This window comes from Vulpes vulpes, chromosome 2 (genome assembly GCF_048418805.1).
Source record: "Vulpes vulpes isolate BD-2025 chromosome 2, VulVul3, whole genome shotgun sequence".
Classification (NCBI taxonomy): Eukaryota; Metazoa; Chordata; class Mammalia; order Carnivora; family Canidae; genus Vulpes; species Vulpes vulpes.
In genome coordinates this window covers 28,190,530-28,767,245 of record NC_132781.1, presented here as the reverse complement: position 1 = coordinate 28,767,245, position 576,716 = coordinate 28,190,530, and the positions used below count along the sequence as shown (strand labels likewise).

General features: G+C 35.4%; 1 long non-coding RNA gene and 1 other non-coding gene across 2 annotated transcripts; one reads left to right on the top strand and one right to left on the bottom strand.

The window, feature by feature from the left end:
• Window positions 1-98,636: 98,636 nt before the first annotated feature.
• Window positions 98,637-345,339, bottom strand: LOC140597781 (uncharacterized). The gene is made up of 6 exons (XR_011999709.1): window positions 345,137-345,339; window positions 210,276-210,323; window positions 153,487-153,551; window positions 105,504-105,550; window positions 100,323-100,477; window positions 98,637-98,888 (listed from the first exon to the last, which is right to left on the bottom strand). It is a non-coding gene; the product is annotated as an uncharacterized lncRNA (long non-coding RNA).
• Window positions 345,340-575,659: 230,320 nt separating this feature from the next.
• On the top strand, window positions 575,660-575,765 carry LOC112918191 (U6 spliceosomal RNA). Its single transcript, XR_003234624.1, has one exon. It is a non-coding gene; the product is annotated as a U6 spliceosomal RNA (small nuclear RNA).
• The last annotated feature ends 951 nt before the right edge of the window (window positions 575,766-576,716 follow it).

Genomic DNA, 576,716 nt, shown 5'->3' with positions numbered 1-576,716 from the left:
AGTCCCTTAATGCAGTGTGGTACCTGGAATTTATAGTATGAATTTTATAATACGAACCTCAGTCTCAGGAGGTATCCTTACTATGCAAAATATTCTCCTAGTTATCCAGTTGTATTTATGTGTTTCAACAGATTTGTTTTGCACATTTATTTTTAAACATAAAATTAGGTTTCCTTGCTTGATTTTTTATAGCAGAATTAGCATATTCATAACATTGAAGGTATAATGTCCTTATTATTGAAGCTCTGCCTCTAGAACTGTACTTTAGTAAATATGTCTTAATGTGTATTCATGAAACTGTAACACATATTGACATTGCATTATCTGAAACCACCCAAGATGTGAATGGGTGGGGATGTTAAAGGGAAAAATGTAAATCTGAAATCTGAGTCAAGTACTTCAAGGTCATTCTGCTGGATAATTGACATGAAGCAATCCATTAAAACTATTCTCCTCATTTTCAGTGAATTTTCCAAATCCTCAATTTCTTTGTCTCACTACAGATTGGTTTGAGGATAAATTTTATATACATATATATCTATATCTATGTATACATATATATGTGTGTGTGTGTATACATATTCCCCAAAGCTATAGAATAGTAAGTTGTAATCATTAAAACCGATCCCTACTGACAAACTCTTCCAAATTATTACACAAGAAGCAGTTGATAGGATCATATAAAAAATAAGGTCTAATACTACCATGTCTGTTTACAATATCTCCTTCATGTTGGTAGTTTGGGGTCATGATCCTAGGAATTGTAGTAAAAATAACATTCTTGTGATCTTAGAATAACCTTTATGTCATTGTTTTACATAGGATATTTGCATTTTGTTTGTGAGTAAAATTGGTCTACAATATTACTTGCTTTTAGTCTTCATGTCCACTTTTTATATTAAGTTATACTAGTTATGTGAGTCTTGGTATATAAAAAAGTATATAGAGTATCTCACATAAAGCGTATAAAGTAGTTTGTATAGAATCATTTCTTCTACTTCTAGCCTTTCGAACAATTGTGTAGGATGAAGGTTATCAGATTCTTGAGGTTTTGGTAAAAATTTCCTGTAAAAGAATTTGTGCCTGATGCTTACATGTGTGAAGAGGGAAGTGGTAGTAAATATTAATGCATCTCAATTCTTTAATGCTTAGAGGTCTACTGATTTTCCTTTTCCTCTTGAGTCAGTTTTTATCAGCTAATTATCTTTCTAAGGCACCATCCATTTTATTTAAGTAAGTTAATTCTGATAAAACTTCTATGTGTACTTGAATGGAATAGGATCTCTCAGATTGATCAATCAATAGAGATGTATCATCTAATTGTCAAGCATCAGATTATATATGTCTTCAAAATCAAACTACTACTTATTATTAAAATTGAGTTCAGTTTCTGAGAGAGGGATGCTAAAAATCTCTCTGAATCCAGATTCATTAAAATTTACTTGTAATTTTGGGTTTTGTTTTTAATTTTTAATTTCAGCTGTTAAAGACTCTGTCAAAGATTTATGCCCTTATTGTGAGTTATCCTATCATTTTGTCCTTAGTAGGACTATTTCTTCTTTCATAATGTCTTTAAGACTTTGTTTTAGTATTGCAAACCAGCTATCCCTTAGTTAGTGCTTTTCCAGTGTATTATTTAATCTCAAACTTTTTGAGTCATTATATATTCTGCCTCTATATTCATAAATATCTTGGAGTTGATTGTTTTATATCTTATTTGACACTCTTTCAGTGAGTACCTTTAATGCATGTATATTTAGGGTGACTATTAATATACTTAGATTTTGCTATTATCTAGTATTTTTAATTATCATACTTCTCCTTGGTTTCTCTGTTTTCCTTTTCTGAACCATCTCCCTTTGCCCTTCATATTCAATGATCAAACATATCTTAGCTTTAATTATAATCTCTGTGTTCTACTTGCTACATTATTTTTTATCTGATATTTCATAGCTGCTCTATCTTAATATCACCATGTTGGTTATGTATTGTATCATTCATATCCACTGCTTATTTTGAATTACAAAATTATTTGCCAATTTATTTGCACAAGACAAATAATTATATATGAAAAATTAAGAAAAATAATTATTTGGGCATTTCCTTCCAACTTCTGTATTTAGAATATTTCTTACTTAAAAAAATCATTTAGAAGTTCTTTCAGAAATAGTCTCTATTAAGCTCTGTCATGCTCTGTATGAAAATACATTCATCTAACTTTTAGACCTTATGTAATAATTAAACCACATTTAGAATTCTAGCCTGATAATTTGTAAAACACACTGAAAACATGTTATTGGTCTAGCTGATGAGAAGTGTGTTGTCTAGCTGTTTGAGTGTATATAACATGTATTGTTTCAGTGGAAGCTTAAAAAAGCAACTAGGATATGTGCTACATTTAATAATTACTTATTAGAGCATTCCAAAGATACAGCATTAGCTTGCTTATAGAAAGAACATGTGAAGGGCCATCTTTCCATCCTGATGCCTAAATCTGGGCAGTCTCTCTGCTCTGCTAGTGTGGCTGGTTATGATCTTAGTAGTCATTTCTTTTCTATAGAAAATAGGCAAGATGAGGGGTTAAGTTTTCTGAGCTTTCAGGAGTTCATTATATGCTATGAACCTTAGGATTTCTTCCCCATTTATGCCTCATTACAGCCATCATTTCTTCCGTAAAATTCTAATATTCTCTCTAATATTCCTGAATATTCTCCCTTTATTACTCTATACATTAGCTATTATCACAGAAATACTGGGTAGCAAACTACCAAGAAATGTAGTTGCTGGGAGAAACTGTTGTTTCATATTGATTACGTGGGTTGGTGGGTGGTCTCTCTACTTTTGGCTGAGAACGCTCATAGTCTGCAGTCACCTGAGAGTCTTTAAGGTGGCCCTACTGGTATTGGCTATGCTTCCTTGTCTGTTTAAGGTTGGCTGCCTGTGGGATGGATAAGGACTGCCTTGATGTTTCTCCATGTGTCTTTCTCACACCCCTCCTTTGAGCTGGCTTGCGCACGTTCCCATGGTGGTGGCAAGAGTAGAAGAATGGAAACAGCAATATGCAAGTTATTTTTCCAGCTTCTGCTTATGTCATATTTTCTGAAAACCTATACCAGCTAAAGAAAATCATAGAGAACAAGCCCTGAGTCAGTGTAGGAGGTTACTATCAATAGGCATGGATCCAGGGAGATACAAAAAAATGGGGGAATAATTAGAATTTATCACCACTCTCGTCTGGGTCTTTATCCTTTACAGCCTACCTTTGTGAACTCAGTAGTGTAGTGGCAAATATCTAGCTTACCTTCCACCTGTAACAAAGCTCAGTGATAGAAGTTTCCCCAAATCGCACAGCTGGTCACTGATAAAAGTAGGTTTTGCATTCAGGTCTTCTGACTCAAACTTCAAGTTCTTTTCTATTTACTATTCTTCATTCTCTCTCACATGGTATATGTTTTTGTTTGTTTATATTTTGTTTACGCTTTTGTTTTAAGCTTGTGAAGTTATTTCAGTTACAGTGAAATTTCAGTATCAGGGACAAGTATGATAATACAATAATATTTTTAAACATAAATCCCACAAAGTATTTGTTGGTTTTGCTTTAGTTTCTGTTTTTCTTTCTCAGGGAAATATGTTAATAGTACTTCTTTTGAAGCATTCTGGTACATTAATTTTTTTTCCCGTTATAAATATCACATTAGAGGAGTAAGTGGCATGGGTCAGGTCTCCCTTATTTTGCATTCTACTCTTCATCATTTAAGGAATTTTAGACAGCTATTTTATATTTATGTGTATCAATACATTTTTTTAGAACTCATACTTTTTTTCATTAGAAGGAAATATGAAAGCTAATTCTTCTTAGCATTTTGATATTTATTTACATAATAAACATTCTTCAGAAACATAAATAAAATGTATTGCTTAGAAGGTCATGGCCAGGTGAGCTCTACTATAAAGCAGTCTCTTTTCTATACTGCTTTCAGCATACTTTCTATTTCAGACAAAAAGAACACTTCCTATTTCCTTGCAAGGAGTCATTATTGCTTCTTCTTAGTTATTGGGAGCTCATGACCTCATACCTGAACCACTTCAAGGGTATCAGAATTAATCCTCCCCCATGTCCCTGCGTTCATTCCCTCCCCCATAAAACTTTAATCTCTACCCTCTGCTTTTGATCCTTCATATCACACAAAGAATATTATTCATACAATTTTAATTTTCTCATGTTTTTGTCTAGTTCAAAACTCACCAAAGAATGCCCACAAGCCCACTTGTACACTGGCGACTTTCCCATATGTGTATTGACCTCAACATTGACTAAAATTGATTTCTTTCTCCTACCTGCAGACCATGGCTATTCCCTTTCCATGGATGTGGTACCCCATCCTCCCAGTCCCCACAAGAGATGCCTCGCTTGCCTTCCCTTTCATATCTAATCAATATTTAAATCTTATAGATTTTATCCCCTTAATCTCTTTACACATTTTGATTCTAACTACTGCTCCCTATTTTAGTCCCTCATTGGCTCTTACCTATATAATTTCAATAACCTCTTTCTTAGACACAATCCAGCCCATAACACCTTCTATGTTTTTCCTCTAATGTGATGGATTACTTCTTCTGAGAATGTGTCATGCACTCGCACACCTTAATTTATTTTCACATGCTATTCTTTCTACATACATTTTCTGTTTTCCACTTAAGGTGTTATTTTAGCCTTTAATAGCCAGTTCAGTTGTGACCCCTCATTATAAAGCACCCTCCCAAACAACACAAAAATGCTCACTGTTCTTCTGTACATTCATTGAAGTTCTTCTTTGATTCCCTACTCACACAAATTCTTTTTTATACACCTGTGAGCTCACAAGTGAATGTGAGCCCTCTCAATGTAGATAGAGTTTATGTAATAGTCATTTTTGTATCTACAATGTCTAGCATGGTACTAAATAATATATCAGGTCCTCAGAATGTATTTTACTTGAATAAATGAGTAGATGGATAGACAGGTGGATGAAGTGCCACTGGTAGCTGTGATTCTATCACATGAATACACCCCTCAAAACAGTTAATTCTCAATTTTTTTGCAGGATAATGTTTAGGTCACTTAATGTCACTCTGAAGACACTCCATTATATGGCAGTTCAAACTCCTATATTCTCATTGATAAGTTTTCTAGTCGCGCCATGACCATATTATTACTGTTTGGCCCAGGTACATACTTTTTCAATCGACACTGCCTGTTCTATATTCAACAGACACATGTAGTCCTTGTGCAAAAGCAAAGCTACATAGTATTTTCTCTTTTGGTTGGTTTACAGTGGGCCTTCTGTTCATCTGCCGTTCCACATGCATATGCATTTTCAAATATCATAATTTTCTTCATTCCAAGCATGTTTTCAGATACTCCTTATTTTGCACTTTCATTCTGCACTAGAGTCCCATTTAATTCTAAGCAAAACCATACCTTGATCATAGTCATGACCATTCTCAGTTCCAGTACCCATGTTTTTAATTAGTTCTTGGTTATATGTCTTCTGTTCCACTCACTCCATTTTGGAGCTCATTTCTTTGTTATGGTTACTAAGTGGTTACCTCCTCAAGCTAATTGAAAGGCTACTATAGGCCAGACACGATTCTATATATTGGGGATATATTAGTGAATAAAATAGACAAAGATCCCTGCCCTGTCTAACTTATATTCTTTCTTTCTTTCTTTTCTTTTTTTTTTTGTCTAGCTTATATTCTTATGGGAATAAGGGGATAAGAAAGATAAACAGTAAACACAATAAATAAGTAAATTAGATGGGATTTTAGAAAGTGATAAGTCATATAAAAATAAGAAAACATAGCCAGAGTAAGGAGGTTGGAGTAACTCGGTGGTCAGAATTATCTCACTGAGAAGCTGACATTTGAGCACAGATGGAGAGGAGATGAGGAAGTCTCAAGTCCAGAGATAGAGAATGTGAGTTCAAGGGGAGCTAGTGGAAGATTCCAATTTGGGAGAGAGCCTGGTGAGTTTGAAGAATAGCAAGGAGCCCTGTCATTGGAGATGAGTAAAGAGGTGGTGGATGTGGAGAGGGTGGGGAATCACAGGGAAAGAAGTAGAAGAGCAACTTAACTTGTAACTTGCAGATCATGTAAGACGTTGGAAATATATCCATAATGCTATAACTAGCTACATAATTATCATTTCTATTTCTTCCCTTACCCTGTTCTTTTGTCTACAGAGCATGTATTACCATCTGTGATTATCCCATTTATTTATTCGTGAAAGGCATGCTATTCTTCTTTCCTACTAGAATGTAGGGTCTTTGGGATTAGGGACTTTACTGGGACCTAGAATAGTGCCTGAGACAAGTAGTGGCTCAATTATATTTGTTGAAAACACTAATGTTGCATGGCATCTTCTTACATTTTCTAGCTGCTACTTAATCTATGTTCTTTCTTCAGATCTGCTTTTCTACTCCCTGATAATGATGCTCAAAATGTATTTGCTGATTTGAACTACAATGATGGGAAATGGAAGCAGCATAGTATCCTATTGCAGGCATGCTTCCAGTCTGTCAGCACTGGAACCTTCCCATATTTATTTATTTGTTTTCCTACCATCTGTATGCATAGAGACACTGCAGCTACTAACTGGTAAGGAGAAGCCTCCAGCTGTGCTTATAAAACATACACAAATAATAAACGAGCTTTTCTTATTTTTTTGTAACAATGTAAAACTGAAACTAGTGCTCTGTTCTCCATATCTCCAGAAGTTAGAACTCTGTTCACTTAGAAAGATGTCCTTAATGTAAAAAACAATATAAGAAAGAAAAATGGGGAAAAAAACCTCCCTGGATGTCTGGGTGGCTCAGAGGTTTAGCACCTGCCTTCGGCCCAGGGGATGATCCAGGAGTCCTAGGATCAAGTCCCACATCAGGTTCCCTGCAGGGAGCCTGCTTCTCACTCTGCCTATGTCTCTGCCTCTCTCTGTGTTTCTCATAAATAAATAAAATCTTAAAAAAAAAAATCCCAAAACTAGTCCTCTTCAAATTAGTATTTCTAAGTTTGTAAATTGTTTTTTCACATATGAATGAACAGTAAAATAGGTCATAAACTTTTTTTTTTGAGGTCATAAACATTTTTAAATGTGCTGAATCATGGCACCTGGATGACTCAGTGGCTGAGTGTCTGCCTTTGGCTCAGGGAGTGATCCCGGGGTTCTGGAATCCAGTGCCACATCAGGCTCCCCAGAGGAAGCCTGCTTCTCCCTCTGCCTATGTCTCTGCCTCCCTGTGTGTCTCTCATGAATGAATAAATAAAATCTTAAAAAAAAAATAAATGTGCTGAGTCATTCACATAGTTTACTCATTTACTAGTTATAGTTCTAAGTCTAGTGCTATAAAGTTAATCTCACAGGTGCCTCTTGACCAATAAGTGGGGTAGAAATAGTGCTAGTCAGGAATTACATGTTCATCCCACAGCCTGATAGAAAGAACACTGTAATACTGATATTGATTCAGGATTTCTGGGAAAACTAACTTTATTAGACACATTTCAATAATATTTACTGTGAATACTCAGAGGGAGCACTATGGAAAAAATTTAAAGTAGATATAGTAAGATTTTAAACTGAAGATACAGAATTAATTAGAGTCCATTCAATTATTTCTGTCAACAAACTATTTTTTTATCCTTTATTTAAATTCAATTTAGCTAACATATACTGTATTATTAGTTACAGGGGTAGAATTTAATGATTCATCATTTGCATATAACACCCAGTGCTCACTACATCAAGTGCCCTCCTTAATGTCCATTACTCAATTACCCCATCCCCCCAACTCTCCTCCCCTCCAGCAACCCTGTTTGTTTCTTAGAATTCAGCATCTCTTATGGTTTGCTTCCCTCTCTATTTTCATCTTATTTTATTTTTCCTTCCCTTTCCCTATGTTCACCTGTTTTGTTTCTTAAATTCCACATATAAGTAAAATCACATGCTGTTTGTCTTTCTCTGAGTTATTTTGCTTAGCATAATACCCTCTAGTGCCATCCATGTCATTCCAAAAGGCAAGATTTCATTCTTTTTGTTTGTTAAGTAATATTCCATTGCATATATTTATACCACATCTTCTTTATTCATTAATCTGTTGGTGGATATCTGGACTTTTTCCATATTTTGGCTAATTGTGGACATTGCTGCTATAAACACTGGGGTGCATGTGCCCCTTTGAATCACTATCTTTGTATCCTTTGGATAAATACCCAGTAGTGCAACTGCTGGATTTGGGGTTAGCTCTATTGTTAACTTTTTGGGAAACCTTTATACTGTTTTCCAGAATGGCTGCACCAGCTTGTAGTCCTACCAACGGTGTAAGAGGGTTTCTCTTTCTGTGCATCCTTGCCATCATCTGTTGTTTCCTAAGTTGTTAATTTTAACCATTCTGACTAGTGTGAGGTGGTACCTCATTGTGGTTTTGATTTGTATTTCCCTAATGCCAAGTAAAGTTGAGCATATTTTCATTTGTCTTTTGGCTATTTGTATGTCTTCTTTGGTGAAACTATTTAAGGGGAAATAGGTGGGAGTCAATGTAACTTGAGAAGCAGTATAGCCCAAGGTTAGCAGCACAAACAGGAGAGCCACACCTGCTTACCTGAATGCTGGCAAAAGTGTTTCTAAGATCTGTGATATTGGGTTAGTCTCTGTGACTCAGTTTCCTCACCTGTAAAATGTCATTAATAGTTTCTCTCTCATGGGATTGGTATTAAATATGCATGAAATACTCACAATAGAGTCTAGTGGGTAATAAATCCCTTTTTCTTTCTTTTAAAGTTTTTATTTAAATTCTAGTTAGTTAACATGCAGAGTAATATTAGTTTCAGGTGTAGAATTTAGTGATTTATTACTTACATACAACACCCAGTGCTCATCACGAAAGTGCCCTCCTTAATACCCACCACCTATTTAACCCATAAATACCTTTTTAAAAAAGGTAACTATTTTGCATAGATATAATGAATATGTGCCAAAAATACACATTATCTTGTTTAATTCTCATACAAACAGTGCAAGATAGTATCACCGTTCTTTTTTTTTTTTAAGATTTATTTATTTATTTGAGAGAGAAAGGGAGAGATAGGGAACAGGGGAAGGAAGGAAGAGTGGGAAAGAAAATCCCAAACAAACTCCATACTGAGCACAGAGCCTGAATGTGGAGCTTGATCCTAGCACCCTGAAGATCATGACCTGAGCCAAAATCAAGAGTTGGGCACTTAGCTGACTGAGCCAGCCAGCTACCGCTCACCATTCTAATTTGTAAAGCTAAGAGAACTATAGCTCAAACTTACTAGCTCAGCCTTAGCCAAAATTGCCACTAGTCTGATCAGCTTTGAAAGCCCTTACTACTAAAACTCTTTCTCATCACTTCCAAGATGGGTCCAAAATACCAATATGTAAAGTTGTTGGTGTTTGCAGGCTCTTCTCACAACTGCAGAAACTTACCTGTTGATCTGTTGATCCTTCCCTTAACTTTTGAGATTGATCTTATTTTCTGTATATTGCTTCTTTGGATTTCTGTTTGTTTTTCAGTAAATTTAGAGTCCTCCTCACCCTTCCTTCACATTTATTCTTATTTATATCATCTTTACTGAATACATTTCTATTCTTTAGAAGGAACTAATTACCTCTTGGGGACCCATTTTGCAAACATGAGAACATATTTGGGGGCAATTTATGCAAGAAGATTTTACTCAGTAGATAAATAATATGGCCCATTTTTCTTCTCATTTAACTATAGCTACTGTTTAAAGCAAAGCATATTTATTTTTATTTTTATTTTTTTACATATTTTTTAATTGGAGTTCAATTTGCCAACATATAGCATAACACCCAGGGCTCATCCCATCAAGTTCCCCCATCAGTGCCCATCACCCAGTCACTCCCACTCCCCGCCACCTCCCTTTCCACCACCACTTGTTCTTTTCCCAGAGTTAGGAGTCTCGCATGTTCTGTCTCCCTTTCTGATATTTCCCACTCATTTTTCTCCATTCCCCTTTATTCTCTTTCACTATTTTTTATATTCCCCAAATGAATGAGACCATATAATGTTTGTCCTTCTCCCATTGACTTATTTCACTCAGCATAATACCCTCCAGGTCCATCCACGTCGAAGCAAATGGTGGGTATTTGTCATTTCTAATGGCTGAGTAATATTCCATTGTATACATAAACCACATCTTCTTTATCCATTCATCTTTCGATGGACACCAAGGCTCCTTCCACAGTTTAGCTGTTGTGGACGTTGCTGCTATAAACATCAGGGTGCAGGTGTCCCGGTGTTTCATTGCATCTGTATCTTTGGGGTAAATCCCCAGCCCTGCAATAAGCAACGCATATTCAAACAGACTTTAATTATTGTCCCAGCCAATGGGTGCGCATTTTTTTAAAGATCTTATCTATTTATTTGACACAGAGAGAGCACAAGCAAGGAAGAAGCAGAGAGAGAGGGAAAAGCAGACTCCCTGCAAAACAGAGAATCCAATGTGGGGCTTGAACCCTGGACCCTGAGATCTGACCTGAGCTGAAGGCAGATGCTTTTTTTTTTTCTTTTTGTGTGGGCAGATGCTTAACTACTGAGCCACTCAGGCACCCTGCCAATGGGTACACATTAGGTACATAATGATAATATATATTGAATATACATATATATATGTGCTGATTATATTACAGTATATATAATATGGCATATATTTGTATGCCATAATGATAACATATATAATATATAAGGAAGAAATCCTGCCTCAAACCTTTTTAGTATGGATGGATTATAGTTAGCTGATGTACAAAATTCAGATAATTAGAAACATCAAGATGTTTCATGAGATTTTTAAAAATGATTCATATACATGTAGCATAAATACTTTGAAAATCAGACAATAGCTGTCTTTTAAAGATAAATGAGAAAAATATCCTGTTCATGCCTCTACTTCTAATTTTTGAATGACATGGCAGGGTGAATTTTCTAACACTCAATTTTTATTTTCTGTCATTTATCATTAAGACACTTTAGGGATGCCTGGTGGCTCAGTTGGTTAAGCATCTGACTCTTGATTTAGCTTAGGTTGTGATCTCAGGGTCATGAAATTAAGCCCTGCATCAGGCTCCAGGCTGAGCATGGGTTTGGAGCCTCCTTAAGATTCTCCCTCCCTTTGCCTGTCCCTTGTTTAAAATATATATGTGTATATATAATATATATATATATTTTAAATATATATATATACATTTTTTCACTGCATAAAAAATAAATTTAAGTTCATCCCTTACATCTGGTTATATGTTGCCTAATAAAAGGAAAAGTAAATAAAAATATGTTATATGATAAGTTGGATAACAAGTGATAAAGGCCTGTAGAAGAATCTAACAATGAGCAGTTAATACCTTAAAAACATTTTAGAAATATCTGAAGGAATTTGGAATATAGAAGGATAAGCATAGAATTCCAAGCATCGAAAATGGCATAAACAAAAGTTTAAATTTGGTAATGAGAATGCTATATGCTGTAATATGACCCTAGGCCCAGGATGAGCGACAGATACAGCTGAAATCCTGATGATGTCTCATAAAATGAAACATTTGTTATCTTCTCACTCACCTGTGACAGATATTAAGTTGGAGTTGCACCTGTTCCAATTGTTAATATTACTTCAGGGATAATGCTTTTGGTTTGAGATTCAAAAACGGTTTCCTTTCCTTAAAAGAAACTATAATGGTTCACAGTTTCAAGTTTGCCATTGTTTTGTAATATTCAAGTGTTATTTCTCCCACTGAAACCTCCATGATGATAGGATCTTGTCAATTAGTGTTGTCCTTTAGACAAATGTGTCTGGCATAATGTAGCATGGATAGCATATACTGTATATACATGGTATAATACATGTTTGCTAAAGTTAATTAAATTAGCAGAGATCTGCCTGATAATATGGTCTGCAACAAGGAAGCCTGAGAATGAATGCTCTAGGCAAAATAAACAGAAATTTAAAGGCTCTGAAATAAGAACAATCCTGAAGTTTTTGAGAGATAACAATATGGCCATGGTGGCTAAAGCAGAATACAGATGGAAAAACAAAATATAGATAGTAGGTGGGCTCAGAGGGTACAGGGCACAGATTCTGCAGGGCATTGTAGGATGTGGTAAGAGAGTAGGTTAAACTCAAAAAGTAGAGAAACATGACTAGATGGTTTTCGGAAAAGAGGGTTATGTGATATCCTTTATTTATTTAAAGGTAACTTTGGTTGTTCAACTGGCTAGGAAGTAGACTGTTGGGAACCAAAAGTAGGAGGCTGTCTTTGCCCAATGCAAGATGCTAGCATCCCAGGAGTAGAAAGGAAGATCTAATTAGGAGCTAGAGAAACTGTGCTTGCTGATGAGTTGGAATTGGGAGGGTTGGAGACAGAACAAGAAGAATCTAATCATCCTAATCATTTGCCTTGAATAACGGGGTGACTATCTATGCAATTCTAGCACTGGGCAAGACGAGTTGATACACAGTTTGGGAATCTATATCTATATATCTCACAAGTAGTATTTTTGGCATGTTAATTGATGGTGTCAAACAGTTGCAAATGAGCATGAGAATTGAGATAAATGAATAAAGATGACCTTAAATATTTACAAAACATATTTAATATTATTGCCCTCATGTTAAATTCAGAGTATATTTAAGTAACTTGGTTAAGGTCATGTGAGTTGGCAAAATCACCTGGTCTGACCTCCAAACTAAGGTTGATTTTTTTATGCTGCTCTGCAATGCTCTGCCTGAACTGTATTGAAGCACCAAACTTCAAACATATATTCAGATGGCAGTAATTTAAGGCAGAGTGTGATCAATAAAAGTTCTATCTGAGAAGGAGGAATATCTTTTCACTAAGTAATGCATGATGTCTTCCTCAGGGAAGTAGTTGGCAAGTTGAAAAGGTAAAGTTTCAGTTGGCAGACCAGAGTCAAAGATTTTCTGTCTGAACTAGATAAGAAAGCCACATATGAGCAAGAGCAGAGGAGTGAACAAATTGTGGGTTTACATTTGAGGATTTCAACGTCAGCATAGTTAGAAGAGAAGGTTTAGGGATGGTCAGGGTAACAGAGAATGCTGGTGCTAGATACTGGGTGGCATGCTAGATAAATTAGATTTTATTCTGTTAAGGAAAACCTCTGTAAATTCTGTGTAGGACTAGATGGCTGGCCATATAAATGTAAGTAAGTACATAACGTAGATGTCCCTCTCATGAAAACCATAAGAAGTCTAAGTCAAAATGGGAACAGTGTTCAACTACTGAACACATGAAAAAAAAACTTGAAATTAAGATACAAGATTACTCACCAAAAATCATGTAAGTTTGCGGTTAATCTAGAATTAGAGCTCAGATGTCTTAATACATCAGTTTCCTTCCCATTTCCTGCCCAGGGCCGTGGACTGTTTCTTATAATCCCATCTACTATTCTTGCTTATCTCCATAATTTGTCTACCTTTACCACTTCCTGCACCATGCTTTATACTGTACGCACTCCTGATACCACAAGTGGTGTTTGTTCAGGATTCTGTGCTGATGATAGCTGTGATAGTATAGTTTTGGGGCTTTTTTGTTGTTGTTTTGTTCTGTTTTTAATTTCTCTACTTCTTCCCATAAATTGGAAACCACAACCAAGAGAGAAAAACCCATACCGCAAAACAACATCTACAAAAATACTAAGCATTCCCACAAACCTCACAATATGAGGGACAGGAAGCAAACCACTGGAGGCAGCAAGATCCCTCTCCCATCAGAGACTGGTACAGAGAAGCCTCAGGACCTCTGATGACCTGTTACCCAGAGAAACCTGAAATAGTCCATATGTGCTCCCTAGAAATTGCAGTAGTCCAGCCTGAAAATGGCAGTCCAAACCAGAAAGGGCTTGTAAGGGTCCCATGTGCAGTTGAGTGCAGGAAACTAAAACGAGATCTAAGGTGTGAGTCAGTGAACTCTCACAATGAACAAATGGGATAGATAAAGCCACATACTGAGGAGACGCTACAGGAGAGAGAACCCAAGGTGATAAGATAGAGGCAATAAGGGGAAAAATCATCCAGATATTATGGGGGTGGGACGATCAGTAGGTATCACAAATTATAAAACTGTCTTTTAAACCTTCTCAAAGGAGTTATGAGGGAGATTATGAGCTCTGAAGCCACAAGGAATCTAAGACATGTGGTCTGGCTGTGGGCCTGGAAAAAAAGGGCAGTTACAGATTTTGGTCCCACTGGCAATTTCTACCACAGGCAGAGCCATATTTCCAGTATTGATAGAGATGACATGGAAAAAATTAGATTTATATTTTCATATATGGAATGTATGCAGCCATGGTGCATTTATATCCAAATATTCTATTATAAGCAGATCCATGTTATTAAAAATATGAAAAAATTTTGTTTTACTGATCATAACATGCTCCACCTTTGTTTTTCCTGGTTACTTCCCAATCATTTGCCAGTTAGGCTGCTCCCAACAATTAACCATTATAGATTATATGATGAACATGCCCGTGCATAACTATCTGTCCATCCACATTAATGGTTATTGTCTAAGAATAAATTCCCAGTGGAGAATTTCTGGGTTAAAGTTTATAAAGAATCTTTATGGCCCTTGCTATATATTTCTTACTCGCCCTATATAAACGTTCCAACAGTTTACATTCCCACATGAGTGAATCAGTTTCTGTTTCCTCATACCCTGGTCCACACTGGGCATTATTACTTTTTAAAAAGCCTTGCCAATTTGTAGGAAATGTCTCGACATTCACGAAACTCGTGTTTATTATTTGATTGAGAATTACAATAGTATCTGTGTCCATGAAGTTGAGATTAAGACAATCAAAAATCAAAATTAAGAGCCCAGAATCATGTAAATCCTCTCAAAAGTGAGAATCATGTAAGTCTTATTTCCTAAAACAAGAAAGAAATGTGGAAAGTATGGTTTTATGAATGGCTTCAGAAAGAAATAGTTAATGTTTGCCCCACATTTGATTCATCTTTTCCAAAGACTTGGTAGGGAACAGTCTTTTGAAGTACACCACTATGAACCCACACTCAAGCTGTCCTTTAAGTTATCCTACATAACAATAAGTTAATATATATTTCATATAATTGGAACTCATAGATATTGAACATCAATCATTAATTTCATGAAGAAAATGCTGTGACTATAAACACATTCTGCTCTACAATGCCATGGATTATTAATAACTATCTAGTTTTATTGGGAAGGATATTCACTTCTTATCTTAAACAGAATATGTAACTTGATTACCACAATATGTGAAACAACTGAGTTATACCCACACTGTGAAATTCAACAAAGTTATTTACCAATAGTTGTTAATGTGTCTAATAAAAATGAACTATTTGTTGTTATAAGCTAATAATTGGAGTTGATATAAATACATCAAAGATTCATTTGTTAATAGAAATATTGCTGCAAAAGAGGAAGGGGGATCGATTTCTAATCTTCTCTGGATTGGAATTCTGTGTGTTTTTGTCATAACACTTAATGTATGATTGTCTAACTGTCTATCATGGAGATACTTTATTTTCATATTTGTATTCCTAACACCTAGTTCATTGCTTGTTATTCAGCAGTTGCTGAAAAAGTACCACAAAACATTTAGATTACCCAAGAAAGTAAAAAAACAGCTGCCAGGCATTTAAAAAATTACTGTAATCATCATCATCATCACTGCTATTATCGCTTTTATTTTGTGACTTGCTCAAGGTCAATCTGTTTCATGTCTTTAATTTGAAAATGAAAGAAACTCTAAACTCATCATTTTGCCAGAAAGGAAATTTATCATTAGCACACACTGGGACATCTCTCTACCCCAAGGCATTCGGAGATGTAAATGTGGATAAGCCTAAAGAACAATTGGGACTAACACTCAATTACTTTCAGTGCATTTTTTTCTTCTAATCTTATTTCTGCTTTTTTATGCCTATCTGATCATCTTCTTTGTTTTCCTCAAATTGGCTTTCTCTGCTACTTCAGTCCCTGTATCTCCTTCTGTCCCTCTGGCCTCCATCCATAACAAGACATCATAGGGTCTCTATAAGAGCCTGTCTTCTTTTTCAGGTCCTGGTAACTGAAATTCTGAGGAGGATTCTGATTTCCCCAGTTTAAATTAGGTGTCTAATCCTGAACAAATTTTCTTTGTTCAGGGAACTGATCATGTTATGATATGGGATGCTATCATGTAACCATTCACAGAAATGAAGTTTGAAGATTAACCAATGGGTTGAATGATTAATTCAGACAAAAGTAATTGCTGGAGGACATTTTCTAAGCCATCAGTTTGCCAAGTGATTAACTGGTTAAATTTACCAAATAGGCTCATTGGTAAAAATGGTTTCTGACATGTTTGATGAGTCAGTTAGCTTTAACAAGAATGTATACTTTTGTTACTGCTGATAAAAAAAATTATATATGTATATGTGTATAAACATTCATGAAACTATAAATATAATAAAGTATATTACATAATATAAATACATAATAAATGTATATTATAGATGTGCAAATATTTACTTTTTAATAACAATTTTAAATTTAAATTTAACCTAATTAAGGTTAGAATTAATTGCTAAAAATACATTATACCTGATTTGCTTTACATTTGGAAGATTAAAAAAAAAAAAAAACCAGAAGCCTCTAAAAGAAATTTAAAGTAGCTGAAGGAATTACAACATTTATGAAATGCTGAAATTTTGGTTTCTAATAAGAAACAATTAAAAACATCGACTGTTGCCTGTTAGACTGATTCACTATCAAAAAGCAAAAGTGTCCAAGTGTGGAAGCAAGACACAGATGCCCTGAAGGGACAAATATAATGGACTCTATGTATAAAAATAAACTAAGAGGTGACAGGAGCAAGCACATCACATAATAAATTACACATAATAAGTTGTGGGAACTAATTTCTAGATTTAACAATTGAAATTTACAATGCTTCTTGAAATTGCCAAATGAATCCTAAAAAACTGTTAAAGATTACAAATCCAAAATGAATAAAATTACATTAACCTAACAGACTTTCATATAGAGTAATCAAACTTTGATTGCAGAATCTATAATTGGGATCCCTGGGTGGCGCAGCGGTTTGGCGCCTGCCTTTGGCCCAGGGCGCGATCCTGGAGACCCGGGATCGAATCCCACATCAGGCTCCCGGTGCATGGAGCCTGCTTCTCCCTCCGCCTGTGTCTCTGCCTCTCTCTCTCTCTGTGACTATCATAAATAAATAAAAATTAAAAAAAAATTATAAAGAATCTATAATTAAGATTTTGAAAAAAACATATATTTAGGATTCTAATATTAATACTTTATATTATAACAAATTGTATTGTTCTTAAACTTATATTTCAGTAAAAGGGACAAGAATTGTATATATTTGTGAAGCTCTTAAAATGTTCCTATTAAAGCTCTTAAACCATTCTTGTGTTAAAATCTTAATTACTGAACTTCATAAATTTGTTAAATCAGTTACTTAGCAAAGTATTCATCAGTAAGATCGATTTTTGGTAGATTTACTACATAGCAAAATAAATTTAAGAAATTTGGTTTGGTGAGTTTATTTTCAGAAAATTGGCTTGATTTCATGGATGAATGGGGGGCCAATTTGAATTCTCACAGTTGTTTTCTACATGGGGGTCCAGATCATGTCAGTGCTAGATTATAAACAAGTAACACCCCAGACATCTCTTTCTAGCTTAGCAGATACCCCTTCTCTTTTTTTGTGGTAGAAAACTGCTCAAGTGCCAGTGAGATAAAAATATCATGTTCCCAGATGGAATTGCTAAAGGAGTTTAAATAAATTAAGTATTTAAATCATGCCTTTGGAATACCCCCCCCAACACACACTCATGTCTATTATGATCCCAGCACTCACTCTGTCAGAAGCCTTGCCATCAGAGACATAACCATGCCCTTTTAAAGTCTTGTTCTGTCTCTGTAGCTTGTTTAAAAAATTAGCAAAGACCAAAATCCATTTCCAGTCTCAATAGTTGATCTCACAAAGGAGGAACTTTTTGTGTGTGGATGTACATGTGTGCATGCATATGTGTGCATATGTGTAAGTTTGAGTATATCTATGTATGTGTGAGTGGTAGCTTTTATGTTACAGGTGTAATAAAAAATAGAAGGGAAAGAGATCACCTAAAATTTAAGAAAATAGCATTTAAAAAATGGGGCCACCAGGAGCACTTGGGTGACTCAGTGGGTTGGACATCTGCCTTCAGCTCAGGTCACGATCCCAGAGTCCTGGGATCAAGTCCCGCAATGGGCTCCCTCCTCAGCAGTGAGTCTGCTTCTCCCTGCCCCCCCCCCCGATCTCTCTCTCTCTCTCTCTCTCTCTCTCTGAAATAAATAGGTAAAATCTTTTTTTTTTTTTTTAATGGAGCCACAATCCACTGGCTCAGCTTATCTAGAAATTAATTTATTAAATTATTAACTAATTAGCATTTAAGGATCCTCTCATAGACACCAAAATTGCAGCCATGAACAAAACAGACAGAAATCCTGTCTTAACAAGCTTGCATTAGTGTCAGGGAAAAAAAAAGAGGCAAAAAATGAATTAGTAAAACATACAGCATGTCAAATATGTCAAGTGGTGGTAATAGCACAGAAGAGAATAAAATAGGCAACCAGATAGGCAGCGCCAAGTTGAGTAGGTGTGTGTGTGTGTGTGTGTGTGTGTGTGTAATTTTAGATATGTGATAAGTGAGATCCTTACTCAGAAAGTGAGATGTGAAGGATTTGAGGATTTGAGATATGGGAGAAAAGTACGCTAGGGAAAGGGAAGAGAAATATAAATCCTTTCATATGGGAGCTGGTCTTCTAGATTCCAAGAATAAGAAGGTCGGTGAGCTGGAGGGGATGAGAAAAGGTAAGAATATGAGATGAGATCAGGGAAGTGACTAGAGGCCAGAGTGTGCAGGGCCTTGCTCTCATTATGAGAGAACTACTGTAAGGAATTTCAGGTATTTTTGACAAGTTCCTCTTCTCCTTGCCTGACATTCACCAGGTAACAGTTGGATGGCTCTACTCCAGAAATGTCCACCCAGTTCTTCCTCTTCTCTTACTTCCCACTGCCACTGCTGTAGATCAGCTCTCACCTTCTCTTGCTTGTACAATGACAGCAGCCACCAGACTGGGCACCCAGATTCTGTCCATCCTCCACATTGCTATTTGAGATGTCTCTTTCAATTTCTCCAAAACCACAAATATAAAGACTTAAATCACATTTTCACTGCAGTGTGATTTAAAGTCCAAATGGAAAGATGGCATTCAAAACACTGGACAGTCTTGTCTCAACTTAATTTTTGAGCCTTACCTCTAAGTAAGAGACAAGGCTGTCCCAACCTCTGCCCCAGTGTTATGTTACAGATGTAATGTGTATTTTACTCTCTTCCCCAGCTTCTCTACACCTGCCACAATCTACTCATACCTCATTGGAATGTGATAACACTTTTCTCTGCAGCATCAGGCCTCAACACCTTCGCTGTCAATAATATTTTGTCATTTATTGTATTACTTAATACTCTTGAAGACAGTGGACTGTTTCTCCATGTGTTGTTCCTATCTGTGTTATAAGGGTGCTCCCTGCAGCCGGCTTGATAGTGCAGTTTCAACCAATTGGGCCATTTCTGAGTATTTCTGGAGTGCAGGAGTGGTGAAATCACCTGAATGCTTCTAGCAAAAATGCCAAGGAGCTTAATTATATGGAACAATGTCTGAGCAGTAGTGGCTGACAGCATATTCCAGGTATGGAGCACATTTAAGAATGTGGGCACTGACGTAAGGATGTCAGCTATTAAGAAAGTGACTTAAACTCCTGTATGTAAACTAGAGATAACAATGCCAAATTCATTAAGTTATTGCAAAGATTATGCCTGTTATAAAGCACATTCTAGATAAATGATACCTATCGTGACTATTATAAACCGTGTTCAACATTGCACAGGTGGAGAATGAATTCACCTAAGATAGAGTTCAGGTGTAGGAGAAACACATGAGTTCAAGTGAAAGATAACAGAGGGTGCACAGAAAGATAAATAATGTTCCCGCTACAAGGGAGACTCTTGGAATTGGCGTAGGCACAATGTTGGTACTGGGTGATGCCATGAGTTTGTGGATTCTCTGGGCAGTGGCAGGGCTCCTAGGAATACCATTGAGAGAACACTCCAGCACAGTGATATGGCAACTACATACCTCCATGTAAACACCGTTTGTGAAATATACCAGAGAGTACTTGCTGCTGGGAACCAGGGTTAGTCAGAGAAGATAATTTGCAATATATTTGGTGAGTTTGGAGTCATAAAATGATGTTTTGTTCTATTTTATAATGTAATTCTACCCCCAAGTTGGTGCAGCCAAGATAATTACTTGCTATTATATATATTCCTGGAGCCTATTGCAGGGAATGACATATAATAGGACTCAGTAAGTTTTTGCTGAATGAATTAATGCTGAATCTTCACTTCCTCTTGGCAATCAATATTTTAATTACATTGGTGGCAGTTATGGTTAATTCATGAAGCACTAATGGGAAACAAGCACATTCCACAGGAAGAATATATAGAGTGTAATGCAACAAATAGCGTTATGGATACCATTAGGTAAATATATTAGTCTCTCTTCTTGCCTGCCTGTATACTAGAATCTGAATCCCATATGGAATAAAAGAGTAGGCTTCATGCCTTCTGCTTTTTCTATTTCTATTCATTTTACAACTGTTTCTGCAGTCTCTGAGGCTTAGCATGTTGGTGCCAACTTTGACTCCCTTTCTGATCCTCTCCACTAATCCAATCAGCCTATATTTGTTGAGCATCTACTGTGTACCCAGCCCACTGTTAGGTTTTGAGGTAACAAAAAGAGGAAGTCCTCACCGTGTTCAAGAGAGAGGTAAACAGAAAAATGCTGATTCCTGTTTTTGAGAAACAACTTGGAGAACTCTGGAGACACAGAAAGTGATACTTGGGCTGGATCTTTTTTTCTTTTTAAAGATTTATTTATTCACAAGAGACACACAGAGAGAGAGAGAGAGACAGAGGTATAAGCAGAGGGAAGAGAAGCAGGATCCATGCAGGGATCCATGCCCAATGTGGGACTCGATCCCAGGACTCCAGGATCATACCCTGAGCCAAAGGCAGATGCTCAACTACTGAGCCAACCAGGCATCCCCTACCTGGGCTGGATCTTGAAGAAGGAACCATACCAACACATCCCCGTAATTGATTTTTTAGAAAGCTTTGGTATCAACACATTTTTTTTCCTGGCAATTTGGTCAGATAGTATTTTTAAGGTAAGTTTCATTTATCTTCACAGATACATCTAATGATGCCCTCTCTTCTAAGTTGTATGGAAACAGCATTAAGAGTGTTGAGGGAGAAGAACAACCCATTGTAGTTTGATGGGGCAACACTACCTTATCCCATTGTCCAGTTTTATGGATATTGATGCCCTACTCCACCCTTAGAGTATATTGACTTAAACAATAAAGTGTATAGTCACCCTATTAAAGACTGACCAAAAGCGCCTTTATGTTTCCTTCCGCATGAATAAACTTGAAATAGGTATTCCTGCCTCTATCTACACCCCTGATCTCCCTCTTACCATCCTACCCTTCCAGAATCCTGATGGCCTAACTTCAGGAGACCTTCCCCTCCCTGTCCTCAGAACATTAACTTTAAAAAACTTGTAATTATAAACTCTTTCTCTGCCCCTTTGAGATGTAAATCTTTTTAAAATCCTCTTGCCAGTTCTATAGCACAAAAACATCATTCTCAGGACCTGGGAGAAATCCCTGTGAAACATAACCATCAAGGAAATTCCCAGTCTCTGTGGGTGGCACCCACCACCTAACTTTGGTGTGTGCCTTGTTCCAAGTTGTAAACTGCCTCCTGTCATGAAGATAAAATAAGGTTTACTTTTCTGTTGGATAAAGCCAATCAGCAAACAGAAATGGCCTAAGATCTCCCCAGCCTCACCCCAGCTCTTAAAAACTCTCCAGTCTTCTGATCCAGTAGAGTTCAGTTTTGGTCTCTCTCCCTTATTGCAATAGTCTTAAGTAAAGTCTTTCTTGCAGTTCAACTTCATCCAATACATTTTTTTTTTTAAAAACAAGACAGTGTCTACTGGATGTGGAGGCAAAAATCAAAGAAATGTCCTTGACATCTTCTCTGACAATAGACTCATATATTCAACTGTCAACTGAACATCTCCATGTGGATATCTGAGAGACTTTTGAAACTTCACATGTTGAACATCTACCTCTTCAAGTTCACCAACACACCTCCCACCACCATCACCACCATCATACACACAGAAATAGCTCCTTCTGGCTATTCCAGTAAATGGGAGCCTTATTGTTTTGTTTGCTCAGGCAACAATCCTAGAACTCATCCTAAACTCCTTTCTTTTCTCTCATATCTGTTCCATTGACAAAACCAAATGACTTTAAATACAAAATATATTCAAAAAATACAAAGTGTATTCAAGATTCATTTCTCACCACTTAACCATCTACCACTCAGTTCAAGCCACCATTGGATTATTTTTAAAACATTGCTAAATTTATTCTTTGCCCATAATCATGATACCCCTCCCTTTACCACTTCCTAGAAAAACAATTCTTGACCAACAACAGAGCTATCATTTTAAAAAGGGTCTCCTGTTCAAAATTTGTTTTGGCTTTCCAATATCAATCATATTAAAGGCCAGAGACCTAATGCCTTTATAGTGGAGTTTAATGATACAACCTGAGCATTAGTCCAAATCAAAGTTACAGCTAAAAACCTTTGTTAATATCCCAGAAAGACTTAAAGAGGTTCTTGGTTTCCTCCATGGGAGTTAGTAACCAGCCTTTAGGGGCCTAGAAGATGAATTTTTGCCACACAATATTTATGAGCTGACACATCTGACAGTTCATTTTCTGTACAGTGTTTTAATCCTCAGTTTGGTTTTGCACACAAGATCACACTATTTTTTATATGTGTGAACATACAGACAAAGTCACAGTCTAACTGGTTCTCTACACAAAGTGTTTTCTCATATTTATATTGTCAACTGACAGACTTCTCAGGCCTCCACCATGGCTTGTTGGATTAAAATGGGAAAGTTACATCAAACAATAAACCCATTTTAGGTCATCCTCCCCAAACCTCTTTCCCCACCCACTTCAACTGCATCATTCATCTTTAGAATAAAGACTTTTAAGTTGCAAAGTGCTGGAACTGAAGCTTTGTGACTAACCATTGCAAATAAAGGGGGCAAGAGGCCTCTAATGTTTTGCATGTAACTTGACCTTACATAAAAGGCCTAACAGCAATTATAGGAAAAGACAGCAGGCAAAGATTGTTCCGTTTCTTTGCCTGGTACATCTTGGACTCTTCAAACATCCTGCAATAATTGCCCAGAGGAAATAGCTCTTGTGAGTTTTAAGTAGTTGGCTCAAGGGTTAAATGTATTTTTGAACACCTATAGTTGATATGAAACAATTTGTAAAATTCGTTAAAAGCTTTTGGAACTTGTAGCTAATAGGTATTGGTTAAATGTGAATGTGCCTACCATGCATGTATCCATTTTTCTTTTCATTGAAAGAAAAGCTAAAATATTCTGAATAAAATTAATAGTGAAAAGCCAGTGTTTTTGAAGCAGGTAGTTGCAGTCTGTTTGTGAGCTAGGTCTACCCCTGCTTTCCACAAATCTGAATAGAAGTGTGGTGAAGTGGTGGGATGCCAATTCAGGAGCTTCTTTGCAAGAGTGATTGAGTTGCTTCTTGAGAGACAACTGACTATAGAGCCCTATAGAGAAACAAGCAAGGCAAGCATGCTCCTTATAAAACTATCTTGAAACAGTACCTATGTGAAGGGAGGAACAAGTCTGAGAATAGCATGCTGTCTAGCACTCATTTACCTCTCCAGTATACGAGCTTATGGTGCTGGTGTGGGAGAAGGGAGGATGCTGGATAAAGCGTTGAGGCTCATACTCCAAATAACTAGCATCACTAGGCTAAGTATTCTCCCTCTTGGACATAGACTGGCTTGGCATCATCTTCAGCTTTCTTTTTCTGCTTTCTGGTGTAGGCTAACTCTCTTCTGGTTGGAACATTTATTATTCATGCAAACAGATTGTTAACCAACCTCAGTGGACCAAATATGTAAGCAAGATTGCATTAATATTAGTTCTTTAAATGCATGGTGCAGAAGCCCACTATCTGACAACAGGCCATCAAACTCCTGCTCCTTCCTACCCATCTGTAAGCACCTGGACTTTATTGCAAACTGTTTTCTGTTGGAATTCTCAGGATGGCTTCTCAAGTGCTCTGGATGATGTCTTGTGCTCATTCTTTTGATCAGATGGCCTCACCAAGGCTCTGCGTCACAGTCTCTGTTGTCAGCGTCTATTTTCAAAGGACTGCCCCCTGCCAAGGACTCAGTGCTTTCATGTTCCCTAGCAATATTGGCTTCAATGTAGAATTGGACACATTATCTTTCTCTCTAAGTATTCCCTGCATTGTGTCACTTGGCCTTAGAGTTGATGCTTGCATCTCTAATCATAGAGAGTACTTTACGATAATAGCTTTTTGCAGCTTCTGGACCTGCACTTCTATCTCAGACTTCAAAGATTTAGTCTCTCAGATCAGTGGAACAAGGCAGAAACTATTATAATGCTATTCTCCATTAATACTTATTAATATAATAATGATAACCTGCTGAGTACGTAGTGATTGCCAGGTACTCGTCTAAGCACCTGGCATATATCAGGCTTTATTACTGATAATTCTTCAAGCAATGCTATAGGTGTGGCGGTATTTTGTCCATTTCACTGATAAGGATCCTGAGTCTCGGAGGAATTGAGAAAAGTCCAGTATGAGAGACTGAAACCCAGCTCTATCTGACTCCAAATCCATGACAGTGTGCTGTGATTTTTCTACCACCTCTTTCCTTCACCTGTTCTCCTAGGGATTGTACATATATTCCTCTTCTCTCTCTCCTAAACAGAATCCATCTGTAATCTGCATATCAGCTCATTAAAAATAAAGTGGAAATAAGGAGAAAAGAAAAGAAAGCAAAGTCAAAAGATACTCAAAGATAGTCAAACTCGAATTTCAGTTTGGAATTCAGGACATTCTGCTACATTTAGAAAGAAGAGTATTTTCAATCTACTTAGATAAAACAGTGTAAGTTTATGATCTTTTTTTGGTGTCATTCAGACATAGCAGACTTAACAAAGCTCTCAATTAACGGATTTATACCTTTATTCAGTAGTTCATTATTAGGCACCTAAAATATGGTTCAACACTATGCTAGGTCTTCGGAATTCAATAATAAAAAAAAATGTTTTGGTATTTACCTACATGCACTTGATAGTCTAGTAGGGGCAACTAGCATTTAGCAAAAATTATACAAATATTTTACGAATTGAATTGTGTTAAGTGCTAAAAAAGAAAAACAGTATGACCTGAAAGCATACAAAGCGTAAGATAGAATCCTGCCTGGGTTGAACTTTCAAAGGGAAACTTTGGGTAGATATAGTTTATAGCTGGCTTTTTGATCTTGTTTTTTTTTCAGACTTCTATTTTGCCATAGCTGATAAAGGTTAATTATTATAATAATTGACATTATAACAATGACAGCATATGCGGAGCCCCTGGCATCTTCCTTGGCACATACTCAACAAACAAAGTTCTCTTCTTTTGTGATATCTCTGCCATGTACACACTTCCTGCCTCACTTCATGAATCATCAATTTAACTGCATCTAAAATAACATGGTTTGATAATGAGAAATGATTTTTTTCTCTTTTGACTACCTCATTCTTTCTTTTTTATCTCTCTTTTTTCATTTAAATCTTTTAAAAAATATCTTCTTTGACACATGCTATGGCACCAGCACTGAATGTGTGAAATACAGGTCATAGGCATGAACAACTCTTTCTAATATTCACACATACAACCTCTTTTTCTTGTATTCCAGTCTATCGCTGCTATTTATTTTGACTTTTGTATCATCTTGGATATTCCCAAATAGTTCACTCTGTTGGTTTCACGTGTTACTTTTATATCTTGAATGTTCTCACAGTAATGATCTATTTAGGCAAATTCCTAAGATAAAAAGTCTTGCACTGTTCATAATATTCAGGTTTTGTTTTTCAACTAATTAAGAATAAAAGGGTTGTGAGGGTATCCATTTCAGTTGATAGAAATATACTTCTGCCCAGTTAAAACAGTTTTTAAATGTTGCTAAGAAATTATTCCATCCCAAATGGATGGACTGGTTCCCATCTGACTACAGTTTGCAAAGCTGCCAAACTCCTAAGGATCATCCCCTTGAGCATGCATTATAATGTCTACCATATCCTTTGACAAGTTGTTGTTAATATAAATTACAGAATTGTCCTGGGTTATGTCATCCCACCCAAATTTTTAGCCAAGACAGGGAGAGGTATTTACAACATATATGCATTCAATTGATTTTTGTTGAAATAAAGGAGAAAATGAAAAAAAATGCATGACACGTTACTATTTTCAGATATTTGAAAGGCAGATTGAATGTATTATGTCTAATCCCATGGGGGAGACCTAGGTAAAGAGAGACAAATCCTGAGACCAATAAGCAAGGGGTACAGAAAAGTACCCTGTGATACCACACAAAGAAAGCCTTTGTAGTCATTAGAATTGTTGAACAAAAATGAGTTGTAAATTATATGGTTATGATCTCCTAAATTCTGAGATAACCAGATCAATAGCTCTGAAGGTTTTTGTACATGAGGATTTTTCACTGACTGGGGATTCAGTTCAATATCTCTACTGTCCTTACCTCCTCTCAATTGCGACGGCTCTAACGGAACTTTTTAAAAAATTTAATTACAGTCAGGGTATGTGTGTGGGGAGAGCATTTATCGGGGTAAGAAGTCTTAAACAATATATAAAATAAACTTTAATCAAGTAAAAAGAATTCTCCAGAGTTAATTCATACAAAGAATAGTTAATAATGCACTGCTTTCTCAAAAGTTTGTAAGTTTTTTACCTTATTTTTATTTTTATCTCAGCACAACTTAAAACAGAAGTGACTTTGAACTCTACACCAAAAAAAAAAAAAAACATGATTTTTGTTTGTTTTGTTTTTGGTTTTGTTTTTGTTGTTGTTTTTGCCCACAGTGGGCAGGGAATACTAAACAGTAAAGAAGAGGGGATCCCTGGGTGGGCTCAGCTAATATTTAGCACCTGCCTTTGGCCCAGAGCATGACCCTAGAGTCCCAGGATCGAGTCCCACATCGGGCTCCCTGCATGGAGCCTGCTTCTCCTTCTGCCTGTGTCTCTGCCTCTGTGTGTGTGTGTGTCTCTCATGAATAAATAAATAAATAAATAAATAAATAAATAAATAAATAAATAAAATCTTAAAAAAAAAAAACAAAAAAAAAAACAGCAAAGAGGAGATGTGTTTGAACATCTCTGTCAAACCGACATCAAAAATGGAGGGATAGTTTCAGTGTTTCTACACGTGCTCCAAACATACAGGTCCCCTTTTCACTATGGCAGTTGCATTTACAGTTTCGAAACAATACAATGATATTTTTTTTCCAATTCATTTCATCAACAGGATAGTAAAGATGAAAGAGACTATCTAATCCCACCCCCTCTGTTCTGTGAGGAAATATGCTCACAGAAGTGAAGCACGATGAGAAGATAGAGTAAACATAGCTTACATCCTAATTAGCGGTGCTATCTCACTGTATGACTCCCTTTACTGAGACCTTTGGGGCCTTGTTAACCTCATTCTAGGGTCCTGTATGGCTTGGATACCTACTAAGCTAATCTATTCAAGCATTAGCCCAAGTCAGATTGAGTCAGTATTGATGCTGAGAGTTCTGGAATCCTTGGTCATAATTTATTGTGTCTTAGCAAACCTTTGTTGAGTATTTATTATGTCTCAGACTCTCTACATAAAGTCCCAAGATACAGCTATAAAAGACAAAAAATGTCCATACTCGAGGAAGTCCCATTTAGAGGAGAAGACAACCAGTATAGACTCAAAAAGCAATGAGTGCTCCAATAAAGCAACACAAGATGGGCAGATGGAGTGAGATTTTAGAACTGACTCAGGTACCCAAAGAACAGGGTACCCGTTTTGTTTTATTTACTGCAAATCTCTAGCACTTAGACTACCACATAGCACAATTCTAGAAAGAAGGACTTACAAGGGCACAAAGTCATGAGTCAGGAGAGAACAAGTTGGGTTCAATATGACTACAATTCAGTGCGCACATAAAACTTGGTGAAAAATGATGCTGAGGTTGACACAGGAACAAGATCATAAAGAGTGGAGTGGCCACACCAAGGATTTATGTTCCTCCTTGGAGCCAATGAGAAGAATTTAGATGGGGCAACAATCACTTTGATGCCTGTGTAGAAGGAGGGAGGACACATGTATGGAGAGATGGAGGGAGAGCATTGAGCAAGTCACTGAAGAAAAGGAGAACTGGATTTTGGCTAAACAGGCCAAGTTTTTTAAAAAAGGGGGAAGTAATGAACATGTTAATAAGGATCCCTTGCCATAGTCTATACGACAGGTCCTCATGTAGTTACTTTGTACTTGATATATCACTTATTTCTAATATCATGCTTGAATATGAATCTAAATTAATGTGCTACAAGAGTTCATTTTCTCCTTATTCAGAGTGCCTCTGTCAGGATAATGTTTAAGCCCCAGGAAGGGTATTCCTGAGAGAGCTTGTAGCATGTGATATGTCTCAGAGAGGAAAAGAACATTGTCCAGGGCTCTGGGAGAGCCAGAAGTTCTTCACTCCAGTTTGAAGTGTGGCATGTGAGTCTGAGCTAGGTAGACAGAAGGTACACAGGTAGCAAGATCACAAAAAGCCTTCTGCACTAGGTTAAGAAGTTTAATATAATTCCAAAATGGTATAAATATCCTGAAGAACTAAAGCACAAAGGCAGCATAATTCAGGAAATGCCAACAGTCAAAATATAATAACCTCTGGGCAGACATAGTAGCTCTACAATGACTCAAGCTCTTATAAGAATACTGCACGAGAAATATTTTATATTCAGAAAATGGAGGGCAAACAGATAAATGACTCAATCATTTTAATCTGCTTTTTAGGTCTTTAATATGGCCTGTTTATTTGTTTCATTTTTAATTTTGTTTTCTTCATCATGTTGAAGGTTGAGTCATTCTTCTCTTTTCCATGTCCACTTCCTTGGAGTGGTCTGGGAAAGGCAAGGATATGATTGTGGTTTGTTTGCCAAAAGCATTTTCGTATAGACTTGGAGATACCAATACTCAGAAAAAGGTGAAATGGATGAAGGGAATGTCATTACCACAAAGAAAGTTGAAACCAAAGACTCCTTGCTAGAACTGGATGGTTACCAGGGGCTCACAGAGTTAGTGGATAGTTTATGATGGCAACGAGTTAGTTTTAGATGGATGAATAAAGACAGGAGTGAATAGGTGAAGTGAGATTGGCTAATTCAGAAGTGAGAGATATTTGGATCAACAAAAAATTCTAAAGAGAAATTTTAAAAATACTTATAGGGGTCCAACTGGGATATGGCTAGAAGTTATGTGCAGGGCCCAGGGTAGTAGTATACTCATACATGTCATACTGAAACTGCCTTCTGGCAAATTACAGTCTTAATTTCTCTCTCTCTCTCTCTCTCTCTCTCTCACACACACACACACACACACCATAGACATCAGAAAATTTTTGTTGTTACTGTACCCAGTTATGTTGTAAAAATAAAAGCATTCTCCTACTCACTTTTTATGTGCCAAGTTTTACATTACTTATATAATCTAATCCTCCCTCAAATCCTAGGAAATAGGTACAATTTCTGCATCCAGTCTAAGATCAAGAGCCTGCATCTCAGAGATGTTAAATAACATACAAGAGTAAATGATAAACCTTTTCAGAAAACCTATAATTACCATATGACTCTGCAATTCATTCCTAAGTATATACTCAAGAGAAATAAAACATGTCCAAACAAAACTTACAGCAAATGTTCATAGCAACATTATGTATAAAAGCCAAAAATTGGAAACAATCTAAAAGTGCATCAACTGGTGAATGGATAAACAAAATATGGTGCCTCCATAAAATGGAATATTACAGAAATAAAAAGGAATGAAGTTCTGATACATGCTACAAGATGGTAAACCTTGAAACCATTACTGTATGTGCAAGAAGATTTCACAAAAAGACTTCATATTCATGATTACTTTTATGTAAAATGCCATAAATAGACAAATCTGCAATAAGTGAAAGTAGATTAGTGGTTGCCTGGGGCTAGGACCCAGAAGTGGGAGAAAGGCTAATGACTCTTAATGGGTGCTTTTCTGGGATGCCATAAATGTTTAAAATTAGATTGTGGTGATGATTGCACACAACTCTGTAAATATACCACCAAATAATGAACTGTATACTTCAAATGGGTTGATATTATGATATACGAAGTTTATCTCAGTAGCTGGCATGCTAGGGCCAGGGCTTATATTTTAGTCTGACTATAGTACCTGAACTTGTAACTAATACACTGGACAGTTTTCTTCTACATATATAGGGGTGTTATCACCCCCAATTGGCATCTATGAAATACAAAAGACCTGGTTTCCATAGATCTCTTACCTCCTAGCTTTACCGAAATGGTAAAGTTTATGCAGTGCAAGCTATCAAATGAGCTCTCCTCTGCTTCAAAATTGACAAATGTCCTTTCTCTTTTCTAAGGAAAATTTCTCCGCTTAAATTTCTTGATTTTATTCTCTTCTCTGACCTTGTTCCATCGTTGACTCTTTTCTGGAAATTCTCTTTCTCACTGTTGCTTGTTCTCTAGCTACTGACATTTTCAGATAATCCTGATTAGAGAAGAAAAACAAGCACAGAACAAGAAGCATTCTGTGTCATTCCTTCCCTCCTCATATTGTCACCTTACCTCTTGTTTTATGGCTGCTAAACTTATAAGAGATCACTTGGTTTCATTTCTCCAAAATCCACTTACTTAGGTCAAGTCTCCTGCCCTCAGAGTGGCTTTTATCTCTACTGCTTATCTGATTTTTAAATTAATCTTCTAATTGCCTCCCACTGGCGAAATCCAGCAGACTTTCTAGCTCCCAAATCTAGAGGCAAAGCTGAGTCAGAAGGAGACAGAGTTAGTCTTTGGTTCAAAATCCAAATTCTGCCACTCTCTAAATCTAAATTTTTCTCTTTTAGTACAGCAAAAGGTATTGAAAATATTATGTCAGAAACCCTCATCAACCTAAAGAGTGTCAGACATATACTTAGTATATGTTAAAACAACCTAACACTTCTGGGTTGCCAGAAGTGAAGAGACAAATGTCAATTCATCTAATTTTTAAGCAGTATTGATTCTGCCTTCGTTAGAAAATATATAAGGTGAAAGTAGGAATACTTCTTTGAGGAAAAATAAAACAGCTTTTATAGGTTTCATTTATTTCAGCTTTTAATGTGGCATATATGAAAAGATCTTTAGGATGTAAAGTGCAATCTAAATTAAATCCAGGCTATAATAATTATTTTCTATTTCATCTTGCAAGAAAATTCCACTGGTTATGTCACTTTCATTTGAGCAAAGCACACTTATTGTCTGTCTGAATTTGCATAAATTCAAATACCCTTAGATGGAGAGAAAATTTTAGAGCTCTCACTATATTTTGCTAACAGTGCAAAGGCAAAGCTTTTTAAAACTGGCTTTCACTAAAAATATTGCATGGAGTCATTAGCAAAGGGGGAATAGTGACTTCTAAAACCCAATGGTTCAACAGAGGCTATTGATGATATCCTTAACGAGTACACATAAAATGTCAATACCAATCCTAATATCCCTATTTGCATTCTTTATTGGATTATAGATATCTTGCTGGGGGTTCAAAGGTGAAGACAAGTCCCTAGAAGTAATCACAGTAAACATCAGCTTCATTGGGTTCTATTGTAGGTATTAACTGGTTCCTTGGCCAATAATTTTAAAAATAATGAAAGAACTTCATATTCAATATAATTCTTTATATTCATTTTCAGTTAAGAGCCAGTAGTTGAAAGAATTTAGCGCCCATACTCTTGATCCCCTGGGGTTACTTTGAAGAGGTAAGTAAGATTATCATTACTTGATTGTAACCTTGTAAGATTATCCTGGATTATCCAAGCAGACCTAATCTAATCACATGAGTCGTTACAAGATTTTTCTCTGGCTGATAGCAGAAGTCAGAGATTTGAAGAACAGGGATTCAACATGTTTTAGTTTGCTTAAAAATGAATTAAAATTACTGAGTTCTTTCAATGACCTGACTGCATGTGTAAGCAGAGTCTTCCCCAGAGCTTCTAGATAAGAGGGCAGCTCAGCCAGCACTTTGATTTAGACCTTGTGAAGCTCTGCACAGAGGATCCAACTGTGCTACCTTGTGCTTAAACTTCTAACCATCAAACTGTGAGATAGTAAATGAACACCCTTATAAGCCACTAAGTTTGTGGTAATTTGTGACAGCAGCAATAAAAAAGTTAACAGGAAGCCTTGCCAAATAATTTTATAATGATGTGATAAGCCTTGCTATGTTTGATACAGGGTACATTTGACATTAAAAAAGGCAGAATATAAGATTTTTAACTTGCAATCTGTCCATGAAAACATACATATGCAGGATTACAGAAAGAACTGAAAGACACCATCCCTGGAATAACTATGTTCTGTGTTTTATATCCTTGGATATGACAGAAACAGTAATATGCCTTTTCTGAATATGTATCATGGTGTTATATGTATGCATAAAAGATAAAACCAAACTATTTTTGATTGGTGTATACTTTTGAATTCAATATCTCAACAGATAGTCTTTATGTTCCTCTTGAGGATGAATGAATTAAACTTGGTCTTCAAAATGTTGGTTCTTACATGTAGTCAGAATAAAGTAGCTGGTGTGAAAATAACTCTTCTGCCTACAAGTGACGGGGAGAGAGTTTGAATAGTTTCAATGGTTTCTCAACGTGATAAGCCTGGGTTCTGTAACTGAGAAGCTCCTTTAAAGATCCTGTACAGCAGTTGAATATTAATGGCAATTTCAGTAATGGTTTAAAGAGCCCCTCACCGTATTTTGGCTGTAGTTTGATTCTGCTTTGTTAGAAAAATTGCAAGAGCCCCATCAAAGGAAATTGTTAGCCACAATTTATACATCATGAAAACCCAATTATTTGTCAGGCAGTAAAGTAGACAGCAGTTCTGAAAACTATCACATATGTTGCTCCCTATTAATTATTATCTCAGTATCCAGGTCGTCGACTTGAATGCAGATAATCAATTCTCAGGGACAATTTATTCCTTTTCCTTTTTTCTTGTCCCCCAAGCCCGTGAGTGTACTACTTTAAATTTTTATTAATTCATTTATTCATTTACCTAGTAAACATTCATCTAGTATCTATTATGGACCAGGACCTCTGCTATATCAAGAGTAAAGGTTTGTAAAACTCCTGACCCCTACCTCAAAAAGTTCACTACATAGGAGGAAAGACATATTTAAATATTAATTGAAATATAATGTGGTCTATGTAAGAATTAGAAATAATTGTGTACCAAATAAAAGATACCTAATACCATGTTGGGTCAGGAAAGTCCCCACGGAAGAAGAGATATCTGAGAATTTGGAAAGATAATTAGAAATAGATAAGATGTCACAAATCTATGCCTGGAATATAAGGGAGTATTTGGAGATGGGATGAACCTGTTAGCTCTAGTCAGACAAGGAACAGGCTCTATATTATATATATAATAGATTTCAGACTCTCTAGAAAGAGAAAATACACTAAAAGAAATAATCAGGGAGACATAATGATGAGATCTCTGTTTTAGAAAAATGTAACTGGGTACATAGAAGTAACTGGATTTAAGATACAGGTAATTGAATACTTCATTTTTAGCATTACATTTATAAGAAATTTCCAGAAAAAGTAAATCTACAAACAGAGATAGATGATTAATGGTTGCTTGGGATTTTATGATGGTATTGAGGATTGACTCCAATTCTATACAAGCTATATTTTTGAGGTAATCTAAATGTTCTAAACTGAATTGTGGTGGTGGTTGCATAACTATACATTTATAAAAAGTAATTGAAGTTTATACTTTCAGTAAACCTATTTTGTAATGTGTGGAATATCTTAATCAAGATGTTTAAAAAACGGCTGCTACTACCCTATACTTCTTCCTTAATTGGTCATTGGATATGGGCTATGGAAACAAGGTTGTTAACTTTGGCAGGGGAGATTTGCAACCCATGAGATCCTTGAGTGTACTGACAACTGAAGCTATTTTAGGACAACTCCCAACAATTAGGGCAAAATATCTTTCCTTGAAGAAGGATCTGTGTGTTGTACCACCAGAGTTCTTTATAATGTCTTAGGGAATATTGAGAAGACACACTTCACTATAATAGACATGTCTGGCTGATTTTGAGGAGCAAAAAGAGAGATATGTTTGGACAACTGACATATTCAACACTTTAAAATCATACTTACTTAAACTCTAGTAATTCAGAGTTACGCCATGATCAAAGAAAGTGGCATAATTAAGTAGATACTTAAGGAAGCTATTTACATGTACAATTTAGATTATTAAATTAGAAGGAGAGAACTTTGAAAATTAAAATTTGTAGATACCTACACAGAATTTTTTTTTTTTTTTTTTTTTTTAGTGGACATAAAGGATTTGGAGAATGATGAAGAAGAAATCACTAAGAATGTATTAGCTTTAGGTTGGATGTCTCCAGGGCAGAGAATAGATTTTCAATGCTTTAAGGGCCATTAACTGAAAGGCTGAAATGAAAATGAAATACAAAAAAAAAAAAAAAAAAAAGATGCTCAAGAAGTTAACTTGCAGATGAGGCTCATCAGTAGCAATATTGATCATTGATGGAGACAGAAATGCAAAATTTACTTTTTTAAAAAAGAGCTTTTAAGGAAACAGAAATTTCCAAGTGAGAATGGGTTGTTCAAGATATAAGGTGAGTATAATAAGATGGTTCAGGAGATAAGTCATCAAGGCTGAGCATTTACCAGACATTTCTTTAATGAGAGCTATGATTTCAACTAGTCAAAAAGATGGACCCTTAAAGAGCCAAGTATGACAAACTTCAAAATTCTGACTTTAAAATTTTAATCATGATTTTCTCATGGATTGTAACAAGGAATCACCAAACTCTGGAGCTTGTAGAAACTGCAGAAACTGTTTTAAAGAGAGAACATAGAGACATATCAAAATTTGGTTATTTTATACCTCATGGAAAAATTTACTAGATTTATAAAACAAAAATGGTAAATATGCATCAAGGAAGGGCATTCAATTAATCATTGTTGAGTGTGAAGTGATAACAGGACCCTAAATTAAATTATCCATTTAGGAAAATGGTAATCAATGTGGAATTGAAGTCTTATACACTAGACTAGGGTCAAATAAGAGAGCGTAGACATTCAAGTACAACTCCAAGGGGAAACCCATGTGTAGAAGAAGAAAACAGGAGAAGAAAAGAAAGAAATTATGTAGATGAAGGACACAGAAACACATAGAAAAAATAGAACAGCTTGGAGGCAAGATAGAATGACTTTTAAGAGGGATAGGAAAGGGTAATTATCTACAGACCTATTTGCTGCTCATTTCAGAGAGAATGAAGACTGGGGATACACATCAGAGAGGCAAGAGAGGATATATAATAAAGCACATTGAGGGATTATATTATAGTGATTAAGAATTGAGGTTCTGGAGTTAGATCTAAATTCAAATCCTGCTCTCTTTAGCTATTGTAGGAATTTGGACGATTTGCATTGTAAATCTCAATTAAAACAAAAACAAAGACTATCAAATGTAGCTACCTTTTAGAACTGTGGTGAGGATGAAATAAGGTGGGGCATAGAAACACAAATACTACTTAAATTTTAAAGCAGGGATATATGGTCACATTTGCATGTTATAAACACTACTGCAATGCAAAGGAGATGTTGGACCCAGGAGAGAGGAAAGAAGACCAGTTGAGAGATTGTGATGAGCAATTGAGAGGGAAAAAATGAAAACAGTCATGTGGAATCAGTAGAAATGGAGAACAGAACAAGATAGGCAAAGGAGGTGAAGTATAATACATCTTAAACCCAGGACCAATTTTTAAAAGAAATCTGTGTTTTGAGTGAGCCCCATCAATGATGATAATCAAAGGCAGGTCTATCTAATCAAAGGCTTGGGACATAACATGACATTTGTGTTTTCTCTGTTGTGGATTATGGAGTTGGAGGCATTATAGCAAACCAGATGCTAAGGATGAAGTGTTATGAGTATGCCCTTGAACTATATCTCTGCAGTATGTATTTTCTGAGAACAATTGGTCTGTAGTGCATCCTGAAGTTAATATTTGGAAATATAAGTTATATTTACATCTAAATAACATTTTAGTATGGTAGCATAAAGGGGAAAATGTTTTTACTGTTCCTGGCAATAATGCTATATTTTACCTTCACTCTGGAGTTTTAGACAGAAAAATAAAGTGTTAGCAAAAAGAAATTAAATGGCTCTGTTGTGATATCTTCTTTGCGGTTTATTATTTTTTAATCCAAATTTCATTCTATGTGTGAGGGCTCTATGAAAAACAAAAAAAATGTAGAGAGACAGATTCAATATCCTTCTTCTCCTTTAGGAATTCATTTACTGATAAAATGGCTATTCTGTCAAGAATTATCATCATAAAAAGAGACATCAAAAGAATCACTTTCTCTATTCCTATTCGAGCAAATTATTTCTGCTCTTCTTTCATGAGGCACTTCTGTGACTGAGACAAACCTTACAATGAATGGAAGGCCACATTTCAGCCATTTAAAGTCTTGGTACTGTGGACTGGTCAACTTACTGGGCCAAGCTGCTTAACTATTTAATTACCTACTTAAATATTTATGAGAATCTTTGACATGGAAAAATCTGTACTTTCTAAAAAAAAAAAAAAAAGATGCAGACTCTGAGTTTCAAAGCATATGCAGTACCATGAGAAAGATGGAGATGAGACAACTACCAGAGCTCTCCTTGAGGATGCTGTCTTTATTATTACTATTATTATTATTATTATTATTATTTTGAGGATGACGTCTTAATGATGGTTGAGTTATGCTACCACAGGAAATCTGTCTCATGGTAGGCTAGATTGTCAGTAAAACAACTGTTTTAATTTACATGTATTAAATCACTTTATTGCACTGTCATTCTGTGTAACTGTGGATTCTTTTTCATTAAAATTCTATTGAATCTGGTATTAATATTTTTATACCAGCCTTCTTTCATTTATATTTGACTATCTTGCTTGTAACCTTTATTTTTTAAGTTTTTTTTTTGCAAATTTTTATGTAAGAAATGACTCTCACAAGCAACATATACCTAAGGGTTTAAAAAATCTAATCTGAAAAACTGTATCATAATAGGTTTATTCTGTTAGCATTTATTGTGGTTAATATATTAACACTTCTTTTCTAGTTTTTGCTTTGCTTGGGTAAAATTTTCTTTATCCCTCCCTTTTCAAATACTTTTTCTCCTTTATTGGCTTGCAAATTTGAGATAATAATTGTATTTTTAAAAATTAATTAATAACTTTTTTAGAGAGAGTGCACAGGTGAGCAGGGGAGGGGCAGATGGAGAGGGAAAGAATCTTAAGTAGGCTCCATGCTTGGCATGGAGCCCCACTTGGGGCTCAATCTCACCACCCTGACTGAGATCACGACCTGAGCTGAAATCAAGTCAAATGCTTAACTGACAGAGCCACCTAGGTGCCCCTGAGATAATAATTTTAAAAGTTCACTGGTTACATCTAAAATTTTAATATACTAACCTTACTATATATATTTCTAACAAGCCAAAATTATTTCATTCCACTCTGTTCTTCCCAAGTGGATGAGGACTCCCATGTGTTATAATAGCTTTTTTTTTTTTTAAGATTTCATTTATTTTTTTAAGATCTCATTTACTTGAGAAAGAGAGAGAAAGAGCACACAAAGGGAGAGGTAGAGGGGGAGGAAGAGGGATAAGCAGATTCCCTGCTTATTTGTGGCTCTCACAACCCTGAGATCATGACCTGAGCAGAAACCAAGAATCAGACACTCAACCAAATGCACCTCCAGGCACCCTGTTTTGTGTATTTTTTTTTACCACTCTTAAAACACTTCATCCACATGTTCCTTTTTTTCTTGCTTTCTAAAAGTTTCAAGCACAAATCAATTATTATTTTATAGTAAATATTGAATTAAACTTACAAATATATTTCATTATTTTTTATCACATTATTTTTTCTTACACCAGACTTCTAAATTCTTGCCTTTTCTTTATGTTGAAGTACCTCCCTTAGTAGTTCTTTCAGGAAAGTCATATGGATGATAAATTCCCATTAGTCTGACTTTTTTTTTAATTTATCCTAACTCTTGAATGCTGGTATAACTGGCTACAGAATTCTAAACTGCCAGTTATTTTCACTCAGCATTTTGAAGATACTACTCTACTATATTCTGGCCCATATTGTTGTTGATGAGAAGCTTGCTACTTATCACCATCCATAGGTATGCAATTTGTCTTTTTGTATGCTAATTTTATTTCTTTAATTTGCTAATTAATGTTTTGTCTTTAATCTTAATGTTCTATAGTTTTACTAAAATTTGTGTAGTTATACACTTACTTTATTTTTTTCTCCTTACTACTCAGTGCACTGGATTTGTCTGTGGACTATGTCTTACATTTCAGAAAAATCCCAGGCATTATTCCTTCTAATATTGTTTTTTTTTCCATTCTCTCTGTTCTCTTCTTATTGAATGCCTAGTAAATAATTATTCATGTCTTCTAATCTGTTCTCTGTAACTCTGAACAATATTCATCTTCTAAAGTATCCCATTTGCATTCTGAGTGAATTCCTTCCAATCTCAGTCATTTTTGCTTTGTCTGCTATTTTATCTGCTATATTATCAATATCCTTTATTCTTTTTATGAATGATATTTTCTCATTTATATCTTTGAAAATTTTAAACTGCTTACTTAAAAAAGTAAGTTATTTTTGTTGACTGTCCATTTAGCATGATTATTTCTCACTTTTTGTTGTTCTTGTTGTTTGCATTTTGATTTTGAGGCAAATCTTGACTGAGACTTCTATCCTCTTTCTCCCTTCTTGTCTCATGCCACATTTATACTCACATTTCTCTTTCTGTTGGTTATGTATTGATCTTCACACAAGTCCTTGAGATTGCTAAAATAGCACCTGGTCTCATAGGGGCAGCTCAGGAGCCCCGACATCTGAGCACAACTGGAATTTTGGGAATCAAGTCACTGAACCATTGTGGGGCTTAATCTGGGCTCTGACTGGTGAGGTTATGAAGCTATGCCTGCTTCCTCTTGGGTGCCTGGGGAAAAGCTTCATGTAAGCGTCATATCAGCTAGCAAATGTCAGCTGCAATGTATTTTAGACTTCTTTCACCAATTGAAGAACATCGGCACACTTTGGATATTAAGATATGAGTTGACTTCTGTCTCCTCCTCTGTATGATCACTAATTTTTATGATATAATCTAAAAAACTGCCTTCACCTGCCTGCAGATTTAAGGCCAAGCAACTTCTCTTTTTAAATACAATTCCCCCCATCTCCTTTCCCATTTCATCAAACACATATGAGAGAAAGTAAACCTTGACTCATTGGCATTATTCTTTCTGACTTCTAAACACCTAAATTAGTGGATCTAAGAGCTTGACTCTTGTTTCTTATCTATAATAATTCTGTTATATCCTGCTTTGATAGAAAAATCTAAGATTTGGCTTCATATCTGTTTATGCAGGTAGAGATCTCTTCATCTTTTTTTGATACCTTCTAACTGTAGAAGAGGAGGATATGTGATTCAGTTATATCTGGATTTTATATTTTGTAACTCCCAGCATAAAAACTCAAACACACACACTCACTTTTGTGAAGGAAAGAAAAAAAATGTAAACAAATGGGGAAATGCAAGATGGCTAAGATGGAACACTGATGCATCATAGTAACAGTATGCTGGCTTTTTTGTTTTTCATTTTGTTTTGTTTTGTGTTTTGCTTTTACTTGTGCTCAATAACAATGCACACTTCCAAAAGTAACATTTCCTTTAATCAGGCCCAATACCTTGGAAGAGAGCCCATGAGGGCATGGTTGATGATTGAATTCCCACAGCTTTCAAAATACTATTTTCCCTTGCTGAGCTGTCAGCCGTCAAAGGCAGAAACTATAGATTGCTAATACATGGCTATAGTCTAAGTGGTACAGCATATTCCTTGGTCTTGAAGAAATTGAAAAAGAAATCCCAAACTGCCCATAGCTTGCAGTGGTTTCATGTTCAAAAATCAAGAGGAATTTCTGAATGGAAAATTTATGGCTGATGGAACCTAAGTAGAGTGACAGAAGCTCATATGGAAAAACTATAAACAAATCTCAAGTGAAGGTCTTACCCAAGCCTACAGATTTTATATCTTGGGCTGAGGGGTCCAGGGGCATATTTTAAAGTTAACAAACTGATACATAAAACCATTCTTGTGACAGCAAAGGCTGCCTTCCCCAGGTCTATTTAAATTGCTATATTCCTAAGGGGCAGCAAAAGCCAATATTTAATGTTTGTGTATTTGTATGTGAGTATGTGTGGTCTGCCTTGCTATTTTTTCCTTTATTTTCATTTTAAATCCAATATTTTAGTGTTTATTCTGGTTTTCCCAATTTCAGTATACTTAATTATTTTTTAGAGCAGTTTTAGGTTCATGACAAAATTGAGCAAAATATACGTAGTTCCCATACACAAGAAATTAACATCCCACACAAAGTAATACTTGCTACAATCAGTGAACCTGAAACAATATATTATCATCCAAAGACCATAATTTTCTTTAGGGCTCACTCTTGGTATTGTACATTCTAGAGGGTTGGACAAATATGTAAGGATACATACCTACCATACAGAATAGTTTCACTGTCCTAAAATCTCTAGTCATCCCTCCCTGCTCCCTACTGACCATTGGCAACCACTAATTTTTTTTTTTTTATAAACTCCATAGTTTTGCCTTTTCCAGATTGTTAAATAATTGGAATCCTGCAATATGTAGTCTTTTCAGATTGATTTCACCTACTAATATGCATTTAAGTTTCCTCCAAATATTTTCATGGCTTGATAGGTCATTTCTTCTTAGTGCTGAATAATTTTCCATTGTTTGGATTTACCACAGTCAAATTACCCATTCATCTTCTGAAGAACATCTTGATTGTTTCCAAATTTTGGCAGTTATAAATAGAGCTGCTATAAATATCCATGTGCAGACTTTTGGGTGAATCTAAGTTTTTAATTCATCTGGGTAAATATCAAAGAAAATAATTGCTAGATTGTATGGTAAGAGTGTGTTTACTTTTGCAAGAAATGGCCAGTCTGTCTTCCAAAGTGATTATATAATTTCTCATTCCCACCAGGAATGAATGACAGCTCTTGTTGCCCTACATGCTAACCAGCATGTGGTGTGTCAGTATTTCAAATTTTGGCCAATCTGGTACGTGTGCAGTAGCACCTTACTATTGTTTTAATTTGTAATTCCATAATGACACATGGTGCTTAGTTGCCATCTATATGTCTTCTCTAGTGAAATGTCTGTTCAAGACTTTGTCCATTTTTTTTTTACTAGCTTGTTCGTTTTCCAGTTGTTGAATTTTAAGAGTTCTTTATATGTAACATAACAGTCCTTTAAAGAATATGTCTTATACAAATATTTTCTCCCATTCTGTGGCTTATTTTCTCATCTTTTTCACAGTGCCTTTTGCAGAGCAGAAGGTTTTAATTTTAATGATGTTTTCTTATCAATTCTTTCTTTCTTGGATTGTGCTTTGGTATTATATCTAAAAAGTCATCACGATACCCAGATCATATAAACCTTAACCTATGCTGTCTTCTTAGGGTTTTATAGTTTCTCATTTTACATTTATGTCTATGATCCATTTTGGGTTAATTTTTGTTAAGGGTATAATATCTGTGTTTGTTTTCTTCTTCTCTTTATCTTTTTTCTTCTTCCTGTTCTGTTTTTTTTCCTTTTTTGTATATATATATATATATATATATATATATATATATATATATACCTGGTGCTCCACCATTTGTTGAAAAGACTATCTTCAATCCATTGTCAAATTTGTCTATATTATGGCGGTCTATTTCTGGGCTCTTTTCTCTTCCATTGATCTATTTGTCAATTCTTTCACAAATACCACACTGTCTTGATTACTATTAGATAGTCTTGAAGCTGGGCGGTATTCCTGTTGTTTTTCTCTTTCAATATTGTATTGGCTATTCTGAGTCTTTTGTCTCCCCATGTAAACTTTAGAATGAATTGTGAATATCCACAAAATAACTTTCTGAAATTTTGATTGAGATTGAAGTCGATCTACAGGTCAATTTGGGAAGAACCAACATCTAGGCAAATTTTGAGTTTTTGTATCCATGTATATAGAAAAGCTCTCCATTTGTTTAGGTCTTCCATTATATTAATCAGCTTTATAGTTGTCTCATACAGATCTTGTACATATTTTGTTAGATTTATACCTATTTCCTTTTTTAAGGATGTTAATGTAAATGATATTGTTTTCAAATTCCACTTGTTTGTTGCTGTTATATAGAAAAGTCATTTATTTGTGTATATTAACCTTTTATCCAGCAATCTTTCTTTTTTTTTAAAGGTTTTACTTATTTATTCATGAGAGACACAGAGACAGAGAGAGAGGCAGAGATATAAGCCGAGGGAGAAGCAGGCTCCATGCAGGGATCCAATGCAGGACGCGATCCTTGGACTCCAGGATCCCATCCTGGGCTGAAGGCAGGTGCTAAACCACTGAGCCACCCAGGGATTCCCTCCAGCAATCTTTTATAACCACCTATTAGTTCCAGAAGACTTTGTTTATTTGTTTTATTTTGTTTTGCAATTCTTCTGGATTTTCTACATAATAATCATGCCATTTCTGATTTAAGACTTCTTTTTTTCCTTTTCAATCTGTATACCATTTGTTTCCTTTTCTTGTCTTGTTGCAGTATCTAGAACTTCCAGTATAACAATGAAAAGAACAAGAGGGGACATTCTTGCCTTGTTCCTGTTTCTCACCATTAAGTATGGTGTCAACAATAGTTTTTGTTGTTTTTTTCCTCTTTTTCCTAGATGTTCTTTATCAATATGTGGAAATCTCCTTCTATTCCTAGTTTTCTGAGTATTTTTATTATATCATGGTGTTGGATTTTTTCAACTTGTTCTGCATCTATTGAAATAATCTTGTGATTTTTCTTCCATAATCTGTTGTGATGGATTACATTAATTGACTTTCTTTTTTTTTTTTTTTTTTTTGCTAATATTTTGTTTAGGATTTTTGCATCTATCTTCATGAGATACAGATTGGCCTATAGTTTCTTTGCTGGTAATGTTTTTGTTGGTACTAAAGTAATGTTGGCCTCATAGAAATGGTTAAGAAGTATTCCCTCTGCTTCTTTATGTTCTGGAAGAGATTATAGAAAACTGGTATAATTTCTTCCTTAAATATTTGGCAGAATTCACTGCTGAACCCATCTGACTCTCAAATTTTAAAATATATTTTAATGAGAGAACATTAAGCAAATACTTAAAAAACAAAAAACTCTTTTCTCTCTTGAGTTTTTCTTAACAACACCATCTTAATTGTGCTTTGTAGTATTGATGTTTCTTGCCTATCAGTTTGACTTAAGATAAACACCACCTGATTCTACAAGAGTCCAGAAGTACTACAAGCTCTAGTGGAATTCTTAAAGCTCACAGCTGGGTAGTGGAGTATTTGAAGTGTTTAAAGTGTGAAGTACTGAAAGTAGTACTTCAGTATTACTAGTGAAGTATTTAAAGCTCATAGCTGAGTCGATCACTAATGTATCACACTAATTTATCACATAGGATAAATTCTGAGTTTGAGCCACTTATTGGGTTAGTTAATTTTGCTGTGCTTCATGACCTTAGTGGAGCCTATGCTAGAATATATATGTTGTTGTTCTTTAGAGAAGCATAAAAAGTAGACTGCTCAATGCAAATCTGTAAGCACTACTGAAGACTCAGGTACAGAAATAAAGCATTGTGTTTGTCAGTAACATCTGCCTTGCATACAAAAGTTACATACATGGTAAGTTTGAAGAATAGCAATTTATAAAGAATTCCTGCCTGAGGAAATGTATATGGTCTTAGGCAAATAACCTTTATTATAAGTTCCATATAATAGTGCTACATAAATTTAATTTTAATTTTGTACTAATCTTATGCATTCATTTCAACAAATATGTCTCAAGTTGTTGCCATAGCTGAGATGTTGTTCTTGTTTTGGGGAAGGATACAAAGTTATATATGTTGTTGACTTTTTACACAAGCACCTTTGGATCAAGTAAGAGTTTTGAAAAAGATAGATTATAATAAATGCAAAACAAACCGTTATATGTATTCTAATAAATAACAAAAATGTTATAGCTTTATAGAGAAATGGAGAAATAATTTAGATTGGAGACAATAGCCAAAGGTTTACTTAAAGAAATAAAGCTTAATATGCTTCATAAAACAGATAAATTTCCTCACAGGTGAGTATATCTGGACTTCTGCATATTATAATATTTAAAGGAATATTTATTTAAAAGCTTCAAATACTGATTTGGATTGATTTTCAAAATAAAGCTGTCACCATGCATTACATTTTTCACAGACAGCACAATATTTAAAACAATGATATTTGAATGCATTTTATCACATAATTAAAGTTCTTTTGTGCAGTCCAGGCTTTATCTTAATCTAGTCCAATTAATAAGAATGCATGACTCCTATATCTTGCATAATGACAGTAATGATGAAGAAGAGGATGGTGATAATGGTTGCAGTGAACAATTACTGAGTGTTTTACAGGTATCAGACAGTATGCTAATGCTGTTATACTATATATGTAATATCTTTTTTTTTAAGATTTTATTTATTTATTCATGAGAGAGAGAGAGAGAGAGAGAGAGAGGCAGAGACACAGGCAGAGAGAGAAGGAGGCTACATGCAAGGAGCCTGACGTGGGACTTGATCCCGGGACTCCAGGATCACGCCCTGGGCCAAAGGCAGGCACTAAACCGCTGAGCCACCCTGGAATCCCCCTGTAATATCTTTTTAATTCTACAATAATCCTAGAAAGCAGATCATATCAGTATCTCCTCCTTATGGATAACAAGATTGAAACAAATATTACCTTACTTATAGATAAGCCCTATTTTAAGAACTTTAAATATATGAAAGGTGATATCTGCACATAATATAAAATGAGCAGGTACTATTTGCTTTTTAAAAATGTGTTCAGTTATCAACATTTTTTGTAACTACTTTTCCAGACACTGAGGTGGATGCTAGTTATGAAGAAAAAAAAAAAAAATCCCTGCTCTAAGGAGAGTACTATGTAAGAAATCTGAAAAACAAACAAATAAACAAAATAATGACAATATGATACATACAATGTGAAGAGTGAGAAGTAATGAAGTACAGATCATGAATAGTGCCTCCACTCCTAATAGTCACATACATTGGTTTTGGTGTTTGTGATCTCCAGTCGAACTGATTTAACATTGACATTTATCAACAAAAAGTTGTCTAGAAATTAAAAATATAATTGTAATATATTGCTTGCCAAAAAAGTGAAGAATAATTACATAATCAGAATTGATCAGCATTTAAAATTTTTCATGTTTGGTATCTTTATAAATATTTCTGATAATATTTCTGAAAATAATAATTCCACGAAAAATGGTTTGTAAGAATTAAAGAATATGATGTTTGGAATGTGCTTAGCAGATTACTTAACATATAGAAATATTTAATAAATTGTACCTATTAAAAGAAAGGACTGCTCAAACACATGAGAATCTATAAAATTCATAAAGAATGTTATTATTAGTGAAAAAAGCAAGAATAAGAAATAGCCCTTAAAAATTGTAAATTCCATAGTTTAGCACTGAAGTTTAACATTGTCAGTAAAACTGTTCAATGATATAGTCAACAATATTTCCTCCAGATAAATCAAAGATGAAAAACAGGAGATAAAATATATGAAAAGTAAGAAAATAGTTAAGACATCCAACATCTACCTAACAGAGATTAGAGAAAAAAGGAGCTGAGTATTCTCTAAAAATTAATGAGTCTGGGAACTAAAGGGCGTGAGTCTATTTATGGTCCCATGGAGAGCACAATACAATAAAATACCCACATTAAAGCATGTCATAGTAAAGCTTTACCACAATTGGAGAAGATGCTAAAAATTTCCCGAAAAAAGACAAAACAAGGCAAAGCATCAGGATGGAATTACACTTGTGAACAGAAACACTGAAGGTTGAAAGACAATGGAACAATGACTTCAAAATTCTGAAGGATAATACTTTCTAAACTATAATTCTTGACCAAACTTACTATTGATAAAGGTTAAGTGAGGGACAGAGACATTTTAAGATATCAATGATCTCAAAATTTTTCACTTCTCATCCATTCTTGACTAGTAGGTATTGTTAAAAAGTTAAGGAATAAACTAAGGAGGCAGCTATGGATTTTAGGAAGCAGGAGGATTAACATAGAAGAGCTTTCCAGAGAAGGCTGTATTTATCTGTATAAAGAATCTATAGTAAAGAGCTATGCAGCCATAACTTCTAGAAGAATGCAAGACTGGGGCAGATCCAGTAGAAAAGTAGAAAAGGACTATAGACTGGACTGGACTGTATCCAGTAGAAAAGGACTGCTCCTTTTCTAGGGAGCTTCTCAGGGCAGTGTGGAATAAAAAACTATGTATGTGTATATGTGGATATGAGAAGTTTCCCGATGTATTTGACTATTTGGAGATTACATAATTTAAATTGCATTTGAAAATTTTGAAAATAATACTGGTAAGTGTTTGGAAGATCTGTTAAGAATTTTTAAAAATATATTAATTTTTACATAAAACTTCAGATAAAAAATGAAGCAAATATAAAATTTAGGAAGAGCAATGAGCTGTATAGGAAAGGAAACATCATTGTAATATATTATTTGGTCACAATAATGAACAATATTTATGAATAATAATAATGCTATTATGACTACAAGATGCCAAAAATTCCATGAAATTGAGTCAAGTTTAGAAGGTACAGGGAAGGATATCTAGAGGGTCCAGGGTGGGAAGCACTGGGCCAATTGGGAATTAAATGTTCATTTACCATGAATAAGACCTGAAATCCTTCACTATTTACTATACTGTAAATAGCAATACAAGCAAATCATTTTGAAATATTGATGGTTGCTTCTGAGAAGTAGGTCTGGGTTGTGGGATGTCATGGGAAGAAGACTATTCCTTTTTGGTATGAGCCTGAGAACATTATTTGGAATTTAAATGATGTGTGTGCTTATATAACTCTAATAAACATTTTAAAATACATTTTAAAGTATTAATAAAAATTGTGGCTTCCCAAAGGAATAAATTAATCATTCCTTTGGGTGCCTGGGTGGTGCAGTCAGTTGGGAGTCCGACTCTTGGTTTTGACTCAGGTTGTGATCTCGGTTCGTGCGGTCATGGGATCCAGCCCCATGTAGGGCTCCATGCTTAGCCCAGAGTCTGCTTGAATTTCTCCCTCTTCATCTGCTCCTCCTGCTCATGCTCTGGCTCTCTCAAATAAGTAAATAAAAATCTTAAAAAATGTAATCTGACATGTTCCCCTTTATTCCCTTTCTTTCTTTCTTTCTTTCTTTCTTTCTTTCTTTCTTTCTTTCTTCTTTCTTTCTTTCTTTCTTTCTTTCTTTCTTTTTTCTTTTTTTTAGAGAAAGAGAGCACATGTTCGAGAGAGTGGGGGTAGGGGTGAGAGTGGGGAGTGATGCAGGTAGTGGCAGAGGGAGAGAGAATCCACTGGGTGTGGAGCCGAGGCAGGGCTCAATCTCATGACTGTGGGATCAAGACCTAAACTGAAACCAAGAGTCAGATACTTAGCCAACTGCACCATCCAGGTGCCCCATGACATGTTCACCTTTATTCTTTAAATAACTAAATCAAATTTACCTTCTGTACCTGCTAAGTTTAACGAAATTATAGGACCTGTACCCCCACTCCCCACACCCAAAATCCATATACACCAAACCTATTTTCACTTGCCTTCAGATGCTTAAGATGGGGGAAAATCCTATTTTGTATAATTAAAGATAAAATACTTTAATTCAAATGTGTTTATAAAGTTTCTCTCAAATATGAATGCATCTCCTTGTAATGGTAATTATTCAGCAAGTTAGCCTGATAAGGTTGTTATATGATATGGTTCAACATTTCCAGAATGTTATCTGTGATAGTAATTTTGGAAACAGAGAACCCAGCACATAACTGGAACTTTACCATGCTAGCTAAGCATTCAGCTTTCAGCTCAATGATCTCATCTCTGATGCATACCAGAATCACCTGAGCTCAGAGATAGTGACAGCTAGGGATAAGAGGTCATCCTTAAAAGCAGAAAAGGATCCAATGCAGTTTCATTCTTGCCCGAAACATCACTTAGGGAGAATTGTTCCCCCCTGAGAACCTACTCAAGGAACAAAGTCTGCCTCAGATTTTTTATGAAGTCTGGTGTCAAAAAAAAAAATCACCTGAAGCAACTAGATCCCTTTAGTGTTGAGTATAAATATGAAGAGAAAAACTGGCAGAAAGATATGGAGAGAGAAAGAAAAAGAAATTTTCCATTGCTTGTGACACTGAAGATATAAAGATGGATCTGAGTGCCCAATAGGCCATCTGCAAGCCAAGCCAAAATTATAAGTAGATAAAGAGTATGAATGAACAGAAGCTATGAGATAAGAGGTACAATTCTGAACATTATGTTTGAAGAGAGGGCCGAAGTTTTGATACATTTATTATATAGAGCGGCTCCAACAAGGTGTCAAAAAATAGAATATGAGATTGTGCAGAAATATTGGCTGTCCAGTTGAAGCTGCTGATGACTAAGCTGCCCTTACTCTATTCTTAACTTTGTCAACATGAAGCCTTGGGAAAGTCATTGGCCAATCTAGGTCTTTCTTTCAGAAATGCAATTAAACAAACATTCCTGCCTTTCTCTGTGATGTGAAGGAGCTAAATCACTCCCCAGTCAATCCACCCAGCACATAACAATGTTATTCATCATTAGTAAGTCATTGCATATGAGGCTTGAGACAGAAAGTGCAAAGATTTACAAGGCAAATTCCTGCTCACAAGTGCTTCGGGGTCTTTGCAGACAAAATCCATTCTTTAAAGAATCAGAGACTCTGCATCCAAGCAAAATATTGACCGTAATAGTTTCTTTCAGGTTAGAAGACACAGCAAGTATTATAACTGATGATATTTTTCTAGTCCTCAAATCAGTGTTTCTCAGGGCTTAGGAGAACTTAATGAATGCTGCTTGATATTTTTCTTCTCGTGCTGTATGTTTCCTATCAGATTTCCTACTGCAGCATTTTGATTATTTCTGTTTTGAAGCTTCTTCCTCCAAATTGCTTTTTGGGGCGGGGATCTGCAAGAAGATAAAAGTATAGTTTGTAATCTTACAGAGTGATTCAGGGATTAGAGCCCTGGCACTGAGTCCCTTGCTTATACCCTGCTTACCTTGCTGTATGAAACTCTGTTCAAAATGTCCAGGGTTTCATCTACGATAGTAACACAGGATAGCAGAGAACCATTTGTTGGAACTTTGAAATGTCACCTGTCCTTTGTAGCTTTTCCTCTGATGTAAGCATCTAACTTTTAATACATGAATATCAGTGTCACTTTGGGAGTTTAAAAAATATAATTTTCTAGGCCTTGTCCTTGGATATTTAAGTGGTCTTGGGTATGTGCAAAGTATGTTTGTCTTTCCAAGTTTTCCAGGTGGTTCTCGTGTGTGGTCAGGATTGAGATCCCACTAGGCTAAGAGATTAAGTTGTAGAAGTCATAGAATACTCTGGAAAAGAGGACAAAGCATCTTCTCTGATTCAAATGCTTTAAAAACATTCCTTCAAGATTTGCTAAATGAAGAATGCCCAGTGAAAAAGAGTGGAGAAGGAGGTACATTCAAGAGAGGGTGGATTAATAATTCTTAGGACTGGGGCAGCCTGGGTGGCCCAGCGGTTTAGTGCTGCCTTCAGCCCAGAGTGTGATCCTGGAGACCTGGGATCGAGTCCCACGTTGGGCTCCCTGCATGGGGCCTGCTTCTCCCTCTGCCTGTGTCTCTGCCTCTCTTTCTCTGTGTGTCTCTGATGAATAAATAAATAAAATCTTTTAAACAAATAATTCTTAGGACTGTGGGGGGAGAGTGGGAATGAGAAGGATAACAGACTTTGGGTGAAGATTCTTTATAATCTGAGATTTCCCCAGAGTATAGAAATTTCATGCAAGATTTCTATATGAAGCTCTCCCTAACAGGTTTTTAGAAAAATTGGGTATAAAGTCACTGCTGTTATTTTGCAGGTCCCCTAACATTGCACTTGCTGTGAGTGTGATTCAGGGGAAGGCCTGTAGGCCAGTGCTAATTTGCATGCCTCATCCCTTGATGCTAACAGAGGCCAAAGCTTTGGAATGCTTCCTTTATGAATTTCAGACTAAGCTGAAATACTGATGAGTTTTTGATTTTTGGAAATAGGGCATGTTATTCAGAGTGGTAATATCTTGTTCAGATGTTGATTAGCTGGCTGTCTTTGATTCTGGGCTGAGAGCTGTCAATGTTTCAAAGAAAGCAAAATTATCTTTATGGTCCATCCTCTTTTTCTTTTTTTTCCCCATCTTCTTTTTCTACTGCCCCTTCCTCTAGTATAACCCTGTCCCTTGAGTTTCCAGTATCTGTTTGGTCTTGCTATTTTCTTCATCCCAAACTGTGTGACTCCCCTGTCTCATTGTTTCTGGGTTTGTCACAACTCTGAAGATTTCTGATGGCAGAGTCACCATGCAGCATCTGGAGACTGAAGAACTGTGTAAAGTTAAAGCAGGAGTTTGGCTTGAGGCAAATCCCTTGTGAGCAGTCAAGAATGCCATTCATTTCTAATTCTTGCTTCTCTAAACCCACAGGAAATAAATATGAGTAATATAGCCAGAGGATAGAGCTCTGGATCCTTAATGGTGGTTCCCTGATGTGGGAAATCACCCTTTCTTTTCCCACCTGATACAAATAGCCATTTTAATTTATCTCTGAGGCAGAATTGAGGGTGATTGCCTTTTTTTTTTTTTTTTTCTGTCTGCTGCAAAGAGAAGAGAGAGGGTCTCCGGAGTGTTTTCCAATAGAAGGGCTTAGCTAAAGAGAAAAGCCTGCTGATTGTATACTTAATTTACATGCATTGTAAAGACTGCTTCCTTCCTTTGCTAATTGGTGTGTGGTCCATTAACGCCCTGAGTCCTATAGCAGCCCCTCACCTGGTCAGTCACTTAAAGAAGCCTAGCCTTGGGAAATGCAAATTTCCATCCAGCTCTGCAGAGGAATGAAACTGTCAGAAGAGTAATGAACTGAGAACTTGTACGTACACAGTCACTAAAATGAATTCTAATTTAGTTTCAGATTCATAATATCTCTGTTAATTTAATCACCATTTGATTCCCCCCCCCCCCCCCCCCCCCCGTAAGGCTCTGGGTGAATTATTTTTTTTACAATCGCTTAGTACCCAGTGTTTATTTTATTTTTCTCAATAGAAATTTCTAAAACCTAGGAAGTTGTCCTAAAATCCTGAAGGACATGTAATCTTCTTTTGAAGATTGGGCTGTCCTGGAACAATATAATGTTCTATAGTGACTTTAATCCTAAAACGTCTCCAAGCCTGTTCCTGAGTGTGCTGGGCACTTAAGGATTATCTGCCCCTAGGTATTAATGGGTCTCTGGTGTTTATCTCTGTCAGCTTCACCTTACTTGATGTCTCAACTTGTTTTACTGTCAAGTCATTTTTTGGGTGATTGTTACCAAACTCCATTATTCAACTTAATAAAAATCTGCATAGTGTGGAAAAAATTATCAAGTTTGAAACCAAATACCTGTTTGTGTTCTATTTACCACGAACAATTTGTGTGGCAAGTTGCTTAATATTAAAAATCCTTCTTTTCTTCATTGTATGGTAGAATTAGTATGATTAAATGAGATACTATATTTAGAATATCTACTGCAGAATCAAGCTTATGGCAAGAGCTAAACAAGTAGTCAGCTTTACTATTACTCTACAACTACAGTGAGTTAAAGTCCTGGGATGGCTTTTGACAAGGAAGGCATTAAAAATAACTTTCTGAGATGACAAGTATGTTCTAGGTCTCGATCTAGGTGATGAAATGCTCTACATATTTGCCCAAATTATTTTTTTTATGTAAAAGTTCATTAAGCTGTGGACTTAAAATTTATGCATCCTACTAATTTTAAAAATGTGTTTTGTGAAAGCAGTTTATTATCACTTAATTGCTCTGACTTCAGAATCTTCCTAAACATTAATGGGATCATCTTAATAAAACTGATATATTAGTAGAGTATATAAATAGAAATCTGCAGTTAGAAGATAATGTATTTGCCCATATGTATGAGTGAGAAGATAGCAGTTTAAAAATTATATGTAGTTTGCTTAGATTATAAAAGTATTCTATTTGCACTGAAGAAAATTTGGAAAATGAAAATTTAAAAGCTCACAACCTAAGTAATCAGTCATAGGAAAGAACTCACAATGTCATCATTCAGAGAAAACTGGTGTTGGGATGCCGAGTGGCTCAAAGGTTGAGCATCTATCTGCCTTTGGCTCCAGGGACGATCCCATGTGGGATCGAGTCCCACATCGGGCTTCCTGGATGGAGCCTGCCTCTCCCTCTGCCTGTGTTTCTGCCTCTCGCTCTCTGTCTCTCTCTGTGTCTCTCATGAATGAATAAAATCTTTAAAAAAAATAGAGAAAACCACTGTTAATGTTTGCCAAGTCATTTCTTTGCACATATACATATATATTGTGCAATATATAGGTCATATATATTGTAATAATATGTCATACTGGTACAACATACTATTTTTATTTAATGATGTATTATATTCCCTGTATTTCAGATACTTTCATATTATTTTTAATGTCTGCAGAGAAGTTCATAGTATAAAAATATAATTTATAAATCTCACTCTGACATTTAGATTAGTTCTCCTTTTGATTTGATTTAATTATAGTTATCTTGCAATAAACTTTTTTGTAAGACAGTGAGTGCACCTACCCAGAAGTAGAATTGCTGGACTAAAATATATGTACATTTTAAAACTTTTGATAGCTGTATCCAAATTACCCTTCCAAAAACTTACAGTTATTTACATTCCTGCCTACAGTGAATCACAGGCATTTTCTCACATGCTTGCCAGTGCTGAATACTAAAAAAACTAAACTTTGCCAAAGCAATAGGCAAAATGCAACATTTTAGATTATGTTGTTTTGGTTACTAGTGAGGTTAATTTTTTTAATATGTATTTAACCTTTTATAATTCCTATATATATGTCTGTTTACCATATTAGTCTTCATGTAATTATAATTAAGTAGCACTAGCCTGTTACATATTTAGGGTTTCAGAATTTCACCTTAAGATAGAGCATTCTAAGTACAGTTGCACCAGTATTTGGTCCAAGGACAACATTTGGTTAAAACTCTGCATGAGATCACATTCTCATAATTTCCCAGCAACACACACAACTCAGTAGAGGTTTCCCTAATGAAGACAGTGGTTCTCTTCTTCTTCTTCAGTGAAATACAGGTGTCAAAAACCTCCACAAACCCTGGGGACTTTTTTTTTTAAAGATTTTATTTATTTATTCATGATAGACATAGAGAGCGAGAGAGAGAGGCAGAGACACAGGCAGAGAGAGAAGCAGGCTCCATGCAGGGAGCCCGACGCGGAACTTGATCCCGGGACTCCAGGACCACGCCCTGGACCAAAGGCAGGCGCCAAACCACTGAGCCACCCAGGGATCCCCTGGGGACTTTTTAAATGGAAATTGAAGCGATCCTCCTCCATCAGCTCTGATGGGGAGCAAATTGTAAGACCCAAACATAGCAAACAACTTTTTCCTTCTCTTTTTCTGATCACTGTTTTGGAGATTGGTAGCAACCATTGAGCCAAGGATAGAACCATAATATACTAAATATACTAAAGTACTGCTCCCAACATATGCTGTTTGGGAATTTGTGCAAAGCAGTGGGCTATCCCTTGTGTGTACTAGATCCCAGTAGATATTGGGGGGAGGGTCCCTTCACTGCATAACACTTTGATTAAATGGTCATTATAAAATTCATGGGCTGTGTGAGGTATAGTGATTTATTGATAGCAAGATGCATAAAGAAGAAGCATGCATTCAATTTTCTATTGTCCTATCAGTCAGCACATGTGAAGAATCTTTGTAGTATACAAGCACCATCTTTTCCTCCACAGTCCAACAACCATCTCTCTCCCTCTCCTTCTCTCTTTCTCCTTCTCTCTGTCTCTCTCTGTCTCTGCCTCTGTCTCTCTGCTTTCCCCTTTATGTCAACTATGCAGTTTCTGGTTAGCTTCACATCTTCTAAGACAAGAAAGGTAGTAACTGTTACTGCTCACAGTGACATGGCTTGTTGGAATCTGTGTTGCAATAATAAGAGATCCTCTTGCTCTGCAATTCCTAATCTCATTTACTTAATGCTGGCTACATACTCATAATGCTGCATCATCCACCCAGTCACCAGTGACAACTGACTTCCAATGACTCAAGGTTTTTACTTTGCTTTAGTGATGAAGACCACAGATGCAATTTTATCTGGAGCATGCAAGAAAATGTGAACAATAATTCATTTTCCTGTCATGTTAAATTTATAATTTGGAATTTCCTAGCATAAAGGTAAAACCACATCTTTCCTTGAACTCTTTAAGCCATAATCGCTACATTCCTAGAAAGACCTCTTTCAATTTTGATGATACCTCTATCACCTAGTTAAGAAGCCTGAGAGCAGAGTGAGAAAAGTGGTCCTCTTCATGCATGCAATATCTATCCCTCTAAATCATCATGGACTGAGACCAACTCAGGAGAGAATAATGTCCTAAGTGACAGACATCAGAGAAGGTAGCAGAAATGCCCCCTTGGTTACATAGCAATGGTTTTAAATCCCTCAAGGAGAGAGACAACAACCACTCTTGGAAGACTGCTACACACTGGAGGTGGAACTAGCAATGAGTGTGGAGTGAGAGACCCAGTTTAAGCATTGGAAGGCCACATGGGTTAAAGACATCTGCCCCCACTCCTGCTGTCCCCATTCCATGTGTACTATTGTCAGAACATGAACTGGTGAGAACCAACACATGTAACCTAAACCCAAGGGTCATCTGTGGACCATCCCATCAGTATCCCTCAACTCATCCTATGGGCAAGGTGAGTGGTATTCTCCCAAAATCAGCATGTGGTAGCCCAATCTCATACAACCTTGGGGAAAACAAATATTGCACTGGATAATATGAATAATCTTAACTAATTGAGCCACCCAGGGGACCCAAATCAATTTTTTTTAAAAAAGGAAAATATGTATTGCTCAGTTTTCTAAATATTTGGAAGGGAATTTACAAACAACCACTCATCCAGTTTTAAGTATATCAAATACAGAAGGACTGGCCTCTGATCCAGTTTCTACTAATTATAACTCAGGTTGACTCATAGCACTTGTCTTAGCCTTTGTTTCCTCATATTAGAAACTGCATTAAAATAAATATCTTTGAAAATCCTTTCCTTTAACATTTCTAGGCTGGTATACTCACCAGTGATGGTTTTATGTTTATAAATTTGTAGAGAAATATTTGATTTGCTTATCCTATGAAATGGAGAGGTTGGTTTATGGGATTTCTACTAACTCTTGTTTCCCCTTTTGTCTCATGTTTCCCCTTTGACAGTGGAGTGTGAGAAGCTATGTGCACTGTAGGTTTCTAGTTAATATAAGGGACTGTGATCATTCTACCCATCTTCTCTGAATGTGTTCAATTAAAACATGCTATGCAGTCCATTTGTTGTGGCTTTTCCACTGGATTGACTACCATTCTCTAGATTGCGAATCATTTTGTCTTACTGTGATTACTTTATGAAAGCATGGGACAAACAGACTTTGGGCATTGTGCTAGAACCTAAGAATTTTCTAATTAGACTCTACTTACTGTATTTCTTGTAATTATTTTTTGAGATTTTGTTTATTTATTTGAGAGAAAAAAAGAGAAACAGAAAGCATGAGCAGAGGAGGGGCAGAGGCAGAGAATCTCAAGCAGACTGCTGAGCACAGAGTCCAATGTGGGGCTCAATCTCACAACCCTGAGATCATGACCTGAGTGGAAACCAAGAGTTGGACACTCAATGGGGTGAGTTATCCAGGCACAACTCTATCTACTTTAAATTCAATCTTTTATGGACTATTAAAATTTTGGAAAAATAAAAGCCAAATTCTCTATGATATAGATCAGGTAATATCAATACCTACTACTTGACTTCTATACAAGTATACAAGTATCCTTTTTTCCTCTGCATATCCAATTCCAGTGCTCTTTTCAGTGCTCTGTCCAAATCCTTCTGTTGCCCTGAATTTTCTTTAGTTTTGTTGTTGTTGTGTTTTTCTTACCTTTTCTTCATGTTCACACAAATCTTGATTGCTTCTTCTTTTTTGGGGAGCAGGAAATGGTGTTGGTTTCAAAGTAAAGCTTAACCAGAGATTTATCACATGCTGGTCTGTGTGTGCCTGGTAGAGGCATGGTTATAGGATACATCATAGCTTCCTGAGTCACAAAGCTCTGGACTGGAATCTCAGCTCTAATATTTACTAACTAAGGGACTGTAGGCAAGTTACACAACCTCACAGACCTGCATTGTTCCTTAAGTAAAATAGGGAAAAAAATTCCTTTGCAGGCTTGTTGTGTGGCTCAAATCAGATATTCACAATATAAAGTGCCTTGCTCTGGTAAGTGCTCAGTTTTATTTTTAACTTTCCCTCCTCTGGTTGTTGATTTTTGTTCTATTAAATTTTGGTTAAACAAGAGATATTGGCAACACTGAAAGCCTTTTGGAAAGTCAAGTGTCACAAATTTAGCATAAATCAAACACTTGGTCCAAAGTTGGGGTTTAGTTTCTAAAAATCCTGCTAAATAAATTTTGCCACATTAAATCAGGCTTACTCTCCTGCTTTGTTGTTTGTTTGCTTGCTTTTTTGACTTTTGTGACTTTTCCCCATCTGTAGATAACACATTTTAGTTAGTTTCTTGTTGTTAATATTCAAACTCCATTTCAACACCTTTATTCTGTTAAAAACGAAGCTGGCTGTGGATGGGTCATCATTAAATGGACTACGAGGTCTACAGAATGCAGAGCACTTTGTATTTATTAGCGGAGGTCTGAATTGCCAACCTTACAAGAAATGTGGCACGTGCAAAGTGTAATTATAATCTCATTTTGATAGATTCTAATGGAGTGTAATTACATATTGCGCACCTAGAGTTCTGATGTTAATTACATTCCTGTTTGCTAGAGGCTACTAAGTTCCCCCAAATGGCCAAAGACAGTATCTGGCTAAAAAAACAGATAGAACAGTTGTGAGGAGTAGATATCTACATTTATCTACTTTAAGGAATTCATTTGGATGCTATTCATAGCTGCCAATCAGTCCTGAAGTTTGACCCATGGAGAGCTAAAATCCCCAGGTGGTCAAATAATATGATAACCATGGTTTTATCAGCACATTAAACTCTATTTGTTTTAATTCCAGCTGTGAGGATTATGTATTATATTTTTCAAGGGCACATTTCCTTGCTTATAGGGAGCAGAGGGTGTCCTTTTGAACTATGTAACAGTGGCAAATGGCTAAATCTCCTTCATGGCCAGAAAGTTTAGTCTTTAAATCTTCTACTCTTCAGTAACAAAGGACCATCTCCCTTGTCAAGAGATTAGAAAACCACAAGAGATTCTGTTTTTGGAGATTCTTTTATTTCCTTGTGTTTGAGACAGCTAACTGAGGTTTCTGATTAAGCCATGTCTCTTACAGTTTCATATATACCCTTGGTATTCATTTTGTGTTGTTGCCCAGTTTATAACAATATAATATTAATAGAAAAATAAGATTATTGAATAAAATTGTAAAACAAATAACAGATAAAGAGATAATATTTACATTACAACAAGATTCCTACAAAGTGTCAAGAAATAACTAAAATGTCTTGAAAAATGATCAAAGAATGAAAATAGATAACAGAGAAGAAAATGTAATAGTTATCATACAAATAAGACAGTCAAATTAAATATTGATCAGAAGCTTACAAATTAAAATACCAATGAGAGATCACTTTTACCCACCAGAGCAGCAAGTAAAATAAAAAGAGAGAGAAATAAGATCTATTTCTGGTAGGGATATGAATAAAAGTATTCTCTCATAGATTTCTTTTGGAAATAGAAATGTTAAACCATTTTTACAAAAGTATGAAACAACACTTACTAGAATTAAAAATATCTCTTTCAAAAAAAGATTTTATTTATTCATTTGAGGGAGAGAGAGAGACAGAGGACCAGCAAGGGGAGGGGCAGGTGGAGAAGGAGGAGTAGGCTCCCTGATCAGCAGGCAGCCTGACTCTGGGCTCCAACCCAGGACCTTGAGATCATGACCTGATCCAAAGTGAGATGCTTAAGAAACTGAGCCATCTAGGCACCCTTAGAATTAAAAATATCTTTACCTTCAATAATCTCACTCCTAGAAATCTATCCTAAAGTGGTAAAGGCCTAGTCAAAGCCTTTATGTATATGCATGTTTATTAAAGCAGTGTCCATAGTGGAAATAAGTAAAAAAAAAAAAAAAAAGGAAAAAATGAAGTTATATCATTTGATTCAGATCAATTTCTTTTAGCTATTACTGAATAAGCAATGTAAAACACAATTATAACATTCCATTTTAAATAATTTTTAAAATAAATATATGTTTACACAGATGATTATATACATTATATTTTCACTTTGTATGAATATTTGCAATATCTACAACTTCTAACAGTAGTATTTGTATATGGTCAAATGAGCTGGGAACAAAGTATAGAAAAAAAGAAGACTGAATACGTTTTAAAAAGGGCTGTCTGTGGGATGGGGTTAAAGTAGGTGAAAGTGGGTGGAGGAGAGGAAGAGAAGAAAGTGTGGAGTAAATAAAGAAAAAAGAATATTAAAATCAGATAAAAAACAAGGTGTAATATGATACTCTTTATGTAAATAATGCATATGTGAGTACTTTCACATTCACAAAAATTAGAAAAAAGAGGGAGCCAGCTAATATCTACTGACATGATTTATATATGCAATATTCTCAAGTTAATAAAAGTAAATTATTAAAAATTTAAGACAGTGGTTCTCTCTTGGGAGCACGTTGGCAATGAGTAGGGAAAAGATATTTAGTTGAAGAAGGGTACCTATGGTTTCCAAAGCTTTTAACAGTTGATACAACATTAATTTTAATATTTTATGTATACATGCTACATCATAATGGTTTGTCTATGTGAAGTGTACTATAATATTAAAATGCAGTTTTTCAAGTAATATAAAAAAAGCAGCTAAGTGATGTATATGTATGATTTTTTTAAAATAAAAATGAGCAAACAGAAACCTAAAACTTTTTAAAACACAAACACACAGAGAGTTTCAGAAGCTACATGCATTTCAGGCTTATAGTTAATATGCAATTCAAGAGCATGGAAAAGTTGTGGAAAGAATCTGGCAAGGATTTAAATACTGAATGGAGTTTGAGAAAGAAGTAGAATGGGATGTAGTGAAGGGAAAAAAATGTTGTTTTGCCTTTGTACCTTTGTATTGTATTATCTCCTTTGTGTAACTAACATTATTCATTCTACTGTTGCAGTTTGGAAAAAAAAAACAACTTTAAGGGAGAACATTAAAAAATATTTTTTAAAAAAGAAATGTATGTAATTGGGAAGATGGGATTGAAACAAAGTTAGCTTAAAATGTTTTTCAACCATTAATTTCAGCTCAGAAATCCCCTCCTCTGACAGCCTTCCTTGTATTTTCCCATTTTTCCTCAGATCCTTATAGATTAACCCTTATCACTCATTGCATTGCTGTGACACACTGATTATTGGAATTATAATAACCCCTCTGTTTCCTTCACTAAAGTTGGGATTCCACTGTTTAACACCTTACTTGTTCCTAGCTTCTAACATAATGCCAGAGCCCCTGCAGGAACACAATAAATTCCTGAGGAATCTCATATCCCTCATAAATCAGTGGATTTGCTCTTGCCTGAACCAGTTCAATTAACCCTCTTCTATACACAAGCAACATCCTTAAATCAGACAAGTAATCAATGGAACCCATCTGGAAGATAAAAAATGAGATTGATGAGGAGTGCCTGAGTGGGTCAGTTGATTAAGTGTCCAACTTGTGATTTCGGCTCAGGTCCTGATCTCATGGGTTGTGAGATCAAGCCCCACTTTGGGCTCCATGCTCAGCAAAGAGTCTGCTTGAGATTCTCTCTCTCCTTTTCTCTCTGCCCCCCCATCTCGCTCTCTGTTTCTCTTTAAAATAAATAAATGTTCTTTAAAAAGAATCAGATTGGTGAATATATCTTAAAAGCTAAAAATATATTTCTACTATCAAAAAAAAAACAGGAAAATACCCTTGCTGAACCTCATAGTTGGTTATACATGGAGAGAATATATAATGCACCATAACATGCATAGGCTATATCAAATTTACTTCTCAGATATGTTAATATCATTATATGCAGGATGACAATTTCAGTAAAACTTTCTTGCTTACCATACAACAGATATTTTTCTAAATTATTACTATCTCATTCAATACAGTGCACTATTATTGTCCTGATCTGACAGATAAAACCTAGGCAAATACAGATTAACTAACTTCTTAATGATCAATTGAGCCAGAAAATATCAGAACTCAGAATTTAATTCAGATAGTCTCAGAGTCTGTGCTATGTTACTTCTGAATAGGAGAAATGGATTTTAAAGGTTAAAAAAATACTCTTCAGTTCTCCTCCATGCATAAATAATAAGCTTAATTTATAAAGTGTCTTAAGTATTTCTATATATAACATTTCAAAAGCTTCATGTTAATTGGAAAAAAAATCTGTCACTTTTGTAAGTTGAATAAAAGCAAAGAGTTTTTTAATTGAACATGTTTTTAAGAATTCCTCGTATACAAACTTTCCCTGAAACTAGGATTTTCTTCTATAACCTCTCTGACATCATTAATCACTACTCAAAGAATTCCAGTCACGGCACTTGGACCTGCCCTCCCTATCCCGTGTTCAATGTCAGCTTTTATTTTTTTTTAAGATTTATTTATTTATTTTAGAAAGCATGGTGCAAAGGGAGAAGGGGAGAGAGAATCTCAAGCAGACTCCTTGCTAACCATGGAAACCAAGGTGGGGCTCGATCTCATGGCCTGATCTAAAATAAAGAGTCAGATGCTTAACTTACTGAGCCACCCAGGTGTCCCTCACTGTCATCTTTGTATTACCATCATCTTATTTTATAAAAAAGTTTACTGGAACACATGCTCCTTAAGATCTGTTTATGAACACATTAGCCTATTTGTCCTGCCTCCGTGTATGCATTTGCCCTTACCCTATAAATGTGCTTTAAAGACTGGTACATGCCAGTCTTTAAAGCACAGAAAACAGGTCAAAACAGGCCTCTGTCAATAACCCATGTTTCAGGTTGTCTCTTCATTTGCCCGTCTTATACTTTACTTTACTCTTCTCTCTCCTCAGCTCTTTGAACCCGACTTGCTGCCCTATGCCTAGTCTGAAAAAAAAATGATTGGGCACTTTAGAATTCAAATAACTAAATTCTACATGGTAGATCTTGAGTTAATTACATTATTCTCATGCTAAGTGTTTCTAGACTACATTTCCTCAGATGGTCAAAGTGTCTATTATAGTTTTCAAACACTTCACCATGAGAATCAGACTTTCTGAAATGTGGTCTACTTTTTTCAGTAACCTTCAAATTCAGAGCTGCAGAGCACACAGTTTTCTTTTCTTTCTTTTTAAAGATTTTGTTTATTTATTTGAGATGAGAGAGAGAGAGAGAACAAGCAGTAGTGAGGGGCAGAGGGAGATGGAGAGAGAGAGAGAGAGAGAAACAAACTCCCCGACGAGCCAGACCCATTGTGGGGCTTCATCCCAGGACACGGAGACCATGACCTGAGCCAAAGGCAGATGCTTAACTGACTGAGCCACCCAGGCCCCAAGAACACAGTTTTCAATGCAGAGTCTGAGCGCAGCACAGTGGGGATGGCTGTCTCTCTTCTTTACACATAGAATTGATATGAGGAGTCCCATTACACTACTGCCTCACAGAGGGTACTGTCAGTTGTTATTCACTTTTCATTTGTTTATTTATCACATTCTGATAAATACCTGCTTTCTTGTAAAGCGATCTCTATGCTGAACATGAAGCTCCAACTCACAACCCTGAGATCAAGATTCCTATGCTCTACTGAGAGCCAGGCACTCCTCTATTACCTGTTTTTAAGTCAGATCTATCCCAGCTTCTTCCTAGACAGTTGACTATTTTTTAAAGGACCAAGTTAAAGTCTTTTATAATAAACTCTTCCAAATCTTTTTTCTTCACTTACATCAGATAATAAATATTGAGATCTCTGATTGTCATTATATATCTTAGGTATTCCTGACACGACACAGACAGAATCTGTTTGTTTGATTAGCTTGCCTTCTGGGTTCCCTTATGTCACTGATAAGCAAGTTGACTGGGATGCAAATAGAACTCACTGAGGGTGATTGTTCAGGCTACTTACTTATGTCATTTTTTATTCATTCATTCATTTATTCACTCAGTATACATTTTTGAAAGCCAGTTATGTATGAGAGATTGTGTTATGTTCTAGGAACATAAATAAATAGAAAATAAGTCCCATATCCCCCAAGGAATTCACAAATGAATGGGATACAAACAAATGAACAAAATATTCTGATATGGATAAAAAGTAACTGAGATAGTGTAAAGGAGACATTTCTAGAGAGAAGAGATTCGTCATGTTTTTTTCTTTCTAGCAACATAGTGCCTGACACAGAGAAAGCACCAAATGCATATTTTATGAATGAACATCTACTGTCCTTAATAGCAGACAACATGCATTTGATTAGAGGATTTTCTTTTGCAGTAACAACTTTAAATCCCTCACATTTTTGGAACAATAACAAGCAAACATTCCTACCACATCTGGTGAGAACTATACCATCCCTTTACCTAAAACTGATGTTAAAATTTCATAAATTATATTTGAGTAAATCAAATTTAGTTTTTTAACCCCTACTGTGTGCTCCAGGTATCTACATTCAATTTTCTCTTTTCTTTGCTGAGCAGTGGACAAATCCCATTGCTTGCACCAAGCACTTCTACTGGACACATGATTTTGTTCTGTCATTGGTGCCCTGGAAGCTCAATATGTCTTTGCTTCTACTAAAACCCTTACTAGGATAGACATCTTTGATAGGACAAACCTGGGTCATGTGCCTATTTATACCTTAGTAGCAGGAGGCTGAGATAAATGCAGTCTCTTCCACCCACAAAGGCTTATAATAAAAGGATTTTGAAAATACCCAAAGGGGCTCAGATGCTGGATAGTCCAAGGTGGGAAAGCAAAAGAAAAATGTCTGATACTCACCTGTACTAAGTGAAGTATATGATAGGAAAAAAAAATGAGATTATAATTCTTGGCAAATAATACCAGAACAAAACAGAACAGAACATTCCAGAACAAAAGCATACTCCGTGGTTATGCTAGGTATGAATATAATCGATACTCTATCTCTCTCTTTCTCTCTCTCTCTAAAGGGTATCTCTAGGGACACCTGGGTGGCTCAATGGTTGAGCATTTGCCTTTGGCTGGGGTTGTGATCCCAGGGTCCTGGGATTGAGTCCTGCATCTGGCTCCCTGCATGGAGTCTGCTTCTCCCTCTGCCTGTGTCTCTGCCTCTCTCTCTCCTCTCTCTGTCTCTTGAATAAATAAATAAAATCTTTTTTTAAAAAAGGGCGTTTCTACACATCATTAGAGGCATCTTCACACACAAAACACACTCCCTTGATCTTCATAATTCTTTTTTTTTTTTTTTTTTTAAAGAATTTTTTTTTAAATTTTTTTTTTTTATTTATTTATGATAGTCACACAGAGAGAGAGAGAGAGGCAGAGACACAGGCAGAGGGAGAAGCAGGCTCCATGCACCGGGAGCCTGACGTGGGATTCGATCCCGGGTCTCCAGGATCGCGCCCTGGGCCAAAGGCAGGCGCCAAACCGCTGCGCCACCCAGGGATCCCTATCTTCATAATTCTTGTGAATTTTCTGTATGTTGTGGAAAGTTGTGGAACCTTCATGGGAAGAGGTACACATTTATGTTATGGGTAAGTATTCTGTTTTCATCGTGGATAATAGAGAAGGCACAATTTTGCAAATAGGAGGGGGGAAAAGACACCTGATTCTGTCACCCCAAACAGCCACAGATACCGGTAACGACATCCTTCTAGATGTGCACATCCGTGCATGTATTGTGCTTCTGTAGTCATAAACAAAATTTGCATGTATTTGTGTGTAAGTTTTTGGTTTACAGCATCATAGAATATACTGCTTCAATCCTGAGTTTCATATTTAACAATATATTAACCAAGAAAACCTTTTCAATATTAATGTTCCTGTATTGCTTCTATATGAGTATTTCTCCTTTGCTTTTCGTTCTCTACCATTTTCTTTAATTGCTTACTCTTGAAATATTTTAATTTGTCTCTGCCTCCTCAGGAAAAAAAGTATTTTCAATATTTCCATCTTGTGTGATTTTTGCATACTATCTCTGGACATTTTTATTTTCTTGGGAGGTGTTACTCAAAATCAGGTAAGGAAACCAGTTGGCATTTTCACATAATTGGTGAGTTCCTGAGGCAAGAAGACAAATATAACACATCCCCTGCAGGTTGCTGAAACATTTCCCTCAGTGTTCATATCTCAAAGGTATTGAGATGGGCTCTCGACCTTTCCATTGTTAACCAGTAGCAAACCCTACCAATCACAGCTGAAGGGAGTAGCTGGGTTTTGACACCTTGTACCCTTTTGAATTTCTAGGAGGCTAGACTTGATGGAAAACTCTGCTTTCCCTCCCTTCTCTATTCTCTCACTATTGTGTGTTTCATATAGGGGCCACCTGGTTTCCGTATATGAAAAGAGTGTGAGTTGGTCCATGAACAATTGTCTATATTCTAGTAGGATGAGATTTCTGAGATGGAATGGACAGAGGAGAATGAGGACAGGTGACAGTATGAGGCAGATCTAAGCTTCAGCCCTAGTGCTTTTACTCCATACTTGTGTCACAGTCAGCAAATTACTCAAATTCGCTGAGCCTCCATTTTCTCATCTGCAAAATAGAGATAATAATATAGACCTCATGCGCTTGTTGCACACACACTGCTGACCCCATAAATAGTAATTCATTTGCAGTAGTATTTAGGCCAAGTTATGTTAACATATACCTAATCCATAGAAACTCACGCCTGAATATTTCCAAAATTATCTTACCTGTTGTTCACTTCTCAGGTTATCATATTTACTGTGGGTTCTCCTACGTAGTTCATTTTAAAAAATAAGGAAAACAATATTTACCTCATCTTTGCCCTATGTTAAAGGATACATACAATATATTAAACCGAAACATATTATAGCCGATACCCTCCCACCAACTTTTGCCTACACAATAATCTTTCAAAATATTTGCTGTTTCTCTCCACAAACAGGACATTCAGGATTTGGGTTTTTCTTTTTCTTTTTTCAATTTTTTTACTTAAGCAGCATAGTATTTCATAACCCCTGCAACTTAATAACTATTGTTTGTATAATGCTTTAAGTTTAAAGTCTCATTTAATGCCAGTACATTATCTCTGCTTCGTGTGTTTCTAATTACAGATTTGTTCTTGTTTCCGTAAGTTAGTTAATGAGAAATGGCTTACTTACATTTCTCTGTTGATTCCGTACGGATGTCTTTATTTAACATAACTCTATATGTAAAGGTAAATGCAGTTGATTTTTTTTTTTACCAAAGTTAATATTAAGAACACAAAAAACATGGGGGCACCTGGGTGACTCAGTGGTTGAGTGTCTGCCTTTGGCTCAGGTTGTGATCCCGGGGTCCTGGGATCAGGTCCCACATCAGGTTCCCCACATGGAGACTGCTTCTACCTCTGCCTATGTCTCTGCCTTTCTCTGTGTGTCTCTCGTGAATAAATAAATAAAATCTTAAAAAAAAAGAATTTGATGATGGATATCAAAAGTCTTTCAAACATTGAAATTGACAATTATCCCGGTGAAAATATTAATTGAGTATAACCATAAATATTTATCCACAGGATTCTCAGAGTTGTTCATTTCAGCCCTGAAATTCAGCACTTTTCCACTTTCCATCATAGCACCTCAATACGCTTGCCCTTGCCACGTGGCTATTTGTGTTCTTTTTCCTTGACTTTGTGAGGTGATCAATAAGTGCACCTTGGAGCAACTCTGCCAAGAAGAGCTGTGTGTCAAAAGTGATAGAGGTGCTGTTGAAAAAGTTCCTGTGACTAACATGTAAATCTGATGCTACTCTAATGCCTAAAACTTTTAGTGATTTCCAATCAAGTATGGATCAAGATTCTTGCTTATCCAGACCTGACTATGTCTTTAGCCCTATGCCACACCACCTGTCTTGTTTTCTGAGTCCCAGCACAACAGCACCATCAATTCTTAAAATATACTAATACTCTCTCCATTTCAGGATACCTTGCTACCTCTTCTACCTCAGAAAAACTCCAACATTCTGCATCCCTTTTACCTTGACGCTGCTTTCTTATTCTACAGTTGTCAACTCAGGAACTAATTCTTCTTGGAGAAGTCTCTCTAAATTTGAATTGCAGATAAATAAATATTTCAGGTAAACAGATACTGTAAGTATTTTAGTAGAAATATGTCCCAAATATTGCATATAACATCTTGTATTTGTGACTGTATCTCAGATTAGAATAGATCTTCCTTGTAAATACTTCCTTAGCAACTTCAATTTAAATTTTTGGCCATTGTCAGGGATTCCTGGGTGGCTCAGTGGTTTAGTGTCTGCCTTTGGCCCAGAGCTTGATCCTGGAGTCCTGGGATTGATTCCCACATTGGGCTCCCTGCATGGAGCCTGCTTCTCCCTCTGCTTGTGTCTCTGCCTCACTCTCTCTATGTGTCTCTCATGAATAAATAAATAAAATCTTAAAAAAAATTTTGGCCATTGTCATAATTATAGTCATGTATTTACATGATTATTATCTCTTTCTCCCTACTACTTTGCAAGCTCCATAAGGAAAAGACTATGTTTGTTTTGACCACCATCCCATCCTATTTGCTAGGACAATAAAAGAAGAGTAGAGGGGTTCAATGAATCTCCTAAGAACAAATGAAAAAATTAATAACATAAAAATACATATGTGAAGGTGAAATTGCAAGCTAATAGTGAGATATTTTTCATAGGATTAGAGAGTACATCTTGAATTCCTTTAATCATTATTAAAGTATTAGTTTAGTTATTTTAGTTAGCATTATATCACATATTTGTTGACTATTTCAGATACTAATTAATTTGAAATGCAATAAGTATTTTGTGAACATTGTTTCTCTTAATCATCGTAACAGTTCTATGATATAGTACATTATTAACACTCTTTTATAACATTAGAACACTAAGAATTAGAGAAGAAAAGTCCTTTTCAACAGTCACAAAGCTAGCTGGTATTTGCAAACTGGATTGGAACCTTTGAGTCTAACTCCAAAGCTGGTATACTTAATAACTGTGCTATTCACATTTCATACTCAGATGTACTTTTTGCAAGAAGTGGTGCTTAACTAGATTTCTCTACTTAGGGTAGCAGAAACTTCATTCTTTAATATATACATAAATACTATCCAACAAAAGCATGAGTGTGTGTGCGGGTGTGTGTCTGTGCATGCACTTATATACCTGTACATATGGTTGCATAGAACTAAATTTTTGTATTGTTTACTTAAGAATTTTAGGGAAGTTATCCAAAGTACTTGTTAATAATAATTGTAGTCATAATCTACAAAAATATTATGTGCATACATACATACTTACATATGGATACATATACCTGTACATACATACACTGGAATATCTATAGCAGAAAAAAAATGACTTTGTAAATTTACTATGTACCAATGAAGTTATAATTCTTAATTATATATAGATTATAGATTATAAATTATAAATATAGATTATATTTAATTGCAACTAAAAAGACTTTAGGTTTCACATATTCCCTTTTCTCTAAATTTAACCCAAACCTATGATTTCTGATACAAACTTCCTTAGCACAGGTTAACTTAAGGTTACTAGCAACTCAATATTATGTTAATTGTTTTTTCTTGCTATGTATTTTGGTTGGAAAAAGATTATTCTAGGTCATTTATACTTTGGCTATTAAAAGAATTATCACCATTTGCCTCACGAGGAAAATATATAAGTGATTGTCAGAGCTCACTACATATCCTTTAAGTTTGTTTCATGTCAATTCAAGCCACATGAACATGCATTTCCTAAGATGAATGGTTAGTAGTAGGTTTGTACTCCCTAAGACATGAGATTTAGTCAAGTTTATGATCTGGAAATAAGGCAGCCAATGATATGGAGGCTCACAAAGCCCCTGTTGGGCTACACTGTATTTTGGCATTAATGTGGAATATTATTTGCCTAAGTATGCATATGTCATTTATTTAAAGCAATAATAAGTAATAGATTCAGAGTTCATCTGTGGGGAAACTGTCAATTTTTTCTAGGAGTATTTAGTGCATCCTGGTACTAAAAGTGTTTAAACATGTTATTTTATTAAGACTTGATCTCTTGCCAAATGAGAGTAATTTTAGCTTAGTTTGAATAAATCTTACCACATAGTTATTTAGTTATGAAGGAGATGCTAAAAAAAAAAAAAATAAGAGATCATGAACCTCTCACTGAGTTGAGGGAACTAAGCTAGTTAAAACCATATCTCTAATAAAAAGATAACATCCTGAAAAGTTTCACAAGGAACAGCAATTCATACAGAGTGCTTAATGCTATATGCTCTTTCTGTGTTTAGTGCCTTTTGGTTTTCATTCCATGTAATAGTATGTTCTGGCTGCTGTGTGAGACATGGAATTGAGAATGTCTAATAAATATAAATTTTGCTGTTTCTCAAGGCTCATAATAAACATGATTTTCATTTATGTGAGCATCTACACAAGAATAAATTATTATAGCCAGGATAGAGAGCTTGATTCTCAGAAAGGCCAACTGCAGAAAGTAATTTCACCCTCTCCTCATCTTTGCCATCCCTGAAGACATAGGGAAAATCTTTGATTTTGAAATACATCTGAGGAAAAAGAAGCAGAGTTTGAATATCTTTTGAACTTTCCTTAAAATTGAGTAAAGATAAGGAGAGAAATCCTATAATTTGGATTAAAAAATGACTGTAAACATCTTACCCTAATAAGCAATAGTTTGGTTGAAAATAGTTGCCTGGTGCCATTTATTTTGCAAGGAGTTGTCTCCATAGCAAGTTGGGACCTGCCCCTTCCAGGAGAAAAGAGCCCTTAAAGCTGCCGTCAGCTGTGAATTAGGATACAGAGGCATTAATTCATTAAATATGAAGAGAAAATTTTAGTTAATAATAGAATTTCAACACACTAACATTCCCCAGTTTCTCTGGGGGATATTGTTAGATTCAGTGTAGCCCCAAAACTACCTTCAAGTTAGGAAATAGTTAAGAATTCAGCTTACACTGCAGAATATTAGCACAGTAAAGCATGCCGGAAGTGACAATCAGTTACTCAAGCGTATAAACATTGGCAATTTTAGGCTCCTGCAGGTAAATATTTACTGCACAACTAGCCAAATTACTTTTTTTAGGTATGTAACTACAAACACCCCTTAGCTGAGAATTTAATGAGTCAGTTCTGAAATCCATAGAGTAATGATCCATGAATGACATATTTTAGGCAAAATCTTAAGTTTAAAAGCCGAGATAAAAATTTCTGCTGTGGAAGTTCATTAGGATTGTATCAGGTTGAGAATTAGATGACATGGCATGACTGACACCTTGTTTGTTCACAGAGCACTGAATGTTTTTATATATTTGATTTATTTTCTGCATTTTAAGATATTTGAAATGTAAGGTGAAATGTATGTATTAATTAAATTATTAGTCATGCTACTAATACTAATTGTATTAAACTACCAATTGAAAGTCAGTATGATGAATGCCATGCTAACTTTCCAAAGAGGATTCAGTTAGAGTTCATAGGAAAGAAATCTAATTCAGGGTAATGATGTCAGGAAATTTACCAAGAGAATGTACATTTAATCATGCAATGAATAAAACAACGAAACAGAACAGAACAAAACACCCCCAAAAAAACAAAAAGAAGGTTTAACATGTTTCCAGCAAGGGAAACAGTACAGGCAAATGAAAAAGCAAATATAATGAAATGCAAGCAGTAGAATATGGTTGAACCCAAACCCAAAAATATCCATGTTATGGATGGAATGTCTGTGGTCCCCCTCAAAATTCGTACGTTGAGACCCTTCTCCCTAGAGTGATAGTATGAGGAAGTCAGGTCTTTGGAAGGTAATTAGGATTAGCTGAGGTCAGGAGAATGGAACATTAGTGGATGGGATTAGTGTCCCTATAAAGATCCCAAGAGAGTGCTTGCTTCTCTCTCTGCTCTCTGCCATTTGAGGATACAGGGAGAAAATGGCCACCTGTCACATAAAGGAGGGCTCTCACCAGAACCCAACCATGCTGGCACCCTCATCTTGGGCTTCTAGCTGCCAGAACTGTGAGAAGTAAGTTTCTGTTGTTTAAAGTCCCCATGTCTGTGGTATTCTTTTATAGCTTGAATCGACCAAGACAATCCATGAGTTCTCAATATTCAAGAATAGTATTTTGTATAGAGTAACTTTTTGCATGTTATTTTGCTTCTTTTTGTAGATTTTAGTATTTTTGCTTAATGATTATATTGGCAGAAAAGGCAGATTACAAATGTTTAGAAACAGAAAACATGTAGTGTATAGTCAAGATATACACATTTGTGCATGAACTTACATTTTCTCCATAGATTCAAAAGCAAATCCTCATTAGTGATGCCAAAGCAGATGCATAACATAAGTGATATATATCTGTTTATTCTCTTCTTTGAGGTAGGTAATTTTGACTTTGTATATTTATCATAGAGTGGCCACGCCTTTATATGTTATGAAGTTTTCTTTTGCCTTCCAGCTAAAGTGAAATATCTACATTTTCTGCATTCCTTCTTTTATCTATCACATCCCAACATGTTTAGATTTATGTGGGCAGTTTTCTGCCCTTATGTTCTGAAAAAAAAAAAAAATATATATATATATTCATTAATTCATGAGAGATACAGAGAGAAAGGCAGAGACACAGGCAGAGAGATAACCAGGCTCCATGTAGGGAGCCAGATGTGGGACTCAATCCCAGGACTTCAGGATCACATCCTGGGCCAAAGGCAGGTGTCAAACTGCTGAGCCATCCAGGCATCCCTGAATATATTTTTAAACTTACAAATGAGTACATACTGGCACTTATAAAAGTAACTAACATAGTGTTATTATACAGTAGAAACTCAGGATATAGTTTGCTATCTCCAATAAGGCAATGAACTATATATACTTAGGATAAAAGTTCTTCCTTAAAGTTTTCACACTCACATTAAAGTGTCTTATTTGTGCGTGTATGTGTATGTGTGTCTGTATGAATTCATATATTTTTTCTCAAAATCAATATGGATAATATATTCCTTGAACATTTATTTATTCATTTTAGTTATGGAAGTACTTGATAGTCATTAATACAGTGGTCCCCCCTTATCTATGGGAGCTGTGTTCCAAGACCCCCAGGGGATGTTTAAAACCCTGGAGAGGGCAGCCCTGGTGGTTCAGCGGTTTAGCGCTGCCTTCAGCCCGGGGTGTGATCCTGGAGACCTGGGATTGAGTCCCATGTCGGGCTCCCTGCATGGAGCCTGCTTCTCCCTGTGCCTGTGTTTCTGCCTCTCTCTCTCTCTCTCTCTGTCTGTCTCTCATGAATAAATAAATAAAATCCTAAAAAAAGAAATCCTGGAGAATACTGAACCCTATGTGACATATTGTTTCCTATACATACATATCTATGATAATGTTCAACTTCTACATTAGACACAGTAAGAGATTTATAACAACAATAACTAATAGTAAAATAGAACAACCAGAACAATATATTGTAATAAAAGTTATGTGAAGGCAGTCTCTCTCTCTCTCTCTTTAGGAATATATTCCTATATTGCATTCTCCCTTCTTCTTGTGATAATGTGAGATGATGAAATGCCCCTGTGATGAGAGAAGATTAGGTGAATGACTCAGGCATGTGATAGTGTTAAGCTGCTATGGACCTTCTGACAATTTCTCAGAAACAGTATCACCTACTTCCAGACCCTGGTTGATCATGGAAAGCAAAACCACAGATGGAGGTGATGGGGACTACTATATTTGTTTCATTACATATTAGGCACTGTATTAGGGTTAGAAATAAAAAGGTGAGTAAACAAAAGTCAAGGTCCTAAAGGAGCTACATGCACTTATTGACAGCTGACCTGATTCCAAGTTGAAAAGTTCTTGCCTATGTCAGGATCCTATTCCTGCTTTGTTGAAATGAATTCAGAGCACATTTTTCATAATTGCAGCATAAGTGACAGCTTCCTACCCTCTTGAAAACAAAGCCAAACTCTTTACACTAGCAAGCAAAAGAGTGATGATGTGGCAGGTAGGGGAATAGCAGAGGGACAGAGAAAGATTTATATTGCTTTTTACTAAATTTGGATAAAAGTTCAATAGGAATTAAACTCTTTTCCTCTAAGTACACTGTGGGGAATTATGAAAGACAAGGCTAGGCTATGCTGAACTTGGCAGCTTATTTATTGTTTTATAGATTTCTATTCAGAGAAGGACACAACCAGTAATGCACTTGCCACCATTTCTCATCTATTTTGTCTTATTTCTGAGTGTGCAGATCTCACTGCATGTATCTTATTGAATTTAAGCTGAATGGTCCTCCAGATTTAGTGGGAATTTGAAAAACAAATTAAGTTGCACTTTTCAGTTTCAACCAACAAAGAGGGAATATATTAGGAGTTTGATTTAAATGACCTACCACATTCAAAATTATCTCTTAGTATAAGGTCAGCAGTTTTCAACCAAGGGTGATTTTATCTCCCAGGGGCCATTTGGCATTATCTAGAGACATTTTTGGTTGTGACAACCAGGGAATGTTGCTGGCATCTACTGGGTAGAGGCCTGAGATGCTGTCAAACATCCTCCAGCACACAGGCTAGTTGTTTCTCAACAAAGCATTATCTGCCCCACTGTCAACAGAGTTAAGTGAAAAATATTGACATAGATTAGGTCTCTGATAGGCAAGGAAGTGCATTACCTGTGTTTTTGAGTCAGTTCAAAATGAATGGCTTTTCCTCCCTTTCTTTCACTTTTCATTAACTCTTCCTCTTTAGTTGCAGACTATTTATCATAGACTACTTAAAAATCTAGTGTAAATTGGAGACACTAACTCATGGTGATAAAAGGTGCAGAATTGACAGCAATACTTCTAAAATCAGACATAACTAAAGTTGAGATCCAGATCTGCTATTCACTGATATTGTGACCATGGTTATAATGCATTCTTATATTTGAGTTATCTTATTTTTTAAAATGTGTACTATAAAACTTATCCCATCAGGTTTTGTAGAAATTCAGGACTGCGATGGAATAGCTCATAGCAGACCAACACTCTCACCAAGAACAATTAGAGAAACTGAATAAAAAGTGTATACTTTGGGTATACCAGAAAGCTGCCAAATGGGCCAGAAGTTGAAGGACCATTCTTTTTCTCCTCTGAGAAACAGAAATTGAGGAGAATTTAGGGGAGCCCTGAATCTTGCATGCTGATTTTCTCTCTGGAATAGTCAATGAATTAATTACAGAATGGCATGAGATTCAGAATCCAGGGAGAAAGCTGGCAGAACTTTTGATAATTTCACAAGATTAGGAAGGTGGAAATTGGAATTTGGGGCTTTCAGGGCAGGTAGGACCAAAAGGAAGTGAGGCATAAAAGGGAGGCAGACACTCTAAGTGGAGCTCAGGACTTACCGAGGAGAGGAAGAATATGGTAGGTTAAATACTTCTTAAAGGCTGCATGCTCGAAACAAGGTAGAGGAAGAGGTGGACTAAACCTTGCCAGGTCTATGTCTGTAGCTCAGGACAGATTATTAGCAGTGTGGAGGGCATCCATGGAGGGCAGTAGTAGAGGAACCCATCAAAGACCTAGCGAATAAGGGCATATCTGCACAAGACTAAGGCAGTTGCAGCAGTGATATCGAGGCCCCACAGAGTGAGGAAGAAAGGTGCCTACTGGAGCAGGAATGTCAACGGTAGTCCAATATGAGGTACTGGCATGAAAGCAAGGTGAGAAGGGTACTATGCCGATCAGAGCATCAGAACCTGAGGAATGTGAGGAAGCCTCTTCACTGGGAGGTGGTGGTAGAGACAAATGTACAACAAGGGCTGATCAATTAAGTAAATAAACTGTGAGTCATATCAGCCAGGTTTCTCATTGTCAGAGAAAGGAATTATAAACATTGAAAGGGGAAAATCCAAAAGACTCCTGTGGTGTTAAATTACAATTGGAAGTATTAAATCATAATTGGTGTGAACTCAGAGTTCATATAAATGTGTGAGTGTGGGAGTATGTTTCTGAATAATATGCATGTATATGTATCATGTATATGTACACACATGTATATATGTATACATATATACAAGTATATGATACTTGACACTTAGTACTTCATGCTACATCGAATTAGAATATAATTTCTATATTTAATTAAAATATAATTTTTAATGATACTATTTTAGTAGCATTAAAATTCAAACACCTAGAATTAGTAAGATATATGTACATTATACCTAAATGAATACTAAACTGCTACACAGAAATCCTCATAAATTACTGAAAGGGAAGGAAAAGTCAACAAATTGTGGTATAAATCACACCCATATATTGGAAAATTATCTCTTTTTAGATTCATCTCTTTGTAGATTCACTGAAAACCCTTCAAAGTCCTAGCACTGTTAATTTATCATTACTGATAAGCTGATTCTAAAATTTTAACATAAAGGGCCAAGAACTGAAAAGGCCATCTTGAAGAAGAACAAAACTAGAGGGTTTGCATGAGTAGGTATTGACACTAATTTATAAAACAACAATAAAGTTGGTGGTCTTGGCACAAAAATAAACAGACCAAGAGAATAACAGTAAGTCCAGAAATGAACATGTATATGCAATCATTTGGTTTGTGACTAATATAAAACTATAGGACAGAGGAAGAATGACCTTTTCAATATCTCCCCATACACACCAATCTATATTTTTCCATATAAAAATAAATCATGGAGTGTGTAAGTTTTACATCATGTACAAAAACAATTCCTATTGTACATTTAGAATATAAAGAGTAAAAGAATAAAGCTTTGATAAAATAATAGACTATCTCCATGATCTTAAACTAGGTAAGGACATCTTTATCAGGATACAATTCAGAGCCATAATACCAAAATATGAAAAAAAATAACTACATTTAACTAAGAATCCTATGTATTACAATATAACATTCAAAGAATAGAAAGCCATAGAGTGTATATATCTGTGTGTATGTAAATGGAAACATTGCTATTAACCTGAACAGGCTACACTAAAAAAAAAAAAAAAAAAGGAAAAAGGATAAAAAGTCTCAACTCTTGATATGAAAAGATAAATAGTACCAAAGGTTGAAGTCCCCACCAATGGTGGAAGTGTAAGCTGTTACAACCATTTAGAAACCCTTTAACAGTATCTACTAAAGTTGAACATGTATGAATGTTCACAGAAACTATTACTTTAAGTCAAAGTTTTAGAAACACTCAAATGTTCATCACGTAGGAGAGGGGATAAGTAACCTATGTAATATTTATCCAGTGAAGTATTAGTAGAAATAAGGATTTGGGATGCCTGGATGGCTCAGCGGTTGAGCACCTGCCTTCAGGTCAGGGCATGATCCTGGAGTCCAGGGATCGATCGAGTCCCACATCAGTCTCCCTGCATGGAACCTGCTTCTCTCTCTGCCTGTGTCTCTGCCTCTCTCTCTCTGTGTCTTTCATGAATAAATAAATAAAATAAATAAATAAAATAAAATCTTTTTTTAAAAAAATAAGGATTTAAATTATGTCTAAACACAAAAACGTGGATGAATTTCTTAAGCACAATGTTGAATGAAAAATAAATTCAGTCACACAATCATATATCATATAAATTCTATTGATTGAAATCAGAAGGGTAGTTACTATGGCAGAGGAGTTAATGACCGGAAGAGAGCATTAAGTTGCTTCAAGGGTGCTACTGATGCTCTACTTCTTGATATTGATGATTGTTACTGAGTGTGCATATTTTGTTTTGTTTTGTTTTTTATTTATTCATGAGAGACACAGAGAGAGGCAGAGACATAGGCAGAGGGAGAAGCAGACTCCCCATAAGGAGCCTGATGTGAGACTTGATCCTTGGACCCAGGATTACACCCTGAGCCAAACGCAAAAGCTCAACTACTGAACCACCCAAAAGTCCCAAGAGTGCATATTTTGTGAAAAATCATGAGCTCTTTACTTTTGACATGTATTTTTCTGTATATACGTTGTGCTTCAATAGATTTATTTAAAATTAAATGGAATACTTCACTTAATATTTTAAAACCTATCAGTAATGCAATAGTATGAATATTAGGACACACTAAATGCCCAATAAGTAGTCATTGTTATTATTATATTTCTTCTATTGATATAAAGCAAAACACATGTGGATGCACAGGTTTTCATAAAAGAACAGGTTTTCATAAGATTGATTGGAGACATTTTATTTTATTTTTATTGATAAGGCAAAGGTTTTGAACTTTGGTATTTTTTCCCAATATATAATTTTCACTTTTGCAAATTTGCTTTTTGTTGGATCATTTAGGGACAATTGTTTATAATCTGTTTCCATATTAACTGGGACTTTAAGCTGAACTGAATAATCAGAGAGGAGTAGTTGATTATATAAGAGCACTCAGAGTTTGTGGTAATGAATCAAATTTGCAAAACTGTTAGGTTTTCAAATGAAAGATTTCATAACAGTTGACTGCTAATGTTGGCGAGACATTTTCTGCAGAGAAATATCAAAATTACATGATCTCTTCAATTTTTAATAAGAAAATGCTCAATAAAATCTCAATTATCTCAGAAATTGTGGAAAGTTCAAACAAAGCTTAGCTTCAAGGGAAAAATAAAAATTAATTTAAAAATTCCTTTGATTTGTCTGTTTGGATAAGATGGAGTCTCTGTGTATGTTTGGAATTCTAATAGATGAGAAGAGTGTATGTTTCTAATTTGTTGGGAGATCATTTACCAATGCACTTTAATAAGTTACCTACCAATAAGGCAGCTGTTAACATGTTCCCAAACCAAAATACCAGCTGGTTTGTTTCTAACCTAATGAAACTTTAAAATCTAACAAGACCTAATAGTTCATTTGATACGTTTGTTAACCAGAATGTTTAAATAAAATTTAGAGAAGAATAATCTTGGGAAGACTAGGTTCTGATGTATAATTGCCTCATTCCCTCAATTCTACATAATTCTCCTCTTCAAGTGAGGTTTTTTTCAAATAAAGAAGTTGTGCACACTTTAAAGATACTTTGAGAAACAATTCATAATAAAAATCAGGAAAAATTTCACATTTCATTACACTGCAGCCATTGTTAATAGTTTAGTGTCATTTCTTTCAATCGATTCAGGATATACGTGTAAAATTGAGATTATATGTCATATATAACTAAAAACTTGTGTGTCACTAAATATTATATTAGTGCTTTAATGATATACTTTTCCCAATTGTTAATGAATTAATAGTATCCTATTATATGGTTATACAATTATTTTTTGGTGCATTAAATACTATTGTGTATAAACCTTTTGGTATTGGAATTATGTCTTTATTAAAGGTTATAGAAAATAGAATCATTGGGTCAAAGTGTATTAAAGTTTTGAATATTTTTTAATAATCTCTTTACAGGATCATTTTGTAACCTGATCATGGAAATAAGATGGAATGTTGATTTTGGTATTTATATATATAACATATTCAGATAATGTGCACAAGGTGTTCCTTCTGATTCTTTCTACATATATTGTGTGTACTTGTTTGTTCAAAAGTACATAATTAAGGAAATTGTTTTTCTTAAACCATTTTATATTATTCCACTTACTTTTGGAGTCAAGAACAATAATATATTATAGATACATTTCAGATTCTTATATATTTTGATTTTAAAATAAGTAGTTAGCTGGATAGATAGATAGATAGATAGATAGATAGATAGATAGAAAGATAGATAAACATGAAGGACAGATGAGTGGAATTTCAGTCCATCTGGCATTTGGTTAAGTAGACCCATGGAAATCCTGTCTGAGCATGCCAGACAGAAAGGTTTTATAAAGACAGAGTCTTTGTGGCTCAGTGTTTGCAGATAAACCGTAAATAATTAATATTATTGTTCTTCAAATGAATATTAAAATCTCTGAGAAGTAAGGACGAGTTTATGACATTTGTATACAAAGCTAAAGTATGTGAAATCTTCTACAAGTGTAATAAGGCTGAGAGGTGGAGGGGGCACTGGAGAATTTAAACAGGTGATCAATTTGGTCAAATATACATTTAAAAAAAACACACGAACAGCAGTGTGGTTTACCCACTGGATTTAGTAGCGAGTGAGGGAGTGAGGGTAGAGTGAGCCAGGAGCCATCATTACGGAATTACTGTTCATTTCTTGGCAGTGTATTCTAATTTTAAACAAAACACTCGAGAGGGAAGACAGGGACACTTAAATGAGCTGGGACATGTGAACCAGCCAGAGTCACTAATGTAAGAGAAGCTGACTTTTCACAATAACATTTGAGGCATTTGTCTAATAAGTACCTTATTAGACAAATGGTTTGGCTTCAAGAAGAATTCGTCTTATTTAAAGTCTGTTATACACATACAATGTTTAGTTCCATCCAAAATCTTAGGTGGGCTCTGACTGTTGGACAGACGGTGTTGTTTAGGCAGTGTTGGTTCTCCTTGCTGGCTCTGGGGGCAAGTTGGGAAGCATGCCACACTGATTGGTATTTTTCCATTCTTAATAATGGCTGGGCACATCTGTTGCTACAATTTGCCTGGATAGAAAAAGGATTCAGCATTTTGTACCATCTCCTATCAGAGCTTTCAGAGGGAGAGTCAGCTAAATAATTATCAATTATCCAAACACATCATCCGTTTTTTTTAACCTTTGCAGAGTTCTTCATTAGCAAGAAAGGAATGCAATCTTACTTAATATTTATAATCACAGTGGTTCATTTAAAAACTAAAGCAATCTCATGACACAATTGTGCCCTTATCTATAAATCTGAACTTGGTTTTAATAAAATCTTGCTTCTATATACACTACTAAGGTTTTCATCCTTCATTATAATTAATGTTAAATAAAACATTATAAAATAGCACCATCCCTTTTCAGTAGCTTGCATTGACTATAATATTTACTGCAAGAAGACTTGACATGTGGAAGTTTTAGCACTTGTGCATACACACTGCTTTTTTTTTGAAATAATGAGTAATCATAATATTCTTCTAAGTAGGGTTTTGCACATCAAACCTCCCCAAAACCTACGAGTGCACTAATGTCTTCTTTTTAACTTATTTTTTAGTCCAAAAAAGAGCATATTCTATAATAAAGAGTAGAATGTTCTCATTACATATACAGATGTGCTATATAGAAGGGTATCATATTTAGGCATCAATTAACAAGTCAACAATCCAGAAGTTCTTCTTTCTTTCTACTTGCAGGGTTAAATCACCTATGAAGGGTCTATTCAAGTGGAAGATATTAGATGCATCTTAAATGATAAAACTTTTTTTAAAAGAAGCAAACACAAAGTACTTTTTGATCAACACTCACTAAATACATTATTTTTAAATAATTTAAAAATAACCTGCTAAATTTTCAACATAAGAATGCTTTGAAACCCTGGATCAAGAGTACCCATTTCTTGTCATGGAAAATTCCACTATAAGGAATCAACATGCCTGTCTCATATAAATTTTTTTCCTGTGTCTGCCATCATACACTGTGATCTTTTGTGGAATATTCATAAAGTTTTATTTTTGAATTTGCAATTCTAAGAATCAGACTCTTGCATTTTCATTTATAATAGTTCTGAAACCAAATGTGTGGGTTTTTCCCCCCACAGCAGCCAGTTCTCCAAACTGTCCTAATCCCAAATAAGTGATTTACAATTCAATTGTGACACTAGTTGGAATTAACACAGATCCCACAGTTTAAGGGGAGGTCTTAATATTTAAGTTCATTCTCACATAACTGCCCTCCACATCAGATACCAATCATAAGTTCCAGCCTCCTACACTTCTGAAGACCAGCATAAATTAGAGATTCCTGTGACCTCCCTTTGGGATTTGATAATTTGCTATAACTGTGCACAAAACTCTGAGAATTGTTTTACTTACTGTTACTAGTTTATTATGAGGCTCAAAACAAATAGCTGATAAAGAGCTATATGGGGCAGACAAAATGGTCCGGGGCACAGGAATTTCTATCCCTGTGGATTTGGAGTGCACCATCCTCCTACATGCAGATGTTTGGATTTGCTTTTCAAATACCAGCATTCATAGTCTTTATGGAAGTTTCATTATGCAGAAACCATTGATTAAATCAATAGCCATTGGTGACTGAACTACACCTCTGGGCACTCTCCCCTCCCTGGAGGTCAGGGGATGGGGCTGAAAGTTCCAATCCTCTAAACATGCCTTCTTCTTTCTCATGATCCACCCTCGTCCTAAAGATGACTAGTGGTCCCCAGCCACCAGTCATCTCATTAGTGTATAAAACATGCATCACTCTAGAGCATCCCAGTATTTTAGAAGCTGTATGCAAGGAACCAAAAACAAAGGCCAAATATACATTTCTAATCACATAGACTTTAATCTTATGAATTTAACAGAGTTAATATCATGAGGCTCAAAGGTCAAAGGTAGTCCTTTGACCTTCCATGCCTGTTCTTTTTCAAACCATGTACCATATAAGTAATACACAGGACAAAGACCCAAACTCTGAAAAAGGAGACCAAGATTTGGTCCTTCTATAGCCATCAACTAACTGAATGATGTTGGACAACTTCCATTAACTAATGAGGTTCAATATCTTCATATGGGACACATATGTAGGAAACTATATAATCTTTGAGATCCCTCAAATCCAAGATTGTCTGATATTATGTTCTGTTGGATAAGACAACTTTGAAGAGTGCACAAGGGCCAAACAATAAAATATATTGAGTTCATTACTGAAATAATATATGTTGTTCCTTTTTTCTGTGATCAAAATAAAATACTAAAGATTCCAGGTAAGCTTAGTTTCAAAATAAATGATAATTTTTTCTTCTGTTCTCTTGAAATTTCAAGACCATATCAAGATTCAGGCAAGAGATATTCCTCATAGCCACTTTGATATATGAAAAGTAAAAGATAGTACCCCAAACCAAAGGATTGATGGAGTCAGATGGGTGCAAACGCAAGCTGACCAAACTGCATTTGGGGATGTAAGTCACAAAGTTCAAAGGTCATAAGAAGTGTCATTCTAATTCAATATAAAAGCAACATAAAAAGAAGAAGTAGAGTCTTGCCAGGTGAGTCGAGTACAGGTAAGGAAACATGGAGTAAATCATAATTAGAAGTCTAGGCTGTCAGGGGATCTTTCTTCAGGGGATCTTAGTGGAGATGAGCCCACTCATAAAGTGCCCTAAGGGATGTAATTATACGGACAAAAATTGATATTCTGCTGTGTGTAAAAACTGTTGGTGTGTAAAAGGAAAGGAAAATCACAGCCATCTGACTCCTCTCTTTCACATCTTTAAAAAAAAAATCCTCTCAGTCCTCCCCCCACTGGAAAAAAACAAAGACAACAAAAACAAGTGTATGGTTCTCCAATTATTATACTAATACCCTGGCATATTTTATAAAATATTTTTAATGATTATTTTTTCATATTAAAAATTTGGACTTTATTACCTCTGTACTAAGGTATATACTGTTGTCAGACAATATTTAGCTTATGCCCTTCAGTTCTTTTCCCGAGAAGAGTGAATGGTTAGTGATCTTTTCTCATCTACACTTGACTTTGCCTTCCTCCCTTCTAATAGCAGAGACCACTGAACTTTTCTCACTCAATATGTGCATTTTATCTGAAGATCCACTCATATTCTCAATTTAATTTCACTTTTTAAAATTTTTCTTTTTTTTTTTTTTAAATTTTTATTTATTTATGATAGTCACACAGAGAGAGAGAGAGAGAGGCAGAGACACAGGCAGAGGGAGAAGCAGGCTCCATGCACTGGGAGCCTGACGTGGGATTCGATCCCGGGTCTCCAGGATCGCGCCCTGGGCCAAAGGCAGGTGCCAAACCGCTGCGCCACCCAGGGATCCCTAAAATTTTTAAACTTTATTTTTTTAAGAGAGAGAGAGCACAAGCAGGGAGGGGCAGAGGAGAGGAGGAGAGGGAATCCCAGTCAGGCTCCACATCCAGTATAGAGCCCAAAGTGGGGCTCAATCTCACCACCCTGAGATCATGACCTGAGCAGAAATCATGAGTCAGATGCTTAACCAACTGAGCCACCCAGTTGCCATTCAATTTAATTTCAATTCAAGAAATTATGACCAGGGGATTCCCCGAGTATGAGCCACCTGAGTGGCTCAGCAGTTTAGCACCTGCCTTCAGCCCAGGGCATGATCCTGGAGTCTGGGGATCGAGTCCCACATTGGGCTCCCTGCATGGAGCCTGCTTCTCCCTCTGCCTGTGTCTCTGCCTGTGTCTCTGCCTCTGTGTGTGTGTGTGTGTGTGTGTGTGTCTCATGAATACATAAAACTAAAATCTTAAAAAAAAAAGAAATCATCACCACATTCAGAGTTATGGAATTTAGCTTGAAAGTCCATGCTCATAACCGTAATCTTTTTGTGTGATTTTCCAAATATCCTTTGTTACAATTATATGTGGAATATAGGATTAATTGCTAGATGCCTACATTTCCCCCAGGTTTTCCTGAACTGTTTGATTGTAAAGAACAGAGTGTGATTTTTTAAAAACTAGACACTTTTTTAGAGCAGTTTTTAATTGACAGCAATGTAGAGTAGAAGATATATAGATTTCCCATCTAGCCCCTTTGCCCATATACACACAGGCTTTCCCACTATCCAAATCCCACACCAGAATGGTATGTTTGCTATCAATCCATGAACCTACATTGTTACATCACTATCACCCATGGTCCATAGTTTATATTTACAAACCGTTGGTGTTTAAATTTTATGGGTTTTGACAAATTTATAATGACATGTGTCCACCATTATACTATCACACAGCAGAATATCAATTTTTGTCAGTATAATTACTTCCCTTAGGGCACTTTATGAGTGGGCTCACCTCCACTAAGATCCCCTGAAGAAAGATCCCCTGACAGCCTAGACTTCTAATTATGATTTACTCCATGTTTCCTTACCTGTACTTGACTCACCTGGCAAGACTCTACTTCTTTTTATGTTGCTTTTATATTGAATTAGAATGACACTTCTTATGACCTTTGAACTTTGTGACTTACATCCCCAAATGCAGTTTGGTCAGCTTGTGTTTGCACCCATCTGACTCCATCAAGTCAGAAGGACAGGAAAGGAAGAACAGAGGGAGAGAGAGAGAGAGAGGGAAAGAGAGAGAGAAAGAAAAAGAGATATTAAGTAGGCTCCATGCCCAGCGTGGAGCCTGACTTGGAGCTCAATCTCACAACCCTGAAATCATAACCTGAGCCTAAATCAGGAGTCAGATGCTTGACTTACTCGGCCACCTAAGCACTGCCTGAGTGATTTTATAAAGTGCAGCTAGAAATATATAACATTCATACTTTAGTGAAAATGTGTTTTTATGTTGCAAATTAGAGCATGCATTTGTGCCTGTAAAACTATTGCTAAGTTATAAAAATTATCACTAAATTCCTCAAAAGTTATTACTAGGACTGGAGATTGTACTCATGTCTTTAAAAGAAATAGATCAAGTTTTAAAGTTGAACCTCTCAAGGTTACATATGTAGAACAGTGAAGGTACATTTAAGTAATTCTTTAACTTTTAATCAGGCTGGCAAGAGATAAATAACTGTTTTGAGGTTTATACTTATAGAGCGAATATATCAATTCACTAATGGAATAATTTAGAGATTTTTTTCAACATATAGTATACTGTCATTTAAATGGACTTTTAAATGTTTGCATTTTTATCTCTTTCATGGGGAAGGAACCCTTGTCTGCTTTTACAAGAGCAGGAGAAATGCATTATAATGATTTTTATATGGACACACTCTGCTTTCAGATGCATGGGTAGGACTCTAACTTCAGTTATGCTACTTTTGGATAAGGATTTAAAAGCATCATCAGTCAATAAGGATTAAGGTTAAAGTAAAACGAAACAGACTGCAACACCAGGGTTCTCTTGTAAAACATTTAGGCTGACTGCTCTCCTTAGTCCATACTCAGTGAGTCTCCATAGACTTAACCACTTTTGGTTAATTACCTTGTATCATTATTATTGTGCACATAAATGCATTTTCTGATCATTTCTTCAGAGGATTTCATAAAAATTAAATGTGCACATAATTTTAAAAGGTATATATGCAAGATTTATTATATCAAACACTCATTCCCTATTAAAAGAAGAAAACACTTGACTTCTTAAATGTTTATTTTGCTATGTATTTCCATATCTCTAGATAGCATGCTCATCAGATACCGATTTATTTTAATGATAATGAAGCTTCAATTCCTCTCACTTGAATGAACTCCTTGCAAGGCCTCTTCTTTTTTTTATTCTAAGTAAATATTCCCTTTTGTATCTATTTTTAAATCTATAGTTTTATTTATTTATTTTTCTTAAAGAGAAGCTCTCAGAACTATAATCTTAAAGCCATGTTAAAAACTGGATTCATTCTTGGGGTGCCTGGGTGGTTCAGTTGGTTGAGCCTCTAACTCCTGATTTTGGCTCAGGTCATGCAAGGTTCTGGGATTGAGCCCTACACTGGGTTCCGTGCTCACTGGGGAGACTGCTTTGAGATTCCCTCTCTCCCTCTCCCTCTGCTGCTTCCTGACTCATGCACATGTTTGCACACACGCACACTCTTCATCTTAAAAACAAAAACCAAAACAAAAAAACCACTGGATCCATTCTTGAGTCAAATACTACTATGTCTTGATTTTTCATTTCAAGATGTTATTATGAAATTTTTACCTCTGCCTAGTCTCTTTTCCAGCTAAATTTGATTGGTTATTGTTTTGGCCTTTTTCTTTCATGTTACAATCTTTTTTCTAAGATGCCTAGGGATATGTGGCCACTTATTTATGCTTGAAAAGCTGAGGTCCTGGACAGGTACAAAAGATATCACTTAAAATTGACTAACTTTGACTGTTCCATTAAAGAACAATACCTGCATATATTTATTTATTAGGTTGGTCTTATTTTCAAGTAAAAGAGAGGAAACTGACCTTACTCTGAAATGTAAGAAATCACTGCAAGATGAATGGAACTCATGAGATGGAAGGAGCTAAGAGAGATCTCAGGATAATGGCAGCAGGCCTGAGGAATAACATCTCCAGAGTGGAATAGTTCATGAGATTCCAGGAAAGATGTCTATAATAAGATCAAATTTCAAATTAATCCTAAGTATGATTTGTCCAGAAGGTTGGCGAATGATTTGTATAACTGGTAGGAAGGTTCAGGGATCAGTCACAAGTCAAAAAAAGAAAAGAAAAAAAAAAACCCACAAAACACAAAAAAACCCTGTTGTTTAACCAAGCAAGCAAACCAAAATAATATAAGTAAGTATAGGATACATAGAGAATAAATATTTTTACTTGAAAGTAAAATAATTATATAGCACTGTATGGCTCAACTATAAATAGTATTTGTTTAGCCATATCAGTATATGTACTGAACACCAATATAACCAAAATAATAACTGCATCAGGATAGAGGTCATTGTGTGTGTGTGTGTATGTGTGTCCAGTGAGAAATGGAGGAGGAAATTTTATAGTATATGTAGGAATTGAGTCAGTAATTTCTAAAACAAAAAAAGAGCAGTATGAATATCTTAGTTAGAGATAAGTGTACATTATCACAGGTAAATAAGAAAAAAAAAAACAATGAAAAACACTGTAAATAGTTACTTTAGGGTTGTGAGAAATGGGGATGTGTATAGGAGACATTTTTTTTTGCTAATAAGCCTTGTTTCACTGTAAACTGTGTGTAAATTAACAGAATTATCTCTCATGAAAATCCTCAGAGATATCATAGAACACATTGCATCCATTACACAAGTACAGTGTGCTAAGAGAAATGTTCAAGAAGGAGAAAGAGCTCAAGAATGAAAATACAAATGAAAGGCTCAATAAAATGATTAGAAGGAACAGTTCAGGAAATTGCTTGGAAAGTACAGCCAAAAGAAAGAAACAGATACGGAAAACAAAGGAGAGGAAATAAGAAAATATGTAGGAAACATTCTGAAAGAGAATATCAATAATAGGAGAACTTTCTAAAGTAATCTCTAAATGCCAGTCACTATTCTAAATGTTTTGCAAAAAAATAATTCAAAGATGAAACAATTCCATGAGGATATACTAATATTACAATCTCCATTTGATAGGTGAAAAATTCTAAGTACAGGGAAGTGAAGCCATTTGGCTCTAGCCACACAGCTAGTATGGATAGAACTCAGATCTGAAATTTGGCATTGTGACTCTAGATTCTGTGGTATCAACTCCACACTATAATGAAATGGAAGACATTATCACATAAATCATTTAAGAATATCTTCTACAATAGAAAATTATGAATTTACAGATTGGAAATGTACATTTAGTGCCTGAAACAACAGAAGAAAATAGACCATCCTAAAACTTTTTATCTAGAAAGTTCTTGGCAGTAAAGATTGAAATATTTTCAGAAAAAAAAAATAGAATTACCCAGTAATTAAATTTCAGAATGATATTATACTTATTAACAATAAGATGCCAAGGTATAAAAAAATGGAACAAAATCTTTTTAAATGTAAGGAAAATTTATCTCCAACCTATAATTTTATACTTAGCAAAATCATGCAATGTGATGGCTTAATAAATATATTTTCATACGTGTAAAATCTCAACACTTTATCTCCTCAGGAAAACATCCTAAATCTTTCCCACACTAGGCTAGATGTTGTTTTTACACATTCTCTTGGATTTCAGGAAAGATCTCTTTGAAAATTCTAACAAAATCCCGTTGAACAGATCCATCCATCCATCCTTCCTTCCTCCTTCCCTCCTTCCCTCCTTCCCTTCTTTCTCCCCTCCCTTCCTTCCCTCTTTTTTCCCTCCTTCCCCTCTTCCTTCATCCCTCCCTTCTTTCCTCCCTCTTCTTTCCTTCCTTCCTTCCTCCCTCCTTCCCTTACCTCCTCCTTTCCTTCCCTTCCCTTCCTTCTTTCCCTCTCTCCTTTCACTCTTCCATCCTTCCTCCCCTTTCTTCCTCCCTCCTTTCCTTCTTTCCTCCCTCTTTTCCTTTCTCCCTTCCTTCCCTCCCTTCCTTCTTTATCAAAAATATTTGAGAATCTACTTACTGTTAGGTATACTTGGTGAACAAAATAGAGTGTGTATTAATACAGAGCCTTTCTTCAAACCAGATTTGAAGTGAGGTTTTGCTCACCCTTCCCATAAAGAACAGAAGAACAACCTTAAGCACAAGACATACCTGACCCTTTATTTCAGCTCATACTGAAAGAGAATTGCCCCTTGTTTAAGACTCACTTCTTTGAGTCCCTAATGTTTATCACAATAGGATGGCTTCTAATACAGCTGTTGTCTATGCCTTCATTTCTCCTATGGCAAGCATACTACATAGAATAGCATCCTCCAAAAATTCATGCCCAACAAGAACCTCAGAATGTTAACTTATTTGGAAATAGTGTCTCTAAAGGCATACTTAGTTAAGATGAGGTCATACTGGATTATGATGAACCCAAACTTAGTATGACTGGTGTTCTCATAAGAAGAGAGACATTTGTACATTGATCTACAGACTAAGAGAAAAAGATGGAGGCAGAGATTGGAGTGATTCAGCCACCAGAGGTAGGAAGAGACAATGAAGCTCTACAAGCTTCAGAAGAAGTTTGACCTAGTCAACACCTTGATTTTGGACTTCTAGTCTTTAAAACTGTGAGACAATACATTTTTGTTGTTTTAAGCACTGTCTCCCACACCCTACCAAAAAATACCCCAAATTATTAAATAGAGCTTGCAAGGGAAAAGAATATAAAATAGTTAATACACATACATAAAGCTTATAAAAACTATGAAGAAAATAAGTAGGGTATAGTCAGCACAGAAATTTTTATTTCCTTAAAAGTTCTTTATTTTTGCATTCCCAGGGTCCAGTACAGTGTTTTCCACTGAGTAGCCACTCAATACATTTTTGGTCAACTATAAATATATGTTGAATACATATGCTTATTTTCATAATGAAAACCATTTTATTTTGCACAAAAACCTAGTGGAAACAATTTCAAGAGTTATGTGTGCACATCCAAGAGTTAAAATTTTAATTCTGCCATGTATTAGACTTCTTAAAATATTTTTTAGCCTTTCAGATTGTTGCTTGTAGACTACGATTTTAACACAATGCACAACAAAATTTAAAACAATTATTCCTTTGCCATTTTTGCACCTGTTCAATGGAGATGAGAGTGCAGATGATCTGAGTACCTCATTAATTCATAGAAAAGATTGCTTTCAACCTGTTTTGCAATTCCCAAACTCCACGAGCAAGCTGAGATCCAGCCATAAGATTCTACAGCACTGACAATGTCATGCCCAGTTTAACAGTAGATAGATAAATGTGATTAAATAGTGGTCTAAATGTAATTGCATTGTGGTGGAAAATGTGGTAGTAAAGCCGATCATCATGACTACATAATGGGCTAGCAATCTTTCTATACGTTGTTTCTGTATATACAAAAGTCAAGCCTTAGTCGAGTCTCTGCATATTTAAAATATGCAGCTGTTAAGTCTTTTGTTTCATAAGATTTCACTCAATCCATCACCTAACAAATCCAAAAGGCATAAACAGGAAAGATTTCATACTTAGAGATAACAATAGGAATCAAACAAATTATTTATGCTAATTAATGGTATTGGTAGTTTTAGTATTGGCTTGGAAATGGCAGTGAACTGTACCTAATTAGTTTTGAATTTTGTGTTGTGTGTTCTTTGAAAATAGCAAGGAGGTTCTTCTCTAAACAACGACATTAGAGAAAGAAACAGTTGATTTGTAATTCATTTTGCAATGTTCTCTCTTGACACCGTGGAATTCTGAATAAAAACTAAATTATATTGATGTATTTGCCTATGAATGCCAAATGTAAGTAAAAATCCTCCTACCAATTTTTATCATCCTGGGAAAATTCGGATAAATTCTTTGCTAATTTCAAATTTAAGATATTTTGTTTAAAATTTAAATAAATCTTCAAGGGCAGCCTGGATGGCTCAGTGCTTTAGCACCACCTTCGGCGCTGGTCATGATCTTGGAGTCCGGGGATCGAGTCCCACATCAGGATCCCTGCATGGAGCCTGCTTCTCTCTCTCTCCTGTGTCTCTGCTTCTCTCTCTGTCTGCGTGTCTCTCATGAATAAATAAATGAAATTTAAAATAATTAAATAAATAAATCTAATTTATTCATATACAGAATTAGATCTATGTATCTTATCTGCATGAAGAAATAAGGTGGGAAGTAAATCATATTCTGTCACCTTTTTGTCTTGATATTTTTGTTCTACATAGCTCATCTCCTTATCACAAGATTCCCTCCAAATCCTAGTATCCAATTCTCCTGAAATAGATATAGCTTTACCAGAGACCCATACTTCCTTTCACTTTGTTCCAATTTGTCATTTCACAGCAGTTTAAACTTTCTCTGAATCCAGTGGCACCCTGACATCCTCTATGATAACATGTTTAATATCCAGTGTTTCCACTCACTAGATTGACCATTTCATGACACCAGAGGCGCTTTCTTGCCCTTCCTTGTATTCTAAGCACATTAGCTTAGTCCTGGTACATCATAGACTTAAAGCACATCCATTGAACAAATGTACAAAGCAAAGAACTATTAAAAATATCTAGCATTAAGCTATATTTGAATATTTTAATATTTGAATATATATTTTAATTTATTTACAATTTGAGTGTTGGAAGTCTATTTTATAAAGACTGGTGAGGCCAATCAATACATTTGGCCCTGATGGTTAGATGAATCAGTAATGCAGGCTAAGAGAACACTGCAAAAATATCCAGATTTTTATTTGCAATGTGAGTCCATTTTACCAATATCCCAACTACAGAATATTGTGGGGGTTTTTTGAATATATTTTTTATTGGAGTTCAGCTTGTCAACATATAGCATATCACCCAGTGCTCATCCAATTAAGTGCCCCCCTCAGTGCCCATCACCCAGTCACCCCAAACCCTCGGTCACCTCCCGTTCCACCACCCCTTCTTCGTTTCCCAGAGTTAGGTGTCTCATGTTATGTCACCCTCACTGATATTTCCCACTCATTTTCTCTCCTTTCCCCTTTATTCCCTTTCACTATTTTTTATATTCCCCAAATGAATGAAACCATATAATGCTTGTTCAACTCCAATTGACTTACTTCACTCAGCATGATACCCTCCAGTTCCATCCACATTGAAGCAAATGGTGGTTATAGGTAGCTTCTAATGGCTGAGTAATATTCCATTGTATCCATAGACCACATCTTCTTTATCCATTCATCTTTCAATGGACACCAAGGCTCCTTCCACAGTTTGGCTATTGTGGACATTGCTGCTATAAACATTGGGGTGCAGGTGTTCTGGCATTTCACTGCATCTGTATCTTTGGGGTAAATCCCCAGTGCAATTGCTGGGCTGTAGGGCAGGTCTATTTTAACTCTTTGAGGAACCTCCTCACAGTTTTCCAGAGTGGCTGTACCAGTTCGCATTCTCACCAATAGTGCAAGAGGGTTCCCCTTTCTCCACATCCTCTCCAACATTTACTGTTTCCTGTCTTGTTAATTTTCACCATTCTCACTGGTGTGAGGAGGTGGTATCTCATTGTGGTTTTGATTTGTATTTCCCTGATGGCCAGTGATGTGGAACATTTTCTCATGTGCTTGTTGGCCATGTCTATGTCTTCCTCTGTGAGATTTCTGTTCATGTCTTTCCCCCTTTCATGATTGGATTGTTTGTTTCTTTGCTATTGAGTTTAACAAGTTCTTTATAGATCTTGGATACTAGCCCTTTATCTCATAGGTCACTTGCAAATATCTTCTCCCATTCTGTAGGTTGTCTTTTAGTTTTGTTGACTGTTTTTTTTTTCTGTGCAGAAGCCTTTTATCTTGATGGAGTCCCAATAATTCATTTCTGCTTTTGTTTTCCTTGTTTCATAGATGTATCTTGCAAGAAGTTGCTGTGGCCAAGTTCAAAAAGGGTGCTGCCTGTGTTCTCCTCTAGGATTTTGATGGATTCTTGTCTCACATTAAGACCTGTAATCCATTTTGAGTTTATCTTTGTGTATGGTATAAGAGAATGGTCTAGTTTCCATCTTCTGCATGTGGCTGTCCAATTTTCCCTGCACCATTTATTGAAGAGACTGTCTTTTTTTCCAGTGGATAGTCTTTCCTGCTTTGTTGAATATTAGTTGACCATAGAGTTGAGGGTCCATTTCCGGGTTCTTTATTCTTTTCCACTGATCTATGTGTCTGTTTTTGTGCCAGTACCACAGTGTCTTGATGATCACAGCTTTGTAGTACGACCTGAAATCTGGCATTGTGGTGCCCTACTCTGTTTTTTTTTTCTTTTTCAATATTACCCTGGCTATTTGGAATCTTTTCTGATTCCATACAAATCTTAAGATGATTTGTTCCAACTCTCTGAAGAAAGTCCATGGTATTTTGATACGAATTGCATTAAATGTGTAAATTGCCCTGGGTAGCATTGACATTTTCACGGAATATTAATTCTTCCAATCCATGAGCATGGAATATTTTTCCGTCTCTTTGTGTCTTCCTCAATTTCTTTCAGAAGTGTTCTGTAGTCTTTAGGGTATAGATCCTTTACCTCTTTGGTTAGGTTTATTCCTAGGTATCTTATGCTTTTGGGTGCAATTTTAAACGGGACTGATTCCTTAATTTCTCTTTCTTCAGTCTCATTATTAGTGTATAGAAATGCCACTGACTTGGAGCACTGACAGTATCCTGTCACACTGCCAAATTGCTGTATGAGTTCTAGCAATCTTGGGGTGGAGTCTTTTGGGTTTTCTATGTACAGTATCATGTCATCTGCAAAGAGGGAGAGTTTGACTTCTTCTTTGTCAATCTGAATGCCTTTTATTTCTTTTTGTTGCCTGACTGCTGAGGCTAGGGCTTCTAGTAGTATGTTGAATAGCAGTGGTGAGAGTGGACATCCCTCTCATGTTCCTGATCTTAGGGGAAAGGCTTCCAGTGTTTCCCCATTCAGAATGATATTTGCTGTGGGCTTTTCATAGATGGCTTTTAAGATGCTGAGGAATGTTCCCTCTATCTCTATACTCTGAAGAGTTTTGATCAGGAAAGGATGCTGTATGTTGTCAAATGCTTTCTCTGCATCTATTGAGACGATCACATGGTTCTTGTTTTTTCTCTTGTGATATGATCTATCATGTTGATTCCTTAACAAGTTGTTGAACCAGCCTTGCATCTCAGGGATAAATCCCCCTTGTTCATGGTGAGTAATCTTCTTAATGTACTGTTGGATCCTATTGGCTAGTCTCTTGTTGAGAATGTTTGCATCCATGTTCATCAGGGATACTGGTCTATAATTCTCCTTTTTGGTGGGGTCATTCTCTGATTTTGGAATTAAGGTGAAGCTGGCCTCTCATAGAACGAGTTTGGAAGTATTCCATCCCTTTCTATCTTTCAGAACAGCTTTAGTAGAATAGGTATGGTTTCTTCTATAAACGTTTGATAGAATTTCTGGGAAGCCATCTGGCCTGGGACTTTTGTGTCTTGGAGGTTTTTGATGACTGCTTCATTTCCTCCCTGGTTATTGGCCTGTTCAGGTTTTCTATTTCTTCCTGTTCCAGTTTTGGTAGTTTGTGGCTTTCAAGGAATGCGTCCATTTCTTCTAGATTGCCTAATTTATTGGCATATAGCTGGCTCATAGTAAGTTTTAAAGTCGTTTGCATTTCATTGGTGTGGTTGTGATCTCTTCTTTTTCATTCATGATTTTATTAATTGGTCTTTTTTGTTCTTAATAAGGCTGGCTAATGGTTTATCTATCTTATTAATTCTTTCAAAGAACCAACTCCTGGTTTTGTTGATCTGTTCCACAGTTCTTCTGGTCTCTATTTCATTGAGTTCTGCTCAGATATTTATTAACTCTCTTCTGCTTGGTGTAGGTTTTATTTGCTGTTCTATCTCCAGTTCCTTTAGGTGCAAGGTTAGCCTGTGTATTTGAGTTTTTTCCAACTTTTTGAGGGATGCTTGTATTGCGATATATTTCCTTCTCAGGACTGCTTTTCTGTATCCAAAGATTTTGCTTGTATCTTCATTCTCAGTAGTTTCCATGAATTTTTTAATTCTTCTCTAATTTCCTGGTTGACCCTTTCATCTTTTAGCAGGATGGTCTTTAACCTCCACATGTTTGAATTCCTTCCAAATGTCTTCTTGTGATTGAATTCTAGTTTCAAATCATTATGTCTGAAAATATGCAGGGTATAATCCCAATCTTTTGGTGTCAGTTGAGACCTGATCTGTGACCCAGTATGTGGTCTATTCTGGAGAAAGTTCCATGTGCACTTGAGAAGAATGTGTGTATTCAGTTGCATCTGGATGTAAAGTTCTTTAAATATCTGTGAAATCCATCTGGTTGGTGTATCATTTAAAGCTCTTGTTTCTTTGGTGATGTTGTGCTTAGAATAGCTGTCATTTACAGAAAGTGTCGGGTTGAAGTCTCACATTATTTCTGTATTATCTAAGTATGTATTAACTTTGGTTATTAATTGATTGATATACTTGGCAGCTTCCACATTAGGGGCATAAATATTCATGATTGTTAGGTCCTCTTGTTGGATAGACTCTTTAAGTATGATATAGTGTCCCTCTTCATCTCTTACTACAGTCTTTGGGATAAACTTTAATTTATCTGCTATGACAATTGTTACCCCTGCTTTCTTTTGAGGACCATTTGAATGGTATATGATTTTCCAACCTTTTATTTTCAGGCTGTAGGTGTCCTTATGTCTAAAATGAGTCTCTTGTAGACAGCAAATCGATGGGTCTCACTTTTTTATCCAGTCTGAAACCCTGCGCCTTTTGATGAGATCATTAAGCCCATTCACGTTCAGAGTTACTGTTGAAAGATATGAATTTAGTGTCATCATAATACCTATTCAGTCCCTGTTTTTGTGGATTGTTTCCTTGGACTTCCTCTTTCTTTTTTACAGAGTCCCCCTTAATATTTCTTGCAGAGCTGGTTTGGTGGCCACAAGTTCTTTCAGTTTCTGCATATCTTGGAAGCTCTCTTATCTCTCCTTCTATTTTGAATGAGAGCCGTGCTGGATAGAGTATTCTTGGCTGTATGTTCTTCTCATTTAGGACCCTGAATATATCCTGCCAGCCATTCTGGCCTGCCAGGTCACTGTGAAGAGGTCCGCTGTTAATCTAATATTTCTCCCCATATAAATTAGGGATCTCTTGTCTCTTGTTGCTTTAAGCATTTTCTTTTTTATCTTTGGAATTTGCAAGTTTCACTATTAGATGTCAAGTTATTGAACAGTTATTATCGATTTTTTGGGGGGGGATCTCTCAATCTCCTGGGTCTGAATGCCTGTTTCCCTCCCCAAGTTAGGGAAGTTCTCAGCTATGATTTGTTCATATATGCTTTCTGTCCCTCTATCCCTCTTGGCAACCTCTGGAACCCCAATTAAATGTAGATTTTTCCTTCTGAGGCTGTCATTTATTTCCCTTATCCTTTACTCATGGTCTTTTAATTGTTTTTCTCTTTTTTCCTCAGCTTCCTTCCTTGCCATCAACTTGTCTTCTATGTCACTTGCTTGTTCTTCTACCTCATTAACCCCTGTCGTTAGGACTTCCAGTTTGGATTGCATCTCATTTAATTGATTTTTAATTTCAGCCTGATTAGATATAAATTCTGTAGTCATGAAGTCTCTTGAATCCTTTTTGCTTTTTTCCAGAGCCACCAGTAGCTTTATAATTGTGCTTTTGAATTGGCTTTCTGACATTGAATTGTAATTCAAACTCTGTAATTCTGTTGCAGTGAGTATTTCTGATTCTTTCTTTTGTGGTGAGTTCTCTTTGTAGTCATTTTGCTCAGTGCAGAGTGGCTAAAAATGAGTAGTATTGGAAAAAGGAAGAAAAAGAAAAAGAAAAATAAAAGAAAAAACAAAAACAAAAACAAGGAGGGGTATCCTCTGATTCTATATACTGTAAATCCCTTGACTTCCCCTGGAGCTTTCCAGCACTGCGCCACCAAGAACTTGCTCTTCCCCTTTTCTTCTAGCTGGTCCTCTGGGGGAGGGTCCTGCTGTGCTGACTCTCAGGTGTGTGCAGGGCTCAGTGGGAGCTGTTTATTCTGTGAGGCCCCTGTTCCCAGGTGGCTCTGCACTTTTCCAGGCACAGGGTGACACCAGGAAGAACAACCACACTGGCAGCAGCCAGGTCTCCAGTCCTGGAGTCAGGTCCCACAGTAACTACCGCAGGTCCCAGTCTGCATTGGCCTAGGTGCTCCTGGGGTGGCAGGGGTGGGGCGGTGTGTGTGCCCACCTGCACAGCTTGGGGCCCCCCCATGGCAGGAGTGCCCTCGCTGTCCTGTTCCTTCCCCACCTCCGCCTGTCCCAGGGGGACTACAGGATCCTGGGTTTTGTCCACTCAGAGCCCTGGGCTTTGGAACCTGTGCTGCTGAAATTGCACTCCCAGGACCATGGCTCCAGAAAGCAGCAGGGCGCAGCTCCCTCCCCAGAGTCCCCGCCTGACCTACCAGCTTTTCCTAGAGGTCCTGCCGGGAGTGTGCCCAGCCCTTTCCCAAGCTCAGCCCACAGTTTGTGGTGCACTCTCCCCTGGGCTCGCTTCCTTTATCAGTGACTCTGGGAACCTCGAGGCTCCAATGCCCCTCCTGTGGTTCTGCCCAGTTTCCCTGCTGAGCGCCTTATCATTGGGGAAGATTCTGGTGCGGATTTTTAAGGTCCTGCTTCTCCAGGGAGGGGCTTTCCTGTCCCAGGATGCTCTCACCTAGCTTTAGCCTGGGTCTTCACAGCACCCCCCCTCACTTGATTCTTTTTTATTTTATTTTTTCCCACCTTCCTACCTTGTTAGAAGTGCAAATTCTTCTCTCTATAGCATTCCAGCTGTTCTCTCTTTGATTCTCAGGTTGAATTCATAGGTTTTTCAGGATGATTTGAAAGTCATCTAGGTAAGTTGGTGGGGCCAGGTGACTTGGGAACCCTACTCCTCTGCCATCTTGCCCTGCCCCCCTGGAGGTCACCCAACTACAGAATTTTGAATAGTTCATACTTCCCTCATTCAAGTCAATGTGAAGAAATCAGACACTTTCAGATTTGTGGTGTGCTATCCTTCTTTTCAAGACCTTTTAAAAGTAGCTTAACATGGCATCCAGACCAAAGAACAAAGAAAAGGCTGTAGGACTATGGCAATATTAGCTCTGCTGTCAGCCATTGCATTCTTATGGCCATGAAAAATGCATTTTATGGTTAGTTGTGGAACATCAGAAGCTATATAAGGCTTTAGGGGTAAAAGGATAAAATTGTACTATAATATGAAAAAAATATTGCAAGATTAGTGTCATATAGCATTAGTAGTTTCAGAGTTTCTCCATTCTCTTCAAGTCCTGAACAGAGCCGTTTTCTCTTATAGGCAGCTCTTGAATTTGCTTGCTTCTTACTGGATAGTATCAGCACAATTCAATGTACAATCCTTCAACATTTCTTTTTCGGATTAAAATTAGTATGGAGGGCAGCCCGGGTGGCTCAGTGGTTTAGCGCTGCTTTCAGCCCAGGGTCTGATCCTGGAGACACGGGATCGAGTCCCACGTTGGGCTCCCTGCATGGAGCCTGCTTCTCCCTCTGCCTGTATCTCTGCCTCTCTCTCTCTCAAATAAATAAAATCTTTAAAAAAAAAGTAGTATGGATTCCACCTCTGATATTTTTATAGAAATATTAATAAGAAGTGCTTATAGATAGGCATACTAATTGCAGTATCTTCATAACTAAAATTAGAAACAAATGTACATCAGTATGCTTTGGTAACTTAGAACTTGGAATATCTATAGAAGAGGTCTTCTGTGTCATGTTATACATCATTGCAAATTATAGTAAAGAAAGCAAATAACAATTTATATTTATGATCCCATTTATATTAAAAATAAACAAATTATGTGTGTTAATGTATGCCCAGAAATATACAAAATAAATGTTGTTTATCAACAATTGTTCATGGGGAGATGAGATGATGAGATGGTTATGGGAGAAATTCATTTTCTCTTTTTCTAATTTCTATAGGCTGTATTATGTCCAAAATTAAATTTGAAGTCAGAAAAAAAAGAGTATTTGTAAAAATGCCATATACTTATCTCTTTCTTCTCTTTTCAAATTTGTCTTAGGGGGATTTTAATGCTGTCATACTTAACCAGGGCTGGTCCTTCCACTGACATTTATAGTCTCATCCTATCCTGACTGCTCCAGAGACTTACTTCCTTAATTATCTTACCATGTACCTGCACCTTCAGAGTTTAATCACAATATCCTCACATTTTACAAAATAAATATTTGACAAAATAAAATATAAGAAACAACCAATAAATAGGTAAATGAGTAGCAAAGTTCAAGAACATGTTTTTCTATTTTCATCAGAAAACTTCTAGAAAGAGTTAGTTATATCTATTTTAGTAATATGCTTTCTCATCTACCTATCATTCCTTCCTTCACTGGTTCTTTAATACTCACTCACAGTTCAAAAATCATGACTAACTTTCTAATCATGTGGCTGGCAAACTACTTTGAAAAGAGTCAAAGATGTTAGTCTTTGCCAGACAAATAGTCTCAGCAATAATTAAACTCTATGCCAAAACACAGATGCAGCCATAGACAACACATTAAAGAAAAAAGAGAAAAGAAAAGAGCATGTAGTATTTCAGTAAAACTTTATTCATAAATACAGGCAGCAGGCTAGATTTCCCCTGCTGGTTATAATTTGTAGACTCCTAATGTAACAATGTCTTTTCCCTCTTTGCATTTCTCCTCTCTGGGCAGAAACAGTTTGGGCTCACCACATATTCCATGGACTGTATTTCCCAGTCACTTTTGCAGGTAAACTGAGGACACACGACTCATTATAACCAGTGGGTTTGAGCAGAAGTGATGCATATTCTTTCTTGCCTGACATAGGAAAGAACAAGGGTATGAATTTTCCATGATGTCTCTTCTTTTCCATGAGGGAGACAAAGGACAGCAAAATGATAGAACTGGAGGATGAAATCACCCAGGATTCTTGGGTGACAGTGAGCTTGAGTTGCTTAAAAAGCTACCCACATCAGACTATTACATCCATGAAAAATAAACCTTTTTTTGTCTTAAGAAACTGAGATATTAGGGTTTCTATACAAATCTTTATTCTTTTTAAGAGGATATTTTAATCCTCTTAACTTCCCTACTAATGGAAGCCTCAGATCATGCTATTCCTCTGCTACAAAGTTTCAGGATCTTCCTTTTTCTTATTGAACATTAAATGTTCAGAATATTTAGATTGGCATCCAAAAGCATGACCTTACTTATTTGTTTTCTATTGCTGCATAACAAAGGATCACTAATTCAGTTGCTGAAAAAGCAGCATATTTTATCACATCAGTTTTATGGGTCCAGAGCCCAGGGACAGTTTAACTGGGTCTTCTGCTCAGGGTCTCACAAGGCTGTAATAAAGGTGTTGAATGAGTCTAGGGTCCCACAAGAGGCTTGACTTGGAAAATAATATCTTCCAGTCTCCCTCAGATTATTGGCATAGTTCATTGCCTTGTGACTATGAGCCAGGTCCTTACTTCTTGGTGGCTCTCAGGTGGGGGTCTTGTCATCTCCTAAAGTCTATCTTTATGTCCTAGGCATGTGAACCTTTTACAAATTGGCAGCTTACTTCTTCAACACTTCTTCAAGAGATTCTCTCTTCAGGGGGAGCCCATTTCCTCTTCTAAAGGATATCTATCACTTGATTAAGTCAGGCCTCCTCAATATAATCTCCCCTTTGAGACCTTATTATCTATGAAATCACTTCACCTTTGCCATATAGCCTAATCAGGGTGTGATATCCTATTATATTCATCATCTGCAATACCCAGAGAAAGTGGACTATATAGGGTATATGCATCAGAGTAGGGAAATTTGTGAAGGCTATGTTAGAATTCTTCCTACTGCGTTCCCTAACCTATTCCCCTGGTATTACTTCCACATCTGCCCCTTGATTCCATGTAATCCAGCTAAAAGAAAGTACTTGGATTTCTTACAGTTTATTCTTGATCTTTCCTCCTGTTGTTTTACTAACAATTATTGATGGATATAATATGTGCCAAACATTTTTCATGTTCATTATGGTTTTTAGTGCTTACAATAACTCAAAGACATTAAGTGTAATATCTCCGTGTATATATGCACACACACACACACACTGAGGGCTGAAAGTTAAACAATTTTCATACTTAGGACCCAAGTTCTAGAATATTTAATCATAAGATCCATAGTTCATTGACTAATCTTTTATATTTGCCATCTGCGAGGATCTTTATCTAGAATTCATCTGTTCCTGCTCATCTACATAATACCTACCCATCTTTTAAAAACATTACTCAGGATTTCTGGGTGGCTCAGCGGTTGAGCAGCTGCCTTCAGCCCAGGGCGTGATCCTGGAGTCCCGGGGTTGGGCTCCCCGCAAGGAGCCTGCTTCTCCCGCTGCCTGTATCTCTGCCTCTCTCCTTGTGTCTCTTGTGAATAAACAATTAAAATGTTAAAAAAAATTTTCTTCAAAATCTTATCATGAGATTTTTCAAACATATAGCAACACTGAAAGTATTTTATAGTAAATGCCAACCTATTTACCACTTGTAATTACCATTAACATTACTTCATTTGCTTTGTCATATATGTATACATCCATGCATCCAATACTTTATTCAAAATTACATTGTAGTTTTTGATGTTTTAAAGTAATTTGCAGGCATCAGAATACTTCTACCTAGAAATTATAATATGTAACCCATTAGGTAAATTCCAATATTTCTTTACAGGTTTTCTTCTTTCAATGCAAACTTTGCCTACAATGAAATACATAAGTATTAAGTGTCCCTTTGCTGAGTTTTGACAAATGCTTACATCTGTGAAACCCAGATGCGTATCAACATAAAAGATATTACATTGACTCCAGAAAGTTTCCTCATGCATTTTCCCAGTCAAACCCCATCTTACAAACTCTCTTTTAATCCTTCCCAACCATTAATCAACTGTGCCTAGTGAAGAACTCCACATAAGTAAAGTCATATAGTTTGTTCTTTTGCATTGTTTTACACAACAGATGTTTTTGATATTGATTCTTGTTTTTGTGTGAAACAGGTTTGTTTCTTTTTGTTGCTGAGTAACATTGCATTACATGAACATATCCCAGTTTGTTTATCCATTATGTTATTGATGGAAGCTGTTTTCTTTTTGTGATACTTCTGAATGAGGTTCTCATGAATATTAGTATATAACAAACTTTTGTGTAAATATTTGTTTTCATTTTTTATGAGTGGGTACCTATAAGTGAAATTTCTGTGACATATGCTAAGTGTATGTTCAGTTTTAGAAGAAACTAAGACACTGCCATAATGTTTTTAAAGTAATTGTATTATTTTACATTTCCACAAACCATAAATGGAATTACAGTTTTTCCACATCTTCAAACACATTTTTATTGTCAATCTTTTTTATTATTTCAATCCATTTTTTAGGTTGTAAATTTAATTTCCATTTCTTTAATGACTTATATAATATCTTCTTTTGCAAAGAGTCTATTAAATCCTTTGCTCCTTTTTAATAAGTCATTTTTTTATTATTTATGTGAGTGTATTATTCTGTGTACCAGTCTTCTGTGCTTGTATAATATATACTCATATATATTTACATATATATACATTCTAATGCATATACTTTTGCTTTTATAACTACTGATTTCTGAGACTTATATAGGAAACACTTGGCTCACTGCAAGTCACAAATATATTCTTCTATATTTCTTCATAGTTTTAATTTTTCCATTTTTTCTGTGATGGGTATTCAATTATTCTTGCATCATTTCCTGAAAAAAATTTAATCTATTGGGTTACCTTGGTGTTTTTGTTGAAAATGAAATGACTAAATAATTATGTGTCTATTACTAGATTGTTTATTGTGCTACATTGATTCCTCTATTTCTCCTTCTCCTTCTTTCCATAATATTTATGGCTTAATCTTACAGTCTTGATTATGTAGCTTCATTGTTAATTCTGAAATGAAGGGATATAGGGCCTCTGACTGTTTTACTTCTTTTCAAAATTGCATTGTATATTCAAATTCCTTTGCAGTTCAATATATATTTTAATCATTCCATCAAGTTTAAAGAAAGTTTTGGGTTCTTTAGGATGACATTGAATCTGTAAAGCAAAATGAGTAGAATGAATATCTGAATAATATAGAATTTTCCAGTTAATGAAAATAGTATGTGTTTCTACTTACATATATCTTGTTAAATTTATCTCAGCTATGTTTTATTTTAAGGGTTTTCCTCATCTTTTCTTAAATTTAATACTAGATATTTTAAGTCTTTTGATGCTATTATAAATAAAACTGATTTTTAAATTTTATTTATTTTAATTTGTTTTGTTTTGTTTTTTAAGTAGGCTCTATGCCCAGTGTAGAGCCTTACATGGGGCTTGAACTCACAACCCTGAGATCAAGACCCGAGCTGAACCAAAAGTCAGATGCCCAACAGACTGAAAAACCCACACACCCCTAAATTTTATTTTTAACTACTTGCTTGCTACCACTATATAAAATGCAATTGATTTTTGTTTAATATCCCTATAAGCAATATGTGAGGGTTTTTATTTCTCTGCATCATTAACAATACTTGTTATTTTCCGTCTTCTTATATCCATCCTATTGAGTGTGAACTGGTATCTTGTAGTTTTGATTTGCCTTTCCCTGGTAATTAATGATATTGAGCATCATTTTATAAGCTTATGGCCAACTTATTTATCTTCTATGGAGAGATATCTACTCAAATAATTTGCCTATTTTTAAAATTGAATAACTTGTCTTTTTATTATTGAGTAATGAGAGTTCTTTATATTCTAAATAGCAACTTAAGATATTCATGATTTGTAAATATTTTCTCCCATTCTTTGGCTTATATTTCACTTTCTTGATGGCATAATTTGCAGTGAGACAATTTTTAATTTTAGTGAAGTCCTATTTATCTATTTTTCAAGTGTTATATCTAGCAACTATTGCCTAATTCAAGATCAGGAAGATAGTCCATTAATATTTAAAGTAATTATTTACATAGGTCTACATTTTTACTATTTTGTCTCTGTCAGTCTCTTTTAATTTCTCCCTTTCTGCTTTCTTTTGGATTATTTAAATATTTTATTTGGAATTCTATTTTAAATTATGTATATAACCTATATTAAATTACCTATTGATACTTTAGCTCATTTATTTTTTAATCTCATGTGTTTTTAAGTAACTGCTCTAGAGTTTGCAATAAGCATGCTTTACTTTGCAGTCCAACTAGGATTAATATAACACTTGATTTAAAATGTTGAAATCTTCACAATATGTAGGTTTAATAAACTACTGCTGCTAAGAACAAGCTGTATGCCAAAGTCAGAATTTTTGTTTTGCATTTTTCAAGGAGATTTTGATTTTATTTATTTTTCATATGAGTAGAGTTGACACACAATGTTATATTAGTTTCAGGGCTACAGCATAGTGATTCAACATCTTTGTATGTTATGCTTTGCTCACTGCAAGTGTAGCTACCATTCCTCACCATACAATGTTACTACTATAATACCATTAACTATATTTTCTACACTGCACTGTTTATTTGTGACTTATTTATCCTACAACTGGAAGCCTAGGCCTTCCATTCCCATTTTTTAAATTTAATTAATTAATTTATTTTACAGAGAGAGAGGGGAGAAACAGAAGGAGAGAGAGAAAATCTTAAGCAGATTCCATGCCCAGTGTGGAGCCCAGTGCAGGCCTGAGATCATACCTGAGCCAAAATCAAGAGTCTGACATTTAACTGACTAAGCTACCCAGGAGCCCTATTTAGGTTTTTATTTAAATTCCAGTTATGTAAAATACTGTATAATATTAGTTTTGGGTGTACAATATAGTGATTCAAAACTTTCATTAAACATCCAGAGCTCCTAACAAGTGCACTCCTTAATCCCCATGATTGATATAACCCATCTCCCCACCCACCTTCCTTCTGAAAACCATCAGTTGGTTCTCTATGTTTAGGAGTCTGTTTCTGTGTTTACCCCCTCTCTCTTTTTCCCCCTTTGCTTGTTTGTTTTGTTTCTTAAATTCCACATATAAGTGAAATCATATGGTGTTTGTCTTTCTCTGATCTTTGCATAATATTCTCTAGCTCTATCCAGGTCATTGCAAATGAGATATCACCTCACACATGTCAGAATGGCTAAAATCAACAACAAGAAACAACAGTTATTGGCAAGGATGCAAAGAAAGGGGAGCCCTCTTGCATTGTTGGTGGGAATGCAGACTCAGGTAGCCACTCTAGAAAACTTTAACTTTCCTCAAAAAGTTAAAAATAGAACTACTTTATGATCCAGCTATTGCACTACTAAGTACTCAGCCAAAGAATACAAAAATACTAATTCAAAGGGATACATGGAACACCAATGTTTACAGAAGTATTATCTACAATAGGTAAATTATGGAAACGGCCCAAGTGTCTATCAATTGATGAAAGGATAAAGAATATATGGTGTATATATGTGTGTATATGTATATACATACATAAATATATTCATATATAATGGAATATCACTCTGCTATAAAAACGTCAGGAATCTTTTATTGTAATTGCAAATATTTTAGACTGCAGATATAGTTTCCATTGCATATTCTGCTTTGTTTTATTTTATTTTGTTTTTACAACTTTTTAAAGTGTAAAGAAAGAAAAGCAATTTTTAGGTTGAGGGCTATATATTTAGAAGCTGCAGGCTGGATTTGGCCCATCACCAGAGGTTTGCTTTATGCTGTCATTATAGATTTTACATGCATGTACCTTATAAATTATAAATATACATATAAATTGTAAAGAAAAAAGAATGAGTGTTTATATTTATCCAATGGTATAACATTTCCTATGTTCATCATGCTTTTTAAAGACACAGACTTCCAAATTGTTTCATATCCTATCTGCCTGGGGAATTCCTTTTTTTTTTTTTTTTTTTGCATGGGATATTCAATGTCAAAACATATTCCCTAAAGTTTTCTTATATCTAAATATCTTCTTTTGCCTTTAGCCAAAATTTCCTTGAGGAAAAAAGTCTTGAGAAGGAATATTGCAATAGCATGAGGATTGTATACTCTGAGTTCCTCTATACCTTCCTTAAAGAAACCTATAGCAACTCAACTGGGTTACTTTGCCTACATGAAGGAAATACTGCTGGACACCATCCTTTGGGTAATACCAATTATTGGGAAACCAAAGTCAAGATGATAAAAGGAGATCTGACCTAATCTCCCTCACGAGAGGATTGGTAAAACAGAATGTATAATCTGAACATGTATCCCTAGGGCCCAGCAGAAGTACCATAATAGCTCACTGACACACCAAGTAAGGACTATTATGGGTGGAAAAACAAAAATCAAAAGCAAAAGCAAATTCTGGGGGAACTTCAGATATTAGAGTCAATGTCAAAATTTTAAAGAGGAAAGAATGGTGATACTTACCACATCCCCATTTAAGTTTCATCTTGGCTGATGCAAAAGGTAAATGTCTGTTGGAGAAACACAGTGGAATATCTTAAATCTAATCATATCATCATTCCAATGCTGCTGTTCTTCCAGATATAGTTTGATTATAGGAACAAATCAGTTTAGCTAGCAAGCAGCTATTGACCTGACAAATACTTTTTCTCCATTGCAATAAGATAAAAAAGCACAAGAAGGTTGCTTTTACCCGGCAATCCCAGTAGTAAAATTGTATCATTTGCCTCAGGATTATCTAACTTATATCCAGGGCTACCACCACTCTGTTTCTTTTTTTTCCTCAATTAGAGAAAAAAAAGTTTCATTATGTGGACATATTAGAAAAAACTGCACATTGAGAAGTACAGTTAGAAAATATGCACTCTGAGGGGAGATGGACAAATCTGATAAAAGACATATTTTTGTATGCTTCCTAGGGGCAGATGCAGCCCATTCCAGTGCACAGAGTTGAGTGAGCTGAGAGCAGACTGGATTTCAGTTAGCCCTCATTCCCCTAGCTCAGTGCCTTTGTGCAGTTCACAAACTGCATTGCCATGTGACAAACTAAATTCTTTAATACAATTCAGATATCAAGGAATTTCAACATTTAACTGGTCAACAAAATAAATCACAACATAATGATATTATATGTGTGTGTGTGTGTGTGTATTTTTTAATTAATTCATTTATTTATTAGATACAGAGAGGGAGAGGAAGGGCAGAGGGAAAGAGAATCTCAAGCCCCCTCCTGGCTTAGTACAGAGCCCTAACCAGGGATCGATCTCATAACCCTGAGATCACGATCTGAGCCAAAATCAAGAGTTAGATGTTAACCGACTGAGCAAACCACTTGCCCCATAATGATACATATTTTAAGAACAGGATTACAGGAAATAGTAAGTAAGAGAGAATTTTCTGAATGGCCAAAGATCTGCAACATGCCAGGTTCTTTCTTCTTCTAAGGGAGTGCATAAAGATACTGTAAACTTGTGTTCTCAAACACTAAGTAAGAGACCTCCTGATTGATTTTTGAAGAATATATATCACATTTCATGGGATTGTTCCCAATGCATTTCCTGAATCACACCCTAAGTTGCCACCTTTCTAGACAGCCTCGTGCCAGTTAGGGTCCTTCAGCTTGTCCAAGCTGTATTTCTTCCACTTTGCACTTATATCCAAATGATACAATGTGCTCAAAATTTCTATGCTCACGGATGCTCAATTTGAAACATGTTCTTAATAATAAAGTTGATAGAGTGTGTAATGTGAATATTTATATATTTTAATGAATTATCCTTGCCACTGTGTCTCTTTCAATATTTTATATACTTTGGTGGTTAATTTTATAATTAACTACAAAATTGCTCTTTGATTTTTCAGAATGTAAGAATGATAGAACTTAAAAAGGAATATACATGATCTAGAAATTCTGGATCTAGATTGTTTGCAGTAACTTATAGAATTTAGTTTTTTCCCTTGAGAAGAGTGACTGCGTTTTTAGTCATAAAAGGGATAGTTGTATTATATGGAGTGGAAACATTTTTTTCGTGTGTGTTTCTGTGTTGGAGCAAGATCCAAAGTATAAAATGGATTCATATAAATGTTGGACAGCTAAAGGGATATTTGTTCCTTTTTCTGCCAGCATCTAAATATACTTTTTATTTATGTGGCATTCCAAGATAAAGAAAAGTTAAGACTAGAGTCCCATATTAATTTATTTTTAAACATCTGCAAACTATAGCTTCTGCAAATATCTAAGTGTGATCAATTAGATTCTCCCCTCAGGAATTTAAAATATAACAAAGATGCTATAGATTGAGGAGCCTCTTGACACAGTAGCAAGCATCCAGGGCTATGAGGTCCTGCAATATAGTAGGGAATGTGCAGTGGCAGAGTCCAAATGACAATATCCGCAGTGGATGACCATTCCTGTGTATAGTGGTTACTTGGTTCCTGGAAAACATAGTTCCCTGATATACTTCCTTTGCATTTATTTTCTACTTATGTTTATGAAAGTATCTTTCTATTTGCCCTTATATTCCTGATTAAAATGTGCCTGTAATTTTCCAGGGAATGGTTGTTCAACTGTTAGAATTCTATGATGGAACCCTATGGAGTTTTATTGATAGAAGGACTTTAATTAGTTTCACTTCCTTTACTTGTAATTAGAGTATTAAGATTTTCAAATTCTTCTAATGTCCACTTTTGATAAGCTATATTTCCAGATACTGTTTCCAGTTTGGTAGCATACATTATTCCACATATAATTGATAAACTATATTTGTCTAAAAATTTCAAGATATTCAATTTATTTTAATTTTTAACTTCATTGACATAAAAACCTTTCACTCTCTGTTTTTGGTCTCTCTTTTATTTAATCCCAACATTGGTCATTTGTGCCTTCCTCTTTCTCTTTTGTTCTCTCTTATTCAGTCTGTATCTTTCTGTCTCTTTCCTTTTCTCTTTGGCTCCCTGTCACTTCTACTTTCCTCTCTCTAGCTTGCTTTTGTTCTCAGTCTTAGTCTCTATTTTCAGTTCATCAGATTTGCTTGGCATTTATGAACTTTATTAGCATTTTAAAAAAGATTTTATTTATTTATTCATGAAAGACAGACAGAAAGAGAGAGAGAGAGAGAGAGGCAGAGACACAGGCAGAGGGAGAAGCAGGCTCCATCCAGGGAGCCCGATGCGGGACTTGATCCTGGGACTCCAGGATCATGCCCTGGGCTGAAAGCTGGCGCTAAACCACTGAGCCACCTAGAGATCCCTTTATTAGCATTTTGAAAAGAAAATTTGCCTCATTTATGCTGTTTATTTTTTTGTTTTGTTTTCTGTTTATTAATCTCTGGTGTTATCCATATTATTTTCCTTATATTTTCTTGGTTTTCTTTATTTTTTTTAAGATTTTATTGATTTATTCATGAGAGACACAGAGAAGCAGGGACACAGGCAGAGGGAGAAGCAGGCTCCATATAGGGAGCCCAATGTGGGACTCCATCCTGGGTCTCCAGGATCATGCTCTGGGCCAAAGGCAGGTGCTAAACCGTTGAGCCACCCAAGGATCCCCTCTTAGTTTTCTTCTTTTGTCATTATTTTCCTATAATGGTTGCTTATCTCATACATTTTGGGTCTTTCTCCTTTATGTTGTCTTATTTAATAGCATATTTCTCTCAAATCCCCATGTTAGTTTTATCACATGTTCTTCATATTTTAATTAATATTTACTTTAAATAATTTATAATTTTAGTATCTTTCTTTCTTTGGCTTAAGCTATATAGATGAATATTTATTAATTTTCAAACACATGGGTATTTTCTAGTTTTCTATTGTTATTACTACCCTATTTCCACATGGTCAAAATCATGCTCTCAAATATATAGAAAGCAGATCCTACCTACATGGAAATGTTTCACAAGCACTTAATATCTATGTATATTTTTGTTTTAATATCAGAGAATCATTATTAAGTGGGATAAGAAAAGATTTTATATTTTATATTAGTAATGTAATATTGCATACTTGATGTACTAAATACTGAATATATTTATAAATATTTCCTAGAAAAGTTATAGTTTCATGTATTTCTCCTTTATTTCTGACAATATTTGTTTCATTTATTTTGAGATACTTCTAGCTGCTTAAAACTTTACAATTTTGTATTTTCCTAACATAGCAAAACTTTAGAAAAATTATGCAAATGACACATCAGAGAAAGGGCTGGTATCTAAGATCTATAAAGAACTTATCCAATTCAACAGCCAAAAAAAAAAAAAAGCCAGTCAGGAAATGGGCAGAAAACATGAACAGACATTTCTCCAAAGAAGAGACACAAATGGCTAACAGACACATGAAATGCACAGTGATGCTCCACATCACTTAGCATCAGGGAAATACAAATAAAAATCACAAGATAGGGATCCCTGGGTGGCGCAGCGGTTTGGCGCCTGCCTTTGGCCCAGGGCGCGATCCTAGAGACTCAGGATCGAATCCCATGTCAGGCTCCTGGTGCATGGAGCCTGCTTATGTCTCTGCCTCTCTCTCTCTCTCTCACTGTGTGCCTATCATAAATAAATAAAATAAAATTTAAAAAAAAAATCACAAGATACTACCTCATACCAGTCAGACTGCCTAAAATTAACAAAACAGGAAACAACAAATGTTGGCAAGCAACAAATGTGTAGAAAGGGGAAACTTCTTACACTGTTTGGAATGCAAGTTGGTGCAGTCACTCTGGAAAATAGTATGAAGATTCCTTAACAAGTTAAAAATAGAGCTACCCTATGACCCAGCAATGGCACTAGTAGGTACTTACCACAAAGATACAAATATAGTGATTCAAAGGGAAACTTGCACCCCAATGTTCATAGAAACAGTATCCACAATAGCCAAACTGTGGAAAGAGCCAAGATATCCATCAACATATGAAAGAATAAAGAAGATGTGGTATATATATATATATATATATATATATATATATATAAAATGGAATATTACTCAGCCATCAGAAAGGATGAATAGTTACCATTTACATTGATGTGGATGGAACTGTAGGATATTATGCTGAATGAAATAAGTCAACAGAGAAAGACAATTATCATATGGCTTCACGCATATGGGAATATAAGAAGTAGTGCAGAGGATGATAGGGGAAAGGAGGGAAAACTGATGGGAAGTATCAGAGAGAGGAAAAAAACATGAGGGACTCTTAACTAGAGCAAACAAACTGAGGGTTGCTGGAAGGGAGGTGAATAGGGGGATGGGGTAATTTGGTGTGAGGAATTAAGGAGGGCACATGATGTGATGAGCACTGGGTGTCTTCTTATGTCAAAGTATCTAAGTTTTACTGGTCTCCAAACGTTTTATTGCAACCATCTAATTTTTTTTTTTTACTTTGTCTAGAATGTGAGCTTGACCCCACCCCCAAAACCTGGAAGATTTTATTCCATTAATTCTGGCTTCATAACCTCTGGTCTCATTCTTACTCCTGGGAAATCAATTTTATGTTTGTTTTAAACTTTTATTGTTAACATTTTTAGATATATTTATAAGGAATATAAACTATTCCATATATTTCTCCTCTCCCTCTGTAACTCCAGTGAACATATGATTTATGTTTTACTGTATCCCTACTGTGTCATTTTCTTTTTTCGTTTTCCATCTTTTATCCCACCAACTTAATTCTGCCTATTTTCTTATCGTATGTCTTTTGGTCTTTTAATTTTCTTTTTAAAAAATATTTTATTTATTTATGTGAGAAAGAGAGAGAGTATAAGCAGGGTGAGGGACAGAGGGAGAAGCAGACTCCTTGATGAGTGGGGATCCCATTATGAGGCTCAATGCAGGGACTCTGGGATCATAACCTGAGCCGAAGGCAGATGCTTAGCTGACTGAGCCACTCAGGTGCCCCTAATTCTATTTTATTTTTAAAATTTTATTTATTTGAGAGAGAGAGAGAGAGAGAGAAGAGAGAGAGAGAGAACATGTGTGAGGGGTAAAGGGGAAGAGAGAGGGAAAACATCTCAAACAGATTTTCCACTGAGCTCAGAGCTCAAGGCAGGGCTGGATCCCATGACCCATGAGATCATGATCTGAGCCAAAACCAAGAGCTGGATGCTTAACCGACTGAGCCACCCAGGCAACCCTGCTCTTCTAATTTTCTATTTAATTGTATCTAATTTATTGCCAAACTCTTCCATTAATTTCTTAATATTAATTAATATATTTTTCATTCTGGAATTTCCATTTACTACATAGCTTCCCATTCTTTGATGGCATTGTTTTTCTTTTTCAAAAAATTTGAATTTATTAATGTGATTTATTTTGAGGTCTCTACCAATTTTTATGGCTTTATTGTGACTAGTTGTTTTTTGATTTTCATTACTAATAACGTCTCATCATAAGCCTTTTAAATTGAGTGTCATACATTATATGTGAAAAAATTAAAAATTATGCTAGCCTTGGGATTCTCTCTTTGAAGATTTATAGTAGCTTCTTGCAGATGGCTAGAGGCACTAACAATACTGATAATCAGATGGATGTTTTGAATATCTATACTTCACTGCTTGTGAGGGCTGTATTTTTTTTTTGGTGGTGAAATGGAAAGAAATTTATTGAGGCCAACACTGGGAAGATAGTGGTGTAGTGTCTCAAAGACTATCTCCGAAAAGGCCATACTTTTTTCAAATTTGACTATGCTCTTGGGTTATTGTTTTTAGGGGTTCCAAATAAACCATGGAAGCTTTACTTAATAACCTATTTGTTGGCACAAAACATTCAAACCTAGTCCCTGGAGACACTTGATGCCTCTGCTTATCTTCTTAGCCTCTCAGTGAGTCATTTTCACATTAAAATCAATTTAAAAAAATAAATAAAATCAATTAAAGACTCTTTTTTGGATAATCATATGAGTTGCTCATACTGAAGTGCTTTTGAGAGTGAGCAAGGGGTACTAACAACAAAGTATATTTATACAGAAAACTACAGAATAGTTTTACTTAAAAACTAGTTTATCTATATGGCTGATATATGTTTCCTGGTGTGTGTGTATATCTGTGTGTGTGTGTGTGTATGTGTGTGTAGTGTGTGAAAGTGCATATGTGTATTACTGTTCTATAAATTTTACTCCTTTTAAGTTTTCTCAAATCCCATGTTAAGACAGATCAAGAGTAAGATAGATCTATAGGCAGGTAGGTAATAATGATCTATCATTTAATCATTCTTTTGGCCTTTCCCAATTTCATAGGTGAAAAGGGCATTTCTTTGTTGAAGTAATTTGCATTTTATTGGTACTTTTTTTAAAGATTTTATTTATTTATTCATGAGAGACAGAGAGAGAGAAACAGAGACACAGGCAGAGGAAGAAGCAGGCTCTCTGCAGGGAGCCCGATCTGGGACTCGATCCCAGGACCCCAGGATCATGCTCTGAGCTGAAGGCAGATGCTCAACCACCAGATATCCCAACATTTTATTGGTCCTTGATGAATTTGAACATTTTAATAAGTTTACTGGCAATTCACATTTCACTATTTCATCATATCTCCTTATATGGGTACCAAATATTGCTGTCATTCATTCTGTTTAATCATATAGTTTATTGACTTAAAATTAGTGTCTACTATTCAATTATTATAAGAATACAATACATTTTAAATCTAAAAAATATTTTCTAGTAAAAAATGGTAACCATTAAACTTAACAAGTGGCTTTTGTTTAATTTTAAAATAATTGTTAGCATATTCTATATCAAATAGAAAGCAAAGAGGATGATGATGAGTTTACCATGTGGTTTCAAGGTTTCATTAAATATTACATATCCTTATACCCCCTTTAAAACTCTGTATATACATTTTCTGAAACATCAGCATAATTTTCTTCACCACTACTGTGAATTTTTAAGAACTGATTTGCTCATTCTTAGCTTTGCATTGATTAAACAAACAAACAAAAAAACAAAAAAACTTAGGTTGAAAGTTACAGAGATGAAATTAGAAAGGAAGAATTTTTTTTTCTTGGTTGAGATTTATGTGTTGTATTTCCTAATGACTTGTTCATTCCAACAAATAATGACCCAATTCTCTCTGACAGAAATCCCTTAGAGTGTTTCTACTATCTCATGAATAAATAGTGTTAATTCTTCATGTAGCATAGAATTACACTATGGTGTAAATGAACTTATTGCGAATAATTTGTAACTGCTGCAAGTTCCTGTCAGAACACTGTCAAGATGCATTTGGCAAATCTTCCCAGATAATTGGTAAACAGAAAAAGCTAATTACATTTGGGACAATCAAAATGTGAATGCATGCAAATCTAATCAGAGGATAAAATGCTCTAAAAATGCTTTGTAAATCTTTAAGTGGTTTCTACTGTGTTCCATGTTACACATGACACGAGTCAACATGACAGTCTCCAGACTACCACATGTAACTTTAGAGAGAAAAAAAGTACTGGTGAAATGAAAGGACAGCAGTTGAGTCACTCACAAGAAATAACTCTTTGTTGAATACACTGTATTTTCAAAAAGACAGACAGCTTGTAAGAAACCCGCTCCTTGTACTTCTGAAGATGTTGAAGTTAACTGCCCTGTGTGACTTTTTTAGTGCCCAAGAAATGATAGCAGTCAAGGGAAACACAAAATCTTCACAAAAATGTTAGTGAAGCTGGAGGCTGAAAAATTATTGATCAAGCTGTGATCCTTCATTTGAATATTGCCCTTTGAATAGGAGTATTTGAAGCTAAGGTCAAGGTGGGGAATATTAGAATCCAGGATGAATCTCCTTGCATATCATCCATATTCCACTGATGTAGAAGTATAGGCAGTTGAAACATTTTAGAAAAGAATTCTTATTTTGAGTCTTTGGGCCCTCAGCTTCAGGTGATCCATAAACACGCTGAATGTTTATATATATAGCATGTATGTGAGGGTTTATGTGTATGTACTCATGTATCCAGAGATAGGACTCATGGCTTCATCAATTTTTCAGAGTGGTCATGATCACCAAAATATAAGACATACACCCAGGTTTAAAATCATTACTCTTAGTCTTTAAGGAAAATTAACCAATTATGGTAACATATCCTTTTCAAAGGATTTTCACATCCAACAAATAGGTTTAGCAATTCTCCAAAATTTCCAGTAGAAGTAGTTGTATTTGTAAATCTACTTACTGTATGTTTAAATGCACAATTAGATAAGCCATGGGACACTTGAAAATGACATGTTAATCCATAGCAAAGTAAGAGTGTGTGAAAGTATTCCTTTGCTCTAGGGAGGGGAGAGGTTATGAAAATTTCTTCATGGGTATATATGTCTGTGTTTGTGCATATGACTGTATGTGTGTGCTTATTAGGAGCAGTCTGAGGGATGCCTGGATGGCTCAGCGGTTGAGCGTCTGCCTTTGGCTCAGGGCATGTTCCTGGTCCTGGGATTGAGTCCCACATCGGGCTCCCTGCATGGAGCCTACTTCTCCTCCTGCCTGTGTCTCTGCCTTCCTCTGTGTCTCTCCTGAATAAATAAATAACTAAAATCTTTTTAAAAAAGAATAAAAAGATCAGTGTGATTTGATAATTGTGGGAGAGGGCAGGTTAAATTAGCTATAGAATAAAACTTGAGTCTTCATCTTGAAAGTCATTTTTTCCCCTTTATGTCCACCGCTAATTAGCTGTTCTGTCTCCATCTCTGTCTCTGCCTCCCGGTCTGTGTCACATCTAAAACATGTGTGTATGTTACATAAAAATTATACCTGATACAACGACCTGATTTGCTATATCATTGCCATTTATTTTGTTTGGGTTCAAGTCCTTTCGATTATACGTTTGTTTATATTAACTGCTATATACTTGCTGGTCTTTCTAAGGTGGATAATTGAGACAGGGCAAGTTAATTATTTTTAAGCTTAAAAAAACAGATTCATCTGAGATACTATTTCTAAATTTTGGGGAAATGCAAACATAATTTATTATGATTATGATAATTATGATCATCTACCTGCTATACCTAAAATAAAAATAAACCATCCTATACACTTCAGATTCTTGATGTTTCACAGAAACTACTTATATTCATGAATTTCTTTGGTCCAGGGAACAAAAATTTAAGTGTGTTTTAGGTACTCTCGTATAAGTTACTTATCATGCATCTAACATATAAGATACTATACTAATGTCTCATACTTCCAGTCTGTAGGGTCTCTGTGCTAATAAATATTTTTCCTTATTAAAGGCAACTGCTTTTTTTGCGTGTAAAAGGCACTTTGTCAAACTTCCAAAACTGTTTCTTAAAATAATAGAAATCTTCCAAGCTTATAAAATGCTATCATTCTCTCATCATCTATTTTCAGAGAGAAATTATTTCTTGGAATCTTTCACTGTTAGCACAGTAGGAAGAAACCCACTACACAGATGACACTTGGAGCTTCCAACTTGTTAAACTTATTTTGTAAAGTCCCATCACAGCTTTATGAGAGCAATGAATTGGCTACACTCATCGCTGTCCACCACCACATTTATTACACTTAAGTGTAAAAGTAACAGCTCCCTAGTGAGCCTTTGCTACAGCTGGGCAACAGCAACACAGATTTAAATAACAATAACAAGTATATAATAAATTATAATAACAATAATAATAGAAAGTTCCTTTATTGTTATTCCATATATCAGGACTTTTCTTTATATATATATATATATTATATATTATATATGTTAAAGTACATATACTGTACTTTATATGTACATACATGTTTTCTCTTGCAAAAAGAAAACAAATGGCAAACTTAACGAAAAATATAACATTTGCTTCAGGCTTACTAGGTATATTTCTTGCCCTAATCCTAGAATCAGCCATTTCTCCAATGAAGCCCAATTCATATTGTTAAGGAAAAGATTTAGTAATTAAAAATGTAAGTACTAGGTTTTGCTCATTCCTGCCATAGTGTCATGGTTTCCATGCCATCTCAGCTAACACGGCAAGAAAATATATGTGTATATACTAGCAAGCACATATAGTCATAACTATAAGTATTTCTCTATGTAACCATCTGTACCTATATTAAGTTAACATAAATTCAAACTGATATCTCCAATTCTAATCTATTGTCACATGGTTCGGTCGAACATCTTCCCCTTGCTCATCTATAATGTCCCACACCAATAGTGAGAAGCCTTCCTCTTACAGTCCACAATCCATTTACACAATTGTTTAACTCCAGTATACACATAGTGGTATCCACATTGTTAACCCATATCTCCATGTAAAACAACTTTATCAACTAGAGTGCACTGCTATGTACAGTTCCACATGCCTTTAGTTTAACAGACTCTACTCATTTCTGAAGTTACTTAGGTCAGCATTATTTTCCCCATATCCTTTAATGAATTGTTTCCTGAATTTTTAATACAGTTCAATTGATTTGTACATTTTCCATTCCATCTGGGAATTCTCTGGTCTCCAAAACGATTCTTTTTAATTTGCATATATTAAGTTTCACTCTTTGTGGTATAAAGACTCATGGATTTTTGACATATAGTGTTTTGTACCTACCACTTTAGTATCATAAAATAGTATTACAGCTCTAAAAAATCACCCATGCTTTAGCCACCCACTCTTCCACTCTCCCTGAACCACTGGGAACACTACCATCCGTAGTGGGTTGAATACTGCTATATTTTCAAAATGGGGCTCAGGTGATGTAATTAATTGAAAGACTTAAAGATTAGGAGATTATCCAGAATTATACAAGTGGGCACCAAATCCAATGACAAGTGTCTTATACAAAACAAGCAGCAGGAAGACACACAGAGAAGTAGCAGTAATGTGATAACTGACGCAAAAAGTCGGGTGATATGTTTACCAATCAAGGGATATCTGGAGCCTGATACTGGAAGCCAGATGCTTCCAAATGTTGAAAGAGGCAAAGAATGGATTGTTCCATAGTGCCTTTGGAAGATGTGCAGCCCTGCCAAAACCTTGATTTCAGAATTCTGGCCTCCAAAATTGAGAGAATAAATTTCTGTCATTTTAAGCAACAAAGTTTTTGGTAATGTATTATGGTAGCCACAAGAGACTAATACACTATCAGTGTAGTGTTACCTCTTTAAGAATGTCATATAGTTGGATTCATATAGCATGCAGCTTTTAGACTGACTTCTTTCGTTTAGTAGTATGCGTCTAAGATTCATCTATGTCTTTTCATGGCCTGATCATTTCTTTTTATTGCTAAATAATGCTCTACTGTATGGATGTTTCAGTTTGTTTACCCATACATCTACTGAAGGACATCTCAAGTTACTTTTTTTTCCAATTATGAATAAAGCTGTTATGAACATTCATGTGTAGATTTTTGTGTGGATAGAGGTTTTCAAATCAGCTGAGTAAATACTTAGGAGTGTGTGATTGCTAGTGTGTATGGCAAGACTATGGTTAGTTTAATGAGAAACGGATAAAGTGTTTTCTAATGTAGGAGTAGCATTTTGAATTCTCACTCGTAATGAATGAAAAGCCCTTATTGTTCTGTATTTTTATCTGCAATTGAATCTTGTGATGTTTTAGGTCTTAGCCTTTCCAATAAGTGTGTAGTGTTATCTCACTGTTGTTTAATTTGAAATTCCCTAATAACAAATGATGCCAATCCTTTTGTATATGCTTATTTAATATTGGTATATCTTCTGTGGTAAGATATTGGTTCATATGTTTGCTAGTAGGTTTTAAATTGTTTTTTTTTTTTTGTGCAGTATTAATAGTTTTGTGCATAATTTGGACAGAAGCCATTTTTTTAAATATGCATTTTTTACATATTTTCTCCTAATATGTAGCTTGTTTCTTCATTCTCTTTACAGTGTCTTTTGCAGAAGAAGAGTTTTACATTTTAATAAATTCTGACTCACCTTTTTTTTCATGGTTCATGATTTTGGTTTTCTATATAAAAACTCATCACCAATTCCAAAGTCATGTAATATTTTCCATGCTATCTATTAGACATTTTAGTATTCTGTTTTTAGGTTTATCACCCATTTTTAGTTACTTTTTGTGAAAAGTGTCAGGTGTATGTTTATGTTGGTTTATCTATGCATATATTTTTCATATGGACTTCCAATTATCCCAACACCATTTGTTAAAATGACTTTCAATTCTCCATTGAATTGTCTTTGATCCTTTGTCAAACTCGATTATATTTGTGTGCCTATTTCCAGGTTCTGGATTCTGTTCCATTGATCTATGTGTCAACTCTTCTACCAAACCATGGTGTCTTCATTACTGTAGTTCTAGAATAAACCCTGAAATTGGGCAATGTGAGCCCTCTCTCTTCTTCCCTAATTTCCTTCTTTCACCATCCTCCTCCTCTTCCTATTCTTATTCCTTGTCTTCCTCTTCATGTTCCTCCATCCTTCCTCTTCTTCCTCCTTCTTGCTGTGTTGTCTATCCAAGGTCTTTGACCTTTTCATATAGACTTTAGAATAAGTTTTTTATTATCTGAAATATAGCTTTTTATGATTTTGATTGGTATTTTCTTATCTGTACATCAAGTTAGGAAGAATTGACGCCTTAAAAATATTTAATCTTGCATACATTTTAATAAACTTAAAAAAGTCTCTGAAAAAAAAAGTTACTTAATATGAGGTCTAATTTTTAATAAATAGCAGGATGTAGACTTGAAACTTTAACAGTCTAGCCCCCAAACACAACTTTAAATATATATATTACATACACATATATAATATATAATTATATTCCTTTAATTACAGTAGTCATCACACTATTAATTTCCAATAGCCTGAGATCCCTGGGTGGCTCAGCGGTTTAGCGCCTGCCTTTGGCCCAGGGAGTGATCCTGGACTCCCCAGGATTGAGTCCCACATCAGGCTCTCTGCATGGAGCCTGCTTCTCCCTCTGCTTGTATCTCTCTCTCTCTCTCTCTCTCTGTCTCTCATAAATAAATAAAATCTTTAAAAAAAATTTCCAATAGCCTAAACATGTTTCAAGTATATGGCTATCTGTTTAATTTTTGTTTCTCCAACATTTAGTTAAGTATGTCACACATATTGCAAATATCATTGTTTACTACATTTTCCACTGCTATCAGCCCTGCTCTGGACAATGCATCCTCTAAATAACGAGTCTCAGGGAGGCACTTATCTTCTATTACTGTTCACTTGCAACCTAGTTGCAGCCAGTTTGATCATTAAAATAGTAATAATAATAAAATAAAAGTCAATCAAATATTTTTACTTCTCCAATTAAAATCCCCTAAAGTGATCTATTGAAATTAAAAAATTAAATATAAATATGCAGCATGGCTTATGAAGTCCGGTGCTACCTGAATCTGTTGCCTCTCTGACCTGCGGTGGAAAACCTATTCCTCTCTTCCAGCATATCATTCTTTTTCTAGTCCTTGAAATAGCTCGGTTCATCCTTTAAGAGACTTTTGCATTAACTATTCCTTCTGCCTGATATTTTTCCCTTAAATATATACAAAGGAGGCTCCTTGTCATGCAGATCTCAATTCAAACATCATTTCCTCAAAAAAACTTCACTGACCCCCCTGTCTAAAACAACTGACCAACCTCTTCTGGCCCCCATGGTATCTGTACACTATCTTCAGGTGACCACATCAAAAGTTTCAAATATACCTCTCTGCCAGAGTGAACTGATCTCTGTTTTAAAGGAGAACATTTATTTCAAGTCTCAAACTGTAATATCCCTCTGCCTGCCAGATAGATTGTCCTAGATATTTTATAGGTATTTATAAATCAACATGTCTGCCTTAAGTTCTTTTCTACATTATTTTGTTTGAGTGAAAAGCCAATATGTGTTTTGAAAGAACAAACATATGCACATAGGCTTTTTTAAAAAAATTATTTGCATATTTTGCCTTTTTATTAAGGGAACAGAATCGTCTTGAAATCTGAAGAGATGGTTCATCCATATCTCTAAAGACTCAGTATTCCATTTGCAAATTTTAATGACACTTGTGCTCAAACAGTTTTGGAGTACTTTGTCATAACATGCTAACTGCTTTTAAATTCAGCATAATGAATTGCAAGGCATTCCCCTGTGAAAACAGTTTTGGAATAAATCTACAATATGATAAAAAATCTTACCAAAGGATTATGGTTAGGTTCACTGCAGAAAAACAAACCAACACCATTCCTCATATTATTTTGGATCTAAAGGAAGTTATATGTTAAAAGATATAGAAATATGACTCATCTTCCTTAGTCTTTCATGCTATCTATCTGGATATTAGAAAATCTGGTTGTGGTCAAAATGTGTAGTAAACTTAGATGATGTGGTTTTGTTCCTTTCCATTTTCGTGTGCTTAAAAAGGAGCAACTTATAATAGAGTTCTCCATATTAAAATATATCTAAACCCATTTGGAAATAGTCAAAAGGAAAGAGCAATTGGTTCTATCGAACACTGAATATTGAATACCTGAATTAGCTAAATAACATTTTCAAACAACATTTTCAGAGCACTATGAAGTGTCCTTGACTGGGAATACAAAAGTCAAGAGAAAAGGAAATCTCTTTTAACAAGCTTGAAATCTAGAAAAGAAGCAAGTATCTAAATAGCCACTACAACATTATGTGGCATTTTCTGTAATGATAATAACTAGACCATATATGAAGTTTAAATTCGCTTGGAGAAAATAGTTAAAGTTATCAAAGATGATAATTGATCTGGGAATGAAAGAATGAATTAGTACGTTTAGTGGAAAGTCAAGAGAAATCATTTGAAACAAAACATAGCAAATGAAAAGGAGTGGAGACACTGGCTCATCTTGTCATAAACATGAAATTTTAAATAGTTTGGTGTTGTTGGAAATGGAAATAGTGAAAAAAGAAACTAAGCTGACACTAAATCATGGAGTCTTATGTTCAGATGAAACATTCTGTATTTGTTTTTTAGGAACTTAGGAATATTGGTAAACATTTAAGTAGAGACTGACACAGTTGCATTAAGGGCTGAAATATCAAATTGCTGAAAATGTAGATGTTTGTTTCAAGGGCAGAATGATGTAAGAATTGAGAAAAACAAAAATAGGAAATAAAAAAGTAAGAGGTTATCATAATATTCAAAATCTAAATTCAAAAATTATATGCTTGTGTTTACTGTACTATTATTTACAATAGCAAACCAAGTGTCCATCAATAGATGAATGAATACAGAAGATTGGTACACAGATAGACACACACATAATGAAATATGTCACAGCCAAAACAAAGGGTGAGATCATGTCATTTTTGACAACATGGATAGATCTAGAGGGAATTATACCAAGTCAAATAAGTCAGACTTAGAAAGACAAATACCATATGATTTCATTCATATGTTGAACCTAAAAAAATGAACAAACAAACAAAAAGCAGAAAGACTCATAAATACAAAGGACAAACTAATGGCTGCCAGAGGGAAGAGGTGGGAGGATGGACAAAATGGGTGAATGGGAGTAGGAAGTACAGGCTTTCATTATTGGAATTAATAAGTTATGGTAATAAATAAAAGGCACAGCATAAAAAATATAGTCAATGATACTGTGATAGCTACATTTGGGGCAAGTGCTAGCCACCACTGTGGTGAGCATAGTATAATGTAGACTATTTTGTACACCTGAAACTAGTCTTAAATGTGTGGTAACTAACTGAAATTTAAATAATTAAAAACTAAAATAAAATAAAAAATTATAAAAAAATTATGACGAACTTCAAATAAAGAATATGTGGAAATAAACGAAGACCACTCAAATATAAACAAAGAAAATCTATTCACAGCTTGTTATAGCAAGAGATTCAGCCATTATCACTAGCATTTGGCAGACAAACAAAGATATAAAAGAAATGAGAAATCTTTATAGTGAAAAAAAAAGAAAAAACATGGAAGGCTTCAGGTATGCTCTAATTAGAAGTTGTTGGCATGGGGAGTTGGAGTCAGGCTAGCAAGAAGGGGCATTCTATGTGATTGGATTGAAGAGCACATTTGGCTTTCTCTCCATAGTACTGAGTTGGAAACTGGGGCAAACATTATTGAAGCTGGCAAGTCCTTAACTTTCTTGGCTGATTACTACAAGGTTTCAGTTTGGCTCCCTGGGCTGGTAGCCTATAGAAGTTGTGGTTTGGCTATCTGGAGTGGTTAATGCCGAGATATCAGTCAGAGTTTTGTCATTAAATATGGTCGTCTTTATCCTTTGTGTATATTTAGCTTCTCAAATGGGTAGATATAACAGTAGACTGCACCATTACATGACTTGAGTACTGATCATATACGAATTGAGGAAGGACATCCAGGAGACAGAGCAGAGGAACAGGTTTGAATAGTAAGGACGCGTATTTATTGAATAATGCTACTTGCCAGCCACTTGACTGAGGTACATTTTATGTACCTCTTTTTTAACCCTTACCTCACATTTGAAGGAAAGGATAATGGCCAAAACAGGTTATTCCTAGCATAATAGGACTCCTAGAAGCAATGCAGAGATAATTACTGATCATATATATAGATCTAAAATTTTGAAAAAAAATATTAGTCTGAGAATAAAATTCAACCATAATTTTTGGGTTTCTGATTTCCGGAAATTTAGCATTTTACAATCATATCCAGGATAACTTTAAAAACAAACAAACAACAAAAGCAAAAAAAGACCAAGTTGAGAACAGTGAAAAAGAAGGAAAGATAAAATTTATTTCCATTTCTTTCCCTTTCATCTTTGGACTTTTCGATAGTAGAGCTTGGGGGGATATACAGTGCTTCATTCTTTGTAAAAGACCATTCCTCATTCTCTGAGCCCAAAGTAGCATTAGACAAAGCAAGAAAGAAAAATGAGTTAGCTGCCCTTTCCAACAACAGGCCGACCTGTCTGCACTGCATGAATAATTGTTCACAGTGTCAAGGGGACTTACACATTATATTGACTACAGAAGAAACTTTCTGGATATGCTTACTAAGTGATCTTAAAAATGAATTAATCCAGACAAATTTTGAAGTAAACTTTGAAAGTAGTGAGAGTGTTTTTGTTTTTGTTTTTTTAAATATCATCCTCTTGTGGTCATCCATTTCTGAAAGTATAACTGAGCTCTTTCCCACAGCTCAGTTAACAAGTCAATATGTTTACAGAGAACCTACTGTATGCACAATATTAAGGTCAAAATCCACAGAAATATAATGCAGGGCTCTTGTGCTTCAGGAGTTTAGAACATGAAGTAAGGGGTTGGAGGAGGTTAGCAGGAGGTAGAATATATTTATAAAAAGGAATCATTAATAACATAAGAATAAAAACATAAGAATAATATAAGAAAAATACCAATTAATTGATTGCAGAAAATTGTTCACAATATCTGATTACACCAGAAGAAATAACATCAGACTTTGTGTTTAGCAAAATCATGAGAAAGGGAATAATAACCTTTTCTACTTGTTTAAAAATCAACATGGGACACATACTTTATTTCCTCTTCTAATATTTAAATGGCATTATTATTATTAGTAGTAGTCCAGAAGAGTCCATTTTGAAAGTGGAGAATATATACTGACTATATTTTGAAGAAAAATATGTACTGAATAATACTTCCTGGTCAATCATTGTATCTGGCTCATTGTATACCTGTTTTATTTAATCTTTTCCATGAACCTGAAGAGTAAGTAATAATAGGCACATTATTCAAATGAGAAAATAGAATCTTGAAAACACACTTCTAAGATGTCTAAAACTGGTGGTATTTCTAAAAGTCAGAGTTTGCATGAGGGCCCAGAGGTCATGTCTTACTGGACAGGTGAGCATTTAGAATATATTTGACTACAGATGAAGTGTGAGAGGAGGGGTGGGGCTGATGAAGAAATCCCCATCCCATCCTGGAAAAGTAACTCATTTATTGATTTCTTTTTCTTTTCCTTAATTCTGAAGTTGAAAGTTGGAGACAAAAAAAATCCCTACCATTTTTGTAGTTGTTGATAAAAAAATTTGAATAGAGAAAATTCAAATCTAAAGTGCTAATTTATTGAACAAAACACAACATAGGAGCACCTCCTGTGTGTCATGTACTACTCTACACAACAGGTATATCACAATGAACAAGGAGTGTCTCTGAGAAGCTTGCATTCTAGTGGGGAGACTAACCAATAAACAGGTAAACAAATAAAACATTATTTAAGAATATGAAGTAAAATGCATCAAGAGGTGAGGAAGAATGTGCTCCTAGAGCAACTGTCAAACACATTTTTATTCATTTGGGCTTACTGATATGTATATACGTCAGTAAAACTCATCTTTTTTTTTTTTGTTTTGAACAGTTCAATGAGGTTTGAGGAATTCAATCAGTTATATAATCACCCACACAATTAAGAAGTACCTCCACTACCTCCCAAGTTTACCCCATTCCCCTTGTAGTCAACCTCCTTTACATCACTCCCAGGCCCTGGCAACTTCTGATCTGATATCTGTTCCTATTCTTTGCACTTTCCAAAATACCAAATAAATGGAAACATTTAGTCTGTAGATTTTTTTCCGGGTTCTGGCTTCATTCCTTAGTTTTTTTGGACTTCTTTCATGTTGTAGGATATGTCAGTAGTTGGTTCATTTTTATTGTTGAACACATTTTGCTCCAACAGCGTATGAGAGTTCCAATTGTGTCACATCCTTGCCAACACTTTGTATTGCCTGTTTCATTTTATTTTTAATCCCAGCCTTTCTAGTAAATGTGTATGAAATCTCATTGTGAATTCAATTTGCATTTCCCTAATGACTACTGATAAACATTTTTTTCATGAGCTTATTTGCCATCCTTTTCTTGGGGGAAGTATTTGTTCACACTTTTTGTCCATTTGTTATTGAGTTGTTTTTCCTCTCATTATTAATTTTAAGAATTCTCTATATATTCTTTATACATTTATTTATATTATAAAAATAATTTGTATATTATTAATGTATTTAGACATATAATCCTTTATATATTCATTAAAATGTCCATTTTGAGGGATCCCTGGGTGGCTCAGCGGTTTGGCACCTGCCTTCACCCCAGGGCGTGATCCTGGAGTCTCGGGATCGAGTCCCACGTGGGGCTCCCTGCATGGAGCCTGCTTCTTCCTCTGTCTGTGTCTCTGCCCCTCTCTCTCTGTGTCTCTCATGAATAAATAAATAAAATTTTTTTAAAAAGTCCATTTTGAAATGTGTTTTGAAAATATTTTCTCTCATTTGTGCCTTACCTTTTTATTTTACATGTCTTTTAAAGATCTTTTTCAGCTCAACACTGCTTTTTAAATTTTACATTTCATATTTATTTTCTATCAAGTTAAAAAGAAAAACAACAACTTTGCCTGATCCAAAGTTTCTCTACATATTATCTTCTAGATGCTATTAATCATAAGCTTTACATTTTGGTCTATAATCTAATAACAGATAATGTTTATGTATGGTGAGTAGAGCAAGATAGGTCAAAGGTCTGTCTTTGTATTTATTTGTCTTCTTTTTCTTTAAAAAAGTTTGGACTAACTGTTCCAACAGTTGATGGTGAAAAAAAATTATTTTCCATTGAATTATCTGGTATCTTTATTGAAATCAATTAATCATATAAATGGGCTTCTTGAACTCGACTTTTTTTCATTGATGTATATGTCTATATGACATGTCAAGACATAACTTTTGATCAAATGCTCTGAGATTACATTAAAAAATGAATCTTTTGGCTAAGTCAGCAATCATGGATGCCCCTCCACTTTGTTTTTAGACAAGTGATAAAACTGAATAGGTATTTCCCAACTTCTTTAAAAAAATGCATAAAATAAATTAAACTCATATAAAGATATACTTTAAAACAAAACAAAGAAACAAAAATAGACCCAGAGAATGTACCCTAGATGAGTACTATCCTAAGAAATGAAATAAACATACTCCCTATATTCAACAAAATTAACATTAAACAATATATTTCTCTCAGAAAGGAACTGTGAGAAACATATAAAGGAATTTAAAAAGAGGATAAAATAAACTTGGAATGTGAACTAGTGGTGATAAAAAAAGAAATGATAAAAATATTTGTGAATCTGATTAAGGACTTGTCTCTGGAATACATAAAGCATTCTCAAAACTCAATAATAAGAAAACAAATAACCTAATAAAGATGGGTAAAACATTTGAAAAGGCACTTCATCAAAAAAGATATGCAGATGGCTAATAATCTCATGAATTATGCTCAACATTATTAGTCATTAGGGAAATGCAAATTAATACCAAAATGAGATACATACTGATTAGAAAGGCTAAAATTTAAAAGACTGATCATACGAAGTGTTGGGGTGTAAGCAGAGTTACTAAGTTTTATACACTGCTGTTGGGAATGCAAAATGATAGTTTGTCAGTTTCTTTAAAAATTAGACATACACTTATCACAAGACACAGCCATTCCACTCAATGGTATTTACCCAAGATAAATGAAAGTGTATTCCGTACACAGACTTACACAAAAATGCTTGGCAAAGCTTTAAGACAGAAAAAAAAATATTAGTAACAACCTAAATGTCCATTAACAAGTGAATGGAAAAAAACCAGCTCTGGTATATGCAAAGGAATGAAATGTTGCTTGGAAATAAGAAGGCACGAATCATTGGTAGATACTATATCATGGATGAATCTTGACATAATTTTGAGAGAGAGAAGCCAATCAAATAAAGTACATGTTGTATGATTCATTAACATAAAAGGCAAGAATGTGCAAACTAACCTATCATGACAGAAGGTAGGACATTTGCTGCCTGTAGAAAACGAATGTAGACTGGCAGAAATAGGTGGAGGCAAAGAATTACAGTCACAAGGAATCTTTTAGGGAAGTTGCATGTATTTATCATATTGATTATGGTGTGGTTTCATGGGGGTATACATGTCAGTCTTGTCAAATTATACATTTTATATATGTGCAATACATTGTATGCCTTATACCTTAGTAACAAACAACCTCAAAATGCCATGGGTACACATGCAGGCACACATTAACATATTCAAAAAGACTAACTTGAGATGCCTGGATGGGTCAGTGGTTGAGGGTCTGCCTTTGGCTCTGGTGGTGACACCAGAGTCCTGGGGTCAAGTCCTGCATTGGGCTCCCCAGTGAAGCCTGCTTCTCCTTCTGCCTGTGTCTCTGCCTCTCTCTGTGTGTCTCTCATGAATAAACAAATACAATCTTTAAAAAACAAAAACAAAAATAAAAGAAAAAGACTAACTTAAAAGGAGAAACTTAAATATAAAAGTATAAAAGGATAGGAAATCCAGCTGAAAACAAATTATAAAAGAGGATGAATAAGTAGCTCACATAAAGATACTCCAAAAGGCTAATATACTTACAAATAGATTCTCAGCTTTACTAATAATCAGAGAGGTGCAGTTTGATATATCACTCATCAGAGTAGCAAAAATTGAGGGAAAAATAATGGCAAATGATAATAAGGACATGGGCAAAGGGGACCTTTGCTATGCTGATGCAACAATTTGGAAAAGCTGTTTATAATGTTTACAGGGATTACAATCAGTTATTTGTACAATTAACTATACAACCAGAATCCCAAGTAGCCCAGAAAAGCTCTTTCACCTGTTCACAGGAAAAAGCTACCTGGAGTCTTTAGAGCAACATGTTTTATGTTAGCAAAGACCGAAAACAGCTTAAGAATTCATGAAAAGGGGAATGAAAAGCAAAGTGTGATATATCCCTATGATAGAATAGCTCATCTTTGTCAGGAAAAAAAAATGAAAAGACATTCATCCCCCCAAAAAAACATAATATTCAGCACAAAAATTAAAGTATTCTAAAAGCAATTTATAACAATATATCATTGATAAAAATAAAACTTAAATGCTCATAAAGCAATACAATATTTTTCAGGGACCTTTCTCTCTCTCTCTTTCCCTCCCTCCCTCCCTCCCTCTTTCTGTTGAGTTTCAGTTGTGATCATTCAAGAAGCACAAACCAAGAAGGAATTAAAGATATACAGGATTTACTGGTGAAATTTCTATGAAAATTATGAGAGGGGTATGCAGGGGTCTTCAGGCAGGGTTGTAATACTGTGATATAATTCTATTCCTGTGAAAGGTGAGGGGAAAAAAAATGGTTTAAGAAGTCTCTTGGACCACAGGCAAATGGGCAGTCAACAAGCCAAAGGTGCTGCATTTAAAGGAATCTCACATCAGGTGGGAATGGTTCAGGTTTAATAGCCCTCTGTGTTCTGTTAGTAGATGGAAGAAGCCTGAGGAATGCATACAGGGATGAGGGTTATGATGGATATAACAGGGTGGCAGCTGTGCTCCCTGCACTACGTTCTCCTAAACAAAGACCTCAGTGACACACTTCCATGGCCACTGCGATGGACAGTAATTTGAAGGACATAATTGAAATACATAGATACCTAAGGAATCTAAAAAGTAAATGTGTTCACACACACAGAAAATGATAGTAGAGTTCCATTAACTGAAGAGTATTAACTTACTGCATTTTGTGAACCTCAGCTCTACTAAAAAATAGCACTGGAACTTGTTTAAACATTATTTTCTGTTACATCACTTTGTGACAATGAAGAAATTAAACACAGAAATTGTATATAATACAAAAATTAGTATAATCAAAACTTTATAATGGAGCTAGCATCAAAGTTGAAATCTCAAGTATCTCCCCAAATCCTGAGAAGAGCACGTGAAGGTGTACTTACATGGTCAAGACCTAAGACTGAAAGAAGCACAGTATTTGGGCTTGAATTATATAAAGAGGTTAAAACACCTTTTTAGGTTGTTTTTGTTTTGTTTTTGTTTTTCAGGTAAAGAGCTCTTTACATCTCTCAGTATCATCAGTGGTTCTCTTACTGGCTTGTAAGAGTTTTATATTTTTTTCATAAACCTAGTGTGGTCAAAGTGGTTGGGTTCTGTAATACATGGATACATGCCTAGAAACTTAATCAAGAACTGGGATGGAAACCAGGTGAAAATGCCAAACAGATGCATCAGGTTTGTTTCTGTCTAATGAGAGGGACCTCCATGATTGGTTGAATAGAACAGGAAACTAGACAAAAATCTATAGACAAAATTCTATCATTACTTGGGGTATGAGCCTCGGCTTTCTAAATAGTCCCAGTTTATGTTTATGGTCCTGCTGTAATTAGGGATAGGGTTTCCTTTCTGTCTCAAGAGGTTCCACTTTGAAGAACAAATTACACATATCCCCTATTTTTTCATTTGAGGAATTACTTGGTAATTACTTGGTGTGTAATTAGAAATGGGAAGTTCTCTTTGTGTGCCTCTTTTGTGCCACATACTGGTCTAGGGGTCCTAAATACATTTGTTCTTCCCCTCTACTTGGTAATTACTTGGTGTGTAATTAGAAATGGGAAGTTCTCTTTGTGTGCCTCTTTTGTGCCACATACTGGTCTAGGGGTCCTAAATTTGTTTAGGGGTCCTACATTTGTTCTTCCCCTCTACTTTTTAGGCAATGTCATGAGTGAACACCAACTTTAATACTCACCAGATTTCTTAAACAAGTCACAATAAGGGCTAGTATTGCTGAGGGAAATGATTATTTCTCAAATATTTCTGAAAGCAATTTGGATTTATTACCTTCCAGGCAAGGGAGAATTGTTTTTGCAGAACAAATCAGAGAGTTAATTTCTGTAAACTTTGGGAAAGCACAACTTTCAAGGACAGGTTGATTATAGAAACAAAAGAAATAGAACAGAAGACTGTAGTCTTGATGGGACCAGTGCTTGCCAAACCATACTAGAGAAAGGAAGAAGGAGGAGAAAGGAAGAAGGAGGAACCTCTCTCTCTTCCATTTTTCTGACTTGTTCCTGGTGATTTCCACTGGCTGAACACAAGTGGAAGCCAACTCATGATGGAGTCATGAGTTGATATGTTGATATGTTCTAAAGCATTGGATGTCCTTTCGCATGAAGCAAGGCAGAGAAGGATGTAGAATGCTGCTGAGAAACAGAGGTGAGAAATGGAAAACAACACAATCATTGTGAAACCCCATGCATTTTATTTTTTTACAATAACCAATGATTATAATTTAATAATTATCATATCATGATAATATTAACATCATGATATTACTATCAAATTATTAGAGAGCTATATCTCCTTTTGCCAAAAATGTCAAATTAAGCTTGAAATAATATAGATTTGAAATTAAAAAGAGAAATTATTCTGAAAAAAAAGAAATTATTCTGGAATAGTTTAGACTGAAAAAAAATGATTTTTATGTGAACTGCATGCAATAAGGATTAATAAGTGCTTACTATATGGTAGACACTGTCCTAAATTCTTTGTGTATTATAATCTAATTATAGATTATTTCCCGATAAAAAAAAACTATGGGATTAGTCCACTTAATCTTTATGATGAGAAAAGTGAGTCACAGATTAGTTACAGTAATTTGCCTAAAATCACACAGCTAGTGAGGTCTAACTCGGTGGTCTAGCTTCAGAGTTGTGCTCTGTATCATTAAACAAACTAAAATGGGGGGAAGGAAATAGTACTGATAGAGAAATAACCTGTCTTAGTGGTGTGTATGGTATTACAGATGGTCTCCAACTACAATGGTTCCACTTAGGACTTTTCCGCTTTACAACTGTGCAGGAGCTAGATGCGTTCTATAGAGTTTTGAATTTTGATCTTTTCCTAGACTTATGACATGCAGTACAATACTCCTGTGTGATGCTGGGCAGGACAACAAGCTGCAGCTCCCAGTGATCCATGCAATCACGAGGGAAAACAGTTGATGACTTACAACCATTCTATACCCTTAATTGTTATTCACTTTCAGTACAGTATTCAATAACTTATCTGAGATAGTCAACATTTTAATATAAAATAGACTCTGTTTCAGATGACTTTGCCTAACTGTAGGTGAATGTAGGTGTTCTGAGTGCGTTCAGGGTAGCCTAGGCTAACTGTGATGTTTGCTGGGTTATTTGTATTAAATCTATTTTGACTTACCGTATTTTCAACGTAGAATGGGTTTATTGAGACTTAACCCCAGCAAAAAAAGTTGAGGAAGATCTGAATATGTTTTTAACAAAAATAGTTAAAATATATGTCCCGATGCATTTACTTTATATAAACTTTCCTTTTCCTTTCCTAAAGTCCTTCCTCTTCTGAGGTTAAATCTTGAGGTTTCTTACCACAATGATGGGAATATTAGTGAAATAAAAGGTCTATAGTTCAGAATAGAATAGAGTCTTAGAGACCAATTAAGTAAACAGAAAGGAATAACACATGTAAACTCTGCAGAGGGATACTGGGATGGTTGCAGAGGAGCAGATACTGAGACTGCGAGAAAAGGGATAATACCTACTTGGAACACTCAAGGTTACCAGGGGATAAATTTGCTGTTTAACATCCCAAATCATTTTCAAAGTAAATTTCTTAGTGTACTGCTCTGCTCCCCTCACCCCCAGAGTAAATATTTATAGATTTGTACAGATCAATTATCTATGCTTAATCTTATGTCCAGGAAGTGTACATCTAAGCCGAAAGAACATTTTAAGGGTAATGCCATGATTAATCATTTACTATATACACTTAAAAAAAGAAGGTTATTTGGTTTCATGTAGGCAGAGCAAACAGCCATGATTAAACTAATGAATAAATCTTAACTACCTCCCATAGAGAATTCAAGATTATCGCCAAGGGGTTGGAGGGAGACTCTTTAAAAATCCATGATGTCAGGCAGTTGTATAATCTAAAACACCTTATTGAATTTGGCAAATTATACGTGAGGTTAGGAGTAAAATTGTCTTCATCAGCAGAAAAGAAAGAAAAGTGACTTTTTAGTGACAGGTTCTCAATATTTTGAAGAATAGTAAAGTAGGAAACCTAAGCATCCCCTAGGTGTTACCAGGAAACTCACTGCAGACTGTCAGTCAATGTAATTGACATAAAGAGAAAATAAAATCTATTCTAATGTAATACTGGGATGCAATGTTAATAAAACATGGCAGAGAAGTCCAGAGAGTTTTTGAAATGTCCCAAATGCAAGCCCACTGAGAACTGATTGGTTCTTACTCTTCTCAATTCATTAGCCAGGATATGAAAGTGGGTTTCCTGTAGGACTTTTAGAAGGAGTTAGATGTGTTGATTTCATTAAAGAAGAAACAACATTATGTGGTATGGAGAGATGACCACACTCTATTGTTAAATGAACAAAAAGGATATTTCTGGCCCTTATGCAAAGTAAAATTCAGTTAAAACAGAAACAGCAATAACAACTTATAGAAGCTCCAGGGTTTGGGGGTTTTTTTTGGAGTTTTTGTTTCTCTTCTCTCTCTCTCTCTCTCTTTCTCTCTCTTTAGCAAAAAGCTATAAAATGGTATGTCTTTAAATGTTGCCAATTTTTTCTTATGGTGAAAAGTATATTTCTGGAATTGTTCATATTTAGCCACCATTCTGGCAGTAGAGAGAGGCATTTTCAATCAACTCTCCCCGTGAACATCAGACTGCTGCCTTGTGAGAAGCAGATACAAGCTCCTAGAATAAACAACAAGGAGGCATTTGCTTTCATTTCCCATTTCATAGTCTTCTCAATGAGAAAAAATGGAATAGAATCAGAAATTGTAAAACACATAAAGTACTGCACGAATGTAAGGCAGTGCAATTACTGATATTGATTCTTACTCCTCTACTTCCTCCACCCCCAATTTTTCAGGCTTGTTTCTTAGGTTACTGTAGATTTCCTGGTGGTTTCTGCCTTGTCAAGCCATCCTGTGTGATTTTCTGTAACTCTTGTTACTCCAGGCCTTCTGCTTGCTCTGACCTTCCCTTAGTGTTCTGTGACCAGCAGTACAATACTTGTGCCTCCCTGCTTCTGCCTTTCTATGTTCCTTCCAGATCTCGCTGCCAGATTCCCTGACATACAGATCCGCAAAGTGTTCCCTATTTCCAAGTTTTTTTAAATAATAAATTTATTTTTTATTGGTGTTCAATTTGCCAACATACAGAATAACACCCAGTGCTCATCCCGTCAAGTGCCCCCCTCAGTGCCCACCAACCAGTCACCCCCACCCCTCACCCTCCTCCCCTTCCACCACCCCTAGTTCGTTTCCCAGAGTTAGGAGTCTTCATGTTCTGTCTCCCTTTCTGATATTTCTTACCCATTTCTTCTCCCTTCCCCTCTATTCCCTTTCACTATTATTTATATTCCTCAAATGAATGAGACCATATAATGTTTGTCCTTCTCCGATTGACTTATTTCACTCAGCATAATACCCTCCAAGTTTTATATCTCTAGCCCAGACCTCACTTCTGAGGTACAGACTGGATATACCCAACCAATTTCTAGAACTTTCCATTTGATAATCTCATAGTCACCACACACTTTTATGTAAGATTATAATTTTGTGATGAAGAATCTGAGTTCTAGAGCAGGTATTGCTGAGTTTGAATCTTCATCATCTTAATAGTTATGTGACTTTGAAGGAGTTGTTTAATACTTCTGCATTTTTGTTTTCTTGTCTAGAAATGACATAGCATCTATTTCATAAGACTATGGTAAGGGTTAGCTAAATTAGTTTCTTTGAACAGTGCCAACACGTAGTAAGGTTTTGTCCTTGAGCTTTGTTACCTATCTTTTAGTTGGCTGAAGTGCATTTTTAAAATTTTGATTCAAGATAAATTTGTAGATATTTTATTTCTCAGATATTACATATGTATCTTATCTTTCTAATGCCACAAAACTAAGAGAGCTTCACTACTTACGTATTTTACACATTTCCGTCATCTTCCCCTAAGACGAAGAACCATGGAAAAGCAGTATGTGACAGATGCTGGTGGTGGTGGAACAGTCATCTTGCTCATCTCCCACCACAGACAATGGAAAAGCCAGATCATTACTTTCTCCACTGTCTTTGCAATAGGTTATTAGATCCATAATTCTGGTAAATGACTTATAAAAGAAAATCTGCCTGAGGCTTTTAGGAAATATTTCTCCTCTCTAATAAAAGGAGAGAGGCAATGTAAAAGAGCTTTGTCATCAAATTGCAACCCCCCTGTGCGGGGCAGAATAATGATCCTCTCCACACCCCAAATGGCCCTGCCCTAATCCCTGGAACCTGGGAATATGTTACTTTAAATGAGGAATTCTGCAGATGTGATTAAGTGTATGCCTTTCAGGTGGAGAGATTATTTTAGGTTATTCAGAATGATCAATCTAATCACAAGTCTTCAAAATCAGAGAAACTTTACCCATATTATTAGAGAGAAAGATGATAAAGGAAGGGTTCTACAGGTAGCTGTTTAGAAGGATTTCACCAGCCATTGCTGGCATTAAAGATGAAAATGGCCATGAGTCACGAGATACAAATTAGCCTCCACAGAAGCAAGGAAAAGCTAGGAAAAGGATTCTCTCTAGGAACCTCCAGAAAGGAAGACAGCTTCCCAACATCTTGATTTCAGTGAGTGAAACCTATATCAGATTTCTGCTCTGTAGAACTCTAAAATAATACATTTGTGTTGTTTAGACTACTAAATTTGTGGTAATTTGTCATGGCAGCAACCAGACTCTAATATAATACCTTTTCTTGATTTTTATTGAACCGTATGAGAATATGATGTTTGATGTCTAGCTATCCTGATCTCAAAAGAATTGCAGAGATATGGATCCAACATCATGGAATTAATGAGACAATTCTGAAATTGTCTACATCCATTTTTTTTCTCCTAGAAATAATCAATATGTTTATGACTTAAGTTCCTATTGGCTTACTGTTTGACAGGTTACACTTTATCAATTTTCTTGGGAGGTTTGTACATTATTTTGCTCTTTTTTGATTATTATTTTTTAAATAATCTTTTTTCATATATTTTTTAAAAGATTTTATTTATTTATTCATGAGAGACACCCAGAGAGAAGTAGAGACATGGGCATAGGGAGAAGCAGGCTCCCTACGGGGAACCTGACCTAGGGCTCAATCCCAGGGCACGGGAATCATGCCCTGAGCCAAACACAGATGCTCAACCATTAAGCCACCAGATATCCCTCTTTGTTGATTATGAAGGTTTTGTTTACATTTTGTCAATTAGAAGTATAAAATTAGATATATTTTGGCAATTGCATGTAATTATGTGAACCCTACCATAATTAAGATCTAGAATAGTCCTTTTGCACTGAAAAGCTTATACTAAAATCTCGTCCCTACCTGCAGCATCTTGAAATGCTGATCTACTTTCTATCATTATAGTTTTGTTTTTTCTAGAATTTCTCATAAGTTGATCCACACATGGTCTTTTGTATTTAATTTCTTCAGGTAGCCTAAGGTTTTTGAGATTTGCCCATGCTATTCCATGTACTAATATTCCTTTTTTAAAAGATTTCATTTACTTATTTTAGAGAGAGAGGGCACATAAGTGAGGGGAAGGGCAGAGGATGAGGGAAAGGAAAAGGGAAAAAGTCTCAAGTAAGACTTCTTGCTCAGCAGGGAGCATGACACAGGGCTCAGTTTCATGACCCTGAAATTATAACCAGAGCTGAAATCAAGTTGGATGCCTCATGGACTGAGCCACCCAGGCACCCTAATATTTCATTTTGTATTATTGTGTAGTGATTCCATTGTATACATTAATCACAATTTCTTTATCCATTCACTGTTGAAAGATGTTTATGTGTTTTTCCAATTTAGAGCCATAATGACAATGTTGCAATGAATATTCACATAAGCATCTTTGGGTGGATATATAATTTCATTTCTGCTGGATAGTAATTGCTGGATCATATGACAAATGGGTGATAAACTTTGTAAGGTATTTCCATACCTTTTTCCAAAGTGATGGTACTATTTTGCAGTCCCACCAGCAGTATATGAGTTCTAATTTTGCCCAGTTCCTAGCCTATTCTCGGTATTATCAGTCTTTTTAATTTTAGCCATTCTAGTATTAGTGGCATCTTATGTGATCTTGATTTGTGTTTCCTTGATGACTAATGATGTTAGGCATAGTTACATGTGCTTATTAGTTATTCATTTATCTTCTTTTGGAAAGTGTTCAAATGTTTTTGTATATATTTTTTAATTTTAAGAGATTCTTATATATTCAGTACATCTCTCATTTGATAACATGTTTTACAAAAAAGTTTTCCTGTCTATGGACCACATTTTTATTTTCTTTAACTGTGTTTTTTTTTAAAGATTTTATTTATTTATTCATGAGACACACACACACACACACACACACAAACACACAGAGGCAGAGACACAGGCAGAGGGAGAGGCAGGCCACCTGCAAGGAGCCCAATGCGGGATCTGATCCTGGACCTTAGGATCATGCCCTGAGCCAAAGGCAGACGCTCAACCACTCAGCCACCCAGACGTCCCCTTAACTATGTTTTTGAAAAAGAAAATTATTTAACTTTGATTAAGTCTATTTACTATGTTTTTTCCATTCGGTTTGTGCACTTTGGTGTCTACTTCATTGTCTGACCGACTATCACAATATTTTCCTCCATGTTATGTCTTTATTTTATTCTTTTTATTTTTATTTGCATTTATTATTATGCAGAATTTACTCCTGGGCCATAAATTTTTGTTTCTTCAGTTTCTTCTGTGATATCTTTTTCTTCTGTGCAACCTCCTCTCTGGTTTAGGAACAGTCTGCTCTTTTTCAATAAAGATCATCTCTGTGGTTCACAAAGGGGTTAATCTGACCATGAGCCCTGTGAGTTCTATGCGGCATCCTCGGGGCTTTATTCACCTGGATATGCTCAATGACCCAAGAATCTACACCTAGACCGTTAAGTTCAACATTACTCTGCATTTTTAAACACGTGCAGTAAAAATTCAGCACTTTTTTGGCCTCGGACCCTATGTGCAGCCCCACTGTTTGGCCTGGGCATACCTGTGCAACAGAGTGGCACACAATGCTTCTGTTAAGTGACATCTTTGTTGGTGGCTTTTCAGATATGCATACCCTTGATGGCCTGGGCAGTTACACATGTGTTCTTAAAGCAAACACAAAAATTTGGACCTCTTGATTTGCATGATTTTGTAGGGTTTTCTGGGTCAAGTGAATTGCAAACTATTTTCAGAGGTTACCTCAGGCCACTTAGGGGAAGAGTTCCATGTCATTTTTTAAAAATGTTTTAACTATTATTTTGAAATTATTTCAGATTTACAGAAGAGTTGAACAGATCCTGTAAAGAGTCCCTGGACACTGTTCATCTATCTTCCTTCATAGTAAGGTCTTATATAATCGTTGTACATGTACTTAAACTAAGAAATTAACATTGGTGTGGCACTATTAACCAAGCTAGGAGGTTCATTTGGATTTTACAGTTTTTCCACTAAGTTCTTTTGATCTATTCCAGGATCTAATGCAGATTTACATTAAGTAAATGTAAATGGCTTCTTAGTCTGCTCCAATCTTGACAATTTCTCAGCCTTTGTTTTTCATAATCTTGACAGTTTAAAGACACTTGATCAGATATTTTATAGAATGTCCCTCAATTTGGGTTTGTCTGCTTTCTTCTAATTTGACTGGCATTATGATATTTTGGGGAAAACCATGTTGTTTGATGACATGTCAGGAAGCCCTTAACATCAGCCTGATTATGGTGATGCTAACCTTGTTAACCTTGGTCACTTGGTTAGGATGGTATCTGCTAGATTTTTCTCCAGCTTTAACATTACTGTTTTTTTTCCTTTCCATGTCATATATTTAGGATGTCATATCATTTTAAAATTAATTTTTAGAACTTATGCTTTCCTTAGTTTCAGTGGAAGTGCAAAGCACACACTATCTAAAATATTTTTCTTCCATACACATTTTACATTTGAAAATTACTAGGCAATATTTTCAAGTATCCTAAAAATGTTTTCCTCAGAATCCCTACATAGTTTTGCATTATTTCATACTATATATGGTGAAAGTAAATATATGCAATCATACTATGTTGTAATAATCAAAATGGTCCATCGTTTCTGTACTTTTAGAATAACTACTCCCTGTTTTGTATTTCATTTCAGCCCCAATTTAGTTAAAGTTAGTTTAATGGAATTCCAGCAGCAACAGCAAGTTGTCACTTGTATGTTCTTTTTTGTTTTTGTTTTTAAAGATACCTGCCTCTAGTTCAGCCTCACTTTCCCTTGGTAATTTATTTATCTAGTTTCTTTTGTTTTCAAAAATGAGTGAGCATTGTGATCTGAAGTCTAATTAAAATATTTGTGAGGGGGCAGCCCGGGTGGCTCAGTGGTTTAGCGCAGCCTTCAGCCCAAAGCCTGATCCTGGAGACCTGGAATCCAGTCCCACACCCCAAGGCCTGATCCTGGAGACCTGGGATCGAGTCCCACATCGGGCTCTCTGCATGGAGCCTGCTTCTCCCTCTGCCTGTGTCTCTGCCTCCCTCTCTCTCTCTCTTTCTTTCTGTCTTTCTGTGTCTCTCATGAATAAATGAATAGAATCTTTAAAAAAATATATTTGTGAGAGGTTTTCTGCCGGATTTTAATTCACATATTTTGTAACTCTTCTGACTTTTATAAGCTACCCCCCCTCCAAATTTCCTAGAGACTTGTGTTCTAGTTAGGTGATGTTTTCTAATTATTTTCCCAGTTATAGGACATATAATGGATGTTTGTTAAATACTTGTGACTTAGTGGTTTTGATGACAAGTATGATACTGATATTTTTGTAAAAGATCTGTATCAGTGTGACTAGAAACAAATGTATGATTGAGTTTATTTTCAGCCTTACTCCATGAATACAAATGAAGCAGTAGCACAGGCATTGGAAATAGCATGGCAGTTGGAATCAAAAGAATGAATTCTTGGTTGTGACTGTAGCATTTATTATCTGGTTGTCCTTAGGCAAGTCATTTATTAAACTGAACTTTATTTAGTGGTTTCCTGTATGAAAGACCATGCAAATACATGTTTATTTTCATTCTTGTAGTACTGGTAATCATCAAAAAATAAAAATCAGGTCAATTACCCATATATTAGTCCTCTTAATTATTTCAGTTGTTTTATGGTAATCATATCATATCTCTATGTACTAATTATTTTCCAAAGATAATTGATTAGCTTTAGATAATTATCAGAATTTCTTAATGTAAAAATAAGGCTGGCATTTTTTTTCATATTTTAGAAAAAAAACCAATAAGATTGTTTCCTTAAGTGTCAACATGGATAAATTATTCATGTCAAATAACATGCAATAGTGTTTAATTTTTATTTATTTTTTAAAAAAAATTTTAAAGATTTTATTATTTATTTATTCATGATAGACATATATAGAGAGAGGCAGAGAGAGAAAGAGAGAGAGAGGCAGAGACATAGGCAGAGGGAGAAGCAGGCTCCATGCCGGGACCCCGACGCAGGACTCCATCCCAGGACTCCAGAATCACACCCTGGGCCACAGGCAGGCGCTGAACCGCGAGCCACCCAGGGATCCCCAATAGTGTTTAATTTTTAAAGAATATAAGGGCTGGAAGATAACTAAAATAATCATCTAATTAAACTACTTATTTTATGCATGAATACACAGATGACATTTTTTCTTATCAAGGTAAGGAACCAGATAATTTTAAAAACAAAAGGATTCTGTGAACACATATACTATTCATATGATCCATGTCACTCATGTACATGTTTAGGCAAAATAAACAGAGATTACATATGTTTGAATGAATGGTGCTTTCTTAAATCTCAGCTGGAATTATGCTTTTATATCTTCAGAGCAGTTTGTTTTAACTCTGTTGACACATAGTACAGCCTGACTTGTTTGAGTTTTAGGCTGTGAACCACTAGAGGAGAGGAACATCTTTTTACTTCTTGGTGTCTAACAGCTTCTTACATATAGAAGGGGCTCAATATAGACATTTTCAATTGATATTTAAATGTATGCCTTTGGTAATTAGTATTACTGTAGGAAACAGCTTTAATCTCCTAGAATGTGATGTTTAACATGTAAAAAAATTTAGATTATCAGATAAATTGATTAATAATTTTATGTTTGTTTCATAAATACTCTCAGCTTAGTAGTCTTGGGTCATCATTTGCAAAATGTTCACAAAATATACCTGTAACATTTGAGCTGTAAAGTCAGATGCCAAAATCAGCACATTATTTCACATTTTTAAAATAAATTAACTTAGGTGGGAGCAGTTAATCCTTGATGTCAAGCAATGCTGCTTTTTTTCCCTTAAGTAATTTAAAATATAATTTCCCCTTGGATTTTAAAAGCATTGAGATATGCTACATTGAATAAAATCAACTCTGCTTGGGAAAAGAATGACACACTTCATATAGTCTAAGAATAAATTGCGATAGATGAATGCAGCTTCTTTTAGAATCCATCACAATTCAACATGTATATTATCAAGAAAAAAATTCTAATTCTGAAGTTAATTCAGAAGCCATCATCTACTAGAGTTAAAATGTTTGGTTGCAATGGTATTTGTAAGGTGCAGATATATCTTAAAGGTGAAATGCATAGTAAAGATAGCCAAGAGGCATGAATAATATTTTTATTTCTCAACAGGTATACTGCTTGTATGTCGTATTAATGTAATGATCATATCTGAAGCCATTGGAAGATTGTAAAGTATGATTGATTAATATTATGAGAGTATTTCTTTCAGATGTATATACACTACGTATGCCCATACATCAAGTATAATTTTACATCAGGGGATCATTATTTTCATGATGTTAGTTTATATTTATAGCCTTTTACATATAAATACTAATACATACAGGATCAATATTGGTTCTTAAAACAATCCTGTGAGGTGGTCAAGATACAATAGAATCATTGCCATCTTTTTAATTAGGAAATTGAATACCAGAAAATGTATACAACTTTCAAAGAAATACTCCGCTACAAAGAGCCGAGTCACAAACTAAAGTCACAAATCAGTTCTACACTGCAGCCATGTGCTCATTTAAAAGGAAGTAATATTCATGTGACACACACACACACACACACACACTTCTTTGCACACAGATTATTACAGTAATTAAGAGCAAGGCAGTGGAGCTGCACTTGGCTTCACACACTGGCCTTGCTACTTTTTGCTCTGTCTCATGAAACTGCTATTTATTTATTTTTGTGATTCAGTGTCGACCTCTGCAAAATAGGAGTAATAATCACAGATATCTAACCAAGACACTGCAAGGTGGTATTGACACATTCAAACTAAACAAAGTAAGTGCTCAATAATGATAATTATCATCATTATGTACCTTGCTGTTGGAAAAGCTTTACATCTTCTCTGAGATGTCATTGTCTCATTGATAATATGAAAATATAAAACAATCTGACATAAATAATTATGGGGGTTAAAACAGATGATCTTAAATAACTTAGATATTATTTGGTGCAAATGTGTAACCAAAGGAAATGTAAGTATTTTTAAATTTATTTGCATTCTGTTTTTAAAAATATTTTATTTATTTGAGAAAGAGAGAGAGCATAAGTGGGAGTAGAGACAGGGGGACAGGAAAAAGCAGACTCCCTGCTGAGTGGGAAGTCCAATGCCAGGCTTGATCCTAGGACTATGAGATTATGACCTGAGCCAAAGGCAGATGTTTAACCTACTGAGCTACCCAGTCGCCCCAAATTTATTTTCATTTTAATATAATATTTGGTATATATAAAAATTATGAAATATTTTGTATATTTGAAGAGTCTATGTGTGTATATATATACATGTGTGTGTATGTGTGTATATATATATATATATATATATATATATATATTTTTTTTTTTTTTTTTTACCTTTCCCCATAACCAGCTTTCCCTTTGTTGGAACTACTATTTTCAATGTTGTGTTTATCATTCTCTTATGTTTTCACCTTTTTATTATGAGATATACAGAAAAGCACCCCACATATAAAATTCAGGGAGCTATCACAAAGTGAAGATCATGCAATCATAACCCAAGTAAGAAAATAGTGTATATATCCTAGAAGCCTCTCTAATGTTATCAATCACTACTTCCTCCCTCCCCTAAGAGGTAACTGTTATCTTAGCTTTTATATGTCTATTCTTCATTTTTATTGCTTTAATCTCTAGATATGCATCTATAATATTATGATTTACTTTTACTATCTTTTAAATATTTTATTTATTTTGAGAGAAAGAGAGAGAGCTTGCAAGTAGAGGGAGGAGCAGAGGGAGAGGGAGAGAGGTAATTTCAAGTAGACTTGTGCTAAGTGTGGAGCCCAACACAGGGTTCAATCTCATGACTCTGAGATCATAACCTCAGTTGAAATCTGTGTAGATGCTTAACCAGCTGAGTTACCCAAGTGCCCCAAACATTAAAACAACAACAACAACAACAACAACAAACTTAAACAGAGTCACATAATATGTGTTCTGTTTCATTTCTTTCACTGGACATTGCTTTTGTGAGATGTATCCATATTCTTGTATTTCCAGAATTGATAGTATACTTGTAACAATGTTCCTGCCTTAGGCCTTGCTATAATACAATACCATATACTGGGTGGCTTAAATAACAAACATCCATTTCTCACAGTTCTGGAGCTGGGAATTCCAAGATCAAGGTGTCGGCTAATTCCAGTACTCGTGAGTTGCAAACTATCATCTTGCTATGTCCTCACATGGCCTCAACTCTATGCTTGTGTGGAGAGAGAGAGAAGTATCTTTTTCTTTCACTTCTTATAAAGTTACTAATACCATCATGAGAGCCCTATTCTCATAACCTAACCCAACCCTAATTACCTCTTTTGGCATTTTGAGAATATAGAAAATGGCATTCTGCAAGCCAGAATGGGGCTTTCACCAGAACCTCACCATGCTGGTATCCTGATCTTGAACTCCAGCCTCCATAAATGTGAGATAATACATTTCTGTTGTGTATAAGCTACCAAGTTTGTGATACTTTGAAATAACAGTCTGAACTAAGGCACTATTTGAATCAATTTGCATTTTCCCACCTACAAAAAGTGAAACTCCATTCCTTCATATTCTGGTCTTAATTTTAGCCATTCTTTAGGATGAATGATGAATGGCTTATCACTGTGCTTTGAATTCACAATCTTCTCAAAGGTCAAACAACTTGTTATAGTTTATTGGCATTTGGATTACTCCTTTGTGGGCAGGATTGTTCAAGTCTTTTGCCTATTTTTGTTTTGGTTGTGCTTGGCTTTCTGTATGATGGCAGAATTTCTTATATCCCTGGTTATTAAATTTTGTATATGGCGTAAAATTATTTACCCACTCATTGGGTTTCTCTTCCACTCTCTTAAAGGATGCCTTAGAATTACAGAAGTTGATTTTTAAAAAGTAATGTATTTATTTGAGAAAGAGAGTACACAAGTAGGGGTAGGGACAGAGAGAGAATCCTCAAGCAGAGAATCTCCACTGAGCATGAAGATGACCCACAGATCATTACTGAACCAAAACCAAGAGTTGGGCACTCAATTGATTAAGCCACCCAGGCATCCCTAGAATTACAGAAGTTTTATCTCCTTTCTCTCTCTCCCCTCTTTGAGTTGATAATTAAAACAAAACAATATGAAGGTATTTATTTTGTGTATGGCTTTCAGAGTTTTTAAGATAATAAGCACCTGTTAGCCACTACTTAAACCAAGATTTAAAGTACTTGTTTCACCTCCACCTGTTCATTCATCTCCTCTGAATTCACAACAGTCCCCTCTACTGCCCATCACTGTTCTTGTTAGCTACAGATGTGATTTCTATTACCAAAAACTGATATTGCTGTTTGGAACTTAACAAAGTTACACAGGTTTCCTTTGGATAATGTTTTCATGGTTTTTCTATTTCTATTCTTTTTTAATTCAAAATTTTTGCATCCTTCCTTTTTATGTATCTCTTCTTTATTCAACATGAGGTTGGAATATGATTTGTCGATGCTGGTCTTACTTACATCATTTAGGGTATTTTTGTAGATATATTATTTTGTCTTATATAATAATTTTGAGGTTCATTTACCTTGCTTAGATTTAATTTAGTCAAATGTATCATAATCAGATTTGGTATGGCACAAATGTTGGTGTTGTCAGGCAGGGAATTTTTAGAAGCCATGAGGAATAAAAGGGCTCTGATGGCAAAAGTAGACATAATGCAAGAATAAGAATGGTGATGTATGTAGAGGGATGTAAATTGTAGGAAAGAATCAAAAAGGAATACTAGATGATAAAACACCCTAGAATAAATGAAAAATGGCTTTCATGGGCTTATCATTAGACTGGACATCACTGAGGAAAGAATCACCAAGCCTGAAGATTGGGCAATGAAAAATTTTCAAACTAAAATGCCAGAAGGAAAAAAAAATAATATAAAAACAGATTCAAGAGCTATGGGACAATTTTAAAGGTTGTAACACATTCATAATTGGAATAGCAGAAGAAGAAAAAGAGAGATACTGGAACATAAGAAAAATTTGAAATAATAGTAGCCAAAAATGGTCCAAAATTAATGAAAGACATAAAACTAGAGATGCAAGAAACTTGGAGAAAAACAAGGAAAATAAAGCCTTGAAAGAAAAATAAAACACATCATAATGTGATGAGCACTGGATGTTATACACAACTGATAAATCGCTGAACACTACATCTAAAACTAAGTGTATACTTGGTTGATGAATATGAATTTAAATAAAAAGAAAAATGAAACAAAATGTGGAAAGAAAAAAATATCCAGCTTTTAGAATCTATTTCCAGGAAAATTCTATTTAAAAAATGAGAGAAATGTAACAACTTTATCAGATAAATAAAAAACAAAGAACTCATGGCCATAAAGCCTTACTTTTAAGGAATGTTAAAGTTCCTTAGGCAGATAGGAACTTACAAAAGTCAGAATCTTGAACCTACATGAAGAAAGGAAGAGTTCAGGGACACCCGGGTGGCTCAGTGGTTGAGCACCTGCCTTCGGCCCAGGGCTTGATCCTGAAGTCCTGGGATCGAGTCTCACATCTGGCTCACTGCATGGAGCCTGCTTCTCTCCCTGCCTGTGTCTCTGCCTCTCTCTCTGTGTCTGTCATGAATAAATAAATAAAATCCTTAAAAAAAAAAAAAAAAGGATGAGTTCAGGAGAAGGAATAAATTATGATAAAATGAAATAAATATTTTTCTTATTATTAATTTAAACTATAACTATTTTTAAAGTAGTAATAGTAATAATAAATTGGATAATCATAAAATATGAATAAATGAAATGAAGGTAAGCAATTTCACAGAGATCAGTGCTATAGGGATGGGAGAAAGAATTATGAATGCTGTGTTGCAAGTACCTGCCTTAACAGATGGAGTGGTATAGTGTTATTTGAAGGTGGACTTAGATTAGCTAGAAATGTATATTGATAACTCTAGGGCAAACAATAAAAAAAATTAAGAAATGCAAATAATATGCAAATAAGAAGAGATAAAATAAAATCATGTAAAATGTTAAATTAAAAACAAAAATGCAGAAAAGGGAGAAAAAAGGAAATGAAGCACAAATGCAATTAATAGAAAATAGATACAAACAGAGTGAATTAACCCAACTATGTCAATAATCACTTTAAATGTGAATGGCTTAAATACACCAATTGAAATACAAAGATTATTTCAGTGGAAAAAACCTTTCAATATAAAACTTCAAGTATATTGAAAACAAAAGGTAGAGAAAAATATTTTATGCTAATATTAAGAGAATTGAAAAAAATGGGAATTATATAAAAATAAAAGTGGCAATTCTCCATATAGGCATGACAATTCTAAACATGTCTGTGCCTAACAGGGGGGTATCAAAACACATGAGGTAAAAATTGTTAGAACTCCAAGTAGAAATACACAAATCCACTATTACAGTCTAAGACCTCACTTTTCTTTAGTAATTGATAGATCAAGCAGGCAGAAAATCAGTGATGACATAGCTGACTTCAATGGCACTATCAGTCAACTTGATCTAATTGGCCTTTATAGAATGCTGCATCTGACAACAGCAGAATACACATACTTTCTATGCTCACATGAAACATTTATCGACATAGACCACATTTTGGGCAATAAAACTACCTTAAAAATTATAAAAGAACAGAAATCATGCACATATATTCTAGAACACACTAGAATTAAACTACAAACTATTGAAAGAGTTTGATAATAGACAAATATATAGAATTTGAACTCTAAAAACATATGGGTCAAACAATAATTCTTAACTGAAATTGACAAAAAAATTGGGGATGTAAATGAAAAGAAAAAGACAAATTATCAAATAATGTGAGATGAAGTATAAACAGTGCTCCGAGAGAAATTTATAATATTAAAATCATACATCACAAAAGAAGGGAGATATAAAATAAGTAATCTATGTTTGTTTCCACATTAGGAAACAAAAGAAGAACAACTTAAGTCTAAAGAAAAACAGAATAATAGAAATAAGGGTAATAGAAATAATAATAATAATAATAATAATAATAATAATAATAATAGAAATAATAATAATTGGGTTAACTCAAAATGGATCATGGACCTAAATGTAAACCACAAAACTATTAAACTTCTAGAAAATAACATACAAGGTATCCAAATCACGTAATGACTTTTTAGATATAATACTGAAGGAGCAATCTAAAAAAGAAATACTTGATAAGCTGAATTTGATTAAAATTTAAAACTTCTGCTCTATAAAAAACAATATCAGAGAATGAGAAGTCATAGAACAGGAGAAAATATTTGCAAAGTCACGTCTGTTAAAAAAGACATCAAAAATAAACAAAATAAACTTCTTGAGAAAGAGCATTTTTGATAGAATGTATCAAAAATTAAAAATAATTCAGTCCAATGTGTTCACTCCTTATAAGTACTCCTAATAGCTCCAGATAAGCATAGAGATAATTCTCAAAATGAAAAATTAGTAAAACTAATTGCAATCTAGTATTTACCAGCAGTGACTAACAAACATTGAACAATAGTGATAGAAAAATGAAGTTCTTAAAAATATAAATTTTGATGAAAATAAATTTGGAGAAGAGTGAGTCAGAAAAATCTTATGACCAATAATAATGTCATCAGGTAACAGTGTATTACTATCATATACAAAATTATGACACAAAAATGGTGTTTGTTATTTTGATTGCATTTCAAAACTAATAAATTAGTATTTAAAAACACTAAAAAGGGGCACCTGGGTGGCTCAGTGGTTGAGTGTCTGCCTTTGCCTCAGGTCGTGATGCTGGTGTCTTGGGATCGAGTCCTAAAACAGGCTTCTCACAAGGAGCCTGCTTCTCCCTCTGCCTATGTCTCTGCCTCTCTCTTCCTTTGTTTCTCATGAATAAATAAAATCTTAAAAAAATAAAAATAAATTAAAAAATAAAAACACTAAAAAATATAAAGAAAGAACACTTTAAACCCAACAATAGGAAAATAAATAAAATGATTTAAAAATGGGCAAAAAAGCTAAACACACACCTTACCAAATAAGATATACAGATGGAAGGTAAATATAAGAAAAGATATGCAATATCATAAGTCATTAGGGAATTGATTATTAAAACACCAAAGAGATACTACCACATACCGCATAAAATAGACAAAATCCTTAACACTGAACCAACACCAAAAATTGGTGAGGATGTGGACCAATAGGAAATTTCATTCATTGCTGGTAGGAATGCAAAAATGGTACAACCACTTTGAAACAGTTTGACAGTTTCTTACAAAAGTAAACATACTCTTTCTTACTATATGATCCAGCAATTATGTTCCTTGGTGTTTTCTTAAAATGAATTAAAAACTCACATTCACACAAAAACCTGCCCATGGAAGTTTATAGCATCCTTATTCATAACTGCCAAAGTTTGGAAACACCCAGTACGTCCTTCAGTAGGAGAATGGTATAGGCAGACAATGGAATATTATTTAGCAGTAACAAAAATAAGCTACCAAAACAGACAAAACACTTATGTATAAATCTAACGAATATGTATAGAATCTATATTCAGAGAACTATAAAGCTTTGATCAAAGAAATCAAAGATCTAAATAGATGAAGAGCTAATCTGTGTCCAAACACTGGAGAACTAAACATTGTTAAGATGTCAGTTATTTCTAACTTGATCTATAGATTTGACACAATCCCAACTGAAATCCCAGCAAACTATTTGGTAGATATTGTAAACTCATTGTAAAGTTTCTATGGAGAACAAAAGGTCTGGAGAAGCCAACATAATACTGAAGAACAAAGTTGTATGATTCATAATAGTCAATTTTAACACTTCTATAAACCTACATTAATCAAGATAGTGTAATATCAGCAAAAGAACAGACATTTAAATCAATCACTGGGACAGAATAGACAGACCAGAAAGATCCATTTGAATACAGACAATTGATCTTTGACAAAAGAATAAAAAGAATTCAATGAGGCAAGAATAGTCATTCCATGAAGTGGCACTGAAAAAGTCAGATATCCATAAGTCAAAAAGAAAAAAAAACAAAATAATTAAAATTTTTAAAAATTAAATAATAGAACCTAGAAAGAACTTACACTTTTCATAAGAATTAAGCCAAAATAGATTATAAACTTACAATACCTTACCTAGCATTTTGTGATGAGGTTTTAGACACAACATCAAAGGCATGATCCATGAAAGAAAGAAAGATAAATAAATCTTACCTTATTAAATTAAAAACTTTTGTACTGAAAAAGATACAATTAATAGGAAAGTAGGGAACCAAATGAAAAATCTCATCAGGTTTTCATCAGATTAGAAAATGATAAATCCCCCCAAAATTAGAGTTCCATAGGCATCTTAATGAACATGATTTCTTGTGACTGTACTACAAATATATCTTATATCTTGGTCAAATATGCCTATGTCTTTTCTAAATGTGTTCTATATGCTCCTCTGCTTCTTTCTTTCTTTCTTTCTTTCTTTCTTTCTTTCTTTCTTCTTCCTTCCTTCCTTCCTTCCTTCCTTCCTTCCTTCCTTCCTTCCTTAATTCTTTCTTTCTTTCTTTCTTTCTTTCTTTCTTTCTTTCTTTCTTTCTTTCTTCTTTCTTTCTTTCCTTCTTTCTTTCTTCTCTTTCCTTCTTTCCTTCTTTCTCTCCCTACCCCTCTCCCTCCATCTCTCTCTCTTTCTCTCTTTTGTAAGTACTCATAAATTCCATTTTTTGTCCCCAGCATTGTAGACAACCCCCCAATCTAAGCACCCAAAGGACCAGTGGAGATCTGTACCACACCAAGTCCCTGAAGTTTGGAATTTTATTTTATTTTATTTCAATGTTTTATTTAAATTCCAGTTAGTTAACATATAGTATAATATTGGTTTCAGGTGTAGAATTTAGTGAACCAACACTTACATGCAGCACCCAGTGATCATCCCAACAACTGCCCTCCTTAATACCCATCACCTATTTAATCCATCCACCACCCATAATACTCATAAATTCCTCATATATTTTGTGGAAATCATCTATAAGCTTGTAGGTAGTATGAAGTTTAATCCCCACCTCAAAACACACGTGCACACACATACACACACACACACTTTTTTCCTAAATCATCTCAATTGAACTTACTTTCTCCCTATGCTATATTTTCATAATGGCATATTTGCCACTCTTTTTCAGCTATCATCACTATGTCTCTTTTTCAGACATGATTTAGGTATATTTTCTTCCCGCCTCAGGTTATAATATATATAAGAGCTATGAATTCAACCTTTGTCTTTTATCTCTTCAAATCGTCTTGCCCCCATATCTTATTGTAGTCATAGATATACAGCCAATAGTTTCCTGTCTTTTAGGCAAATGAGATCTGAAAGTACCACATTTTGATGCTGCACTGTTTGCTTCTTAGTTTCTTGCCTCAGGTTGCCGTATCAGTGGTCTACCAATGGGAACCTACCTAGCACGAAAGCACATGCAGCCCAGTATGGAAGAATTAATACCTGATGCACCCTGCCCCTTGACGATTGGGAGTCGGAACTAACACATAATTGCCTTCTTTTTTTCTCCCTTAGATAGACAGTTCTAAAATACATTTCATAAGGATCCTCTGAAGGTCTTGAAAGATCAATACCAGTTCCCCCTATAGTGTGCAACTCAATATTACTTATTTTATTGAATTTCCCTCCTGCTCTGATTCACTGCCCCATCACTCACTCCTCAAACAAACATATACCATCCAGTCCTTTGTCTTTGATTCTGCTTTCTGGGAAATCCAAGCTAAATACATCATGAATATATCTTATTCATCCTTCTCTTCTTCATAATAAAACTTGAACTCAATGCTTCTTCAACTTCACTGTTCTATTTTACTGTATTATAGTTTCTGAAACCCGAACTTTCATTTCTGATTATGTTTAGTTGACAATAACTGTTGGTAATTCAACTTTGTGGTTTCTTGGACCTTTTACAATGTATTACAAATTTGAAGAGGTTGATATATAAGGAATACTATGGTGAATTTTTTTGTAAAGTCAAAAATTCCTTTCCAGTGTGAATAATCACTTTCTAATTTAACTATTTTCTACTTCTGAGCCTATGTTTAGTACACACTTGGGAATGTCAAAATTATAATATACACATACTAGTGATTATGTAACACTAATTTTTAGAGTTTATTTTTTACCTTCCATTTTAGTTCTACAAACTTTCCTTCCTATTTAAGAGTTTCCTCACCGATTTCTTTCTTTTCTGATATTGAATATAAGTTATTGACTATTTTAATTCTTGACAATCACTCTCCTGCCTCTGGTGGCTTTCAAACATGCAAATAAGGCATCAAGCTCTGATGTTTGAGGATCGTGTATTTATGCATGATCTGGCAGCCAATGTCCATTAATTTTGCATAAACTCTCCCTTCCTTCTTCATTATTTAGAAAAACTTTCTATTTTTAATGGAAATAATGGCTAATATGGATAGAGCACTTTCCAAGTGCCAGGAAATATTCTCTATATTTTTCACCAGCTGTTTCACTATTTTTTCACAGACATCCCATAAGTTAGGTGCTATGATTTATCCCACATTAAGGATGAGGAAATGGGACTCTCAGAGATTAAGGAGTTTGCCAAATATATACCATCAGTATATGATAGGGCAGGTCTATGAATGCATTTGGTATCACTCCAGAGTTAACTATTGTGCTCTGCTCTGACTTGGTAGCTGTATTATATTATAGTATGCCAAGCAGCTGAAAGTGTAAATTTCAAATTGAAACAAAAATTTAGTTGGGTGTGGGTTGATTGTAGAATTGAGGAACTAAAATGCATAGAGAGAAGGCTATAAGAGAGATTTTTGATAGATGGGTTTTCTAACCCTACGTGGAGGTGCTAACCTTGGAAAATGCAAATTCATGAACAGTTTCTTTGGTGGTCTTTATTTTATAAGTCAAAGTAAATCCACAATTGCAAAGAGTAGCCATATATTAGAATCACTGGTTTAGGTGATTCTTCATGACTCCCTTGGTTAATTTTTTCTCTATTTTGGAAGGCATCTCATTTAAACTTCAATACAAGAATAACTGCAAATGAGCATCAAGATCCTTTTATTTTTTTTTAATTTTTTTTTATTTATTTATGATAGTCACAGAGAGAGAGAGAGAGAGAGAGAGAGAGAGAGAGAGACAGAGACAGAGACACAGGCAGAGGGAGAAGCAGGCTCCATGTACTGGGAGCCTGACGTGGGATTCGATCCTGGGTCTCCAGGATCGCGCCCTGGGCCAAAGGCAGGCGCCAAACCGCTGCGCCACCCAGGGATCCCTCAAGATCCTTTTATAAAACAAATTCCTGTAATTACTCCTGTGACATAAATCATACTAAGGCATACATCTGTTCCTATGTATTTCTAACTGTAAAAGTACTGTCTGTGGGACATAAGAGCAGGGCACAGCACAAGAGAGGAATTGCCCAACCCTCAGTCCTGGTTGCAGAAGACTGTTACATTAAAAAAAAAAATAAGTAGAGGTTTATGAATTGTAACAATAGGAAAAATTACTCCTCCAAAGAGAAGTAAGAAAAAACACTCCTCCAAAGAGTGTTCCAAAAATGGGCAGGATAAAGAGAGGCTAAGCTCAGATAGCAAAAGTATTTGACAGAGAGTTTTCTTGTAATGTCAAAGTGGGGTTTTAAGAAAGTATTCAAGAGAACTTCAGTGGATAGAAATGGAGTCTTTGCAAGAACAAGTTGAGTTTGGTCAGAGAAACCATTTTCTTCAAATAATAACCCAGTATTAGTGATGATTATACCTGTCATCAGTATAGTCTGTCATCTGTTTTAGCTCTTAGAAGAAGGTTCATCTATATATTTTCGGTTATCACTTGGAGTTAAAGGTACAGCACTCATGGTTATTCTATCACTGCTATTGACTGACCTTGTGGTCTACAAGCAACTTGTTTAACCTTTCAAGCTATAGCTTCTCTCCTACAAAGTGAGTGAAATATTCAAAATATGTTGGAAATGGAATAAGGTAGTAGAGACATGACAGACAGCAGGTTTTGATGACCCATTGGAACTCCTGGGATCCCTCCTACTAGTTCTCCTTGAGTGTTCCACTCAGTTGCTGCCAGTGCTTTGGAAAATGTCTTCACCTATAAGACCAGCCCTCGGACAATTGAAGCCATCTCTGTGGAAAGTGCCTGGGATTAGGCCATGGATCCTGCCCCAAGATGTCTGTGGGGAGTGACTCCTTTGGCAAGGAAAAAGATAAAATAAACCTGCTCTTTCGACTTAAAGTGAGATGGACTCTGAAGGCTCAATTTGCATTCCAGATTTGTGTGGTCTCTTCCACTTTCCCTCTTCTGAGTTCTTTACCTGATTATCAGCTCCCCTGAGAGCATCCCCTTAAAAAATCATGCAAAGAAATTCTCAACTGACACACTGCTTCCAGGGAACTCAACCTAGGAAAACATGTCAAGTGGCTAGCAGAACACTTGCCAGGAAAGAGAAGAGAAGGTTAAATAACATGGCCACACGCAGAATTGGGTCAGGAAGCCAAGTCAAGCCAAATCTTTTGTTTCCTGACTTCATGCCAACAATCTGAACCTGTTTCTGAAGATAAAGGGTTGAGGCAGAGGTGCAGTTTCTTCCCTTTTTTGCTTAAAAATGCCTATAAGCTTCAAACAAGATGGGTACTAAAGTTTTTCTTTAAACTGTGGCATGTATAATTAATTTGTAGAAGTCACATTCAATACTGTTTATTACCAGGGCCTTACAATGCTCAACAATAACAAAAACAGCGAAAGACTTTTGGAAGTCCATCAGATCAAAATAACCTACCTGGAAAATAAGCCTGCTTATTCAGGCTTAATATTATAGGCCTCAATTGTATAAACATCTCAGCATGGGCTTGAAAGTAGCTAAAATAGTGTTAAATGCTATTCAATTTTACTTTGAAATGGAAAAAAATCTATCATAGCATACATTTTGATATATCTACATTTCCAAATATAGTCAGGAAAAAATGGATAAAATAAGAAGCAGCATAATTTACTGGAAAGGTAAAGATATGGAATCAGAAAACATAGAATTAAGTATTCTTTGACTCACTTGGCTGCTGTGGGTTTCAATTATTTTCTTCATATCTTTATTGCAATAAAAAAATTGATCCTCACCTAAAATTAAAAAGAAAAACAATACCAAGTGTTGGAAAGGGTATAGAGTAACTTGAAATGTCATACATTTCATCTGTAATTATGGGACTGCACAATGGTTCAATCACTTTGTAAAACACTGTTAGTTCTTTATGAATTGTTCTACACATACTTACTATGCAACACAGGAATCCCATTCCTAGGCGTTTATAAAACCAAACAAAACAAAAACCAAAGGGACATATCCACAAAAAGGCTTATGCATGAATGTTTGCATCATTTTTATTCCTAATAGCCCAAAATGGGAACAATCTTAATGTCAATTAATTGGTGAATGGATAAATAATTTGTGATACATCCATACAGTGGAATACTATTTAGGAATAAAATGAGCCAACCACTGGTGGTACAGGTATGATAGTAGTTTTTGACACATGCAACAATGTAAAGGAATTAAGAAATACCCTGAACCAAAGAAGCCAGATATAAAAACTTACAATTACATTATTCAACTTACATAAATTCTAGAAAAGGCAAAGTAATATACAGTGCCAGAAAGCAAATCAGTAGTTTCTTGGATAAGGGATGAGGAAAGGTGAGAGGGAAAGGGTTGCGAGGGAATTTTGAAGGGTTGGAAATTTATAGATCTTAATTTTAGTGGTGGTTACATGGATCTATGAATTTGTCAAAACTCACTGAATTGTATACTTAAAATTGATGTAATATTGTGTTTCAATAGGTTGATTTTTTTAAACCACCCTTACCTTCCAGTTTTTGTGAGAATTAAATGAAATTAGGTGGGTTAGCACTCTGTAAATTCTATAGGTCTAAAAGATGTTAATTAGCACACTAGAAACTGGTATCTACTAGTCCTCCTGGTATATTTGTGGAATGGATGAATTCATAAAAATCAAATAATACATATAAAACCAGTTCATTTTCCCTGTTAACTATCATTTTGTTCTGGCATAAGTTTCAAACAAAATCTATGTCTTTAAGCAATGAAGCACCAATCAGAATTTGAGGAGATAACTAATTGTTTCATTTCAGGTACAAGAGGAATTAATGAAAACCAACCTTAGTTGGCTGTTATTTACATGCATTGAACTGCAAATTCATGTTCTTATGCTAAAAATTCACTTGTTAAATTTAAGAGCTATTAAAAGTGTGTTATTTATTTCATTACAGTTTATTATCAAAGAAGCTATAAGTAAAGGTTTTCAGTGGAGTCTAATATAAAAACACACTTGTTTTTGTCCCTACTTATTACCTCCTTCCTTCACCCCTATATGGTACCTCATTGAAAATGAAGTAAATCTCTTAGGAGGCAAGTTTCATTTATTTAATATGTCTCATTAAAAGTTTCCTTAATTGTGACCCCATAAAGAAAATAATAAGTGTAATTTGACAGGCTGTAATAAAATGAATTTAGCCAATGTAAAACAGGAAGGAGTTAAGGCTAACATGATTTTTGTGATATGTGTATTGTATTTAGATTCAAGCTAATGAAATATAGGCTGTTGTGAAATTTGAAGTCTTAGAGTTCAGACCCAGATGGTATGGTCACTGTTGAATATTACTTGCAAAATATGGTAATATAAAATGGTAATATTCTTTAAATAATTATTCAAATTAAACAATCCCTGATAAATCATAGAAGCCTTAAATAATGCATGGTTATTTGGAATTATTTGGTGTGTGTGGGCAATTTTCTGATAAACCCCAACTTAAAATGTTAATTGCCTTTTTTCATAGCTTTGCTTCCCCAAGATGGCACTTGCTCATTTCTCATCCACTGAATTGTATCCTAAACTAGAAGGAAGACAGATATTTGAAGAGCTTAATCATAGAATTATGAGCCTTGACACCCAAGCCAAATGTGCCCAGTAGAACATTTCTAGTATGGGAGAAAGGAATCTAAGATTTATCAAAGTACAACACTACAAGATGGAATGCCTTCCAGGGCAGAAAGTTCAAATGAGCCCAGAGATTTTCTGGAATGATAAATGAGTCATATGGTGTCAGATAATGACTATTTATGGTATCCAATTACTAGATATATATAATTAGATATTAGAAAATGACTACCACAACTTCTCTGTTTAGGGCACCAAAATAAACATAAATGGTTCCAGTGTAATGATACACTTATTTTCCATATGAAAGTTAATCACGTCTAGCAGTTATGGAGTGCTTACCATGCACCAGACGAGTTGTATACATTCACTTAGTTAATGTTCACAAGAGCTTTGTAAGGTAGTTGCTATGATTATTCTCATTCTGCAGGCAAGGACTCTGTGGTTTTACAAGGTTAAGTAATTTGCTTCAGAGCACACAAATGCTGTATTGCAGGCATTGTGCTTTTCATTCATGTTGTACACTCTAGAACCTGCCTAATAACAATTACACTGGAGCTGCTGTCCATCTGTGATGGAAAATAGGGCATCATTCACACTACCTGGGGAGGTAAAAGAGGTGATACAATAGCAAATGAGGGGTTGCTCCCTAGGATTATGTTCCTGATGGCTGAAGTATCAGAGAAATATTCACAAAAGGAAGAGCTTTTCATGAAGGATACAGCTGAAAGGAAAACCAGACTTCCAATACCACTGGCAATTTGGCAGTGTTTTACAATTATTTTTTATCCTGTGGTCTTTAGTGATTTTATAGTGAAATCAGAGAAAGGTGGCATGAAATCAAGAATGTATACAAATACACAGACATTATATTAAAATCATGAATAATAGTATACTATTAAATTATGCCCTTTAATTCATAAATAGCTCAATGAGATGAATAATGTATTAAAATGGTCAAAGATACTGTCTCATTTACAGTAGATGGATTTATAGCTTTGTTGTCAGTCTCTTAGAGAAGAATCATCAATATTGAGGGAAAATGTTAGTATAAGTTAAAATATGTGTCAAAGGTAGATAGTTACAGTAGAAGTAATGATGGGAATGAACAAGTATAATAATCTTTAAAAAGAAAATCAGACACCAAATGTAATAACTTGTTTTTTTTAAAAAAGACACTTATAATAAATTTTATTTGTTTACTAATTTTTAAAATTTGGGACGCATGAGAGCACCTAACTGGCTTAGTCAGTAGAACATGCAACTCTAGATCTCAGGATCATGAAGCCCCCACATTGGGCAATGGAGCCTACTTAAAAATACATACATACATAACATTAAAATTTGGGGGAGTATGGTGTTTTGTTTCTCTTGTTAACTATTTACCTATAAAGGTAGATATATATTTCTGCCTCATTACATAAATAGTGTAAGGTAGAAGCAGAGAATTGCAAAACAGCGAATTGTTATTTTTACATAAGAACTATACCAAACACAGGAAGAAATCATTAGGGTGGTGTGTTGTCACACACAATAAGTAGATAGAAACAGGGCCCCACAGAATCTATCAGATGATTGAATGAAATGTATTAAGAGGAGATCTGACTGCACAGGTTAATCCTCTATCTCTGGAGAAATAAAACCCCTTAGTGATATTACTGCAGTAGCCCCTACTTTATCCCCAGAGAATATATTTCAAGATCCTACTCAATGCCTGGAACTATGGATAGTACTGAATCCTACATATACTGTTTTTGTTTTTCTATACATACATACCTAATAAAGCTTAATTTATAAATTAGGCACAGTAGGAAATTAAAACAATAACTAATAATAAAATAGAACAATTATAACAACATAGTGTAACAAAAATATGTTAATGTGGGTCTCTATCAAAATATCTTTCTGTACTGTATTTGCTCCTCTTCTTGTGATGGTGTGATATCATAAAATGACTATATGATGAGATGAAGTGAGGTGAATGACATAGGCATGTGATATAGTGTTAGGATAGTATGGATCTCCTGACTGTAAGACAGAAGGAGGACCATCTACTTCTGGACTATGGCTGACCACAGGTAACTGAAATCATGGAAGGCAAAACCGTAGATGAGGGACTATTGTTATTATAATAAGATGTTAATGAGGCATAATGATAAAGATGATAAACTAAAGTTCAGTCTAATGAAAAATCATGACAGATACTGAATAAAGGAGGCACTGAAGATGCTGTAAAGGGCAGGAAAGGAGCTGAGAGAAGACTTCTGTTGGATTCTGTTCAGTTGTTCTCAAATGTTAGTGTGCATGAGAATCACCCGGAGGGCTTATTAAATCAGATTCCTGGGCCCTACCCCCAGAGTAGTAAGTATGAGTTAAGGGTTGGAAATTTGCATTTGTAACAAGTACCTACCTAAGTGATGCTGATGTTGCTGGCCCAGAGAAAACATGTGGGAACCACTTTTCCACTTAAACACGTGGGAACCACTTTTCCACCTAAACACGTGGGAGCCACTTTTCCACCTAAACTAGCAACTACACTGTCTCACTCAGTTTTTCCCTTGGGTTTAACTGATATATTCTTTAATAGACAACCCTAAATTGTCTTTTCTGATCACTATCGCTCCATGTGCCACTATGGGAAAAGCCAGGTCAACAAAGCATGATCTAGAAGCAAGGGCGATATAACAAATGTTTTATGAGTGATAAACACAAGGCGACATGATAGTTCAGCGTAAGATGGCATCCTGAAGTGAAATGTATTTGTTCTCTGATGAAAATTACAATAGCAAACAAAAGTAACTGTTTATTTTAAATTCAGATTCTTCAAGTCTGAACATCTGCATACTGGCAAAAGCAAATCAAGAAATCTGTCCAGAAAAGATGAAAGTCACATTCTATAGGGAAAATACAAAGAAGTTTATCTTTTGTCACCATCTTTACAGCCATTGCCCCATGTTTGGCATATTTGAAGCCATACTGCTTGTTAAGATATGTTTCCTCTAACCTACATGAATTTCTTTATAGTTTTGTTTGTTTTTCAAAGTACAAAGATTATCTGGTTGAAAATACCCTTAGAAAAAATGAGTTGTATTTGAAATGGGCCTCATTTTTCTTGGGAGGGAGGGAAACAGTTAGCAGTGCCTTAAAACCCATATAATGAATATTTGGACTGGATAGTTTGACCAGGTTGCTGGAAGATGAATGAGTTTATTGGCATGTTGACAGGCACTTTGGAGAAACCCAAGCCTAGATCTCAACTTATTCACCTGAGGATTCAAATACATCTGGCATGTCTAGATGGCAAAATCACCTATTTTGAGAGAGAGAGAGAGAGAGAGAGAGAGTAAGGTATTCCCTGTAAGTAAAGTAAACCTAGGGAAAACAAGTGCATTGACTTGGACTCTGAGATTCGATCCATTCATTGAAGACAGAAGGTAATTTTGGAGTCTGTCTCTGAGACTGCTTGCTGTTCATAAGTGCTCTCTTAGTCCTTGGAGATTTGGACTCAAGAAAGCTTGAGAGTGCATTTCACTAAAAAAGAAAAAGTAATAATAAGGGCATGCCAGATGACATAAGCGTACTGCATGCAATGGACAGTGACTCTAAGGTGTAAAAGAGGGCTGTTTCCACACCAGCAAGGAATACTGCATGGTAAGGCCATGTGGAGAGCAACAACAGACAACAACGACATCAACATGACCTGCAGCAGCCTGAGACAGAAGAGAATTTGGCTCCAAATAAGAAAAATATCCTGCTATTGATATTCCTGTCACAGACAGGAGGTCAAATGTCTTTGTTTGTGTAGTATTCACCAAAGAATAGTCTGTGTTATGTTTTCTACTCAAGCACGGTAGAACACTTATGGGTTTTAAAAACAAGACATACATTTGTGTTATGTACGGGCCTCTACCATGACATTGATAACACTGTGCTCTAATTGTTGGTTTTTACCACTACACAGTGAATTCCTTAAGGATAGGGGTCAGATTTTGCATATCTTCATCACTCAGCACCTGACACAGAGGCAGTGCTGAAATATATATTTGCATTAATGAAGAGAAATTAAATCTTGGCTTATAACTCTGCATTCTATAATGAATCAGACTGATAATGTTCCCTTGTTACTTGATCACAGAAAAAATGGAAGTCCTATGAGGTACTCATAGATGCTTATAATTATTGGTTTCAGGTTTGTACCTCTAGACTGGAAGCTCCAGGAAATCAGGAAGTTATGTTTTGTTCATTACTACAGAGCTGATGACTATAACACTGGGTTATCAATATATTTTTATTGGGAAGTATACACAATTGAAAGTATAGCTCCCTCACTATTTCTTCAAAATAGGGAAAGTCATGCAAAAAATGCCACTCACTGTAGGTAAAAGATGCAATGAGTAATAAAGCCATGTATCCTTTAATTCTTCCTTTGTTTCAATTTCCAAGAGGAGAATATTACTTTACTTTTAGAATTAAAATATATAAGCTGGATCACCAAATAAAAATAACATGATTATTCCCCAAAGCTGATTCATTTTCAAACATGCCATATTCTCAGAATATTCAACTGATAGACCACAGAATCATCCATTATCAACTCAAATATTCCTTGATAACTCTGCTACTCAATGGAGAATATGGCTGTGAAATGAAAACATTATTAGGTTTATTATGGCATATGTGTGTATGTGAGGAATCTATTAGACTTGTCTTTGCCCAGGTTTTTCTACAGGGGAACAGTATACAATCATATTGTGTGAAACTTGCAGACAGTTAGCTGTTGTTTTATACTTCATGTAGTGACATAGTGACTAACTTGGAAATTACTCCTTAACTGTATTTCTAAAATATCATATGCAGATGAGCAATAACAAAAATCGCAGGGAGGTACTTGTTTATACTTTATAATCCTGAACCCTACTCCAAAGCACCCCATTTGGACCTAGGACCTCAGTCTGCATTTTAGCAATAATTACTGGTTATATTTATACATTCCAAAGTTTGATAATCACTCCTGTAATACATAAAAGAGTCATCAACTTTTGATTTTCAAATTAAGCCAGTGTACATTTTTTATCACTTGACTGTTATTATTTTGAAAGACCTAATAGAGAAACATAGATGATTGATAAGGAGGATCTAAAATTTTAAACATTTGCAATGATCCAAACAGTATGCTAGATTCTTTCATACAAGATATTTTTATTAAAACCTGAGAAAAATCAATATGGTCTATTAATATTCTATTATCTACAGACAAGAAAACAGAGACTAGAGAGATTAATTCACTGTGCTCATATAGCTCATAGGATTCAATCATAGGATTCAACTCAGATTCTCTATTCCATGTAAACCCGTAACATCCTTTTAGTTTCATGTTTCTGGGCACATCCTAAAAGCCAAGATTAATGCATTAGAAACAACACTACCTTTCATGGGAATTCTAAAGAAACAGAGATGATACCTAAAGTAGTTCTTGAAATTGGATAGGAATTTCAGATAAGTATTAATACTAAAGCCTATTAATAGTAAAAGAAGTGATTGATAGAGTGAATGTATGCATGCAGATGACTAAATAAACAGAATCTAGAACTTCCTAAATTCTTCTTTATATTAATTATATAATTGTAAACATGGACCTCAGTAGCAGACTAAAATAGCTACCTGGTATTTCATTGCAAATTTAAATATATTCCTTCATGTTACAAAGGCAATAAGAGATCTATAATATAAATCTATGGGAATTGGAACCTTGTCTTTCTTACTTAACGGCATATCATCAGTGCCAGGAATGTTGTTTGGATTATACAGTGGAACACAAGGTGGCATTCTAAGTTAAGAGAGATGGAATGGGTGATTATAGAGCAATAGGAATGAGAACTACCTTTTTAAATAGAACTAGAAAAGTAGCTAGTTTATAAACCAGGGTGTTTAGGAGAGTAGTAGTTATAAATATTTATAACATATCTTATGATTATAAAGCACTTTCACTGTCTTAATCATTTGACCCTCCCCAAAGACCTATGAGTTATGAATTATTACTCCATTTTTTTCTTTTAGTTGAAAAATATTTTTTATTTAAGTTCATATGTCCTAGCAAAATTGGAGTTTGGACTCCATGATACTTTGTTTGTCTCCTATTAGTCATGTCTTTTCACTTATACTGTGGCTACCTCATATTTGAATAGAGAATAAACCCAGGTTATAGAGAAAATTATAGGTCCATTTATAAATCAGGTATTTATTAAGTGACCAATCTTTATAAATATATTTCAGACTGGTTTCCTGGATGTCAGCCAAATTTGATGTCCAGTAAAAATCTATTATCAATTGTTTGACCTCAAACGTATTTTCTACTAAGTTCTGTCTTTGAGACAGCAGCACTGAGGACTCTTAAAATAAGCTTTATTGAAACAGTAGGCTCTGTGCAGTTAGTAGAAAGGAACCAGCCTTCTTTCCTTTCTTCACTGTTTAAACCTGACCCCAAAACCTCATCCTTTACCTGTGCTCCAGTCAATGGTCAAAACTCAACTTTAACTGGGAATCCTGATTCTAACCCTTCATTAACTTTATTTACATGGGCTGTATACACTCTTGTTGAGGTTTGTGCAGGTGGTGCAGCTGCTTAAGACAAATTACTACTGAGACTTTCTTTACTGGAAATTACATTTTCAGAAAATGTAATAGAGTTGCTTACTACCATAGCAGTGTTGCTTCTAATTCAGTTGGTTATTCAGCCATTCTGGGGTGAACAGTGAGTAGTGAGTCTATTGAAATGACCCACTGGGGTCCAACCAGATATGTCATCAAAAATAGATGGTGATTGTTGTAGAAATTCTCTGAAAGAAGGGGACAGACAAAACTTGGATATCAAAGAGGGAGACTGAAGTTACTTCATGTGGGAGGAAGTCTCTGAGTAAAGATACGGAGCTAGCAAAGGTATTGTATGAGCAGGGGGAGAAGCATTTAAAAGAAATATCCAATTGAAAGCAAATCTAATGCATGGCCATTTTGGAAATACAAGTCTCTGCATGTGATTTCTTATTTTAGACTGTGAGAAGGAGGCAGATACTCATGTAAGTCCACATATCTGTAACTTGCATTATTGTGGTCACTATTTGAGTTTACCCATATTCACTTGGCCTGATATTTTACAAGTATTATTTCACTTAGAACATTTATATTATTAAGGCAGAAAAAAATTTCCAAGAGATTGTGTTGTATTAGTCCCTTTCTTAATTATGTGCCTGCAAATAAGAAATTCATTTATGTTGTTAATAACAGCCCAACCACAGTGGTGCCTTGGTGATGCAGTCTGCTTGAGATTCTCTCTCTCTCTCTGCCCCTCCCACTTGCTTAATCTCTCTCAAACAAATAAATTTTTATAAAAGTAATTGCCCAACCACAGCTCTCCTCTCCTTCCTATCTCCAGATCCAAGTAAAAAATACAATACCCTTCTGCCCCTTCCCCTTCCAGCATTGTCACGTCCTTCTGTCCTCATAGCTGCTTCTAATTCTGCCTCCTAAGATGCTCTTTATTTTATTATTTTATTTTATTTTATTTTATTTTATTTTATTTATTCATGAGAGACACACAGAGAGAGGCAAAAACATAGGCAGAGGGAGAAGCAGGCTTATGTAGGGGGAGGTGTGGGGAGCCTAATGCTAGACTCGATTTTAGGATTATAACCTGAATCAACCACTGAGCCACCCAGGTGCTCTTCTAAGATGCTCTTTAACTTAGATCTAATTTCCATTTTATATCTTATTCTAACAGAAGAAACTCTTATTCACTTTGCAGACCTCAAGCATTGCACTTTAAGTTAATTGTGCATATCTTCAAATTCTTCTTTACTCTTCTTAGAATTTTAACTCCTGAGAATTGTTTGTGCCTTTTTAAATTCTTTTTCAATCTAGCATGATGTCTAGCAAATGTCATCTGATGAAAAGACTTGATAGTCACAGCCTTACTGTGAAAATTCCTTGTTTACATCATTCTTTTAAAATTCTTTATATTGTTCCAAACCCTGTCTACTTCTCACTTCCTTTTTTTTAAAAGATTTATTTATTTATTTAATAGAGAGAGCACAAGCAGGGATAGGGGCTGAAGGAGGAGAGAGAGAATCTCAAGCAGACTCCTGCTGAGCATGGAGCCCAACAAAGGACTTGATCCCATGAAACCTAGATCATGACCTGAGATGAAATCGAGTCAGTTGCTTAGCTGACTAAGCCAATCAAGGCCCCTACTTCTCCCTTCTACTGAAGTTCTATAAGGTTTTCTTTTCTAACTTCTAAAACTTAATCAGTGGTGCCAGTGGAGTGACAATTGCCTCATGGCTTTTCAACTTTATGTTGCTGACACCTCTGTGTTCATTCCACAATAGCCATATTCCATTGACATCACAGGGGGACTTGAGAAACATTATACCCCTCTTGCTTTTTATTTTCTAATTCTCCCTTCTAGGCACAGTTTACCTACATAATACTTTACTGAAATCTCTCTCCTGCAATCGTTCAACTTACTGCAATGAAAACCTGCATATAGAATCTTGGGTTATAGAAGTCAAAAGGTGTTTAACTCTTAATAAGTACGATAAACCTTTCCCTCATAAAAGACTTTAGGGTCATTACATTAAATAATGTTCTTTTACTTAAGACTTCCTTTGTTCTTTTTAACTTCTTGTAAATTTTTTGTGGCAGTCTCTATACTTCTCAGAAGTGGAGTGGTCTTTTTTCATTCCCTAGTGATCTTGATGGCAGTGCCTACTCTGGTTCTGCATCAGTCTATTTTCAGCTACTTGACTTTTTTTCATTTGGGTGTAGTGGAAAAGGGCTGTAGAAACTAATTCCTGCCCCAAAAAGATCTGATTGATTGATTATTATTTTTTAACAGAGCCCCATCCAGTTCACTGGGTTATTCATCCTTATTTACCTGAATAGAAACATTAAACATTTTAAGCTAAGATTAGAAAATCAGATGTGATAGGAAAACCTTAGCTCTGCATCATTTCCTACATGAAGTGCATTCTGTACTGCTTGTTTCTGAGTGTTGTCCTGAGTGTGATATAGATGTCGCAGTTTTCTAATAGGTCCGTAGCACAAATCTGTGTTGTTGGGAGTCTACTGAGTTTTGGAAATGGATCTAATATGGCCTCTGCAGAATACAGACACTCATCTGTGAAACACTGTGAAATGGAAGTCTTCAATAAATGTAAAATTGCTCTCAACTCTCTTCCAGTCTGGAAACTCTAATACAAAAAGAAATGACTGACTCAGTCAAACAAGAGCTTTTTAAAGTTACGCATTGTTTTAAAATTTCCAACTTTGAGAAATCCTTTTCTTTTTCCCTGCTTGATATTTAAACATCGGATATTACAAAAATGATTCTCTCTGAAGAATTCTGCCTTTAATAATTAGTTGATGCTACTCCCCTTTCCTAAGTATTATAAATGCAAGTTACAATACTGCAAGTTACAGATATGGGGACTTACATGAGTATCTGCCTCCTTCTCACAGTCTAAAATAAGAAATCACATGCAGAGACTTGTATTTCCAAAATGGCCATGCATTAGATTTGCTTTCAATTGGATATTTCTTTTAAATGCTTCTCCCCCTGCTCATACAATACCTTTTCTAGCTCCGTATCTTTACTCAGAGACTTCCTCCCACATGAAGTATCTTCAGTCTCCCTCTTTGATATCCAAGTTTTGTCTGTCCCCTTCTTTCAGAGAATTTCTACAACAATCACCATCTATTTTTGATGACATATCTGGTTAGACCCCAGTGGGTCATTTCAATAGACTCACTACTCACTATTCACCCCAGGATGGCTGAATAGCCAACTGAATTGGAAGCAACACTGCTATGGTAGTAAGCAACTCTATTACAATTTTCTGAAATGTTCAGCAAGGAAAGTCTCAGTAGTAATTTGTCTTAAGCAGCTGCACCACCTGCACAAACCCTTATAAGATTGTATTGAATTTTCTTAAATTCCTACACCAAGGACCTTTGAAAACATTATCAACATATATGAAGTTTCTAAAGAGATTTGCTTTTCCTCTCTAGACATTCTGAAAAGTCACTAAAGGAAATAAGCAGTTTTTAAAAATCTAATTATTAAATGCTCATATGATTCATACATTTTATTTTTTATTGTTTTTATTTAAATTATAGTCAGTTATATATAGTTTATATTAGTTTCAGGTGTACAATATAGTGATTCAACACTTCATACAACACCTGGTTCTCATCATAGTAAGTTCACTCCTTAATTCCCATCACTTGTTTTACTCACCCCTCCCCACCTCCCCTCTGGTAACTATCAGTTTGTCTCTATAGTTAAGAGTCTGTTTCTTGGTTTACCTCCCTATTTATTTTCCTTTGCTGTTTTGTTTTGTTTCTTAAATTCCACATATGAGTGAAATCATATGGCATTTGTCTTTCTCTGACTTATTTTGCTTAACATTATACTCTCTAGCTCCATTCATGTCATTGCAAGTGGCAAGATATCATTATTATTTATGGCTGAGTAATATTCCATTATATGCATGTGTTTTCACACACACACACACCACATATATATACACATATGTATATGTGTGTATATATATATACATATGTATATGTATATGTGTGTGTGTATATATATATACATATATAGGTAGTAAAATCTTTGATCAGCCATAGCAACTTCTTTCTAGATATGTCTCCTGAAGGAGGGGAAACAAAAGTAAAAATAAACTGGGGCTATGTCAAAATAAAAAGCTCTAGCACAATGAAGGAAACAATCAACAACCATAAAAGACAACTTATGGAATGGGAGAAAGATATTTGCAAATGACATATCTAATGAAGAGTTAGTATCTAATACGTAAGGAACTTATAAAACTCAACATCCCAAAAATGAATAATCCAATTTAAAAATGGGCAGAAGACATGAATAGACATTTTCCAAATCCATGAAAAGATGCTCAACATCACTACATTACTAATCATCAGGGAAATACAAATCAAAACTACAATGAGAGAATACTTCACACCTATCAGAATGGCTAAAATCAACAACACAAGAAACAACAGGTGTTGGCCTGGATGTGGGGAATGTAGAACCCTCTTGCACTGTTGGTGAATCACACATTTTAAATAAAATCCTATGAACATGTTTTTTTCTGAATATCTCATTGATGGGGATTTAAGTACCTCTGAGTTGTACAGTTGGAAATAAATGCATACTTACCACCACTTTTCTCCAACATCTATACTCAAGATAATCAGAAAATAAAAGAATTTCAAACAAGGCTGGGGAAATACACACATGTAGTGAGAAAATGAGTAGTCAGTACAATAGAGAAAATAACACTGTTGTTAAAGGATCATTTATAAAATGTAAAGGAAGAATAGGTAGAAAGATGTGCCGCAGGAAAAACCAAAATGTAGGTTTCTGGAAGAAAAGAGAAAAAAAGTAATTAACAGCTGATACTGTTTGAAATGTCAAAGAAAAAAAAAATTCCATGAAATGAAAATAATTATTTCATGTTATTTCCCAAATAGATATTGGCATTGTATATATTTTATAATATATTTGATGTGCACCCGTGCATATATTATCATTTGTGAAAAAACTAATGCAACACATTAATTATTCTGGACACAAATGAATTATCATCCCAGGTGGTAAGTCTGGGGAAGCAAGTATTCTTTTTCTTATTTATCAGATTTTATTACTATAATTAAGTTATTACAGAGCTTTAATATAACTATTTTAATTTCACTTCCATTACCAAGGAGCATATAGAACATCTTGTGTGTGTGCTACAGCCAGATGGATAATTTTAGCTAAATTCATCTCTGAATGGAGTCATATAACAATATTGCCTGATTTTAAATATGAGCTGTTAGATTGCAGAAACTTTCTCCTATGTGGTGGGGGGCTGTGTAGGGGGACGAAGATGCAAAGAGGAGACCTGAGCTGGAGCTGAGTTCAGAAACAGGCTGTTGGGCTTTGGATAATCACTTGGGCTTAATCTCCTCATCATTAACATAAAAGGAATGCTGTTTAAGGAGGCTTCTAGTTTTAGAAACCACTAGATTATAGTACTTTTTTTCAACAGGTGAATACAATCTCAACATCCATCTTGTACCATGTGTTGGAAATATTTAACCTAGATTAAACACCTGACCTATAAAATTAAGTAAGCTCTACACTAACATGCTGAGTAGATACAGGTACTTACACACAAGCATGTGATATATATATATATATATATATATGCACATACATACATATATATGTACATATATAATACATAAAACCTATGATTCTAAAACAGTTCGATTAATATGTCAAGCTTGAAAGCAAATACAATAGGTTTATTTTATATGATAAACATACATAAACTAAGTTATGTTTCAAACTGAATAACTATGTATAACTATGTACCCCTCTCTCATTTGACTTTCATAATGAGATGATGTTCTACCTATACACTCTGGTTATATCCCAGATATCTTAGCATGGATCCTATTTCAAGCATATTGTCCTATAGTAAAACATGTGTCAAGTAGAATTTCCATATAATTAGTTTAGGCAATCTGGTCATTATGTTTCCACCACATGTAAATCCACCTTGTACTCATGTAAGGCAGCTAATTACTAGAAATGAGAAGCATGCCAATTGCATTCTCAATATATTATGAAAGGGTATTCTGGGTAATTTGCTTCCTGCACATTTTACTGTGTAAATTGTGATAAGTGTCAACATTTAAAATCTTTCTGAGAGTGAAGTGTGGACTGTATTTGAAACTCTTTAAGGTAAACAGAGTCCATTTCTACCAAATAAATTAATAATATAGTTAAATATGTTTCACTGTATGTGTCAAATTAACAAAGACATTAATTCAAGAGAGTTTAATTAGACATGGCTTAAAAGAAAAAAGGACAAGGCTTTAGTGTCATCTCAAAACCTGTATTTTTGTTAATAAATTAAAAAAATAAAAGAGGTACACAGAAATATTTAGTAACATCCTCCTTTTTGATTTGAGATTTATTTTTCGCAATAAATAGCAACATGTCATGTAGCAATAAAGCAAATGCAAAAGACAAAAGGAGCATTTCTGTTCAGCACTTCAAGGCAATTTGGAAAGTCATAGGTTCATCATATAAATAATGGCTTCTGAGATTTGATCCTTAGAGTTTCATAAAAATAAATTGCTTTTTCAATAGTTAGTGCTGAAGCATTCATTAAAAGAAAGAATTCTAGACATAAGAGTTGTGCTCAGTATTACGCAAAAAATGTTTTTTAAGGTACATGGAATAAATGGCAAACATTTAACTGCCAGACTTAATTGGGAATAATATTTGAAGAAGTTTTGAGGAAAAAGTTGCTATGCTTATCACTCTTAGATGGTGTTTTTGCAGCATAAAAATAGTCATTTATCCATTTTTACCTACCCTGACTATTCCAACAATATCGTACAATTTCAAGCTACCTGACTTCAAGGAAAAGTGCTCTACAACATCAGGATTAGATTCAAGGTGAAAACAATATTTATAAGTGACATAAATGCTAAAATGATCCATGTATACTATTTAATCACAAGACAAAGGTATTGATAAAAGACAGTTTACTATATTCTTTAAAAGATAAGTTTGTATTTTTAGAATGAGAAATACCTAACATGTTCCACATAATAACTGTTTTAATGTGGTACTTGAGCTCCAAATAGTTTGAGATCTTTTTTTCTCTAATAGTGATTGTGGTGGTGGGGGTAGAGTAATATAGAAAATTGTCAATCAGTTACCAGATAAACAGTAAGAAAGAGACCTTCACATATCCTATTGATGGACTGCAAAATTTGTCTTTTGTAAAGTGCACTCTGGAGTAATGCAAAATTCCCCACAACGGGCTATCCGTAACTCGACTGACCTCGCTAGGGTACTGCGAAAAGTTCTTTATCATGCTTCGAAGGATACCATAGTGCTGTGTATTCTGATTAGGACATTAAAAAGAGGTAAATACACTTACATTACCCCTTTGATCTGACAGTACTTTAAAAACTAGAATATAACTTTACGAGTTTTCCACAGAGATCCATCCAGACATTCACGAAGCATTGGTTTTTACCCAATGCCACTGTCAGCCTCCAATGAATTAAGTATTGAGCCTGAATCTTTGGTTTTTAGTTCCTAGTTGTAACTTAAAGATCTGCAATCACTCTCCCCCTGGCATTGCCATCTTTCTCTTCTTGCACTGCCTTGTTTTCCTTGTAACAAATTCTGTGTGATTGGAAATGAAAAGCAAAAAGCAAAGTGAAATGGAAGAAAATAGGGCAGGATAAACTTTATCTATCTTGTTGCCTTTTTAGAGAAATCACAGATCAATCCACTGGGACACGCAAGAGTTAGAAATTTCACATCAAAGTACTGAATAAATGTTATCTCATTATTTTGTCCCTCACATTTGAAGGTATTTGGTATAAAAGATGACATATGAAAGTAAACTGAATTCAATTTATCATTCTAGCTATGTTGCTGATTGTCCTGGTAAGAAAACTGATGTCTTATACCATGATTAAAATGTTTTCCATTTTGGCCTATGATCATTGCATTTCCCTCTAGGAAATGGAAGAGTCTTTGTATATACCAGCAAATCCTTTAAATTTGCTAAGCTGTTTTTTGAAGCATTTTAAGTTCATTACATTAGATTAATTGGAGGACATGGGGTGGTAGCTAGCTCTAAAGCTTCTACTTTATGCGGCCCAGTCTGTTTAATTTTTATTTCAAACTCCAAACAATGGGATTTTACTTCCTCCTTTAGATAGTCCTATAAATCTCCTGCCTCTGATTGCAAAACATGCAAGAATTTTACCTCAAGGAAAATAGTGTAAAATAGAACCTAATGTGGGGGCTGAAATATGGAGTGGTAAAAATGAGTAGAGTTAAGGTACTAATCACACTTCAGAACTGATTACCATTAGAAGGGAAACTTCCCAACACTTTAAATTCAATCAGAAATCTCTGTGTTTTAACAGAAAACCGTGGTAATAATTACAAATGACAAAGAGGCAGAATGCTTATCAAGAAAAGTCACTTACTTTTTTCAACTGAATGCTGGGCTTTGTTTTACATGACACAATTTAATAAGCTCCATGCATAGAAAGTATACATCTCAGCAAATAGTTCAAGACTAACATGTACAACAATAAAAACAAAGACATGTGATAGTAATAATGGTAATGTATTAAGTATACTCTAATTGTGTCAGGCTGAGTCAGTTTGCTACTATCAGCATTGAGATGAGCAATTAAGTGTTTGGATAGAATTCTAGGAAGTCATAGGTAGGATCAATGTCTGTGAGGTGCAAGATAATACAATTTTTTTTTCCTCCAGGGAATCTGTTTAGGATGGAATAGGATGCTAAAAAAATAACTAGAGACAGTGGAAAAAGACCAGGGAAGGATTAACATTTTTATCAGGATTGTAACTAAATAGAAAGATGTCATTGCAACATTCTGGCCCAAGTGAATCAAGAAACTAAAACAAAATAGAGTACCAAAAATTTGTGAAAATATTTTTGGCGCTGGGATGGGGCAAAGTATAAGTAAATGCCTGGAACCCTACTTCAGAGTATCATGTGTGGATTTAAAAAAACAAGACTACATGAGTGTTGATAGGCCAGTGCAACCACCACTCTTTTTCCACTGCTGGGCTTCACAGTGATGTATTCGCTACCCAAGTGAGGCTAAGTCTCCAAATGAAAATTTTCAGTAAGTGCAGCTCCTCACGTATGAGGAACTTATTAATGGGCAGATGCTGTTCAAAAGTATTCAGTTCTTTAGGAATATAACTGTTGACGAGAAATTCATCACTCAGGAGTCTGTGATTTCACAGTGTATTTTATGGAGATTGCACACTGGTGGCCCATTGGCCAAATTCAATCTGTGGAACTGCTTTATTTAGACTTCACAGTGCTTTAAACCATTTTAAAATAATTCCCATTTTTAAAATCAGAGTGTTTTCACATAAATATATGGATGCCAGGCCGTTTGTGAGAAATTGGTGATGGTATACTCACATTTCTACATGAGAAGTATCAATATCATTAAAGCTTGTGCTCTCTAGTTTGTAAACCCATCATTCTTATGTCTATTCTGTTTTACACATTTGTATTAATCTATCTGCCAGCCGCTTGGGCCTTTAATTCCATTCTTAACCAATTTCTGCTTCCAGCTTCTTTTAAAAATATTATTTGGCTTTATTAAACTAAAAATATCATCTGTTCATTTACTTGGGTCTTCCTATTATATGTTATGTCTATTAGAGAAACAATCAGCTTCGTGGACTACATGTGCACAAAGTGGTATAGCATCAGGACAGCTAATTGCTTGGGTTTAATTTCCACATTCCTTGAGACATTGGCAAGTTTCTGAACTACATTGAATCTCAATGTTTCACCTATGAAGTGGGGAAATTAGTATCATAGTATAGTATTGTGTAATATATATACTTGTGTATTTATATATCCACATATGCATATATATGTAAGTATTTTATAGTATGTCATACAATGGGATATTCTAGATTATTATAACATAGTATAGCATAATAGTAATAACAGTAATACCTAATGTGTACTGAGTACTTTTCTAAACACTGAGCTCTACTCTAAGTGCAGATAAGATCTGCATCTTATCTATTCATGACAACAACCTTGTGAGTTTGGTATCATTATTGTTGTTGCCTACATTTACAGATGAGGATTTCAAGTCACCACTCTGACTCTAGAGGCTATATTAATGCTTTCAAGGAATTTAACAAGGTTCCTGACACATGGTAAGCACTGATATTCTGATGGATACAGCCTAGGTTATTTGATTTCTTTTACAATCAGTTAATTATACTAAACATCAGTATAATGCCAAAATACCTGGACAAAAGTCACTAAGAGAAGAAATTGCCTACACTCACATTACTAGAAGGGAAGCACACCATATTAAACCTACATCAGTATGAAGATTAGGGAAGCCAGTTAATTGAGAGAGGTATTAAATTGCTTATTCAACTAATTGTATTGTTAGCTACTGTGATATTTATTTCTATAGTAGTCTGAAACTTAAGCTATGTCTACATGACAAATCTAAAGTCAATTATTATTATTTTTTCAAACAGAAGCCATAGGGATGAACCTGGATCAATAAAGCAGTAACCTGAAAACTGTTCACTGAAAACTGTCACACAAAAATCCAGGGATTCCAGCCTTCATTGTCCCAAAGGGCAGACAGTCAGCCCAGCTTCACCAGTTGCTGCTCTTCCTTTGATAGATGCAACTGACATCTAGCTCAAGTAGAATGGCAGTTGTAAGGACTTGTAGGAAGTGTTCTGCAAACCCAAAAGAGATGATTTCTTGGAAAGAGAATCACACATGAATGCTTGTTACTCAGATGGAGCCAGAATTGCCACTAATTAATTGATTTTCTGTGTCAAAACATCCACTCCAAGAGCCCTTCATCTCCTAAAAATGCTAGTTTGAACATGGGCTAAATGGAGGTCCTGGAAAATCTTTGACAAAAACATTTGGTTGAGTCTCTCCATATGAATGCAATGTGAAAAACCTATATTGTTATTTCTTATTAAGCTAATTATGGTAATAATGATGGTGCTAGAGGCCCAGCACTTATCTAGGAAAAGAGAATCAAAGGGCACTATTCTTTTCCCCCAGCTAAGTCCTGTGTTCTCATTACCTTATACTGTTTGCCACTATTTTATGAGCCCCTACCCATTAGAAGTAAACAAGCAAGCACACAGAACAAGATCATTCACATCCTCACACAAAGAAAGGTTGTAAGGATAATTCTAAAATGTTGAGCACATATTAACTACTAGATATCATGATTAAGTGTGCTTCACTTGTTTTAAGTGTGATAGTCATTTAAACCATCCTATGGACTACATGTTATTTTCACCTCCATTTTATAGATGCAGAAACTGAGATCTATAAATGTAACATAGCCCCCCACAGATGAGGCAGCTGTTACATGGCAATATCTAAATGCTTACAGTCTGACTCCAAACCACAACATCTCCATCACTTCTCACACTGTTATATACGGTTTTATTATATTATTTCATTTAAGTATCACAAAAATCACATTTAGAAGGTTGTTGAGAAGTCCAGAGTGGTTAAGTAGCTTGCTTGTCCATTGGAAGTGGATCATCCAAAGCCCTGGTTATTTACATTAACTCCATTCTCATTTCTTGACGCTACATTTCATAGTAGCTATAGAAAACTTCAAAATTGATCCATAACACTGTTCAACATCTACCATAGGCAATAGTGTTCATTTCCTCACAAAAAAAATGCACTATGGAGAGCAGGAAGCATGCCTTCTGTGTGAAAAAGCTCAAAGCAAAGACTGATGTGAAGGAGGCCTTCAAGACATTGGAAGGGCTTGTGTGTTTTGAAAGGAAGGTGCTCCATATGCCCTGCAGTAAACCCAGAATGCATAAAACCTGAACCTCAGGAAAGAATAGAACATGTTCTGGAGCCAATGATAATTAAAGGCTGTATCCCTGAGAGAGATTTTGCACAATATGGCATGGTATTGAGTTCTTAGATGTTTAACATCTAAGTGTGCTTTAAAACTGTCCCTTGTGTTCTGAGGCACAGTTTTGGAAGCCAGTCCAAGTAGAGACAAAGTCCACATTAGAACTGCCGGTAAATGTGGTGCTCATAGCCCACAGTGTTGAGAATTTTTAAGCAAGATGGTTGTTTTTTTGAGCATCGAATATTATTCTTAATGTGCTTAATTTGTGAAGTGCTACATGCCTCAGAATACTTTTATTCCAACAGGATGCTTAGGCAGTTCTCCTCCGTGATGTAGTTATGGGCTGGATTAGTCCTTCTAAAATACAGTTTTCTACATCTGTCTTGATTGAATTACATCACCATTAAATAAGGCTATTCCTTTAAATACCAAGAGCCAGTTTAAAATGCAATTTACCTATAGCCTTTTTATTACAATCCGAACAACTTGCTGTGACTGCAAAATCATAGATGAAATAATAGATCATTTTGCACTCCTTTTTTTTTCTTTTTGTCTTGTTTGTTGTCAAAGTTTAAATCATGGTTTGTAATTTAATTCTGTGATTCTAGAAAGCATGATGATCTGATGCTATTCATTTGCTTTTAAATAAAATCACACTGATGAATATGTATTGGGCATTAGTTATTTTCCAACTTTACACAGCTCTTGTGGAACTCATTGCTAACAATTAAGCCAGAAATACTTATAACAAGAAGAGTTTAAAGAGATATAGCAAATTCTAGAGAAAATGGCAAGGAGAGCCATTGAGCTCAACTAAGATTATCTGATACGACGATTTATATGTGGAGGCAAAAAAAAAATTCTAATGAGGCACATACTACCTAAGTGGAATAACACACCCTACCTGGATGCCTCCTTTAAGCCAGGCACCAAGATAGGGACTGGAATTAGGAAAGTGAGTCCTATGTCTGCTGTCTAGAAGAAGCTTTCAGTTTCGGTCTTTTGAATCACATTTGTTCCTACTAGTAAGGATCTGCAAAATTCACTTTCATTTACCAGCTTTATTGTTTGATGGAAAAAGAAAACTTGGCACCTGATTCTGCTCTGCCCGACTTCCAACTGGAGTTCCTTCTAGCTTTCTAAATTACTTGGCACTGAGCAAGGCTCTTCTGCCAAAAAGTGAATGACTCAATATTTGAAACCAGGCACATCAGCAAAATCCAGACTGAACCCTGAAATCACTTTGATTCAGATAAAATGAGTCACCTGTACCTGGAAGGAAATTACTTATTACAAAAGATAATAGACTGGAAAATGGAGGAAAAATAGAGAAGGGTCTCTAAGTAGCTTTAGTAGCAGAATTTACATTGTACATATTGATGTGTTCTAGAAGATGACTTATATAGGCTCAATATATTTTAGAATAAATATTAGTAGAAGCTTTGGGAAAAATATGAATATATATTCACATTCATGTAAGTATATATGGATATGGATATTAATATACATACATCTATATGTATATATTTATAAAAGTGTGTATACACACACAGATACATTCATATTTTCCCCAAGGCTCCTACTAATATCATTTATTCTTAAATAAATAATTAAATTATTAAATTCTTATAGGACACACATAATGGGATCTATTTATCAATATATCTATCTACCTACCTACCTACTTATATCCTAATATGTACATCCCATAATATACACAGATTAATTTATGCCTACTGAATTTTTTTTTTTTTAGTTTACTGGCATCTTGAAGAAGAAGTAAGGATGGATGGGGAAAACTACTGCTCCTTTAACTAATTAATTAATTAATCAGTCCATCTATTCATCTGTTCAGCATCCATTCATCCATTCAGATTAATATACTTTTATGGAAAGAATACATCAATAATCTGGAAGTACTGAAAATAAGGAGACAAATAATAGCCATGTTCTTTTCATGGAAGACACAAACTAGTAGCCGAGAGTATTACGTAAATAATAATTTGCGATACAGATATGTCTACAGATCTGTATTCTTTATGTTTAAGGTATGTCAAGCAGGAAAATAAAATTGTCTGTTGCCTTTTTGGCATGGGGCTTATCTAAGATCCTTGCTGCATCACCACTTGATGTCTGCATATATACCCTCTCTTTTTTTTTTAAGATTTTATTTATTTATTCATGAGAGATAGAGAGACAGAGAGAGAGAGAGAGAGAGAGAGAGAGAGAGAGGCAGAGACACAGGCAGAGGGAGAAGCAGGCTCCATGCAGGGAGCCTGACATGGGACTCCATCCGGGGTCTCCAAGATCACGCCCTGGGCTGAAGGCGGAGCTAAACTGCTGAGCCACTCCGGCTGCCCCACATATACCCTCTAAGACACACCAGATTCAGCACTATCTTTAAATTACCAATCAGTTACAGCAAGACAATAGAGAATTGTTACTTCTGATTTATATGGATTGTGATATGTAGTATGATATATATGATATATAAGATATAAATGCAGTATTACATATAATACAATCTCAAAAAATAATACATAGGAACACATAGGCTTGCTTGAAGTTGTAAATTACTTCCCATGAAACTATTAAGAAATTTTTCAGTAGAGTTACTAAATAGCATTACAAATTTGTTTATACACCATATACTGAAAATAGCTTCCTAAATTACTTCCTAAATTACTTTTTAAAAAATTGCATATAGAAAATTAATAATATGTGATTCCCAACACAATAGAAATATTATGTAGAACACATACATACAATATTATGTAGAATTTTATTATAAGATAAACAAGGACACAGAGGGCAGTCTATGACTGTTGAGTAATTCATCAATGAGAATCTGTACAAATTGAACTGGATCTTGTAGACCACATTTTATGGCTTCAAGACAATGGTTCTGATGTTTCTGGGGTTTTTAAAGCACCTTTTTCATTGTTATTTTTATATTTACCTACAGTAAAATAGATTTTTTGTACAGTTCAATTTATTTTTATGTAGAATTTTAGCACATGTATAAATTCATGTAGCTACCATCAAGATCAGAATATAGGCAGTTTGCTCATTCCCTGAAAATTCCCTCATGGTATATTTTGCAGTCAAACCTTCTTGCACTTAAAACTTGTGGTAAAACCACTGACCTGTTCTCAATCACTACAATTTTGTCAATTTTAGAATGTCAGGTCAGTCTGGAACATCATCATTTCTTGCTGGAAACATTCTTCCAAACTTTAACTATACTTTTACTTCCATCCCTACTCTTCTGTCCATTTTCTATATATCAATTAGAGTACTGTTAAGTCATAATTATGATAATATTGTGTCATTACTTCAAAGCTTTGCATTGTACTTAGAATAAAATCATTATTTTCCCATGAGTATTAGGTAGAATATTATAAAAGGTTCTAACAAGTGAACTTTAAGATACATGATACCCCAAACATAGGGCCATTTTATTTCCTGTCCAGGTAAAGTCTAAAATATCTGTTTTTTGACAGATATTGAAATCACTTTGATTCAGATAAAATGAGTCACCTGTACCTGGAAGGAAATTACTTATTACAAAAGATGTCCTGCAAGTGTCTGTTCAGGAATGCAGGCTCTTCAGTGTTGAACTCTGCCATTCTCTTTGTGCAATACTCAAGTTTATGATTAAGTGATTAAGTTCATGATTATCTTCATCGATCACATAGACTGGAAAACAAGTGATAGCTCCTCTTTTCCCTCAAATAAACTACACCTTGCCTATTTGCTTAGCTAACTTTTTGTTTCATCCTTAAGATAAGGGGATTAGTGTTCTATTGTCTGAGATACTTTCTGTAATGACCCTAACATTGCCTCAGACACACAGCACATGCTTCTGCTCCTTACTGCATCCCTTGTTTTGTTGAATAAGCAAATAAAACACAAGTGAATAAGATTGTATGTGTATCTCCTTGATTTCTATCTCTTTCCTTGTTAGGATGTAATATTATACAGAGCAGTGAATGTGTCTTTCTTGCTCCCTATTGAACCTTTAAAGTCCAGTGCAATATCTGGCACATAATAAGCCCCAAATAAATATACTTTAACAATTGGACTTGATAAGGAAAACCAATAAGATTCTTCTTCTTGCTAACAGGTCCTTTGCTTTGCATCTGTCAGTACTTTGTTCTAGGGACATATCCTTCACTCTACTGTGTTGCATATGTAACGAGCAGAATCAGTAAGTGTGGACCAAAAAAAAAAAAAAAATCAACACATAACCATTATTTTGAATACAAATTGCTTTGAGTTGAATCTTGCTCTCAAGCTTATATTGATTTAATAAACAATAATCACGCAAATGGTGGGGGAGAGGAAAATAATGTAGTGCAAGTGCTCTAAAGCCCTAAGGCAAGAATGTATTTTGTAATCTTTAGGGTCTATGGTAAAATTATGTATAACCTAACAAGCCAATATTGGAGAGGGAAAAATAATATTCTAAAACACTAAACCAAAGCAAAAGGAGAGAAATAGAAACAAAAAAACATATGTTGAAAGCTAATGGGAAGATGTTAAATTGATTCAAAAAAGAAATCATAACAGTATGACAGGCAATCTCACTAAATACTCCAGTTTAAAGAGACAACTAGCTACAACCACAACAATATGCTGTTTATATAAGGAGTATCTTAAATAAATAGGTACAAAATATAATGGAGAAAAGTTATATCTCATAAACAATGGCTGAAAAAATAAAGCCTATGTATCTAAGTAATAAATTAAATCTCAGTACATAAAAGATTACAGTAAGAAAAAAACCCGTTTCCTAATGTTAAATATTTGAATCCACCAAGGATATAAATAACATAAACTAAACATATATAACAGAACTGAAAGGAAAACCATACAAATGCAAGATAATTTGGGAAATTTTTAATATACATTTCTCAGCACTCGATAAAACAAAATAAAATCTTACAGAGATTTGATCAAAACAAGCTTGATCTAAATGATACATACACATAATAATTGGCAACAGCAATTGAAACAGTTGCTTCAAGTGCACAAACAACATTCTTAAAAATTGTCCATATGCTAGGTCATAAACCAAGGTTCAACAAATTCCAAAGGCCTGACACCCTATAATGGAGTTCTTTGGTCAGAACAGAATTAAGCTATAAACAAGCATCAGAAAGGCTCTAGAAGAGCCCCCATATGTTTGGGAATTATATACACATTTAAACATTGCTTTGATTTTCCCTGGAGAGTTTATAGTCTCAGCTGGCCTAATCATTACTTTAACATATTTAACTAAGTTTGAAGATTAAACCCAGATCATTAGCATAGAAGAAACAAACTATAGGATCATGGCTTAATAGTATGCTAAATATTAGATTTAGTCAATTAAAAAAAATCAGCTAACCAAAAACTTGGTTAATATTAGGTTATCTGTTTTAGCATCCTCTTATCTATCATCATTTATTTATTAATTTATCACAAAAATTGAATTGGATAATGCTTACTAAACACTTATATCAGTTTCTGGCATATATTAACCACTATATATTTAAGCTCTTATTATCATTCTTGTTGTATCATCATCATTATCTTAATTTGTCTTCTGGGGAAAAAATAAGGTCACAATTCTGTTAAACATTGCAATCAAATGACTCAAGCCCACATATTATCTGTCACCAGAAGAATCTCTTTCTCCATGGGTGCTACCTTTACCTTTCTTATAATAATCCAAGCATTTCTCAAGGTGCTTTCTTTTTTCCAAAAGTTTAGTTTATTTGCTACTGTCTTGACCCTGGACCCTTTTCTATCAATTTAGTTCTTTATGATGCAAGGGCAGATAAGCCCTCTGTATTCCTTTGCTATTGTATCAGTGGGTATTCCAGATAAAAAATATTACATATATTTGTTTACAGCTCTGGGCTTTCACAGGAGGGCTGTCACTGCAAATTCTGTCATTTGCTGAGTCAGAACTAGGACCAAAAAAAGAAAAAAGAACTAGGACCACTTGATGACCTATTTTGTTGTGGGAGTTGACCTAGTAGTCCCATTTCTTTCTACCCAAAAGTTATCTTGCTGTCCTTCCTGACACTATGTCCTGACTCAGTTTACTGTCTGTCAAACCAACAAAGAAGAGATTAATGTCTTAGTCTTCTTAGCCTGAATACTGAAAGGATGCTTATGCAGTTTTCTGACCTATTGACCCTTCTTTTTAAAAACAAATGTGGTCAAGCTCCTTAATCAGAACTTTCAGACACCTGGAAATCCATAATTATACAGAAAACTATCTTTTAGGATAATTGTTTCCTAGTGAGATTATCTGGTTTCTAATTATTAACCAAACTGCTCTAAGAGTTATTACAGTATAGATCTAAGTATATATTACACTCTCCTTTTTTAACAAACCGGGGTCTGCTTGCTACTTCAACCAAATAAGGTCCAGATTTCTTAAGTGGCAAAGTCTTTGATAATATTTTACCTCCTATTACCTCCTGCCAAAAACTCTTCATTCTACCTGCCAGAAACATCCATTATTTTTAAAATAAATGGCAAAATTTCACATATCAATTCATTGAAACGTGGTTTCTCCCTACTTAAAGTGTCCTTCCCTCTTCTATTTGCTTAAGGAATTGTGATTCATCTACCATAATCTACCTCAAAGGTCATTTTCTTGTATAACCTTTTTTACTCCTTTTTTTGTATTTTCAGTGAAACAGAAACATAAATTACAACAATTTTATGTTGAACTGCCATTATTTATGTGTACATGATTCCAGGTCAACAATTTAAGCTGTGTGTAAATTCAACCTTGCTGAAGTATGTTTGTCTGCCTCCCTGAAGCTTGATTTGCATAAGTCATCATTTGCTTTTACTGGGGGGTCTAGGATGAGATGCACTGGGTGATGGCTATTCTCCAGGATTATGAATTAAGAAGTCAGAAAACATTGGCTAACTTCTAATCTTCAGGCAGAGCTCATGTAAAAGATGGTATCCATCCCAAAGCAACTACGTGGGAATTCAGGTTAAAAATAAGAAAGTAGAATCATTCAAATGATCTTGATTTATGTCTCCAGGGAATCTGTGTCAGATTATTAAAGATAGGAGAAATATAATGAACTGAATAAATGTGCAAAAATAAAGCACTGTAGGAAACTTACAGTCTGAGTCTGCCCTGCTTGCCAGTCTAATAATAAAGTTTAACATAATTGGGAGGAATGTATGTATTTCTCACTAAAACTTGGCAACTAGAGGAGATTGCTTACAGCAATGTCAACATGGGTATCACTGAGAAGGAATGACAACAGCAGAAATTGCTGCAAGAGAACAGATGCCAATACAAGAAGCAGAGAACACGTGGCCAGGAAGCATTAGCACTAAAATTGGAGAATCATCACATAAAGTAGAAGGAAACATCATTTATGATTCACAGAAACTTATGTGAACTACTTCTTAAATGAGAATAAGTGATATGGTGGTGGATCAAGGATATGGTAACTATATGTCCCAGTTTTCACTGTTGGTCCCATATGCCATCAAGTTTAGTAAGTGCCCTCGAATTTCTTCTTTTCTTTTTTAAAATTGAGCACTATTATTATTAACTGTGTTAAAATACAATGAGATGTAATTGGAAAAAGTCCACATTAACCTTTCAGTTTCTCTGTGATCTTATATATTATGTGAAATACATGTGCAATGAAAATAGTTTTTAATTTCACATGTGGTTAAATGTGAAAGAGTACAAATGATGATTTTTACTATGTACAAGGAAATTCAAACCTTTCTTTTAAGGGCAGTATGCAAGACAACCTTGATATAGCGAAAGGTGCTCAGAAACACCTGGCTAGGAAGAGCTAATTTATTCCCAGATTGAATCTTGGTAAAGAAGTATTTACTGCTGTTCCTACCAAGCAGTTGTTCCAAGGCCCATGCCATGGTGGTCTGAAATGCACGTATTTATCGGGCCATCATTTAAGAGTTAGTGGGAAACATGAGCAAATAGATGCTAGGAAAGAGAGACTGAGCAGACCCTATGTTGGACACATTAGTTAATGAACATTTTTGCTATGTGATTTTAGCATATCTGATGCAAATTTGTAACACTACAATGTGAATTTACAACTTTTTATTCATATTTTAGTTTTAAATTATTTTTGAATTAAGAAATTCAGTTGAATACTATAGTTTCTCTTTTAATAAAAACATAAGATTTCTAATTTAATAATGTACACAGTGATGAACTCACAATATGTGTAAATATTTGCCATTTTCTGTGTGGCTCAAGGGATATCCAATCATAGGACATGGAAAGCAAAAGAAACAAATCTGCTAAAGAAGCATGGGCACATACTTCAAATATCCTTTGTTACCAAAAGAACTGTTTCAGAGACATTAACAGTTGTAGTTGCTAAAAATATGTTTATATATCACCTTCTGAGACATGATTTTGTGTTTAGATTAAACAACTGTTCTAAATCAATTTCACTTATTTATTTTTTCTTAAACTGGTAAATGATGCCAATTTTTATCAACAACAGAGGTGCTTCAAATAGAAAATTAGTTAATTGCAACAATGGTTCAAGTTTTTATTCGATTCATTTTTTTCACCCAGAATAAAGTTTTAGAAAATTTATTTTATAGAACCTGAAACATGAGACTTTACTGTGAATGCTGATAAAAATCTGTTAAAATATTCACTATTAAAGACAAAATCTGGGATGCCTGGGTGGCTGGCTCAGTGGTTGAATGTCTGCTATGGGCTCAGGGTATGATCCGGGAGTTCCAGGATCAAGTCTGGCACCAGGCTCCCTGCAAGGATCCTGCTTCTCCCTCTACATACGTCTTTGCCTTTCTCTCTGTGTCTCTCATGAGTAAATGAATAAAATCTTTAAAAAAAAAAGATAAAATCTTTAACCATTGTGTCTGCAGTGATAATATGGATATAAATTTTAGTGTAGCATAGTATTATGGTTAAAAAATTTTTGCTTTTAAATTAATAAATAGAGGCTGTGGTGTAAACTTAATACATTAATGTTCAAATAAATTAAACCTTTTTTCCAGTTGAAACAGAAGTATAATCTGTGCTTATTAAAAATGCAAATGCATATTTGTACATAGATAATCACACATAAAGTTAGAATAGCTGGACTGTACAGTTTTTACATTGACATGATATTGAATAAAATAAGCCCCCAAAATTCTAAGCATGACAGATATGAACATGTGTTTTCTCTTTTCTCCATTTAATTAAGTAGATTTCTGACATATTTTATCCTGATCCTTTGAATAACTACTTTGTTAATCAAATGATCTTAGATATTTTTGTAAATTAGATTTTTAAGTTTTGGTACTATTTGGCTCAAAATCAGTAGACATTTATAACGTATTCAACAAATGACATTTAAAAAAAATAAGCTATTGAAAATTTTAGCCATTTCCAATTACTGAAAACAAAGTTTCAAGTTTACTTTATATATACAGTGTCCATCTATAGATGAATGGATAAAAAGGACGCAAACACACACACACACATATAAATATTTATAAATTTATATATAAATATTTATAAAGGGATATTAGCCTTATATATATTTTTATATATACATAAAGGATATGAGATGTAAAAAAGAATGAAGTTTTCCCATTTATAACGACATAGATGAATCTAGAGGGTATAATACTAAGTGAAATAGGTCAGAGAAAGATAATATCAGATGAATTCATTCACATATGGAATTTAAGAATTGAAACAAAGAAAAAAAGACAAAAACCTTTTAAATATAGAGAAACAAACTGATGGTTACCAGAGGGGAGGTGGATAGAGGGATAGGTGAAATAGATAAAGGGGAGTAAGAGTATACTTACCATGATGAGCACTGAGAAATATACAGAATTGTTGAATCATTACATTGTATCCCTGAAAATTCTATAACACCGTATGTTAATTATACTTGAATAAAAGGAAAATCAGAAAATGGGATCAAATTGTATAAAAGTTTAAATTTTGCTCTTCTACAAATTTCCTTTGAAATATCTACATTTATAGAAACAATATTTTGATACATTTGATTCTTTCATGGAGCTACTGTTTTTATTTGGGTAAAGTTATTGTTCAATTAAAATGAAGTAGGTTTATGAATATCATAGCACTTCATATTTGTGAAAGAGCCAACATATCAGATATAGAGACAGTTTACTTAATAGGTTATTTGTGTAAAAATATTTATTGAAGAAAGATATCGAGAGGGATGCCAAAGACAATACATGTGAAAATATTTGGACTAAGGCATTTATGTAGTTCAAAACACAACGTTAGGAGTGAGACTTTTACTTTACAGAACCTGCTCTAAATTTACAAGGTATCTCAGCACTTGTAAATAATGAATTAAAAATATTGTCTACTTATAGAGAAAGATCAGTTGGACACCATTTAAAAATGCAGCTTTGAAGTCAATCAATACATTCTATGAGAAATTTTCTAAAACCAAAAGATAGTACTGAAAGAAAAATGTAATACTTTCAGGAAAAAAGAAATCCAGCCATATAGTTTTATTTTTTATTTATTTATTTTTTTATTATTTATTTATGATAGTCACACAGAGAGAGAGAGAGGCAGAGATACAGACAGAGGGAGAAGCAGGCTCCATGCACCAGGAGCCCGACGTGGGATTCGATCCCGGGTCTCCAGGATCGCGCCCTGGGCCAAAGGCAGGCGCCAAACCGCTGCGCCACCCAGGGATCCCTAGCCATATAGTTTTAGAGACAGATATATGGTTAAGGAACCAATTTAAGTGCGCTAATAGCAACATAACTCTCCAGCTCGTGTTATATTAATAGCTAGATAATTGATAGAACTTTAAATGTATAGAAATATGTAATTTAGATAATCAACAGAATATGAAATATATAGGATTATTTAATTTTTAGGAAAAAAAATATTTTTGAAAATGTTTTTTAATAGAATTCTATAAAATTTACCAATATGATAATGTCAATTTTACTCAACAAATAGTTGTCTCGAGCAGGTGTGTGTGTGTGTGTGTGTGTATGTGTGTGTCCAGTAGCTCTATCAATGTATTCCAATTTGGGTGATACTTTATTTTATTTTTTTTAAGATTTTATTTATTTATTCATGAGAGAGACACAGAGAGAGAGAGAGTGGCAGAGACACAGGCAGAGAAAGAACCAGGCTCCATGCAGGTATCCCGCTGTGGGACTCGATTCCGGACTCCAGGATCATGCCCTAAGCCAAAGGCAGATGCTTAACTGCTGAGCCACCCAGGTGTCCCTTTACATAATCATGTTAGATCTAGGTATTAGGAAAAAGTAGTGTTTTAACAATGAAGCAGAATCAAGAACAAGAAGTGCTTACTTATTGTTATCCTGGAAAAATATGAGTTTCATGTGTTTGGGAGTATCTCTTTCCCATTATTTCTCACAACAGGTTTCATACTATGGTTATTGCTGTATTCCTAAACTCAAAAAAAAAAAAAAAAAGGAAAGGGGTACCTGGGTGGCTTAGTTGTTTAAGCATCAGACTCTTGTGTTTGGCTCAGGCCACGATCTCAGGGTCATGATATCAAGTGCCATGTGGGACTCCACCCACTGAGTGTGGATCCTGCTTAGGTTTCTCTTCCTCTCCCTCTGTCTCTCCCCCCACCCTCCACCATGCTTCTTGTGGGTGTGCTCTCTCTCTCTCTCTAAACAAACAACAAAATAGGAAAAAGAAAGAAAAATCCACACACAGTGAATCTTGTGAAATTATTCAATTGAATTATTCAACTTAAATTTGGTTACTTCTACCTTGGCAACCCATTCAGTGTTTATTCATTCATATTATTTAAGAGCCATTGTGAGTGGAGGCACTTAATGTGTTACAGGAAAATGACTGCTATCTGAATACCATGAAGACATTGCTGAATAAGATTTGACTTAATCACTACTTTTGGTTCCCAAATCCTCAAATTATTTTTGCAAGACCAGTATATAGCTTATGAGCAACTGTCCTAAAAGAAAAATCTTAAAGTAAATATCCATTAAAGACTTGCCAGGGGATTTAAGATATTTTCAGCCGTTTCCTAAAAATATGACCCATCCAAGTCTAAATTTCTGGGATTTTAAGCCAAAATGATGTTTGAAAAGAAGCACTGGGCTTGAGATTTATTATTTATACACATTTTTCATGGCACTTAACCAAAAGAAGGAAATTCTTTTGGATTTATTTAGTATTTCCATGCTCATGTAAAAAAAAAAAAAAAAAGGTGGGAGTTTGATCACTTGTGATATTACAAATTCACATTTGCTACCAAAATAACTCAGAAATCATGTTCAATTGTTTAGCCATTATGATCTTTTAAAGGAGAATAATGTCCTAATATTTCAAAAAAGAATATCCTAATTGTTGCACTTAAACAAAAATACATTCTTTTCTAAATGTCTTTGTTGAGGACTATTTTGCTTTTTTAAGCAGTATATGCACAAATCACTAGCATGGCATTCACAATTTCTGTGTGTTGATTCATTCAACACTCAAATAGGACTCAGATCAGAAAATGGGTAAAAAGATATTTTATTACCTGGGCACTCATTGTAAATAACAGGTTAACAACATAATTAGTGGAAATGTAGAAATCAAGAAAAGAAAATTTAAATTATTTAATATTGAAGTCCAGTCATCTTCACAATTCATTCGTTTTGCAAAGCTTGAAAAGAAACATAGAAAATTACCCTTATAGAAGAATCAAAGTAAACATTTATTCATATATTTATTTTTAAAAACGAGATTCAACTATCTTTTAGTCATTGTGGATTAAAAAATAAATCACATGTCTTAATGTTAAGGAGGTCACTTTTTGTGGGTGTGAGGGGCAATAGTAATCAAAGAAACTGTAATAAAACTATGTCCAAAATTACATTATATAATGCAAAAAAAAATGGGTTATAGTTTTTTAGGCCAGTGGCTCACCAACATTTTTTGTGAATAAGAACCACTAGAGGAACATGTTCAAAAACAGTTTTCTGGATCTACCACTAGAGAGTCTCATTGTATATCTAGGGTGACAAATCATGCCAGTTTTCCTGGCAACACAGGGTTTCCTGGGATGCAAGAGTAAGTGTTAAAACCAGGATTAACTGTCACTAGATTGTGTTGGAACCAAAAAGTATTACTCTAAGATTGACTCTAGATAATTTTGATGCAGGATATATAAGAACCAAGGTGGAATACATGGTAGGAGACAATTAAATAGTTGTAGGTGATGAATAAAATGTTTATTTTTATGTTTATTAAAATGTTTATTATTTTATAATTGTAAATGGTTAGCCACTGTGAAAAGAATACTCTGTAATGGGAGAAGACATAAGAGTCATAGTTTTCTATTAGAAAACTAACAGGTAAAACACGATGGTAGTTCAAGTTGAGACAGTGGAAACACCAAAGTGGTTTGATAGCCAGAGATATTTCTTATGCAAAATATATTTACTAGCACAGAAAACAGTATATGTGGAGAGTCACAGAGTATTATACAACTTGATGATAGTGTTAAAAATAGACATATCACCTAAATTCTTGAAGACCAGAGGATAAATAGTGTGGGAGTAGTGGACTTTCTGAAATGAGTAAATGTTTGATTGTGATATTGTAGAGTCTCTGTGACATCTCTTCAGGGTTCATTTTAGTGACTGAGCAGAAAAATTTCTACATCCCTGGCATAGTATCAGATCTCTTTGGCGAAGGTGTGCTGCTGAAGAAAATAATTATTATTTGGTTCTTTATGCTTGCTTTCTCAAAATCCACAATCTATGGCAAAATGCTTGAGTTACCCAAATGCTTGATTTACTTAAATCCATAATCAATGATGAAATACATGTAAAAATAATATTTTAACTATCACTTATCATTCATTAGGCAATTTAAATGTACTCCACCATTTAATCCTAGCACACAATATTGAATTGATAATGTTTATATCCTTGGGCATACATTAGGGAACTGATGCTCACAGACCTCAAATAACTGGTCTGCGATTTATAGCAAATATTATTAGATCAAAGATTTGAGCTCATGTCCTGAAACTCCCAGAGCATTTGATTTTTATGTTCCACACTTGACTTAAACTCATTGTCACCCCTGAAAATGTGGTTCTTTATATTAAATTCGAATCTATTTCTGCATCACAATGGATCTCAAGCTTTAGAGACCTTAAGTATAGTCTGGGAGAGTAACCCACTTCCAGCTGTAACAGAAAGGCTTTAAGTACACCAATAACCCTGCTGAGAACAACCAAAAGAGTTGGTCACTATATAAAATTAAATTTAAAGCAGATCTGATGAAAGAAAGCAGAGAAGCTTTAAATAAATGGAGAGATAGTCTATGATCATAGCTAGGAAGACTCAATATTGTCAAGATGTCAGTTCTTTCCAGTTTAATCTATAGATTCAGTGCAATCCCAGTCAAAATCCCAGAAAGCCATTCTGTGAACCTGAAATTTATGTGGGAAGCCAAAAGACCCAGAATAGCCAACACAATATCAAAAGGGAAGAGCAAAGTAAGAGAACTGACACTACCTGACCTAAAGCTACCGTAATCAAGACCACACAGCATTGGTGAAAAGATAGGCAAATAGATCAAAGGAACAGAACAGAGAGCCCAGGAATACCCACACAACTGTAGTCAAATGATCTTTGACAAAGGAGTAAAGGTAATATATTTAAGGAAGGATAGTCATATAACAAATGAAGCTGGAACAATAAAATATCCACATGCAAAACAAACCAAACCAAAATGAAACTAGACATAGACTTTACATTTTTCACAAAAAAATAACTCAGAATGACACATTGGTAGAAGTGGAAAATACTAAACTATCCAATTCCTAAAATGTAACATAGGAGATAATCTAGGTGATGGGTTCAGCAATGAATTCTTAGGTAGAGCAACAAACTCATGATCCATGAAATTACAACTTATTAACTGAAGTTCATAGCTTACATTGGGATTCATTCTTTGTTTTGAACATTCTATGAATTTTAACATATGAATAGTGACATGTATATTATATATTATATACAGTATGTATATATGATATGCATATCTCTCTAAATAATTATGTATTTATTTTATTTATATATTATATATAAAGTAAGCATATAATACATAAAGTACATATGTGTATATCTCTCTAAAATAAGTAAATAAATATTTAAAATATATATACAAGGACTTTAGGGGAGTAGTTCACTCCAGGGAGGGGAAAAAAAACTGGTCATGAGGTTTTAAATATATCTGTAATATTTTCTTTAAAATATGTCTGTCTCATATGGCAAAAACATTGCTTGTGCTTAATCTGAATATTGCACAAGGTAACATTTATTTATAATTATTTCTTGACTTTTTAAATGTTTAAGATATTGTGTAATTTTAATAATATGAAAACAGCTAATAAACAAAATGGAAAGCACTGAGGAATATCCATCACTTGGAATGCTTGCTGAAAATGCATTTCTGACCCCAAGCCTCAGAAATCCCATATTCCCTACTATAAGAGTGTCTGGGTTATAACTTAGGGATCTAACATATTAATGGATTACACAAACAAAAAACTCTTTTTTTCTGCCATTTATTTTTACTTAGAAATTAAGAGGGAGTCTGCTTGCAAGTTTTTGGACCAGAAGACCCTTAAGGATCTCTTCAGAATCAGAATTTCTATAATTAGCTTATCTATCATAGGCTAGATTTGTGGTGAGGGGAGAGGGAAGGAAGAATTTGCAGGAGGCTTGATGCATGAAAGGTTAAGCCACTTTGCTGAGAGAGAAGAATTCAGAAGACACCAGTGATGCCAAAGACAAAATGATCTTTTTCAAGAGAATGATTTGTGTTAGGCAAGTGCTTGGTTACTTAGGGGGGGAAATGGTGTTATACAAATGCAAATTATTTTATTCCTAAATTGGCTCCTTCTACCATTGTTTTCTCTCATCTTTCCCTTCTGAGACCATCATTAATGCAGGTCACATTATTGGACTGAGAAATGGAAGAGTAGAACTAAAACACTACCTTTCCCCCTGAGTAAAGAGCATCTCACTCAGAATGCACAAAAGCTTCAAGTTTTTCTTTCCCCCCACATCTCTACCTCCACTACCAGTGCTAACATATATTTGTGTTCTTTAAAAAGTCACCTCTGTAGAATTGATTATTTTATTGTTCCCAGTTAGACTGATGTTGGTGTGGAAAGCAAACAAAGACATTTCAAACAAGCAGGGAGTTGTGCTGATAGCCAGGTGCCGAGGGATTTATTGTATTATTCTGACCATCTTTAATATTGAAACTCTGTGGTCAAGGTCCTTTTATTTTTAATCCTGAAAGCGTTTTAAAAATCACGCAGGCTGAAAGATATACACAATAGGTTTAGTTACAATTGTATTGTCACCTACAGCTGTATTACTTGGTATATTGCAATGGGAATTTCATCCAAAAGTCTAAATCGCCACTATTGGTAAATTTTGGTTATATAGTTATCTTTGAGTAGAGATCCCTTTAGGATCAAATTTACATAATAATGGAATGGCTACAGTGTGCCATTTTAACTTAATCTGAAGTGGACCATGAGAGGGCAGTATATTCATAACAAGCTTTGGAGAAGCAGGCCCATGTGTGGACAGTGGCTTAGGGAACTCATTCCAATTCAGTTTTCTCATTTCCCTACAAAGTGAGAAATATCAAATTTTTCAAATATATATATTCTCGAATTTATTTATTCATGTATTCAATAAATATTTATTAAGCATATACTATATTTCAGAAATAGTGGAAATTAAGGAGGATACATCAATGAACAAAATAGGCATGTTCCTTTTGCTTGTGGATTTCAAAACATCACACAGAGAATAATTACATGTATAATTACAAATTGTGATAATCTGACAATGGAATATAATTACGAGAAGTGAGGAAAACATATTTTATTCCAGCTCTGTCATTAGCAAGAATCTGAATCATATAATGAAAAGAACATCTACATCTACTTGAATAAATCCATGTAAAAAATTGTCTTGAATATGTCCCATATGCTGGTGACTGTTGTAGCCAATGGGGTTACAAGAGTGAAAAAAACTCCTCCCTGACTTCCTGACTTAAGAGCATTACATTCCATTGGGGGCATTTATTTATTTATTAATAATCTTAATAATTTAATATTTTAATAATTAATTAATTAATTTAGTAGGCTCCATGCCCAGCATAGAGCCCAACATGAGGCTTGAACTCATGACCCTGAGATTAAGACCTGAGGTGAGATCAAGAGTCAGACACTCAACTGACTGAGCCACCCAGGAGCCCCTAGGGGGAATTTATCTTTAACAAGGAAGCAAATAAATAATGAAAATTTCAAAGAATAATAAAGACTATCAACAGTATTAAAGTAGATCAAAGGATAGAGTCATGTGGAAAGAGATTACTGTTTATAAAGAGATCAGAGAAGGCCTCTTTGAGAAGCTATTATTTGTGTATAAATTTGAATGAAGTGAGCAAGTCAACAGATTTCAGGGGCAATGCATTATAGGCAGATGGAATGGCAAAAGTGAAGATCTTGAGGCTAGGCTGATCTCATAGTGTTAGAGAAACTTCATGAAATCCAGAGAAGCTCAATTAAGTGGGCAAGAAGGGCTGGAAAGGGTTACTTTAGAGGGACAGGAAGAAGGTATATAGTGCTTGGCTTTAAAAGCCACAGAATGTATTTCCATTTTTATTTTAGGTATAATAGAAAGCTTTTATAGAGTTTTGATCCTTACAGAATAATATATCTCATTAATGTAAACTCAACTCTTACTCTGGCTACTCTTTAGTATACCAATGGAAGCAGGAAGGAGCTCTCAGATTTGTGATAGTTTCATGGTAAAACCCACAGGATTTGCTAATGGATTTAGGTGTGGAGGGGATAAAAGAAAAAGTTAATTCCTAAGTTTTTAACCTAAACAATTGTTTGGTTGTGTTATTTATCGAACTGAGGAACACAAAGGTATTGCATCGTAATGAATCATTCAATACCATTTTGCACCCCAGAAGCTGGATCTAACTGGAGAATCACACAATTCTGTTTGTTATCGCTCTCCAACTAATTGCTCAATTAAAAACCAAGGAGGCCTCCTTGCTTCATGCTGTTCCTTTGCCCTCTCAATCTAGTTTCACAGCAACTTCTGGGATGTAATTCTGAAGCTATCCACCACTCCTCTTTATATCCACTGCTCTCAGGTTGAAGCCATCCTCACTCTGACCCTGGATTACTTAAATTACCTCTAAAGTAAATCCCTTTTCTTTTCCTTTCAACACTTTCCAACATAATGTTCATGTAGCAACCTGAGTAATATATATTTTTTAAAGATTTTATTTATTTATTCATGAGACACACACAGAGAGAGAGGCAGAGACACAGGCAGAGGGAGAAGCAGGCTCCATGCAGGGAGCCCAACCTGGGACTCGATCCAGGGTCTCCAGGATCACGCCCTGGGCCGAAGGCGTGGCTAAACCGCTTAGGCACCCGGGCTGCCCCTGAGTAATAATATTTTTCTATACATAAACCAAATATACTCAAGAGTCTTAGTTATCTATTGATCCTATCTTTATTTATAGAAAAAAAAATCTATACTTTTTGCAAATTTTCTACAATTGCATCTGCTTCAAGTCCTCTTCTACTCACTCTGCTTCTGCCTTATCCTGGCTAGTAAGCTGTCATTTCTCAGCTTGAGCTGAGGATATTCAAACCACATTTCTGCTTTACTAGCTGGACCCCAGTTAAACTATGCGAATATGGGGTGCAAGAGGGAGAATGGAAACTGAAGGACTACAAAGACACAATCCTTTCTAATTGCTTACACTTATCAGTGTCACCCCAGCAACACTTTTTTTAAATCATGGCCCCAGCAGTTGATTTTAGTTTCCAGTGCTTAACCATATTCCCAGAATCAATTTTAGCATGCCCCTCAGAGATACTAATATCAACTGTACAGTGGCCTGTCCTTAGGATCTAAGCTCCAGCTAGCTATACAGGACTACTCTGCCAAACCTGGAACTTGTTAAGAACTCTACTGTTTTGGCTTCTATGGCCCTAAGAGTAGAATTGGCTTGTTACCCTAAAAGCTCTGTAATAATACATCAATTACTCTTTGCCTATTTTGTCTTCTGCCATATGGCTAACCAATTTCAAAATTAATGTGTATTCTTAAAATAAGTGAAATGTTTTCTGTTTACCTGACTAAAACCTAATCAATTAGAGAGATATGGCCCCATAGTTTTCATTACTTTTATTTTATTTTATTTTTTGAGCATGACCCAAGCTTATTCCTTCATTGGGGAATATTTTACCCCTGGGTCTTCAGATGTTGACTCTTCAAAGTATTCAAGGCTCAGCTGAACTATAACAACATGAAAGAGGACTTCCTTAATGACCCAATAGAAAGTAGTTCTCAGTGCTCCTTATCAGTGTAAATCACTTCCCTGTGTTTTAATCTTATTTCTCTCAGGAATTTCAAAAATAATTATTTTATGTACATATTTGCTCATCTCTCCTTCAATAACATGTAAATTGCATAAAAGCAACCAGCCTTGTTGCCAGCAGCATTTCCAGTTCTTCTGAATAGTGTGCCTTGTATTTAGTAGGTAATCCATAAATACTTGTTGAATGAATAAGTGAGTGAATAAATTCTGAACAATGCATTACAGCTGATAATATTGGTTTATAGATTAGCTGATGGTTTCTTCATAAAACAGGATGCACTTGAAAAACAAACAAACAAACAAACAAAAAGACAGGATGCCCTGAAGCTGGGTCTTGGAAATTAAAAGAAGAAAAAATCATGAAGACCACATAACAAAGGAAAATAGACCAAGACAGAATATATACTTTGTGTTTCTCAAGTATAAGTATTGGGTCTGATCATTTTGATGAATGGAAATAAAAACATTTGTATATTTCATTTCCCAAACATTTAGGTAGTATTAGCTAAAAGTTAGACAAGGTTCTAAGGACTTTATTTATATTTGTTATGTTTTACATATCTTTTTAAATAAATATTTTTCTCTCTAGCTAGTTTTTCCATCTGTTCATTCTGTCAATTTTTCCTTTAAATCTTTGAAAACATTAACATAAACATTAACATTAAAAATAGTTAATTTTCTCTCCATGAATTTCATCATCATGGCATATCTATCTCTATTTCTACTGACTTTTTATTCCTGATATTGGTTCAGTTTTCACCATATTTTCTTGTGTAATTGTTATCTTTTTCTGTACATTATGGATATTAATAAGATTCTGAATTTTATTGTCTTATAATAAATTGAACTAACCTTTGTGTTGGAAAGCATTTAAATTACTTGTCAATAAGCTTGATCCTCTCACAGCTTTGTTTTAATTTTTGTAAAAGTCGGTTTATAGCAGTTAGTTTAGTTTGAAGAGTACATTTCTTTTTGGAAGAGTATGAGAATAAAAAGGCAGAAAGCAGTGGGGGATAAATTTACTAGATCTGGTGAAGGTTTTTTAATAGAAGAGGTAATAAAATGTTTTGAAACATCAGAAAAGGAGCACCGGGGTAGCTCAGTCAGTTAAGGGTACAACTCATGGTTTTTGCTCAGGTCATGATCTCAGGGTTGTGAGATCAGGCCCCAAATTGGGCTTCCCAATCAGCAGGGATTCTGCTTGAGATTCTCTACCTCTCTTTCTGCCCCTACCCAAACTCATGCATGTGTGTGCTCTCTCTCTCTCTCTCTCTCTTTCTCTCTCTCCAAAGTAAAATAAATAAATAAAAACTTTAAAAAAATAAATAAACTACTAGAAGAAATCATTTGGCATTGAAAAGCATTTGGATTTAGTGAATGAAGAGAAAATCATGTCTTCCCACCACCCCATTATTTCCCAGTGTCTGAAAGGTGTATGGGAAGCTATGCACCTGCAACTAATACCATTTCCCTAGAGTATGTAAATTAAGCAGGACAGAGTAATTTATGTTGCCTAACAAATTAAACCATTTAATTGTTTTATTGACAAAACAAAGCAGTTTTATTTCTTGCGCACAGAACATATCCAGAACAAGTTAGTGGGATATAGCTAGGGAGGACCATGCTCCACAAAATCACTTAGAAACCCATCTATCTTGTATCTCAGCACATTATCTTGTATCTATCTTGTATCTGAAGACTTCTTCTTTAAGCCAAGATGAAGTAAAAGGAACCAAATTTACACAATTGACTGAAATAACTAAAATAACCAGACAAAATACATGAAGTGATTTTTTTTTTTATATTGGACATCAGGCAGCATAGAACAGTGATTTCTGAGATAGGGAAAACAGTAAGATCAATTTATTGCCTCAAATTACTGCCTACAGAGAGTTTACAAGTTACAGTTTAGAAAGGGAAATCCAAGAGGAGTTTAGTAATTTCACTCAGGTGAGAAAAAGGAGCTTGGAGTGTAGGGAAACTAAGCTAGAATTTTTAGGAGAGAATAGAAAGTGCAACACAGAAGATCTTTGGGTATCTGCCTTTTCAAATCCATGATTGAGTACAAATCAGTACATAAATACAAGGAAAGTAATCAAGACTGGAGAAAGAATCACCCGAAATAAACAGAGGGAATAGTTTTCAGAGCTGATATATAATAACTGTTTGTTTTCCCACAGATCTTAAAGTAAAAAACTCACAGGTCAAGAAATTCCTATTAAATCATATTGAGAATAATCAAACTACTTTGTAGGTCTACTAAGCAAAAAAGCACTTCACTATCTCTTTTAGTTCTTATAGTCCTTGTAGCTAGTAATGTCCCAAATTAAATTTACATTTCATTTACAAATAAAAAATCTGAGGCTCAGAGAGGATGGGCAGTTTGCCAAGATCATACAATTAGATAATTTTCAACAATGGGTTTTTAACTAAGAGTTCCTAAGTCCAGTGTCTAGTGTTAGGAACCACGTGTTTTTATTGTTGTTATTGTATTTTTTTTTCCTTTTCCAAGTGAAATAGTCAAACTGCTGATGGGCCATAGCTTTCTTCTTTCTTTTGCTTCTTGTTTTAAATTTTAACATCAAATTTCAGCTGAAATTGTATATATTTTTATGAAAACATGAAGAATCTTCATAGGACAACTGAACCAAACACACTTTAAATAATAGTCTCGGCCTATTAGAATTCATAGAAAATATAAGTGTACTGAATACATAATTGCAGACAGAAAGTCACAAACAATCAATGAGAAGCATTAAATTGTAATTATAGTACTTTATATTACAAACTGGGAATTGTGTTAGTAATTTTCTCAAAAGTAATATATACAAAGGGTTTTTTGGTTTTCAGGCAATAGGAGTGGAAAGATCATCATCAAAGATAATAGCTTTGAGTCAATAAGCCTAAAAAAATCTTATTTTCAACATCATATGAATGTAATTTAACAACCAAGTATCTTGCACATTCAATCAGTCAATTGTTTCACTAAAGCACTGTGTGAAATAATGCAATTTTACTCAAAAAGTCCCTCCCATAAATTTAGGAAATGTAATTGATTTTTATCACATAGAAGATAATATTTACCTGTATATCCTAAAATGGAGAGAGGATAGCAATATTTGGAAAGTGACCTTCTACTGATTTTGAATCAAAACTCTCATATTTCAAAAATAAAAACAAGTATGTCTTTATTCATCAGAAAAAAATCTATTGTCTACTACACACTGGACATAATGCAAAGCCCTGAGGATACCTAAGTAACATGAGGCTCAATACTTGTTTTTGAGTGTCTCATAATATGTTTGGGGAGGCAAGAGGTAAATCATAAGATCATAAGGGACATGAGATAAAATACATTTGGATATATTCTGCATGATACTATAATCAAGTCATTATATATTTGTCCAAATTGGAGGAATGTACAACACCAAGAGTGAACCCTAAGATAAACTATGGACCTTGGGGATTATGATATGTCAATGTAAGTTTATCAGTTGTACCAAGTGTATTGCTCCAATAGAGGTGTTGATAATAAGGGAGCCTATGCAAATATGAGGGAAAGAGATATGTGTATGGGAAACCTCTATACCTTCCCTCAATTTTACTGTTAACCTAAAACTTCTCTAAAAAAATAATTTTTAAAAGAACACATTATCAGGAACACAGTATGTTCAAACATACTATGGTTGATATAGTCTATTTTTTTCTTAAAGATCCACGCCTTAACCCTCTCCATCCTGCTCTTTTCCTGGGAGGCTGAACTTTATGAATTGAACCAATGGGAGTCACTGGCAAGAAATGAGAGGGCAGAAAGCAACTGAAGTAAAGCATTTATTCTCCCAGTGTCCTTTGGCTGACTTGCTTTAGAGTGTTTGTGTTATGGCCAACTCCATATTGCTACTGTCTTATAGATGTAGCAATGGTCCATAATTTCCATATCATGTCCATATAATGGTCCATAACATTAGTGAATTAGGGATTCATTAATGTTATAAATTAGTGAATTAGTGCAAGGGCATTGTACTGTGTCACTTTAGTTTCCCTAAATCATATCTATATCATTAAAAATGGGTGCTTTATTAAATTGTCTTCAATTATTGAGTCAGTATCCTATTAGTTTCCTGCTGTGACCCTAATAATATAAGCATGTACTAAGAGACATGGGCAAATAAATGGGTCAAGACCTAGCACTTTCTGGGGAGTCTCTGAAAACCCTTCCAGAGTCTATGAAAGAATCCTGAAACTTGAGAGTAGTCTAGTTTTGCACAAGTCCAAAACAAATCACACTGTGTAGCTTGTTGAGGCAGAGGTAATTGGTAAAAACTAAGGTTGGTGGAGAGTTTTTTGCCAATTATAAGCAGTGCTTTGAAACATAATGAACTGTACTTCCACTATCATAAGAACCAAATGTTCTGTAAACCTGCAAGATTTCATTGACCATCATCTTCCAATTGTTTTTCCAAAATAAATCAAAGCCAAGAAAAGAATTTAATAATTTTATCCAAATGCCATGTTGAAATGCCATTTTCTTTACCATCCTGGTTCGAATGTTTGCCAAGAATGATGTTAATTAGACAAAAAAAAAAAAAAAAAAAAAAAAACCTAATTTGCCAACTTTTAAGTTTCTCTCTACTTTTCCATGAAAGAGGCTCTTGTTATCACTTTCATGAATTTTCATGACTAAAATGACTTGTAATAATCATTTACAATACATCTTATGTTCTGAAATTTTGGAAAGAAATCTTAAAACAACAAAAAAAAACTACAGAGTAAGCTTTTAGTAAGGTACATATGTGCGAATATGGATTAACATAAGAGATAAATTAGAAGGTGATTATTGTGGTAGCACCATCTGATACAGGCTAAGGCTGAACAGGGGTTCAAAGAATTGGCTACCATAGTTAGCTCCATAAGGGCATTAATTCAAGCCCAGTGTGTGATAGAGTTAAAATATGTCAATGCTAATACTAGAAATGGTCTTAATTGACATAATCAGCCACAAAGGGCATATCTGAATCAGTTAATATTACAGAATAAGGCAGATGGCAAAATATTAGTTGGAGTTCATGAGACCTGGGTCTAATCCAGGGGAGAGAATTATTTTCTTAGGAGGTAAGAAGCCTGCCCCAGTCCTGGTCAACAGACCGAAATGCAGAATAAGTCATGACTCCTTATTGAGGACTGTGTGGGGGAAAGTGGGAGAGGGTGGTGTGGATTCTAGACTAAGTAGTATACAAGAAAACCATTAGGTTCAAGAAATGAAGGCATTAAATTCCAGTGCATGGGTAGTTTAATATTGGCTGCCAGCAAAGGATGAGATGGAAAACCTGTGTCTGGGCTTAATAGAGGCAAAACTCATATGGCTGGAAAATAAGACAAAGATTACAAGAGAGTTCTATGAAAATACTCTTTGCTTCTGTTGTATTGGGTCCAGGAAAAGAAACAAGCCCAAGTTCCCAAGGAGGGGACCTGGTACAGAGCAGTAAATACCACTGGTAAAGAGAAACCCATGTATTTGCAGACAAGGATACATAATCATTCTAATGGAAATGCTTTTTTCTAGTGTTTGGTACACCTGGAAGGTAGTAAGTTTTATTTACATAGTAATCTGTAGGTCAGTGATTTAGAGCCCTTCAAAAAGGGATGGGAGATTAACAAACCTGTCCAATGAGTAGATCTATGATGGTGACAAAGAATTGCCTTCCTAAGAAGTACCTCTTATTTCTTGTGCAGGTATTTTGATCCTACAATTTGGTTTTCTCATTCTAAGCAAAGTATAATGACTGAAAACTACTTCAGTATAAATATCTATCTTTAAGGATATATAAAAAGAATTAGATAAAAAGACTACTCTGAAATAAATCATGCAATGTACAGATAGATGAACGACTTTTCCAAACATAAGTAGATTACTCAAATTAAGTGACAAATGACAGTCACTAACAAATAGTAAATAACGCACTGTGAATTAAATCCCTCTTTATCAAATGCTTTTGAGTCCATGTGGCTGAGAGAAATGTCTCTTCCCTGATAGTATTCACACTCTTATCTTCCTTCAGCATCCTTTTCTATCCCTTACATTATGACTAATGGAAACTGCTTCCACGGTGACTACTTTTATGAGGGTTCTAAATCAATTACATAAGATTCTCAGCTTTTCTGAAACCTATGAAATTTCATGATTTGAGTAATTTTTAACAATGCACAGGTTCCTTAGCCATGTCTCATAACTCCAGGTGTCTTTGTCATAGCACATGTGTGCCCATATTCTAAAGGAATTAGTCTGCTCTAACCAATATGCAGACTATTCATCATACAAATATCATAAGACAATTCTCCCATATTGTGTGTTTTCCCTGCACAAAAAGTGTGTTCTCTCAAAGTTTCAGTTGCCAGATCTTTAGAGTGGGACAATAATTTTAATTACCTTTCTTGTTGCTATGCAGATAACATTAGCATAAGTAATATAAAAAGAGCACCAAAACCCATACAAAATGAAAAATGAATGTTAGCTATTACTGTTGTCATGTATATTGGTAATAAAGTCTACATAACACCTAGAACATTTATTATTATTTTATATCTTAATGTTTATTATGTGTATATTATATATTTTCCATATATTGGGAGCAACAGGAATAATATGCTGAACAGCAACTATGTATCAACCACACACAGTAAGAAAATTTCATTGAAATGGTGAACTCTTGATACAAATAAAGTATCTATAGACAATAATGTTACACTTCTGAGCACTTATATGCAAAGTATTTCACAGATATTATTATCACATTTAATTTGCACAATAAAATGTGAGGCAGGCAATATTATTATACCACCTTTATACCTTAGAAAATTGAATTGCAAATCAATAAAATAACTAGACCAAAGTCACAGAGCTAGTTTGAAACAGAACTCCTATTCAAATCATAGCTTACTGGTCTAAAGCACATATTCTTAATAGGAACATTAATAATTTTAAAAATAATATTTAAGTGCACATGAGTTCTTTCACAAGTGAGAGCTTTCAGGATGTTTTTTATTCATCTGACTAAAAGATGCCACTAAAAGTGCCCTCTACCTCATTTGTGCCCATGATCCCAAATTCCCATAGATAATTCAAAGGACCTTCAACTTGAATTGAATACTTTCTTGTGTTCAGACATGCTATTAACTTAATCATACTAGCTGAATTTCCTCAAAACCACTTTATAGGATAATAAACCAGTGCTTTCATCTGATCATTTAAATCTAATATTTAATAAACTAGACTTTTTTCAACTTCATGTAGATGTTTTTTCTCTAATAGACACAAGCTCTCCAGAGTAACAATTTTCCTTTTTGTTTTTTATTTCTCTTAACATGAAAAGTTAATTTTATTACTGTTTTAATTGAAAACTGTTCAATCTCAATCTTTAATCAAGGATTTTGTCATATGTTAACCTTGTCCCATGAGGATACACTTGTATTGTTGGTAACATATCACTGAGTCGATTAATAAATTATGTCTTACTCAATTCTACGGTAATCTAAGAAACTAAAAATTAGAGAATATAATGAGAGTTGTTTAACAATAACTGTGCCTTAAATATCCCACTCTTTGTGAATAGTGTGTGGTGAGCAGGCTTTAGGGTGACCCCCAAGGATCCCTACCATTTGGCATATATGCCCTTCTATAATTTTCTCCCTTTACTTAGGTGTAGGCTGGACTTATTCACCTAGAACAAAGAAAATAGTAACAGAACTGATAAGCAATTACTTCCGAAATCAGCTTATAACAGCAGTGGCTTCACGTTGAGTGCTCACTCTCTCTTCTCTCCTGTATTTTCACCTTGGGAAAAGCCCCACTGCTTTGTGAAGCAGTTCTATGGAGAGACCCATAAGGTGAGGAACCAACGCCTTCTGACAACCACACAGTAAGTTTGTAAGTGGATTCTTTTGCCAGTTCAACCTGCAGATGAGACCTCCTGAGAGATCTTGGGATAACCAGTTAAGCTGTGCCCAGATACCTGACTCACAGTAACTGTAATTTAAAGCTACTGTGTTTCAGGGTGATTTGCTACACAGCAATAGATAACAAATATGAAGGTATTTTAAAGAGCCATGCTGTTCCATTGTATTTTTCACAACAGCTAGATTATCATGTCTCTCAATCAAAATCCTTTTGTTTATCTCTTAAGCAGGAGTTTTGAGGCAGCCTTATATAACAGAAATAATTTTGGACTTAAAGTAAAAACTCAGAGTTGACTTGGCTTTCATATCTGCTTAAATAACACTGAATAAGTTATTTCAGTTCTTGACTTTGGTTTGTTCACCAGGAAAATAAAAATCTTGACTACACAATGTTTAAGACATTAAAAAAAATGCCTATTGAAAGCCTTTTCTGATAGTAACAGAAGTCTTATTGTCTTATTTCCTAAAATATAAATGTAAGACAAAGTTTTCACTCTTAAAGACTTTGTGGAATGGAGGAATCAGAGTAAGAATAAGATATTCAACAAAAATACTTAGCAAAATCTTGTCACTTCTTGTTTGTAAAATTTAAAGGAATAAATAATTGAAGGGATGACTTAACCTGAATTTTGCATCATAATGAGAATTTCAAATGTTGAAAAAAAAAAGACAAGTCAGTTGCCATGTATGGAACAATGAAGAAAGAGAAATGAGAATTTATATGGGGGTATTTACAGAGGAATAAGATAATATGATGTACCAATGAGTGAGGATAATTGATGGCTAAAAATGAGACATGAAGAAAATACTGGAGACAAATAAATTATTAATCTTTGCCAAAAACTTTACTGGATATGGCATTGCCAATTCATATTCATAAGTCTGAAGACAATTCATTAGCCACAGGATGAAATGGGACAAAGTAAATTGGAATATGAACTGACATTTTGAAAATATATAATGAAATATAATAATTGGCCATGTCAAATTCTGTCTAGAGAGTTGACAGCTAAAAACGCCAAAATATCAGAGTACTATATAATTGTGCAGTATTCAGTCACTTTACTTCCATTTTAAAGAAGATACCATAAATGCTGATGCAATATGAAGCATACCTGGATAGACAAAAGTCTTGCTGAGAAAGATTTTTATAAGATTTTTAAAACACATTAGGTCATACAAGATACATATTAGGAAAAATATACCTTATTCAAGTATCTATGGTAACCCGTGGAGGAATTACTTAATTTAGGACTTTGGATAACAGGATGATGTATTGGTAACAATGCAACTGACACTGAAATTAGGATTGCATAACTTATTATACACATAAAAATAGGTATACACAAACATTAAAATTATTTATTGCCTCAGTAAGTAATTGATAAGAACTATAGTAAGTATGGCTAAAGAAATATTATCTGTTTAGCCAGGTCTGAATTCTTTTGTGTGTGTGCATCTACCTTCTTGTGTGCCCTCATTTCATTTATATTTATCCAGGCTGGATTAATAATTCCCTTATACTTGAACCTATAGCTCAATGTCTACAACTATTTAAAGTGAGCCTTGAATATTGGTTTTATCAATTTGATTTGTATAAAGTTTTTTTCTGGGAGTTTTACTGATTATTTCAGGAACAGATTCTGTTTACTTTCCTTATGTAGCAGCCCTGCTCTCTAACCTTGTTTTTCTGACTATATTGAACTTTTTGCAGAAGACAGGTTGTATGAAAGCAGAGTCTTTCATTAAATTGCCGAAAGGCTAACATTAAGATCCTCATAAAAATAAAACATTAATACATGTCAAAGATTTAACTATTTAATGAGGAAATCAGTAAAATATTACAACTGGTCAAAGAACAATTCACACACACATATACAAGTGATCACAAACACTAAAATGAATGTGCAAATGGAAGAAAGCTGGTCATTATCTATGAAATAATTGTGCCCAACGAAACAAAATCTATTTGCACTCCTCTAGACAAGGATGATTTATAGTACTATCAGTTTTCTACATGGAATGGCTCAAAGACTGATAGACACTTATTTTGAAGATATTCTGCAAAAGACATCTAATAATCCTCCTTGCACATTTTAAACTCTTCACTAGTTTTCCTTAGAGAACAATGACAAGAATGCCATGGTACTTCCTACCTAGCACCATCAACTTCTTACCTAGCACTTCTGGTATCAGCAGTGAAGAGAAATTAATTGGTTAACCATTTTATATGCACTGGTATATGTGCTAAATGGTTTAATACTTTGGGGGCAAGTATAGTTTTATACTGCATGTGCATGTGTTCCATTCACTTCCTTTGTAGTGATCATTACACAGCACTAAAGGGGCTATTCATCACCATTTTATATTTGTGCTTTGGAAATCTGACAGCCCAGCCTATCCTGTCATACCAGGACTCCCCTAAAGGACATCAGAATTGGAGAGAATTACTTTTTACTTATATTGTTCCTGCTTAATTAACCTCACACTTTTCTTTGTTCATGCCATTATATCGTTTCTTCCAGTGTAGACAGATTATGTATAGTACTGGTCATTGGTGACATGCTTCCAGCTTATTACAAGTCCATTGGAGCTCTTTCTCTCAGGAACAGTATTTCCAATAACTTGCCTACTAGTAATGATGCTCAGTTCCAAAACTTACACTCCATGTGTTCTTTTCTTTCAGTAGACATCTCCACTCATCATAACCAGCTTCAAGGATGGACCCAAATATTTAACCTGGGCATAACTACTCCTAGTTCATTTGGTTGCATATCAGTATTGCTTTTCCATGCAGAAACATCAATATTTGCTTTCCCTTTATTTTATTTTTTTATTATTCATGAAAGACACACACAGAGAGAGGCAGAGACACAGGCAGAGGGAGAAGCAGACTCCATGCTGGGAGCCTGATGTGGGACTGGATCCTGGGACTCCAGGATCACGCGCCCTGGGCCGAAGGCAGGTGCTTAACCGCTGAGCCACCCAGGTGTCCCTATTTGCTTTCCCTTTAAATAAAAGGATTACAAATAAGCAATGAATAACTATCTCCACAATCCTAATTAGGGTAAAGGAACCAGAGGGCCAGAACTAATAAATAACTTATCATGTTAGTTTTTGGCTTGGTCTCCATAATACTAGGCAATTCCCCCAGCTTGCCAGATGGAAATAATTCAACATTGTGTTAATGAGATAAACACCAGGGGAAGAAAACATTTTTAAAAAATAAAAGAGAAAATAAGGAACAAAATAAAAATTAGAACAAGTATGCATTTCTTGAAACAGGGTGCTAAATGTTTTTGTTCTTTTCCATGACATTTGACACATGCAGGAATCACTGCCAATTAGCCTGACATGAAGGGAGATTTGAAACATCCACATATCAGAAAGGCATGTGTAAAGCCCACATCCTGTTGAATACGGTTTCCAGTGAATGGTTTTCTTCCTTCGAGGGACCTGCTTTGGCCAAATCATGTATTTTGCAGTTTATTTGGTAATTCCTTTGGAAGCATCCAGTTAGATTGCTATGAAAATCATGTCTAGGTTTAAATACTCTTTTCTTAGCAGTTGGAGCATTAATTTTTTTACAAGAATAGGGTGGCAAAAACTTCAATAAAAATGCTCTGCATATTCAGATCAACACCCCTTATTAAAAAGGATTTTTCCAATCCCTCTTAGTAACTGAGAAAAAAGGCAATCAAAAGGTTTACAGCAATCACGTTAGGGAGAGAGGATGTGATATCTAAGAGGCAAATCCCCCTTTTACCTAAGGTACTGGAGCATAATTAAAAATACCACCCGACCCCTCTCCTACAAAAACTGGAGGGAGAGACACCTGGGTGGCTCGGTGGTTTAGCGTCTGCCTTTGCCTCAGGGCATGATCCTGGGATCTGGGATCCAGTCCTGGATCAGGCTCCCTGTGAGGAGCCTGCTTCTCCTTCTGCCTATGTTTCTGCCTCTTTCTCTCTGTGTTTCAAATAAACAAACAAACAAACAAACAAATAAATAAATCTTAAAAAAAAAGAAACTAGAGGGAGGAGGGGAGTGTCTAAGAAGCATAATAACAAAAGCATTCCATAAATAAATACATGAGAGGCAGAAGAGAAGGCAAAAATGCATACTTTTTCCAAAGCCCAAGATTGAGCCAAAGTCTAGGGTGCAGATGAAGGAAAAAAAAAATCTTTAATTGTCTCACATGAACATACATTTGTATCCAGTGTACCGGGAGACTTAAGAAAAACCTTTTCTCAGTCGTTGGAGGGAGAGAGAAAGATAGTGAATAAAGCATGCAGATGAGGATTTTTTTTAATAGGAAAAGTCTGATAATGTGATTTCAGCTACATTTGCTCTCTATTCTTTTCTACTTAAGTGGGAAGAGTAAGTAATTTGATTACAATTTGGTTTGCAGTATGAGAGGTTAAAGGGATCACATTCTGTTTCCCCAGGCAAGTCTAACCCTCAGTTTCTGGAAAACCTAGGGTGATGAGACAATGCTAAAGAAGTTACTGAAAAGCAATTGCATCTGAAATCTTATCAAAAATGGAGAAATTTCTGCGTGTATTTACGAGATGGGAGAGAAGGTTAGGGGAGAGAAAACTGTTTCTAACATAAGAAAGGTAAGATGCAACTATTCCATGTCCAGAGAAATCATAAATATGGAGAAGGATGCAGAATTACAAAAATATGTGGTGATTTTCTTTTCAGGTAAGTAACCGAAAGGAGTGTGTGTGTGTGTGTCTTAAATTAACCAATGTCAAGCCAATTAAAGGCTTCTGTATTGGGACTGACCCTCTATAGAGATTTGCATGTTTGGACACTGGTAATGGAGAAAGGATATTAATTTTATCTTGAAATAAGATACATTATCACCGAATATAATATGATTCCATAGAATCACCTAGCAGTTAAGAATAAAATAAATTATTTGCCATCATGATTCGATATTTTTCTCTTGGAAGTTAGGTTCCATTTGCTTTCTATTTTGTTTAGCTTGCTGCTAGTACAATGACTCACACTGCCTGTAAATCAGTTTGCATTAGAGCCCTGTGAACCTGAAGCTGAATTTCCAGTAACCCTAGATCACAAAGACAAGAGAGATTCTTTAGATGGGGTTCCCCACTGTGAATTTTTATTAACTTAGAGGAAATGCTGGTTCTGACTCTCTCCTTTTCACCATACAATCCTTGCAGCCGGACTACAAATGTGTTTCTCTCACAGACTGTGCGCCATTGGCTGTACTGCCACTGACAAATGAAGCACTTCAGGAAGTACAGACATTTCCTAAATCCTTGCCTGAATGCATCTGAGTTGGCAGCAGATTTTAAGTCAAGCAAATGAGTCTTGAGGATATTCTGCCCATTATAAAGCTTGCCAACCGATGCATAGGTCTGGCTCCTTCCTGGGGAGTCAGGGCTTTGTCATTAGCCAGATCGAGTCTCTAGGAACTTCAGAACTCAAACGATAACTGGAGGGGAAAGCAAGTTTTGCTTTATCTTAAGGTATTCTATAGTAGGTATTGTGCAGATACCCCTTTGGCAATAGCACTTTTATTTTTTAAGACTTTTTAAAAAGGATTTATTTATCTATGAGAGACAGAGAGAGAGAGAGAGAGAGAGAGAGAGGAGAAAGTGAGCAGGAGGAGGGGCAGAGACAGTGGGAGAGAGAATCCCAAGCAGATGCTGTGCTAATAAGCATGGAGGTGAATGCAGGGCTTGATCTCATGACCTTGAGCTGAAATCAAGGGTCAGTCACCCAACCCACTGAGCCACCCAGTCACCCGCAATGGCATTTTTAAAGTAAAGCTATGTGTGATTCAACCTATCTGTTTCATCCACTTATTTTTCTCTTTTCTACTTATTTTTAATTTTCTATGTTTACTCAGTTTGAAAGTGACATTATAATATAGATACAATGCTATACCCAGTTCATTTTACTTCAACTTATATATTAATTGTATATTATAATTTACTAAAATAATCTTTCATGAAATAGGATTTCAGTTGTTTCTAATCTTTTATCACTAATAAAGAATGTTGCATGTGAACACCTTTCTGACTCTAAATCTTTACTTACTTCCTTATGTTAAATTTAAGGAACCCTATGACCTTGGCAAATTGATAAACTGCTTTCTGAAAAATATGCACTGGTAGTATATTACCTTATCAATTTCAACACAAAGGCAAATTTTCCTATATGCATAACTTCTCATGGACCTCTTCCAGCAATATTATTTTCTGGCGACTAACTGTTCTGCTCTCAGGTTACTATGTTATGTTATGGCTTGTTAGAAAATCACACAATGTTATCTGGCAGATGGTAAGAATTCAGTTATTTTTTAAATTAATCTGTTTCCTATTGGTAGATATAAAATTCTGCTTAACTCTAATACCACTTATTATAGTTTTTATTCTAATTTAAAAGTTTAAAAAATCAATTATTTCTATCATCAGGCTTAATATTTATGTATGTCGAATCTCAGGAATAGAACCTTCTGCTATATCCTGGTTCTAAGGAAAACAGTGACTATACCACAAACATGTTATTGTTCAGGAGAACCTCTCATCCAGAATCTGGATAGAACTGATCCTAGAAGCAGCAGTCAGAGAAGGACAAGGGGGACAATAATTCTATCTATTCATTATCAACAACATGTGAAATGAGAGGAAGCCAAAGTTGCAAGGATTCTGATGTGTTTGAATAGGCAGCATAGTTTACATGCCTCTGTACATTAACACTTTCAGATTTTTTTGTAGCACAAGCTACTCAGGTAAATGAAAAACAAAACAAAACAAAACAAAAAAAAACTTGTCTATGCTTTCCAGGTAATATCTACAAAATGAAAAATGCAAAACAACTAGTGATTCTTCGAGTAGATAGGAAACAAGCCCATCAAATCAGATTGTAGCTGTGTAAACAAAGCCTTTGGTTTAATGGTCCACTCTGTGCTTTGTTTTTCACCTATTTTGGCAACAGGTTAAAATAGTCTGGAGTGTTTCACTTGCTTCTGATTATTCACAGATATGGTTTCTCTCACAAGCCCTAAGTGCTGAGATGTGCTTAACAAAGCCATAATTAAAGGTCTAATTTATTGAGACAAGGCAAAAGTAGAATTTTTTTCTGTTTATTTTTCATTATAGCAATACTAAGTTAACTTTCTACCACTATTACATTAATTATGCACATCTAAGTATGCGTATAATAGGTAGAAGGATATCTAGAAGTAGAGATAGAATACTTGGCTTTGTATTTTTTTACTTGCTACAATTTCATTATGTCTTTTTATTCTTCCCAGGAAGGTGGACATGTTCTTCTCCATTGACCAAAAGGCTAGAGGATAATTTTCCATCACCTGAAGGTCTTCAAAGCCAATAGGCAACATATCCAGTCAGGCAGGTAATTATAACCAGCTCTAGCTGGGCTCTCCATACTGAAGGTTGCTGATCTTGCAGTACAAAAAAAAATATTTTCAGCTGTGGACAATTAACAAACTCAGTAGACCAGGCAAAAGTGCAGCCCTCTTCTGCACAATTCCACTGCCAGCACTACTTTGACAGCTATATAATTACATGGACCATAAATTACGCTCAGTAATCACCTTGTTTATAATTTCATTCCCTGTAAATTAGTAGTGTAATGAAATGAGATTTCATAACCACCAGATGCATGGTGAGCTGCTCACCAGAGACTCTGGCAATAGCTAAGAGGCAACCCCTTCCCAAGGAGTGAGGTTTTGGTGGGCTGCTGTTTGTTGGTCATGCCATTGGCAAGTGATCCAATACACCAGGCTTGGGGCTGCCAATGACATTTAGGCAGCTCCAGGCTGGAAGCCATAGATATACTAGCAGCTGTGAGAAACATGGCATCCTGTTTGAAAGGCAAACTTTGCTTTTTATTTTTTTTTCAAACTTTGCTTTTTTTAAAAAAACGTATCATGTATTACAGCAGCTCCATTATGGATGTTGCATCTTATCTTATGAGTACATGTAGAGATTCCTCAAGAGTTCATCTTAAACGTAATGATAGTGGGCAAATGTTCCATAAAAAAACATGGGTAATAAAACAAAAAAAAAAGAACATGGGTAAGTGGGTGGTCTAAATTGGTAAATGAGCAAGGAATCTAAGCACATTTCCCAAGATTATTTTTTTTCTCCACATGAAGAAATCTTTCTTGAAAATCCTTTGTATCATGCTCAGTTACTCTGACAGAGAAAGAAGTAAGGATGGAAACAGTAATAAAAATGCTGGTCATCTTTGAAACCCTAGTTTGTTCTAGGATTTTCACAACTTCTGAGACACAAACTCCCAACTATTTCATAATAGAACAATGACAGATTATAGTATTTAGAATTAATAGCATAGAACTGAGAATTATATATATATATTTTAAAAAGAACAAATGAACAATTGATAATTTCTGTCTTATATTACAAAGCCTGAACAAGTTATTTGCAAGAGATTTATTAGAACTTGAGCCATTACTGCAATAAGAATTGTGCTAGAAGGAAAAATACAAATTATCTGCCACTGCTTCTAACAGAGCTGGGAGGGGGGAAATGCATGAATCTGGAAGCTTTAATTACCTGCAGAAATGTGAGTTGGTTATGCAGCACCTATTTTAATTACCATCTGATTAAAATTAATCCTAGCTAGGAAAGGAGAAAGCAGTATAAGGAAACTGCAGTCTGAAGGTTAATGTTCCTAATGCCACCAAATGCAGACAAGTAAAGAAGAGAAAATCTGGTTGAAGGACACATACTGTGAGAGACTATCTGAAATGTGAAATATGTTTCTATATATTTGTTGTTTTGACACTTGCTTTCATATTTCCTGAACTTTCTGGAAAAAGTTGGACTCAAGATATGGTAACATTTTTCTCAGGTGGAAGCATTTCAAATGAAGTAAAATTATTCCAAGTTATTAGAGACTTGCCTGGGACTTTGACACCAGTTCTCAGTGGCTGTTCCTTCAATGACAAACCTAGAATATAAATGAACAGCAAATAATTTATTTGTCTTTTTGTTATAGTGTGATATTTGTGACTTTTTCACAGATGGAGAACACCAAAAAGATACTGATGTGTTCTAGAAATTGACTGTTAGTCTCTTCTTTGCAAATCATGACAAATTGCCTGAAAACCTGAGGTTTTTTTATTAGAGCTATGGGCACCATGTCTGTTCTCTCATACCACGTGCTTTGATATCATGGGACTGTCACCAACAGATCAAATAATTCTTGGTCAACACTGGCAGCTTAAAAACTATAGATCCTTTGATCCTTTATGTAGACAGGTAATCTACAACTGAATTGCCATTGCTAGGAGTTGAACTTAGAGTTGGTTTTACATTTGAAATGATGGATTCACACTCAAATATCTGTCCTCAATCACCAATCACCAATTCTTGATGAAAGTGATCATTTCCAAGAATACTGTCAAGAATTAGGGTATTGGCTGAAAGAGTTTTTAAAAAGAATAAATTAACTGATTAACACAGGGCTTGAAACTTCAACCTTGGTTGCCATTGTCACTATTACTACATTAGACCTGAGTGAACTATCTTAATCAATACAAGTTCTATCACTGCCATAGTGACAGCCAAAATCATAAGCAAGTTGTTACCATAATTTTGGTGGTTGGAAGATTGAGGATTAAATAAAAATTCACAGAACCTAGAGGTGCCCGTGTGGCTCAGTTGGTTAAGCCTCTGACTTCAACTCAGGTCATGATCTCAGGGTCCTGGGATTGAGCCTATGTATGGCTCCATTCTCGGTGGTGAGTCTATTTGTCCCTCTCCCTCTGCCCCTGCTCTCAACTCATTGTCTCTCTCTCTCTCTCAAATAAATAAAATCTCTTTAAAAAATTAAAAAATAAATAATAATAAATATTTAAAAATTCACAGAACCTACCTCATCATGTATCTAAAGGAAATTTAAAAATAATAAAAATTGCAAAAATAAACTAACAGCATTCAAACTTGTGAAAGAACCAAATTCTGTATCACAAACCTTGAAAATTATTGTCTAGTAGCAAAAGAATGAGCAGATCAAAATTGAAAGCAGGCAATAATAATCCACAGAAATGCTTTCTTCCACCAGTACAGCACCAGCACCTTCTACTGGCACCCTCCACCACTCACCATTAGATTTTAGCATTGTGGGAGGGAATGGGAAATGAGAAATTAAGAAAAATTCTACTAATTTGAGAAGTGTCTTTGATGAGTGGTTTAAGAGGAAGTGATGGTGAAGCAGTGGTGGGCCAGATGGGAAGGAAGTGAGGTTAGAAAATGAGTTAAAGGGAACAGAATACACTTCTTCATTAAAGTGACCTGCTAGAAACTGACATCATTAATAAAATTTGTCATTTAGTTTTCTTCTGAAGAAACTAAAGATGAGGGATCCCTGGGTGGCGAAGCGGTTTGGCGCCTGCCTTTGGCCCAGGGCGCGATCCTGGAGACTCGGGATCGAGTCCCACGTCGGGCTCCCGGTGCATGGAACCTGCTTCTCCCTCTGCCTGTGTCTCTGCCTCTCTCTCTCTCTCTGTGACTATCATAAATTAAAAAAAAAAAAAAAAAAGAAACTAAAGATGATAATACTAATTATCCCCAATAATTAAATAATCAACATTTAAATATGTACTATTTTGTTAGAATTAAGAAAAAATAAAATGTAAAACAAATTAAATTCCTAAAGATATACATTGCTAAGGGGCATACATAGTATCCCAAATGAAAACCATCTACTCATTGTGAATGACACAAGAAGTGACATGAATCCTCTTTTATTCCGTTACACTGGCTTAGAAGGAAAAGGAATGGATGCTAGGTGCACTTAAATGTTAGAACTATATGAAATCAGGGTAGTGGCACCTGGTGGCTCAATCTGTTTAACATATGACTCTTGATTTCAGCTCAGGTTGTGATCTCAGGATCATAGGATGGAGCCCCAGGTAGGGCTTGGCACTCAGCAGGGAGTCTGTTTGAGATCCTCTCTCTTCCACTGCCTCTGTCCCGGCCATGGGTGCTTCCCTCTCCTCTCTCTCTCTCTCTAAAAAATGAAGAAATAAGATAAACAAATCTTTGGGAGAAAAAAAAGAACCATATGAAATCAGGGTAACCATAAAGAAATAAGATAAACAAATCTTTGGGAGAAAAAAAAAGAACCATATGAAATCAGGGTAACCATATGATTCATAGCTCTCTCACCCTCAGTGCCAATACTTTATATCACTTTAATAAGGCAGCATGACATTTAAAATATGAGAGAGCAGTGAAAGATATTCACTGACTATAAAACCCTTAATGCTCCCTCCCTACAACCATCACCAAGAGTTGATAGAAAAATCAGAATATGGAATATAAAACAGAACCTACAGCCTTCAATCTTTGATTTGAAGCTCTAATGCAAAAACCCAAACACAGAGTTCATCTGTGACCCAAAAATACCCTACTCAAAATACATTTGGCCAAATGCAAGATCCAGATGAATCAGCCTATTTAATTACCAAATAGCCTGAAAAGATATGGCAGGGCAACAATACAAAAATACAAGAGCAAATAATAGTAAGGAAAGATGGAGATGGCAAAATAAAAAGGAAAGAGAAAAAGAGAATCAGCTTCGGGGGGAAAAGTATATAATATATATATATATATATATTAGGAAATAGAAAAATATATATATATTAGGAAATAGAAAAAAGAACAATTTTCAACAATAACTTTGTACTTTTCAAGGAATTAAGAAAGATAAAAATTAGAACTATATATAACAAGAAAATATTAAGAATAAAATAAGTGATATCTGTGTGATAAGAAACAACTTGTTCACAATAAACTATACCAGAGCAATTTAATATATTAGAAATAGAGTAGAAATCACATAATAGAAGGCCAGATCAGGGTCACAGAGGTCAGGCATTAAAGCATTACTACCAGGTAAATGTAAAAGTCAACGTTCCCTACCAGGCTTCCACTGACACCAGAAGCTGGGATATTCTTTGTTACTTTTCTGTAGAAGTGGGGGTTCTCACACATTTCATGGTGCCATGGACACCATAGTAAGAGTTGTCTCAGTCTTGCTGGGTGATAGTGAAAGTCCTGATTCTCTGTTGGACTTCTTCTCACACCACCCACTTCATTACTGTTGGGTGGGAGTGGAAGGGCCAGGGTCTCTAAGTGATTTCCACTGACAGTCAGGGATGGATGGCTTGTTGTTGGACAAGAGGATGAAAATCCTAGCTCTCTGTATTTTTTAATAACTATCCCAATAAGATATTAGGGAGCTATATTACATTCCAGTAATGGTCTACCTCTAAGCTCCCTTACTTGCTTTTTGCTGGCATGGGTGGGGTGAGGTTGATGGTTTTCTGTAATGATTGCCTGGAGTAAGAGAAGTTATTGTCTAAAACTTTCCTGTTTTTACCAGGCTGTCACTTTCTTGGTCCTTTGGCTGGAGAGAAGAGACATTTTTATTAAGCCTGTGGGTGTTTCCAGTTATATGTCTTCTTCAGCTCCAAGTCTCCAGTAGAGAAGACAAAAATAAACCCCAGGGAAATCACACTGAATGTTTCCTTGAGTTCACGGTCCCTAGCCAGTCTTCCTTTTTCTCCCCACCTTTTGGGGTCTTCTTAACATTTATTGTATAATATAATGTCAATATTTTAGCTGTTCTTAGTAGAAGGGATAGAGGAAAGTACATATATTTTACCTTTCTGAAAGTTTTTGTGAAAGTCTGAACATGTTTTTGAAAGGTTGAAAGTAAATGGAGGAGTGGAAGCTGAAACTCAAGTGCCTGCAGAGATCTCTAACAAAAAGTAAAAAAACATCAAGTACTGGTAAGGATGTAGAAAAGAGCCCTTGTAAATCTCATACATTGCTGGTGGGAATGTAAAATGATACAGGTGCTTTGGACAAGCTTTTGGCAGTTTCTTGAGAGTTAAACATATATCATATGACCCAACAATACCTTTCTAAGGCATTTGCTCAAGAGTAGCAAAACATATTTTCCTACAGAAAAGCTCCATTTGAATGTGAATGTCCGCTTGTTTACAAGAAACAACTAAAGGTCTATTAACTAATGAAAAAATTATAAAATTATATGGTACATCCAGAAATATAATACTCCTCAGGACTGAGAAGGTATAAACTTTTGATAAATTCAACAGCATAAATGAATGTCAAAACCATTTTTCTACTGAACAATGCAACATTCAAAATATTGGCTATATTTTGATTCCATTTATCTAACATTCTGGAAAAGGCAAAATACAGAAACCAAAATCATATCAGTGGGTGGGAAAAAGAGATCAATCAACAAAGGGATATAAGGGAACTTTTGGCAATGATGGTAATGCCTTATTCTTTGATTGTGGTAGTGGCTACTCCATTATAGCATAAGCTCATAGAACTCTACATTTAAAGAGTATAAATTTCAATGAATGTAATTTATAAATCAATAAATTTAACTTGAAAATAACAAAGTTAAAAATGGACAATAAAATCCTTATAGAAGACATAAAAAAATAAACCTTTAAAAAATGCTTTTAAAAGTTAAAAAATAAGCTAAGACAAATCAATGGGATGGTCATTTACATTCCTGAACCCAATTCCAACGTGTGTGTTTGGGGGTGGTAGTGGGGGTTGGGGGTGGCTCATACATCTTCAACAAACAGTGCTTAGTACACCAGCTAAGTGTCTTAGAATTTAACTCCATCTGACACTATCTACTTGGAGATAATATCATATCCCACAGGTTAAGGGCTCAGTTCTGATACAAGCAGGCTGGGTCTGAGGACACAGAGAGAGGGTCCCACAGTTATTAGCCAAGATGGAAATCCACAGGATGGAAATCGAATGTGAGCCAGTAGGAAGTGAAAGCAATTTATTGAATATATATATTCATTGGATTTATTCATTGAATTCAATGAATTCATTCATTCATTGAATATATATATTTATTAATAATATATATATATATATATATATATATATATAGAGAGAGAGAGAGAGAGAGAGAGAGATGGAGAGTGTCTGGGGGTCTTGTAAAGGAAAGGAGCATGAATGTCATCCTTGCTTGGGGTCTGGAGTTTTTACTGGCATATACAGGTGTATGTGTCCTCTTAGCCATCCAGGAACTGGCCAGAACAAGTGTCCTTCGTAAGTCACTCATTCCCTGAAGCCGGGAGTCTTGGATCAAGGTGTTTGGAGTCAGTGGTCTTGGAAAACATTTATGAGAACTGCCTGACCACTCCTTAGATGTTATCTATTGTGCTGGAAGTCTCAAAAGGTATCATTATCTTGTGTCTTACAAAGAGCACATATGCTATTTGCATTACAAAGTATGTGTTAAGTGGAGCAGTAGTGCAGGTCCTAGCAAGATTAGAAGCTAGAAAAGGAAAAACAAAACAAAACAAATTTTATTAAATGAACTCACTTCAGTTTTCTTGTCTCAGTTCCACAAGATTGCCCCCTACTCAGGTACTAGTCACAAATAGTAGGTCCTCAGGTTACCCATGACTTCTATCTGATTTGGATTTGGCTATAAATTGAGGCTCCATGGCCCTTGCCTCAGGTTCAATTAATTTGCTAGAGCTGCTCACAGAGTTCAAGAAAACAGTTTACTACCCAGCCCTGGGAGCAGCTCAGGTGGGGCAGCTCAGGTGGCAGCTCTGCACGGAGGGCACGGCCCTGGGAACACAATTCCAGCAGCACAGGCCCTGGAGCCCTGTGTGCCAGGGCACACAGCCCAGGATCCGGTGCTTCCCTTGGGACAGGTGGAGGCCGGGAGGACACAGGACAGCAAGGACGCTCCTGCTGCGGGGCGGCCGAGCCGTGCAGATCAGCGCCCCCCACCCCCAGAGCATCTAGGCCAGTGCAGACTGGTAGCTGCAGGAGTTACTGCGAGAGCTGACTCCAGTGCTGGAGAGCTGGCTGCCGCCAGTGGTATTGTTCCTTCCGGTGTCACCGTGTGCCTGGGATGGAGCAGAGCCACCAGGGAAGAGGGGCCTCACAAGATAAAACGCTCCCACTGAGCCCTGCACCTGACATAGGGCAGGGCAACTCTCCAGGTGCACACACCTGAGAATCAGGCAACAGGTCTCTCCCCCAGAGGACTAGCTGGAGGACAGGGGAAGAGCAAGTTCCTGATCAAGCAGCATTGGAAAGCTCCAGGGGAAGTCTAGGAGCTTACAGTATATAGATTCAGAGGATACCCCTCCTTGTTTTTTGTTTTGTTTTGTTCTGTTTTTGTTTTGTTTTGTTTTTTGTTTGTTTTCCCCTTCGCCCCCCTTTTTTTCCTTCCTTTCCCAGTACAACTTGTTTATAGCCACTCTACACTGAGCAAAATGACTAGAAAGAAGAACTCACCACAAAAGAAAGAATCAGAAACAGTACTCTCTCCCACAGAGTTACAGAATTTGGATTACAATTCGAGGTCAGAAAGCCAATTGAGAAGCACAATTATACAGCTACTGGGTGGCTATGGAAAAAAGTATAAAGGATTCAAGAGACTTCATGACTACAGAATTTATATCTAATCAGGCTGAAATTAAAAAGCAATTAAATGAGATGCAATCCAAACTGGAAGTCCTAACACAAGGGTTAATGAGGTAGAAGACTGAGTGAGTGACATAGGAGACAAGTTGATGGCAAGGAAGGAAGCTGAGGAAAAAGAAAAACAATTAAAAGACCATGGAAAGGTTAAGGGAAATAAATGACAGCATCAGAAGGAAAACTCTACTTTTAATTGAGGTTTCCGAGGGCACCGAAGGGACAGAGGACCAAAAAGTGTATTTGAATAAATCATAGCTGAGAACTTCCCTAACTTGGGGAGGGCAACAGACATTCAGATCCAGGAGATAGAGAGATGCCCCCCCTAAAATCAATAAAAACCATTCAACACCCCGACAATTAACAGTGAAACTTACAAATTCCAAAGATAAAGAGAAGATCCTTAAAACAGCAAGAGACAAGAAATCCCTAACTTATATAGGGAGAAATATTAGATTAACAGCAGACCTCTCCACAGAGACATGGCGGGCCAGAAAGGGCTGGCAGGATATATTCAGGGCCCTAAATGAGAAGAACATGCAGCCAAGAATACTCTATCCAGCAAGGCTCTCATTCAGAATAGAAGGAGAGATAAGAGAGCTTCCAAGATAAGCAGAAACTGAAAGAACATGTGGCCACCAAACAACTCTGAAAGAAATATTAAGGAGGACTCTGTAAAAAAGAAAGAGGAAGTCCAAAGAAACAATCCACAAAAACAAGGACTGAATGGGTATTATGATGACACTAAATTCATATCTTAAAATAGTAACTCTGAACATGAATGGTCTTAATGATCCCATCAAAAGACACAGGGTTTCAGACTGGATAAAGAAGCAAGACCCATCTATTTGCTGTCTACAAGAGACTCATTTTAGACCTAAGGACACCTACAGCCTGAAAATGAAAGGTTGGAGAACCATTTACCATTCAAATGGTCCTCAAAAGAAAGGAGGGTAGCATCCTCAAAGCAGATAAATTAAAGTTTATCCCAAAGACTGTAGTAAGAGATGAAGAGGGCCACTATATCATATTTAAAGGATCTATCCAACAACAAAAGGACCTAACAGTTATGAATATTTATGCCCCTAATGTGGGAGTTGCCAAGTATATCAATCAATTAATAGCCAAAGTTAAGACATAGATAATACACTAATACTGGGAGACTTCAACACAATGCTTTCTGTAAATGACAGCTCTTCTAAGCACAACATCACCAAAAAACAAGAGCTTTAAATGATACACTGGACCATATGGATTTCACAGATATTTACAGAACTTTACATCCAAATGCAACTGAATACACATTCTTCTCAAGTGCACATGGAACTTTCTCCAAAATAGAGCAGATACTGGGTCACAAGTCAGGTCTTAACTGATGCCAAAAGATTGGAATTGTTCCCCTGCATATTCTCAGACCAGAACTGAAATCACAAGAAACTAGTTCTGAAACTAGAACTGAATCACAAGAAGAAATTTGGAAGGGATTCAAACATGTGGAGGTTAAAGACCATCCTGCTAAAAGATAAAAGGGTCAACCAGGAAATTAGAGAATAATTAAAAAGACTCATGGAAACTAATGAAAATGAAGATACAACCATTCAAAATCTTTGGGATACAGCAAAAGCAGTCCTGAGAGGGAAATAACAGCACAATACAAGCATCCCTCAAAAAACTGGAAACAACTCAAATACAAAAGCTAACCTTGCACCTAAAGGAGCTGGAGAAAGAACAGCAAATAAAACCTACACCCAGCAGGAGAAGAGAGTTAATAAGATTCGAGCAGAACTCAATTAAATAGAGACCAGAAGAACTGTGGGATAACAAAACCAGGAATTGGTTCTTTGAAAGAATTAATAAGATAGATAAACCATTAGCCATCCTTATTAAAAACAAAAGAGAAAAGGCTCTAATAAAATCATGAATGAAAGAGGAGAGATCACCAACAATACTAAGGAAATACAAAGGATTTAAAAAACTTATTATGAGCAGCTATATGCCAATAAATTAGGCAATCTAGAAGAAATGGATGCATTTCTGGAAAACCACAACTACCAAAACTGGAACAGGAAGAAATAGAAAACCTGAACAGGCCAGTAACCAGGGAGGAAATTGAAGCAATCATCAATAGCGTCCCAAGACACAAAAGTCCAGGGCCAGGTGGCTTCCCAGGGGAATTCTATCAAACGTTTAAAGAAGAAACCATACCTACTCTACTAAAGCTGTTTGGAAAGATAGAAAGAGATGGAATACTTCCAAACTGGTTCTATGAGGCCAACATCACCTTAATTCCAAAACCAGACAAAGACCCCACCAAAGAGGAGAATTCTAGACCAATATCCCTGATGAACACAGATGCAAAAATTCTCAACAAGACACTAGGCAATAGGATCCAACAGTACATTAAGAAGATTATTCACCATGACCAAGTGGGATTTATCCCTGGGATGCAAGGCTGGTTCAACACTCATAAAGCAATCAACATGATAGATCATATCAACAAGAGAAAAAACAAGAACCATAGGATCCTCTCAATAGATCCAGAGAAAGAATTTGACAAAATACAGCATCCATTCCTAATCAAAACTCTTCAGAGTGTAGGGATAGAGGGAACATTCCTCAGCGTCTTAAAAGCCATCTATGAAAAGGCCACAGCAAATATCATTCTCAATGGGGAAACACTGGGATTCTTTCCCCTAAGATCAGGAACAAGATGGGGATGTCCACTCTCACCACTGCTATTCAACATAGTATTAGAAGTCCTGGCCTCAGCAATCAGGCAACAAAAAGAAATAAAAGGCATTCAAATTGGCAAAGAAGAAGTCAAACTCTCCCTCTTCACTGATGACATGATACTGTACATAGAAAACCCAAAAGACTCCACCCCTAGATTGCTAGAACTCAAACAGAAATTTGGCAATGTGGCAGGATACAAAATCAATGCTCACAAGTCAGCGGCATTTCCCTACACTAACAATGAGACTGAAGAAAGAGCAATTAAGGAGTCAATACCATTTACAATTGCACCCCAAAGCATAAGATTCCTAGGAATAAACCTAACCAAAGAGGTAAAGGATCTATACCTTAAAAACTACAGAACACTTCTGAAAGAAATTAAGGAAGACACAAAGAGATGAAAAAATATTCCATGCTCATGGATTGGCAGAATTAATATTGTGAAAATGTCAATGTTACCCAGGGCAACTTACACATTTAATGCAATCCCTATCAAAATACCATGGAATTTCTTCAGACATTTGGAACAAATCATCTTAAGATTTGTGTGGAATCAGAAAAGACCCCAAATAGCCAGAGGAATTTTAAAAAAGAAAACCATATCTGGGGGCATCACAATGCCAGATTTCAGATTGTACTACAAAACTGTGATCATCCAGACAGTGTGGTACTGGCACAAAAACAGACACATAGATCAATGGAACAGAATAGAGAACCCAGAAGGGGACCCTCAACTTTATGGTCAACTAATATTCGACAAAGCAGGAAAGACTATCCACTGGAAAAAAGACAGTGTCTTCAATAAATGGTGCTGGGAAAATTGGACAGCCACGTGCAGAAGAATGAAACTAGACCATTCTCTTACACCATACACAAAGATAAACTCAAAATGGATGAAAGATCTAAATGTGAGACAAGAATCCATCAAAATCCTAGAGGAGGAACAGGCAACACCCTTTTTCAACTTGGCCACAGCAACTTTTTGCAAGATTCATCCAATGAGGCAAGAAAAACAAAAGCAAAAATGAACTATTGGGACTTCATCAAGATAAGAAGCTTTTGCAAAGCAAAAGATACCGTCAACAAAACTAAAAGACAACCTACAGAATGGGAGAAGATATTTGCAAATGACATATCAGATAAAGGGCTATTATCCAAGATCTATAAAGAAGTTATTAAACTCAACAGCAAAGAAACAAACAATCCAATCATGAAATGGGCAAAAGACATGAACAGAAATTGTCAGAGTAGGACAAACATTATATGGTCTCATTCATTTGGGGAATATAAAAATTAGCGAAAGGGAATAAAGGGGAAAGGAGAGAAAATGAGTGAAAATATCAGTGTGGGGATCCCTGGGTGGCGCAGTGGTTTGGCGCTTGCCTTTGGCCCAGGGCGCGATCCTGGAGACCCGGGATCGAATCCCACATCAGGCTCCCGGTGCATGGAGCCTGCTTCTCCCTCTGCCTATGTCTCTGCCTCTCTCTCTCTCTCTCTCTCTGTGACTATCATAAATAAATAAAAATTAAAAAAAAAATATCAGTGTGGGTGACAGAACATGAGAGACTCCTAACTCTGGGAAATGAACAAGGGGGTAGTGAAAGGGAGGTGGGTTGGGGTTGAGATGACTGGGTGAAGGGCACTGAGGTGGGCACTTGATGGGATGAGCACTGGGTGATATGCTATATGTTGGCAAATTGAACTCAATAAAATAAAATAAAATAAAATAAGAAAACAGTTTACTTACTTTTACCAGTTTATTATACAAGGGCATGTAAAGAATACAGTTAAACATACAGGTAGAAGAGATACAGCGGGCAAGGCATGGGGAAAGGGAATAGACCTCCCAGGTCCTCTCCTCATGCACCACTCCCCCACAGCTCCAGAAGCTCTCTAACCTCAGTCCTTTTTGGGTTTTTATGGAGACTTCGGCACATAGATGTGATTGATGAAATCACTGGCTATTGGCAATTGATTCAACCTCTAGCTCCTTGCTCCTCCCTGGAAGTTGGGGTATAGGACTGGAAGTTCTAATCCTCTAATCACATCCTTGGCTCCCCTGGCTGAATGGTCTTCACCTTTACAGGGAGTCCAAAAGTCATCTCATTCACATAACAAAAGACACTTTTACAGTTCTCAACACCTAGGAAATTCCTGTGGTTTTAGGAGCTCTGTGACAGAAACAAATCAAAGACCAAATGCATACTTCTTATAAATCACAGTATCACCAGTGGATATAGGTGGAAAAAAAAAAAACTAAACTAAACTAAAGAACCAATGAGGTCAAACTTCACTAAATATGATTTCAGAAAGACAAAGAGGATTAAATAGATATGGAATCTAAGAAAGATAATATAATCATATTTCCTAGGATTGAAGGTTCTGAGTTTATATATTCTAAGGTCTCACTGCAAAGAACAGTAAATGAAAAAAGAGCCAAAAGAAGGCACACTATAGTGAAATTTTAGAACAAAAGAAATAGAGAACACAAAGTTTTCCATGTGAGAACATTTTTATTTGAAATAAAAGCTTACACATAAGAAAATCTGTAGCAAAATTGTACTGGTCCTCTCAAGAACATCATGCAACCTAATAAGAAATGAACAATGCCTTCAGAGTTCTGAAGAAAATTACTTTGCTAAATTATAATTCTATATCCAGCAATATTATCAATCAAGATTAACATTTCAAAAGTGTAAGACCTGAAAAAAAGTTTACCACTTGTGAAAGAGAAAGCTAAAAGCATCCAGAAAACAAGAAATCTAATAGTAGAAAGAGGTGGAAAGAATTACAAGGAAAATATTAATCAGAGTCTCATATTAAATTGAGACTGTATATACCTAGGGAGCAACCAGTTAAGTCTAAAGCAGGAGGATATACAACCCCTGAAAGTAAATATATAGGTTGTCTTTGGAACAATTTCATTATTTATCTATTATCTAAATTTCAACATTTAGAAAATATTAGTGGGATTCTATGAGAGTAGTTGGAAAGAATTTCTGATAGGTACATAGAAAACTAAGCAAATTAAAACTCAAACAATTAATAACTCCAGGAAAAACAAAAAGTTGTTTATTGCATGTAATTTAATGTTAGTACTAACACAGCTTGACAGAGCAATGAAAAATATTTACACACTCAAAAATAATGTACACACTATATATTGGTTTTAAAAAAGAATACTTTTGGAGGATAGGGGAAGCAGAAGTGATTCATGTGATAGTGTTTCCCATTTCTTAATAGGCATCAATAAAATAATAAAATCAAGATAGCAAGTATGCTTATATAAATATATCAGCTGGAAATAACAGAACTAAATATAAGAAGTAGCAGTTCAAATAATTGGCAGAGGTAGCCTTTAGAGAACAAATAGGGCATGTGAAAGAAAGCAGGAACATATTTTTCATTAGACACTTTATAATTCTATTCAATAAAATGGGAAAATCGCTAAAACGTTCTCTCTACCTCACTTCCCTAATTCCTAAATCCAAAGAGAAAATAATCTAGAATCAGAGACAAATTAAAATCTTTGCTTTACTAGTAACTATGGGATTTGGAGTAATTCATTTAACTTAAGTGAGTCTCAATTTCTACTATTTAAAGCATAAACAAGAGTAATTTAGCAGATTGAAATGAGGATTAAATGATGAAAGAAAGAAAGCTCTCATCCTAGGGAGAGGTATATTAGAGCTACTTATACATGTTATTTTTACTTTTGAAGATTCTCTTCTCCAGCTCTCAGAATAACATACCTTTATGACTTTATTTCTCTGGAGAAGATTTTGCAAACTCATTTTAATTTTAGAACTTTCTGCAACTAAATTTTATGTGAAATTCTAATATAAACAATTTAAGCTTAAATTTTTATGATTGAAATGCACCATTAACAATAGTGCATAAAATGAGTGCAAGATAACATTGAAACATTATGCCCTACTATTGACTTTTCATGCTAGATATTATACATGCATACAAAAATGCAGAAAGAAAAGCATCACTGAAATAATATAAAGATAATATCCAACATGCCTTCATTGTTTGCTTTAGGTAGTAAAATACAAAATTTTTTCTCACTTTAAATTTATACATTTACAAAATTTTCTGTAATAAACATTATCCAATTTATAATCCAAAGAAAATAAACCTTATAAGGATAGTGAATAATGCGTTAAAATTGCTTTTTTAAATATGAATGATATTTAGTTAATATCCTTAGCTAATTACTAATTTAATAATAGATAAAAGAAAAATGTAATATTTATTTTAGAATATGAAATCAAATTTTGCACTTGTGATTATCTTAATTTACCTTCTGTTTTAACATTAGTTTCTAATAGGCACAAAAGAATCATGAATGAACATTTGAAACTGGAAGAGCTTGAGCTGAGATACTCAACCTATATACCAAGGAGGAGACTTTAGTAATTAAGCAATAATAATCAAGGCAGATTAATGGCTGTCTCAGTAAGTTCATTGCTGTGGGCCATTAACCCTAGTACAGCAATTAATTCCCAAGGAAATGACCTATGCTTCAGAGGCCATTTCTGTGGTTAGAGATTATGAGAAGTAAAACCACACTAAAACGTCCATTATCAAAAAGTAAGCATGCCATTTCTATTCCTCTGAAGATTAATTTGGGGTATTAATTTGACTGGACCATGGGTACCCAGATATTTTGGTCAACATTATTCTAGGTATCTGTGAGCAGTTGATGAGTTTAACATTTTAACTGGTGGAATATGTAAAGCAGATTGCTCTCCTTAATGTGAGTGGCCCTCATTCAATCAGTTGAAGGTCTGAATAAAACAAAAAAGCTGATCCTCCCCTGAGTAAGAGGGAAACTCCTCCTGACTGACTGCCTGGAGTTAGAACCAGTTGGTCTTTTTTCTGTCACGAGATGGAATGGAAACACTGGTTCTTCTTGGGTCTCAATTCTGCCAGGTTTTGGACTAAAATTTGTATCATTGGCTCTCCTGATTCTTAAGCCTTCAGATTGGGACTGAAATTACATCTTTGGATCTACAACTAGCTGATGACAAGTCTACAACAACTTGAGACTTCTCACTTCCTTAATCACAGTAAGCCAATTACCTATCTACCTGTCTCCCTACCTATTCTACTGGTTCTGTTTCTCTGGAGAACCCTAATTCAATTTCTTCCTTCCTTCCCTCCTTCCCTCCTTCTTTTTTTCCTTCTTATTCTTTGTTTCTTTTTTCTTTTGGACAATATATCTTTTATTTAAAAACCAGTGCTTCTTTAATTTCATAATAATCTTATAAAATACCTTTGTTTTGAGTAGGGCTAGAGTAAATCTTCATTTGTGCCCTCTAGTGGCAGCTGGGTAATCAGAATCTTACATTCCTCTGAAGAGAGCAATGGTTCAAGGATGGCCATAATTAGCGCCTCTCCTAGGACTTTTGTTGACACTAGTGGGAAAACCACTCCATTTTTGCTGGGATTTTAAGCCACAGAAAGAATATAAACTATAAGCAATTTGTGGGAATCTTTACCATTATTTATACAAGAAATAAGTCCAAGAAATGAAGATAATGCTAGGAAGAGCAGAACCCAGTGATGAAATGAGGAAGAACCTTGATTCTGCTATACCTGAAGAAAAACTGCCACACTGCATATATAGTGTATGTACAACTTTACATACTACATAATCTAATATGTAGTATTAGATTTACAACTACATAATCTTTACATTATTTTACAACTACATAATCTAATAAATTAAAAAAAATTAAATTTTTATTTATTTATGATAGTCACACACAGAGAGAGAGAGAGAGAGGCAGAGACATAGGCAGAGGGAGAAGCAGGCTCCATGCACCGGGAGCCTGACGTGGGATTCGATCCCAGGTCTCCAGGATCGTGCCCTGGGCCAAAGGCAGGCGCTAAACCGCTGCGCCACCCAGGGATCCCCATAATCTAATAAATTTTTAGGACTTTACAACTACATAATCTAATATATTTTTATTTCATTAACTACGTTGAGTTGCATTCCTGTAAATCTCTGTTGAATTCTATAAATTTAATGACTTCTACTTTATTTTTATTTATTTTTTTGACTTCTACTTTATTAAGCAATTAATGCCTAGAAGTCATTTATTGCTAGTGATAGTTCCAATAATGAAAATGGCTAAACTTAAAAAGGGTAGTGTGGTGCAGAGCCCCCGACTCAGTGAAGGAGCTATTGTATTCAAAAAGTAGAGAGCAAAGTATTGTCCACTGTCTCTGTGAAAAATATCAGGTACCCATCGAGACTGGAGAGTTAAGGGACTTGGTAAAATGTTTCAGAATGTTGGAGTCTTTCTGTAATATCCTTTTGTAAAATCTCATCAAAAAAGGGAAAGTCACAGTCTCAGATGACATGTTGGAAAGCAAAAAGTAAACAGCATGTGTTATTATGAGAGGTCCTATGTTCCTTTAATCCACAATCAAGATGGAGCAAGTCATAAAATCTATGCAGACTGCTGGACTGAAAAACAACAAACAAAACAAAACAAGAACAAAATCTTCTCTTTCCAAGCTAATACAAATGGGAGAAAATATTTAGAAGATATAGAACATATAAAAATGGAACTTGTAGGTTTCCAGAAACTCTTCTGTGAGGTATATCTAGCCATTTAAAATTAATCCATTTTCCAAAATTTAAAGAGCCATTGTATTTGAGGCAGCCTGGTTTCAAGAAGCATATGAGGCCTCCTGTATTAGGTAATATATACCTGAAATATTCTTTCAAAAGTTGAGGCCAAGATAGACCAATTACAGTAAATCTAGGAAGCTGGGCTGAACACTGCAGCTCAATGCAAGGCAATGTAAACTATGCTGGTAAAATCCATTTTCATGATCTGTTGGCACTGGATTTGAGGATTTTTTTTAAAGATTTATTTATCTATATATTTATTTATTTTAGAGAAATAGAGCTGGGGGGGAGCAGAGGGAGAGTCTTTTAAAATTTTTTTTATTTAAATTCAGTTAATTAACATATATTATTAGTTTCAGAAGTAGAGGTTGGTGATTCATCAGTCTTATATAATACCCAGTGCTCATTACATCGCATGCCCTCTTTAATGTCCATCACCCAGTTACTCCATCCTTCCACTTACCTCCCCTCTAGCAAGCCTCAGTTTGTTTCTTATGATTAAGAGTCTCTTCTGGTTTGTCTCCCTCCCTAATTTCGTCTTGTTTTATTTTTTCTCTCTTCCTGGATGATCCTCTATTTTGTTTCTTAAATTACACATATGAATGAGATCATATGATAATTGTCTTTCTCTGATTGGCTTATTTCACTTAGCATAATACAGAGGGAGAGGGAGTCTCAAGGAGTCTCTGCACTGAGCAGAGTTCTACACTGGGCTTGATCACACAACCCTGAGATCATGACCTGTGCTGAAACCAAGATTTGGATTCTTAACTGACTATGCCACCCAGGAACCCCAAGCATTTGATGCAATTTTCAATTTAGTTATTAGTCCGCAATGCTTTCAGGTGCTGGATATAATGATAAACTATTTGCTCAATGCTTAAGATATTCCACAGAGCCCTAATTCTCAGTAAAAAGAAATGGGCTCCAGAATCCATGCTGGACTTACAAAGATGAGGCAAGGAGGAAAACTATTCTCTCAAGAGCATGAAGTGAATGAATTGGCTGATTTCATTTTTAGCAGCCATGTATATTGGGCACAAATGATTTTATCATTTAACCTCTTTCTGACAATGAAAAAGACTTACACTTACTATTTAGTCTATACTTATTGATTTAGATCTGGATACATTATCTATAGGCAAGTTTAGGTAGGTCCCTTTTGGAAGAATGTGTTGTTGTTTTTTTTTTCTTTTTAAGATTTTATTTGTTTGACAGAGAGAGAAAGAGGAAATAAATAGAGGAAATGGAGACAGAAGAAGAGGAAGAAGCAGACTCCCTGTTGAGCAGAGAGCCTGACATGGGCTTGATCCCAGGACCCTGGGATCATGAGCTGAGCCAAAGGCAGATGCTTAATTTACAGAGCCACCCAAGCACCCCAGATTGGGGATATTTTTAAGTTGAACATAGGGTTATTCTAATTTGTTTGGTTGAGATATTTAAAATATTTTATGTACATTTCTATACATAATTAATTAAACGTGTACATTTCTGTACATATAATTGTAATATTCTACATATTTTTAAACATGTTTTGACATATATACCCAGTCACAAGCAAAAGCAAATGAAAAAGTATCACATTTCCTGGACAAAGTGATTGGTTCAAAGATGGTGACATGATCCAAATTAAGACAATCAGAATTGGGACTCCTGAGTGGCTCAGTGGTTGAGTGTCTGCCTTTGGCTCAGGGTGTGATCCTGGGATCCAAGATTAAGTCCTACATCAGGCTCCTTGTAGGTAGCTTGCTTCTCCCTCTGCCTGTACTCTGCCTCTGTGTCTCTCATGAATAAATAAATAAAATATTTTAAAAAATAAAGACAATCAGAATTCGAATTGTTTTGAATTGTTTTTCCAGAGCTAAACAGAAAGATGTTCCCCTTCCTTTAGGTCTATATGTCATAAGACCAGACCTCCCATCTGAGGATTTAAGACACAGCCATGTCTAAACTGAATTATTTTTCTTCTTTTAATTGAGTTAAAATTCTTCTTTATTCAGTTATTTGAATAAAATGCCAATCATTTATAACTAGAAGATCTCTAATAAACATATTAAAATTCTTAGTAAGAGTTAAAATAGCATATTTTCTTGATGTCTAGGATAGGTCTATAAAGCTAAAATAGCATTCTAAATTAAATCTGTGTGAAGAATTGTTTTGTTTCTTTTTAAATCATATTTTGTTCTGTTTTACTGACATCAAGAATGTTTTAAGAAGATATTTGACAGCTTACTCTCATTCCTATACTTACTTATAGTTAAGCCTATAGGCTGAATTATTGGTTCTTTCTTCTGTGAAAAATAATATCTCATCAAAGTTTTCCCACACTTACTAATTAAAGCTTCTTAGATATAAATTAAATAGACCATCATTCCATCATTGGGCTGAAAGTAAAACATACTCTATTTCAGTCTAATAGTTTTATTTGCTTCCCTATCAGTATAATCCTATAATAATGTGTCCTCAGATAAAATACATTTGGAAATATATGATGAACTTCTGTCTTCTACAGTGAATTCAGCCCAGTCACTCATTTACCCTTTTAATATATGAACTTGCACTTAATGAAATTGATTTCTGAACTCCTATAGTATTGCGGTTGGCTTTACTATATTTTAATCTCCCTAATAACTACCTAAATTAGGAAGATGTCTAGAGATAGAAAATAAGGGAATACCTTTCTGTTAATAAGAACTACACTGCCTAACAGGTAAGGAAGATACACTGTACAGCATTTTCTTATTCCTGAGTGACTTAGTGAAGGAGTACTAAAGCTGTTTTTCACTAAAGCTTGTTTTTCTGCTTCTAGCTTTGTAAGGTAAAGCTTTTTAAAATATAGGACAAAATGATAAGCTCAAGAAATGCCATATTAGAAAGTAAGTAATTCCTTTGTGATTTTATCTACTGGGCTCTTTTCACTTAGCACCCATTAAAATTGGTATATCCGTTGGCATTGGATTAGGGGCAATATTTTTTTTGGAGGGGGAGCAATATATAAGTGGTGTGTGCTATGTACAAGATGCCAATGGTAAATTAAAAAGAAACTATCCTTAACTCCAACTATCTTACAATTCATGGGAAGGCAAGCTAATGAAACAATAGCAATGTAGTGTATATATAATGCTGTAATGAAGGTATGCAGTGAAACATGTGTACTATAATTGGAGACATAAGTGTGCTGGTAAACTGGTTCTCCAGGGGAAAAAAATTAAAAACCTGATCTTGTAAAAACAAACAAACAAAACTGATTTTGTCATATTTGCTAATTTCCGTGTTGTAAATATTTCCACCCTGGCAAAATTCAAGCTACCAATAGTTTAACACCTGTTCACAAAGTTATTGAATATTTAAATTTTTGAACCAATGCAGGTAGTCTCTGGCCCACCATTATGGGGAACAACACAGTCATAGTGACCAAGTAAGATTTTCAGAGGGAAGTAGTATCTAATTGAAACGAAGAAAGAGCAATAAATAAGGTGGCAGAAAGAGAAGGGGAAAGCTTTGCAGGCAGATAGATCAGCACAGGTAAACATCTGGAAGTTAAAGAATAAGTGGAATTTGGGGGAAACTTCAAGGAATTCATTTTGACTTGAAATACTTTGATATATGAAATAGATAAAAATGAACTTAAAGAAATAAATGTGTTCTCGGTGGTGAATGTCTTCACTAGCCACAACAAACAATTTGAATTTTTTCCAAAAACAGTGGTAGGTATATCAGTAGAATGTTTTGGGGATATAGCATGAGCATAATTAGGTCATTAGAAATATCACGCTGGTTGGATGTGGATGCAAATTCATTGGAAAATGGATCAGTTCTATGAAGTGTCAGTTGGAGAAGAGAAGACTCATGAAAGATAATCCAGTTCTTAGAATATTACTCGTGTACAACTGCTAGAAACTGATCCTAAAGCAGTCCCAATACAGATGGACAGACTAACACTAGAGATTTGAGGACATATGAAAGGTGAGAGATTGGTAAGGGGTAGGGTGCGGTGAGGGCAGAGAAGTGTTAAGAATAATTTCAAAGTTTCTATCTTAGAAAACTGAGTGGATACTGTCATTATGTATAAAAAGAATGGATATAGAAAGAGAATAATGTTTAATAAGGGAAGCAAATTTCAGTTTTGTACAAATTGAGTTAGAGGTATCTATGAGACATACAAATGGAAATAGATTTTTTATAAAGTTTTATTTATTTATTCATGAGAAACGCAGAGAGAGAGAGGCAGAGACATAGGCAGAGAGAGATAAGCAGGCTCCATATGGGGAACCTGATGTGGCACTTGATCCCGGGACTCCAGGATCACACCCTGGGCCGAAGGCAGATGCTCAACCGCTGAGCCACCCAGGCTTCCCAAAATAGATGTTTTATACAGAAGGATGAGAGTCAGGATCTGACTATAATCAAGCTGTAGTATGATTCCTTCCTAAATAATCGGAATAAAATTATGACTGAAATAGATTCTCATATATTCTCACCTATAAGGTCTCATGAAAGATATGTGTTATAAGTCAATGACTCAGTTTTGTACAGTTTTAAAAGCATACTAAACTGTGGAACACACAAAATGCTTTTACAAAATGTAATTTAGACTTGATGAAATGAAGTCTTTCTTAAGCTAAGTGGGAGTTAAATGGTAAAAAAAGGAAATGAAGGATATTCTTAGTAGATGAGAAGATATGTGTAAATATGCACTGGCATAAAGCAACATAAGTCTGAAATGAAACCTGCAAGAAAGAAAATGACAAGAAATGAAGTTAGAAATAATAGCAAGGACTTCATCATAAGTGGACTTTTCTGCTAAGCTGAAGAACTTAGTATCATTGAAACTATAACAGATACAGACACATTTAAAGCCATGATCATGTAGGCATTTCAAAAAACTAACTTGAGCAGAAATATAAGGAATGGGAGGGATTTGAGGGGATAAGAAGAATTTAGTCAATCTTCTTTACATTTTATTATAATAATGGGTAAATTTTTGATGGATAAAATATGAATCCATCCTGCCCAATTAAGAATCCTAGCAGATCTGCAGGGAGAGAGAAATTAGAAGGAACATACTGTCAGCCATCTGGGAGACAAAGAATTTTATAAAAGAATTAGAGGTTACTGGCAAGAGGAGGTCCCTGAGAGGTCTGAGACTGGAGGGAACAGTGATTTCCACATTTGGTATAAGCAAGGAAGAAGTAATGAGAGGGTGCTATTTCAAACTGTAATGATTAAGGTGTCAGGAAAACTTCAGATAATGTACCAAGAAGGCATTAAGTGGCAGGTGATCATCATCAATTTATTGACAATCTAACTGGCAACTAGCCTTGATGTTTTCTACCAATCTTATTGCTAATCTCTTAACAAATTAGGAAGCAGATAAGCAGACAGGAATGACTGCCTTATCTACCTACATCTAAAATATGTTCTGTTTTCAACCAATTTTACTTCCACAATTGGATAAGTAGGTGGCTAATAAATGAGAAAACAGAATGCTGAGAAGTCTATCAAACTCAATGTGTTGTTCTAGAGGTAGCAGTACCATGGTTCCAAACTAGCTAAGAGGGCTCTACTGTTGAGTTTGAATTTCAAAGGTGGATGCATGAGTATGAGTGATGTTGTGTTAAAAATGAATGATGCTGTATCAAATCTAAGGCAATAAAAATACATGTGTGACTTATCTTGATGAGCACTGAGAAATAGAATTGTTGAATCATTATATTGTACACCTGAAACTAATCTAACATTGTATGTTAATTATACTTAAATTTAAAAATCACATGTAAAAAAACAAAAAAAAAATCATGTGTGATTTTGTGATATAAACAAATGAAAATAATGATCTCCTAAAGTCCCTAAATGAAAGATGCTTTACTATTTGCCCACTATACCATTAGTGGAAAATAAGCACTGTGTGTTTTGGCATCATGTTATTTATTCTTAGTCCAGATGTCTTTTTAAGTTTTCAAACACAGGAAGCATGCTAAAGATTCTCTTTTCCAAGTGGCATCAGCCCATCTGTCAGTCACAGATACTTTCTTTATTTTTGACCTCTTTTCTGTAATAATTTTCTATATTTTCTCCTTACAATGTAAAGCATGTTTTCTATAGCTGTTGTATGTAAGGTATTGGTAGTAGAGAATATCTTTTGTATCTCCTCTGGATAAATCACTACTACTAATAATAATTTACAGCAATTGCTTTGGAAAAACCTTTTTGAAAAAATTAATTTCACCTGCAAAGAATAATACTTCAAAGAATGGACACAACAGAATATTCATATTATAATGCTTAACAAGATACCTATAAAGATGAAAACAATTACTAGACCCATGTAAGGCTTCACTTAAAATATAAGAACGAGTGGAAAAAATCAAGTATGTCTTAATCCTATGATTAGTAGATGGACAATACAAAGTTCCAGGGATTTAGGGTCATGGAATGCATTTAAAAAATAAATCAAGGCACCATAGCTCATTCCCCATGTTTTACGTTGGAATTACAATACTTGAAAAGATTATTTGATTTTCCTGTAATTGTTTATATAGTTACAGTCAGTGCAGGAGGACTATTATCCAGATCTCTTCTAACTTTAAATCACAGTGTATAAGTTAATACTGATTAACATATAAAAATGTGTTATTTTTGTCAGGAGAAATAAATGCTAACTTAAGGGAAAACAATCTTTGCAACATATAAATTTATAACAAAAGAAAATATTAATTAAAAAAGTCAATAGAGGGGCACCTGGGTGGTTCAGTGGTTGAGCATCTGCCTTTGGCTCAGCTTGTGATCCCTGAGTCCTGGGATCAAGTCTTGCATCAGGCTCCCCATAGGGAGCCTGCTTCTCTCTTTGCCTATGTCACTGTCTCTCTCTCTGTGTGTGTCTCTCATGAATAAATAAATAAAATTAAAAAAATAAGGTTAATAGAATGTCTTTTGTCTTCTTTTTAAGGTTTTATTTATTTAGAGAGAGAGCATGAGTGTATACATACGAGCAGGGGGAGAGGCAGTGGAAGAGGGAGAGAAAATCTCAAGCAGACACCATGTCGAGTGCAGAGCCCAATGCAGAGCTCAATCTCATGATCAGGACCTGAGCCAAAATCAAGAGTCAGATGCTTAACTGACTGAGTTTAGTCCTTAACTAGAAAGCACATTTGGTATCAAGTTCTTGCTTTGCCATTTATGTAATTTAGGGCATTAGATATGGGTCTTAAAACTCAGAAGTTTAAATTTTTTTTCAGTTCTCAAATAGGATAGATACTATTTATCTTAATCTGTTGTGAAACAGATAATTTTTGAGGAAGTACTTCAAGAAATATTAACGTATTATATATGATGTTTCTTTTTATTTTCTTGCTTTTATTTGGGCTATCATTAGAATGACCCACTAATCAAATATTTGAAAATCTTTAGCATAACAGTGTTAAGGTATTTTGCCTTCCTAAGATCCACAGGCCATTACAAATTTTTTACTTAGGTCTAAAGGAGATAAAAACAAAAAACTCCTCCTCAAAAAATGTAATTTGGTATATGCATGTGGGGCCCACTATGAAGATAAATCCTTTGGGGATCAAAGAATTCCACCAGTTTTTTTGTTCAGTGGTATAAAACTAAGCTGCTCAGCTGGGACACTAACTTGAGATTTTTAATTAAAATCCCAGACTGTTGTCCAAGATATTGTTAACAAAACTAAGGGAAGTTAAAAATAAAACCGTGTTGGGTGAGCACAATTAAAAAAAAAAATCCAGACTCCTCAAAGAAGAATTTAGATTTGTCTGGTGAACCTCACTAGGACTGCCTTGTGCATATTCATCCCACACATTTGAGTGGGTTTGCAGAGCTCTGGCAGAGGGGAAAGTAATTTTTCATCTATCTCTATGACAGTACGTATCCAGAAGAAAAATGCCCAAATCCAGTCAATCGTGCACTTTATTTGTGTGTTTCTGGATGTGAGTGTGTGTTCATTTATGAAAGTACGCAAATACTTTCTTCTGATGTATTATGATCAAGTTCCAGAATGTTTTCCCCAGGTCCTCATTGCTAGTTTTGCTATTTGCACCAATCACTTTGTATATGAATTAACAGCCTGGACTGCATATGTATGTTCGGATATATTAAGATTTCACTGTGGTGTGAGAACTGTGAAATGAGAATGAACATGTGCTAAGCATGTATACTCAAGCACTGTAGAATCTTTAGAAACCTTAGTTTAGCCAATCTTCATAGCAACTCAATGAACAATGTGTTATTCTCCCTATTTTGTGGATGAGAAAGTTGAGTAAGGGTCAATCTTTGGAGTACTTAAACCAAGTTTATAGAGTAAGTGACTGACAGGTCTGAGACCATAATTCAAGTTTCTCTGGCTTCAAAAACTGTTCCTCTTAAATTTACTGTAGTATAGTAAGCTCCACTTTGAGCATTGTTCAAGATCCTATTTTTAGCTAGAGTCTGAAAGATGTAAAAAGCCATATCTAAGAAGAAACCACAGAGAGAGAGAGGGCAATGCTCATCCTCAGGATCCTTTAGTCTTCATGTGAAATCTATGTTTGATTTGTATGGCTGCTGTAATATATCACTCCAAACTAAGTGGCTTAAAACAACAAAATCTGTTATTTTACAATCCTGAAGGTCATAAATCTAAAATCAGTCTTACTGAGCTAGAATCAATGCGTCAGCCAGGCCACATTCCCTCTGGAGGCTCTAGGGAAGACTGCTTTCTTGGCTTTTCCAGCATCTAAATTCTACTCACATTCCATTGCTCTTGTCTCTCTCCCTCCATCTTTAAACCCAGCAGTGGTAGATTGGGTCTTCCTCATGTCTCATCAGTCTAATGTCCAGATCTGTAAGTCTGTCTCTCCCACCTCCTGCTTCCACGTTTAAGGATTCTTGTGATTATGCTGTGTCAGCTTGAATAATCTAGGATAATGTTCTCAGTTCAAGATCCTTAAATTAATAACATTTGCAAAGTTCTTTTTTGCCACATAAGGCAACATATTCACAAGTCCTGGGGATTAGGATGAACACCTGTGGGTAGGAGAAAATTTATTATTCTGCCTATCACAAGAACTTTCAACACCATAAATTTTGTCAAAATATTTCCATATTGAAACTATTAAAGGTTCTTCACTAGCTAGAAATGCAGTCCAGATGCTACAGATCTGTTTAACTATAATACCTACCGTTTCAATTCCACTTACTGCAATGTTTTCCACTTTACTCAAAATCTACTACAACAAAGTCTTTGGCCTTCCTCCACTGTCTCATACTCTTTCACATATCTGTGCCTTGAGATGCTGGTTCCACTGCCTTAATGCCCAATTGTTTCATCTTTCTCTACACAATGACTACTTATCATTCAATTCAGTTCAAATGTTTTCTCTTCTGCAAAGTATTTCTAGACTTATCCCAGATAAGGTCAGTTCTTTCCTCTGTGGACTCATAGCACTTCAGAGATGCTTTTGTTTTAAGCACTTTCCATACTATGTTATGATGATCAGTTTAAGTGCTGTCTTCCGTACTTTACTGTGAACTCAGGAAAGACAGAGTTTTATTCATCTTTTTATTCCCAGTGCCAAACACAGAAGCTTGCACTTAAAAATCTGCTTCAGAGACAGGAAGATGAGATTGTTGTAAACTTTCTTGAAATGAATTATCTCAGATAGTAAGTGATAAAACTCACATGGCATTCTTCTTCAACTTATGAGTCTTTGTTGAAGCCATTTTCCTATACCATTTCATTTTAGCCCCTGCCCAAGCTGTTAAAAGCTTTTCTTGATCTTAGACTATTAGGGCCATGTTAGCCATGGCTAACACATGGCATATACAAAACATCCAGATATTTAGAACAGGTAACATAGCAAAATTTTTGTTTTTATTAATCTGTTTTATCCCATTGAGGAGATTTCCCTAGGGACCAAAGCTGTTTAACAACTTTTCATTTGCTTATTGACATTTGCAAATACTTTTTGAGAAGTGTCTGCTTGTCTTTTGCATTTTTTTTTAAATTGGGTTGGTCATCTTTTTATTTAATTACTTTTTATTTGTAGGAATTCTTTATATTATGTAGATACAAGTCTTTTCCAAAGGAATGTTTTGAGAATGTTGTTCCCCAGTCTATATCTTGCCTATGCAAAATATGTGGACATGCACACACACAGGTATAGATATAGACAGGGATATATACAAATGTAATAAAGCTGTATAAAAATTAAAATTACAGACAAAATGATCATATGAATCAATAGCTTACCTGTGTAAAAGGAGAAGTAGATGGGATAGGTGGGGGCCTGAAATATTTTTTGAAAAGAAATTTGGCGGCACCTGGGTGGCTTAGTCAGTTAAATGTCTGCCTTCAGCTGGGGTGATGATCCCAGGGTCCTGGGAATTCCTGCTCAGCAGGGATCCTGCTTCTCCCTCTCCCTCTGCCCTTCCCCCTGCTTATACACTCTCCCTCTCTCCCTCTCTCTCTCTGTCAGATAAATAAATTCTTAAAAAATAAAAAGAAATAATAAAAAGAAACTTGGATTTATTCTCAATGCAGCAATAAGCTATTGAAATGGGGCAGATGGTTGTCATGGTTAGATTAATGTGTTTCTGTAATCACTCTTGTTTCTCCTTTGTAATTGTTTATAACAGAGAAAGATGGGAACAGAGACTGGTTTGGAGGCATTGAAGTCCTCCAGGCAAAAGATGATGATTGCATGTACTGGTTTGGTAGAGTTGGATGTGGTAATAAGATAGATCTATTTTGTGGAAAGAACTGAATTGACCTCCTAAAGCATTGCACATGAGATGGGGTAAGCCATTCTCCAAACTGAGTACCAAGGCTTCTTTGTTGTCCTTTTACTTGTGATGAACTGCTGCCTTGTGGGCCCTGGATACCCAGTACCTTATTTCCAGTAGTAGATTGGTTATAATATTGCATTTGAAGGTCTTTCTTTCTAATATGCCTGGCCTAAAAGAATAGTCAAATGAAATGCTGGGACACCTGCACCCCGATGTTTAAAGCAGCAATGTCCACAATGGCCAAACTGTGGAAGGAGCCTCGGTGTTTATCGAAAGATGAATGGATAAAGAAGATGTGGTTTAGGGATCCCTGGGTGGCGCAGCGGTTTGGCGCCTGCCTTTGGCCCAGGGCGCGATCCTGGGGACCCAAGATCAAATCCCATGTCGGGCTCCCAGTGCATGGAGCCTGCTTCTCCCTCTGCCTGTGTCTCTGCCTTTCTCTTTCTCTCTCTCTGTGTGTGACTATCATAAATAAAAATTAAAAAAAAAAAAGAAGATGTGGTTTATGTATACAATGGGATATTACTCAGCCATCAGAAACGACAAATACCCACCATTTGCTTCGACGTGGATGGAACTGGAGGGTGTTATGCTGAGTGAAGTAAGTCAATCGGAGAAGGACAAGCATTATATGTTCTCATTCATTTGGGGAATATAAATAATAGTGAAAGGGAATAGAAGGGAAGGGAGAAGAAATGGGTAGGAAATATCAGAAAGGGAGACAGAACATGAAGACTCCTAACTCTGGGAAACTAACTAGGGGGTGGAAGAGGAGGAGGGCAGGGGGTGGGGGTGAATGGATGACGGGCACTGAGGGGGGCACTTGATGGGATGAGCACTGGGTGTTATTCTGTATGTTGACAAATTGAACACCAATAAAAAATCAATGTATTATTAAAAAAAAACATAATGCAAGGGAAAAAAGAAGAAGAAGAACTAAGCAAAGCCTTTTAAAAGACCTGGTTACCCTTCTTCACAGAATTCTTGGAACCTGAGTGAACAGAAACCACATGACAGACATAATCAAACATATTTGTCTTCTGTAATTTTTGAATACCTTTCCCTGTATTGGGCAAGGTTGACATGATCATTCAATATCACTGGAATCAATTAGCACAGTATCCATATTTGCATTAGCAAACTCGTAAAAGGGTTGTAAACACAGGTGAGTGCCCAAACTAAGACTTTAAATGCAGTTTTCCTTATATTAAATTCTTGCTGGAGAACCTTCAAAATCTGCAAGTACAGATCTAACTTTATCACCACCACCTCCAACAAATTTTCATGATATCCTTTGGTAAATTCTTGATGTATTTTTTTTTTGTTTTTATTCTGATATTACTTATCATATTTGCAGCAGAATTTGATTTTAGAAAGAGTCTTATAACAAGTGACAATGAAGGGTGAGGCATCCGTTTGTTTGGTATTTCCTTCAGCAAGAGTGGTTCTGATAAATTATTTAAGGGAATTTGGGAGGAGTTGGTCCATATGACCATTCTTAAATTATTTGAATGCTGCCTAGAAATTCTAAATCTTATCTCCAAAAATCCATTCCCAGTTGACTATCAACACAATAATACATACATTATAATCATGGATACTTCGTGATTTAAGCTAAAGTAAGCAAATGAACTAAACAAATTTGTCTGGCTTTCACTGATTTGAACTGCTAAAGAAGGCAATAGAACACTGATTCAGCATTCATATTCTACAATGCAATCAGAAGCAGCCATCCAATTCTGCAAGTATGGCATTTGTCTCTCTTTCAGTGTGTTCTATGTAGCCAAATCTCCTAGAGCATCATCCTCCAGCAATACCTGTAATGAACTGTTTCTAGGTCACTAGTTTTCTTCTAGTAACATAGAAGATAGTCTGTTTGCCTTTCACATAATTGTCTCCAATTCTAAGTAGCCCACATTTCCCTGAAGGTCTGTTTATATAACACACTCTTCTGTACATATTTATGTGTTAATGTTCTTTTAAAAGCACCTGAACCTTGTTCTAGCTCAAGCAAAAAAGAGGGAAAAAATGCATAAATATTGATAGGACAGGACAACTATAGTTTAACATGAGATCAGAGACAGAATTAGGAGACAAGGAATTATGCCAGTTCTGGAAACTTCAGCAGCAAGAACTTTTCTTTTTTCTCCCGTAAGAGTTTTCTTGTAACATGATTCAGATCGAGTAGCTCCTAAGATCTGCATCCTCCCTATTCTTAGGCCTGTTTTCTGAGAGAATCTACTTGGCCCAGATCAAAGTCACTCCATTAGCTTCATCCAAGAACAAGATCAGATGGTACAGATACGGCACCTGGAAGACCACCTCTGTGTCTCCAGAACTGGTCTCAGAAGAGAGGCACGGGCAGGGGTGGATGGCCATTCAAAGGGGTGTCTCCCACAGCTAAACACTGTTCTAGGAGCTCCATTTACCTCATAGCATTTAGTCTGCACTATCAAAATATTTCACAGCTGGAGAAAATGAGCTACTAGCTCTTCTGCAACCTGCCCATGTTAAGTGGCAGACTTACCACTTAAACCCCACTCTGACTCCCAAAATGCTAAAGACAAGTTATAAAATCATTCCTAGTACACAGAAAAATTTTCAAAGCTCACTAAAAGTGATATGTTTACTCAAGTTGACTGAATTACTATATCCACAATTGTGTAGGAAAAAGAAAAAAATTTTTTTGCTAAATTTTTGAAATGGGAAACGGAAAATTTCTAACACGTAGTTGAAAGGGAACTGTCAAATCAGACAATGTGGCCAGGTACAGTTAAATGAGTTTAAAAATCTTATTGCACTTTAGTTAAAAAGGAAAAAAAAAAAAAAGAAAATTTAAAAAATTAGGTCATCAACATTTAAGAAAAAAAAAGCTTATTCCTGACTAATCAAGAGGACTTTGTTGAAATAAAATAAAAATTGTGTTTCCATGGATGTTAGAGACAGAATCTCTGTGTTATAGTTGTGGTTAAATCTTTGTGTAGTTTGGAAGCATTTTTGTCTTTTACATCTTCATAATCATTTCCTATTTGTGAAAGAAATTGAAAAGAGAGATGGCAGAGGCTGATAAGGGTAGAAACAGAAGAGAAATAGAAGTGTGTGGGGAGGGAAAAAGGTGAGGGAAGGAAGACAGGAGAACAAACTATGTTTCTTCATATTCTAATATTAGCTCTTTGGGTTTATTTTAGAATTCATCCAGGCCACTTTTAAGAACTTGAATCTGGTCCCTCCTAGTAGTTCAGCCTAACTGTTCCCGTGAGGGTAAACTGAATTTCAGTTAACTTGAATTTCTCTCTCAAGTTGGGATTATAGTGTGCTTGTAAAATATCTCTGAGGCCCAATTGGAATTCCATTTCTATGGAGATTAGATTGGGACCTGCAACCAGGAATCATAAAGCAAAATACTAATGTACTTCTTTTTTCAAGGACTGTTATAGGGCATTTTCCTTTACTTGCTGTGAACTGTTATTTCAGGAACTTTCAAGTTTATTGTGTTTTGCATAATAACATTTTGAGAACAAGCTGTTTATTTGATTCACTGTCTTCATTAGTGCCCCAGTAATTAAAAACTGATGTTATTTCTTCCCCTGAGTTCACTTTTCCTTTTTTTGCCCCTTTTCCTTCCACCCCCCTACATTCATGAATGATTTGGGGCATTATTAGTGATTTGTGCAAATCTGGGCAAGAAGCCAAATAAGAATATGAGAAGTAAGGTAGAACAATTGTTAACAATATTTTTTTAATGACTGGCCCTCTTAGAAAAATTTCTGTTGCTACCCACCCTCCCTTCCCCTTGGAGGTCTGGTGTTAAATCAAATTTCCAATAAGTAGAGAAAAGATTAAGATGACACTGTTTTACAACTGTAATTATATTTCAACTTTTTGTGTAGTTGGGGAATTTTTTAATAAATATGCTGCTGGTCAATTACTGTGATATATGGACATTTATAAGGAGACTAGATATGATTTTGCTAAGTAATTTGTCCAGTTTCAACAATGGTGCTTGAGGTTCCTCTTTTGCATCCTTCTGAGTTTTCTTTCCTAATTCCTTAATGTGAAAATTAGTTTAAAACACTCCTACATTTATTATTTAAAGTTCCTCATAGCACTTGGAGGGGGAGTTATTATTCCATTTCACAGATAATGAAAATGAGGCCTAGTGACTTAACCAGGAACACACAGAGAGGGAGAATGACAGCAAGCAGTTACCATTCCACTAGTGAAGCCTAGTGTAGCCTGTCCAAAATAGAATTAATAAAATAGTCCAGAATCCAACAGATGAGTTGGTTTGAAGTTGAAAAATAAGTTTTATAGCAAGCCTAGTGTAGCCTGTCCAAAATAGAATAAATAAAACAGTCCAGAATCCAACAGATGAGTTGGTTTGAAGTTGAAAAATAAGTTTTATAGCAAGATCAGAGTGACTAAGTCAAACCACATTTAGAAAGTGAGAGAAGCCACTGAGTAGCAAGATAATATTGGAAATACCTAGATGCAAGACTAGTAGAAACCAGGTATTAGGTGCTTGAATATTTGTTGTTGTTGTTGTTGTTTTAAGATTTTATTTATTTATTCATGAGAGACACAGAGAGAGAGAGAGAGGCAGAAACACAGGCAGAGGGAGAAACAGGCTCCATGCAGGGAGCTTGACGTGGGACTTGATCCTGGGTCTCCAGGATCAGGCCCTGGGCTGAAGGCGGCGCTAACCCGCTAAGCCACCCGGGCTGCCCTAGGTGCTTGAATATTTGTTCCAAATTTCCTTTATCTGTATTTTATTAAGGTTCACTTTTGCAATAACTATTTTTTTAAAAGATTTATTTACTTATTTTAGAGAGTCCACATATGCCCAGGGGCACAGTGGGTGGGTGGGTGGGGTAGTGTAAGGGTAGAGGAAGAGAGAGAGAGAGAATCTCAAGCTGACTACCTGCTGAGCCCCGAGCCAGAGGCAAGGCTTGATCTCACAACAATAGATTATAACCTAAGCCAAAATAAAGAGTCCTTAGCTTAACTGAGTGAGCCACTCAGGTGCTTCTAAAGTACAGATTATTTGTTTAACTAAAAAGTACAATTAATTTATATTTTCACATTGCATTTAGGTTGAATTACTAAATACATGATTTTGGTAGGAAAAATGCAAATCATGCAAAAATTGTAGAAAACACAGTTAAAAGTATCACATTATCCTATTTCTACATAAAGATAAGCATCTATGGTTATAAGATAGAGTTGTATTTATAGATTAATAGAAACATAAATAAGTACATAGTTTCAAGCAATATAATTTGATTTTTATTTAAGAAGTAAGACAATTAATTAAGAAGTCATCTGCTGCTTCAAAAGATTACTAGAAATACTTATTTATAAAAATATGTTCAGGCATAACTTTTACTCTCACATGTATATTGGTATGAAAAATAAGCCATATCACCCTACCTTTAGCACATTTTCACAACCACTTGTCCTTACAACCATTAAAGGTTCATTGCTATCATCTGTGAATTAACAAAAAACTGAGGTGCCATGTGTATGGACCTTCCTTCACTTACCATGGATTTACTTAACAATAAACCCATTTTAAGTTGAAAATATCATTAAGTTGAAAATGCATTTCATGCACCTCACCTAACAAACATCATAGCTTAGCCTACCCTACCTCAACCATGCTCAGAACACTTACATTAGTCTACAGTTGGGCAATATCATGTAACACAAAGCCTATTTTATAATAAAGTGTAACTATCTTATGTGATTCATTTAATATTGTGCTGAAAGTGAAAAACAGAATGGTTGTAAATTACTGGCTGTTTACCTTTGTGATTGGGCTTGAAGAAAGGTACAGCTGTCACTGCCTGGCATCACAAGAGAGTATGGTTACAGCATATCATTAGCCTAGGAAAAGATCCAAATTTGCAACCAGAAGTACAGTTTCTACTGAATACATATACTTTTTGCACCACCATAAAGCAGATAAACCATCCAAAGTGAGAGGCTGTCTGTATTTAGTTGCATGTACAAAATCTACAAAATTATCTAAACTGAACTGAAAATTTTCTTTTCTCTATATGGCTTCTTATATATACCATGGTTCCACACCCTTTCCTATACTTGAAACTATCATTCTCTTAAATTTCAGCTCTTTTAAAGGATGTATAGTGTAATCTTATTATGGTTTTGATCTAGGTTTTCCTGATGACTAACGTTGATTATCTCTTTCACATACTGTTGGCTCTTTAGATATTTTTTTTTGGAGTTTGTTTAATTCTTCTCACCATTTTTATATTATGCTATCTTCTTAGAAGTTTTAAGAGTGTCATATATTTTGGTTACAAATCCTTTGTCAGATCTGTGTATTGCAAATATATTTCTCCCAGTCTATGATTTCCCTTTCACTTTCTTATTGGTGTCCTTCAAAAAGAATGTTGTTCCTTTTTTGTTTTAAATTTCTGTATTTAAAAAATAAATAAATAAATAAATTTCTGTATTTTAATGACATACAATTTATAATGATTTCTTATATAGTTCATGCTTTATGTATTCTAACTGAGAAATGTTTGTCTAGCTAAATGGCAAAGTTTTTTTTTTCTGTTTTTCCAGACATATTCCAGTTTTAGCTTTTACATTTTGACTTAATTTTTGTTAAGTTGCAAGGTCAGGGCTACAGTTCATTCGTTTTACATGGGCATCTAGTTATTGCTGCATCATTCATTGAAAAGATTTTCATTTCTTTATTGAATTTTATTGGTACCTTTCTTGAAAATCAGTTGCACCTTTGTTGAAAATCAATTGGCCAAAACCAATCAATAGTGGGGACTATTTCTCAATTCCTAGTTCTGTTCCATTAAAAGTCACTACTTTCAGCAATACCTCAATTTCTGTGATTTCATGGTAGACCTTAAAATCAGGTGGTGTTGTGTTCTAGCTTTATTCTATGACAAACCGCTTTGGCCATTCTTGGTTATTTGAGTTTTCATATGTTTTACAAATATATTCTCAACTTCTTGATAAAAAAGCCTGCTCTGCTGAAATTTTATATGGAAATGTCCCAGATTAAATCATAAAGATCAGAAATAATAAGTCATGGCACATTCATATGGTAAAATAGTACACATAAATGAAAACAAACTAATGACAGAACATAGGGGGCTTTTACAAGCCTATTATTCAGGACAGGAAGTTAAATTCAGGAAAATTATTGCATTTTAAGAAAGTTGAAAATAGGGTACATTTGGATATGGCACTAGAAGTCAGGATGATAGTCTGAGGAGGAAAGGAGCAAATAACTTAGAGTAGATTGGAGAAGGGGCTTCTTAAAATTAGATAATCTATTCCTTTTTAAAAAGATTTTTTTTTAAATTTCAGAGAAAGAATGAGTGAGTGAGAGAGCATGATCAGGGTCAGTGGCAGAGGGATAGGGAGAAGCAGACTCCCCACTGAGTAGGGAGTTGGATATAGCGCTGGATCCTAGCACCCTGGGATCATGAACTTGAGACGAAGGCAGATGCTTAACCATTCCTTGAGCAGGGTGTTATTTATGCATGTCTGTTTACTTTATGAACAGCACAGATATTTGCTATTTTTTGTATATAGATAGTACTTCAAAATTATTTTTAAAAAGGAAATAAATATGCTCTTAATTGTATATGGAAATGAGGTCACAAAAGAACATCCATTTTATTTGATGAGAAAATGTGATATGTCTGTGTTGGTATGCCATCTAGTTGCAGAGGTAGCTTTTGAAAAGAGTTCACATTAAAGGAATTACTAAGAAACACTAATCCCCGAAGTCCTGCTAAAAATTTTGCCTTTGTAAATTTCCATGTGTACTTTTCAATCTCCTTTCTAATTCTTTTCCTTTTTTTGACTCTTTCTTTATAGGTTCAGTATGAATTTTCCGCCATATTCCCTCAGAGTTGAAGTCTGATTTGGCTGTCATACCTCTTCAAAATGCTAGGTGATAAAAGCTTATGGTGTCATTTTCTTGCGAGGTATGTACATTTCAACAAAAATTCTAGAAGATATCAACCAGCCTTTAAGAAACAATTGCTTGTGGTCAATAATGCTAAAATGTTAGACTCCATGACAAAAAGAATGAGAAATTCTAATGGTCAGGGTGAATTCTGGTTGGTTATACTTTACATTTTTTGTTTGTTTGTAGCATTTACCTTTCAAGCTAGCTCTAGTGAGTGACCTCAACTTATGCTGAGCCATGTCAGTTTTCCTAAACTATCTTCAGTGAAGTTTTTAAAATCTCTTGAACCCCACCCTGTTGTAAGCTTTACACAATTTTATCTTAAGAAATTTGACAACTTATTATTATTGTAGTATGTAGTAGTTGGAGGGAAGACCTAAAATTTATATAACGCAAGCAACACACTGCTTGCTGAATCCTTCCACATTACTGTGACGCATCTACTCAGCCTTCTCTTGGACATTTCTAGGGCACTTCCTACCTCCCTGGGAGCACATTATATTTTAAACATCTCTAAACATGTTTTCTCTCATTATTCCTACAGTCATCTTGCAACATATAAAACATCTCTTATATTTCTTACAAATACATATATGGATCTTAAAACAACCTTTTCCATCTAATAGTTTGTTTTTATGTTTATTTTTTTAAAGATTTTATTTATTTATTCATGAAAGACACACACAGAGAGAGGCAGAGACACAGGCAGAGGGAGAAGTAGGCTCCATGCAGAAAGCCCAATGTGGGACTCGATCTGGAGACCCCGGGATCACACCCTGAGCCAAAGGCAGATGCTCAACCACTGAGCCACACAGGCTTCCCTCCATCTAATAGTTTAGAGTTTGTTCATTATCCATGTTGTCCATCACTGATCAGCCTCTGTTTTTATGTCTTGTTCTAAGTTTTATACATAGAGCCTTAGGTAAATCATAATATACCTTGGTTCATGAGACTGCTTTCCAGAGCTGAAATATTAGCTAATGATGATATGTTCCCCTTTTTACATATTGGTGTAAGAGGAACTAGCTAAAATGCACCTGTCTCTAGAAGATCTGTGATTAGTGACAATGTCCATGATAATTCTATGTTTTGTAATTGGAATTAGAGATGTATCTAACTCAGCTTAACTACATATTATCGATGTATCATGTTCAGCGATTTCTTAGCTTCCCCAAGCCTTAAACTGACTAATAAACGGAGGTAAAAATAGAATTTGTGTTAAGACATTTTTGTTTTTTTAAGATAGCATTTGTGAAAGCCCCTGAGAGAGCACCTAACCTATAGTTCTAGCTCAATAAATGTTACCTGACTCCAAATCACAAAATAACACTAAATCGATATTTTGGTTGCAATGACCTTTCAATACCCTCTAAAAATTATGCCAGATGGCAGCTGCTACCTTCTGGTCATAAATAGGACTGGTCATAAATAGGACTGGTCATAAATAGAGGGTGTGTTATTCATGCCCTGTCTGACTTCACCACCTGCTATCACTTGGCATGAAATGTAGACTTGAGAAATGGGAATTTTCTCTTTGGGGTATAATTTACACTGACATCAACTCTCTTACCAAGTTCTGGATTTGAAAATATCTCCTCACCAGGACTGTGATATTAGAAATTGCTGACTAACTGAACACTTAAAAATTCAGTTACCATTAAATTCTAATGAACGTAAAATCCACATTAACATCTAATTAAGCCATTATGATTAGTGCTGCACAATGCATACTTTATCATCTTGGATACCTTAACATACTTTTATCTTTGAGGCAACTGAGCTCATTAAAACCTGCTATTTGCTGAATAGATCATAAGAACTTTATGATGCAGAGTGACCAACATCATTAACCTCTTTATAAAGTTTTTCAAAAACTGAATACTCTACCAGTGGCGGATTACTCAAGGGAAAGGACATTTTTGAGAAAGAAAAACAAAAACATAAACAACCCCTCCCAAAACTCACAATCTTCACTTAAATAGAAATTTTGGAAGTTACTTGAATAGAAATTTTGGAAGGACTTATGCTTGGATCGATATGATATAAAGAATTCACCTCAAAGAAACAATCTCTAGACATTCTAGATTACTGAATAATCTGTTTGTTCCAATGGAGGTTAATGTCTGTGTTTAGAATAAAGCCTTTGATCCAGATCATTGGTACTTGGGTATTTTTTAACCAGTATTTATTATCCAGGTACAGATGGCTTCATGTCACAACTCTTAAAATCTTATTGGCAGATTCATTTTTACTTTAATAGAATGCAAACTTTATACCTATGCTTCAATCCCAACTCTGTGTATATGGGATGTGACATTTTGGATTTGTGACTCACACTCTGAACTTCAACGTCATATCTATAAAATGGTTATAATAGGGCATACATGTTCCGCAGACCAGTGTCAAGTTAAAAAGATAATCATAAATAAATATGCATAACTCATTAAATCAGAGCTTTGGTTGCTGTTGGCTTATAATATTAGTACTGATAACAATGTTCTCTAAAATTGTTATTAAAACTTCCAACAGTGTCTCTCTACTAGTTTCTTTTGTATGTTTATCACCTGAAATACTACAATTTATTCATTTGGGTTGACAGGTACATTTCCCCCACCCCAGAAAGAGAAAGGGAAATAATTAAAGACAGAAATTGTTAGTCATTCACACCTAAATAATAATTAATATATTAAGTTATTTCCCCTTGAGAGCTCCTGATTGCTGAGTAATGAGATATTGGAAACTAAGGTAGAGTATCATTTTAGGACCCATGCCAGCTTTGGGTGGAAGGCTGTTAGGAGTAACATGAAAATGCTTTAAAAGCCACAGATTATAAAGAGGAAAGTGAAGGGGAATTAGGAATAATTAATCACTAGAAATTTTGTTATTCAAAGCTGTTTAATTATCTCAGAAAGCTGTTATTGTCCTCTTTATCTCTAATGACCTCTGTCCACCATCCCTTGCATAGAAAGGCCTGGTCTTCCCTCACCCTGGCATCACTCACCCTGAGCACAGCTTCACATGGTCAAGCAGGGGACGAGCTGTCTGGATCTAGGCTCTGCCTTTAGCTGGAACTTGAAACCAGACATTGGATTAACTCAGCAGGTCTCTACGTTTTTCCAATGCTTCGTGTTGCCCCATGGTTTGGATATCTAAGTAACTGGAATTCCTCCATATTTGGAGGTATATCTTATTTTATCCTATACCTTTTAGTACAATGGAATATTAAAATGTCATTACTATTTTTATGTTTTCTTATTTTTAAGTGTCTTATAGCAACTTTAATAACTTTGTTATTCAGGGTAACACTTGAATGTATATGTTCCTCAATGTGGCCAGGAAAGTAACTTAAAATAAAACATATTAGAAATTTTCTATTTTGGAGGTACTTGGGTGGCTCAGTTGATTAAACATCTGACTCTTGGTTTCAGCTCAGGTCATGATCTCAGAGTCAAGAGATCAGGCCCCACGTGGGGCTCTGTGCTCAGCAGGGATTCTGCTTGAGATTCTCTCTCTCCCTGTGCTCCCCACTCCCAACTCATGGGCATGTGCTCTCAGCCTCTCTCCAAAATAAATCTTAAAAAAAAAAGAAAAGAAATTAAAACAATTTTTAAGAAATTTTTAAATTTTAAATTCACTTTCACATATTATATTTCCTCTTCATAGCACCTTCAGGTACAGTTATTTTTATCACTCCCATTTGGCATTTAGGAAACTGAGAGATAAAGTCTCCTTTTAAATAATTTGCAGCAGCACTAAGTCTTAATTTATTTAAGAAATATTTATTTAATGCCCACTCTCTCCCTAGCCATTATTCTAGGGAATAAGACAGAAAAAGGAACTGCTCTGACGTTGCTTATGAACTAGTGAAGGAAAACAGACAAATGTACCTTATAGAAGAACATTAAAAATTGTAATGCTAAGAAAATAATTAAAAGTGGTATGGTATGATAAATTGGGTCTCAAGAAGCACTTTGGATTAGATAAGGAAAGTAATCCAGAATATTTAGGTTAGTTTTCCTGTAAAGGGGGAAAAAAATGAAGAACATTTGATTGAATAAACAGGAAGTGACCAGGCAAGGTTTTGCCATCAGAAATCAGGCACCGTGGCAGATTTGTTGGTTTTGGTCCCAGTGCAGGATGACCTAGGCATCAGAAGTTAGGCACACAGGCTTAGCACTAAAGGCCACGGAATTGGTTTCTGATTATGAAAGATAAAAGGAAGGGAACTAGGTAAGAGAGTAAATCCTAGAAGTTATCAAGAAGGAGAACTTTTCTTTTCTTTTCTTTTTATTGTAGCTATATGACATGACAGATTTAACTAAATCCTATGTGGTCATCATTTCACAATCTAGATAAATCAAGCCATGATGCTGTATACCTTAAACCTGTCCAGTGATGTATGGCAATTATTTCTCATTAAAACTGTGGGGAAAAAAAGAAGGGAATTGGATGGTTAGGCAGATTTCTCAGTGCAGAAGCACATTCTGATGGGCAGAGCTAAAGTAGCAAGTGTCAGGAGAAAAATGCATCATGAAGACAGGTTCCTTTTCAGTTTCATTCGCTAGGGTTATAATGGGGATGAAGTCGACTTTCAACACATATTTGTTTACTAAAGTAAATATGTCAGTGTTGTGCTATTTAAAGACAAACAAATAAGGGACTTTATGAGTTTGAGAAAATACCAAATAGGAGATGATAAAAATAGCTTAACATAGTAGAGTAGGAGGCAGAAACATGACATGTGAAAGCAATATAAAAACTGTCAAGGTCACAAGGGCTCCTCCTAGGCACATTGACTACCAACAACTAAAAGACTATTTCAAGATGCCAACAAATAATGGAACTCAAACTGAAGCTAGTTCACACTACAGTTAAGACAATGTCAAACACTGATCAAGTCCAAGTAATCAGTGATGGGCATTAATGAGTTTTCCTAAAAGGATCCATATTAAAGGGCTAGATGAGAATGGTTGGGTCCTAGGGCAAGTTATTAAATAAGGGAAAAATCTTGAGTAGAGTGGAGGTGACTCACATAGAGGAATACCCATGTATGTCACATAATGAAAGATACCAAATCCATGTGCCATAGACAAAAAGACTAAGTGCACCTAAATTGCTGAGAAAACTAAGACATAAAAGTAAGAAAAGCCACATAAACCAAAGAAGAAAGGTTTGTTTCTATACTGACTTTAACCTTATAAATCAAGTGACAGAAAGCAGGAGACACCTGGGTGGCTCAGTGGTTGAGTGTCTGCCATTGGCTCAGGTCTTGATTCCAGGGTCCTGGGATCAAGTCCTGCATTGGGCTCCCTGCAAGGAGCCTGTTTCTCCCTCTATCTATGTCTTTGCCTCTCTCTGTGAGTCTCTCACAAATAAATAAAAATTTAAAAACAATTTTTTTAAAGTGTGACAGAAAGTAGTAAGATGAGATTTCTGAAAGTTAAGCTTTTAAAGTGTTAAAGACAGGATTTTTATAGGCACATGAAGAAACATTCTTTTTATTTGCAGAAAATTTATATACACTTTGATGGATCACAGAACTCATTGCTGATAGCCATGTAACCACCACCTTAGTTAAGAAACACTGCTGCCACTGCTGTCACTGACCAAATCTCTGGCACCCCTTTCTATCAACCCCTTCCTCCAGAAAAGTAAACAAGATTCTTACTTGCAGCATAGAATTCAATTTTGCTTATTCTCAAATTTCATATGAATGGAATTATCCAGTATTTATTCTTTACATTTGGCTTCTCTCCCTCAACATATGTTTGAGATTCATCAGTTATGCATGTTTCACTTGATACTTTTGTTTCAGTGGATGGAATAGTCCATGTTTGATTATCACCACTATTTATCCATCTTCTGGTTGATGGACAGTTTTTCATTGTGGAACAGGTAATTTAGAGCATGAAGTTATAAGATGAAAGCCACAGAGCATAATTATGTCCTTTTATAGACACCTGTTTTAAGTTCTGTTGGATAAACACCTAAGAGTGGAATTTCTATGCCATAGAGTAGGTGTATGTTTAAGAACTGTTAAACTACTTTGCAAAGTAGTTTTAAAACTTTACACTACTAACAGCAATAATTCCACATTCTCCTCATCAGAATTTGGCATCATCGGTGATTTTTAATTTTAACCTTTTTTAAGAGAAATTTTCTTTTTTTTTAAGATTTTATTTTATTTATTTATTCATGAGAGACACACAGAGAGAGGCAGAGACATAGGCAGAGGGAGAAGCAGGCTCCATGCAGGAAGCCTGATGTGACACTCGATTCCAGGACTCTGGGATCACACCCTGAACCAAAGGCAGACGCTCAACCTCTGAGCCCCCCAGGTGTCCATAATTTTAACCTTTTTGTGTGTGTGGGGGGGTAGGGTTGCCTCATGGGTTTTTCATTTTGTTCTTGTTTTTGTTTTTAACTTGCATTTCCCTGATGACTAACGAGGTTGAGCAGCATTTCATATGCTTACAGGCCTTACATATCTTCTTTTGTAATGTGTCTGTTCAAGTCATATATCCTTTTTATTGGATTATTTGTCATTTATTATTGTGTTGAAAGCTCTATTTATATATTCTAGATAAAAAATATGTTTAAGATATATGTATTGTGATTGTTTTCTATTAGTCTGTGACTTATTGCACCTACCTAATGAGGTCTTCAGTTGTGTAGAAGTTTTAACTACTTTTATTTTTTAAGATTTTATTTTTAAGTAATCTGTTCCCAACATGGATACAATGTTTCTGTATCCTATATTATAATTAGTTGTCTAATCTGAAGGCATATTTTTCTAAAAACTATTTATATTATTAAAAAGCCCTTAAATAACATGCATAATTTTGCTTATGTGTTTATCTGCCTTTGATGATATTAAATGAAAATTAAAAATATAGTCTGTTTTACCTACCTGCTCACCATTTCTGATGCTCTTCATTTCTTCTTGATATAAATTTTCATTGAATGCCATTTTCTTTTAGAGCTTTTCTTGTGTTGCTGGTCTACTGGCAATAGTTTTTCCTTTTATTTTTTTCTCTTTTAATCTAAAAATGTCTTTATTTTACCTTCATTTTTGAAGGATAGCTTTTCTAGATATAGAATTCTTGGCTGACAATTTTTTTCCCTTCAACACTTTGAAAATGTTTTAAAAATTTGGAATTCCATATGTTCTGATGAAAAGTCAGTGCTATTTTATCATTTCTCTCTGTATGCAAACTATCATTTTGTTTTTTGAGATTTTTTCTCTGTATTTGAATTCCATCACTTTGTTTATAATTTGCCTAGGAGTGATTTGCTTTAATTTGTCTCTATTGATCATTTCAGGTCTGTACATTAATATTTTGGAAGTTAAGTTTTCAGCTATTATTTCTTATAATATACTTTCTACTCATTTTTTTCTGTCTCATATCCTTCTAAGGTTGAAGTTATGCATAATTTTAGTGACAAGTTATGAAGAATCTGCTCATTTTTCTTCAATATTTTTAATCTCTGCTCTTCAGATTGAGTAATTTCTATTAATATATTTTCAAGTTCACATATTCCTTCTGTCTTCCTCAATCTGATGTTGATTCCAACTAGAGATTATTTTTTCTCTTATTCTTTTAATTTCTCTCATTTCTCAATTTCTCATTTTATATTCTCCATCTTCATTCACTTATGCCATATTTTCACTTTATACATTTTTATGACATGTGCATTGGAGTCTTTCTCCTAAATCCAACATTATTAGAGTTTCTAATTTTTTAAGATTTTATTTATTTATTCGAGAGAGAATGAGAGAGAGAGAGAGAGAACAAGTCAGGGGAGGGGGAGAGGGAGAGAAGCAGACACCCCTGCTGAGCTGGAAGCCTGCTGAGGAGCTCCATCCTAGGATCCTGGGATCATGACCTGAGCTGAAGGCAGACACTTAACCGACTGAGCCACTCAGGTGCTCTAGAGTTTCTATTGATTATTATTTAGCTTCAAAATGAGTCATCTTTACCGTTTATATGCATGTCTAAAAATTTTTTGTTGAAAAATTGAATAGTGTAGCTAATACATTATAATGATTTGTGAACTGTGTCATATTCTGTAGATACTTGGTTTTGCAATAATAGGCAGTTACCATACCGGCGTTCAAAGTGGAAATTATCTTTCCCTTGATGTGCAGCTCCTGATAATTTTGCTCTGTTCTTATGTTTTTTAATCCTGACTCCTTATGGATCTTCTCTGTGCCAAGAATTTGAGCAGAGACAGACTCTCTTTCTCTGGTTTCCTTGCTTCTGGGGATTCTTCCTAAATTTCCAGCTGCTTTGTCATATATGGACTCTGCACTCTCTCATGTCAATCTTCCTCCAGCTTCAGTGGAGCATAATTGGGGAATACACTCAGATAAGGAAAGCATCAAACTTATAGATCTGGCTTCATGTAGCTCTGTCATGAGTAGATTTATCTCTGGTCTCTGGCTACTTTCCTGCCATGCCTCTGGGTCTCCCTGTGTATTTTTTTTTAACTAATCAGGCAGGAATGTGGACAGTTTATGTTGGGATTTCGGTCTCATTCCTGAGAGTGCTGTGTTGCCAGGATTTTCCCTTTACATTTTCAGCTATCTCCTGACTCTGAGCTTCTGATCTCAAGCACCTGTACCCAAATAGACTGTTAATTTTTCCTTCTATAGTTTTTCACAGCTATCATCATGGAGGTTGGGCCAAACTATTGGACAAACAAGGGACAAATTCACAATTCTTACCCCCTCTGGTTCCAAGTCTTTGAGATTAAACTCCTTTCTGAAGTCTATCAGCAACTGAATGTATTCCTATTTTTTTTTGTAAATTATTATTTGTTTTCAAAAACTTCATCTAGTTTCTTTTTAAGTATTAAAAAATTATTTATTTGAAAGAGAGAGAGAATGAGCAGGGGAGGGAGAAGAAAACTATCTGCGGAGCAAGGAGCCTAACTCAAGGCTTGATCCCAGGACCCTGAAGGCAGATGTTTAACTGACCAAGCCACCAAGGTGCCCCTCATCTAGTCTTTATGGTTATTATTTGCAGAGATTTGTGCAAGGTACTTGCCTCCTCCTCCATCATGAGAAGAAATTTTTGCCTTATATATTTTTGTTTTTTTCCTATCAATTCCTGAATAGAATGTATTAAAATGTTAGTTTCTCCTTTTAATTCTATCAGATTTTACTTATTCAGAAATTGTTAGATGTTTGCAGTCTTAGAATTGTTTTATTTCAGTGAGGTTGTATTCTTTTTCTCACTATGAAGTGATCCTTATCCTTTTAATCCTGAAGTTTGTTTTGCCTTAATCTATTTTTAAAAACTAATGTTATTATGTGTCAATTACTATTTTTGATAGTATACTAATTTTTACATCATTTCAATTTCTGTCTCTCTGTGTCATACTTCAGATAAATCACTTGTAAACAATATAAAACTGCATTTGAAAATACAATTTAGGGATCCCCGGGTGGCGCAGTGGTTTGGCGCCTGCCTTTGGCCCAGGGTGCGATCCTGGAGACCCAGGATCGAATCCCACGTCGGGCTCCAGGTGCATGGAGCCTGCTTCTCACTCTGCCTGTGTCTCTGCCTCTCTCTCTCTCTGTGACTATCATGAATAAATAAATAAAATATTAAAAAAAAAAAAAGAAAATACAATTTAAATGTCTTTATTGTATGAGTTTAATTCATTTATTTTGTTGTGATGAAGTGAAATATTTGGGTTTATTTCAACCACCTCTATTTTTTATCTCTATTTTTGTATCATTTTGTGATACATATTTAATCTTTACCTCTAAAAAAGATGTATCAACTTTATATATAACTCTTTGATCACTCTACTTAATACATTTTAATGATTACATACTAATATTTATGTGTTTATTTGATATAATGAAATCAACATAAATCATCATCTTTATCATTCCTCTAGAAAATACTCACCTTTTACCTTACATATAAATTTAGCTTTGTTCTGATTTAAAATCCTGCAAAATAAGCATGTATTTGCTTTTTTTTCTTTATCTGGCATTTTTAAAATTAGCTACATATTTATTGATTTATTTGTTAAAGTTTGATTCTTATGTCAAGTCCTTTTTTCCTATGGAAGCCAGAAAAATATCTGAATTATAGTATTTAAGTGCTAAGGGAAATGCTATTCATGTAGAATTTTATATACAACTACTGGCAGACTCTCCCTAAAAATGCTGAGATGTTATTCAGAAAGAAGGAAGTTGCACTACTATTAAATCATCTATTTTAATTTCATGAACCACAGTTTTATTTCCAGAAATTCCTTGGATATATGTCTCTTTTTAAATGGTATTTCTTTCTATCTGCATAATTTCTATATCTTTATCTACATTTTTAATCATTTAGTTATAGTCCTTATCCACATTTTAAATTTTGTACTAGATTTCTTGGCTGTAGAATACTATTTTGTTTTGTTTTACACAGTAGACAATTTTCTTGTTGTTGTTTGGTAATTGCTTATTGTTTACTCATTAACAGCAAGATTTTTTTCCTTAGGGAATACTGGGCAGCCTCGAATATAACATCGCCCGCTTCTCAACGAGCTGTTTCTTTTTTTTTTTTTAAGATTTTATTTATTTATTCATAAAAGACACATAGAGAGAGAGAGGAAAAGACACAGGTAAAGAGAGAAGCAGGCTCTATGCAGGGAGCCCGATGCGGGACTTGATCCCGGGACTCTAGGATCACGCCCTGGGCGGAAGGCAGACGCTCAACCACTGAGCCATCCAGGTATCCCGAGGTGCTGTTTTTTTGTTTTGTTTTGTTTTTGTTTTTTGTTTTTTTAAGTTAAGTTCTCAGTTTAGTGTTTGCTATACCATGTAGAGTATATAATTTGGGTGTCTAAACCTGCATCTCTTAAAATTAGTAATTTGACACCAATTCTTTTTTAATTTTCTTCCACCCACAGCCAATGTATGTTCAAATGTTATGATTCTTTCACTGGTTTAAGATTTATAATTCCATGAGCTAGACTGTACCCTTTTGAAAGCTGTAATGTTAGGCAGAGATTCTATGTCCAGCCTAGTAGTAGCCTGAGATGTCTCAATTCACACTGTATTGCCATACACTTGAACTTTATTGTTGCTTCCTATAATCTTTTGATTCTTAGCTTTTGCCTATATATTGTATATTTAAAATAAGAGCCTTAAAATTTTATATAAAGCATTTTCTGAAAAGCTCAAAGACCTCATTGAAATTTACTTTATTATCCTCTATCACTTCTCACTAGCAAGAACTATCTTACCATATATTTCAGCATTTTTCATATCAACAAGTATTTACTAAGCCTGCATTATTTTTCTAGAATAGTAGACTCTATAATTTCTAATTGTCCAGTAACCTGTGGAATGGGTAAATTCACTTGCTCATTAATGGGTTAATTATAGATAATCATGTTATTCTGAAGCATCATATGCAGTCTAGTATATTTTATTCATCGTGTGAATGACAAGAATAAGCTAAGCTGATAGAAATGTTTTCTTCATTAGCCTATCCTTGCTATGAAGATATATTATCTTTTTTTCACAAGAGCCAGGACTAGCAGCCATGGAACCAGGCTAAACTTTCTTCGTTTATAATCTACAACTTAGACATGATGGTTTAGTAAATGTGATTATAAAAGCAATCTGGTAATGATTCCTAAAAAACAGGATTTCTGGGCAGCCCAGGTGGCTCAGCTGTTTAGCCCCGCCTTCGGCCCAGGGTGTGATCCTGGAGGCCCCGGGATTTAGTCCCGCATCGGGCCCCCCTCATGTAGCCTGCTTCTCCCTCTGCGTGTGTCTCTGCCTGCCTCTCTCTCTCTCTCTCTGTCTGTCTCTCATGAATTAATAAATAAAATCTTAAAAAATAGGGATCCCTGGGTGGCGCAGCGGTTTGGCGCCTGCCTTTGGCCCAGGGCACAATCCTGGAGACCCAGGATTGAATCCCACGTCGGCTCCTGGTGCATGGAGCCTGCTTCTCCCTCTGCTGTGTCTCAGCCTCTCTCTCTCTCTCTGTATGACTATCATAAAAAAAATAAAAATAAAAAGATTTAAAATCTTAAAAATATATATAGTATAAAAAATAATAAAAATTAAAAATAGGATTTCTAAACCATATGGAAAAGTTATGGGGACAAATTTTATCTCCCAGTATAAGATAAGCATCATGTCCTTATTTCTTAACTAATATTAGTGAATTCAAAATTCTGCCACAAGTTTTCTGATATGTAAGGTGTGGTAGTAAATTACATTTTTCAAAGAAAAGATTAACAGTATATAAATGATTTGCCACTTATAAGCATTTGCATATTTCTCATTAGAATACCAGCTACAATACAAGCATCCATCGAAAAACTGGAAAGAATTCAAATACAAAAGCTAACCTTGCACCTAAAGGAGCTGGAGAAGAAACAGCAAATAAAACCTTCACCCAGCAAGAGAAAAAAAAAAAACAAGAGAAAAAACAAGAACCATAGGATCCTCTCAATAGATGCAGAGAAAGCATTTGACAAAATACAGCATCCATTCCTAATCAAAACTCTTCAGAGTGTAGGGATAGAGGGAACATTCCTCAGCATCTTAAAAGCCATCTACGAAAAGCCCACAGCAAATATCATTCTTAATGGGGAAACACTGGGATTCTTTCCCCTAAGATCAGGAACACGACGGGGATGTCCACTCTCACCACTGCTATTCAACATAGTACTAGAAGTCCTAGCCTCAGCCATCAGGCAACAAAGAGAAATAAAAGGCATCCAAATTGGCAAAGAAGAAGTCAAACTCTCCCTGTTTGCAGATGACATGATACTATACGTAGAAAACCCAAAAGACTCCACCCCAAGATTGCTAGAACTCATACAGCAATTAGGCAGTGTGGCAGGATACAAAATCAATGCCCACAAGTCAGTGGCATTTCTCTACACTAACAATGAGACTGAAGAAAGAGAAATTAAGGAGTAAATCCCATTTACAATTGCACTCAAAAGTGTAAGATACCTAAGAATAAACCTAACCAAAGAGGTAAAGGATCTATACCCTAAAAACTACAGAACACTTCTGAAAGAAATTAAGGAAGACACAAAGAGATGAAAAAATATTCAATGCTCATGGATTGGCAGAATTAATATTGTGAAAATGTCAATGTTACCCAGGGCAACTTACACATTTAATGCAATCCCTATCAAAATACCATGGACTTTCTTCAGAGAGTTGGAACAAATCATCTTAAGATTTGTGTGGAATCAGAAAAGACCCTGAATAGCCAGGGGATATGGAAAAAGAAAACCATATCTGGGGGCATCACAATGCCAGATTTCAGGTTGTACTACAAAGCTGTGGTCATCAAGACAGTGTGGTACTGGCGCAACAACAGACACATAGATCAATGGAACAGAATAGAGAACACAGGAGTGGACCCTCAACTTTATGGTCAACTAATATTCGACAAAGCAGGAAAGACTATCCGCTGGAAAAAAGACAATCTTTCAGTAAATGGTGCTGGGAAAATTGGACAGCCACATGCAGAAGAATGAAACCAGACCATTCTCTTACACCATACACAAAGATAAACTCAAAATGGATGAAAGATCTAAATGTGAGACAAGAATCCATCAAAATCCTAGAGGAGAACACAGGCAACACTCTTTTTGAACTTGGCCACAGTAACTTCTTGCAAGATACATCCACAAAGGCAAAAGAAACAAAAGCAAAAATGAACTATTGGGACTTAATCCAGATAAAAAGCTTTTGCATAGCAAAATAAACAGTTAACAAAACTAAAAGACAACCTACAGAATGGGAGAAGATATTTGCAAATGGCATATCAGATAAAGGGCTAGTTTCCAAGATCTATAAAGAACTTATTAAACTCAACAGCAAAGAAACAAACAATCCAATCACGAAATGCGCATAAGACATGAACAGAAATTTCACCAAAGAAGACATAGACATGGCCAACAAGCACATGAGAAAATGCTCAGCATCCCTTGCCATCAAGGAAATACAAATCAAAACCACAATGAGATACCACCTTACATCAGTGAGAATGGTGATATTTAACAAGACAGGAAACAACAAATGTTGGAGAGGATGTGGAGAAAGGGGAACCCTCTTGCACTGTTGGTGGGAATGTGAACTGGTACAGCCACTCTGGAAAACTGTGTGGAAGTTCCTCAAAGAGTTAAAAATAGACCTGCCCTACAGCCCAGCAATTGCACTGCTGGGGATTTACCCCAAAGATGCAGATGCAGTGAAACACCAGGACACCTGCACCACAGTGTTTATAGCAGCAATGTCCACAGTAGCCAAACTGTGAAAGGAGACTTGGTGTCCACTGAAAGATGAATGGATAAAGAAGATGTGGTATATTTATACAATGGAATATTAGTCATTAGAAACGACAAATACCCACCATTTGCTTCAATGTGGATGGAACTGGAAGGTATTATGCTGAGTGAAGTAAGTCAATTGGAGAAGGACAAACATTATATGGTCTCATTCATTTGGGGAATATAAAAATTAGTGAAAGGGAATAAGGGGAAAGGAGAGAAAATGAGTTAAAATATCAGTGTGGGTGACAAACCATGAGAGACTCCTAACTCTGGTAAATGAACAAGGGGTATGGAAAGGGAGGTTGGTGGGGGGTTGGGGTGACTGGATGAGGGGTACTGAGGGGGGCACTTGGTGTGATGAGCACTGGGTGTTATGCTATATGTTGGCAAATTGAACTCCAATTAAAAAAAATTCTAAGAAAGAATACCAGCTACATTAAGTTAGTGTCCCCTCAAAACTCCTTTTCACCAAGAACTTTAGTGTTACTTTATTTAGAAATAGATTCTTTGCAGATGTAATGAAATTACTATAAGGTTACACTAGATTAGGGTGAATCCTAGATCAAATATGACTGATATAAGAAGGAGGAAATTTGAACCCAGAAAGACACATAAGCCATGTGCAGTTGGTTGTAGAGATTGCAGTATATCCAAGCCAAAGAATGCCAATGATTGCCAACAACCCAGGTCTCAGAGGCTGAGAAGGATTTTGCTTGCAGGCATTAGAAAGAGCAGTGCCCTGCCAACACTTTGATTGCAGACTTCTATACTGTGTAACTGTGAACTTATACATTTCTGTTTTATAAGCAACCTGGTTTGTTGTAATTTGTTACAGTACCCCTAGGAAACTAATATGCCAGCATAAAACATATTTTGATCCCAAACACAATACTTTAGTTATATCCGAACAGAACTTACATATGGTCAAACGAAATACTTTATATTATAAATCTCCTGCTTTAAGATGCCCATATTGCAATGATCAACACACATTTTAATGGCTGTCCACATCAAAACCATTTTTTTATACAAAACAATCCAGCCATACTTGCCTCAACCAGCTTCCAAACTTTATGCCAATTTCCTTCAATCCCCAGCTTTGCAATCCCTATGTCCAAAGCAGTGGTAAAAAAAAATCACATAAGAATAATTTTGTTTCAAAAAAAATCCAGGGGCCTACTGCAAACCTCTGAAACAGCATTCATAGGTGTAGGATCCTAGAATCCAGGATTCTATTGTAGATGGTCCTTATATTCCACTTTGAGAAAAATTGAACTAAAGCAGTATTTCTTTCTTTCTCTTTTTAAAAATTTATTTATTTATTTATTTATTTATTTATTTATTTATTTGGGCAAGGGGCAGAGGGAGGTGGAGAGACTCTCAAGCACACTCCACACTGAGCATGGAGCCTGATACTGGGCTCAATTTCAAGATCCTAAGGTCATGACCTGGGCCAAAATCAAGAGTCAGACACAAGCAACTGAGGCACGCAGGAGCTGCTTCAGAAGATTTAATGAATATATCAATAACTTAGGGATTATAGAAAACATGGTTCTAATTTAGAATGGCTAAGTTTGGACCTGAGATTCTATATTTCTAACAAGATCCTAGGCATAGTCAGGACTGTAAGTACATGGGCTATATTGTGAATAGCAAGAACTTAGAAACAATGCCTGATTCATAATAGTGCTCAACAGTTTGGTGTTAATTGAAAGAGCATTTGTATCACTCTGTCTATACTTGCTGTAAAATGTTTACCATATTCTACAATGCAATATAAATCTCTTGTACCTGGTAAATTCTAGTAACAAGTCTTTTCTTGAATGAAAGAAAAGATCTTATTCTACATTTGTATCTCTTCCAAAGCACCTAGCGTAATATCTGAGAAACAGAATAATTTCTCCCAAATAAGTGTATAAACCAAAGAAGAAATAAACTAGCCAACAATCAAGAAACTAAAGAGGATGGATTACACTGGTATGGGGCCTTTGGAACCATATTCCTAAATGGTAACTAACAAATATGTATTGTGCTTATCAAATAATAAGGAGGCTTTTAAACTATCTTCAAGAACAGCCAAGATCATTAAGGGACACTGGCTAAATCAAATATCTGATAGCTTTTATGTTTTATTCCCTCAACTACCATCTCTCATCACACAACTTCATGATAACTCATAGATCTGTTGCATTTTTTTAATTGAAAGGCCCAGCGAAAGAATAACACTTGCATTTAAAATAATGGGAAAATTGAGTCTTATACCGATTGCATTACTTGCCGAAAACTTAATAGCTAGTCGGTAACATGAATATTATTAATAATCTTGATGTGTTCAATTGATGTCTAATGTCTAAAAGTAGGACAGAAAATCTGTTAACTCAGAACAGTTGTAGCAAGTTTCCAGATAAGCCTGTTTTTTAGTGAGTACCAGTCAAAATCAATAGGCCCATTACTCTGTCAAGATTGAGATGATGGTTTATGGGTGATGGTATCTATCAAAGGGAAATGTGTAGGGAAATATAAATGATTACACAGTAAGTACAACCAAGAAATTCCAAGCACAAGACTGTGGAGGGCTTTTTTGTTTGTTTGTTTTGTTTTAAAGGCTTTCTAATTACTTCATAATTTTGGCAGATTTCTTATTCTTATTCTTAATTGAGATTATACCATGATGTTCATTAGCTTCTTAAACTGAGATATATATATATATATATATATATATATATATATATATATATATATATAGGAGCCTAGAAGAAATACTTTGGAATCATACAGAACTGGTATCTAAACCTCAGCTCCTCAATGCTATGTTGAAATCCTAAACTATTAGTATTAAAAATATGTAATAATTTCAATATCTATTTATAATAATTTTTGAAAGGGTTTTTTTTATTTTTTTCAATTAAGATATAATTTTAATTAGCTCTCTGCCCATTCTTGCCCTAATTATTTACTTTTGTTCTCTAGTGTTGAAAAAAACTACTTGCTACTTTATTTATAACCTTTAAAATTATTGTCCCTCTGATCCAAAGAAACCAACTTCATCTTCCTCTTTACCTTCATCACTTTTCAGTAAGACAACCACTACTGCCACCTCCCTTCTCTAGCTATATTAACACCATCAGAACTTCTTTATCCAAATTTTACAAAGGAAAAATTGGTGATCACTTTCCTGACTTCTCATAACTCTTTCACTCCTCAACTCACTCCATAAAGCTGGCCTGCACTGAAAAATACCTTTCTTGAGTTACTAATGGCCCCCTAGTCTAAGGCCAATTAATACTTTACTCTTCTGATCTTGGTTCATTTCTTATTGCCACAAATAATATCCTGAAAATCTGTTGTTCCTTGGCTTTCATGACTCCACACTTCCCTAATTTTTTAAATCTCTTTAGCATTCCCTCTGGCCATTTCCATTGGCAAATATTCCTCTATTCATTCCTGAAATGCTGATACATCATATATTTCCATCATTGGTCCCTGCCTTTGTCATTTCACACCCTGTCCTTGAAAAATAATATACATTGGTGTGTTTTTAACCTCTCCATCAAGACACTGACAACTAAAATTTATACCTTCAAACTGCACATCTTTTTCAAAGTACTGACATTTTTTATTAACTTGCAAAGTATTGAACTGTAACATTCACTTGCTTGCTGATCATCAACATTCAGATATACCATGGTCACCTCGAACTCAATATGTTTGTTTGCAATGCATTATTTTTTTTCCTTCAGGTTATTTAATCTCTTATTTCATCCAGTTGAATGAGAATGAATGACATCACCATTTGCAGAGTTTTCCAAAATAGACCCTGGGAAAATCCTAAATGTCTCCTTTTCTTTCATTCTCATTTCTAATCAGTCAAGTCCTATTGATTTATTCTAATTATCTAAGTAAGTGCTCTTTAACTTTTATTAGGTATCATAATTACCTGAGGAGCTTAGAAAGAATTCCAATACTTGATACTCAACTCAGACCAATCAGCATAGAACTTTGTTGATGGTGCTGGTATATTTTAACCATCTCTCTGTGTATTTGACACTATGTTCTCTCCTCTCCCGTTGTCCTATTGTAGTTCTTCATCATCTCTCAAATGAATGATGTATCTACTATCCTTTGTCTCCTCTTCAATCTGCCTCAACACCTTTTTCCTCACAGCTACCTAAAAAATTTCTCAAAAAATATCTTCTATTCTATAAAAAACATTACAGTTCTTATGTTATTACTAAGTCCTGCAAGATTCAGTCCCTGCCTTTCTCCTGACTCACAGATAGCTGTTGTTTAAGAATTTCCACACATATCAGTGTATGTCTTATTCATATTCTTTTACTTGTTTCTTCCCCATACTTCTCTTCACGACAATCTAATATCTCCCTGTTGGGAAAAGCACTCATTTCACAGTCTTTTCATGAACCCAACTGAGCTACATAAGGTTAAGCCTTGAGATAGAAACACATCCTTACCAAGAGATGAAGAGCCCATACAGCCTATTCCCAAGATGTGGGACCATCTTTCCCCGTTAACATACTCAGTGAGTCTTCCTTTTTTTCTGTTGAAGCATGTATGTCGATGGCACTCAGACATATTTCCAGTTTTCAGTATCTCACATTCCATGGATGAGGTTCAGAATCTTTCTACTGCAGTAGCAGAAGGCTGGTATGTAGGGAAACTGCCCTGAATTGGTTGTCTAGAGATTCATGCTGGTCACAGGGACCACTTTTGCTCTGTTTCTTCTCTAAGTAGGTAAAATGTTGTTTCATTGATGTTTGATTACATTGCATTTTCTTTAGTGATTGCAATATCAAGATGCAGTGAACATAGAAGACTTTGGACTTCTATCCATGGTTGTCAGTATAGTGATGATTTTTGCTATCTTCTATGTAGCTGAAATCTTCCCCTGGGTTTTGTAATCAGTCCCAATGTTTTTATCCCCTGGGATTGCTCAACACTCCTTCTCAGCATCATCTGGCTTGCTACATCTTTCCAGTGAATTAAGTTCCAATCAGTCCATGTCCTCTGAGAGGTCTTCCCCAGTTCACCTTTCCTTCCACACTTGATTAGATCCCCTCTACTATGCTCACTTCTATATTTGAACTCATCTCCCTGTTTTTTAATCATTTATATATGCATCTCTTTCTCTTACCTGAGTTACTTAGTTTGGGGATCAGGGAATCATTCCTTTGTGAATCTCCACCACCTATTACAGTCTTGTGGTTTCATATTTATTTAATCCCTAAATGGGTTTATTAACCAATTAATTTATCAGCTTGTCCCTTTTTCTGCTTCTATCAAAATATTTTATCTGTACTTGACTTGGTATGTATGGCTGTCAGTGACTAAGTAAAGTATATCCTCAGGGTCTCTGATTCTCTTCTTTCCCAAGGTCTTCCTAAGACCCTTAACATATTCCAAGTTCATTCTTTTCTACCTTATCCTGTGCACTGTTTTTATCTTATATGTAATATAAAGCTATCTTTATTATCTTGCATTAAATCCATAATATCATTTACATTCACATTTAATTGTAATGCCTCAATTAAAATTATGGAGGAGAAATAAAAGAAAGTGATTTATAATGAAATATATTTCAGTAGGTAAGCCTTAAGGATGGCTACAATAGAATTCACAATATAGGGGAGGTATAAACATATCTGTATAAGTTTGCCAACAGTGTGGCATCTACAAATGAAGACTGATAGTTATATTTGTGAAACAAAACAAAAAACGTTACCACCACCAGTGACATGCATTTCTGAAATTGGGAACAATTCTGGTAAAGAGCTCAGATTAACATTTGACTTACACTTCCACTTGCTTTACTGCAAAGTTCATTGTATAGTAAAACCATGGACAAAAAAAAAGTCTTTATAAAATAGAATATAGATAAGCTCAAGTAAACCTTTTCCAAATGTCTAGCAGGGCATTCAAAAGTCAGGGGACGAATGGGTCAATATTTTGTTCTATTCAACAGTCTGCCTATCAGGGCATTTAGCATCCCTATCCCACTCATTAAAGGAACCAGTGACCCACCACCCCTGGGATACAAAAATTCACTAAATGTTCCTCAACCTTCAGATCTTTCTCTTGATTATGATAAGTTCTCTGTCTACATTCTTCCACACTCCTCCCGAAGCCACCCTGACCTCCTGCTCTCACTTTCCCTCAGTTCCTTATTTGATTTAGTATTCTTCATACTCATTCTGTTATGATTTGGTAACCTACCCATGATGTGCTGTACCTGATTAATAATGGTCCAGGCTGGAAATTTCGAGCTCTGCAGAAGGCATGTTATAGAGGCAGTCTTATATTGGTAAGGAGAGTAGAGGGAAATATATGGTAATTTTTTTCTGCCCCACACTTCATAGCAGATAGCCGTGATTAAGAAAGTTCTGAGCAGTATTAAATCTACTTAAATCTGCAAGTTGCAGAGATTCTGGGAATAGGTTTGGGATTTTTAATCCCCTACCTCTATTAATAACCTAATACAGCATCATCGACTACATGCTTTTGATGGCAAATAATTTTAAAGATAAAGATAGGCAGAACAAAATTGTAAAGATAAACAGATGCAGAACAAATATTTAAAAAATGGTAATCCTATAGTAATCATGTAAGATCAAGGAAAGGCATACTAAATACCTGTTGTATTTTTTTAGGTGGAGTTAACTCCAGAGCTTGATTTATGCTAAGAGTGCTTCTGAATCTGTATAAGCATAAATAAAGAATTTTGCAAATCTGTGGAATTTGTTTTAACCTTTATATCTGTAGCCTTATAGTAGAGTTCTCTGGAGGGTTTATCTGTAATTAATACTACTCTCTTGCTGTGACCCATTTTCAGCTGCAAGCTAGTCTTTCCTAGGCTTACCTGAGAAATAGAAGCCTAAAAGCTTTCCAAAATCTCTGCTAAAACCCTACGTATTTCTCGGCAGTGAGATTTAAGAATGTCTTCACTACAAAATCTCAAGTTCTAATTTCTCATGTAATAATTTAATCATTGTTCTTGTAATAAAGCTCATTTTAAGCTGTTGTAACGTATACTACAAGTTTTCTCAGAATGTTTTTTTGTTTCTTTTGTGTGTGTGTGTGATTATGGTAAATCACCCTTAGATTCCAGCAGAGCCCTTCAATATTTCACAAAGCATTTACTAGTGCTGATTCTTCATCTAAACAAGGGTTCTTAGAAAACTGCATTTCTGTAGAGAAAGAGGTCAAAGGGCAAGAATGAATGGTAGAAGGTATAATAAACTGAACAGTGAATGAGAAAAAACATAGAGTGCTCAAATACCGTTATAGCTTCTCTTGTGGTAAATAAGATTGAAAAAAAATTAATCAAGTTCCCTACCATCTAAACTCTGTGATAGCCAACAAGATGTGGATTGATTTAAAGATTTAAATGCAAACTCTTATTTTTGGTGGTGCTTCAAGAACAGCTGTTCAAACTATAACACAATCTTTGATAGTTTGATCAATACTAGTTTAAGCAAAGATAAAACTAGCTGCACAAAATGTCGATTTGGTACACAAAGGGGTCAATTGAGAAGCTTCTAAACAATTTTTTCTACAACCAAAGTGTTTCACTCTGCCACCTCAAGGGAGATCAATGTGCAGACGCATGCCATCTGTTTTGCTGAAGCCTAAGTCAGAAGAAAATATGCCTACTATGAGATTTAAACCAAGAAGAAATACAACAGTCACAAATACTGGCAAGTATTAGTTACTTGGAAAAAATATTGATCCTGTACCACCTGTGAACAGGTGCTTGACCAAGGCAATCTGGACATGCAAATAAATTGAAAGACACAGGATCTGACTTTGGGGAGTACGTAATAGAATATAAGACAAGTGGAAAATGCTGGCCCATGAGAACACTTGGGAAATACACATTTAAACAGAACAAATTGATCATGAAAGTCCTAAGGGCATAATAAGTGAGAGTTATGCAGTCATTCATGGAAAGATTCCTGGGCAATATGGGGTATGAAACAGCTTTTGAAGGATATGTCTTAGATCAATATCATGAATAACTATATTATGTATATTCAATAAATTTACTTAGCTTAGTTTAGTTAAAATTACTTGATTTCTACCATGTATAAGACTTTCCACAGGGGATACAAGGGAAAGTAAAAACTGGCCACTCTAAGGGAGCTCAGTCTAGTCTGGGAGGTAATCACAGTACATGGAACAAGGATAAGATTTCCCAGAACTCTATTATTCTATGCATAAATTTGTAAATACTGGGGACCCCCGTCTGTCAATTCAGATGAACAGGCCCTCCAGCCTCATAATTCTCCAAAGGTCTTACTCAGTTTATAAAACTACTACTAAAGTTGGTGCTCAGCTACAATAATGGTTCTTTCTACCCTCTTTTTGAGGTTTATGGAGCCAACAAACCCTAATCTGAAGATTTAATTAGTTGGGACCCTTGAGGAAATGAAATCACATGATTTGCTGTATGTATTTATCTCCCTCCAATTTGATTTGATAGTCAACTATCAAATGGACATAATAGTGTATCATTCCAAGTAATATATCCAGGCTTAAAACAGCTTCAAATGTATAGTTTAAAATATTATTTTTACAGTGTTCTATGAAAAAAAATATGGAGAAACTATATCTGTCCAAGAAATCCTTTGGAAAGATCTTACTTTTTTAAGAACAAGTTATTTCTCATAATTAAAAAAATATGGAGATGTGTCTAGAGCAAATCTTCTTTATTCATTGAGGCAAATTCATGATCACCATTTTACCTAAATCAATTCTGTTATTGTCTTCACTGTCTCTTATTTTTCATTAGACCTACTTTCTTAGCCAATATACCTAATCCCAGCTCCAAAACCTGAGTGAGGGTAGGGGTCTCAAATATACTCAGGCTTTCTACTGACTGATGGTTTTCGTAATCTATCTACCTAGGTCCTGTTATCCATTTTTCTTGAGGCGACTTCGAGTACTTTCATAGCTTCCAAGCATCATTTTACTTAAGTCCTTATACTATTTTTCAATTACTACATAAATACCACAAATTTAGTGACTTAAAACAGATTTATTATCTCAGTTATGTGGGTCAAAATTCCAGGTTAGCTGGGTCCTCTGTTCAGGGTTATATCAGGCTGAGTTTAAGTGTGGGCTGAAACTGCAAATTCACCTGAAGTTCTTGATCCTCTTCTTAGTCATCTTCTTCATTCAGGTCTTTGGGTAATATTCAATTCCTTGACTGTTTTAGAGCTGAGATCCCTGTTTTCTTATTGAAGGTCTTAAGTTACAGAGAACTCTTTCATCTCTAAGATGACTGTCTTACAACATGCCATCTTATTTCTTGAAAGACAACAGAGAAATGCCTATCCAGTCTGCTACTGACATGGAGTATTATGTAGCAACATAACCGTGGGAATGACTCTCACATCATTCTTGTCATATATCCTAATGTAATCAAAGAATCTATTATCCCCTCATACTCAAGAGGGCATGATTATACATCAGGGGACATGAATCTTAAAGCCATCTTAGAATTCTGCTTACCATTCCCCAGCAAGATCAGCTTTGTCCATGTGACAGTCCTTTTGACTTAATGCTCCTGTCCTCATCTCTTTTCCAACATCCAGAATTATGTGTATAAGTAAATTTAAAATGAAATTTAGAATATTTGGGAACTTTGTGTGTTTATCAATTGATACTTATTTTCCTGGTTGTTAAACTCTGTGAAAATCAATATCATGTAAGTTATCTTAATCCTTATAGACATATATTGTTACTTTCACTTTGGTCATGAGTAAAGTGAATCCTAGCTTACATGATGAGCTTTGGGTCATAGACTTCTTAAATGGCCCATCATGATTTTGAGTCCAGAACTTCTGACTTCTTTAAAAAATTTTTATTTATTTATTTTACAACAAGAGAGAGAGCAGAGGTGTGGGGAGGGAGAGGACAAGCCGACTCCATGCTGAGCACAGAGCCTAATGCGAAGCTCAATCTCCCAAACTCGAGATCATGACCTGAGCCAAATCAAGAGTTGAATGCTTTAAAAAAAAAAAGAGTTGAATGCTTAATTAAATGGGCCAACCAGGCACCCCAGAACCTCTGACTTTTTACACTTAAATTGCTTCCACCTCATCACTGTTTTCTACAGTTTATACTTTATCAAGGATGTTGGTGAGGATGAGGACAAGTAACAAAACAAAAGATCTTTGGGTTCTCATAGGATCAACACACCACAGTGGCAATGTCTTGACTCATTCGGAACTATGGGATGTTCAAAATATGCGTGGTTCCTCTCTCCAGATCCAACTGAGAAAGGGAAGATCCAACTGGGAAAGAGGAAAACTTAGTTTGGATAAGGATAGCCATCAGTTCCACTTAGCTCTTTGGTAACAGGGAAGGAGCCTCCCAACTCATTCATTGAACCATCTTGGCTGTCCATACACTGCTATGGAAAGTACACTTTCTCTTATCTATTTTATTTTTCACTTCCTTTTCATATGTTCTGTTGTATTTCTTGTTATCTCAAGTTAGATTGAAGTATCTTTTTTCTTCAATAGCTGTCTCAAAAAGTTTGCTAGTCATGTGAGTATTTTGCATATTATTTCTAATCTTTCTATAGTTAGATTTACATCATTTAAAATGTGTAGTATAAACATATTTCTTAATCAGTGTCAAAAATAATATCATTATTCTCAATTATCATCCTTCAAATAACGTGATAGCCTTTTTAGACATTTTCATTTGATCATTTCTTCTTTCAAACAGTTATTTTGATAAAGCCTTTGATAACATTATTTTCATGTTATTTTACATTTGCCTTTTCTTTCCTACAAATCATTTTTTAACAAGTACAATAATGCTCATAGCTGTCATACTGATAATTATTTATACCTACCATACTTTACTATTTTTCTGTTCAGCACTCTTAGCTACATATTAAGTTTTCTAGATTTCTAACATTCATTTTCACTTAGAGAATATTTTCAATAAATTCTTTCAGAGTTCATAGTAGTAACATTTTAAAAGGTTTCTATATCAAAACATATCTTTACTTTTTCCTGCATACTTGAATGATAGTTCTGAAAGGGAGAGGAAGATAAGGTTTATCTGGGATGGAGTAGGGTTATTCAATATATTCTGCCATTTTCAATACTTTTTGCCTTTTATTATAGATATAAATTACGCCCAAACACCATCATCTTCTCTGACTACCATGACCAATCTAGAAGCTGATCTCTTGTGATATCCCAGGTTTAAAAAAGAAAAACAAACAAACAAACAAGAAAGAAAAAAAAAAGGTGTAGTCTTAGGTTTTTCCTGGAAGTAAGTACTAGTAATAGTGACTCTGAGTTTAGGAGTTAGTTAGCTAGGCTACAGCTTCTCCACTCATTGTATGTCATAGAACACAGACCATCATCAACAATGAAGTATAGCATTATCTCATGAATAGCCAGAAACAAAAATTCCTGCCAGTTAAAGCATGGTATTGCATGATTGTAAGATACTTTTAAATTATTAAATAAATATTAACATGTGAAAAATTCTCAAACTAAGAATTGATGAAATATAATTACCTGGTTGACTGCTCATAGCCCTCTCTTGTCTTCCCCTGGCATTTGTTCTAGGGTATCATGGAGGAGCTATTCCTGAGAATTTCTGTGGAAAAGCATTATTGTTCTTGAAGTTCCCCTCTTTTGCTACCTTCCTTAATTCTGTTAGATTTCACTGTCAATCCTATTCCATTTCCTTTTTACCTTTCCCAAATTCCTAATGAATGTGATTGTGATAGCTCTTCTAGTCTACCAGTGAGGCTGTAGATTTGTTTTTATACTTATTGTGTCATATTGACCCATATTGAACAATAACCAGACTTTTTCAAAATATTGTCTCTGAAATCTTATTTCAGTTGTGTATATTGTGCTTCTCTTCCCATTCTCAACTTTCCTTTATACAGTGCATCAGGCAATGAGCCAATAATGATTTTCATCTCATGGAGATAAGATTTTATTCCCTTACACAAAATTTTATTTTAAAATAAAGGCAGTCAAATTCTTCAGCCAAGAGCTCAGGTTTTCATAATTAACACTAAAACACAGACATCCATTAATTCAACACTTACATAATATTAACAGCCCAGCAAGAAAGTAACTCAATACTTTCTGCCTGGAACATGTTGCTACTCATAGCCTACATCTCTATTCAATCCAAAGTATAAATTATATGGACCGAAATAAGTTTTAAATGTTTTCTTTCAAACTTTATATTTATCTTGGGAATATTAGTGCAGAACTCCTAGAGAATGGTACTCAACTATGCATTCTCAAACCCCAGAGATGTCTAAGTTGGACCTCAGGAATTCACAAACATGAAACTACTCCAAGTTGACACTTCCTTGTTTTGGAAGTAGATTCCTACACAATTTTGAGTGATTGTTTCAATGCTTATCTTTCTAAAGTCTGTTTTTGTTTATTTATATTGTTCCGTACATACTAAGAACTTAGTTATAGAAATAGAAAATCCATACAATTTAAAATACTTTGGGGGATCCCTGGGTGGCTCAGCGACTTAGCGCCTGCCGTCGGCCCAGGGCATGATCCTGGAGTCCCAGGATCGAGTCCCACTTCAGGCTTCCGGCATGGAGCCTGCTTCTCCCTCTGCCTGTGTCTCTGCCTCTCTCTCTCTCTCTGTGCGTCTGTCATGAATAAATAAATAAAATCTTTTAAAAATAAAATACTTTAAGGAATTTGGTGGGGGGAGAGGAATAGAGATGACAAAATAAAATCAAGCCAAGGATAAATTTAGTACAAAAAAAGAAAATTCCAAAAATGTTTTTGAAAAGGTTAGGAATAGATTGTAAATGTGCCTATTGAACAAGTTAAAGTGATTAGTTTGAATGAATGTTGTAGCTGAGTGGACATGCTTTGATTAGTATCTGTGCTCTCCTACTTACTATCTAAAACCTTGAACATGTTTCTAAATCTGCCCACACTTTGGTTTCCTTATCCTAAAATGCTAGATAATAGTGACATTTTCTCATAGGTTTGTTACACAGTTTAAATAAGATAATGAATCTAAGCCCCTTGATAGTTTCTGACATGTAATTAAAGCTCCATAAATATTAGCTATTACTAATATTACTGTGTTTGAGATAAAAATATAAAGATGAGCAGAACTTAGTTAAAATGCCAGGCAGTTTTGTTTAATATAAAAGTGATAGGCTCATTTTAGAACAGATATATTGCTTAATCCTTAGACTTTAGGTATAATTAGCTGTTATGAATTTGGCAAAGTTCTACAAAACTGTTGAGTATTGTAACTCAAAGTACCAACTAACTTGATCTGTGCTTCATAATATCAAAGAATGCAACTGCTCTGAAACAAATCTATAGAAAGAATACAATAAAAACAGATTCATAGTTGGCATTATAACTCTAATCTCCTTTGTTTGTTTATTTATTTATTTATTTATTTATTTTTTAAGTTTATGATAGTCACACACAGAGAGAGAGAGAGGCAGAGACACAGGCAGAGGGAGAAGCAGGCTCCATGCACCGGGAGCCCGACGTGGGATTCGATCCCGGGTCTCCAGGATCATGCCCTGGGCCAAAGGCAGGCGCCAAACCGCTGCGCCACCCAGGGATCCCTCTAATCTCCTTTGATAATAGAAAAGAAAAATGATATTGAGGTTAGTCAGTTGCCCTTTAAGAAGACATTTATATATATAATTACAATTTGGGATAACTTTATAAAATATTGTATCAATTCTCTAAAACATATAAAAAATTTTTATGTAACTGACTTCAAATTCGTAATGACATAAATGAGTTGAGTTCAGGTGGTAGAGGGGCACTAAAAGTAGCACAGATCAAGTCCAGGAAAGGGTAAGTTTCCATTATCAATTCAATCACAGGAAATGATGAATAGAAAACCTAGGTGTATAATAGATGAATCAGTAAAGCATCTGGATGCATTCCTAGTTTTTAAAATTATTGTGGTAAAATACATATAAAATTTACCATCGTAACCATTTAAGTGTATAATTCAGTAATGTTCAAAGCAATAATAATGTTTTCCTATCATCTTTACCATGCTCCTCCAGAGCTCTTTCCATCTTTTAAAACTGAAATTCTACTCATTAAGCAATTACTCCTTTCTCCCTTCCCCTTAGTTCTTGGCTACACCATTCTGCTTTCTGTCTCTATGACTTTGATTACTCTAAGAACTTTATTTAAGTGGAATCATGCAATATTTACCTTCTCATGACTGGTTTATTACACTTAGCATAACGTCCTCGAGCTTCATTCATGTTTTAGTATGTGTAAGAATTTCTTTCCTTTTTAAGGCTAAACAACATTCCATTGCTGTTTGTATACATTCCATGTATACAATACATACATTGTATGTATTTATCACATCGTGTTTATCTATATATTCTTTGCTTCCATATTTTAGCATATTTTAATAATTGTGAATAATGCTACTATGAACATGGGTGTGCAAATATCTCTTAGAGCCCTTGCTTTCAGTTCTTTTGAGTGTATACCTGTAAGTGGAATTATGATATCATATAATTCTATCTTTTGTTTTTTGAGGAACTGCCATACTGTTTTCCACAGCGGTTATAGCATATTATATTCCCACCAACAGTGTACAACAATTCTAACTTCTTCACATTCTCACTAACACTTGTTATTATCTGTTGTTTTTATTTATTTATTTACTTTTGTTGTTTTTATTTTTATTTATTTATTTATTTTTATTTATTTATTTATTTATTTTTTTTATGATAGTCACAGAGAGAGAGAGAGAGGCAGAGACATAGGCAGAGGGAGAAGCAGGCTCCATGCACCGGGAGCCCGATATGGGATTCGATCCCGGGGCTCCAGGATCGCGCCCTGGGCCAAAGGCAAGCGCCAAACCTCTGCGCCACCCAGGGATCCCTGTTGTTTTTATTTTTAATAGTAGTCATCTAAACAGGTATGAGGTTGAATCTCATTTTTTATTTGCATTCCCATGATGATTAGTGACTTTGAGTATGTTTTTATGTTTTTATTGAACATTTGTATGGAAAAATGTCTATTCAAGCTCTTTGCTCATTTTCAGATCAGACTGTTTATTTGTTGTTGGGTTTTAGGAATTGTTTCTATATTTTGCATATTAATCCCTTACCAGATATATGGTTTGCAAATAGTTTATCTCATTGTGGGTTGTCTTTGTAGTCTGTTGACAGTGATAGTGTCTTTTGATATGTTGTTTTTTTTTTTTTTAATTTTCAAAATTTCTGGGATTTTTTTTGTTGTTGTTGCTGTACCCTTGCTGCATATATAAGAAACCACTGTCAAATCCAATATTGGATAGCTTTTATTCTATATTTTCTTCTAAGAGTTTTATAATTTTAAAATCTACATTTTTTGGTTCATTTTGAGTTAATTTTTGTATTAGCCAAGGCTTCAATTTTATTCATTTGCATGTGATTATCTAGTTTTTTGAGCCCAGTTGAAAGCCTGTGTCCTTTGCCCCACTAAGTGGTCTTGGTACCCTTGTCAAAAATCATTTGACTATATATGTCAGGCCTTATTTCTGGGCTCTCTATTTTTTTCTATTGGTCTATTTGAAGTCCCTGGGGTTTCCATATGAATTTTAGAATAGATGTTTTCTCTTTCTTTTAAATATATCATTTATATTTTGATAAGGATTATAGTGAATCTTAGATTATATTGACAATATTAAGTCTTCCAATCCATTAATATGTGATGTGTCTACTTTTTAAGACTTTTGAATTTCTTTCAGTTGTGGGTTTTTTTTTGTTGTTGTTGTTGTTGTTTGTTTTTTTGCTGTATAAGTCTTTCACCTCCTTGGTTAACTCAATTCCTATTTTATTCTTTTTGATACTACTATAAATTGAATTGTCATCTTAATTTCCTTTCTGCCCTATTCATCCTTAGTGTAGAGAGCTGCAATGGATTTTTGTGTATTGACTTTGTATCTTCCTGCTTTGTTGAATTTATTCATTATTAGCTTTAACAATTCTTTTGTGTAATCTTTAGTTTTTCCTATATCTGCAAGCAGAGGTAATTTTACTTCTTCTTTCAAATTCAGATGGTTTTATTTTTCTTACCTAATTGCTATGGCTAGAACTTTCAATACTATGTCAAAAGAACTGGCAAAAGTAAGCAGCCTTATCTCATTCCTGATCCTAAAGGAAAAGCTTTCAGTAGTTAAGCACTGAGTATGGTGTTCACTGTAGGTTTTTAAAATATATATGTATATACGTGTGAAGACCAAGGCCCTAGTGCCTGACGAAGGCTCAAATCTCTTTTACAATGACTATGAGGATGGCAAGCCGAGGCCAAGGCTGAGAGCAGCTTCAGAAATGAGGAGGATGACTGTGGCAACAAGGAGTTCTGACACGTGACACCAAGAATAAACTTACAAATATTACCTTAGCAGGCCCAGACTATGTGGAGCACATGCATAGGCTGCCTGCCATGGAGGCTGAAGAGTGGAATATGGGTAGTGCTACTGTGATAGGACATGAGATTGGTGGAGATTAGCTGCAATTTACCGTCCAACCATTCCTCTGGATGCAAGCCTTCAATAGACTGCAGAGTTCTAAATTAGTTCTATCAGACAATTCTGTCGGTGCTATTGTTATTTAGGTGGGGAGACAGATTCCTAGCTTTCAACTCCTGCTGTCTTCCCAGAATCCTCTATAGGACTAGCGTTTTTGTTAACTGGTAGTTCTCTGGTTTGGAAAGTATTTCTAATCTAAATTATAAAACTCTTCTGATAAATGGAGACTTTCTTTCCACTTCTTCAATCTCTCTCTCTCTCTCTCTCTCTCTCTTACTTAGAATTGGAAGAATCTAAGTCTTTGTGACAAACTGTGGTTTTGATTAGCAGAAGAGTATTCTTTAATAGACCTCAAATCAGTGGGCTAAATATACCCTATGGAACTGTTACAAGTTGATCGGAATTGCCTAGTCATTCTGAAAATCTGCATTGTAAATTTGTTCTGGTTTAGGACATTAATGACATCCTCATAAACTTGATTTCCTTTTTTTTTAAGATTTTATTTATTTATTCATAGACACACAGAGACACACAGAGAGACACAGAGAGACACAGGCAGAGGGAGAGGGAGAAGCAGGCTCCGTGCAGGGAACCCGATGTGGGACTCGATCCAGGGTCTCCAGGATCACACCCCAGGCTGCCAGGTGGCACCAAACCGCTGTGCCACCAGGGCTGCCCTAAACTTGATTTCCTAAAATAATTCTATTGAATCCAGCATTCTTTATTCATCTTTACTTAATGACATATATGAAAAACTGTGGTAAGGAATATCCATTGCTTCTGGCTTTGGTAGTATAATTAAATATGGATTATGTACATAAGAATTTAAACAATCTACCAGAAATTGTAGGTTAAAACATTAATATATTAAGTCACTACTAACCTACATTAAAGAATAATCTCAATCTCAGACAAAGACTATTCTTATGTGATAATACCTAGCATACTCTCACTTAGTAAGTCTTATTTAAATCTGACTTGCTTCTAAGTCTGATAGATACAAATTACCATTTAGAATTCAAGATTCTTTACCAGATTCAGGAGAAAAAAGCAAAGATGAACAAGATATTATCCTTAAATTTGAAGAAGTTCACATCTCTTATTGCCATAAAATAATCCCAGTGTCTAAATGACCTGTTTCAAAACTTTACTTGTATGCATGTACTGTCTCATATACTACTACCTCCTTCCTCCAACATACACACACAGACACATAAACACACACAAACAGAAATAGTTTTGATTCATAGCCTAGCAAAATACTGGGAAAATATCTCCATACAATATATACCACAATAATACATTGCTTTCCTGAATTATCAACTTCTTTGTAACCTTAATATCAAGTCATCTGGTGCTTATTTGAGATGACAATACATTAATGGAAAGTATCAATCCCATAAATAACTTACCCTCTTTCTGCTTGTTACCTATTGGAAAAAATGTGTTTTGGATTGACAGATAAATTACTGTCAGAGTTCATTCTGCATGCAAATATTCCATTATTTTGGCTATAACTATAATCTGGCTTAAGTAAAGAAACTCTACAACTCTATGGATCAAAGATTATAGAGGGAAAATGGCATTTTACTGTTACTGTTAGAGCTCCAGTCTCTGTGATCCCATTTTTGGTTTTATTCCAGGGACAAATGCAAGATCATAGTTGGCTGACACTGGCTAGTAGGTAGATAAGGTAAGACACTGATAGTCTTCTGAAACCTCCATTGGGTGAGACCCATCTTTTCTGATTTGTATAGTATTCATGTGTATAAATAAATAAATAAATAAATAAATAAATAAATAAATAAAAAGATATATTTCTGGTTGAAAGTAATATATATGAATATATATATATTATATATATGTATATTATATATAATATACATATATATATATTACTGGCTCTAAATTTTAGTGAACATAAATATTGCAAAGTTGATTTGTGAAAAATGTTTAGGAATGGGCCCTATCCTTTGAGTTTCTGATTAGCACAGCTGGCAAACATCTAGTATTTCTGATGTAGTTGAATTGAGTTTCATTTATTTGTGAAAAAATACATTTTATAAAGAAATAATATGGACTTATAGAAAGGAATAATGCAGAGACTAAGATCTAAACATATAGCTGCTGTTTCACATATACTTACAATGAGTGTTATTAGCAAAGAATGACATTTGTTAAAGAATAGTGAGGCAGACTTTATTCAGGACTATCTGAACAGGGCAGGGGATACTACAATGGGGTTTAGCAGTGGTGGCAGGAAAGATTGGAATCAATTCCAATACAACAAACAAAAATGGGTATTTACAGTTGGAGTGTGGGAATGCAGGTTATCAGCAGATGGAAAATTACTAAGAGAGTTATTTAAATCAGAAATGAGGGAAGATCCTGGCTAAACTGACCAAAGAAGATTCTTGCTGAAGGTGACTTCTTCATAAATCACCTGGAAGACTGTGAAGGATGAGGAACCTGATCAGATATTGAGGGAGATCTGATATTAAGGATGGTTGATTCTAGCCAGAGACTTAGTAGGATTCTTTCTAATATTGAACAATGCAGAGACAAACACAAAAGCTCAAAAGTCAGAGCCTTTGAGAAGTGAGTTCACAGGAACCAGAGGAATGTTTGGACAAGGAAAGCATCTTTGTCACAAATAACAAGCAATTACAAAGGAAGCATGATTTTATCCTCTCCATCATCATTGTTATAGCACGTCAAAATAGTTTACTAGCCTTTTCATTAGAGGACAAATAGTTTTTCCTGTGTGTATTGTTCTATACAGATAATCTGCACAGTCTCATTTATCAGATAGTTTTCTATAACATACAAAGAGAACTGAGAATAAATGATATAATGGATTTGTTGGTGAAACTTTTATTAGAGTAATGTCAGCATCAATATAGGATTAAGAATAGACTGTTAATAAACCAGTGGGTCTCAACTGTGGCTGGCTCCATAATGGAATCACCTGGAGATCTTAAAAAATATATTGATCCCTGAATAGACTTTGAATCACTATGTTGCACAACTGAAACTAATGTAACATTGTGTGTACTGTAATAAAAATAATTATGAAGAAAAATATGTAATTATGAAAATATAACTATGAAGAAAAAGATATATGGAAATGCACATATTGATTCCCCAGGAATTCTAACTTAATAAATCTTGGGTTTAATACATTTAATAAAAAAATTAATAAAAGTTGTAATAAATACAACTTGGGTATCATTTTTTAAATATCCCAGGTTATTCGAACATATAGACAAATTTGGGACTACTGCTTGAAACCAATGCCTTGCCCCAACAACAATAAAAAATCCCCAACAATTGACAGTGATCATATTTCTTCACTGAATGGTCTAACTGTTTTAACAGTAATGTACTATTTGTAACTACTTCCTAATAGATTATAAATGTGTATTGTTTTTTGGCTGGTTTGCTTGGAATTAACTCATTGTTACTAAATGCAGCCAAGTGTTTTGTTTCTTCTTCATGGCTTGGCTTTTAGTAAGAGTCAAATAAAGTTGACCAAAAAAGTTGAAACATACCTCTCTATTCTTTTAGAAGTACAGGATAAGACCAGTCCTGAAGAAGGACTGAGAGCTAGAATATTGACTCTTGGGTAGATCAGTTATTGTCAATTCTGAACCCCTATTTTTGAATAGAGAGAAGGAAAATGACACCTTTATACTTAAATTTCTTGCTTTTTTCAGTTAGACTGGCTTCCTAAATTTGATAGTAAGGAGATAGATATCTTTTAAATATTAAAAAAGAAAACTCAGGTATAAGTCAATTTTTTGCATGCGCTAAAACAAAATATGTTGAAGGGAGTGCATTTTTAAATTACAGAAGTCTATTACGAATTTTGTGATATCCTGTTGAAAGAAAAAAATTGCGACAAACTGAAATCTTTTGAGACTTTTCTTTTTCCTTTGTCATTATCTTTATATCTCAATTCTTGGTTGTACTATCAACTTATGTTTTCTAAAATTTTATGGAAATTTATTCAAGTAAACATTACATAAAGATATATGAAATACTCAACTAAATACTTCCAAAATTTTATATGTCTTCAATAAATTTATAAGCATGTAATCAAATTGAATATTTTTTCCAGAAATACATTCTTGCCCACAAAGAGGGATACATGAGAATTCAGTATTAGCAACCTTTAATTTGTCAAAAGTTCTGCTTATTATTTTCTAAAAAATATAAAGGATAATTGATAAGTCTGCCTCCATAAATTCTCTAGAACTCCAAAGTTGACAAAAGTCACTTAATCTCTTTGTGCTCAGTTGTTTCAACCATTATATGAGGACAAACATAGATTTGTAGTGAGGATTGATTGAACTAATATGGAAAGACATCTTGTGATCTAGTACCAATGTTCTAATGGTCTCTGCATTGCATTGGCTTTCAGCACTATTAAAAGAAAAGCCTTGGCTATAAAACATGATTCATAAGACCCATGAAGAAAAGGAATCTAGGCTTAGTAGCAGACAAATATTGGCTGCAGATGACTAAATATTGTACACCACTTATAACTTGTTCTTTGTAGAAAACATCTAATTAAAATTCAAAAGTAGCTACAAGACTTTCACATTTGAGAAATTTGAAAGATTTTTTTTTTCTCCCAGGAGGATCAGAACTGCAGTCAGGACCTACCCATACTTTCAACTTTCCATCCATTTACTATAGATAAAAAGTGCTATCAAGGGTGTTAAGGTCATGGGTCAAACTCATCCCATCCATCAGCCTTACTGAATTCAGGAAAGGTCTTCTCATTCTGACCTCACCCAGATGGTGCCTTGTTTTTAAAGGAACTTCCTAATACTAAGCTTTCTTTTAAAGCAATTGATACATCTCTTAATCTGGAAAAGCATCTCTGAATCTAAATGTGTTATTTAATTTGTGAAGTATAAAATCCCACAAATTCATAAACCTTTCTGAACTTAACATTCAGTATGTAAAAATGTATAAGAAAAGATGGGCTTTGTTTCAATGGAGGAAATAGAAAAACAACAAACATAAAAAAATTTTAATTTGTTAAATTTAAATTGTTAACAATTTGTTGAATGTTGTACTTGAGGTAAGATCAAGATTTATTACTACCACACAGAGAGAAAAAGTTTTTAGTACTCAGAAGATAATGGTGCCATTAATAATTTACTTACTTGATCATGTGATATGCTGAGAAAAGAACCACCTTAGGTTGCTTTTAGTTCTGGAAAAACACCTGGCAATGTTTGAAAAATCATCTACTCAAAGACTTAATCCTTGAGCAACCATGAAGAGCAGAACCCTTTTGCTTACTGGTGTCGGTCAGGTAACATGCATGAGAAATAAACATACTGAAACTAGGAAGAATTTGAGGTTGGTTGTTAATGTAGCATTACCTCGCCTTGTACTTCTCAAACCTTTGTGTGTATATGAATCACCTAAGAAATATGTAAAAATATAGACTTTGATTCAACATACCTGAATAGGAAGTAGTGTTTAAAAAAAATGAGATATCATCTCACACCTGTCAAAATGGCTAAAATAAAAAACAATCAACAAGTGTTGGCAAGGATTGGGGAAAAAAATAAAAAAGAACCCTTGTTGGAATGCAAACTGATACAGCCACTGTGGAAAATATTATGAAGTTTCCTTAAAAGTCTCAGAAATGGGGCAGCCCAGTGGCTCAGTGGTTTAGCACCACCTTTGGCCCAGGGTGTGATCCTGGAGTCCCAGGATCAAGTCCCATGTCAGGCTCCCTGCATAGAGCCCGCTCCTCCCTCTGCCTATGTCTCTGCCTCTCTCTCTCTCTCTCTGTCTCTCAAGAATAAATAAAGAAAATCTTTAAAAAAATGTAATAACTATATGACCCACTAATTCCACTACTAGGTATTTACCCCCCACACAGGAAAACACTAATTTGAAAATATATATGTACCCCCTTGTTTATTGCAGCATTATTTACAATAGCCAAAATACGGAAGTAACCCATGTGTCCATCAATAAATGAATGGAGAAGTTGTGGTACACACACACACACACACACACACACACACAAATATTATTTAGCCATAAGAAGAATGAAATCTTGCCATGTGTAACAACATGGATATAACTAGAGGGTATAATACTAAATAAAATAAGTCAGAGAAAGAGAAATACCATATAATATCACTCCTATGTGGAATTCAAGAAACAAAACAAATGAACGAAGAAAAAAAGAGACAAACAGAAAATAAACTAATTATAAAGAACAAACTTGTGGTTACTAAAAGGGAAGTGAGTGAAGGGATGGGAAAAATATGTGAAGGAGATTAAGAGTACACTTATCATGATGAGCTCTGAGAAATGTATAGAACTGCTGAACTTTTATATTGTACACCTGAAACTAATATAACACTGTATGTCAATTATACTGGAATTAAAAAAAATAATTTTAAAAATGGTCCCAGGTGATGCTGATGTTGCTGGTACAAGAACCACAGCTAGTCTATCTGACTGATACAATGGTGAGTTTTTAAGTCAGCATTTTTACTCTAAGTTTAGGGCTTATTTCCTAGTTCATAACTGGTGTATCATATTGAATTTTGATCTACAAATAGATCTTTAAGAAGATCTTTAAGCAGATTATAAAATCAGTATCATAACTGAAATCATAACCAGCAGTTAAAAGGTGAAAAATGAAAAATAAACATAATAAAATAGAATGAAATAGAGTAGAAAATTATCAGGTTCTTAGAATAAAAGCAATTTTATTTCACAAAAGAAATTTCACAAACTATATATTCCAGGTGGCTTTGAAAAATGTGTAACAGTCAAAAATATTTAAACTCAACAAATCATCAGATTTACTAATACTCAGAAATGGTTGGAAATGTTAAACTAATTATTGTTCAGTTTTTAAGCACACAGCGGAACACATTTCCTAACTTTCCTTGCAGTCAAGTATGGTAGGATGATTGGGTTCTACTCAATGGGTTGTGTGGTAGGGTTGAATGATATTTTCATGCCTGATCCATCAATATTTCCAAATGAGATCTCCCAGGATTTTACTCCTTTTTCCAAGTGGGTGATGATACCTAGAGTGGTTCCAGAAAACACATTTGATGATGACAGTGTCCCCATAAGTCTCACCAACCTAGAAAGACCTTGATCTTGTTACAACATGAACTCTCCTAGCTTAAACAACTTGTGTAAACATTACAAAAAAAAATCTGGAATGATATAACTGATCTCAATTACTGGAATGTTCCCATTGCTTTGGAATAAAAACAAAAGTACCTATTATAGATATCCCTAAGTGACTTGACCTCTGGCTAGGGCTCAGACCTCATTTTATGCCTGTCCCCAATTCTGTTCACCTGGTCTCCAGTCACATTAACTGTCTTGCTGTTCTTTAACATATGGGAATGCTCCCTTTCCATGAATTTTGCACATGCCATTTCACCTGCCTGGAAAACTATTCCCTCAGGTATTTGCATGGTTCATGGTTATGCATTTATATACTTTCTACCCAGATGTTTCTGTCATGCTATGAATCCTGGAGTGGAGTGCAAGCATGGTCAGGAAGTACAGCAGATTAATGTCCCTGGAAGCAACTCTCAATCTCATGACATAGATAGAAATACGTCTCTCCATCCTTCAGGAAGGTAATTTGGGGAGGCATTTATTGGTTCCTCAGGTAATCCCAAGAAGATCAAGACTTCATTGCCCACAGTGGCATCCTCAATAATAACTTCTTAATCTTCCTCACTACCTCATGTATGCAGTATGCCTCCTGCATCCAAATCCCCTTTTCAAGATCTGTTCTTGGAAGAACTCAAACAAAGATCCTTTTCCCCATTTCAGCAATCTTTAAGAGATATTCTTTGTAGATATTATCTTTATCTTTCACTTTGGTGATGCATAATTACATCAAAATGTGTCTAGCCATGGAATTTTTTAAAAAATTGGGCTTCTTGGGCAGCCCGGGTAGCTCAGTGGTTTAGTGCCACCTTCGACCCAGGGCATGATCCTGGAGACCCAGGATCAAGTCCCACATTGGGCTCCCTGCGTGGAGCCTGCTTCTCTCTCGGCCTGTGTCTCTGCCTCTGTGTGTGTGTGTGTCCCTCATGAATAAATAAATAAAATCTTTAAAAAAAATTGGGCTTCTTGATCTACAAATATAGACATATCATAAATTATGAAGAATAAAATAAGGTGGTGGTGTAGTAGGAGGACCATAGGCTTGCCTCATTCCTCAAACACAGCTAGATAACTCTCAAATCATTCTGAATACTCAAGAAATCAACCTGAGGACTGAAAGAACAAACTGCACAACTAGAGGGAGAGAAGAAGTCACTTTAAGAAAGGAAGTATGAAGGCATGTTTTGGGGGAGAAATGGACCAGAGATGCTGTGGCAGAGAGGCTCAGGTTGTGGAGAAAGGTGAGAGAGAGTGGAGTACACAGGTATAAGCACAAGGAAAACACTTCCCTACAGCCAATGGCTAGGAAAATAAGAAGGGCTGAATTTCCCGAGTTTTCGCAACCATCAGGGCTCAAAGACTGGAGTATCTGAGGTTCTCGGGTTTGGCTATGATAGAGACATGAGGATGCTGCCCTACTCCTGGAGCACAGGTAAGCAAATAATCCCATGGCAGACTGCATGATCTGAGGATCACCTAATTGGTACAGGGAGAAAAATGTTTGTTCTTTTTGGAGTGTATCAGTGAGAGGTGGCATTACATGTCTGGAGACAGGAGAACAAGTGGGCACAATTTCCTTCCCTGCCCCTTAGCCTACATGTAGAGACACTTGTTGAGGGTGGCTAGCCCAGACACTGGTTGTTTTTAGTCTGCTTTGCTCCAAATCCCACTTCCCTGAGCTCTTGCTTGCCTTCCCTTTTGGATCAAACCTGCGTTGGTCCTAACATGGTACAACCTTTATCCAGAAGATGAGCACAGGTCCTCACCACACCGGGTCCCTAAAGTTTGGAGTTTTGAAAGTCAGCAGGCCTGGTTAATGTAGAGTCTAAGGCACTGCACCAGTCAAGCAAGTAACCCAGAGACAGATAGTATGAAATCAGCAATCTGACAAACACCTGTGATGCATGAGGGGAAATTATTTGATCCTCTGAAAGTGCTTCCCTGAGAGCAGCAAGCAAAGATGCCCTCTCCAGGGATGAAGGAGTGGTTGGTGCCATTTCCCTCCCTCACCCCTCAGCATAAACCAGTTTCAGCAAACAGCACAGTGCCAACACTGGCTGCCTAACCTGCTTTCATCAGAGCTCCCATGTGCTTTGCTGCTACTGCTTTTCTAGGGAAGGTGTACCTAAGGATCAGCACGAGGGTCCCCTTTCCCAGAAGACCAGCACAAACCCTCACACGTACCACATTTACTGACCACAGAGTGGTGCAAAGCTTTAGTTTTAGTGGAAATAGCATCAGGTGTCATTTAACAAGCAGACCAGAGCACACCTAGGTAAAACTTGCCACACTCTAGCAAAGGTTCAAACAATATACACTACAGGCAAGGCAAACCCTTATAGGTGACTGACCTGAAGGACTGAGTAGCCAAAACAGTAGCAGAAAGCATGAAGCACACATCAGAGACATTCCCTGAAGTGCCGGGCCCTGGGCACTACATGACCTCTTCTTCAGAAGGCCATTACTCAAAGGAACAGGAAACATAACAGGCTTTCCTAACATATAGGAGAAGACAGAGACCTAGATAAGATGCCAAGGCACAGGAATTTATCCAAAAAGGAAAAAAACCAAAAAAGGTCACAGCTAGGGATCTTTTTGAAACATGTAAGTAATATGCCTGATCTAGAATTTAAAGCCATAATTGTAAGGATACAAGCTGGCCTTGAGAAAAGCATAGAAGGCATCAGAGAGACCCTTACCACAGAGGTAAAAGAGCTAAAAACTAATCAGGCCAAAATGAAAAATGCAATAACCAAGATTCAAAACCAATTGGATATAATGACCACAAGAATAGAAGAATCAGAGGAATGAGTAAGTAATATAGAAGATAAAATTCTGGAACATAATGAAGTTGCACAAAAGAGGGAAAGAAATATCTTGGATCACAAAAGTAGACTTAGGGAGCTTAGTGATCCTATAAAGCATAATAATATTATTATTATAGGGGTCCCAGAAGAAGAAGAGACAAAAAAGTGGGCAGAAGGTTTATTTGAGGAAATTATAGCTGAACATGTTTCTAATCTGTGTAAGGAAACAGACATCCAAATCCAAGAGACACAGAGAAGTCCCAAAAAACAAAAGCAGGCCAACACCAAGACATATTGCAGTTAAATGTGAAAATATAGAGATAAAGAAGAAATCCTAAAAGTAGCAAGACAAAAGAATTCCCTAACTTACAAGGGAATATTAATAAGATTACCAGCGGATCTCTCCACAGAAACGTGGCAAGACAAAAGAGGGTTACATGATATATTTAACATGCTGAATGGGAAAAATTCCCATTCAGCCAAGAATACTCTATCCAGCAAGGCTATCATTCAGAATAGAAGGGGAGATAAAGAGTTTTCCAGACAAACAAAAAGTAAAGGAGTTCACGATCATTAAACCAGACCTGCAAGACACACTAAAGGGGATTCTTTGGGAGAGAAAGAAAAAGCGAAAGTGATAAAGACTAGAAAGGAATAGAGAAAATTCCCAGAAACTACAAGTAATAAAAAACAAGTAATAAAATAGTACTAAATTCATATCTATCAATAATTACTCTGAATGTAAATGGACTAAATGCTCCAATCACAAGACATAGGGTCTTAGAACAGATTTAAAAAAACACGACTGGGAATCCCTGGGTGGCTCAGTGGTTTAGTGCCTGCCTTCGGCCCAGGGAGTGATCCTGGAGTCCTGGGATCTAGTCCCACATCAGGCTCCCTGCATGGAGCCTGCTTCTCCCTCTGCCTGTGTCTCTGCCTCTCTCTCTCTCTCTCTCTGTCTCTCATGAATAAATAAATAAAAATCTTTAAAAAATAAAAATAAAAAAATAAAAATAAAGAAAAACATGACTTATCTATATGCTGCCTACAAGAGACTTATTTTAGACCTAAAGATAGCTGCAAATTGAAAGTGAGTGGATGAAGAAACATTTATCATGTTAATGAATGTCAAAAGGAAGCCAGAGTAGCAATACTTATGTCAGAAAAACTAGATTCCAAACCAATGTAACAGGAGATGAAAAAAAGCATTATATCATAATAAAGGAGTCTACCCAACAAGATCTAACAATTGTAAATATTTATGCCCCCAACTTGGGAGCACCTAAATAATTAATAACAAACATAAAGAAACTCATTGATAATAATACAGTAACAGTAAGGGGATTTAACATGCCATTTTCATCAATGGATAGATCATCTAAGCAAAAAATCAACAAGTGAACAATGGCTTTAAATGACACACTGGACCAGATGGACTTAACAGATATATTCAGAACAGGCAGCAGAATACATACGCTTTTCAAGTGAACATGGGAGGTTCGCCAGAATAGATCACATACAAAGTCACAAATCAGGCCTCAACAAGTGTAAAAAGACTGACACTATATTGTGCATATTTTCTGACCACAATGCTATGAAACTTGAAGTCAATCACATGAACAATGCCGAAAGACCATAAATACATGGAGGTTAAAGAATATCCTACTAAAGAATAAATGGGTCAACCAGGAAATTAAAAAAGAAATTAAAAAAAAACATCGAAACATATGAAAATGAAAACATGATGGCCCAAAACCTTTGGGAGGTAGCAAAAGTACTCATAAGAGGGAAGCATATAGCAATACAGGCCTACCATAAGACTTAAAAAAAAAATCTCTGGCACCTGGGTGGCTCATTCAGTTAAGTGTCTCCCTTCTGATCAGGTCATGATCTCAGAGTCCTGGGATTGAGTCTTATGTAGGGCTCTCTGCTCAGTGGGGAGTCTGCATCTTTCTTTGCACCTCCCCTCAACTCGTACTGTCTCTGTCTTTTGTGCTCTCTCTTTCTCAAATAAATAAATAAAATCTTAAAAATAAAAAAAGAAGCAAGGAAAACCTTAAATAAGCAACCAAACCTGACACCTAAAGGAGCTAGAAAAAGAACAGGAAATGAAGCCTAAAACCAAAAGAAGGGAATAATAAAGATTACAGCAGAAATAAATGACATAGAAACAAACAAACAAATAGAACACATCAAGGAAACTAAGAAATGATTGTTGAAAGAATTACTAAAATTGATAAACCCCTAGCCACCCTTTTAAAAAATAAAAGAGAAAGGACTCAAATAAATAAAATCATGAATGAGAAGACAGATCACAACCAACACCACAGAAATACAAATAATCATATGAGAGTATTATGAGAAATTATATGCCAACAAATTGGGCAATCTGGAAAAAATGGATAAAGTCCTAGAAACATAAACTATCAAATGTGAAATAAAAAGAAACAGAAAACTTGAACAGACCAATAATCAGTAAAGCAACTGAATCAGTAATCAAAAATCTCATAACAAATAAAAGTCCATGGCCTGAAGGCTTCACAGAATTCTGCCAAACATTTAAAGAAGAGTTAATATCTATTCCTCACAAATTATTCAAAAAAATAGAAATGGAAGCAAAACTTCTAAACTCATTCTATGAGGCCAGCATTACCCTAATTCTAAAACCAAAGACTCCACTAATCAAGAGAACTACAGGCCAAAATCCCTGGTGAACATGTACGCAAAAATTCTCAACAAAGTACTAGCAAATTGAATCCAACAGTACATTAAAAGACTCACTCACCACAATTGCATGGGATTTATTCCTGGGCTGCAAGGGTAGTTTAATATTCACAAGCCAACCAATATGATATGCCACATTAATAAAAGAAAGGATAAGAACCATATGATACTCTCAATAGATGCAGAAAAAGCATCTGACAAACTACAGCATTTATTTTTGATAAAAACTCTCAATGATGTAGGGATAGAGGTAACGTATTCAACATCATAAAGGCCATATATGCAAAACCCACAGCTAGTATCATCCTCAGTGGGAAAAAACTGAGAGCTTTTCTGCTGAGGTCAGGAACAAAATAGGGATGTCCACTCTCACCATGGTTACTTAACATAATACTGGAAGTCATAGCCTCAACAATCAGACAACACAAAGAAATAAAAGGCATTCAAATTGGCAGGGAAGAAGTCAAACTTTCACTATTCACACTCACAACATGATACTTTATGTAGAAAACCAAGACTTCACCAAAAAATTGCTAGAATTGATACACAAATTCAAGAAAGTTGCAGGATACAAAATCAATATTCAGAAACCTGTTGCATTTCTATACATCAATAATGAAGCAGCAGAAAGAGATATCAAAGAATCGATTCCATTTACAATCACACCAAAAACCAGAAGATACCTAGGATAAACCTAACTAAAGAGGTAAAAGATCTGTCCTCTAAAAACCATAAAATATTCATTAAAGAAATTGAAGATGGCATAAAGAAATGGAAAGATATGCCACACTCATGAATTGGAAGAATGAATATTATTCAAATGTCTATACTACCCAAAGCAATGTACTCATTTCAAATAATCCCTATCAAAGTAACACCAGCATTTTTTCACTGAGCTAGAACAAAAAAATCCTACAATTTGTATGGAACCACAAAAGACCCCAAATAGCCAAAGTAAATCTTGAAAAAAGAAAAGCAAACCTGAAACCATTACAATTCTGGAGTTCAAGTTATATTACAAAGCTGTGATCATCAAGAGAGTATGGTACTGACACAAAAACAGACACATAGATCAAGAGAACAAAACAGAGAACCCAGAAATGGACTCACAACTATACAGTTAACTAATCTTCAACAAAGCAAGAAAGAATATCTAATAGAAAAAAGACAGTCTTTTCATCAAATGGTTTTGGGAAAACTGAACAGAAACATGCAAAAAACTGAAAGTGGATCACTTTCTTACACCATACACAAAAATGAATTCAAAATGTATGAAAGACCTAAATGCGAGACACAAAACCATCAAAATCCTAGAGGAGAAGGGAGACAGTGAGTACCTAATGGACATTGGTCATAGCAAATTCTTTCTAGACATATTGCCAGAGGCAAGGGAAACAAAAGCAAAAATAAGCTACTGTGACTTCATCAAGATAAAAAAGATTCTGCATAGCAAAGGAAATAACCAACAAAACTGAAAGGCAACTTCAGAATGGGGGAAGATATTTGCAAATGACATATCAGATAAGTGGTTGGTATTCATAATATATAAAGAATTTATCAAACTCAACACCCAAAACCAAAATAATCTAGTTAGAAAATGGGCAGAAGACATGAATAGAATTTTTACAAGGACCTACAGATGGCTAACAGACACATGAAAAGATACTCAACATCATTGATCATCAGAGAAATAGGAATCAAAAACACAATAAGTGGGATTCCCGGGTGGCTCAGTGGTTTAGCACCTGCCTTCGGCCCAGAGTATGATCCTGAAGTCCTGGGATCAAGTCCCACATCAGGCTCCCTGCCTGCATGGAGCCTGCTTCTCCCTCTGCCTTTCTCTCTCTCTCTCTCATGAATAAATAAATAATTTTTTTTAAAAAAAGTACAGTAAGATATTATCTCACACCTGTCAGAATGGCTAAAATTAATACAGGAAACAACAGATGTTGGTGAGGATGGAGAGACTATGATCCAGCAATTGCACAATAGGTATTTACCCAAAGGATACAAAAATACTGAATCAAAAGGATACATGCACCCAAGGTTAATAGCATCCTTATCAACAATAGCCAAAATATGGAAAGAGCCCAGATATCCAAATGATAGATGAATGGATAAAGAAGATGTGGTGTATACATACAATGGAATATTACTCAACCATAAAAAGAATGAAATCTTGCCATTTGCAATGATGTAGATGGAGCTAGAGTTTATTTTGCTAAGCGAAATATGTCAGTCAGAGAAAGACAAATACCACCTGATACCATTCGTATGTGGAATTTAAGAAACAAAGCAGATGAGCACTGGGGGGAGGGGAGGAGAAGAGTTTCAAACCAAGAAAAGAGTCTCTTAATTATAGAAAACAGAGAAGTGCTTGAGAGAAGGTGGGGGGGGGGGGGATGGTTTAAATGGGTGATGGGTATTAAGGAGGGCAGTGGGTGCTATAAGCAATGAATCACTGAATTCTACACCGGAAACTAATATTACACTGTATGTTAACTAACTGGAATATAAATAAAAACTTGAAAAAAAAACATGCAAAGGGGAAAAATAAGAGAGAGAGGGACAAATCAAGAAACAGACTCTTAATTATAGGGCACTGATGGTTACCATTGGGCAGGTGGGTGGGGGATATATGATGAGGACAGGGTGATATATGGAAGTGTTGAATAGCTATATTGTACACCTGAAACTAATGTAACACTGTATGTTAACTAACTGGAATCAAAATTAAAAATTTAAAAAGTTATGAAAAAAATGATCAGCAAATAGCTCTTCAAGTGCTATATCTTTCTTTTCTCTCTTCTGGAAAGCCAATTAGAAATGCTATCTTTTCATTCTACCATTTATAATTCTTCATCTCTCTTTTATTAATATTTGCTTATTTTAGAGAGCAAAAGAGAGTGAGAGAGAGCATGAGCAGGAGGGCAGAGAGAGAATATCAAGCCAACTCCATGCTGAGCATAGAGCCTGATGTGGAACAGAATCATGACCTGAGCCAAAACCAAGAGGTCGATGCCTAACCAATTGCACTACCCAGAAACCCCTTCACTTCTCTTTAATATGTTAAATCTCATCTCTCTTGCATTCAGAATTAATTCCTTTGATGCATTTACCCATTTGCTAATTCTCTTCTTGGCTTTTCTCTCCTGCTTTTATACTCACTTATTTCTAAATTTCACTTATTTTTTGTTCATTTCTAAAAGGTTTTTTTGTTCCTTTTAAAATCTGTGGATAACATATTTCTTAATCATGCTTTTGGTACATTCTTTCATTTCCTTGAATATGTTAAACATGCACATTTTATGTTTTCTTTTACATAATTCTAATATGCTAATATTAGAATTACATATATTCTTTCATTTCATAGAAATAAGCTAAGATTCATTCTGTTTGATAACTTTCAGTTGTGTTGGTTAATTTCCTTGTTTGCTTTGTGATTTTTGGATAGTAACCTCAGATTCTATGGAATTTATCTATGCAAGATATTTTTGGTCCAAATTTAATGTATATGCCTCCAGCGAGCTTTTCAATTGCTTTTGCCAAGTGGTTGGAGACTCTAGTTTTGGGGTCATGTAATGTTAGTGAATTCTGACTCTATGCCCAATGAAGGCAGATGAGGTATTTCAGGAAGAGACATTTTGTTATACTTTTGTGTGTGTGTGTGTGTGTGTGTGTGTGTTTTGTTTTGTTTTGTTTTGTTTGCCTCCATTCAGTATGAAGGCCATGACAGGCAAGTCTTCCATTGCAGGACATTTTCTTTTCTTATTATTCACTTACACAGTATATGGCATTTTTTGGATATTTTTGGATATCCCTAGCTTTATGGTGCCATCTTTGATTTGAATTTTTACTATGTGGAGGGTCAGGAATTGTCTACTGTTCCCGTGCTCTAGATTTCATTGATTAACAAGGACTCCAGGCATACATGCTGGTCCCACAATTCACATATATCTTAAGGTTTTTCTTGTTTCTGATCTTAGCCAAGATCTCAGTGATTCATTTCAATGATTGTTTTTAATATTTTATCTATTAACTTTTGGCACCTTAATCTAGAAGTTTTCTTTAAAACATCTAGCTCACTATATTATCAGAAATGGTTAATTCTAGAGTTACCTTTTAGTATATAAATGAACTATATTACTTTGTAGAATCATTTTCCTCTTACCTATAAGATATTTATGTCTGTCACATGATATCTACACTAGGTAATTCCCCTACTTTTTGTTACAGACTTGCACAAACTTCTTTTCTCTTTGCCCATGTTTATCTTTCCCTCTGCTTACAATATTTTTTAAAACTCAGCTTTAGAGCCACTCATTCTAAAGTTCTCCATATCTACCACAGGTAAAATTTTTATTTTCTTTCATACATATATCTGCCATGGTCCCTATAACTTTATTGTTCATGTTTATTTACCTTGGATCTTCAAAGGCCAGTATTTTATCATTCTCATCTGATTTTCACAACTAACTAGTATATTTCCTAAGCCATGGTAGGTTATTATTTATAATTTATTTTCCATTAATGAATCTTTACTTACCTTGTAAATATAATTTAACTCATATAAAACTCTCTAATAAGGACATAATATTTTACTCTTTATTAATAAGAAATTATATTTCAAAGAAGGTTGGTATCTTACCTGAAGGCAACAAATTAGTGAAAAGTAGAGCTGAGGTTTGGACAGGATCCTACCTCATTCCAAATGTTATGGCACTTTAACTTTACCATGCCTTCTGCTAACATTTGCAAGGCCCAGAGAAAAGTCCAAATTGAAGCCTCATACATATGACTATTAAACTGTTGAACAAAACTTATTTTAGCATCCTATATTGACAAATATATATTTACAATGACCTGAAAAAGTCAGATCACATTTCAAAATTTCTATTCTTTAGTGATTCCTACTAGACATGGCAGTGCAGAAAGAATGGGCCCTCCAACTTATGACCAATACCACCCCTGATTTCCTCCCTACTTTGGACTCATACTTTGGCCACCCTTAAGCCAAAGTGCAGACTTGCAGTTTGGTCTCCCTAGATCTAGGAAAGAGGCTCATGAGCCATTTGGGATAGAGCTCTAGAATCCCAAATACTCCGAGAGTTAGCTAGAAAAGGAGAGTGTGTCTTTTATTAGATACATTCACTGGGCCACAGAAATATTTACTCCATAGCAAAGGGGACAGGTGGAAGAAAACCAAAGTAGGGTCTCCAAAGCACAGGACCCAGTGAAGAAATTCCTCCTGCCTGTATCTAGAAGAATTATATTACTTTGGAGGAACTATATGACTGTCAAATTTCAAAATAAGAAGTTAGGCCATTAATCAAAAAAATATTAGAAATACACTCAGGGCATACAGGTTGTAATTAAAGCTCCATGCACCAAACATTACCCAGAAAAAAAAAAAAAAAACGTGTGTGTGTGTGTGTGTGTGTGTGTGTATACATAAAACTAACACACAGTGCAAGAGGTAGGAGCCTACAATCTATAGGACTAGAATTTTCTTATGTAGCGATTATATTAGTCCTTCTTAGCAATGTCATTGAAATGCTTCTCTAAGAAATCCTCTTCACACTAGAGGTACTTGGGGGTAGAATATTATTTATTTCCCTACCAAAGTCCTACAGTGAAATATATAAGAATAAAACGTGGAAATAATGTTGACTGTGATAATGATATGATCATATATGCTGTTATACTATTCCACAAGTCATCGCTTCTCAGCCTTTTGGCTAAGGTAAAGTATAGTATTCCATAAGTCATAAGGTTAATTTACATGTATTTTAAGCCATTTTATTTCAGCCAGCCAAGATTTAACTGCTTTTCAATACAAGACAGAATGGAGTTCTTAGATATTGTTGGAGCCAAAACAGTGGCATAAAACTGTGAGTATTTATGTCTTCCATTATAGGGGATATTCTATGTATGACTTTAGACAACTGTTTTTCCTCAGTGCTTCTTGTACAACCCTCCCTGATTTAAATCCTTGTGCTTCTCCTTGCTAAGATATGATCATTAAAAGACAATGTTTGTTTTCTTTTATTAAAGGAATGACCTTCATTTTATTTATTTTTATTTTCTGCAAGGTTTTTGTAAAGTCTCTATAACAGGCTTAATAAAACCCTTGAATAAATAAGCAATGGGGCAACTGGAAATATGCACTTCATTTTTCTAAACATACAAAAGCAAAGTAGGTTTGTTTTTCTGGGCTTATAAGTCAAAGATTAGGCAGTTTCACTGTTCGATTTGGCAGCTTGAACATCTGGCTTTAGGACATTTCAATATATTACTGAAGTAAATTAGTCAGAGATACCAGGATTACTATTTCATCTAGTTACCACAATTGTATCTTGTTGCCATTAAAAAAATGTATTACTATGTCTTCAGGAACATATATCTGGACAGATGTAGGAGAGTGCCACATCCCCAGGGATTACAGACCTAATTGAACTGAAGCATTTCCAACTTTCATTTACATTTGTTCACATATGAAAAGACGTATATTCAAAGAATAACTAGGATCTGGGGGCTTTATTATTATCATTTGGGAAGAACATAACATTATTTTTCCTCCACAATGTGGTTAAACAACAGAAATAATTTGAATGAAGACATTATAGAACTCCGCTTTAATATTGGTCTTAGTGGCCAAGGTCAACAACAAAGTCAACTCATGCAAGGACATGAACAGGCATAAGTAGTCTTTTTTTTGCCTCCATTTTCCCACTGTCCATAAACACACACACACACAAAACACACACACACACACACTTTCTAAATATTTTTAACAAACTGGGTCAATCTCTACCTTTGTTCCAGAATATGCCTTTTTCGGTTAAGAAATAACTTAATAACTTAATAATAATGTCACCGGGGAAATATACATTAGTATATCTAAATGTACTCTAGTCCTCTTAATGCAAATGCAATCTAAAATGTAGCCTGGGGCAGCCTGGGTCACTCAGTGGTTTAGCACCACCTTCAGCCCAGGGCCTGATCCTGGAGACCCCAGGATCGAGTCCCACCTCAGGCTCCCTGCAAGGAGCCTGCTTCTCCCTCGGCCTGTGTCTGCCTCTCTGTCTCTCTGTGTCTCTCATGAATAAATAAATAAAATCTTTAAAAAATAAAATAATGTAACCTGAATATATTATTAAATTTAAATATTCCTATATTGATCAACATTCAGGTTATTGCTAACCATTTAAAGTGATGCTGCAGTTGATATTCCTGAATGTGTATCAGGAGTATGTTTACTCCCATGTGAAAGCATTTCTTAATAACAGAGCAATAACAGTTTGATTTTATGGATTTAAAGATACATGTTTTTGATTTGGGTAGATACAATCATATTTCTATCAACATGAAGTTGTAATTTTCATTCAAAATAATCATGGATAAGAAGCTGGGTTCCGCCCAGCATCTCTTAGGCTATTATCAATTATATATTTGACCCAAATGAAAAGTAACGCATAGTAAACCACCGGTTTTCTATTAGCATTACTCTGATGACTACTACAGTTGAGCACCCTTCTTTGTGAATTATTTATATATACCCCAAACTGCCTGTTTATTTCTTTTGCTCATTTGACAATTAGGGTTTATTATTTGCTGAAAAAAAATAGAATACTTTCTATGGAACTTTATAGCAATCCTCTAAAAAAAAACACATTTTACATGAAAAAGTATGTACACTTAAACATGTTTTATTGATTTTCTTGCTAACAAATACACGCCATGCCTTCACCTTTCCTGATTTTATGGATCATAATTTGTTTTTTGAAAATGTACTTCAAGTATTTCTTCAGAAATGTGTACCTGGTCATAACATTTCTGAGTCTTTCCATGTGATTGTGTTATTTTTCTTTTGCATTGAATGTTAGTATTGTATAGTATAGAATTCCATTTTTAAAAGATTTTCCCTCAGAACCTAGAAAATATTTTCTACTGTTTTTCAGCACTTGATATTGTTAATTTGTTTCTTATCCATTTATAGATAACAAGTTGTTTCCACTCTGGATATTTTTTGGATACCTTTTATGTCAGCATAATGAAATGCAATCATAATGTATCTATCGAGATGTTTGGGAGTGTTTTTGGCTTTATTTGCTTTAAAGTTTATCTCTGTGGTTACATCGTGGGTTCTTTTCAGCATGAATACTCATGTATTTCTTCAGCTATGAAAATATTTGATTATTCCTTACCCAGTTTTTATGGCCCCTCCTTTTAGAAATCTGTTAAATACTGTAAGATATATTCTCTCAACTTTATCTCTGAATGTTTGCCCATATATAACATTGTTTTGACATTGTGTACTTCATTCTTGGTCTTGACTTGATTACTTCTCAAGTAATTTGCTCTTCAATTACCTCTTTCACGTCATTGTCATTCAATGCTGAGTTTGTTCTTATTGCAGTTGTTTTAAAAATCTATTTTTTCATCTTTAGATTTCAAGTCATCTAGTTGATTCATTCTTATTTATGCATTTTATAATGTCTTCTGCATGTTTTCATTATTTCCTTCAGTTCTAATTCTTTATTAGATTTATGCCCACTTTAAAGATGTTGGTTGTCTTCAAATATTTGATAATTCCACATTTTCAGATTTTTATTTATTTGTTTAATTTTGTGAACCCTGTTTATCTCTATGTTCATTCTGTGACTTACAGAAGCCTATCTACTTCTGGTGATTTTAGAGAGAGGAGTGAATGTTGTGCTGGCAGCTTTTGGTCTAGACATCAGAAATTCTAGTGTCCATGCAAGGTCAGATTTTATGATCAGTTCCTCCTCAGCTTTAATACTCAACTATTACAAAATCTTTTTATTTTCTTGGCTTCTTTTTGCCACACATTATGCTGTGAGATTTGTTATTCATTGTATCAAAAATTCTTTCTTTCTAATTGCAAAATACATATTCATATATATTTTATTTTATTTTTAAGATTTATTTATTTATTTATTTATTTATTTATTTATTTATTTATGATAGATATATATATATAGAGAGAGAGAGAGAGGCAGAGACACAGGCAGAGGGAGAAGCAGGCTCCTTGCTGGGAGCCCGATGTGGGACCCAATCCCAGGACTCCAGGATCACACCCTAGGCCGAAGGCAGGCACTCAACCACTGAACCACCCAGGAATCCCATGTTCATGTTTTATAAAGAACATATACATTCATTTCTCTTAGTTACAAGCTTAGTGGCTAATTTGTTTCTATGTGCAATTCTATCTTCAGCTTTAGTAGATACTGACAAAAAGTATTATGTAATATATGTACTTAATTTTCACTCCCTCCATCAATATATGGGAATTGCAAGTATTCTATATTATTCCTACTACTTGATATTTTCTGCCTTTTTTCATTGTATTCATTTTTGTAAATATGTAGTGGCACTGAATTGTTTTTAACTTTTTGTATTAAATTTTATTGGTTTCATAATATGTGGTGACCAACTCAAAGGTTTACCTTATCCCCTATCTAAAATAGTAACTCTACCATTGTTGTTTTAATTTTTTCCTTGATATTATAGTTGGCCATTGTTTATGTTTATTATCTATGGATATTGTCTTTCATACAGTCTCAATCACAGGTATTTTCCCTTCTTTCCTGAGTTGTATATTTCTTTAAAAAATGAATTGAAATTATTTATACATTCTGGATATTTTGCTTCATACATGATGCAAATTTCCCCCACCACTCTGTGGCTTGCCATTTTATTCTCTTAATGTATTTGTTGATAGACAGATGTCCTATTTTAATCTATTATTTATCAGATATTGTTTCAGGGGTGGTGCTTTTTGTGTTGTAGGTCTTAGAGATGCTCTTTCATATTTTATTCTAAGATATTAATGTTTGTGTGTGTGCATGTGTGTGTGTGTGTGTGTTATGTTTCATTTAATTGTATGATCCATCTGCAATTGAATTTTACTTATGGGGGTAGGTGTCAGGACTCAGTGTCTTTCCATATAAATATTCAACTGACCCAGTTCTTTTGTTGAAAAGATAACTCATAGCCCATCACAATAAAGATTAATCTTAAAAAAAAGTTTGATTTTCAAAAAGATTGTCATCAATCAAGGTGACCATCTTCAAAATAAAATTGACATCTATGTTAAAAAGAGAAAAATAAGACATTTGGATTTTATTGTAAATAAGTTGAAGACCACTTCTGTGTTTTTAAATGCATTGCTGCTTAATTCATTTGAAAAAGTTCATTTTATAAAATACAAGAGACCATATGAGACTAACCATATTTAACAATTTACCAGCTCATATCATCAGTCAATTAAAAACAAAAAGAAGGATCTTCAAAGAAATAGTGCTTGCAAAACTTGTTCTAAGGATTGTCATTAAAATTATATGTTGCTGCAGTGAATGCAAGCTATGTAGTTTTTGAAATTGTAGCTCAAAATAAAACTCTTCTTTGATCAGAAAAAATCATTCTTAAGCACACTTATAGATTGTTTGATAATGAAAGGAGTATAACTTCTAAAATAAAGTGTGGTTTACAAGCATATTTTTTTCCTGAGTTGAATTTTGTGCATAAATGTTTGCTAACCACTATGGCACAGTCAGATTTTTATATAGGTCTTTGAGTTATTGAGTAACAATGGCAATATATTTTTTTCTAGTCATTTTAAACTTTTATTGTTGCCATGATAGAGAGTGTTTAAGATCATAGCTTGAAAACAAATTGAAAACTAATCACAGGAATTTGAGGGTTTTATTCTAAGAAAGGTTACGAATGTTATATGCTATTATCAATCCTCATTATACTACAAAGTGTGGGATAAATCTGCATAACTTTTGGGTTTGGGTTCCCTAAAACCTCATCTTAAATGTCTAAATTCTTTATATTGATGATTAAAGCAAACAATTGCTCACAACAGTTTCAAGACCGTCATTTCTCGAATATGCCCAGTCTTCTTCCTTCTAAAATTTCAGCTCATTTTATCTTGCTCTTCTTATAGTGACAATGTTGCTCATTTCACCAGTTTGCTCCATTTAATTCTGATACACACACACACACACACACACACACACACACACACACATAGAATTTACCTTAAATGGGTGGGTGAAGGATGATAGTAACCTCATTCAAAGAGAGAAAGAGCTTTTGTTCTTCCTTGAAATAAGATGTTGACCCTTGGTAATGAGTGAACTCCGTTTTGTTAAGTTCTTCATTTGTCTTTGATCATCTATTTCTTGCTCTGATTTAGAAGCACTTCTGCAGGAATTCCTTGGCTTTGTTTATTCTGGGCATTTTAATCTTAATTGTTGTGGTTAAATAAACCTAATTAAGCCAAGGCAGTTATTTATTTGTAACAATATCTAAGGGCTTAGAGCACACTGGACTTTAAAAGCAACATAATTATTAAGTATTATTAAGAATTATTGAATTCTGGGGATGGGTGGCTCAGGGTTTGGTGCCTGCCTTTGGCCCGGGGTGCAGTCCTGGGGTCCCGGGATCGGGTCCCTCGTCGGGCTCCGGGCATGGGGCCTGCTTCTCCCTCTTCCTGTGTCTCTGCCTCTCTCTCTCTCTCTCTGTGTCTATCATGAATAAATAAATAAAATCTTTTAAAAAAAGAACTATTTAATTCTCACTCTCTAAGGAACATATATTTATTTATGTGTATAAATAAACATATATATGTATTTATATATATGCATGCCCATTAACTCAAGAATGGTCTGAAAATTATGTAATTTATATATATATAATTATATCTATATATAATTATACACTACATCATAGGTATTAACTAGGTGTCTAATGTCAATTTTTATTTCCTACTCACTGAGGTTTATGATGACATTTTAACCATGAGGCTAGACTTTAATGGCCCCACATGGCCCCACATGGAATCCTCTTTTCCCAAATATTCTGCTCATCTTTCATGGGCTTGACAGTGCCTTTCCCTATATTACTTTGATATGAGATGTTGCTCCCTCACAACAGGACATGTATCAATACCTACAGATAGGTTTTGATTCTGCATGTGTAAAAGCACTATTTTTAATCCTGTGAGTTTGTTTCAAAATATACCATATACCATATGCTGCAAAATGAATACCTTCCTGATACTGTCACTTAGGGAAAAGGTTGGGAGATGTTACTGTTCTTTGACTCTGTGTCTAGTTGGAATGAGCTGTATCTGTATTATTAAAATCATATTTAATCTACAGTGAGGGTGGGAACTATTTTTGAGGGAAGACTCTTTTCCTTCTTAGGTCCAAACAGTAACAGACACTTAAGAACTCCCTGTCTGTAGTAGCTATGTAGCATTATTAGAATATATCTTTATGCCAGTGTTGTTTTGATGCTGTAGGCATCTAGAAGAATTGCACATTTTAAGTTTAGTAAAAATATAATTGTTTCCCTTAAATTTAATAAATTAGTTCCATGTCAGTTATAGGATATGCTTCATAGCTCCTTAATTCAGCAAATATTATCAAGCACCCACGTCCATGCTTATAACATTCCTTTTCATAAAGACTATTTTCATATTGTCAATTTAAGCTACCAAAAGAATGAACTGAGTTTTCCCAGCAATGTTGATATCTTTCCTTCTCTCTAGAAGGCATTCTGTGGTTGAATGATCAAGGACTTTGAAATCAGACATGACTGTTACTCTCAGCTCCATCCAAACCTGGGTGAGTGACTTTGACTTTGTAACAGTCACTAAATCTCTCTGGTGTTAAAATTATTTGACTAATACACAGTCTTAGATTTTGGGTGAAGTTTCTTAACTGAGAACATATGTGCATTGACAAGCAGGGTTCCTAATATATAAAAAGGGATGAAAACCAGCCCTTTTTGTTTTGTTTTGTTTTTACTCGAAATGTGACAAAAACACATGTATTTATGTTAATGTGAAGAATATTTATACTTTAATGAGTCAAGATATTTTATTGAAGATACCAGCATGGTATCTAGCATTCCAGGTCAAGGAAAACAATTTGACACATATTTATAGGGGACAAAAACTCAGTCCATTCATGGGCCTCACAGCTTTTTGTGGCCTTAAAATAAAGCTAACATCAAAATTCTACATTTTAGCCATATCACAATTTTCTAAGTTGAGATCATAATATAGTTCCTTATCAGAGAATATTAAATGCTGTAAACAAGAAAAGTCTGGGAAATTAGCAGGGATTTCCTAAGATAGAAAGTTTGAACTTATCTTTATTCCCCTCCCTGCCATACACATACTTGTCTCTGGCCTCCACCAACTTTCACCCTCTACAAATAAAGAAGCCACAGGAAATAATCAATGCAGATTTATGACTACTATTCTATTTTAAGATATATATTAAATTTAAATATCTGAAAGAGACTGAGCAATACAGGATTATGAGGTTTTCTATTTGCTTATATTTACTCGAATTCATTTTTATATTAAGTTTCTATAACCTTAATACACGCCTCAATATAAACTCCTTCAGAGCAAGATTTGTGTTTAAGGTATTTTCTGGTCTTCTCATTTATACTTTTATTCGTAGGTACATCTCTCTTCAAAATTTCATTTTAAAACAAAGTAACTTAGATACAGATACATAGGCTAGATATTCTCCATTTTCCTCTCTAAATCTACTCACTTTTCCAACCTTACCTATGTTCCATGGGGCATACACTTCTGTGGCCTGGGCCCCTTCACACGCTGACTTAAATTTGGATTAGACTAATGGGAGGCAAGGCAGGAAATCCAAAGGGTGAGAGAGTCCAGAGTATTTATTTGCCTGCCACCCTCCTGTGCTGTGAGTTGTCAATTACTACGTTCCCTCACCTAAGGCCCTGTTTGATCAGTGGCCTTCCCAAAAAGACTTTTTCTAGAGTTTAGGGTTGGTAATGGCATCCAATGTTGCTAATTTCTGGATGCTTCTCTATCCATTAATCATACACACATTTTTTTTCTGCACACATTTTAAAAAATTATTTTCCTTTCATGGAACTGTTCAGTTTCTGCACAGAGTAGACTCAGAGCTTCCTGTTAGTGTCCTGAAGCATACAATCAGCACTGAAAATCTCCTATACATAGAAAATTGTGCTAGGTAAGTGGACAGGATTTTATCTCATTTAATTATTTTAGCAACACTTTAGAGTATGAAGTAATATATCCATTACAGATGAGAGAAATTTGGATTCTATAGCTAGAGAGTATAAAAGTCTGTTTTAACCCAGTTTTACCTATTTCTAAAACTTTTCTCTAAACCAAACTGTTTATTAAATCAACTGTCATACACAGATTTAGGAATAAATAGAAGTGACTCCTGGTAAACATACAACTTAATTTACATTCTGCTGAGCATGATAGTTGGGTTTAGACTTTAGCTCTTTACCCAAGCCTGCTTTGGAGATTCAACTATATTACTAGATCCCCATACCAGGAAAGTTTTCTCCACTCTACTTTAATCTTTCAGAGACTTTTAATAGTTACGATCTTGTCACCTCTTTACTAGCTACATCTTCACAAACTGCTTTTTTCATATCACAGTGTTCTCTGACAATTTTTTCTACCATGTATCTTCTTGGCTAATTTCTATCTCTCATTGCTGACTCTTTCTTCCTCTCTGTCCAGTATACAGTAGTATAAATCTAATCTAACTTGGATGACAGTGAGGCTTCTCTTGGATGGGAGATCATTCACTTAAGACTGATGATAGTGTGTCATAAAAAATATTCAGGCTGATGTGCTGTGACCTTCCTTTGATTATCCAGGGCTGCTCCTATAATAACTCCACCAAGACATGTCAGAGCACACTGCAGATACAGCTGTCTAATCTCCACACCATGTCCCTAGCCTATATCGAGCAGAAATTCTCCATTTCAGTTAATTGCCCATAAAGACCATTGGAGGCATTTTATCAGAACACCCATAGTTAATGTCACAGTAGTGCTGCAGAAAAATTTTTTTCTTCTCTTCAAATCCATTCTGGCACCCGAAGAGGGATAAACTGGAGCCTAATGGGACAGTGGATAGATAAAACACATTTTCTTAAATAGTTCCAATAGAAATATACCATTTATGATATGGCTGTTCAGATTTTACTATCCATGGATTACTATATGAAATAACTTTTATGTAGTGAAAGAAAACCACACTTTAAATAAAAAGACCAAGGACCCAAATTTGTATATGTCTTTCGTATAAGTTCATAGAACTCTCAGAACCTCAGTTTATTTATCTATAAAGCTGCTCTGGAAATAATATTCATCCACTTTAAATGTCTACTATCAAGGAGACGTGCCAACACTGAGAATAAAGCAAAGAAAGCAAAAAAAAAAAAAAAAAAAAGTCCTTGCCTGCAAGGTAAAACAAACAATAAACCATAAATGCCTACAGACTGTGTGGTGGCAATCAGTTCTCTGGAGAGAAATAACATGAGATATAAAGCAAAAGGGAACACTGGTTGGACTGGTAAAGGATGCTCTCTGATAGTACTGAGGACCGTCTTGCTGAAATGACATTTCACTGTGTTTGTTTGTTATTGCTACTGTAACAAAATACCACAAATTATGTAGTTTAAACAACACAAATCTATTATTTTCCAGTTCTAGAGGTCAGAAGTCCTAAAATGGGTCAGCAAGTTTTAGAGGAGAATCTTTTTCTTTGTCTTTTAGCTTTTAGAGGCAACCTACATTCCTTTGCCCATACACCCATCCTCTGCTTTTCAAAGCCAACAGTGTAGCATCTTTCAGTCTCATTCTCTGTCCCTCTGTTTCTCTTACCATGTCTACCTCTGTGACTCTCTCCCTCTCTATCTCAAGAACTCTGTGATTACACTGGGCACATTGGGTTAATCCATAATAATTCCATATCTCAACTTTTCATTACACCTGCAGAGTCCATTTTACCATGAAAGTAAAGTATTCACAGGTTCTGGGGATTAAGATATGGGCATCTTTGCAGGGCCAAAGACAGTAGGTAGAAAGTGTGGGAGATTATTCTTCCTACCACAAACAGTGACCTGAAAAAAATGAAAGTAGTCATTTAGGAATATCTGGGGAAGAACATTCATGCAGAGAGAACAATAAATGAACAGACTCAAAGATGAGAGCACACCTGGGGATTTGAGAAATAAATGAATGCTCATACCCATGGAGAAGGAGCAAGAGACAGTGGGTAGGAGATATGGTCAAGAGGTTAGTGGAGTGGACACAATGCCAAATAATGTAGAACCTTAGAGATACTTATTACTCTAAGGTATATGAAGAGATTTTGAATAGAGAAATGGCATATTTTGACACATTTAACAATGATGCTTTTATTGCTCGACTAAAAAATAGGGGCATTATTAGTCAGAGACTATTGTCAATAATCCTGGGGAAAGATGATAGTGGCTTGTATCATTGAGGGTATGGAGTGGTGAGAGCAATAAAATATGTCCACATACTAAAAAATATTTAGAAAATAGTTACAAAAAAGTAGGTGATAGATTTATATATAGAATAATATAAAAATTTAGCTCATTACAATGTCAACTCTAAAATTCTGAAAGATGGAAGAATCATATATAATGTACTAACCATTAAAAACTTACATTAATATTTTCAGATCTTTTAATTAATTCTTATGTAGCTGACTTACTGAATTCTTACAGCTGACAAAATATTCTTTAGAACTTTCTTTTCCTTTTTATGACTAAGGTTGTATGTTTATCAACAATTGGTTGTATTTATTCTTAAATTTGTGTATGGCAGTTTATTTCTTATCATAATGAAATATAACTGCAAAAGAGAGTTGTACTACATATAAAATTAAGGTCAATGATTCATACAAAGTAGCTAAAACAAACTTTTGACCAAGACAACTATAAAAATTGGGAGGGTAGTTTAAAGACCTGTGATTATTTCACAGGTATTATTTCACAGACCTTGATTATTTCAGAATTTTCTTTAGATTCCGTTTTCTCTATCAAGAAACCAAGTATGGGAATTGAAAACAATACAACTGAGTGTGGTTTATGCAAGAAAGACAATGGATAAACCCATTCAGCAGACTCAGTCTCAAAGCAAAGGCCTTAACCCTCCTACAAAATTTTTACAAATAAATGTGCAATTATGATACAAATTTAATTAAAATATTTGTAAGTATTATATTTTTAAAATGAACACAAACTTGACTGATTTCCTGTGTTGTTAATGTCTGATTTGAAAGTTTTCTTTCTACTTTTTTAATTAACTGAAAAGGAAAGTAATCTTTAGTCCATGAAAGAAATGAAAAAAAGATACAAACAAGCAAACAAAAAGTTTTGGCTACATAAAATTAATACATATGTATCTGAAAAAACATACATACAGTAATTTTTTCAAGAAATGAAATAAAAATATTTAATATTCTCTATATAGAAAGATGTACTAACACTACATAATTATGCCTGGTAGTATGGGTAAAGAAACAAATCACAGAGGAAATGCAAATTACTAAAAACCTGAAAAATATTTCAGCTTCACTGGTAATCAAAGTAAAAGGGCTTTGTTTATTGCAAACTACAGGGTTAATAATAATTAAGAGCAGTTACTTGGGTATTAGTTATCTTTTGCTCCATAATAAATTATCCTTATATTTAATGGCTTAAAACAATAAACATTCATTATCTCACAGCTTCTGTGGGGCAGAAAGCTGGGTGTGACTTAAATGGATATCTTGATTTCAAGGTCTCATGAAGTTGTCATCAAGTACTATAGTTTCATCTGAAGGCTCAACTGGTAGGGGCTCTACTTCTAAGCTCACTGATGTAGTTTTGTTTCTTGCCATGTTGGTTTCTCCAAAGGGCTGCATCAAGACAGGACATTTGGCTTCTCTCAGGGTGAGTAATCCAAGAGATAGAGAGAGAGATCACTGAGGACAGAAACCACAGTATAACTTAATCTTGAAAATGACATTTTATCATTTCTTCCTTAGGCCATTTTTTAAAAGAGAAACAAGTCCAATCCATACTCAAGAAGAAACCCTGGAGACAATTCTTCATGGATATCTCACATTACTTTTCTGGGTGGTCTTTTTAAATATGTTTATATTGAAAACATTCTTGAAAAATATAGTGTCTGCCTCCAGAGCAGAAGGCAAGTTTGTTCCAACCAATAAAGACAGTATCATCCTCAGGGGCCAAGTTTATGCAGGCTTACTTGCTATTATAAATGATCCATTTTTCTTCATGTTAGAGTTACTCTCATTTAACACAGTCTGCTGCAGGTACAGATGTCACCATGGAGGAACTGGATCTTAGGAAATAGGTACACAAATTATTATACTCTACCTCATGTCATTGCTATAAGCAATATACCATCTTTTGTCTCTCACTCAGGAGTCTCATGTCTTCTACAAGCATTCATGAGACTTTTGGCAAGCTAATCTGCAAGTAAGATAAAATCTCAAATCCTTCTCAATTTATACAAGAAGATTATACAAGGGTAAAACTAGGAGGTGGAATCACTGGAGGCCATTCTGGGGCTGCCAATAACATTAGCCGTTTCTTCCTTTCCTTTCTTTCTTTTTCTTTCTTTCTTTCTTTCTTTCTTTCTTTCTTTCTTTCTTTCTTTCTTCTTCTTTCTCTTTCTTTCTTTCTTTTTCTTTTCTTATGGTGAAAGAACAGAGGAAAGAAGGAAGGAGGGGAAACTCTGTTATTTATTGTGTTCATATTTTACCTAGAAATTTTAACATACGTTAATCTTCATGTTTAGTAAAATAGCAGCAGTAAAATGAAACTCATGGAAAAAAATATTATTTTCCCAAGGTTACCCAGCTAATTGTTAAGGGATTTACATTCAAAATCTCAATTTTTTTATAATGCAAGAAAAATTCTCAAGTGCTTATATTAATGAAGTCTGATCACTAGCAATAGCAGATCACAACAGTTCAATTTTCTATAGAATGTTATAGAGATGGGTAATATAATTTTATCCTACTATTCCAGTAAGAGTAAAGGTAATTATTAAAATGATTATTCCTGATAGCTGTTTTTCTGGTATATTTACCTCTAAGAGCTCAAAAATCTCTATCAAAGTTTTATACTATTGCCTACTATTTGGTGTGGAAATTATCTTTCTAATGAAATATTTAAGTGAAGTCTGAGGTTAAACTTCAAGGCTTTTGTTAATCTCTAGTGCAGAATAATATTAGATATAAAATAAGGTATGCACTTCACAGTTCATTCATATTTTAGGGAACTTCTCAGTCTATCAAGCTTGTTATCGGGGAATTGACATTTTCATTTTTGAGACTGTTATTTAATATTTTACTATTTCCAATACTGAGTTTGACTACAGTCAATGATTTTTAGTCATTTGTTGTCCAGTTCATCCTATATATTAAAAAGTGCTAAACTCATAGTCTGATATGTTATGGCATCCAAGCCTTAGTTATTTAATCCTACTGGGATTAAATAGGCCTTCATATTTTAAATCCAGTGAGTTTAAATGAAGCAACATTTATCACCATAAGAAGTTATCTCTCATAATGAAGTGAGCAATACTTTTTAGAGAAAATGTGCAAATATGTTAGAAGATTGTTATCCTTAGTTTAGTGAATCACTACTGGTTTCTGACCAATGTACACTAAAGTTTTTTTAAAAAAGATTTTATTTATTTATTTGAGAGACACAGAAAAAGTGAGAGAAAGAGCAAGCACGAATGGGGTGAGAGTGGAGAGAGAAGCAGACTCCTGCTGAGCAGGGAGCCTGATGCGGGACTCGATCCTGGAACTCTAGGATCATGACCTGAGTTGAAGGCAGGTGCTTAACCAACTGAGCCACCCAGCACCCTGTACACTTAAATTCTAACAGCCAGCCATAAGGATACATTTTAAAATTCTGCTGCATGTTAATTTCAATTTCATTTTCCTATATTTACCAGCTCTGCCTTTTCTCTATCTTTTACATGTTTGAGCTCTTTCTTTTCTATTTTTTTAAAGTTTTAATTCTTCCCATTATGTTTTTAAATACTTCTTGAATTTTAGTAATCACTTCACATTATTTTGGTTTCCTGTGACCTTGTGTTCCCAGAATAGGTGACAAACTCAGTGCAACAAGGGGTTCTCTTATCTTTTCTCTTAACTTGAGTTTAAGTTCCTTTATTTCAAATCTTTGTTTTGCCCTCCAAGTGAGGCAATATTCTCCTTGACAAAAAAAAAGGCAGAAGCAAACTGGAAGCTAAATAATAGTGCATTCTCACCTACCTTTAACATCACACCATCTGTTCAAAGCAGCCCAACTATGTCTGCTTTCCTTTTTGTCCTGTTTTGTATTTTAGCATAACTTTTATGAGTAAAGAGTCAAGTCTGGTTTTGTTTACAATTTTTGTGACTTATTTAGGGCTTTATATAGCTACATTTAGCCATGTTTATATTCATTAAATCAAGTCTTCTACATTGTTTCACTCACTTTTGAAATGACATTACTAATGAACATTCTGATAGTTTAAAAAGCTGCTAATATGGGAATACATATAATATAAACCAAAACTACTTTCACTTCACCCACCCCAAACTCTAGTCCTTTCCTCAAAGGTAATCAAGGTTGACAGTTTATTGCCTATTCAGCTAGAGCTTTTTCTCTGTACATGTTATGAGTTATACACACATGCATACACACCCATGTATATATATATACACATATACATATATCTACACATACATATATGGACATATACGTGTATATTTGCATAAATTATACAGACACGCATACATGAAGTGTGTGCTTCACAACTAAATATAGACATTGTATATATGTCTGTATATCTTATGCATACACATATTTTTTTCAGCAACCTGGCTTTAATAATTGACAGTATAAAATTAACTTCTTTGCATTCAGTAAAGATCTTCCTCATTCTGTTTTAGAGTTGTATCTCTATATACCATAATTTACTTAGATGTTTTCTAATTTAACTGTCATCAATTTTTAGTTGTTCTTTTTAAAATAACAGCTGTTAGTTATTCTTAGATGTAGGAGGATAAGGCCAACAGAAGTCTGAGATGGGGAGAAAATAGAGAGAAACCCTACAAGCACTCCTGCTCACACCAAAGACCAGACAATGGCCATTTACCATTTGGATGGAACTAGGCAGGAAACTTGAGAGATTCTCAAGGAACGGATACCAAGGACCTGCTAACATGGAAGGCAAGAACAAAGAACTGACACCATGAGTACTTAGAACCTTATACCGAGTGCCAAGGGAACAGTTGGCATTGTGGCTGGAGATTGAGCAGAAAACCTGAGACACCCATGAGGGCACTAATGAGTGGGATAGGCTGATATCTGAGATCAGGTCAAGATAACTGATATAAACTATCCTGGTGATCAAAGTCCAAGCCTTGTTTAAGAGATGATTCGTTTCCCACCTTCAATTAATATAGAACCTGTATTAAGTCTACCACTAACATCAATAAATCCCAAACCCAATTCAATCACACTCTAGATTGAAATAACTCCCTACATTCATTGCTTGACAGAAAAGCAGTGTAATTGTTTGGAATGTATTACTTACCATGGTCTTCACTGCTTTTTTATACACAATAGCTGGCATTGGTTCAAAGATTATAAGACATTATAATCTTTGAGAAAAATTATAATCTTTGAGAAAAATTAAGAAGACATGACCCACAACTAAGAGAGGAAATAGCCAATAGAAACAGATCCAGAAACGGTCGAGATACTTAAATTATCAGACAGACACTTTATAGTAACCATTATAAATATATAAAAGCATCTACCATCCGATCTAGTAATTCTACTCCTTGTATTTACTTATGGGAAATAAAAATACATATGTACACAAAAAATAATTACATGTGAATGTTCATAGCACCTCTATTTACAATTGTCCTGGGCTGGAAACAAACCAAATACCCATTGACAGAAATATGGATATGCAAATTATCATATATCGATGCAACAGAATATCATTTAGCAATAAAAACTACTGACAGATGCAGTAACATACACTAGACAAAAGAATCCAGACATTAAAGGCTGTGTGATTCCATTTATTTGAAATTCTAGAATTTTCAAAACTAATCTGCCATGACAGAAAGTAGATCAGTGATTGCCTAGAGATCAGGATTGAAAAGATGAATGGCTCTAGAGGGACATAAAGGACGTTTTGGGGGTAAAAAAAAAAGTATTCTGTGTTTTGATTATGGTAGTGGTTACATGAGTATGTATATTTGTCAAAATGCATAGAATCGTACAAACATATGTTAAATATGTTTTTAAAAAGTTACTTATTTATTTTTTATTTGAATTCAATTAGCCAACGTATAGTAACATCTTTAGTTTCAGATGTAGTAAATAAGGTTATTTAAATTTTAAAAAATATTTCTTGTACAATAAATAGACAAGACATATACCCAGAGAAAATCTTATCAACATATATAGTTTGCAAAAGCCATGTGCCCAGAATATATAAATAACTCTTCCAACTCAATAATAAAATGACAAAATAATGGGAAAAATACTTGAAGAGGCACTTCATAAAATAAGGTGTACAAATAGCTAATAAGTTGTAAAAAAGTATTAATAATCATTAGTCATAAGGGAAATGAAAATCAAAATGACAGGAAGATACCACTATGCATTCATTAGAATTGTCAAGAAAAAGAATCTCATTACCTATCAAGAAAAGAGTGTTAACACCAAAATTTGAAGAAGTTGTGGAACAGCCAGAACCTCATACACTACGGAGAGGAGTATTAAACAGTACAACTAATTTGGAAAACTATTTAGCAGTTTCTTAAAAAGTGATGCATCTATCTTCCCCATGACCTAGGCATTCCATGTCTGGATATTTATCTAACAAAGAGGAAAACATTTCTACATGTTGTTTATAGGTGTAGACCTATAAACAAATATTCATGGTAGGTTTTATTTATAAGCATCAAATACTGAAATTAATCTATGAGTCCATCAGCGAAAGAATACTAAACACACAATAGAATAATCAGTAATAAGAAGCAAAGGAAATTTTTATTTCTACACACAAAAGTAAGATGGGTCTCAAAAACAACATGCTGAGTGAAGGAATCCTGGCACAAAAGAGTGTCTCCATTTATATGAAGTTCAGAATAGGCAAAACAAACCCTTGGTGTTGAAAATCAGATCAGTGGTTGCTTTGAAAATGGGGGAGAAGGGCTGATTGTCAGAAGGCATAAAGAATGATGGAAATATTCTATTCTTTATTAGATGGTTTATGTGTTTATAAGGCTGATGAAATTATAGTCTTAATATCTCTGTGTTTTGTATTATTTTATGAGATGGTCAATCAGGTGCAGCCACAAGAGGAAATAACTTGCCAATAAAATGGTTTAATATATTCATAGGTTCTAGAGACAAGAGGCATGACATACCATGCAGGGCCACTAGGAAAGATACTTGGGTGGTCAGAAGGCAGAAGACAGGAGCAAGAAGTTTTACACTACAGACCTTATTGGGGGTTTTGCGGGAGAGACAAGGCAGGGCAGTGTGAATGGCTTAGGATTGCCAAGTCCTGGTCTATTGAGATGGTCCCTAGTAGCCTGACACCTGGCCTTGGGGTGATTAATTCAGAGAAACATTGCTTCCTGGGTTCTACAAGCCAATCAGTCAATCCCAGATAGATTTATTTGCATATCAAAAACATGGCCCTGGCTTGGCCCTTTGCTATCACATGGATGACTAGACTCAGGAAGGACCACCTCTTCCCAGCCAGAAAGTTATTTTTTAAGATGTCAAAACAACATATATACCAAAAAATTTATATATACATATATATAAATTTTATATATAAAATATATTGATTCCACAATATATAGCATATTGTGTATATACATACATATATTGTGTATGTGTATATATAATACACACAATATATCTATGCACAATATACGTACATATATACACAATATGCTATATATTTTATTATATGAAATTTAAATTTTAAATTTTAAATTTATTTTATATAATTTATTATATATTATAAATTATATATAATGAATTATATGAATTATATATGATGAATAATATCTATAATTTGTATATATAACAGTTTTTATATGATTGTTTTAATAATTTTATGTTTTTATAAATAAATATATAAATATATATTAATTTTATGTATTTTCTCTTTTATATAATTTTTACATAAAAATTATATATCATATATGTATGTATATACACAATATACTGTATATTTTATTATATGAAATTTAAGTTTTAAAAATATTTGAGGTCATATATAAAATTTTAGGTAATGTTTCCAGGTGTTTAATTGTCTCTGAAATCTGAATAATTAGCTTGTCTTTTGGGTTTCATTTGTCTAAAATGTGCTTTTGTGTGTATGCTTGTATGTGTTTATGTGACTGTGTTCCCACCTTCTCAATAGACATGTTGGCAACCTCATAGAAAATAAAAACTATTTCACTATAAGACTTTTTTTCTATCATGACATATTTTGTCAAGACATGATTCCCCAAATTAAACTTTATTTTTTGTACAGTTCATATAATTAGATACTACAGTTAAATTATCATTTAAGTTTTAATGTCACAGGCTTCTCATTTAATATGACATGATACAGACTATTGGTTACTTATTATGGATCATGTCCAAATACTGATAAATTCCCTGGCATATTTATAGATACCATAGCATGAACAGAAATAGACATGCCTAATCCTGTTTTATTAAACATACAATAAAAACAGTAACTACACTTCCCTTTGCATATGTCTAGGAAAAAATCCTGGGTCATATAAAGATGATTTTTTATCTTACTTTTTTCTTATTTAAGTGTTTTGATTTTTTAAATTGATGTGCACAATTTCTGTATTAAGAAAATTCACAATAAATATTCCTTTTTAAAAAATTATTTAAAAATAGGTTATTCTTTCAAACTGTTCAACAGGGAATAGAATCAGTCAAGACATGGAAAAATTCTGGGTGTACAGGAGAAGGATCCACTCCAAACTGAGCTGTTAAGCACAGACATATGAGAAATAACCATTGGTTCAGTGCCTGTTTCAACCAGTACTCCTCTTACCTAGTGATCTACACACTGGAAGGCAAAAGGCCTGCAATAGTCCACATGGAAAGCCATGTTCCAAAGAATAGTTTCTGTGCTATTATATTTATTGCTTCAAAGACCTAGAAAAAATTCCCAAGCCCATGATTTACCTTGGACCTATGCTTGGCACAACATAATAGGAAATTATATAAGCAACAGTACCATGCAAAGGCATGTTTTTTCTTAGCATATATATGATGAACTAGATTGGGTATTATGGAATAATAAGAAATCATTTTGCTTAGACTACAAGCAAAACTAGGTCATGAAGTTAAATATGCTTTTTTTTTCTTTTTTGGGAAAAGTACATTTAGCAGACCCAGAAACCTCTCCTCCTTAAGTGAACACCCAAATCGTTTCCCCTTAGATTTTCTACTCCAAGGGAGAAGTGAGAAGTCTAGGAAAAAATGAATATAAAGGAGAAACAGAGTCTATCCCTCATGCCTATTCAGAGCTTCTCATTCTAGGTCTTCTCAGGGCAAGGTTGTCTTCTATGAGGTAAAGAATCTCAGACTCATCTCGTCATACCAGAAATAGGAGGAGAGAGAGAACAACCATCAAAGGGAGAATTTCCAAAAGAATAATTCCATATAATAGCCTGAGATTTTATTATACCTCCATCTTATTGAAAGCTTCACTCTATAGCAGTTATAGTTTATAACCTAATAAATGCATTTTGCTTGATTCTGACACAATGTTGGCAAAGGAACGATGGGTATAGGGAGGCTTTCATCTGTGCTGACCCTCTTTTTGGCCTAAGGACACCAATGTACAGACAGTGTAAGCCATAGCTGGAAACTACTGCCACAGGCAACTAGGTGAAAATTCAGGAGGCATAATTCTCACCTTTATAAACTGCTTTGACCACTTCTTTCAATGAGCAGAATAAATATTTTATATTGAGAACTAGATCTTAAAGTGTTTACGAAAGAAAAGAAGAGAAGGGAGCAGAAACTAATACTTATTGGGTCCTATCTATATTCTAGAAACTGTACTAAGTGACTTGTACTCATTATGACCTCGCTCTGGGGAATGCTTGGCCATATTTCTCCACCTCATCCTGTCAGATTATAATGGCTTCTTATGAATGGGTGTGAAATTCATGGAGATATATGTTGGATATAGGACAAGTTCATCAGCACCATAGTAACAGCACTTTAATTTGTCCAAAGTATTATGTAATGGAAACTTGATAATTATCCATGAGAAATCTTCCATTGCTAGCAGACAGCTCAGGAATACAAATGATCAAAAAATTAGAAATCAGCAAAATATTTAGTTGTTTCAGGAATACATATCTACCACCAGGTAACTCTCCTGGTCCAGGTAACTGTTCTAGTGCAAGAGAATTAAATGCTCTTTCTTCCTCCTGCAGGAGCAGTGGCAGGAAGCATAGTCGGCTTCAAGTCCCAGTGTTAGCTGTGGCACCCAACCACTTCTATTGCTTCTGAGGAAGGTTACTGGCATTGTATATCCTCCAAATTTGTCATCTTTGAAATTACAAACTCCAAATCAGATTTTCACAAAGACTAGAATTTCTTTTTTAAAAGTGGAAGAGGGATGCAAAGCTAAAATGTTATATCATATATTTCTTTACCGCTTGAAAATTTTATAAGATGCGTATATCACTTTTAGAATTAGAAAAATATTAACACTCAAGTTACTTAGGTTTTGTCTCATAAGGGGATGAACAGATAAATAAATACAATTAGTTTATTGGTGTGTTCTGTTGTAGTGATTTGCTCACATTGGTACAGAAGTAGCTAAAGTTTATGAACCTTCTAAAACACAAAGTAGTATAATATCATATTAAAAGTGGCTGTCAATAAGCTTTATGAAAGCATCATGTACTTTCATCAATTCATATTTCATACATAGCTTTGCTTACAAAATTACAAGGACAAAGTGGAAAACATATGTAACTCCAGCCCTCTGTTTGATGGTATAGCTCTAAATGCCAGCCCTTCTAGACTCAAGATATAAATGTTTGACTTTAGGAAGTGACATCTGTAGAATGTGTGATATTAAAATTCTGATTGAAGATTCTCCTGTAATATATGCATTGTCTCCAGGCCAATAAAATCAAACATCAGGTTATACTATCGAATATACTTAGCATTAAGGCATACACAGTTGCTCCCTTTTTATCATAAATTTGCTTCCTTGTTTAACAATCACACAATGTGCATGAACTACATGGGTAATTTATTCCCAATGTACTGTGAGTCATAGCATTCTCAGACTGAATCTTTGCTTGGATATTCTACTGTGAATAAAACATTGATACGAATGTGATTTAAATGGGGTATAGATTTGGAGGGGGAAGGGAATAGTCTTCAAAATGGTGTTGAGGTAATAATCCAAGTGACAAAAGGAATATCTTTAAGTAAGCCGTGGGCAAAAAAGATAAGCCTATAAGTCATAGTTTTTTTTTTTTTTTTTTTTGGTGTGTGTGTGTCTATTACTGCAAAGGTTGTTATGAAACACCTACCCATAAGCTTGTACACACTTAAGCACCCATGTAGGAAGAAATTTAATAACTAGGAAATTCCAATTCAGATGCGTATGTCTTCAGGTTGGTAGAATATTTATAGAAGGATAGCAGTAGCAAGACAGCAGAGCAGAAAGCCCTGAGCCCTCCTTCCTCCAACAAACACACTGACTCCGCGACAACTCATGGACAAATTTTCTTTGTCAGAAATCCAGAAACTAATTGAAAGATTCCTGCACTCTAGGAGAACATGAAACCAGTCTCACCAAAGCAAGTAGGGAGATTCAGGGTACCCTGGATCATATACCACATTTTTTCTTAATTATCCATGCCAGAACTTCTGCATAAGAAAATAAATCTTTATTAAAATTTTTCTTCCTTGAACCAAATATATATTTTTGCTTAAACTGAATAAATGCTATGGACTTTGCCTAATATTGTCCAGGGTAGTGAGTTATACCAGGTATGTAAATTAACTATAGTGAATCCATTTTGAAGGCTAAAAATTTTCCTTTTCCTCCTCTGCTTCCTCCTACTTCTTAAGATTGTTCTAAGATTAAGATCAAATAAAGACTCCTAAATTAACCAAGCTTGCTATTTCTCCCATATATCTCAGTTCCACAGTTCTCATGATTCCACAAAATTTACAAATTGTGTGAAAACATAGTTTATAATTCTTATATGAATATAGAAGTATATAATGCCTGAAGGTAACAAACATAAATGCAAAGAAAATAAAGTATGACTAGAACATTTGATTTTAATGTTAGAGTTTATTGTCAGAGTAGGCAATTGCCAAGAAGATTTGAATTCTTTTAGACCTATTTCCTTCTGGCTTTAAAAGCTGACTTCATCTTGGTCCCTAAATTCTAGCTCTTATCTTCTCTTAGTCTAAAAGTTTTCTCAGCCACTTCTGTACCTTTACCCTGGTGATAGAGTCATGCATGCTATTTCTCTCTGGCATTGCTTATACATGCCATTTGCTACAGAGCAAAGACATCCAATGAAACTTTGTGATTAACCGGTTTGACCTTTGTAATTCATTTGTTAATAGTAGCAGGAGCATTATTTTTTGGAAACGAGGAACCCAATTTATCCTTTCAACCTCCTCAGGAGTGATTACCCTAGTCATTTTAGAATATTCCTGTGTACCTTACAAACACTTTTCATTACTAGTAGTGGAGTCAAATCAATTCATGGCTTTTTACCCTGTCCTAGCCCTTCTCCCGCTGTGTTGGCTAGGTGTCTGGCCTGCCCAGTACAATGACCAAGTACAATCTCCTACAGGTTGCACTTCATTAAACTCAGAATGACAGACTAAATCACACTTTTCTCATTAAAAATAACAGAGTTCAACCTTCTCTTATACTCTACTTAAGTAGAAGAAGAATTGGATTATTTGTTATGAAATAGCATTTGGGTGTGGAAAGCCATTTAGAAGAATGGGAAATAGAGAGCCACATGGGTCAATATCAAGGCCAATTTTTTTCTCACTTTATATGTTAATGACCTGGAAGAAGGAACATGCCACAAGGTAGCAAGAATTGCTGAGGGGGCAAAACAGAGGTGAGATGTGTCGAGGATGGAGAGCAAATACCAATATAGGGAGGTAATACAGTATGGAATGAGCTAGACATCAATTCCCTGCTTTAGCAGTTTAATGTAAAGGACTGTGAGGTAATGAGGCCAGAGACAAAAACAAGAGAAGTTAATAAAAAGCTTAAGAGTGACTAGCTACATCATACAAGTGGGTGGGAACAAGGAGAGGGCTGACCTAGGAGAGCCGTGGTGAATAAACATTAAAACTTAGGATTCTGGATCAAAACAAAATTAACAGGCATTTGAAGTGGTATCTGGGGAGGACTCTGGATATAAGCTCTAAGTGACATGGCTAATTCATCAAAGTGTAAATGCAGAGCTTCAAAGTGAGGCTGAGGCGAGGGAAGCTAGCTCCTCCAGGGTGAAATGAATTGAAAATGCACTATTCACAGTAACTTCTGTGCTTGGCCTTTCTTGAATCCATAGAAAAGAAGACAAATCACCTGCCGTGTAGGGATGGAGGAGGATTGGGGTCTAGTTTGTGTTTTTTTCCTAATCACTGAGGCTCAGGAGGCAACAGTTAAAAGTGATGACTTTCTTACATTCTGAACAGAGGGACAAGTGGTTGGGGGCAGTGCTGCTCAATCTTTAACGTGGATATGGATCCTCAGAGAATCTTATAAAGCTGATTCCGATCCAGTTAGTAGAGTTAGGGGGAGGATGCTGAGATCCTGCATTCCAAATATCTCCCAGGAGACAGAAATGCTTTTAGTCTAGAAACCATGCTTTGAATAGCAAAGTATTTGTCCCCTGAATATTTTCAAAATTCTCAAACCTCTCTTTCTCTCTCTACCCCCACCACAATTCCAGAAGATTTGAATAGAAGAATGTACTTAGTATTTCAAGGTAGTTGAAATGCTTTTCTGCTTTTCTCTCCTTTGACTCTAAGATTTGTAGAAAACATATACAATACGCCTCTTGTCTGGGGGATACATTCCAAGAACCTCAGTGGATGCCAGGAACTACAGATAGTACCAAACTCTATGTATTCTATACATGTGTATTTTTCTTATGCATGTGTACTTATGATAAAGTTTAGTTTATAAATTAGATATAGTAAGAGATTAACAATAATAATAAAATGGGACCATTATAGCAATATACTAAAAGTTATGTGAATATTGTCTATTTTTTGCTCTCTCAAAATACCTTATTGTACTGTATTCACCCTTCCTTTGATGATGTGAGATGATAAAATGCCTATGTGGTGAAATGAAGTGAGGTGAATGACAAAGGTGTTGTGATTTAGTCTTAGGCTACTATTGACTTTCTGACATCAGGAGGATCATCCTCTTCTGGACCACTGACCACAGGTAACTGAAACCATGGATAAAGGGGGACTACTGTGAATGACAGAAATATAATTGTATGGTATGGAAATAGTTTCTACAAATCTCCTAAAGAATATATAGGTCTCAACTTTCAACTATATGAAAACCACCATATACACCATATACACCATAACTCAACACTTTCTGGTACATTTTTTATCATGGAACTCACTATATTTTTATACCACTTTAATCACTCATTTAAATAAAATCCAAATAATAGTATTTAAACAGGAGAAAAATTAGAGTTCTATTGTTCAAGTTGAGTTTATTTTATTTTTTTAAGATTTTATCTATTTATTCTTGAAAGACAGAGAGGGGGGGGGGCAAAGACACAAGCAGAGGGAGGAGCAGGCTCCATGGAGGGAGCCTGACGTGGGACTCAATTCCGGGTCTCCAGGATCACGCCCTGGGCCAAAGGCAGCGCTAAACTGCTGAGCCACCGGGGCTGCCCTCATGTTGAGTTTAAAGTAATTATGAAAAATCAAAAGAAAATTGATACATTCCAAGAAGCTCATGGAACTAAATTTTATTCTCTATAATAATTGCTAACAAGATAATACTTGCTGTACAGTATATATTAAATGTTCAAATTATTAGCCATTGAGGGAAAGCAAATTAAAACCACAATGAACTATCACTGCACAGATATTCACATGGCCAAAATGATAAAGAAACAAAATACAGTGTGCTGATAAGGTTGTGAAACAACTGAAATTCTAACACACAGATGCTAAAAATGTAAATTGGTACAACCACTTTGAAAAATGGCTTGGCAGTTTCTTGAAAAGTTAAAACATAATTTCCATATGAGTGGTGTTTATTCAAAAGAAATGAAAATATAGGTTTAGATAAAGCCTTATAAAAAATGTCACAACATCCTTATTTATTATAGTCCCAAACTGCAAACAACCCAAATGCCTATCCGTAGGTAAATGGATCCAGAAAATATGGTATACACGCTACTCAACAATAACATAAACTAAATAAAAACATGTTATGACATGAATGAATATCATAACTATTATGTGGAGTGAAAGAAGCCAGACACAAAAGAATGCATATTGTTTGTTTACAATTATATAATTTTCTGAAAGGCATAAACCAATTTATAATGATTGAATACAGATTAGTTTCTGTCTCAGGATGGAAGTAAGGTAAGGATGAACAGCAAGGGAACAAGAAGAACTATCTGTGGGTGATGGGAATGTTTACTATCTTTCTAAAAAAATTATTTTTAATTTTTTTTTTATTTACGATAGTCACAGAGAGAGAGAGAGAGAGAGAGAGGCAGAGACACAGGCAGAGGGAGAAGCAGGCTCCATGCACCAGGAGCCTGATGTGGGATTCAATCCCGGGCCTCCAGGATCGCGCCCTGGGCCAAAGGCAGGCGCCAAACCGCTGTGCCACCCAGGGATCCCTAAAAAACATTTTTTTTATTTGAAAGAGAGAGAGAGAGAAAACCATGAGTGGCGGGAGGGGCAGAGGGAGAGGGAGAATCCTCTAGCAGACTCCCTGATGAGTGGGGAATCCAATATGAGGCTCAATCCCAGGACCCTGAGTTCATGACCTGAGCCGAGGGCAGACATTAAACCTACTGAGCCACCCAGGCGCCCCAGGAATGTCTAGTATCTTGATTGTGGTGGTGGCTTCATGAGTTGTCAAAACTCATCAAATTACATACTCTAAATACATGCCATTTATTTTAAGCAAATTATACACCAATGAATTTGTAATTTTGTTCTAGACTATGATAATAATGAAACAAAATAAAGAATAAAACCACAGACAGTGGGGAAAATTGAAAGGGGGACCAGTAACTCAGAAGTACAGTAAGCAGGGATTTAATATTAGTGTTTTGTTGTTTTGTTTTGTTTTTCTGGTGAATTGAACCTATTGTTCTTGTTATAGGTAATAAACATTAAAATGCCCAAAATCATCTAAAACGTGCACAGAGATCAAACTTAGAGCTAGAGAACTGCATTTTTTTTAACTTTCAACTGTAAAGTTTTATCCCTAATCTTGCGTTTTAAATGATGCTGAAATATTTTACAGTGAGCTGCTTTGTCAACAGAATAGTTAGACTGAAACAGTGTTTATGGGATGCTGAGTTCAATGTAGTAAGGCCAAGCTTCTCAGCAGATGCAGCAATAGCACCATGTTCCTTTGATGTCCAACCCCTGTCCAGACTGTTTTGTGCAATTTCTCTATTTTTCACAACAACCACACAGAAGGTTTTACTGATAAAAGGTTTTACTGATATAAGATTGTCCAAGCTTATATCCCTAATTATTGCTTAATTTTCATTTAGGTCATATGAGCCACTTTATTTTAATGATAAAACTGAAGCCCAGAGAAGACAACTTCCTCTAGATTTTGCTATATTACTTGGTGTAATAAAGAGAATTAACACTAGATTTGGCTGGCTCCAAATTTCATTTTTTATAAAAAACTTCCCATTAACACATGTTGGATTATGCATCTCAAAGTGGGTTCACTGACACAATCTTAGCATTGGGGTTGATGTATTTCTCACAACTGTATGACCAGAGGCTACTGGCCCAAGTAAACAAATACTTTCCCTCCCCACCACTCAGATACTACCCAGTCAAAGTGTACATCAGCAGCAGAATCAGGAAATTTGATCACAAATTCCATATTTGTCAGTAAATGATACATATTTGAGGTACAACCAATAAGAGATTATTTTTGTTCTCCTTCTCCAGCATAAAAATTGCAAATAGTCAAATTGAAAAATATGATTTACCAATGCAATTCTTTCTCCAAAAGTCAGAGTATCTTACTGCCTCTATCAATGTTTGTTTATTCCACTGTGAACAGAAGAAGCAATTACTTTACAGATTTTAGGTTAGATTTTGAAATTTTAGAAGCATAGATTTGGGCTGAATTTCATCATCTCCAGTATAGTGTCACAAAAACTGTTAGAGCTCAATAAATATTCGTGGGATCCTTCACATTGTGGTTCACTTGGGCTATATGACTGGACTCCGGTTGATGGAAGCAATATAATCTTTTTCTAAACTTGGTCTTTTTAATCAATCCATGTGATCTTCCAGCCTTTTCTTCTCTCTGAAGCAATGATATTAAATACCATGAACTATAAATATTAAAGACACAAGATGGAGGAGGGATATCATAATCTATTATACTTTGTGTAATCAGAAACAAACTTCTAAAAAAAAAAAGAAACAAACTTCTATGAAACCAAGTATCTGGACTATCTCAATTGATAATGTATCTTCATATAACCTGTTATTTTTAGAGTTCCTTCTGTTAACTCTACCACCAATATAAAAGATGTACTTTAACAAAATAAGTGTTTAATAAATTACTAAGGGGAAAAGAAAATCATGAGGTTTCCATTACATTTTTTTTTAAACTTCAAAGTAATTTAATAGGTATTTATCAAATACCTACTAATTGTAAACCACTCTGAATAATAGCTAATAATAATAGCTGATAAGAACTTGTATTTATTAAGGACTTCCTGCTATCAGGTACTCATACAAGCATTTTATGTACTTTAACTTATCATTACTTTTAAAGGTCCTTCACAGCACATTGATACTTCTTACGCTTCTTAACAGCATATTGATGTCCAGACATCAGTACAGAGGAAATCTTTCAGAGTCAGACCAACATGGGTTTGTATCTCTTATTAAGTGCGTGAGATTTTTATAGTAATGATTCTCAATGAATCATGACTTCCCTGCATCCTTGTTCTTGCATAGTCCCTTTCCAGATTGACTCTGGGCTTGGCCATGGGACTTGCTTTGACCAATTGGGCATTAGCAAACTTCACATAAGGAGATCCCTAAAAAGAGTTTGTGCATCAGGACTTGCCTTCTCTCTTGCTGCTTTTTGAACTCAGCTGTCATGTGACAAAACTAAGCCAGCTTATGGGAAATACATGGCTAGTAGACATGTGAATGAGGTCATCTCAGATCACCTCGCCCCATTTGAGCTATCAGATTATTGGCCTGCAGCTACATGATTGACCACGGGGAGATGAAGTAAAGAACCAAGGCCAAAGTAAGGATCCACATAACCATGAGGGGGGAAAATGGTTACTGTCTTAAGCCACGAACTTTTATGATGGTTAATTATGCATGAATACACTAGATCAAATTACTTCAACTCTGTTAGCTTCAGTTTCTCCATTTTTATCTTTTAAGATTTTATTTAAAGACTTTCTTTCTTTCTTTCTTTCTTTCTTTCTTTCTTCCTTCCTTCCTTCCTTCCTTCCTTCCTTCCTTCCTTCCTTTATTTGAGAGAGAGAGAATGTGAGCAAGCAAGAGCATAAATCAGGGTGGGGAGGGGAAGGAGGAAAAGTGGGCTCCCCATTGACCAGGGAGATCAACACAGACTTAGATGCCAGGACACTAGGATCATGACCTGAGATGAAGGCATATGCTCAGATGACTGAGCCACCCAGGTACCCCAAGACTACTTTTGTAAAGTAATCTTCACCCCCAACATGTGGCTGGAACTCATAGCCCCAAGATCAAGAGTCACATGCTCTATTCACTGAACCAACCAGTTGCCCCTTCACCATCTTTACAATTGACATGGTAATATATCTATAAAAAGTCACAAGAATTATATTCAATATATGAAAATGTGTCAATCACAGTTCCTGCACAGGTAGGTAATACTAAACTTGACTTCCTACATTCTATCCTTCCCCTTGGCCACCTTCAGCAGAGAGACTTCTGTTTGGTCATATTTTTTTTAAGTAATTTCCATAAAACTATTGGTGAAATATTCTCTGTTGCCTGGTGTGGGAGAAGCTACAGTATAGGAAAATAGTTGTACTTACTCTGGTCAACTAAGGGATTGCTTGCTCCAAGATTATAGTGCTATAAAACATACAATTTCTGGCACTCTAAGTGAACTAAAGCAAACTGGTAATGTTCAAGGTTGTTTAAGGAGCTGTAGCCCAGGTATTCCCAAAAGAAAAAAAAAGAGAAAGGAGTTAATTAGAAAACCATTATCATCAACAGCCTAAATGTTGCATAAATGTATGGATTAACTCCTAAGACTTTTCTTCCCTTAATAATTACTGACACTATAGCAGAAACTTCCGGCAGAAATGTACTTCCCAACTAATTATCCTTTATCTCGCTCCTCTTCATGGCCTCTTTTGGGCTGTAGTTAGTGGTGAATCTTTTTTGTTTGTTTGTTTTTCAGCATCTTCTTGGGACCATCATGTAAACTCCCACCCATTTCAGCAATTGAGAATAGTAAAAGACTATTGTCTCTTTGCTCATCCACCAAGTACATGATAAATACTCACTATGTGTCAGATATCATGCTATCAAGCTTGCAATATAAATGTAAATAAAGCATGAATTTTACTCTTGATGAACTATTTCTAATGAGGGTAACATACTTCAAAAATAATTATAATAACAGGCTGTTATGACAAGACTGAAGTACACATATAAGGAAATAGGAATGTAGAGGGATACCAATCTCAGTGGGAGAGTTGAGAGAAGTTCTTCAGAGAAAACCAAAACAGAGGCTTCCAATATGAAGTTAAGTTACCCAAAGAAAAAAGAAAATGTCATTCCAGAAAGAAGGTAGTGCATAAGCCCAGAAATAGCATGGTGTGGATGGGGGAAGTAGGAGAAGGTGAGTGTTACTATAACACAAACTGCAAGAAGGCAGTGATAAGAATGAAGCTGACACAGAAAATAGAGAAGCAGATATGAAAAGTTTCATATGATATGCAAAATATACTGGACAGTTTAAGGAGCATTGCATCACGTTGATGGGACATGGGAATGTCCTGGCTGGTATGAGAAAGATGGTTGTAAGAAGGGAGAGAACTGTGTTTATTGCCTCCCTGTGTAAGGCTTCAAGTTGGTGGCTTCCTCTTTTTCTTTTTCTTTTTTTTTTTTCCCTCTTCCTGGCAGAAAGAAACCTTTCACAAAAAAGCTCCATTCTACCAATTTCTAAGCCTGCCTCCATCTTAAACTTTTTTTTTTTTTAAGTTTCTATAACTTCTTTGGAGAAAATACAAAACAAAACAAAAACTACAGTCCTCGTTTGCCCAAACACTGCCTCCCATCCTTCATCTCACGTCTTTCTTCCAACTCCCACTTCCCACTCTGTTTCCATAACACATTTTCCAAAACTGGCACCCTCTCTAAAATTAGGTTTTCCTATGCTCAGTTTCAGCCAAGAACGTCTAATATGGATCTCTAAGTCAAATTCAAATTTGGGCCTTTTTAGAAATAAACCTTTTATTCTTTATTTCATTCATGATTTTGGAATTGTTAAATAATAAGCAACAACTTACATTTGGTGAACCCCATTTAAAAATAATCTTTAAAGGGTTCTAATCTCTAGCTTATTTAATGGCATGACCAGAAGGAGCCTCACTATGGTCCCTGGGGATTTCAGTATCAGCTGGATGGTGGCTTGGAGGCCCCAATCTCAGCTTGAAAAGGCGACTCTAATTCTCAACTTTGCATTGCCTTGTCTCCAAGCTTCTAGATTCTGATGATCCCAATCTCTTCTCTTTATTTTCCCCAACATGGGTAAGGTTGATACTTGGGGAAGGTATAATTGCCTCTTGCAGTTACTATTTATATTATAATTATGTTTCCTTTTCACTTTTTCAATTTCCCAATCTCTTGTATTAAATCAATACCCAATGTAGTTCCTGTTTTCCTTTCTGGACTCTGACAGATGCACTGGGTAATTAATTTTACCCCTAAGGATTTTTCTTACTCAATTGTCCTAGACAGGGCCATACAATCTTCCAAACTTGAAATTTAGTAAAACAATCATACTCTGAATTCTTTCAAGCAGCAGGAGTGACTGCTCTACTAGCATGCCAACTCTTGATCAAATCATTTCCATCTTACTATGTGCAGGCAGTTGTTCTAATGCTTTATGTATGTTAATTCATTTAATGCTTGTAATATCTATCTGGTTGATACCATTGTTATCCTCATTCCAAACATGAGTAAACTGAAGCACAAACTAAATAACATGGCTTAGGTCACCTATCTAAACTAGAATCTGAACCTATCCAGATTGGCTTCCAAGTCCAAGGATTGGCAAATTTTTTTTCTGTAAGTGACTATGTTATAAATATTTTCTGCTTTGTGGGCCACACCAGCCCTGTAGAAACTATTCAGCTCTGTTTTTAAAGCAGCCATAAACAAAATGTATAAGGATAGACATGAATGGGCTCTAATAAAACTTTACCAAAACCGGTGGTGGGCTGGATTTGGTCCATAGATCATAGTTTGCTGATTTCTGGTGTAGACTAATATGCTCTATTGATCAACAGAAATTTCACAAGGGTCATTTGACATAGCTTTTTATTATATCATCAGTCCATTAACTTAAGGTTATGTTCCCTCTGATGAATTTTTTCCCAATACTTTATGGTCTATGAATCCTTTTTCTCTGATTGCATAAATGTTTGGGGATATTCCAGATATACCTTGGGTGTTGCTACCCAGGTTCGCATTTAATAAATGCATATCTTTAGGAACACATCCAGACTGGATATTTCCTTAGGTAATTTATATATTAATGTGTAGTAAAGCTTTGTGGCAGCTGCACACAGAACTTATTGGCTATCTATAAATCTGTGACCATATGTATATATGTCCTACATTATATTTATTTTTACATGCCCAAAATTGTTTTAGTCCCAAACTGTTTGAGTCATAAGACATTTTACTGAGCAATCCATCATCCAAATTTTTAGTATGTCCTACATTGTCACCCTCAATAATAACAGAGTATCCCCAGAGGCCAAAGGGGACAGCTTTTAGTATTCTCTTTGTAAATAATGACAATTTTTTCTTTCCTCTATTCTATTCTTTCTTTTCCTCTATTCTATTCCTCAATCTTTTGTTCATTGAACTTTAGTAACTCTGCTCATCTTTTTTGTTTCTGTATATATTTTTAACATTATATACAATGGCAGCAGCCAAACTGTTTTCTTATTTTTTTCCTAAAATAAATCCACTGCATGTTTAATCTTTAAAAACATGTATCTATAACTCCAGATAAGCTATTCCTCTCTGTCTACAGTTCTTGGTTATGTGAAAGAAGGGAAGTTGCAAGTGATGCAATTTAGGACAATCTGCTTTTATTCATTACCGCAAAATAGATGACAGTTGGGGATTTCATATTGTTAACTCTATTTCTGCATCCTAATCATGCCAAACATTTGGTCTTCAAAGAATGAAATAAAACCCATCACCAAGACTTTCCCTTCTGCATTACATAAGAATGTAAACATCTTTGGTAATAAATTTACTCTGACAGCTGCTAAAAAATTTACCAAGCTTGACAACACACTTTCAAAGCAAGAAAGAAAATAAGAGACTTTGGTTGATTATTTACCCAAAACATTTATCATTTCAGGAAGCAAAAAAAGAAAAAAGAAGTAAAATGAAAAATACATTTAAGTGTGTTTGTGAGAGGGTATTAAGATACTACTTCGTCACTTTGTGCTCTGTCTTGTAAGGTTTGTTTTAGTGGCAACCCATTTTTCATGAGAAAAAGAATAAATGACTTGGAAAAGCAAAGGCTCAATTTGGAATGCAAAGTAAGTCTCTGCTAGTTCTCTTTAGGGAAAAATAAAAAATAAAAGTTTTCCCATGGAGACAGACAAAGCTGAAGAAACCCCTTTGGCAGTAATGTTTACAGTCAATCTGGCCAGGGTAGAGCTATCAGCAGAAGTGAAATTCTAAGCAGCTCTCCAGTGTTCCAAACAGATTAGCTCTCACAGTTACCTAGACAGATGTGAATCCAACCCACTTGTCGTCTTAATGCTTCCCTGTTGCTAATGATGTTCCAAAGGTATCAAGGAATGGAAATAAATAGCTGGCCTCGTAGCTGCCTGGAGCTGCCTTAAGTGCTGGGCCTGCTGGGTATCAATTGTTTGTTTGGTGGCTTTCAAGGTAGAGCGGTGTATTGATTTGTTTAAACGCTGCAGTGCATTAGTGCTTCTTGTCTCCTCCCAAGCCTTCAGCCTCATCTCATTCAGAAGAAGATAAACTTACTTTATTACAGCAAGAACATGTGCTATTCAGTGACTTGAAATATGATTGACTGCAGTGTATTGATTTTTACCAAACTATGTCTCAGCGACACTTTTGAACTGACACTGGAACCCCTCACTATTAGGGAAGGGGATGAACAGAAAGGATTTGGCAAGGGGAAAAAAGTATTCAGACAGGCCTTTTGGTCAATTTCCTGATTTTCTCAGAAATAACCTTCCCAAATTAGCAGCCCTAGGAAGTTGCCACTTTCTCTCCTTTCTCCCTTTTTTTTTCCCCTAGATCTTAATTCCCTTCCTTCCTCTTTCATTTCTTCCTTCTCTCCCTTCTCCTTTCCCACTTTTTCCTTAATATCTCCTCAGCTAATCTTGGACTTAACCCATCAGAACATATAATTTACACATGATGAAGTACTCCAGAATAACAAATGTGTAATACCTTGAGAGAACACCAAGGAACTTGAGGGACAGGTAAGAGTAATGAATGCAAGTTGTCATTCAACACCAGGATGTCATACATTTCAGCTGGGAAACTGCCTTCTGACCAAGTAAAAAAGAATTCATCTGAATCTTCCCTTTAAAGCAAGTATCTTTGGGAGAAACAAATGCTTTTGTCTCCCACATTTATTTCATCTCCTCCTCTTTGGTGTTCTTTTATAACTCCTTCCCACCTCTTCTTGAGCACAAATCTTTCGCTTTCTCAGATTTATTTTTATTTTTCTTAAAATAAAACAAAACAGGGCAGGCTGTGTGGCTCAACAGTTTAGCACAGCCTTTAGACCAGCACCAGATCCTGGAGACCCGGGATCGAGTCCCACATCGGGCTCCCTGCGTGGAACCTGCTTCTCCCTCTGCCTGTGTCTCTGCCTCTCTCCCTCTGTCTCTCATGAATAAATAAATAAAAGTCTTTTAAAAAATAAATAAATAAAACAAAACAAAAAAACAAGGAAGACATTAGAAAATCAAATGCAGTGGGTACATAAGCTTCAAATCTAAAGTGTAAAAATATATGCTTTATATATTTATATTATTATAAAATATTTGTTTCATAAATATTGAAAAATTTAAAAAATTTATTTCTCAATTAAGTCCCCATTTTGTATGATAAGAATACAGTCTTGTCACTACTTGATATATAGTTCAGTGTGATGGTTTATCCAATGAATCAGATTTAAACTAACTAGTTTAAGGTTTCTTTTTTTTTCTGTTCCTCCTTGATACACTCTGTCAGTTCCAAGAGGGCTTATGTTAAATTGTGGTATCAGAGAGACTACCTAATCTGGTTTCTGGAGTTGACATCTGGTCTTCAATCTGCTTCTATTTCCACTGACATATGTAGATATGGCCAGAATTTCCCCCATGATGATGCCTGAACTGGCACAACTGCATCTGGTCTGTAGCTCACAAGGTTCTACACTGGCATCTATAGCTGGACCTCTTGTATGGAACATAAGATCCTTTAGGACTTTCAATTTCTTCCTCTAGCAAGCTTCCTTATCTCTCTAGGGGTATGAGAAAAGTCTGCTATTCTTCATCCACAAGACACAGAGAGTACTTAGGACCTTGAAAAGATTCATAATGTATCTGGTGTCTCCCCTCATGGGGTACCATTCTGCACAAGGGTTCCATCCAGGCTTTGAAGCCAAAAACCATAAGAAGAAAAACTTTCTGGAGGATATTCTTCTACCTACTGCCTAGGCCCAGACCGAGGCTCATCCATGTCCCAAATGCTTTACATAATTCTCAAAATTATATTGAGGTTTGAAACTCAAAATCTCCTAATTGACAACTTCTGTTTTTTTCATTAGAACAATTTTTCTCATTCCTGATGTCTGATTAGATGGGGAGAGTGCTCCCTTGAAGTGACAGGAGAGCCATAACTAACTTCTCAAAGTTTTACCTTACAACTTCCTGCCCTTCCCATACTGAGGGCTGAGTTCACTCCCTGCAGCTCCCTTTTCTTGAAGGGAGATCAGGGTAGCACAGATCTGTGTTTATCACAAGGGAATTGTTGAGAAACACAATGTAGCACAGAAAATACTTTAAACTGTAGTCTAAATTCCCATGGCTCAAAGGGAAGGCACTACAATAAATAAGGAATCAGGTGATTCTAATAAGAACATATGAACTTACAGCTTTACCTTAGAAAGAAATGCAAAAATTTGTGCCTTTGATATAATTGAGGCAATTAGCTAAGTGCCTTCTTTTAAGAGTTTTGTTCTAATAAAAGGGAAAGGAATGAGAAGATATTTAAAGATTAGTCAGTTTCAGATAAGTTCCTAATATTTGAAGGATTGTTTCTTATCCTTGGTCTTCATTCTCTTTCACTGTCATTCTGAATATGGTTCAGTAGAGTGTGTGTTCTCGTATGTGATCTGGACACCATCACCTACTGATTTGAACCAGGGAGACCTGAATTCAAAAACATCTTCTCCCTGACATTCTGACTGCATGGCATTGGATACTTTAACCTTTCACAATCCATCTTCTCATTTCTAAAGTAAGCACGATTGTAGCTATCCTGTGGTCTTCTTATGAGGATCAAATGAGGTCCTATAAAGGCCCAAGAAACAAGCTCAATACAAGCAAGTAGTAAAGTTCTGTGCTGTATCTAACTCTTCCCATTCTGGAGAGTTAAATTCAATTGTTTGCAGTAAGACTCTGAATCCAGCTGTTTTACTTTCCAGAAATTATAGGTGTGTACCATTCTGGACTGAATAGCCAGTATTTATGGTAAAAAGAACTTAATTCACAAGCATTAAATAAGACCTAGCTCCGTGTGGATTCATTCTGCCTATCAGACCCTAAAAGAGCAGACCATTGACTAATACTCCTGACTCCTTTACCAAACAATTCCAAACAAGAGTTCTAATAGAGCCAATGCTTTCTGCATGCCCTAAATTAGGATGTGCTTGGTTAGGGATATGTCCAGGGTTTCTCATTGTGGTGAGGTTGAAAGAAGCAACATTACCTCAAGTGAGAGTAGTCAATGCAATATTACAACAGAAATAAAAATATAATTAGTTATAACTGTGTGTGCCACTATTCTATTTATACCCTTTATTTCTGGAGGAATGAGGAACTGGATTCTTCTATTTCTTTTTTGCTTTTTATTTTCCTTTAACTATGCTATAGATTTTAACTTATACAAGTTGTATAATAATTACCAATGCTTGTGTATTAAAGAGTCTCATATAGGGGTACCTGGGTGGCTTAGTCGTTTAAGCATCTGCCTTCAGCTTAGGTCATGATTCCAGAGTCCTAGAATTGAGCCAGCTCAGGCTACACACCTAACAGGGAATCTGCTTCTTCCTCTCCCTCTGCTCCTCCCTCTGCTCCTTCTCTCTCTCTCTCTCTCAAATAAAATCTTAAAAAATAGTCTTATATAGTTTTTATCAAACATGCCATTTTGTATCTATAGTTATCCAAATAGGATGCAAAAGAAGGATCTTTTAAGAGCCTTCTTCTGGTGGTTTTGGGTTTTTTTTTTTTCCCCTCAAACTTTTCAGAATAAAGAATGACTAAGTTCCCATTAGAATTTTTCTTTATTATTTTTTTTAAACTAGGTCCTGCCCTGTGGGCTATCCCAAATCACAGCATATATGTTCTCCCCCTTCGGGTAATGAATATGAGGCTGATTGAGGGAAAGTTTCACAACTGATCTTTCAATGGAGTTGTAGGATTCTCAAAGACAGGCTTGAGTCTTGGGGCAGTAATAAAGACATTTATTTAGATTAATTGCCCTGGCAGTCTAAACAAGTAGAATCTGAAATTTAGAATGTTGTTAAAGACTGGCTATCTTATTAGTTTCTTGTACATAGAACTCAAATTAATGACTAACACAGGTATACCAAGCAAGGTACAGTAGAGCAATAATAAATGGATAAAGGAGGCATTGTAATACCACACTGGCTGACTCAATTTATGGATCATTGATTAAAATTCTAGAAAAGAGTTTGTTTCCTTAAAGTAAAATTTCTACTCCATAGGCTGATAGATATCACTGGACTTTGAATTAAAACGCTAAGAGATGGGATCCCTGGGTGGCGCAGCGGTTTGGCGCCTGCCTTTGGCCCAGGGCGTGATCCTGGAGACCCGGGATCGAATCCCACGTCAGGCTCCCGGTGCATGGAGCCTGCTTCTCCCTCTGCCTGTGTCTCTGCCTCTCTCTCTATCTCTCTGTGACTATCATAAATAAATAAAAATTAAAAAAAAAAAAAAAAAAAACGCTAAGAGAAAAAAAAAAAAAAAAAAAACGCTAGGAGTTCAAACCCAAGTAAGACCTAATAGAATATTCTGAGAAAGCTTTCTGGAGCTTATTTTCTTCATTTAGTTTGTACTCTATCCCTTGGCACAGTATGTATTCAATATTTTTAAAATCTTCCTTACCACCATACAGGCCTTGTACTGTGCTACATTCTCTGAGTAACCACCTTAAAGGAGTTAACGAGTAGATTTACAAAATAATACATTCACAAAATAACTTGATTTATAGGTAATTATAATTAAGCATTAATTGTTAGTAATTTCCAGTACCCTATAATTTGTTGAAAAACAAATACTTAAAACAAAACCAAATTACAGTAAGCTGAGGAAAGGAATTTGGGAATGTTTCAGAGTGGAGATTACTCTGAACAGTGAATTTTGTAGTCAGTGTGGGTTTTGTTTGTTTGTTTGTAGTGGCTATGATGGGGAAAAAAAGGTTAACAGAACTTATCGTGTAACAATAAAATTATAAGTAAGTGAGTAAACTCCACCTAGCAGGCTTTAAATTAGGGAAAAATAGTTGCACAAGGCTGACAGTATCAATTAGAAGAGAATGTGGAGTATGAAGGTAAAAAGTATATTCACTCTGCTTAATTATGAATGTGAGTCCCAAAGCTTTACTCCGAAGAGATGTAGTTGACACTAGATGGAATATCTGCCCAGTCCAGGATCTCTGCTTTGAGAAGACTAGCCCCACTCATCCAAGACCAGCCCCACTCATCCATCATTTCTGGGCCCCAGAAATCTATTTATACAATAAAACCTTGAGCACTCCTTCACCACTCCATTCTCCATATATTTTGTAAAACATTAGAAATAAATACCTTATCTGAAAAGGGCAGGAATAGATAGGTTGGTTGTCAGATCCCATCACCCTTCCAAGGAATTTGGAAATGAGAGTTATGAATATTTTTATTAGTCTCTGTTGTGCAATTGAGACCATTGGAAGTCAAGTGCATAGAGTTGCTCTTTTGAGCCACATGCCTGTGCCACTCCTGGGAGAGAAGCCAGAGTGGGGAGAGAGAGGTTGGGGAAGGGAGGAGAAGGGAGGGGGCAGAAAACAAAGGAGAAGGGAAGTAATCTTTGGTTATTTTGTTACACCTTTGCACACTTATATTACATCCTTTTTGCCTCCTATCTTATTTAGAATAAGATTTTGCTATTTAGAACCAGAAAAGCTTTGCTTAAGATAGAGTGGTAGTATTGTGTAGACTGGACAGAAATAAGGATGGACAAGGAAACGTATAACTGTAAGACATCTGGGAGAGAGGAAAGGAGGCAATCAGAAGTACCTTGGGATAGAAAGTAAGAGACCAATCCAAGAAATATATAGGAATGCTTGACAAGAATAAATGCATGATCATATATGAAACTGTGTAGGGTTAAGTAAAAAATCACAAATATGAATAAATAAAAAATATATACTAAGTGCAAGACCATAATGCTGAAGGATTAGAAGATTAACAGATATATGGAATTCAGGACTTTGGATAACTGATTTGATTTTGGAGGAATAATAATACATTTCATTGAAGTTTTCATTAAAATGTAAGCTCAGTGAGGATGAGGATTATGTCTACATTATTTATCACAGGTGCTAAGAAAAATGCCTACTGCTTTGTATTTGCTCAGTAAACATTTTTTTGAGTAATTAAAAGTGCATTTTGAATGATAGCAGGACATTCAGAGGAACATAATGAGCTGGAAAAGAGTTAACTTACTTCATCTTCATTTGCTATATAAGCATTACATTGGTGCTAGAAATCAATGAAATGTGGTAAACCCTAATAGAGAGGAACTTGCAGTCCAGAAAGGAAAGGAACAAAAGTGTAGACATGAGGATTATTGGCATAGGAATAGCCTATTCCTTGAGAGTGGGAAGTTCTGGCAAAAGGAGTTCTAGTTTAGATTTAGGGGAATTTTTGTTCAATAAAAACTATTCGATTATTCTCCACCAACATTATTATAGTTTTGAAAAAAACTATGATGCAACTAGGAAAAGATCTAAAAAGGAACAGCCATCAACTGTACTGGTATTTTGTAATGTGACATCTAATACATAGGTCTTTATGTTAGCAGCTTTCCTCTTCTTCAGGGTCCAGGCTCAATATTTATTCATCGGTATACAACATCTGCATCTATAGAGCTGACAATATTAAGCATCACTTGTAATATCTACGGGTCCCTCTCAGAAGTGTAGCTAGCTTTGTAAAAGATCCAAAATACCAACAAGAAGATAAATATGAGAGGAAAGAATGGTGCACCAGTTTCATTAAGGAAAATTTATATTAAGGCAAGTGCAGGGACCTGTGCACAATGAGCTTCCAATAATTCATTTCAGGTTTTCTTATCCTGGCACTGGGTCTTGAGGTAGTTTCTGCTCATGATGAGTCCCTTCTCCTGTAAATTGTAAGTCCCTTTTTATTTTATCAGCCTAACCAAAGATTTGTCTACTCTGGTCACATTATTTTGTCAGATTTATATCTAAGTATTTAATTTTTATTACTATTATAAATTTTTTTTTAACTTCAAATTCCAGGGGCACCCACATGGCTCAGTGGTTGAGCATCTGCCTTTGGCTCAGGTTGGGATCCCGGGTCTTGGGATTGAGTCTCGCATCGGGCTCCCCACAGGAAGCCTGCTTCTCCCTCTGCCTAGGTCTCTGCCTCTCTCTCTCTCTCTCTCTCTCTGGGTCTCTCATGAATAAATAAGTAAAATCTTAAAAAAAAAAAAAAAAAAGGCAAATGCAAAAGCCATAATGAGCAGACCCAGGCATCAATGGGAATCAATGCAGAACAGCAAGAATGAGGGTCAAAGTCAGAAATGAAGGGAGAGATTAAGCGAGGAGACTAATCATGAATACAGTCATGATTAAAGAAAAGTAGATTGAGAGCAGTCAGATCAGGGGTTTGAATGGTGAAGTCATACTCAGATTCAGCATAAATGTGGTACCTACTTTATTGAGTAGATACTGTGTAATGGAGCTCTGTATGGCTGAACAGGTAATGTATATCCATAAAAATCCACTAAGTCACTACAGATGAGTCTATACTGATGCATTTGATAATTCCTAGTAGAACGTATAATGTATGCAATATATATGCTGTAATATATAAACATATAATTTCATGACAATTATATAATAGGGAACCTCTTTTTCTTTTTTTAAAGATTTTACTTATTTATTCAGAGAGAGAGAGAGAGAGAGAGACAGAGGCAGAGACAGAAGCAGGCTCCATGCAGGGAGCCTGACATGGGACTCAATCCCAGGTCTCCAAGAGACCATCCGGGGCTGCAGGTGGAGCTAAACCGCTGTGCCACCGGGGCTGCCCAGGAACCTCTTTTTCTTTCTTTCTTTCTTTTGAACCTCTTTTTCGAAGTCGAAATTAGCAGAGCTTACAAAAGAGACAGACGTGAAGTTATCTGGAACATCCAGAAGAAATTTCTCCTATAGGAGGAAGATTTCAACTGAAGTAAGCTCATCTCTAAAAAATGGAAAAGTCTCTGTTCTGCTATTATTAAGAGAAAAAAAAAAAGTTCGTATGAATGAGGGCCTAAGTTCATATCCATATCCAAGAAAGAAGCAAGAATGGATAGGAAGTCAGAAAACAGTGGAGTAGACATTTAAAACTTCATTAAAAAACAAAACAAAAACAACAACAACAACAAAACCCAAGGCATGTGGGAAACAATCACTCTGTAGGCTTCTCAGCTAATTCACAGGAGATTCATGATAGAGCTGGCCAAAAAAGGCCAAGGCCCTGGGGAACTAGTATGGGCTCTTCTTTGCCACTCCCTGGAATTAACAGCTATTATAGAAATGGCTCCACCTTGGATGGAGTCCACACTGCTGCTGTTCCTCTTGCTGCTGATATCCCCAAGCTCCCTCAGGGCTTGCTCTTCTGTGACCATAAAGCTGAGCTGCTGGCAGGGTGCAGATTGCTTTCAATAGATGGGACCAGATGTGGTTTCTTTGCTGCCAGGGGCAGCGACTCAGGCAGTAGTTCCATTGAAAGAGGCTCCACCCTAAACTCTTCAGGGCTAAGCAAGTGATTAATGTGCCAGCTTAAGCTAAAGAAATTCCAAGCACTCTGCTCTAGAGAAGATTAAGTCAGTGGGAGACCCAAATAATGAGAGCCCTGAGGAACCATTCTAAAAATCAGAGGAAATTGAAAGAAAAACTTTAAATAACATCATTTTTAAAGGAAAAGAAGAAAGAAAGAGAGGTTTAATAAATTTTATGACCTCTTACTGAATTGTAAACATTAGAGGTGATAAGTAAATAGAAGAGGGAATGGTTCAAAGGAGAAAAAAAAATAGATGGTGCTTACAACTCTGCGGTGTTTGCCAACCCAAATTACAGTGCAGACCAGACTGGCAAACTAGCTGAATTTCCTTGGGAATTCCCTAGGATGTGAAGGAAGGGGAAGCAAGGAGGAAGAAAACCTGAACTACAAGGTACGAGAAAGAAAGAGAGAAGAGGGAAGGCAGGAAGGCAGGAAGGCAGGAAGGCAGGAAGGCAGGAAGGAAGGAAGGAGGGAAGGAAGGATCTTTAAAAATGTTCTCTTCTAATCCCTGAGTTATAATAAGCAAATACTGCAAAAGAGTGCTTAAGGGAAGAATATATACTACAGATGCAGATGAAGAAGGGATGAAACAGTACATGAATATCTAAAGCTGATGAATTCTGAAGATTCTTACCCAATATCTAACTGGTCTCAAGTCTCTGGGGTTCTGGGAATAGAGGTAGCCTCTAAATCTCTGTGTTCTGTCTTGATCCATGTAGTCCTGGAGAAAGGGCAAAGGAAGAGTCTCTCCTCTATATTTAAACTATTTGAACTCTCCACACTCTCTTAGTCCAGTTTCTACTTCCTCTGGCAGGTGCACAAGAAGGGACAAATAACCATCAGGAAGATGGCAGAATTGATTTCCATTTCTCTGAGCTCTTCCTTCCTTCCAAGCTCAGGATGCTCCTCATGGAACCTGATCAAATTTCTTAAAACTCTCCTTCTCTCTTTCTTCTCCCTCCTATCCCTGTCTATGGGCTTGGCTTAAGCAAAGTCTTAGATGACATGTAACTGAAAGCTGATTTGTGGATGGGAAAGGTTAGGCTATGTCCATGAACTAGCAACGTTCGTCTAATTCACTTCAAGTTCATCACATCAGCCAACATTCTATCAGTGTCTGCAATTTCTACCTATTTTATAAGTATCATGGGAATCCATAGATGACTCAAATACAGCCCTTAAGGCCGATGGAGTGGGAAGAGCCTGGGACTAGAATCAGGAGAGTTGACCCCATTCTGCTGCTGTAGTTATACCTGTCTTCCCTCCATGTTCCCTTCTTTAAGACGGTACTCAGCAGCAGTCCAGGGTGACATGATGGGCCTAGCTGGACAGCTTCTATTCTCTGACACCAATTGACCCATTGATCACAAGTTCTGACCTCAAGGATAAGGTTGGGCTGAGATGATCAGATTTTACCTCCAAAATGTAAAGTTTGAATGTTAGCACTTAGAGTGCTGGGTTTAGGGCCAGAATCAATGCTATGGGCAGATTGGGAGCTAAGGGCAGGCTTAAGGTAAAAGGTACAGAGACTAAAATTGTTGCAGAGAAAGTCAGGGTATGGAGAAATAAATATAGCAAGTAAGTGGAACAAAGCAAAGATATGAGATGACTACTGACAGAGAGTAAGATAGAGAGTAAGAGGGGGAGCAAGACACAGGGAGAGAAGCGACTACAAACAGACTGTCTTACTAGGCCTTGTTATATTTCTTGCAGAGTGTTCTGTGGCATTTTTCATATCCTTGTTTTGACCCTGTTTTGACTTCAGTTTGTATATATTATTTTTTCCTTTGGAACAAAAATGACATTAATTACAACAATTATTGATCAGTATACAACATGAAAGGGGTCATCTTACCTTGCTTCTCAGAGCTATAACTTGCTTAAATGTAGGATGGCAATATTAATGTCTTCTGGTGATGAACAAATGGAACTCTGATGCTTGGCATGTACCTGCTTTGCAAAAGGTCTCAGAAGCTGGATCTCTAGCTAGAGCATTAGTGATGGAGACTGTCAAGAATGCCTCTAGTAATCAGGAAGAGTGGGAGGATCAAGGGTCCTTGGGGAATACAAAGCATCAAAGGCCTTTCCTAGGAAGTCATAGGAGGGAAGGAAGAGAATCAGATATGATACTGAGCTTGACATGGTACATTATGGCTGGGGCATAGTACTAGAGATGGAAAAAAAAGTTGAAATTAGCTGACTGCTTTTTTGACCATATTCATGGACTTGAATTTCAAGTTGGTTTGGGGTTTATTCTCTTTTTAAGGGAAAGAGAGAAGAAAGAAAGAAAAGAAAAAAGAAAGAAAGAAAGATGAAAGGAAGAAAGAAAGAAGAAAGAGAGAGAAAGAAAGAAAAGAAAGAAAGAAAGAAAGAAAGAAAGAAAGAAAGAAAGAAAGAAAGAAAGAAAGAAAGAAGAAAGAAATTAACTGATGGATGTGACTCCTGAATATAATATAAAACAGAAGGTTGTATAGGCTACTGCTCTCCATTATATACATATAAAGTACACTATTAACACAAAGTTCTGGGGATCCCTGGGTGCTCAGTGGTTTAGCGCCTGCCTTCGACCCAGGGTGTGGTCCTCTCTCTCTCTCTCTCTCTCTCTCTCTGTGTGTGTGTCTCTCATGAATAAACAAATAAAATTTAAAAATAAAATAACACAAAGTTCCTCAATCTTTTACATTCATGTCACTCCAGTGTTTTACTTTCTTTAATTCTGCAGGGTTTTATTGTCTAAAATTTGCATTTAAAGAAAGGATTAGAGTTTTTCCAAATATAAATTTGCATTATACTCTTCAATATATATTTTTAATATTATCCCAGTAAATTAATATAAGAATCTGAGTTAACGTCTCCCTGTCAATCTTTTTCTCCACTTCAGAATCAGGACTTTTGAAATGCTACCCTCATGGGCAGTATACACTACCAAAAGTAAGATTTCCTCAAGCCATCTTGTAGCACGGTGCCTGACCTGTAGTAAGAGCTCAGTAAATATCTACAGAATAAACTAATCAATAATACTCCTTCTTTGTTTCCCAAGATTCACTCCAGACATTTTGGTTCTATATGGAAGAAAGAGGAATAGAAGGAAGAATGAAGTGGGGTGGGAAGAAAGGAAAAAGCAATCTTTATTTTTCTCTCTAAAGAGAAAATTAAACAGTCCAATCAAAAGCCACACTGCTACTTGGGTAAAATTGATTTATTCCTATATCTTTACACTCCACCATCTTATGATGGGTAACCCTGGGTATATCACTTTGATTTTATCCTTAAAAAAAAAGAGATTCATTTATTTATTTGAGAGAGAGACAGAGACAGAGAAAGAGACTGAGAAAGAAAGAGACAGAGAAAGAAAAAGAGAAAGAGAAAGAGAGAGAAAGAGAAAGAGAAAGAGAAAGAGAAAGAGAAAGAGAAAGAGAAAGAGAAAGAGAAAGAAAGAGAAAGAGGGGAGAGGGGAAGGGCTAGAGGGAGAGAATCTTTCAAGCTGACTCCCTGCTGAGCAATCCTGCTGATTGTGGGACTTGGTCCTAGGGTCCTACAATCCATGAGAGCATGACCTGAGCCAAAACCAAGTCAGATGCTTAACCAACTGAGCCATCCAGATGCCGCTTTTTTTAACCTTTTGATATTTGATATCACTGGTCCTAATGAAAAACATACTATCATTACTTCATTTAAATTAAAGGGGGAAAAAATGGAAGTTAGAAGACATGCTAAAAGTTTGATTTTAGTTATAAAAATGATACATAGTCACAGCAGATAAAATAGAAACCCAAGTCCAGGTATAAAGATATGTTAATAATCTGAAGGCCTTAATTTATAAAAGGGAAAAATCATGGCAAGGACAAAACATATTTCAGTTTGGCTTTATGATAAGAACACAGATTATAGAAAGAAAAGTCAATGAAAATATTTACAGGGTGACGGGTACCCATCCAGGTGACTACATTTTGCAGTCCCAGTGCCGTATATGGTTTATTATTATTATCTTTTTAGTTAAGTATGGGTGCTGGTGGGATGTGCACACCACAACCTTGACTCTGCTTTAGATTTGCTAAGGTTTTTGAGGGGCTTGTCATCATCTGCTGTGTATTCCTTGGGACCATTTCTCATGCACACAGGCACACAGACTGGAGATAAAAATCCAACTTTTCATGGAGTCTCCCTCAATTTCTCTCCATCAAGGCAAACAAATAAACCTATTTAAGTGTCAATACTGTGAGGAAATATATAGGATGACCAAAATAACATTCATGGAGAAAGTTCAAAACTCACCAAGTTCATGTTACATTATTCCTTGGTCTTTTCCAATAGACTTGACTCTACATAGCTTAAAATATGAAACACAAGGTTGTATAGGCTACTGCTCTCCCTTATGTTGTTATTGTTATTGTTTTTTGTTTTTGTTTTTGTTTTTGTTTTTCAGAAACTAGGCATCCCAGCCCCCTCCTTCTGGAACTGCCTTAGCCCTGAGGTAGATTTCTAGGCATGCCGGGTGTTTTCACTCACAGGACAGTGGAAAGGAACAAACTGCTCTCTCTGCAATTACAGAAGGCAGGTGTATTGACACACAAGTGAATGAAATGTTCATGCCCTGAGAGGGAGCCTCTCCCTCTCAAATCATTCTCAAAATTATGGGCCCTCAGATCACCACTGAATGTCTAGCCTAAAAATTTGCAGAGATAGACAAAGAATAAGGGAAAGAGAACATAGCAGGCAGCAGTAAATAGCTGTATTTATGGCATTGTGTCATAATGGAAACATCAATCCTGTTTTCTGGGGAAACTATTGAAAATCCTAACAATAATATTGTCCTCTACTCGACTGCCAGATTGGCTTATAACTTATTCTTTCAAAAAGCTAGAAGCTAAATTCTCAGTGCCACACATAGTACAACCTGAAGATGAAATTGTACACGATTTCCAAGGCTCGTTTAACACAGAAACAGATATATCTAGGCATCAAGCCATTGATTCCACGGTTGGTTTCTGAGCAGTTCTCAAATGTGGAGGGGTACGCCAACACTGAGCCTGGTAATGGGCACATAATAAATAATTATAATACTGATTTATTGATTTGAAAGTGAGATATCCTAGTGAATTCAGAATATGACCATTTGTGCAAAGAAAATTTCTGGAGGGGCAGCCTCAGTGGCTCAGCGGTTTAGCGCTGCTTTCAGCCCAGGGTGTGATCCTGGAGACGTCAGGCTCCTTGCATGGAGCCTGCTTCTCCCTCTGCCTGTGTCTCTGCCTGTCTCTCTCTCCTCTCTGTGTTTCTCATGAATAAATAAATAAAATCTTAAAAAAAAAAGAGAGAATTTCTGGAGCAAAAAACACATTTGAGAGAATCTTCTCATGCATCATGTGTATGCAAAGTAATTTGGAATAAACTCTAATGTTGTTTGTGTTTAGAAATATAGTCTTCTCTAACCATAAGTCTGTGATCTAATAATCAGACCAACCACATGTTCAACACGTAATGCTGACAGCTCAATAGGGCTTCAAAAAAAGGAAGAAATAAACAAATAAATAATAAGCAGTCTCTGATGACTTCATCTAAGTATCCTGCTTTTTAAAATCTATTCTTTGCCTTGTCTTCATACAGGATCTCTTTCTATCTCCAGTCTTTCAACTACTCCATACCATATGGCCCCATAGAGCTTCAGTTTAAGCTTTTCTCTTGAACTCTACAGATTTCACATAAATCAGAATTTTGGCATTATGGCTCATCTCTTCTCCCTTCTATGCATTCACCCAAATCTGCAATTTCTTTTTTTCCTTAAGATTTTATTTATTTATTTGACAGAGAGAGAGAATGCAAGTGCACAAATGGGTGGGGGTGAGGAGGAGCAGAGAGAAAGGGAAAAGGAGACTCCCAACTGTGCAGGGAGCCAGACACGGTGCTCAATTCCAGAATCCTGAGACCATGATCTGAGCCCAAGGCAATGCTTAACCAACTGAGCCACCCAGGCATCCCCCCAAATCTGCACTTTATTATCTTTACTAGGAATTGAAGAAATAGGAGGGGCACCCAGCTAGCTTAGTCAGTAGAGCATGCGACTCTTGATCTCAGAGTTCTAAGTTCAAGACCCACATTGGGTGTAGAGATTACTTAAAAATAAAATCTTAGAAAAAATAAATAGGACCTGACTTTACACACACATACCATACCAAATTTGAAAAACTCAATCACTTAAGTAAAAAATATCAAATTCATATTTGTCTAGTCTTAAGTCTTATTCATCAGTTTCCAAGTCTTATCATTTCTACCTTTTAATACCTGTTATATTTCCTCCTGTCTACATCCTCTACCTCTGCTTTAACTTCATTCCATATTCCTTTAATATTATTTCATACCTCATCATTCTTCATAGTCTATCAAAATGCCCCAAAATTACTGTTCTTAAATGTAGATTTCATCATATCACTCACAACCTTAATGAAACCCCAGTGGATTCTAAATTCCTGTTAGATGGACCTCCTTAGAATAGCACTCAGGTCCCTTCACAGACAGTCAATGTAACCCTACCAGAATGTAAGTTTAACAAATGTGATTTTTTCCCCCCATTTCATTCATGGCTGTCTTTCCAGTGCCTAGGAAGAGTGACTAGGATCAACAGCTATTTGCTAAATGAATAAATAGTTCCACCCTACCCTTTCTCCTCTCCTCCTAAGCCCCTAATGTTGATTGTTCCTTACAGGTTCTACTCTTACCCACCATCTTCCATTCCCCATGGATCTCTTGAAACTCTAAGATTAAATTTAAACCATTTCTGTGGAATTTTCCTCACCTTTTGCAGTAAACATTTATATAAATTTTGTGCTCCCGAAGCATTCTGTGTAGATATCTATTGTCCTACTTAAATATTTTCCTGCAATTATTGCCATATATCTTCAGAGACTATCTTATACATCTACCCACACTCAATGTACATGAATGTACATGATTTCATAGATCTTTGAGAAGTATTATTAGAAAACTAAAAATGTGAACCAAACTATAAAAAGGTAGATATGGTTCTTCAATCAAGGTAAATGCAAATATAGTCAAAATAAATGTATAATACAAATGTAAATGTTCCCCAAAAATCTTTACTTATCTTAATCAAATGCACTGTGACAAATTTGGGTGAAGGCAGAATGCAGTACCAAGACTTAAGAAAAATGCTAGGGAAATAAATAATGAGTAATTCTAAGTAGGCTCTATTCCAAAAGTTATTTTGTAAATGAGTCGTGTAGTGATTGAAACATATTTCTTGAAGGAAGAAAGGGAGGGAGGGAGGAAGGAAGAAAAAAATAATGCTTATATTCTCAGATCATTTCACTGAATATAATTTAATCCAAAATATACTAGGAATGGCACATATGGTACTGCCAAAAAAGTAAAATTTAGCACCATATATTCCTTTGACCACCTGCATATTGCCTTCTATCTTGAGAAATGTTCGTTAACAGAAGTTGCACATTGTTGTAAATGATACTTCATAGATCTGGCTTTGCTCTGAAATGCAGGATAAATGGGAGAAAGAAAACTAACAATCCATCAGTATCAACAACAACAACAACAAAAATGCAGAGGAAGTGAAGAACTCAAAAATGTCCATCCACAGGTGTACACACACTGGGTTCGGAATGCATTGGCTATTCCTTCACCACTATAGTTAACGTAGGACATTGATAGGATAAAAGGGCTTAGAACTTTTCCTCCTAACTCTTGAGACAGAGAGACAAACACACACACAAATTATAGATGATAGATAGATATAGATAGATAGATAGATAGATAGATAGATAGATAGATGATAGATATCAAGAGAAACATGTTTCAACCTGTTTCTTACACCTTCTCTTTCATAATAGCTTTTGCTTCATGCTTTTAATCAATGCAGTGAGTTTTCTGTTTGACCATTTGAGTTGCTGTTCGATTGTGACCCAGTAACTAGAATTATGCATGCCCACTGTTGTGATCATGAGAATCACTCACTGAAAAAGACTGGGTGTCTGTTTTCTCTACACATACATAACTGTGTTAGCCAAGTATAAAAAGAATCTTAAAGTAGCCCCCAAATAATGATTTTGAATCAAGAGATATTTGACATACAATTTATATTATTTCTTTACTCTCTCTACTTGCTCTACTTCTTCTCTTCTTTGTGTTCTTTTTTTCTATCTGCACATCGTTCTATTTACTCTCCTTATAGTATTTTCTCTCCTCCTCCCCTCTTCCCTTCTCTCTCTCTCCCTACTTCCTTCTTCTCCTTGCCTGTTTCCCATCTTTTTCTCCCCCTTCTCTCTCTCCTTGTCTTCTAGAGAAGATTGACAATGAATCAGTGTATTTCTCCCAATTGTCTTTATCTGGTTTCCTTGACCAATCACAGGACCTTCCCTCAGACCAGGCAGAACAAAATGTATCTGTATACTTCAGAGGAAAACTTATATCTTCCTTGTCTTTATAATTCTCCAATTTGGGGAACATGCTTTGCTAGAAATCCCTCCTAAACTGAGTATTAGCAAATCTAAAATCAGATCATGTTATCTAATGGAGATAAGTAGTGTAAACGGAGAGCAATGTAATCCATTTAGGCTCTGGAGAAAAGTAATCTTAGATTGTTTGATGACTACCATGCTTCCCCTTTCCTTCTACACAAACTTAAAACCCCTGCTTACCTTGCTAAATGGTGCCTGGATGCTTTTTCTTTCTGTCTTCTTCCTCCTTTGGAATACCCCCTGCAGATGGTATGATAAGTTGCCAGCCAATTTAAATTAATTTTGCTAAATTGGAAAGAAGTAAATGTCCCTTTCTGAGACAACAGAATTTCTCTGCTAGATCCCCAGAAATAACTCAGGAGAATGATTAGCCCTGTAATAGATTCCTGTGGTGTGTGCCACTCTTAGACTGTCACAGATGTTTGCTGCTAATAGGATTTTGTGTTCCATGCCAAACATTCTTATGTCACTGTTACTCTTTTTAAAACCATAAAATTATGACTAACGTATTTGGCTTGTATTTTCAAGAAACTAATTTTCTCCCAGAGGGTAACCTTGGGAAAATATTCTGGTAAATAAAATCATGCATTTCTTAAAAGGTTCATTACAAACAACAATAACAACATCAAAAAAAAAAAAAAAAACAGTGCCAGTGTATTAAACTTTTAAACAAAATAACTTTTAACTGGCAAAAAAGAAATACTTAATTTAAATTAAAAAATTAATTTACTCATATGGTAACTAAAAAATACAGATCTGAGGAGGTCACCAGCCAGGTGAAGGCCTGGATTTGAAGATACCAGTATATTTTCTAAAATCACCAATATTATTCTGTGGAATTACTTAGAAGCTTTATAAACTACATCTATTTAGGAAAATAAGATACAGTTTACGAAAATTCCTATTTTTCATCTAATTATTTAAAACTTAGAATTGCTCAGTCATCTTTACATGCTCAGTAAAAATAAATTGAATCTCATTTTTACCACTTTAATGCTATCAAAAAATTAAATTCAATACCATTAAGAACTATCAACTTAGAGCACCCCAGTGGCTCAGTCAGTTAAGTGTCTGGCTCAGGTCATGATCCCAGGGTCCTGGAATGGAGCCTTGCAAAGGGTTCACTGCTCAGTGGGGGGTCTGCTCTCTGTGCCCCTCCCTACTACACATGTTCTCTCTCTCTCTCTCTCTCTCTCTCTCTCTGTGTGTGTGTGTTTCTCTTTCTCTCACACTCTCAAAATCACTAAGAAAAAGACAGAGAGAACCACCAACTCTAATTTCTCTCTATTAGAATTAGTGGTCAAAGACTGAATTGCAATTTACTTCTATCCTATACAGAGTCCTTCCTTATCTTGTTTCAGTTACTCCCGATCAGTTGAGGTCTGGAAGCAAGATGATCCTCCTTCCATTGCCAGAAGGTCAAGAGTACCTAATGCTAATGTCACAAGGACTACATCATTCACCCCACTTTGACTCATCATGTAGGCATCTAATTTCACATCCTTACAAGAAGAAGGTGAGTATTGTACACTAAGATATTTTGAGGGCAGCCCAGGTGGCTCAGCGGTTTAGCGCTGCCTTTAGCCCAGGGCCTGATTCTGGAGACCTGGGATCAGGTCCCACGTCGGGGTCCCTGCATGGAGCCTGCTTCTTCCTCTGCCTGTGTCTCTGCCCCTCTCTCTCTGTCTGTCTCTCATGAATAAATAAATAAAATCTTTAAAAAAAAGATATTTTGAAAGAGAAAGACCACATTCACATAACTTTAATACAGCATATTATTATAGTTCTATTTTACTATTAGTTATTGTTGTTAATCTTGTAGTGTGCCTAATTTATAAATTAAACTTTATTATAGGTACAAATGTATAGAATAAACCAGTACACATAGAGTTTGGTATTGTCCTTGGTTTCAGGCATGTACAGGGAGGTCTTGGAACATATCCCCTGCAAACACAGGCAGGGACTATAATAATAATAATAATAATAATAATAATAATAATAATACCTCTGATTTTCTAGGACTTTATAGCTTACAAAGAATTTTCATGTAGATAAACTCCTTTATTTCTTAAGGAGCTGTTTGGGCTCCAGGGTGGCTCAGTTGGTTGAGCCACTGACTCTTAGTTTCGACTCACGTCATGATCTCAGGGTCTTGAGACTGAGCCCTGCAGGGGGCTCCATGCTCAGTAGGGAGTCAGCTTGGGATTCTCTTCCTCTCCCTCTTATGAGCTCTCTCTCTCTCTCTAAAGTAAATAAATAAATCCTTAAAAAAAAAAAGAGCTTTAGAAAGTTGGTGGTAATTGACACCACTTTACAAAATGAAAAATAAAAGACTACATGATGATAGAGCAAAGAGGCATCTGGGTGGCTCAGTTCATTAGGCGTCCGACTCTTGATTTCGGCTGGGGTGGTGATATTGGAGTCCGGGGATCAAATCTCCAGTGAGGCTCTGCACTCAGCTTGGGTCTGCTTGGGATTCTCCACCCCATCTGCCCCTCCCCCCGGAACAAATAAATAAATCTTTTAAACAGAAAAGTAGAGCTCAGTTTATTAAATATGATATCTAGGCAATTAAATAATATACACACAGAGGATAAAAATTCATTCATACAGCTAAAGTTTGCTATAGTCTATTTAAAAAAGTAACTTTTTTCCTTTTTTTTTTGTATCCATATGAGATGACAGATGTTGACTAAACTTACTATAGCAATAATTTCACAATACATGTAAGTCAAATCATTAGGCCATATGCCTTAAACTTACACAGTTCTGTATGTCAATGATATTCCTAACAAACAGGGAAGGAAAGAAAAAAAAAAGTTTTATGAAGTAATATAATGATTTTTACACACAAAAAAATACCTGCTGCTGACCAATTGTTGACCAAAACAGAATAACTACTATTAGAACTAGCCTCCTACTGAAAACAACTGTAAAATTAAAAAATATATATACTAAGGAACAGTATTTATTGACCTTGAACAACATGTAGCACAGGAATATGATCCTTTAAAGAAGAAAAACACATAACGTTGGCTTATCGATCATGTCAAAATTGCCTTGCTTTTCTGTCTTGAGCACTTTCCTGTAGTAGAGCAGGAAAATGGACCAAAAGTGGAATAGCAGTTTTGGTGAGCAGAGTTCCAGGATATTTAGGCAAAGCAGCTAGAATTCGTGACAACACACCAGTAATGTTGGCATGTGTGCAGAAAGAGAAGCCCACACAAATGTGTGGGCATTCACTGTGGGTAAGATTACACAGGCTTAGCAGAAAGCACCAGTCAGAGGACTGGCAGTTGAATAGTGATGTCAATGACTTAGTAGGAATGGAATATGTTAGAGTTCCAGCTCAACCTAAGTGCTGAGACCTCATTAAATACATGAGGCATTCATGTAAGACAGCAGAATGTCCATTTTAAGGAATTAGATTCATTTAGTGCAATCATGATATGCCCTAGGAACAAAGTCCAAAACTTAGAGATCTACCCAAATAAGGAATTGAATCAGTTCTGATAGAACTAAAATAATGTCAGTAATTAAACGATAACATAATCTATGCTGTCTCATATCTACAATGTCTGACAAATAACCACACATAACTAGGTCTCTAAAGAGACAGACAAATGTGACCTGTAGTAAAGACAAAAAGTCACAATCCAGATGGATTTTTCACACAGGTCTTTAACACAGAGTTATTTTAAATGTGTTCAAGGACTTCAAAACATAATCATAATGAAATAATATATGGGGATATCAGGAGCAAATGGAAATTTGAAAATTTAATAAAATGGAAATTCTATGATTAAAAAATAAAAAAATCTGATATTTTAAAGATTCAATTATAGCAGATTGGAAATAATAGAGAAAAAAATTAGTGAACTTGGATATATATATCTATCCTAAAGAATAGAAAGAAAAAATGGTTTAAAAAATTAAAAATAATAGCTTTAGGAACTCATAACTCATTTCTCTGCTTGCTAGAGGACATCTCCTCTATTCATACACTGCTTAATAAAGCCAATTACATCTTCAAATTAAAAAAAAAATCCAAGAAGAAATTAAAAGAAATATCTTTCTTTTATCCATCAAAATATTATTCCGAAAATAGACAAACCAACAAATTGAAAGGAAATATTTACAAAGCATGGGTAGGTATATGAAGAATTCTAACAACTTAATAAAATAACAAACAGTAGCTTAAAATGTCTAAAAACTTGATAATACTTTCTAAAGAAACATATTCACATAGTAAGCACATGAGATCATCAGTCAAATGCAAAATGAATGCAAATTATATTTATAATGTGCTACCACATACATAGTAGAATGCCTAAAATAAAATTGAAAATATAATTGAAAAACAACAGAAATAGTAAACAATAAAAAATAGAGAAGCCTGACACCACAGAATGGTGGCAAATGTATAGATCAACCAGAATTTTTTTAAAGATTTTATTATTTATTCATGAAAGACAGAGAGAGAGAGAGAGGCAGAGATATAGGCAGAGGGAGAAGCAGGCTCCATTCAGGGAGCCCAATGTGGGACTCGATCCCAGGACCCCAGGATCAGGACCTGAGCCAAAGGCAGACACTCAACCACTGAGCTTCTTGGGTGTGCCCCTCAGCCAGACTTTCATAAATTTCCGGTGGGAATGTAAAGTGAACCATTCTGAAAAAAAACTTTAGAAGTTTCTTACAAAGATAAATATATACCAATTCTTTTTTTTATTTTTGTTTTTTATATACCAATTCTATAACCCTGCACATATATCCTATAATATATACTCAAGATATATATATATGTGTATGTATGTACATATGTATACACATATACCTTATGATACTTAGTCAAGATATATGTATATATATACATATATATCAATAAAGTCTTGTATAGGACTATCATAACAGTAATATTCAGAATAATCACAAACTAGAAATAATATAAATGTCCAAAGAAGAAATGCATAAGGAAATGCATAAGGATATTGGTATTCATTCAATAGAATATGACTCCAAAAGTATATATATACATACACACACACACACACACACACACCTTTTATATATATAAAAGATACAACAATGCTGGTAGATGTCACACATATGCTGAGAGAATGAAGCCAGAAGCAAAAACAAAAAGCACATAATGTATGGCTCCATGTACATGAAATTCTAAAATAGGCCAAGCTAATCTATACCAAAGAACTTTTCAGAAAAACGGATCTTCTAGAATAAGAAGAGGGAGTTGACATGAAGGCATATGAGGGAACTTTATGAAGCAATAAAATGCTCTATACTTTAGTAGGGGTATGATTTGCATGGGTATTCACTTTTCAAAACTCATCTAATTGTATGTTTAAGATCTGTGCATTTTCATGTGTATAAATTTTATCTCAAACAGAAAAAGAGACTAAAAATATTGGATTCAAATTTATTTTGCTTTTCACAGTGCTATGTGTTTGCAATTCTAAAAGTAATTTCTGAACATTCTAGGTTTAAGCTTATATAATTGGGGATAATGAGAGCTACTGGAGAGGGAGATTAAAAAGAAGCTTAAGAGGGGAAATTAAATTGCATCCTATGGCATAGAATCATTTTTTCAGATGGATACATGATAGATATATAGGTAGATGGATAGATACACAGATAGATAAATAGACAAATAGGTAGCTAATCCTATCTAATCCTATCTTTTGATGAAAGGGCCTAGATATCTTGATACACAAATAGTAATGAGTTCATGTAACATCCAAATTTTGTTTACTAAACATTATTTGCTACTAAAGGAAATCAAGACCGGCTCTGTGACCTAATGCTATAAAGTACTGTTGCATCAAAAAGGACTAAATAAATAAATAGTTCCTAAAAACTGATTTCCAGAATAGGATAAAGTTGATCCTGGGACATCTTGTTAAAAGAGAAACTAAGGAAAGTCTCAAAGAATGAGTTACATCAAAAAGTGTAAGTAAACAGTTTAGAAGAATCCTGAGCAGCCAACTCTAGGCAAAGTTGAGCTTCAAAATAAATAATGATTGTAACAAGTTATAAATCATTGCATAAAATGAGAAGTTGAAAGTCTCTACTGATTTAAAGATATCAATAAATAATTTCAGGAAGGATATTTCTTCTTACAGTAGAATGCCAACTATAAATAGAATGAATATACATACAAAGAATGAGAAATTAAGAAAATTATCAATGTATGCTAATACTACTTAATAAAAGTTTGATAAGGAACATTGATATCTACAAAGTTTCTAAGTATGCTCTATAAATTAATCATTAATTACGGAGGAAAAATAGTCACTTTACATTTAAATAAACCTAGTGAATACTCCATCAAATTATTGGCACCAAAATCACCAATTTTGACAAACCAACAACTGTCTCTCCATATGATATGCTCCAAGAGATTTACCATCACTTTTGTTAGGCTCTTGGGATGAAGGATGATGTCCTGGCAGCTGATGCTGGGGCAAAAACCTTGGGCTCCAGTAAGGAGTGGGTGGGAAGAAAATATCCTGGTCTTAAACCCAGTTCTGCCCTCAAGAGGCTCTGGCTTCCTGTCCTGGTTTTCCTCTGTCTGATGCTATAAATTTTCTGGTCCTCCTAGATCTGGGGACAGTGTTTTCTTGCACAACTAGAGAAATTATTGTAACTGCATTTTTCTAACAGCAGTAAAGAGTTTTCTTAGCCCTTCACCCGCAAAAAAGAATTACCTACATATATTCATGAGGAAACATTAGACAAATCCAAATTAGAGACATTCTTCAAAAATCTGACCTAGGGGCACCGGGGTGGCTCAGTGGTTGAGTGTCTGCCTTGGGCTCAGGGAGTGATCCCGGAGCTCTAGGATGGAGTCCCACATCCGGGCTCCCTACAGGGAGCCTGCTTATCCCTCTGCCTATGTCTCTGCCTCTCTCTCTTTCTGTGTCTCTCATGAATAAATAAAATCTTTAAACAGAACAAAACAAAATATCTGACCTGTATTCATCAAACACGTCAAAGTGAAAAAGAAACACAAAGAAAGGTTGAAGAAGTGTTCTGATTTAAAGAAGACTAAAGAGACATGATAAATAAAATGCTCACAAACTTATATGAGCTCATGGCCCAGGGAAAAAGAAAAATAGCCATAAAGAATATTTTGGGGGCAATAAAAATACTGAATATGGGGTATAGATTAAGCAGTATTGTATCCAAGTAAAATTTCCACATGTTACTTACTGTAATATGGTTACGTAGGAAATATTAAAGTATTTTGGAGTAAAGGGGCACTATATCTCCATCCTATTCTCAGATAGCTCATAAAAATTTTCATATGCATATTTACAGAAAAAAATGATAAAGCAAATGGGGAAAATGCAAACTAATCGTGAAGCTGGATAACATGCCTTATGGGAGTTTCTTTTACTATTCTTGATATTTTCCCAAAAGTTTGAAATAATATCATAATGAAAATTGCAAGCAAAATATATATGCTAATTACCGATAACTATCTGTATGTTTTAATGGCAGGATTTTCTACCAGTAGACATCATGTTAACAAATGACATTACTGGATGTACATATACCATTAATTTAAAAACTTGCTTCATAATATTAAACTCACTCAGATGAATAGATATCTTAATTAGTATGCATAAATTTCTTTGGCATCCACCCACATTATTTATAAGATAGTCTACACATTTTTTTCTCCAAATTATATTGCTTTTTTTTTTTTTTTAATAAACTAAAGAGTCAAGAAATTTAAGAGACTGGCATCCAATTAAGCATCCTGAATTAAAAAGAAAATGTCTCCCAACTTCCTAAGTAAATTGACAATTTAGGAGTTTTACAGAGGTAAGAATATGGGAATAAAAATTCCTCATTGTATATTGAAATGACATATTTTAAAATGCATACTTTACATTGTGAAAATAAAGTTTAACAAGTTCTCTTGGGAGTATCGTGCTTGAAAAAGGAAATTCTATAGCTCTGACATAATCCACTTCACTAAACATAACTTTAAAAGACTTCTTTTTCCCCTTGCAGTGTGACACCCTTGAATTTTAATTTAGTAACAGAATCTGCTATATTAATGATAGAATGATGTAAATGGAATAAACCCATGAACTTAATTCCAAGTGCAAACTCTGTTGAGTGTCCAATTAATTGTTTAAGCTCAAGCTAGAATTCCAACTGTTATTTCTATATGGAAACACAACTGGTAAATTTGAATTGTGTTATTTAGTTTTCTCCTGGCATAGTTACTTGTTTATATAAAAATCTCCACCCTTTTTGAATGTCCTTGAATATTTAGCTAGCTAATCATGGCCAACGTCAACACTGTAACATTAAGAACATCAGGAAGAAGCAACAAAGTATGCAAAAATATGGGTAAATACAGCAGACTTCCGTTTCTCATCTTGAGTTTCTAACTTATGTTTAACATTTGAAGAAAACAGTGAAAAGGACGTCTGGTGTGGGTCTAAATGTATGTAGAGGAAATATTTAAGGCACTCATGTTATAAGTAATGGAGGCTAAAGGAATATAAAGAGACATCCAGTTTCTAAACTACACTCAAATATGTAAAATGATGAGATCACCGGGCTGTAGTAAGTTATATATAGATTATATAACATTGAAAGCATTGACCAAAATTATATACAAAGAGTAAAATAAACCCAAATCAAGCAGAAGGAAGGAAAGAACAATGGAAAGAACAGAAATTGCAACACAAGGCTACAGGAAAAAATAATGAAACAAAAGTTTGGTTCTTTTAACACATTAATAAAATTGACACATCCTAGCAAAATTAACAACAACAACAACAACAACAACAAAAAAGAGAAAACACAATATACCAATATCAGGAATGAAACAGGGGATGTCACTATAGATCCTAAGGTCATAAAAAAAAAAGAGAGAGAGAACAGTAGAAGTATATCTACATACAGATTCAACAACTTAAAGTTGTCAGTTTTAATAATTCATTAAAAGCACTAGTTACCATAGTTCACCCAATATCAAAATAATCTACCATATCAACAATCTAGAGAAGAAACACATGATCACATCAATCTATACAGAAAAGAGATGTGAAAAAACTCAACATCCATCATAATAAAATTCTCAGAAATATAGTAATAAGGGAAACTTCTACAATTTGATATAGAGCCATTTACAAAGGAACAACAAAACAAACAAGACTTCTATAGCTTATATTCCTAGTTATCTAAGACTGAATGTCTTTCTAATAAGAACAGGAATAAAATAAGTTTTTCTATTCTAACCACTCTTCATCAACAGAGTACTAGAGATTGTAGACAGCATAGTAAGTAGAGAAAAAAAAATAAAGTTCATACAGATCAGATAGCAGAAATAAAACTTTCACTTTTTACAGATGGTTTGACTGTCTACATAGAAATACCCAAGCTATTTACAAACAAAAATCCTACAACTAAAACTAAAAAGAAGGTTAGCAAGGTCACAGGATAACAAAATAAACACACAAAATTCATTTGTATTTTTACATACTATCAATGAACACATAGATACCAAAATTAAAATTCTATTCCATTTATAACTGCAAAAATAAATGAAATGCTTAGATGTAAATCTAACAAAATGTGTGTAGTATCTAAAAGCTGAAATTATCTAACCTTGATAAGGGCAAACAAAGATCTAAATATAAGTCAAGATACATATGTTTATGAATGTGAAGAGTCAATATTAATCTAAAGATTCTATAGTAAATATGGATATGCAGGTTTAATACAATTAATATCAAAATTATAACATGATATTTTATATATTTAGGCAAGAATATACTAGCACTTTTATGGAAAAGCAAAGGGAATAGAATAGCTAAAATAAACTTTAAAAAATAATAATGTAAAAAGAATCAGTCTACATTATTTAAGACTTTATATAGCTATAGATATTGAGATTATTTTATTAGAGAAAGGATAAACATATAAGTCAATGGAACTGAAAAAAAAAAACCTAAGAAATAGACGTACACAAATATGCCTAATTTTTTACAAAGGTGAAAAATTATTTTAATATCTATATATAGGGGGAAAAGCAATTTAGGCTTAAGTCCTTACACTTTAAAATGGTAACTCAATATGGACTGCAACTTATAAAACTATGAAACTTTTGAAAGAAACAGATAATATTTGGACTCTGGCAAACATTTCTTAGATTTGACAACAAATTCACAATCCAAAACAAATTTTTTTTTATAAACTGGACTTAACCAAAATAAAACTTTTCACTCTGCAAAATACCTTGTTAAGCATACCAAAAGCCAAATTACTTGCCGGGAAACAAGTATTTCAAAGTTAAATATCCAACAAAACACTAGCATCTAAGATACATTTAAAAACACTAAAACCTCAACAAGAAAAACAAATCCAGTCCAACAGACATTTCATACAAGAAGATATCCATACAGCAAATAATCACACAAAAAGATGTTTAACATCAACATTGTTATCAATGTGCAATTACCATTTTCCAAAAAAAAAGATATACAAATTATCAAAAAGTACATGAAAAGAGTACATGACCACACTAATCATCAGGGACATGCTTACTGAAACCACTTTGAATATCACCTCACACCTGTTAAAATGGTTACTATCAAAAAAACAAAATAACAAATGTTGGTGAGGATGTGGAGAAAAGGACCCCTTGTGCACTGTTGGTAGTAATGTATATTGGTAAAGCCACTGTGAAAACCAGTATGGAGGTTCCTCATAAAATTAAAAATAGAAGTGCTATATGATCATTTACTCAAAGTAAATGAAATTAGGATCTCATAGATACATGCACTCTCATGTTCATTGCAACAGTATTCACAAAAGTCAAGACATGGAAACAAATTAAATGTCCATCAGTGGATGAATAAAAAAAAATGTGGAATGAGTATGTAACACATATATGCAATATATATGTAATTTATGCTATATACCGTATTACATGTGTCATGCATATATGCATATTACATATATTCTACAATATACATAAGCATGTGTATATAATACGGAATGTATATGCATATGTATACTGTATTACATATCATGCATATACATGTGTATATTATATGAAATATATACAAATAAAATATGTGCATAATAATATATCTGTATGCATATTTCATAGTCATATGCATGCATATGTTATATATACATTATTCAGCCATAACAAAAGATGGAAATCCTGGGGCACCTGGGTGGCTTAGTTGGTTTAAGCGTGCAACTGTTGATTCTGGCTCAGGTGAGATTGGGCCAGTGTGGAGCTTAGGATTCCCTCTCTCCATCTCCTTCTGCCCATTCCCCTGCTTGTACACTATCTTACTCACAAAAGGAAAGATGATAAAAGAAAAGAAAAGAAGTAACTGAACTCAGAATCAAAGAGTAGAATGGTAACTACCCACCATTTGCTTCAACATGGATGGAACTGGAGGGCATTATGCTGAGTGAAATAAGTCAATCGGAGAAGGACAAACATTATATGTTCTCATGCATTTGGGGAATATAAATAATAGTGAAAGGGAATAGAAGGGAAGGGAGAAGAAATGGGTAGGAAATATCAGAAAGGGAGACAGAACATGAAGACTCCTAACTCTGGGAAACGAATTAGGGGTGGTGGAAGGGGAGGAGGGCGGGGGGTGGGGGCAATGGGTGACGGGCACTGAGGGGGGCACTTGACGGGATGAGCACTGGGTGTTATTCTGTATGTTGGCAAATTGAACACCAATAAAAAATAAATTTATTATTAAAAAAAAAACAAAATGTAGACTGGTGATAAGGAAATATTGGTCAAAGGCTACAAACTTCTAGTCATAAGAGAAATAAATTCTGGGTATCTAATACGTAGCAAAGTGAATATAGTTAATAATTTGGTATTGTATACTTTAAAGTTGCTTTAAAAAGTAGATTTTATTTTATTTATTTACTTTTTAAGGTGATTCCGTTGTTTCTGTTTTGTTTTGTTTTGTTTTGTTTTGTTTTGTTTTGTTTTGTTTTGTTTGAGAGGGAGTGGGCTGGGGGGGGGGAGCGGGCAAAGGGGGGAGGGAGAGAGAGACTCTTAAGCAGGTTCCAGTGTGGGGTTCCATTTCATAACCCTGAGATCATGACCTGAGCCAAAATCAAGAGTTGGATGCCCAACTGACCAAGCCACCCAGGTAGGTGCCCCTCGAAAGAAAAATAGATTTAAAATGTTCTCACCTTGGGATCCCTGGGTGGCGCAGCGGTTTGGTGCCTGCCTTTGGCCCGGGGCGCGATCCTGGAGACCCGGGATCGAATCCCACGTCGGGCTCCCGGTGCATGGAGCCTGCTTCTCCCTCTGCCTGTGTCTCTGCCTCTCTCTCTCTCTCTCTCACTGTGTGCCTATCATAAATAAATAAAAATTAAAAAATAAAATAAAATAAAATAAAATAAAATGTTCTCACCTTAACACAAAAGGTAATTATGTGAGGTGAAGGATGTGTTAACTAACCTTATTGTGGTAATCACTTCTCAGTCCATACATGTATCAAATCGTCACATTATATACCTTAAATTTACCTAATGTTATAGGTCAGTCAATGAAGCTGGAAATAAAACAATCTGCAGTGTATCCATACCATGGAATGCTATTCAATAGTAAAAAGAACTATTGATACACATGACAACCTAGGTGAATCTCCAGAGATTGTTCTAAGAGAAAAATCCAATTCCAAAAAGGATACATATTATATTATTTAATGTATATAAAATTTATACACAATATATACACAATACACAATATATAGTATATATTATATTTATAGTATTTATTATATTTACTTAGTTTTGCTCCTTTATATACAATATACAATAGTTATATACAATATACATTGTATATTTATATATACATTATTTTGTGAAATATATAACATACTGTATATTTATATATACATTATTGTATATTTATATATACAATTGTTATATGTTTATATACATTTATATGTTATATAAAATATGTATACTTGAAATGAAAAAATTATAGGGAATAAAGAACAGATTATTGGCTGCCAGGGGTGAAGGAAGGGTTGGTAAGAGGGAAGTGGATATGGCTGTAAAAAGGCACTTGAAGGACCTTTAGAGTGATGAGAATGTTCCACACCTTGACTGTATCAAAATCAGTGTCCATGTTATAATACTACACTACAGTTTTGCAAGATGATAAAACTGCATAGTAGATAAATGAAATCCTTCTGTATTATTTCTTACAATTATTTATGAATCTACAATTATTTCAATTTAAAAAGTTTAATCAAGAAAAGACCTTAAAATATGTTTTAGAATGCAAACATATCTAGTAACTAAAGGAGCAAGACTAAATAAAAACTGAAGTTTGATTTCTGGATTTAGTAACTGACCTTTTCTGCGATGACTTCAAGTTTTTGTTTTTAGTTTTTTATTTAAGATTTAATTTATTCATGAGAGACACTCAGAGAGAAATTCAGAGATGTAGGCAGAGAGAAGCAGAGAAGTAGGCTCCATACAGGGAGCCTGATGTGGGACTTGATCCCAGGACTCCAGGATCATGCCCTGGGCCAAAGGCAGGCACTCAACTGCGGAGCCACCCAGGCGTCCCAGGTTTTTGTTTTTAAGTCCAATGTAAGTTCATACCTGTGAACAGACTCAAATGTACACATAACACATACATTAATCTGAAAATGAGCAGAAGTAGATTTGTATTTTTACTACAAGATAGGGATTGTGTCTAAGTTTTTTTTTCATACTATGATCTTGGCACAGTGCCTGGAATGAAAATGGTAATGTTCTGTAAAGCAACAATCATACTGACTGATAAATCAATAACTGTCAACACATATTCCCCCACGCAAAAACTCTGACCCAAATATCCTGACAGGGTGGCAGGAAACCTGCAAATAAAGAGAAGAGGGCTGATGTTGGTGTTGATACCCTTTTAGGGATCTGTATCAGGTAGCATTCACCATAACTCCATTTATAGGAACCAGGTCTTTGAAGCAAAAGCTACCATGTGGCAGAAAGTCCTCCCTTTGGTCACCAAACCATTTCAAAATTTGCTTATGGTTCTAGACCTTAATTTATAAACAGGATTGTGGCACTTTTGTGTTGTGGAATTGTTTGAAGTTAGAGAGAAATGCTATATTTAAGTTGTAATTAGCTTTAGTGATATATTTGAAAAAAAAAAACTAATTTCACTTAGTTGATGTAACCAATAAATACCTACCTGATTGATTGCAAATAAGAACACTGAATGTCATAAATGAGAAGCCGTTAGTGTTTTTTCAGTATTAACCTGGAATAATGGGATAAGAAATCTGGTAGCATTGCATCTGCTAGTGTCCCCTGAGTCACTTTCCCTGGGGCTAAAATACTTAGTGTTTCTTGGAGACCACAAGACTTTTAAGATATTCCTCAACCTGGACTCCTCTCTTCTTAATAGGCAATATGACCAGATAGCATAAGTGGCCTAGGTTCAAGAATCTTTGCTTTTTTCCCCATTGGATCTGGGAATCAATGGGAGGCAACACTAAAACTGATAGGTCATTCACTGCTATCTAGACTGTCTGTTTTTTGGACATCAGAGTCCACTTAGATAATACAAATAAACTAAAATGCCCTTAGTTCCTAGTCTTTTTTTTTTTTTTTTTTTTTTTTTTTAGTTCCTAGTCTTTTAAAGACTAAATCCAAAGAGAAGACTTTGAAAGCAGGAAACTATGTTTACATATGTTCAATGATCACACTATTTAAAGACATTTTACAGCCTATTTATAACCTATTTGCCTATAACATAAAAGTGAAAATAAGAAAAATCTGAGTGGCATTTTATAAGGTAGTGTTTTCACACAAGTATAGGAAGATGAAATGACACAAGGAGTCCAAATTTTCCCTGATCATTTACATTTAGACATTAGATACAGCTAAGACCTAAACGAATAGATATATCACTCATTCCAGCATCCCTCTTTCAAGATTTTAAGCTGTGTAGGACATGTTAAACAGAGAGGATTAGCCAAATCCTCCATTTCTCCTGGATATTAGATTCCAAGACAGTACTGAAGTACAACCCAAAAATGAACCATAAGATATTTGCAGTTGTGGCTAACTTCTCCCAACTCAAGTACAACAAAAATTAAAAGGTAGCTAAATATAAGAGTGTGGAAGTAGGGCTAAAGACTGATAAACAAGCTAATTAAACTGATCTAGTCATGGTTTAACCTAACAATAAGAGAAATCTGAACTCATTAAAACTCAGACAAGGACGCCTGTGTGGCTCAATGGTTGAAAATCTGCCTTCAGCTCAGGGAGTGATCCCAGAGTCCCCAGGATGGAGTCTTGTATCGGGCTTCCTGAAGGGAGCCTGCTCCTCCCTCTGCCTATGTCTCTGCCTCTCTCTCGGTGTCTTTCATGAATAAATAAATAAAATCTTTTAAATAAATAAAACTACCAGACAAAAGACAGATTCTGCATACATTGTACATAAAGAAACAAAACCAGGCGGGAATCCCTGGGTGGCTCAGTGGTTTAGTGCCTGCCTTTGGCCTACGGCATGATCCTGGAGTCCCGGGATCGAGTCCTGGGATCGAGTCCCACGTTGGGCTACTTGCATGGAGTCTGCTTCTCCCTCTGCCTGTGTCTCTGCCTCTCTCTTTCTCTGTCTCTCATGAATAAATAAATAAAATCTTTAAAAAAAGAAAACCAAAAATCATCAAACTTTTACCTCCATTGTTGTTTTATACTCAATATATTTAATATAATAAAAAGTAGAAGTCATGTAAAGACATAGGAAAATATGGTCCATAATTAAGAAAAACAAAGTCAATAAAAGTTATTTTCATGACTCAGTAATTGGAATTATTAAGCAAGGAAAATAAAGTGATAATTATAAATTTTAAAGAACTGGAGGACAAATGTAAAGCAGAAAATGTTGAGTTATGGAAAAAATGTGATTTGGAAGAGGTAAATAATTCATATAGAAAAGGCAGATGGCAAATAATAGGACTATCTACTCAAGACAACAGGACTCTCAAAAAACAGAGTTCAACTTGCATGATACTCATTTGACATTTATAAAGTGTTCAAGCATCATGTTTTGCATTTTTATATATGTTCTTGATTCATATATAACATAATGTAGCCATGCATCCATAATCCAAAATTTTATAGATAGAAAAATTGAAAGACTAATAAATTAAGTAATTATGGTGAGTGTCTGAGTTTGGACACTGACCTTAGAAGAAGTCTAGTGCTATTACCATAAATCACACTCTTCTGAGAGTACCAACAGAAGAGAAAGGATGCTGAGGGAGACATGTATTGTAGCTGAGAATATGATATGGGAATTATATACCAATTATGGGAAATGTATATTTATGTTCATTTTCATTCTTAGTTGTGTAGAGTAACTTAAAAGGCCATTTTCAAGACTTTTCACAATATATAATTATTGCAATATCTGAGTTTATGAACTCAGGTAACCTATAGATTACTTCCACTAGCACAGTGGTTCACAATGGTCAGAAATCCCCCTCCACACCCCCCCCCCCCACACACACACAGGAGATATTTCACAATTCCTGGAGATATTTTTGATACCCCTGTCAAGATTCTAGTGAAATCTAGAGAGTAGAAGCCAGGGGTGCTGCTAAACATCCTACAATGTATAGATAGTCCCACTCAACAAAATGTTGACAGTTGAAGTTGAGAAACGTTGTTATAGTGAGGAATGGTTGACTATTGGGGCAAAAACTGTTCCAAAGTAAATGCACTGATAATCAGCCATCTCTGAAAAAGATTCTGATTGCCATCAGAGGCCCAGGTCTACATTAATTGAAAGGAATACATGCACCCTTATGTTTACTGCAGCATTATTTATAATAGCTAAACTATGTAAGCAGCCCAGGTGTCCACTGATAGATAAATGAATAAAGATGTGGTGTAAACACACACACAAACACGCACACATACAAACAGAGGAATATTATTCAGCCATAAAAAAGAATGAAATCTTGCCTGCAATGACATGGTTGGAGCTAGAGAGTGTAATGCTAAGCAAAATAAGTCAATCAGAGAAAGATAAATATCATATGATTTCACTCATATGTATAATTTAAGAAACAAAACAAATGAGCAAAGGAAAAAATGAGAGAGAGAAACCAAGAAACAGACTACTACAGAGAACAAACTGATGGTTACAGAGGGGATGAGGGTGGGGGAATGGAGGAAATAGGTTATCAGGACCAAAGGGTACACTTATCATGATGAAAAAAAACAAAAAATAGAAACAACAACAAAAGAAACCCAATTTTTTTCTTTAATATGTATACACCTTCAATGAAATAATATTGAAAAGTACACCCATCATTTCACTGAATTAACTTGAGATATTTTGGGGATCCTCATTTTTTACCTTGTTTTCTCAGGGCAGGGATGTAAACACAAAGATGAGGGCCAGGAACAAGCTACTGTTGCCAGTGGAAAAGGATGGCCAGAACAAGGAGGTAGGACTCCTGAAACACCATCCAGTTTTCACTCTGATCACATTCCATGATGCAAAGGAGAGACTGTTCAGATCATTTAACTGTTTACCTTAATGCAATATCAAAATGTATAACTTCCAAGATTAAACTTCTGTGCTTTTGCTTCTTGAGAGAAAACTTCTCCAGGCTTAAGATTATTCCTTCTCTCAATTCTTTCCCACAAGGCTGGGTATAGAAATATCACTGGTCTGTATTTTATATCAAATTCCAATAGTTAAGGCAGCCCAGGTGGCTCAGCGGTTTAGTGCTTCCTTTAGCTCACGATGTGATCCTGGAGACCCGGGATCCAGTCCCGTGTCAGGTTTCCTGCATGAAGCTTGTTTCTCCTGCCTGTGTCTCTGCCTCTCTCTCTCTCTCTCTCTCTCTCTCTCTCTCTCTCTCTGTGTCTCTCATGAATAAATAAACTCCTTAAAAAAAAAAAAAAACAAATTCCAATAGTTAGATAAATCTTGAAAAAAAAAGGGGGTTTGAACTCTCTTGGTCTCATCTTGCTCACTTTTAAGATAGATGTGATAATACAAAAATAACAAGTTTATTAAGATTATCAAATAAGACAATTATTCATAAAGTATCTAACACAGAATAGGTATAGAGTATGTACTCGGAAGTCTTAGTTTTCTCTCCCTAACAACTTACTATTGAAAAAAGAATCTTTTAGGACCATCTTATGACTTTTGTGACCTATTGTGAGAACACTGGATTCACAAAACACTAATGTATGGAACCCTACTGACAAAATATATATACATAGAAATGGTATGAATGCAGAATTATAAACAAAATCCTGTATTCTACTCCTATGTCTTCCTTGACATATCTCTGTAGTAACACAATTTACAGAGAGAGAGAGGTTAAAAAGAATGGAATCTCTTTGAATTTGTATATCAACTTGAGCTTCTTTTGTTCATTCATTGGTATTCAACTATATTTAATATTTTTTGTAAGATTTACTTTGAATACTTCCCTGTCCTTGGGTTTCACATACAACATTCAAGGTTGACAACGTTTTCTTTGAAAAATATATGCAAATGATTCCTGTAATTGTATTATTTAATGTGGCAACATGATATAGGGTCTCATATAGGGTTAAGAAGTAAGTTTCATTGGGGATCTCTGGGTGGCTCAGCGGTTTGGCGCCTGCCTTTGGCCCAGGGCGCGATCCTGGATTCGCGGGATCGAATCCCAAGTCGGGCTCCCGGTGCATGGAGTCTGCTTCTCCCTCTGCCTGTGTCTCTGCCTCTCTCTTTCTCTCTCTGTGACTATCATAAATAAAAATTTAAGAAAAAGAAGTAAATGGACTTGGAGTAACATTCTAGAAATTGTAATACTAACACTGCCAAGAAAATGATGTGAGTAAATGTCCAACTGTTTTCTAGATTTTTCTATATGTTTTACTTAATTTGCCATATAGATGTTTTTAAAACTCAAATCCACTAGGAAATTTTGAATCTTAGCTAAGTTTCAACTATTAAGCCATAAATTGTATAGCCTTATTTAGACAATTACAGTAATATTCTACCTAAATATGTATTGATAAGTACACATGAATATGTAAATATATATTTAAATAATATACTTCTCTAGGGCTGGAAGAAATATTATTAATAAGTTATCTAATCTCTTGCTACTTAGGTTAGAGTTGGGAAAATTGAGATATAATACATTTAAAAACTAAAGATGTTTAAAAACAATTCTAAAGTCAGAAAGACTAAACTGATACCCTGGGATGCCTGGGTGGCTCAGAAGTTGAGTGTCTACTTTCTGCTCAGGATGTGATCCTGGAGTTCTGAGATCTTGTCCCACATTGGGCTCCCTGCATGGAGCCTGTTCTCCCTCTGCCTGTGTCTCTGCCTCTCTGTGTCTCTCATGAATAAATAAATAAAATATTTTTTCAAATAAATAAAATCTTTAAAAAATAAAATAAACTGATATACTCCTGTCCTGAGTCTAAGTTTATAGTTATTTGCACAGCTTTCTCTATATTCATAAAACTTTAGAGCCATAATTAAAATGTAATTAGCAAGTAGATTTCCAGAACCTGTCTTTTTTTTTTTTTTCAATTAATTTTCTCAGCATGGAAAACAGGCAACAATGCAGATACACTCATGATTATGTTTTTTAAAGAGAAGCTAGAACACTAAGACAAAAGTTAACTCTACAGTAGAAGACATAACTGGTGAACAGAAAGGAAGAAACATCTGTTCGAAGGGAAGTTTATGTGATTTGACTTTAAAAAATAAACTTTCTTCACAATCAATATAAATAAATCTGATCATGCATTAAGTATAAAAGAATAAGACTGAGGGGAGATAAAACCATTTTGACAAAGTAGGCAGTAGCATAGCACTTGCAGTTGTTACAGATTTTATTAGGTAAATGTATAAACCAAATCAAACCAGTGTTACACCTATTGGTCTCAGTATTTTTCAGCCTCAATTCAGATGAAGGATAAGTTATATCTCATTGCAATGAGTTTATTTTTAGTTCAATTTTAGTAAGAACTTGGAGAAGGACTGGGTAAAAGCAGGTAAATAGTTTGCATTTTTTAAAAACCTCTCCTTGCTAAATAATTTTTACACATCCTATATGATACACTCCTTCTGACTTAGGGTTTTGAAGAATTCATGCATGAAGAGTCTAACAAGTTACTAACTTCCAAATCCTGGTTGTGTTTATGTTCTTCCACAAATTATTCCTTGGAGTTTATGTGAGAGTGGGAAATTTGAGCTGAATTGATACCTATCCACTCTAGACGGACATTTTTAATTTTAAGGTAATTGAAAATCATAATAGGGCTAATAATGAAACGATAGTGAAAACAGATCAATTCACATAACCTAGTTTTGTAATGGTTGTAGAATTCATTGTGATTGATTTTCTTTATTTACCTTTGTTTCTACCAAAACTCTTCCAGGATTAGTCAACTGGTGGGTTAAGGAAAATGCACAGAAAAGAGTTAAATAGCCAGATATTAATTAAAGGCATTATACTTTTACTCAAGAACCATAAAGAACATTAAAAATTTTAAATTCTGATACCATCAGTATATATTTTTCTTTCCAAATATGTTATATCACATAATGTTTGAAATCTTTAATTTGGGAAGTATTTTATGGTGTTATTTTTTGTATAACTCTAAGTCACTTCCTGGGATCCCTGGGTGGCGCAGCGGTTTGGCGCCTGCCTTTGGCCCAGGGCTCGATCCTGGAGACCCGGGATCGAATCCCACGTCGGGCTCCCGGTGCATGGAGCCTGCTTCTCCCTCTGCCTATGTCTCAGCTTCTCTCTCTCTCTCTCTGGTTGTGACTATCATTAAAAACAAACAAACAAACAAACAAAAAAACTCTTAGTCACTTCCATCTTTTCCCCAGATCAAGTCCTTTTCTTTGATGCAAGCAGTATATACAGCTAATTCTCTATGCACAAAAAATGCCCCAGGGAACTGTCCTTGCTCTCTGGCTCTCATTGTTTTACTACAATGGTCTTTAGTATCCTCCACCCTCAGTATGTACATGTTCTCTCTCCCTCTCCCCCCACTCAATCTCCTTTTTATTACTGCTGCTGAAGAGGCTGTGCACCATAGGCCATCTCAAAGGGGCTTCCCAATGCCCAAATATAGGACAATTAGACAAAAAATAATGACAGCAATAGATTAAGATCCATAGAATAAAACAAATATCCATGAGGTCATACTGATGTAAATAAATAGACCAAATAAATAGAATGAATAGACAGCTCTTTTTTACAGAATATTCCAATTAAAAATAGGGAAAAGGATTGAAATAGAAAATCACTCTTTGGCTGGGGCGGGGCAAGATGGCAGAACAGTAGGGTCCCCAAGTGACCTGACCCCACCAAATTACCTCGATAACCTTCAAATCATCCTGAAAATCTACGAATTCGGCCTGAGATTTAAAGAGAGACCAGCTGGAATGCTACAGTGAGAAGAGTTCACACTTCTATCAAGGTAGGAAGACAGGGAAAAAAGAAATAAAGAAACAAAAGGCATCCAAGGGGGAGGGGCCCCGCGAGGAGCCTGGCTAAGGTGGGGCAAGTGTCCCCAGGACAGGAGATCCCCGGCCTGAGAAGCAGGAGCTGCACCAATCTTCCCGGGAGGAAAGGCGCCCGCAGGGAGTTAGAGCAGGATTCAGGAGGGCGGGGAGGCCTTCAGGCTCCCTGGGACACTAACAGACACCTACGTGCCATGGAGAGCGAGCCACACCCTGCAGCCGAGCTCGCTAAAGGGCTGCAGCACGCACACCGCTGGACCCGGGAGCAGCTTGGAGGGGCTCGGGCGGCAGCTCCATGTGGAGGGAACCTTGCGGCCAGGAGCGCCATTCCAGCAGCGCAGGCCCGGGAGCACAGGGCGCCGGGGACGCAGCCCAGGATCCAGCCTCCCCCCGGGAGAGGCAGAAGACAGGAGGACACAGGACAGCAGGGACACTTCGGCCCCAGGCTGAACAGATCAGCGGCCCCGCCCGGAGCATCGAGGCCCCTGCAGACCGAGAGCTCTGTAGTTACTGCAGGAGCTGACTCTAGGGCTCCAGAGCTGGCCACCGCCACTGAGGTTGTTCCTCCTGGGGCCTCACGGGGTAAACAACCCCACTGAGCCTCACAGTGGCTTCACTGGATAAGCAGCTTAAACATCCTTCACTGAGCCCTGCACCAGGCAGGGGCTGAGCAGCTCCCCCAAGGGCTAACACCTAAAAATCAGCACAGCAGGCCCCTCCCCCAGAAGACCAGCTAGACTGACAGGGGAAAAACCAATTATTGACCAAACAGCACTGGAAAGTTCCAGGGGAAATCGAGGGACTTACAGTGTACAGAATCAGAGGATACTCCCCCCGCCCCCCCTTTTTTTTGTTTTTTGATTTCTGTTTGCTTCCCCAGCCCCCCTTTTTTCTTTTTTTCTCTTTTCTTTTTTTCTTTTTTCTCTTTTTTCTTCCTTTTTTCTGTTTTTCTTTTTCTTTCCTTCTTTCTCTCCTCTCTTTTTCTCCTTTTCCCAATACAACTTGTTTTTGGCCACCCTGCACTGAGCAAAATGACTAGAAGGAACACCTCACCTCAAAAGAAAGAATCAGAAACAGTCCTCTCTCCCCCAGAGTTACAAAATCTGGATTACAATTCAATGTCAGAAAGTCAATTCAGAAGCACTATTATACAGCTACTGGTGACTCTAGAAAAAAGCATAAAGGACTCAAGAGACTTCATGACTGCAGAATTTAGATCTAATCAGGCAGAAATTAAAACAAACAATTAAAAGATCATGAGGATAGATTCAGGGAAATAAGTGACAGCCTGAGAAAGAAAAACCTCCATTTAATTGGGGTTCCTGAGGGCGCCAAAAGGGCCAGAGGGCCAGAGTATGTATTTGAACAAATCATAGCTGAAAACTTTCCTAATCTGGGAAGGGAAACAGGCATTCAGATCCAGGAAATAGAGAGATTCCCCCCTAAAATCAATAAAAACCGTTCAGCACCTCAACATTTAATAGTTAAGCTTGCAAATTCCAAAGATAAAGAGAAGATCCTTAAAGTAGCAAGAGACAAGAAATCCCTAACTTTTATGGGGAGGAGTATGGAACTGAAAGAATATGTGACCTCCAAACCAGCTCTTATTCCCCAGAAGAGAATAAGGGTCCCTCTTTAATATTCCCCTTTAAAAAGAATTCCAATAGAATAATCCACAAAAACATGGACTGAATACATATCATGATGACACTAAACTCGTATCTTTCAATAATAACTCTGAACGTGAATGGGCTTAATGACCCCATCAAAAGGCACAGGGTTTTAAACTGGATAAAAAAGCAGGACCCATCTATTTGCTGTCTCCAAGAGACTCATCTTAGAGAGAAGGACACCTACAGCCTGAAAATAAAAGGTTGGAGAACCATTTACCATTCAAATGGTCCTCAAAGGAAAGCAGGAGTAGCCATCCTTATATCAGATAAACTAAAATTTATCCTGAAGACTGTAGTGAGAGATAAAGAGGGACACTATATCATACTTAAAGGATCTATCCAAGAAGAGGACTTAACAATCATCAATGTATATGCCCCAAATATGGGAGCTGCCAAATATATCAATCAGTTAATAACCAAAGTTAACACATACTTAGATAATAATACACTTATACTTGGTGACTTCAATCTAGCGCTTTCTACACTCGATAGGTCTTCTAAACACAACTCCAAAGAAATGAGAGCTTTAAATGATACACTGGACCAGATGGATTTCACAGATATCTACAGAACTTTACATCCAAACTCAACTGAATACATATTCTTCTCAAGTGCACATGGAACTTTCTCCAGAATAGATCACATACTGGGTCACAGATCAGGTCTGAACCGATACCAAAAGATTGGGATCGTCCCCTGCGTATTCTCAAACCATAATGCCTTGAAATTAGGACTAAATCACAACAAGAAGTTTGAAAGGACTTCAAACACGTGGAGGTTAAGGACCATCTTGCTAAAAGATGAAAGGGTCAACCAGGAAATTAAGGAAGAATTAAAAAGATTCATGGAAACTAATGAGAATGAAGATACAGCCATTCAAAATCTTTGGGATGCAGCAAAAGCAGTCCTGAGGGGAAAATACATTGCAATACAAGCATCCATCCAAAAACTGGAAAGAGCTCAAATACAAAAGCTAACCTTACACCTAAAGGAGCTAGAGGAAAAACAGCAAATAGATCCTACACCCAGCAGAAGAAGAGAGGTAATAAAGATTTGAGCAAAACTCAACGAAATTGAGACCAGAAGAACTGTGGAACAGATCAACAAAACCAGGGGTTGTTTCCTTGAAAGAATTAATAAGATAGATAAACCATTAGCCAGCCTTATTAAAAAGAAGAGAGAGAAGACTCAAATTAATAAAATCATGATTGAGAAAAGAGAGATCACTACCAACACCAAGGAAATACAAATGATTTTAAAAACATATGATGAACAGCTATATGCCAATAAATTAGGCAATCTAGAAGAAATGGACATACTACCAAACTGGAACTGGAAGAAATAGAAAACCTGAACAGTCCAATACCAGGGAGGAAATTGAAGCAGTCATCAAAAACCTCCCAAGACACAAAAGTCCAGGGCCAGATGGCTTCCCTGGGGAATTCTATCAAACATTTAAAGAAGAAACCATACTATTCTACTAAAGCTGTTTGGAAAGATAGAAAGATATGGAGGACTTCCACATTTGTTCTATGAGGCCAGCATTACCTTCATTGCAAAACCAGACAAAGACCTCACCAAAAAGGAGAATTATAGACCAATATCCCTGATGAACATGGATGCAAAAATTCTCAACAAGACTAGCCAATAGGATCCAATAGTACATTAAGAAAATTATACACCATGACCAAGTAGGATTTATTCCCAGGATGCAAGGCTGGTTCAACACTCATAAAACAATCAATGTGATTCATCATATCAGCAAGAGAAAAACCAAATACCATATGATCCTCTCAATAGATGCAGAGAAAGCATTTGACAAAATACAGCATCCATTCCTGATCAAAACTCTTCAGAGTGTAGGAATAGAGGGAACATTCCTCAACATCTTTTTTTTTTAATTTTTTTTTTATTATTATTTACGATAGTCACACATAGAGAGAGAGAGGCAGAGACACAGGCAGAGGGAGAAGCAGGCTCCATGCACCGGGAGCCCGACGTGGGATTCGATCCCGGGTCTCCAGGATCGCGCCCTGGGCCAAAGGCAGGCGCTAAACCGCTGCGCCACCCAGGGATCCCCATTCCTCGACATCTTAAAAGCCATCTATGAAAAGCCCACAGCAAATATAATTCTCAATGGGGAAGCACTGGGAGCCTTTCCCCTATGATCAGGAACAAGACAGGGATGTCCACTCTCACCACTGCTATTCAACATAGTACTAGAAGCCCTAGCCTCAGCAGTCAGGCAACAAAAAGAAATAAAAGGCATTCAGATTGACAAAGAAGAAGTCAAACTCTTCCTCTTCGCCAATGACATGATATGGTACATAGAAAAACCAAAAGACTCCACCCCAAGATTGCTAGAACTCATACAGCAATTTGGCAGTGTGGCAGGATACAAAATCAATGCCCAGAAATCAGTGGCATTTCTCTACACTAACAATGAGACTGAAGAAAGACAAATTAAGGAGTCAATCCCATTTAAAATTGCACCCAAAAGCATAAGATACCTAAGAATAAACCTAATCAAAGAGGTAAAGGATCTATACCCTAAAAACTATAGAACACTTCTGAAAGAAGTTGAGGAAGACACAACGAGATGGAAAAATATTCCATGCTCATGGATTGGCAGAATTAATATTGTGAAAATGTCAATGTTACCCAGGGCAATTTACACGTTTAATGCAATCCCTATCAAAATACCATGGACTTTCTTCAGAGATTTGGAACAAATTATTTTAAGATTTGTGTAGAATTAGAAAGACCCAAATAGCCAGGGGAATATTAAAAAAGAAAACTATATCTGGGGGCATCACAATGCCAGATTTCAGGTTGTACTACAAAGGTGTGGTCATCAAGACAGTGTGGTACTGGCACAAAAACAGACACATAGATCAATGGAACAGAATAGAGAATCCAGAAGTGGACCCTTAACTTTATGGTCAACCAATATTCGATAAAGGAGGAAAGACTATCCACTGGAAGAAAGACAGTCTCTTCAATAAATGGTGTTGGGAAAATTGGACAGTCACATGCAGAAGAATGAAACTAGACCACTCTCTTGCACCATACACAAAGATAAACTCAAAATGGATGAAAGATCTAAATGTGAGACAAGATTCCATCAAAATCCTAAAGGAGAACACAGGCAACACCCTTTTTGAACTTGGCCACAGTAACTTCTTGCAAGATACATCCATGAAGGCAAAAGAAACAAAAGCAAAAATGAACTATTGGGACTTCATCAAGATAAGAAGCTTTTGCAAAGCAAAAGATACCGTCAACAAAACTCAAAGACAACCTACAGAATGGGAGAAGATATTTGCAAATGGCATATCAGATAAAGGGCTAGTTTCCATAATCTATAAAGAACTTATTAAACTCAACAGCAAAGAAACAAACAATCCAATCATGAAATGGGCAAAAAAACATGAACAGAAATCTCACAGAGGAAGACATAGACATGGCCTACAAGCACATGAGAAAATGCTCTGCATCACTTGCCATCAGGGAAAAATACAAATCAAAACCACAATGAGATACCACCTCACACCAGTGAGAATGGGGAAAATTAACAAGGCAGGAAACCACAAATGTTGGAGAGGATGTGGAGAAAAGGGAACCCTCTTGCACTGTTGGTGGGAATGTGAACTGGTGCAGTCACTCTGGAAAACTGTGTGGAGGTTCCTCAAAGAGTTAAAAATATACCTGCCCTATGACCCAGCAATTGCACTGCTGGGGGTTTATCCCAAAGATACAGATGCAGTGAAATGCCAGGATACCTGCACCCCAATGTTTATAGCAGCAATGTCCACCCTAGCCAAACTGTGGAAGGAGCCTCGGTGTCCATCGAAAGATGAATGGATAAAGAAGATGTGGTTTATGTATACAATGGAATATTACTCAGCCATTAGAAATGACAAATATCCACCATTTGCTTCAAGGTGGATGGAACTGGAGGGTATTATGCTGAGTGAAATAAGTCAATCGGTGAAGGACAAACATTATATGGTCTCATTCATTTGGGGAATATAAATAATAGTAAAAGGGAATAGAGGGGAAGGGAGAAGAAATGGGTAGGAAATATCAGAAAGAGAGACAGATAATTGAAGACTCCTAACTCTGGGAAACGAACTAGGGATGGTGAAAGGGGTGGAGGGCGGGGGGTGGGGGTGACTGGGTGGCAGGCACTGAGGGGGGCACTTGACGGGATGAGCACTGGGTGTTATTCTGTATGTTGTCAAATTGAACACCAATAAAAATAAATGTATTATTATTAAAAAAAAGAAAAGCACTCTTTGGCAAACCCCACAGAAATAGTTTTTGTATCAACAGATGCTATAATCAATAGGTAAAAGTATTAAAAAAAGAAAACCAGGATATTTACATTGTCTCACTATAACTTACCACTTAATACTTACTATATAAAAAGGGGAAAAAGGTAATTTTACAGCAGAAAAACCTGGCAGACATCACCTTAAAAGTTGTTATTAGTAAAAATGAGACAAATTGACATCTTGTGCTTCTTGGTATAATGCACTGAGGCATAATATCACTTGGATGATATTCCACCATAAAAAATAAATAACTTCTAGTTCTACACGTAAGCAGCCTGGGAGTTGCCACTCTGCCCTAACAATAAGGAGAAAACTGAACAGATGGAAAAATCAATAACTCTCCTTGGATCTACAAGGTAGTGAAGGACACAGAGCAAACTGCTTCCCCCACAATTGGAGGCAAATAGGTGAATATAGGGAGTTATAACTTACTAGAACTGAGATTAGTGAGCAAAAAATTGTCATGGGAACCAGAACCAGAACAGAAGACCTGAAGTATAATTGATGAATTGCTATAGGTTCAGTATGGATATCTCTGAGACTTAAAACAAAACAAACAACAACAAACCATCAAAACTTCAGGGGTCCTAGACATAAGGAGGCCCTGAAACTGTAAGATTTATATTCAGGATCTCATCCAGAACCTCACAATACACCTCAGAGAAAAATCCTCTAATGCTTCTGGCAAGGGGTACAGAAAACGAACCATTAGGAAATACTGTGGAGCACTATTCTTAACAAACAGTGCCTTTAGGAGAAACTAGTCACCCAGAACCTAAGTGGTAGGGGTGTGATCCCAGCCAAACTGACATAGGGGAAAGGAAATATCCAACCCCAGCCAGCTCTAGCCTTCCTAATGGATAAGGTAGACATTATGAAGAACAGATGGGTAAGAGAGGCAAAAGATAGGGATCTTAAAAAGGAATGTAAAACAAATGCTAGAGAACAAAACACCATGACAAAAATAAAAAAAGCCTTTGATGGACTTTGGAATAGACTGGACACAGGTGAGGGAAGAATATCTGTGTTGGAGGATACTTCAATAGAATCATCAAAATTGAAAAGCAAAGAGTAGAGTGCCTGGATGGCTCTGTTGGTTAAGTATCTGTTTTTGGCTCAGTGCATGATCTCAGGGTCCTTGGATCAAGGCCAGTGTCAGGCGCCCTGCTCGGGGGGAAGTCTGCTTCTCCCTCTCCCTCTGTCCCTCCCTTTACCTCTCCCCCATTCAAGCTTGTTCCTGCTCTCTCTCAAATAAATAAATAAAATATATAAAAAGAAAAAAGAAAAACAGAGTATAAAGATGAAAAAAGAAAGGAAGGAAGAAAGAAAGGAAGATAGACAAAGAGAGTGGGACAACTACAAAAGATATAATATAAGTGATATAACGTAAATACCAGAAGAAGAAAGGGATAGAAGAAATATCTGAAACAATAATGACTGAGAATTGCCACAAATTATTGTCATATATCAAACCACTATTGTATGATTTTATGAAACAAATGATGTGGCAGAAATTATACAAGGAATGGAAAAGTGGAATCATGATTATTTTGTTATTATAAAATATAATATCCATGAAGTGGCACAATGTTATTTAAAAGTGGACTTGGAGTAGTTGTAAATGTATGTTGCAAACTCTAGGATGACCACTAAAGAAAGAGGAGAAAAGAAATACAACCGGTATGTTAAGAAAGAAGAGATAATAGATTTATATAAAATGTTCAACTGAAACCACAAAAGTCACACAAACAAAAAAAGTGAAAGACAAAGGTAAAAATGAGGAACAGGGAAATAAATAAAACAACAAATATGATAGATAATCAATCCAACTATATCTGTAATCACTTAGGAAGTCAATGGTCTTCATGCACCAATTAAAAGATAGACATTGTCAGAATGGATCAAAATGCAAGGTAAAATTGTATTTTGTCTACAAGAAACTCACTCTATATATGAAGACATATAGATTAAAAGTAAGAAGACAGAGAAAATTCATGCCATGGTGACATTAATAAAAAGAAAGCAAGAGTGTTATATTCATTTCAGACAGAGTATATTCAAAGTAAGGAAAGCTATCAGGAATAAAGAAGGTCATTACATAATGATAAAAAGTTCAATTTGCCAAGATGACATAATAATCCTCAATGTGTGCACCTAACAATGAAACATCAAACTACAAATGAGGCAAAACTGACAGAACTACAGGGAGAAATAGATACACTCAGTGTCATAGTTGGAGACAGCAACACCCCTGTATCACAAATTGATTCAGGAGCAGAAGTCAGCAAGGACATAGCTGAACTCAACAATACCATCCATCAACTGAATATAAGTGACGTGTATAGACAACTTCATCAACAATAGCAGAATACATATTCTTCTCAAGCTTATATGGAATATTCACAAAGGTAAACCACATTCTTTTTTTTTAAGATTTTATTAATTTATTCATGAGAGACAGAGAGAGAGAGGCAGAGACATAGGCAGAGGGAGGAGCAGGCTCTATGCAGGGAGCGTGATGTAGGACTTGATCCCTGGACCGCGGTATCACGCCCTGAGCCAAAGGCAGATGTTCAACTGCAGAGACATCCAGGTGTCCCGGTAAACCACATTCTGAGCCATAAAATACAACTTAACAAATTAAAAAGAATGAAAATCACTAATACCTGCTCTCAGACCACAGTGGAATTAAACTAGAAATCAAGAACAGAAAGATAACTGGAAAATTCCAAAATATGTGGAAGTTAAACCACACATTTCTAAATAACATAATATGTCAAAGATGAAATCCCAGTAGTTTAAAAATACTTTGAACTAGGGCAGCGCAGGTGGCTCATCGGTTTAACGCCGCCTTCCGCCCAGGGCGTGATCCTGGAGACCCAGGATTGAGTCTCACGTCGGGCTCCCTGCATGAAGCCTGCTTCTCCCTCTGCCTGTGTCTCTGCCTCTCTCTCTCACTCTCTGTGTCTCTCATGAATAAATAAATGAAATCTTTAAAAAAATACTTTGAACTAAATGAAAATGAAAACACAACTTATCAAAATTTGTGAGATGCAGTGAAAGTAGTGCTCAGAGGGGAATTTATAGCACTGAATGCATATATTAGAAAAGAAAAATCTAAAATCAATAATAATCTGAGTTTCTACCTTAGGAAACTAGAAGAAGAGGAAATTAAATCCAAAGAAACAAAAAAAGAAGTAAGAATAATTAGGGTAGAAATCAATGAATTTGGAAATAGGAAATAAAACCAAAAATCGATTCTTTGAAAAGATCAATAAAATTGACAAGCTACCAACCAAGTTAACTAAGAAAAAAAATACACAAATTCCTATTATAAAAAATGAAAGAGGAAACATTACAAATCCTATGAACATAAAATCAATAATAAAAGAATACTATGAATAACTATGCCCACAAATTTAACAACCTAGATGAAATGGACCAATTCGTTGAAAAGACACAATTTGCCAAAGTCACATAAGAAGATATAGACAATCTGAATAGGCCTATATCTATTAAAGAAACTAAATCAATAATGAATAATCCTACAAAACAGAATACAACAGCCCAAACGGGGTTCACTGGTGAATTATACCAAACATATAAGAAAGAAATAATATTAATTTCCTACAATCTTTTTTAGAGACTGGAGGAGGAATACTTCCTAACTCATAGTATAAGACTAGCTTTAACTTAATACCAAAATACTTTAAAGACACAGACTAGATTGTATGGAAAGCCTAACATTAATGCATTAAACCTTTATCTCAAAAAGATAGTAACAGAGGGACACCTGGGTGGCTCAGAGGGGAATTTATAGCACTGAATGCTATAAATTCTATAGCACTGAATGAACCACCTGGTGGTTGAGCATCTGCCTTTGGCTCAGGTCATGATCTCAGGGTCCTGGGATCGAATCCCACATCTGGCTCCTCACAGGGAGCCTGCTTCTCCCTCTGCCTATGTCTCTGCCTTTCTCTGTGTGTCTCATGAATAAATAAGTAAAATATTTAAAATAAACTGTTTTTAAGATACTAAATGGAGAAAAACAAAAGAGTAGGTGAAAAGCAAAATAACAGCTTCCCAAAGGTGTCCACGTCTTAAACCATGGAACCTGCAAAATTAGGCTGTATAGTAACAGGGAATTAAGATTGCAAATGAATTAAGGTGCTAACAGCTAACCTTAAAATCGGAAAATTTATCCTATGTTACCTGAAGAGGCCAAATGTATTCACAAGGATCCTTAAAAGTAGAAGAGGAAGGCAGAAACTGAGATGAGAGTAATGTAATATGAGGATTTGACCTAACATTGCTGAATTTGAAGATGGTAGCAGGATGCCACATAGCATGGAAGGCGAGCAATCTCCAGAAGCTTGACAAATGGAAGAAAGATTTTCCCCTAGAGCCTCCAAAAAGTATCACAGCTCTATGGACACTCTGCTTTTAACTCAGTCAGACTTCTGATCTCTAAGACTGTAAGATAACAAGTCTGTGTTGTTTTAAACCACTAAACTTGTGAGAATTTGTTGCAACAATGATAGAAAAGTAATGAAAAGTTCAAGGAAGAAAGTAATAAAGAATAGACCTGAATTCAATTAAATAACAAATGTAAAATAAAAATGATCATCTTGGTTCTGTAAAAAGACATAAAAAGAGAAATGGTATGAATAGCTAATGCCAGGAATGAAAATAGACATCAGAGCAAATGATAGAGACATTTAAATAATAATAATAATAATAATGGAGACAATTTTTGAAAATGTAAATTAAACAGATAAATTTTTAGAAAAATATAATTTACTAAAATTGATTCAAGACAGAATTAAAAAGTTGAATAATCCTTTACTACACAAAATCAATAAGCAATAAAAACATCTTCCCTCAAAGAAAATTCCATGCAGGCTCCTTACCTGTAGATTCTAACTCAAGGAAAATATAATCCCAGTATTATAAAAAGTCTTCCAAAGAACATGATATTTGACAAGATATTCATGAATAAAAGGTAATTGCAGGCTAATCTCACTTATGAACATAAATGCAAAAATTCAAAGCAAACTATTGTAAAATTAAATCCAGGAATAACTAATGAGGAACATGCACTCTTAGCAAATTTAGTTTATTCGGGAATTAAGAGTTAATATTAGAAATTAGACTGAGCATTCTTCTTTGAAATTCATGAGTTATCCCCTATGCTTTTTCCATTGTGTATTAGCCATGAGGTATTTTTTTGGGGGAAGGGGTAAGTTGTTCTACCCTCAAATCCAGAAATATGCTCTGATTGCATAAAATGAGAAGAATAGTTTTAATGTGTTGGCCACAGTTGAGAGATGGTAAGCAGGCCGGTTTGAAGCCAATTGTCAACTTTTTGCACATCGTACCAGAGATAATAGTGACAAGTTTAGGGAGAGAGCCAAATTATTTAATTCAATCAAGCTGCAAATCAACACTTGTTTAATATTTGGGAGGAAAGGTCTTGGATGAGAAACATGAAGTCCCCGAAGATGAAGCAGACATTTTGTGATCATGAGAAGTTTAAGATACCATTAATTCCAGGGTAGACAAATGGAGGAATGGAAAAACACAAACAAAAACAACACCCCAAAAACACATCAAAACATCAGTGACAGCACTGAGCCCACTAGTATAAAATAAACCTCAAGTCTGCCCTCCCTATTTCTAAAACTCAATATTTTCATATTTTCATAATTTAGGGGTTTTTTTGCTTTTTGTTTTGTTAGTTTTGAAACTCAACACAAACCATGTGATTCATAAATGAATGAATTGTTCTATAGGCAAATCATTTATTAAGCTAGTAAATTAAAATTAATGGAAATTGGTAAGGATGGATCTTAGTATGAACAATCATAGAAACCTAGTAAGAAAGCCGAATAGTGAGTAAAGTTTGATAAATATGTAATTAGTTTCCCTTTATATGAGGCCAAGGTAAAAACAAGATCTACATACACAAATAAATGCATCCTCCACTATCACTATCAGCCACAATTGTCTTAGATACAATAAAAATATCATTTAAAATTTTAACATTACAATAAGAATAAAATTGTTTTAACTCGCCATGTTTGAGTCTATTTGAAAGTTCTGCACATAAATTTTTCACAAAGTGCAGAACAATAAATGTTTCAGCTAAAGGCTCCCTTTTTCCTTTAATTTCATGTATTTGCCTAAGAATTACATTAATTACAACACATACTTTCATAAAAGGTTATGGTACAGGACTTAGAGTATAAAACTCAGTCTAAAGTACATTGAAATCCCAATGTTATAAGTAAAACCAATTGTTCTGAATATGAGCATAACTGTTATGAAATATTTCCTGTGATGCTGTGTCTTTATTAACATTAAGAGTACAGTATTTGCATTTGAAAAAAAGCCTTTATGCTGATGTATAGAAATATCTGAACTCTGAAACCAGTAAAGTGGCCCCTTCTCAGACTAAACACTATAGGAAAATATATTTCCCCACATGGCCAAAAATACTCTCTATAAATTTTATTCTTGGCCCTAAGCAATTCAGGATTTCTTGGTCAATAAATAAGTTGTGTGAGTATATGGGAGAAGGAAATATTCCCCCTACCTCTTTGAGTTCTTTTGGCTGATCTGATCATTAAGTTAACATAAGACAGATTAATAGAAGAAAAAAATTACTTGTATATATGTACAGTAGTCTCAGATATGGGATTTAAGAAGTGGTCACGGCAGGCAGCTTTTATACTTTTTAGACAAGGAAACAATGAATCTGTGAGGAATTTAAAAGACGAGAAACCTTAGGTTTGGGTATTAATTAGGAAGAACTGAAGCAGAGTGTATTTACAGAGTTTTCTCTGACCTGAGTTCCCTGTGGTGATAAGGATCTCTCTGGGACTAAGAGACAGGTACAGGGAGGGTACCTCTCATATGGGAGATTTATTTCCCATTTTCTGGGGACAAAGGAGGGTTAGTGACCCTTTTGCAGTGATTGTTTCTTAAGTAACTTTAATTCAAAATAATCACTACACCAGCATGGCATATCTTGGGTTGTCCTACACTGAGCTCCAACATAAGGAAGTAAAATACATATCAATTGGTTCATTATCTTCAGTCCTGTTTTCTAATGACAACAGGCTATTTAAGCACCCAAAAGAAGTCTATGATCTTGGTATAGTAGGGTCATATCATATTCATTAGCTCTAGACTGGGCTATTAACTTTTAAAGATAAATGTTACTCTAGCTAATTGCAGTAAGATCACCTACTCTTAGTTATATGTTGACAGTGGTGGTGATTTTAATGGGTACAGCAAGTAAGAAAATAAGTTATTCCCACAGTAGATGAAAATGCTATTCTTAGTTCTGTTTTTAACCAATTTTCTTTTTGCTGATTCACCTGAGGTTGGAGTATTATGTGATACCATGTAATAGCAAACTCAGTAGTCTCAAGGGAAAAGAAATATATAGTGTGGTCGTATTTGAACTGGGACCTAACCAACTAGTTAAAGAGGACCCTTAGGGGCACATGGGTAGCTCAGTTGGTTAAGTGTCTGACCTCCGCTCAGGTCATCATCTCAGGGTCCTGGGATCAAGCCCTTGTCTGCTTCATGCTCAGGGGGAGTCTGCTTCTCCTTCTCCCTTTGCCCCTCCCCCAGCTTGTGCTCATGCAGTCTAATAAATAAAATCTAAAAAAAGAAAAAAAAAAAAGGACCCTCCAGCCTGGTTAAGGCTGTGAATAGCTACAAGTCTGGTCAACATCTTGACTATAACCTCATGAGATATATCATGCCACCACTGCTCTGCTAAACTGCTTCCAAATACCCAACCCACAAAATCCCTGAGAAAATAATTATTTTAAGCAACTAACTTTGGATAATTTGTTACCAAGCAATATATAATTAATAAATTGAGCTCACTCTGGAACCCTCCACTAAAGGGAGATTCAAGATGTTTAATTTAGGTGAGTCTTCTCACATAATATTAAGGTAACAGGTCCAAATAAAGTTAGTGGCACATAGTTCTCTAGAATCTTGGTTAAGTGCATATCATCTCTCTGATTGGAAAAGAAAAAAAAATCACAATATTATATAAACCATGGATAATCATTAGCAAGAATCACATTAACACATTTTGCACATGCAGGCTCTTTTGTTTTCAGCCTACCTAATGATGTGTTCAACAGTTTCCCCAGAAGTTCTTAACCCATCAAAATGGCACTTAGAGACGCAAACCACTAGTGGAAGACTATGAAGACACACGTTGATTTTTTTTCTTGGTTCAAATAAAGCTTCTTAAAAAACAATGACTTCTACCCTTTCTGAACATACTGAAATATATATGACTTAGAATATCAAGTCAAGAATTGAGAGGTAAAATGATAAATGGTAATGAGAGGAAGACTAATTAGGTTTTGGACCCAATTCCAATATGTGTGTGTATGGGGTGGGGAGTGTCCCACATCAACAACAAGCAATGCTCCAGACACGAGCTCGGTGTTCTACAAATTCAACTCAGCCTAACACTCTCTACCTGGAGATGCATCAGGTCCTACAGGTTAAGGGGTCAGTCCTATAAGACTGCCCCCACCTTCCCCACTTGACAGCAGTTGCAAACCCAGGTTGCTGCCTGTGCTCTGACCAACTGGCTACAGATCAGAGGTCCTCATAGCTTCCTTCTTGAACTTCAGACACCAATCTCAAGCATAGTTGTCACCTGTACTTCTGACCCACTGGCTATAAATCAGTTTCCAGGTCTCTGTCCTCAGGTTTAATTAGTTTGCTAGAATGGCTCATAGAACTCAGAGAATTTTACCTTCTAGATTATCAGTTTATTATAAAAGGATATAACTCAAGAATAGGGAGATGGAAGAGATACACAGACCAAAGTATGGAGAAAGGGTGCAAAATTTCCATACCCTCTCCAGATGCACTATTCTCCCAGTACTTCCATATTTTCACCAAGTAGGAAGCTCTCCAAACCCTGCCCTTTGGGTTTTTTATGGAGGCCTCACTACATAAGCATGATTAATGAAATCATTGGTCATCAGTGACTGATTCAATCCCCACTTTCCTCCCTGTAAGTTGGGGTGTGGAACTGAAAGTTCCAACCACTAACTGCATGGTTGGCTCTCCTGGCTACCAGCCCTCCATCCTCAGGTGGGGTCAAAAAGTCACCTTATTATCATAACAGAAGACACCTCTGTTGCTCTCCTGACAGGAAATTCCAAGGGTTTTGGAAGCTATGAGCTAGGAACCATGGAAGAAAACCAAATGTAAATGAGAAATACATTTTGGCCAAATATATATTTGTCATAATATTACAAAGACATTCAAGGATTAAAGTCAACTTTTCAATCTAGAGTCAGAAAAGTTGAGTGGAAATCAAGAGACAGAATGAACATCATTTCAGTGAGGTTTTCTATGAAAACCTCCTTTTTGATAGAATAAAAAGTCATGCCTCTTTATTGCATGTTGCTATGCTGTAAGAATTATTATAGCCTTAGAGTAAAAATGGCTTTGTACCATGAGCAGATCCTGAAATAAAGTTTTTAGCATTATTTCAAGAATAAAGACAGTTTTCAATAAAATTCGAGCACTGAATCTTCACAAGTAATGTTAAGTTACTGTTCCATCTTTCCCAATTATTTTGTCTTAAATATTGGAAAAAGTATTAATACAGTTTCCTAGACTAGTTCATACGTTATCACAGTATTGTAATAAGTTAGAAACTACTGTATTAGAATCACCATATGTTCACATACACATGGAGATATGGCTCCTGATTCTGGTTTACAGGTTCACATGAACCTAAACTCCATCACTCCCACAAGATTTTGCTATACTGTAGCTTTGCCTCCACCAGTGAAATTAAAATAAATCTTTGTAAACTAGCTGAGCCTCCAAGATGGTTCATCACTTATAGACATTTGTGTTCTTACATATTAGTTATGTCATAGTTCGCTTTTACATGGACATTTCGCAATAAAGATGTTATATTAATTGCCTTATGGCTAGAGGACAGATTTTTGTCATTAGAAAACATTACCTTGGGGATTATTTTTGTTTGTTTTGTTTTCTTTTTGAGATATGGGATAGGGATGCAGTTTACCAGATTTGGAAACCCAACTTTCTGCAGAAGTGGAATAATTGCTCTCTGTGTTGGAAAATATCAGTGTGAAAATGAGAATGAAATGCTTTTGGTTTCAAAAAACATAAATGAGCAAACAGCTGTAAATCTAAGGACTGTTTGAGAAACCAATTTGAAATCTGAACAGAGAGGACATCCATTATTCAAATTGCTATCCCTAGACAAGTATGAAGTTTATTTGATGCAAATATAATTTCTGAGAGGTAGCTAAGAATTTCCTTCTTGAAATGAAAAATAAAACTCTACCCACAAAGCTTTGGCCTAGAATAGTCTTATATGATTGTAGTATCTGTGATTTTCAAGTTTTATGTATCAATTGATAGAATGAAAATAAATATGGATATCTTTTTTTCTTGGAACACTATATTTAATAATGATTTCATGCATAAAACTTCTATTGACAATGATGAAAATTCTGATTCAAAGCAACAATGGTTTGATTCAAAACCATTACACCAGAAATAAAGTAAAATAAACTAAACTAAAAGGAAGAAGAAATCAAGTGTCAAGTAATGAAATTGAGATAAAGCATGGGGGTTTCTGAGTATGAAAAGGGGCAGTTTGTTGAGAAAATTAAATCAAAAATCTACAAACAGAATGGAAAAACATTTTCTCAGAAAAGAAAACAAAACAACTTAAAAATACAATCATTTAAAAACTCTGAAAATTGTTCTAAGGCTATACAACAAATGGAGAAACATTCATTCAGGAAAATCTATCAAATCTCAGTAAGTGAGAGTTCGTGGTATTGGGTTCTTGACCATTCGCTCTCCCTGAACTACAGGTAGGAGTTAGGGAACCTCTAGTATGGGTACTCTCTTCTAGGAAAGCACAGCCAAGAAGATAGGGGCTTTCTCCCCACTCCCCAAGTCCCAGTCTATAGTTATAATTTTACTCTGGGAAAAAAGAACTACTTATGACACCATCATGTTTCCTTAGTGAGGAATAAAACAGCTACAACTTTCCCTGATGATGACAAATGCTGAAAGTGAAGCCACTATAGAAAAGCAAGTATACAAGAAAAAAAAAAAAAATCTTAACAATGTAACAAATGGTAAACTAGGCTGACACAATTACCATAAAATCATATTAACTAAAAGTATTTGAGAGTGGCAGAAAAATAGGCAGGATCTTCCATGTAGCCAAGGTAAAGAGTAAAACATAGATTAAAATGCATAGAGGTACGTATTTGTTGATAGATAGTACTTCAAATGAGAGGTTCGTTTACTTCTAATCATGAAGGAACAGAGGTTTACAAGGCAGTGGAAAACATAAAAGGCAATTTATACCAAAGATAGACAAGTGAATTATAATTTTATGAACTCATACGCATCATAATTAAAAATATAAAAATAAGTTATTTTTTACCAGACAGCTACCAAAATACTTGATAGCACACACAGAGATGAAGGAAATATATTATTGATAAAATTACAAGTTGATGAAATCTCTTTGAAGGGAAATAATATTAGTAAGCTGTATAGTAAATTGAAAAGTACACCTATTCAAAAGTACACCTATTGTTGACATGAGGATTCTAATCCACAGTTTTATCCCATATTGTGTTCAAATATGTGAGAAATAATCTAATGTAGATATTAGGAAAATGCTTTTGCATTCAGGCTACTTTCTAATTTAAGCTCTGCCATTTATCATGTGTGAACTTTAGAAGATTACTGAAATTTTATCTTCATTTCCCCTATATACAGAATGGAAATAACCTAGAGTACCCACTTCATAGGATTTAATTATTTAATTATATGTTTAATACTTCAGAGGAGTGCCTGCGATGGATGCAGTAGGTGCTACATAAGTGCTTGTCCTTATTTTTTTAAGATTTTATTTATTTATTCACGATAGAGAGAGAGAAGCAGAGACACAGGCAGAGGGAGAAGCAGGCTCCATGCAGGAAGCCCGACATGGGACTAGATCCCGGGACTCCAGGATCGTGCTCTGGGCCAAAGGCAGGTGCTAAACCGCTGAGCCACCCAGGGATCCCCAGTGCTTGTCATTATTAAAAGTATGCAAAGAAATGTATGCAATGAGGTTATTTATAGCATTGTTTTACAATATGAACAATGGAAGAGGAAAACAGTAAAACAAAGAAAGGAAAAATCTATGACTATTAATAGGGTAGCATTATATATTTTTATAATACAAAATAGAAATATCATGTAAATATATATCTGCTGATATAAAGCTATCTCCAACATATATGCTTAAAATAAAACTGTGGATAGAGCATGTAGCATGCCTCAATTGTTAGAAAATAAAAGAAAAATCTACCATATATCAGCTGTATTTTAGATGTATAGCCAATTGCTTGAAGAGCAACAAGAAAATGTTATCAGTGTTTCTGAAGAGAAGACCTAAGTATCTGTGAAGTGAAAGAGTCTTTGATTTCATTATTTACTCCTTTGCTTTATTTGAACTTATGTCATTTGTATAGATTAATTTTAGAGTATTTTTCATTAAAAATAAAAGCAAAATGATCCTTATTTTCAACAAAAAGAAGACACTTTTATGACTATGTTCTTAATTATGCTACTAGTCTGTAATGCTTCTCATCTGATTGAATCTAGGATATTATATTTTTTTTAAGATTTTATTTATTCATGAGAAACAGAGAGAGAGAGGCACAGACACAAGCAGAGGGAGAAACAGGCTCTGTGCAGGGAGCCCGATGTGGGACTCCATCCAGGGTCTCCAGGATCAGGCCCTGGGCTGAAGGCAGCCCCAAACTGCTGAGCCACCAGGCTGCCCTGGGATACTATAATTTATAAGCAGCTTTATAGATTAAAGGGTTATATAACTAAGTTTCACTTGAGGTAAAATTCTTAAGAATGATATCTTAACAAAAATATTGCTTACCAAATCCAGCACCAGAACATCCCTGTCCATATTACTTTATCCCTCTTTCCTTCTATCCACACAGCCATTAAAGTCCTTTTCAGCTCCTGAATATATATCCTCCTGACATCGGGTTTCCTGTATGTGTTATTTTCACTCTTTGAGATGACCTCCTTCTAGCTACCAATTAACTCTGATATATCCTTTAAATATTAGCTCAAATATTACTACTTAGTAAATGACATAAGTCCATGAACTTCTATGTTATGGAAAATTATAATTTTACATTTCAGTGATTTGCATAAATATGTCTTCCCTCTAACTTATCCAATGAAAACAGAAATTGTACCAGCACATCATTTGGCTCCCACTTTCTAACACAATGTTTGACATGTAGTAGACACTCAGAGGTAATATTTCAAAATAGGGAATGTATGAGGATCAAATGAATTATATCAATAAATCTCATATACTCTGCTTCTGCATGCTTCTTTTTACCTTTCTACTATATTTTTAATACACTATCATTTAAAGCATCTTCTCATTTCACCACAGAATTATAGTTTTTTTGTAAACACACCAAAAAGCATCTTGGATGAATAAAATTCCACTTTCAAATAACTTGAAAAACCCAGTATTGGAATGGTTTAGCAATAAGATTTTGTTCTTTGCTACTTCTACCTCTCCTTTGTAATACCTTATGCCCTTGTATTTTTACATTTGTACTAGAAGGGTACCTTGCCAGCTCAGTCAGTAGAACATCTGACTCTTAGTCTCAAGATCCTGAGGTTGTGAGTTCAAGCCCTAAATTCAGTATAGACATTACTTTAAAAAGAATTGAAATAAATAAAAACATTTGTATCATAAATTTCTACTTATCTGGACTTTATGTTAAGAGTATGTTAAGAGTATGTTTTAAATTTACTTGTTGAATAATAACATAAAGCAAATTTTATATTATTATTCAGCCAGAATGTCTTCTGGATTTCTTTTAATATGTCTGCTTTTCTTGAGCATCCATTTAAATCTATTGCCTATTTTTTTTCACTTGTACGAATGCTTAGGAGACTATCTCTTTTCCCTGTATCTAAACATACACATATGCATATATGTATATGATACAAATCCTTCCTGACATATGTATATTTCATGCTGACTGTTTTGATGAGCAAAAGTTCACATGTACGATAAAATTTAAAATTTTTTAAATTTTAATTTTATGATTAATATATTATGTAACCTATATAAAATCTATCTGCCATAGTCATGAAGATATTCTCCAATGTTTCGTTCTAGAAACATTATGCTTATATAAGCTTGTTTCATTTTGAGTTAATTTCTGTATGTGATGTGAAGTAGGGAGTGAAGAACATTTCCCTTCTACAGTAGTTCCAGCATATTTTATCAAAAACTCCTTACTCCACTGAATTGTTTCAGTGCCTCTTTCAAAACCTCATGGATTTTATTTTATAAGTGTGATCTCTCTATTCTCTTTCTGACCATTTCCATATTGTAATTTCGATATTTAATATTGAATTTTAAAATAAAAATAAGTATTTTTTATGAAGTGGTTATCAATTGTGCTTTGCAGTAATTCCAATGACTTTTAGGAAGCCCAAAGTAAAGAATCACATGAACTTTCTGATAGAGTTGTGAAAGTATTAGCAGCACAGACATAAAATGTTATTTGAATATAATATACATATTTTGAAATCTGCATTTTAATATACTGGTGACATGAGTGAAACAATTTCTTTTTTTTTTAACAATTTCATTATAATATTTTATTTTTAAAGATGCTGCCAGTGCTTTGCATAAAAGCACCCAACTTTAAGAATCAATCATTCTGATGCACACAAGAATTTCCTCTGAAAACTTCAAAGCAATAGTAAATATACTAAAAAATAGTAAATACAAAAAATTCTGCTGGATATTACAAAATTTGGGGACTCCTTATTTACAATTTTGCATTTGCTTGCAAAGGCCATAGCTTCTAAAATACTAGTAAGACATTTATGAAATCTGCTCTCAAAACAGTAAAATTAGGATTCTGATCAAGAAGAAAATAAGTAAGATGACTGATAAAATGACTCAGTAAAATACCTCAGTTCACCATAGAACTTCATTTATGGTCAAAAGCTATAGAGATTCATGTATGAAATGAGGGTCAATGACGTCAATATTATTCACTTCAGTATTATGATAAATCTGTCCACCAAGGAAGCCCAATTCATAGTTGGGATTGAGATTCTTAAAGTTGGCAAAGCCTTTTTGTTCCTGTAATCTTTCATAACAAGGGCAATTGGAAAAAAAGTTTTTAAAAACTCATTAATAACCTCATGCTATAGATATATAGACAGATTGGATAGATGATTGGGACAAGCAAAAATGGCGCAAAAGCCAAAATGGTTTAATAAGAGAACATGCTCTATTAACACAAGCCATTGAACTGGAATGAAGAAAAAGCTACTCACTCACTGTTATTATAATAAAAAGTCCTTACCAACTGAAATATAAATGACAATTTAAGAGAAACTAATAACCAAGATATCATATGTCTCTATTATTTTAAAGTCAGGCCTGAAATTGTACAACCATTTTTTTTTTCAACCTCATATAGGGGTAAATAGAGACTGATTGATTAGGCACTGTGTTAAACCTGAATTCATTGGTTTCTCTTTGAAACATCTCTCCCTGAGCATTCAAGGAGCCAGAAAACTTCAAGACTTTCTGGCTTTCAAGAGTTTCTAAACTCTTAAGTCCACAATAGTGTATTTATGATTGGTAGTGCCAAATGAGCATGAGTTGAAATTTATTCATTTGACAAACAATTTTTTCTTTTATACTGAGTTTCTATTTTACCCCATTTGCAAGTCAAGGTGAATATGTTGTATCAAAACAGGAGCATTTTCCTCAGAGAAAGTTGGAGAGATTCTATTTATTATATGATGAACATTTATAAAATCATCTGAAAACTTACAGGATATATTTGAATACCATGAAGAGGGACTTAAAATATAATATAACTTATTCACAGATATTCTTATACACTGGATAGTAGAGGTAAATGGAGAAGAAATATCTTCTCTACTACTTATATGTAAATACCAGATAATTTGACACATAAAAAAAAACCCATATTTTGGAAATTTTAGAAGCTTCTGAAACAAAAGTAACACATAACTTGAAATATTTCTTTTTAGTAAACTCAAAACTAAAAATTCCAGTCTCAAATTAACCAACATAATATTTCCTTTATTAGTGGCAAACTATAATAGATTATTTTCAAGTATGTTTCTTTGAAAATCATATGTTTTATTAATTTTATTATTTAATCAAAATTTTTATCCTAATATAAACACAAATTCACATGTAGTTGTAAGAAATAGAAAGATTGCATATATCTTTTACCTGGTGTCCCTAATGGGGACATCTTGTAAAACTTGTGTACATCACAGCCAGGATACTAACATCAATAGTCAAGATGTGGAATACTTCTATTACACAGGAGTCCCTTATGTTCCCTTTTACAGCCATAGCCCCTTATCCTTTTACTCCCAACCGCTCCTTATATCTTGGCAACCACAAATATGCTCCCAATTTCTATAATATTTTCATTTCAAGAATACTATATAAATGGAATCATACAGTATGTAAATTTTTATGACTGGCTTTTTTTCACTGGATATTCTCTGAGATTCCACTGGATTCTCTGGAGGATCATCAAAGTTGTTGTATGTCTCAACTGTTGGTTGAAATATTGAGTATTTTCCCATGATATGGATGTACCACAGATTGCTGAATAATTCATCTGCTGAAGAACATCTAGATTGTTCCCAGTTTGAAGTCATTATGAATGAAACTTCCATAAACAAATGTGTACAGCTTTTTGTATGAAAGTAAGTCCTTATTTCTCTGCGATAAATGGACAGGAGTGAAATCACTGGATTGTATGACAGATGTATACTTAGTTTGTTTTTTATTTTTTTATTTTTTATTTTTTTATTTATGTATGATAGTCACAGAGAGAGAGAGAGAGGCAAAGACACAGGCAGAGGGAGAAGCAGGCTCCATGGACCGAGAGCCCGATGTGGGATTCGATCCCGGGTCTCCAGGATCGCGCCCTGGGCCAAAGGCAGGCGCTAAACCGCTGCGCCACCCAGGGATCCCACTTAGTTTGTTTTTTAAAGAAACTGTTACTCCTTATTGGTCTGGCAAAATCTGTCTTAGAACTCTGTTACACTATGAGACCCTTACTGTCTAGTTTGCCTTCCTTCCGCTTTCCCTTTCATGGGTATCACAGTTTAAGGGATCTCTTGGTATTTATTCTCTGTTTCCCTGTACCTTCTAGCAATTTCCCCATAAACCTCTTTTACAACTAATCCCTTTCTAGTGTCTGTTTCTCAAAGGTCACAACCTAACAAAAATTCTTTTTCAAATAATTATGTTTATGTGGGGAAAAAATGAATCTGTGGACTAGAACAGCAGAAATATAAGTACTCTGGGAATTCAGAACACTATGAATATTGTGAAGAAGTATCTTAACTTGAGTAAAATTGCTTTAGAGAGCCCAGTATCCGGTCCATTGTTCAGTGGGGAGTCTGCTTCTCCCTTTCCCTCTGCTACCTCCCCTGACTCATTCATGCTCACTCTCTCTCACTCATTCTCTCTTAAATAAATAGAAATCTTTTTAAAAATGGCTAGGAACCAAAAAAAAACAAAACAAAAACAAAAAACAAGTGTTGGCAAAGATGTGGTGAAAAAGGAATCTTCTAATTTAATGCAGTCCCTATGGAAAACAGTACGGAAGTTACTCAAAAATTAAAAAATAGAAATACCATGTAATCCAGCGATTCCACTCTTGGGTATTTACCCAAAGAAAACAAAAACACTAAATCAAAAAGATATGCATATATTTACAAATGTAAATATGCAGGCACACTTATATTTGTAAGTGCAGCATTGTTTGCAATAGCCAAGAAATGGAATTTATGTAACTATTGAAAGATGGATGGATAAAAAGGATGTTTTGTATACATACACAGACACACACATATATACACACACATATATAAACTACTATGGAATATTACTCAGCCATAAGAAAGATTGCCATCTTACCATTTCCAACAACATGGGTGGACCTAGATTGTATTATGCTAAGTGAAATAACTCAGAGAAAGAAGTACGGAATGACTACACTTACTTATGGACTCTAAAAAAAGAATAAACAAACAAAAACAAAACCAACCTATAAATATGGAGAACTGGTGATTGCCAGAGGGAGGGGTGGGGGTGAAGGACAGGCAAAATAAGTGAAGGGGATTAAGAGACAAAAATCTCTAGTTACAAAACAAATACGTTATGGGGGTTATAAATACAGCATCAAAAATACAGTCAATAATATTATAATAACTTTGCATAGCAACAGATAATAGCCTCACTTATAATGGTGAGCATTTTGTGATGTATATAGCTGTCATATCATGATGTTATACACCTGAAACTAATCTTGTATGCCAACTATACTTCAATTAAAATAAAAATTTTAAATGCATATACTTTTGCTTTAGTTATATTAATATTTATGATAGAATATTCAGATACTGGTGTAGTTTTAAATATGACTCAAATCCTCTGAATTCCTCTCATCAAAAAGTAGTCTGATCTCTCTTCCACTGAATATGGGATGGTTTCAGTGACTTGTTTTTTAATAAAGAGAATGAAGCAGAAGTGCCTAGATTATAAAAAGCAATATCACTTCTGCCTTCTTTCTCCCTTGGGATATGTGCCTCAGAAGCCCCGAGCCTACATGTAAGAAATTCTGCTATCCTGAATCCACTATGCTGGAGAGCCCATGCAAAGAGATCATACAGAGACATAAAGAGAAGCTGCAGAAGTCCCAGTTTCCTTACCCCCAAATGTTTGAGTCTTCCCAGGCCAGGCAGCAGATACTTAATGCCAACTTCTAGCTTTCAAGTCACCCCAGCCAATACCAAGTAGATCAGAAGTAAGCAGTCTCCACGAGAGCTGCCATTATTCCTAAGCAGAATAAATGTTACTGTTTTAAGCTGGTAAGTTTTGCGGTGGTTTGTTATGCAATGAGGAATTTCTGGAACTATTAGATTTCTGGATCTCATTCTTATATATTTTGAGTTTGAAATAATCTGACCCCCCCCCCCTTTCCAGTCCCAGGTAGATGCATAATTTTACTTATTTTTTGAATTATTCTAGTATAAATATAAAATGATAGTCTTATTAAGTTTTGGGAGTGACTGCATATAATCAACCCCCCTGGATCCTGACTATAGAATATAGTACTTCTTTTTTTTTAAGATGTTATTTATTTATTTGACAGGGAGGGAGGGGGCGGGGAGAGAGAGAGAAAGAGAGAGCACAAGAAGGCAGAGCAACAGGCAGATGAGGAGAAGCAGAGCCTATACAGGGCTTAATCCCAGGAGGCTGGGGTGATGACCTGAGCCAAAGGCAGACATTTAACTGACTGAGCCACCTAGGTGCCCTGATAAATGTATTTCTTTATGTAATATTCAAGTACTAAAAATGAAACTAGTAAGAGATAATAAATGTAGCCTGAAAAATGGGCTTAACAAATTCCCCAATTTATAGAAATGCATAACCCAGGATCCAGTTTCATTTCATATAATATTCAGAGAACAAATCTGTAACTATGATATGCTCTTCAAACATACTGCAATCAATAATACGTGAAGGACTGCATTATCTCGGTAGGAGTCTGTAAAGCTCTAAACTTAAAGAAAATGCCACACAGGAACAAAGTTCCATTACTGCATCAACCACACAATTATCAGCCCTCTCCAAACCTCTCATCAGAACATTTGCCTTTTTCAGCTTTTCTTAGCAAAATAATGTTTAAAAGCAAACAGAGAAACGAATATTAATAATGCCATTCTCTGGACAGTTTCAAATAGATTCAATTTCCATTTCTCCTTCTGTAAAACTGACAACTCCTCTGTTTGATCAGGCCAAGGACTTAATAAATGTCAGCTTAACTAATTAAGTTTTTATACCATACATTTGAAATACTTCTTTATCTCTTCAAATTAAAAAAAAGTTATACATCCATTTTTAAATATGATTGATTATTGAAAATAACATAATGACACAAGGAAAGTACAACTGAAATATAATTTGCTGACCTGTAACATTCTCATGAAATGAGATGAATATAGGTGCAATAAACTTAAAATTTAAAAAGTGTTTCATTTTCTGAGCTCCTTAGTGACAGAAGCTAAATTAAATAAAAATATTAATGTTCTCAACCCAGAAAAACAAGATCATAAATCCCATTTCATATCCAAGTATTGCAAGTGATGCCCTGAAAGCCAGCCCACCAACACAAGATAGAATTTTTTTTGTATATTTTTTATTGGAGTTTGATTTGCCAACACATAGCATAACACCCAGTGCTCATCCCATCAAATGCCCCCCTGCAGTGCCCATCACCCAGTTACCCCATCCCCCTGTCCACCTTCCCTTCCACCACCCCTTGCTCATTTCCCAGAGTTAGGAGTCTCTCATGTTCTGTCTCCCTCTCTGATATTTCCCACACATTTTCTCTCCTTTCCCCTTTATTCTCTTTCACTATTTTTTTATATTCCCCGAATGAATGAGACCATATAATGTTTGTCCTCTAATTGACTTACTTCACTCAGCATAATACCCTCCAGCTCCATCCACATTGAAGCAAATGGTGGGCATTTGTCGTTTCTAATGGCTGAGTAATATTTCATTGTATATATAGACCACATCACAAAATAGAATTAATCTATGGAGTGATGTGTATATTGGAAACATGCAATAGTGAAAAAATCCAACTGATTTGGAAATTTAAGATGTTAATGAATCTGAACATGTCTTAATGCACATTTAAACTTACACTGCGTCTAATAATCACATAACATTATTTTCTTTTTCTCTTATATATAAGTTTGAAGTGACAGAATTAATATTGAGAATATTGTTGCTAATATGGTTATTTTTATTTCTGACGTCCCTTCTGAGGTTCTGGGATCTCTTCTTACCCTTTTTTTTCCTCTCTTCTTTTTCTTCTTACTCAGTTGATTAGTTAGTATGCTCCATGTACTTTCTTTTTGCCTCTTATAGGCTCAAAGGCTATGAGATCTACTTATGCTCAATAAAACATCAAGATACAGATACAGTCAATAAGCAAATAGATGTCAGTATAAACCTAAGAGGAGATTGGAGGGGAAAAAATGAGGCAAAACACAATCAGGGAATACTGAAGAACACAGACATTAGTTCAGGCCTTATATCCTAAATAGAATAAGACAAAAGAGAAGCAGAAGAAACAGATCAAGTGGAGTATGAACCAGAAAGGAGAGAGTTACAGATAGCAATACTTAGAAACAATTAAGTTCTAAGTAAGGAAATCTCATTGAAAAAATGAGACTTGAGTGAGACCAAATGACAGATATGCAATTAATTAGCAGAGGCTAAGACATATTCAAATTTTACTGAATGCCCATTCAAAGTCATATTAAAATTGAACTGGGCCTAAGAAAGAAGAGATTGTTAATCAAGAAAAAATAAGGAACAATGGCCCAGAGACAAAGGAGTGGGAACCAAGAAACTGAGTCAGATGATAAGTGTGGGCAAGAATATAGGAAGCTTGACCTCCAGGCCAAGATGTGTGGAGTTAATTGATAATAAGAGGACATTATTGGCATTCACCGGTCTCAGTATGATTTCTTTGTGATGGATATTTCTATCTCAAAGCTGGAAAAAAGACACTGAAGAAAAAAAATATTAGTGATTTCCCGAAAAGACTTCTCCCCAAGCCACCTAATCCATTTGAATTCTTTTTTTTAATAATAATTTTTTATTGGTGTTCAATTTGCCAACATACAGAATAACACCCAGTGCTCATCCCGTCAAGTGCCCCCCTCAGTGCCCACCACCCAGTCACCCCCACCCCCTGCCCTCCTCCCCTTCCACCCAGAGTTCGTTTCCCAGAGTTAGGAGTCTTCCATGTTCTGTCTCCCTTTCTGATATTTCCTACCCATTTCTTCTCCCTTCCCATTTGAATTCTTGAGCTGAGGCCTCTGTGAGGCATTAAAGAGTTGGGAGTCAGATCCTACAAGAAATGCCATTTCCTTGACCATAAAGAATAGAGAGGATGCATCTGGGAATTACAGGATATAATCTCAAAAGGAAAAGCTTTTCAAGAAGTGTGTTATTCATGGGTTAAATGTTAACGTGCTCAGAGGTCTAGCTGATCATTAAAATGGAGGCATTGTAGAATATGTCAACTTACTGGCCAACGCAAGAGCAAGAATCTTCCAAGGGAGTTCCTGAGCTATTTGGCAGTATCCTAAGTTTACCACCCTTTTAAAATATCAACTGTCCTCTATTTCTCAAAGCAGATATATTGCTCTCCCTATTATGTAATAGGTGGATGCTTTCTCAGTCTGAAATAGCACTGTTCTAGTTTGTATGTGAAAGAGGAAGCTGTGACATGCTATTTTAGTTTTGTCAGAACAGTTCAGGTGGCACTTGGCTGACACCTATTGGAACAGTCACAAAGCTATTCATGCTCCAATGGCCTAAGTGGCAATTTGCTAAGGAGTCAGCACCAACTCTGCTCCATTTATATTCCTTAGCAAGACTTGTTTTCTTCTGCTACTGGCTCATCTCCCTAAGCATTATGATGAGCAATGGATTTGTATTGGTTGGCCTATAATCAATAGGTTAACCTATCTTGAATTGCTCAAAGTGGCCAGGTTAAGTCTTAAAAAATCATGTTCATGCAAGAGATAAGCTTATCTTGGCAGGTAAATTTACTTTCTTTACAAACTGCTGAGACTTGTAGTTATATCTTGAAAGTTTGCCCTCTTTGAGGCATGGACATTGCGGGAGGGACTTGGATAACATTTCTGTTGGGATAAGCAATTAGTGTTACCAAAGGATTATAAATCATTCACCTACTCATTCAATCATTGATTTAATAAGCACGTATATCAGAGATCACAAACTGGTTGCCAATGAGCTACATTCAGTCCTCAAACATTGTTCACCTATTAATTTTTAATTGAATGAGTCCCCTAAACCTTCAAAGAGGAAAATGTCACCGAAGGATCTGAATTTTCAGAACCCTCAAAAAAAATCGTAAGATCTGTTGCCATATTCAACACTCCTGAAGACAACAATTGGCTGGAGCTCAGTACAAGCTATCCTCCTGGAAGACTTCTGTGAGCTCTCTCATTTCCCCATCTTTCCTCTCTTTCCCATTCCTCATTAAATTTACAGCAGACATTTTTCAACTAGGGTTTAAAGAGCTTTGCTAGAAAAGTATACAGCTTTTAGAATGGGAAAATAAATTCTCTTTGTTGGAGAAAAAACAGTGTGTTATTCTGTACCTGGAGTGTGGATGACAGTTACTGACCAGGCTGGGTTTCTTCTTAAGAGTCTATTCTTGAAGGGAAAAAGGAGGAGTTTGACTAGTTTTTGCTAAACCTCATTAATGAATTTCCAATCCAGAAGGATAGACCACTGTCAGCCAGAAGTCTACTGTGTCACCCAGTTCCTACTGAATACACAAGGAAGGAAATAGATACAGACCCAAGTTAGGCCAACATGATTCTCTTTCCCAGGCATTTGGACATGGATTTTAAAGCTCTCGACTGTTTGCATGAGACAAGAACTAAACTCAGTTTCTGTGAAGCAGCCATATTTCATAATATAGATCAAATGGCAAGAGAGAGTCTTCAGAGAGCTCCAACAGTGACAAATATAGTAGATTCCTGGAGGGAAACAGATTGGAGAAACAAATACAATTTGAAGACTTTTAAGTTGCCAGCACCTCCATTTCCCCTACACACACATATACACTTCTTGAATTCTAAGACATGCCCATGTATTCTTAAAATAAGTCTTTTTTTGTTTTGCTTACTTAGCTTAATCTCTATCACTTAAAACTAATACCATCTAACTATTACAATGGAAAGAAGAAAACATTGTTACAGTAAGGTTCTGACAGATAAAATAATAATCTTGTCATTCTTCATGATTCATAAGATTTAAGGGGCAAGGAAAATAATACAAATTCCTCTACCTAGTTTAATTGTTTGTGTAAAATCCCTTGATTTTTCTAAAATCAAGCCACATTCTGCACAATACATAATTCCAGTTTTAAGTATGCAGAATTATAAATCATCATTTTCTTATTGCTGTGTTATTCTATTTTATTGTTTGTTTCTCCTGGTTTGAATGTTATCTCTTCTAAATTTAAATGCAGCAAGTTAGAACCATAAATTAACATTTATTTTATTAGAATTCCAATAATAGATGTAATGACATTGAATGTTTCCAAGGTGGTTTTTAAAGCCTCCTTCTGAGGAGGTAGTTTGAGACATCTCTTTGCATGAAAAAACAAAAATCAAACAAACAAAAATAATCTATTTATCATTAATGAATTATTTTGCATATGAAAGCTACACAGTCCTGGTATGGGAACCATAAAAATTATTGAGATAGGAATAATGCAATAAGCTGAAGTGATATTCAACTCCAGTGACTATTTATTTAAACCAACCTTCAAACATTTTAATGTAATGTATCAGGTGGGACCATTCCTTAAAATTCATGGTGTCTTTTTTGTTAGTTAACCTCAGATAAATCTTACCTTTTAGCAACTCACTGTATAAATGAGAGGAGTGGGGGAGTAATTTAATTGATTTAACAATAAATCAACATGTGTGCAAAACACACAAAAGGTAAATAAGTAGTTTGCAAAATCATCTTTTTCCACAATGTTTTAATGAAAGATGGTTTTCTATCAGGCCAGCACTCAATACACCTAGAGGTGAGTTCCATCAGTCAGGATATCCCCTTGACCACATGTCCTTAGGTCTCATTACAGAGCAGTTTAGTCATTTTCCTTTTTATACAGGAACCACTAATGTTTACAACATTTTTCACTTGTTCATTTACTTTTAGGTGGTGAAAAGGGATTTATTTTTTTACGTGACAAACCTTTATACTGAACACATATGATTTTGTTCATAGAAAATACATTTCTCAAATCTTCACTAAAAAATGGGTTGAAGGAATACTAAATTACATTGGTTTTAAAGATGTCAAATTATTGAATTTTCTCCAGTTTTATAGAGGTAAAATTGACAATTAAAAATTGTATATAGTTAAGGTGATTAACTTAACTTGACATACATTATAAAATATTCACCACAATCAAACTAATTAACATATCCATGATCTCAAAGTTATTTTTTTTTAAATTTGTGTGATGACAAGACTATGGATCTACCTTCTTAGCAAATTTCAAGTATATGATAAATTATTCTCAAGGATAGTCACATTGTTGTACATTGATGTGTAGAGTGAGGTCAAAAGATCAAATCAGGTAGGGGACTAGAAATCAAGAGGAGAAAAAAACAACAGAAAAGCAACGTGTGAGAGGAGGAGTAGGCAGAAATGCTAGCAAAATTTTGAAAAATTGGGGAAGGTCATTTAGAGGCTAAAGAGTTTGCTGTTATGCAGTATGAAGCATATTTCCATGGAAGCACATGAAGGACAGAAATGCCTTGAATAAAGCTTTGCTCCAATATTGCCTTGCTACAGGGCATAATATAAAATACATATGGTTCTAGGGGTAGATCATGACTTACAAGTGCCCTACACACTTTTTTCTTTATGGCTCCTTTGTTTATACATAGATGTAGTATGTTACACTGGTATAAAGACAAATATATTAGCATTACAATATAAAAATTTTCTTTAATAGTTCATTTTCTTTCCTTCTGACTTTAAAAGAAATTAAAACATTTTCATGGAATCTTAAAAGTATCATGGACCCCAAGAATGGGTTTATTTTGGTAGATAAGTTGGCCTATCTGGCCCACAAGACTATACTGTTTAGGGGACTGTGTAGCTGGAAGATAAAGGTATGATCCAGATTGGTGACAGAGAGAGTAATTAAATGAGGCAAAGGGAAGAGTCAAAAGCTAACGTTCAGGAAGAATTAACAGGACATGGGAATTATCTGGAAATGAAACTAAAAGTCAAATATCTCTAGCTTTCCCTGATCAGCCCTTGGGAACACTGTGTAATAGATGAGATGTTCCATCCCATTTGTCAGTCCTCCCTCTTTCTGGTCCATAAACTTCCAGTATCTAATGTTCTTAAGCTGACTCTGCCTTCTTCCCACATGGCCATCTCTACTGACCTATCAGGGTACTTGACACAGTTCATCACTCATTCTTCCTCAAAACATCACACTTACAGGACAACCACTTGTCTGTTTTTTAGTCATCTTTCTGGTAATCTTCTGGGCCTCTTGTCTTACTATATATTCTCCCTCTTATCTCTAATTCTGAAGTCAATTCTTAAAACAACAAAGTAATTCTCTTAATATAAATGAGATCATGACACTCTTATGCAAAAAAAGACCCCAACAGGGCAGCCCGGTGGCTCAGCGGTTTAGCGCTGCCTTCAGCCCAGGGTGTGATCCTGGAGACCAGAGATCGAGTCCCACGTCGGGCTTCCTGCATGGAGCCTGCTTCTCCCTCTGCCTGTGTCTCTGTCTTTCTCTCTCTCTCTCTCTCTCTCTCTCTTTCTCTGTGACTCTCATGAATAAATAAATAAAATCTTAAAAAAAAGACCCCAACAAGTATCCATCTGAGAGTCAAATAACTTATTATGAATACAAGATCCTTCACATCCCCTATAACCCCCTAATTTTATCTTCTTTCTATTTTTTTCTTTCTTTCTCATTATCTTATATGTAGTCATTTAGTCCTCCTTGTTGTTCCTTAAATAAAATCAATGAAATCCCTGCCTCAGAGCCTTTGCATCTGCTGTTTCTTTTGCTTGGAATGTACTTTCTTCAGACATCTGCATAGCTTAGGACCTTCACTTCATTTAAAATGTTAACCAAAAGTTCACTTTTCAACAAGTTCTTCCCTAACCACTCTCCAACCTAGCTAAAATTCCAACCCCACCTCCTCATATCACAACTCTTGTCCTAGATTTATTTTAAGCTCCTATGGAACAAGAGTTGAGCCTATATTTTACACTAGTATAACCCCTGAGGCTAAAAATGTGCCTGGGACAGAGCAGGTGTTAAATAAGTGCTGACTATCTAATATGTAAGTGGTTTGCCCTCTTACTTTGGTCCTCCTATTTAAGATTTTTAAGATTTAAGATTTTTGATTCCCTCTTGTTTTCTCTGTCACTAGTAAATGTCTGAATTTTTCTATGCTATATATTCTCTGGATTCCATCAGACAATTAAGTCTCATAAATCAGCTTAAGGAAAATAATTAAACACCTATTTAATATCACCTTCAATGAATGTTTAACTTTGAGTGGGAGGACCTTATGAATAATTGACATGAATTTCCCAGATCGTAGTAGAATCACCTAAAGAAAATGGTAAGGAGCTCTTATTCTTCTCAAATTGTAGTATATTGGCAGCTACTACATCACTCCAAGTGAAATGGTCTCTGATGCTTTCTTTGATTTATGAAACATAGCCAACAGGATATAGAATTGTTTTTTTGGAACTCTATAAGATATGAGACAACTACAAATATCTGATTTCTCAAAAGTACTAAATTCTTCTAACAACTACATGAATAGGAAGCAATATACTAAATAAATGACTATTCTAATATTGGATCTGTTTTATTCTTTAGAGATACATTTTATTTGGAAACCAGTATTTCATCCATATTTAATATAATGGCAATATAGGAAAACATTAATAGTCATTTTTTTAAAACTGTACTGCAGGTGACAAGTCCCCTTCCTGTTTTTTTTAAGATTTTTTTAAAGGTTTTATTCATTTATTCATGAGAGACACAGAGAGAGGCAGAGACACAGGCAGAAGGAGAAGCAGGGAGAAGCAGGCTCCATACAGGGAGCCTGATGTGGGACTCGATTCCAGATCCCAGGATCATGCCCTGAGCTGAAGGCAGACACTCAACTGCTGAGCAACCCAGGCATCCCAGTTTTTTTAAGATGTTAAAGGGAGATTCCAATCACATTACTTCTTCTGAAGGGAAATAATTTTGTATTGCGTGTATACACAACAGGTTTGAGAAAAGCATTTCATTTGCTTCCACTTACATACCATGAAAACAGATGTTGAGCAAGCTCTCAATAGAAGTTGGCTGAGTTAAAGAGTAAGTCTATGCATTTATGACTTCACATGTATGAACATAAATATACAAATCATTCTTCAAGATATAAGTAAAGGATAATTGTCTATATAAATATGAGAGTTTCTAGCCTCACCAGTCTATGAGAATAAAATAACTATTCTTGGGCCCACCTGACTAGGCCCAAGTTCCCATCAACCTTGTGTCTCAATGCTCAGTCATTCTAATTATTTCTCAAGAGCTCAAGTTCTCTTGTTCCCCAACTCCATGTGGTCCAGATGATGTTCACTAGTAGCAAAGTCCCCAGGCTGCCTGTCCCCACTATGGTAACACTAATATCCTTCAATCTGTCTTTACAGACACAAATTCTAAAATAAGTATTTTTCAGAGGTGATGGTACATTGTTTTGGACTCTTGTCCAAACATTTGGAGACGTTTTTATCCCCACCTGATTAGGAGGTGTAATTTGCATATAGTGGGGAGCTGCCAAGAATGTAAGATATTCCATAATGCAAGGGTCAAAGAGAACAATAAACAATTATTTTGCATGAATTTCAAAAGTCCCTAAGGGCATTCATATAAGTGAAATACCTAATTATAATTACCTGAATCTAGAATCTAAGTCTAAAATCTAAGAACTTAAGTCTATACAAACTATGATATTCATAGTGACCTTTATATATGTGAGCATCTGGATAATTCATTATGTGCTCTAGTATAGTTATATCTGAATACTTACATATTTAAATACATATTAATATAGTATAAAGTGTATCTTTTACTTCTTAATATCACAATTAAGAATTACGTTTATTTGCAAAGGTATAAAGGTTATCAAACTCAATTTCCCACAATATTTGCTATTTAAACAGGATGTTGCATTTTATATAGTTGAGGAATTCTGCTTTGAAAAGATATGCAAGATAATTAGTGTGTGTAAGCAGTACTATGCTCTGTGGTTAATGGAAAATAATTCTTTCCTCTCCTTTCTATGGTGAAGAAAGATTTTCATTAATGTTAAGACTCCTTTGGCCACAATCTGTACTCCCTCTCTTGTGAGTCAAGTGGGGCCAAGTGAAAAAAGACACATGCTGAGCTTACTGCCCATTTTCTCTCAATATTTTGGTCAAAATTTGATTTATCCATAAATAGAAAATAGGTATTCTATTAAAAATCATCTCAGTTTAATATTAAGTGGATAGGTATATTTAAATCTCAACTTGGTTTAAGCAACATTTAGAAAAATTCCTATTCGATGATTTAAATTTCTGACTTTCTATCTGGTCAGAGAAGTTGCTAGAAGGTACCGACTCCACTTTTAGGAGATTAAAACATTTCAAGAGCAAAATAATAATAATAAAAAGACTATTTAGGAAACTAAATTGAGTTTAAATTCTCTGGAATTTCATTTATCAGAGTCCTCCTGAAAGAAATAAATTTCTATTGACCAGGAATGGTAAAGTGGTAATTAGTCTTTAGTGTTAAGGGATATATATATATATATATATATATATATATATATCCCTCCAAATGTAATTCTCTGGGTCATTATATATATATATATATATATATATATATATATATATTCCTAGAAATGATGAGGCAGATAAGTTATCTTCTCTTTCAGAGATTAAAATGATAGGCAATCTAAATGAAACCTAGGTTGGTTACATGGAAAAATACATTGTGAATGGATACTGTGCCGAAGTCTGGGCAGTAGCAAGAAGAGAAAAAAAATCCATGCCTATCTATATTCAGAATCTTTCTCATCTAAGTTACATGCCTCTCTGCTGTTAGTACACTTTTTAGTGAACCCTAAGAACACATGGCATTTTAACAATCCTATTATCAAATAGGATTTGTTTTTTGTTTGTTTGTTTTAATTTGTTTCATTACACAAGAAGAAAGGAGGATTTCTGTTACATACATGCATACTTTTCATATTTCAAATGTTTAAATTCATCCTCTTAATGGATATCACAGATGAAATTTATTCAAGCTATTATTTGCCATGGATAGGATGGATATCTATACAGAGAGAACAGGGCAATGTATACACACATTAGAATGAACAAATATACACATATATTTATACTAAATGGATGTGTATGTATGTATACATATGTGTATATAATTCTAGTATATTTTAAAATATTATTAAAGGGACTTTGGTTTGCAGCCCAGGCAGAATAAAAGGACTTAGATATGTCCTCCTAGCTGAAACAAACAAATGGGTAAAGTATGTAAAACAACATTTTTCAAGACACCAGGTATGAGGCAACTAAGGAGAGTGATTCCTGAGAGTTTAAAAAATGAGGTGAGTTCTCAGACTGCCCCAGCTTACTGTCTTGAGACTTTCTAAGCTATATCCAGGGAAGGGGAATGCAGGCAGGACCTGGTACAATCCCTTAGTTGAGGACATGGAACTAATGTCTGAGGAAGACAAATACTATAAACAGAAGGATGCACAGAGAGAGAACTCCAGATATCTGCAGAGGTTCTCCATTAGTCATCAGCTGAGCCTTGGTCAAGACATGCATGTAGAAACTGCCTGAAATATTTATCTATAACAGTGCCCTGTATTGACATGAGACTGGAATAATTATCTCTAGATAGCTTACTCACTTATTCACTGTTGTGCTGTCACCTTACAAACCTTAAAAACAAAACCCCAAAATATTAAATTTTTTCCAAGTAACTTATATGCATCTACAAAACAGCTCAAGAATATTTATAGAAATACAAAAATGTCCATCATATAACAAAGCACAATTCATGACATCTGTCACCTAATAAAAAAGAATCAGACAGGAAAAAATAAGCCAAGAAGATGTGACCTATAATGAAGATAAAAATCAATTCATCAAGACCAATCCAGAAATGCCATGGCTCTTAAATCAGTAGACAATGACATTCAGTAGTTATTTCAGCTGTATTCTATATGCTGAAAATGTTCTACACTGAATTCTATATATTCAAAAAGTTAAATACATACCTGGATTATATAGAAGACACTCAATTTGAACTTCAAGAGATGGAATCTACAACATTTGAGATGAAAAATGCACTGGGGAGAGAATTCTAGTTTCAGATCCGACACACAGTCTGGAAGTTGTCACTCTCAACCTTACAATAAGAAAAAGCTGGGCAAAGTGAAAATCAATGGCTTTTCTTGGATCAGAGAACTGAGGATGCAGGCACATTGCCACAACCAAAATCTGGAGACATGTGCATCCAGGGAGACATAGCTGAATACTGTTAACTGGAACAGAAGTCCTGTAGTCATAAACTAGTAAAACGTCTTAGGTGGTAATTCCGATAAGATGTTGGAGGCTGAGCATGGACTAACTGGAGAGTGAAAACTGGTAGCCACAGTAGGGAGGACCTCAAACTTTCATGGGATATATTTCCAGGAGCTATACCACTCAGACCTGGAAACCTTGAAAAGGATTCCCTAATTGCTTAGGCAAGAAGAGAGAGGAGCAATCATTTTGAAATATACTCACAGCCTTTTCCATAATGAAGAGCTATTCTCCAGGGGAGAAAATACTTTTCCAGAACCTGTTCCATCTAAGAGGAAGGGAATTCTCACCCATCAGTCCCCTCCAGCCTTACTCTCTCATGTACTGGCTTCAGGAAATTTTATTTGGGATGCTGAAGCTAGGGAAGTGAATAGGAAACTAGGGGAGAAACTTATGTACTGCTAAAGAAAGGTCATGGATCAAAGATACAGAACAAAAAAAGAACACTACAGAGCAACATCTTTCATGAATATAGATATAAAAATCCTCAACACAGTATTACCAAATCCAATCCAAAAATTTATAAAAAATAAAAATTACTCACCATGAACAAGTGGGAGTTTTTTCTAACTATGCAAGTCTGGTTTAACATTCAGAATCAGTTAATGTAATCCACTATTAGAGGATGAATGTAAGTTACTTTTTAAAAAACAATCATTTGATCATAGCAGTTAATGCAGAATAAACATTTGGCAAAAGGCAGATCTTGTCATAATAAAAATTCTTAGCCAACTAGGAATAGAGGGAACTTCTTCACCTTGTTCAGGAACATCTACAAAAAATCAAGAACTTATCAACTTAACACTATACAAAATGCTGAAAAACTGGCACTTTCCTTCTGAGACTAAAGAACAGGTATCCTTTCTCAATACTCCCATTCTACATTATACTGAGAATCCCAATTAGTGCAATAAGCCAGGAGAAAGAAATAAAGGTATATAATTTGGAAGGAACAAAATAAAACTGTTGTTATTCACAGATTACTTATTTGTGTATAAAACTCTAATGAATTTATAATTAAAAAAAATCCTAGAATAAGCAAGTATAACAAAACAAAAAATACAATAATATACAAAATTCCACTGCTTTCTTTTTTTTTAAAAAAAGATTTTATTTATTTATTAATGAGAGACACAGAGAGAGAGAGAGAGAGAGAGAGAGAGAGAGACAGGCAGAGGGAGAAGCAGGCTTCATGCAGGGAGCCTGACGTGGGACTAGATCCGGGGTGCCCAGAATCAGGCCCTGGGCTGAAGGTGGTGCTAAACCGCTGAGCCACCCGGGCTGCCCCAACTGCTTTCTTATATACCAGAAATGAGCAATGGATTTTTTTTCAAAGATATTATTTATTTATTCACAATAGACAGAGACATAAGCAAAGAGAGAAGCAGGCTCCCTGTAGAGAGCCCAATGCAGGACTCAATCCCAGGACCTGGTATCACGACCTGAGCCAAAGGCAGATGCTCAACCACATGAGCCACGTGGACACCTCTGGAATTTGAAGTTTTAAAAAAATTGTAATAGTAACAAATATTAAATACTTAGATATAAATCTGACAAAATAATGTGACCAAAATAGATGAACCTTTAGTTAGGATGATAGAATAAAAAGGTAGTTACAACTTACAGGAGCAGGGACTCATCATGAGCAGAAGCTACCTAAGACCCAGTGCCAGGATAAGAAAACCTGAAATGAATTACTGGAAGCTCATTGTGCACAGGTCTAAGAGTTACAAAGTTCAGAGGGACCAGGTCACAGGGGGGACCACATAATATTGCAAGATTTATCTCCAGGATTTGGATCACTATATATATAGAAAAGTCCCTTTGTGCTTCCAGCAGACAGGAAAAGTCACCATTTTAAAAAACACCAGAGCATTCAATTCTTCTTAACAAGGCCTGTCTTCAGGGTTAGATGAGCAATATATGCAGAGAGATGGAAATCATAAAAAAACAAACCAAACAAAACAAAACAGAACTAGCTAATCAAAGTATTTCTGTAATTATATGAATCTATTACAGTACAATCAGAGCCTAACTGACATGGGGGGAGAAAAATATTCAACTCTAGCTGATTCCAGTCTTTCACAGAATGAAAGTAGTCAGCTCTAGCCTTCTCTAGTCATTCTGTCCCATCTAAAGGAGGATGAAAACACTGAGACACTTGAGAAGTCAAATCCAGAGGCATAGGCTTGCTAAAAGACTAAGACCTAATCACAAAATTATAGAATGCTTCCCCTGCCATGTACCCCTTACCACATTGCTAAAGTCCTATTATAGCAATTGCTTTTAGCCAGTGTATCATAACAATCAACAACAACAACAAAAAAATCACAAGGTACACCAAAAGGCAAAAAACACAATTTGAAGAGATGGAGCAAGCACCAAAAACAGACACAGTATGGATGTTGGAATACAAGCAAATACAAGCAGATGGAATACAAGAACACAAGCAGGGGAGAAAAGATTTAAAAATAGAGAAGAAAATATTTGAAGCAATAGTGAGTGAGAATTTCCTCAAATTAATGTCAGATGCTAAAAAAAAGATCCAGGAAACACAAAGGATACCAAGTAGGATAATTTCCTCCAAAGCTATACCTAGACATTAACATTGTCAAACTACATAAAATCGAAGATAAATAAAATATCCTGAAAGAAGCCAGAGGAAGAAGACATTTTACCTATAGAGGAACAAAGTAAGAATTTTATCTGACTTCTACTTAGAAATCATACAAGAACAGATAGGAGCTAAATATTTAAAGTTTTTGGAGGGGAAGAAAAACCCACCAACCTAGAATTCTGTACCTTGCTAAATTATCATTCAAAAAAATTGAAAGAGAGGGGGTGCCTACATGGTGTAATCTGTTGGGCATTCAACTCTGGTTTCAGGTTGGGTTGTGGTCTTTGGATCATAGGATTGAGCCACACACTGGGCTCTGTGCTCAGTGCAGTGTCTGATTGGGACTCTCCCTTTCTCTGCCCCCCCCCCCCACTAAAATAAGTAAATAAATCATAAAAAATATTAAAGGAAAAATAAAGGCTTTCTCAGACAAACAAAAACTGAGGGAATTTGTTGTCAATAGACCTGCATTGTTAGAAATGTAAAAGAAGTTCTTCAGAGAGAAGGAAATTTACATAGGTCAGAAATTTATGTACATAAAGATAAAAAGAGCATCATTAGGCATTAAGGAAACTAATGTTCAAATTAAAACCACAATGAGATGCCACTCACCAACTACTGGAATGCCTAAGATTGAAAAGAATGGCCATACTAAATTTTGACAAGTATGTGGATCTACTGGAACTCTCATACACTGTTGATAGTAAGTTAAATTTGTATAACTACTTTGTAAAACATTTTGGCAGTTTCTTAGAAAGTTAAACATATATTTGTTATAGGATCCAGCCACTCCAATCCTAGATTTTTAAGCAAAATAAATGAAATGTTCATACAAAGGCTTGTACATAAATATTCATAGGGGCTTTATCTGTAATAGAAAAAAACTGGAAATAACCTAGTTATCCATTAACATATGAACAGAAAATCAAATGACATAAATATACACATTCAGAAAAAAAATAAAGGAGGTAAAAACTATTGGTAGTGGAATATGTTTGAATTTCAAAATACCTATGATGAATGAAAGCAGCCTAAAACCAGACAAGAAAGAAAAAAAGAAAAACATGTTCTATATATTCACATACTTATAAAGTTTCATAAAATCTGAACTAATCTATAGTGACTGAAAACAGATCTTCTGTTTTTGAATATGGAGGGAAATGGAGAGGGGCAGGAAAGAGGGATTACCAAGGGTGTTGAGGAAGCTTCTGAGCATGATAAATGCATTTGTTATCTTGATATCTGTGACAATTACCTGAGCATATACATATGTCAAGCTTATAAAATGTATTTATTTATTTATTTATTTATTTATTTATTTATTTATTTATTTAAAGAGAGAGCAGGGGATGGGGCAGGGAGAAAGGGAGAGAGAAAAGCTTAAGCAGGCTCTCAACCCTGAGATCACAACTTGAAGTGAAACCATGAGTCAGATGCTTAACTGAGGTGCCTCAACATGCATTTTTCTAAAAATTTATAGTTCAATGTATATAAATTATAACTCAGTGAAGCTTTTTAAAAAGAGAAAGGTTAACTGAAAGCCAGTAGAAAAGAGGAAAAGATACATGACTAATGCAATTGAAATCTGAAATGGAATTAAAACGGGAAAAATGCATTGTAAAGAAAGGTTAAAACAATGTTCAAAATAAGTACCTTAGTAATCTTAGTAAATAAGTGGTTTTAGAAAACAGACTCTCATATAGAAAAACAAAACAAAGCCATGTTTTGTCATTCAAAATGCACCTAATCTATAATAGCAGAGAAAAGTTGAAAGTAAAATCTGAAAAATAATCCAGCCTGCAAATACTAACATCAACAACAACAAAAATCTAGTGTAGCAGTGTTAAGAAATGCCAAAATAGTGAATATAGTAACAATATAAATAAATTTCAGGAATAAAGAGAGTCATTGACAATGTAAAGCAAAGATATAATATTTCTACACATTTATACATAACATGATCTCTAAATAAAGGTTAAAATACTCAAGCTGGGCAGCCCCGGTGGCTCAGTAGTTTGGTGCTGCCTTCCGCCCAGGGTGTGACCCTGGAGACCTGGATCGAGTCTCACATCGGGCTCCCTGTGTGGAGCTTGCTTCTCCCTCTCCCTGTGTCTCTGCCTCTCTCTCTCTGTGTCTCTCCTGAATAAATAAATAAAATATTTAAAAATAAATAAATAATAAATAGTCAAGCTGAGAAACTTCTGAGATCATCTTCATTAGAATTACCTACAGAATTCAATGATTTTTTTAATTTTATTTTATTATTTTTATTTTCTTAAAGATTTTATTTATTCATGAGAGACACAGAGAGAGAGAGAGAGGCAGAGACACAGACAGAGGGAGAAGCAGTTCCTCTGTGGGGAGCCCACACAAGATTTGGTTCCAGTACCCAGGGATTACAACCCAAGCCAAGGCAGAGGTTCAACCACTGAGCCACCCAGGTGTCCCTGGAATTCAATGTTTCAATTCAGTGTCCAAAACAGCAAATAAGAATTGCTGAATTTAGGGTACAACATTATGCAATTCTGAGAATCATAGTAATGGTTCTTAAGTTATGGATGTTTAAGAAACAGATGTCTCCAGGTAAGCTGTTCCCTGAACACATTTCAAAGTTTCCAGAGAGCAGTAAGTAGAATGATATGGAGCAGTAGTTTTCACACTTGAGCAAATACCAGAATTATCTGTAGGAGTTTTAAAACACGGATTGCTGAGCCTGATTTGAGCTGAGGCCTGATATTTGCATTTCTAATAACCTCTCAGTGTATCTGGATGCTACTGGTCCAAGGATTATACTTTAAGAAGAACTGACATATGGAGATACGAAGTTCATGATAATGTCTAGTGGGGTGCCACTCTTCCTACCTTTTATTAGAAGACAATGACACTGCAAGAGAAAGTGCTTAGGAAAGACCCATATTAGAAAAGTGAAATTTGTCCTCCTTATTAAGATATCCTTAATTGTTTCTATCTTCATTTAACATTACTTGTGGTGTTATTGTTGATATGTAACTCCTCACCTTCAAATCTAACTACACGCTCAATCCTATTGATTCCACTTCTATTAGAATCAGGTGATTTTCTCAACTCTCATCTCACTCACTCAGAATTTCTCAACTGAACATTGCAATAAGCTTCTGACTGATCTCTCACCTCCAGGTTCTCCCATAAAAACCATTTTATAAGCTTTATGTGCTACTTTCAAAGCATGACTTGTGTTATTTCACTTCTTTCTTCAAAAGTGTTTACGTCTTTCTGTGCATTGAATATTTTGCATACAATATGGAATAACCATGAAAATCCTTAACATGACATTAACTCATTCACCTAATAAATATTAACTAATTGTATAATATATGCAAGGCTTTATTCTAGGCTCTGGTGATAAGGTGCTAAAAGATATAAAAACTGGTCCTTCCCTCATTAAGATATATACAATAGAGAAGGCAGACATAGAATAGGTGATCACAAATGGTAGAATGACAACAGGGAAGCTTAATGCCTTTCAGGATATGACCTAAATTTTCTGTAGATACAAATTTCTTCCTATCTGTACATATTTCACATGATTCATGTCATATTATTTTCCTTCCCCTGAAAATGTCTAATTATCTTGTCTCTGTAGTTGTACTGCTATCTAGAATGCTTTTCCTTTATTTCCCCCATTTGGGATCCCACTCATCTTGTAATACCCAATTCAAAAGTCTTCCTTATCCCCTAAGTCAGAATTGATTGCTCCATCTTCTGCACTCCTAAAGCATATCGAATTTCAATTTGTATAGTGACTTACTTATCAGTCACTCCCACTAGATGCATCCTATGGGAGACCAGAGCTGTGTTGCCACGGCCAGGACAGCATCTTGTGTAGAGCATAAATTTAAATCATGCTTGTTGAATAAATGAAAAATGTAATTTAACTTTTTTTTTCCTTTGCAGATAAAATAGCAGTTGATGACTACACTAGTTTCATTTTTTAACCCACTGCTCTAGAGTCTTTAAGATAAGGGAAAATAAGCTTTTATGTTCCCAGCACAAATTAAAGTGAGGAACTAAAGTCTCAAAAATTACTCTTCTCAATTATCTACTAATAAAAATCAATCAAAATCACAAGTGATAACTATTTCTGATTTTTAAGGGTAATTACATATATATAGCACCCTTTTATTTTATTTAAACTAAACTTAAATATATCTATTAGTCACATCCACAGCTAAGCTGGTTTTTATTTTTCTGTAATAATACTTCAGTCACCTATGATCAAAATTTCAGCATCTTAACCAATTACTCAATGTATTATTGTTTGCAAGAAACCCAAAAGCTTTGTCAATCAAATTTCTGTAGTCAAAATCAATAGAAAGGAACTGCAAATTGTGAGGTTAAAATGATACTGAAATCCTGATGATTTTACAAAGTGAAAAGAAGTTAGCCAAATTTCAGCTTCATCTATATTTTATTAAAGGAAATAGTGCAATTTGAAATTCCATTAGTGTACTGAACGTGTTAATTTTAGAGCCTACTATGACCATAGCTATTTCTAGGTAAAATAGTTTTGCTTGCAGCCCTCATTAGAAAGCAGTGTTGAACATCCATGTTGTGTATTGGTTTGTTTTTAAAGATTTATTACATACACATTCATGGTGTGTGTTGGTTTGTTTTAAAGATTTATTTATTTTATTTTTATTTATTGTTTTGTTTTTAAAGATGTATTTATTTTAGATAGGGAGAGCACAGGAGCCAGGGGGAGGGGCAAAGAGAGAGGGAGAGAATCCTCAAGCAGATGCTCTACTGAGTGTGGAGCCCTACACAGTGCCAATCCCAGGACCCTGAGACCAAGCCTAAAACAATAGTCAGCTACTCAACCAACTGAGCTACTTGGGCACCCCTCCTTGTTGTGTCTGTAACCCCGTAAAGGTACAACCAGTTGGGCCAGCACAATGTATCTACACACTATAATGGAGCAGAATGCTCTGTACAACTAGGAAAAAAATAGTTATTAACTGAACCAATCAGGAATCTAAAATGAGAAGCACTGAAGTTAGTCTAAAATAAGCTTCAAGATGCAGATGATAGTTGACAAAAGGGAAATGGTGATGCACATTAACAGTGAACAGAAGTGTAAAAATCAATCCTGCCACTGGGTTACTAAAACTTAATGACTCTCAGTCTTTATGTGCATTTTTTTAAATTTTTACTTATTTATGATAGTCACAGAGAGAGAGAGAGAGAGAGGCAGAGACACAGGCAGAGAGGGAGCAGGCTCCATGCACCGGGAGCCCGCCGTGGGACTCGATCCCGGGTCTCCAGGATCACGCCCTGGGCCAAAGGCAGGCGCCAAACCGCTCTGCCACCCAGGGTTCCCTTTATGGGCATTTTTTAAGGTGAGGTTTGTTAAAGTATAATTGACATGTAGCAAAAATCACCCTACTTAGATGTATAGTCCTCTGAATTTTGACAGATGTATACTATCATTTCATCACCACCACAATCAGGGTATACAATATGTCCATCAGCCCCAGAAAGTTTTCTTGTTTCATTAATTGTTCTACTAGTTGTCCCGAGAAGCATCCTTGATTCCCATCAGGTCTGGCTACTTTGAGCCAAAGAGATCAGACCCCAAAAAGTACACACTAGATGATTTCATTTATCTATATTATTTATATTATATATAATATGTCAATATTACATTTGTCTGTATTTTTTCACAAATCTATAAAGTAGAAATCTGGATTGTTTTTACTCTTGGGGACATGAAATGAGGCTAATGACTGAAATGGGACCTGATTTGAGCTGATGGGATATTGGTAATGATATTTTTGTTGTTGCTTTTGATAGAAGTGATGGGTATAAAGGAATATTTGATATGTGAAAATTTATTACTAGGAATATGATTTTTAAAAATTTCCTCTATATGTTTTACAGTGTATAAAAAGCATATCCCTCCCCAAGGATGAAAAAAAAAACATTTAAAGAATGCCACAATGTCTCAGTAAAAGTCAAAATCCTGGAGCACCTGGGTGACGCAGCTGGTGGAGCTTCTGACTCTTGATTCCAGTTCAGGTCATGATCCCATGGTTATGAGATGAAGCCCCATGTTGGGCTCTGTGAGTACAGAGTCTGCTTTACATCCTCTCTCTCTGCCATTTCCCTGCTCACATGCACTCTCTTGTTGTCTCTTGCACTCTCTCTCAAATAAATAAGTAAAGTCTTAAAAAAATCAAAATCCTTATAACATGCTAACAGATGGTACATGATCTGTTCTCTTTGTCCATTCATTTCCAGCCGTATTGACCTCTTTGCTGTTCTAAGCATACACAAGGTATTTTTTTCACTCAACCCTTAGTACTGGTTGTTTTCTTGCTTAGTACACTTTCTACCTTTAACTCCCTCATAGTCTTCAAGTCCTTGTTCAAATATAATCTCAATAAGGTGTATCTTGACCATCCTCTTTGTAGATAATTTATGCTTCACTTCACTACTGGAACGGAAGAAGCCATAAGTTCAACAGAATTTGGGGGAAAGTCAGACATTCAGTTTTTTAACCTAATTGAGTTTTCTGTTAGTCACCATGTGGGGATAATGAATAATCAGTTGTAATTACAAATTCAAAGGTCAAGAGAAGTTAATCAGAATATATACATCTTGGAGTAGTATGTTTTAGAGAGATATAAATCTTTGGAATCATGATGTTACTGAGAGAGAGTGAAAGAGAAAAGAGCAGAAGGAGAGAGGTAGAGAATGCACATAGAGACCAAGAACTGAACAGAGGGAAAACACCTCCAAGAAGGGCCAGCACTAGGGAGAAGGGAGTAAAGACAACAAAGAAACTGAGAAGAACAATACCAGTGAGGTAGGAGAAAACCCAAACTATCATGTTAACCCAGAAACAAAGTCAATAAAATATACAAAGATGATAAGCTATGGAAGATCCTGCTTAAAATTAATGGACCCAAACAATTTGTTATCCAAACTAAGACACTTTTGAGGGTAAACATAAGCCCCAGGTTGGGCAGTAGTCTTAAAACAGAACTATCTTGGGAAACCATAACCATATGGTCATTAACATGTGTACGTCAAGTATGATGAGAACTGAGAATTGCTGGTTAGATTTGGCAATGTGAAAGCTGGTCTGGAAATGCAAATAGTGCATTGTGGGGAGTTGGGAGAGTGGAGTGGATTGGATAGTAGTATCTCCCCAAATTCATGTCACCTGAATCCTGAGAATGGGACCTCATTTGGAAATAGAGTCTTATCAAATATAGTAAGTTAAGGAGAAGGTGAAATCATAGTGGACTGTAGTGGGGCTTATTGGATAATAGGAAGAAAGCACACAGAAAGACACACCAAGAAGGCAGAGACTGGAATTAAGCTGCTACAATTCAAGTAATGCCTGGGACCACCTGAAGCTGAAGGAGGCAAGAAAGAATTCTCTGCCAGAGTCTAAAGAGACAGGCTGGCCCTAGTGACACATTAAAATCATACTTCACAGTATCAAGAGACTGTAAACAAACAGTCTCTAGTATTTGGGACTTCGTTATGGCAGTCCTAGCAACTAATATGATAGGGAGGTAAAAAGCAAAGTGTAAAGGTGTTTCAGAAAGAGCAGGAGACAAAAAACTAAAGGTATGGGGGAGCGCTCCTCAAACTGCCTTATAAACTAATTATCTGTTTTGAAGGACAAGCTTTTTTATTTTCTGACCTATTGCAAAACATTCTTTGTATAAAATATGACAGAAACAAATTACTCCAAAAATGAAATAACCCAAAACATGCAAAATATGAGCCCTGTTTTCATTGTTATTGATTCAATTGATATGTAAAATTATTTTAAAAGCAGATGCTAAAAAATTGTTTCTAAATGCTAACTTTTCATCATTGTTTATCTTGTCGTAGAATGGGACTCACAGTTCAGTGAATCGAATAGGTCCATAGGCCACCTACATAGAGTGTCATCGGTGCAGGCAACTTCTTTAAGGAGATCTTAGAGGAAAGAGAAAAAGGACATCTTAGAGAAAATGAAGCTTGATTCTTTGATTTGATGAAGATTACTCTATTGGAATACTATTTATTTTTCTCATTTACATTTTCCTAGAAATTATGGTGACAACTATGAATGATCTTAAATGCATGACTTTATAATTCTGCAAAGAGAATAGCTTTGCTGAAGATAGGACCACTTACACCAAATGTACAGTGGCTGTTTGTCCCTTGCCTGGGTACTCTGACATTCTTGGTATTTCTTTGAGCTCTACCTCTAGCTTCCATGTAAATTTGCTTCCACAACCCTTCTTTATGATATTGTTCTTTGGGTACTGCAACTACATTTTTCCACAAAAGGCCCAGGACTTTACTTCATCTTAGTGTGCAAGTGCAAAAGTATAAAATTCTAGCTCCCTTGCTTCCAGCAGGATCATACATTGAGCTATAATTTATAATCTAGAGCATCCCTTGGGGAAAGGTTGAGACTAGATTTACAATCACACACTGATTTGGCTTCTTTCCTATCTTGTCCTGTTTTCTCTATTTCTCATTTTTCATGGAAGTTATTCCACAATAAGCACTTGCATATGAATCCTCATCTTATGGTCTGCATCTGGGCAATCTGAATTAAAACCAAATATAGTCATTTGCAATAAAATGATTCATGAAGTAGCTTCCTATTTCTGATGTGTGATGCCATTCACTTATTAGAATACGTAAGCAAGTTACTGTGACTTGACTACAAGGGCTAATGGATGAAAAATTTTGCCAAACCTTAAATATTTTTTATAAAATCTGAAATGCATGGAAATGTAAGGGGAGTTTTATTTATTAATAAATGTTTAGAGTTTTATTCAAGTAAAAATTTCTCTCTGTAGCAAAAGGTTAGTTGGTTATGGAAATACAACATGAACTATAATTAATATATTCCTAATTTTTACTGTGCTTTGGATATTTTCATTGGTATTTTGATGTTTTCTTCCTCTAGCTAACATCTTTATAAACAGATTTTTGAACTTAATAATACACATATATAAATTATGTATATACTACAAACTCAGTAAAATATATATTATGTTAATATAATTAAATATAGCTTAAAAACACCCAATCCATGTGTCTATGTAAGGAAATGTCAATAATTATGAAGTATTTTTTTTCCCTTGGACTTATATGCTCATAGTAGATTTTAGTGGAGAATTGAGAAAAATTGGATGTAATTTATTTGATCTGCAACAAATTTAATTTTTAAATGTAAACTTGAGGCTTAAACTGTGAATGCCTTATAGTTTTTCACTTAATATAGCCTTAATAATATGAATTACTTCTGACTGATTCTTAAACATGCTTATTTAGGAGCAAACCAATTTTATACTGCTGCGCTATTATTCTAAAGCTCTAGATTATTATAAAAAAATTTAGAAAGGAAGTCAAATAACTGGAATCTGCTACATGGATATTGTCCTTCCATCAGATATAAAGACTTTGCACCAATGTACCCAGACCCTTGAGATGTTCTTAGAAGCATCGTTGGCTTAATAAAAAAATAAATTATAGTTAGTGAGAGATTATAAGTTTATAATACATTACAAAATTCATTTCCACTACTTCTAGCTCTGCCAGTTTTCCTCAGGTCCTGGCACTAGTCAGATGCCTCTGGATGAAACACCATCTATGAAGTTCACAGACCAACCAAGGTAAAGAGAACTAAACTTCTGACAGAAAGCAAATTCTGTTTCTGGCTTATTGTGGTAGCTTTTGAAGAGTCACTTCATATTTCCATCTTTTTCCTCCTATGAAAAGATGTGAATGATAAAAATGGAAATGTCTTGCAGAAAAAAAAAAAAGACAAAAACGTTCTTTGATAGGAATGTTATAATAATCTAAGTGAAACCATCCTTTTGCTGCTTTGTGTAATTTTTGTGGGGGAATGCTCATGAGTCTCCAGCTATGCCAAATTGGTGATTGCATGCCAGGGCTGGATGAGAATTCAAAAGGCCCTTTCCCTTTAGGTCATGAAGATTCTGAGAGAGATCACAGCTTTGCAGGCTATGGAAAGTCAGATGAACAGAAGAAAAGCATTTCTATGATAAGTTAGTACAAAATGAATCGACATAATATTAGTAAAGGTAACAATTTTAAAAGAAGAAATAGTATTTTGTGTGAAAGGTAGCATTTACTCTAATAAGTAGCTTATAAAATGTCAACAATTTAAGCAATAAAATTATATTACAGCCAAGAACTAGAGAAGAAATATGCCTTAATTTCTATTAACTCATCATCATATATTTCCCAACCCTAACTTGACCCAAAAGGAACCAACAGATAATGAGAGTATTAATGTTAAAATCTAGAAATTGGACACTTAGAAATTCTGTAATAATCAGGTTATCTTTGGTATATAGAGAATGTAGAGTTACAATATGTAACTCTATGCAACTCAATGTTGTCAAATTGACATTAATCTTATAGTTTGTAGGAGCATCTTGATAGTAAGTTTTCTAAGCATGACTGGGCTCACAAAAAGGCCATGACTGCTAGAAAAATGTAATAGTTACACAGCAGGACGTGAATTTTTGTTGTTGTTATTGGTGCTTATTTGCCTTCTTTGCGTTTGTTTTATGTACTGAAATGATCACAAATTAGAAGACTCAAACTCTCAGTCATCATTTTACCTTCCTGATGCCCTAAGACCCTTGGCCTTCTGCCAAATCGGAGAAACATTCCTTTTGTCATTCTCACTGTGTTGCTGTAGCCTTTTGGTCCCTTATAACTGGTCTTGGTAATGCTGGCAACCTGCCTGCCTGAAAGCAGGTGCAAGCATACATTCATTCCCAAGTACTCTCTGCTAAGCCTGGTAAGTCCAAGGTCAATGCCCAGATGTCTCTAGGTATTTTACCAGAACTAGGCTCAAGCCTTCTCTGAACTTGTGTTTATTCCATCATCTATGGGATTTTGATAATACATTTGGTCTAAGAACAAAGATAAGTCTATTGTCCCAGAGTCAGCAAGTCAGTTATTTATTAGGAAGCTGATGCTATGTAAAGAGAAAAAAATAAGTTTTTTCTATCTGAGCCAGGAAGCATAGTGCCTCTCTGACATGAGCTTAAATGGGGTTATCTCCTCCCACCCAAAAGGAAACAAAGATCTTTTAAAGTTCTGAAAGTTATAAATCAATTTCCTAAAGATCACAGTTTATTTGGGCAAATAATTCAAAACAAAAAGGTCAAAACTGAACATAAGTACTGCCCTGATAATGATTATCTGCCCTGTGGTAGGGCAGCCCGGATGGCTCAGTGGTTTAGCGCCACCTTCAGCCTAGGGCGTGATCTTGGAGACTCCGGATCAAGTCCCACGTCAGGCTCCCAGCATGGAGCCTGCTTCTCCCTCTGCCTGTGTCTCTGCCTCGGTGTGTGTGTGTGTGTGTGTGTCATTAATAAATAAATAAAATCTTTTTTTTTTAAATGATAACGGTAAAGGGAGTGGTTAATTAGTCTCATAGAGGGCAGCAGAGCAACTTGGTTCTGTTTTCTGTTGGCTTAAAGTGTGTAATCTGCACTGTTTACCTAAGTGCCACAAAGGAGTAAGGCTCTTAAAAATTTGAGTGTTCTTTAGAAAAATGGGACTATCCCTTGCCAATTCTGGGAGGTAGATCCTTTTAAATTTGTTTTCGTTTTCCAAATAAGCATATGCCTTTCTCTCCTAGATTCAATCTACTTTTTTAAATGATGACTTTATTTTTATGTCAAAAGGAAAGAGGCACAGCTCATTATCAGATCCAATAAATGTTTTAAAATGTTGAGTAAAAACATTAGTTATATAGGACCTAATTCAGTGCTTCAGTAGTTACAAATCAAAACTACAGCACCTTGGGTTTTTGCATGTAGCTAAGATTTCCATATCTCTTATATTATTAATCTTTCCACTTATGCTACATTAGCTTGTCATGATTTGTGCTATTACACTCATTTTCCCTCCTTATTCTATTCTAGTCTTTGTGGTTTCAACTTGGTGAAATATAAGCCTGCAGTATTGCAATATTAAAACTGTTTTGCCCACTGGTACCTTGAAGAAGCAATGTGTAGGCCAGTGCCCTGGTAGTGACAGCCTTTATCCCTAAACAATATTTCACTGGTCATTCAGTATACCTAATGGAAGATTTGAGTGCAGCACATTGTGGTGTTGCTAACAGTCTATTTTAATACCTACAGGGTTACATTTCAGTTACAGGTGAACATTTAGGATCTCACATATAGACTAGGTAAACCAAAAGATGGTCTAGACTTTAGGCTAGTAAGGAAGGAAAAGGCGTCAGAATTCAGGCTAGAGAGAACTGGCTATAGTCCTCCATCTTGAAGGGAAAATTCAATAACACAAATTAAAATGTCCAGAGGGCAAACTTAACTTCCCCCTGAACTAGTATTGGTATTTAATTTTGTGGCCAGAATTAAGTTTTACCTTCCAGAGAGATAGATCTTGAAATAAGAACAATAGCAATACTAAGGCTCTGTTAACTCCTTTTGTCCACTTCTGGTCTGTGGCATGGTAAACACATACATTGTTAGGGAGGGGCGGGTCTACTCCAAGTGACAAAGTATTAACAAAAATTAGGCAAATTTTCATTTCCAATGCTTTATTTAAGAAGGTTAAGAATCAAGTCGGCTATTTGTTTTTCCATATCCCACCTACAAATGTAGAAAAAAACAACCAGTGGGAGAACTGGCACTTGCTTTTTCTGGCAGAGCTAGTTCACTATTAGGCTCAGGTGGATTATTTATATAAAGCCATTAATAGTAAGTATAATATAAGGGATATATTTGAATCAAAATTGATGAGCAAAGCCAATACATGTCATAGAAGAGGAATATCATGGGACAGAGTCAAGGTGTAAACTAATGATGAAGTGGCAAATAAAATGAGCATCTTGAACAAATTGTAAAGCAGGGGAAACCAAAACAAAATAGTTCAAGACATAGAATATTACCAAAGGGAATATTATTTGGTTAGCTGTTTGGTTTAAAGAATAATTGGGCCAAGTATGAACCTTGCTGGTCACAAGGATTTTGACTACTATCCTAGGAGTAAAAGTAAAATCTAGTTCTATACACTAGGTACACCCAGTGTACCTAAAAATTAAGGAAATTAAGGAAAATACTTTTTTTTTCTTCTGTGAACAGATGGATGGCATAATTTACACAAGTCACATGAACAGGAGTCTTCCTGGGGTTAATTCCAGCCCTGTGCTACTGAGAGGTAAAGGAAATTGTAACATAAACGGATGGGCTAACACCAAAGGTGAGAAGGGCTTATAGCAACTGATACGAATGAGAAACAAAGAGCTGGCCAAATATTGACTAGACACCTTCCCATAAAGTTCTCGTAGTCTTAGATATCCATTAAGCCATATACATAGTTGTTAGAACCTTCTTTCCTCTTCATGTACATCAAATCTGCCAGCTAGTCCAATCAGTTGTATTCCTGAAATATAACTAAAAGCTGCCCACTTTCTCCAGCTACACTCCCACCATGGTAGAACATTCTGCCCTTGGCTCCTGCTCCTGCTTCCTAATCAGTCTATCTGTTTTCACTCTTGCCAAGTACCTCACCCATCCCGATCCATTTTCCTCACAACAGTCAGTGTAATTTTAATGTATATGCAGGTCACACCACTTTCTACATACAACCTTCTGATTGCTTCTTGATGCACTCAAAAGAATCCTAACATCTTATTCTGGCACATGATATCCTACTTAACCTAGCCTCTACCTTAATCCCATCTCCATCTCTCTCCTCTTGGCTTACCATTGATTCAGCCAAACGTCCTTTTCACTTCCATGGATTTCTCTTCCTCCAGCTCTTAGTAAGGTTTACCCATTTAACATTAGTTTTCAGCTCAAACATCGGTTCCCCACAGGCTGCTTCTAAACTTCTACTTCAGTTACCCTCTTTCCTATCAAGTTAGTATTTTATGCCTTTATCAATCAAATGCACTATTCTCCCTCTGTCTCCCACCACTAAAATATAGTATCAACAATATTACCTTTCATCTCATTACTCTAACTCTAGTTCTTAGAATAGTGAATGAATAAATAAAATGAATAAATGAAAGAGTACAAATCTGTTACCACTTTTGCTTAAGTGAAGAAATTTATCTTGATATTTGTTCATTTACCTAATAAGGTAAAGACTACCACCATTAGCCCCATTTTATAAATGAGAAAATTGAAGAACAGGTAGGCTAAAGTAGATGGTGTCATGAAATTCAAAATTAGGAAACTTTTCTTATAGTCCATATCCTTAATAAAATTGGTCACTCTTTTGATTGGATGACTCCTTTATTTCATGTAGAAAAGTCACAGATTGCATTTGCTATAACCTTTTCATATAAAGAATTTAGATAAATCCAAGTTTTATGAAAGGAGGAGCAATCAGAATCTGGTATATGTATGTGACACAGTTATCTCTGCAGTATTTGTGAAATGTGCACTCAGATATTTCTTTTGTGATGCCTAGAGTCACTTGACAGATTCAATAAAAATATGATTTTGTGTGAGGCAGTGGGGTGTAGTTTATTCTCTTCTTCTGAAATTATGATACTACAGATAGAGTAAAATAAAAAGGGGTGGAGAAAAGCAAGATTCTCCAGAGGACCACAAATATAACTATATGCCATGCTTGTACAAATGACCAGCCATCTTTTGTGTCCAGTGATATCACAGATTCTTACAGGATGAATATTATCCATGTTATCTAAGTTATTTTCAATAGTTTAGAGGTCATCAGCTTAGCAATAATCCAGATCATTATAATGCAAACCTGTGAAGAATAAACAGATACACAGCAGTACATAGGCCCAAATTTGGTCTGCATTTTACTATTTTTAGCATGTATGTGTGCATGTGTATATGTGTACGTGTGTGTGTGCTTCTGTGATTCCATAAGAAGCAGCTTAAATAAGATCCTGGATTTTTCTAAGTGTGAACTACAGAGCCAGTAAAGCCTGAGAAATATAGGGTCTAAAAATGATGCAGAATCTGTCAAGGATTTTCTTTAACACTGGAAGTGGAACTGACTCATCTATGACTTCCTTCTCCTTAAAAAGAGAAAATGAAATTGATATGGTAGGGTACCAGTTAAATTGCCAGGATGGGTAGTGAATTCTGAAGAGCAAGAGGCCCTTACCCAAGAACTGAAGAAATAAACCAAGCTAATGTCTCTGGAGGATAGAAGAAAGATGAAGTTCATTTACTAAGGATATTCAGTATAAATAGGGTTGGAATAATACACCACGGGTATCTACATTTGATTTTGAAAGAAAGTTTACCAGTTACCCAGTTGTACAAACAGCATATCTTTTTTCTGCTCTATTTTAGGTACTTCAGTTTGTTTTCTTATCTGGAAATAAGCCATTTAATTTTCAAGCATATGTGCTTTCCTTAGAAGACTTTTAATAATAGATTGATAGATTATTCAACTGTCTTTGATTTAGTGCAGATCTGTTAATGTTTGGCACTGGAGAAGGCATAATGGGCTCAAGTAGCATCTGTGATCCTGGGATGTAGGGAATCTCAGAATCTAAGAATACTCCAAAATACTGAGTATTAGACCAGGTCAGGTTTCCAAAAGAAGAACATATGATTACTAAAAGTGCACAGATTTAAAAAAAAAAGAAAAGGAAAGGAAAATAACTCATATTAGAGCAGTTCAAATTTCCAGCTTTCATTCCTGATAATGCCATCATAATGTATTTCAGCTTATGGCTTGTTAAAGTGATGACCAATTTTAACAAAATAAAAAAAAGGCTTTGAGAAAATGTTGCAATGAAGAAATTAATAGGTTACATAATGCATCATCAATACAAACTCTTTCACTGCACCATTATCCTGGCTCTGCTTCATTACATTAACCCACTGACACTCCAGTGGGCTAGCAGAACACAACATGCTTGCAAGGGGCAGAGGCAAGAACAGCAGTATTGATAATAAAATCAAGATATTCAGAAGCATACAAGTGGGTTTAAAGTGAAAATAGGCAAACATCTTACTGCTGATTACATGTTTTAAGCCAGGGAATCTTCAAATATGTGGATAACAGAAAGGATTTTTTTTTTTTTAATGTCAAGGAAACACTGTTTTTGAATAGAGTTAACAGGAAGGCACAGATGTAATAATAAAAGAGATCCTTGGATGGCTACTTCTAAAAGATCTGTCTAGTGAACTGGAATCATGGGAATGTTCAGCTTGCTTTATGAAGGTGACAGAACCATTTATTTGGTCTAATTTCACCAGAGCGTCTTGGGTTTCTTTACAATCTTTGGTAGATTCCTTTGGTAATGGCATAACAAGGGGAAAAAGACCTATAGGAGGAGACTCTGCCCTATCCTGAAAGACAACACGGATTCACCCTAATAAAGTAGTAAAATAGAGATGATAATAATACAATGGAAAATAGGGACAATACCACTGTGTACTTCATAATGTTGTTAGGTGGACAAAATGTGCTGATACATGTAGGTATATTAAGAATGGTTCCTGGCCTATATAAAATTCTACATACATGTTAACTATTAGTATTATTTCACTCTTGCATCCTCTATTTATTTGTCCAAAAAATAGATGTAAAATCTTTATTAGTAGCTTATGATATTTCTGCTGATACTGAGATTGTTTGGATAAGGGCCAACTAGTAGAAGAAACTCCAGTATTAGCATAATGATATCACATAACACAAATAAAAAACAGACTATTCAGAAATCTTGCATAACATGCAATCTTAGGGAAAAAAAAAACATGCAATCTTAGGGACATACAATAATTTATTCACTTCTAAAAATTCCTAAAAGTCAGACAATAAGTAAATGAGCACAAGAAGCATGAACAACTGAGAACATTTTAATTTATAGCACCTACCCCATGGAGATTTCTCAATTTTTACCCAGTGTTGCATCGTAGACTTTCTATGGAAAGATGAGTTCATAATATTTTGAATTGATCAGCTAACCAGAGTCTGTAGAACTTATCAACATAGAAGAGCAATACTTTATCTCCCAGGTATGGATTTGTAGGCCATGAAACATTGGAGAAGGAGTAATAAAATTTAGGCCAGTACAGCCAACATTTTCTATTTATTTCTCTTAGAAAAAACAAGGGCACCTGGGTGGCTCAGTCAGTTAAGTGTGTGCCTTAGGCTCAAGTCTTGATCCCAGGGTTCTGGGATTGAGCCCAGCACTGGGCTCCCTGCTCAGCAGGGAATCTGCTTCTCCCTCTGCCCCTCCCCACTGGTTGTAATTTCTTGCTCTCTCTCTCTGTCTCTCTGTGTCAAAAAAATAAATAAAGTCTTTTTTTAAAAAAGAAAAAAAACAAGTTTTAGTTCAAGAAAACCTGGAATGAACCACCTTAACATTATGCCACAAATGGCTTAAAAACAATGAGACCTGTGAAAATTATTTTCCTTGTAATTTCCTTTTATTTCATATTTCAATAGCATTGATTTATAATTAGAGATTTAAATAAACGTCCCTCATTTTACTTTATATGAGGTAGTCTGTTCTATTAGAAAGAGCACACAGCTTAGAATCAGAGGATCTGGTTTCAAACTCTGAATGCACCACCCACCAGTCCACTGATTTTGAACAATTTGCTTTATCACTATAATGTGGGTTGTTCTATATTTTTAAGTATATAAAATTTGGGCTCAAAACACCCATTTCTCCAGGTTGTAATGAGGATCAATTAAAATGATATTAGGTAATAATGTCTAATAAATGTTAGTTGATATTTTTATTCTCAATGAATATCCAAACAGGGAATTAATCTTTACCATCATACATGCTGACCACTAAAAACTGAGACATACTGTTGAATAAATGTGTATGCTTTCTAAATTTATGATGGAACAACTCTTCAGCAATGGAGAGTAACAGCTGAGGCAAAGAAAGAGGTGTTTGTTCATAGGGGCAAGAGTTCACAGATAAAAGAAGGATCTTGTGTTCAATGACACACAGGAATAGCAGATAGAGACTACATGATCCAAAAGAAAATAAAAGTTTTTTATTTTATTTTAATTTAAAATAAAAAATTTAATTTAATTTAATTTAAAAATAAAAGTTTTTTATTTTTATTTTAATTTATTTTTTATTAAAAAATAAAAGTGACAGTATTTGCTATTTCTGGTTAATAAAGAAGAGCCTGGAAGAGGAACAATTATTGGTGAGATACCTTCATTGTTATTTATTGTTATTATTATACTTGTCATTACTTAATTTATAAACAGTATCATAATAATTTTTACACCAGAATTCATCAAAAACTAAATTGCTTTCCTAAAATATCACACAAAGTTCCATGTTATAAAGGGATTAGTAAGGTAAGAACTTACGAGTTTTTTAGTCTTTGATTTTTCATAGAATAAAATGAATGAAACTGACAAAAGTAAAATACCATTTGTAGGAACATCTCCTATTTACTACGTTCTCTAATATGAAACACCTCGTTAAAAGTATTAAACTATATTTAGGAGCAAGATTAGTGGATCTATCCAAACCTCAGTAATGAAAATACATTTCAGTGCCAATTGTTTCCTGGTTAAAAATGACTAGCTGGTGTAAAATAACAATATGCACTTTTTCACAGTTCCAAGTATAACTTTTCTTGTGAAATGCATGACTACACATCATTACTATCCTTTTGTTTTATTTTCTTAAGCCACTATAATAGATAATCGGTTTTCCCTGTAATGAGCAAAGCTACTAATCAATAATTGGCTATCTGCATACAAAGCTAGCAATCTTCAAAATTACTTCTATGTACCTGAACATTAGACCCAGAGGCAAATTCTATATTGTCTCTATTGTTGAAAGATGCTCATAAAAAAATAGGAAAGGTGAGATGCATTCTCATTTTATTGTTCTTAGTTATTTAATATCTGTCTACTACCATTTCCAAGTTCATTGAATTGAATTATTTTAGAGTACAGAAAGTGTATAAATTTGGAGATAGAAAATCTATTTTAGCTTCTTATAAATAACTGCCCTTGGTGATGACACACTTCATTTATGTGCTATGATAACTCAGAAGAAAAGACTTTTCATAAAGTTGTTCAAATCCCATCTCCTTCAGACTCAATGGGAGAACTTTTAACAATTCAAGTATATCTATAAAATTTTTAAGAGAGGGACTAAAATGGGGATGTTATGTTAGTAAGCGAGAGTCACAGACTGCTTTTTACAAACTTTGTTGCTTTTCACCTTGCCATTTTAAGGTTGGGCATAAAATTTTAAATGTTATCAAATAAAAGAAAATATTAATCATTTCCCAGCATTTTTATGTCAAAAACAGATACTACAAATACAAAAACTGAAAAGTAAACTTCAGGCAAAAATGTAACTACTTCATACATGGAATTTTTAAAACTTATTTTCCTCTCAGGGACACCTGCATGGATCAGTCAGTTGGGCATCCAACTCTTGGTTTGGGCTTAGATCATGAGCTCCCGGTTGTGGGATTGAGTTTAGTGTCAGGCTCCACGCTCAGGGCAGGGACTGCTTAAGATTCTTTCTCTCTGTCCCTCCCCCTGCTGCATATGCATACTCTCTCAAACTCTAAAATAAACAAAATCCTTTTTTAAAAATGTAATTTTCTCTCAAATATTTAGCTTGCAATTATTCAAACACATAGAAAAGTTGAAAGAACTGCAGAATGAACACATGCAACATTACTTCACTAGATTCACTAATTATTTTTTTTTAGATTCACTAATTATTCATTAGTCTTCTATTAATGTCTTCTATTAATGTCTTGTCTCATTTGTCTATTCTCTCTCTGATGTAAATACTATATATATATATATATATATATATATATATATATATAATTTCACTCTTGGATACTTTACCATTCATATCCTAAAACTAAGAGATTCTCCTGTACAACCACAATACCATTATCACAGTAAGAAAATTAATTTAATATTATCACGTAATATGTAGTACAATTAAATATCCTGACTTGTCCCCAAGATGTCTTCTAAAATTGCTTTTGATTGCTAATCTGCTTGCTTCTATTATTGTTTTATAACCCAGTATCTACTTAAGGCTTATCCATTAAAAGGAGAGTTTCTATTCTTACACTGCATATATTGCAATACCCTCTGTGCCTTTGATACCACATTTTTTTCAAACAGAATACTATATTTCAGACCAAAACTAATGAATAATTAAAGGATGATACAAAATTAATTCATTCATTTAACAAAATTTTATTGGGCACTTATTATGTGTCATGTACTGTTTCAGACTTGAAGATACAGTGGTGAATAAGATAGATAAGTTCTTATTGTCATAGAGATTGGATTTAGGTGAAATTAGTGAGACAGATAAATATATTAAAAAACATATCCAAATAATAAGTACTATGAAAAAGTGAAAGAGGATAATATGATAAAAGATAGTTTTATTCTTGGCTTTTAAATAACAGGTTGAGAAAGTATCTTTTGAGCAATTGCTATAGATGAACCACTGTCATCTAGTTAAAATGCTGGAGGGAAAGTCTTCCAGCTGTGGAACAGCTAGTACCACAGTACTGAGACAAGAGGCAGGAATATACTTAACAAATGTGCTAATAAAAACATTCTATGTATACGATGTAATCTACCTGGGAATCCTATGGGAGATGTTTTATTTTCTGAAGCTTATATCATGATACTTGTTTCTCTAGACTTCAGATGTTTTGCCCAACAAAAACATTGGGCCTAGTATCCTAGAGCATTGGGCCACAGAGAAAGGAGCTAGTGCTAGTCTACCGTCCCTGAATCAGTTTCATACTCTACATATCTCTCCATGATAAAGCAGGAAAATGTAGAGAAATAGAGGGAAGAATGGGCAGATATCAGTGTACAGAGCAGAGGAGTTATTTTCTCAAAAATATGTCTTTTCTTTTCCCTTATTTAGGGATGAAGCAGATAATTTTGCAGGGTAATGGGAACTATCAGAGTCAAACAGAAATTGATGGCAAACCACAAAGGGAAAGGTAATTCAGAGGAGGTGTTGAGAAATGATAGAATAAAAGATTGGAGGATATAAGGCCATCTAAGACCAGATAGTCTAGAGTAGCCTAACATCTTTGTCAACTATTGTGTTCAAGAGAGTAGTAAATACTTAGGAACTGTGTTTTTGGTTTTTTGCTTTTTTAGAGATTTTATTTATTTATTCATGAGAGACACAGAGAGAGGCAGAGACGCAGGCAGAGGGAGAAGCAGGCTCCATACAGGGAGCCCGAGGTGGGACTTGATCCCAAGACTCCAAGATCATGCCCTGAGCTGAAGACAGATGCTCAACTGCTGAGCCACCCAGGTATCCCATAGGAACTGTATGAATACGAAATTCTAACAGGGGCCAGAGAAATCGGCAATGTTTTGCTGTGTATGAGTGTGTGTGTCTCTGTGTGTGTGTAAGGTATATATGCTCCAGTGCACACTACTCACAGAATATTTGTACCAAACTAATACCCAGCCAACCTGAGTCTATTATGTTGACTTCCTGGTTGTATAAGCATTTGAAATTAGACCCTGAACTAAAGAATTTCTTACTTTCTTCCAATTTTTGATTAGTAGATTTTTTAAATGTGAATGAAAAATATGATCATCATGATAAAACAGTTAACATTAGCATAGTTAAAAGATAAAGGACTATGAAGCTCTGAGAAAGGGGATTTATATCTTTTACTTTTAATCACTAACATTTATTGAGCATATTCTCTTGAGCCACATACTCTGCTAAGCACTTCACATGTAACATCTTATCTGGTTTAAACAAAAACAGCCCTATACTTTTCACATGGAGAAGTGGGCTTTAAGAAGTAAAGTAACTTGCAGATGTCACACAGTCAGTAAGAATGCACCTAGCAGGGGATCCCTGGGTGGCGCAGTGGTTTGGCGCCTGCCTTTGGCCCAGGGCGCGATCCTGGAGACCCGGGATCGAATCCCACGTCGGGCTCCCGGTGCATGGAGCCTGCTTCTCCCTCTGCCTGTGTCTCTGCCTCTTTCTCTATCTCTCTGTGACTATCATAAATAAATAAAAATTTAAAAAAAAATTTAAAAAAAAATGCACCTAGCACCAGAAATCTAGTGTCTCTTACTCTGGTGCTGAGTTAGCTCATCAATACTATACTATAATGTTGCCCATTTGCTACACATGAAACTTGGGAAGGCTTCATTATATTCTCTGTAGCTCTATTTTGTGACTTTTAGTCTAGGGCTAAAATTACCTCTCACAAGGCTGTTTATGCTCGTTGAATGATACATAATAAAATAAAAATCCAAGTATAGAAACTGGAATATAATAGGGACCCAACAAACATCTGTACTTACTTTTAAGGTAGGCGCTTCCTTAGTATCCATGATTGACTCTAGGAGAGAACAGGTCTGGACTGCAAAGAAGCTAATGGTTACATGAAAAATGCCTTAGGCTTCCACTGCTGTTAGACCAAAGAATTATTTACAGACATTAGAAAGATAGCATCAGGGGATCTGTCTGGAATAGAATGAATAAACACATTCACTATCAAGTGTCCACTTTGAGAGAAGCAGTTTTGAAATAAGCACCAGGTGGACAAACAGCATGTGTAAGTCTGCCATTGATCCACAGACTTTATCAACTCAAAACTAGAGTCTGGAAAGAAGGAATATGTCACCCAATTCAGCCAGCATATAAGGCATAAACACTGTGGCACTAGCCAGAATTTAAAAAAAAAGTCACAGTTTATTCAAAACACTTATGCAAAGAAACGTGTTGAAGAATGTCTGCTGCCCAAGCAGGCTCTATGAACCAAGCATGAGATACAGTGCAGGTACTTAAAGAGTCATTTCCTCAGTTAATATAAAGGCTTTCTTGGATAGATGGATAGATAGATGATAAGAGAGACAGAGACAGAGATTAAAACTTCATTTGATGTTTTAAAATCCAGAATATCATATTTCAGTTTAAGAATACAGAATATCAAAATATTCAATAGATACAACATATACTTTGGTTCAGAGGTCAGCAAATTATGGCCTAGAGATCAGATCCTGCCTTTCCTGGTTTTGTAAATATACTGGAACCCAAATATGCTCATTTGTTTACATTACCAATGGTTGCTTTCATGCTATAGCACAGTTGAGGTGTTGCAACAGAAGCTATATGCATACAAAGCCTAAAGTATTTACTATCTGGTTCTTTACGGAAAAGGTTTACTTAACCTCTAAGTTGGTTCAATACCACAGTCCTCTCCATTTAATGTCACATCTTTATTCTTCTGTTGGGAAGAGAGAGAAAGAAATCTAGGACTTGACAAAACAGAAAAAATTCACGAGCAATAGAGAAAAAAGGAGAGTTATTCAAAGACAAAGAGGGAAGAAAATAAATGATCTTGTGACCAGCCTCTCAAAATCATATAGCCTTTAAAATTTTCAGAAAACCTATTTCTTATAATCCATCTGGAGTTGAAGGTGGTCTCAGAGAGAAGCTTCAAAAAGAGTACATCCCTGTGGCCATAGACACCTTTTGGTCCTATGGGTCTTGGTTTCTGAACAAGCCAATGGTGGCAGGAAGGGGTAGGAGAGGAAAGCAGCCTCTGCCCTGGGAGCCTCACAGGCTGTATCAGAAGAGAGTAGCCAGCTTAAGGTAGAGGCAGTTGGATCCCAGCAATGGCTAGCCTACACAGAGCAGATGTTCTTGTTGGGTAGCATCCCCTGAAAGAGGGCATCTAGATTCCAGAGAAGCCCTGGGGGCCATGGGTTTCAGGGGTGATCCCCCAGTAGGATGGGCTGGTTGAAGGTGGGTATTGGGGACAGGATGTGGGTGATAGTCATGGCCTAGAGTCTTATCTTCCATCATATGCCTGGGAATGAGGTAGCACCTTTTTGGGGAAAGAAAATCAAGACCCTACTAGCTTTTGGGGCTGGTAATGGGGAAAATAACAGTAAAGGAGTAGAAAATTTTTAAGAAAGAAAGAAAAGGAAGGAAAGGAAAGAAAAATAAAGGAAAGGGAAAGGAAAGAAGAAAGAAAGAGAAAGGCAATGTCCTTGAATAGAGTGACAGGACATGAGTCCATTCTATTGAACTTTCAGATACAAGAGCAGTTCAATTGATTAAACTGACCCACCTAAAAGAAACGGGGCTGAGAAATATAATTTTTTAAAAGACTTTATTCATTTATTTAGAGAGAGAAAAAGAGAGAACAGGGGAAGAAGGAGAGGGAGCAAGAGAATCTCAAGCAGACTCCACACTGAGTGCGGAGCCCGACATAGGGCTCCATTCCAGGACCCTGAGATCATGACCTGCACTGAAACCAAGGAAGTCAGACGTTTAACCAACTGAGCCTCCCAGGTGCCCCAATATCATGGTTTTTCACACTAGCATAGATTCAGTAGGTTAAAAAAAAAAGCTGATCCAAGCCCCCAGGATCAAACACACATGCTTCAACTCTTAGGACAATAATAAGGATAACTTCTTTTTTTAAAAAAGATTTTTATTTATTTACTCATGAGAGATGCAGAGAGGCAGACACATAGGCAGAGGGAGAAGCAGGCCTCCCGCGGAAAGCCCAGTGTGGGACTCCATCCCAGGACCCTGGGATCACTATACAAGGCGAAGACAGATGCTCAACCACTGAGCAACCCAAGTGCCCCAAGGACAGCTTCTTTTTAAGCAAGCACTGCCCAGAGATATTTTAACCTAATCACAAAAAGGTAAGTTATTGAACCTTATTAGGTCCTCTCTACTAAACTGTCAATGAAAGGAATCACTGAATCTGAGGATTAGAAGTAATCTAGAAAGTAAGCCAATACAGGCCTCTGATTTCAACCAGCTCATAAGTATGCCTAGCATTACATTATGCTGTGATATTCTGCTTTGTTTACATTAGTTGACATTGCAACCATTCTTCCATTTCCGTTCGTATATTAAAAATCTAAACTGGATCTAAGCTATTTTTATTTGCAAACATTCCAAAAGGATTTTATATCAGGAAATCCAGATTCAATCTTAATACAAGTATTCTGGAAAAAAATACAGAAGTAAAACCTAGATGAAGCCTAAACTAGGGCCCAGTGGCCAAATCCCACTTACCACCTGGTTCTGTAAGGCCTGAAAGTCACGAATGTTTTTTAAATGGTTAAGAAAAAAATCAGAATATTTCATGACACATGAAAATTATGTAATATTCAAATTTCAGCATCCTTAAATAAAATTTCTTTGGAACTTAGCCATGCCCATCTGTTCATGTATTGTCTGTGGTTGCTTTTGTGCTATACCATCAGAGCTGAGTAGTCGTGACAGAGACTATATGGACCCTAAATTTGAAAATGCTTATGGGGACGCCTGGGTGGCTCAGCAGTTGAGCATCTGCCTTTGGCTCAAAGCGTGGTCCCGGGGTCCCAGGATCGAGTCCCACATTGGCTTCCTTCATGGAGCCTGCTTCTCCCTCTGCTTCGGTCTCTGCCTCTTTCTCTGTGTGTGTCTTTCATGAGTAAATAAATAAAATCTTTAAAAAAAAAGAGAAAATGCTTATGATCTGGCCTTTTACAGAAAAAGTTTTTGGCTTCTGCCTCAGAGTCTTATATTATTTATGATAAATAATTTTTCCTATCCTAGACTCTAAGATGACTTTAACAGTTTTTCTAAGTTTTTGCTTTTGCTCAATTAGTGTCACTTACTTCTTAGGGAGCATGCATTAGAGCACATAATTATTTCAGAAAGCAGATTTTAAAATCAATAGTCAATTATTCAGCAAACATTCATTCATTTACTCAATAAAATTCTGTGGAATATTTAAACCCAACTACTTACACTAGTAATAAAATCCTGCGATCCTGTGTTTACTAAAACCATTAAATTGTGTATTTTCTTTTGTTTATCTGTATTGTCAAAAACATGGTGCTTGGCATGTGGCAAGTGTTTAATAAATGTTTATGTGAATGAACAACCATGTGGTTTCTGTCCCAGAATAACACATAGTCCAAAAGAAGAAACAAACACATAAAAAACAGAATTGCTTTTTTTTTAATTAGAGAGAGAGAATCTGTACAAGTAGGGGTTGCGGGAGGGAGAGGGAGAAAGGGAATCTTAAGCAGGCTCCAAGCACAATGCAGAGGCTGACATAGAGCTCAGTCTTACAACCCTGAGATCATGACCTGAGATGAAATCAAGAGTTGGATGCTTAACTGAATTAGCCATCCAGGTGTCCCCAAAGCAGACCTACTTTAAGATCGATGCAAAAGATATAAAACACCCCTCTAATAGTGGAAGAGTGAGGTCTCACAAAGGTGGCAGTTGAGAGGGGTCTCACAAAGGTGGCAGTTGAGAGGGATGTTACAAGGACACACACACACACAAACATACACACACATACAAATACACACCGTCTACTTAATTTTTAGCACCACGTGGGAGACAATATAAAAGACTAGGGTTTGGAAACAATACTAGAATTAACCAAAGTGCTAGAGTGCACAAGCTAGAAAGACTCACCAGGAAAAAAGACTGGCAACCAAATGCAAAATCGAAGGAATTAGCTGTGCAGAGGCAATTGCTGTCAATGAGGATATCTTGGCAAGCATAGAATTGTCAGGGCTACCTGGAGTTAGGTGACAGACTGACATTCCAGGCAAAAAGGCAGTAGCCACAAAATCTGGCAGCAGGAAAGCAAGTGACAGAGTCTCAACAAAGGAGTGAATTTCTGAGACAGGTCTCCCCCATGTAGCCAGTGAACCAGAACCCAGTGTCTGGAGACTATGATGATAAATGATGGGTGCCAGTCTAAGCAGGCAGGAAATGTCTGGGAAATTCAGCAAGGATAATAACCAAGTGTGGAAAGCATAATAATGAGGAGTCCTGGGATAGATTAGAAACAGAGACTCAGTGAGACAGGCCAGCTGGAAGGTCAATAGGGTCAGAAAAGTTCATCAGCTGGAATGGTGTTCTTGCGACCAGACTGTGAGTCAGACAGCATTCTAGTCTCCAAAGGATTCATAGGATTGAGACTTCATACCCAACTAAGGCGATCTAGTCATCTAAATAGGTTTCTGGGGTAAGAAATTTTAAACACACACATTCACACATAAAATGGAACCCAGACACTGGAACTGAAGTTGGTGGCACATACGTTGTCCAAAGAATTAAGAAAAATGTATTTGCTAAAGACATATTACAAGGCATTTTAAGGAATTATGAGACTTGATTTGTGAAGGGGGAGTAGTTAAGAGTGCAGCAAGGATTTAATTGACTTGTCACTGACTCTCTGGGTTACTGAGTCAATAGTTCTTAAATGTCCTTTGATCATGTACAGTGATGATTCCAGAATCTGCCGTTAAACTTAGGCCATATTCATAATCCAAGTGCTTGGATTGTGAAGATTAGTAGAATATTAAGAGAAAAGATACGGGAGATTTCAAAACTTAAAAATCAAGCAAAACAATAAGAAAAACTCATTAAGCTTAACAATCACTGAATCATGGCAAAAGCCTAAGAGACTACAAGGTAGAATACATTAAACACAATGATCATCAGACACCACTAAAGTGCTTCATCAAAAGCAAGTCCTGCTATATTCACTTTATTTCTCTTTCAAAATTATTTTTCAAGATATTATTTATTAATTTGACAGAGAAGGAGAGAGAAAGAGCATGTGAGGGCACAAGCAGGGAGAGCTGCAGGCAGAGAGAGAGAGGGGGGGGGCAGACTTCCCGCTGAGCAGGGAGCCTGATGCAGGACTCAATTCCAGGACCCTGAGATCATGACCTGAACCAATTTCTGCTATTTCTTCAATGTGTGACTTTGAATAAGACACTAACAATTTCTGAAGCCTATGTTTCTCAAATGTTTCAAGGCTGACAAGTTTTAGTTTGAACGGTATAATCATTCACCTATGACAATCAAGAATGGATAAAATTTGGGTAAGTAGAAGAGGAATTAGAAGGTATTTCAAGAGAAAGAAACAACAAAATGATGACCCAGATAGGAATTGTAAAAAATATGGTCTAATTTTAAAAAACCTAAAAATTTTAAAAACAAACAGAAAGATGAAAAAATAAAATAAATTTTAAATATTTTGAAAAGAACAGAGTTAAGAATGATCATGAGTGTGAGGAAGTAATCTAAAAAGGCTAGGTTTCTGACTAGAAGGATTTTGCAGAATGGAAGGAAATACAATGAACAATTATATCGTGTGGCCAGGTTTTTGAGAACACAGTAAAGTAAGCAGGGGAGTTAATCCTTAAAGTAGCAGTTAATAGGAATTCAGTAAATATTTTTGAACAAGTGAGTGGCAATATGGCAGTCAAATTGAACTGAAGGGCAGGTTTCAAGAGGACAACTAGGAGACTATGCCAGCAGTCCAACTGAGGGGATACCAGGTTTTCTCACCATAGTGGAAATATGAGAGAAACAAGTGGAAAAAAGAATTAAAAGTTCAAAGACTATGGCAACTAAATATACAGAAGAGAGCAAGTAGTTACCATGGTAACTGGGGAAAGGTGGTATCATTCAGAGAGATCTAAATTTAGGAGGGTTTTTCAGTCTGTTTGGGCTGCTATAACAAAATACCACAGTCCACGTGGCTTATAAACAATTTATTCCTCATAGTTCCTGGAGCTGAGAAGTCCAAGATCAAGGCACCCAGATCAAATTCTGCTGAGGGCCCTCTCCCTGGTTCATAGCTGGTACCTGTCTTTGAGCCCATACATGGTGGAAGGGGCAATGGGTATCTCTGGAGGCTCTTTTGTAAGAGCACCAATCCCATTCATTAGGGCTCCACTCTCATGGCTTATTCATCTCCCAAAGGCCCCACCTCCTATTACCATTTACTTTAGGGATTAGGACTTCAGCATGAATTTTGTGCTGATATAAACATTCAGACCATAACAAGAAGTGATTTTTTTAGGGAAATCCACATTAAGCATGGATATGAACACACAGTATGATGTAATTAAAAATAACCAAATAGAAATGTCCAGGACTGACTTCATGATAGAGTACTGTATCTAAGTGAAAGTTTTGTGGAGACTGTTACGGAGCCTTCAGAATAAAAATAATGAAAATAGTTGGACTCTCTGAGGACCAGAATGCAGGCACAAAAAAATAGAGGGCAGGAACCAATCCAGGCAGCTCTTCTCGATTCTTTGGACAACTTTTCTCTGAATAGGGGCGAAGAAGCAAGAAAAAGAAAAATGGAGAGTTAGTTTGCTAAGCCATGTTTCCTGTTTATTTCCAAATGTGTACCAAATAGCTTTATCAAAATCTACTATTTGGCAAACTGTAAGACTGCCCAGAAAGGCAAACTATGATCCTCGTAGGCAAAAGTATGATTTTAGAAGTGGAGGGAGAGAGAGAGATCACCAAATTTCAAAAATGTAAAGAAAAACTAAGACTTGGTATTTTCTGTTACTTTTGGATTTAAGAAAATAATTCAGGAAAAGCTAGAGTTTCTCAGTGCTGCTACCTTTAAGATGTACCAGATAAACAGCATTGGTGCTAGTTTTACCTGAGAACTTTCCCTCATATGCCAAGATTTCCCCTTCTTCAATATCTGAAAACAGAGTTGGCCTCTCCATCACCATTCTGAATCCTCCATGCAATATCACCATCAAAATTCACCAGGACTAGGAATTTGCAAAAGAGAAGACAAACAGATGAAAACATCACCTGAGACTGGGCAACATTTAAATAAGACACAGTAACCAAGGAAAAATGAGAAAATTTAGTCAGCCATTTGGCTACTCGCTCTCTGTGATGCCAAATGTCACTGATGATGGTGTCACCTAGTGGTTTATTTCAATGTTCCTCATCCTCAGCATACATCTGAAGGATCCCTTTTTGGATAATGACCACATGGAGAACCTTTTACAGAATTTGTTTTGGGAGCTCCAAATTAAACTTATAACTTTACCAGAGTTATGGGATTTTTAATTTATTTTCATAAAGAGAAGTGTTATAATACTGGGGGGGGGAGTATAAATTACAAGAGGGTCGATTTCTGTGACTGTTTTTAACCACAAACTCCCTATGTTCCTTGGACAAGGAAAGAATGGGGTCAGAGGGAGAATGATAAACTAATGTTAATTTTGTACATAACACATTGATGCATGTGTTATATATATAATAATATATAATATATAATAATATATAATATAATTATATATAATATATAATTATATATTATTTATATATATATATAAAGTTTTTTTTTCCAGAGAGAGCAAGTTGGGGGAGAGGGAGAGGGACAGAGAGACTCCTGAAACTGACCCCGCATTGGGGAGGAGCTCAACACACAAGGCTCCATCCCAGGATCCTGAGATCATGACCTAAGCCAAAATCAAGAGTTGGCCGCTGAACTAACTGAGCCAGCCAGGGACCCCTGTTTATATATTCTAAGTCAATCTCTCTATATCTCACTTTCCTTAGCAATGCAATAGGCTAATCATAATAACCCATAAAAAAGGACAAAGTATCTAATAAAAAAGGTAACTAATATTTATATGCAAAGTATCTAATAAAAAAAGGTAAATAATATTTATATACATGGTTTAGTAAACATTTAAAAGATAAATAGCTAGTATTAGTGAGGGTATAGGCTGTGGTGCACTGGTAAATAGACTCTTAAAAGGAAAAAAAAAAAAAAACAACCCTTCATTTATAGTATTTGTCAATTTCCATGGTACAAATACCCTGTGGTACAGGTATTCCATGTTACAAAAACCACTGTGACATTACCGCAGATGGAGTTGAGAAGAGTTGCAGAATCAGGATTCACAAACCTATATGAGCCAGTACTGTGTCACTGCAGGTAGAGGGAAATAGATGCATTTATACTTGATTGGTACCACACAATTTTTGTATGCTATATGGCAATAACATTCAACATCACAAAAACAAATAGAATTTGATGGCCCAGTACATCATCAAAATATCTAAACTTGGAAATTCTTGCAGAACAGCTCAAGATATCAGGCTATATCTGTCTGTACACAATGGATATATATTTTTTTGCAGCTTTGTTTGTAATAGTGAAGTTGAATAAATCAACAAATGGCTACATACACTTACATTACACTTATACCAAAAACAGTTATTTGAAAAGAAAAAATTATAGGAGAAAAAAGAAGGAAAGGAGAAAAGAGAAATTTGGAAGGATAAATTGTCATTTGCCAGAAATGACATGGGGAAAGGAGGTGTTTTGAGAGTCTTTCAGATTTACTCTTTATATTTCTGCATTGAATTTTTTAAATAATCATTCGTCAAAAAATGCAGCTAATAATTACTTAATCAGAGCCTTACTGAGAATCAAAAAATATTTGATGTATTATAAAAAATGTTGGTTATGTTATTTATTTTATCCTATGTTTTTATCCTATAATTTTAAAAATCCTATAATTATAAATTTTAAAAATTATGAAAATCTTTAATTATTATACATATCATATAATCATAAAAACCTGTAATTCTTTAACATATTGTTTATTTAATGCCTGCAGTGATGTGCTGAAGCTGGCTCATATTAGTTCATGGGAAGATTTGAATTTTAAATTTTCTAAGCCAGTAGTTACACACAGCCATTATTATAAATAAAATTCTATAATCTTATAAATAGTGCCAAAGTTAAATTTGGTTTTAGTTTAATTAATTTGTGTGAAGGTAAGAAATAGTTCAACAGATCACATATTAATTTTAATGATAATAATTTTATTGGGAAAAGAGACAACTGATATGCAATTCCACTGGTCATGGTTGGATCACAACCATAAGTTGGCTATGGATACAAATGTTATTTATTTTATTGGCCTAAGTTTGGTCCCAAAATTTATATAGTTCATGAAAATAGGCTGGCTAAATAATAATAATAATAATAATAATAATAATAATAATAATTTAAAAAAGAACAATGCTAGGGCAGCCCGGGTGGCTCAGCGTTTAGTGCTGCCTTCAGCCCATGGCATGATCCTGGAGACCTGGGATGGAGTCCCACATTGGGCTGTCTGCATGGAGCCTGCTTTTCCCTCTGCCTGTGTCTCTGACTTTCTCTCTGTGTCTCTCATGAATAAATAAATAAAATATTAAAAAAAAACAATGCTAGAATAAAAATGGATAAAAATATTATTACATAGATATGTCGAAATTTATTTTTTTTTAAAGATTTTATTTATTTATTCATGAGAGACACACAGAGGGAGAGAGGGAGAGGCAGAGACACAGCCAGAGGGAGAAGCAGGCTCCATGCAGGGAGCCCGAGGTGGGACTTGATCCCTGGTCTCCAGGATCACGTCCCAGGCCAAACCATTGAGTCACCCAGGCTGTCCCAATATGTTGAAATTTAATTTAAAACTTTCCTTTAGGGGATCCCTAGGTGGTGCAGCGGTTTGGCGCCTGCCTTTGGCCCATGGCGTGATCCTGGAGACCCGGGATCGAATCCCACATCAGGCTCCTGGTGCATGGAGCCTGCTTCTCCCTCTGCCTGTGTCTCTGCCTCTCTCTATCATAAATAAATAAAAATTTAAAACTTTCCTTTATAAAACCTTGAGAAAACATTCTGAGTAAAAAGGTTATAACTATTGGGTATAAAATTGATGAGTCAACTAAAACAAAGAACAAAATTTAAATTCCTTCAGATCTTGTATTTTGGGTACCTATGGTACTGTATCAGACACTGAAGATACAAAGATGAGAAAGACATGTATCCCAGGCCTCAAAGGAATAAAAAGGAAGTAAAAAGGAAATCTGATTAATTCTACTCTACAGATAAGAACAACATGCTAAGAAGTGTTAATTTCCCCCTGGGAAGCTAGCCTCTATCTAGAAAAATGACAAAATATGTTTTAAGTGAAAAAAAAAAGAGTCAGTAATCTGAAGATAATGATACTCTCTAGAATCAGGAAAGAAACAATCCTTATCTGCTCAACTGACAGAAAACCACAAAGCAATCTTATTCCCATGAAAACTTTCATATTTAAAGTTTTCCTTCTGAAAATATAGGAACATTCTTCTGCAAATTTACATATCCTAGATGATTACTTTTAAAAAAATCCATTATGATTTTGGAAATTCAGCAGGGCCAGTTTCTAAAATCTAGTATGCCCTCTTCTTGCTGGAAATTACTGAATCCAGTTGCTTTTGAAAATGACAAGGTTAAAAAAAAAAGAATGACAAGGTGATGCATTAAGAAAAGAAAGCATGATTATTGTTTTTGAAAAGTAACAAATTAGTATAAAAAAAATCCCTGCATGTTTAAGTACTTGAGACTTACAGACTAACATCTTAGTCAAGAGCATATGTTTATCCTAGAGAGAAGTCTAAGCACTGATTTTGGTGGAAATCACAGAAGTTATATAAACTGATGATTGGAAATAAGCAGTGTTTCTAAACTGAGGAAATAATTCAATTATTAGTTGATATTCTAATAGACTATCTGAAGTCTTATTGTAAGGAGTGCTGACTTAATGTTTTGTAAACCCTAAATCAAAAGGAGCTCCTCACAGTTCTAATGGAAAATAATGGCTTTACATTAGAAGCCAGACATTTCTATTTTTATTTACTATTTTTACTAATATTTTTATGTTTTATTTACATAACGTTCCTTGAGCTTAGAGCAACTTCTAGCATACAGTAAGAAATCAAATATTTACAAAATAAATTCATAAATTAAAAAATTAATGAGGAAAAGAAGTACAAAATTCTATGATTGCTACAACTGGCCTCATTTCCAAGAATAATGTTGTATCTACTGTAACGTAATTAACTAGCTAATCCAGCAGATAAAGAATTCTGGTTACTGGCTTCACACTTTCTTTAAAATAACTTAAAGATGGCATCTACAAATACAGTGTCTCTGCAATTATTATGGAGAATTAGCTGACCAAATTTAAGATTTAGTTCTGTGGAACTTACACACCAGAAGAAGAGCAAAAAGGTCTTGAAAATAAAACCTTCATTTTCTTTTGTTTAACACGCTACTATTAGGAAATTTAAAGCTTTTTTAGCAATCCTTTTCCTTATATCTTTAACAAGTGAACAAAATTAAACTATGATCAAGTATATTGATAGTTGTCAAATACACACTACTTGAAAAAATCAGTTCTATCTCTTCCAAATTTTAATTGTCAAAGTCCACAAAAAAACAGAAGTAAAACCAAGGAATCACTGAAGTATTAATTAGTAAAAGTTTATTGAGCACACACCGAAACGACAGTTTGTAAACCGAGAACTCTCAAATCAAAATACGGAATGATATTTCTGATAATATCAGAAAGGGAGACAGAACAATGAAGACTCCTAACTCTGGGAAACGAACTAGGGGTGGTGGAAGGGGAGGAGGGCGGGGGGTGGGGGTGACTGGTGGCGGGCACTGAGGGGGGCACTTGACGGGATGAGCACTGGGTGTTATTCTGTATGTTGGCAAATTGAACACCAATAAAAAATAAATTTATAAAAAAACACGGAATGAGGCTCAGAGGTATATTGTTCTAAAGCAGCTTTATATAGTGCAAAGGCAGTGAGTGTTTATTCTTTACAGGGTTTGGTTACAATACTAGATTTTCCTTAAAGGAAAAGGAATCGGTTAGTGGTAATCTCAAATGAATCTTGGGGTACTATTTAAGTTTCACTTATGATTTTTCAGAGGCATAAGCGAGAGGTGACCCAGGTCAAGTTAATCTCTCTTGTTCTGCAAAATAAGCTAAATTAAGTTTTGCTTGTGAGATTAACTGGTTTTATCTGCTCAGGGAAGTTTCAAACTCATCTCCATTTGTGTTTGATTGGAACATAATGCTACGTTCATTCTTTCTTCATTTTTTCACAATCTTGATAATCTATTCATTTACTTTTCTTTTGTTCTCTTGAGTTTCCCCCTATTCCTTCACTTCTGCATCATCCTTGCACAAAAATATAGGATGTATTCCCTTTGCAATTCCCAAGTTTTCTGTCTTTACTACAGATGCAGATGTAACTAAGCTCTTGGTCAGATTTTGCCATCAACTTCCCCATAGAAAAGAAAATATTTTCTTTTTGAGTGATTATGATACACAGAGGAAAATGAATGACTTTTACTCAAGGTTTCTTCCTTTAAAAGCCTTCTAAAAGAATCAACATATCCAAACACTGCACAGAATCAAAATCAGTTTCATTATACATAAATTATTCCTGGTAGAGCTTTGTGGAATCTTAGCTGTGAATAACTCTGCTGATTGTCATTTATCAGCTTCCCTACTGCCTAACTTTTCGTGTGGTTATAATTTTTACCCCTCAAGTTTATTTTCCTCTTCTGTTTCACTCAGATCATAGCATGACCTGTTAAGAGAAAAGGCACATACTCTAAGCACAGTCCAAACCTAGACTCCTGATCATTAACTTTTTCAGATCTAATTTTATTAATTTAGTTTCATGAATTGTGTCCAATTACCAACTGTTTGGGTCTTCCCAGCATGAGTGATACATGGATGAGCAATCTCTCAGATGTTTCCGGCTCCTAACTTTTGAGCTGTCCCAACAAATACCAAGTAGAAGGAAGGCAAGTCCTGTTCCAAAATCCTTACTCACAGGATCAGTAGCATGGTAAATGGTCATTTTACCTTCTTAAATTTGGGGGTAATTTTTATACAGCATGTTAATAACTGGAACACTAAGCTTTTATCACTTTTAAAGCTTTTAAAAATAATGTTCATTAGCTTCTTAAAAATACAATTGTGTGCTGTTTTTATTTTTTTAGATTTTCCTATCATCTACCTACCTTGGGTTTAATTTGCACTTTTTTTCCTTTTCTTTTTTTAAATGTAAAGACCTCTTTTTTTTTTCTAATGTAAGCATTTAAACCTATAAATTTCTCTTAAAACACTGCTTTTACTCCACAGATTCTTATATATTGTGCTTTAATATTTATGCAGGTCAAATATTTCTAGTTTCCTTTGGGTTTCATCGGCCTGTGCATTATTTACAAGTTTGTTGATTTGCAAAGAGGGATTTTTGGAACGATCTTTTCTCATTGTTCTCTATTAGTTCCCTGAGAAAACACTCATGGAGATTATTACAATATTTTTAAATTTTGCAAGACATTTCCAGTCTTTTGTGATGAATGTTTCACATAGATGAGAAGGGGGAAAATGCAGTTTTAAGGGTTTGTATAAAACAGTTTTTTAAGTTAATTTGGTTGCCATCATTGTTTAAGTCTTATGTTCTTTTTTCCACATGTTCTAGCAAGTTACTGAGAGAAAACTTCAAATGTTTGCGGACTTGTCCTGTTATCTCTTCAGTTCTATCAGTTTATGCTTTGTGTATTTAAAGCTTTGTATTTAGGTGCACACACATTTTGGATTGTTACATATTCTTAATGGATAGACTTTTTTATCATTTTGAAAAGGCATCTTTATCTTAAGGTAATATACTTAATTCCAGAATATTTTTTGGATGTTAATATAATTTCTCTTTCTTATGCCATATTCATTTTTCAAATATAGAGTGCAATTTAGTAATGTCTCTTACTACTTGTTTTCTCTTTTTCCTTGTTTGGTAATCTCTCTCATACAAACGTTGGAAAATATTATTTTCTCCACATTTTTATTAATTCTTTTTTATGTTTTTAATGCTTAATTTCTCTGTGTTGAATATTGGGTAATTTCCTCATTATATTTTCCAAATCACTGATTCTCTTGAATTATACCTAACCTCTTATTCATATTCTCCTATTTTTTTTAATTTATTTAAATTACTATTTTTTTTTTTACTATTTTTTTATGAGTACCATTTTTTTAATATAACTAAGCCTATTTTTTATCATGTTATTTTGGGTTTTGATGTTTTGTAGCTTATTTTATTTACTCCTCTATTAGTGATTTCTTTCATATTTATAATCTCACAGCCTTGGGAGTAATAAGGCTTCCCATTGTGGTATGTGCTTGAGGCTGTCTCTTATTTCCACAGTGTATTGTGATTTTCGTTTAGGAGATAATGTTCAGTAGAATTTTCACACCATAAATCCCCAAAAGTCAGAAGTGATCTTCTTAGAACTGTTAAGTGTTTGCCTCTAACAAGTCCTCCAGCTATAACATCAACCAATAAACAATATTTAAAATACTCATTATGGGGATATTCACACTATATAGGTATTATGATTATGTCCTCCAAATCAAATTTTTTGAAGTATACAATTTACACACAATAAACTAAATCCAGTTTAAGGATATGGTTAAATGAGTTATATAAATGAATTTCTATTATCCAAAAAGTTTTCCTTATTTCCCTTTCCATTCAGTTCCCAACCCATCCACAACTAAGAAACCACATATATGTTTTTTATCATTGTAATTTAAATTTTTCTTATCTCGGGTTTCAAGTAGAAATAGAATTTCAGATGAAAAGAGAATGACTTTTTTTTTTTTTTAAGAATGGTTCTTTTTAGGCTGCTTTGTTTTAATCAGTGTAATGTTTTGAGGGTCATTCATGTTGAATATGTCATGATTATACATTTATATGCCTGAGTAGTATTTTGTTTACTGACTATGCCACAACTTGATTATCCATTCATTCAGTTATAGACATTTGCATTGTTTCCAGTTCGATAAAGCTATTAGGGACATTGTTGTTCAAGTTCTTATGTATGTATATGTTTTGATTTCTCTTGGATTCAATCTAAAATGGAAAATTCTGGGTTTAGCTTCATCAGAAACTGACAATTTTTTTCCCTAGTGTTTGTACTACTTTACATTACTAATAGAAAAGCATTAGTAATAAAATGTCTGAGAGTTATTTGCTTCTCAGTAACAATTGGTATCAACAGTCATTTTAATTTTAGCCATCTCATTGGCTATGTAGAAGTATCTCATTGTGGAAATTTTATTTTTCTTTATAAAGGATAGAAAAGTTTTATCCTCCCTTCCACTCCAGTTCCTTTGTAACCATTTTTTTAGATCATACCTCTCCTTCTACCTTCAGCTCCTTAAAACTGACCTGTTTTCTGTTTTTATATTTTAACAGAATATCATATAAATAGATTCATACATTATGCAGCCTTTCTTTTATTTAGTATAATGCAATAAGATCAAGCCATGGTTTGGGTATGTAAGTAGTTGGTCCTTTTGTTGCTGAGTGATACTTGATTGTATGAATGAACCACAAACTGTTTTTCCATTCACCAAATGAGGGGATATTTGTGTTGTTTCCAGTTTTAGGTAGTTATAAATAAATTATGTGTTTATTTATAAAACACATTCATCCACTGAATGCCCAGGCTTACCAACTCACTCATGTTAAAGTCAGGACACTGATGAGAAACAATAAGACCTTAAACTTAAAATGGAGACATCCAGTTGGACACAGTCAAAAACGAGAATCTCTCCCCATTGAGCCTTCCTTGTCAATGGAAGCAGCTTTGTTTCCTCTGCCTGAAGAGACTTAAAAATTCTGGTCAAAATAGCACATGGGAAACATCTGTAAGTGATATTGTACAAATGTTCTCAAAATAACAACAATGGCAAAAACAAAAGATATCATTGTTCTTCACGATTGGGCATGGTCTCTTCTTGAACCCTGATCCTGATGAAATTCAGACCAAAAAGGTGTTAAGACCACTATATAATTGGAAATACTCTAAAACGTGACACATTTGAGGAGTTTAGGCTTATTCCCTACCTTGGTTTTTATACATTACTGGCTTAGCATTTGGGAAAGTAATCATAGCTTTTAGGTAGTGAAAGGGTCATGACAGCCAAAATTCCTCTTATTACTGTCTCATCACATACTCTAACCACATCATTTTCTTGACTAGTTGTTCTGTTTTGTGCTAAATCACTAAATCTAAGGCACTGCTGTCTCAGGTGTGTAACTGCAGTTCATTTATCTGGCCTGCTACAGTTGAATACATAATAATGTCCCTTTCTGTTCTCACCGTGCCCCTTCTTCAATGAAGAGTCTAAAGAGAATTCCCATATATTTAGGAACAAAAGTTCTTTTATTTAATGTTCTTAAGATAACTGGCAAAAAAAGACAGAACAGGAATTGGGCTCAAGTGACTAAGATTCAAAACTCATCTTTACCTCCATCTTGGGCAATAGGCCGAAGGTTCTCTACAAGTTTGAAATAAATTCTGTACTATCGTATTTTGATACTTCAAATATTAAACAGATACTGCCTGTACCAGCATCTAGCCCAAATACTGATCACTTGTTAATTGAAACTATACTCACTGGGGCCCCTGGATGGCTCAGTGGTTGAGAGTCTGCCTTTGGCTCTGGTAGTGATCCCTGAGTCCAGGGATGGAGTCTGTATCAGGCTCCCTGCATGGAGCCTACTTCTCCCTCTGCCTATGTCTCTGCTTCTCTCTCTGTGTGTCTCTCATGAATAAACAAATTAAAAAAATCTTAAACAAAACACGACACTATACTCACAGAGAAAAATGGGGTATCAGTCTGGGTTTGCCTCTATATCTTTCATTCCCTTCTGTCATTCATATTCTAAATTAAAATTCACTTTTTATAAACAAATATTCAGTATTTATTATCAGGTTACAGGTGAAGTTACCATTGTGAATAAATACCAGAGTGTTCACTCTAAAGTAAACAACCAGCTATTTAATATGAAGAATGTTAGAAAGCATTACGTTCATAGTACTACAGGGTGATCTGTAATCAATTAACAATATTTATTCAGTATACCTCTTCTGCCACACTCTCTCTGAAGGAGATATAGATGAGGGCAAGGTATGTAAGCAGGAGCAACTAGGATCCTTGATTTTAAGGATCTCACAATTTATCATCTCCTGTGGTGAGTGTGCTTTTTCCTTCCAGGTATAGATTTTGTCAAAGGCAGCAGAGCATCTAAACCATGCCTCATACATATTAGGATTTAAAAAACTCTTTATCGAAGAATGGATTAATTTAGAGAAATGTAATGCCTTTTCTTTAGTTGTAAGTCAACTGGGGGTGGGGGTGGGGGCAGACCACAACTATTTTTATTGAAATGCAGAGGAAGGGAGAAGGTAAAACAACCAATGAAATTCTATGTGGGGAGTATTTGGGGGAAGTAGTGCTTAAGCAAGAAAACTAAGCTACTCCTGAGTGAGAGAAGGAAAAGCTGTAACATACTGATAGATGAAGTACAGGAATCAGCTTCATAGTATTCAAACTAAAATGGCCAACTGTTACTGAAGGATGTAAGACTTCTGTTTGGTCACATTCATGGCAGTTTTTAATCTGCTACTCTACCTGATTTTAAAGCTTCCTTCAAAGTTATTTTATACTTGAGTTACTTAAAATGAATTTTGAAAAAAAATAAAATGATAAAATAAAATGAATTTTGTTGTATGGACTCTGAGAAACTTGCAGTATAATAGTCATGTAGCTGATGGTAGAGAGAGTCTCAGGTTCTGGATCACAGAACTTTGGAAATGTCTAATTTCATTTCCTGATAAAAATTTCTGGTATTGAATGATGTAACCATTCGAAGTACTGAATTTTTGTGTTAAACAAAAAGGGTGGGTGGTCTTTACAAATGTCTGGCCTGATTTCCTGTGCTGACAGGCTCTTTTTTGTTAAAAGAATAACGTAGCTTTTTTTTTATTGATCCAAGATAATGGGTCAAATAAGATTTTTACTGTGACAGTTACCATAACCCTGGAACTCAAGAGGAAAATACATATTAATTCTAAATGTTTATTTCTTAAGCCAGTTTCTTTCTTTTTACCTTCATTTTCAGAAGTCAAAGGCATTGAAATAATGATTTAAATACAGAGATATTTCAATGTGATTATTATAAGTTACTTTGCATGAGCTATAAATCTGAGTATAAAAGAAACACTTGAAAAACTCCAATCAAGAAAAGATCAGTGATGGGAGGTGAACATTTAAGTTTCTTATCAAAGCTATTATAATACTATACTGGATGACTGAATTAATATCTTTAAAAACAATGACAGTCAAAACACGTCTGTGCTTATTCAGTGCTGGAAGAGAAATTAGTTAAAAGTGAATTAAAAGTTAATGTGAATAATGAAATTAGTTAATGAATTAAAAGTTAATGCAATTCTACCTTTTTAGAAATGCTAAATGGATTTCATATTTGGAAAATCCTATATAACAATAGCGGATATTAATTTCAAATGTATAATTTTAATGGCATTTTGCCAAATATTGCTAAGTAGATACCATATTCTAGAAGATATGCTTTTTAAGTTAGCGTGGTATTACTATGCCAGTAAAATCTTTATCTTCCTTTCAAGCAGTTTTTAGGTCTCTTTTCACCTAGTAGTCAGTCATCTGGGAAAACTAAGGAAGGAATTAATAATTGAGAGATTTCCTGCAGATGTATTTTCAGCATTTTACCCTCCCTCCATACTGGTGACTCCATGTTGAAACAATTCTTCATAATCTCTCTGTTGTTACACAGCTACAAACTAAGCCATGAGAAACACAATATTTTCATATTGGGAAAATAAAATAACTTTCTTCTGCATCTGGGAATCCATATGTAATAGGTTCACAAAGTTGAGTTTGGATGGGAAATTTAAGAGAAGAATCATGATTCTCCATGGTAGACTTTGTAAAAAAATTTCCTCTCCTTGAAAATGGGGTAAATAATTACAATTACATTTACATATGAGTTTTTAGACAGAGAACTAATTAATAACATGTAGATAAAACAGTAGACAAGGGACAGAGAAAAACAGAAAGTAGGGAAATAAGACAAGAGCAAGTTAATTAATTAGGACCCTGTGTACAATGCTGTGAATTGGTTTTTATGCTGAGTGAGAAGGGTGGCCATTGGAGGATTTTAAGCAAAGTACTAATGTGGTTATAATCTTAACTGTGTTTTAAAAGGATCATTCAATTGGCTATGGAGAGAACAAATCAACTGCTAAAATAGTCCAGGTGATGATGGCCTGCACCACAAGGGGGAGCCCTGAAGATGATGAGCAGAAACTAATCCTGTTTATGTTTTTAAGGTCTGGTTTTGCTGCTAGAGTAATGGGATTGTGCTAAAGTGTTTGTACATACTGAAAGAGTTTAGGATGCAACTATGTTGTGCTTTTGCAAATGCGAGTGACAAATTTAACTTACAATATAAAGGTACAAATTGATGCTTATTATGTATTTTTAATAAGATGTTACCTATCAGATCAGTTATCTGTGACAAGTGCTTAGTTCAAGTTTCAAAAATTCCCTAAAATGTTAAAATAGTGAAATGTAAGAGTATATATGACTCCAAAGAATAAAAAGGAATATATGATGTGTTCCTCCCATCCCTCAACATACTAAAATAATTTTTTTAAGAAAAGATAAGTGCATAAGAAGAAATATATTTTAGGAAATAAGTCTTAGGAAAAATTGGATTTCTAGCAACATTACTCTTTTGGTGCTAAATAGGTGAACCATTTTCAAAAGGGATAGATCCTTATGTTTTTGAATGAGTAACCACCTTGGAAAAACCTTGTGAAGTATGGAGTTTTACAGTGAATATCTATGCCAAGAAAACTGAAGAAACTGACTCTCCTACTCTTAGATCATAGACAAACCACTCCAATAGACTAACCTGATTTATCACTTTCCAGCAAACATCTGGCAGGCACATAAAAGTGAATAGGTGCTGAGATATCCCTTCCTTTGTGGGAAGACTGAACTAAATATGGTCTGCTCTGAAAATTTATAGATTGATAACCCTATAGTCAATCAGGCAGGTTATGTTCAGAAAACAAACCAATAATGAAATTCTAATAGTCACTCACAAATTATTTTCTGCATGACCAATCTAAAAGTATCATAATTTAGTGAGGTCCCGTTTACTTACCAAAGCAACAAATATTCTTTTGAATGTGTGATAGGGTGGTAGACACAGCAAGATATTAAGACAAGATTTCTGCGTAAGAGAGTAAACAATTCATTGCAATTCAACATGAAAAGTGCTATTATAGTTGTAGGGGTTAGGACTCCTCACATATTTTACACCTAACCGCTCTCACCTTTTAACTATGTTGTGATAATTGTACTTCCACATTCCGTTTGAACTTAGCAGAGACCGTCTGAGTTGCTTTGGTCAATGACTGTGAGTGAACTTGGTGTTGATCACTTCTAGTTAGGAGTGTTAAGAGTCAGGCCATGATCTACCATGTCCCTTTCTTCCTGGCACAATGATTGCAAAGTCACCTATACAACTGTATACTCCATCATCTGGGTTCCTCAATACCTATTTAAGCAGAGCCCCCCTTGCTAGCCTCCACTAGCAATGTGTGACTAGTTAATAGCTATTGCTTTAAGAACTGATGAAGAAGGAGAACTGGTGCTATGAGAAATCAGAACATAGTCATCATCCAAATTAAAGACTTGGAGGAAAATATGCTGGAGTATAAGAGCTCTGAGTTGAGCCTTAAAAATTAGTAGGAGTAACATGAATGGAAAGGATGTTAGCTTCATGTAAGCCATACAAAAAGGAGAGAGAATAATATGCTCAAAAACTGTACGTAGTTCACTATGGCTGGAGGATAAGCATCAACAGATGGCCAATAAATAATACTGGAAAGATATGCAAAGATCAATTCATGGTGGGACTTTTTTCACAAACTTATTCTCAGCCATTCATTTTTGTTGAGACCATTAACTATTTAAAGCATGCAAAAAGATCTAAAGGATGATATAATAAACACTATGTGCCTGCCACTTTTTTAATTTTAAAAAATTAAATTAAAAATACATTTAAAATACCCTGTCTATAAAATTCTTCACTCACCTCCTCATCATCATCACTATAGGTAGTAATTGTCCCCAATTTTGCTACACAGATATGTAACCCTCAGCTATATTATTATTTTTTCTATTTGTAGATGATACACAACTATATTATGCTGTGTGCATTCTTGTTTTTTATTTTACTTCTTTGTAAAATAGTCTATTTTTATTTAAATGCAGAACATTCATTTAAAATGTATAAAAGGGTATAGTACTAAGTTATTTGAATATATTATAATTTTTCTAGTCATTGCTCTGAAAAATATCACACAGGTCATTTACCATTTTTCATTATTATAAACAATGGGGCAGCCCAGGGGGCTCAGCGGTTTAGCGCTGCCTTCAGCCCAGGGCATGATCCTGGAGACCCGGGATCGAGTCCCACGTCGGGCTCCCTGCATGGAGCCTGCTTCTCCTTCTGCCTGTGTTTCTGCCTCTATCTCTCTCTGTCTCTCTCTCTCTGACTCTCATAAATAAATAAATAAAATCTTTAAAAATAATAAAATAAACAATAAACAATGTAACACTGAACATTTTGTAAATGTCTCCTGGTAGATATGTATAAGAGTCTATCTATCTATCTATCTATCTATCTATCTATCTATCTATGAAATTGCTTGGTTTAAGGATGCACAAATCTTAAGTTATATAGATGTTGCTAAATGAAAAGGGACATCCCAAAAGCCAGAGAAAACTCTTGAAGGACACCAAAGCAATGATCAAATTTCTGGTTTAGATATCTCTGGCAACAATAGACAAACTTGATTGGAGTTGAGCAAAAATTGTCTGAAGACCTGAACTAAGGTGATGCCCACAGAGGATGGTCACAAAAAGGAGAATCACCAGACATTTCTCTTTCTTCACATATTAAGTTGAAGGTAGAGAACTATCATTGCTAACTGTGTGTAGGAGCTTTTTTTTTTTTTTTTTTAGGTCCTTTATAGTATAATAACTTCTGGAGTTACTAAATTGGAGTTGTAATGACTAAATTTAAATCTCAGTTTCATCAGTTATGATGTATAATTATTTTAATCCCTAAATCAAATCTAAAAGATGATAGTAACCTCTACTGAAGAAACTGAAACCCAGAAAGTCTGCAACTTAGCCAGGAGCTCTGCTAGAAATTAGTAGATTTAGAATTTGAAAACTATGCTGTTTTCATGCCACATTGCCCATAGCTTTTTCCTACTTACCAGGTTTCTCTCCCTTCCTATCTTTATTTTTTTAATTATTATTATTATTATTATTATTAGATTTTATTTATTTATTCATGACAGACACAGAGAGAGAGGCAGAGACACAGGCAGAGGGAGAAGCAGGCTCCACACAGGGAGCCTGAGGTGGGACTCGATCCCAGGTCTCCAGGACCACACCCCGGGCTGAAGGTGGTGCTAAACCGCTGGGCCACTGGGGCTGCCCCATCTTTCTTTTTTTAAAGATTTTATGTATTTATTTGACAGCGTGAGAGAGTGAGATGAGTGGGAGGACGGGCAGAGGGAGAATGAGAAGCAGGCTCCTCCTGAGCAGGAAGCCCTAGGAGGGTGGGCCTTGTTCTGAGTTCCACCGGATAATGATCTAATCCAAAAACAGAAGCTTAACTGACTGAGCCACCCAGTTGTCCCTCCTTTCCTTTCTTTTATGGTAGGAATCAAGTAGACTGAGTACCCAGGACAAATGATATTTAAATTCAGTGACTTACCATTCACTTTCTACTCCATCATTTTTCCTAAGTTCTGTTAACTATTTCTTATTCTTCAGGGTATAATCTATATTTTTCCACTTTCAAAGACAGCAGTTTTGATGCTATAGCTTTTTTTTACTAAATTAAGATCACAATGTTCTTAGAAGAGAGTCTAGATATGTTCTCATATTTTACCCCTTTCCTCATACCAGATAAAGAGAAAACAAGTTAGTGTTCACCAATGTATAGCTGGGAGAGGAGAAAGAAACTGCACACTAATCTGAATTTAGTTTTTATAAAAATCCATTTGAATATGGAAATATAGAACATACTTAGTAAGCAAAGGATTTATGTGGGTAAAGACATAATCCTGGCTACTCCAGGAAGATAATGAAGTTAACTGTGCCAGTGATCCAGATGGATGGATAAAAATAAGGGTTAACTGAACACCATTACTGATGGGCAAAAAGCCAAAATATATCCCCATATACTCATGACTTAGCTTTGGCTAATATTGTTAAAGGATCTCTTGTGATTTTGTTTTCAACTGTTTACTTTGAAGACTGAATAATTAGTGGTAAAACACATGGTAGGTTATTTCATTGGTGTAACTTTCAAGTGAAGGTATGTCTTAATGTCACTTTCTATCAGTGGCAATACTGGGCAATGTCTAGAGATGTTTTTGGTTTCAGAACTATAGGTGAGTGCTACAGACATGTAGGAGGTAGGGGTTAGGGAAGCTGCTAAACATCCTACAATGATTCAAGTCAAAATTTTAATAATACTGAGGTTGAGAAAACCTGCCCTGTATTTATGGCAGGTTGGAGTTCCATATCCCCTTCACTTTTCATCACAAACGTGGGTTAATTCCCTGTAAATCTTGGGCCCTCAATGCCAGCCTGAACCCAGTGCAGAAAGCATTAGAAGAAAAAAATTTTTATGGATGCCAGGTGTTAAAATGCTGTTTAAAAATAATAATAATAAACAAGGACATCACTGCTCAGTTACAATTAGAACATCGATAAATACTCATTGCTCATAATGTCCCTTTGGCATTAAAACATGATATGATAAATGGTCACAGAGGTAATTATTTCACTACAGCTTCAACATTTAAAATACAGTTTTGGAAGCAATTAATCCAAAGTGGATTAGCGTTTGGGCAGGATTGTGATAAATAAAATGTCAACATCATTGGCATAGAAATATAACTGCTCCCAGCACAGGTAGATTCTTCTGTACCATGAATATCCTGCATTCTTTATCTTTCTCATTTCTGTTATTGTCAACAACATAATAAAAAGCAATGAGCATTGTGCAGACAAAACAAAACAAAAACAAACTTATTTTTCCTGATCCAGCAATTGAAATTGATTTCTCTTTTATTTCCAAAGTAATGTTTTCATGACTCCTTATTAAGAAGACTAATACCTGGGTCAAAATGTGTGTGTCTATATCATATACATCTGTGGAATACATATCATTTATGCTCTACCATTTCTCAGTGCATTTGTTCTGTCCTCCCTCTAACACATTCTCCTCCATATTACCAGTTACCATAAATATAGGCACAGAGCTCCGAGCATCTTAGTCATATATTTCAAAACCATGAATTTCACTCCCTTGCCAGTAGGATAGAATGCTTAGTGGAGCATGTAAAGCTGTTTTCTTTCCAGCACCATACTAACTATTCACTTTTATCTTCAATTAGTTTCCTTTCTTATCCTATCTGCTTTAACTATACTCAATAGTTGCCATTCTTGAACAAAGCAGGCTGTATTTATCAACTCATTTTTAAGACCCAGCTCAAATACCATCTCCTTTCTGAATCTAGCCTCTATTGCCTTACAGAAGTTTAGCCTCTTTCTTCTCTGTGTTCCAATAGTCCTGTGTTATAACATTTATTATAGCTTTACAACTATGATACTAAAGATAGCTTTATTTTGACTTTAGGTCTATTTTAATCACTGTGATCTCCTCAGACACTGTGATCATATCCTATTCTCCTTTGTAGCACAAGAACCTAGCCATTTTCCAGCTTATGATCAGTATTCTAACAATGTTTTTGCATAACTTAATAAATACTTCCAAATCATTTATTTCATCTTTGCAATATTTTCAACCAAGCATTATTATTGGGGAAAAAAACCGACTGTTGGTCTATCTGTATTTGTGGCATTAGTGTGGTCATTAAAGGACAGGAAGAAAACCCAAGGATTTAGATAACACAAGCCAGGGTACAATCTTCCTGGATAATTGATGCCCAGATTACAAAGTGGGTACTGTAGGATAGAAATGATATCCAATCTAAAAGTCATCATTTGAATTTATGGAGCAGAGTCACCTTATCTTTTTCTTTTCTTCTTTGCATTTGTTGTATAGTAATTTTGGTGTATTAACATGTTGCCTTTGGTGAATCAGCAACTCACTGCAGGGGGGATTATAAATAATTTTGAATGTGAGTGGTTATTATTATTCCGTGAATGTTTTAAAAAGCATTAACATTAAGTGAATGTTGATAGAAAGGCGTATGCATTTCCATTTACCATTTACCATTTAATATACTTGTAATACCCATTAGAAGTGGCATAAAATAAGCTATCAATATTGAATAAATGTTTTAGCAACATACATTATAAATTTTAAGTGACTGGCATAAAATATGCATAACACGTGGTACTTATTAGTAGTCTTAGTTTCCTTTTTAAGAAACCATTAATATTGTGATGACCTTAGGTATACAGTAATAGGCTTTAGAGAGAGCCATCCATTAAGTCATTCTAAATTTAACAAAGATAGAGTAAATTCCATAATTACAGACACTCCTACACACACAAGCACAGACTGAAGAGAAGTTTTAGGTGAAAAAAATATTCTGTGAAATAGATGGAACCTTAAAATAATGCAAGAGAATCTTTGGTCCCTTACCTTCTATCCTCTGTCTTCTGTATCATCACTAACATTTGCTCAGCATCTACAGCAATATCCTCTTCTACCCCCCGCCCCATTTTTTTTCTCCTTTTCATGCTCTGGTCTAAACAAGATAATTATCCCCCCACTCCAGTCACAGAGGAAGCTCTCTGGGAATTATAGCAAGTCAGATATAAGTTTAGAATTCCAAATCTCCTAAATCTTGCTACAGGTGTGATCTCCACAAATTACAAAACCTCATTAGACCTCTGTTCCCTTAGCTATAAAATGGGGACACATCACTACTACACTAAGTATTGAATGGAACATGCCTCACGTGCCCTTAGGATAGTGATTGTTCAATAAAGAAATGATTGCTATCTTATTTTTCCTTTATATACTCATTTTTTGTATTTTCTATTCTAAATCAAGCCTCAAAGGAAATATGTATTCAAACTGCACACAATTTTATGATTGATATTTTCCCATAACAAGTTTGGGTTAATTTCTAATTTTAACATTTTGTTCATTTATATACAAATTACCACTGTTTAAACAGTATGGGTTAACAGACTACTCTTTAGAGCTGTACTATCCAATACATTAGCTTCCAGGCTTCTGTGGCAAATGAACATGTGAAATGTGCCTAGTCCAAATTGAGATATCTGTAAATGTATTATACACACCAGATTATAAAAATTTGGCATGGAAGAAAAAAAGAAAACAGCTAATTTTTGTATTAATTATATAATGAAATAATATTATAGATGTAGTGAAATAAAATACATTAAAATTAATTCTGTCTACTTTTTTAAACTTTAAAAAATATGCTTTCTAGAGAATTAAAAATTTCTGGAAAAATTAAATATTAATTTTTACAAAATTAAAAACATAAAAATTGCTTGAATTGGTCTGTTCTAGAGCACTTTGATGAAGTGGTATTCTCTGAAAGGTAGACTAGAGGACATGATGCAATCATACATTTGGCTGGAACATTCATCCATTACAACTCATTTCTTTTCTAGAACTTAATTATTCAAGACTACAATCTAGAAGGGAGTTGTGGCAAGAACTAAATGAAACCCCGAATGAAATGTGAGAGGGTTGAGGGAAGAAAGTCCTGAAGCAAAGGCAGAAAGGTCAAATTAATGTAAGATTGTATCAAGCCAGACTGAGTTATGCGGTGGAAGTCATTTTGTGTGCCAGATGCTGAAGAAGCAGAAAAACCAAGCAGCCAAAAACAAGACTCAGAAGGCAGTGGGGGGCAGGGAGAGTAAAAGAAGGGAGAGTAGCTGGGAAGGGTTGCAATGTATTTGTGCCTGGACAACTCTAATCATCTAAAGATTCAGGTCACTCCATGCTTTTATAGGCAATTTGGCATATTCCAGAGCACATCTTAAAGGCACAGGCTTTCAATTGTTCATCTAATATACTAAAAATACTAATGAGGGGCAGCCCCTGTTTAGTGCCGCCTTCAGCCCAGGGCCTGATCCTGGAGACCCGGGATCAAGTCCCACGTCAGGCTTCCTGCATGGAGCCTGCTTCTCCCTCTGCCTCTCTCTCTCTCTCTCTCTCTCTCTCTCTCTCTCATGAATAAATAAATAAAATCTTTAAAAATAAATAAATAAAAAATACTAATGTAAAATAGTTTAGTATGAATAACAATTAACATTTATTGAGTGCTTATTATGAATCAGGCCCTCTGCTTAAGCTCTTAAATGTATAATGTCATTTACAAATGTCTCTTTGATGTAGGTATTATCCAGAATTTTACAGTTGGTCCATCTGAGGCTTAGTAAGGAAAATAATTCATTTAAAATCATACAACCAGTAAGAAGTAGACTGTAGTAGAGAGGGAAATTGAGAGGGTGGGCTGTGATTTAAACTCAGATTGATTCCCAAGTCCAAGTTCTTCAGCATGAGGAGGTATTATACTTAAAATATGTGTACTATACCCATATACATAGGCTGGGGTATATGGGTAACTCAGTGGTTGAATTTCCGCCTTTGGCTCAGGTGGTGATCCCAGGGTCCTGGGATTGGGTCCTGGGATTGAGTCCTGTATCTGGCTCCCCACAGGGAGCCTGCTTCTACCTCTGCCTGGGTCTCTGCTTCTCTCCATGTGTCTCTCATGAATAAAGAAAATCTTTTAAAAAATATGCATAGGCTGGAATATCCAGATAATACTTTAGAAAAATTTAATGATAGACAACTCAATATCTCTTACAATCTTCTTTCAATGTTTTTATTAGGAAAATTACAAACATTTAAAAAATAAAAGATCAAAACAAAGTCCCTAGGAATCCTTCATCTAGTTTCAACAACTATCCACATGTACCAAAATTGTTTCTGCGCCCCATCCCATGTTAGCTTATGCATGTTAAAGGAAATCCAGATGTCATTGCATTTCATTCCTATTTCATTATACATCCAAAAGCACAGTAGAATTTCCTTACCTAACCACATGGCATTATTAGGCAAAACACAATTAATCATGACTTCTTGAAATCATCTTAGTCCATATAAATTTCCCTGACTACATATAAATGTCTTTTTATAATCACTTGATTTGAATCAGGATCCAACTATGTCCTGTTCATTATGTTTGTTGTTATATGTCTTAAATATCTTTAGGATCTTTTTAATCTACACTTCTCTCTCTCTCTTTCTTTCTCCCCTATCCATTTGGTTATGACATTGACTTGTTGAAAATAATTCAGCAGTTACCTTACAGGACGTCTACATTCCAGAATTAGCTTATTTTTTTTCTTGTGGTAGCAATCACATATGATCCTTGCTTTACTATTCTCTTTTATCTCCTGAACATAGGAAGTTAAATCTAAGGAATTGATTAGATTTGAGCTCATTATTTTCCTTTAGCCTGAATAGGTAGTCTGTGGACTCATACTACATCCCAACAGAAGATCTATACATTTTTATTGTCTCACTTTCCTTGATGTAAAAATAAACAAGGGATTCAAGTTTGGACCGCCTGATCCCTTCATTATAAGTTCCCTAATCACCTCTCCATTTATTGATTTTATCATCTGGATCAATCAGAATTCAGTCAAAAATTAAGCCATCCTTTCTATTTATGATACTAATGACAGGCAAAAAATCTGACCTTTGCAAATGAGGGGGGGAGCTGGAAAGGCAAGAGTCTGGAAGGAATGAGTCAGGACCAAAGAAAAAATCAGTAACCTGTCTGTCTGCAGATCTGCAACAGTAATGCCATAGAAGGCAAGAGTGCATAGCTACCGAAGCTGGATGAAAAGGAGGCTTTAAGAGAGGTAGGTGGAATCTCTGGGAGACCAAGCTTCTCCAGTGTTCACATCTATGATCTGCATCTCAACACCTTTCGGTTAGACTGGGACCACTGTTGTCCTACAGGAGCACTTAGGAAAATGAGCTGAATGCTTAGCAAAAGAAAATGAGGTTATATGTAGTTGGCCAGACATCTCGCATCTGTGTCATCATGTCCACTCACACTGACCCTCTGAAATGTATAGCTTTGGCTTTACATTGCCTTCTAAATTTTGGACAAATTGCCTCTTTTACTCAACTCTAATGTGGACCTATACAAAGAAGGGTATTTTAGTAAGCATAATTGTTGGCCTTACCCACCCTGACATACAACCCAGCACACCATTTATTGATGGTATTTAATTAAGGGTTGTAAAATTGTGATTTTTCTAATTCTATAATTCTACATTCTAATTCTGCATTTCCTTCTGTATTTATTAGCTCAAATCCTTTTCTATAGAAAAAAAAATTCTTCATGCACTTGGCCTATTTGGTAACCCAGAAAACATATGTCATAGAAGTAGAATAAATGCTAAATTTCCATTAATTATAAATTTCAGGATAATGAGTTATTGTCCTAGCAACTTTCAGTGGTGTCTGATGAGCAACACTTTGTTTTCTTTCTCATTTTTTTCTCCTCCATCTCTTCTTTATGGGGGGAGGAGGTCTGCCATTTTGAGCTCCTGGCTTTCCTATACTTTTTCTTTAAGTCAATTGCAGTATTTGTTATAATGTACAGATCATGCCACATTTGTTCAGTGGTTCCTCTCTGTCATTAAGTTGTATTTAATCTGCAATTTATGCTTTATGTTAGTTCTCAAGTTGTTTTTACCACGTTACCACTCTGCATGTAGCTCTCTCCAATAGGGGTGATTTTTATTGGCTCACAGTCCCATTTCTTCTTTACTTCCTACAGCTTTTAATATGCAGAAACTGTTGCTAGTGAGCATTTTGGCCAAATCTACCCTTGTCTGAGATTCCCAGCAAATTATTTTTTAAGTTTGTTAAAAATATCTGGGCTTTTCTTTTAATATTTATTGCCTATTTTATGAGAGAATGCTACATTACCATCATGATCTTCCCATTGAAATTTCACCCATAATCTTTGGAAAGCTTTAACCATTAAGAACTTGTTTATTAAATTTATTCAGAGACTATGCTATTGAAGCTTTCACCTAAGATGATCAGCCTTGATACCCTACTTCTAGACTTTTAAGTTTAATTCCTTTTACATAAGGCACATCTTTAAAAATTCAAGCAAAACAGTTACCATACCCTACTGAGTCTTCTTTCCTCTTGGACGTTCTCTCATGTCCTTTGAACACTTTTTATATATTCAACGAGAGGATTGTGGACTAATCTGCATGCCCAGATTTGGAGCTCTGCAATAACAAGGGTAACATGGAGAATTAATTTTTCATTGATATTTTGAATTCCAGGCAGCCTGGGTGGCTCAATGGTCTGGCATTGCCTTCAGCCCAGGGTGTGATCCTGGAGACCCGGGATTGAGTCCCATGTCGGGCTCAGTGCATGGAGCCTGCTTTTCCCTCTGCCTGTGTCTCTGCCTCTCTCCCTCTCTCTTTCATAAATAAATAAAATCTTAAAAAAAAAGAAATTTTGAATTCCCATTGAAAGGAATGGAGGTAGTTGAGCTAATGGTTATGCCCAGAAGCATCCAAACAAGCTTAGAAAAAAAGAGAACACCAATGATGCAACAAAATCTAGAATATAAAGGAGTATTCAGGAAGGAACATATCTTCATTTAAGAGTAGGATAATGAGGTGTGCTTACATCCAGTCATTTGGCAAGTGGTTAATGAGTGAGGCACCCTCCTAAACATGATAGGCATTGATCTGAGTACCAGTTTAGTCAACAAGGAGGGTGCTTGATCTAAATCTGGTTGAGTTCTTTCAATGTTCTTGGGAGCTTAATTCTATGTTTCTCAAAAGAGAAAAATAAAAACAGAAAGAGGAAGATAATATTTTGGAAGGCTGAAAAGATACTGGAGGTGGTAAATTCCTCTTTGGGGATTCTTGATCAGCAGTGTCAGGAGCTAGCCAAGATAGATAAAGAAAAACTTACAGGAAAGTATTCAGCAGAAATGGTAAAAGTAGGAAAACACAGTCACCATAACAAGATAATATTGGAAAAGGGGTTGTTGAGTGGTTACCACAGGCATAACAGAGTAAGAGTTCTGGGATCCAGTAAAATGTCAAGGCTGCTAAAGAAATACGTGATTCTTGGACCTCAGTCACTTTAAAGATTTACAGATTGGAAACAATATTGTAAATTTAGTATTGTCACTCATGGCCATTTATATCTCCAGGCAAGCATTTTGAGTTTGCTCTCTCTCTCTATTGTTCTTCAGTTTATTATCCCTAACCTCTCAAGATGAATGGACATAACTAAATCCAAACTACAGGTGTGATCTGATGATGATAGAGCTACATGGACTTACATGATGTTGCCAGCAGCCTTACCTTACTGATGAGTTGGTGAGGTTTTCAGTGGGTTTATTTTTTCTTCAAGTCACTGTACACTCTACACTGTGACACCATCTATTCTTTCAGTTACAAAAAATAAAAGGACAATTGTTCTACGTGGGTTTTCAGATCTTGTCTCTGGAATACTATGGCTCTGATTTTAAATAATGTATGAGAATCAACATTGGTAACTGATAATATGAAGTATTTGTAGATAAAAAGTGGCCATTACTACTCCTTAGATACTTAGTGATAATTCTTGGTATCATATTTATTCCACTAAGCTTTTGCTAGGTTGAAATCTTGTTTTTATATAAAATTTGATGATGTTGGGGATTCCTTGGTGGCTCAGCAGTTTAGCGCCTGCCTTCAGTCCAGGACGTGATCCTGGAGTCCTGGGATTGAGCCCTGCATGGGACTCCCTGCATGGAGCCTGCTTCTTCCTCTGCCTGTGTCTCTGCCTCTCTCTCTCTCTCTCTGTGTCTCTCATGAATAAATAAGTAAAATCTTTAAAAATAAATAAATAAATAAATTGATGATGCTACTGCCATTGATTGAAATCTGAGTTGTGAACAATAACAGATTTAAAATTATTCAATAGGATTTTATTTAATTGGCCTCTTTTGCGTTAAAATAAAGTAACCATAATTTATACCTCTAAAATCTAGATGACTTGTTTGACAAATGTGTATGTATATGCATGTTTATGTGTATTTATGTAAGTGGGTAATTTGTGAATTTACACAAATGGCATTAAAAACATGTAAAAATCAATCCTCTTTTACTTATATATTCAATATCTCATTTATACTAAAAACAATCAAATTTAATATAAATTCAAGACTCCTTCAGTGTCACTGGCCATCTTGATGATAATGGTCATCACCAATATTACTACTTTTAACCAGGATTTTACGAACTATGGTCAACAAAAAAATTTATCTTGATGAGTATCAGTATCCTTCTATATCCTGCCCCCATACAATAAAAATAAGTGTGGTAAAATCCCAAACGGGACAAGAGGTTCAGAAATTTCAAGGGCTTAAAAAGCATGAGATTAAATTTAAAATTTAAAAATAACTATGGAAAATGTAATTAAAGACCAAGAATTTCACAGGAGGTTGGAATAGTTAAGAAGCAAAAGAATCTTTTGTGATGTGCTCTTTTGCTTCTTTTGCTCCTTCTTTAAATATTAAATAGGTATTGATTACTGTGGAGACAAATATCAAACCCTATTAAATGAGTAGTTAAATATTGACGAATGTAAAGTGGAGACCAATACTTGCTGCAGGGGACAGCAGTGATTGATATTCACTGGGAATAGGTTTAGTGTATACTCATATTATTTTCACCAAAATAACTATAAATTCTCTCTTTTAGCATCTTTAAATTTTATAAAGCAAAACATTATTTTTCCAAATTTATTCTGGAACAACTAAATAGTTCAGAAGGCCAGAAGTCAATTAAGTTTTTCCTTTTTGTAGCCAAAACAAACTAACATCAATAAAAATATTTAGATAAGTCATGAATCGTGTTAAATATGAGGGTCCTGGAGACTTTACACGCAGGATTTAGGGCATTTTATTTTTATACACATCTGATACAGATATTCCTCTCCTATGGAAATCTCTTGAGTATAGATGGCTTTCAATTTTTAGGATTTTTTGAATTTTTATAAAGAAATATGAAGGCACATGTTAGCTATTAAGCAATATCCTCTTGTGGATAGAGCAGCACTCCAAAACCACATGCATTACTTTTCTGCAGCAAGGGACATCAATACTCACACTAAGCAAAATAAAGGAAAACAAAACAAAACAAAGTCTCATTTTGGTTTGGTTTAGGTCTATGGCAAAATCAATTTTTGCTAATTTAAGGGAAAAAAACTTTGTGTTATGGTATTAAATTGCTTAGACCTATTTTAAAAGTTCGTTCAAAACTTTTAAATCATTAGCAGTCACATTATTTTTTTAAAATAGTATGGGAGAAGGACTGTTTTTTTTTCTCATCCAATTAAATGAATATTCTCCATGGCATCTTAATAAGAAGTTATCTCACTTGCTAAATTCTATTCAGCAAGGCATAATTCATCATTCATTCCTAGAAAGACTTCCCAGTCCTGCGGGAAGCAGAAAGGGAGGTTTGCTTTAAACACACAGAGAAGGTAATCATGGCTGGCTCTCATGCCACCCATTATACTCCTTGGGCTCATTGATCATTCCTATTACCCATGTTCTCTGGATCCTTGTTCCTCTGTGTTCTCAAGACCAGCAGCATTTATAGCAACTGTGATCTTATTAGAAATGCAGAATCTCAGTTCCTACTCCAGATCAACGAAACCAGTATCTACATTTTAAAAGATTCCAAGGATCTTAAGAACAATGTAAACTGATTAATAATGATCCACTAGGTCATGGAAAAGGAGAGTCTTAGCTGCTTCTACAGAGACCTTTCTCTATTCTTATCATCATTTTTAAATAAATTTATTTTTTATTGGTGTTCAATTTACCAACATACAGAATAACACCCAGTGCTCATCCCGTCAAGTGCCCCCCTCAGTGCCCGTCACCCATTCACCCCCACCCCCCGCCCTCCTCCCCTTCCACCACCCCTAGTTCTTTTCCCAGACTTAGGAGTCTTTATGTTCTGTCTCCCTTTCTGATATTTCCCACACATTTCTTCTCCCTTCCCTTATATTCCCTTTCACTATTATTTATATTCCCCAAATGAATGAGAACATATAATGTTTGTCCTTCTCCGACTGACTTACTTCACTCGGCATAATACCCTCCAGTTCCATCCACGTTGAAGCAAATGGTGGATATTTGTCATTTCTAATGGCTGAGTAATATTCCATTGTATACATAAACCACATCTTCTTTATCCATTCATCATTTTTGAAATTTCCATTTACTCATCACTTAATATTTGTACTATAGGGGAACTTTCATACAAGTGATAAAATTTTCCTTATATTAGGATAAAATGTTAAACTCTTAGCATCCATTTATTTTCTGAGTGGATTTCCTGAGATAAAGACTATACCTGAAAAGTGCATACCTAGGGAGGGAGTCTACATATTCCATGTCTTGGTAGAGGGGATTATTATAGAAACTAGAACTATTGTGGCCTTTTCTAAAAAAAGTCCAAAGGAACAGGGCCAATTTATGGGTCTTGTCCTTAGGTGAATAAAACTGGCTAGAAGAAATCTATCTGCACATAAAGCTACTATCTCAGAAAGGCCTCTGGATCTAAGATTCATGATAATACAGAGTTTTATGAGATGTTGGAAGCACTATAATTCCCTCTTGGTTTTGTTGTTATTTCTTGGGTTTATTCTCCAGCTTCCCTTTCCTCTAACAGAGGAATCTTTAGGTTGGTCTTAAGGGGCAGTCAAAAAAGGAGGAGCTATGGATACTATATTCTTCAGAGCCAGTTTCTGAAGAAATAGAATCACAAGAACCACTGACTGAGTTGCAAACAATTAAAGTCCCTGCCACCTATAGCAAGAGAAAAAACAGACCTGATAAATAGCCCTAAGGCTTAATGATATAAGGGCTAATGTGTGGTCCCCTGCAGTATAAGTTTTGGCTCTAACGACATTTTTTAAATATTATTTTTTAGAAGACTGTTAGATTTTCTGAAAGCCTTAAAATATATTGTGTTCTAGTTGTTCCATGCCAAGTGGAATGAGTAAGTAGGTAATGATGTGGGAATGTTGAGGAGGAAAAGGCAGTTTAATTTAGCTACGCGATCAATTGAAGAGAAAATGAATGAAAGATTCAGAGTCATGTAATGATGAATTTTATCTCTTACAATCAGGATTAATTGCAAAACCCTTTGACAATTTGGGGATTCAATTCACCTGAATCCTGATAAATTACAGACAATGTATCAAAAGTTTACATAATTTGAGACTTACAAGCTGATTTAAACAAATAATGGTTGCGTTTAATGACAAAATGTATTTTCACTGATAGGAAAGGCAGTTTGAAGAGGAATAAGTCTTGACATTTTTCTGCATCTTCCTAAGTATATAGGAATCACACATTTTCCATATTTGCTTCTGCATAGGAAGCCCTACAAAGGTCTTCTCCCAAAGCAGGGGAAAAAATTAAAGTGTTTCTTCACAGTTGTAAAGAGAGTATTACCCAGAATATTTGAAGTTAGTTGAGTATTAGGGGTCTGCTAATATAATTATACCTTTAGAAATTCAATTTAACTTAATAACCTAGTTTGTTAATGAAATAGAAATACTGGCAAGCCTTGTTATCATAGAATTTTTTAAAAATCGCCCCATGTAAAGTTGATAAACTTTTTCAATTTTAGCATGTTCAACTTTGTATAAATATAAATTAATCTTCCATGAGTCCCTGTTATGGTGAGATACTATGTACAATTTCAATATGAAATAACAATGGGAAAGTTTGAAGCAGCCAATACCTAAAATATTTGGGAACACTTCATCATCATTCCTATTTCTCAAAGACTTAACCTAAATCACTTTAAATGATTTTGTACTGAGTTTCCATTCTCTTGAATACTGAGCTCTGAGTTTGGATATCAGATGATGGATCTCAAAATTTCACTTGAGAGTATATGTAAGGAAGGTTCATAAGAAGAAGGCAGCCAAAAAGATAGTTATAATCAGGCATAGCTAAAATATATGCCTACCAGAATGAATAATAACAGTAGTATTCAACAGACAACCAGTACTACTATGAATAATTACAACCAATTTTTGGACATTTACTTTAATGGGCATAATGCTACTTATTTTATATATTAGGGCATGTATTTTATTTGCACAAAACAAAAATCTCATTTGAACCAGCTTAAACAAGAAGAAATGTATTGCATCACAACTAGTAAACAGGATAAAGTTTTGAGACAACTAGGGGTAAAATTCCACATGACTCTCTTGATCTTTCCTAGTTGTTATTTTGTTTATTGCCTCTTAATGACTGAGGACTAATTTTTCTCCCAGGGGCTAAGATTGCCAGGATCTTGAGGGTTATATCTCCACAGCTTTGCCTCCATATATAAAAGGATTTTCCCTACCCCAAATCTGAAAAGTGAAACATCCTTAAAAAGAGCCCCCGTGGGTTCTATCCTAAGCCAAATATTATTAAGAGAATGTCCAAAATCTTATAGTATTAGCCTAGAGTGGATTAGGTATCTACACTTAGAGTAATTAAGATAACCAGAGAAAAAGCTCGGTTCATATTTGGGTCTCATGAAAGAAAATGAATATACACTTTGGTGGGGGTTGGACAGGAGAGACTACTGTAAAAAAAAAAAACAGTACAGTCACAGCTACTAGTGACCAAATAAACTATCTCAATTTGTTTCTATTTTGATTGCTGTTGTCACAAGAATCATCCAAAGTATAAACAGGATTTTATTTTAGAGAGAGAGAACTTGCCCTTATTCATGCAATTAGTGAATTGTAGATCTAAGATCTAAGATTTATCGACTATTGTGACAGTACTACTCTGAGACAGGGGCGAGAATGGTCTGCTTCAGTCCATGCTCCAGGACGTCTATGTACCTCATTTTGTATTGACACTTCCAGTGTCAATATAACAGCTTCCTTTTTTAAAATTTATTATTTTTATTTTTAGAGAGAGAGAGAGAATGTGAGAGCAGAGTGGGAGGGGCAGTGGGAAAGGAAGAGAGAGCATCCCAAGCATGCTCCATACCCAGGGCAGAGGACAACGCAGGGCTCGATCTTATAATCCTGAGATCATGACCTGAGCTAAAATCAAGAGTCCTACACCTAACTGACTGAGCCACCCAGGTGCCCCTCCATAGTGGCTTCCTAAAAATTCCTAAGTCCTTCTCTAGAGCCTGGGATTGGCTGGGGCTCATAATGCCGTCCTGGTGGGGTGGATGCTTGTCACTGGCTCTTTTATATCCACATTCTGGTTTCTATCCTACCTTCAATTTATAGCCTGAGGTCAATGAGGATTGTGGCAGGCATCCTTTTCCTATTGGCTCTTACCCTACTTCTGCTGCTAATTCCCAGGATAGTAACCCCAGTCCCTCTGAAAGCTCCATGTCATATGTCAATCATTCCTTCAGGATGGTCATGCCTATCTCTTCTGAGGATTTTCTAGATTCCTGCTCCACATTGCCAATGGGCTTTTCTGATGCTCTCTCCCACCTCAGATAAGTGTGGTGAATTTGTACTCCCCTACATCATTCTTGCACTATGCCAAGAGAAGGATGAGAATTTCTTATGCAAATGGGACTGTTCTTATTCTATCCATAGGCTTTGAGCCTATCCAATCTGTAGATGGTACCATGTGGAAGACAAGAGTGTCATCACATTGAAAGAGATATTCTATGCTATGAATACAGCCTAAGATTTTGCGGAGACTTGTTTGGAAGATGTGTTCTTCTATGTTTACAAAGGGTCAAATTCATATCACACATACATACACACAAACAAAAATAAATCACCTTTCACATTTTCCCAAGTAGCCTAAGTAAGACTTGCCTTTGTGGTCATCATCAACAAAGCACAGTAACAATCTTTGAGAAAGTCACTGGAAGCCAGTTTTCATAGAAAGCATGAAGGATGATACAATGTCATGAACAATAATGTAGTCAGTATGAAACAAATTGTATCAGGGAATTGCTGAGGCAAGAAGATCTATATTGTTTCTATATTAACTGGTTCCAAAGAGCCATGGCATTGTCAGAAATAACAGCATTGGGAACTTTTTGTAGTGGTGAGAGATACAAAATTAGTCAAGAGGAGGGTATCAGACAATGAAAAACAAGAAGAATTGGCTCTTTAACTGGAATAGGGAGAGAGGTGTCTGGAGATCAGAAGAATCTTCACAAATGCTGGAGGCAATAAGCAAACTACCTCTGTTCTGCCTATAATTCTAAATACGTATCAATAATCACTATAATTTACAAGGGTCTATTAGTTCATTATATATATATATAAATATATATATAATATATATTTATATATATATATATATAATTTATTTATTCGTGAGAGAGAGAGAAAGAGAGGCAGAGACAGGCAGAGGGAGAAGCAGGCTCCATGTAGGGAGCCTGACATGGAACTCGATCCCGGGTCTCCAGGATCACCCCCCGGGCGGGAGGTGGCACTAAACCTCTAAGCCATCGGGGCTGCGTTATGTTATATTTTTTAAGTGAATTGTTTGTATAAACAGGAACCCCTCAGAAATATTTTCCTGGGGATCTATGTACACTAATGGCCTAGTGGCAACTCTGGTTTTCAATAATCAGACTTTGAGAATAGGCAAAAGAAGTAGCTATAATCTAATGTGTTAAATTCTATAGCTCTCTTTAAGTACTAAAGAATGAATGCATAAATTACTATGGGAAATAGGTAACTTTACTGGGGGGGGCAGAGAAAGTGGGGATAAAAAACAGGTGGTATTTGAGTGAATTCTTGAAATATTAGTTGATATAAAGGCTATTTCTTAAATGATATGTATTAAAGGCTTCTTGAAGTTTGGTATTAAAAGGTAAACCTTGTATCATATCACATAAGATAAGTTTTTCTCTGCAGAATATTGTCAAGATGTTCATCACTTTGAAACTTAAAGCAAAGGCGGGGGTTAATATGGTGGGACTCTTTTAATCCAAACTCCATTGTGTATCACAGACAAGGTTAAGCATGTACTGGTCAATACACTCTCAAAATAAAGTTCTGAATTTTTAAATATGTCTGTATACATAAGGATAATTAGCTGATCTAAGAATAACTTATCACTATTTAACAGAAGTCTTGAAAGAAATGATTGAGAAGAAACAAAGTATCCTTTGAGTTTACCATGTGTAGGAGGAAAGGAGACTATATTGATACTCTCATTAACAAAGCATAGCATCAGTCCTTCAGTGAAGGCCCAGTACAATCTGTGGTGAAGAGCAATACTGCATAGTAGTTAATGGTTCAGGACTGTGGCAGCCTCAGTTTACATCATGGAATCATATACCAGTTATCATGCTTACCAGATGTGTGACTAATGAAAACTACTTATTCACTCAATACCTCATCTGCAAAATGGGAATAATAATACCTATCTTATAGAAGTGTGATACCAATTAAGTGGAGTAGTATCAGTGAATTGTTTGGATCATTTCCTGGCACGTGCGAATGTATACCAAATGTCATTTATCATTATTGTGATAATTCTGAGAACTATGATTATCTAGCAGTTTCTGAGTCAGAAAACAGCAAAAGCCATTAATGTCATCATCAATATTTGCTACATTCTTCATGTGTGGATAAATTCCAAACCTCATTACTATCTTCTACATCTGGGTCTCAAGTAGGAAAATTGGCAGGCATTAGAGTAGAAGGGTTAAATATGTGTAGGAAATTGTGCCATTACAAAATGTTCATTTTTATATCAATTCCTTTCTTTTAGAAATACTCATACTATATACAACATCAATTCCAGATGGTGTATAAATTTAAATGTGAAGAGCAATGTAGTTTCAAGAAGAAAACATAGAATATTTAAAAGGAAAAAAATTGACACAATTAAGGAAGTAAAAAGGCAGGCTGCATTAATAGTGTGGATATTTTAATGATATTAGTTCTTCCAACCCATGATATGGGATGTCTTTCCATTTATCTGTCTTCTTTCATCCTTTCTATTAGTAGTGTATAATTTTCAGTGTATAGATTTTTCTTCTCTTTGGTAAGTTTATTCTTCAATATTTTATATTTGTTGCTAATGTGAATGGGATTGTTTTATTAACTTCCTTTTTGGATAAATCATTGTATGTAGAAATGCAACTGATTTTTTATGTTGATTTTGTGTCTTACAACTTTATTGAATTTGTTTAGTAATTCTAATAGCTTCTCTGTTGGCAGTCTTTAGGGTTTTCTACATCTATGATCATGGCATCTACATACAGAGATAGTTTTACTTCTCCCTTTCCTATTTGGGTGTTTTATTATTTTTTTCTTGAGTAATATCCTCTGTCTATAATTTCCAGTACCATGTTGAAAAGAAGTGATAAGAATGGGCATCCTTCCTTTGTATAAATTACAAATTAAGTTTTAAATTTTTCCCCACTGATTATAATACTAGCAATATTGTGCTATCATATGGCCTTTATTGTGTTGAAGTAAGTTCCTTCTATACCTATTTTGTTGACAGTTTTAGCCACAAATCGATATGCAACATCATCAAATGCCTTTTCTGTGTCTATTGAGATAATCATGTGGATTTTTCTATTGTTTGTTTGTTTCTGTTTGTTAATGTGTTATGTCACGTTGATTGCTTCTCATATGTTGAACTATCCTTGCATCATAGGGATAAATTTCACTCGGTCATGATGTATGATCCTTTTAATGCATTGTTTAATTCAGTTTGCTAATATTTTGAAGATTTTTGCATGCACACTTATCAAGGATATTAACTTCTAATGTTATTTCTTGAAGTGTCTTTGTTTTTGGTATCAGGGTGATGCTGGCTTCATAAAATGAGCTTGGAAGTGTTCTATTTTGGGGAAGAGTTTAAGAAGAATCAGTATTCTTAAAATGACATTCTTATTTTAAGATTTCATTTATTTACTTATTTGAGAGAGAGAAAGAGAGGAGGAAAGAAGGGGAAAGAATCTCAAGTAGACTCCACACTAAGCATGGAGCCCAATGTTGGGCTTGATCTCACAATAATGAGACCATGACCTGAGCCAAAACCAAGAGTTGAAAGCTCAACCAACTGAGCTACCCAGGCATCCCTAGAAGAATCAGTATTCTTCTTTAAATGTTTGGTAGAACTCACACATAAAGCCAAATGCCCAATAAGGCCATAAACATATAAAAAAGTTGTTCAAAGCAAAATGACATACCTGAGCAATAAAAATGGAGAAAAGGGAAGAAGAAAGAAAGAAAGAAAGAGAGAGAGAAAGAAAGAAAGAAGAAAGGAAGGAAGGAAGGAAGGAAGGAAGGAAGGAAGGAAGAAAGAAAGAAAGAAAGAAAGAAAGAAAGAAAGAAAGAAAGAAAGAAAAGAAAGAAAGAAAGGGGAAGTGGAGGAGAGGAGAGGAGAGGAGAGGAGAGGAGAGGAGAGGAGAGGAGAGGAGAGGAGAGAGAGGAGAGGAAAAAAAATCAAGTGCTGACAAGGATGTGAAATAACTAGAACTATGGCCACAACTATAATACTGCTGTTGTATTCAGATTATAAGTTTATATAACTACCCTAAAAAACTATTTCTAAAGGTGAGAAAGATTTCCAAGAACATTAAGGAGTCCTGAAGGCTTGGTGAATAAGGCACATGAGAAGAAACAAATGAAGAATTAGACAGTAAGGAGCATCATCAAGTTGTAAAGAACATTATAAAAATAAATTTGAGAATGTGAGTATGCTTCTGAGATACTGAGACAAAATGATTGTTTTAATCATTACTTGAAATTCACTCATTCCTCCCAAAAATGACAGTCTTCTTTCCTACTGAGGAACTGAAAAATGGAAATTTAATTAATATCAATAAATGAGCTATGATTTTAATGTGATAACAGATTTTGAGCCAAAAAATGATTTTACTTTTGGAAGAACCAAGCCCAAATAATTTCTGTCATAAATTCATACATAAAAGAAATTCATAATCAACAAATAACTTGAAGAACCTGCTATGATAAGGAATTTTATATTTTCAATTAATCCTGATAAAACTCCCTCGTAGTAGTTAATAGTTAACCCAATTTTGAACAAGCTATTGGAGTCTCCATTTCTTTTAGTAGTATATTCATACTCATAGAACTAGTTGGTGGCATGGGCAGGAATGAGATCTAGATGTAATATTCTCATTATGCTCTTCCCATTAAAGTTTATGGATATAAAATAAGTGGTCAATTACTCATAAAATTCAGGCTTATACATGGGCGAATTACTCCATAACCATGGAATGATAAAACTTTCCTAACTATGTGACTCAAAAGTGAGAAGCCAAAAGAAACAGCTATTGACATTTAATTGTATAAAAGTACATAATAAATTGCATGGCAGAAATATCAGAGGCAAAGTAAATAAAATGACAATCTGCAGAAAATATTTGTAGTTTAAATTATAGATAAAGTTAATATTTATAATGTTTTAAAGCCTTTTAAAAATAGAGAGGAAAAATAACAGGTAACTTAGAGGAAATGTGCTAGAAATATGAAATGACCTTCACAGAAAAAATATGCAAATGGAACTTAAACATATTAAGGATGCTTGACCTCACTTATAATAAGACAGATGCAAATTAATACTTCACTGAGTTAGCACTTCTCACTTATCAAATTGGCAAAAAATCAAAAGCTTAACAATTGACTCTGTTGGCAAAGCTGTAAGGAAAAAACTTTCAGATATTGCTAGTGGGAATGCAAAATGTTACTACTCATATGGAGGGGAACTGGCAACATATACAAAAATTACATAAGCAAAATTCTGAACCAGCAATTGTAATATAAAAATACTGAAAGCCACCCAATTGTCCACTAAAAGGGTGCCCACTGAGTAAGCTATGAAATATCCATGCAATGTAGGTATGAAAAATGCAGCTGAAAAAATGGAATGAGGTATCTCTGTGTATATTAAAATGAGATGATACTCAGCATTTAAGGCTACATGAAAAAATGAGACAGAGTTAAGTGCATATAATATTTTGCCATTTCTGATATGTGTGTGTAAAGAGAGAAATGGCAGATAAATGTTTACAAATAACAACACTAAATAGGACAATAAAAGATAACGTTAAACAAATATCTTACCTATAAAGGGAACGAGGCAATTCCATAACTAAGACAGTTATGAAAATTAAACTTCTTTCAATATGTATGTTGTTATATTGGCCTTCTTTGGAATCTGGTATATTTTACATAATTTTAAAACAAATAACTTTGAAAAGTCCCAAAAAGCAGAAGCAAAATGAAACAAACGAGCTAATTGTGAATCAGGCTAACGTGATAACACTAAGGGAAGAACAACTCCAAGTGGCTGTGAAACACTATTAATTGACTGTATAATCTTAATGAGGTATAGCCTAAGCTGTATATGTCCTAAGGACAAAAACAAGTGTGAAAAATATTGAAACTTTTCAGTTATATTGTTGTCAGTGGTGTTATTATTATTCTGTGACCAAAGTGGGATAAATGAAGTGGTTGATTCTTTTGGCACCTTAAAGAATTCACTTTCAACATAGAAAAAAGGAATACAGAGGGAAGATAGAAGAGGTTAAGTGACAACTCTGAAATCCAGAATTTGAAATACATCAATGTAAGTTCATAAAGCATTTCCTAAAATATATATATATACACACCAGCTCTGTCCACTGAAAAGTCTTCTAAACAATGACTGACCCAGTAGCAATAAACCATGGTACCCAGATCTTGTCTCCAATTATCATCTACTACTAACAAAAAAACAAAACACCTTGCAGATGTTTAATTTGATATCTAATAGCAAATGTAGAAGATGAATGTGGAACATCTTGTCATTCAGATGACAAGCAGGGAACATTCCTCATACTATTTTGGTGGAGTTAAAAAGATTCAGAGTTAATTAGGCGCTCCATTGGTCTAAGATGAGATATTTGATTACTGAGATCAATAATAATGAATGGATGTAAACATATAAACTGTGTTTAAATCCTTGAGATGATGGAGATGATGATGATGATGATGATGATGATGATAAGGTATTGGTAGATCTTTGGAGTATGTAAGGAAAGCAACTTATTTTAAAAAACCAGTTAATTAAAAAATTAAATATTTACAAAATAAAACTCATTTATGCAAACCATTGAATGGGGAGACTGTTCTTAGAGACCTATTTCAGATAACAGATGAGGAAGGCATGATTATATTGGATAAGCACCATTTTTTAGCCCCTCATGAAAACCTAGAGTCAGGTAATGATCACCAATGGCAAGTAACCAAGGTCCAGACATGTCCCTCCTGAAAGAAGTATTCTTGTAAAACAAGACAAAACAAAAATTAAAAATTGATATTGAGCAAGCTTCAATATCTAACTACCAATTTATAGGAAATGTAGTAAACAAAAACAAGAATAGATACCACGGGGATGCATTTAGAACAATCCAGATCATGGGAAACTATACCACAAACTGAATTTTGTCAACAAATTAATTGAAAAGAAAAGAAAAAACATGGAGGAAGAAATTATAAATTAAAAGATACTCAGGAGACAACCAATCACAATTAATGAGTGTATTTGAATTGTGTTTCAAACAAGGGACATGTGCATGTGCAAATGTGTGTGTAGGCAGGTGGAGTGGGATGGCTTTCCTCCATTCATAAGCATGCATGTATGTGTGCATGCCTGTGTGTGGATTATAATTTGGAAAATTTGAATACTTGTTGAATATTTTATGATAGTAAGTAATTATTATGATTATGTTCACCACAATAAGTATTATGGCTATGTTAACAGGAGTCTTTAACTTTGAGAAATACCTACAGACATATTTATGGATGAAGTGATATGATTATCTGGGATTTTCTTAAAATATCCTGCATCAGGGATGCCTGGGTGGCTCAGTGGTTGAGCATCTGGCTTCCACGCTCAGGGTGTGATCCCAGTATCGAGGGATCAAGTCCCACATTGGGACCCTCTCTCTGTGTCTCTCATGAATAAATAAATAAAATCTTTAAAAAAAAAAAAACCTGCATCAGTGGTAGATGGGAATGAACATGAAACAAGAGTGACTTGTTTATGGGGTTCAGTGTAACTTTCACATGTTTTCAATTTCCCACAATAAAAAGTCTAAAAATATTTGCAGTTTCATTATCACTGTATATTACCATCATACAGTGGCTGTTTCATGGTACTGATTGAAGAGGTACAACTTCTTCAGAGTATAAAGTTAAAGGTATAAAGAATATAAAGTTAAGTACTCTCCTGTCAGATGTCTTGCAAAGTTGGAGTGTGTGTCCTCTAAATTTCTTTTCCTTTGCATGGAACTATCTGCAAAATGAAGAGCTGTCTCAACCACCCTTCAATTTAATTTTACACATAGTGTTCCGAGCTCTATTATTGTAAGACTATCAAACACACTGTTTTAAGAGGTCAAATAATAACCCAGTCTAGGGAACAAGCAGGAACCAAGTGGGTGTCCATAATCTCAAATTAGAATGATGCATCTGTTTTTCCATCTTAAAGAAAAAGAAAAAAGAAAAAAAGGAACAATACCAACATGAAAGTTTTGTTCAAGTCATTTATGGGTCAACCGTGCCTTTTCTCTGTTATAGCAGCTCTTTTATAGCTGATCCTTTGGAATAAAGCTGTGAGTTTCTAATAAGGACTAAACAAGTCAGTCACACATAAAAACACACTCTATCAGATTATCTGGTAAACTCAAGCCTCAAATGTGTCTTCTCTTACAGGAATTAAAGATGACAGACTTTGACATTTATTACTGAAATGATTGATTTTTTGTGTGTGTGGAATCTAAAAACACCATTCTTTCTCTTCTCTGTTACTGATTTGAAAACCTACAGATCTTCAGATAGGTTTGGCTTTTAATCCAACATTTAAATACATAATAAGCTATATTTGAAGAGATAGAATAACTATGGAAAATGAATTTCATATCTGAGAGTAGCCTTTAGCCCTTTGTTGGTTCAATATAGTTAATATATCCTGATTTTAAGAGAAACTGAAAAGAATTTCCTAGGCCTTTTCCATTCATGTTGAGATTTTTTTGAGGAACTAAATATATTAGAAAATCTCTTTTCTTCCACTCCTATACTCCCAAATTTTAAGAATGACATACGTGTAAAATCAGGGGTAAAGCAACTTACCAAAGAGCTATTTACTGGTTAAATGGAAACACTAAATTCAGGTTTTAAGATACAATGTTTTCCTAATTTGTATCCCAACCTAACCTAAAAAAAGGAAAGAGCTGTCTCCCTGCCTGTGTGTGTATGTGTATGTGTACATACACATACACACACACACACACACACACATATACATATATATATATATAAAATATATGAGACACTCTCTTTCATAACTTTCATTTTTAAAAAATCAGGTTTTTTTGATCACTCACTTAGAGCTAACTTGTTTGCTTTTCTCCTATAAAAAGATTGTATCACATTAAGGAATGCATTAGGATATATAAAAAAACGGAGAAGAGTTATACTTCAATTGACATACTAGAAAGCAAACTGAATTACTTCCAATGCACTGAAAAATGCAAACTTAATTTCCAAAATGTAAGTAGAGCTTATAATATTAGTGGGTATAAAGTTTAAAAGAGGAGAGGCCCCAGTCACTGCACAGCCATGGAACACTCAATAGCCTCCCCCTTGAGCTCTCTCACTTCCAGAGTCTCTGTCCCCACCTCCCATCTGACCCCCACCCCCCACCATCTCTTACCACCTTTTCCATGGAGGAAAAGGAATTCTATAATCTGTCCGTATGTCCGCCATCCAGAACCTCCACTCTTTTGACCCTTTTGCTGATTCAAGTATGAGTGATGATCTGCTTCCTGCTGGCACTGAGGATTATATTCATATAAGAATTCAACAGAGAAACAACAGGAAAACCCTCGAAGGGGTTGCTGATGATTATGATAAAAAGAAACTAGTTAAGGTGTTTAAAAAGAAATTTGCCTGCAATGGCACTATAGTTGAGCATACAGAATATTGACAAGTAATTCAGCTATAGGTTGTCCAGTGCAAGAATATATGCCAGTTCCTCATAGAGACTGACTGGCTAAGGATGATGACCAGCTAAATAAAAGTTCATGAGTTTTAAGTGCTTTTGACTCACTGAAGTTTAAGTGAGGATTTCCTTGCAATGAGTAGGATTTCCCTTCTGTCCTTTGTTTAAAAACCTCACAAGTTTAAAAACCTCAGAGCTGGTATAATGTAACCATCTGGGGTCTGCTTTTGACCTGGACTAGTGTAACTCCCTCATGCAATAAACTGAAAAAAAGCCGAGAGAGAGAGAGGGAGGGAGGAAGGGAGAGAGAGAGAGAGGAGAAATAGCCTATCATTACTATAGTCTTCAAAGTAATTGTGAGTATGTGCATGTGTTTGCTTCTGACATGTATGTATCGGACCTTATATGTATAGGTAATCCTAAGAATTACAGCAACTGGTAAATATTCACATTTTAGGGATCCCATAAATCAATTAAAACTATAAAATTAGTTCTATAAACGGAACAGAAAAGAGAAAAGGGGGATTCATTTGGTCATTTTCCTCAGCCTATCAAAATTATCAGTCCTAGTTTCTCAATGAAATATTTCACAAAAGACATTCAATTCTGTATTAAGAGAGATTTCAGTTTCAACTATTAAATAGGTCACTTACTAACTGAAGGGGATTACTTATCAATGATGTGATTCTTTACCACTCCCCACATCTCTGCTCTTTTCGATCTGACTTTGCAATTCCTCCTATGAGAGGCAGAGAATACATCCCTCCTCTTCAATGCTTGATCAATATGGTGTGAGTGGAAGTGACTGAGGACCAACTTGGATCTAAGCCTTGCAAGCTGTGTGTGTGTTTACCCCACTTTCATATCTGCTGTAATTATATAAGAACATGTCCTAAGTGACCCAGAACCCCAGAAGAATGAAAGCCACATGAAGCTCACATGAATCTAAAGCTTGGAGCCAAACAGGCAAATCCAATAATTTCAAATAAACCTACTGCCAAGCTGCAGCTACATGAATGAGACAACAAAAACAAAACAATGCTTTTTAGAGGACACTGCATCATGTTTTGTGCTGGTTTTTTTGTTATGCAGCGTTACAGTGGCAAATATTGACTAATCCATACATCAGTTACAGAACTAAGATACTTTGGAAAAGGAGTGCCTGGGTAGCTCAGTGATTGAGGGTCTGCCTTTGGCTCAGGTCGTGATCCTGGGATCCTGGGATCCAGTCCTGTGTTAGGCTCCCCGTGGGGAGCCTGCTTCTCGCTCTGCCTGTGTCTCTGCTTCTCTGTGTGTCTCTCATGAATACATAAAATCTTAAAAAAATCACTAACTTTATGCCATAACCTCCTCACCTATGAAATGAGAATAATTCAGGGTCTCCCTTTCTACCTCTCCCTCTTCCTCTTTCTCTTCTATTTTAAATTTAACTAAATTTAATTTTATTTAGAATAAAAATATTTAACCATGGTAGTAGATCCTGTTTTATTTTTGAAATGTACTGGGAAATTTGAACATTGATTTTGAACGCTAAAAAAAAAGAATTCTAAGAGTTTTAATATTTAGGGTCATTTATAACTGGCTCACTTCATTTTCTCCATTCAAAGGATTCATACAAAAGAAGAAAACTTTTCTAGTTAAGTAACTCAACAAGTTGTATAGTAAACACAGGAGAGCAATATCGGGGTAAGGGAGATGTAGAACTTAGGATCCCTTGAATTTTAATCAACTCATTTAGAAAACAGCACAATAACAGATTGTCATGAAATACGATAATTCTGTTCTTCAGGGAAGGTTTTTATTGAGTCATATAATTTTTTTTCTTATAAAGGAAAATACAGGATCTGATATTATTCAGGCCTGGGCAACTTCCCAGCAAAAGTTGCTGAGACAGGAAGACGCGTGATGGCTTTCATTTTTGTGGAGGTGGAATAATTTCAATTTAGAAATACCTGCAAATATAAAAGGGGGGAGATTATTTCCAGATCCAATCTGAAAGACTAAAAACTTCCTGACTCCATGCTCTGTGCTTTCCTAAACAATCTATTTGGATTGGTCCAGTACAGATAAAGGTAATCTGTTAAAGTTTGTTTTGCTGTATTTGTTTTAGTAAGTATTATTTCCACAGGTCTTCCAAGTATTCTGTTACAGCCCATATTTCTATATAGTATCACAATATTTTATAAACATTTATTCAGATTTTGCTTTCCTCATGAGACCACAGACTTCTTGAAGTTTATGTCTGTGTGCCTTAGATATAAACTAATGCATATGTGGGTCTCTGTGCTATGCGGTGAGGTAGCACTTTTATTTTTCCTTTAGAAAGATAAATTACTGATATGCAAAGTTTGAAGGTTGTGGGAAGGTAGGGGCAGGGTAATGTCATGAGAAACTCAAGAAAAAGGAAGGATACAAAGTCCTGTCTGTTCTACCAGCAAGTCTTTCTGAATAACTCCGGTTTTCCTAATCAAGAAACATATACAAGGCAAGGTAAAGAAGGCTTCTCCGATAAATATTACCACATACCTGGGAAGAGTTGAGACCAGCATGCTAGGCCCTACATTGAGTTAAGGAATTATGGAGAAGGATGATTTGAGAGTGCTGCCATTAAGAAGGATACAGACCCTGGACCAACTCCTGCTGCAACCATCTAGGTGCCCTGACAGAAGTGATGGCATAAATGATTATAAAGAAATATAATGCTGAAGAACATTCCGGAATGAACCACTCTTAACTGAATATAACTCCAAGAAAGTTGTCATCCTATCTTTCTCTTTGGGGAACTACAGGTAGTAAGACAATTATCTGCACTAATGGCAGTGAGAACAAGAGTAAGACCAAGTTTAGCTACAATGTGATAAATAGCTCTTAGATGTTTATGATCTGGTGGATGCAGAAGAAATGAACAGTGACAATACTTTGGTGTTAAGATTTTAGTTATGACACCAGGCCTTGGCATGGGGTGGGGGTGCTGGGGCGGGATGCAGTGGGTATAAAGGCAGAGCTTCAACCATTCTGGAGCAACCAGTACACAGTAACTACAGCAGAGATATTTCTGAGCTTCAACTCAAGAGACTAGAGAAGATGTTCCAACAGACATTGCAGTAGATGCAAAAGAAGAGAGTATTTCTTTTTAGAAATACTTCCCTGTGTCCCTGGCAAACTGGGCTTCTTATCTTGGCAGTGACAACAACATTGTTGTAGAAAGCCTACCATAAGATGAAATTTGGTGAGTCCTTGTATATCAAAGAATATATCTGAGCTCCAGATTTTACTGGCAATGAAATAGGTCACCCAAGTGACAAGAAAAGATTAAACAGACATATTGGCTCCCTACGTAGTCATGGCTCTGGAGATGCAACGTAAGTTGATAGTTTACATAGAAAAACTTTGGCAGGACCCTTGTTTACTTGAAAATACTTAGTCCAAAAAAGTTCTCTGTTCTGTAAATCAGATATCTGTACACAGCACTGCAGGAACACTCAGGATCTTCTGACCTGGTCCAGTTAACTCCTCCATTTTCACCTTAGTTCCCTTTCACCTGGCCTGTCAAAGCCCAAATGCCTCAGATTCCTTTATATTTCCAAATGATTGCCATATGTCTAAAATTTTTATTAGACATATATCTAAATTCTCTCCTACTCTTTTTTGATTGCCTGCTTCTTTTTTACTATCCTAAAGGACTACTATCAAGTATTGAATAAATATAGCCAAGATGACTAGGAAATTTGAGGTAGTTATCAATTTTCATGGCAAAATGTTACACTTATTAATTCTGTTACTGGGTGAGTCCCTTTCTAACACTTCCAGACAAGTTAAGCACAGTTTGGGTATTTTTTCTTTAATTCTCTCATTACTCCCTATATATACTGCAATCATTAATCCCCATATATACTGCAATTATAGTAGTCATGATGTTAAATTATAATACATATTTATTTCCTTATTAAACCAGGAGTTCTTTAAAAGTAGGAACCATGCCCTTAATTTTAGTACTGACTGCATTTAACACAGTAACAAAGCTATTGTAAGCTTTTAATAAAGAGCCATTGAATTAAACCAAATTATCTAGGATTTCTGGATACTTTCCATCAATAATAATGAATAGCTTTCCTCTGGATATTGGTATAAGAGCTCAGCTATTTTTGACTGCAATAAAGATAGTGTTAACAGCCCAGAGTTGACAACTGATATTTCAGAAGGCTCATAAAAAAAATAAAAATAAAAAATCTGTCAATTAGTCATTCCTCAAATCCTACAACTACTTTAAAGAGATCACCTAGATTATATAAGGTTTGGAGTAGGTACAGGTCTGGGGGGCAATGACAATTAAGTGGACCCTCCTTAAGAAAAAGAGAATAAAATGCAAATGCAGATTAGGTGCAGGATCTTTGAAAGGACCCAGGTCTGTGAGGGGCTCTCAAACATAGGCATCATTTGCTTTACGGTAAATCCCCTTTCTTTTTCTTTTCTTTCTTTCTTTTTTTTTTTTTAGTGTTATTTTATTATTATTATTATTATTTTATTGGAGTTCAGTTTGCCAACTTATAGCATAACACCCAGTGCTCATCACAGCAAGTGACCCCTCAGAATGTTCATAGCAGCAATGTCCACAATAGCCAAACTATGGAAGAAGCCTCAGTGTCCATCAAAAGATGAATGGATAAAGAAGATGTGGTAAATCCCCTTTCTAAGGCAGCCTGGGTGGCTCAGCGTTTTAGCGCCACCTTAGGCCCAGGGCCTGATCCTGGAGACTTGGAATCGAGTCCCACGTCAGGCTCCCTGCATGGAGCCTGCTTCTCCCTCTGCCTGTGTCTCTCCCTCTCTCTCTCTCTCTCATGAATAAATAAATAAAAAATCTTTAATCAATCAATCAGTCAATCCCCTTTCTGGTATGGGTAGAATTACTTTTACAGAACAAGATGCAATGCATTTTCTCAAATTTTACCAAGTTCCACATTAGAAATAGTCAATGCAGGAACATTTTTATTTTGAGGGAAAGGAGAAATACAACTATTGAAATATTATCCATTATTTTTATTCAAAATCCTCTATGTGAATCTACTAGGAAATGTTTTTTTTTTTTTTCAGAACCTAAACCAAGATACAACCTGTTTTTAATTTATGAGCTTATCTGTTTCCTAGTAGGAAAAGAATAAGAACTTCATGACATATCAAGTGTCTTTCCTTTAGAAGCTGGGAAACGCAGACATAAATGATAGATTCAACTGTCATAACTCTTTGCCGCCTTGATTTACCAAAGTTCCTTTTCCTGCCCCCTCCTCCATTTTGATCACTTGGATTTTTGTCTTTTCTTTAAAAATATTTTTCCATTTTTACTGCATGTATGTTTACATGTAAAATACCTCAGATCACCTAGTGTATGTACATAAACAAGTAAAGTCTCAATTTTTCCCCTAGGAACTTAGCAGTTAAAGAAAAGAACAAATGGAGATATAAAACAGGTATCTTTAGAGATGGTAAATAAGAACACAGCTATTGAACTTGTACACATTCAGTCCCCATTTCTATGCACTCAGCAAAAATCAGAAGTATCTCTCCTCTCCCTCCTACGATGGAGAGACCTAGAGCCAATGTAAGAATTAGGGAGTGAAGTTAGCTTTTCTGCTACAACTCTTGCAGAGATTCAAGGCAAAGAAGAAAATCTCAAGACAAAGGAGAAGTCAACCATTATCTGAAACCAAAGATGCCAGGGTAGTGAACCAGAAACAGAGAGCAAGTCATGGAGAAAGAGATGGTGTGGGATGGGCCATGGCTAACGACTGACTCACTTTGCCATCTGTCCTGTGATGCTCAAGCAGGTTGGCTTTCCTTAAAGAACCAGTATAAGGAAGATTTAGGAGCCAGAGTCCACAAGGTTTTCAGAGTCCAAAATAGCATTAGTCAAGACAAATTAATTTTGGCATTTACACAAACTGGAAAAAGTTTTCAGCAATTAGTTACCTTTTAGGCTGTGTGAACATTACTGTGGTCAACTCCATCTGCTTCAGAAGGCTTCCTCAATAAATCTAATTCAACTGCCAGTGCTCCTGTAAGCTCACCTGGCTGCTGGGACATTAGTGGAATTTTATGTTTCCAATGATTTCACATTTACCCTGATGCCATAATTATTTTTTTAAAGTATCTTAACAACAAAGACTGTGCCTGATCTTTTGTGTAGCTTCAAATCATTAGATGAAAAATTCTATATACCTGACATTGATTTGTTTTATATGGTTAGTTAGGAAACCACATTGACACTTATTTTCATTCATTGCACACAAGGACTCTGAAATAGAGCTATTATATTAGTATCTACTCCCTTTTTTATGAAGATGGAAAGTCAGACATATGGATTAAGTTACTCATCTATAATCCTATAGCCATAAATAGATCTGAGACAAGGACCCTGGTTTTCTTTTCCCAAGTTGAGTATTATTTCCTGTATGCTACAGAAGTCTCAGTCAAGTAGTTTTGGGTGGAATGTCTTACAGTTCTGACCTTAGCCCCTGCTAGCAACCAAAATCTACGGTAGGACCCAGCAGTACCACCCCATCACGTATTCATTCAATCTATCAGCCAAAAGGAGTACAGTAGCCTCAGGCTAGTCTCTAAAAATGGGCTTGCATACTAACTATGTTATACACCTGAGACTAGGGTGTATCTCACTGTCTTTAGGAAAAGTCAACTTGAAAAGCCCAACTCTAGCATGCAGGAGTCGACATAAAAGCAAAGCATATGGTGTGGTTCAGATGTTAATGGCACTGTGTTAACCCAGCACTAAGTGAACAATGCTTGGATGCACATGACCAGGTCTGGAATCACCCTGATGCCAGCAACAGGGCACAGAGAATTGGCTCAGGAGTCACGGGCATCTCCCCAACATCATTGCGGTTGCTGTCAGACCTGGAGAGGATGCCAGTTCTGACTAGTCCTGCAGCTGCCTCTGCCGGCTGTGCCTCTTAAAACGTTCACAGCTTTTGCTTTTGGAGCGGGCTCAGTAACAGGTGGAATTTAGGGAGACCCAAGTTTGGTGGCACAAGTCCAAACATGATATAGACTTGGTACGTCTGATGTTAATCAGCAGACTGTGCATAAAACAATGAAGGCGGTGGGTGAGTCTGTTCTCTGTGCTCTGAGGGAGACTCCCTGCTTCACAGAAAAGATTGCAGGCTGTGGAATAAGGTAGAATGGGGTCTGTCCCTTGACTCTGCTATTTACTCCGTGGCCTTGGGGAAAATTTTTGAGATTTCTGATCTTCAATGTCCTTCTGTGGGTAATTGAATAGAATCACACTTTCTCTCCAAGGTTGAATTAAAGGTTAAATATGTGTGGGCATGAATGATGTATAATTAAGTGGAAGAAAAAAAAAGAAAGAAAGCTGCTGATGAGTAAGTATAATTTTCTCCCATTTTGTTGTAGATGAGAATACAATGGAACAGAGACAGAAACTAGTAGGGGATGCTCTATCTCAAAGGCACTAGAAAAAGTCTAGAAGAATGTAAATAAAATAGAAGTTGGGTGGGATTGAAGATGTAGAGATTTTTCCTTCATACTTCATATCTTATAAGCATTTTGAACAGTGGTGATATTGTGAGTGATTTTTATTCTCCGTATGTGTGTATGTGTGTCCTATAACATAAATCAGAGCTACTGCACAGCACACATAGAGTCTAGATCAGACTACATATTCTTTACAGATAAATTTCTTTTTTCTTTTTTTTTCTTTAAGGTCATTTAAAATGCTGAAATGGACATCCCTGGTTACTGGGATCTTCTAATACAGACACTACAAAATCATTCAATGATGTGGGCAGTTGGCAGGGTACAGGACTTTGAGGAAGCAGAACACACTCCTAGGAAAAAGACTGGAGTATTCAGGGCTGTTTAAAATAATCTAGTGATTATTTCACTCTTCTGGCTGTGTAGTGAGGAAACCTATTCGGTTTTTGTCCCAGAAAATCTCCAGGTAAAAATGAAAAGAGGGAAAGTTTGGGAATCAAACAGCTGTGTTCTAGCCCCAGCTCCACACCTGAAAATTCATGCCACTGAACCATAACATTCCTAATCTGAACAGTTGATTTGATTTTTCTTCTTTTTAAATGTTAAGTTAAAGGGATGCCTGGGTGGCTCAGTGGTTTAGGGCCTGCCTTCAGCCTAGGGCGTGATCCTGGAGTCCCAGGATTGAGTCCCAAGTCGGGCTCCCTGCGTGGAGCCTGCTTCTCCCTCTGCCTATGTCTCTGCCTGTGTGTGTGTGTGTGTGTGTGTGTGTGTGTGTGTGTCTCATGAATAAATAAATAAAATCGTAAAATAAATAAATAAATGTTAAGTTAAAAATCTTTGTAACAGGGTCAAATGAGATGGTGACTTTGAAAACACTTTTGTTAATTCATTCAGTGTTATTGGAGGCCCTATTGAGGAGTGCAACAGTAACAGTTGAAAGCCCAGTGCGTAGCAAGCTGCCTTAAATAAAATCCAATAAAAGTCATAGGGGTTCTGGGGCCACAGAGAATAATTAACTACTAGGAAGAGTTGACTTTGCTTTGTAAACTATAAAACATTTTACAAAACCTGGAGGTCTTTATTCTTTCTAATCGAGCAGAACTTGGCTTGCTTACCTCTCAAAGAAGAGTTTACCTATGAATTACCAACCTACTATTTTTTACATTCAGCTGAGGAAAGGGAGAAAATCTTTTATTTTCATCCTACAGTTCTCCAACTGTTCTTTATAAACAGTTCAACAGATGAACGGTCTTCCCCTCTCTCTCTCCACAAACACATTTTTATCTCCTTCACCCTTTATCCCTTTCTTTGAAATATTCCTGTTACTTATAATTCGGCCTACAATCATCTTCCAATTACTGGTGTGAGTTGATATTTTTTAAACAATAACTCTGTGAAAATCAAATGTCCTCCAGCCATACCAGCTCCAGATAATTGGGATGATTGCTTAACTGCCAAGGTTTTGCTACCAATTAGGGTGCTTTACTATATTGGGCATAAGATGGAGTTTCTCTGTCAACTCTCCTCCTTCTGTTAGGCAAGATCGGAGACCAAACAAATTACTGTGGCCGTCTTTGTTAGCAGACTTTCTGTCTAGCCCTTGGTCAGACTCACAGATTTCTATGAAAGCTCAAGAATACTTCCCATTCCAAACAGTAGTGCTTGCAGAAGTCAAAATTAGCATCTTCAAACAAAGCCTCTCTTAGCCGAGTTAGGTAATACTCCTTTGACACACCTCAGGGAATATACTTTGGCCCCTGATCTTAGAATCTACAAAACTGCTGGCTTCTAATTTCCTGGATATATTATGGTATTCCCTTGTAATTTAAGACCTTAAATTCGAGGAGATGTTTCCCATCTCATTAATCACATTTGACAAAGCAAAAGGGCTAAACTTTCTTATAACACATAGGCAATAAAAATCCATTTTTGGTTGGTTGCTTTATGTGTAAACAATTTTTTCTCCTCTTTAATTCTATGAAGCTTACCACACAAAATGAATACCCAGATTTAACCATGTAGAGCTCAACTGAGACTTCCGTATGACATTTCTGCCATAATACTTTTTCCATTGAGCACATGACTAAATTATCATTGTTTATATACGTGTGGTATTTGAGAAACTCACTTTTCATTAAGGTTCTTATTTATTGGCATCATTATTTATAATGTGCCCCATTGTTTGATGATAAAATCTTCAAGGACTAGATATCTTCCTTTTGTACCTTCAGCACTTATGATAAGTGGTAAAATATATTTTAAAAACAATTTTCTCATCTAAGTCCTGTGCTAAATGAGAGCTGGGGTGGGGACAAGACTGATGGAATCTCAGACATGCCTGCTTTCCTCAACCTCTTTCTTATCTTAGCAAATGGCATCACCATCTACATAATTGTCCAAGCCAAAATTTTAGAAGTTTTTACTGATTTCCCGTTTTCTTTCCCTCCTCTCTCTACATCCAGTCATCCATAATCTCTGTCAAGTTCACCTGTACATTTTCTAAGAGCAACTATTTTCTTCATCTCTACTAACAAAACTGTCCAAGTTACTGTAATCTCTCAATGCTACAAAGAAGAGCCTCTGAACTGGTCTTTCTGTTTGTTATCTTATCTCCCTGAGACTCATTCTTCAACAACATTTAGTGATCTTCTGGAACTTACCTAATCTAAAGATTGACTGAACCAGCAGTGTCACCTGGCAGCTAGTTGGAAATGCAGAATCTGTTCCCACCCAAGACCCACTGAGCCAGAATCTGCCTTGTAACAAAGTCTCCAGGGGATCTGCGTGCACAGTAAGTTTGAGAGGCACTGATCCAGAACATAAACCAGCTTTGTTGCCTTTCTTATCTGAAGTCTTCAATAGCTTCTCCTTGTACCTAGATTATAGCCAATAAAGCCTGAACTCTTTAATAGGACTCCATGTATCCTGACCTCTGCCATACCCTCTGATCAACTTCTGGTTCCAGTCTCCCCTACACCTGCTCTACTTGAGCCCCAGGAGTGATCTTTCTGCTCCTAGAACATGCCTTGAGGTCTTTGCAAAGGCTGATGCCTCCGCTTGTAATGTTCTTCCCTCATAATGCTATGGCTGTAGATCCTTCCTAGATGGGAGCTTAGAGTATGCGTTTAGTGGGCTTTTCCTTGCGTTAGAACCATATAAAGAGCAGTACAAAGTGTTTCAGGATCTGAGCCAAGAAATCATGCATTTGGATGATATTCTAAGAGTAAGTACCATTTTAGGGATATTGGATTAGGTTTGTACTGGCCGTTTCCTGTCCCTTTGATCTTAGGTCATATATTATCAAGTCAGATACAATTGCCCTTAACTCTTCAAAGGAGAGTAGCCATTGGATTATTGTGTTTCTGTGCTCTTATGTTAATTCCCTGCTTAACATTTTATAGCCATCTCACATTTTTCTCATCTGTTCATTATCCCTCTCCTCTCTTCTAGAAAGTATTTCACCAGTCTTGTTCCCTGCCCTTTCCCCAGCACTTACAACAGTGCCTGTCATACATTATAAGCATCTAGACAATATGTGTTGAATGGAAAAATGAAGAAAGCTAGGAAGGGGTGAAAAATTGGATATATCTAGGACATTTCCAGGAAGGAATGTAAGAACAGATCCTGGAAAAACCAGTGAGTGGCTACCTGAGGCTCAGTAGAAACATGTCTACTTTCCCTATGTCTAGAATTGGAGATGGTAGGTAGGACTTCATTGTTCAGAGAATAGCACTCAGGATATTACAAACCATTGGGCTCATTGTAGGCATCTGCCCCCCAACACACACACACCAACTTATATATCTTTTTTTATTTAAAAAAAACTTTCATAATTCAGCAAATTGTTGTGATTCTTGATGTGGAAAACAGGGGGTAAGTACAGCTGGTTTGACATGTAAAGTGCATTCGGGGTTATGGCATGCTCTTTCCCTCCCTATGCCTGGAAAACTAAAACATAGAGGCCAAAGGGTGGCAGAAATGCCACTTACCTGACTCAACAAGAGGGAGAATGTGGGAGAATGTTCTCTCACCCCTGAATATTCTCTTTTTTCATTCCCTAGCTGTTCTAAACTGTACTGATAAAAACAAAACAAAACAAAACAAAAACAAAACAAACAAACAAAAAAACCAAACCTGTACTGATTGCGTGCATTCAGAGTTTCTCTTGTTTCCCTCTTCCAAAGTAGAACATCACTTTTCCTTTTGTAAGGCCTGGAGTTTTTATCTGACTTTCACTTTTCTTCTCCAGAGACTAGCGCAAGAAATGGCACATAACAGAATCTCAATAAATATATATTGAACAAATGAATAAAAGGAGAAAATAACTGATGAAAATTTCTAGGAGCAGTAGGAAGGGCTGGAATGGAAGTTAAAGAGAAGGAATATGGTTTTCAATGAGATAAGACTAACATTTTAAACAGCTATTACTAGAGTACCACATCTATAAAGGTCCTTTCTTAACTTTTTAGTAGAAGAAGGAATCTGCTAGACACATTGCCATCCCATTTTAACATGCACTACTTGCCTCTAGCATAAATATATTCTGCAAGTTAGGCTTCTAACTCCCCAGGCAGGCAGTATTCCTGCCTCTTATAGCACCAGCCTTTACAGATAGAAGGAGAATAAAGATAGGTCTCTAGTTGGCAAAAGTTCACTGGAGTCTTAATAGAAAAATGAGCGATGGAGCAAGAGCTAACCTATAGGATGCCTGCTGACTGGAGGGGACGAAATCAATAGCTTACCTAAGTGGCAAGTTACTGGCAATAGCAATGTTCCAGCAGTCCAGATCTTTACCCCTGGTGAATAAAACATTGTGAAAACACTGGGGAAGTTTCCCAGGATAATGGTATTAGATTACTGGAGATGCTATTACAAGCCACTTCCAGAACAAATTGGTAATCAATTAAGTAACCCCTTAATTTGTGAATGTAGTGCCTGGTCAGAGAGGAAAGATTAAACCATTTACTAATAATTAGTTTCATGGGAAAGTACTAGAGGTTTCTTAGACTTGAAGCTTAGAATAGAATGTAAATATTTACATGCCCATTCTACCATTGATCACAAAATGCGATGGGTGATCTCTTCCATCAGCTCTTTGGCATAAAACAGTGTGAAGGAAACAGGGTTTAGTAGTACAGGACAAAAAAAAAGAAGACGACTTGCATCTAAGCAATGGCTCTGGGGAATATAGCAAAGGTACAAATTTACACTAGTGTTTTGGAGCTTTTGCTTCCTTATGAAGATAGTGATGTTGTTTAGAAGTGTAGGAGTGGGGTGAGGGGAACTATGTGAGAGAGAATGAGAAAATTGTGTCAAGAAGAGAGTATGAATAAATAAGGCATAAATGTTGCTTTTGTTATGATTAAGGAAAATTAATTTGAGTGAAGTTAGAATTATGTCAAATTAATAGATATAAAGGTAGTTTATAATATATAAATATAGACATAAGATAATGGATATCATTAAAATATGGTTGTGCAAAAATTGTGTTGTATTTGCTATTTCCCTAATAAAAGATCAAAAGTTGTTTAACCAAAGTGGGTCATAAGTCTCAGAGGTTATCTAAGGACTAAATGAGATAAAGATTAGCTATTATTATTATTTCTCAGTATTAATATTCTTTTTTTTCAGTATTAATATTCTGATATATCTTATGTAGATCCATCAAAATCTAAGTTGGCCACATACTATGAATGCATTGCCCATTATCATTTCAAACCACATAACTTTTTTCTTTTTCTCTTTCTACTGTTTTAAAGTGAAGCTTTAATAATCACCAATACACTCTCACTCTCTTTAAAGGTTATGAAAATCATCTGAGTGTAGCTAGTTGCAATGGATTTGTGATTGTTTCTTTTAGTTGTGTTTTATTTTAAGCACTGAAACATTGATAGGTGTTCTTGACTGAATGCTTTTGTCCCCCCCAAAATTCATGTGGAATCTCTACCCACCAATGAAATGGTATTAGGGAATGGAGGCTTTGGAAGATATTTATGATTAGATGACGTCAGGATGGTGGAGCACTAATGAGTAGGATTAATGCCTGTGAAGGGTCATGAGAAAGCTTGCTTCTCCTCTCTGCTCTCTGCCATGTGACGATACCAGCCCCCACAAAACCCCTACATGATTTTTCTATTTGATTATTGCCTAGTTGATTTTTCTGACTCCAGTCTCTTATCACCTTCTCCCTGACCTTCCTTATTTCCCCCACATATTAACTTAGCCCAGGAGCATCTTACCTATCACTTATAATGTAGGTAGGCCATGGTCTGACCAGGTAGAGGACAGTCCTCTCAGTGCCTAGAATAGTAGAAGGTTTATTTCAAGCAATTATAGGCCTACACACCTTTTGGAGTTTGAGGAGCAAAGGTCAGTAAGTAACATTTAGAAAGTTCCTGGTGCAGAGCTCATATGGAAGCTGCTACCAGAGGCCTCTTGCTTATAACACCAAGGTGGGCAGTGCTCAAAAGGAGGCCAGTCTGTTGTTCAGCAGAAAGTGCAAACTGCACCTGAGCAAGAACTATCTTTGAAATCATCATGTTGAGAAACTGGGAAATCACCACATTAGTAGCAAAGAGAAGCTTCAATCCCCCTCTTAAGCTGTACACTTGTGGGTGGAGGCAGTTTTCAAACAATATAGTGCTCTAGTGATGGCCAAAAATAAATATTTGGAGGGTTCTTCCCAGGTGACTGAATTAACCTCTGATACATCTTTGATTCTTTTTCAATGACTAATATGGAGTTGTCACTTTTCTTTTAAGTAACCAAATTAGAGCACGATTCTCTCTAAGGTTATCTTCCACACACACAAACACTCTTCCCTAAGTAATTACAGAAATGGAAGTTTTGACTTATAGTTCCTTTTGTGCATTTTTATTGGATTTTTTTTGTTATAAATTGCCCTCCTCTTCTCTCTTTTATAACATTTCAGCATAGAAAAGAGGAGTATTGCTCTACTTCCATAAGCAGGTAGGTAGGCAGGAATAGAGTAGATAGACAGGGTTTTTAATGGAAAGAAGCAATTAAGTCTGAAGAAGCTGTGTGAAGCCTTCATGTAACTAGTAACTAGTTGATATGCTTGTTCCTAAAACATAGTCTTCTCAGCACATTGTTTTAAAATTATGTTTATGGGTCCACTTTCTCAAGTGGATTTAAGAGTCATGATAGCAGGATTGTTATTATGTTTACTTTTATAACTCACCCAGCAGAGAAACAGAAACATACTTATAAATAAATACTTAATTTAAAACCCTTTGTTAATCTGACAATATCACAAAACTTTACCTTCCTTACCTGTAAAAACAGGATTCTATTTCATAGAAGTAAGATTTGAGAAGGATTCAATTTGTAAAAATCTACATTTACTATATTACTTGGCATGTAGTAATAGCTAAGTAAATGTAAGTATAGTGTCAATACCTTGATTCTGAAAACCACAGACTCCTAAGTCCTTTGACTCTGTTTTTTGGAATCATTACACGCTGCAAACTTTCTATAATACTAAATCCCTGGCTCTATTGGGAGCTTCCTAGACCAGACTCTGTCCAGCCTTTGCATAAGATTTCCTAATCTCTTAATCATTGCATTGGTTCGTAAAGTTTTTTTTTTTTTTTAATATTTCTATGAAACACAGTGCGAGTCACTCTCTAGTCAAAGCTGAAAAATTATGATACAACTATTTCACAAATAATCTAATTGCATTTTAGGTAATAGGGACTTAATCCTCCCTTTCAAATATTTATATAGAATAGCTCAGAATTAGTGAAATGAAACAAAACTGTATTTTTCCTCCTCTTTGTTTTCCTTGTATCCTCCTGGCCTAGAGACAGAAGCTGGCCAAATGGGGGAGAGAGTAGAGTGGAGGGAGAGATGACAGGGAGACACCAGGGAACAGGTGAATCCAATTCATAGGCTCAAAACTGGCCAGCGTAATTTCATTTCAACTAAAATATCTCAGCTCTGCAGCAATCTCAGAGATCACAAATTTAAAATGTAGGAAGTACATAATGTCCTTCAGGCTGATGATAAACAATTTTGGTCCAAACTATATCTTGGCAATAGATACCAGTGTTAATATTATGTAACAACAGATCCTCTTAGACCAAGTTTTTTGTTTTGTTTTGTTTTTGTTTGTGTTTTTAGTTGTTCCACAAGAAATAAGTTCCCTAGAATATAATGGAATTTATAGGAAACACGGGGGTCCCCAGGACAAGTCAGGAAATCCTCTAAGTAGTTTTATTCTTTATGAGAGCCTATAATAGACAACTCTGAAATACTGAGTCCCCAAGAAGGGGATATCATAACCAGTTTTCCACTCCTTTTGTGTATATTATGAAATGAATATCTTGTAGAACATACTGTTGGAAATAATTATAAATAAATAAGCATAGTAGCATAACATGACATATACTACAAGAATCATTTCACATGTCTCCTCTGCAGTTGGTATTCTCCTCTAAGGCAATAACCATGTTTATTTATCTCCTCCGATCTGTTCTTAACATGGTGCCTAGCACACACTTGGCACTCAATAAATGATTATAAAATATATAAATGGACAAATGGATAGATAAATAAGTGAATGGATATAAATGTCCTTTCAGTAATTGCAAATTAAGTATTATCCTCTGGAATCAGACTGTGTACTAGCCCTGCCTCTTCCATATATAAATTCTGTAAATATAGTGTTTTCCTCATCTTTAATACTGAAGTAATATTCTCTAACACAAAGGACTGCTATGAGAATTACATGAAATATTTAATTACTGCTTAGCACAGCATTAGGTACAGTTAATATACAAGAACTTGTATTAAGTGCTGTTAATATTAAATAAATGACAATCCAAAAACATACTTAAGAAAGATATGATATAAAAGAGTAAGTAAACATTTTTGTTCACCTTGCTCAATTTTATTTTGTTTTTTAAATTTTTATTTATTTATGATAGTCACAGAGAGAGAGAGAGAGAGAGAGAGAAAGAGGCAGAGACACAGGCAGAGAGAGAAGCAGGCTCCATGCACTGGGAGCCCGACGTGGGATGAGATCCCGGGTCTCCAGGATCGCACCCTGGGCCAAAGGCAGGCGCCAAACTGCTGCGCCACCCAGGGATCCTTTTTTTTTTTTAATTTTTATTTATTTATTTTTAATTTTTATTTATTTAGACGTTGCTCAATTTTAAAATAGCTTTAAGTATGTTCATTTTAAAGCTGCTCTGTGTAAGCTAAAATGTTCAAATGTTAGATGAGCTATAACGCAAACTATTAAAGGCCTATAATATGGTACTTTGTCAAAATGTTTCATCTTGGTAGCATTTATGTTAAGTAATATGATCAGATTCCTCCACAGAAGACTGTTGTTGCCGATTTAGTAATGTTCAGTATTATTCATTGTGTTAAACGGAATACATTTAAACATGAAAAGCTTATTGTATGCCATTGTGAGAAAAATTTTGAAGTGGAGGATCTAGCTTGGCATCTACAGGTTTCTTTTTTCCTAACACTTAGAATGTGTGGAACTTTTCCCATATGTGGTCTAGAATGAGGTCAGAGATCTTAAAGCCAGAAAAGCAGCAGCTCTGACTTAAGTCATTATATAAGTGAAAATCAATCCAGAGGGATGCTTCCAACCCTTCTGTCACTAACTAAAATGTGTAAAGAGTCAGCCTCCTGAGAAACCCTTTATAATTTAGGACATCTATTGTAATGGTTCTTCTGGTAGCTATTGAAGGCAGTAAAAGGCTTTCAACATCAGCACAACAAACAAGATTTGCGTTTAAATTGATATTACGAAGAATGGTATGATGTATGGCTTACCAGGGGCCCTTAGCAGTTGATGTAGAAAAAAACACTAATGCTTTAAGTAACTACGGAGCTCCTTTGCAAAGTTTTGCCATCTTTCATCCATGTAAATTAACTTAGTAGCCTGTATACATGTGTCAAAGCTGGCATTTCCTCAACCCTCTTGTACAGGAAATTTGAAACTAAGTGAAATGTGGCTTTTAGCTAAACTGGGTATCTAAGGAATCATGAACATTGTTTTAAGTTAACTAGGAGGAAATCAGACCTAGATATGAATCCTGGCTCTAACATTGCACAGATGTGCAATTTAGGGGACATGACTTATCCACTCACTACTTCAATTTCCACATGTCATGAGAAGCTTTCTGTGAATAGATAAAGGGTATGGATTCTGGCATGAGACTGCTAGGGTTTGGGGCAGCTGAAGGTGGCTCAGCGGTTTAGCGCCACCTTCAGGCCAGGGCCTGATCGTGGAGACCCGGGATGGAGTCCCACATCAGGCTCCCTCTGTCTCTGTCTCTGCCTCTCTCTCCCTCCCCCTCTCTCTCATGAATAAATAAAATCTTAAAAAAAAAAAAAAAAAGACTGCTAGGGTTTGAGTCCTAGCTGCTTTCTGTAGGAACTGTGTAGCTATGCATATGCAACCTCTCTGTGCCATTGTAATCACCTGCTGTAATGGTTTGCTAGGGCTGCCGTAATAAAATACCACAGCCTGGGTGGTTTCAACAATGAAAATTTACTTTCTCAGAGTTCTGGAGACTAGAAGACCAAGATCAGAGTTTTCATCAGATTTGGTATCTTCTGAAGCCTCTTTCCTTGGCTTGAAGATGGCTTCATTTCAATTCCATCTTCAATGGGCTCTTCTTTGTGTGCATACACTCTACACTCCTGGTGCCTCTGTGTCCAAATTTCCTCTGCTTATAAGGAAATTAGATTAGGGATCATTCTAAGGACTTCATTTTAACTTAATCACTCTTAAAAGGCCCTATCTCCAAATACATTCTAAGATACAGGGTTTTATTTTTATTTTTTATTTTTTTAATTTTTATTTATTTATGATAGTCACAGAGAGATAGAGAGAGAGGCAGAGACACAGGCAGAGGGAGAAGCAGGCTCCATGCACCGGGAGCCCGACGTGGGATTCGATCCCGGGTCTCCAGGATCGCGCCCTGGGCCAAAGGCAGGCGCCAAACCGCTGCGCCACCCGGGGATCCCGATACAGGGTTTTAGATCCTGAACATATGATTTTTGGGGGGAACATAGTTCAGCTCATGATATTTGCAAAATGAGAAAAATAACAGACTCTATTTCAAAGGAAGCATAAATAAATTAAAATATCTATGTTTTAAAACAATGCCAGCCAATTAGTAAGTACTCAATACACGTTGGCTGTTATTGTTATTCTAGCTCACTTCAGACAAATTAAATAATTTTGATAAGCAATAGAGAAAATAATAGCATCTTTCTTATAGCATGTTTGTATAGACTAAAAATCTTGCATATGAAGTATTTAGCTTGGTGCCTGGCATATCTCAAACTCTGAATAAAGGTTTGTCACTAATAGTAGTAGTGGTATTGTCGCTATTGTTGTCATTGTAAATTATTATTTCTATGTACGAGATATTTATGATTATTTCACATTATTTATAAAAACTGATATTTTGAATTAGTATTAATCTATGTATTTTGTGAATGGCAAAATAAAATTTCCAAAAGCAATGGGCTTAACCAAATTTGTATAGCTATAGATGGCAAAGCCATCTTCCTAATTAAAGTCAAATTGTCTTATGTCTGTACACTATCTCTCTCTGTTTACTGAACAAATGAAGAGATAAAAATGCAAGCTGCTATCTCAGAAAATCATATCAATTTGTATATCTCCTTTGTCATGTCCAAGTGAATGTTTTGCATAAATTCCACTCTCCATTTGTTTTTTGTAATATTTACCATCAACTTTCTCACTCTCTTGTAATCACATGATTACCTACTTACTTTTCCCAGTAGACTGTGAGATCCTGAAAGGGAGCGACTGATTCTCATTCGTTTTTATATTCCAGAAGATGGTCAACAAACATTTGTTTGGTTAATGAGTAGATGAACTATAATTAAAACCATAAATATGCATTAAGGCCTCTTGATCATTCTTTTGAGTTGATAGTCTATTATATATGGTGTCATTGGAGATTATGTAGTATCCCAATCTCTCAATATTTCTAATGACCTTAACTCAAGCTATGATTGGAATAGGGATTTGTGTGGGGCAAGGAAGAAATTCAGGATAGCAGTTCTGTCATATTCAGGAATTCTCAATATAAGCCTGCCTAAGTTACTGGACAATCCAATATACTGCATTTCTTTTTAGTTTGGTTTTAGCTTACTGTCCAAGACCTCTGGCCAGAAATTTAAATCTCACAGGGTTTTCTTGTTTCTCCCTTGAGTTTACTTAATCATAGTCATTGAGAAGCAGAGAACTGATATAATTTTCATGTGTGTTGGGGAAAACAATACTATTTGAGTTTTCCACTGAAAATTATTTATTTCAGTATGAAATCAGTAACATTCATATTTGAAATGTCAACTAAGGGGTCCATCTCATTAATGGGGATTCTAATGAAGAGTATGGTAAGTGGAAAGTTGACTTTAGCAAATGCATTCTATTTGAATATATAATCTTGACAATTCTGAGGGAACAAAATGTTAAATGCAAAGATTTGGTGCCTGAACTACTAGAAAATTGGCAATGTTTAGAAAGATCCAGGGAGCAATGCTGTTCTGTAAATAATGAGTGAGTTGGTATATGGTATATTGGTGAATAATATAGGAAGAATGATGTCCTTGGGGAACTTGAATCACTTGTTCAAACAACAGATTCTAGACTATAGAGATACAGATGATAAACTGATCCTTGTAGTGGTTTCAACAGGAATATTTCTTTAAGAAGATTTAAGGGCACTACTTAGTGAACATTATTAACTCAGAACTCTCAATTTTTCACATAATCAGAATTGAATTATTATTGTGGCTGCCTCTCTATATTATTGGTTTTGTCCAAATTCCATAAATAGTCAAAGGGACTTCTCATCCCAAAGCAGTTCAAAAACCAATGGCACTAGCAGCTTACTCCACAGTTGTAGAAGACCATTTTTTCTGTCAATCAATATTAGAATGAACAGGCTAATAATGAGAATATAATGCTGCTTTTTATGGAATAAAACCTACACTGCCACTCCACTCGCTGCAAAAGCCATTTTTTAGTACATATTAGGTAGGAAAAAAATAGATACATATGTATTATGAACATATTCACTATGTACTATGTATCTATTCACTTTTGGCAGATATTGTTTGAGTCCTTCTAAGATTCAATTCCTTTTTAGTTTAGTTCACAATCTTTAATTGTGAACAAAACTCATAGGTATATTCTAATCATTACCTCTGCTATAATGTACCATATTATCTCACCTTCACAAATTTCTTTAAAAATAAGACTAAACAATATGATTCTCTCTATATAACCATTTAAGAATGGTATTTTTCCTGGAGATATTGATGAAAGTACACATCCAAGAGTACTGTGGATATTTGTCTTATGGAGAAATTATTATGGATGCAAAAGTATTTAAATATTGCATCACTAAATATTAAGTCACACAGGCAGTTTCACATATTAACAGCTTGTGATCAAAGGGAAGCTTCTAGCTAGCCCCTCCTTTGACAGTTTTTCTCCCAATCTCTTGTCACTGTACCTAATATGGACAGGATTCAAGTCATTTTGGGGGCTGAAATAGCACTTCCAGAAATCCCTGCTAGAATTCATACATAATACATAATAAGATAGAGGCAAAGATATTCTTTACTACATTAATAGGAATTATTTTATTACTTATTATCTTACAACTGAAAATACTATCATGTAAGGGGAGCATAAGATACATAATTTTTATAAGGGAAGATAATGGGAAAAAATAAATTCAAGAGCATGATTTGTGTATATGGCAGGGTAGCAGGGGATGGACGCACCACTGGAGAAAGGGTCACTGTCTGTGGGACCCACATGGCAAAGAGAAGGCTCAAAGTAGATGATGCATGGGAAATAAATGTTGTGTACTTTGCAAATGTGTCTGAGACCTCATAAGATAGTATATTAGGTATTTTCATAGCACAGAACTTAAGGAGAGTACTATAATGGGCTCCCAACTTAATAAGATTTTAGTGCTGTTGTTTGAATATATGATATCATCATGTTTAAAATGTAATATTCATTCCATTTATGCAATTTCTTTTCCCTAGATGTTTGTGCTTTCCAAGAGGATATAATAAGAAAATAAACAGCTCAAATGGCTTTTCTTCCATACTTTTATCAGTTTAGAGAAATGGGATGTCAATAAATAAGAAGTTCTAACATTTATAAAGGGCTAAAAAGGGGTTGGGCATTATGCATGGTACTTTATATTTATCATCTTATTATATCTCATGCCTTTCCTTTGAGGTAAGTATAATTATCTCCATCTATAGATGAGAAAATGGAAGTTTGAAGTGAAGTAACTTGTTTAAAGTCATTCAGGTCATAGGATGAAAACAGAGAAGCAAATTCCAGACTGTCTAATTTCATAATATTGCCCTTTACACTATCTTAGATTTGAAGAATAATGACATTGTGGGGACCTAATAAGTCATCAACCTTATTTCCCTTCCTCTAAAGTAATTTTCTTAAATACTGGCACCAGTCAAGTTACTAAAAGAATATCCTTTACACTCAAACAAACAACAAAACTAAAACAGAAACAGAATGAAACTCTACCACCACAATCCCCTTTATTTAAAGTTTTAGGGTATGGCACTGCCAAAGCATGGCCTTGTTTATATGTTGTCCATGGTAATTCTGCAAGATAATGAGGAAAACAGATGGAATCCCCCTCATACTAGAACAGTAAATCATCTCATCAGCTGCCTTCCCGGGAGTGAACATTTGGAAAAATGACTGCGAGCCAAATTAGGTAAAACAGAGATCAGACCTACATGGTCCCTATCAAAACAGAACAATGGCAATTATCCCTTGTGCTCAGAGAAAAGGTAAGACAAAGTAAGAACAGTTTCCTCTGTTTTGTCTGGAAATTCAACCATCTTCCTATTCAAACAACTGCGCTACCTAGACCTAAGCTGGATCTACTGCAAAGCTCTTGTGAAAACCTGCAACTTTTGAAACGTGTTCTGAGGATGTTTAGTATAAATGATCCAATCACAGAAGTGTTTCTCAAAGTTTGATGTGTGTAGGAATTACCTGCACATCTTGTTAAATTGAAGAGTCTGACTCAAGAGTTTGCGGGTCAGTCCTGAGATTCTACATCCCTAACAAGCTCCTAAGTGATGCCTATGATACTGACCCAACGGTTTTTACTTTGTACAAAAGACCAAGATTATTTATTATATTTTCCTGTGTGGTTTGTCGCTATTAAGTAGTTGTAAAAGTCCTTAAGCCAAGCTAACTCACTGACTACCATTAAAAAAAGGGAAAACTTTTTTCTGAAATTATTTGAAAATACTTTTGCCCACTTCTGAACCACCTACTTTTTGTTCTTTATGACCTGATTTAACTTATCTTGTATTGATCCACAGGTTTCTGTGGTTGCAACTTGTATTCATCTTGTGCCTTTAGTCTTTTCTGATGAGGAATACATACTCCTATGACATCATATCAATACCTAGTTCACCTGTCCACTAGTTTCCAATCGCTGTTGTCATGTCATTTTTTCTAGAAAGGAACGCATTCAGAAACTCACTTCCTTTATTTTTCTGCTCCATAGAAAGGAGCTCTTGTCCAATTTCTCAGGGAACAACAAAAGATAATTAACAACAACAAAAAAAGCTGTGTCAAATAGTTCCAAAAACTTTATATGAAGTCATTGAAAAATATGGCAGCTGTCATAAGTAGACTTAAAGTGGAAATAGGTTGTTAAGCTTTAATACAAAATGTACTGGATATAAAAAGTAAATCATGTCCGTAATACCTGTTTCTCTCTTCCCATTAGACAATAAGCAGCTTGAAAGAAGAGATTATATTATCTTCATCTTCATATCTAGCACAGTCTGACACATAGAATCGAAGGACACGGTATATTTGTTTTGGTTTTTTTTGAAATGACTGAAAGAAGAAATGAATGGCTATCTAGCCTGGAGTTTTGATTCAATGTTCTCATCTATAAAAGGAGCAATGTAAATCTGTACAAGTGCATAGAGTTCCTATGTAATAAAAGCATGATAATAGCTATTATACTAGTTAAAAACTTTGAAGCATTATGCATATGCAAACACTTTTATTGTATCTATTACTAACTATATTAGTGGTATTTCTCAAATCATGGAGGGCTGGAAATGGCAGACAGAAGTTTTAGAAGTTTTAGAAGTTCAGGAAAGATCTCCCTTAGTTAACAAAATCCTATACATGATGCTTGCTATTTGAAATTCAATGATTAGAAATTATTTGTTTTATTTAATATTTTTCCCTACTAAGCCTTCTTTTCCTTTAGAGGAAAGTATCACATTCAGTTTTATCAGTAGGCTGATCGTATATTCAATTCTCCTAGACAATGTTACTTCATGCCTCTTGCCCTAACATCCCATTTGCCCCCACTTAATCCCCCAATTTAATCTTAAAAGGACCCTCATTTAACATATATGTGTGTGTGTGTGTATGTATGTATGTGTGTATGGCATATATGTAATATATATATATATATATTAGGCATATATGTAATATATATACATATATATATTAGGCATATATGTAAGCATATATTTACAGATTAGTGTCAAAGTTCCATCTTTTGCCTAAGTACGCAAGCTCTAAGTGGAGAAATGGAAGCAGGGAAGAAAAGGATATCTTGATGGGTCTAACATGACAGGGTACAGAGTGTGAGGTTTGTAAAATCTGGGAAAATTGAAGGAATATAAGGATAACAAAGGAAAAAATATTTTAGCAAGGGAAGCCTGGGATCAGTGAATACCCGTGTGGTCTTCCTCATTCTTTGCTAAGAAACCACTCTTATGGTTTTATGAAATAAATATTATGAAATGTCTAGGGCCAAAGGAAGCTATTTCCTTGATATTGGTGATGGGGTATTTATTTAGAAAGGTTGGGAAATCAATATGTCTCTAAGGTTTGCCATCAGAGTCATTCAGTTACTAATATAGATAATTGCAGCATTAATGTGTTTCTGCAATTTAGAGAGGAGAGCAAACACAAAATGATTGATTTTAAAGGAAAATAAAGTCAAAGGGATATGGTATTTAATCTGTCAGTAAGTAAACCTCTAGAGTGAAAAACCAGTCCAATTTTATTTCAAGGAAGTGGAATGAAATACCTCAATATACACACATCTATTTCTTTGAAGATGTCCCAGCTCTTGGAAGGAACAGAAGGCAGAAAATGCTATATCAACACAATTCTTCCATTTTTAACAGCCAAGACAGGACAAGCTGAAAATCAGAGTTTTGTTGCTATTGGCTGGTGGTATCAGATTTTGTATAAAAGCTTGACAGCCTGCCCTGTTGGTACTGCAATGGGCTACAGAATGTGTCACAAGAATTTATCAATGTGTTCTGCCCTTTGAGAGCACTTTTTCTCATATTTTCAATTTAATATTCACCATTGAACTATTCTGTTTTATAAAAGGACTGACAGTTTCAAATCTAGAATTAGATAATTCAAGACAACCAGCCTCAAGTGAATATCTGATTTAGAATTTAAAAGCTTGCAAAGTCACAAATCAGGTTATCTATGCTTAACTCCTCAGAAAATTTCTCCACCTAAATATGTCACTGGTTCCTTAAGTTCCAATTCTGATTGAGACAGTAAGCATGTGATAAGATTCTTTCAGCATGTGATGACTCTTGATGGTTGACTTAACCACGGGTCATTCCCTTCAGGAGAAACTGTCCATAACAAAACAGATTATCCTTAGAAATCGAGTGCATCACTCCTTCCCTAAAAAAAAAAAAACGATGTCTAGTTCTTCAAAGCAGGTCTAGGACAGTCTCGTGAGGGTGTAGTCACATGACATTTCTTTTTTTTTTAATTATAAAAGGTAGTGTTCTTTTTTTTTAAAATTTGCCTATGTGAAATAATTTTAGGTTTACAGGAAAGTTTTAAAGACAATATAATGTATTAGCAACCTTCATCCAGCTTCCCCTAATTTTTACATCATCCAAAACCCTTGTACGTTTATTGAAACTAAGAAATTCATAATGCAGGTATATTACTAACATATAAGCAAAATATTTTATTTAGATTTTACCAGTTTTCTCACTAAAGCTATTTTTCTGTTCAGGGTCTGAACTAGGATATTACAGTGTTCTGTTCTGTCCTGTCATGTCATAGCAGTTGTCACATCTCCTTAGTTTGCGACAGATTATTCGTCTTTCTGTGTTTTTCATGAACTTGATTCTCCTCAGAGAACCAATCAGTTATTTCCTAAAGTGATGTTCAATTTGAGAGTTTTTTTTAAATGCTTTCTCATGACTATATTGGGTTTATTGCCTTGGAAGTATACATGAAGTCCCCTCTTTATCATATTATATTGGAGAATCTTGTATGAACATTACTGAAGACGTTAAAATTGATCCTTTTATTGAAGTAATGCCTACCAATTTTCTTCATTGTAAAGTTAATTTTTTTTGATGCCATATTTGTTCCAGTAAGTCATCAAGTAGAGTTCACACCTCAATAAACATGTTTGTTTGTTTGTTTGTTTAATAAATGACAGAGGTCACACCTGGAGTCTCTGTGTGGTCACTGCCATGCATGCCCAAGCTATAGGACAGAACTGAACTGACAGGAGTTTCCCTGAAAGGAAGGCTAAGGAAATTTTATTTCTTTTGACCCAACCCCCAACTGATAGGTGTCTCAATCATACAGAGGTAGGCAAAACTACAAACAAAAATTTAACAGTGCTTTCCTATGATGGTTCTAAGACACTGAAGAATAAGATGCTCTAATCTGCTATTACATTTTTGAGTATAATAAAAAATAGGCACTTTCCCTATTTTAAAAAATATATATATAGGCAATCCAAAAAATTGAATGCAGTAGTTGACAATAGAAACCTGCATAGCAAGTATATTCCATGATCAGTAGAAGGGGTACAAGTACACAGTCCATGCACAGCAAGGAAAGGATATCTGCTATGTTGGGGCATGATGAGATCTGAAGGAGGATAATGGAATAATGAAAGAAAATGAGCCTGTAGGGTCCATTACTTAGGAGGTTAAGAGAAGATTAATTGCTTGGCATGGGGGGCGGCAAGTATAGAACTTGCCAAATCCTCATGATGAATGTTCAAAATATTCTAGATGCTTCAAAGAATATTGTGAAGAGGGGGGCGGGGGCATGACAGTAGCTAAAGTGTCTACATCAGAAAATAGAGGCCAAAGATTCAAAATAAATTATTCAAAATGTTAGAAAATTCTCTTGGGATATATATATATATATATATATATATATATATATATATATATAGAATTGTGTACTTCTTAAAAATCAAGATAATCATTCTGTCACACCTCATACATTTTTTCCTTTGGAGATAGTGACCCTCAAACTAGGCATGTACTCAGACTCATGAAAGATCAGTTTGTCCCTGTAGCAAGTTTGCTGAAAAGATTCTAAAACTCAAAACCTATTTTATAACAATAGCTGAAAGTCTAGTGGGTCAGAATGGGAAATAATTCAATTACAGACACATTTAGAAGGATCTTACTTTTCATTCTGTAAGTATAACTGCTCTCCAAATTTCAGAGCAATAATGTCAAATGTCCTACCTAGCAGGTTTGGATCTTCATACAAGATATTAGAATAACATGTCAACTCAAGAAGAGTAGAACAGTCTTTATACTATATAATATATAAATATTAAACCACTTAAAACAAGCATATTTTGGTTTACTCATTAATGCTCATAACTGAATTATCACTTCTCTAAAACAAATTATTAGACTCAGGCAACATTGCAGACTGTACTCAGCCAGTTTAACTACAAATACACCCAACGCACAAAAGATGCTTGATGATGTATTTAAAATGTACAACCAAGTCAGACAAAAGAATGACAAATCAATCCCCCAAGTACTTGAAACAAAGAAATAAATCCAAAATGATGGGCAGGGTTGATAAAGCAGGTATCCATGAGGTGTTTAGACCAGGAAGAAATTCTAAGGATATAACTATAAATAAAAGTTAGGAAACTACAACTTCATCAGTTGCTTAAGCCTTGAGCCCCCACGATACCACCAATCTTCATGATCTAAAAAAATTTCATTCAATATCCCAGCAAAGAAAAGTTACAGAAGTATTTCTTCTTTCTGGGCTTTGGGTGGGTAAATAAATATAAAAACAGCATGTATTCATGTATGTGAGTATGGAATCCTAATTTATAATACCTGCATGGTACAAGAACCACAAAATAAGATATATACAAAATTTAGTAGAGCCATTGAAATTCATGGGATCCCTAAGAGAAACTAAAAAAAAACACCACTGTATTCAAATGCTTTGATAATTCAGGATATACAGAAACCATACAGAATTTAAAAATAAATAAGTAAACAAACCTGAACAGAAATGTGCACAAGCCCACACACACATATGCACACGCGTGCGCACACACACACACACGTACACACAAACTAATCATAGAGCACATGAGGAAACAAAATATTTTAAAAGTCTACTCATAAATAAAAATAGCACAAAAATTGAAACTAGCTGAATAATCTGAAAGTGACTATTAATAGCCAAACTGTGGAAGGAGCCTCGGTGTCCATTGAAAGATGAATGGATAAAGAAGATGTGGTTTATGTATACAATGGAATATTACTCAGCCATTAGAAACGACAAATACCCACCATTTGCTTCAACGTGGATGGAACTGGAGGGTATTATGCTGAGTGAAATAAGTCAGTCGGAGAAGGACAAACATTATATGTTCTCATTCGTTTGGGGAATATAAATAATAGTGAAAGGGAATATAAGGGAAGGGAGAAGAAATGGGTAGGAAATATTAGAAAGGGAGACAGAACATGGAAGACTCCTAACTCTGGGAAACAAACTAGGGGTGGTGGAAGGGGAGGAGGGCAGGGGGATGGGGGTGACTGGGTGGTGGGCACTGAGGGGGGCACTTGACGGGATGAGCACTGGGTGTTATTCTGTATGTTGGCAAATTGAACACCAATAAAAAATAAATTTATTATTAAAAAAAGAAAATGATTATTACACAATATGCTTAAAATGTAGATAGGCATGGGGTGCCTGGGTGACTCAATTGGTTAAGCATTGGACTCTTAACGATCTCAGGGTTGAGATCAAGCCCTGCCAGGCTCTGAACTGGGCTTGGAGCCTGCTTGGGATTCTCTCTCTCCCTCTCCCTTTGCCCCTCCCCCCAAAAAAATGTTGACAAGTATATTCCGGGGAACTAGAAACCATGTCAAAAGGGCAGGATCCTATAAAATAAGTGTGAACAGTTTTTACATAGAGAAACACTGAATTTCTAGACATAAAATATAATCATCAAAGTAAAACTCACGGCAGATTAAACAGAGCCAATGATTTAATAATAGAGTAAAAGATAACATTAGAAAATTATAAAAGGATTACAAAGTTACAATTATTTAAAAAAAAAAAGAGAGAGAGAGAGAAAGGGGTCAACCTGGGTGGCTCAGTCAGTTGAGCATCTGACTCTTGATTTCCGCTCAGGTAGTGTATGATCTCTAGGTTGTGAGATCAAACCTGGTCAGGCTCTGTACTGGGTGTGGAGCCTGCTTGGGATTCTCCCTTCTTCTCCCTCTACCCATCCCCTGCCTCTCTTTCTCTCTCTCCTTCTGAAGAAGAAGAAGAAGAAGAAGAAGAAGAAGAAGAAGAAGAAGAAGAGAGAAAATTAGGTGAATACAGTAAAAGAAATAGAAATGAAAAACATGAGAGGTTAAGAAAACTTGGAAGGTAGTAGATGATCCAACACAATTTGAATTGAGCTTTATAAGAAAAAATGGAGAAAATATTTCTGACAGAGAAAGCTATTATCTGAAGAGACACTGTCTGTGAATTCTCATTATCTAAAAAGGTAAGAGTTCTTAGGACAAAGATATCAATTTCTAATTAGGCAATATAAATAATTATAAAACTCATACCAGGAAACTTTGTGTAGTACCTATATAATTCACTAAAGAAAACTTAGTTATTAGGAAAGAAGGAAGCAAAACTATTTTTAAAATATATTAAAAATAACAAAAAAGAAATTTGTAAACTAGGTCCAACTATATGATGAAAACAAATGATTAAGAATGGAAATATCAGAAAGGGAGAAAGAACATGGAAGACTCCTAACTCTGGGAAACGAACTAGGGGTGGTGGAAGGGGAGGAGGGCAGGGGGCGGGGGTGACTGAGTGGCGGGCACTGAGGGGGGCACTTGACGGGATGAGCACTGGGTGTTATTCTGTATGTTGGCAAATTGAACACCAGTAAAAAATAAATTTATTATTACAAAAAAGAAAAGAATGTCTGCTTTGAGTTTTAGGACGAAATGAAATTATGTATTCCAATGACTCTTACTTCATTAAAAGGATATCTCCTCTACAGTAATAAAGCTGAGTCTTTGATCGAGCTCTTTTCAAAATGTGGAGGTCTTAACCATCCTACAGAGTTGCCTCAAGCCAGCAAGATATGCAAAGGCCAATTAACAGGACTCCTTCTCTCTCATGCCCACTTTGACTTAAGCAGGTATGTAGTTATCAGTCTTATATATTGAGTTTCTCTATAATTTTTTCTAGGAAGAAAGATTTATGTAGTTTTTTACAAAGTCTGAATATCAATGTTGTATGCCAATCAATGTTGTGTGCCAATCAATGTCTAGAGCCTAAAGCAGATTGACTCAAAAAATTAAAAAATAAAAATAAAATAATAATAGTAATAATAATGGAGATTTTTTGCAAAGATTATATAGTAAAAACCTTACATTTTAAAGAATATTAATAATAATCATATAATGATTGCTAGCATTATGCCAAGCACTCTTCTGGGTACTTTATATACTTCATCATATTTAATATTATAGCATTTTCATGTGTTATAAATTACTATACCTATTTTCTGTGTCTAGTTATTTTACTATTTTACTTATATTCATCATTGAAATGTTCCTGACTTTCCCTTTATCTACATAGTGCTCACTCTCTCCCAATGAATGATTCTTAACTCTGGAGTCTAAAAGTGGCTGCCTGTACTAGGGTTCTCATTGCATTGCAATATATTCAGCTGGGCACTGTACCTTGCCTGTCTTTCCCCTTATCTGTGTGCTCACTGAAAGACACCTTCACGTTTTGGTTGCTGATATTGTTGAGCAGAAGGGGACAAGAGTAAAGATGGGAATAGTCCATGTAACTTCTATTTGTTACATTTCTACAATGTTATTCTAGGCACATCATGTTCCTCCCTTTAATTTTGAGAAATAAGTAAAAGTAACCACATTCTACAAATGATGAGGCCTCAAGAAGTGAAAGGACTTGTCTCAAGTCATGTAAAGATGCTACATTTGAACACCAGTCTGCCTAGGTCCTATATCCTTCCTCCTTTCATGTTTCATGGAGCTTATTAAATAACATTTTTTAACGAATTAAATTTTTATTCACAAAGTTGTTGTGACCCCCAAGTCTAGCATTTCCTTTATTCTCAATATTATCTTTATAGATGTGTATTGATTATTTATAGTACAAGAATAGGATACAGTAAGCAGCATCTGCTGCTGAAAGAAACCCTCTAAAATACAGGTTATTGCTCCAGAGATCTTATTTGATAGCTGTGGCAGCTTTAGTAACAATCCCAGTTTATTTCATATATTCCCCCAGATTCCCTAGCTCAATCTCACCAGTTCTGGCCAATGGCTGTAAGTGCAAGTAATGTATGCCACTTGATGTCAAAGAATATGAAAATAGTGTGAGAATCCTATGCATGATCCTTCTTGCCTCAGCAGGCAGAAGAACATCCATCTTGGTGGAATATCCATCAGCCTGGGTACCTGAGAGACTGTGTACAGCAAGCACTCTGCTAATGTGAATTGGACAATTAGTATGAATGAGAAATAAACCTAATGAGTAAAGTCATTGATGTCCAGGAGTTAATTTGTTAGCACAACACAACCTAGATGATCCTGGCTAAGACAGTAGCAATTGGCAAGTGATAACCTGACACCTTTCAAAAGAAATATATCTCCCACGGTATTACAATGTACATAAGTGTACATAAATATTATGTGCGCCTTTCCAAAGAGTAAGAGATTTTAGGCACCCACATTTGTGTCTGTTTTATGCAATGAGTCTTGATCCCAACAGATATCTGATTTTACTTTCTGATATTCTTAAATAAAAGACTGGGTCAACTCATAGTGTTATTTGTAAAACAGATTAGAGAGAATTTAAACTATTATATTTTCAAACCAAAGCAAGTTTGTCCCAGGGGGACCTGATACAACAATTATTCTGCCAAAGAATTGCTGTTGATTTTGGAAATCAGAATCCAAATTATGACTATTGTTGTCTTTTAAGTCATAGGTATTTGGATTTGCATTATTTAGGTAATAAATAGAGATTTCAATAATCTTTGTAATGTTGAACAGTATTTCCATGTCCTATGATTTTTTTCATGTCCTATGATTTTTTATGTTTCTATTCAGTTCAGTTCAATAAATAACATTAGCTAAATACTTACTCTGTAGGTATTAGGAACATTACTATAGATAAGATATGATAAATTAATGATTCCTTTCTTATTTTCTAAGAGTTTATAGTTTAGAAAACAGGGAGATGCATTAGAAAATAATTCCAAAACAAAGTGATGACATCACACAGGGAACATAAATAAAGGAAAACATTACTCAACCTACGTGAGGAGGATAAGACAAAGCTTCTTTGGGAAGGTGGCACCTATGCTGTGAAAGATTAGTAGGAATTAGGAAGTCAGTCAAGGGGAAAATAAATTTTAAATAAAGAGAACAGCATGAACAATAGCAGGAAGATTCAACATAACAGTCTGTTCTGACTGTAAGTAATTCAAGTCTATTGATTATGACATGTAAAGCATAGACTATCAAGAGACAGGATTATAGAGGTTTCGTATCATTTTGTTACCATATAGAGCCACTAAAAGTTTCTTTGAAGAGAAATAATATAATAAAATCTATATATCAGGTAGATCACTCTGGTGACAGTATGAAGGGAAATTTGGAAGGCATATTTTTTTTAAGAAAATAGTTTGGGGAGAGAAAAAAACTTCATGAAACACTAAAAACAATCAAAGATTTATTTACAGCACACTGAAGTTTGTTTCATGATTTACTGAAACTACATATTATTTTCAGAATAAATTTAGACTAGGTAGCTATTATAATAACAATCACCCCCCCAAGCTATATCTTGATTACTTTAAATTCCAACAAAGTTTTTTTTCTATATGTGTAAACATTTGATGAGCTAAAATTGGTGAAGGGGTTAGACAAAGTCAACAAAGGAAAGTGAAATAGCAAATCCTGTGAATCTGATCATTGTCAAAATCAAGGAGAATAATTTGGTCTTCTACCATGGTGGTTTCCTAGTCCTTTTTTTTTTTAGGCTTGGATTACTAATCCTCTTCTGCTTTTCTAGGTAGACACCACCACATGGATACAAATATCTACATATAAATATATTTTCTGAACAACTCATAGAAAATAATACATTTCATAATACAATCTTTATTATTTAGCAAGTAATTAGTAACTGATTTTCTGAGGCCTAGAAAATATAAGGTGAAATAAAACACAGGAAACAGAATACAAATCCAGAGTAATGTAAATATATGTTGAGTTTTAAGTGGAAATTATGATGTAAGAATATAGGATGGATGGGGTGGATGATTTAACACAATTAAGAGTCCTGCCTACTGATTTTCTTTCTTTCTTTTTTTTTTTTTTTTTGTATATTTTTTTATTGGAGTTCAATTTGCCAACATATAGCATAACACCCAGTGCTCATCCCATCAAGTGCGCCCCTCAGTGCCTGTCACCCAGTCACCCCATCCCCCTGCCCACCTTCCACTACCCCTTGTTTGTTTCCCAGAGTTAGGAGTCTCTCCTGTTCTGTCACCCTCACTGATATTTCCCACTCATTTTCTCTCCTTTCCCCTTTCACTATTTTTTTATATTCCCCGAATAAATGAGACCATATAATGTTTGTCCCTCTCCAATTGGCTTACTTCACTCAGCATAATACCCTCCAGTTCCATCCACATTGAAGCAAATGCCTACTGCTTTTCTATTGTGGCAGAGATTGGCTCATTCCCCTTTCTTCCTTGGTACAAACCAGATAATACTTGCCAACTTCTCATGCAGTTTTGGCCAATTTAACTACAGTGGAATTGATATGTCATTTCTGTTCTTGACCCATTAAAAAAATAAATTAAAATCAAAACCTTCACATGCATTCATTTACACCCTCATACCCTTTATCTTCCAAATGAATCCAGTGGTGGATCCGATGGAAGTCACTGGAGCCCTTGGTGATACTAGAACATACCCTATTGAATTTTTGTTTTCTTTTTGGTAGGTAGCAGGTTTAATAAGCAAGGGAACTTATATACAAGATTCATCTTGGGCAGCCAGAAGATGAATACATCTCAGACTGGCCTGTGGCATCTTAAAAGTTTATACAGAAGCTCACCCCACTGGATTTACATAACCATGAAATGAACTTCAGTTGGATTAAATCACTAAGATTTGGGGATCTGTTTGTTGAAATAGCTAGTATTATATGGTCTAAATAATACAGGTAATACAACAAGAGTACATGAGTGGTGAGAGAATCCATTTTACTCTCAACAGTGTATGTGTACATATGTGTGTTTATAACTGTGTGTGTATTTGTGTATATATGTATATATATATTCATATATAATTATATATATCAACAGGATACATAAATCAAAAATCAATGAATAATACATTGTGAGATCCCACTATAAATTATTCATTGATATGAAGACAAAAATATTCTTGTATGATTAGTTCATTTTTATCCCTGAAAATAGACATATGTGGGAAGATAAATTGTATTCAGATGTTTCTTTGGAGAGTATGGAATAAGAATGAGAATGAAAGAACTGCAGTAGAGCACTAAGAAGACAGATACCAGTGGTTTCAGGCTGCTAGGAAAGCATAATTACTGAGAGCTTGCCAGAAAGATTCAAGGAAAGAGACTTTTTGTTTTGTAATAAATTGCAATTAGTCATATTTTTGGAGTAAAAAATAAAGACAGCCAAAATACTGAACTATCAAAGGATAGTAAGGAACACATAAAGTTAAGTTTGCAAAACTGTATAAGCATTCAAACAAGTGCAAACAAGATAGCCAGGGCAAGGCAAGAGTAGCTCGATGCTTTGATTAAAATGCCAGTACCATGCATGTTACACCAAGACAGTCTGCATTGTTCTTTACTTAGTTTTGTCATCCTTATGAATCCATTGTGACTTTTTAAATATCATAACATTAATATATCTCAACTTAAGTTTATTTATGTAGCTAATTTTCTATACTTTATCACCATTTTTTTCAGTTTATGAGAATAATAAAATACTACTTTTTTCCACTAGGATGTGGTTAGGGCACATCCCCCACCAGGATGTCCCCCTGCACTATCATAAATGACTGATGTCTGAGAGTTATTTATGTCTGAAAGCAGATTATTTTCAGCAGAGAGGTAGAGAGATAAATGGATTAGAGAACCAGTTAAAACAGTTATAGATAAAACAAAGAAGACTTGGTGATTAACTGAATGTAATATGAACAACGAGAGAAATTAGAGATTATGTTCAGATCGTTGGGGTGACTTGATGTCTGGTGGTATAATCTATTGAGTTGGATATCATAAGAAGAAGAGCAATTATGAGTGAGTAAGATACATGACTTCACTTTTGGACAAAATGAAATTCCACTGTTTGTGAGATATCCAATGAAGGTATCAGAAAATTAGAAATGAGTATAAAACTTAGAGCAGGAAAGTCTGAGCTGAAAGTATGCATTGATAGTCATAAAAACATACATGGTAAGTATAGCAACGGGAAAGGATTTTATCATCTGTGAATGATGTCAGAGTGACTTTAAAAAGTAATGAGTAAAAATACCAGCATTTAAGACATGGAAGAGCAATGATGGATTAAAGAGGATTAAGTGAAGATTAAAAGAGAACACCAAATGTTGGTCAGGATGTAGAACAAAAGGACAACAGGAACACTGACAATAATACTGATAAAAGAGAAAGCTGGTACATTAATTTAAAAATTCACTTTGGAATTCTTTTGTAAAATTGAAAGTATTTATATTACATAATATAACAATCGCTATTATAAGTATATGCCTAAAAAATAAGTGTATACCTGTTTATGTATGTGTATCAGATGACATGTAGAAGAACATTTATATCAGAATTGTTTGTAAAGGAAAAAAGATTTTAAAAATCCAAGTTCATCTATGAGAAAATGAATAAAGTGTGGAATTTTAATAACATATAATAGTGAAATTAATTAGCAAGATTAATGAATCTCAAATTATACTGAGTAGGGAAAAAAGAAAGAATATATACAGTATGCTGCCATCAATATGAAATTGAAAGCATGTAAAGCTTTTAATATTTTGATACATACATACATACATAGAAAACCTGTAAAGAAAAATAGATCAAGAATCACAAATATCAGAATGATAATTAGCTTTGTTGGGAGAGAGAAAGATACAGAGAACACATTATTTTATATTTTATATGGATGAAGTATCAGAAAGTAAGAGCAGATTTAAAACAATGAGATAGGAAGATTAGTTAGAATTCACAAAGAAAACTGAAAGAGCTATCAGAGAAGTAAGACATAGATTTGGAGAACACTACTGGGGAAGCAATATCCAGAGAACAGCAATATTTTGAGATAAAAGAGTAGCTCATTGTTAAAAACTGACAGCTGGGAGACCTGGATGGCTCAGTCAGTTAAGTGTTCGACTCTTGGCTTCGGCTCAGGTCATGATCTCAGGGTAGTGAGGCTGAGCCTGTGTTGGGCTCTATGCTAGGCATGGAGTCAGCTTGAGAGGCTTCTCTCTCTCCCCCTCTCCTCCAACCCCTCCCCATCTTGCGGCATGCACTTGTGCTCGCTTTCTTTAAAAAAAAAAAAAATCCGATTACTAATCAAGAAAAATAAATCAGAACACTAGTAAGTTATTTAGCATCAAATAGGTAACTGGTAATACTAACTAGAGACAATTCAATAGAGTCAGGGGATTGGAAGCCAGATGGATTTTTCTGAGGAATAAATGGAAGTGGAGGAAATGGGGAGAGTCAAAGGGTATTGCTGATACTGGAGCATTTAAAAAAAAAAGCAGATGTTTAAAACTGGAGAGGTTCTGACTTGCCAAAGTATTTATGAGAAGGAGCATATAGAATGGGGAAGACTCAAAAGCAAGGAAAGTAAAAGGATTATTTTTTAAGTCAGTGAAGTGCTTGAGATCAGGGGAGATGATGTGATCTAGATTATAGGTTAGAAGCTTCAGCTTCTGGTCTTGACAAGTCTCTACCACACTGACTCTTCAACTCAGAATGGTTTTGAAAGCTGAAAACACAATAATATTTGAAGACTTAAAAGAGGATCCAAAGAGCCAGGATTTGAGAGGGCCAAGATGGGCATTTGCTGATTCTCAGTACAAGAAATAGATGCCAAGCAAGATTCAGCAGCTTAGGGCTTGCAGTAGCCTAACTGGACTCCAGATATGGAAGTTAGAGCTCAGATGTGATAAGCTAAGATCCTAGAGTAGAGAAAAATGCCCAACCTGTTTCCTTTGAAGTATTTAACCAAGCAGACAGAACTAGGTAGGTAGCAAATTGCTAAGTAGAAATTTTAGGAATCTTGCAGTGTTTGGGAGACAAAGGTGTAGATTCAAAACCAAGAGGGTGGAAGAAACTTGATAATAGCCCTCGGCTATTGGTGGAAACTCAAAAGTTAAATATTAGGAATAAGGCTTATTTTAGAAGAGGAAACCATCTGCAACACTCTATCCCCACAATATCTGCTTTCCAGGATTTTTTCTTCTTAATCCCTTTCTGGAGAAAAAAAAAAGACTATCATCCTGACCCTCTACAATTATCCATATTCAGTGGTTGGCATTCAATACAAATTGCCAGACATGCCGAGATAGGACAAAAGGACAATCTCCCCTCTCCCCAAGTGAAATAAAGAACCAATAAGTGATCCTGATATTAGAGTTATCAGACAGGAATATTTCTTTAAACTATAAAATATTTAAGAAAACATGAATAATTTTATTAGATAACATGAAAAAGACTTAAAAGGAAAAACATGAAATATTTGCAATAACTAATTTTAAAATTAGATTAGCCTCAACAAGAAGTAGATTATTGAATTAAAAGATAGGGCAGGAGAGAAAGCATAGATTGGAGCATAAGAAAGAAAATAGAGGAAAGAGACATAAAGACAGGGTAGAAAGATATACATGAGGATGCCCAGGTGGCTCAGAGATTGAGCATTTGCCTTCGGCCCAGGGCCTGATCCCCACGTCCCAGAATCAAGTCCCACATCAGGCTCCTCACAGGAAGCCTGCTACTCCCTCTGCCTATGTCTCTGACTCTTTCTGTATTTCTCATAAATAAATAAATGTTAAAAAAATAAAAAGAAAGAAAGATATACATGGAGCTAGGGCCTCACATGAAAAGGAGAAAGAAAATGGAACAGGTAAAATAATATGAAAAAATACCAGCAGATAATTTTCCAAATATGATCACAGACATCAACCCAGAGATTTAAAAGGTCAGCAAACACTAACCAGGCTAAATGCAAGAAACACAAGCAAACAAAATGAAAGAAAACTAAAAACAAAATAAATACACCTAGATACATCATATATTTGCTCATGAGCAAAAAAGAAAGCCCAAGAGTAGGAGAAATTAATATCGTAGTGATGAAATCAAACTAGTGGTTTTCTCTACAGGATGTTATTAACTCTAAGGGAGCTTCTGATATACTGGTAACAGTCTATTTTTTTTAATTGGGGTAGTTATTAAATGGGTATATTTACCAGGTAAAAATTAATCTAACTGAACAGTTTATATTTTTAATATGTCCAACTTCTATGAAAAATTAATTTAAAATAAAAGCCCATGAACTTTTTGTTTTAACATCTGACAAGATGATTTTAAAATGTATAGAAACCCGGGCAGCCCGGGTGGCTCAGCAGTTTAGCGCAGCACTGTTGCACAGTGCCTGATCCTGGAGACCCAGAACCAAGTTCCACTTCAGGTTCCCTGCATGGAGACTGCTTCTCCCTCTGCCTGTATCTCTGCCTCTCTCTCTCATGAATAAATAAATAAAATCTTAAAAAAAATGACATTGAGACATGAATAATTAAAAATAATAATAATAACAATAAAATGTATAGAAACCCAAAGGTTAAGGGTGGCCCAAATATGTTTGAATAAAAAGAACAAGGAGGAAAGATTTGCTGTATCAGATAACAAGGCTTATAATAAAATTCAAGAGCTAAGCGAGTGAGATATTTTTCAAGAATAAACAAGCTAATCAAAAGAATAGAATTAAAGTCCAATGTACATATGGCCATGTGATATATGATAAAAATGTAATGGCAAAACAGTTGGGAAAATCAGCCCCCCCCCCCAAAGAAACTGTACCAAGAATATATGGAATAACTATAATTTTAAAAAGGAAATTAACCTCTATCTCACATTCTATATAAAATTTCAATTTGAATTATAGCAATTTTTGTCCTCCGATTGACTTATTTCACTCAGCATAATACCCTCCAGTTCCATCCACGTTGAAGCAAATGGTGGGTATTTGTCATTTCTAATGGCTGAGTAATATTCCATTGTATACATAAACCACATCTTCTTTGTCCATTCATCTTTCGATGGACACCGAGGCTCCTTCCACAGTTTGGCTATTGTGGACATTGCTGCTAGAAACATCGGGGTGAATGTTCTCATTCATTTGGGGAATATAAATAATAGTGAAAGGGAATATAAGGGAAGGGAGAAGAAATGTGTGGGAAATATCAGAAAGGGAGACAGAACATAAAGACTCCTAACTTTGGGAAATGAACTAGGGGTGGTGGAAGGGGAGGAGGGCGGGGGGGGGGGCGGTGAATGGGTGACGGGCCCTGAGGGGGGCACTTGGCAGGTTGAGCACTGGGTGTTATTCTGTATGTTGGCAAATTGAACACCAATAAAAAATAAATTTATAAAAAAAATGAATCATAGCAATTTAAATTGAAATAGAAGAAAAATTAAGTATCTATAAGTTAATATAGAATATTTTAATGTCTTAGAGTGGGGAAAGACCTAGTAAACAGAACAAGAACAACAAAAACAACTCAATGAAAAATGAAATATTGGTCATTTTAATCATATTAAATTTTTAAGTTCTCTTTATTAAAAAAAAAATTAGCCTTAAGAAATATAGCCAGTGATTCACAGAGGGATGGATGATATGTGTGCTATACATACACAAAAGAACTACTTCCAGAATATAGAAAGATCTTCTGTATAACAACAACAACAAAATCATCTCACAATAAGACTGAATATTGTATATCTATAAAAGGGAGTATACAAATGGCCAATAAATATAAGTGCTCAGTCTCCCTAAAAAAAAAAAAAGTGAAAATGGGAAGTTAAAAGCATGTTGAGATACCACTACACATCCATCAGAATGAACAAATGAGAAAGTAATAGCAGGTGCCAGAGAGGTTGCGGACCATGGCAACCTTTAACAATTCTGGGAGAGCCATAAATGTATAGAGTCCCTTTAGAAAATCATTTTATATTATCTACCAATATTGAATTAAAGTCATTCCCATAGACCCTTAGTTCCATCACTCATTATCTACCTAACAAGAAAACATACATATGTGCATGAAATAAATGGGCAAAATTTTCATAGGAGCATTATTCATAATATCCCCATACTGGAAATAATCTGTATCTTTCCATAGAGTGTATAGTGTATACAAAATGTGCTATATTCATATAACTCAATACTATGTAACAATGCAAATGCACAAAGTATATGAATTTCACAAAAATCTGTTGCATGATTTCATTCATATAAAATTTAGAAAACAAGCAAACTCACAGTGTTTAGCATATTAGGTAAAACCAAACTAATGTGTGAAATGGATTACCGTACAGATAAGCGTGGGGCTGTCTTTGGAAAAAAGTAAGAGCATTGGGGAGACTCCTGAATCCTGGAAATATTCTAGTTCTTGAACCATATGACAGCAGACTTTGTGATAAATCACTGAACTGCACACGTTAATATGTGTGAATGTGCGTGTGTACAATCTCCCTATACTTGTGTTATTTATACAAAATATTTAAATAAATAAAATTGTAAAATAAAATTAGTTAATATGTTATAATTACTTTATGAGTAATAAATACAGAGTTATAGCTTTTCTCTTTTCAATAATATTATTAGTTTCAAGAAATTTATTATTACCTACTAAACATTTTCATAATAATTTTTACTGGATAATCAAATGTAAAGAACAATTTAAGAATGTGTGAACACAATATTTTTCTTGGACTTTATAACAGGTATAACTGAGGAGTATAAATTCTGACCAGGGAGTTACAAATTCTTGTTTTTAAAAGATTTTATTTATTCATTCATGAGATACACAGAGAGAGAGAGGAGAGGCAGACACAGGCAGAGGGAGAAGCAGGTTCCACGCAGGGAGCCCGACAGGGAACTCGATCCCGGGTCTCCAGGATCATGCCCTGGGCTGAAGGCATGCACTAAACCGCTGAGCCACAGAGGGATCCCAGGAGTTAAAAATTCTTAACTCCAGTTCTGCCACATGTTTGCTGTTCTGACCATTGCATAGCAGAATGAAGCAACACATCCTACTTTTTCTCCATCTGTCAAGTCAGCTTATAACATATATCTAACTCACTCGGGAGATTAATCTAAGAGTATACAACTTTCAAAACAAATTCTAAACCACGTTGGAGCCATGGAGATAACAGCTACAAAAGTCACTGATGATTATTAGAATGCTTTACAAAGGCATTACTGAAATTTACTCTGGGAGTCAACGTTTGAAAAGGCAAAACTGTAGCTATTAAATCACCATGTACTTAGTTACACTTCTTTTCCAACAGTAATTTGAAGAGAATTCGTTTAAATATTTCTGGGGATGGCAGCACAATTTTGCATTCAGTTTCTGAATCCCTTAGAAACCACTCTATTCTTTGATCTATGCTGATGCTTATTGTACCATATAACATATGCCTCACAACATTCCTCCAAAAGAGATACATTAGAAAATTTATAATAAAATATATATACAATATAGCAACAAAGGTATATTTGTTATTTTTTATATTATAGACTTGCAAATTTATAGTAAAATGTATACACTACATAGCAACAAAGGGAGCAACTATCTATCTAGAGGAAGGAATGCAAAAAGTTTAAGAAGGGCTGAGATAATTACTGTAATTAAATATTAAATCTGCCATCGCCATGGTGAATGTAACACATTGTAGGAACATTTGTTTCCAAAGGTGTTCATGTGACTGCAAAACGTACCATAACAACCCTCTAAAACCAGCTTTGTGAAGAAGTTACCTTCTTTGGTTTCAATTTTCTCTTTTGTCACTTGAGAAATTTATTCTTCTTATCCTAATAATCTATGATTTGGTTATTTTGCATCAAAGGTCAGCAATCATTTTTGCCAAGTTCCAGGGAGGCAATATTTATACAGTTTCTGTGGAAACTATTCAATGTTGTAAAGTGATAGGTAGGTAACACAACTAAGGGATGGCTGTGCCCTAATAATAATTTATTTACAATGATAGCCTACAGGCTGGATTTGGCCTTTGGGCAGTAGTTGGCTAATTCCTGACATATACTGACATACTATTAGTCTTCTATCAAGTGTTAGGTCAAAATTAGGTATAACTGTAAACTTGAATAAAGCAGCTAATGAAAATGAACTCACAGACAATGCTAACTTAGGGACCTGCAAAGAACCTGAGTTTGTTTACTTGCTCACTTATGCCAAAACCTTTTGCCAGTTTCTTTGCTAACAGGATTTTTGAGACTTTATTTCAACTTGCTGGATTTCTAGCCTGTCATCATACAGGAAAAAGATGGCATAGAAATTAACAGTACGTTCTCTGTCTAATGCTATGCCTTCAGTTACACATAATGCCAATCTTAAAGCATCCATAGTTAAGTGGAAGTTGAATAATCATCTATAAAAATAAAATCAAAGCAAGCACCCGTGTGACTACGTCAGGTTTCCTAAGTAAGTTTTCTTCAAAAGCAAATTACATTACAACCATTTAAAATGAATTATGGAAGGGATGGCAGTACTTCAATTTAAAGACAGTATGTCATTTTGGTTTTTAGTTTCTTGTCTTTTCCATCCATGGCTATTTCTTTCAGAGGCCTTTAGTACTATGCACTAAGAAAGTGCTATGACTAAATGGTTTTGGAGTACTCCAAATGGAGTGGGATTTTCCACATTAGCAAAGCAAGTAGATATGTCTAATGTTTCTATTTAGAATTTATAATTTGTCAGATCTCCAAAGTAAATATATAGAAAATTTAAAGTCATATTACATAGGCATAACTGGACTCTATAGAATTGCTTTCTTTGAAATCCTTCATTATTGGATCATAATTTTACCTATGTGTTGCTTTGATTATTCAAAAAAACCACTAAAAATAATGGTTCTAAGAAATGATTAGTAATCTTTGTACAGTAAATTAGATTAAGCATTAAAAGACAAATGAATCAATTATAGTATAATTTCAATAGTAAAACTCAGTAAAGATACTTTGAATAGTGAGATATAAACTCTCATTAAAACTCTTATACAGTTTATCCAAACTGCTTTACACTGTACAAGCCAAATTCTGATTAAAGAGTATACTATAGGTTATATACTTAAAGACATATTGATTATAGCTACCAAGTGATTTTCATGCATATCACCCATTGTTTTTTTAAAAATCATTCCCAAACTGTGATATGTTGATTTTGTAAGGATTATTTCTCTTGGGTAATGTAGCCCTACTTGAACAAATTCAGGATGTTTAGCCTTTATGACATTTTGTAAGCAGAGCCCATTAGCCTTTGGGTTTCCCTGAAATACTCACTTATTCTTTTATACATAATTTATACTGTTGTTAAGTATTTATTGATTGATATCCTTTCTTGCTATTGAAGATTTATAGCACCAACACTCAGGAGTTCAGCATTCTCAGAGTAATAGTAAAGAACAAAGTCAATGCACTAGAAAATTTTATAAGAAATATACATCACTTCTGCACAATCAGTGTTCAGGGTATTCTTCTTTTATAAAGTCCTATCTCATAAAATTCCTTTTGAAGACTGTTTCGCACAAAGGCTCATTTCCAGAAGTTCCTTTTTGATATAAGCTGAGGTATCTGATTCACTAGATTTGTAGTTCTTTGACTACTTTAATCCAGACTATGTAATCATTCACTTCTCTGTGGTGGCCGACAGGGCCTACAGTTAGCTTTGCCCAATGGATTGGTGGAGTTCTTTCACAAAGGAACTTGGAAACAAGTACAAAAAGAAGTGTGCTTCAAAAGGAAACATTTTTTCAAAGCTGATCATGACAGTGGTCACCATAGGCCAAAACTACAATGTATGATTTGGACAGACAATGAGAAGTTTAACAAATTATCTTAAGGTGGAGTAAGTAGCATATTTTGCCCAACAACTGGCACTGTTTCAAATCAATATATGAAATTGTAATATGCAGATCAAATTAAGTAATATGTTCAGCCAATGATGAAATGTAAAGACCAGTGACACTGGCTGTCCAACCAAAGAAAAATACTAATTTTTATTATTGTAGTAACTTGAATAACGACAGTAGTAATAACTTGCCATTCATTTGGTTATTATGTGCCAATCACTATGTTCATCTTTTTATAGATCTAATTTTATTGTATTCTTGTTATAACCATGTGAAACAACACAATATTATTACTTTTTCTCATACATGGAAGAAATAGAGACTCAAAGAAGATTTAAAAAATTTGCCCAAGATCAGTGTTTATAAACTGCTCAGGATGTTCAGATTGCTGATTCTATGTTCTTTTTTTTCCAGCTTTACTGAGAATACTTGAAAAATAAAGTCACATATATTTAAAGTATATGACATGATGATTTCATATAAACATACTTTGTGAAATTGTTGCCACAATCAAGTTAATGCATCCATCACTTCACACAAGTTAGCATTTTGTTTGTGTATGTAGTGAGAATGTTGAAGATCTCTTAGCAGATTTCAGCTACATAATACAGTATTATTAACTATAGTTTACTAGGCTATAAATCAGATTCCTAGAACTTACTAATCTTGTAACTGAAAGTTTGTACCTTTTGACCATTATCTCCTGACTACCAGTCCTTGGCAACTACCATTCTATCTCTGTTTCTATGAATTTTACTTTTTTTTAAAGATCCCACATATGAATAAGATCATACGATATTTGCAAACATTATGTTAAATGAAATAAGCCAAGTGGAGGAACATAAATTCTATATTCTTAATTGCTAATATTATAAACTAAAAATGAAAAAATGGAAAATTACAAAACTTTAGAATTTATGAGCTAGAAATTGTATGATCAGATGCCTTGGTTGTATATTACAGTACTGGATTTTAGCCTCTTTTCTTGGTATAATTTCTAATGGCATCCACTTTTACTCTTGAAAATATCCCAGTCTGGGTAATATATTATATGGCCAGTAGAGCTAAATGCATCCTTTGGGAGCATTTTGTGTAACACATGAATTTTACAAATAAAATTCAGCCTCAAAGAGATGGTGATTTGTCTGTGATCTCATAAGTAGTTATTGGCAGCATGCTCTGAAAACTCTGTGCACTCAACCTTCCAAAAATACTACTGGAATTCATTTCAGCAATTCAATGGACATTTGATAACAGCCTACTTCATGCAAAGCTCTGTACCAGTCACTGTGAATACAAAGAAGTAGACAAGTTTTCCATTGCCTTTAGCCAAGTGAGGATAGTACTGGGGAAACAAGATATATGTCAAATGCACCACATGGAGACTCACCTGCCAGACAGATAACTGGAGTACTGAAGACGAAACAAGATGGTAAGTTAGAGAAAATGCCATCAATCATACAGTGAAGATAGCATTACCTTGGAACTAAATCCAGAAAACGAAAGTTAAAATGCTTTTTAACTTTAATATTTTAAAAACAAAAGTTAAAAAGCATTTTTACTACACATGCATTAACAAAATGGCAATTATGTGAAGTGATGGATATGCTAACTTATAAACTTCACAGTGTATATGTGTATCAAGTCATCATGCCATATACTTTAAACATATATAATTATATTTATTATGCAAATAGTTACACAAAGACTAAGTATAATCTTTACAACCTTTGCATTGTCAGTAAATTAATCAATCCATTTTTCTCTACCTCTCACAAATATTCAACAATATGCTAATTGAGAAGGCACTATTGGGGGCGCCTGGCTGGATCAGTCAGTAGAGCATGTGACTCTTGATCTCCAGGTCATGAGCTCAAGCCCCATATTGGGCATGGAGCCTACTTTAAAAAAAATTGGCACTATCAGCAGATGACTTTTAAAATAACTCTATGGATGTTCTCTCTCTGCTAATTAGTGAACTCTTTGCAGCCAATGAACATAGTCAATTTTTTGGACCCATTATATTATCCACAAAAAAATATAAATTATAAAGTAGGAAGCTATATTAAGGAGGTGACACATTTTCTGGGATACTTTCTAATGCTAAGATACCAGTTGAGTACCATAGTCCAGGACAATACTGACATCCAAATAAACACCTAAATCTAGGTTATACTGGTTGACTCTTTCTTATGTAATATTTCTGGGATAATTTCAATAGAATTATACTTGAACTATATCCAGCAATACACAGCAGAATAGAATATAAAATGAGAAAAATAAATAAAAGTTTGTCTAGAGGCATGATAGCAAAGGATTAAAATAATAAGCAACTATGTCAACTTGATCTGGGTTTGAATATCAAACTCACCCTCTCCCTACCACCTCACTCTGACATTAGGCAAATACAACAAGTCTATAAGCTTTAGTGTGCAGAGTTTTAAAATGTAGATCTTAATGTGAATCCTACAGGGCTATTGCTAAGACTAAATGAGAACACACACACACACACACACAAAATCCATCAAAATCTCCAGTATGTAAAAATTAAGTATTGGTGGCATCATTTCTTAAAGGTCAGTCATACCAGGATTAAAGCTTCTAAAAATGCAACTGAGTATGTTCTCACAGTAAAATAAAATTAAAACATGGCTGGGTATCTGATAATCTGTTCTACAGCATCCCAAAGATGGTAGTAATAAGCAAGAAGAAAAAAGAGATGTTTAATGTTCATACTGAAATTTAGTGTCAGAGAAAGAAAAAATGTATGATAAAGAAAAGTTTTGAGAATAACACAAATACATTGACCAGCTTTGAGTTGCAGTGATCAGAGACAACACTCATTTTGGGAAAAGTATGAAAACTCTATAATACATAGAGTATATACAACCTCAACATATCCCCAATAGCTGCAAAGAAAAGGGTTGCACTAATATGTGAAATTGAAATCCTGAGCAAGCATCTTTTGTGAGTGTCCCTTTCTGCATGATGGGAAAAAAGAGAGGTGTTCAATTTACTTACTCATTTTCATAGGGGCGAAAAGCCCAGCAGCCTTTTGATACAATGTGGGAAATCAGAGAACAGAAAGCTGAATATCAGTTTGAATAGTGAGGATAATGTGCATGTGTCTTCAATCTGCAGAGCTAATTGTGGAGGGAGAGGTTCTTAGAAAAAGAAACAAAGGAAGTAAAAATAAATGAGAAAAGGTGAGCTGTCCTGCAGAAATTCCAGACTTGGCATGCTGACTTCTATTGTGGAATTTCATAAATTCCTAGCGCTAGTCTGAATGGGCAAGCTATATCCATTTGTATAAACTAGAATAGACTATTTTTAAACTGCCAACATAGAGATTGTCTCATTTGTAAATGAGAAAAAAATATTAATGGCCTTACCTAACCTGGTGACCATCGAAGATAACAGATTTGAAAGTGATTTCAATTGAAGAGAAATTTCCAGTGGCCTTCAAAGTGGAATGAGGGCGATGACATAAATCTTTCTAACATACACATATATATTTCTTTATATATATATATATATATATATATATATATATATATATATATTTCATCCTTTACCATTTTATATTATGTTATAATATTCCTAACATAGTAATAGCACATATATTAAATTCATAAATATATGCATATATATATATACTATAGATACCTGCTCAAAACAATTTAATATGTCTTCATTTAATTATAGTTTTTTTGTCTTCAAAAGGCTTGGAGCCCATTGCTGTGGATATTGAATTTCACCACCAAACTTGCCACCACAGTCCCAAATACATTGACTATTCTGGAGTTTTGTATGTTATTTTACAAAGACTTAGAGATATTTTACTGGCTCAGCAGTTACTGACTCAGCCTGATGGAGGTCAGGACAAAATCTATATGCACTCCAGTGGTATTTTTCAGACTCCCATCCCAATACATTTGCCATACAGTTTAGTGGTACCCATGATAACTTCTCATCACAAGGCACCATGTTACTCTGGCATGTCTCAGCAAACTCAGCCTATCTCTTATTTCCTTCTGCTTCCTCCCACATTCCCTCAAATCAGCTTTTTCTCCATCACAGAGTTAGGGACACAGCTGCAAGACTTGTCACATAATACTTTAATCTCCTGCCTTTATTCACATACTGTACTACACAATGCAACCACTCCTTCTCTGCTTCTTTCCTTCCAACTGAGCTCCCCCTTATTCTAATTATTATCAATGTACTTAAAGTATCATTTATGTGTCCCCATAGCTCAGAAGACATAGTTAACATCCAACATTTTCCAGTATTTCCCACAGAGCCATACCACCTCCCAGCAGAGAAAACAATGACCCATGTGTAGGACAGTTACAAAAATTGCTGAGAAAAAGAGTCAGCCAGAGAAACACAATAATAAGAATTATAGTAATCCCCCACTATAAAGCCAGTGGTAAAAAGCAGTCAGGAATGGATTTCTTAGCTTATATGTAATAAGTGTTTCAGACCAAAGAAGAGGATTTTTTTAATCTCTCATTTCTATTTGGCAATTGTTCCATTAACAGGTATAGTGCAAAGATCTACAGATGGTGTAGATATAAAGCAATATCTAAAATTCCAAGTGTACAGGAATGTAAGCTGGGTGTGTGGTTCTGCCCATGACTGACGGGTCCTTGCTGTGAAAGCACTGTTGCCACCACCTTTTCAAACAAAGAATGTCCCCTGGGATGTCTTGTCAACCCCTGGCATTCTGACACTGCAGCCTGCCAGAGCGCTGACTTGCCTAGTCAGCCTACCCTCTGCTGACTTAGGGGCATTGTGTACAGGTTTCTGAGGGAAGGGTTAAAATGGGGTTCTGCTTGGTATCATGTTGGGCAAGAAGTTTCCAGCTGCTCTTTTTCTCATATAGAAAAACACAACCCAATCGATACAAGCAATCGTTTTCTGCCTTGGTTCTAACCAGACTGGATACAAACAAGGTATGTCGCTTTTTGCCATGGGGTTCTTCATTTACCACCATTATTCTTGAACAAATTCTGATTTAAAAAAATTGATTAAAGAACTATATTTAAACTTTGGTTACAAAATAAGTGAGTGATTTCCTACAGAAACCCCATTAAACATGTACTAAGTACAATGTGACCAAAAGTTTTCCAAACAGTAGAATGAAAAATAACACAAAGTAGATTAACTGCATAAACACATACACACATGAAGCAGACATAGAATCATTTAAGTTGTTAAAAACAGACACAAATGTAGAATTTACATTATTCATAGTATATCATCAAGTCCATACATTAAAGATATTGAAAGTGTTTGAATGGAGGAAAACAGAAGTTGGAAATTGGGGAAACCATAGCTGTGGGCTTGAGAAAGCAGTCATACTCCCTGTGGTTTCTTTTCCCATCTAAAGGACAGTGAATGGTGCCTACCTCAAAGTGCTATTGTGAGGAGTCCATTCAAGAAAATCTTTTGCATTTTTCTTATGTTAATTAATGTGAAAGATATCCTATAACTATCTTGATGGAAAAGCATAGTTTTCCTGTCATTTCCGAATTTCCACTGAAGCTCCCAAGCTGAAAACAATGAAAGATAAATACAGCTTTCCCATTTCTAAATACATGTTCTAGACACATCCAGGTGAGATTTACTGGAAGAGATTACAGCAGCCCTTCAAACACTCATATGATTTATCCAGACTGTAAAATAATAAAATAAGATATTTGAAGAGGAAGTCATTGAAGCAGGAGAATGTATAGGGGGTGAGAGTCTGTGTCATTTTCCTTTCACCTACTGATAGAAAGGGAGGTAATACCCACTACCACTCCTAGGCAAGAGACTAAGCTCCCAAAGAAACATTCATTGAGATGAAACTGGCTGCAAAGATCAGTGACCATCATCTTAATCCACAACTGGACTTTTGTGAGCCTTCCTGACACTGAGGGGTAAAGCAGAGCTTAGGGAGTGAGATTCTGGGACAAAGTAACCTACATCTCCCAGATTTGGAGAAATTCAGGGAAGACAGAGAAGTACATGAGATGGCTCACAGCCTTCTCACCCAGAGAAGACTAAACCCTGGAGGCTGGCTAGAGGAGACACATAGTAGAGTAAGATACTGAGAGAGGAAGGCCATAGGAGTAAGCAGCCAAGATCTTCTGACAAGGCAGGGATGTACAATGTTTTCTATAGGCCCAGGAGATACTAAAGAAATAACTGTGTGAGACCTCTTAAAAATTATCCCTACAAGAGGATTGCCTGATAGGGGGAGAAAACTATAGCAGAGAGAAGCTAGAGACAATCCCCTGTGTGTAAGAGCAGAGGGTCTTGGGTCATGGAAGAGATCAGTGCCTCTCCTATCAGAAAAGAATGAAGTATGAATGGGAATGAGGCTACCAAATAATCCTCCAGGACCCTCTGAAAGAGTCAATGGTGAGATTAACAGAGGGCATAAGAGCAAAGTACTGTATAACAACTAGAAAGTACTTTTAATCCTCGTTTTCATTGTCATCTTCATCTTTCCAACTCTAATGGAACCTGAAGCAGGACGTGGAAAGATGAGGAGTAAGAGGGAAGAACAAATCTCCACTTACTTTCTCTCTACAGACATCCAGGCCAACATCAGGCCTGTGCTAAGAGAATGTGAAGATCACTGAATTGGATGAAAAATGGAAGTGGTGGTTAAATGTAATTTAGACTAGATTTTAAAACCTAAAAAGTGAGACTATATTATTATTTGAAAAGAACTACCAAGTTATGAGACCCATCCAAAATATTGAGAGACTGGAAAGAGATTCAATAGTGCACGCTTTGTTTTGTTTTAAAGATTCTATTTATTTATTTACTTACTTACTTACCTACTTGTGAAAGAGACAGAGAGAATACAAGTGGGGGGAAGAGCAGAGGGAGAGGGACAAGCAGACTCAATGCTATGTGCAGAGCCTGACACTGGGCTCAATCTCCGGACCCTGAGATCATGACTTGAGCCAAAATCAAGAGTCAGATGCTTAACAGACTGAGCCACCCAGGTGCCCCAACAGTGCATGTCTGAAGGCACTGGTAGGAAAAAAATAATTAAGTTGTATCATAATTATACTTTAACAAGTTGAGTCCTATAAATGTATATACAAATATCTGCATCATCTATCTACCTACTCATCTATCTAAAAAGATACATACATATCTTTTTTTATACCCACACACACAGTGTGCACATATAATTTATCTTACTACTGTGTACTTTTAATATTTAAATATGTCCCTTCACACACATTACTGCTTCTTCATAACAGTACCCTAATTTTTATTTTTTATTTTTTTTTTATTTATTTTTTTTTTTTACAGTACCCTAATTTAAATGGAAAAGCAACTTCTTATTGACTCTGTCTTTATAGTTTGCATGGGCTGGACATTTTCCAATTCCAGGGTTGGAGAGTGTCGCAGATCTGTCCATTTGGTATATTTCCTGTAATCTTGTCCTTAGTGATTGTTTAGCAAAAGGCATGTGACCCAAGCAAGACCAACCATAGCCAATAAGACCAAATGCTAAAAATTTAGAAAAATAGGCTTTTGTTCTCTGGACTTGAAGCAAATAGAATGTCAACATGGACTGTGAAGAGGTAGTTTGTGAATGAGAAGGTAGCCTGCCTATGGATATAGCAAAAACTTAGAAACATACAGCAAGGGCAGCCCGGGTGGCTCAGTGGTTTGGGATGGAGTCCCACATCAGGCTCCCTGCATGGAGTCTGCTTCTCCCTCTGCCTGTGTCTCTGCCCCCACCCCCACCCCCATTCATGTTTCTCATGAATAAATTTTTAAAAAGTCTTAAAAAATTTTTAAAAAGAAATGTACAGCAAAAATTGGCAAAAAAAAAAAAAAAACCAACAATTACTTGGTACTGATGGATTGTGTGAGATCCTGCATTCAGCTGTGCCTAAAATCAAAACTAATTCTGTAGTTTTAAACTAGGTAAACTGATAGATGCCTTTTTTTAAGTCTACTTGAGTTTTTTTTTTTTTCTATTTGCAATTAAAATGGTTCTTAGAAATATTCTCCTTAAAAGTTGTGGACTTTTATGTGAACATGTTTGATGGGTGTTAGGAAAGAATATTAAATAATTGTAACAGTAGAACCATTAAGTGGAAGGGACTGATAAATCAGTAAAAATTCATTCCAGTTAAATAAGCACTGTATTCTAAGGCTTTTGAAAGAATTTCCTTTATCTACCATATATAAGTTGGCCATATATCATTATATTTAAATTTCATAATCTTCTAGCTTATCCAATAAAAATACGCATTTTCTTTTTGATTTGTGGGCAAAATACATTTTGGATGATGGTGCATTTACTCAATAAGAAAAGTTGCTCGTAGAGCTATTAAATATTTCACAAATTATGGTGTCAAAAACACTGAACCCAAGCAATTTGAATTTGATTTTCTGGCTTTTTTCAATATTGTTTTGATGTTTATAAACCAGGACAATCAATAATTGACATAAGCTAATCTATGAAAGTTTGATTATGTTTGCCTGACTGTGCTGATTGAGAAAGTAAGAATACTATACAGGTAGAGAAGGAAGCATGCAGCAGTTCTGTCAGGTTGAGCATAAAATTTGTAAATCCTCTTGCTATTGGAGCTAAATTTGGAAACCAGAATTCTCTAGCTTTTTCCTCACACCCACTGATTTGAATATAGAAAACAGAATGCAGGAATTTTTGATAAGCGAGTTTCTGCTAGTTATCTGCTGTGTTTCATTATAAAAATATTACTAATTAAAAATACAGAAAATGCAATACAGAAATACACATCATCTGTCACCCAAACTATAGCTAGTATTTGCATAGCGTTTATTTCAGTTTAGGTACTGTTCTAAATAGTTCATTTAATACAACAACTTAGTAAAACAGTTACTCTTATGATATAACACTGATATTATCCCTCATTTCAAAAAGTTGAGGAAATTAAGGAAAAGACCATAACAAGTTCCTTACCTAAGTTACATATAACACAATGAGCCACAGATAACACATGCTGACTAGTTTAGATTCCAGTCTCTATTCTATAACTACTGTTTTGTTTTCTACCATTCCATCCTCCTTTAAAATGAATACCATTAATATGTGGACTTGCTGGGTCCTTCTTATCTGCATTTACTTATTAAGAATTATAATTGACTGTGCATAATCCTTCTTAACTTACTTAACATTATTTTACAAGCATTTTCAAAGTTATTATATGGTCCTTGTAAACATTTCAATGATTATATTGTACTCAAATGACTGGATAAGCCAATTAATTTAACTATTGCTGTATCTTGGGGCAAAGAGTTGTCTTCGAATTTTCACAATTAAAAAACAATGTCGCTACAATAAACATATTTTTTTGACATAAAGATTTTTCTTCATTGCAGTTTATTTCCTCAGGAAAGATTCCCAGACTGAGAATTGCCAGATCAAAGTATTAATACTTGTTTGAATCACATATTGCCAAAATGTTTATTTCAAAGGAATTGTACTAATTTACACTTTCACAATCTGTTGACGTTTCCTTTTGTTATTATTATTTTTTCAAGGGATATATAATCTAAACTCTTCTACAGAATTTCTCTAATATTTTTCGAGGTAACATTAATGATTTTTATTCAAAGAGTGGAAGTACCTTTCTCTGAATGTCTTTTGGAAATATTACCACACCTGACTGATCCATCAATGCTAAAGAACAGTACCTTTATAGTTCAAATGTCTTTATCCTGAATTCTTCACATATTCTTATGCTAAACTCTCCTGCATGCTTCCCCTTAATGCAGAGTTGCTTTAAAAAATAAATAAATAAAACCAAAAGCACTATATATACTACTATTTAATAATCCCGACAGTGTTGACCAATTATTTCTTCTAAAAACAAGCCTGAGTAATTTTTTTATAGAGCTGTGTTACTATTTTGTATATGGTGCTAGTTGGTTCTTTTTTGAGCATTTTATGCCATGTACTATTAATCCATTAATACTTTTTCTAGTTCTTGCTTTTAAAACCGAAGTTAATTCTTTGACAAGAATAAAACTGATGAAACCCCAAAGCCAGACTGATCAGGGAAAACAAAAGAAAGAGAAAGCACAAGTTACCAATAATAGGAATAAGAGAAGTGACATCACTACAGTTTACAGATAGTGAAAGGATAATTAGGGAATGTTGTGGACTTTACGCTTACTAATATGGATACTAGCATATTGCAATATTTTTCCACTTCCTTGGATATGTGTATTCATGTGTGTATGTATATCAAGTTAAGGAGACTTTTTAAGATTTCAAGTAAGAGAGAAAACCATGTATTAGTGCATAAAAAGGCAAATAAAATGGAAAAGACAAAACCTGGAGAAAATATTTGCAATATAATAACAACCTGAGGATTATTAGTCCTAATATATAAATTAGTCCTAATATCTAAATAGCTCCTGGAATCAGTATAAAAAGATAAACATTCCCATTAGGAAAAAATTTTAAATGTCCAATAAAAAATGTGTACATCTACAAATATATGTAATAATCAAGCTCAATGTCAAGTAAATATAAAATATTAAGACACCAGATATCACCTTCTCAAACTATTTTTAATGCAAATATCTAATACTAGAATGGCTGTGGGTTAACACACTTATACACATGCAGCACATTGGTTTAATATGTCTAGAAGGGCTTTATGTATCTGACTACATGTCTCACAACTCCTTAAAAAGTACATAGTCCTTTTAGACGGAGAATTCCCTTACTAACATTTATATAGAAAATTGTTTATCAAACTGTTAATTTCATGAAATAGGAGTCATCAAAATGAATAATAATAAGGAATTAGTTACATTATACATATGACACAGTAATAGGCAAATGTTAGAATTCTTTATAAGAACACATAATAAAAGAAAAAATTCTCAATTTATAGTAGTAATTAAAAGCCAAACTACAAAACAGTATACAGGGTCTAATCTCAGGTTTTAAAAAAAATTATTTGAAGACATCAGAAAAATGTAAAAGAATGCTTATTTTTAGCTAGTGTTTTGGGTGAGTTTTATACAGTTTTGTCGGGTTTTTTTATTATACAAATTTCTACAATAAATATATATTAATTGAATGAACATTATAGAACCAATAAAGCTATTTTCTTAATAAAAAGATTCGCTTAGCATTCTTGCTTGCTTCTCCTTTGTTTACTGGATGGATTATGGTAGATGGTGTGTCTTTAATCTAATGTAATAAAATGTACATGCCTTGGGGTTTTCCATTTTATGATTTTCACCCATGGGGCCATTATTTCCTTGTTAAGTGTCTTTACTTAGAGCAGTCAGCAAATACAGGGAGAAATGCCTTCCCTAAGTAAACAGAATAAGAGCACTGAACATAGCTACTGGGCAGAAAGACTTATTTTGGGAATTCTACTGTTAGGTCTCTAGGTTCCCATCCAAAGATGCAGTGCAACACTTTTACAATTGGAATCCAAATAGTATGAATAATCACCCTATATTTCCCCAAAGGAAACAACATAGTTTCTTCCCACTGTTAAGGTTTGTATGGCAGAGGAAAGAGAAAATTTTTAAATAAAAATCCATGATTGCTGCATCTTACTGCTTGACTACTGGCTGTGCTCTTGAGCCACTATGCCACAGCAGGCAAGCTAAAGGAACTCTGAACTTAGTTTTCTCATCTGAAAACATGTGAAGCAAAACAAAACAACAACAAAAACACATGTGAACATACTGATTCTTAATTTGCATAACTGTGAAGATTAACATTAAATGTTGAAAGCACCATTATATTTTATTATGGTAGGACTTATGATATGTGTTGTTTCTAGCAATGACACAGGAAGTTCTAGTCATCCAGCTATGTACTAAATATATGTATGTAAATTTATGAGATTATTTTCCTCCTGTGCCCTATGGAGAGTGAATCTCATGATTTTAAAGCCATTTGTATAAGGTTTGTAAAATGAGACTGATTTTACTTTACAGTTCAATATATCTCCTGAGACTCTTCTCAATTAGCCATTACATTAGTAGTTTAGATTAGACATTCCTAAATATGTTTGCTAAACAAATTTTCGAATGGCATACAATGGTATTACCCCAGGCAAAAATCTTTGATTGATATTTCCATTGCACTGATTTTCTCTTATTTAACTCAATAACTTTTTGTTTATATGGTGTTAGTTTTGTGATGGGAAATTAAATTTTGAAAATATGATGATGAACCTGTCAGGCAAAATAAATAAATATGCATATTTAATTCTCTTTGGTTCTCATGACTGGGACCCACTGAACATTTGCAGGAATAGACTGGCTTAAAACTTCAAAACACACATTAGCTGCCACACATTCCATGTACTGGACAGTCTGGGCTGAGTGGTCAGCATAATCTGCAGAAGGAGAAAACCACTGGTAGACCAAAAACATGAAAGACATTTCTCTTTGTGATGTTCATGAGTGTGAACTTGTTTGATAGGGCCTTATTGAAATGCTCATGCTGCTCTGCTTGCAGTTAGAATGTGCATCAAACTGACAGCCAACTAGCCCATGAAAACTGATATGGAGAGTTGCACAGCAGTGCTCTCCTCTGGAAGTGGGGAAAGGAAATGTGTTTATACGCTTATGGGTGCAGAGTAATGAAGGCAGACACCTGGATCCAACCATTCTCTAAAGATCACTTTCATTCAGTATTCATTCATTGACAATAATTAGCACCTACTAAGTGCCAGACACTGTATAAGGCTTTCTTAGTGATGCAATATAAGGAATTATCTACCTTTCCAAAGTGACAACTGTGTCTTTGTTTACTTAAGTTTATGCCTAATGGCCCCAAAGGTTTTGTGATACCGATTTTTGCCTACCTCCATCACAGTTTTATCTGCTTGGATGGGCAGAAAAGAAAGACAAGAAAAGCAAGCTAAAAAAGGAATATAAGAAGCAACTTCCTATAAGACCTCCACTAAGGGATATATAAAACAGAATTATTTTATATATTCCTCAAATACATATATATTAAGAAGTTTATATGTGTATATAAGAACTTTATATATGTGTGTATGTATATAAAGTATAGGAAAACTTTACTAATAGAAATATTTAGAAAAAATAAATACATGATATATGAATAACCTAAATATTCTTATTAATAAAGTAGTTTTGTACTTTCCACCAGCCAGTCTGGACTGATCCTATATACATATGAATAAAGATGCCTTGAGGAACAATCTTCCTGATCTGGGCTATAGTTACTGCTGCTAAGGAATTCTTTCAGATTCTGTGCTCCCTCTGGTTTGAACAACTTCTGATTGATTCAAACCTAGCGCACAAACAGTAACACTGTGGGGTTTGCAGAATTGCCAAGATTGTAAACAATCTGGTTCATGAATATGTGAACAAGGATATCTCTTTTTTTGAAAGAGAGGTGGCTCTTTACTCTGCTTTAGAGGCATATGCTGGGTCATATGTTTTGTGATACAAAGGCCCAAAGTGAGACTTTCAAAGACAAACCCCCTGTTATATCTTATAAACCTAGACCTGTTTAATTTTCATTTTTCTCTTTTAAATCCTTCCTCTCCTTTTTCTCAAAATTTTTAGAGTAAAAACAGGAGAGTATGCTGGATTTGAATGCTGAAGAATGGCAGATAACACAAGGAAAGAATAGGTAATTATCAGGGCAGCCAGCTGACATCCATTCCACCTGCAAGTAAATCTACCCCAGTTCCTTATGTGTTTTAAAGCATTGCATTCTTTTGCAATGCATCATAATGCAACAGTATCTCTAACTTTTAGTTTCCATTGTGTTTTTGAGGTAGGCAAAAGCAATTACTAAATCACATGCTTTTCTTTTTATCCTTTCTCACAATTTTAATAGCTAATATGAAATGCCAAAGCACCACTAATTGAAAATTGATTTTAGAATCAATTAAACAGCCAGCTCAATTGAGAAGAACACATGGAGAAGTTTCATCAACTGCCTCTGTCCCCTGTGAAAGTCTCCGTTAGACTCCTCTAGCTGGGACCTAAGTAGTAATTCTCAGTGGTCTTGCAATCCAAAGTCCAATTTGCAAATTTAGCTATTGATCACGGATGAACAACTTACTAGGGGGATTTTAATTCCAGGGGTACCACAAGATAAAATTAACTATATTTGTGGAAGGATAAGGGAAGTTCAATTTATTAAGTTATGATCTAAGAAAAATACTTAAGCATGTCTTATCCTTTTCATTCCTAACCCTATGAATTTTATGATCTTGAGTGTCAGACTAAATGTTTCACCTAACAGCCCTTAGGTGTGGGGTTTATCACTCTAATTTAACAGATGTGAAAAATGAGGGAAATAATGTGACTAGGGTTCAAATCAAGAAAGCTTCATCTCCTTTTGGTATACCAGGCCGGGACTTCTAATTATAATACTTGCCCTTTGTTGAGAATTTACTGTTCCTATACTATATACTAAGTGTTTTATGTGCATTATCTCATTTAATGCTCACATAAACTCTGTAGTGTGGCTACAATTACTTCCCATTAGTTTCTAGATTATAAACCTGAGGCTAGGGGAAGGAAATTAATAACCCCAAGGTCACAGAGCTAGTGAAGAGGAGAGCAAGATCTTAACCATCTTTTGACTCTGCATCCTTCAATCTCATCCACTAGGCTGTGCCATAAAAAGGGAGATTATAGATTGTTATTAATAACAGAATGGGTGTGTGGGCATTAAGAAACAGTAAGGGAGGTAAAGTGGATGATAGTGCATGAGTACTGCAATTTGACCTTGAGAAAGACACAGGAAAGTGCATCAAATTTCCCAGAGCACTGGAGCTCCTTTTTATCTGTTAGGAAGGAAGGTTGTGGGATCCCTGGGTGGCTCAGCAGTTGAGTGGCTACCTTTGGCTCAGAGTGTGATCCCGGGATCCCGGATTGAGTCCTATATCGGGCTAAGGAGCCCGCTTCTTAGGAAGCCTGCTTCTCCCTCTCCCTGAGTCTCTGCCTCTCTCTGTGTGTCTCTCATGAATAAATAAATAAAATCTTAAAAAAAAAGAAAAGGAAGGAAGGATGTGTAGTTGAAGGGGTTGGCCAGACAAGGTCCTGAGTTTTCCAATGAGTTCTATTTTGCTTTTTTTTTTTTCCTTTTTCCTTGCTCCTTTTTTTGTTGTTGTTTTTTGTTTTTATTTAAGTTTGATTTGCCAACATTTAGTATAACACCCAGTGCTCATCCCATCAAATGCCCTCCTCAGTGCCCATCACCCAGTTACCCCAACCCCCCGCCCACCTCCCCTTCTGCAACCCTTTGTTTTCCAGAGTTAGGAGTCTCTCATGGTTTGTCTCCCTAATTTTTCCCACTTAGTTCCCCTCTTTTCCCTTATAATCCACGATGTCCTTTGACAGATGAATAGATAAAGAAGATGTAGTATATATATTTCACTTCTTTATGTTTGTCTCCTTGGGGAATGTAAAGACATAGAGGTCTGTGTATAATAGAGAGGAGGTAGAGCAGACCTTGCCCGTACAGATACTTTCAGAACAAAAAAGAAGAAATTTTCCCTTTTGGTCCAGCCTTGTTAAGTATGTCAACAATAAAATATAAGCAGAGCTTTTCCTATAAAATCAACCTAGGTACTTATATTGGGGAGATGGAAAATGTAATCCAGACAAACCAATCTGCTCACTAAACCAACCAGCCAGTAAAATATTTGAGAGTTCAGGTAGCCACATGTGCTTTAAAGGCAGGAAGCTGATAGATGCCAAAAGTACTAGAAACTATTTGAAAATGTTGAATTAACTGATAACATTTAGACAATATCCTATGTTATTATTCAATATCCTTTAAAAATGGACAATTCCCCTTCCTCCACTGGATGTAACAGCACCTATCACAAAGCAGAAAAATCAAGCACAATTCCCCCCAAAGCAGACATTTCTCCTGATGTATACAGGACTGTATACAGACCATCTCCTGATGGTCTGTGATGAAATAAATTAAGTAATGAGGGAAACCGCTTGTCTCTTTGTGGCTGGATATATAAAGAACTTCGGTTACAGCCTACAATTTTTGCCCACGTACTGAAAAGAACCAAGAGTCTCTTTGAAAGAAAAGTCAGGGATGCCTGACTCAGCGTCTGTCTTTGGCTCAGGGTGTGCTCCTGGAGTCCTGGGATCGAGTCTCACATCGGGCTCCCTGCATGGAGCCTGCTTCTCCCTCTGCCTATATCTCTGCCTCTCTGTGTGTGTGTCTCTCGTGAATAAATAAATAAAATCTTTAAAAAAAAAGTCAATGGTAGCAAGTTTTTTACTTCATGCATTGACTACATGTAATTTTGCTAATGCTAACTTCTGAAAGATTTCATCCTCACACCATAACCCCAGCCAAGTTGGTCTAACCCAGATGCACACAGAACACAAAACTTGCACTACTCTATGATTCATTCTTGTCACAGTTCACTATTAATATTGAGCATTATCACACGTTGTTAAAGAAATTATTCAGTAGAAGAAGTGGCTACATGACATTCTCTCACTCTGTGTCATGGATAGTTGAATCAGATAAGGATCCTTTATGTTTCTGGGCATTCTCTTTTTCCAGGAGAACTCCAGTAGCCATGTGAATACAGAGAAAGCAACTTGAAATCCTGCTCAGGTTCTGATATTTTCAAATTGATGAGAAACAGTGGAAAAAATATATTTTGGTACACTTTGGTTCAGAAAAGAGCTTGACCCTTGATCAAAGCCCTATGAAACAATAAAAAACACAGTAAACTGGAGATCTCAAAATAATAAACACTGACTTCAAGGAACTATAAAATTAAAACAATAGCAAATATTTATTAAGTGCTAAACATGTACTGAGCATTCTGCCAATGTTCTCAGGGCAGACACTTGATCTCACAATGTTTCTGTGTGACAGGGACTTTCACTGGCTTCATTGTGCCACTAAGGAAACTGAGGCTCACAAAGGTGACGTGTTAACTCATGCAAAATCCAGAGTAAGCAGCAGAACCAAAATTGAGTCAAGGTATTCCAGCTCAGGAGCTCACAATTTTAAACATTAAGCTGATTTGAGTCTTTCTGAGGAAAATAATCAAAAAGAAAAGTGTTCTATCGGCTCTAAGATGCCATACCCCCAATTCAATTAAAGGATGCTTGAAAATAATCTATAATCGAAAGGCTTTGCTGAAACTAAATCTGTGTTACAGAGACAAAAGTTAGTAATGAATGATTATATCCTGCTCAGATTCCAAGGGGTTTTATTTGTAAAGTGCCAATGAGGTATGTTAACATGAAGACTGCCCTGTGAGAGTGACTAGAAGCCAGTGTATTTTCAAACTCTTGAATGCCCTTCTCAGAGGCAAATTAAAGTCATGTGTATAGAGCAAAAGACTAGGACATCTATTTACTAAGCATATAATGTTGGAAAAATTGCTTAACCTTTCTAAATCTATTTCCTTGTTGGCACACACACACAGACATACACAAATATCCTATTCCAATGTCAAATGGTGTTATGAGGGTGGCATAAATGTCTGTGAAAGGGAGTTCTGCTGCTGGTAATGGTAAAATAAGTAGCTTGTGCCCACCTGCGCACTGAAAACAAAAAGAAAATTTGAATTTAAAAACTCTGCTCAAAAGCATCAGAGTGGTAATAAGACAATGAGGAATGACTGGAAAAGATGCTAGAGACAAGGGGGAAAAAAGCCCAGTATTTGGAGCTACTTTTCTTCTAGGACATCTGGAAGAGGCAGCTAAACAGCTGAGAAGTTGAGTAGAGTTGTAGACAGACCTTTGGGGTATGAAAACAAGCTCAGGGATGCGTGGATGGCTCAGAGGTTGAGCGTCTGCCTTCGACTCAGGTGTGATCCTAGGATCTGGGGGTTGAGTCCCACATCCACAGGGAGGCTGCTTCTCCCTCTGCCTATGTCTCTGCCTCTCTCTCTCTCTCTCTGTCTCTCATGAATAAATTTTTAAAAATCTTAAAAAAAAAAAAAAAAGAGAGAAGACACTCAGACCCATTACCCCAGGACCCTAGTGGGTTAAGAACCAAAAGTTTACACACCAGGAGTAAAGACGTACTGAAACTAGACTGGCCTTCACAGGAACTGAAACTCATATGGGATACAGGAAATCAGGGTTTCCTTGTGTACCAAGGCAGGGATTCTGACTGAAAGAGGACACAGTGGGAGATCTGGGATGCTGTAAACACTTGGCCTGACTACTGTCTGTAAGATTTGTTGACTTTGTGACAGCTTCTTGGCCTCTACAGTTAGGATTTGCATGACTTTCTCTACTGGTTTTATATTTCAATAAATGCATTTTTAAGACCTTTATTTTTAAGTAAAGAAAAACTTTAAAATATTCTCTGGTGTGGTAGAAGTTTACTATTCTTTGTCTGGTATTTTCAAGAGTTTTCTCAGGAGGACTGATAAATATCTATAATCTCTCTCAGTTTCTCTCTCTCTCACTCAGCCTCTCCCCCATCATATACATATGTCTCTCTATATATACATGTCTACAGATATATAGTCTATATATATATATATATATATATTCTGCAATACCAAACTTTTAGATAAAAATAAGCTAATTATCAGAATATATCCTGAAAATCTAGGATTATGTAATGCTGGACTGAGGTTTCTGCTTCTTCCCCAAAGTTCTGATAATGTGAAGCCACAACATTCACTGATGACAAGTAGAAAGCAGAGAATTCATGACTGTATATACTGTTGCCACGTGGGAAGGAAGAAAAGAAAGAAGGCAGACCTGAAAAACAGGTCCCTGGGGTGTTGAAGCCATTCTATTTACAGGAAAATGCACAGTTGGCTTGCATGTCCATTTCCTCAGACTCCTCAATGACCTGTTTCTCCTAGAGTATAACATCATGTGGACATACTCAACTGTTTGGAAATCTCATTGAGCACAATCCATTAATGTAAAATCTTTTGCCAAAGTATCTGGAATACAATACCATGAACTTATTTTTCTTTTAAAAAACATTCATCTCTCTGATGCTTAATCACATACAGTAGAAACAGGGATGGCTTAATTTCCTAGAAGAATTTAATGTGAGGTGGAATAGAAATGCCAGCTATCTCTACCACTCACAAGAGCTACAGGATAAGGCTACCTTCTCTCATCCTCACTCTCAAGATTCTGTCAATCCTGTCAATTCCTATCCAACTGAAACTGTTCATTTCTCAGTCTGCAACTCTATGCTTTTAAAAGGTAGAATCATTAAATGCTTTGATTATGGTGTTTGGAAACCAGACAAAATTAAACCCAAATATCAATTCTGACAACTATTCTACTTTGAGACATCAGGCAAACCCCACGAGAACCTCACTGTCCCAATCTGTTAAACACACACAATTACCAACACACCAGGGTTAGTGTTAACACATACACAGCACATAGTGCAGGGCCTGGAACGGGAAAAATCTCAACAAATGCTATTCCCTTCTCCTTCTTTCTAATTGTATTTGTTTTTGCAAGATACTGTTTGTCAGTGGCTTGCTGCTATATTCCAAAACAAGCAGTTGTTTTGGTCAATGAAGATTATGACTTACAGTCAAACCATGCCTCATGTCGCATTTTGCATCAAATAGAACACTTAATGTTTTGGCATCAAAGCTGGACAGACGGTATGGTGACCAAGACAGTCTTGACATCTCCCTCAGTTTGACTGACTTCTTCCGAACTATAAGCTCCTGACCTTCCTTTTCCTAGAGCATTTATTTTACAAACTTGTGATTACAAATCATTTCTCTATCCCTTTGAAATATAAACATTTTTAGAAAGTTTCTTGCCCGTTTTACAACCCCAGAATGTCTTGCTCAAGAACTTGGGAACCATTTCTTTGAAATATCAAAGAATATAGTGCTCCTGTTTCTCAGTTTCTGTGGAGAGGTCATATAAGTTGCCCCAAGTTGTCACCACCTCTGATCATGCAGATATGTGAAAAATGAGGAAATTTACTTTTCCTTTCGGTAAAGCCAATTAGCAAACATAGATGATCTATAATCCCCCACGTAGTTAGGGATTCCTGGGTATTGAGACTTGGTCTGCGCTCTCTCCCCTTCTGCTGGCGATAGCTTTGTAATAAAATCAAGTCCTGTCTACAAATTTTGTATGCTATTTTTGTTTGTTTAACCATGAGTATATAATTTTCTTGGGTATTGGCATTAGTCATGAATAAATATACCCCTGTAATGATTCATTCATATCTGTATACTTGTAAAGTTATCAGAGCTGCTTGTGCAGAACAACTAGAAACATAATACTCAAGGAAAAGTACAAGGTATAAATCAATAAACGTGTCATTGATTTAATGTATCAGTGAGTAGATGAATTAATCAAGAAATATTTAATAAATTCAGAGAATTTTGAGGTAGTGTCTTTCCTGTTGTCATCAATTTATCTTTCAATCTCTCAACTTTTATTCCCTTTCCATGCACTTATTTCTAAAATCATATGCAAAGAGTACTTTAAAATAAATAAATATGTATAGTACAATAACAATTCAAGTGAGACACATATTTTGAAATAACTAGTAACATACCACTTAATATGTGGCTCACTAGTGCTCAGCACCATAAGCATGATCTGCTCTGTTTTTGACAGTGATGTCAAGTTTCTTTTCCTTTCCTTTTACACATTTCCTACGTAAGTGCTGATCTTCATCCAAAAGAAGAGTTCAGCTTTGCTTACTAAGTGTAGGTATCATCAGCCACTCTTGATATGTCTGTTTGCCTCACTGCTTCCACTGTAATACTGTCATAAATACCTTCCAACATATTTTCCTCCCTAGGAAGCTGTGTATTAATAATTAGTGAGTTACACCTGTTCCATCTGTCACATCAGATTCATTATTTTCGTAACAGGAATCTACCAATGGAGTGTGCAGGAATTAGAGTTTTGTAGGTTTTTTTTTTCTTCTTCTTTTTCTTTCTTTCTTTCTTTCTTTTTTCTTAAATGACTCTCATTTAAACCCTCCACTAAGCAGGCAAGGTTGTATCTAATATCTGTGGGATGTTGTTGCTTTAAAAAAAAAAGATAGAAATCAATGCCTGTTTGTTCAATAACAGGGCAAAAGAGAAGAGAACACGTTTGCAAACAGCAGGTGAGGCTTTCAATTTGAAAAGCAATCAGAGTATCAGTTGCCTGGCTTCAAGGGCAGAGCTCATAGCTATATACCAATAGAAAGGAGGAGATCTGAATGCAGGTCCTCTTAGTTTTAAGATTTACACATTTACAAGCCATTCCTGACACTCTTTCACTTACATTCTGATTCTGCAAGCTTATGCGACGAGGCTCAGTTTGATTGCTTAGACTTGTTGCTCGCTGCTTGATCTATCTTATCAAATTTCAAATTTATTTAAAATAAATAGGACTTTTAAAATATGGGCATATATGGGCCATCTTAAAAAAACAAACAAACAAAAAAAACACTTAACCCTGAAATTCAGTAAACATTTACAGAGTCCCTACTCTTTACCAAGAACTGTAGCAGGCATTAAGGATGTAGAGATGTTTTGCCTGTGCGGAATGTCAATCGTGTGTGTTTAGAAGTTAAACTTGAATGTGGATTAAATCCAGAAAAATACAATGCTATATATAAAGCCAGGAATTCTGCATTTTGGGGGATCCCTGAGTGACTCAGCGGCTCAGCAGTTTAGCACCTGTCTTCAGCCCAGGGCGTCATCCTGGAGTCCTGGGATCGAGTCCCACATCGGGCTCCCTGCATGGAGCCTATTTCTGCCTCTGCCTGTGTCTCTGCCTCTCTCTCTGTGTCTCTCATAAATAAATAAATTAGATCTTAAAAAAAAAAAAAAAAGAAAGAAAGAAATTCTGTATTTCCCCTGTATACTAAAACCCATGAGCTGATCTGTCGTTTAAAACAAAACAACAGGCCCAACGCAGAGCTGCTCTGGTTAAGCCCTAACATCACCAAACCAAGACTTAAAGGCAGTTATGGCTCTCCAGAAATGAAATCTTAGGCCAGTCAATCAGAAATTGCCTGATGGGACCTAGTTAGGTCATCTGCTGGACAAGACCCCTGACAACCCTGAGAGGAGCATGACCTTGCATACCCAGCATGCTTTTCCCCCCTTCCCCTTCCCGCCCCCTTCTGCCTTTAAGTACTCGGTTTTCTACAGCTCCTCAGCGCTCCTTTCTATCTGCTAGGTTGGATGCTGTCCAATTCAAATTGACTTTTGCTCAAATAAACTCTTAAAATGTTTAATATGCCTCGGTGTATGTCGTGAGAGTCTAGGTGTCCCGAGAGAAGAGAGAGCCTCCGCAGCCGCCGGGGGCAGGGGGCCACCGGGGCACCGACCTGGGGCGCACCGACCTGGGGCGCACCGACCTGGGGCGCACCGACCTGGGGCGCACCGACCTGGGGCGCAGCGACCTGGGGCGCCCCCTGAGCCCGCAGCTTTCCTGCTGCCTCTGGGTTGGGAGTCGCGCTGGGATCCTGGCTCTGCAGCTTCGGGGGAGGCGCCTTCAGACTTCGGCCACTGCCTTTTCTGAACTGGGTGTGACTTAGCCACCCACTGGCTCTCGGGTCAGGCCGCGTCCGACTCAGAAACCCGGGGAGTCGAGGTCCCACGGCCTCAGACGTAGAAACCGGAAGTCCTGGTCCGACTGAGAAACCAGACCGGGTCTGCAGTGGGACTGGGTCCAATTTAGAGACCCGCTGGGTCTGCGGTCAAACCGGGTCCCGTTCGAACTCAGGAAGTCGAGGTCGCCCCGCCTCAGACGTAGCAACCGGAAGTCTTGGTCTGACTGAGAAACCAGACCGGATGTGGGGCTGGACTGGGTCCGACGCAGAAACCGTCTGGAGTCCGTTATTCTGGGTCCACTCGGAAACCAGGAAGGGGTGGGTGGGTCCCGGCTGGATTGGGTCTGCCTTAAGCTGGACCGGCACCAGCGTGAGGCATCCGGTGAGTAAAATTTTATTTTAAGCCTGAACAAGCAGGCTGGCCTTACCAAAGGTAATCTTGAATTACTATGGCCACCGTGGAGAACTTTTCACCTGCATAAACTTCTTCATTTATGAGATGCCCTGGAGTAAACGAGGTCTCCGCCAAGCGCTCGCCATAAAGAATAAAGGAAAAATTAATTTTCCTCTTCTGTGGTTCCCGGTGGCCGGGATAAGGCCTACGGGGGCTCCCTACTCACTCCAGTGCCTGCAGGCGGGATCCTGAGAAAACACAGAAGCTCGGGGAGGTCAGAATTCTTCCCGAAGTCAGCTCTCCCTCCCACCTTTCTCTCTCTGTCTCCGGGCAAGAAAGGAAAAGGTAAAATTTCACATGTCCTCCTTCTTTGCAAACTCAGACTGTCAGACAAAAACATTGGCAAGACTTGGATCTTTGAATTATGACGCCCTTTGCTTTGGGGTACCCACTGGTTGTCCATCCTTGCCCTCCCGGAGACAACCGTTGCTTTGTTGTTTGGCGCATTTTGTGTCCTTAGAACATGTCTTGGTCACGGATGGAAAGATGAGCATCCAGGGATCCCTGGGTGGCGCAGCGGTTTGGCGCCTGCCTTTGGCCCAGGGCGCGATCCTGGAGACGCGGGATCGAATCCCACATCGGGCTCCCGGTGCATGGAGCCTGCTTCTCCCTCTGCCTGTGTCTCTGCCTCTCTGTCTCTCTCTGTGTGACTATCATGAATAAATAAATAAAATCTTAAAAAAAAAAATTAAAAAAAAAAAAAAGAAAGATGAGCATCCAGAGAGGTGGGTGGCGCCCCGTCTGTGGCGAGCTCCCGGTGGGCAGGCATGTGGATTATGCTCCTTCTGGCTGGGGTCCTGTGCCTGTCGCCAGCTCTCAAAGGACGTGCCAAAGTCCATCTTGTGGTTTTTATCTTTGAAAGTGGCTTTCAGTCTTGGGAGGGCGGTGCCTTTTGCCTCCATGCATTTGGGGGGTTGTGCAGTGCTGCCAGGAATATTTGATGTTTGTCCTGGCTGAAACCCGAGAAGATTCGTGAAAAGATTTCTTTTTAAAGTGTTCCATGGTCAGAAGTTGGCCAAATGGGAAGCTGATAGAGCTTGATGGGAACTTTTTCTGTCCCTAATCTAGAAATGGACTATGTGCCTAGAGATAAAGGAAAACATTCCAAACCTTGGTGAGGATTTGCTACAACATTCCAAGGACACATAGCTCTAAGTCTAAAACATAGGAATCTTTTGATTTCCGTCTTTATTTAAGATCTTCTTCCTAATATAAAGAAGCAGACTGAAGACAATATAGTGGATCAGTGGAGAAGTCATTTGATACCATGCAAGTTGCAACCCAATTCTTTTCGAGGAATTAGAAACAACTGTATTTGTCTTACAAATCTAGTCTTTCCAAGAATAGAAATGGGATCCTAGAAATAATTCAAAGCCCACCTATCTTTTTTTTTTTTTTTTTACCAACCCCCAAACCTTCTCTATTCATTTCAAAAAGCTTGCAGATATTGTAAAAGATCTGGATTTAGGGAACAAAAGTCCTTCTTGGTGGAACTTGCCTTCTCCTGCTGTGCTTTTGAGATGTAAGTATTCTACGTGGGGTTCTCCAGGAATCAGGGTGGTTCTTATCAGAGGGAAAAGAGAAAGAGAGAGACTATTTTGAAACTAGGCCTATTAAAAATCCTACAGGTCTCTTTCACAAACATTAGTTTAAAAAAAAAAATTCCATCTGATCAGGCAAATTTAACTTATTCCATCTTCCAGAAACACAATTTACATCCCACTATTCTTTCATAAAGTAGTGAGTTTTGCATTATTATACCTGTCTTTTGGCTAAAATATTCAAATAAAAACTATAAAGTTTCTATCTATCTGTATATTCATGTATATTTAGATATGCATGTTATAATATGCAGTTTTTTCTACCTCTGGATTGCATTGCCAAAATTCATACGTAAATAGCTCTATATAATGGCTTAAAGAAAACTAAACATTTATACTCCCAGAAATATAGAACACCTAAAGCATGAGCTACAAAAGTGAAGATAAACAAGTGGTACCACATCAAACTAAAAAGCTTCTGCAGCAAAAAGAGCCATCAACAAAATGAGGAAACAAGCTATGGAATGGGGGAGGAAGTGGAGATTGCCAACCATATATCTAATAAGAATAAATGTCCAAAATACATAAAGAACTCCTAAAACCCTAGCAAAAAAAATCAAATAACCCAATTTTAAGAATCGGCAACGGATCTGACATTTCTCCAAAGAAGATATATGAAAGGCCAATAGATATGTGAAAAGATGCTTAACATCACTAATCATTAGGAAAATACAAATTAAAACCACAATGAGGGGCACCTGGGTGGCTCAGTTGGTTGAGCAGCTGACTTGGTTTCAGTCCAAGTCATGATCTCAGGGTTATGAGATTGAGCCCCACATCAGGCTCCACACTTAGCAGGGAGTCTACTTGATATTCTCTCTCTCTCCCTCCCTCCCCTTCTGCCCTCCCCCCACTTGCTCTCTCTTTCTAATAAATAAATCTTTTAAAAAACATATCTGCAGTCTCCTGTTCATAGCAGCATTATTTACAATAGACAAAATATGGAAACAGCCTACATGTCCATTGATGGATGAATGGATAAAGGAGTTGTGGAGTGTGTGTGTGTATACATAAAATAGATATTATTAATATAATATAATATTAATTATATAATTATATATTATAATATTATAATACTAATATAATAATATTATTCATTCTTAAAAATACAAGGAGATCTTACAATTTGCAACAATGTGGATGGACGCTGAAGATATGCCAAGTGAAATAAGTCAGACAGGGAAAGACTCATACTCTAGGATCTCCTGTCAGACTCTATTTAGAATTTGATTTTTGGGAAGTTGTCAGAACATCAAAAGGTTTGAATATTTGAATAAATGGGATTACTGATCATTATGAAATAATAATTAACTACTTAATGAAAATGGTTATAGAAGATGTTAAAGGCAAATACAGAAGGTTACATAGGTGTGAACAAAACCTCACTCTTTTAATACTGAGAATACTGGGTTTTCTTTTTTTTTTTTTAAGATTTTATTTGTTTAATCATGAGAGGCACAGAGAGAGAGAGAGAGAGAGAGAGGCAGAGACACAGGCAGAGGGAGAAGCAGGCTCCATGCAGGGAGCCCTACGCGGGACTCCAGGATGACACCCTGGGCCAAAGGCAGGCGCTAAACTGCTGAGCCACCCAGGGATCCCCCAGAATACTGGGTTTTCTTAAGTAAGCAAAGAGCTATAAAAGTTCATAGCCCTCATACTGCTAGTATGAGTTGTTTGTCTCCAACAAAAAAAAATCAATATTGTGCTAAATATAGTTTAGCCTATTTTTATTTTCATATGTATTAGATTAACAGATAAACTGAGGCACATTAAAAGCCTTTAAGGGTTTGAGCAAAAATTGATTCAAATCAAATAGCAGCTAATCCAGCCATATCAATGTCAAGAGTACTTGGTAGGGTGCTTTTTATGAAAATTACTTTTGTAAAAGCATCAGAGTAAAACACTGCCTGTAAATAATGAAAGACTTTAAAAGGCCCATTCTTAAAGATCTCATGAGAATTCATTATAATGGAATTGACAAGTAAATATGGTATTTTTCTGACACATAACATTTTAAGATAATAACTGGAATTATAACTGATAACATTATACCAACACTGTTGTTGCCAAATTACAAAGTGTCAAAACTTGGATGGATATTTCACAACTGAAGAAGGCTCCACTTGACATCTGGTCCTGTGCCAATGCCAGAGACCTCAAGATCAAATTGGCTAGGAAGAGAACTAGCTCACACTGAGGCAGATTGCTTTTCCCAAGATGTCAGATCAAAACATTTTTTTCCATTCCTCCTTCCCTTTCTGACTATCCTTTTGCTAATTCTTACACCATGCAGGTCTTTATGATTCTCTTGTCTATCTTTTGCTTTTCTCCGTCCCGGGACATAGCAGGCCATCGCAAGGGGAGTGTGTGTGTGTGTGTGTGTGTGTGTGTAATCCTACATCCAAATGACTTTGAGATATAGCTCTGCCCATCACAGACATCTCCAGAATTTCCAATGCCTCGGTTTCTTTGGAACAAACTCAGCCTTCTCTCTATCATGTTGGAACTACTTAACCCTGGGGTCCATTTCTTTGGCTAACAACCCCAAACTTGGAGAACTTTGCATCTGGGCTCTCTACAAAGAAGGGGATACAAGGCAGGGAAAATAAGAATAAAACTGTGTAGTCTACAGACCCTTACATTATATTGGCCTCCATGGCTATCACCTTTTTATTCCCAAGCCACAGACTCAAACGGCAATCACCAGGAGATGTTTGTGACTCAAAATGTGCTTCTTTTTGGCAGATGCCTAGGAATAAGTGCAAATGAGGCTATGATTAGGAACCTGCCCTTAACTCTTAAAGATATTTCAGAATCTGCTGCTAAAGCAATAGGCCAAGGAAGATCTCTAAACCTCCTATCCAAGTGGTTCTTGATGATAGCCCTTGATTATTATTTTTGCTGAGCAAAAAGATGTCTGTGCTATGGTCAGCACCACTTGTTGTACTTCGATTAACACTTAGTAAAGCTGAGACTCGGCTACATAAGATCACTGAACAAGTCAGCTTAAAAGAGTGACTCCTTCGGAATGTCTGGGTGGCTCAGTGGTTGAGTGTCTGTCTTTAGCTCAGGTCCTGATCCCAGGGTCCTGGGATCCACTCCCACATCAGGTTCCCCACAGGGAGCCTATTCCTTCCTCTGCCTGTATCTCTGCCTTTCTCTCTGTGTGTCTCATGAATAAATAAATAAAATCTTTAGAAAAAAAAAAAAAAAAACAAGAGTGACTCCTTCAAATGGGTCTTTTTTTTGACTAATTTATTCTGATCGGTTTGGGTCATAGAGACCATGGCTCTGAAGTACAGTCACTGGAAATTTTCCCTCTTTCAATTATCATAGTGGTCTCTTGGCATATTGTTTTCACTCAGATGTCTTAAATGCATGTTTGAAAGGGGAAAAAAAGTGCACGTTTCTACCACTAACCACCAAGCAAATGATTTCCCTAAGAATAGAACATCAGAAAAGGAACAAAAACAATGATCACATTAAAGAATGTGAACCTGATCTCATGACCTGTTAATACCATGCAGAGATTCAGCAAAAACTGTGAACTCCAGAGTGATAGCAGAGAGTAGTGATAACTTAAACTTTTTATCACAAGTCTCAGGCTGAGAGTCTGATCAAAACAGGAGGACATATTGTTAAAAATAAGACAACAACAACAACAAACAACAGGCCTAAAATGGAATGGCTTCTGCTGAGCCCTATGTCACCAAACAGACTGAACTTAATTACAGTTATGTCTCTCTCAGAAATGAAATCTTAAACCAGTCAGCGATGGGGTGCCTGGGTGGGTCAGTTGGTTAAGCATCTGCCTTCAGCTCAGGTCATGGTTCTGGGGTCCTGGGATTCAAGGTTCCTCCCTGGGTTTAAGGATTGAGACCTGAACAGTTTCCTTGCTCAGGAAGGACCTTGCTTGTCCCTCTACCTCTCCCCTCTGCCCCTCCCACCACTCATTTCCCCTCTCTCTCTCAAATAAATAAAATATTTAAAAACAAATGAAAAGTATCCCTCTGCCTATTCTCTCTCTCTCTCCAGATAAATAAATGGATAGATAGATAAATAGATAGGTAGATAGATAGATAGATAGATAGATAGATAGATGATAATCCCTGATCAGCACTAGTTAGGTAATCTGCCTAATAGGTCCTTACCATCCCTTAAAGGGAAGTAATCTTGCAATAACCAACCAGCTTTTTTGCTTAGTATAACTTCCTTGTTCCTGTTCCTTTCTGCCGATAAACATACTACATTTTGTTCAGCAACTTGAACTTCTTTTCTGTCTACTAGATTGGATGTTGCCTGATCTGAATTAATTTTTGCTTAAAATTTTAAATATGCCCCAGTTTATCTTTTAACACCATTAACGTATATGAAAACAAAAACAGGGTAAACTGTATTTAGCACAGTATTGATTTTTCATTGGAAACACATGAATCATATAAGCAGTATGGGAGCCATGAACTGACTTAGTAAAGTAATGGTGGCAGAGTTACTGTGGTTTTACAAGCCCTTCAGAACTATAAGAAAATATCCGGTTGGGCTCTGAATAAAATGTGTGAATTGGACATTGATTTCCTTCCTGCCGCAATGCAAGAACATTATTTTTTTTTTTAAGATTTTATTTATTTATTTATGACAGACACAGAGAGAGAGGCAGAAACACAGGCAGAGGGAGAAGCAGGCTTCATGCAGGGAGCCGGATGTGGGACTCGATCCTAGGACTCCAGGATCACACCCCGAGCAAAAGGCAGATGCTCAAACACTCAGTTACCCAGGCATCCCAAGAACATTATTTTCAACAGTATTTGCCAAAGGCAGCCTCTGGTTTCTTCTGCCAACAACAACAACAACAACAAAAATAATAAAAAATAAAATAAAATAAATGGAAAGAAAAAAAAAAGGAAATCTTAGAATTTGAACCCAAGAATTCTGACAGTGACTCCTATTGTTCCTGCATATTGAATAGCATCCTAGTACAGCACATCTACATGTTCATGTCCAATAAATATTTGCCAATGGGATTTATTCTGAAAACCACTCCCTTATTTCTTATTTGTATTTACAGAATTATATAGAAGACAAGTACTCTCAAATATAAATGGGACATAAATATTCTGTTTGCCATGTAAACATAACACAAATGCACAAACCCTTCTTCCTAGACAGATTATGTTAGAAATGCAAAGAGAACAGACAGGAAAGATGAAATTTCAGGTCTTTCATAGCTCACATATTGCATCTGTGGGGGGGTCCTGGCAAGAAACAGAAGGCGTGGTAGAATGAAGGTAATTGAGAAGAATTTAATAAAAGACATTATTTACAGGATTCCTGGGTGGCTCAGCATTTGAGCATCTGCCTTTGGCTCAGGGTGTGATCCTGGGGTCCTGGGATCGAGTTCCACATCAGGCTCTCCTCAGAAAGCTTGTTTCTCCCTCTGCCTGTGTCTCTGCCTCTCTCTCTCTCTCTCTCTCTCATGAATAAATAAATAAAATCTTTTAAAAAAGACATTATTTACAAAAATATGAGCAAAGTTAGGGAAAGCCCACAAGAATAGGGGCTAGCCATGGAGAGGAGAAGAAAAGGGGAAGATATTGCCCCTCATGACCTAAAGGGGTAAGAAGAGGGAAGGAGTATTGCAAAGGATGGCTGCCTGATAGGAGTGTGGCTTTCAGAAGAGGGACACAACCTTTCTATCAGAAAGGAAGCAGGAGAGTATAGGTCCTAACCTTGCATGTCTACTCCCCTTGAGATTCTGCTGCTGTTTTCTGTTGGCTGAACCAACATGGAAGCAGAGTGAAGGAAGCTCATTGATACTGTCCAGACAAATGAGCCTTCCAGGACCAAAAAAGAGTGGAGAAGACAGGGTCTGGAAAGACCGACAGAAAATGTCCATCTCAGTCCATCTGTTTGACTTTAGCATCTACTCCTGTCTTTTGTCCGGATAAGAGTAGCCAAAGTCTCATCATTTATTATCACAGAATGGTGTCAATTCTTTCATAGTTCCAATAGAAACTAAAAATATTTTTTCATTATTAGTGCCTTTTAAATAATTGAGCAAAGAGGAAAAGCAAAGAGAGAAGCAAAAGTATTAACCTAAAATATAGCTATTACAGTCCTGACTTCTGTATCTCGTCTATTATCTGTTGCCAGGGCTTAATTTGATCATCAGCTTTCCTTCTCCAATCACCCATTTCATGGCTTCCCTACTACTTCCCATGCTACTTTGATAGCATCCCTGCTAGACAGATTCTTGACCAGATTTTCAATACTGTTGCCTTAGTCTGTTTAGGCTGTTTTAACAAAATAGCACAAGCTGGGGTGGCTTAATAACATCAGAAATGTATTTCTCACAATTCTGGAGTCTGGGACATCCAAGATCAGGGTGCCAGCAGATTCTGTATCTACTGAGGGCCTGCCTCCTGGTTCATAGAGGGATGTTCTCACTGTGTCCTCATGTGGTAGAAGGGACATGGAATCTCCCTGGGGTATATTTTATAATGGCATCAATTCCACCCATGAAGCTCTGTCCTCATGACCTAATTACTTCATAGAGACCCCACCTCCAAACACCATTCATATTGGGAATTAGGTTTCAACATATAATGGGGGTGGGGGGCACAAATATTCAGACCATATAACTGGGGAATCTAGGTCCTAAGTCTTTGGAATCTAGATTGTTGTAATTTTCCACTGTCCAGAACTAGTGGGCAGGAGAGTAACAGATAATCCAGTATTTCCTTGGGATTCCAGCCATAGTCTCTCATTGTGTGATGGCACCCAAATTCTCCAAAGTACTCAAATAAATCACCCAACTCCTACATCTCTGTTGTTTGAACAGTCTAAAATGGCCAGGAAAGAGTCCAAAAGGCCAGGTGTTAGCTCCTAATTTAATAGAATGGTGCTTCTATCATGAGACTAGGGTTTCTAGCCCACCCAGAACAACTTTGTTGGTATAGAAAGCAAAAAAGTACTTAAATGGATTATAGGTATAGTGGTGATGATGTCAGTATCACCTGTATGTCTTGCTTCCTAGAATAAGAATTCAGGTTTAGAAGTTACCTTCTAGCCCTGTTGATAAAAATATATATCCCATCTTGTGGGATGGCATCCTAACCTCATGGAGTCTTGCCTCCAAGATGGCACCCTGGTCAATCCTTTAGCATACCATTTTACTATTCTATCAAGCTGTCCCTTTCTGGATAATGAGGCATATGGGAATAGCAGTGATTTTTATGAGAATGAAGCTTTTGCTCCTATTTCTTTACCATAAAGTGAGTGATCTAATGATCAACAATATCGGATGTCAACAAATCAGGCATGCTTCAAACCCACAAATGATAATGACTGCACATTTGCTGCAAGCATGGGAGGTAAAGCTGTAACTAGAGAGTAAGCATCTATTGCTATGATGACAAATTATTGACCTCTCCAAAATGGAAAGAAATGATGTCTGTCTAGGGCTTAGCACTGGCTTTTGCTTTGCTCTTTATTTCATTAGTTAGTTCATTTGTTCTTTCTTATGATGAATTTATCTAATCAATCACTAAGTATAATGGCTTTTTCTCTATAATATCTTATTTATTTATTTTTATTTTAATTACAGTGTATTTAACATACAGACATACAGTGTTATATTAATTTCATTTATTTATCTATGTATGTCATTCCTATTATCATTTCTTTTTTCTTTTCTTTTCTTTTCTTTTTTTTCTCTTCTTTTCTTTTCTTTCCCTCTCACTTCTGTATTTGCTGGGATTCTTTTTAAATGAGCATTTATCATTTTTCTAAAACAAAGTCAATAAAGTGACCATTCTCTTAATGTGCTTGTAAAACAGCAACAACAACTAGGCAACAATTGCTTCAACTAACTCATTAAAATAAAAGGGAAGAGATTGTAATGAATAGCTTGTACTCTTTTCCTTTATTTTTCCCAGAAAGTCTCATATTATCATGAATTTTATAATAGTATAATCAAAAGGATCATGGAATTGTGTTTTCCAATTTATGTTCAAAATTTTCTTCAAAGACAGCCAAATCCTTGGTAGTTTGCAAAAAGAATATAGCTAACACCTTAGGGGTGATATCAGACACTCTTTCAAACCTGGCAGATGCCATTTAGTACACTGAATTATTAAATTATTTCTAGTAACCTAATGGCTTAAAAGACTTACTGGATCTTCCCATAGCATCAAATTATTCTTCAATAGGAACTTAAGGTAGTAGAAATTGATTCACCATGTACATAAACAATGTGCTTGATACAGCTAATTGCTTCTTGAGGCAAGTTGAAGGTAACTATTCTATGCTACTCAAACCCTGATATCTCTATTTCTAGTCATATATTTTCAAAAGATACTATTATCAAATATTTAAACAATTCTAAATTATCTTATTTTTTTTTTAATTTTTTATTTATTTATGATAGTCACACAGAGAGAGAGAGGCAGAGACACAGGCGGAGGGAGAAGCAGGCTCCATGCACCGGGAGCCCGACGTGGGATTTGATCCTGGGTCTCCAGGATCGCGCCCTGGGCCAAAGGCAGGCGCCAAACCGCTGTGCCACCCAGGGATCCCTAAATTATCTTATTAAAATTATATTTCTATTATGGAACATTGATTTAAAAAAAAGGAATCACAATACAGTCATTCAAAACTAACAAATACAAATGAAATACAAATAGGATTTTAACAGTGCACAGGAGGCATCTGAACAGATAGTATAAAGAAAATTATTTTAATTAGTGTACTAATGTTTGGGGTTGGATTGTGTTCTCCCCAAATTCATTTGTTGAAGTCTTAACTCCCAGGAGCTCAAACGGTGACCTTATTCAGGAATAGGGTTGTTGCAAAGATATTAGTTAGGATCAGAATGGAATAGGGTGGGCCCTTAATCTAAGATGACTGTTGTCCTTACAAAATGAGGAAATGTGGACACAGAAACACACATAAGAAGAACATTCTGTGATTGGAATTAAACATCACAGTCACGGAGAGACCTGGAGCACATTCTTCCCTAGTGCCTTCAGAGGCAACATGGACTTCTAGACTCCAGAACTGTGAGACAATAAGTTCCTATTGTTTAAGACACTCAATTTATGATACTTTATTACCACAGCCCTAGAAAACTAATCCAAGTATTAAAAGAGGTTGGCAATGATACACCAATATTTTATGATAGATATTCAGTTGCATAACTATTACTCATGAGAAACTCATTTAAGAGAGAAAAGGAGGAAAATGAGCAGAAAAAATACTCAAGAAAACTAACAATATCTCCAAGAAGGTTGTTCTCATGCTCTTATCAAGGTTTCCAGTCCAAGGTGAGGCCAAAGGACTGATTTCCTTAGGAAACAGTGTCATGAAGGAGTCAGCAGGCAGAGAAAATTAATGACCAAAATGCCACATTAAACTGCAGATCTGTAGCTATATTGAATCAGCTCTAAGACATTGCTCTAATAAATAATATTCACATCTCATCTGAATGAGACTTAAATATTCAAGTAGTTGAAATTTAAGAATATTTGCCTCTTTTCAGTCTTATTAGACTTCCTAAGAAACTAGTCATTTCTATCTGTTGGCCATAGGAGTCTCAAATCCTGCACATTTATCGTCAAAATGTTCATCAATTTCCAGATAACATAAACCCACAAATATTTTCAGTGACCCTCTGTGAAGTAGAACAACAAAAACCAACATGAAAAGATAAGCCCAGTGTTGTGCCAACATGAAAATATACAAATAGCTTCTGTTTCTACATGTATGTGACAAAATACAAAAATTAAAAAAAAAAAATATACAGTTGAGAGAAAACAGTGTTTTGGATAGGGTTTTCTTGTTCTGTGGTTTCTGAACCTCTGATGCATTGCTTGTACATCTTAGAATATTAGTATTTTATTGTGAAAAACAGGAGTTGATCCATTTTTTTAGAGATAGTGTAAATTTTATTCGTGGATTATTGAAAACAACCAGAGATTCATGTACAACATTGTGGAATTGTTTTTGATAAATTATCCTTGGCATTCTGGTTCAATTCCTACATTGAAGGACATTACAAGAAGGAACTGTATAGACTAGCTATTATTCCTGGCAGGAAAAAAAAAAAAAAAGGTAATTCCAAAGATTTGATGGAAGAGATCCTGGGAAGGAACTTTATAGTGGGTAAGGATTAAAAGAACCAACAAAGGACAGCAATACATGACTGGATATGGAGGAGTAAGGGAGAAACTGTTGTTACCAGAACCATGGAAGAGCTATAGGTATGGGAGAGGGCTACCACAGGAGCTCTTGCCTGAAGTTAAGGAATATAGTTGCTGCTGGAACCATAGGCCCTGCATAGTGGGAGGAGAGTAAATCAGGACTCTGAACTATTTCTCCTCTGCCCTTGCTCTTTTGTTGGTTTCTGTCAAAATGCAAGAAAGTCCAGGAGAGGGAACTCAAGGAGGCCAGCCTTCAAAGACTTTATGAAGCAGGAGAAAACAGATAGGGGGTTCACTTGGTTACTCCATTTAGTTAAAAGAATGTTAAAATACTCCCTACGACAGTGCTACAGTATCCTTTATGACCACCCATTGGGAGGAATTTCATATAAGATTCAATTCCAAGAATAATTTCACTTACCTTGTATCTTCCCTTATCTAATAGAGCTTTTTAATATTTTCTCTTTGTTTTGGTTTATAGGAAACTTAAATGTGTGTCCTAGTTCTGATATCATATACAGGTCTTATAGCATCAAGTAGCTACAAGCCTTGTCCTTGGTTTGTTTTTAAATATTTTGTTTTCAATTTTCCCATAATTTGTAATTTGATATGCTGTATATATTGTGTAAAAAAATAATAATTCATCAGAATGAAAAACTTCTCTTCTTCAAATGTTGATTTAGAAAATAAAAAGGCAAGCCACAGACTGGAAGAAAAAAAATGCAATACATATATATCTGCAAAGAATATATGGGAGAATATGTGAAGACACCTACAAATCAATACTATAGACAAATATCAAGGAAAAAATTGAGTGGGTACTCTACAAAAGAAGATATGGGAAGAACCAGTATAATATAAATGACATACACTGCTATTAGTCATTAGTGAAATACAAACCCACAAAAATGGTTTTCAAAAACTGGCAATATTAAATTTTAGAGAGACTGTGAAATAACCAGAACTCTCATCTGTTGTTGATGGTAGCGTAAAGTATTACAACCCTTTGAAAAACTATTTGGCAGTTATATTTTTTTCTTTAAAATGAAACATGTACCTACACTATGACTCAGCAATTCCATTCCCATGCCCCTACCCATGAGAAAATGATAATGTATGTCCCCTTAAATATTGATACTAGAAACGTCGGAAGAGATTTATAAATCCTGTGAAAACCTGGACACAACTGGAATGTTCATAAACACTGGAAATTAATAAACACATTGTAGTTCAATGTGATATAATGCAATGTAATGCTACTTAGCAGTGAAAGGAACAACTATTGAAACATATGGCAGCACTAATAAATTTCAAAATTATAATGCTGAGTTAGAAAGTCTTACTCAAAAGAGTACATGTTGTAGAATTGCATTTATGTGAAGTTTACAATAGGTAACATAAATTCATGAAGACAGAAATTGGATCAATGAATGCTTCTGGTCAGGGGAGCAGACTGACTAAATAAAGAGGCACAAAGTTTCTAGGATCATGGAAACATTGTAAACCATAGTTGAGGTGATATATATGTTAAGCTTTTACTTAATGAACTCTGCACTTAAAATATGTGAATTTTGTGATATGTAAATTCAATTAAAAAGTATTAGAAAAAAATTTTTGACTAGGAAGACATGATAAGAAACCTGAATGAATCTATGTAGGGCTACATTTGTCAACTATCTGCCCAGATCCTCAAACCTCTGCACAAAAGTATACTTTAAGGAATATATAATAGTAATTTTTGTGAACCATTAGGCATTACTGGAGGTCAATTTCTTTCAATTCATTTAAACAAACATTTACTAAGTTCCTACTCTGAAAAAGACATTGAAGAATATTGGTGAGAGACAGGAAGATTCCCTATCATCAAGTAACTTGTCTAATAGGGTTTGAAAGACTGCAGTGAGAACTACTTCACAGGCAAATTAAAAAATATTAAAATGTTAGCTAGGACAGGTTACAAAGTCATAGTTATTATAGTGGTCCTTGTACCTAGCATAGTGTGAGATATGGGGCAGGAGGAATTTCTAAAACCAAGTATTATTAAAGAATAATAAAGATATACCACTTTAAGGCAAAATTAGAAAGAAAAAAGGGGGGGGGGGTAAAAACTGAGCCTTTTACTCCTCCTTTGAATCCTTTAGTACAGCAGCTTATCCAAAACCTGGTGACTGTGATATGTTATAAGAGCTATGAGGTGGAGCAAAGCAGTAGCAAATTAATGTCCTTGAGGCTTTTTTTTTTTTGTCTTGACTAGTTAAGTAGATCCTGGGGAAGATGGATTGAACTTTCCACAGGTAAACTCTGTAGGTAAATGAAAATTTGAGTGTTTTCTTCTGGTGGATTTTGATCCATTATTTGCTTTTTAGATTGTAAAGCAAAAATACACAATGGCAATAATAATAATACAATACCTAGAGAAAAGTGTAGTGGTTAAGAGGCTTGGAATCCTGACTCTGTCACATACCATCTCTGAGCAAGTCATTTAGTTTCTCCTTTGCCTTAGTGTCTCATCTGAAAATGGGAATAAAATGCAGTAGCTACATCATAGAGTGTTTTTGAGAATGATATATGATATTCATATGAACAACACAGCAATTCCCTAGGATGAAAACACTCAATAAATCTCTATTTTATTACTTTAAGAGTCATAAAGCCCTTCTGTATACTGCCTGGCTTTGGTGACAACTTAACATACATTAATTGTAATAATATTCAATATTTTTAATTTCACTTTAATTCTTTTAACCTCAGCACTGTCTATGAGGCCTGGTACAACAAATATGTGTCCAATAAATAAGCAAAATCTCACATCAAAAAAAGAAATTGGAATTGTCAAGTGGCCTGATTTTTTTTTTTAAACCAAACCAACACCTTTAAAATAAACTCAGGGGATATAATTAAAGCTCCACAAATGACATATAGAGGAAAGTGAAATAAGAACAAAGACATTTTGTATGGTAAGAAAAAGGAAAACATTCTCATGCAAAATGGTCCGAATTGATCAGGAGGGATAATGGAACAGAGAGTTCTTTTTAAAAGCAAAATCAATACTCTGATGGAAAAAAGACTATCGCTCATTTTAAAGTGAGAAAATGGAAAGAAAAAAAAAACAAACCAGAACATACGTGACAGTGCTGGAAAGCAAATCGGGATTTGTCAAAGGAAGAAAATATCAGCAATTGAACTTGTAATACAATAGCTTCCCATTTTCCACCATACATCTTAATTTAGACAAAATGACATAAGGAAATCAACAGAATGCCAAAACAGCATTAGAAGGTAAAACTAGCAATAGTAGGGATGTAAAAGAGAGACATGGCAGATGGGGTGTGTTTGATGCCAGATAATCCAGTTTCAGTTATTGATCCTCACTGTCTGCCAATCAATATCCTTTCTGTTTGCCAACTGATTTCTGCATCCTTGTGTACATGTGCACACACACACACACACGCACACACACACACACACATCCTTGAAAAGGACACGCAGCCCAAGTCTGTTGAAGGGAAAAACCATAACAGAGATCTGGAAACCACTCTGTATGACAAGACTGGGAGGAGAGCACTAAGTTGCCTCCATTGTAGAGAAGCAGCTGTCTTGGAGGCTGTTAGAAGACTTTTTATTCTATTAAAATTGAGAACTGAAGACTCAGAGACATTGTCAAAGTGTTTCCACAGGCAGGAAACTTTATGCAAAATTATGAAGTAGTGAATGTGAGTGGAAGCACACCATTCCCTCAGAAGTGTGGGATTTGAGGACAGCAAGGTCTACACAGAAATGCTGATCATGTCACTTAACAGCTGAATGGCTGGCTTAAAAGTGCCCAGTGCATTTAACCTCACAGACATTTTTCCCTCTTCTGAAAAACAAGGCTATTCATTTTACTTGAAAGAGTTGTTGAGAGTTTTAAATATAAAAATCTCTGGCTTACTATTCCATCATTGAGTGTTCCATATATGTCTATATATGTTACGGAGAATAATTTATATTTTATTTTATTTATTTAATTTTATTTTAGAATTTCTTTGTATTATTTTTTCCCAGAGAATCCTACTACAGTTTTTTGGGGGGGGTGGGGGGGGACGATTGGGGGGGTAGTTATTTTGTTTTTGTATTGTTTTGTTCTGTTTTTAGAATTTCTGCCTTTTTAAAAAAATGTTGGGGATCCCTGGGTGGCTCAGCAGTTGAGCGCCTGCCTTTGGCCCAAGGCGTGATCCTGGAGTGCTGAGATCGAGTCCCGCGATGGGCTCCCTGCGTGGAGCCTACTTCTCCCTCTGCCTGTGTCTCTGCTGGTCTCTCTCTAAAGCAAGTAAAAGAGGAGAAATGAGAAAAGAGTGATTCCTAGCTATCTGAGACACAAACAGCTGCCTGGTCTCTAGGTACAGCAAGGAAATTCTGCAGCTGTGGATCTTTGAACCCTTTGGAATGGTTACTATGTACTTTCCAGTAATTAATGAAAAGAGAGCTGTTAATAACACATATTTTTTGTGGTTGAATGTTGTTTATATATTAGTCATTTTTCTGATTCTTTCTTCCTTGTTTCCATTCCTTTTTGAGAAGATGATCTGTTCTGTGCTCCTTATCCTGAAAAAGGAATGTAACAGCATGAATCTTGAAAGAGCCCAGTAAGCTTTTACTTTTAATTTCAAAATGTTTAAATATTTAAAGACCAGGGACAACACAACTGTTTGGGGGAACATGTGGGTGGAAAACAGGCCTTTCCACAAACCTTTACCAAACCTCTCAGACCTCTTCAGTCTTGGAAAGGAGTAGAAAAGTGGAGAAGAAATCATGAAAGGTTTATGGGTCTAGGAGGAAGCATGAGCCTGTAGAGGTTTCAGGGACTTTTATCCATTGAATTCAGAGTATTTTCAATAGGGACCTGAGAGTTATAAATGTGAATGATCAGTGTTGGGCCCTCTGCCAGGAATAGGTCCTATCTTATGCTTCTTGCTATCCCTGGGGCCACTCTTCCCTTACACTCTGTACTCTGAAACAAAGTTCTTATTTAATCCACACAATATTTTTATTACATTTATGCTATGATCTGAGTGTTTATGTCCTCTTGAAATTCATATATTGAAATCCGAACTCGTATGATGATGGTATTAGGAGGTGGGGCTTTCAATGAACTGATTCAGATTATGAAGGTGAAGCACTCATGCATGTGATTCTTACATTATTATAATTTTATGTCATTCTGATAAAAGAGACTCAAGAAACTCCCTTGCTCTTTGCACCATGTAAGAGCATTGTAAAAAGACAGCCATCCATCTGGTCTTCACCAGACACCAAATCTTCCAGTGCTTGATCTTGGATTTTCTGGCCTCCACAACTATGAGAAATAATTTTCAATTATTTATAATACACTCAGTCCATGGTATTATAGCAGCCCTAATGAGCTGAAATTTCTGTTGATTATCTTGGATGATTTTATAGGAAGAGAACTCATTTTTATGATAAAATTTAAAAGGAATTTTGATATCTATAAAATGAAATAATATTGATAGATTTTAAATGAGTTTGGGGATAACCCACAACTCTACACTATTGAGACTTTCCTTGTAGGAATATGGTTCCTCTCTTCATGTCTTAAAATTTTCCTTTGTGTCCTTCTGTTGAGTTTTGGCATGTAAGGTGAACTCTGTATTTCTTAAGTTTATTACTAGGTAGTTTTGATGTTGTTGATACTGTGATTTTGGTAATGATTCTATGTAACATTCACTCCATATTGATGATGTATCAGGCACTGTGCTGAGCAACTTATTAGTATTAATTCAATTCTCGCGATAATCCTGTGAGTTAAGAACTATATGAAACCCATTTCGAAACTATAAAGTTGATTCTCAGATAAATTAAAGAATTTACCCAAAGTCATGCAGCAAGCATATGGAAGAGTCAAGGTTTAAAACTAGATTTGTCTCTACATCATACTATTGTTTTTATCATTAGATTATTCTGTTCCACCTCATTGATTTAAGGAAACACACACACATACACACACAATGTTTTTTAATTAACAGGCTACAAAAATCTTCCATGAGACAATCCTAACTTTCTGGGACATGTTAACTGATACAGTTTGTAAATATTATTTAGAAAGAAATCAGTATGATAGAGTTAGCCTTATAAACCTCAGTTAATTAGCTATAAACCTTTTTTCACTTCATACCTTGGGTGACTGGGGGAAATTAATGTCAGCATGCTTTCACTAACAATATTTATCTAAGTTCTAGCTCTTACCTGGAATTTCCTATATATGTATGTTAAGGAATGCTACTATCCAAGATGATTAAGTATTCTACTTAATAATTCTTTAATCAGTAATGAGGCCCTGCTGCCATAAAATTTTGGAGGAAAGTCTTTTATAGGTTTATGCCACTATGTTTGTCACTTGGACAGAAAGAAGGGGAGAACCAAGCTCATTTTATATTTATTATACTTACTTCAGTAATAAACTGTGAAACTATCAAATATTCAGATAACTTCTCTGTTTTTAAGTTTCCACACTTTGCAAATTGAAATAATAATACCACAGTCCTTAGTGGCCACAAATGATATAACATTTATGTTTTATTATTCATCTGGTATCTCTGAGTAGCATTCTTATTGGCTAAAAAGATAGCAACAATCTAGTGATAGAATGATGTATCTTTTAGTGCTTTGTTGAGAACCTTGATGTGAACTCGTGCAAAACTGCAAAAATGGAGAATTATTTTTCTCTTTGGTAGATTTCCTACTAGTATAAATAAAAAATTAACTCCAAAGAGCATAAGTGAATTATTTGATTCTCTGGCTCAAGCCACTAAGAGCTATTGGGATTATTATTGAGATAACTTGGTTCACTGTACACAAGTTTCAGAAGTAATAAATTACTAGAGGCTGCCAATATATGATCAGCTTTTTCCTGCAAATATAGAACAACAATAATTGGGAAAATAGCCTACTACAACCATTAGTGATACAATCGTCAATTCTCTACTGTATATTTTGTTATTAGACTTTATCATTTCATTCAGTTATTAGGTAGGAATAAGTCCTCAAAAAACAAAATGTTCTGCATACCAACTGTGGTAAAATTCTGCATGAGATATTGAGGACAAATATTATATATATATATATATATGTATATGCAACTATATATATATATATATATATATATATATATATATATATATATATATGCAACAAGGTGTCAAATCCCTTACAGGAAACATATAAAGTGTTATGGTAGTAATTAATAATGGGTTAAGAGAAAGAATCAAACACCCAAGAGATATAATGAGATCTCCCTTTGTCTCTTTCTCTTTTTCTAGCAAGAGCACCCTATTTATCATGCCACAAATCACAGGAATAATGCTTGAAACATTATCTTAGAAAGTACAGACAGAAACTTACTCAGGTTGATAATCAATATCTATACAAAATCAACAGCTAACATTATATTTAATGGCAAGAAACTGAGAACTTTTTGCCTAAGATCAGGAACAAAAAAAAAATGTTCCCTATCACTGTTGGGCTGGCAAGACTGGGGACCTCAAAACAGCAACCCCAGGCCAGCAGCCTTCCAATAAGGCCGCCTTGCTGCCCTACCCTAACTTAGCCTAACTTGCCCTAACTGGAATGCAGTCCTACCCCCATCTTCCCACCAAGACCACCTTGCGGCCCTACCTTAGCTCACAAAGACCTGTAACCCATGCCCTAACTGGAATGCCACCCTACCCCCATCTTCCCACCAACACCACCTTACCTCCCTACCCTAACTTAGCTTACAAAGACCTGTAACACTTGCCCTAATCGGAATGCACCCTGCCCCCATCTTCCCACCGAAAACTCCTTAGAGCACCCCCTGCAGTTTGCCTGGGCGTGACTTCCCTGACTCAAGCCCCTCTGAGTCACAGAACCTCACCCAGGAGCACTCCCCATTAAAGCAATCTCAAACCTACTGCCTGCCTCTGCCATTTTGTTTTTAATTTTTCCGCCATTCATTTGGGAAAAACCTAAGAATCACCACTCCTTTCCAACACTGTACTGGAATTTGCTGTTGTAACAAGACAAGAAAATAATAGTATACATGTTGGGAAGGAAGAAATAAAACTCTTTGTTCACATATGACATTGACTATCTGTGTAGAAAATCTGTTAGAATTGACAAAAAAAAAAAATCCTAGAACTAATAGCATATTATACCAAGGTTGCAGGATACAGGGTTAATATACAAAAGGCAATTGTTGTTGTTTTTTTTATACTAGGAAATAATTGAAATTAGAAATTAAAAATACAGTATCATTTACATTAGCACACCCAAAGATAAAATATGTATAGGATCTCTATGAGGGAAACAGCACAACCCTCATGAATAAAATGAAAGAACTAAAGAAATGGAGATTCGTGATATCAGAGATATTGTGTTTAACATGGTTAAACAAGACTCAATCATGTCCCCCTTCCAGTGACAAAAATTTGGCATCTATTCACATATAATTGTACCTTTTTGGGTGCTGTGGGATTCAAGAGCACATGCCAAGGGACCCATGAGGACTCTCACCCACTCGGGCGTTTAGTAATAGCCATAAAGACCTTGGTCTTGGCTGTGGACCCTGGAGTGGCCTGTGAACTGGCTTCAGCCCCATTCAGCTATGGCTCAGGAGTCCCTGGAGAACCCTGTCTTAGACAATCACCTATGGACCAAAGAGTCTTTGATGAAGTCCAGGTTTCCAATGGAAAAGTTCCAGCACAGTGTTGGAACAAAAATGTATGAGTTTGGATGCACTGGAGAAGGTAAAAGGGAAAGTTTGACTTTACCCACATCAATCCTCCTCCAAGGTGGTACAGCTCAGGGCCAAGAGAGATGTTGTTGGCCTATCATTTTTCTGACTTCAATACCTCACCTTCAACAATGGTTAACTCACCCAGACAGTAAATCAATAAGGAAATGTTTGACTTGAACTATACTTTAAACTAAATTGACCTAACAGATACAAACAGAACATTTCCATCCAGCAGAGGCAGAATACACATTTTTCTCAAACACACATGGGACGTTCTCCAGGATAGATTATATGATAGGTCACAAAACAAGGCTTAGCAAATTTAAGAAGTTTGAAATAATACTAAGGATATTTTCCAGCCACAATTGTATAAAACTAGATATCAATAACAGGAGGAAAACTGGAAAAGTCCAAATATGTTAAGAGAAATGAAAATGGAAGGTCAACACCACAAGACCTGTAGATGCAGCAAAAGCAAATGTAAAAGGGTATTTTATTACAATAAATGTCTATATCAGGAAACAAAGATCTCAAATAAACAACCGAACTTCTCACAAGTTTTTTAAACTAAAAAAGACAAGAAGAAACTAAGCCCAATTTAGCATGCAAAATAACAAAGATCACGCTCAAAAAAACAAAGACCAGAGAATTTAAAAACTTAATGAAACTAAAAGTTGATTTTATTGAAGATACAGGAATTAACAAACCTTACCTATAATAACTAAGAAAAAAGAGAAAACTCAAAATCAAAAATGAAAAAAGGGGAATTACAATACCGCAGGAATACAATAATCGTAAGAGACTTCTATAAACAATTATAAGACAACAAATTGGATAAACCAAAGGAAATATATAAATTCCTAGAATCATACACCCAACCAAGACTGAATCATAAAGTAGCAAATCCTAACAGGCCAATAATGACTAAGGAAATTGAATCATAATAAGAAACCTCCTAATAAAGAAAAGTTCAGGGCCAGATGACTTCACTGATGAATTCTACTGAAAATTTAATGAATTATTATTATTATTATTATTATTATTATTATTGATTTTATTTTTTCGTGAGAGACACACAGAGAGAGGCAGAGACATAGGCAGAGAGAGAAGCAGGCTCCCTATGGGGAGCCTGATGTGGGACTCAATCCCAGGACCCCAGAATCACCACCTGAGCTAAAGGCAGACACTCAATTACTGAGCCACACAGATGCCCCTGAAAATTTAATGAATTAACACCAGTTCTCAAACTTATCTAAAAAACTGAAAAGGCATGAACACTCCCAAACTCACTTAAGAGGGCAGCATTATCTTGATAATCAAAGTCAGGCAAAGACAGAACAAGAAAAGAAAACTACAAGTCAATAAACTTGATGAACATACTTACTAAAATTCTCAACAAGATATTAGCCAACCAAATTCAACAAAATAAAAGGATCATATGCTATGACCAAGTGATATTTATTGCTGGGATGCAAGGATGGCTCAACACACACAAATCAATAAATGTGATATTTATTCACATAAAATTCAATTTCCTTTCATGAAACAATGCTCAACAAACTGCAGAGGAATGTATTTCAACATAATAAAGGCCATGTATAACAAGTTCACTGCTAACATCATACTTAATAGTGAGAGGTTAAACATTTTTTTCTCTAAGATCGGAAAAAAGAAAAGGATCCTCACTCACACCTCTCCCGTTCAACATTGTACTGGAAGAGAGCAATTAGGCAAGAAAAAGAAATAAAATTGTAAAGGAAGAAGTAAAATTCTCTTTGTTTGAGATATAATCTTATGCATAGAAATCCTTAAGAAATCCACCATATAACTGTTATAACTAATAAATTAAGTAAAACTGCAGAATTCAAAAGCAACATACAAAAATTAGTTGCATTCCTAAACACTAACAATTAAATATCTGGAAAAGAAAAAAGAAAGCAATTCTACTTATAATAGCATCAAAAAAATGCTTAGGAATAAATTTACCCAAGGAGATAAAAGATCTGTACACTGAAAACTGTAATATTTTGATGAAAAAAGTAAAGAACACAAAAATAAATGGAAATATACCCTGTGTTCACAGATTGGAAGATAATATTGTAAAAATATCTGTACTACACAAAGCTGTCTGTAAATTCTTATCAAAAGTTCCAATGGCATTTGTCACAAAAAAAAAAAAGCCAAAATATGTCTGGGAGTACACAAAACTCTGAATAGACAAAGCAATCATGAATGTAAGAAAAAGTTGGAGATGGGGCCCTTGGGTTACATCTGCCTTCTGCTTAGGTCATGATCTCAGGGTCCTAGGATCAAGCCCTGAGTAGGGCTCTTTGCTCAGCTGGGAGTCTGCTTCTCCCTCTCCCTCTGTGCTCCAGCTCTCTCTCTCTCCCTCTCTCTCTCAAACAGATAAATTTAAAAAAAATTTTAAAGAAAAAGTGGGAGGCATCACACTTCCTCATTTCAAACAATATTACAAAACTATACTCTTTGAAACACTATTGTACTAGCATAAAAACAGATATATAGATCACCAATGGAACAGAATGGAGAGCTTAAAAATAAATGTATGACAAGAGTGCTAAGTGCAAAGAATGATCTTTTCCATAAATGGCATAGGAAAAACTGGAAAATCACTTGCAAAAAAATGAAATCGAATTCCTACATTATACAATTCAAAAAAAATTGTTTTCAAGATTTCATTTATTTATTTATGAGAGATACAGAGAGACAGAGAGGTGGAGACACAGGCCGAGGGAGAAATAGGCTGTATGTAGGGATCCTGATGTGGAACTCAATCCCGGGTCTCCAGAATCATGCCCTGGGCCAAAGTCATGTGCTAGACCTCTGAGCCACCCATGGATTTCCATGTGACTCAAAATTAATTTGAAATGGATTAAAGACCTGAAACTGCAAAACTTACAGAATTAAAAAAGGAAAAAAGTTTTTGATGTTAGTATTGGAATGACTTTTTGGATATGACATGAAAAGCCAAGGAAAGTAAAGCTAAAATAAATAAATGAGATTACATCAAACTAAAAAGCAAAAGAAGCAACAAAATGGAAAAAAATGCTCGGCGAATGGGAGAAAATATTTAAAAATCATATACCTGGTAAGGGTTTAATATCCAAAACATATAAGGAACACATACAACTCAAAAGGAAATAAAAATAATCTGATTTAAAAATGCCAGAGGAGGGGCCTCTGGGTGGCTCAGTCCATTCAGTATCTGCCTTTGGCTGAGATCCTGATCCCAGGGGTCCTTGGATCAAGCCCTGCATCAGACTACCTGCTGAGCATACTACTTGTCCCTCTCCCTCTGCCCCACCACCCTTCCCCACCCCCTACTTATGCTCTTTGTCCCTCAAATTAATAAAATCTTTTTTCTTTCTTTCTTTTTCTTTCTTTTTTCTTTTTTCTTTTTTTCTTTCTTTTTTTTTATTTCTTTATTTCTCTCTTTCTTTTTGTATTTTTTTTTATTGGAGTTCAATTTGCCAACATATAGCATAACACCCAGTGCTCATCCTGTCAAGTGCCCCCCTCAGTGCCCATCACCCGGTCACCCCATCCCCCTGCCCACCTCCCTTTCCACTACCCCTTGTTCATTTCCGAGAGTTAGGTGTCTCTCATGTTCTGTCACCCTCACTGATATTTCCCACTCATTTTCTGTCCTTTCGCCTTTATTTCCTTTCACTATTTTTTATATTCCCCAAATGAATGAGACCATATAATGTTTGTCCTTCTCCGATTGACTTACTTCACTCAGCATAATACCCTCCAGTTCCATCCACCTTGAATAAAATGGTGGGTATTTGTCATTTCTAATGGCTGAGTAATATTCCATTGTATACATAGACCACATCTTTATCCATTCATCTTTCGATGGACACTGAGGCTCCTTCCACAGTTTGGCTATTGTGGACATTGCTGCTATAAACATTGGGGTGCAGGTATCCTGCGCTTTCACTGCATCTGTATCTTTGGGGTAAATCCCCAGCAGTGCAACTGCTGGGTTGTAGGGTAGTTCTATTTTTAACTCTTTGAGGAACCTCCACACATTTTTCCAGAGTGGCTGCACCAGTTCACACTGCCACCAACAGTGCAAGAGGGTTCCCCTTTCTCCACATCTTCTCCAACATTTGTTGTTTCCTGTCTTGTTAATTTTCACCATTCTCATTGGTGTGAGGTGTTATCTTATTGTGGTTTTGATTTGTATTTCCCTGATGGCAAGTGATGTGGGGCATTTTCTCATGTGCTTTTTGGCCATATCTATGTCTTCTTTGGTGAAATTTCTGTTCATGTCTTTTGTCCATTTCATGATTGGATTGTTCCTTTGCTGTTGAGTTAGTAAGTTCTCTATAGGGCAGCCGGTATGGCTCAGCGAATTAGCGCCACCTTCAGTCCAGGGCATGATCCTGGAGACCAGGGGTTGAGTTCCACGTCGGGCTCCTTGCATGGAGCCTGCTTCTCCCTCTGCCTGTGTCTCTGCCTCTCTCTATCTCTGTGTCTCTATGAATAAATAAAATCTTTAAAACAAAATAAGTTCTTTATAGATCTTCCATACTAGCCGTTTATCTGATATGTCATTTGTAAATATCTTCTCCCATTCTGTAGGTTGTCTTTTAGTTTTGCTGATTGTTTCTTTTCCTGTGCAGAAGATTTTTATCTTGATTAAGTCCCAATAGTTCATTTTTGCTTTGTTTCCCTTCTTTCATAGATGTATCTTGCATGAAGTTGCTGTGGCCAAGTTCAAAAAGGGTGTCACCTGTGCTCTCCTCTAGGATTTTGATGGATTCTTGTCTCACATTAAGATCTTTCATTCATTTTGAGTTTATATTTGTGTATAGTGGAAGAGAATGGTCTAGTTTCATTCTTCTGCATGTGGCTGTCCAATTTTCCCAGCACCATTTACTGAAGAGACTGTCTTTCTTCCAGTGGATAGTCTTTCCTCCTTTATCGAATATTAGTTGACCATAGAGTTGAGGGTCCACTTCTGGACTCTCTATTCTGTTCCATTGATCTATGTGTCTGTTTTTGTGCCAGTACCACACTGTCTTGATGACCACAGCTTTGTAGTACAACCTAAAATCTGGCATTGTGATGCCCCCAGCTATGGTTTTCTTTTTTAATATTCCCCTGGCTATTTGGGGTCTTTTCTGATTCCACACAAATCTTAAGATGATTTGTTCCAACTCTCTGAAGAAAGTCCATGGTATTTTGATAGGGATTGCATTAACCGTGTAAATTCTTCCAATCCATGAGCATGGAATATTTTTCCATCTCTTTGTGTCTTCCTCAATTTCTTTCAGAAGTGTTCTGTAGTTTTTAGGGTATAGATCCCTTACCTCTTTGGTTAGGTTTATTCCTAGGTATCTTATGCTTTTGGGTGCAATTGTAAATGGGATTGACTCCTTAATTTCTCTTTCTTAAGTCTCATTGTTAGTGTAGAGAAATGCCACTGATTTCTGGATGTTGATTTTGTGTCCTGCAACACTGCCGAATTGCTGTATGAGTTCTAGCAATCTTGGGGTGGAATCTTTTGGGTTTTCTACGTACAGTATCATATCATCTGTGAAGAGGGAGAGTTTGACTTCTTCTTTGCCAATTTGAATGCCTTTTCTTTTTTGTTGCCTGATTGCTGAGGCTAGGACTTCTAGTAGTATGTTGAATAGCAGTGGTGAGAGTGGACATCCCTGTCATGTTCCTGATCTTAGGGGAAAGGCTCCCAGTGTTTCCCCATTGAGAATATTTGCTGTGGGATTTTCGTAGATGGCTTTTAAGATGCTGAGGAATGTTCCCTCTATCCCTACACTCTGAAGAGTTTTGATCAGGAATGGATGCTGTATTTTGTCAAATGCTTTCTCTGCTTCTATTGAGAGGATCATATGGTTCTTGTTTTTTCTCTTGTTGATATGATCTATCATGTTGATTGTTATACCAGTGTTGAACCAGCCTTGCATCCCAGGAATAAATCCCACTTGGTCATGATGAATAATCTTCTTAATGTACTGTTGGATCCTATTGGCTAGTCTCTTGTTGAGAATTTTTGCATCTGTGTTCATCACGGATATTGGTCTATAATTCTCCTTTTTGGTGGGGTCTTTGGTTTTGGAATTAAGGTGATGCTGACCTCATAGAATGAGTTTGGAAGTATTCCATCCCTTTCTATCTTTCAGAACAGCTTTAGTAGAATAGGTATTGTTTCTTCTTTAAATGTTTGATAGAACTCCCCTGGGAAGCCATCTGGCCCTGGACTTTTGTGTCTTGGGAGGTTTTTGATGACTGCTTCAATTTCCTCCCTGGTTATTGGCCTGTTCAGGTTTTCTATTTCTTCTTGTTCCAGTTTTGGTAGTTTGTGGTTTTCCAAAAATGCATCCATTTCTTCTAGATTGCCTAATTTATTCACATATAGCTGCCCATAATATGTTTTTAAAATCGTTTGTATTTCCTTGGTATTGGTTGTGATCTCTCCTTTTTCATCTGTGATTCTAATTTGAATATTTTCTCTGTTGTTTTTAATAAGACTGGCTAATGGTTTATCTATCATTAATTCTTTCAAAGAACCAACTCCTGTTTTTGTTGATCTGTTCTACAATTCTTCTGGTGTCTATTTCATTGAGTTCTGTTCAAATCTTTATTAACTCTCTTCTTCTACTTGGAGTAGGCTGTAATTGCTTTCTCCAGTTCCTTTACTTGCAAGGTTAGCTTGTGTATTTTAGTTTTTTCCAATTTTTTGAAGGATGCTTGTATTGCAATGTATTTCCCTCTCAGGACTGCTTTTGTTGCATCCCAAATATTTTGAACGGTTGTATCTTCATTTCCTGCTGAGTGTCTTTCAGTCCAGTGCAGATTTTTAAAGTTCCTGCTTCCCCAGGGCTGGGCTTTCCTGCTCTGGGAGGTTCTCACTGCTGCCTGGCCTTAGCCTGGCTCCTCGTGGGGCCTCTCCCCTACTGGATTATTTTTTATTTTTTATTTATCCTACCTTGTTAGAAGTGAAAACTCTTCTCTCTGTAGCATTCCAGCTGTCCTCTCTTTAAATCTCAGGTCGAATTTGTAGGTTTTCAGGATGACTTGAAAGTTATCTAGGTAAGTTGGTGGGGACAGGGACCCCACTCCTCTGCCACCTTGCCCCACCATCTCTAAAATCTTTAAAAATAAAAATAAAAATGCCAGAGGAACTGAATAGTCTTTTCTCCAAAGAGCCCATATAAATTTCCCCCAGATTTGAAAAGATGCTCAATATCAGTAGTCATCAGAGAAACTCATACAACTCAAAAACGTAAAGAAATAGCACCTCTTATCTGTTAGAATGGTTAGTATCAAAAAAGCAAAAGATACGTTTTGGCAAGGATATGGTGAAAGGGGGAATCCTTGTGCACCAAGTGGTAGAAATGTAAATTTTTACAACTATTATGGAAAAAAAGTATGGAGGTTCCTTAAAAAAAATTAAAAATAGAGGGGTGCCTGAGGTGCTCAGTTGCTTAACTATCTGTTTTTAGCTTAGGTCATGATTTCAAGGTCCTGGGATGAAGGCAGGCGCTAAACCGCTGAGCCACCCAGGGATCCCTCTTTTTGGTTTTTCTAAGGAGGCTTCATAATATGTGCATGATTGATTAAATCACTGGCCATTGGTGATTGATTCAACCTCCAGCCCTTCTACCCTTTCAGAAATCAGGGGATAGGCCTGAAAGTTCTAACCCTCTTCATGGTTGGTTCACCTGGCAACAGCTCCCATCTTAAAGGCATTTCCAAAAATCATCTCATTAGTATAAGCTCACTTGTGGTTGAAACATGCTTGTTATGAATTAGAAGACATCTATTTCACCATTATGGCTTTGAAGCATTTTCAGGAACTAATGATAAAAGACTAAATATTATAACAAAAGATGCTCTCATTGCTCATATCAGCTCAGGAAATTTCAAGGGTATTGGGAGATGTGAGCTGGGGACAGTGGATGAAGATCACATATAGATAGATGATAGATAGATGATAGATAGATAGATAGAGATATAGATATAGGTATAGATATAGGCATAGATATAGATATGAGTCATATAGTATGGTCATCTAAATGGCCTGCACATTGATGTTTATAGTAGCTTTATTCATAATTGCCAAACTTAAAAGCAACCAAAATATCCTTCATTAGGTGAATGTATAAAACCCTGTGATACATCCAGACAATGGGATACTATTCAGCACTAAAAATAAACAAACAACAAAAACAACTATCAGGAGCTGTAATGTTATGGAGGAAACTTAAATGCATATTACTAAAAGTAAAAGAAGCCCATCTGAAAAGGCTGCAGACCATATTATTCCAACTACATGATGTCCTACATGAAAAGGCAAACTATGTAGAAAAGTTAAGTAATTGCCAGGAGTGATGGGGACAAAAGGGGTGAATAGTGAGGCATGGGTCATGAAACTACTCTGTATGATGCTATAATAGTAGATACATGTCACTATACAATTTGTCCAAATCCTCAGAATGTACAACACCAAGAGTGAATCCTAATATAAATTATGAGTGATAATGATGCTGCAATGCAGATTTGTCAATTGTAACAAATGTACACTCTGTTGGGGGATATTGATAATGGAACGGTGGCTGTGCATGTGTGTGGGGGGTAGTGGTTATATGGGAAATCTCTATACTGTGTGCTCTATTTACTATGAAACTAAAATTTCTAAATAAATTCTATTAAAATTTTTAAAGATTAACTAAGGTGAAGAAATCAAGAGAAATTTATTGTGATGTGTGGTGTATTATACTGTACAAGTGGGTGGGAAGTCCCCCTCCACTTGATAGCAAAGTGTTAGAGGCAGAGATTAATGAGTCAAGGCTAATTAAAGAAGTAATTGCTTCTGGGGATATACTTTAGGTAGGGAGGTAACTGTGTTAGAGGCTAAAAATATCATAGCTTAATAAAATAAAATTGCACAACTGAAAGGTAAGTAGAACAATAAAATGCCAAACATATTAAAATGTACTCTGTTTATTAGAAAAATAAATTGTATTCTGGAGTTCAATAAAAACCTAATTAAGGATTTTGGCTGGGCTTTACTGTTGTTGCAACTATTGTTACTTATTAATTGTTCTCTGGGGTCCAAAGATCTCTTTACAGCTGAGGGTATCTGAGACCCTAAATTTCCTAGAGCAAGAGTAATTGGATATGGGGCTTTAAGAAATTTTGAAAATGTCCAAAACACTAATGAAAATTGTACCTTTATTCAAGATCCAGCTGTACTGACTAATTAAAATGTTGGGTGCCTTTGCTTTGGGGTAGAATTGTACCTATTCACTATAGGAAAACTGGCTATCTCAGATATTTGTTACTTGTTTTCTATTAATAAAAAGGAGAAACAAATTAAATGTTCCCTGAACAATGTAGTTTGGCAGGCAAGATTTTTCTAAACGTGGGATCCATTCACAGGTGGGCATGACCAAGGGAATATTAGGTAGTGGGAATATCTCTAAAATTCTCTGAAAGCTTCTTGTTCAAATTTTAGGTCACCCAGATCCTTTCAGCCATTTGCAGTCCTGTTGGTTTCTTGTATGCTATGCTGTTTTGTATGTACATGAATGAAATTTCAGTAAAGGATGATTAAATAGTAATTTAGATTAAGCAAATATTATCAAGACAATTATTTGGTTGTTGTATAAGTGAACTTTTAGTTCAAAATTGTTTGGACTGCTTTGCTTAATTTATTTACGTCATTCAACATTTTACCATATATTGGTTATCTCTTCCAGTTCTGTGAAGAAGTTTATATAAGTTTACCACACACAGTAATATTTGGTCACTTCCTAACAAATTATTCGGAAGTTCCCATTGATTTTATTTTAGATATAACCCGAATAAAGTAGTTTTGTAGTTATGCTTCCCACTTCCTCCAGAAACTGGGCACACTCACCAAATAACAACAGCAACACAAAATAAAACAAAAACAAAACACCCTGTCCTTAGCAAAGATCTTAAATTAGCAATGTCTATCAAGGTCTTATGTCTTTACCAAAAGAAGGACTGAAACAAAGGAAAACAAAATAAAACAACAATTGTATTATACCATGGCCTACGAATTCTTATAAAAATCATTTTATAGAGTACAAAGCCTTTTCACAATGCTTTATGTCCCTGTTTGTTTCTCTACAGGTAGTAGAGACACTTTTATTCTAACGTTGATATTCCCACTATGAACTTGACATATCTGTCTGCCATTACTTCATCTGGCCGGTAATTCCCAATCAAAAGGTTCATTAACTGATAATTAAGTTGATAAATATTGATTCATCATCTGTTACTTCATTAAGCTCACCTGCCAGTCTACTGAGATATATTTTCTACTATCTTGATATTCACCTGTAAAATCTGTGATCTCCAACTTCCAAAAGCACTTTGTAAGTTTTACACACATTTCATTGTCCTATTTTTTTTTTTTTCACTCATCCAAAAGACCTGATGGGATGTTTGGTGTTGTTTTGTTGTTGTTGTTGTTCTTTCTTTCTTTCATTTTACTTTTTACAACAGAATACCAGCAACCTCACACTGACATCTTCCTTTTTAATTTACAGTACTTCCTGCAAATTAAAGGAGAAGTGTTTTTCCCACATCATTTCTTTTCCAGGGGAGGACAAACTTCATTTGGCTTAACTGCAATCCTTTGGTGTAAGTTTTCTCAGTCGTTCCATGTCAAGGAAGAAAAATAATTCAGAGCATGTATCTCTTCAAAACTTACAGCTCAGTTTTGGGCCCAAAATATGATCTTTTACAGCAAATGCTAAATTGGAAAAATTTAATTTTCCAATTGACAAACCAAAGTATTCTAGATACTCCCCAATGAGTGGGCCAGCAAATATGAAGTGAAAAAATTGCCACCTGTTTTTTCCCTCCTTGCAAAAATATTTGTTGTAGAACTCTATCATTGAAGGGAAGAGCTTATGTAGATTCTCTGTGTGATTCATTTTCTTACCTCTTAATTATGAAAATGTTCTTGTTTTTGTATAATATTTATGAAAAATGAATGAGTTGCCATGGCTATCAGAGAAAATAAATATAAACAAATTCCTAATCTTGATTAGAAGTCTCACCAACAAGGAAACGGGAGATTGCAATCCAATTAGCTATTTGTTTATTTGTTTGTTTTTAAAAGTCTGACTTAAGGCGCACCTGGGTTGTTCAGTGGTTGAGCATCTGCCTTTGGCTCAGGTCATGATCCTAGGACTCGGATCAGGTCCCAGATCAGGTTCCCTGGGGGGAGCCTGCTTCTCCCTCTGCCTATGTCTCTGCCTCTCTCTGTGTGTCTGTCATGAATAAATAAATAAAATCTTAAAAAGAAAAAAAAAAAGAAAGCTTTCATTCAAAAGTTTGACTTAAAGCGACTTTTTTGGCTTTGAGATATAATTGATACAAAACACTAGTCAGTTTAAGGTGTAGGCTGTGATGATTTGATACCTGTATATGTTGATAAATTTTTACTACAGTAAGGTTAGTTAACATATTCTTTAACTCATGTTATTACCACTTTGTTGTTGTTTTTAAGGTGAGAAGATTAAAGCTGTATTCTCATAGCCACTTGCCTGTAGCTTTTCAAACAAAAGGGTAAGTGCTCATTTGGCAGAACATATACTTAAATTGTAACGTTATAGAGAGGATTAGCATGGCCTCTGAGCAAAGATAACACACAAATTCCTGAAGCATTCCATATTTTTGAGCACTGGGTGATGGAATTGTTGAATCACTATGTTGTATATCTGAAACTAATACATCACTGTATGCTAAGTATACTGGAATTTAAGATTAAATTAAATTTAAAAAAATAAACAAGAGGGTAAAATAACTTTAGCAAGGTAACTTCCAGGATCTAGGATAAGATGAAAACCTCTCTGCACGTAGAACAATGGAGGATATCAAAGCAGCACAGAGACATGCATTCTAACAGGTGTGCAAGAAAAATGAATAAAAAGGGATGAGGAGTGATACAAACAACTGGAGACACAGAAGAAAGAATGAGGAATTAAATTTAATAAATTTATTAAGTTCCAAATAGGGAACCTCACTAGCCTCTTTCTGTTCATTCTCCACAAAACAACTCTAGATCAGAGCCTAGGATATTATCTTTGGAATGAATGAGACTTAGACTGTCCCAAGTTTTACTAAAAAGAATTCAGTTTCAGTTGATTTTATATACTTTAGAAAAAATAGATGTGGTGGAGCTCTGCAAGTTTTAGCAATTGCCTAATAAGCTCCCTAGCCTATTTCAAATTCAATATACAGTATTTCTGGAAAGTATTAAGTATGATAATTACACTGCCCATATATTTCCCTTTAATGTTTGCAATAACCAAAAGAAAATTAATGCAAGAGAAGAAATATAGATAATAATACTTTTCTTCGTAAGACGTATCTCTCTCTAAGAGAGATATTCTGGGCACCAGCTATAAATTACTGTACTCATTTAAAGTGTTATAAAAATAAAAACTAGCAAGTAGTGAATGGAGATTTGTGCCACACAGACTGTACTGCAGAAATAACTAGCTTCTCACAATGGGGACATTCCCATTTACACAAAATAATTTCAAGTTATTTTTTTTTCTTTATTTGACACAGCAATGTTGCCATGACCTTCATCCACACTGTGAGTTTTGGTAATGTTTTCATTT